This window comes from Pleurodeles waltl, chromosome 3_1, assembly GCF_031143425.1.
Source record: "Pleurodeles waltl isolate 20211129_DDA chromosome 3_1, aPleWal1.hap1.20221129, whole genome shotgun sequence".
Taxonomy (NCBI): Eukaryota; Metazoa; Chordata; class Amphibia; order Caudata; family Salamandridae; genus Pleurodeles; species Pleurodeles waltl.
The window spans coordinates 1,116,389,016-1,116,857,006 of record NC_090440.1 but is presented as its reverse complement, the minus strand read 5'-3'; the positions used below and the strand labels follow the sequence as shown (position 1 = coordinate 1,116,857,006).

The window sequence follows — 467,991 nt, the reverse complement described above, 5'->3', positions numbered from 1 at the left end:
TTACGCAAGGTTTGTGCAAGGTTATGTAATTTTTGTGGAACCTTTCCGTAAACTGTTATGTGTGAACATTTCAACCCGGGAGAACAGCAGAATGAAGTGTTTGGAAGGATTATGGCTCTGATTTAGATCCTGGAAGAGGGAATGAATTACTCCTTCAGAAATGTGACAGATATCCTGTCTGCTGTGTTACGATCCCATAATATCCTATGGAGATTGTAATAAGGCCGACGGGATATTTGTCACATTTGTGACAGAGTAATCCCTCCGCCGGGATATAAATCTGGCCCTAAATCTTTGATTTTTCAGACACCAGCACTCAAACTGTTTGATCCACTTGGCAAAAGCTAAGTAACAATTAATGCAAATTCTTTAGGATAGGGTGGTATTTTTAGCAAAATGGCTGGCCAAAGAGTACACAGTCTCTTTTATATGTAGAGAAATGCATGGTGCAGATCTGCACTACAGTACCATTGAAATAGAGGCATTGTCCTCTGTTTGGGTGGTGGAAAAACGTAAACATTTTTTGTGGGGAAAAGAGTTTCTTCTTTGGACTGATCATAAACCGTTAGTTTACATGATACATGGTTAAAGGTCTGGTACAGCTTCTTCTCGATTGGCGAGTCTAGTTTCTAGACCGCAATAATTACATTGTGAAATACACATATGGTGATAAAAATGTAACAATCGATTGTTTGTCTACACTACCGCAAGGCTCTAGTGGGGATGAGGGGAGTGTGCTGTTGCAGCTTATGATGAGGTTTTCAATTGTGATACTGCCATTTTGGTGAAGGGAGGGTTGGAGATGTGTGAATGTGATAGTCAAATTGAGCGCATAATAAAATAGTTGAAATGGGGATGACATATATATAAGGTGGGATGTGGATGATGGCAGATATGCTGCTGGTAATGAGATACAGTGAATATAGAGTCAAGAGGGAATGTAGGATACTGATGGTGACGAAGTAAGTCAACTTGTTAGTTTGGATCCACATAGTGTTTTAGACAATTTAGTAGGGAGAAGGTTATGATAAAATGGAGTAAATGTAGGATGTGGCTTGTGAAATATGCAAACAAGTGAACACGATCAGAATATGCCACCGCGAATGTAGAGTGAATGTGTGGTATTAATTGTGTTTAAAAGGGAAAGAGGAGTTATGTTGTGTGTCGGCATATGACTGGTGTAGGTACAGAGTGGGTAATGGATGGTGGCAGATTTGCTGCTGGTAATGAACTTTAATAGAGCACAAGGTTTATGGAGAATGGTTAATACCATCTGTAAATATAGCAGAAAGGAAAAAGAAACGGAAAGGTAAAAGTACAGTGGGAGGGCACATCATGGAGTGTAAACAAAGGAACTATGGAAAGTGGAACGTATGCATGCTATCGTTTGTGAATAAGTGAGTTTGATTGGCAAGTTTGTGAAATATTGGCTTTTGGATATCACTTGTGAATATGCAAGTTTGATTGACAAGCTTGTGCTATGTTGGGATAACATTATGTGGTTGCTGAATGAATATTTTAAAATTATATGCTGTGATTGTTTCACAGATATGTGGCATAAATAGTCATATTTTCTTATTAAACAATCATTTTGAATTCAGAGTGTTATTAAATGAGAGGTTGGCTGTAAACTTCTGCTTGTGACATCTTTTTAGGGATGCCTAATTGAGTTTGTCTGTTTTGAAATTAGAGATTACATAAATTGGAAGATTTTTTGCAGCCTAAGATTCAGACCCTTAGACAATTTCACAGTGGTGGTTATGCACGGATATAAAGGTTATTAACAAGATTATACAGGTTTGATGATTTTGAAAAGACAAATTCATGAATGCAAAAAATGTATAGCTATGGGAACAGAAGTAGGGTGGCACATGTAAAAATAAACATCCAGACGGTTTATTTGACAATATGTATGAATGGAATATCGATGGATTCATCAAGCAGTTGGTTGGGTTGTGTACCAAATAATAATGGCTGGTTCTCCTTTTATCAACAGTTTGAATAAGAATGTTTATTATATGGGCCATTTAAATTTCAGTGGATTAAGAAAATTCAAGAATGATTATTGTATGCATTATCTACTGGCAAGGTTATTGACAAAATGTTAAGTTGACATGCTTATTTAAAAATCTCGTACCATTGAAAAGGTTTAATGATATTGAGAGATTTAGATCTGGTATTGAGTTCGATGTTCAAGAGGGTTTAAACTGGAGGGTCATGTACATAAAAAATTGTTTTGAGGGTGTACCGTTGGTATCATATTTATACAATAGGGTTTTTTTAATGTTTATATTATGAGTACAGTCAGACATTTTACAGATATGTGTATGTATATATCTTTATAGGCTCTGATTAAGTCCTCAGGCAAGGATGAAACATGTTGGCCGGGTCATTAAAGAATGTATTGATCAAGAGATTTTGATGGAATTACAAGATGAATTGTAGGAGGCTGGCCTGGCTTATAGTGGGTACCTGATGGTACTTACACCTTGTGCCAAGTCCATTTATCCCTTATTAGTAGATTAGTAGTGTTCTAGCAGCTTAGGCTGATAGAGGTAGCTATAGCAGAGAAGCTTAGGCTGAACTAGGAGACATGCAAAGCTCCTACCATACTACTTATATCATATAGGTATTATATCATAAGAAACACAATACTCAGAATTACTAAAAAAAAAGGTACTTTATTTTAGTGACAATGTGCCAAAAATATCTCAGAGGATATACTCCCTTAGGAGGTAAGTACGATTCACAAAATATACACACAAACCAAAATCAGGTAAGTAAAACAGTCAGAAAGTAGTGCAAACACTGTAGAATACAATAGGATGCAATTGGCCTAGGGGCAACACAAACCATATACTAAGAAAGTGGAATGCGAACCACGAATGGATCCCTAGGCTAGTGTAGCGTGTAGAGGGTCACTTGGAGTGTAAGAAAACACTAAGGGTGTCCACGATACCCCACCCCAAGACCCTGAAAAGTAGGAGTAAAGTGATACTACTTCCCCAGAAACACACTAAACTTGTGATAGAGGATTCTGCAAAGACCACAACAGACTGCAAAACACTGAAGATGGATTCCTGGACCTGAGGACCTGTAAAGGAAGGGGACCAAGTCCACGAGTCGTGAAAGTGTCCAGGGGGGCAGGAGCCCACGAAACCCGGATGAAGGTGCAAAATGGCTACCTCTGGATGGAAGAAGCTGAAGATTCTGCAACAACAAAAGGTGCTAGGAACTTCTCCTTTGTGCAGAATATGTCCCACGAAGTGCTGGAGGATGCAGAGTTGTTTCTTTGGAGGAAGTCCGCAAACAAGCCTTGCTAGCTGCAAAGGTCGCTGTTGAAAAAAAAGGGTGCTTCCTGGGCCCAGGAAGGACCAGGATGTCGCCACTTGGGAGAGGAGTCAGAGGGGGCCCTCAGCAATACAGAGAGGCCACGCACAAGAAGGCAGCACCCACAGACGTTTTTGAACACGGGTTCAAGAAAACTGAGCATGGCAGTCGTCTCAACACAAAAAAGAGGGTCCCACGAAGCCGGAGGTCAACTCAGCAAGTTGAGCAATGCAGGACGGAGTGCTGGGGACCTGGGCTAGGCTGTGCAAGAAGGATTCCTTGCAAAAGTGCACAGAAGCCCTAGCAGCTGCAGTTCACGTGGTGCATAGGATTATTGTCGGGGGAGGAGAGGCAAGGACTTACCTCCTTCAAATTTGGACAGTTGGACCACTGAACAGTCTGGGTCACTTGGGCCCACCACCTGTGTTCCAAGGGCCACGCTCGACAGGATGAGAGGGGTCTCAGACTACCAGTGATGCTGAAGTTTGGTGCCTGCTGGAGCAGGGGGAAGATTCCGTCAACCCACTGGAGATTCATTTGTGGCTTCCAGTGTAGGGTGAAGGCAGACAGCCCTCAGAGCATGCACCACCAGGAAACAGTTGAGAAAGCCGGCAGGATTAGGTGCTACAATGTCGCTGTGAGTCTTCTTGCTACTTTGTTGCAGTTTTTGCAGGAGCCCTGGAGCAGTCAGGGTTCTATCCTTGCAGAGGAACGCTGGTGAATTCTTGCAAGTTATTATCCGAGGAAAAGCCCACAGGAGAGACCGTAAATAGACCTCAGAGGAGGATTGGCCACCTAGTGAGGTAGGCACCTATCAGGAGGGGTCTCTGACGTCACCTGCTGGCACTGGCCACTCAGAGGCCTCCATTGTGCCCTCACAGCTCTGGATTCAAGGCGGCAGAGGTCTGGGTCACACGGGAGGAGCTCTGGGCACCACCCCTGGGGTGGTGATGGATGGGGAATGGTCACTCCCCTTTCCTTTGTCCAGTTTCATGCCAGAGCAGGAAATGGGGGTTCCCTGAACTGGTGTAGACTGGCTTATGCAAGGAGGGCACCATCTGTGCCTTTCAAAGCATTTCCAGAGGCTGGGGAAGCTACTCCTTCCCAGCCCTTACCACCAATTTCCAAAGTGAGAGGGTGTAACACCCTCTCTCAGAGAAAATTCTTTGTTCTGCCTTCCTGGGACTGGGCTACCCAGACCCCAGGAGGCCAGAACCCTGTCTGCGGGTTGGCAGCAGCGGTAGCTGCAGAGAAAACCCCAGAGAGCTGGTTTGGCAGTACCGGGGGTCCATGGTGGGGCCCTGGGGATGCATGGGATTGGCACCTCAATACCAGATTTGGCATGGGGGGACAATTCCACGATCTTAGACATGTTACATGGCCTTATTCAGAGTTACCATTGTGAAGCTACATATAGGTATTGACCTATATGTAGTGCACATGTGTAATGGTGTCCCCGAACTCACAAAGTCCGGGGAAATTGCCATGAACTATGTGGGGGCACCTTGGCTAGTGCCAGGGTGTCCTCACACTTAGTAACTTTGCACCTAACCTTCTCTAAGTGAAGGTTAGACATAGGGGTGACTTTTAAGTTACTTAAGTGCAGTGTAAAATGGCTGTGAAATAACGTGTGCGTTACTTCACTCAGGCTGCAGTGGCAGTGTTGTGTAAGATTTGTCTGAGCTCCCTATGGGTGACAAAAGAAATGCTGCAGCCCATAGGGATCTCCTGGAACCCCAATACCAGGGGTAGCTAGGTACCATATACTAGGGAATTATAAGGGTGTTCCAGTGTGTAAATTAGAATTGGTGAAAATGGTCACTAGCCCATAGTGAGAATTTTAAAGGCAGAGAGAGCATAAGCACTGGGGTTCTGGTTAGCAGAGCCTCAGTGACACAGTTAGTCACTACACAGATACACACATTCAGGCCACAAACTATGAGCACTGGGGTCCTGGCTAGCAGGATCCCAGTGAGACACGCAAAAACCAACTTACATACATGTAAAAATGGGGGTAACATTCCAGGCAAGATGGTACTTTCCCACATGAATCAATAAAGAAGTTATAAAATTCCTGAGTGTGATCATCTTCTCATTTGGACGACTGGAGGGTGAAAAAGACCCTGAGCATCATTTTGGAGAACAAATTAACTTTGAGTTAAATAGACAAACCTTTCGGATATTGGGACTGCCCTCCCATGAACTAGAGTTTGCACTATATATTGAAAACTGCAGAACAATGCACGAAAGAGTAAAAAAACAAAGCCTTAAAATAAGAAAAGACAAGTAATTGCCCATTTACTGTCTGATTTGAAGAAAGTGTATCCAAAATTCATAGATAAATCGCTGCTTCCCTGCTTAACTAATGTGATCGTAGGCAGATATTTTATCTCACCAAAACCTTTTTTCTTCACTATGACATATGAAAGCGCTTTTGAATATGTGAGTTCAGACTACCGGTTGTACAAAAGTGTCAGTTTTAAAACGTTCTTCTCAGTGCAGTGCTAAATTGTGCCCTATTCATTTTCAAGCTTGCACGTGTTAAAGAAATACACTTTTTTTTTTTTTTTTACTCTGATGGGACTTTATAATAGTTTAAGTTTCGTGTTGTACGGTTTTCATATTTTCAGGGCTGGGCTGGGAGACGGGCTTTAAGATCCAAGCCAGACTCTTGGCTCGGTTCTGGCTCAGCTCTCCCTGTTTAATTGTTGGCTAGCACACCTCTACTTGCCACGTGAGCACCGACAGTAGCCAGACCTTTCCTTCACCTAGCTCGCCACAGATAAGGGAGGTTTGGTTGTTGTTAAAATCAGGACTATCAGGAAGTGTTTGAGCCTCCATACGAAAAAACACATATTTAGAAAGTGTTACTTTTGTTTTCGAACCTTTTATCGAACTATCAATATATCAAAAACACAAAATGTTTTTACGAGAAGCGGTTTATATATAGAACATGTTTTTGACAGCAATGCACCAGGCATATAACAATCATGAGAATAACAAAACCAATTTTATTCTTTCATTTGTGAATCAAAAATAACCGGTTTAGTGTATGTTCTCTCGAAATTCTTTGTTCTCTGTTCGAATGAACTGGAGCAAGAATCATTCCGAAATGGCTTCCTTATTAGCTACCTTAGCCAAGTTGTTTTTCTACGCCCTTTATTCCGTATCACTTAACCAACTTTCTAAAACACGTCGCGGTGGAAGCCTTGAATTGACACGTCACTGCTTGTTCCTCAACCCAGCCTGGAGTCTTGAGTGGAGGTGCATTCTAGTTCAACTAATACACAGAGTTGATTTGACCAATCCACGTGCAGTTTTTGCTGACTAAGTCAGCCTTCTCAGCGGGATGGTCGTGACGACTGTGCTATGATCCAACCAAAACGCGAACATTTTCAGTCGTGAACTGTGATTGAGCTTAGTCTTGTCCACTCAGCGCTCGCCAGGCCTTGCTGTTCTGGAACCAACCAATGGGCTGAGAGTGTAGAACTGGGCGGGTTCTTTTTGGTGGAGCGGTGTTAGATGTGTAGGGGCCGGATGGGGAGCTGAGCTGTGCTGAGGGTACAGGTAAGGAGGAATGGCAGAGTAGAAAGATTGGTTGTCGGGTGGCGTAACTCTCCTTTGACCACAATCTAGAGTTAAAGAAACATGTCCAACACATTGACCCATAGCAGCTCACGCGGAATGACACTGACCATGCATGCATCCTTGACTGATTGCATTCAGTCTCATCAACTCGTGTGTGTCTAGACTATCCTGTAAATGGTTCCCTTCTCTGACTGCTTATAGAAAGACGTCGCTGCTCTTTTGGCATCCATGTGGTTGTGCCAGGCTTTCTGTCCCCACCCCGGTCTATTGTGTGCCCATCGGCGACTCCACGTATTATGTTTTCCCACCCGACTGCGTTCTCTATAGGTGCACCTCATGCCTGTCTAGAGCCATTTATGACTGCAACTTCCATGTAACCACATCCAGCAGATTGGCGTTTTCAGCTTCTGTTTGTTTGTACCCTTCGTGGCTACCTACAGCATCTGTCTGCATCCACTCAGGAATGCCTCCCAGTTTCATTTGACCTCCTGTTAGCACCCATTTTTAACATTTGCTTGTCTACACATCTCTGTGATGGCCCTTCCTTTCTGAACCTCCACAATTTACTCTAACTTCACTTCCTGTCTGACTTCACCTGCGACTTAATCTCCTCTCCGACTTCTCCCAAGTGTTACTGTTTTCCCTATCTTCCTGCACACTCGCTAGCCTACATGCTGGCCCAACCTGGCTAAACCCACCCATGACTGCACCTCCGCCTGTTAACTCCCCCCATGTTACTGCAGCAGCCTACTTGTCTGCACTTTCTGTATGTCAGCACTCACATTTGTCTGTGTATCCTGGTTGTTTTGCCTGCAACTCAGCCCGTCCTGCCTTGGTCACACTTGTAATGCACACTCTTTTCACTATACCTCCTTCCTGATTTGCATTTACATGCAACCTTGCTGCCCAAGAGTGGCCGATTCTCTGTAATCACTTCGCAGGGCACTTTACTTTCATGGAGACTCACAGCTTGAGTGAAGATAATGCACGTGTGATATAAGGTGTTTGTTGTGTGGCGCTGGGTCTATGAATCACGAGGTTCGTTTTTGAAGTTCCATTTACTCCTCAACTAATTCATGCCCCTTTAAAAGTTATAACTCCACATCATGTGTGTTTACTTTTTCCTCCTGTATATGAGTTCCAATCCAATGACTACCACCTTGTGTAAACCTTGAATGCTCATTATTGACACATTTGGAGACAGAAGTTACCTAATGAATACCCCTGTTATCCAAGTGGATTGAAATAGTGGTTAGCCCTAAAACACAAATGGTAACGGTCAGGGCTGGCTTTAGGACTGATGGCGCCCTGTGCAACGGTTTATTTTGACGCCCCACCCCACCCCACCCCATGACCACCTCCTCAGTTTCACTCACTACTATCCGGCCAATGTGCCCCTCATCTCTCTATCGCTCCCCTTTCACATACATTCATGTGTTTTAAAGCACTTGTAAAGGCTGGTTTTACTAATTCACTTAGCTATCCACATAAAAGATTGGGACATTTTTAAGAGCCCCTAGCGCCTTCCTAATGCCACTTTTTGACGCTAATGTGGTGTTACAAGGCCAAAAACTGTGCCATATTTACAGAGTGACGCAATGTATGTATTGTGCCACTTTGTAACCCTTTGCACTACATTATGCATGCACCAGGCATAATGTATGCAAAGGTGGCATTCCCCCTGTTAGGAGGGGCCCAAAAAATGGCACAAAGAAATCTTATAGATTTCTCAGTGTGACTTTCTGGCAGCAGGCGTTAAAAGGAGGCTTCCGTTGGTTACAATGGGCCTCTGGGTGCTTTGCAGGAGTAGCATCAAAAAATGTGATGCTAATTCTGCAAAGCAGCTGACTAGCGTCAAAACTTCTGATGCTAGTCTCCTACCTACCGCCATTGTGTGCCGTATTTTAAATACAGCGCACACATGGTGGGGTAGGGGAGCGCTAAGGGACGCAAGAAAAGTGGTGCAGCACTGTGTGGGGCATATTAAAGAGCCCCTAGTGCCGTTCTAATGCCACATTAGTGTCATTTGTTTACGCCAATGTGGTGTTAGAAGGCTAAAAACGCAATGCCATATTTACATATTGGCGCAATGCATGCATTGCACCACTTTGTAACCCTTTGCGTTGCATTATGCCCATGCCAGGCATAATGTATGCAAAGGGGGAACTCCCCCATTGGTGGGGCCAAAAAATGGTGCAAAGAAATCTGAGAGATTTCTTTGCATAATTTTTTTCCGGCACTTTTAATGCCTGCTCAGAGCACGCATTAAAAGGAGAATTCCATTGGTTACATGGGCCTCTGGGTGCTTTGCAGGATTCGCGTCAACATTTTTTATGCTAATCCTGCAAATCGCGGGGCTAGCATAAAAAATTATGATGCTAGTCCCCTATTTTCAGCCATGGTGCGCCATAGTGTAGATATGATGCACACATGGTGGCGTTAGGGGGCACTAAGGGGAGCAAGAAAGGCGGTGCAGCGCCACTTATTTAAAATGTTCCCCATATGGGCTTATTTAGAGCCCCTTGTGCCATTCTAACGCCACATTGGTGACATCTTTTTTACGCTAATGTGGCATTAGAAGGCCAAAAATGCTGTGCCACATTCACAAAGTGGCGCACTGCATGCATTGCCCTGATTTGTAACCCTTTGTGCTACGTTATGCATGCGCCAGGCATAATGCATGCAGAGGGTGCATCCCCCGCTAGGGGGCCTAAAAAAATGATGCAGACAAATCCGTCAGATTACTTTGCATCATTTTTATTTTTTTTACAGCACTTTGTCTGCTCAGAGCAGGCATTAAAAGGATGCTTCCATTGGTTACAATGGGTCTCTGGGTGCTTTGTAGAATTAGCGTCAACATTTTTTATGCAAATCCTGCAAAGTGCTGAACTATCATAAACAAATTCTGATCCTAGTCCCCTAACTACCGCTATAGTGTGCTGTATTTTAAATATGATGCACAGATGATGGCGTTAGGGGGGTGCTAAGTGGTGCAAGAAAAGTGGTGCTGCATTGTGTGCAGCGCCACATTTCTTAAATATGCCCCATAGTTCTGGTTTTGGCAGCAGGCATATTAACCCCTTAGGCTACTTTATGTTGAATCAAAGCTGCTGCTGGGTAAAACTCCCATCTCTCTCCCTAGCAGGAACATTCATCACAAGAGGTATTGTGACATTTTAATTGTTTCCTGAGGGCTAGATGCACAAGGAACTTTTCAGCAGGTGCTTTTAAATCACAAGTTTTAGAAATTATTGCTAAACACAGCGCCCCCCTGAGGTCAGTGCCCGGTGCGGCCGCACTTCTCGCAAGCCGGCCCTGGTAACAGTATCCACCCCGCATATGGGAGAGTTACCTCCTATGGCCCCACAATTCAAAAGAAAAGTTCTTGCAATATACTTGAGTACTTTCCCCATCATATGAAAATATGGAGAGTTACTAAAAACATGCACACTAGAGGGAAGGAGAGATATAAATAAAACACATTGATAGGATCCATTATTGGAGGTGCATTTTACTTGAGTGAATAGAAATTGACACTAGTTTTGATCCAGTGACTGTTTTAGCCATAGGGCTAGGAGAATTGGCACCCACTCTTCACTTTGCTAGTGAAAACACTGTACCGTAAAGCTCAGAGCACAACAACCTTTCCATGCATAGTCACTTGACCTTGCTGTTGGAATCACTGCCACACTAGTTGTCGTCTAGTACAGTGATTACCAAACTGTCGGTTGTGAGACAAGTTTTGGTGGATTGCAAAAGTCCAAGCAGGCAATAAAGATCCTTTTAAATTCTGTATGTCTTGTCACTTTTGCTGCGCTTCAAAGACAGAGGTTAAATGTCAGACTGTGTCTTCTCAGAATTTGCTGCTTCATTTTTAACATGAAGATTGGTGTATATAAACACCTGTCTCTTTGTAGTCAGAGGAAAAAAAAGTTACGTGAATTATGTGACCGTCTTGCTGGAACACAGGGAGTATGATGGGAAAGGCAGTGGGATGTAATGTTTAACACACATCAAAATATACATACAGACTTGGAGGCTTAATGCTGTTGAGCTACCTTCCTGTACGCTGATGACAGTGTCTTGGTCAGCTGCACACGGGTTGGTTTACAGCACCTTCTTACTAAAATGCAACATTACTCTGAGGCAAATGGCCCAAACATCAATTTTCAGGAAACACGCACCAGGACAATTGGAAAACTGTAGGAAATCACTTGCATGGTTTTGGGGTGCGACGTCTTTAGTCTGCATCCTAGCATAAATACTTGGGGGTAATTGTTGACAAGGAGGGCCTATTCCTGCACCAGAGCGACAACTGGGAGAAGAGGCCTTGCTCTGGCAATATCATTAAAGAAACTTAAGACTGAAATGAAGGGGGCATTTCTGACTCCTCTGATTTGCGAAATTCGAGCTAAACTGGTGCCAGCGCTGACACCTGGCAGTGAACTTCAGCGGGGTTGGGGCACTCCACACAACAAAATGTACATACCTGTAAATAAACAGTACACATTCAGCAATTAGGAAAGGAAAAATGAAGCATGCTTTTTGTTATTCTGAAGTGTGATAGAAACAATGATTTTAATATGATCAAATCAAGACTTGGCAATGCATAAATAATACATAATCACTAAAAACCGATTTCCATACATTAACATTTGCATGCAATATAGTTTAATAAGTCAAACTTTCTGTGCAATCTTAGTGGCTGTTTCAGTGGCAAATGTGCTCTTTGTAAATGACAGTGCACTACCACACGATGCTTTAGTTACATTGGAAAAATCACCCACCTCATGTACATTGAAGCTCGGTGGGTTGAAAAGTTTTGTTCTAAAAATTGGACTGTGGTTCTAAAATGGTTGGGAAGCCTATGGTCTAGTAGGCTATTTGGAAGCTGTGGACACAGGAGACACTGTTAATTCCAACCTCCCCATGTGGCCAAAAGGTAAGCCCTTGGACGCTCACTTTTTTAATTACACATTTTCAAAGTATAATATGGTACAAGACTTGAGCACTAAATGAGATCATGTACAGCAAAGTAACATTGTCAAAACATCGTCTAGGTAGTACACAATAGCCTTTGGTAAAAAGAGGATATTGTTTGCATGTAGATGGGGAAACAGCTATAGGGATAGCCACATTTCGGGACGGTAGAAGGAAGAAGTTGTTGACAGGAGGACAATTGTTGGGATGCTTGGACAGGCCCATGCAAAATGAGGTGCAGGAATTCTAACCCACAAGCCAAACTTAAAAAAACAATAATGGAATAATGGCAAAGTAAAGGGGGGGGGAGGACTTGGGTAATCGTGGCACATGTGCCTCAGGCACTACTCTCCTTAAAAATAGGAGTCTAAAGGGCACTAAAAGACTGCGGTTCCCAGGCGCGAGGATTCTGTTGATTCCAAATTTAGAATAATGTGTACATTCTCAATTAATGAGATTTGATGCAAGTTTCCAAATGAGTCCAGAAAGCCAATAAAGCGGACAAAAGAATTGGGGCGGTCGGAGTTGGAGTATCCGAGGTTGGTGGGAGGGTATTAGCTGCATTGATTGAAAAAGGTTGTGATCTCTGCTGCATCTCTGCCATAACACAGAAATATCCCAACTGGGAAGCAGGACCGATGTGGGAGTTGAACAGTAAATTATGTTTCATTGGGCAATATCTAGAGTAATAGCCACACAGACCACAGTGGGAGGGGTGGCTGAGAGACAAGGCAGTCATCCCTTCTGCTATTTAATGTGAAGTCATGTTGACAAAGTTCCCCAACATCATGTCGAAGATGGAGGTCTGGTTATTAACATTATGTAGTAGGCATTTTAATCCAACTAGTCTTTTCCTTGACCCAGTCCGAATGTCACCAGTGCTGCTGGTGACTCTGAGTTTCAATAAACAGAATTTTGTAAAAGCTAGTGCTGTTTTTGTGAGCATTCTCCCCTGTGTGGCTTGACGTGTCATGTAACGTGATCAGTGAGGCTGATACCAGAATTGATAACTACAAGACCCTCAGATTTAAGACCACATTCCGGTCTAAAAGTGCGCTAGAAAAAAGAAGGCCCATAAGATGGGTAGTATGTAATAGCCTCCCTGTCCAAATCGCCAACAATTTGAATCGGGGCTTCAATTAGCTGTGTGTGGTGTCTGTAAGGAACAATGCCTTACTTCCGTTTTAAAGTAGCTACATTTGAGCTTGATCTTCTTGAATCCAGTGTCTTATAAAGAGACGTTTGGACCAGCGTCCGTCAGTAAATTGGATTCTGTTTCCTTTGAGTCCCAAGTATGGCAGCTGTCGAAGTTGTGTATAGTGAATCAGTAATGAAGTAATAAAGTCTAAATTGTCCCCATATTCAGAGGTAAATCTTTATCAGAGATACGTTAGGACGTAACGGCGGGAAGATGGTCTGGACATCACACAGTGGAACTGTTGGCAGTATTTCCACGAGTGCGAGGAATTCAGTCTGAACTCCGTGCAAAGTTTCCCAAGGATTTCCAGTGCCTGTCCTAGATCGTGCAGTTATTGTTATCAGTGCCTACCGCCGCCCATAACCTCCAATGTAGGTTTCAAGGGACATCCCTTACTGATTTTATTCTTCTCACTTCTTGTCAAGATCGAGTATGTAGATTCAAACAAAAATGCGCTTGCCGGGGTGTGTGTGTGGGGGGGAATTGGACTAAATATTACAAGGGGGAAGAGGTAGGTAGTGCCCAGCCTTGTGCTCTAGTCACCAAAATGTAGTGTAATGATATAATGTTAGCCTTTGGAGCAAGCAGTGCTGCTTTGCTCTCTAATCTTTGCCAAGCTGTTTGGTATTTCGGCAAATCGTACTCTCCACATGACGTTGTCTCATAATCTGACAGAATATGAGCACTTTGAGATGTTGAATGGGAACAATAAACATCAGGGACATAGTACCACAATAGCCCCAAACATGGTTTTCTCTCACATACTCAACGCTGTTTATCCGCAGGTGTCCAGAATGTGTATTATCTCCAAATAGAAACGTTTTTCTAAAGCTTCCATTTACAGGATTCCTTATGTGAAAGGCACCTTCTTACACCACATATCAGGCTTAACGACTGGGAGTGGAACACATTTCTAAGCTTCTCAAGAAGTACCGTGGAGTACCTTGAATCCTTATGAGCATTTATTTAGCTTGTCATGTATGCTGCAAAAATCGGGATATTTGGCGTCCTGCAACATTTCAGTGTGGGCAATGGGACAGCCCAGTTAAAAGCAGGAAATGCCCACAAAAATGAATGGATTTCCACCCCATTCTCAAGTCTGCACCTCCTACGACTGGACTTTTACCCTTCTCCAACCGGTCACTGCAAATACTGTCTGCCTTCACTCATTGGTGACTTCATGCGTACTCGCATTCACGTTTCTGCACCTTCTCGTTACTTGCACCATTTTGTGATTTCACCACTTGCGTCCATCCATCTGAGATGTTCGACGTTCTTGTAGTTTGTGCCTGTTTACATCACTCTTATTGCACTTCCTGGCTGCATCCATCTGTGACTGCACCCTATTATACTCCCTGCACCCACTTGTCTAGGAACAGTCTGTCAGCCCGGAGCACAGGAAAATAATTGCCTGCCTTAAATCACATGTAACTTTGTTATACGATAACTGAGTTATAACACAGTTAACTCTGACGCAGGCACAGGTGCATTAAAGCCGGAATTGATTTTCCCTGTGCTCTTGGCTGTCAAAGTGTGTTGGTACAAGTGGGTGGATGGAGTATAATACAATACAATCACAACTGAAAGAAGGCAGGAAGTGTAGTTACAGATGCTAACATCTTAATTCTCCACATGCTGCTAGCGTCTCAACAGCCTCCCTTACGGGAATTCCAGTAACGTGTGTTTTACATTCACAGGTCCCTGCACTTTCTAATATTCTACATCATCTGAGTGACTGACCTCTAGCACCCATGTGCATGTTGAAAGGTTGCCTCTACTTAGTTGGGCTTGTGCTCACATTATTTTCTCCACAAAACCTCTTTATGCATGCACACGTCGAAGTCTGCACATCTAACTGCAAGCACAATCTGCTTTTTCTTTTGTGTGTGTGCCCAATCTCCAAGCGTATGTACTCTGTAATATCACTCACCTACTTCTGCCCACCACAACTGCATACAACTATTTATTACTGTGCACAAACCTGACCAAACCCATTGATTATCTGCATACACTTGACTGCACTATTGTGGCTTTTCTGTCCTACTGCTTACAGCCACTGATTCCTTTCACTTGTGAATGCCTCGTTTCATCCATATTATTCCCAGCCTGTCCCCAATTTCTCATTTGTCACAAAGTCTCCTTAGGCTAAAGGCACAATTCATTCCCCATGTTTTTAGATTGAGGCAGAGAAAATCGAGCCTCTGATTTGCAGGAAGAAATACAGGTGCAACATTGCTGTTTGCCTGGCTCGGATCTTAAGATATGGGTTTGAACCGAACATGGCTGAGGCAGCCTTTCAACGTTTACAGATAAAATGAGTACCATTGTATGGATAACAATAACACTATCAACACTGTAGGTACTACTGAGATTGCCTCTGCCATGTTAAATTCAGTGACCGTGCAAGGTAGTGTCATATCTCAGATTGTTTTTCTGCTTCAGTTGGATGAGATTGTGGAGCAAGGTGAATTGGTTTATTTTCCACCTACCTGTAGAACTGTTACTCTTTCCCAGCATTGTATGCCGTGATCTCATTACAATAACTGTTAATTCTATGAACTGTAGGCAATGAGACTTTGGTATTTAAAAGCCTAGAGACAGTTCAGGTTGTTGTGGCTCCTTGTTCACCGAATCTGGAGGTGGGATCTGCTACTGGAGGCATGTGTGAGAAGTGCCAGGCACAGATTTGTGAGTTTGGAGCAACTGTTCCAACCAGACAAATGATTTAAATTTGGCTCACTCTCTACTGGGTAGCAAGTGGGAAAAACTAATATAAAGTCGGATGTACTGTCTTTTTGATTACGAACTGTAAGACTACCAGAACACTTAACTTCATAAAGGTTATGAAATTAGAAATTAGGTGATAGTGGATGGGTATGGACCAATGTACAGCTTACACGGGAAACAAAAACATACTTGTATCTGTTAATACAAGGAGACAATACATTTCAGTTGCAATAAAGTATAACATAAAGAACCACTACATTGATGTTAGAGTTTAAACTTTAATCACAGTCATTTTCAGATTCTTGACAGATTTTATGCTGGAGTCTAAATACAGTTATGGTGAATAGTTTTAGGACAGTAGTTTAGAACATTACTGGGACAAGAAGCTTAAGTTCAGTCTCTTGGAAACATTTTACTTCAACCTCTCCTCCTTTTCCAGTTCTCCATTATAGTTCGAATAAACACTTAAGCCTTTCACAAAAACATTGTGGCAGGCCACCTACTCAATTGTGCATTTAACTGTCCTTAGCATGTTAATGGAGGTAAGGTAGCAAAACTGTCATTTTTGAAATGCTGTTTAGAAGCGTTTACCAGTGTTCCCTAATGGATGGATTTCCAGATGTGCTTATAGCCTTATGCATTGTTCCCTTTTGTAGGTGATTCAGTTGACTCATTCAGTGTAAAACCAATGAACGCTGACCACCCTCTGTCACTGTGATCAAAAAGAAAGTTTCCCACAGCAGTTCACAAGCATGATGAATAATGCTTTGTTTCTCGTGAACAATTATCATATAAAACAGTGTTGTTTCAATGCCGTCACTCATCTTTTATTCCCTTACTTGAAACACATTTATGGTAACTGAAAGTGTACTGAAGTTTGAAAGAATACCAACGCTTTGGGAATCTTGTCACAAAGTCTAACAGTTCTATTGGAGGGACAGAGAGTTACCTACCTCAAAATAAACATTGCACTTGGTGATCCTTGTCTCCTTTCTGTCCCTGCTGTTCTTGAGCTAGAGATGTCAGTGGGAAGTCTAGTGTCTTCAGCGGGTTGGCTAGAGAGGAGGGTTACAGATTTGGGCCTCTGTCGGGATCCAACAGAAGAAAAGAAGACAATTACCCCATTTAGTCTGTGCAGTTAAATGCAGGAAACTCACAAAACGGCAACATATCACAAGAACCACAAGATTACTCAGTTGGAATACAAGTGGGCATAGAAGAAACATCAAGAACGCCGCTCATGAGAGTTCAAGAGTCTCGCACTAGTTGTTTCCAGTCTAGCTATTCGAATGTTTGCAGGTAGTTTGGTTTAGAATGTAATGCACTGGCTAAGCCTGAAGCGGCACATTTCACCCTGGATATTATCAAGTGAGCTTCTATGCTGACACTATACCATGATATTATTTTATTTAGTGTAGTGGTGGCGTTTTTAAGAACTTAGTTTAGAAGCCTGTCGAGCTCGCTCCAATTCATTTTTTTTAGTCCGTGTACGAGGCGGAGCTGACTGGAAGAAAACTATTGTTCCCGCACAAACATCTGAATGATTAGCATATTTGACACATTCCGACTAAACCAAAGACATTTTTTTTTTCTGACAGCACAGACTCCTGAATGATTAGTGTCTCTGTGGCTCCCAGACTCAACTGAAAGAAAGTGTCTTCTTTCTGCACAGATTTCCTAAATAATTAGTGTCTCTGCAAAGTGCAGGTTACATTCCGATTAAATCAATGCTTGAGATTTGGGCATTTTTGAGAGGAAGGCGTTTTTAACAAGCGCTCATACTAACATACTGAAACGAGAAGTGTTACAGACAAAGTGAAGAAAATTGACAATAAAATACTCAACGAGAAATAAGATATTTCTACGATACAATACTTACCAAGCAGCGCCCACCTGGAGCTGCAGCCCATTGTAAGATACTGTGAAGATCACACAAGCACTTCTATTGGAAGAAAGGAAATACACAGAATTAGATTATATTTTAAAATGTAAAACTAAAATATCACAACTGTTTTTTACTCAATAGAACAGAAGCAAAGGCCATTGTATTATGGGGTATGTAGGTGTAGTTGTACATCTTGTAGATTGATGTACACATATGAATATTGCTAATAAGAAGTAGAAAGGGAATAATATTAGGCTAATAATTTTTCATTGCTGTTCAACTACTTCACTACAACAACACCACATTTGAAGTGAAGATTAACAAAATAGTGGGAAGAACTCTGCCGAATTGAACAAGGCAATCTCTTCTTTCTCTCCCCATCCTCTCTCCCCTTCAGAGCACTTCTTTTCTTCAGTATAAAAAAAAAAAAAATGGAGCATTGTTGGGTTCTGTGAGAGGCATTGAGATTTAGATATCATTCTGCTCCTGGGAAAGTTGAGAATTATTACAGTGCAGTCCTGACGCTCAAACGTTTTCAAAACAAATGTCTGTCGTCTTCCTGCTTGACTCCAATGCTCGCCACAGTCGTTCTTCTTTTCCCAGGTACTGAATTTTAATAAACTCTTTGTTAACATTAGAAGTGAGGAATTTCCATCTTTTACAGTTTCGCTGGATGTAATTTTTAACCACTTAAGAGCTTCTCTTCTCTTCTAAGAAACTGTATGCCTAACCCTATACAACCACAAGAGGGGAGTCATATTGGAGATTCTGTACCATCTGCCGGTCGTTTGTTCTTGTCCACTTCTGCTGGGCCCAGTGTACAGGGAGTGCAGAATTATTAGGCAAATGAGTATTTTGACCACATCCTCCTCTTTATGCATGTTGTCTTACTCCAAGCTGTATAGGCTCGAAAGCCTACTACCAATTAAGCATATTAGGTGATGTGCATCTCTGTAATGAGAAGGGGTGTGGTCTAATGACATCGACACCCTATATCAGGTGTGCATAATTATTAGGCAACTTCCTTTCCTTTGGCAAAATGGGTCAAAAGAAGGACTTGACAGGCTCAGAAAAGTCAAAAATAGTGAGATATCTTGCAGAGGGATGCAGCACTCTTAAAATTGCAAAGCTTCTGAAGCGTGATCATCGAACAATCAAGCGTTTCATTCAAAATAGTCAACAGGGTCGCAAGAAGCGTGTGGAAAAACCAAGGCGCAAAATAACTGCCCATGAACTGAGAAAAGTCAAGCGTGCAGCTGCCACGATGCCACTTGCCACCAGTTTGGCCATATTTCAGAGCTGCAACATCACTGGAGTGCCCAAAAGCACAAGGTGTGCAATACTCAGAGACATGGCCAAGGTAAGAAAGGCTGAAAGACGACCACCACTGAACAAGACACACAAGCTGAAAAGTCAAGACTGGGCCAAGAAATATCTCAAGACTGATTTTTCTAAGGTTTTATGGACTGATGAAATGAGAGTGAGTCTTGATGGGCCAGATGGATGGGCCCGTGGCTGGATTGGTAAAGGGCAGAGAGCTCCAGTCCGACTCAGACGCCAGCAAGGTGGAGGTGGAGTACTGGTTTGGGCTGGTATCATCAAAGATGAGCTTGTGGGGCCTTTTCGGGTTGAGGATGGAGTCAAGCTCAACTCCCAGTCCTACTGCCAGTTCCTGGAAGACACCTTCTTCAAGCAGTGGTACAGGAAGAAGTCTGCATCCTTCAAGAAAAACATGGTTTTCATGCAGGACAATGCTCCATCACACGCGTCCAAGTACTCCACAGCGTGGCTGGCAAGAAAGGGTATAAAAGAAGGAAATCTAATGACATGGCCTCCTTGTTCACCTGATCTGAACCCCATTGAGAACCTGTGGTCCATCATCAAATGTGAGATTTACAAGGAGGGAAAACAGTACACCTCTCTGAACAGTGTCTGGGAGGCTGTGGTTGCTGCTGCACGCAATGTTGATGGTGAACAGATCAAAACACTGACAGAATCCATGGATGGCAGGCTTTTGAGTGTCCTTGCAAAGAAAGGTGGCTATATTGGTCACTGATTTGTTTTTGTTTTGTTTTTGAATGTCAGAAATGTATATTTGTGAATGTTGAGATGTTATATTGGTTTCACTGGTAATAATAAATAATTGAAATGGGTATATATTTGTTTTTTGTTAAGTTGCCTAATAATTATGCACAGTAATAGTCACCTGCACACACAGATATCCCCCTAACATAGCTAAAACTAAAAACAAACTAAAAACTACTTCCAAAAATATTCAGCTTTGATGTTAATGAGTTTTTTGGGTTCATTGAGAACATGGTTGTTGTTCAATAATAAAATTAATCCTCAAAAATACAACTTGCCTAATAATTCTGCACTCCCTGTATTGAGCTTCTAAGTCTTTCTTTGGATGCAGAGTCCTGAGCACGGCGACCTACAACTTTTGAGGTCCAGTAGCAGGCTGCTTTTCATTTGAAAGAAAAGAAGACCTGTGTGTGTTTTCTTTGCCGTATATGTCATATACATGCACTAATCCAATCATACATGAATTAATCTTTCAATTTAATTATTTTTCTAAATACAAATGCTTCAAAATCTACTGCTTGCCACGTTGCAGTGCTAAGTCTGGAAAGGTGACTAGTCTTGGACCATGTAGGTGCAAGAATGGTGGTAGCAGAATTAAAGAGCGTAAGTTTTGTGATACATCTGGGATGGGGACACCTCTTTCAACATGGTACTTTTTGTGGCTCTTCCTGGAAGTGGTCAGCATGGTTACTGTTACTGCTCTCACCTCAGGGTCGAAGACGCTTCGTTCAGTAGGAGAAAACAGAGTACGCTAAAGATGCCCCCTTTGTGTTTGGTCCTTTTCATATTCGGAGGCTGTGAGCAAGTCTAATGATTGCAGATTTGGCATATGATGCAATGTAGACTTTTCTAACTATGTAAGGGTGGAACTGCCATATCCTTTATGAATGCAACAGGAGATGTTAAGCTAGAGTTTGACCACAGGTAGTGTAATGATTTCAAAGTGGGTGGTTGCAATAAGAGGCCCGAAAGTAAAGGCACAGTCGGTTCTAAATGGAGGTTTGTTGGTATTTCCTAGGGTTACATATATGATATCTGCAGTTTCCTGTGTATGATAGCAAAACTATCATGGATGTGAACAGAATTACTTTTGGGTTGTCTGGAACGTAAACCGTTAAGCAGTAACTTTGGACTATATCTTCTACAGTACTACCTGTGTCCAACTCTGCTATTCATTTCAAGTTCATTACTTTAAAAAATGTATTTCCTTTGCCTAAATATTTAATGCTCAAAACGATAAAATGTAGAATGGTTTCTAAAACGTCTAACAACCACATGATTACAGTTAAGATGAGGAAAAAATCAAAATGGACGTGAAGACTACCCTTTCACCTTAACCATTATGAACAGTCCATGCCACATCAGAAATTCTGATTACCATATGCTTTAATATATCTGACAAAATCTTTTTTCTTCACTAGAATGTTGACCATTCAGTGTTGGGCGTTTAATTGTTCTAGATCTTTGCCCTTTCTGCCTAGTTCCCAAGGGTCCTCCAGGAGATGAGCAACCATCCAAATCTGAGCTTTATATCTTTGGACTTCATAACCTAATGTCCAAATTTGATCAAATTCATTCTACAACTTTGAGCGAATTACATAGCAAAAATAAATGTCATCTGATCGATGTCGCACTCACAACACTTGCAGTTCTTAAATGTCCTCTGCCCTCTGTGCCAAAGTTGTCTTTACAGGTAGATTTGGTCTTTGCAAGAAAAGTGTGGTTCTCTGGTATTAAGGACAGGATGTATTGAGTTGTACCTCTTGGCTTAGGGTCTATCTCCAGCTAGAAGATACTCCTTTTGGAAAGTTAGTTCAATGTGCATGCCGTGTATCTTACTTTCCAGGAGGCTTTGTTTGAGAAATAATTTGCAGTGGTTTTCCCCCATACATTAGGTTCAATTGCATGTAAACACATCAACTACATTTAGGCTTGCAATAGCTTTTATTTGGTCAAAAGTTGGATCTTTAGTCGTTGGGGGGGTCCACAGGTGCTTAGAAAATAAATATTAACAGATTAATATGCTGTATATACAGGGAGTGCAGAATTATTAGGCAAATTAGTATTTTGACCACATCATCCTCTTTATGCATGTTGTCTTACTCCAAGCTGTATAGGCTCGAAAGCCTACTACCAATTAAGCATATTATTTGATGTGCATCTCTGTAATGAGAAGGGGTGTGGTCTAATGACATCAACACCCTATATCAGGTGTGCATAATTATTAGGCAACTTCCTTTCCTTTGGCAAAATGGGTCAAAAGAAGGACTTGACAGGCTCAGAAAAGTCAAAAATAGTGAGATATCTTGCAGAGGGATGCAGCACTCTTAAAATTGCAAAGCTTCTGAAGCGTGATCATCGAACAATCAAGCGTTTCATTCAAAATAGTCAACAGGGTCGCAAGAAGCGTGTGGAAAAACCAAGGAGCAAAATAACTGCCCATGAACTGAGAAAAGTCAAGCGTGCAGCTGCCACGATGCCACTTGCCACCAGTTTGGCCATATTTCAGAGCTGCAACATCACTGGAGTGCCCAAAAGCACAAGGTGTGCAATACTCAGAGACATGGCCAATGTAAGAAAGGCTGAAAGACGACCACCACTGAACAAGACACACAAGCTGAAATGTCAAGACTGGGCCAAGAAATATCTCAAGACTGATTTTTCTAAGGTTTTATGGACTGATGAAATGAGTGAGTCTTGATGGGCCAGATGGATGGGCCCGTGGCTGTATTGGTAAAGGGCAGAGAGCTCCAGTCCGACTCAGACGCCAGCAAGGTGGAGGTGGAGTACTGGTTTGGGCTGGTATCATCAAAGATGAGCTTGTGGGGCCTTTTCGGGTTGAGGATGGGGTCAATCTCAACTCCCAGTCCTACTGCCAGTTCCTGGAAGACACCTTCTTCAAGCAGTGGTACAGGAAGAAGTCTGCATCCTTCAAGAAAAACATGATTTTCATGCAGGACAATGCTCCATCACACGCGTCCAAGTACTCCACAGCGTGGCTGGCAAGAAAGGGTATAAAAGAAGGAAATCTAATGACATGGCCTCCTTGTTCACCTGATCTGAACCCCATTGAGAACCTGTGGTCCATCATCAAATGTGAGATTTACAAGGAGGGAAAACAGTACACCTCTCTGAACAGTGTCTGGGAGGCTGTGGTTGCTGCTGCACGCAATGTTGATGGTGAACAGATCAAAACACTGACAGAATCCATGGATGGCAGGCTTTTGAGTGTCCTTGCAAAGAAAGGTGGCTATATTGGTCACTGATTTGTTTTTGTTTTGTTTTTGAATGTCAGAAATGTATATTTGTGAATGTTGAGATGTTATATTGGTTTCACTGGTAATTATAAATAATTGAAATGGGTATATATTTTTTTTTGTTAAGTTGCCTAATAATTATGCACAGTAATAGTCACCTGCACACACAGATATCCCCCTAACATAGCTAAAACTAAAAACAAACTAAAAACTACTTCCAAAAATATTCAGCTTTGATATTAATGAGTTTTTTGGGTTCATTGAGAACATGGTTGTTGTTCAATAATAAAATTAATCCTCAAAAATACAACTTGCCTAATAATTCTGCACTCCCTGTAAATAAGGAAGCAATATAAAAGCAGGCATGTGGAATTCCTATTTGAGGTCAAGGGCAACAAGTTTTCATGTTTATTTTGTCCTTGGGACAAGTAGGCCCAACCCCCTGCAGCACAAACCCTTTGGCTGCCAATTTAGAGAGAAGGGAACTGTCTGCAGTTCAGGTAATGTGTGTCCATATACTAATGCTGTTCAAACTTGTATTTATGGTTCATTAATTAAAAGCCTTCATTATTGGGGTGAGCACTGTACATAAACGGTTTACGGTCACACTTCACTACTGGCAGTGATTCCAGTAAAAAAAAAAAAAAAAAAAAAAACGTTTTGAAAAGTTTTAACAGTTTGAGGCTATGTTTAATGCTCCCAGAATGCTCTGATTAGATGAAAATGTTTGCAGAAGCTCTGCTTCCAAAATAAAATGTTCAGAAAAAAATGCAAGTAGGAAACAAAAATGTTTTGCTACTATGAAATTTTAGGTGCTATTTCTTTGAAGTGTCAGTTAGAAAAAAAACGTGTTGATGCATGCTAGCATTTCCAAAAAATATTCCTAATGGAAAATCAGTATAACCATTTTCAACAAGATTATGGGGAGCATGAAAATAAACAAGCACTGGCAAAGCCAACTGATCTGACATCTAAGTCTTTTGTTTTCATCAATGCGTGTTTTTTTACATGGCTTTTGAAACACTTAGGGGCATATTTAAGAACCACCTTTCTTGCGTCCTTTACTGTCCCATACCGCCACCATGTGTGCGCTGTATTTAAAATATAGTTCACCGTGGCATAGGGTAGGGGGCAACGGCATCATTTTTTTATTACGCTATTGATGTATTCTGCAGCAGTAGTGCCAAAACTTTAATAATGGTATGCCCCCATTTAATGCCTGACCTGAGCAGGCGATAAAAGTGCTGAAAAAAATGGCGCAAGAAAATCTCTTAGATTTCCTTGTGCCATTCCCCCCCCCCCCCAATACATTATGCCTGGCACAGGCATAATATGGTGCAAGGATTTACAAAGTGGCGCAACGCATGCATTGCGCCACTTTGTAAATATGGCGCAGGGATTTTGGCTATCTAAAGAAACATTAGCATCAAATAAATGATGCTAATGTGTTAGTAGATGGCGCTAGGGACTTTTAAATATGCCCCTTTTCTGTTGTGGGAGCTGCCAGGCCCTCACCACTATTTAAAAAAAAAAAAAAAAAAAAAAAACACGCTGGCAAAAATAAAATAAAAAAGTTTGGGGTCCAAAAAACCACACACTGCCACCAGTGGTGTAACAAAGGCCATGCAACCCCCCTCCTAGGGGGCCCTTAGCACAGCACTCGCTTTGAGTGAGCCTAGGGGGTGGGGGCTCCATGTTCTTTGCAAGGGGGCTCCCTCCAGTTTTGTTATGCCACTGATTGCCACAGTAGTTCCTGGGACTGAACAAAACTACTTTGTGTGCCAGTATGCTCTTTGTGGAAGAGCAAAATGCGATCACTCACAATAAAGCCAGTCGATAGAGAGAGAACTAAAAGGTTAATATCAACAAAACGTCTTTCTTAACACCAGACCTAATTAGGGATCAGGAAATTGTACTCATAGAAAACATTTGTGAACAGTAGTTTAGCACAAGCAAATATGCATGTGTAGATTTGCTCATGTGAAAATCTATTGAGCATTTACAAGTTCACTTTCCCTCCACTCACTTTTTTCCTAAACCCTGGAAGAACAGCTTCTACTTCTGCCATTGTAAGGAGTACATTTCCAATCTTTCTCATTATTGGAAAAGATTAGAGAGGAGTTGGTGAAAATCCTTAAAGCATGCAAGTTAATAGGTTTGCAGACTCGAAGGCATTCCAGCCCTTGAACTATTGCTCTCTCCAGCCCAAGTATGTAGATTTGCGGAAGGTGGCAAAATAAGGAAATTGCTAAAATAGGGATTGAAATTACAAGTATTCAAGCCTTACTATAGTAGTAGCCCTGGCATAGTCAGAGAGGCTATTATCAGAGCTCTTACATAAAGAGACAGCTGCCATAATTTGTTGGCACCAAAGAGACAAGTTGATTTTTTTACAGGACAAGTAGATTTAAGAAGCAACCTGTCCAATGGACAAGTAGATATTTTCTTAAATTCCACAACCCTGATAAAAGTGAAAATTTTAAAAATGTTCTTTAAATGCGAGAGTTTGAAATTAAAGAACAAAAACTGAGCTTCCATGAACCCAGACTGGTTCATGGAAGAGATGCATGTGTATCAAATAGGACATAACGTGGAAGATTGGCGGACTTAATATTATTTGGAAAAGCTTCTACCTTCCCACTAACATTTCGTTTTTTTTGGTTAAATTTGTCAGTGAATCAAATAAAATATTTTATCATTTGTGCATCATTTTGTGGTTCAAATCATCAAAATTGCTTAGGCCAGGGTTCCCAGTTTCCGGTAATGACTCAGTGAGGGTCCCCTGGATTCTACTAATGATTAAGTGCGGATCCTCAAAAGTCCAAATGTCAAGAACCACGGGTCTAGTCGGGCATTATTAGCTGCATGATTTTGAGAGATTTGTTAAATACAACTAGGAGGTTTGCAAGTCTATAATTAGTAGCTTGCGATTTATGTGCTTGCCTAGTTCTGGATCTTGTCATTCTGAAGTAAATTAAGAAAGTAGTGTTTTTCTATATGAGAACCTATTGCACTGGAGTTAATTCTTTGAGTGTGTGTTCTCGTTTGTTGCCTGTGTGTGTGCGGCAGGTGCTTGACACTTCCCTCTGGTGGGCCTGCTGCTCGACCGCGCTGCCGCTGAGTAGAGCAATGGTGTTGTCTGGTGTTGCCGCTGTCGGCCTCTGGGGGGGGCCCTTGCACTCTGTGCGCGCTGTCTCTCACTTTGGGATGGTGTGTACAGAGCCAACTTCCTACACTCAGATTTTGTCTGCCTTAGACCAAGGGACTGGATGGTAGTGTTAGACTTGCAGGATGCGTATTTTCACAGAAAAGCACAGAAGATGCACTTTCAAGCTGCTTTGTATCACCCACAAAGCTATACATGGAACAGGACCGCTTTTTATCAGAAACAAAATTACCGAATATATCCAACAAAGAAACCTACGCTCAAGATTGGCACCCCGCCTTAGAACACCACCGTACAAGAAAAAGACTATAGGTGGTACATCCTTCTCCGTTCAAGCAGCCAAACTATGGAATTCATTACCCCCAACTGTAAGAGCCACAGATAACTTTCTTGTCTTCAGAAAACTACTCAAGAGTTGGCTCTTTCCTTCATAACCACCATATTCAAACAACTATGAACTGCATATGCCTATGTTGATATTTTTTTTCAGATTATGTGTATATTTCTAGTTATTTATAGTTTCTTTAGAAAATATGTATCGCTACTACGTCATAACAATAAAATACACACAGACTCTTTAAACCTGTGTGACTAAGTATATTTTACCCATGGTTCTAATTATGTATTATATGTGTGTGTATTAGTGTGTATATATGTGTGTATATGTTGTTTCTGTGCTTGGCATGTTTGTGGGTCATTGCATGGCTCCTGGGTGGGTTGTTATACTAGATATCTATGAATTCCTGCTCTCATCTTATCACACTTATCTACCCATCATCATATGTCATGTCTCTATCAAATTTTCCTCCATTCTCACTCTGACTCATCCCAAATCCTTTCTACTACTTTCATCTCCTAAATAACTCTGCCTAAGCTCTTCCCTCCGCTTCCACATCTAACTCGCCAAACCTCAGTCTACTACTGTGACCTCCCACACAACCCTACTAAATTCTCCCTCATTTATCTCACCCTGCTACTATGCTCTCCCTAGCCCTTCCACATACTCTTCCCTCCTCCACCCCCCTTTACTCATCCCAAGCCTGGGTTGAGTAAATTAAGGATATACTCTCAATTAACACATCTGGATTTCTTTCCTCCTCCACCCCTCCATTACTCCAGTCAATCTAACTAACAAATTATCATATCCGCTGCTCAAATGAACTCATAATAATAGTAAAACTGTACTCATTATTTCCCGATACTAATCCATCACTAATTCTTGTTGGGTTCCAGAGTAGCGTGCTACTCACCAAAAAGTGCTTCAACGCCTCGTCAGGGGTAGTAAGTGCTATATAAATATGATTACAATACAATAATTGTTAACTGTAGGAAGTTGGCTCTGTATACACTATTTCAAAGTAAGGAATAGTATGCACAGCGTCCAAGGGTTCCCCTTAGAGGTAAGATAGTGTCAAAAAGAGATAATACTAATGCTCTAGTTTGTGGTAGTGTGGTCGAGCAGTAGGCTTATCAAAGGAGTAGTGTTAAGCATTTGTTGTACATACACACAGGCAATAAATGAGGAACACACACTCGGAGACAATTCCAGGCCAATAGGTTTTTGTATAGAAAAATATCTTTTCTTAGTTTATTTTAAGAACCACAAGTTCAAATTCTACATGTAATATCTCATTTGAAAGGTATTGCAGGTAAGTACTTTAGGAACTTTGAATAATCACAATAGCATATATACTTTTTACATAAAACACATATAGCTATTTTAAAAGTGGACACAGTGCAATTTTCAACAGTTCCTGGGGGAGGTAAGTTATTGTTAGTTTTTGTAGGTAAGTAAACCACCTACGGGGTTCAAATTGGGGTCCAAGGTAGCCCACCGTTGGGGGTTCAGAGCAACCCCAAAGTCACCACACCAGCAGCTCAGGCCCGGTCAGGTGCAGAGTTCAAAGTGGTGCCCAAAACGCATAGGCTTCAATGGAGAACGGGGTGCCCCGGTTCCAGTCTGCCAGCAGGTAAGTACCCGCGTCTTCGGAGGGCAGACCAGGGGGGTTTTGTAGGGCACTGGGGGGGGACACAAGTTAGCACAGAAAGTACACCCTCAGCAGCACGTGGGCAGCTGGGTGCAGTGTGCAAACACACGTCGGGTTTCCAATGAAAATCAATGGGAGACCAAGGGGTCTCTTCAGCGATGCAGGCAGGCAAGGGGGGCTCCTCGGGGTAGCCACCACCTGGGCAAGGGAGAGGGCCTCCTGGGGGTCATTCCTGCACTGGAGTTCCGATCTTTCAGGTCCTGGGGGCTGCGGGTGCAGAGTCTTTTCCAGGCGTCGGGATCTGGGAGTCAGGCAGTCGTGGTCAGGGGGAGCCTCGGGATTCCCTCTGCAGGTGTCGCTGTGGGGGCTCAGGGGTGGCAACTCTGGCTACTCTGGCTACTCAGTCTCTGAGTCGCCGGGGAGTCCTCCCTGAAGTGTTGTTTCTCCACAAGTCGAGCCGGGGGCGTCGGGTGCAGAGAAGCAAGTCTCACGCTTCCGGTGGGAAACGCAGTTGTCTTGAAGTTGCTTCTTTGGAAACAAAGTTGCAGTCTTGGATGAACAGGGTCGCTATTCTCGGGAGTTTCTTGGTCCTTCTAGAGCAGGGCAGTCCTCTGAGGATTCAGAGGTCGCTGGTCCCTGGGGAAAGCGTCGCTGGAGCAGTGTCTTTTAGAAGGGAGGGAGACAGGCCAGTAGAGCTGGAGCCAAAGCAGTTGGTGTTTCCGTCTTCTCTGCAGGGTTTTTCAGCTTAGCAGTCCTCTTCTTCTTAGGTTGCAGGAATCTGAGTTCCTAGGTTCAGGGGAGCCCCTAAATACAGAATTTAGGGGTGTGTTTAGGTCATGGAGGACAGTAGCCAATGTCTACTAGCCCTGAGGGTGGCTACACCCTCTTTGTGCCTCCTCCTAAGGGGAGGGGGTCACATTCCTATCCCTATTGGGGGGATCCTCCATCTGCAAGATGGAGGATTCCTAAAAGTCAGAGTCACTTCAGCTCAGGTTGCCTCAGGGGCTGTCCTGACTGGTCAGTGACTCCTCCTTGTTTTTCTCATTATCTCCTCCGGCCTTGCTGCCAAAAGTGGGGCCGTGGCCGGAGGGGGCGGGCAACTCCACTAGCTGGAATGCCCTGTGGTGCTGTAACAAAGGGGGTGAGCCTTTGAGGCTGACCTCCAGGTGTTACAGTCCTGCAAGGAGGGAGGTGATAAGCATCTCCACCCAGTACAGCCTTTGTTACTAGCCACAGAGTGACAACGGCACTCTCCCCATGTGGCCAGCAACATGTCTCGAGTGTGGCAGGCTGCTAAAACCAGTCAGCCTACACGGGTAGTTGGTTAAGGTTTCAGGGGGCACCTCTAAGGTGCCCTCTGGGGTGTATGTTACAATAAAATGTACACTGGCATCAGTGTGCATTTATTGTGCTGAGAAGTTTGATACCAAACTTCCCAGTTTTCAGTGTAGCCATTATGGTGCTGTGGAGTTCGTGCATGACAGACTCCCAGACCATATACTCTTATGGCTACCCTGCACTTACAATGTCTAAGGTTTTGCTTAGACACTGTAGGGGCACAGTGCTCATGCACTGGTGCCCACACCTATGGTATAGTGCACCCTGCCGTACCGCTGTAAGGCCTGCTAGAGGGGTGACTTATCTGTACTGCATAGGCAGTGTGAGGTTGGCATGGCACCCTGAGGGGAGTGCCATGTCGACTTACTCGTTTTGTCCTCACCAGCACACACATGCTGGCAAGCAGTGTGTCTGTGCTGAGTGAGGGGTCCCCAGGGTGGCATAAGATATGCTGCATCCCTTAGAGACCTTCCCTGGCATTAGGGCCCTTGGTACCAGGGGTACCAGTTACAAGGGACTTACCTGGATGCCAGGGTGTGCCAATTGCATAAACAAAAGTACAGGTTAGGGAAAGAACACTGGTGCTGGGGCCTGGTTAGCAGGCTTCAGCACACTTTCAAATCAAAACATAGCATCAGCAAAGGCAAAAGGTCAGGGGGTAACCATGCCAAGGAGGCATTTCCTTACACAAGACAATCAGATATCAGAGGTTCAGGCAGCGTAACATACTTGTAGTGAGAAAACTTTGCTGTTATCTTTAGTGTAGATGGAAGATCCGTTTCTAAAAGAGTGGGAGACTGGGGCATCGGGATAAGGTAGGGATATAGCTTTTGTAGAATTGGTTTGGTGATTGTAAGTGAGACACAAACTATATTGTTGGATGATGAGTACTAGGGAAGTGGTTAGTGACATGAGGACAATAGAAGATACTGCTTGGTAAGTCACTTGGTGGAGCAACAGGAGGAGTCGGTTGAGGAAAATGCCCTAAAGTCCTCATGTTGCAAGTACAATGTAGGACGCATCACCTTCCTCAGCAACCCACCCATATGCCCAGTACCTCATTGTTGTAGGGGAACGTAAGTGAGGGATGTTTAGGTTATGTGTATAATTTTCAATAGAATACATAACAAAATATGTTCAGGCTATTGTAAAACAAGGGTAAGTAACAACAAACCTGTTCACTATATGGATCACTGTTTCTCCTGTCCCAACTCTGTTCCTTTTTGTGCCCATTTTCTTCTCAGTTTGAACTAAGGTTTATTTTGTTTAACTGTAATCGATTGATTCTTTAACATACGTAACATAACATTAATGTTTTGTACACCATACTGGTTTTCCTTTAATAGAGAATGTTTTTGCTGGTTTAGCTTATGTATACTGTGTGACACTGCCATCTTTTGATTTTTAGGTGTGTGTGTGCGTGTGTGTGCGTCTTCAACCCCAACTGCCCTGTGAAAATGACTAGATTAGGATTTCTACGTCTCTCCTACGAGAAACAGGACACCCTCCTAAAGCTCCTCATCCTGTCTATGGCAGCAGTGCTATGTAAGTATTATGAATGACTTCCTCTTCTTAATCTGAAGTTGTGTTTATTGGCTGATTGGTTTGTTATTTTTAGAATTTAAAGACTTGTGAATATATGTATTTTTGTGGGGGTGGGGAGAAAACAAAGAATGATCGAAAATGTGTCTCTCTATTCGCAGCTTCATTTAAAGGTGGCGATGAAGGGCTTTCTAAATTTGCATCTATAAGTGGTTTATTTTGTTTTTACTATACTGTAGAAATAAGAGTGATGGTCTCTGATCAACGTGAAACCTTGCACTTGATATAGGACAAAACATTTGAACACAGATTCATGTTATGTTCTTCTGCTTATTCAATCCATTCCTAACTACATTAAGTTCTTAAAGGCAAATGAAGTATGGTCCCAATGCACTGAAATCTTTAGAGTCGCAGCTTATTGGCTCTCTCTATTGCATGTTTCCCTGCAAACAGTGAAAAGTGTGTGCATTTTTATGAAGTGGAGTGCAGGGAAGGTTAGAGGTGTCTTTTTACATCAAGATTAACTTGCTCTGGTCCCTCCCCGCCAGTTATTTTAGTTGTTGAAGTAGTGTTCCCAACACCAAAGGCAAAGTGTTGTAGGTTACAGATGGGTTTGGCAGAGAAATACTATTTAAGGCAATCTACTCAGGAAATTGCAGTTTAGAGATGTATGGTCACACAGAAAATAGCTGTTAATGATATTTGTTATACCGAGGACGTTGATACAAGGAAATATATCCAAAGACAGAGATAGAAGTGTTGAAAAGGATTAATTTGACAACATTATCTAGTTAGTGTTTTGCTGTATAAGTAAAGAAGTTGTAGATGGCAAAAGATGGGTAAAGAAGGGGGAGGAGCTAGCACTTGATGGGATATTAAGAGTATATTTAAGTCTAAGTGAATGTTTAGATGTGAACATCATAAATGTGGGTCTGGTCTTGTATCAGTGGAAAGCCATGGGTGATTAGGTATATGTACCAATCAGTTTTAGATAGCAATCAGGAAGAAGATGATTGTGTTTGTTTTTGGTGGGTCCATGTGAGTGTGTTTCAAGCTGGTTAAGTAAGTTTAATGTTGTGTGTGTTTTAATAGTGTAGGAAAGTGCCTCTTTTTGACATGGTTGGTACACAATGTGATTTAGACTGAAAGTGCACTGGGTTCCTGCTAACGAGGTCCAATTAGCCAGGTCTCTTTCCCAAAACTGTACAACTGTTTCACTAATTGCCAAATTCTTTAGCACCCTCTATATGTCCCTATTAAATGGTATCCCTTGGTACCTAAGGCCTGCAGTACTAAAGCAGGTCCCTAAGGGCTGCAGCACAGACTCCTCACCAAACACATGCCAGGGTGCCATTGTAGGCTGCGTGTCTTGGTGCAGACAAAAGTGAAAACACATGTGCCACATCCCTGCGTGCAATGTCCCCCACTACTGCATGTAATATTTGTAAGTCATCGCTACAGCAGGCCTGAAAATCCTATTGAACAATGTAGGAAGTTGGCTCTGTATGTGCTATTTCAAAGTAAGGAATAGCATGCACAGAGTCCAAGGGTTCCCCTTAGAGGTAAAATAGTGGTAAAAAGAGATAATACTAATGCTCTATTTTGTGGTAGTGTGGTCGAGCAGTAGGCTTATCCAAGTAGTAGTGTTAAGCATTTGTTGTACATACACATAGACAATAAATGAGGTACACACACTCGGAGACAAATCCAGCCAATAGGTTTTGTTATAGAAAAATATATTTTCTTAGTTTATTTTAAGAACCACAGGTTCAAATTTTACATGTAATAGCTCTTTTGAAAGGTATTGAAGGTAAGTCCTCTAGGAACTTTGAATCATTACTTTAGCATGTATACTTTTTACATAAAACACAATAAGCTGTTTTAAAAGTGGACACAGTGCAATTTTCACAGTTCCTGGGGGAGGTAAGTTATTGTTAGTTTTCACAGGTAAGTAAGTCACTTACAGGTTTGAGTTTTTGGTCCAAGGTAGCCCACCGTTGGGGGTTCAGAGCAACCCCAAAGTTATCACACCAGCAGTTCAGGGCCGGTCAGGTGCAAAGGTCAAAGAGGTGCCCAAAACACATAGGCTATAATGGAGAGAAGGGGGTGCCCCGGTTCCAGTCTGCCAGCAGGTAAGTACCCGCGTCTTCGGAGGGCAGACCAGGGGGGTTTTGTAGGGCACCGGGGGGGACACAAAGTAGCACAGAAAGTACATCCTCAGCAGCGCGGGGGCGGCCGGGTGCAGTGTGCAAACACGCGTCGGGTTTCCTTCAGGTTTCAATGGGAGACCAAGGGGTCTCTTCAGCGATGCAGGCAAGGGGGGGGCTCCTCGGGGTAGCCACCACCTGGGCAAGGGAGAGGGCCTCCTGGGGGTCACTCCTGCACAGAAGTTCCGTTTCTTTAGGGGCTGGGGGCTGCGGGTGCAGGGTCTTTTCCAGCCGTCGGGAAATGGAGTTCAGACAGTCGCGGTCAGGGGGAGCCTGGGGATTCCCTCTGCAGGCGTCGCTGTGGGGGCTCAGGGGGGACAACTTTGGTTACTCACAGTCGTAGAGTCGCCGGAGGGTCCTCCCTGAGTTGCTTGTTCTCCACCAGTCGAGTCGGGGTCGCCGGGTGCAGTGTTGCAAGTCTCACGCTTCTTGCGGGGAGTTGCAGGGGTCTTTAAATCTGCTCCTTGTAACAAAGTTGCAGTTCTTTTGGAGCAGTGCCGCTGTCCTCGGGAGTTTCTTGTCTTTCTTGAAGCAGGGCAGTCCTCAGAGGATTCAGAGGTCGCTGGTCCCTTGGAAAGCGTCGCTGGAGCAGGTTTCTTTGGAAGGCAGGAGACAGGCCGGTAAGTCTGGGGCCAAGGCAGTTGGTGTCTTCTGTTCTTCCTCTGCAGGGATTTGTGAGCTCAGCAGTCCTTCTTCTTGTTAGTTGCAGGAATCTAATTTCTAGGTTCAGGGAGAGCCCTTAAATACTAAATTTAAGGGCGTGTTTAGGTCTGGGGGGTTAGTAGCCAATGGCTACTAGCCCTGAGGGTGAGTACACCCTCTTTGTGCCTCCTCCCAAGGGGAGGGGGTCACATCCCTAATCCTATTGGGGGAATCCTCCATCTGCAAGATGGAGGATTTCTAACAGTTAGTCACCTCAGCTCAGGACACCTTAGGGGCTGTCCTGACTGGCCAGTGACTCCTCCTTGTTATTCTCATTATTTTCTCCGGCCTTGCCGCCAAAAGTGGGGTCCGGGGCCGGAGGGGGCGGGCAACTCCACTAGATGGAGTGTCCTGCGGTGCTGTGACAAAGGGGTGAGCCTTTGAGGCTCACCGCCAGGTGTTACAGCTCCTGGCTGGGGGAGGTGTTAGCATCTCCACCCAGGGCAGGCTTTGTTACTGGCCTCAGAGTGACAAAGGCACTCTCCCCATGGGGCCAGCAACATGTCTCTAGTGTGGCAGGCTGCTGGAACCAGTCAGCCTACACAGATAGTCGGTTAAGTTTCAGGGGGCACCTCTAAGGTGCCCTCTGTGGTGTATTTTACAATAAAATGTACACTGGCATCAGTGTGCATTTATTGTGCTGAGAAGTTTGATACCAAACTTCCCAGTTTTCAGTGTAGCCATTATGGTGCTGTGGAGTTCGTGTAAAACAGACCCCCAGACCATATACTCTTATGGCTACCCTGCACTTACAATGTCTAAGGTTTTGCTTAGACACTGTAGGGGCACAGTGCTCATGCACTGGTACCCTCACCTATGGTATAGTGCACCCTGCCTTAGGGCTGTAAGGCCTGCTAGAGGGGTGTCTTACCTATACAGCATAGGCAGTGAGAGGCTGGCATGGCACCCTGAGGGGAGTGCCATGTCGACTTACTCATTTTGTTCTCACTAGCACACACAAGCTGGTCAGCAGTGTGTCTGTGCTGAGTGAGGGGTCTCTAGGGTGGCATAATACATGCTGCAGCCCTTAGAGACCTTCCCTGGCATCAGGGCCCTTGGTACCAGAGGTACCAGTTACAAGGGACTTATCTGGATGCCAGGGTGTGCCAATTGTGGAATCAAAAGTACAGGTTAGGGAAAGAACACTGGTGCTGGGGCCTGGTTAGCAGGCCTCAGCACACTTTCAATTCAAAACATAGCATCAGCAAAGGCAAAAAGTCAGGGGGTAACCATGCCAAGGAGGCATTTCCTTACACAACCCCCCCCCCCCCCAAACGAAAGAGGATGAGACTAACCTTTCCCAAGAGAGTCTTCATTTTCTAAGTGGAAGAACCTGGAAAGGCCATCTGCATTGGCATGGGCAGTCCCAGGTCGGTGTTCCACTACAAAGTCCATTCCCTGTAGGGAGATGGACCACCTCAACAGTTTTGGATTTTCACCTTTCATTTGCATCAGCCATCTGAGAGGTCTGTGGTCAGTCTGAACTAGGAAGTGAGTACCAAAGAGGTATGGTCTCAACTTCTTCAGGGACCAAACCACAGCAAAGGCCTCCCTCTCAATGGCACTCCAACGCTGCTCCCTGGGGAGTAAACTCCTGCTAATGAAAGCAACAGTCTGGTCAAGGCCATCATCATTTGTTTGGGACAAAACTGCCCCTACCCCATGTTCAGAGGCATCTGTTTGCACAATGAATTGCTTGGAGTAATCTGGAGCTTTTAGAACTGGTGCTGTGCACATAGCTTGCTTCAGGGTGTCAAAGGCCTGTTGGCATTCTACAGTCCAGTTTACTTTCTTGGGCATTTTCTTGGAGGTGAGTTCTGTGAGGGCTGTCACAATGGATCCATATCCCTTCACAAACCTCCTATAGTACCCAGTCAAGCCAAGGAATGCCCTGACTTGAGTCTGGGTTTTTGGAGCTGCCCAGTCCAGAATAGTCTGGATCTTAGGCTGGAGTGGCTGAACTTGGCCTCCACCTACAAGGTGTCCCAAGTAAACCACAGTTCCCTGCCCTATCTGGCATTTGGATGCCTTGATAGAGAGGCCTGCAGATTGCAGGGCCTTCAAAACCTTCTTCAGGTGGACCAGGTGATCATGCCAGGTGGAGCTGAAGACAGCAATATCATCCAAATAAGCTGCACTAAAGGATTCCAACCCAGCAAGGACTTGATTCACCAACCTTTGGAAGGTGGCAGGGGCATTCTTTAAACCAAAGGGCATAACAGTGAACTGATAATGCCCATCCGGTGTGGAGAATGCTGTCTTTTCTTTAGCTCCAGGGGCCATTTTGATTTGCCTGTACCCTGCTGTTAAGTCAAAGGTACTTAAGAATTTGGCAGCCCCTAATTTGTCTATTAGCTCATCAGCTCTAGGAATGGGATGAGCATCTGTCTTGGTGACAGAGTTGAGACCTCTGTAGTCCACACAAAACCTCATCTCTCTCTTTCCTTCTTTGGTGTGAGGTTTGGGGACTAAGACCACTGGGCTAGCCCAGGGGCTGTCAGAGTACTCAATTACTCCCAATTCCAGCATCTTGTGGACTTCCACCTTGATGCTTTCCTTAACTTGGTCAGACTGTCTAAATATTTTGTTTTTGACAGGCATGCTGTCGCCTGTGTCCACATCATGGGTACACAGGTGTGTCTGACCAGGGGTTAGGGAAAAGAGTTCAGCAAACTGCTGCAGGACCTTCCTGCAGTCAGACTGCTGTTGGCTAGAGAGGGTGTCTGAGTAGATCACTCCATCTACTGAGCCATCTTTAGGGTCTGATGAGAGGAGATCAGGGAGAGGTTCACTCTCAGCTTCCTGGTCCTCATCTGTTACCATCAACAGATTTACATCAGCCCTGTCATGGAAGAGCTTAAGGCGGTTCACATGGATCACCCTCTTGGGGCTCCTGCTTGTGCCCAGGTCCACCAGGTAGGTGACCTGACTCTTCCTCTCTAGTACTGGGTAAGGGCCACTCCATTTGTCCTGAAGTGCCCTGGGAGCCACAGGCTCCAGAACCCAGACTTTCTGCCCTGGTTGAAATTCAACCAGTGCAGCCTTTTGGTCATACCACAACTTCTGGAGTTGTTGGCTGGCCTCAAGGTTTTTACTTGCCTTTTCCATGTACTCTGCCATCCTTGAGCGAAGGCCAAGTACATAGTCCACTATGTCTTGTTTAGGCTCATGAAGAGGTCTCTCCCAGCCTTCTTTAACAAGAGCAAGTGGTCCCCTTACAGGGTGGCCAAACAGAAGTTCAAAGGGTGAGAATCCTACTCCCTTCTGAGGCACCTCTCTGTAAGCGAAAAGCAGACATGGCAGGAGGACATCCCATCTCCTTTTGAGTTTTTCTGGGAGCCCCATGATCATGCCCTTTAACGTCTTGTTGAATCTCTCAACACGGCCATTAGTTTGTGGATGATATGGTGTAGTGAATTTGTAAGTCACTCCACACTCATTCCACATGTGTTTTAGGTATGCTGACATGAAGTTGGTACCTCTGTCAGACACCACCTCCTTAGGGAAACCCACTCTGGTAAAGATACCAATGAGGGCCTTGGCTACTGCAGGGGCAGTAGTCGACCTAAGGGGAATAGCTTCAGGATACCTAGTAGCATGATCCACTACTACTAGGATGTACATATTTCCTGAGGCTGTGGGAGGTTCTAGTGGACCAACTATGTCCACACCCACTCTTTCAAAGGGGACCCCCACCACTGGAAGTGGAATGAGGGGGGCCTTTGGATGCCCACCTGTCTTACCACTGGATTGACAGGTGGGGCAGGAGAGGCAAAACTCCTTAACCCTCTGGGACATATTGGGCCAGTAGAAGTGGTTGACTAACCTCTCCCACGTCTTGGTTTGTCCCAAATGCCCAGCAAGGGGAATATCATGGGCTAAGGTCAGAATAAACTCTCTGAAACCCTGAGGCACTACCACTCTCCTAGTGGCACCAGGTTTGGGATCTCTTGCCTCAGTGTACAGGAGTCCATCTTCCCAATAGACCCTATGTGTTCCATTTTTCTTGCCTTTGGACTCTTCAGCAGCTTGCTGCCTAAGGCCTTCAAGAGAGGGACAGGTTTCTTGTCCTTTACACAACTCTTCCCTTGAGGGTCCCCCTGGGCCCAAGAGCTCAACCTGATAAGGTCCCAGCTCCATAGGCTCAGTTCCCTCAGAGGGCAGAACTTCTTCCTGAGAAGAGAGGTTCTCTTTTTGGTGTTGTGTTGCAGCTGGTTTCCCAGCTGACTTTCCTTTTCTCTTGGTAGGCTGGGCCATTTTTCCAGACTCCAGCTCTACTTTTTCACCCTGTGCCTTGCACTGTGCCCTAGTCTTGACACACACCAGTTCAGGGATACCCAGCATGGCTGCATGGGTTTTCAGTTCTACCTCAGCCCATGCTGAGGACTCTAGGTCATTTCCAAGCAAACAGTCTACTGGGATATTTGAGGAGACCACCACCTGTTTCAGGCCTTTGACCCCTCCCCACTCTAAAGTTACCATAGCCATGGGATGTACTTTAGTCTGATTGTCAGCGTTGGTGACTGGATAAGTTTGTCCAGCCAGGTATTGGCCAGGGGAAACCAGTTTCTCTGTCACCGTGGTGACACTGGCACCTGTATCCCTCAGGCCCTCTACACTTGTCCCATTAATTAAGAGCTGCTGCCTGTATTTTTGCATGTTAGGGGGCCAGGCAGCCAGTGTGGCTAAATCCACCCCACCCTCAGAGACTAATGTAGCTTCAGTGTGACACCTGATTTGCTCTGGGCACACTGTTGATCCCACTTGGAGACTGGCCATTCCAGTTTTAGCTGGATGGGAGTTAGAAGTGGTATCTTTCTTGGGACAGGCCTTGTCTCCAGTTTGGTGTCCAGACTGACTACAGTTACGACACCAGGCCTTTTTGGGATCAAAGTTTTTACCCTTGTACCCAGAATTGTTTTGTGAAGAGGCTCTGGGCCCACCCTCCTCTGCAGGTGTTTGGGGGCCTGTAGAAGACTCTTTACTATCTTTGTTTTTGGCTGTCTCACCACCTTTCCCCTGGGGAGGTTTTGTGACCCCTTTCTTTTGGTCACCCCCTGTGGAAGTTTTGGACACCCTAGTCTTGACCCAATGGTCCGCCTTCTTTCCCAATTCTTGGGGAGAAATTGGTCCTAGGTCCACCAGATGCTGATGCAGTTTATCATTGAAACAATTACTTAATAGGTGTTCTTTCACAAATAAATTGTACAGCCCATCATAATCATTTACACCATTGCCTTGAATCCAACCATCTAGTGTTTTTACTGAGTAGTCTACAAAGTCAACCCAGGTCTGGCTCGAGGATTTTTGAGCCCCCCTGAATCTAATCCTATACTCCTCAGTGGAGAATCCAAAGCCCTCAATCAGGGTACCCTTCATGAGGTCATAAGATTCTGCATCTTTTTTAGAGAGTGTGAGGAGTCTATCCCTACACTTTACTGTGAACATTTCCCAAAGGAGAGCACCCCAGTGAGATTTGTTCACTTTTCTGGTTTCACAAGCCCTCTCAAAAGCTGTGAACCATTTGGTGATGTCATCACCATCTTCATATTTAGTTACAATCCCTTTGGGGATTTTCAACATGTCAGGAGAATCTCTGACCCTAGTTATGTTGCTGCCACCATTGATGGGTCCTAGGCCCATCTCTTGTCTTTCCCTTTCTATGGCTAGGATCTGTTTTTCCAAAGCCAATCTTTTGGCCATCCTGGCTAACTGGATGTCCTCTTCACTGGAGTTATCCTCAGTGATTTCAGAGAGGCTGGACCCTCCTGTGAGGGAGCCAGCATCTCTGACTATTATTTTTGGAGTCAGGGCTTGAGAAGCCCTGTTCTCCCTAGATAGGACTGGTGGAGGGGATTCTTCCTCCAGTTCACTATCATCCTCCTCTGGGTTATCCACAGAGGGGTTGGCTCTATCATACTCTGCCAACAGCTCCTGGAGCTGTACTTTGGTAGGTCTGGAGCCCATTGTTATTTTTCTTATGTTACAGAGTGACCTTAGCTCTTTCATCTGGAGATGGAGGTAAGGTGTGGTGTCGAGTTCCACCACATTCATCTCTGTACTAGACATTATTCTTCTAAAAGTTGGAATGCTTTTAAGAATCTAAAACTAGTTCTAGAATCTAATTCAAACTTTTACAAACTTTTAAACTCTAAAAGAAATGCTAACCGGGACTAACACAAGGCCCTAGCAGGACTTTAAAGAATTTAGAAAAATTTCAAATTGCAAAAATCAATTTCTTATGACAATTTTTGGAATTTGTCGTGTGATCAGGTATTGGCTGAGTAGTCCAGCAAATGCAAAGTCTTGTACCCCACCGCTGATCCACCAATGTAGGAAGTTGGCTAAGTATGTGCTATTTCAAAGTAAGGAATAGCATGCACAGAGTCCAAGGGTTCCCCTTAGAGGTAAAATAGTGGTAAAAAGAGATAATACTAATGCTCTATTTTGTGGTAGTGTGGTCGAGCAGTAGGCTTATCCAAGGAGTAGTGTTAAGCATTTGTTGTACATACACATAGACAATAAATGAGGTACACACACTCAGAGACAAATCCAGCCAATAGGTTTTGTTATAGAAAAATATATTTTCTTAGTTTATTTTAAGAACCACAGGTTCAAATTTTACATGTAATCGCTCTTTTGAAAGGTATTGCAGGTAAGTACTCTAGGAACTTTGAATCATTACTTTAGCATGTATACTTTTTACATAAAACACAATAAGCTGTTTTAAAAGTGGACACAGTGCAATTTTCACAGTTCCTGGGGGAGGTAAGTTATTGTTAGTTTTCACAGGTAAGTAAGTCACTTACAGGTTTGAGTTTTTGGTCCAAGGTAGCCCACCGTTGGGGGTTCAGAGCAACCCCAAAGTTATCACACCAGCAGTTCAGGGCCGGTCAGGTGCAAAGGTCAAAGAGGTGCCCAAAACACATAGGCTATAATGGAGAGAAGGGGGTGCCCCGGTTCCAGTCTGCCAGCAGGTAAGTACCCGCGTCTTCGGAGGGCAGACCAGGGGGGTTTTGTAGGGCACCGGGGAGGACACAAAGTAGCACAGAAAGTACACCCTCAGCAGCGCGGGGGCGGCCGGGTGCAGTGTGCAAACACGCGTCGGGTTTCCTTCAGGTTTCAATGGGAGACCAAGGGGTCCCTTCAGCGATGCAGGCAGGCAAGGGGGGGCTCCTCGGGGTAGCCACCACCTGGGCAAGGGAGAGGGCCTCCTGGGGGTCACTCCTGCACAGAAGTTCTGTTTCTTTAGGGGCTGCGGGTGCAGGGTCTTTTCCAGCCGTCGGGAAATGGAGTTCAGACAGTCGCGGTCAGGGGGAGCCTGGGGATTCCCTCTGCAGGCGTCGCTGTGGAGGCTCAGGGGGGACAACTTTGGTTACTCACAGTCGTAGAGTCGCCGGAGGGTCCTCCCTGAGTTGGTTGTTCTCCACCAGTCGAGTCGGGGTCGCCGGGTGCAGTGTTGCAAGTCTCACGCTTCTTGCGGGGAGTTGCAGGGGTCTTTAAATCTGCTACTTGTAACAAAGTTGCAGTTCTTTTGGAGCAATGCCGCTGTCCTCGGGAGTTTCTTGTCTTTTTCGAAGCAGGGCAGTCCTCAGAGGATTCAGAGGTCGCTGGTCCCTTGGAAAGCGTCGCTGGAGCAGGTTTCTTTGGGAGGCAGGAGACAGGCCGGTAAGTCTGGGGCCAAGGCAGTTGGTGTCTTCTGTTCTTCCTCTGCAGGGGTTTGTCAGCTCAGCAGTCCTTCTTCTTGTTAGTTGCAGGAATCTAATTTCTAGGTTCAGGGAGAGCCCTTAAATACTAAATTTATGGGCGTGTTTAGGTCTGGGGGGTTAGTAGCCAATGGCTACTTGCCCTGAGGGTGAGTACACCCTCTTTGTGCCTCCTCCCAAGGGGAGGGGGTCACATCCCTAATCCTATTGGGGGAATCCTCCATCTGCAAGATGGAGGATTTCTAACAGTTAGTCACCTCAGCTCAGGACACCTTAGGGGCTGTCCTGACTGGCCAGTGACTCCTCCTTGTTATTCTCATTATTTTCTCCGGCCTTGCCGCCAAAAGTGGGGGCCGGGGCCGGAGGGGGCGGGCAACTCCACTAGCTGGAGTGTCCTGCGGTGCTGTGACAAAGGGGTGAGCCTTTGAGGCTCACCGCCAGGTGTTACAGCTCCTTCCTGGGTGAGGTGTTAGCATCTCCACCCAGGGCAGGCTTTGTTACTGGCCTCAGAGTGACAAAGGCACTCTCCCCATGGGGCCAGCAACATGTCTCTAGTGTGGCAGGCTGCTGGAACCAGTCAGCCTACACAGATAGTCGGTTAAGTTTCAGGGGGCACCTCTAAGGTGCCCTCTGGGGTGTATTTTACAATAAAATGTACACTGGCATCAGTGTGCATTTATTGTGCTGAGAAGTTTGATACCAAACTTCCCAGTTTTCAGTGTAGCCATTATGGTGCTGTGGAGTTCGTGTAAAACAGACTCCCAGACCATATACTCTTATGGCTACCCTGCACTTACAATGTCTAAAGTTTTGCTTAGACACTGTAGGGGCACAGTGCTCATGCACTGGTACCCTCACCTATGGTATAGTGCACCCTGCCTTAGGGCTGTAAGGCCTGCTAGAGGGGTGTCTTACCTATACTGCATAGGCAGTGAGAGGCTGGCATGGCACCCTGAGGGGAGTGCCATGTCGACTTACTCATTTTGTTCTCACTAGCACACACAAGCTGGTCAGCAGTGTGTCTGTGCTGAGTGAGGGGTCTCTAGGGTGGCATAATACATGCTGCAGCCCTTAGAGACCTTCCCTGGCATCAGGGCCCTTGGTACCAGAGGTACCAGTTACAAGGGACTTATCTGGATGCCAGGGTGTGCCAATTGTGGAATCAAAAGTACAGGTTAGGGAAAGAACACTGGTGCTGGGGCTTGGTTAGCAGGCCTCAGCACACTTTCAATTCAAAACATAGCATCAGCAAAGGCAAAAAGTCAGGGGGTAACCATGCCAAGGAGGCATTTCCTTACAAACAACCAATAAGCCTGTTTAAGTTAATGATAAATTTAAGATTACACCATTTTTTGAAAATGTAGTAGAGGAACGGTCACACAAACATGAAGGGACTCTAATAGAATTAAGAATCAAGAATACCTTCTTAGCACAAGTGAGCCATAAGGTACTAGATTCATTTAAAGTAATTGTCCAGAAAGAATTTCTTAATGTATTTAAATTTAAGACTCCTACGACCTCTAATTTGAGCATGAAAGAGAAAGGAGCCATCAGACAAATTGCCAACAATGCTGAAATAATGTGTTGCAAAGCAGACAGCGGCGCTGTGCCATAGTTATAATGGGCAGTTCTTTTTACATTTAGAATGTCAATGATCATATTAATGACAGTTGCACATACACGAAGTCGAATCACACAAGAGAATTTTTAAAAATGTTATCCGACATTCTCAGCAGAGCCACCAACCTGGGTACCATCATGGAGGATAATAAATGATACCTCACACAAAGCAACCCAAGGACTCCGAGCATACACGTTACCCAAGATACACAAGACCTTAGCAAAGCCACCTTTCAGACCTGTTGTCTCAACTCAGAATTCTATACACAAACCAGTTGTCAAATATTTAGATCATCATTTACAACCTATGGTACGCAACATGAGCGCCTACTTAAAGGAAACCCCTGACTTCCTGAATAGGATAGTGCTAATCCATTTTGAAGATAATGATAACGCCATCTTGTGTACATTAGATGTAAACTCTTTATACACCTACATTCTGCATAACGTATGATTCAAGGCTCTGGGGTCGTTCCTACTGCATTCCCCCCTGGACGAAGATATCAAGGTGTCCTAACTGGAGTTATTACACTTTACTCTATAGCACAATTATTTTTTGTGGAATAATGAGTAGTACTTACAAAAGACTGGGGCATCCATGGGAACTTGTGTCGCCCCATGTTACTTTAACCTTTTTATGCATAGGTTTGAGCTTGATACCATAATCTGCAACCAGGAGTGGCAGCATAATCTTCTCACATACTGGAGATATATCAACAACATTTTCCTGATATGGAATGGGCCGAAAGCAGAATTGACAGCAGCCATAACCATAGCCATAGACAGGCTCAACACCATTGATAACCGGATAGGTTTCACCAAAACCATTATGAGGAAAAGATCCCATATTTGGACATGGATGTTATCAGAAATGGTAATTCTTTAAAAACCAACATACATGCCAAACTCACGAATAGCAATACCTTGTACACTTCAGCAGTTTTCATCAGAACTCATTGAAAAGACACCTTCCATATTCTCATTTGAGTGAAACGCATTACATAAAATTCTAGTTATTAAAACACAGACAAAAAACATGATGGTGACTAACTTCAAGCAACAAGGTTTCACTATTGCGGTCATTCAGGAAGCTATTAAACAAGTTGACTCCAAGGATAGTGTTGTAGTTGGACTCTCACTCCTAGGCAATGCTGCTGGTTTAGGAATGACAGCACTTTTGTTTGTAGGCCACCTGTTTGGAGCTATTAGTGATTTAGATATTTGTCAAAGAATCATTCATATGTGGTTGGAGTACGGTATCTTTTGAGAGATCACTAAGGGAACTGTTGCGATTGTTCATTCTGTTGTAGATTGGGTAGTTTGTGGGAAGGGTATGTACTATGTGGTTTGGGATATAAGGTTCGATGTGGCCTTTCTCTTAGGCAATTAGTGGAAGTGTAGTATCCAAATTAGGAGGACTGATGTTATGCTGTAGAGTGTGGCAGGATGAGATCGGTTTAATCGGATAGGTGTGATTCTTCAGATTAATTATGGCATATTATATTGAGTAAATGTTACGAAGCAGGACTGCAAACTCATTATAAGGTATCTCAGTATATAAGTTGAATGAGCAGCATACACTTTGCCTTCAAGTATGCAGTGCTTAATTAGTTTAAAAAAACAGTGCCAGGGCTCTCACCAGGGAGTCACTGCAACTTGCACCACACATTATCCCTGCAATGCTGCCAATGATAGTAACAACACAACTACTAACCATCACGCTCCTACAAGTGTGACAATTCAGACTATTCCAAGCCCCCAAAGCTTATAAGATGGGCTTGGACAGCAGGTAATCCCCCAGTACCCTCAAGTCAACTAAAGATCACTCACAACCTTGCCCTCCTGTTAAAACCGCTAAGGAAACCATTGTTACCCCAATACCATACAGAGTATAGCAACAGCACACCTCAATATTTCTCACACTGACAACATTGAATGTACTCATGCTTATAAGAACATTGGAGCCACATCCAAAAATGATTTTAAGAATCCTTGTACACCCTGGCTCAAATACACCTCAACATATTCTACCCGTGAACCCTTACATGCAGTGCTTAATTCGAGCTGATGGTTTCCAGTGCTCGGCACCAACACTTAATTGTCAATACTGTCGGTCTAATTTAGAGATGACCACAACTACAGTTAATTAATTCAATATATATGAGGAATGACTATTAGAAGTGTTTGGTAAATCTCTACCACATTTAGCATGGTTGTGTCAGAACTGGTGTTTATATCACATGACAGGGGCAAAGAAGTAGTGTCGGCTTCCACACGCACCCAGTATGGTCCTGGTTTGGGAGCCATCTGGGGTCTTATGGCTCCTCCCCACAACCCTCAGCAACCCCTGCATTGTGGGTGGCCCAGTGGGCACCAGAGCACCCACAATAAAACGAAAACAAAAAAAATATGATATTCTCCCACAGGTGGAGCCGGCTGGAACTGTGGAGGTTCTGGCACCCCCAACAGTAATGTAGCTGTGGGTGCCTCGGGTGGGCACAGGGACACCCAGTTAATAATAAATAAATAAATTGAAAAAAAAAAACATGCTTGCTTCTGCCGGCACAAATGATGTGCGGTTTAGACTGCCAGGGAAATGTTGGTCGAATGAGTGACTTGGGCCCCCTCTGGGGGCCCCTGCACTTCGCATGGGCAGTGATATGCGTGACGGGTGCTGCTGCACCCACCACACTGCTACTTTGCCGCTGGCTCCATTTGTGGCCGGTGTCAATGTTCAGGCCCGGCTTCCAACTGGGCCGGCTGGCGTAAACGCTGTTTCTGCCAGCTGGCCCAGCTTGATGTATATTATGTGGCCGGCGGGGGGGTTCTGCGTGCTGGCGGTCTTATGTTGACTGTCAGCGCCAATCTGCCGAGATCGTAATGACCCCCTATATCTGTAGAAGGACAAAGACTAACAATTTGATTGTGTGCTCCAGAGTGTAATAAATTATATTGGAAATATGCACACTCAACCATTTGTTATGCACTATGACCTAGTCTACTAATTCACTGCTTGTTTTATGTGTATATTTCAGCATTTTCTACCAGATTATTCTCCGTTTTGAGATTTGAAAGCGTCATTCATGAATTTGACCCGTAAGTACTTTGTGACCTAAGATTCTTTCATAATTGCTGTGTTCTGATCGCTGTTCTCACTTTTCGGTTCACAAAAAAAATGAGTAAAATGCTTCCTGGCGCTTTTGCTTTGAGTTGAACTTCTCATTATGGGATAAATGGCTTTTGTCTGTTGTCATTCTCTCAAAGTGATTAGTTACTGCCCCTAAGTCTTTATTTCCCATATTCATACCAGGTTAATTTGATTTGAAATGTTTCTCTTTTTAAGTAGCACCTCCTAATTTTTGAAAAGGCCAGTTTATGGGTGCTGTATTTTTTTTATGGTTAATCACATGCTTTGAAAATGGACATGGTTCTCTACTTAATGGTGCATTGTATTTTGCAATTATTATTGTTTGTAAACATGTTTATGAAGTTTCAATGCAGTACAATACTGAGAAACAGCAACCACATGGATGGTAACGAACAGCCGTTTGTGCATTTAAGGAATAACTCATACAGGGCTAGAAAGATTTACTCAACCACTCGCTATGGTAAGTCTTATTTGATCAGGTCGAGCTATTTTTAGGCCTTAGTCGCCCCTTTGGGAAGTTGACAAAGAACAGGTGTTGTGTTAAGTTGAAAAGTGGAAGGGCAATAAAAGATGCCTTTAAATCTTGTTCTCTTGTCACATTTGCTCTGTGTTCACAGACAGAGGTCAAAAGTCAGTTTGTCTTACAATTAATCTTCTTTCTGACTGCAGATTTGCAGGACTTTGTAAGGTGAATTGTGTGACCTGCTGTTTAGAGTGTAAAATAAAAGGTTATATAGGGTGTCAGGTTTTTCCTAACACATAATATTTAAATGACTGAGTCACTGTGCAAACATTCCAAAATATGTTCCAGTAGTTGTGAAAGCCCATTTTTTATATTTTTGTGCGATGGAAAAAAAAAATATTTTAATGGGATGAAAACAAATCAGAATACATTGAGTGTTGATGTGGAAGGGATGTCTTCTGAAACCCAATTTTCACATGTTGTTAATACACTATATTTTTATCAGTAATGCAAGTTAGTTGAAAGGTTTTTTGGGCATTTCTTGGAAATTTAGTGTGCGTAGATGACAATATGCTTCCAAATCAGGGTTTAGTAATATATTTATTAAAAGGGAGTGCTTAAACAAACTGAGAAACACTCCTGCCCTGATGGCAATGCTGTTAGTAAACTAAAAGATGTCGGGGTCATGTGACCCTCTATATGTGGGCTAGATTCTTGTGATACAGGCAGCAAACTTTAGTCTACGTAGTCAAACGAGGTTTTTTTTGTACTGCAGAAGGTGCAATCATGTGAGAATGAAGAAAAAGGCAACTCTAAACTATTTGTCTAGGGTCACACAATTTAAGGCCAATTTACGGGTCAAGTACTCGACCTGCAGGTTTAGTAAAAATTTTATGATTTTTCAAGGCCTGTCCTACTGCAAAGTGACCATTCATTTCAACAGCAGAAACATCATTACAAAAGGAAGCATAGAAGAGAAACAGGTCAGTATAAAGGGTACGTTGCTGTTTCCTTTAACCCAGTGACGAGGCACTGACGTGCAAACAAAGGGACCAGTCTTAATTGGAGGGGATGTGGGAGAGATAACCTGGTGAAACCCCAGTAGCTGTTTCATTTGGTCCCACTCCTGACAGCATGTGTAGTGGAGCAAGTTACAGGTTCCATATAGGAAGTGTGTGAGAAGAAATGGCAAGGTAGTCGGGTAGATGGACCTAAAGACCAAGACTCTGCCATGCCATGAACTAAGCAGACCAGTACCGATTGAAGTAAGGTCTCATGATGGAATCTTGTTCGACCCTTATAAGGTGAACGGGGGTGGATTGGTGAGAAGGTGCAGGAAATAAAGAGTCTGGGAGGAAGCCATGGTAAACAAGGACAGGGGTGGATGACCTTTATGTGTAGATGAAGATGGTGTTTGTCGGGATGTAAGACTGCAGGAGAGACCAGAAGTGACAGCCTTTGCTGTGATAAGGACAAAGATTGCTTCTGCCATTATGGGGGGGGGGGAGCACAGCAAAAATAAGACCGTGCCTAGGGAGTGTTAATGCGTTCTCAAGGATCAATGGACACTGGCACTAACTTTGCAGATTTTTGCAAAATCCAGGCTGCCCTGGAAGTGGGAGGCAAAGACCGGGACTAGAGAGTAGGTGTGCCGGGTTTGAGAAAGTGGGACCACGTAGCCTGGAATGTGTCTAGGGCATCATGTAAAGTGTAGATGAGCTGTTCATATTTAAGCCACTTTGTACATCTCCGCAAGCCATTTGTCACCGGTGGGTCACTGTGGGGATTGCCAGTGCGGAGTACGCATATTTTGGCTGTAGAGACAGCTGTTGTCAGTAGTCTACGTGCATGGCCAGAGACGTCCTACAAGTCGTTGGTATCCTGTAAGAAGATAAATTATATTGGTAGAGTAGGAGGTAGGGCATCTATGTGTGCCAGCACACTGAGCACCCCAAAAAAGGAAGGAGCAGAAGGGTGCTCTACCGCTGTGAGTTTTGATGGGCGGACTACAAATGCATCCTAGGAGGTAAGAAGTGAGCCCATACAGCACCCCCGTTAGCAAATGTTCTTATTCGGATCCTCAGTGAATCAGTGTTTACCCAGCAGCGGCGTTCGGCTCCCCTAGGTACAGCACCCGGGGCACTAAGTCTCCAAACTACACCCCCAGTGGCCCCTGGCAGACTGCGGAAGTTAGGGAGGAGCAGTAGGCCACCAGTCACAGACAGGATTGCGGCAGGTGAGAGGTGAGACAAGCTGCGCCGACCCCGCCAGATAACGAGCATTCACTTGGGCGGGGATTGGCTCAACACACCTGCGGTTCCCAAGCCGGCGTGCTGTGGTCATGAAGTAGGGCTGGCAATGGCTGTTGAACCCAGGTTAAGGCTTCTAGGGGTGATAAAGATGCTGACCGGCAGGCCTCCAATGAGCGGACATGTGCGCCACTAATCAGTTCTTTGTGTCCACATACGGCAGGCTAGAACACTTGTAGAAGGCCCAGGGAGAAAAAGAGGAGCTGCCCCATGGCATTAGGCAGCCTTATTATTGGCCGTTGTGAACAGGCACCCGGTCTCTCCATTCCTGCGAAAAAGGGAGGTGGGGAGGAGTGCCCATCCCAATCAACATGCAGGATTAAAAGCGCAGCCGGCCGTCACCCCCACAAAATCAAGCATCCCCCGGCTTTCCGCATGTTCCCATACACACTGCCTCAGCTGGCCTTCAAAATATCGGGCCTGGTCAGGAGTAAACGGTAGTGCAGACTCTGCAGCTTGGACAAGTTCAAATAGGAGTGGCCGTCTTGGTCCGTGGCCTGTCTCCAACCCACCCAGCAATCTGTTTTCCTTCCTATGCCCATTGGAGGAAGTAGCTGATTAAAACAGTAGAGAACTAAGTGCTGAAGAGAGCTCAATTTCTTGTTCAGAATAGGTGGTCAATAAATAGGGTGACCAGATTCTCAAAGCAAAAAAACGGGACGGGTTATAGACATAGAAATAGCACTACAGTTTAAAACAACCATCAACGTAAAAGTATGACTACTTGACAGCTGTCAGACATAGAAAAATTACTACGACTGACTCTTCCACAGACACATATGAAGAATTACAGATAAATCAGAGGTCTTTTATAGGCAGTAAACCTAGTTTCATTTTAACAGACTTTGCCTCAACATTTACTGTAGTTGGTGACCACCCTTGCCTTGAACCTCCAAGTATGTGTTCTTATAAAATAATGCAATATACATATGCAGTAGTCGTCAAAAGTGTGCTGCATACCCTATTCTAAGTACGTTATTATCAAGAATGGCTTTCTTAAGCTTGCAGAACACATTGTTCTTTCCTGCTCTTGCCTTTCCCCCAACGTTTGTGTTAGTGTTATCTGCACAAAACCAACTACTTTTTCAAGCACATTACACTTCACGAGGGCTTGGTACAATTGTATATGTTTCACCAGGAACGGAGGCAAACTCTAAATTTTTCACTTTCACACACTCAAAGTACCTGAAAACCTAATAAAAATTGGTATTTAACTTCTTTCTTGTTGGAAGCATTGATAGACACATATGCAAGGAATGTTATTCAAGTCAGAAGTTAGGTCTCTCTTTGCAAGGGGGCAAGCACGTTCGTAATCAAGGCTTCTGTCTTGGGGCGAGCACAGCACAACTTCTCATCATACAGTTTCCGAATCAGTGCTGTTGTACAGTTCATTGACTGAAAACTGTGGTTATGCTTAGTGAGATGATATGCTAATGTATCTTCAGCAGCCGCCCTACTGAGTTCAGCATTTCCGGGGGCTGTCTTCCTCAAAAAAGTGGTAACGTTGAAGTTTGAAGATTCAATCCACAGCTTGTGTTTTTTCGTCTGCGTGTGCTCCTTTACATCAGACTTTCCGCATTGCTAATGGAGAATGTGGATTTGCATATCTTGCAGAACACTCTGGCATCACTGTTCCCGACTTTGCTAAAAAAAGGTAAAGACCTTTGCATCTCCTTGCTGATGAAACACTTTTGCTTAGGCATCTCTCTGGAAGGTAGTTAGCTAGATATCCTTTCTGTTATTAAATTAGGGAAAAAAAAAGTCACGTAACTATGAAGCATATTGATTTAAAAAAATATATCCAAGTTTCATGTAACAAAAAATGTTAGCGAGTGCAAGTTTCCGCACGCTAGCAGCAGAATTGTGCATTACTTTTTGGGTGTACAGCAGAACTACAGAAACATAATGGCTGCCCAAAGTTCCTATTTAGAGTTATAGATAGCAATTTTCTTTTAAAAATATCCGTAATGAAGCTCCAGGGACCAAATACTGCCTCTGAGTTTGAAACTTTTCAGAAGGGAGCAGGAATCGGCATTGTGAAAAAATACTTGCAGCAATGTCTTTAACTTGAGGATAAAAATCAGATGTAAAATGTCCCAAAATTCTTTCATTTTTTATCTTTATTTCAGCACATAAAACATTTAAAACAGTATTGTAACTTCAATTACATTAAGATTCAGTAAAAACAGTGAACATATATAAATAGTCACTGGGTAAAAATACAATAAATAAGAAAGACAAACATCCATCCAGGGTCCTAGCAAGAACACTTATTTCCACCATAGTTGCCACTGTAATCAATAAGCAAAAGTGAATAATCACTAGGTAAAAAACATTATATTAAAAAAAAAGGGAAACTATCATTTACTTAGGGTCTCATCAGAGAATACTCGTTCCACCACAGTAGCCTGTGTGCACAAACAATATATATATATATATATAAAGTGCCAAAACTAATTGTAAAAACAGATAATGCTAGCCTGAAAAATCTCTTAAACACCGTATTGCCTTCATTCTTGCCCTGCCCTATTCTTCAATCAAGATAATCACTAGGGTGCGTGCATAACGAATAAGTAAAAAACCCAAATTCCTTCACTATAATGAAGGCTGGTAGTATTACCTTGCCCGACCCCCAGTTGAGCAATGGCTAACTACTCTTGCACTATCTGGGTGAGTATCGTTGCTCGCTTATGCCAGACACTAAGTAGAAAATGGCTTACTGGATAAACAATGGGTTCCTCAGTGTTTGTTGTGAAATTGTATATTGCAACCTGGTAATCCCTAATTCCCAGAACTAGATAAATGGGCCCAAGCCAGCACTGCCTTATGTCTCGATACCCTGGGCATACAGCAACAATATGATTCACTCTCAAGCACAGAGTTACAGGACAAAAAACGTGTGTGCCATCTTTGTGCCAAGAACTACAAAAAGCGTTGAGCTGTAGACAACCATATCTAAAATGCAGGTAAAGGCATTGCACCCTTGGGAGAGTTATAGTATCTAACAAATCTTCAAACCTCGGCACTGGTTTGAGTCCCATAAACCTTTCAGTTAAATGGTCCTGCTTAGCCCTTAATTGTTGATGCTTCGAGATTTGGTGCCAAAATCCCATCGTTACAGCCTGTTTATCTGAATTACAGATTTGGCCAGGATGCTCACAAAATGTCTCGAGCTTCTACACCAGGTGTAAATGAAACTCAGCCAGTGAACTTTTTAAGGCTGCATCCAATCTTAGTAAATGGATTAAACAGGCTCTATATGGGGCCATTTCGGGGCAGGACCAAATATAAACCCAGCAGAGAAGGGGTGGGGTTTTAGCTGTACAAAGTCTGTCATCCTGGGCACCCAAATCATAGTGCAGGGGGGTGAGCGGTGTATTTACTGGGACAGCTACTAGCGCCCTAAATAAGTTATTTTCAGCAACCGGTAGGTTGTGTGATTTAGTGTACCCCCAAATTTCAGCGCTATAAGTAGCGGCAGACAAGACCTTAACACGGTAAACCTCAAGAGCATGTGAAATAGAACGGGTGGTAGTTCTTCTAAAAAATAAAAAAAATAAAACACAGAATGGCGTTTGACTTATGCAACAGCATCAAAGAGCTCTTTAAAATTTGGGGATCCCATTTAAAATTGTCCGACAGAGTGATACCTAGATAATCAAAACATGACACCCTTTCAAGGTTTACGTTGCCCACTCTAGCGTTCTTCGATCGTGCATGGCACTTGCCAAAAGCCATAAATTTTGTTTTTGCACAGTTTATCTCCAGTCCTCTCTCTTCGCAAAATGACCCAAACCTTATCAGCAGATTTTGAAGCCCCATTGGGGATTTAGAGATTAGCAGCGAGTCGTCCACAAATAGCAGGATTGGACTTTTCACCTCGATTTATAGTGGGGGAGTCGTTGACATTCAGTAACATCATTCATGTAAAGAGAGAAAAGACTGGGTGCCAGCAAACGGCCAATAGGGATTCTGGATGTCAGTTCTCTGTACCCCTCACTCCCCAACATACTTGAGCATAGTTCTCAGTGTGCAATCTAATCAAAATACAAGTTAACTTGGGACGCCCATCTTCCTCAGGACCCTCCAGAGATTATCACACAGAATCAAATCAAAGGCAACTGGCAAATCCACAAAAGCTACTTATAGCTTCTGCTGTCGTAGGAGGACGTTTCCAGTATAGGACAGAAAACCCAAATTCCTGGTCAGTAGTACTAATCTTAGGCCGGATGCCTGCCTGCAGAGACGAAAACACATCTTTGGTGGCTGCCCACATCAGTAATTTGTCGAGCACTTGTCTCGCAAAGATTTTTTTGAGATTATCCAGTAGGTTAATTGAACGATAATTAGCAGGATTACTGTGATCTCCTTTTTTTTTTTTTTTTTTTTTTTTTTTTTTAATACCAGGATGATTTCGGCCCCTTTCCTAGTGTCCAGCATCATGACCCCTCTAGCTATTACATCTGATACGGTATGTTCGGTGGCATGTGTAGCTGCAGATACACATGCTGTGCATAGTCCGCCGTCTGGTGTTGGGCTCGGAGTGTTACAAGTTGTTTTTCTTCGAAGAAGTCTTTTCGAGTCACGAGACCGAGGGACTCCTCCCACTTCGGTTCCATTGCGCATGGGCATCGACTCCATCTTAGATTGTTTTTTTTCCGCCATCGGGTTCGGACGTGTTCCTTTTCGCTCCGTGTTTCGGGTCGGAAAGTTAGTCAGAATCTCGGGAAAATTCGTCGGTATTGTTTCGTTCGGTATCGGGATAGTTAGGGCAAATCGACACCGAACCTTAAAGAGCTCCGATAGCCCTTCGGGGTATTTTTGATCCCCCGTCAGGGCCTGGTCGGCCCGACCGCATGCAATATCGAGACTGATGGAACGGACCCGTTCCGATCCTGTCCTAAATGCCACAGTAAATATCCTTATACAGACCAACATTTGGTCTGTAACTTGTGCCTGTCCCCCGAGCACAAGGAGGAGATGTGTGAGGCCTGTCGCGCGTTTCGGTCGAGAAAAACGCTCAGAGACCGAAGAGCCAGGAGGTTGCAGATGGCGTCCACGCCGACAGGACAACAACGGTTCTAGGAGGAGGAAGGAGAAACATTCTCCATCCCCGAGTCAGACTCCGACGAATTCGACGTCGAAGAGCAACCAACCGTGAGTAAGACGTCGAAACAAAGATTACACGAAAAAACAGAGAAAGCCCAGGGGATGCCACTGCCAGCAGGCCATGGCTTAACCCATAAAGTAGGTGACCGTCCATCGGCACCGAAAAAGGGCGAGCTAGTGCCGAAGTCGTCCGACTCAGGTCGAGACACCGGCACGCAGCAATCTCGGTACCGAGAGAGTGCTGCAGAAAAGGTTCGACACCGAGATACCGGCACCGAAGCTGCTCGGCACAGAGACAGCGGCACCGAAACTGCTCGGCACAGAGACATCGGCACCGAAGATGGTCGGCACCGAGAAGGCACGACACCAAAAAGAAAGATCTCGTCGGAGCCGAAAAAAACTAAAGAGACGGTTTCGGTGCCAAAACACCCGGCAACCGAACCGAAAACCAGTTCCTACTCAGAGGAACAATCCCTGTCCTCCCAACTAAAAAGACACAGATTTGAGGAGGAATTACAAACAACAGAAGTAGATCACACGCAAAAGCGGATCTTTATCCAAAGGGGCACAGGGAAGATCAGCACTCTTCCCCCAATCAGAAGGAAAAGGAAACTTGACTTCCAGCAACAAGACAAGCTACCACAAGCAAAGGTGGTAAAGAAGGTAACTCCACCACCGTCAACTCATGTATCACCGGCACAGACTCCACCACAGTCACCAGCTCATACCACCATGAGCCAAGATGATCAGGATGCATGGGACCTCTATGACGCTCCAGTATCGGACAATAGCCCAGAGTCGTACCCAACTAAACCCTCACCACCTGAGGACAGTACAGCATATGCACAGGTGGTAGCTAGGGCAGCCCAATTTCATAATGTATCGCTACATTCGGAGCCTATCGAGGATGACTTCCTCTTTAACACCCTGTCCTCCACCCATAGCCATTATCAAAGCCTTCCTATGCTCCCGGGAATGCTAAGGCACGCTAAACAGATTTTTAAGGAGCCAGTTAAAAGCAGAGCAATAACTCCAAGGGTGGATAAAAAATACAAGGCACCGCCCACAGACCCTGCTTTTATTACATCACAACTGACACCAGATTCAGTAGTCGTAGGAGCAGCTCGTAAAAGAGCCAACTCGCATACATCAGGTGACGCACCACCTCCGGACAAGGAGAGCCGCAAGTTTGACGCAGCTGGGAAAAGGGTTGCAGCACAAGCTGCAAATCAGTGGCGCATCGCCAACTCGCAAGCACTCCTAGCGCGATACGACAGGGCCCATTGGGACGAGATGCAGCATCTCATCGAGCACCTCCCCAAAGAATACCAGAAATGAGCGCAACAAGTGGTTGAAGAGGGACAAAATATCTCCAACAACCAGATACGTTCTTCTATGGATGCAGCAGATACAGCTGCAAGAACAATAAATACTGCTGTGACGATAAGGAGGCACGCATGGCTGCGCACATCTGGCTTCAAACCTGAGATACAACAGGCAGTGCTCAATATGCCGTTTAACGAACAGCAATTGTTTGGGCCGGAAGTGGACACTGCAATAGAAAAATTTAAAGAAGGACACCGACACAGCCAAAGCCATGGGCGCACTCTATTCCCCGCAGGGCAGAGGCACATTTGGCACATTTCGCAAAACAACTTTCAGAGGAGGGTTTCGAGGTCAAGCCACAGAAGCCAGCACCTCACAAACAAGACCACCTACCTACCAGGGACAATATCAAAGGGGAGGCTTTCGGGGCCAATACAGAGGGGGCCAATTCCCAAGAAACCGGGGAAAATTTCAAGGTCCCAAAACCCCTCAAAATAAACAGTGACTCACAGGTCACACAACCCCTTCACACAACACCAGTGGGGGGAAGACTAAGCCAGTTCTACAAATCTTGGGAGGAAATAACAACAGACACTTGGGTCTTAGCAATTATCCAACATGGTTATTGCATAGAATTTCTCCAACTCCCTCCAAACGTCCCACCGAAAACACACAATATGTCAAAACAGCATATAAACCTTCTAGGACTAGAAGTTCAAGCATTACTACAAAAAGACGCAATAGAATTAGTACCAAGTCCACAAAAGAACACAGGAGTTTACTCACTGTACTTTCTAATACCAAAAAAGGACAAAAGTCGGAGACCAATATTAGATCTCAGAACACTAAACACCTACATCAAATCAGACCACTTCCACATGGTCACGTTACAAGACGTAATACCACTGCTGAAACAGCAAGACTACATGACAACGTTAGATCTAAAAGACGCGTATTTCCATATACCGATACATCCCTCGCACAGGATATACCTAAGGTTCGTATTCAAAGGAATACATTACCAATTCAAAGTGTTGCCGTTCGGAATAACAACAGCGCCAAGAGTCTTTACAAAATGTCTAGCAGTAGTAGCTGCACATATCAGGAGGCACGTGTTCCCGTACCTAGACGATTGGTTAATCAAAACCAACTCGCTAACAAAGTGTTCACACCACACAGATTATGTTATACAAACCCTTTACAAAAGCTGGGTTTCTCCATCAACTATGCAAAGTCACACCTTTTGCCGTGTCAAACATAGCAATACTTAGGAGCGGCAATCAACACAACACAAGGGATAGCCACTCCAAGTCCACAAAGGGTTCAAACTTTTCACAAGGTGATACAAGCCATGTATCCAACACAAAAGATACATGCAAAGATGGTATTAAAACTCCTAGGCATGATGTCCTCATGCATAACCATTGTCCCAAACGCAAGATTGCACATGCGGCCCTTACAACAGTGCCTAGCATCACAATGGTCACATGCACAGGGTCAACTTCTAGATCTGGTGTTGATAGACCGCCAAACATACATCTCGCTTCTATGGTGGAACAGTACAAATTTAAACAAAGGGCGGCCTTTCCAAGACCCAGTGCCACAATACGTGATAACAACAGATGCTTCCATGACAGGGTGGGGAGCACACCTCAATCAACACAGCATCCAAGGACAATGGGACGTACATCAAAGAAAGTTTCATATAAATCACCTAGAACTGTTAGCAGAATTTCTAGCGTTGAAAGCATTCCAACCCATGGTAACCCACAAATACATTCTTGTCAAAACAGAAAACATGACGACAATGTATTATTTAAACAAACAGGGGGGGGACACATTCGACACAGTTGTGTCTCCTAATACAAAAAATATGGCATTGGGCAATTCACAACCACATTCGCCTAATAGCACAGTTTATTCCAGGGATCCAGAACCAGCTAGCAGACAATCTCTCTCGGGATCACCAACAGGTCCACGAATGGGAAATTCACCCCCAAATCCTGAACACTTAGATCTATTTGAGGTGTTCCCCAAATTTGGAAGTATTTGCAACAAAAGAAAACGCAAAATGCCAAAACTTCGCATCCAGGTACCCACACAGGCAATCCCAAGGCAATGCTCTATGGATGAATTGGTCAGGGATATTTGCGTACGCTTTTCCCCCTCTCCCTCTCCTTCCATATCTAGTAAACAGATTGAGTCAAAACAAACTCAAACTCATACTAATAGCACCAACATGGGCAAGACAACCTTGGTATACGACACTACTAGACCTGTCAGTAGTACCTCATGTCAAACTACCCAACAGACCGGATCTGTTAACACAACACAAACAACAGATCAGGCATCCAAAACCCTGCATCGCTGAATCTAGCAATTTGGCTCCTGAAATCCTAGAATTTGGACACTTAGGCCTCACTCAAGAGTGTATGGAGGTCATAAAACAAGCTAGAAAACCTTCCACTAGACACTTTTATGCAAGTAAATGGAAAAGATTTGTTTGTTACCGTCATAATAATCAAATTCAACCAGTGCATGCATCTCCGAAAGATGTAGTAGGATATTTACTACATTTACAAAAATCTAATCTAGCTTTCTCTTCCATAAAAATACATCTCGCAGCAATATCTGCTTACCTGCAGATTACTCATTCAACTTCCCTATTTAGAATACCTGTCATTAAATCGTTTATTGAGGGCCTAAAGAGAATTATACCACCAAGGACACCACCTGTTCCTTCATGGAACCTCAACATTGTCTTAACAAGGCTCATGGGTCCACCTTTCGAACCCATGCATTCTTGTGAAATGCAATACTTAACGTGGAAAGTTGCATTTCTCATTGCCATTACATCTCTAAGAAGAGTAAGCGAAATACAGGCGTTTACCATAGAAGAACCATTTATTCAAATACACAAAAATAAGGTCGTTCTAAGAACAAATCCAAAATTCTTACCAAAGGTTATCTCACCTTTCCAAACAGTGGAATTACCAGTGTTCTTCCCACAGCCAGATTCAATAGCTGAAAGAGCACTACATACATTAGACATCAAGAGAGCGCTAATGTACTACATTGACAGGACAAAAGAAATTAGGAAGACAAAACAACTATTTATTGCCTTCCAAAAACCTCATACAGGAAATCCAATTTCAAAACAAGGTATTGCCAGATGGATAGTAAGGTGCATCCAAACCTGCTACCTTAAAGCAAAGAGAGAACTGCCTATTACACCAAAGGCACACTCAACCAGAAAGAAAGGTGCTACTATGGCCTTTCTAGGAAATATTCCAATGAACGAAATATGTAAGGCAGCAACATGGTCTACGCCTCATACATTTACTAAACACTACTGTGTAGATGTGTTATCTGCACAACAAGCCACAGTAGGTCAAGCTGTACTAAGAACTTTATTTCAAACTACTTCCACTCCTACAGGCTGAACCACCGCTTTTGGGGAGATAACTGCTTACTAGTCTATGCACAGCATGTGTATCTGCAGCTACACATGCCACCGAACGGAAAATGTTACTTACCCAGTGTACATCTGTTTGTGGCATTAGTCGCTGCAGATTCACATGTGCCCACCTTCCTCCCCGGGAGCCTGTAGCCGTTTAGAAGTAGATCTTGAACATTTGTACATTTGTAAATATATTACATTAAACCTTCATTTTTGTACATACGTTTATTCCATTGCATGGGCACTATTATTAGCATACACAACTCCTACCTCACCCTCTGCGGGGAAAACAATCTAAGATGGAGTCGACGCCCATGCGCAATGGAACCGAAGTGGGAGGAGTCCCTCGGTCTCGTGACTCGAAAAGACTTCTTCGAAGAAAAACAACTTGTAACACTCCGAGCCCAACACCAGACGGCGGACTATGCACAGCATGTGAATCTGCGGCGACTAATGCCACGAACAGATGTACACTGGGTGTAAGGAAATGCCTCCTTGGCATGGTTGCCCCCTGACTTTTTGCCTTTGCTGATGCTATGTTTACAATTGAAAGTGTGCTGAGGCCTGCTAACCAGGCCCCAGCACCAGTGTTCTTTCCCTAACCTGTACTTTTGTATCCACAATTGGCAGACCCTGGCATCCAGATAAGTCCCTTGTAACTGGTACTTCTAGTACCAAGGGCCCTGATGCCAAGGAAGGTCTCTAAGGGCTGCAGCATGTCTTATGCCACCCTGGAGACCTCTCACTCAGCACAGACACACTGCTTGCCAGCTTGTGTGTGCTAGTGAGGACAAAACGAGTAAGTCGACATGGCACTCCCCTCAGGGTGCCATGCCAGCCTCTCACTGCCTATGCAGTATAGGTAAGACACCCCTCTAGCAGGCCTTACAGCCCTAAGGCAGGGTGCACTATACCATAGGTGAGGGTACCAGTGCATGAGCATGGTACCCCTACAGTGTCTAAACAAAACCTTAGACATTGTAAGTGCAGGGTAGCCATAAGAGTATATGGTCTGGGAGTTTGTCAAACACGAACTCCACAGCACCATAATGGCTACACTGAAAACTGGGAAGTTTGGTGCCAAACTTCTCAGCACAATAAATGCACACTGATGCCAGTGTACATTTTATTGCAAAATACACCCCAGACGGCACCTTAGAGGTGCCCCCTGAAACTTAACCGACTGTCTGTGTAGGCTGACTAGTTCCAGCAGCCTGCCACGCTAGAGACATGTTGCTGGCCCCATGGGGAGAGTGCCTTTGTCACTCTGAGGCCAGTAACAAAGCCTGCACTGGGTGGAGATGCTAACACCTCCCCCAGGCAGGAGCTGTGACACCTGGCGGTGAGCCTCAAAGGCTCACCCTTTTGTCACAGCCCAGCAGGGCACTCCAGCTTGCTGGAGTTGCCCGCCCCCTCCGGCCACGGCCCCCACTTTTGGTGGCAAGGCTGGAGGGAACAAAGAAAGCAACAAGGAGGAGTCACTGGCCAGTCAGGACAGCCCCTAAGGTGTCCTGAGCTGAGGTGACTCTAACTTTTAGAAATCCTCCATCTTGCAGATGGAGGATTCCCCCAATAGGGTTAGGATTGTGACCCCCTCCCCTTGGGAGGAGGCACAAAGAGGGTGTACCCACCCTCAGGGCTAGTAGCCATTGGCTACTAACCCCCCAGACCTAAACACGCCCTTAAATTTGTATTTAAGGGCTACCCTGAACCCTAGAAAATTAGATTCCTGCAACAACAAGAAGAAGGACTGCCTAGCTGAAAACCCCTGCAGAGGAAGACCAGAAGACAACAACTGCCTTGGCTCCAGAAACTCACCGGCCTGTCTCCTGCCTTCCAAAGAACTCTGCTCCAGCGACGCCTTCCAAAGGGACCATCGACCTCTGAATCCTCTGAGGACTGCCCTGCTTCGACGACGACAAGAAACTCCCGAGGACAGCGGACCTGCTCCAAAAAGACTGCAACTTTATCCAAAGGAGCAGCTTTAAAGAACCCTGCAACTCCCCGCAAGAAGCGTGAGACTTGCAACACTGCACCCGGCGACCCCGACTCGGCTGGTGGAGAACCAACACCTCAGGGAGGACCCCCGGACTACTCTACGACTGTGAGTACCAAAACCTGTCCCCCCTGAGCCCCCACAGCGCCGCCTGCAGAGGGAATCCCGAGGCTTCCCCTGACCGCGACTCTCTGAAACCTAAGTCCCGACGCCTGGAAAAGACCCTGCACCCGCAGCCCCCAGGACCTGAAGGACCGGACTTTCACTGCAGAAGTGACCCCCAGGAGTCCCTCTCCCTTGCCCAAGTGGAGGTTTCCCCGAGGAAGCCCCCCCTTGCCTGCCTGCAGCGCTGAAGAGATCCCTCGATCTCTCATTGACTTACATTGCGAACCCGACGCTTGTTCTAACACTGCACCCGGCCGCCCCCGCGCCGCTGAGGGTGAAATTTCTGTGTGGGCTTGTGTCCCCCCCGGTGCCCTACAAAACCCCCCTGGTCTGCCCTCCGAAGACGCGGGAACTTACCTGCAAGCAGACCGGAACCGGGGCACCCCCTTCTCTCCATTCTAGCCTATGCGTTTTGGGCACCACTTTGAACTCTGCACCTGACCGGCCCTGAGCTGCTGGTGTGGTGACTTTGGGGTTGCTCTGAACCCCCAACGGTGGGCTACCTTGGACCAAGAACTGAACCCTGTAAGTGTCTTACTTACCTGGTAAAACTAACAAAAACTTACCTCCCCCAGGAACTGTGAAAATTGCACTGTGTCCACTTTTAAAGTAGCTATTTGTGAATAACTTGAAAAGTATACATGCAATTGAAATGATTCAAAGTTCCTAATGTACTTAACTGCAATACCTTTCAAACAAGATATTACATGTTAAATTTGAAGCTGTGGTTCTTAAAATAAACTAAGAAAAGATATTTTTCTATAACAAAACCTATTGGCTGGATTTGTCTCTGAGTGTGTGTACCTCATTTATTGTCTATGTGTATGTACAACAAATGCTTAACACTACTCCTTGGATAAGCCTACTGCTCGACCACACTACCACAAAATAGAGCATTAGTATTATCTATTTTTACCACTATTTTACCTCTAAGGGGAACCCTTGGACTCTGTGCATGCTATTCCTTACTTTGAACACATACAGAGCCAACTTCCTACACTGGGTAAGTGACATTTTCCTTATGTACCGTGGTTGGGGTTCCAATTTATATAAATCCCCAGGAATACAGTACAGGCCAGGGGCTTTTAAGGGTTTTGACTGTCAATTGCTGCCAGAGTTTCCTCCATAGAGAAGAATGAGGCACAAACACCAGGCACAAAGTTTGGAGTGCCAATAGGCATCTCCACCTCCCATGCTTCCAGGTAGTGCACATCGTTATGACTCAGATTATTATGCACCAAAGTGATCCACCCACTTATCCGGTGAAATGTGAGAACACCTAGGTTTTCGCTGTTCTCTAGTCCCATCTGCTACTAGTGACCACAAGGTGTAATTATCTCTCGCTTTCAGGAATTTAAGCAGTTCTTGTATTTGTCCTCGTTCCAATTTTTCTTTTGCCCCTTTAAGTGCCCTTTTGTATCTGGAGCAAGCACATTTAATATCTGCCCTATTAAACCATCTAGGGATTGTCCTGAGCGTTGTGAGACTGTGTAAGGAAATGCCTCCTTGGCATGGTTACCCCCTGACTTTTTGCCTTTGCTGATGCTATGTTTTGAATTGAAAGTGTGCTGAGGCCTGCTAACCAGGCACCAGCACCAGTGTTCTTTCCCTAACCTGTACTTTTGATTCCACAATTGGCACACCCTGGCATCCAGATAAGTCCCTTGTAAGTGGTACCCCTGGTACCAAGGGCCCTGATGCCAGGGAAGGTCTCTAAGGGCTGCAGCATGTCTTATGCCACCCTGGAGACCCCTCACTCAGCACAGACACACTGCTTGCCAGCTTGTGTGTGCTGGTGAGAACAAAACAAGTAAAGTCGACATGGCACTCCCCTCAGGGTGCCATGCCAGCCTCTCACTGCCTATGCAGGTATAGATAAGTCACCCCTCTAGTAGGCCTTACAGCCCTAAGGCAGGGTGCACTATACCATAGGTGAGGGCACCAGTGCATGAGCACTGTGCCCCTACAGTGTCTAAGCAATACCTTAGACATTGTAAGTGCAGGGTAGCCATAAGAGTATAGGGTCCGGGAGTCTGTTTTACACGAACTCCACAGCACCATAATGGCTACACTGAAAACTGGGAAGTTTGGTATCAAACTTCTCAGCACAATAAATGCACACTGATGCCAGTGTACATTTTATTGTAAAATACACCACAGAGGGCACCTTAGAGGTGCCCCCTGAAACCTTCACCAACTAGCTGTGTAGGCTGACTGGTTCCAGCAGCCTGCCACACTAGAGACATGTTGCTGGCCCCATGGGGAGAGTGCCTTTGTCACTCTGAGGCCAGTAACAAAGCCTGCACTGGGTGGAGATGCTAACACCTCCCCCAGGCAGGAGCTGTAACATCTGGCGGTGAGCCTCAAAGGCTCACCCCTTTGTCACAGCACCGCAGGACACTCCAGCTAGTGGAGTTGCCCGCCCCCTCCGGCCACGGCCCCCACTTTTGGCGGCAAGGCCGGAGGAAACAAAGAAAACAACAAGGAGGAGTCACTGGCCAGTCAGGACAGCCCCTAAGGCGTCCTGAGCTGAGGTGACTCTAACTTTTAGAAATCCTCCATCTTGCAGATGGAGGATTCCCCCAATAGGATTAGGGATGTGACCCCCTCCCCTTGGGAGGAGGCACAAAGAGGGTGTACCCACCCTCAGGGCTAGTAGCCATTGGCTACTAACCCCCCAGACCTAAACACGCCCTTAAATTTAGTATTTAAGGGCTTCCCTGAACCTAAAACTTTAGATTCCTGAAACTACAAGAAGAAGAGGATTGCTGAGCTGAAAAACCCCTGCAGAGGAAGAACAGAAGACACCAACTGCTTTGGCCCCAGACTTACCGGCCTGTCTCCTGCCTTCCAAAGAAACCTGCTCCAGCGACGCTTTCCAAGGGACCAGCGACCTCTGAATCCTCTGAGGACTGCCCTGCTTCAAGAAAGACAAGAAACTCCCGAGGACAGCGGCACTGCTCCAAAAGAACTGCAACTTTGTTTCAAGGAGCAGATTTAAAGACCCCTGCAACTCCCTGCAAGAAGCGTGAGACTTGCAACACTGCACCCGGCGACCCCGACTCGACTGGTGGAGAACGAACACCTCAGGGAGGACCCTCTGGCGACTCCAAGGCTGTGAGTAACCAAAGTTGTCCCCCCTGAGCCCCCACAGCGACGACTGCAGAGGGAATCCCGAGGCTCCCCCCTGACCGCGACTGCCTGAACTCCATTTCCCGACGGCTGGAAAAGACCCTGCACCCGCAGCCCCCAGCACCTAAAGGAACGGAACTCCTGTGCAGGAGTGACCCCCAGGAGGCCCTCTCCCTTGCCCAGGTGGTGGCTACCCCGAGGAGCCCCCCCCTTGCCTGCCTGCGACGCTGAAGAGATCCCTTGATCTCTCATAGGAAACCATTGAAAACCCGACGCGTGTTTGCACACTGCACCCGGCCGCCCCCGCGCTGCTGAGGGTGTACTTTTTGTGCTGACCTGTGTCCCCCCCGGTGCCCTACAAAACCCCCCTGGTCTCCCCTCCGAAGACGCGGGTACTTACCTGCTGGCAGACTGGAACCGGGGCACCCCCTTCTCTCCATTGAAGCCTATGTGTTTTGGGCACCTCTTTGACCTTTGCACCTGACCGGCCCTGAGCTGCTGGTGTGATAACTTTGGGGTTGCTCTGAACCCCCAACGGTGGGCTACCTTGGACCAAGAACTAAAACCTGTAAGTGACTTACTTACCTGTGAAAACTAACATTACTTTACCTCCCCCAGGAACTGTGAAAATTGCACTGTGTCCACTTTTAAAACCGCTTATTGTGTTTTATGAAAAAAGTATACATGCTAATGTAATGATTTAAAGTTCCTAAAGTACTTACCTGCAATACCTTTTGTAAGGAAATGCCTCCTTGGCATGGTTGCCCCCTGACTTTTTGCCTTTGCTGATGCTATGTTTACAATTGAAAGTGTGCTGAGGCCTGCTAACCAGGCCCCAGCACCAGTGTTCTTTCCCTAACCTGTACTTTTGTATCCACAATTGGCAGACCCTGGCATCCAGATAAGTCCCTTGTAACTGGTACTTCTAGTACCAAGGGCCCTGATGCCAAGGAAGGTCTCTAAGGGCTGCAGCATGTCTTATGCCACCCTGGAGACCTCTCACTCAGCACAGACACACTGCTTGCCAGCTTGTGTGTGCTAGTGAGGACAAAACGAGTAAGTCGACATGGCACTCCCCTCAGGGTGCCATGCCAGCCTCTCACTGCCTATGAAGTATAGGTAAGACACCCCTCTAGCAGGCCTTACAGCCCTAAGGCAGGGTGCACTATACCATAGGTGAGGGTACCAGCGCATGAGCATGGTACCCCTACAGTGTCTAAACAAAACCTTAGACATTGTAAGTGCAGGGTAGCCATAAGAGTATATGGTCTGGGAGTTTGTCAAACACGAACTCCACAGCACCATAATGGCTACACTGAAAACTGGGAAGTTTGGTATCAAACTTCTCAGCACAATAAATGCACACTGATGCCAGTGTACATTTTATTGTAAAATACACCACAGAGGGCACCTTAGAGGTGCCCCCTGAAACTTAACCGACTATCTGTGTAGGCTGACTAGTTTTAGCAGCCTGCCACAAACCGAGACATGTTGCTGGCCCCATGGGGAGAGTGCCTTTGTCACTCTGAGGCCAGTAACAAAGCCTGCACTGGGTGGAGATGCTAACACCTCTCCCAGGCAGGAATTGTCACACCTGGCGGTGAGCCTCAAAGGCTCACCTCCTTTGTGCCAACCCAGCAGGACACTCCAGCTAGTGGAGTTGCCCGCCCCCTCCGGCCAGGCCCCACTTTTGGCGGCAAGGCCGGAGAAAATAATGAGAATAACAAGGAGGAGTCACTGGCCAGTCAGGACAGCCCCTAAGGTGTCCTGAGCTGAGGTGACTCTAACTTTTAGAAATCCTCCATCTTGCAGATGGAGGATTCCCCCAATAGGGTTAGGATTGTGACCCCCTCCCCTTGGGAGGAGGCACAAAGAGGGTGTACCCACCCTCAGGGCTAGTAGCCATTGGCTACTAACCCCCCAGACCTAAACACGCCCTTAAATTTAGTATTTAAGGGCTACCCTGAACCCTAGAAAATTAGATTTCTGCAACTACAAGAAGAAGGACTGCCTAGCTGAAAAACCCCTGCAGAGGAAGACCAGAAGACGACAACTGCCTTGGCTCCAGAAACTCACCGGCCTGTCTCCTGCCTTCCAAAGATCCTGCTCCAGCGACGCCTTCCAAAGGGACCAGCGACCTCGACATCCTCTGAGGACTGCCCCTGCTTCGAAAAGACAAGAAACTCCCGAGGACAGCGGACCTGCTCCAAGAAAAGCTGCAACTTTGTTTCCAGCAGCTTTAAAGAACCCTGCAAGCTCCCCGCAAGAAGCGTGAGACTTGCAACACTGCACCCGGCGACCCCGACTCGGCTGGTGGCGATCCAACACCTCAGGAGGGACCCCAGGACTACTCTGAGACTGTGAGTACCAAAACTTGTCCCCCCTGAGCCCCCACAGCGCCGCCTGCAGAGGGAATCCCGAGGCTTCCCCTGACCGCGACTCTTTGAACCTAAAGTCCCGACGCCTGGGAGAGACCCTGCACCCGCAGCCCCCAGGACCTGAAGGACCGGACTTTCACTGGAGAAGTGACCCCCAGGAGTCCCTCTCCCTTACCCAAGTGGAGGTTTCCCCGAGGAATCCCCCCCTTGCCTGCCTGCAGCGCTGAAGAGATCCCGAGATCTCTCATTGACTTCCATTACAAACCCGACGCTTGTTTCTACACTGCACCCGGCCGCCCCCGCGCTGCTGAGGGTGAAATTTCTGTGTGGGCTTGTTTCCCCCCCGGTGCCCTACAAAACCCCCCTGGTCTGCCCTCCGAAGACGCGGGTACTTACCTGCAAGCAGACCGGAACCGGGGCACCCCCTTCTCTCCATTCTAGCCTATGTGTTTTGGGCACCACTTTGAACTCTGCACCTGACCGGCCCTGAGCTGCTGGTGTGGTAACTTTGGGGTTGCTCTGAACCCCCAACGGTGGGCTACCTTGGACCAAGAACTAAGCCCTGTAAGTGTCTTACTTACCTGGTTAACCTAACAAATACTTACCTCCCCTAGGAACTGTGAAAATTGCACTAAGTGTCCACTTTTAAAACAGCTATTTGTGAATAACTTGAAAAGTATACATGCAATTTTGATGATTTGAAGTTCCTAAAGTACTTACCTGCAACACCTTTCGAATGAGATATTACATGTAGAATTTGAACCTGTGGTTCTTAAAATAAACCAAGAAAAGATATTTTTCTATATAAAAACCTATTGGCTGGATTTGTCTCTGAGTGTGTGTACCTCATTTATTGTCTATGTGTATGTACAACAAATGCTTAACACTACTCCTTGGATAAGCCTACTGCTCGACCACACTACCACAAAATAGAGCATTAGTATTATCTATTTTTACCACTATTTTACCTCTAAGGGGAACCCTTGGACTCTGTGCATGCTATTCCTTACTTTGAAATAGCACATACAGAGCCAACTTCCTACACCTTTCAAATGAGATATTACATGTAGAATTTGAACCTGTGGTTCTTAAAATAAACTAAGAAAATATATTTTTCTATAACAAAACCTATTGCCTGGATTTGTCTCTGAGTGTGTGTTCCTCATTTATTGCCTGTGTGTATGTACAACAAATGCTTAACACTACTCCTTGGATAAGCCTACTGCTCGACCACACTACCACAAAATAGAGCATTAGTATTATCTCTTTTTGCCACTATCTTACCTCTAAGGGGAACCCTTGGACTCTGTGCATGCTATTCCTTACATTGAAATAGCACATGCAGAGCCAACTTCCTACATTGGTGGATCAGCGGTGGGGTACAAGACTTTGCATTTGCTGGACTACTCAGCCAATACCTGATCACACGACAAATTCCAAAAACTGTCATTAGAACTTGATTTTTTGTAATTTGAAATTTTTCTAAATTCTTTAAAGTCCTGCTAGGGCCTTGTGTTAGTCCCTGTTAGCATTTCTTTTAGAGTTTAAAAGTTTGGTAAAAGTTTTAATTAGATTCTAGAACTAGTTTTAGATTCTTAAAAAGTATTCCAATTTTTAGAAGCATAATGTCTAGTGCAGAGATGAATGTGGTGGAACTCGACACCACACCTTACCTCCATCTTAAGATGAGGGAGCTAAGGTCACTCTGTAAAATAAAGAAAATAGCAATGGGCTCCAGACCTTCCAAACTACAGCTCCAGGAGCTGTTGGCAGAGTTTGAAAGAGCCAACCCCTCTGAGGATGGCAACTCAGAGGAAGATGATAGTGACTTGGAGGGTGATTCCCCCCTACCAGTCCTTTCTAGGGAAGACAGGGCCTCTCAAGCCCTGACTCCACAAATACTAGTCAGAGATGCTGTTCCCTCACAGGAGGGACCAACCTCTCTGAAATCACTGAGGATAACTCCAGTGAAGAGGACATCCAGTTAGCCAGGATGGCCAAAAGATTGGCTTTGGAAAGACAGATCCTAGCCATAGAAAGGGAAAGACAAGAGATGGGCCTAGGACCCATCAATGGTGGCAGCAACCTAAATAGGGTCAGAGATTATCCTGACATGTTGAAAATCCCTAAAGGGATTGTAACTAAATATGAAGATGGTGATGACATCACCAAATGGTTCACAGCTTTTGAGAGGGCTTGTGTAACCAGAAAAGTGAACAAATCTCACTGGGGTGCTCTCCTTTGGGAAATGTTCACAGGAAAGTGTAGGGATAGACTCCTCACACTCTCTGGAAAATATGCAGAATCTTATGACCTCATGAAGGGTACCCTGATTGAGGGCTTTGGATTCTCCACTGAGGAGTATAGGATTAGATTCAGGGGGGCTCAAAAATCCTCGAGCCAGACCTGGGTTGACTTTGTAGACTACTCAGTAAAAACACTAGATGGTTGGATTCAAGGCAGTGATGTAAGTAATTATGATGGGCTGTACAATTTATTTGTGAAAGAACACCTATTAAGTAATTGTTTCAATGATAAACTGCATCAGCATCTGGTAGACCTAGGACCAATTTCTCCCCAAGAATTGGGAAAGAAGGCGGACCATTGGGTCAAGACTAGGGTGTCCAAAACTTCCACAGGGGGTGACCAAAAGAAAGGGGTCACAAAACCTCCCCAGGGGAAAGGTGGTGAGACAGCCAAAAACAAAAATAGTAAAGAGTCTTCTACAGGCCCCCAAAAACCTGCACAGGAGGGTGGGCCCAGAGCCTCTTCACAAAACAATTCTGGGTACAAGGGTAAAAACTTTGATCCCAAAAAGGCCTGGTGTCGTAGCTGTAGTCAGTCTGGACACCAAACTGGAGACAAGGCCTGTCCCAAGAAAGATACCACTTCTAACTCCCATCCAGCTAAAACTGGAATGGCCAGTCTCCAAGTGGGATCAACAGTGTGCCCAGAGCAAATCAGGTGTCACACTGAAGCTACATTAGTCTCTGAGGGTGGGGTGGATTTAGCCACACTGGCTGCCTTGCCCCCTAACATGCAAAAATACAGGCAGCAGCTCTTAATTAATGGGACAAGTGTATAGGGCCTGAGGGATACAGGTGCCAGTGTCACCATGGTGACAGAGAAACTGGTTTCCCCTGGCTAATACCTGGCTGGACAAACTTATCCAGTCACCAATGCTGACAATCAGACTAAAGTACATCCCATGGCTATGGTAACTTTAGAGTGGGGAGGGGCAATGGCCTGAAACAGGTGGTGGTCTCCTCAAATATCCCAGTAGACTGTTTGCTTGGAAATGACCTGGAGTCCTCAGCATGGGCTGAGGTAGAACTGAAAACCCATGCAGCCATGCTGGGTATCCCTGAACTGGTGTGTGTCAAGACAAGGGCATAGTGCAAGGCACAGGGTGAAAAAGTAGAGCTGGAGTCTGGAAGAAAGGCCCAGCCTACCAAGAGAAAAGGAAAGTCAGCTGGGAAACCAGCTGCAACACAACAAGAAAAAGAGAACCTCTCTTCTCAGGAAGAAGTTCTGCCCTCTGAGGGAACTGAGCCTATGGAGCTGGAACCTTATCAGGTTGAGCTCTTAGGCCCAGGGGGACCCTCAAGGGAAGAGTTGTGTAAGGGACAAGAAACCTGTCCCTCTCTTGAAGGCCTTAGGCAGCAAGCTGCTGAAGAGTCCAATGGCAAGCAAAATGGAACGCATAGGGTCTATTGGGAAGATGGACTCCTGTACACTGAGGCAAGAGATCCCAAACCTGGTGCCACTAGGAGAGTGGTAGTGCCTCAGAGTTTCAGAGAGTTTATTCTGACCTTAGCCCATGATATTCACCTTGCTGGGAATTTGGGACAAACCAAGACGTGGGAGAGGTTAGTCAACCACTTCTACTGGCCCAATATGTCCCAGAAAGTTAAGGAGTTTTGCCTCTCCTGCCCCACCTGTCAAGCCAGTGGTAAGACAGGTAGGCATCCAAAGGCCCCCCTCATTCCACTTCCAGTGGTGGGGGTCCCCTTTGAAAGAGTGGGTGTGGACATAGTTGGTCCACTAGAACCTCCCACAGCCTCAGGAAATATGTACATCCTAGTAGTAGTGGATCATGCTACTAGGTATCCTGAAGCTATTCCCCTTAGGTCGACTACTGCCCCTGCAGTAGCCAAGGCCCTCATTGGTATCTTTACCAGAGTGCGCTTCCCTAAGGAGGTGGCGTCTGACAGAGGTACCAACTTCATGTCAGCATACCTAAAACACATGTGGAATGAGTGTGGAGTGACTTACAAGTTCACTACACCATATCATCCACAAACTAATGGCCTTGTTGAGAGATTCAACAAGACATTAAAGGGCATGATCATGGGGCTCCCAGAAAAACTCAAAAGGAGATGGGATGTCCTCTTGCCATGTCTGCTTTTCGCTTACAGAGGGGTGCCTCAGAAGGGAGTAGGATTCTCACCCTTTGAACTTCTGTTTGGCCACCCTGTAAGGGGACCACTTGCTCTTGTTAAAGAAGGCTGGGAGAGACCTCTTCATGAGCCTAAACAAGACATAGTTGTAAGGAAATGCCTCCTTGGCATGGTTGCCCCCTGACTTTTTGCCTTTGCTGATGCTATGTTTACAATTGAAAGTGTGCTGAGGCCTGCTAACCAGGCCCCAGCACCAGTGTTCTTTCCCTAACCTGTACTTTTGTATCCACAATTGGCAGACCCTGGCATCCAGATAAGTCCCTTGTAACTGGTACTTCTAGTACCAAGGGCCCTGATGCCAAGGAAGGTCTCTAAGGGCTGCAGCATGTCTTATGCCACCCTGGAGACCTCTCACTCAGCACAGACACACTGCTTGCCAGCTTGTGTGTGCTAGTGAGGACAAAACGAGTAAGTCGACATGGCACTCCCCTCAGGGTGCCATGCCAGCCTCTCACTGCCTATGCAGTATAGGTAAGACACCCCTCTAGCAGGCCTTACAGCCCTAAGGCAGGGTGCACTATACCATAGGTGAGGGTACCAGTGCATGAGCATGGTACCCCTACAGTGTCTAAACAAAACCTTAGACATTGTAAGTGCAGGGTAGCCATAAGAGTATATGGTCTGGGAGTTTGTCAAACACGAACTCCACAGCACCATAATGGCTACACTGAAAACTGGGAAGTTTGGTATCAAACTTCTCAGCACAATAAATGCACACTGATGCCAGTGTACATTTTATTGTAAAATACACCCCAGAGGGCACCTTAGAGGTGCCCCCTGAAACTTAACCGACTATCTGTGTAGGCTGACTAGTTTTAGCAGCCTGCCACAAACCGAGACATGTTGCTGGCCCCATGGGGAGAGTGCCTTTGTCACTCTGAGGCCAGTAACAAAGCCTGCACTGGGTGGAGATGCTAACACCTCCCCCAGGCAGGAATTGTCACACCTGGCGGTGAGCCTCAAAGGCTCACCTCCTTTGTGCCAACCCAGCAGGACACTCCAGCTAGTGGAGTTGCCCGCCCCCTCCGGCCAGGCCCCACTTTTGGCGGCAAGGCCGGAGAAAATAATGAGAAAAACAAGGAGGAGTCACTGGCCAGTCAGGACAGCCCCTAAGGTGTCCTGAGCTGAGGTGACTCTGACTTTTAGAAATCCTCCATCTTGCAGATGGAGGATTCCCCCAATAGGGTTAGGATTGTGACCCCCTCCCCTTGGGAGGAGGCACAAAGAGGGTGTACCCACCCTCAGGGCTAGTAGCCATTGGCTACTAACCCCCCAGACCTAAACACGCCCTTAAATTTAGTATTTAAGGGCTACCCTGAACCCTAGAAAATTAGATTCCTGCAACTACAAGAAGAAGGACTGCCCAGCTGAAAACCCCTGCAGCGGAAGACCAGAAGACGACAACTGCCTTGGCTCCAGAAACTCACCGGCCTGTCTCCTGCCTTCCAAAGATCCTGCTCCAGCGACGCCTTCCGAAGGGACCAGCGACCTCGACATCCTCTGAGGACTGCCCCTGCTTCGAAAAGACAAGAAACTCCCGAGGACAGCGGACCTGCTCCAAGAAAAGCTGCAACTTTGTTTCCAGCAGCTTTGAAAGAACCCTGCAAGCTCCCCGCAAGAAGCGTGAGACTTGCAACACTGCACCCGGCGACCCCGACTCGGCTGGTGGAGATCCGACGCCTCAGGAGGGACCCCAGGACTACTCTGATACTGTGAGTACCAAAACCTGTCCCCCCTGAGCCCCCACAGCGCCGCCTGCAGAGGGAATCCCGAGGCTTCCCCTGACCGCGACTCTTTGAACCTAAAGTCCCGACGCCTGGGAGAGACCCTGCACCCGCAGCCCCCAGGACCTGAAGGACCGGACTTTCACTGGAGGAGTGACCCCCAGGAGTCCCTCTCCCTTGACCAAGTGGAGGTTTCCCCGAGGAACCCCCCCCTTGCCTGCCTGCAGCGCTGAAGAGATCCCTAGATCTCCCATTGACTTCCATTACAAACCCGACGCTGGTTTCTACACTGCACCCGGCCGCCCCCGCGCTGCTGAGGGTGAAATTTCTGTGTGGGCTTGTGTCCCCCCCGGTGCCCTACAAAACCCCCCTGGTCTGCCCTCCGAAGACGCGGGTACTTACCTGCAAGCAGACCGGAACCGGGGCACCCCCTTCTCTCCATTCTAGCCTATGTGTTTTGGGCACCACTTTGAACTCTGCACCTGACCGGCCCTGAGCTGCTGGTGTGGTGACTTTGGGGTTGCTCTGAACCCCCAACGGTGGGCTACCTTGGACCAAGAACTGAACCCTGTAAGTGTCGTACTTACCTGGTAAAACTAACAAAAACTTACCTCCCCCAGGAACTGTGAAAATTGCACTAAGTGTCCACTTTTAAAACAGCTATTTGTCAATAACTTGTAAAGTATACATGCAATTTTTATGATTTGAAGTTCCTAAAGTACTTACCTGCAATACCTTTCGAATGAGATATTACATGTAGAATTTGAACCTGTGGTTCTTAAAATAAACTAAGAAAAGATATTTTTCTATACAAAAACCTATTGGCTGGATTTGTCTCTGAGTGTGTGTACCTCATTTATTGTCTATGTGTATGTACAACAAATGCTTAACACTACTCCTTGGATAAGCCTACTGCTCGACCACACTACCACAAAATAGAGCATTAGTATTATCTATTTTTACCACTATTTTACCTCTAAGGGGAACCCTTGGACTCTGTGCATGCTATTCCTTACTTTGAAATAGCACATACAGAGCCAACTTCCTACATGTGGACTATGTACTTGGCCTTCGCTCAAGGATGGCAGAGTACATGGAAAAGGCAAGTAAAAACCTTGAGGCCAGCCAACAACTCCAGAAGTTGTGGTATGACCAAAAGGCTGCACTGGTTGAATTTCAACCAGGGCAGAAAGTCTGGGTTCTGGATCCTGTGGCTCCCAGGGCACTTCAGGACAAATGGAGTGGCCCTTACCCAGTACTAGAAAGGAAGAGTCAGGTCACCTACCTGGTGGACCTGGGCACAAGCAGGAGCCCCAAGAGGGTGATCCATGTGAACCGCCTTAAGCTCTTCCATGACAGGGCTGATGTAAATCTGTTGATGGTAACAGATGAGGACCAGGAAGCTGAGAGTGAACCTCTCCCTGATCTCCTCTCATCAGACCCTAAAGATGGCTCAGTGGATGGAGTGATCTACTCAGACACCCTCTCTAGCCAACAGCAGTCTGACTGTAGGAAGGTCCTGCAGCAGTTTGCTGAACTCTTTTCCCTAACCCCTGGTCAGACACACCTGTGTACCCATGATGTGGACACAGGAGACAGCATGCCTGTCAAAAACAAAATATTTAGACAGTCTGACCAAGTTAAGGAAAGCATCAAGGTGGAAGTCCACAAGATGCTGGAATTGGGAGTAATTGAGTACTCTGACAGCCCCTGGGCTAGCCCAGTGGGCTTAGTCCCCAAACCTCACACCAAAGAAGGAAAGAGAGAGATGAGGTTTTGTGTGGACTACAGAGGTCTCAACTCTGTCACCAAGACAGATGCTCATCCCATTCCTAGAGCTGATGAGCTAATAGACAAATTAGGGGCTGCCAAATTCTTAAGTACCTTTGACTTAACAGCAGGGTACTGGCAAATCAAAATGGCCCCTGGAGCAAAAGAAAAGACAGCATTCTCCACACCTGATGGGCATTATCAGTTCACTGTTATGCCCTTTGGTTTAAAGAATGCCCCTGCCACCTTCCAAAGGTTGGTGAATCAAGTCCTTGCTGGGTTGGAATCCTTTAGTGCAGCTTATCTTGATGATATTGCTGTCTTCAGCTCCACCTGGCAGGATCACCTGGTCCACCTGAAAAAGGTTTTGAAGGCTCTGCAATCTTCAGGCCTCTCTATCAAGGCATCCAAATGCCAGATAGGGCAGGGAACTGTGGTTTACTTGGGACACCTTGTAGGTGGAGGCCAAGTTCAGCCACTACAGCCTAAGATCCAGACTATTCTGGACTGGGCAGCTCCAAAAACCCAGACTCAAGTCAGGGCATTCCTTGGCTTGACTGGGTACTATAGGAGGTTTGTGAAGGGATATGGATCCATTGTGACAGAACTCACCTCCAAGAAAATGCCCAAGAAAGTAAACTGGACTGTAGAATGCCAACAGGCCTTTGACACCCTGAAGCAAGCTATGTGCACAGCACCAGTTCTAAAAGCTCCAGATTACTCCAAGCAATTCATTGTGCAAACAGATGCCTCTTAACATGGGATAGGGGCAGTTTTGTCCCAAACAAATGATGATGGCCTTGACCAGCCTGTTGCTTTCATTAGCAGGAGGTTACTCCCCAGGGAGCAGCGTTGGAGTGCCATTTAGAGGGAGGCCTTTGCTGTGGTTTGGTCCCTGAAGAAGCTGAGACCATACTTCTTTGGTACTCACTTCCTAGTTCAGACGGACCACAGACCTCTCAGATGGCTGATGCAAATGAAAGGTGAAAATCCAAAACTGTTGAGGTGGTCCATCTCCCTACAGGGAATGGACTTTATAGTGGAACACAGACCTGGGACTGCCCATGCCAATGCAGATGGCCTTTCCAGGTTCTTCCACTTAGAAAATGAAGACTCTCTTGGGAAAGGTTAGTCTCATCCTCTTTCGTTTGGGGGGGGGGGGGGGGGTTGTGTAAGGAAATGCCTCCTTGGCATGGTTACCCCCTGACTTTTTGCCTTTGCTGATGCTATGCTATGTCCCGGCACACTTCTCAGTCAAGTCAGCATCAGTATCAGGCAAAAAGTGGGGGGGTAACTGCAACAGGGAGCCATTTCTTTACAGGAATTATTTGAGGATCCCACATAACATAGACACCCAGGTCCTGGAAAGCCTCCGTAGGCCATATTAAGGGGGCAGGACCTTTCGGCAGTGGTGACTATCAGGTCAAGTGGAAACAACACTGATTTCTGACAATTGATGCCGATCCCTGAGTATCTGCTGTTACGTGTGGATCAGCCTAATAAAGGAGCATGTCATCCATGCAAATTGAGATGATATACTCCCATTTCAGAGGCCACTGCAGTCTGCGAATGTGAGCGTCAGTGCACACCCAGCAGGCCTGGGGTTCCAGGGCAAATAACAGGGGTGGAGAGCAAGTATCCTTGCCTCGTCCCTTGCCCCGGGCAAACTGTTTAGAGAGTGACCCGTTTACCGAACTCAGGCCATTGTCTCTATACAGCAACTGTATCCAGAACACAGACTCGCCTCCAAACCCTGTCTTGTCCAGAATCGACCACAGGAAATCCTCCGCAACCTAGTCAAAGGGCCAGCAGCACAGCCACTTCCAGGAGGCCTGCCTCCTTGCCAGGCACGCAAAGAGCCGCTGCATGTTATGATGAGTGGAGTGCATGGTCATAAAACCCAATTGATCTGGAGTCACCAGTTTATCAATCAGTTACGTCAGTCGGTTGACCAGAACCGTTTCTGTTATTTTAACTTCATAGTTAAATAGAGTGATCAGCCTATAAGAGGCAGATTTTTCTTTAGGCTTAACATACTTGTGGATCTTATGGCAGTTCTCAGATTCTGGGGTAGATACCCACTTCCTTCCTGCATACAGCATTCATCCTATTGGGTCAGCCACCAAGGGGACCACACAACTATAGAACTCGGGCTTCTGGGGGTGGTAGGTGTGTGTGTGTGTGTGGAGAGGAGCCATTCGGCCCCGGGATCTTCCCTCTCCAGAGTTGCTGGTTTGCCTCTTGAATCTCCTCAAGGCTGATCAAGGGCTATTGAGTCGTTTCGACCGAGCTAGTGTTGGAGTTTGCAGGTCTGTTCTGGGCAGGTCCGCCCTGAGTTTACAAAGCTCTGCAAGATGTGCACAAACGTGTTGGAGATTTATTCTGCTGTTCTTACCAGCACCCCTCCCCGTTTAATACTTTGGGTTTCCAGCACCTTCCCTCCTCCCATCTTGCCAGCTAGGCCAAGTTTCCCATCTATGTTACCCAGTTCGTACAGCTAATAATGTTTGAACCAGTATTAGGCCCTTGCCCTGTCTTCCACCATGTTTCTTTTCTCTTCCCTGATGGAGGTGATGCAGTGCAGGCTTGTGGGATACAGCTTCAGGGTATTTTCTCCTTCCGAATCTATCAGTCCCATTGTCTTTCTCGCCTTTTGCAGGTAATGTTTGGTATCAGACACCCCTTAGCACAGCCTTATAGACTTCACAGGTCACAGCCTCCGACGACACAGTCCCTGCATTTTTCTTAAAATAAGACAAAGTAGCGGAGGTTAGGTGTTTCCCTAGTGTTGCAAACTTTGTGATTTTCATAGAGAAGAGGGCCTTGTACGCTGGACTGCACGAAGTACAGCATCTCTTTCATTGAAGTTGTAAAATCAGGTAGTTATCAACCTCGGACAGGTCCCTCACTCTGGCGGCGTTCAAGGAACTTTGTGAGCCAGCTCCACCGCAAACAGGGGGGGAAATCTCTGGTATTCACTCTAGTGGGTAGGAATTCTAAGATGAATTTCACCACATCCGTTCCTTCTGCTTATCCCATTATCCCCCATGAAGTGGACCTTATTGCCACAGGATCTGCCTTCTGTTTCTTCAGCCCTGGCATGGTGCTGTTGAGTAATCGCTTTAAGTTGGCAAACTTTCGTATTCAGGATCGTGATGAAGCTGGCCTGGTCTTGCAGAGTTCCTCCGCAGTAGATACACAGTCCACTACCTTCCCCACGTCTGCTCGGATCAAAGTGATATCCACCATGTCAGTTGTCATCTCAAGGTCGGCCCTGAAGGCCTGAACAGTTCCTTGCATGTGGGGCCCTGGTCTTCTATGACTGCACCCTCTGTGTCGGCCAGATGGTCCGCACCACTGGACCCTCCAGCACTCCGAAAGGCATATTTATTCAGGCGATTGATATCGGACTCTGTGAAACCTTTGTCCTTCCCCATGGGTCTGGGCCCGAGCCTCAGAAGCAAGGGTTTTCTAACCTGGCTAGTAGGTTACTGTGCCTGCTGTAAAGCAGCCTATCTCCAGACCCCTCCTGGATGTGGTCTGTCTTGTGGTAGAGGAGTGGTCCAAAGACAGGGAGAGACGGCCACCCTGGCTTACCAACTCACAGCCCTAATCTGGTGGCTCTCTGGGTGAGTTGAGTCTTCACAGCTCTTCTGCTGCTCAATAGATGCCGTCTGGAGGGGAGGGATGGATTTAGGAAGACACCAGGTTGATGCCGCTTACCCAAAGTCCATTGTGCAGGTGTCCTGGGTGACCACAGCAGGGTTCCCAACCTCCAGGCTGTGTCACGGGCACGGTCCAACCTCCATCTTTGGCACATGGCTTGTTGGCAGCGTCCGCACAGTGTAGCGGATTAATACCATCCCTACGGCTGCCGGTCCTACCAGCTGCCTCTTTGCAGTATCTTTGACCGGAAGATGTGGTCGGCAAATCCCGAGAAACACCGATTGGCACTGTGCCGGCTCATCGATCATTGGAGCGTACATGCTGGGTGCCATGTTTCCTAAGCGTCCTGGCCACGATCCCTCAGGCATGCAAGAAGTTCCCTTTTGTCCTTTTATCCATCATTGAAACAGTATCTCACTGTTAGTAAAGCTCATATGTCAAATCGTACAATACTTCTAACGCCTTAATATGTATCAGGTCTGTAAATCTGTCTAGTGCTTGATCCTTGCAAGAAAACATTACTTTGTAATCTGTCAAAAGTTTTCAATACATAGTGTAACTTGAATGCATTTTGTGTATGACACATTGGTGAGAAAATTAAAATGCTGAACATTTATGTGTGTACACCACAAAATCTGATTGGTCAGCCAACATCATGAGAATCAAGGCCTGACAATTTATAGCTTTTATAGTTAATATATTCATGTTGCTCAAATAAAAGAACACACACAATCCGAAAAATCTAAATTTGAAATTAAACTGAGATAAATGCTGACTAGAAACAGCAAAGATCATGACATCAGTGGCATAGTAGAATGACGAGGATTGTGATTGGCATTGAGGGTTATCACAATTATAAATTTGCATGTATTTATTTCTATTACAGCTATTTCAATTATCGCACCACCCGCTTTCTGACAGAAGAAGGATTTTATAAGTTTCATAACTGGTTTGATGATCGGGCCTGGTACCCTCTAGGAAGGATCATTGGTGGAACTATTTATCCAGGTAACCTCCAAAATCTTAGTGTGAATGTGTGCCAGAGTTGAAGAAGCATAAATGATATTTATGTTTATAAGCACCATGAGCCATAATTTTTACACTTGAATGGGTAGTTTTGTAATTCGAATACTACACACTGGAATGGCAACCTATATGTAAAAAAGTTGGTATACGTTTGTGATTTAGTTTTTAACAGAGTTGCTGGCGATAGTTCTTTAAATACTGCCACACGTGGGGTTATGGTTAGAACCCACCTTTTGCTGCTGGAATTCGTGAACAGTTGTGTAGATGTAGTAATCTTGAGAATGGTTCCACATGCACCCTTTAAGCGTCAGGTCACGTTTTGTTAAACAAAATGTGTCCTTGCCAGTGCACAAAAAATTCCGTTGATAGTTATGTGGAAAATATTGTTTCCCTAGCGTTATGCTCCCATGTATAGTGAGATGCGTTTCTCATTTAGAAAGTCCTGTTTTTTTCATATGGGGCATTGCACTTTTTTATTTTTTTATTTTTATTTTTTTTAAGTGAACAGGAGAATTTGTCATTTCCGCCCCGTTAGTTTTGTTAACTGAATTTGCGCTTGTGTTGAATGTCTCAAATAAAAAAGCCGACTAATGGTAATGTCTTTTTGAAAAAAAATTGAAACCGTTATTCAATATTTATTTCAAGTACTGCCACTGCTCATTAAAATGTAGTAGGCTTTTCACTGACCAATTCCATTGTGTGCTTCTGGTTGTCAGGATTCATTGCTGCATCATCCCTTAGAACTAAACTGCGTGCAGGATGTCTACCACGTTGAGATTTAAGCAGAGACCCACAGCAGTGTTTCGGTCTGTCCATGTCCCTGACTGCAGTATGTCAGGCACACAGGAGAGTTACTGATTCACTTTTTTTGTTGTATGCAAATAGTGTAGCAAATTTATTGTGATTAGGACAGTGAAGAAGTAGTTATTGTTTTCTATGTTAAGCCCTATTCGGATGGCAGACACCTGCTGAAGACTAAATCACTCCGGATTTACTGGAGGCTGAGGATCTCAGTGCGAGATACTTATTCATTAATAGCTCTCATAAGAGCTGTCTGAGGGCTGCTTGTGTGTAACTTAGCTCAAGATGCAAACTCTGGCATGTAGAGTCGTACTTATACTATCAGAGGCAAAGAATAGTCAAAATAGAAAAGGCAGAGAAGATTAGCCCTTCTTTAGTGTGCAAAACCAATCCAGCATGTTCCAGAGATCGTAGCAAAGCACTGGATATGTAACCAGCTTAAATAGTTACCCTTAAATCAAAGCCATCAAGAAGAAAATTCTTCAACTGAACAAACTGTTAATTTGCTGCCTAAGTGACTGTTTTAATTGTCATGAGCCACAGTGCCATACCTTGATAAACGAGAGCAAGGGACTTAGCCTGGAGGTTCTTACTGCATTTGTCATCCTAACGCGGTTTACAGGAACTCTGGGCTCGTGCTAGTTTTGTTTTGGGGAGGTTGATATCACATTTAAACGGAAAACACAGATTGTTTTTCACCACTTCAATAAACATAGCCCCTTTCACCGTTTTTTGTGCATTTCATCTTCATCTGATCCTCCATCTGTCCTTTCTTCTTCTCCGGACCTGTCTCTGAAAAAGCCTGTTAGTGCTTTTTTACTTCACATTCATACAGAGAACCACTTAAGCTTGCTACCACAAAGCAAACTACTTTGCTGCTGTTAAGACTATACTGTTCTAGCTAGGTCAATCCGTTATGAACTTTTTTTTTTGTTTTTATTATTTATTTTTTATATTCTTCGTACCTTAAATAGAAATCACTTCTTAAATGTCAAGAAAATAATCTCCCACTCCACTCAGCCTCTTTTAATTAACTTGATGGGCAGTTAGGGAAAACCTCAATTCCCCTCCAAAACAATATGCTTCTGTGGTGCCTATGCATTGGGTGTTATTGCATCAGTCAGTTCTGTAGTTCTGTGTATTCTAAGGAACTTTATAAAATTGTCTCTTTTGTTTGAAGTAATTTTGTTTGTGTCACAACAGTTTACAATTGTACATTTTATTTTTATGAATCAGTTGGTGCTGTATTTTTCAATGACTTTACAACAACCCAGTAATTTATTGTGCACATTAAATCATTTGGAAAAAAACTGGTTTTTAATTCAATATAGTCTTACACTGTCAAGGTTTCTTTGGGTCTCAAGATTGTTTTGGGTGATACTGCATATAATGTTGTCTTGCACTCTGTTTTGGTTTAGATTTCATTTTAAAAGCCTGGCATCTTAACTTGCAAATTAGAACTTTGAATTCTTTAAAATGTATGGTATGTGTTTGTCTTTCTATGTTCACTTATAAAACTGAATATTTCTTAAATGTTTAGAATATTTGTAAAATAATGTGCACTTTTGTGTGCTGTGCAGTCCTAAATGTAAATTCCAATCTTTTGATGAGATGCCATGAATAACAGTTTTGTATTTTTATGTAGTTTCAAGGCAAAATTGAGAGACTTCCCACAATTCGTTTCCCTTAAAGACTGTATATCCTTTCCTAGGATTGCAGTAGACTGCCAGAGGAGAAATTGTGTTTTAGATTTGAGCTGCCAGCCTTTGTAAGTGCTGACAGATGTGACCCTGTTTTCTGAAAATGCTAGCCATGGCAATGGAGAGCCTCCATCTGTAGTCATAACTCTGTTGCTCATGTTTTTTGTATTACAGGTTTGATGATCACATCTGCTGCATTATACCATGTTCTCAATTTCTTCCACATTAGTATTGATATCAGGAATGTTTGTGTGTTCCTGGCTCCGCTCTTCTCATCCTTCACCACAATAGTCACGTACCACCTGACTAAAGAACTCAAGGTAAAACAAAGCTCATTTTTACCCCTTCCCATCCTATCTTGCATGCCGTTTACATCTGAGATGCATTTGCAGTGAGTAGCCTTTGTCTCTCGAAAACCTCACTACAAAATTGTTCTCCAGAAAGTTTCATTTTTGATTTGTGTTTTGTATCATTATAGAAGTAATTTAGCTTTAGTATACATTTCTAATGCATTCTGAACAACCCCCCTCCCCCCCTCCACCAAATGACATTTTTAAAAAGACGGATGTGTTGCAGTGATGATGTAATATTTCAGGAACCATGACACTTATGTACTTCATTTTGGTGTCAAAACATAGGTTTTAGGGGTCAAGTAGTCTTATAGAGACAGATAATAACTCCTCAGAGCAACCCTTCCGCCATTTTCCAGAATGGCAGCTCTGTAATGTGTTTTAGCCATCGTGTTGGTAATTTATTTTAAAATTGTTTTTGTTTCAGGTTTTCCATTGATTCAGATTCGTAAAAATGAGCGAAGCAGGTGGTAGCAGAGGATCTTTACCTCCTGACAGAGTGATGCTAACTACAAAATCTGAGGACTTCAACAAAGAAAAATGTGCCAAACTAATCCGAAAGAAAAACTAACATAAACTGCAGCTGAACAGAAGAGAGTTTGAGATGCTGCAGAAACACAGAAAGATGAAGTTCACAAAAGATTGAAACTAATGGGTGAAGAGGATCAAATATTATGACATTGTAACAATAAGTGCTACATGTCTTGAAACATTTCCTGGAAAAAAATCAGTCGAAAAATTGCAGAAACCAGTGAATCACAACAAGAATCGGAATCTTCTGAGAAGGCGTTGACAACCAAACGTGATGGCCATCCACTTAAAAGATCAATGGCTACCCCTCGTCCACCTCCAACAAGAGGATTTTCTGTGTGTTATCTGTGGTTTAGCCAGAAAAAGGGCCAAAGGGACTGATGAAAGAACAAAGTACAGAGTATGTGAGTCTCAAAGGGCAAACCTATTTTTATCTGCAGCTTGTTTTCAGCAGAGTAGCTGATCTGAACAATGAGGTGAATGTATTTGCAGCAGATTTGTAAGCCCACCCAGACTGCATGCATGCAAACATTCAAAAATATGAATGTACAGTGAGCTTCCAGAAGCAGTGCAACTGCCAGCCTTCAATAAAGTTTGCACTTTTTGAAAAACCAAATGAAGTTTTAAAGCCACTCTTGAGTTCACACTCGGTGAGATCAGAGAAATAACGGTCAACATTGATGAAACTGTATTGATCCATAATAATGAAATTAAGATTTTTCTGGTGAGAGTGTACAATGACAGAATTCGTTTTTGTCAGTCTAACAAAAAAAAACAAAAAGGAAACACTTAGTGTTCTCAGCTGATTTGACTCCTGAAGTTCTTGCTGCCAAAATAAGATAACAGTATGCAGTAAAATCAGCAGGAACCATTTTAAGAAACGTCCTGAAAGATTTAGATTTTGGACTTACTGGCAAATTATGATTCCCCACAGCGCCACAGATCATGGAAATCAATAAGAATTCCTGATGTTGTGTTAACATTTTTTACTTCGGTTAATATCAGAAAAGTAGAACTTTTACAAAGCTTAAGTTCTTGAGTTCAGAACAGAAGCCGAAAACATTGATGATGGCTTTGAAGATATAAGAGGTGAAGTGGAAGACAATTCCACAAACCAACAGGCTGATGCTGTGCAAATGTACTGCCTTTTCCAAAACATTATTTTAAATTTCATCACGGCAAAAAGAAAACTCTGCTACATATGCCCACGCAATCTATGACAAGTGCAAAAATAGAGAGCTAATCACTTCTATGAATAGGATTGGTGTATCAAAAAGTTATAATGGCATAGTAGGGAGCAGGAACTTATTATCAACTCATGCTGTAAAATCTTGTGAATCCAACAGGATACCAATTCCAAATCACTTTTCCAGGAAATAATTTACAATTGCTGCTCTTCATAATTTTGATTTTGAAGTCAGCTCTTCTTTGTCTGGATAATCCAGCACACATGATACTGCCATGGTGCTTTTTCAAGACTGTACCAATGAAGTAACTGATGGAAAACAAGCTGTCAGCTGTAGGCAAAAACAAACAAAGCTGCAAATGTATAATCCAACTGCCTCACCAACGTGTGCAAAATCAGTACAAGCTATCAACACATCCCAGTCTACCAGAAAGTTTAAAAGTAGCTGAGAACATGGATCTTCTTCTACCTGGGGCTGCTGTCTGCAAAGCTGATTTAACTGATTTTATCATATAGCTAATTCAGTGTGAACTGAAGGATGAAGAAAAGCCAGTTCCTCCGTGGGCTGAAATTCTTGCTCTGATCTCCCCTTATACCGTCCCACGGAAGAAGGTTGGGTTTTTGCCAGTAATACCATCTCCAGTCACAAACTACGCAACAGTATACACAGCTTTAAATAATGTCCAAAATGTGTGCTTGAAAACCAGCGTATCCTGCCAATTTTCTGCAATAAAGTTGTTTTTCCATATTGTAGCTGACATTGATATGAGTTATCCACTAAAGTTTGATGATCTTTATCTAATGATGGGCATTTTCCACATGACCAAAAGATGTGGTGTGCAAAAAGTTATCTCTGTAAATGTGGCATCGACGATGCACTTATTGAGGCTGGAATCTTTGGAAACAAAACTGTCCAGTCAATATTAAGCGTAACTCATTATGTTCGTTACAGGGTATGCTCATCATATCTGAGGCTATAGAAACATTACGTTGAAATGCTTTCTAAACAAGAATGGCAAATTAGGTTTTGCATATCTTATCTTAGAAGTAAACAAGGCACTGGGTGCACTTCATTCATAAGAAATAATGCAAAGCCAGGCAATGTTCAGTACACTCAGTTCAAGATCTGAAAACCTGAAAATCAAGTTTGTTGAGTTTGTCAAAGAATGTGAATTAAAATCAGAACTTTGCAAGTGCTGGGGAAATGTTTTATACATGATCGCTCTAGTGAAAAACTTGGTACATGCTGATCACAAAGGTGATTAGGAGCTGCACGTGAAGACTGTGGAACCACTGATTACGGTGTTTCACAAATTCAATTGCATAAACTACCCGAGATATGGGTCCTGGTATTTCGAAAGAGTGAAGAAGCTAGAGGTGAAAAAACCGTAGCACTACAGATAATTAATCCTAAGACATTTTGTGGTGAAAGATGGAGAGAGATGTTTCAATGCTGAGGCTCCAGATGTGAAACTGGAACAAACAATCCAGAGATCAAAGAAAAGCTCCAAGGAAATTGTTGGTAAAGACACATAAAAGTGAATGTTGCTCAGTGTCAGCTAGTTTACCATGAAGTCCTTTCTGTTCGCAATGTTTTCAGAGAGATGACCAATTCAAAAGTAATGGACCATTGTGAAACTGTTCCTCACCACAAACTTGTGGGGAATAGAGGGGAACGTTCTAATAAACATATTGACAGCCTTCTTCATTTCATGCAGAAGCGAGGAAATCCCTTTGAAACAACTTGTGACCAAACAGTATGTGGCTAACGGTATAATAAGACAGGTGTGTTAGATGTCCTGGAACAAGGATCAAAACTATAGGCAGAACTGAAGCAGGAGAGATTTGTTTTGAAAGAGAAAAGGCCGTTATATAATCACTAATGCTAAACTTTCATGATTTAATTGCCTGAGTAAGAGTTTCATCCAACAACTTTTGCAAGCACATAGAGAGATGGATGTAGGAAAAGAAAGGTGTGAATTTATCAAGGACATCCTGTCACATGATCTTTTTCCAACAAACGCATTATTTGATGGAGAAGCTGCAACCAAACCAGTTAAGCAAAAACTCGTACAAGAGCACGAAAAAACACTTTCACCTGAAGAATTTCAATTGGAAAAGGTGTTCACATTGAAAACTGCTGTTGCTGTGAACTATGTCACAGTTACGAATGGTCAAGTTTTCATCCATGCAAAACTTTTGAGAGGTCATTCAGACTATTCTACAGATATCAGTGTGCTTCTTGCAAGAACTGCACATTGTCTTTGACAGTTAGCTTGTAATATTTGTCAAGGAATGTGAGAGAAACAGACAAATGTCTCCAAGTGTGACAATTGACCTTGCCTGCATAGGAATTTCGACACATACCTGTGTAACTTGATAAATTCTGGTCATCAACATCGAACAAGATGAACTTGGAGATTTTAACAGAACACTGAATTTCCACTTATTGCAAGTGGAATAATTGTCAATAAGGAATTGGTGACTTCAGAGATATTCTATTCAAAAGGTATGGGCCATATTGTTTAAGATCTTAACAGCAAATTGGAGGAAGCTGACCTTGTTGTGCCACTTGTTGAGTGGGCCTTTCGGAATGGTTCCATTCGAGTCATTGTACTATCAAATGGCACAGATATTATTGTGCTACTTAGATGTGTTGCAATGTTCATAAGTGAAGGATTGTCAGACTTATGGATAAGTTATTGAACAGGCGAGAAAAGACACTCAATCCCACTTCATTTTCTCTGCAAGAAACGTGACCCAGAGATTCCCAGTGTTCTTATCAAGGCACACGTGATGACACAATTGGCAAAATTGGAACAAAGCTTGGAGCTTTAACTGCTAAACCTGTGAAGTTTCCTAAAGGATTTGCTGAGACAGAAGAAGAATGTGACTTTAAAGACTTGGAAGAATACCTTGTGTGTATGTGGAAAACGAGTCCTGACTTACACATTTGATGATTTTCGATACAGTGAGTTCAAGAGATCAATCCCACTAAATGGCCTTCCACCGATGTCATATTTTGTGCATGGACACATTAAAAGAACGTTCTACTTGATCAGAAGATGTGTAGATGTTTGGATCATGCATATGTAGAGAAACATCCATGTGAATTTGGTTGTGAAGATATTGATGGGGTGCAAAACCTATGAAGTTTCTAAAGCCTCTACCCACAGAACTTGCACGTACATGTACTTGCAAAACCTGTGCTCAAAAAAAGATGTACCTGGCGATATGCTCTTCTTAAATGTTCAACTTCTGCAAGTGTACCAGGAGTGATTGCCGAAACAAATAAAGTGAACTATCAGATCATAAACATTGTTGGTTGTGTACATAAAAGGATTAAGAACCATTATATGTTTAATTGCTATATATGTCTCTTCCTCTAATATAGCTGCCATTTTGGAAAATGGCAGAAGGGTTGCTCTGAGGAGTTAGTTTCTGTCTGAGACCGCGTGTCCCCCAAAACCTATGTTTTGCAACCAAATTGAAGTATATAGGTCTCGTGGTTCCAGAAATAGTACATCATCACTGCAACACATCCACCAGTTTTAAAAATGTCATGCAAAAAATGTGGCCTGTATCAGCAGTGTTGATCTAAGCTAACTTACTTCTCTAATGATCCAAAAACACAAATCAAAAATGAAACATATGAAACCATTTTATTTTTCATTTATCTACTATTGACTGGGGATATTGCACCTATAGTGATATAGGACGAGATTCACAAAGTTAAATTTACACGAGACAAATTAACTTCTGTGTATAGCTACTCATACAGCTGGATGTAAAACTCCATTTTTTTTGCTAGTCGCGGTTTCCGTTTGAAGATTTATACTTGGGTGTAGCCTTTCATTTCTCCACCTGTTTTTGTGAGGAATTGGAACTTCCTCTATCTGAATTTATTAGTGTAAATTTACTATCACTTAGCCCTTTACCTGTTGGTGGTGATTCCCCCCCAATCCATGTAAATGTATAGCAAAATGTAATATTTTTTTTATAAGACTTATTTCTGTGTAAAATATAAATGTAAACCTTTTTTTCAGTACAACATTACAGTACATTAAATATTAACATTTTAATTAATATTTTTTATATTATTTTAAAGTTATTTTTATATGTTTACTTTTTCAAGTGTTTTCAAATTAAAAAATAAACCACTGATCGTGCCTAATATTTTATCATCCGTGTGTGTGTGTGTTTGTGTGCGCATGCGACTTTCAATGTAGAACATAATTAATTTAACATTAATTCCTATGGGTTGTCACCAGGAATGGGCAAGTGTGATGCTTGACGTACTCCAGGGCTGAGCTCCTTAATTTTGTCTTAACCCACCAATTTTTGAGTAAATATTCCACATTTTCCCACCAGTTCTAGGTTCTTCCCACATTTACTACAAAATACTATTCTCATGCAGGGATCTGCACCACAGGAAAGCTAGGAGAGGCGGAGATCTCCACCCATATGTTTGTGAATTGCTTTTTTTGTTGTAATACTATTTTATGTGCATAAAATGCAAATTGTGAATTGGATCTAACATTCTTACTTATAAAGGACATGCACCACTTTGTTTCTCTGAGTATCTACTCAGAATCCCTGTTTCCTAGGTGTATATACAGTTTAGGAATGTGTCCCTTTTTGACATTGTCACCCTCACTATTTGCAATTTTGAGTGAAAGTGCACTTTGTTTCTGCTACCAGGTCCCCAGCCTAAACCTGTGCACTTGTTCCCCAATTGGCAGTACCTTTAGGTTCCTTGTAAGTCCCTAGTAAATGGTACCCCCCTGGTACTTAGGGCATGGCTACCAAAGAGGGTCACCAAGGGATGCAGCCTTTATTGTTCCACCCTTAGTGAGCCCTCACCTAGCACATGCACATTGCAGTGCAGCTAAAACTGAAAACACGACATAGCACACATTCTGCGTGCCATGTCCCCTGACACTGCATGCATTATATGTACATCACCCCTACAGCAGGCTTTAGAGCCCTAAGGCAGGGTGCATTGTATTACATGTGAGGATATATCGGCTTAAGCAGATATGCCCCTGCTATGTTTTGACGAGTCTTAGCCTAGACATAGTGAGTGAACAGGGAAGCCATTTTAAGTACATGTGCTGGTCAGTATGAGTTCCCCAGCTACATGTTGGCTTCAGTGAAAATAGGGATGTTTGGTATCAAACATCTCATATTAATAAACTGTCACTGACGCCAGTGGTAGATTTATTAATACATGCTCGCAGAAGGCACCTTTGAGATGCCCCCTGAGACCCTACCAAGTATCCTTGTGTGGAATGACTAGTTTTAGCCAGCCTGCCACCACCAGACACAAATCTGACTTCCCAGGGTGATAGCCTTTGCCCTTGGGCGGTCAGAAACAAAGCCTGCTCTGGGAGAGGTACCTGCATACCCCACCCAACAGGATGACCCGTGACTCTGCATTCCAAGCCAGGGGGGGCTTCAAGGAAGCCCACCGCCCTTGGTATGCGGATCTGGCAACACTCAAAGGAGAGTTGCTGACCCCAGGGCCCATTTGCACCTGGACAGGGGGGAAATTTAGTATTCGGGGAAGTATGTCTACCCCTCAGGTCAGTCCCACCCCTAAGGCGCTGCCTGATGTGGACACAACTTTAAAAAATCTGCCATCTTGGTATTAGCAGATTTAGGAACTCTGGGACTGGGTTATGCCCACTTCGCACAAGAAGTGGTCATGTACAGGGTGTAGTAAACCCCAGGGTAAGTAGCCCATAGTCTACTACTCTGCGCTCCCCAAAATACCCCTAAAAGCAGTATTTAGGGGAGCCTCTGGCACTAGGAAAGCACATTCAAGCTGACCTAAAAAGGAGGACACCCAAGAGCTGCAAAAGCAAAGCCAGTGCCAACCTGTCTGCTGTTCCTGCCGATCTGCACCAAGGTGGACTCGTCCTGTAGGCTGCTGTGCCTCCGAAAGCCTGGGAGGCCTGCCCCCCTTAAACAAAGACCCAGGAACTTCCTACAAACAGAAGACAATTTTTTTATGAAACAAAATGTGGCCCTTGACCAACCCTGCGGTTCCTTTTATATCACAAGTATGACTAGGGTACATTTGTGGTGGTTTGAGATGCTTTTGAAAGCAACAGCCCAGAGACCAAGTTGTGGTTCCTCCGTAATCCTGAAAGCAGATATGTACTTCTGAATGATTTTCTTTTTTTAACAGCACTAGTTTCTTCACCTTGTTTTCAGTATGTTTTTTTACATTCATAACAAAGTCTACAGTGGGTTGCAAATGTTCTCTTACTATTATCCTACCTGGCAGGGTGAGTATATGTGACCAGTGACCAGCTTTCATTTTGCCAGAATGTATTTTTCTGACTGTGAGAAAGGTCAGATAAAGTGTTTCAGTATAATAAACTTCATTATTGCCTAGAACTACTTGCATCCATTCGCATTGGTTCTGTGTGTTGTAAATAACAAGTGCTGGCGTTACCTATTTTGATGATGCTCAGAGAGGGTTTTGACTGGATTCACTCTTCTGACTTGTGGGTTACACTAGCTGCCATTATTAAAGACTTGACTGGGCAGTCATGCTGATTTTAGGTTTTCTTTTTTAAATATAAAGAGCAAACTGAGTTTGGGGCACCTTCCGACATATGTAGCTAAAAATGTAAAGAAAGGTAATGGTTGGGATTCTAATTTCATTCTGGGAAAATTCTGAAATTGTCTGTAGTAAAGTATATCTTTTTAATTACATGCTGTTGCACTGTGGAGCGGACCAAATATTAATATTAGCAAAACAGGAAAACGCTCAGTAGGATATTTGCCATATTAACTTGGGTAACTACTTGACAAACCAAGATAAACTTGTGTAACGAGGGATTACGACAGGGTATAAATCCTTATCATTAAAATAAATCTGCATGTAAAGCTAGTCTATTACAGCTGGAATGAAATTATCTGTTCCTCTTCAAACAATTTCTATTTAGCTGTAGCACATACAACAAAGCGAACAAGTCTTAGGAGTAGTTGAAGCCACTCTCGCTCACAAAGAACACGTACAGAGTGAGCAGCAGCAGTGCATGTTCACAGAGAGAACGCATATGGCGTGGGCAGCAGAAAGCCGCGCCTCCGGGCAGGAGCCTGCCCTTGGACGTTCTCATCCAAGAGTGTATGCATGCGAGTGCGGGCAACAGAAGTCTACGGACCTCTTCGTTCCTTGTCTGTTTTGTAGTGGATAGAAGGTGGGAGAGGAGCTTTACTCCAGGATTCTCCTGCCCCCAACAGTGCATGCCAAGAACACAATGTTGAAGTCTTTGCCACATCTGGTTGCAGTACTTGACCTCGTGCCCACATTCTCCCTGGCTTGGGAAGGTCTCAGGGTTTTATGCATAGTGGAAGCTTCAAGAAGGAATCCTCACTGATCTAAGGATGTCAGCGATTTGTTAGACTGTAAATTGAATAGGATAGTAATAATATTGGTGAAATAAAGCAGGCTGTGAGGTATACGTGTCACATCTATACGGATTCACTCCTACCTAATTCAGAATAGAATATTATGCAAATAAGTGACTGTCTGCACCATGTAGGGCCAGTGGATCAGGTGTGTACCTTGATTTATTTCAGAAAGGTTATTTTATTTTCAATACTGTTTTCCTTACAGGTGCCAAATTCAGGGCACGCAATCCATTGCCTGTCTGTGGTTTGAGGGTACAAATGTTAGTTTCATGTGATCTGTGCATTCATTATTGTATTATGTTTCCCACAGGATGCAGGAGCAGGTCTTTTAGCAGCTGCCATGATTGCTGTAGTGCCAGGTTACATCTCCAGATCAGTTGCCGGCTCCTATGATAATGAAGGTGAGTGACAGAACCAGTCACCCCACTTGTGAATTCAGAAATGTGGTTTTATTATAAGAGGTCATCATTTATGACCATGTATCTAGTTATCATGGATGCTCAACTGGCTGCAACCTAATTCTAAAGCATTGGCCGTCTCGTGAATGTCATTATGGCACATGTGAGTCCAAATCCACATAGATTATTATGTTGTTTGGATTTTCCATAGCTTGCATGCACCCAGTGATGTTGTGTTATGAATGATTAGCAACCTCAAAATCTTCAAGAAAAAGATAAAAAGGCTATAGTAGGTATCGACAAGGCTGATCACTGATATGTTAAATATCACAGGGTTAAGGAAGGAGGTTCCACATGATAGGAACCAATGTGGCAACTCGGTACTCTCACCCTTCAATCTGAGATTGAATGTAAAGTTGCAAATAAAGATGGAAAGGGTTAAATAAGAATTGAGTGTCCCAAATAAAAGTAGTAAAGTGTCCACGTACAGCTCTATGTATTATGCACAAAACCTTGAAGACAATCCTATCCTTAATGGCCAGTCAGTTGAGATAATAGTTGCTCATCTAGTCATTGACCTGCTCCATGCATCTTTTGATAAGATTTCCTGACCATTTATGTCATCTGCATGCCTGTAGAAGCAGATGCCAAAATAGTACAAGCTTGGACAGAGACGAAACATGATGTTAGAAAAGTGGAAACAGTAAGCATCCATGTACGGCTACACAGGAAAAAAACAAAGCATGATTGTTTGGGACCAGATAAAGTGAAAATACTTCATCCTTGTCAGGCACGGGCCCTTAAGGCCAATCGCCCTTAATTGGCTTAAAAGTGTGTGTGTGGGGGGGGGGGGGGGGGGGTGTGACTGACCATGTCAAATTTGTGTCAGTGTTATTGTGCCTACATTTCTAGAGTTCTCCTCCCTTACTTCATCCACTACAGGCAGAAGCATCCACTCTGCTTCAACCAGGTCAAAATTCTGCCTGAGAGTTGCCAAAGAAGCGACTAAGTTGCTAAGCTACATACCTCTCACAGCAACAGGGAGAAGGGAAGTAGCTTGCTTCAATTGGCATTCAACTTCTTAACGAACAGAATTACCTGGTCTCTTGCAGTATTAGGGCTCAACACCTGCCAGGGTAAAATTAGCCACTCACTTGCTATTGAGGAAGGATCTGTAGGAGACGCCATGCATAGCAATTCACCAAAATGCCTTCAGATTTCAGAAGTGATACACACTTCTGTGATCCCCACAGCAGCATTGCACTTGTTTGTCAGTGGCTAAGAGGTACAGGATTTAAGAGACCTATTTGTAGCCTCAAACACAGGCATTAGTGGAGTGGAAACAAACAAAGACACATAATGGAAGCATTCTTATTTATAAAAGGAGTAGACCAGCGAGGTGAGCAGTGGGTGAGAACTCTTGGAACTAGAGTTAGGATTTTTCTTAAATGTGGGAAATCCTGTGAGCAGTAAAATATGTCTTAATTGTTGAATTTATGTGTGTATCTTTGAGTGATAATGTACAGCATTGTGTTTAAAACAATTGAGTTATAAGATGAGATATGAATTGCTAATGAAGACCGTGCTTGCTACGTGTCTTCATTTTTGGTGCACGTCCTTTGGTACAAAATGTTGATGTTATTGGGATGAGTTCTCTCCTCCTAAACGTGCTTGTTTTTTATACATTTTAATTTGTGTTTGTTTAGGAATTGCCATTTTCTGCATGCTTCTTACCTACTACATGTGGATCAAATCTGTGAAGACTGGCTCTATCTACTGGGGAGCCATGTGTGCTCTGGCATATTTCTACATGGTAAATTGTTGATTTTTTTCATTACACTCATACCTTGTAAATATTGATGCTATGGACATGGGTTTAGGAGTTTAAATAAAACTTCAGTGTTCTTTTGTACTTCTTATGGTGCTAAGAGCACAATATTCGCAACAGGGTTATGAATCTTCCATATTATGTTACAAGTTCAGAATTGAATCCTGTTGAGTCCAGTTAATGATATTCAGTGTGCCCATTGTATGAAGTCCTGCCACTAGGTTCCTCCCCTATGCTAGGTTTGCTGTTATAACAAATAGGCCATGGACTGCATTGGACCCAGAGAAGTTGCAATTTACTAATGATCTAATCATGACAAAACACTTGGTATACAAATCAGCCAATTCTTCCGTGTAATGGGTTTGACAATTCAAGTACTCTTCAGATTTTTTAAAGAATGTTGAAGCAGCCTTGAGCTATGTATCACATGCAGGTTTGCCTTTTGTCAGATAAGTTTGAGACTGATGTTAATTTCCAATTAATAATAAAACTATCTCTTCACTAGGTATCCTCCTGGGGTGGCTACGTGTTTCTTATTAACCTGATTCCCCTGCATGTCTTGGTGCTGATGCTGACTGGAAGATTTTCACACAGAATCTACGTTGCTTATTGCACAGTTTACTGCTTGGGCACCATCCTTTCAATGCAGATCTCTTTCGTTGGATTTCAGGTAAGGAGCGGTCCATGTATTTAAAGATTCAGAGCTGCTTGAACTTGACTAGTCCACAACATAAAATTTATAGTACATGGCTTAATGTGAAGCTTTTCTATTGTACGTGTGATCTCGTATTTTGAGAACCCTTGCGATAACCAAAAGGATCAGTTTCTGCACGGAAGCGTTACCAACTTTATGTGGCGTTATGTCACAGTCCTGTAGTGTAGGAAACTGGCTCTGTATGCACTATTTCAAAGTAAGGAATAGTATGCACAGAGTCCAAGGGTTCCCCTTAGAGGTAAGATAGTGGCAAAAAGAGATAATACTAATGCTCTATTTTGTGGTAGTGTGGTCGAGCAGTAGGCTTATCAAAGGAGTAGTGTTAAGCATTTGTTGTACATACACACAGGCAATAAATGAGGAACACACACTCAGAGACAATTCCAGGCCAATAGGTTTTTGTATAGAAAAATATATTTTCTTCGTTTATTTTAAGAACCACAGGTTCAAATTCTACATGTAATACTTTGCATGAAAGGTATTGCAGGTAAGTATTTTAGGAACTTTGAATAATCACAATAGCATATATACTTTTTCAAATAAAACACATATAGCTATTTTAAAACTAGACACTGTGCAATTTTCACAGTTCCTAGGGGAGGTAAGTAATTGTTAGTTCTTGCAGGTAAGTAAACCACCTACGGGGTTCAAGTTTGGGTCCAAGGTAGCCCACCGTTGGGGGTTCAGAGCAACCCCAAAGTTACCACACCAGCAGCTCAGGGCCGGTCAGGTGCAGAGTTCAAAGGGGTGCCCAAAACACATAGGCTTCAATGGAGAAGGGGGTGTCCCGGTTCCGGTCTGCCAGCAGGTAAGTACCCGCGTCTTCGGAGGGCAGACCAGGGGGGTTTTGTAGGGCACCGGGGGGGACACAAGTTACCACAGAAAGTACACTGTAGGAAGTTGGTAGCACACACAAGCTGGCAAGCAGGGTGTCTGTGCTGAGTGAGAGGTCTCCAGGGTGGCATAAGACATGCTGCAGCCCTTAGAGACCTTCCTTGGCATCAGGGCCCTTGGTACTAGAAGTACCAGTTACAAGGGACTTATCTGGATGCCAGGGTCTGCCAATTGTGGATACAAAAGTACAGGTTAGGGAAAGAACACTGGTGCTGGGGCCTGGTTAGCAGGCCTCAGCACACTTTCAATTGTAAACATAGCATCAGCAAAGGCAAAAAGTCAGGGGGCAACCATGCCAAGGAGGCATTTCCTTACATACACCCTCAGCAGCACGGGGGCGGCCGGGTGCAGTGTGCACACACACGTCGGGTTTTCAATTGGAATCAATGGGAGACCAAGGGGTCTCTTCAGCAAAGCAGGCAAGGGGGGGGGCTCCTCAGGGTAGCCACCACCTGGGCAAGGGAGAGGGCCTCCTGGGGGTCACTCCTGCACTGGGGTTCCGATCTTTCAGGTCCTGGGGGCTGCGGGTGCAGAGTCTTTTCCAGGCGTCGGGATCTGGGAGTCAGGCAGTCGCGGTCGGGGGGAGCCTCGGGATTCCCTCTGCAGGTGTCACTGTGGGGGCTCAGGGGGGGGCGACTCTGGCTACTCACGGTCTCGTAGTCGCCAGGGAGTCCTCCCTGAAGTGTTGTTTCTCCACAAGTCGAGCCGGGGGCGTCGGGTGCAGAGTTGCAAGTCTCACGCTTCTGGCGGGAAATGCAGTTGTCTTTAAGTTTCTTCTTTGGAAACAAAGTTGCAGTCTTGGGTGAACAGGGCCGCTCTTCTCTGGAGTTTCTTGGTCCTTTTAGAGCAGGGCAGTCCTCTGAGGATTCAGAGGTCGCTGGTCCTGGGGAAAGCGTCGCTGGAGCAGTTTCTTCAGAAGGGGGGGGGGGGAGACAGGCCGGTAGGGCTGGGGACAAAGCAGTTGGTGTCTCCGTCTTCTCTGCAGGGTTTTTCAGCTCAGCAGTCCTCTTCTTCTTAGGTTGCAGGAATCTAGTTTCCTAGGTTCTGGGGGGCCCCTAAATACTGAATTTAGGGGTGTGTTTTAGGTCTGGGAGGGCAGTAGCCAATGGCTACTGTCCTTGAGGGTGGCTACACCCTCTTTGTGCCTCCTCCCTGGGGGGAGGGATGCACATTCCTATCCCTATTGGGGGAATCCTCCATCTGCAAGATGGAGGATTTCCAAAAGTCAGAGTCACCTCAGCTCAGGACACCTTAGGGGCTGTCCTGACTGGCCAGTGACTCCTCCTTGTTTTTCTCATTATCTCTCCTGGACTTGCTGCCAAAAGTGGGGGCTGTGTCCAGGGGGCGGGCATCTCAACTAGCTGGATTGCCCTGGGGCATTGTAACACGAAGCCTGAGCCTTTGAGGCCCAATGCTAGGTGTTACAGATCCTGCAGGAGGGAGGTGTGAAGCATCTCCACCCAGAGCAGGCTTTTGTTTCTGTCCCCAGAGAGCACAAAGGCCCTCACCACATGGGGTCAGAAACTCGTCTCTCAGCAGCAGGCTGGCACAGACCAGTCAGTCCTGCACTGAAAAGTTGGGTAAAATACAGGGGGCATCTCTAAGATGCCCTCTGTGTGCATTTTTTAATAAATCCAACACTGGCATCAGTGTGGGTTTATTATTCTGAGAAGTTTTGATACTAAACTTCCCAGTATTCAGTGTAGCCATTATGGAGCTGTGGAGTTCATTTTTGACAGACTCCCAGACCATATACTCTTATGGCTATCCTGCACTTACAATGTCTTGCTTAGACACTGTAGGGGCACAATGCTCATTCACCTATGCCCTCACCTGTGGTATAGTGCACCCTGCCTTAGGGCTGGAAGGCCTGCTAGAGGGGTGACTTACCTATGCCACTGTGTAAGGAAATGCCTCCTTGGCATGGTTACCCCCTGACTTTTTGCCTTTGCTGATGCTATGTTTTGAATTGAAAGTTTGCTGAGGCCTGCTAACCAGGCCCCAGCACCAGTGTTCTTTCCCTAACCTGTACTTTTGTTTTACACAGTTGGCACCCCCTGGCATCCAGGTAAGTCCCTTGTAACTGGTACCCCTGGTACCAAGGGCCCTGATGCCAGGGAAGGTCTCTAAGGGCTGCAGCATATCTTATGCCACCCTGGGGACCCCTCACTTAGCACAGACACACTGCTTGCCAGCTTGTGTGTGCTAGTGAGAACAAAACGAGTAAGTCGACATGGCACTCCCCTCAGGGTGCCCTGCCAGCCTCTCACTGCCTATGCAAGTATAGGTCAGTCACCCCTCTAGCAGGCCTTACAGCCCTAAGGCAGGGTGCACTATACCATAGGTGAGGGTACCAGTGCATGAGCATGGTACCCCTACAGTGTCTAAACAAAACCTTAGACATTGTAAGTGCAGGGTAGCCATAAGAGTATATGGTCTGGGAGTTTGTCAAACACGAACTCCACAGCACCATAATGGCTACACTGAAAACTGGGAAGTTTGGTATCAAACTTCTCAGAACAATAAATGCACACTGATGCCAGTGTACATTTTATTGTAAAATACACCCCAGAGGGCACCTTAGAGGTGCCCCCTGAAACTGTAACCAACTACCTGTGTAGGCTGACTGGTTCTAGCAGCCTGCCACACTCGAGACATGTTGCTGGCCCCATGGGGAGAGTGCCTTTGTCACTCTGAGGCCAGTAACAAAGCCTGCACTGGGTGGAGATGCTAACACCTCCCCCAGGCAGGAGCTGTAACACCTGGCGGTGAGCCTCAAAGGCTCACCCCCTTTGTTCCAGCACCGCAGGGCACTCCAGCTAGTGGAGTTGCCCGCCCCCTCCGGCCACGGCCCCACTTTTGGCGGCAAGGCCGGAGAAAATAATGAGAATAACAAGGAGTCACTGGCCAGTCAGGACAGCCCCTAAGGTGTCCTGAGCTGAAGTGACTCTAACTTTTAGAAATCCTCCATCTTGCAGATGGAGGATTCCCCCAATAGGGATAGGATTGTGACCCCCCTCCCCTTGGGAGGAGGCACAAAGAGGGTGTACCCACCCTCAGGGCTAGTAGCCATTGGCTACTAACCCCCCAGACCTAAACACGCCCTTAAATTTAGTATTTAAGGGCTTCCCTGAACCTAAGAATTTAGATTCCTGCAACTTACAAGAAGAAGAGGACTGCTGAGCTGAAAACCCCTGCAGAAGAAGAAAGAAGACACCAACTGCTTTGGCCCCAGTCCTACCGGCCTGTCTCCTGCCTTCCAAAGAAACCTGCTCCAGCGACGCTTTCCCCAGGACCAGCGACCTCTGAATCCTCAGAGGACTGCTCTGCTTCAAGAAAGACTAGAAACTCCCGAGGACAGCGGCCCTGTTCCAAAAAGACTGCAACTTTGTTTCAGAGGAGCAGATTTAAAGACCCCTGCAATCCCCGCAAGAAGCGTGAGACTTGCAACACTGCACCCGGCGACCCCGACTCGACTGGTGGAGAACCAACACCTCAGGGAGGACCCTCCGGCGACTCCAAGACTGTGAGTAACCAAAGTTGTCACCCCTGAGCCCCCACAGCGACGCCTGCAGAGGGAATCCCGAGGCTCCCCCTGACCGCGACTGCCTGACTCTGAAATCCTGGCGCCTGGAAAAGACCCTGCACCCGCAGCCCCCACGACCTGAAGGATCGGAACTCCAGTGCAGGAGTGACCCCCAGGAGGCCCTCTCCCTTGCCCAGGTGGTGGCTACCCCAAGGAGCCCCCCCTTGCCTGCCTGCATTGCTGAAGAGACCCCTTGGTCTCTCATTGAAAACCATTGGAAACCCGACGCGTGTTTGCACACTGCACCCGGCCGCCCCCGCGCTGCTGAGGGTGTACTTTTTTGTGCTGACCTGTGTCGTCCCCCCCCCCCCCCCCACGTGCCCTACAAAACCCCCCTGGTCTGCCCTCCGAAGACGCGGATACTTACCTGATGGCAGACTGGAACCGGGCACCCCCTTCTCTCCTTTGAAGCCTATGTGTTTTGGGCACCTCTTTGACCTCTGCACCTGACCGGCCCTGAGCTACTGGTGTGGTGACTTTGGGGTTGCTCTGAACCCCCAATGGTGGGCTACCTTGGACCCCAATCTTAACCCCGTAGGTGGTTTACTTACCTTCAAAAACTAACATTACTTTACCTCCCCCAGGAACTGTGAAAATTGCACTGTGTCCACTTTTAAAACAGCTAAATGTGTTTTATGTAAAAAGTATATATGCTATTGTGATTATTCAAAGTTCCTAAAGTACGTACCTGCAATACCTTTCAAATGAGATATTACATGTAGAATTTGAACCTGTGGTTCTTAAAATAAACTAAGAAAATATATTTTTCTATAACAAAAACCTATTGGCCTGGAATTGTTTCTGAGTGTGTGTTCCTCATTTATTGCCTGTGTGTATGTACAACAAATGCTTAACACTACTCCTTGGATAAGCCTACTGCTCGACCACACTACCACAAAATAGAGCATTAGTATTATCTCTTTTTGCCACTATCTTACCTCTAAGGGGAACCCTTGGACTCTGTGCATACTATTCCTTACTGTGAAATAGTGCATACAGAGCCAACTTCCTACACACAGGCAGTGTGAGGTTGGCATGGCACCCTGAGGGGAGTGCCATGTCGACTTTGTCGTTTTCTCCCCACCAGCACACACAAGCTGGCAAGCAGTGTGTCTGTGCTGAGTGAGGGGTTCCCAGGGTGGCATAAGATATGCTGCAGCCCTTAGAGACCTTCCCTGGCATCAGGGCCCTTGGTACCAGGGGTACCAGTTACAAGGGACTTACCTAGGTGCCAGGGTTGTGCCAATTGTGGAAACAATGGTACATTTTAGGTGAAAGAACACTGGTGCTGGGGCCTGGTTAGCAGGGTCCCAGCACACTTCTCAGTCAAGTCAGCATCAGTATCAGCAAAAAGTGGGGGGGTAACTGCAACAGGGAGCCATTTCTTTACATGTAGCTAACGTTGCAAAATGTTGGTCAAATAGAAGTCATTCTCCAAAAGACAATTCTACTTGAACAGCCATTTGCATACGTAATCATGCAAATTAATATGGCCGCGGGGGAATGTGTTGCGGATGAGATGAGCACACCACCACCAACTGCGATCCTCATTACACCACCCCCGAAACCCCTGCACCACTCTTTTGGAATTCCATGATGTTGGCCAGAACATGACTGAACATAGTATGCCCCCATTGTTGCAGCAAAGTATCACAATGGTACCCTACAAATATTGCATATCTGAAATTAGAAAACTCAATTAAGTTTAAAAATTAATTGTTGATTCATAAATGTCCTTGCAACTTTGACCATTACTAAATGCAAGCTGTTACAGTTGCAGACATTAAACTCTGCTGACAAATGTGTACTTCCCTCTGTATTGTTTCAGAGATTCAGTCTGGAACTTTGCTTTTGGTCCTATTTTATATACAAACTGTGAAGCATATTACTCCTTGCTATTCACTTAGAAACATCATGCTTGAAAGTGTAAATGCTCAATAAGACTAATTTGTTTCTGTTTAAACATTGACTTTCCAACACAATTTCTGCAGCAGCTAATTGACTGTTCATTGGCTAGATACGTTTCTCTGAGAACACTATGTGCATTATTCTACCTGTAATTTCCCCTTTCAACATTGATTCTTGGTCTCTAATAAACTGGCACTGGAATTAATGGTCTGTGTTTAGCCTGATTCTTGATCCTTGTTATTCATATTCTTTTTTCCTTGCTTCTTTTTATAGTAATTGTGCCTTGGTTTTGCTCTTCATGTATTCGCTGCAATTCGTAATCGTAACTATTTTGTAAAATATCATTTGTCAGTGGTAAATGCTCTTCATTCATTTTTTAGAGATATTTTAGCATGTTCTTTTCATGTACCTGTCAGCTGTTTGGCTTTCATTATTGTAAAAATAGGAATGTTATAGAAATTAGCTAGTCAAATTCTCACAGGGCTGGCATGTTGTGAAATAATGCTTTTCTTAAAATGTTTTTTTCCCTTCAATGTGCTTCCAAAAAACAAATTGCACCTTATAGCCATCCCTTTAACAATATTGTTCGCACCATAGTTATTTGAATTTAGCATATGATTGTATGAACATTCTCTGATCAACGTGCAGCGCCTCGGTGTGGTGGAAACGTTTCTGAGAACATATGCTCGATTGACATGCAATTCTACTAATGCAATGAGTCATATGCTGCATACGCTGACTTGTGATCTCTTCACAGCCAGTCCTATCGTCTGAACATATGGCCGCATTTGGTGTGTTTGGCCTGTGTCAGATTCATGCCTTTGTGGATTATTTGCGCAGCAAGCTGAATCCCCAACAGTTTGAAGTCCTCTTTCGAAGCGTCATCTCTTTGGTTGGATTTGTTCTTCTCACTGTTGGCGGTGTTTTAATGATTACAGGTAAGATATAGGATGGTTCAGAAATCTGCTGAGTACCTGTAGAAAAAAGGACAAAGTTTGATTGCATTGCTGCTACAGTAAACATTCGCATAACTTGATCCATTTAAATTATTTTATGTTGCAAAAACAATATTCTATTGCCTCCATTACATTATTCATATTTGTTGTTCCAAGAGTATTTGTTTAGGGCGTTTTAATTTTGCGACCAGTACTAGCTTTGATTTTCTGTGGTATTTATTCATAACAAGAGGTTCATGTGTTATTTCTTAGCAGTTAAACAGAGAAAGATAGATTAAAAAAATTAGACAGAGAAAATAACTTTAGTCTTTGGTTCCACTGCAAACCGATGTTCAGGTAGAGTCTTCTAGCAGCTCAGGTCTCAAGATAACTGAACATATTTGGTGGCTAATCCTGTTCAAGATATGTTTTTGGCTAAATTTTAGACTGCTTTTCTGTTTTCACATTAATTTTAGAAGCAGATACTGCCCTGTGTAGAATTGGTTTTCTACTGTACAAAATACAAATGCTTGGTCACACATATTTGTGTGTGTCGTTATGTTGTATGGAACCAACTGTCAAAATAATCTTTCCATCTTAGCCATGAACTTGTCAGCAAGTGCCTTAGAGAAGTGACCCTATTTTGTGAGCTTGATGTGTTGCTAGTCCACATTACTAGGCAGTCACCAATAGGTATGTTGTGACAAATCTTTGGTCGTGTTACATTTAGTCTTATTTATTTGTGGCTATTTTTTGTTCTGTAAGGTAAAATCTCTCCCTGGACTGGCCGTTTTTACTCTCTGCTGGATCCTTCGTATGCCAAGAATAACATCCCCATCATTGCCTCAGTTTCCGAGCATCAGCCTACCACATGGTCCTCCTATTACTTTGACTTGCAGTTGCTTGTCTTCATGTTCCCAGGTATGTGTGTTCTGAGATGGTTGGTAATTTGTTTTGTTATGTGTACACACCTTTGTGCTTGTTTATATGTCTTTGTTTGTTAAATTAATAACTAGGCTTTTAATACTTATAACTTTACAGCACTTAAATAATGCAAATTAGTATTTTCTTGTAGGGTAGACAACTGAAATGTGTTTTACAACTGAGTCACTCTTTGTAAAACGTTCCTTATTATAATAGATATAATATTTCTACCTGCAGTATTCTTGTAGCTACCTTGGTTTTGAAATATTCATTATTACCTGGCTAGTATTTCCTCTTCGGCTGCAGTCCATACACTTGGTGAGGCAATTATATGTTCTCTTGTTTTAGGTATGTAGATCAGTCTTTCTTTGAGAAAGATTGCCTTTCCGTAATCCTCGACTATATAACCTTCGGAGTTAGTCTGTGTTCTTGATTCCGTTTTTGATCTTGCCATAACTTGTTTGTATGATTGGAGAAATTCAAGGGCATGCTCTTTTCTGGCTTATGCCCCCCTTTGGGGGTTTGTTTAAATATATTTTCTTGTATGGTGGTGCCCTCATCTGGCCATGGGCACCACCAGAATTCTTAAATGTGCGGAGTTGCAGGCAGTACAGTAGCTCCCAAGAAATACTTACAGAATATAACCTTATGTCTTCTGTGATCTGTAGAACCTGACCCCCTGGAAAAGTTGATAATTCTTTAAGCATTCCTAAGCTGGAGCTTTTGCTCTTCAGCCTGGGAATGCAGAGACCTCCTGTGATTGGTCTTATGGCTGCATTATGTGGCATAAAGAGTGTAAAAGAGTATTTGCACGTATTTAATATTAATTTGTTTACAGCTGCTTTATTTGAATACTTTTTGACAGATATTGCAATGACCCTTCGACAAAACCAATAGTCCTGTTTTGTCTACGTTGACAGTGACTTATACTAAAAATAACCTTAAAGTGAATTGGGAAAAAAACCAAAGGCTTGAATAACAATGATAGTAAAGTGACAATGAAAATTGTAGCATTACATTTTGAGCTAAAAACCTGAATCTTACCATTCAACGTTAACTGACTTAACCATAACTTCTGTTCCTGCAATGCTCATTGTTGTTATCAATGATGTCATTTCAGATGTTGCAGTGATGTTATCAGTGATGTCATATAATACGTCATAAGTGATTTTCTGAGAATTTGTCATATTTCTACTTCATTTTGGAAATGGCCCTTCTTGCTTTATCTAACATTTCAAAGAGAATCCCCAGCACCCTTCCTACAAGAATGGTCTCTGTGCATTTTGCCGATAACCCCTGTGTGTAATGTTTGAGGAAAGGAATAAGCACATTTGATAATTCTATATTAGTGTTTTTTCACGTGCAGTGGTTATAAATGTACTAAGGGCATTTCCAAGGAATCTGTTGTACTGTGAATAGTCTCTTGTCTCTTTTTTTAACCTGTTCTTATAAAGGCCATTGTTCATTGTCTACTGTTTAAGCACTAGCTGTAAAACCCAGACCACATCCATGGCCTTCGAGAAACTCTCTAGAATTAACATTGCATGTCTGTAGGCAGCATAGTACATTGTATACCAGTCCCACAGTTGCTGATCATTGTGCCCTACCCTTGTTAAAGAATGTTTTTATGTATCCTGGATGCGGCAGCTATTTCTCACAAGTATTACCATGCTTAAGAATATTTCAACAGTTAGAAATGAATGGAGGTTGGAATGTATAGCTTCATTACAGTAACTCTGTCATTCTGCACTGAGTAGTCATATTTTTGGTATACCTCAAGCGTATGAGAACACCAAAGAAGATGTGTAAAGATTTTAACCTCTACGGGAGTTAGGAGACTTAGTATTTAAATTTGGTCTGAAAATGACGCACCAACACCTAACTCCATGACTGTATGCTGCAAGGTAATTTTCCTTTATAGGGGAATCATCTAAGGAATTCCTGTGCATATTAGGTATCTTACTTGAAGGGTCAGGATGTGTGCAATCTGCCATCATAGCTTCACTCCCGTGTGAGATTTTTGCTCATCTGAAATATACATTTTGTATTTTCAGTGATGTTAAGTAGGGCTTAATATACAGTCATTTGTCAAAATTAATGTTTTGCCAATATTCTTGGAGTTTTTGGGTTCTATTACTGAAAGCTAATTTCTACTATCTTGTTTTCCTCAGTTGGCCTTTATTATTGTTTCAATAACTTGTCTGATGCCAGAATTTTTATCATCATGTATGGAGTGACCAGTATGTACTTCTCTGCTGTCATGGTAAGCTTTTTATTTTTGTAGACATGTCATTTTCCCACCAACCAAATCATGTTTATTCTGACTATCTCTATACAGGTCATCCATCAGTGGCAGATGTAGTGTTAAGGCTAGTATATAAAATCAAGTTTAATTACCGTCTTTTAATTTACTTTTGTTTTAGTGTCAAAAAGTTCAAAATGTTTGTGTAATAAGTTCCTCGTGTAATTCTTTCCTAAACAGTCTCTTGTAAACTAAAGTTCGACTTAATTTCCAAAAACTTGGTGTTGATATTCTCTGTCTGCTTCTAAAGATTACCTAAGCATAACATTTTTGCGGCTGTCGTTCAGTATTGAATGTCTCCGACTGGTTCGAAAATGAGTATTTATGGGTAATTCTGTACGTGAACAAATGTGTTGTTTGCTTCTTTATTTAAGGTGTGTTGTGGCAATGAATGAGATGTGCAGTTGGAGGCTCACCATACTGCTATTACATGCATTCTTACACCGTGTACAACATTGCAATTTATTCTGTGCAAAGCCTGATAGTCCATATTGCTGAATGGTAGAAGTGGACTTCGCTTGGATTAGCTTCAGCTTTGTTTTCATAGTTTACAGTCGGAGGAGGAAGCTCTCTACGCTTTGCTGGCCTCACTCAAAGGAGTAGAAAACATTTATATAGAGGCAGACATTTTAATCAGTTAGTAGAGAAACAAAAATGCCATAAAGTGTGCAACAAGGAAATGGGAAAGCACAGGCTTTCATGGTGTTTTTGTTCTTGCTCTGCAGGGTGAGTAGTGTTTCAATAGGAGGCTGGTAAAAGGGCAGATTATTTGAGGGTTACTATCTTTAACTTTGCATTGCTTGTACTCTACCCATGTAGAAGCAGAGTATCATTGCACCTCAGCTCTCTGTCCTACTCAGGCTATTATTTTGCTTAATCCTTCTCCCACCAACACATAGCAGACCAACAGTGGTTGAGAAAGTGCCACAAGCTGCCTATTATTTTCGTGCTTACCGTAGTAGACTTGAGAAACAAATTCCTCTGCAAAATATTTACAGTCCTTTTATTAAATATGTATACATTGACTAAAAATGTGCTTTCAATAACAATAGGTGCGTCTGATGCTTGTCCTGGCCCCGGTCATGTGCATCCTCTCTGGCATTGGTGTTTCTCAAGTGTTGTCCACGTATATGAAGAACCTGGATGTCACCAGGCCGGATAAGAAAACAAAAAAGCAGCAGGACTCTACCTACCCAATCAAAAACGAGGTGAAGTTATAAAGCAGTGCAAGACCTGCACATTGTATTGTTTGTCAGCTGAAGAATTGGGTGTTCAAGAAAGGCTTTTATTGAACCGAACAGAATTGGAAGGGTTGCGATAGTGCTTTAACCTTGTGAACTATCTGTGGGTGAGGAAGGAAAGTGTGAAAGAAAAATGTGCCTTGCCAGTTTTTTAGGACCTGTGCAATTTGATCAGAAAGGCAACCCCAACAACCAATATTGCTGTGCCTGGAAATGTAGAACATCACTGCAAGGTCACTAACATGCCAGATTCCTACTTTTTAGACTTTGACCTTAAGGGGGGTAATGTGATTGCATATTCAGGAGTTACTTTTGTAAGCTGAAAGTCTGGTTCAGGCAGCACCAGCATCTCGTGGAATAAAAAAAATATCCAATCCAAGTTAGACTTTTTATAGAAAGAAATAAAACATTTATTAGTACTAAGCAAACCTGCTTAGTGGCTCACTTTTCAGTTTCTGGTATATTTCTTTTCTACCTGCACTGCTCAGCATGGGTACAGGAAAACCAGGCTGGCAATTTCACAAGAACTAAGCTAGAATTGAATCTAGTAAACTTTTAACTATGAGACTGAGGCATACTTATGAAACACTTCAAAGATCTTCTGCTAGTTCAGGAATTTACTGAGGAGCCCAGAGTCTCTGTGATGTCTGGCCCTCCACAGTAAGTGACAAGTGGTTTCACAGGAATATGTAAAGGCCTGGAGATTTCCGGTTGGCCTTTGGCGATTTGAGACCTTTAGCTCTTGCTCTTCAGGGTAGTGGTGCTAGCTAATCCTCCATACAGAGTTCAGCTTGCAGAACATCATGTGGGCCTTGATGACTGTCGTTGGCATATAGAGGGGAGACAATATCTTCTTTGCACTTTGGGAGCATCGCTTTCGTGAGGACCTATCGAGCACAACTTGTTTTAGGTTACACAAGGGCCTATAAAGGTTACAGCCCACCTCACAAAGTGTGGTTTACACACTGTCCTCCTGTCTTCTGGATGCAGGGTCTTGCAACAGTGACTAGCGCCTTCCCAGGGTGCTTTAGCAGGATCACTTGAGATTTGCACTTGGAGTACTTAGTTGAGCAGACTGCTTGGTGTTCAGCTTTGCGTCAGGCTGCGCAAATTAGCCTTCATTGGTCGTACTTAGGAGCTCAAAATAAAACATGGGCATTTGAGGTCTCTAGTGGAGAGAGGTTCTAAGTCGGCATGGCAGGCTACCTCCTCCTCTGAGGACTCAGAAGCATAGATCTTTTCTGCTGTCCTAGAGATTTATATCTAACCCCTGAATGGAATTTGACTCTACCAGTTCTGCTCTGACAGCTGGCCCGCGCTTTTTTGAGTTAAAGATAAAGACTTCATACATTAGAGAGGCTTGCTTATGTAGATACATTCCTTGGGACAGTTGGTATCTCCAAATGTTCAGTCGAATTCCCTATTTATCTGGAAACATTTGTGAGAAAGCACTTCTTGAAGATTGTTATACTTCTTTCAGGTAGCCCCCTCTCTGTGGAAATCATTCGGTGTGGAACTGTCATCTTGCCTCCCGTGTACTGCAGATCGTCAAAACGTACAAAACACGTGGTTCTGTGGGGGGCGACAAGCCTATTTTGTTCTATCTTTTGTGTGCTATCTGATTAGGCCAGCCATCCAAAGTCTTTGTCCAGGTCATATCTTGACTTTCTTACATTCCTCCAGAGCACAAAATGTCCTCCCTGTCAATCGCTTGAAAGTGCATTCTCCTTTACTTTTAATACGTAGGGGAGGTGTAAATGTGTAGGGGCAGCATAGAGGGACATGCTGTGGTGGTCTCTTACTACCACTAACCCTATGGAGCATCGTACCACTTTGTGGGCTTCACCCATGCCGGAAGGTGCCTGTGTCTTGGGTTTACACCTCACATTCAACAAATCATTCACATGCAATCGTTGCCAGTGTGATCCAATAATGACTCGCTACACATATTTACCAGGTAAACCATTAGGCTGTCCAAATAAGGAAGTTCAAGTAAAAAGCCTGTACCTCCTCACCCTTGGAATCAGATGTTAGGTAACCTTTAGTTGTCTCATAGTCTGGACGTGGGGAAAGAAATTGCTCACAATAATGGAGTACCACTTTTGGTAGATCCCAAAACTATGAAATTGCCTAGAACTCTGTTAACAACCATGTCATAATCATGCGGGGCACTGGTCAGGGACCCTTGATATTCATCTCCTGTACCAGAAAACAAACCTGGTCAGCTAGAGCAGTGTTTCTCAGACTTGTGTTACAACCCACTGGTAAGTCACCAATTTCAGGTGTCGCAAAAGAGCAACAAATAAAAATGCATTTACATTTTGTATTTATCTTGTCACCTTTGCTGTGCTTCAAAAAAAATAGAAGTCAAATGTCAGGCTATGTCTTCTGACTGATGCTTTTTATTTTAACATGGGAATTGGTGTGTTCGATGGCATCTGTCGCTGTAGATACGCATGTTCTGCAATAGCTCGCCATCTGGTGTTGGGCCGGAGTGTTACAAGTTGTTTTTCTTCGAAGAAGTCTTTCGAGTCACGGGACCGAGTGACTCCTCCTTTTGTCTCCATTGCGCATGGGCGTCGACTCTATCCTCGATTGTTTTTTTTCCGCCATCGGGTTCGGACGTGTTCCTGTCGCTCCGAGTTTCGGAACGGAAAATTAGCTAATTTCGGAAGATTTTCGTCGGTATTGTTGCGTTCGGGATCGGCGTACTTACATTCAACACCGCATCGAAGATCGAAGAGCTCCGGTGCCCTTCGGGGTAGTTTTTTCGATCCTCCGTCGGGGCCTGGTCGGCCCGACCGCGTGCTGAAGAACGCCGATGGAACGGACCCCGTTTCGTTTCTGCCCCAAATGCCACAATAAATACCCCTACACAGACCAACACTTGGTCTGCAACCTGTGCCTGTCACCTGAGCACAGCGAAGACACCTGCGAGGCCTGTCGTGCGTTCCGGTCCCGAAAAACACTCCGAGACCGTCGAGCCAGAAGACTTCAGATGGCGTCCGCACCGACAGCCCAACGGGAGTTCGAGGAACAGGAAGAGGAAGGTACCTTCTCGATCCAAGACTCCGACTCCGAAGGATTCGACGATACACAAACCGTGAGTAAGACGTCGAAAACCACACAGAGAAACATTTACAAGGCCCAGGGGACGCCACTGCCACCAGGCCATGGCTCGACCCATAAATTCGGTGACCGACCATCGGCACCGAAAAAGGCCCAAACAGTGCCGAGATCGTCCGACTCCGGTCGAGACACCGGCACGCAGCCTTCTCGGGACCGAGAAAGTGCTGGAGACAAGCCTCGACACCGTGATGCCGGTGTGGACACGGCTCGACGCCGAGACAGCGGCACAGAAACAGACCGACGCCGAGAGGTTTCGGCCCCGAAAAGGAAAAAAGTCACCTCGGAGCCGAAAAAACACGCAGACAAAGTTTCGATGCCGAAACAAACTGCAAGCGACCCAGCTTCAGGCTCTTATACAGAAGGGCACTCGCTAACCTCCCAAATGCAGAAGCATAGGTTTGAGGAAGAGCTACAAGCAACTGATGTGGACCATACGCAAAAGCGTATCTTCATTCAGCAGGGGACAGGAAAAATAAGCACCCTTCCCCCCATTAGGAGAAAGAGGAGGTTGGAGTTCCAGACGGAACAAACACCACAACCAAAAGTGGTGAAAAGAGTTACACCACCACCCTCACCTCCGCCCGTGATTGACGTTTCACCAGCACAAACTCCATCACACTCCCCAGCTCACACCACCATGAGCCAGGGTGACCAAGATCAGGACGCATGGGACCTATACGACGCCCCAGTGTCAGATAACAGTCCGGAGGCATACCCTGCGAAGCCATCTCCACCAGAAGACAGCACCGCGTACTCTCAAGTGGTGGCTAGAGCAGCACAATTTCACCACGTAAGCCTCCACTCAGAACAGGTCGAGGATGATTTCTTATTCAACACACTCTCCTCCACCCACAGCTCATACCAAAGCCTGCCTATGCTCCCTGGTATGCTCCGCCACGCAAAAGACATCTTTAAGGAGCCGGTTAAAAGTAGGGCAATCACACCAAGGGTAGAAAAAAAGTATAAGCCGCCTCCTACGGACCCGGTTTTCATCACTACACAGCTGCCACCAGACTCTGTCGTTGTAGGAGCAGCTAGGAAAAGGGCCAACTCTCACACATCTGGAGATGCACCACCCCCAGATAAAGAAAGCCGCAAGTTTGATGCAGCTGGTAAAAGAGTCGCAGCACAAGCTGCAAACCAGTGGCGCATCGCGAACTCCCAGGCACTACTTGCGCGCTATGACAGAGCCCACTGGGACGAGATGCAACATCTCATTGAACATCTGCCCAAGGACTTACAAAATAGGGCAAAACAAGTGGTTGAGGAGGGACAGGCCATCTCCAACAACCAGATCCGCTCCTCCATGGACGCTGCAGATACAGCTGCACGGACAATTAATACATCTGTAACTATCAGAAGGCATGCATGGCTCCGAACGTCTGGATTTAAACCAGAGATTCAACAAGCAGTTCTCAATATGCCTTTTAATGAAAAAGGAACTGTTCGGTCCAGAAGTGGACACAGCGATTGAGAAACTCAAAAAAGATACGGACACTGCCAAAGCCATGGGCGCACTCTACTCCCCGCAGAGCAGAGGGAATTACAGCTCATTCCGTAAAACGCCCTTTCGAGGGGGGTTTCGGGGTCAAAGCACACAAGCCAGCACCTCACAAGCCACACCGTCCAGTTACCAAGGACAGTATAGAGGAGGTTTTCGGGGACAATATAGAGGAGGGCAATTCCCTAGAAATAGAGGAAGATTCCAAAGCCCCAAAACCCCTACGACTAAACAGTGACTCACATGTCACTCACCCCCTCCACACAACACCAGTGGGGGGACGAATAGGTCATTATTACAGAGCATGGGAGAAAATCACTACAGACACTTGGGTTCTAGCAATTATCCAACATGGTTATTGCATAGAATTTCTACAGTTCCCTCCAAACATACCACCAAAAGCACAAAATTTAACAACACACCATTCCAATCTCCTGGAGATAGAAGTGCAGGCACTATTGCAAAAGAATGCAATCGAATTAGTGCCAAACACACAAATAAACACAGGAGTTTACTCACTGTACTTTCTGATACCAAAGAAGGACAAAACACTGAGACCAATCCTAGACCTCAGAGTAGTGAACACTTTCATCAAATCAGACCACTTCCACATGGTCACACTACAAGAAGTATTGCCATTGCTAAAGCTGCACGACTACATGGCAACTTTAGACCTCAAGGATGCTTATTTCCATATACCAATACACCCATCGCACAGGAAATACCTAAGGTTTGTATTCAAAGGAATACATTACCAATTCAAGGTACTGCCTTTCGGATTAACAACCGCACCAAGAGTCTTTACCAAATGTCTAGCGGTAGTCGCAGCACACATAAGAAGGCAGCAGATACATGTGTTCCCATATCTAGACGACTGGCTAATCAAGGCCCATTCGTTAATAGAGTGCTCAAATCACACAAATCATATCATACAAACCCTCTTCAAACTAGGGTTCACCGTCAATTTCACAAAATCCAAAATTCTGCCACGCAAGGTACAACAATACCTGGGAGCCATAATAGACCCATCAAAAGGAGTAGCCACTCCAAGTCCACAAAGAATTCAAAATTTCAACACCATCATACAACGCATGTATCCAACACAAAAGATACAAGCAAAGATGGTATTACAACTCCTAGGCATGATGTCATCATGCATAGCCATTGTCCCAAACGCAAGACTGCACATGAGGCCCTTACAACAATGCCTAGCATCACAGTGGTCTCAAGCACAGGGTCACCTTCTAGATCTGGTGTTAATAGACCGCCAAACTTACCTCTCGCTTCTGTGGTGGAACAACATAAATTTAAACAAGGGGCGGCCTTTCCAAGACCCAGTGCCACAATACGTAATCACAACAGATGCTTCCATGACAGGGTGGGGAGCACACCTCGATCAACACAGCATACAAGGACAATGGAACGTACATCAAACAAAACTGCATATCAATCACCTAGAACTTCTAGCAGTTTTTCAAGCACTAAAAGCTTTCCAACCAATAATAGTTCACAAATACATTCTCGTCAAAACAGACAACATGACAACAATGTATTATCTAAACAAGCAGGGGGGGACGCACTCCACGCAGTTAAGCCTGCTAGCACAAAAAATTTGGCATTGGGCAATTCACAACCAAATTCGCCTAATTGCACAGTTTATACCAGGGATACAAAATCAACTCGCAGACAATCTCTCTCAAGATCACCAACAGGTCCACGAATGGGAAATTCACCCCCAAATTCTGAACACTTATTTCAAACTCTGGGGAACACCTCAGATAGACTTGTTTGCGACAAGGGAGAACGCAAAATGCCAAAACTTCGCATCCAGATACCCACACAAACAATCCCAAGGCAATGCCCTATGGATGAACTGGTCAGGGATATTTGCTTACGCTTTTCCTCCTCTCCCTCTCCTTCCTTACCTGGTAAACAAACTCAGTCAAAGCAAACTCAAACTCATATTGATAGCACCAACTTGGGCAAGGCAACCCTGGTACACAACGCTGCTAGACCTATCAGTGGTACCCTGCATCAAATTGCCCAACAGGCCAGATCTGTTGACACAGCACAACCAAAAGATCAGACACCCAGATCCAGCATCGCTGAATCTAGCAATCTGGCTCCTGAAATCCTAGAATTCGGGCACTTACAACTTACCCAAGAATGTATGGAAGTCATAAAACAAGCCAGAAGGCCATCCACCAGGCACTGCTATGCAAGTAAATGGAAGAGGTTTGTTTGCTACTGCCATATTAATCAAATACAACCATTACACACAACTCCAGAACAGGTAGTGGGTTACTTGCTTCACTTACAAAAATCTAACCTAGCTTTCTCTTCCATTAAGATTCACCTTGCAGCAATATCTGCATACCTGCAAACTACCTATTCAACTTCCCTATATAGGATACCAGTCATTAAAGCATTCATGGAGGGCCTTAGGAGAATTATACCACCAAGAACACCACCTGTTCCTTCATGGAACCTAAATGTTGTCCTAACTAGACTTATGGGTCCACCTTTTGAACCCATGCACTCCTGCGACATACAGTTCCTAACCTGGAAGGTGGCATTTCTCATCGCCATTACTTCCCTAAGAAGAGTAAGCGAGATTCAGGCGTTTACTATACAGGAACCTTTTATACAACTACACAAAAATAAAGTCGTCCTAAGAACCAATCCTAAATTTTTGCCAAAGGTTATTTCACCGTTCCATCTAAATCAAACAGTGGAACTTCCAGTGTTCTTTCCACAGCCACATACCGTAGCTGAAAGGGCACTACATACATTAGATGTCAAAAGAGCATTAATGTATTACATTGACAGAACAAAAAACATCAGAAAGACTAAACAACTCTTTATTGCATTTCAAAAACCTCACGCAGGAAACCCAATTTCAAAACAAGGTATAGCCAGATGGATAGTTAAATGCATCCAAATCTGCTACCTTAAAGCTAAACGACAGCTGCCCATTACACCAAGGGCACTCTCAACCAGAAAGAAAGGTGCTACCATGGCCTTTCTAGGAAACATCCCAATGCAAGAAATATGTAAGGCAGCCACATGGTCTACGCCTCACACATTCACCAAGCACTACTGTGTAGACGTGTTATCCGCACAACAAGCCACCGTAGGTCAAGCCGTATTAAGGACATTATTTCAGACTACTTCCACTCCTACAGGCTGATCCACCGCTTTTGGGGAAATAACTGCTTACTAGTCTATGCAGAACATGCGTATCTACAGCGACAGATGCCATCGAACTGAAAATGTCACTTACCCAGTGTACATCTGTTCGTGGCATCAGTCGCAGTAGATTCGCATGTGCCCACCCGCCTCCCCGGGAGCCTGTAGCAGTTTGGAAGTTACCTTCAATTATTTATATATGTATCATCTCAACCTTAAATAGGTGCATACTTAGTCACTCCATTGCATGGGCACTATTACTACAATTCAACTCCTACCTCACCCTCTGCGGGGAAAAACAATCGAGGATAGAGTCGACGCCCATGCGCAATGGAGACAAAAGGAGGAGTCACTCGGTCCCGTGACTCGAAAGACTTCTTCGAAGAAAAACAACTTGTAACACTCCGGCCCAACACCAGATGGCGAGCTATTGCAGAACATGCGAATCTACTGCGACTGATGCCACGAACAGATGTACACTGGGTAAGTGACATTTTCATTACTTTTCTTACTCTAACTGCAAAGTGAGACTAGTTTTTACAGTAAACTATAGACAGTTTTGCTGGGATACAAGGAATGTGAAAGGAAAGACTGTAATTACTTTGTAATGCTCAACCAAATTTATAACGAACTGTGCAGATTTTACAATACATCAGCAGTTAGGAAAGCAGAAATGAAGCACGTTTTTTTTTTGTAATTCTGAAGTGTGATGAAAACAAACATTTTAATACGATCAAAACAAATCATGGTGATGCGCAAATAATGAATATACACAAATCAGTTTTCCACACCTTATCACTTGTGTGTTTGTGGTTTTATCAGTAAAACTTTCTACAAATGTATTGGCCATAATTAATGGATAGTGTGCCGTCCGTAAATTTAGTGCGCTCACGGATGACACTTGGGCAATATATATATATATTTTTTTGTGACTGTGTGCTCCAAAGAGCACCACCAGCTGCATAACCTACCCTTACAACTCCTGCCGAACATATGTGCTACTCTTTGTTTGACGCTAGAATTGTTTTAAATCCCTCTGACTTCAGTGATATAACATTGATGTCGGCACCCCTTCTCTGAAAATTGTTATAGCACTACTGGTGCAAAGGCGCAGAGTTCAATTTTAAAACAAACCCCTGTAAATATTCACAAGCAGGAATCCCAAGTGAATCTTCAGAATGTTTTTGCTGTAGTGTTTTTTGTTTCGTTTTTTCTCTTCACTAACACATTTCAGCAGAGAATAAGGTCACTATTTATGATGATACACAATCATCCCACTTCAGTATGACTTTCACACATTTTGAGAAAAATGGAAAATGGACGAGGCCTAGAGGCGTAATCTGCTGCCTTGCATCTGGGGAACCAGATTTAAGTCATGGCGTTGGCTCTGGGCAAACCACTTAATCTCCTGTGCTTAAAATCATTTGACCTCAAGTAATGTGATCTTGTGCCCATGTGAAATGCTCCAAAGTCCTTTGTGCATTGTTCGTGCTAAATATCCGTATCTGTCCATAATGCAATACTGGCTCTCTTTTTAACAGAAACATTGATATAAAGCCTTACCCAATACTCAGCTGCAATTTGGGATTTTCACATTTGCCAAAATCACCGATAATATCAATATTTTTCAGAATACTTGTGATTTTAATGGCAAGTGCTACAGGCCAGCACCCTGTTCTGAAAAGTGTTCCAGCTCCGTGGCAGTTCACCACCTGCCACTCGTATGTGCAGATCAATATTGTGGCCATGGTCTGATAAAGACATATCAAAGCGTGTGGTCAGGATTGTGACTTTTACAAAAATTGCTGTTTTAGAGGAACACAGAACATTGTAAAGAATGTTATTTGGTAATCCACAACATTTTAGATTGCCCTCGCCTCATGTCTGTTAAAGTTAGGGGGGTCGTGAATGTTTTTTGGTGTTAAAATTGGATCGTGGTTTTAAAAAGTTTGGGAAACACTATGCTAGAGAGTAAAACAGTGGAGCACAGTGATAAATTGACTTTGCCCTTGGTACTTTAGACTATTGTAAGAATGAGTGAGTTACCTTCCTAGATTTTGACTGAATCCCTTCCCAGGTGCGAGATTGGATTTAGAAACTTTTCCATGGCTACAAATGTCAACGAGGACAGGCGCTTAAATCCAGTCTGGTGATTGAAACGGGAGTCATACAAGGAAATTGCCCGTAATGAGTATCAATTAGATTTCCAAATGCACACATCAGTGGAACTCAGTATGAAAGGCAATCTAAACCAATTTACGTTTGTCAAGTCTCTTTCTAATCGAAACATTAAATGTGCGACTTAAAGTGGGTGAGCTCAAAAGCAGTAGTCGAATGGATGACGATGGTTTGATGTTATAAGTACCTGTGAGATGCAATACATACTCCCTTGGTTTTGTAGCTAGCTTGTAATAAATATCCACTTTATAAACGTATTCCTGCCCCAAGTCAGTTGCATAGGTCGTGGTTGTATGGGTTTCATGAAACACCAAACACTGTTGTCAATAATTTGAAGAGGACGTTAGCAAGCATTTATCCCTTTGCGCCTCTCAGTCGAGTAAGGTCAGTAATAACTGATTAATGGCATATGGCTCTTTGGTGACCTACTAATGTGAATTAGTGACGTGAAATCAGTGCCCAGCAGAACATTACTTTCACAGTGGGAGGGCGACAGAGATCAGAATGTACCTGCACTTTTAAATGCCCTCCAGTCCTGGTATGACGCATATACTTAGGACTGTGATATGTGCATGGTTTCCCATGGTCACGTTTGATTAATTTAAAATAGTGAAGTGAAAATGTTGAATTAATAAGACTTTATATTTCATTGTTTTAACTCCTGCTCCTAAACCCGAAGTATGCAACAATACGAGGGAATTGTATTAGAACTATACAATAACGAGCTGGAAAAGGTCCAGAGGGAACAATAAAGATGCACACAGGGCAACGCAAGACTTCTGCCCTTCATAAACTCTTAAGGAAAAAAAACACATTTTCCAATGAAAGTAGAAATATTCTCCTAACTTGCATCAGTGTTTATTTTTAGATATTAACCTAGGCAGATACTAATTGCGGATTTGAAACTGGCTGTTGCTGAACCTTTTAGAAGTGATGTCAGGTGAGCTCTCAATTCAGGCACCCAGTTTGTGCAAAAATAAAATGCAGCCTGACTTAGTGTCCCTTTGTTTTTTTCCGTAGGTTGCCAGTGGGATGATCCTGGTCATGGCGTTCTTTCTAATAACGTACACCTTCCATTCTACATGGGTGACTAGTGAGGCCTATTCCTCTCCATCAATTGTACTATCAGCACGAGGTGGAGATGGCAGCAGAATCATCTTTGATGATTTTCGCGAGGCATACTATTGGCTCCGTCACAATACCCCGGAGGTACTGCGTTTACGTTTTTTCCTCCGTGCTGTAGAAGCCCCATGTAAATGTTTTGTGAAAATTGGCAAATGTAATTGTCGCTTTACTCTTTTTTTTTTTTGTTGCATTGTTCATGTAATGTAATCAGTATTGTAGTGACTGTAGCTGGGTTAAAGCTCCTATGTTTGTAAATAATGCTTAGTCAATGCAAGTGAACGAATGAAATCTGGGAAAACAAAGCTGTAGTTACACGTTCTTGTGATGCAAAGTATAAAAGAACGTTTTGTGTTCTATTAGGATGTAATTTATTAGAGTGCTTGATTGGTGCCAAACCTAACATTTTGCTCTGACTTAATCCAGTAAGAAAAGGAGATTGTATTGTATTGTATTGTAATCGTATTTATATAGCGCTTACTACCCCTGACGAGGCGTCGAAGCGCTTTTCGATGAGTAGCACGCTACTCCGGTACCCAACAAGAATTAGTGATGGATTAGTATAATTTAATAAGGAGTACAGTTTTAGTATTATTATGAGTTCATTTCAGTTGCGGATATGAGAGTTTGTTAGTTAGATTGACTGGAGTAATGGAGGGGTGGAGGAGGAAAGAAATCCAGAAGTGTTAATTGGGAGTTTATCCTTCATTTACTCAATCCAAGGCTTGAGATGAATAAAAGGGGGGCGGAGGGGAAAGAGGATGTGGAAGGGTTAGGGAGAGCATAGTAGCAGGGTGAGATGAATGCAGGAGAATTTAGTAGGGTTGTGTGGGAGGTCACAGAGGTAGAGTGAGGTTTGGTGAGTTAGATGTGGAGGTGGAGGGAAGAGCTTAGGCAGAGATATTTAGGAGATGAAAGTGGTCGAAGGGATTTGGGATGAGTCCGAGTGAGAATGGAGGATAGTTTGATAGAGACATGACATAAGAGTGATGAGTAGATAAGTGTGATAAAAAGAGAGCAGAAATTCATAGATATCTAGTATAACAACCCAAAAAAAAACCAGGAGCCATGCAATGATCCACAAACATGCCAGGCACAGAAACAACATATACACATACATACACATATATATATATTTATACACACACACACATGACTACACACACATATGCATATACAATACATAATTAGAATCATGGGTAAAAAATACTTAGTCATCCATCCATCATCCTGGTAAAAGGCGGGAATTCCTTTACCTACTTCGAGGGTGGACGGGGTGTGGCTCAGCGGGCGGAGCTTACAGGTGCTTTATAAAGGGAGAATCTTCTACTCTGTGTCTCCAGCAGAGGAAGATAGAACCCGCGTGTAAGGAAATGCCTCCTTGGCATGGTTGCCCCCTGACTTTTTGCCTTTGCTGATGCTATGTTTACAATTGAAAGTGTGCTGAGGCCTGCTAACCAGGCCCCAGCACCAGTGTTCTTTCCCTAACCTGTACTTTTGTATCCACAATTGGCAGACCCTGGCATCCAGATAAGTCCCTTGTAACTGGTACTTCTAGTACCAAGGGCCCTGATGCCAAGGAAGGTCTCTAAGGGCTGCAGCATTTCTTATGCCACCCTGGAGACCTCTCACTCAGCACAGACACTCTGCTTGCCAGCTTGTGTGTGCTAGTGAAGACAAAACAAGTAAGTCGACATGGCACTCCCCTCAGGGTGCCATGCCAGCCTCTCACTGCCTATGCAGTATAGGTAAGACACCCCTCTAGCAGGCCTTACAGCCCTAAGGCAGGGTGCACTATACCATAGGTGAGGGTACCAGTGCATGAGCATGGTACCCCTACAGTGTCTAAACAAAACCTTAGACATTGTAAGTGCAGGGTAGCCATAAGAGTATATGGTCTGGGAGTCTGTCAAACACGAACTCCACAGCACCATAATGGCTACACTGAAAACTGGGAAGTTTGGTATCAAACTTCTCAGCACAATAAATGCACACTGATGCCAGTGTACATTTTATTGCAAAATACACCCCAGAGGGCACCTTAGAGGTGCCCCCTGAAACTTAACCGACTGTCTGTGTAGGCTGACTAGTTCCAGCAGCCTGCCACACTAGAGACATGTTGCTGGCCCCATGGGGAGAGTGCCTTTGTCACTCTGAGGCCAGTAACAAAGCCTGCACTGGGTGGAGATGCTAACACCTCCCCCAGGCAGGAGCTGTAACACCTGGCGGTGAGCCTCAAAGGCTCACCCCTTTGTCACAGCCCAGCAGGGCACTCCAGCTTAGTGGAGTTGCCCGCCCCCTCCGGCCACGGCCCCCACTTTTGGCGGCAAGGCTGGAGGGAACAAAGAAAGCAACAAGGAGGAGTCACTGGCCAGTCAGGACAGCCCCTAAGGTGTCCTGAGCTGAGGTGACTCTAACTTGTAGAAATCCTCCATCTTGCAGATGGAGGATTCCCCCAATAGGGTTAGGATTGTGACCCCCTCCCCTTGGGAGGAGGCACAAAGAGGGTGTACCCACCCTCAGGGCTAGTAGCCATTGGCTACTAACCCCCCAGACCTAAACACGCCCTTAAATTTAGTATTTAAGGGCTACCCTGAACCCTAGAAAATTAGATTCCTGCAAACTACAAGAAGAAGGACTGCCTAGCTGAAAACCCCTGCAGAGGAAGACCAGAAGACCACAACTGCCTTGGCTCCAGAAACTCACCGGCCTGTCTCCTGCCTTCCAAAGAACTCTGCTCCAGCGACGCCTTCCAAGGGACCAGCGACCTCTGAATCCTCTGAGGACTGCCCTGCTTCGAAAAAGACAAGAAACTCCCGAGGACAGCGGACCTGCTCCAAAAAGACTGCAACTTTGTTTCGAGGAGCAGCTTTAAAGACCCTGCAATCTCCCCTCAAGAAGCGTGAGACTTGCAACACTGCACCCGGCGGCCCGACTCGGCTGGTGGAGAACCAACACCTCAGGGAGGACCCCCGGACTACTCTCCAACTGTGAGTACCAAAACCTGTCCCCCCTGAGCCCCCACAGCGCCGCCTGCAGAGGGAATCCCGAGGCTTCCCCTGACCGCGACTCTCTGAAACCTAAGTCCCGACGCCTGGAAAGGACCCTGCACCCGCAGCCCCCAGGACCGGAAGGACCGGACTTTCACTGGAGAAGTGACCCCCAGGAGTCCCTCTCCCTTGCCCAAGTGGAGGTTTCCCCGAGGAAGCCCCCCCTTGCCTGCCTGCAGCGCTGAAGAGATCCGTTGATCTCTCATAGACTAACATTGCGAACCCGACGCTTGTTTCTACACTGCACCCGGCCGCCCCCGCGCTGCTGAGGGTGAAATTTCTGTGTGGGCTTGTGTCCCCCCCGGTGCCCTACAAAACCCCCCTGGTCTGCCCTCCGAAGACGCGGGTACTTACCTGCAAGCAGACCGGAACCGGGGCACCCCCTTCTCTCCATTCTAGCCTATGCGTTTTGGGCACCACTTTGAACTCTGCACCTGACCGGCCCTGAGCTGCTGGTGTGGTGACTTTGGGGTTGCTCTGAACCCCCAACGGTGGGCTACCTTGGACCAAGAACTGAACCCTGTAAGTGTCTTACTTACCTGGTAAAACTAACAAAAACTTACCTCCCCCAGGAACTGTGAAAATTGCACTAAGTGTCCACTTTTAAAGTAGCTATTTGTGAATAACTTGAAAAGTATACATGCAATTGAAATAATTCAAAGTTCCTAATGTACTTACCTGCAATACCTTTCAAACAAGATATTACATGTTAAATTTGAACCTGTGGTTCTTAAAATAAACTAAGAAAAGATATTTTTCTATAACAAAACCTATTGGCTGGATTTGTCTCTGAGTGTGTGTACCTCATTTATTGTCTATGTGTATGTACAACAAATGCTTAACACTACTCCTTGGATAAGCCTACTGCTCGACCACACTACCACAAAATAGAGCATTAGTATTATCTCTTTTTACCACTATTTTACCTCTAAGGGGAACCCTTGGACTCTGTGCATGCTATTCCTTACTTTGAAATAGCACATACAGAGCCAACTTCCTACACCGCGCGTCTCAGTCAGATACAGATTATGCTCCAGTACATCATCAGTTCACCTCCAGGCAGGATTCTAGATCTTTTCTGCTATGGGATCTCTGAGCGCACAGCCTTGCTTTATCTTTGCCAAGCCCAAGAGTTAGGGTGGCTTGTCCTTTCCAGAAGGTGAGCTTCAACTGCGGTATCTGCTGCGTTTATATTGTACACTAGGGGTACGTGATGGGCCATGGGGTAAACGTCTCCAGCAACCTTGTGTGCCTTTGGCAATGTTATTGTTACTAGTGCGTCTTTGTGGAGATGTCCTCGTGCTTCTGCGCATCAACAGCGCACCACGTGAAATCGGCAGTAAACGCAGTGGGGTCGTTTTGGAAAGCTGTCCATCATCCTGGTAAGAGGCGGGAATTCCTTTACCTACTTCGAGGGTGGACGGGGCGTGGCTCAGCGGGCGGAGCTTACAGGAGCTTTATGAAGGGAGAACCTTCTACTCTGTGTCTCCCGGAGAGGAAGATAGTGTAGTGTTGTTTGCGTGTGTGTATGCATGTGTGAAAATGCATGTATGAATACAAATGTGAATGCGTGTCTGCATGAATGTGTATATGGACGTGTGCTTGAATGAATGAATGCGTGTATGCCTGTGTGAGTGAGTGTATGTATGTGTGGTGCATGTCAGCCAGTGTGCATGAATAGGGGGGATTGGAAGGGAGGGAGCATGGATGGAGGGGAATAGGGGTGTCTGGGGAGTATTTTCCTCCTACCAGTGACAGGGAAGGAATTCCCTGTCACTGGTAGAGCCTACTGCCATGGTTTTCGTGGTGTTAGGAATGCCATGAAAACCATGGCGGTAGGCAGGGTCAAAATGCCGCCGGGCTGAGATTGTTATCTCTGGCCCAGCGGCTGCTACTGCCATGGCGGTCGGAGTGGTATATGGGCGGGTTGGCTGCAGCCAACCCGCCAATGTCATAATGTGGCAGTATGTACCGCCAGCCTGTTGGCGGTACTACCACCACATTATCACCAACCACCAGGGTCATAATGACCCCCTTGGTTTCCAACAGTCTAGACACAGTTTGACTTCTGTATTGTTCGGTGGGGTAATCACTCTCTTGCACATTGGAAAAGAGGATTTCTGAAAAGATTTGTCAACCAACGAAAAGGTGAGCGGAGTTCTAGATATGCATTTGAAAGCATGGAAAGAAAGGAACTGATGTCGATGAGCAGGGGTGGCACCTGTATGCGGGTCTGCTCTGTCACTTCCGGGGAAGAATGAACTCAAAGTGGAGCCGCAGTGCTCCAACTAGTGGCACGTGGGAGCAATGCTGTGAAAATCTCCGGTTCATGTCTGACACATAAGGGATTTTCTAAAGGTGAGGAATCTGTGGTTAGAAGCATCCATCAAAATTAAAACTCTTTGACAAGTATCGATATCATCAATATCATCCTTAAGGCCGGTGGTAAATCTGCCAAGATCGGAAGGTATCTTCTGGTTCTTCACTTTGAAGAACTTGAAGACACAGAATATGCTCATGCCTTGAAAAACGTCTTAAACAATAACTCAAAGAACAATATCTTCTAGAGTAACTAGAATGGCGAGAGCTCCCTCTTACGCAGACCTCAGGAATGGAAATACGTGCACTTATAGGTTTCCCTTGTTCTCTCTCTGCTGACATTCCAGATTCTCCTGAGAGGAACAATAAACATCTGAGCTCTTCAGTCTATGAAGAGAGATTTTCTCTCCATTCTTGCAGGTAAACCTTGGAAATTTCTTGAAGTGGTCAGACAATTCGGTATTTGAAACGCAAATAATACACACATTTTCTGAAGAAGAGATGACTTTTTATGTAGAAAGAAAAATACTTCAAGTCCTTTAAATCCAAATCTGTATTTTTAGTTCTTATTACGAAGATAGATATTATGGGGGTCATTACGAACCCCGGCGGTTCAGCCCGCCATGCCGGCGGCGGCTGAAAAGCCCGCCACCGGCATAGTGGTCTGAACAGCCATATAATGAACACCTCCTCCACTGCCAGGCTGCCTCCGACAGGCAGCCTGACGGTGGATGGAATCATTATCCGACAGGGCAGTGCTGCTGCCCTTCGGATACAGATCTCTACTGCCTCAGCCTTAAAGGCTGGCGGAAGGGGTGCTCCGGGGCACCCCTGGGGGCCTCTGCACTTCCCATGCACTTGGCATGGGAAGTCCAGGGGCCCCTGTGCAGTGCCCTATCGCGCAGGTCACTGCCCGATTTACAGGCAGTGATCTGTGCGACAGGTGCAGCTGCACCCGCCGCACAGAGGAGCCGCCGGTAATGTCCTGGCCAGGCATTCTGCTGGGCCGGCGGGATCCTAGGGGGGCTGGCGGTCAGTGAAATGACCGCCTGCCTGAACACAGCGGTGAAGACCGCCGTTTTCATAATGAGGGCCTATGTCTCTTTTGAAGCATTATGCCATGTGTAAGGAAATGCCTCCTTGGCATGGTTGCCCCCTGACTTTTTGCCTTTGCTGATGCTATGTTTACAATTGAAAGTGTGCTGAGGCCTGCTAACCAGGCCCCAGCACCAGTGTTCTTTCCCTAACCTGTACTTTTGTATCCACAATTGGCAGACCCTGGCATCCAGATAAGTCCCTTGTAACTGGTACTTCTAGTACCAAGGGCCCTGATGCCAAGGAAGGTCTCTAAGGGCTGCAGCATGTCTTATGCCACCCTGGAGACCTCTCACTCAGCACAGACACCCTGCTTGCCAGCTTGTGTGTGCTAGTGAAGACAAAACGAGTAAGTCGACATGGCACTCCCCTCAGGGTGCCATGCCAGCCTCTCACTGCCTATGCAGTATAGGTAAGACACCCCTCTAGCAGGCCTTACAGCCCTAAGGCAGGGTGCACTATACCATAGGTGAGGGTACCAGTGCATGAGCATGGTACCCCTACAGTGTCTAAACCAAACCTTAGACATTGTAAGTGCAGGGTAGCCATAAGAGTATATGGTCTGGGAGTTTGTCAAACACGAACTCCACAGCACCATAATGGCTACACTGAAAACTGGGAAGATTGGTATCAAACTTCTCAGCACAATAAATGCACACTGATGCCAGTGTACATTTTATTGTAAAATACACCACAGAGGGCACCTTAGAGGTGCCCCCTGAAACTTAACCGACTATCTGTGTAGGCTGACTAGTTTTAGCAGCCTGCCACAAACCGAGACATGTTGCTGGCCCCATGGGGAGAGTGCCTTTGTCACTCTGAGGCCAGTAACAAAGCCTGCACTGGGTGGAGATGCTAACACCTCCCCCAGGCAGGAATTGTCACACCTGGCGGTGAGCCTCAAAGGCTCACCTCCTTTGTGCCAACCCAGCAGGACACTCCAGCTAGTGGAGTTGCCCGCCCCCTCCGGCCAGGCCCCACTTTTGGCGGCAAGGCCGGAGAAGATAATGAGAAAAACAAGGAGGAGTCACTGACCAGTCAGGACAGCCCCTAAGGTGTCCTGAGCTGAGGTGACTCTAACTTTTAGAAATCCTCCATCTTGCAGATGGAGGATTCCCCCAATAGGGTTAGGATTGTGTCCCCCTCCCCTTGGGAGGAGGCACAAAGAGGGTGTACCCACCCTCAGGGCTAGTAGCCATTGGCTACTAACCCCCCAGACCTAAACACGCCCTTAAATTTAGTATTTAAGGGCTACCCTGAACCCTAGAAAATTAGATTCCTGCAACTACAAGAAGAAGGACTGCCTAGCTGAAAACCCCTGCAGAGGAAGACCAGAAGACGACAACTGCCTTGGCTCCAGAAACTCACCGGCCTGTCTCCTGCCTTCCAAAGATCCTGCTCCAGCGACGCCTTCCAAAGGGACCAGCGACCTCGACATCCTCTGAGGACTGCCCCGGCTTCGAAAAGACAAGAAACTCCCGAGGACAGCGGACCTGCTCCAAGAAAAGCTGCAACTTTGTTTCCAGCAGCTTTAAAGAACCCTGCAAGCTCCCCGCAAGAAGCGTGAGACTTGCAACACTGTACCCGGCGACCCCGACTCGGCTGGTGGAGATCCAACACCTCAGGAGGGACCCCAGGACTACTCTGATACTGTGAGTACCAAAACCTGTCCCCCCTGAGCCCCAACAGCGCCGCCTGCAGAGGGAATCCCGAGGCTTCCCCTGACCGCGACTCTTTGAATCCTAAGTCCCGACACCTGGGAGAGACCCTGCACCCGCAGCCCCCAGGACCTGAAGGACCGGACTTTCACTGGAGGAGTGACCCCCAGGAGTCCCTCTCCCTTGACCAAGTGGAGGTTTCCCCGAGGAACCCCCCCCTTGCCTGCCTGCAGCGCTGAAGAGATCCCTAGATCTCCCATTGACTTCCATTACAAACCCGACGCTTGTTTCTACACTGCACCCGGCCGCCCCCGCGCTGCTGAGGGTGAAATTTCTGTGTGGGCTTGTGTCCCCCCCGGTGCCCTACAAAACCCCCCTGGTCTGCCCTCCGAAGACGCGGGTACTTACCTGCAAGCAGACCGGAACCGGGGCACCCCCTTCTCTCCATTCTAGCCTATGTGTTTTGGGCACCACTTTGAACTCTGCACCTGACCGGCCCTGAGCTGCTGGTGTGGTGACTTTGGGGTTGCTCTGAACCCCCAACGGTGGGCTACCTTGGACCAAGAACTAAGCCCTGTAAGTGTCTTACTTACCTGGTTAACCTAACAAATACTTACCTCCCCTAGGAACTGTGAAAATTGCACTAAGTGTCCACTTTTAAAACAGCTATTTGTGAATAACTTGAAAAGTATACATGCAATTTTGATGATTTGAAGTTCCTAAAGTACTTACTTGCAATACCTTTCGAATGAGATATTACATGTAGAATTTGAACCTGTGGTTCTTAAAATAAACTAAGAAAAGATATTTTTCTATACAAAAACCTATTGGCTGGATTTGTCTCTGAGTGTGTGTACCTCATTTATTGTCTATGTGTATGTACAACAAATGCTTAACACTACTCCTTGGATAAGCCTACTGCTCGACCACACTACCACAAAATAGAGCATTAGTATTATCTCTTTTTGCCACTATCTTACCTCTAAGGGGAACCCTTGGACTCTGTGCATGCTATTCTTTACTTTGAAATAGCACATACAGAGCCAACTTCCTACATTGGTGGCAGCGGTGGGATACAAGACTTTGCATTTGCTGGACTACTCAGCCAATACCTGATCACACGACAAATTCCAAAATTGTCATTAGAAATTCATTTTTGCAATTTGAAATTTTTCTAAATTCTTAAAAGTCCTGCTAGGGCCTTGTGTGTTAAGTCCCTGTTTAGCATTGTCTTTTAGAGTTTAAAAGTTTGTTAAAAGTTTGAAATTAGATTCTAGAAACAGTTTTAGATTCTTTAAAAAGTATTCCAACTCTTAGCAGAATAATGTCTGATACAGAGATGCAGGTGGTGGAACTCGACACCACACCTTACCTCCATCTTAAGATGAGGGAGCTAAGGTCTCTCTGTAATATCAAAAAAATAACCATTGGCTCCAGACCTACCAAAATTCAGCTCCAGGAGCTGTTGGCAGAGTTTGAAAAAGCCAACCCCTCTGATGATGACCTCACAGAGGAAGAAATTAGTGACTTGGAGGCCAATGTCCCTCCTCCAGTCCTAAATAGGGAGAACAGGACCCCTCAAGTCCTGTCTCCAACTGTGTTAGTCAGAAATAGTGAGTCCCTCACAGGAGGGTCCCACATTTCTGAAATCACTGAGGATGCTCTCAGTGAAGATGACCTCCTGTTAGCCAGGATGGCCAAAAGATTGGCTTTAGAGAGACAGCTCCTAGCCATAGAAAGGGAAAGACAAGAGATGGGCCTAGGACCCATCAATGGTGGCAGCAATATAAATAGGGTCAGAGATTCTCCTGACATGTTAAAAATCCCCAAAGGGATTGTGACAAAATATGAAGATGGTGATGACATCACCAAATGGTTCACAGCTTTTGAGAGGGCTTGTGTAACCAGAAAAGTGAACAGATCTCACTGGGGTGCTCTCCTTTGGGAAATGTTCACTGGAAAGTGTAGGGATAGACTCCTCACACTCTCTGGAAAAGATGCAGAATCTTATGACCTCATGAAGGGTACCCTGATTGAGGGCTTTGGATTCTCCACTGAGGAGTACAGGATTAGGTTCAGGGGGGCTCAAAAATCCTCGAGCCAGACCTGGGTTGACTTTGTTGACTACTCAGTGAAAACACTAGATGGTTGGATTCAAGGCAGTGGTGTAAGTAATTATGATGGGCTGTACAATTTATTTGTGAAAGAACACCTATTGAGTAATTGTTTCAATGATAAACTGCATCAGCATCTGGTAGACCTAGGACCAATTTCTCCCCAAGAATTGGGAAAGAAGGCGGACCATTGGGTCAAGACAAGGGTGTCCAAGACTTCAACAGGGGGTGACCAAAAGAAAGGGGTCACAAAGACTCCCCAGGGGAAGGGTGATGAGACAACCAAAACTAAAAATAGTAAAGAGTCTTCTACAGGCCCCCAAAAACCTGCACAGGAGGGTGGGCCCAGAGCCTCTTCACAAAACAATGGGTACAAGGGTAAAAACTTTGATCCCAAAAAGGCCTGGTGTCATAGCTGTAAACAGCATGGACACCAAACTGGAGACAAGGCCTGTCCCAAGAAAGGTTCCACTCCAAACTCCCATCCAGGTAACACTGGTATGGCTAGTCTCCAAGTGGGATCAACAGTGTGCCCAGAGCAAATCAGGGTCCACACTGAAGCTATTCTAGTTTCTGAGGGTGGGGTGGATTTAGCCACACTAGCTGTCTGGCCGCCTAACATGCAAAAATACAGACAGCAACTCTTAATTAATGGGACTAGAATAGAGGGCCTGAGGGATACAGGTGCCAGTGTCACCATGGTGACAGAGAAACTGGTTTCCCCTGGCCAATACCTGACTGGAAAAACTTACACAGTCACCAACGCTGACAATCAGAGAAAAGTACATCCCATGGCAATGGTTACTTTAGAATGGGGAGGGGTCAATGGCCTGAAACAGGTGGTGGTCTCCTCAAATATCCCAGTGGACTGTCTGCTTGGAAATGACCTGGAGTCCTCAGCATGGGCTGAGGTAGAACTAAAAACCCATGCAGCAATGCTGGGTATCCCTGAACTGGTGTGTGTGAAAACAAGAGCACAGTGCAAGGCACAGGGTGAACAAGTAGAGCTGGAGTCTGGAAGAATGGCCCAGCCTACCAAGAGAACAGGAAAGTCAGTTGGGAAACCAACTACAACACAGCAAAAGAAAGGGAACCTCTCTTCTCAGGAAGAAGTTCTGCCCTCTGAGGGAACTGAGCCTTTGGAGCTTGAACCTTATCAGGTTGAGCTCTTAGGCCCAGGGGGACCCTCAAGGGAGGAGCTGTGTAAGGGACAAGAAACCTGTCCCTCTCTTGAAGGCCTTAGGCAGCAAGCTGCTGAAGAGTCCAAAGGCAAGAAAAATGGAACGCATAGGGTCTATTGGGAAGATGGACTCCTGTACACTGAGGCCAGAGACCCCAAACCTGGTGCCACTAGGAGAGTGGTAGTGCCTCAGCTGTTCAGGAAGTTCATCCTAACATTGGCCCATGACATTCCCCTTGCTGGACATTTGGGACAAACCAAGACGTGGGAGAGGTTAGTCAACCACTTCTACTGGCCCAATATGTCCAACATGGTTAAGGAGTTTTGCCTCTCCTGCCCCACCTGTCAAGCCAGTGGTAAGACAGGTGGACATCCAAAGGCCCCCCTCATTCCACTTCCAGTGGTGGGGGTTCCCTTTGAAAGAGTGGGTGTGGACATAGTTGGTCCACTAGAACCTCCCACAGCCTCAGGAAATATGTATATCCTGGTAGTAGTGGATCATGCTACCAGGTATCCTGAAGCTATTCCCCTTAGGTCGACTACTGCCCCTGCAGTAGCCAAGGCCCTCATTGGTATCTTTACCAGAGTGGGTTTCCCTAAGGAGGTGGTGTCTGACAGAGGTACCAACTTCATGTCAGCATACCTAAAGCACATGTGGAATGAGTGTGGAGTGACTTATAAATTCACTACACCATACCATCCACAAACTAATGGCTTGGTTGAGAGATTCAACAAGACATTAAAAGGCATGATCATGGGGCTCCCAGAAAAACTCAAAAGGAGATGGGATGTCCTCTTGCCATGTCTGCTTTTCGCTTACAGAGAGGTGCCACAGAAGGGAGTAGGATTCTCACCCTTTGAACTTCTGTTTGGTCATCCTGTAAGGGGACCACTTGCCCTTGTTAAAGAAGGCTGGGAGAGACCTCTCCATGAGCCTAAACAGGACATAGTGGACTATGTACTTGGCCTTCGCTCTAGAATGGCAGAGTACATGGAAAAGGCAACCAAAAACCTTGAGGCCAGCCAACAGCTCCAGAAGTTTTGGTATGACCAAAAGGCTGCACTGGTTGAGTTCCAACCAGGGCAGAAAGTCTGGGTTCTGGAGCCTGTGGCTCCCAGGGCACTCCAGGACAAATGGAGTGGCCCTTACCCAGTACTAGAAAGGAAGAGTCAGGTCACCTACCTGGTGGACCTGGGCACAAGCAGGAGCCCCAAGAGGGTGATCCATGTGAACCGCCTTAAGCTCTTCCATGACAGGGCTGATGTGAATCTGTTGATGGTAACAGATGAGGATCAGGAGGCAGAGAGTGAACCTCTCCCTGATCTTCTGTCATCAGACCCAAAAGATGGCACAGTAGATGGAGTGATCTACTCAGACACCCTCTCTGGCCAACAGCAAGCTGATTGTAGGAGAGTCCTACAACAGTTTCCTGAACTCTTCTCCTTAACCCCTGGTCAGACACACCTGTGTACCCATGATGTGGACACAGGAGACAGCATGCCTGTCAAGAACAAAATCTTTAGACAATCTGACCATGTTAAGGAAAGCATCAAGGTGGAAGTCCACAAGATGCTGGAATTGGGAGTAATTGAGCGCTCTGACAGCCCCTGGGCTAGCCCAGTGGTCTTAGTCCCCAAACCTCACACCAAAGATGGAAAGAAAGAGATGAGGTTTTGTGTGGACTACAGAGGGCTCAATTCTGTCACCAAGACAGATGCCCATCCAATTCCAAGAGCTGATGAGCTCATTGATAAATTAGGTGCTGCCAAATTTCTAAGTACCTTTGACTTGACAGCAGGGTACTGGCAAATAAAAATGGCACCTGGAGCAAAAGAAAAGACAGCATTCTCCACACCTGATGGGCATTATCAGTTTACTGTTATGCCCTTTGGTTTAAAGAATGCCCCTGCCACCTTCCAAAGGTTGGTGAATCAAGTCCTTGCTGGCTTGGAGTCCTTTAGCACAGCTTATCTTGATGATATTGCTGTCTTTAGCTCCACCTGGCAGGATCACCTGGTCCACCTGAAGAAGGTTTTGAAGGCTCTGCAATCTGCAGGCCTCTCTATCAAGGCATCCAAATGCCAGATAGGGCAGGGAACTGTGGTTTACTTGGGCCACCTTGTAGGTGGAGGCCAAGTTCAGCCACTCCAACCCAAGATCCAGACTATTCTGGACTGGGTAGCTCCAAAAACCCAGACTCAAGTCAGGGCATTCCTTGGCTTGACTGGGTATTACAGGAGGTTTGTGAAGGGATATGGATCCATTGTGACAGCCCTCACTGAACTCACCTCCAAGAAAATGCCCAAGAAAGTGAACTGGACTGTGGAATGCCAACAGGCCTTTGACACCCTGAAACAAGCAATGTGCTCAGCACCAGTTCTAAAAGCTCCAGATTATTCTAAGCAGTTCATTGTGCAGACTGATGCCTCTGAACATGGGATAGGGGCAGTTTTGTCCCAAACAAATGATGATGGCCTTGACCAGCCTGTTGCTTTCATTAGCAGGAGGTTACTCCCCAGGGAGCAGCGTTGGAGTGCCATTGAGAGGGAGGCCTTTGCTGTGGTTTGGTCCCTGAAGAAGCTGAGACCATACCTCTTTGGGACTCACTTCCTAGTTCAAACTGACCACAGACCTCTCAAATGGCTGATGCAAATGAAAGGTGAAAATCCTAAACTGTTGAGGTGGTCCATCTCCCTACAGGGAATGGACTTTATAGTGGAACACAGACCTGGGACTGCCCATGCCAATGCAGATGGCCTTTCCAGGTTCTTCCACTTAGAAAATGAAGACTCTCTTGGGAAAGGTTAGTCTCATCCTCTTTCGTTTGGGGGGGGGGGGGTTGTGTAAGGAAATGCCTCCTTGGCATGGTTGCCCCCTGACTTTTTGCCTTTGCTGATGCTATGTTTACAATTGAAAGTGTGCTGAGGCCTGCTAACCAGGCCCCAGCACCAGTGTTCTTTCCCTAACCTGTACTTTTGTATCCACAATTGGCAGACCCTGGCATCCAGATAAGTCCCTTGTAACTGGTACTTCTAGTACCAAGGGCCCTGATGCCAAGGAAGGTCTCTAAGGGCTGCAGCATGTCTTATGCCACCCTGGAGACCTCTCACTCAGCACAGACACCCTGCTTGCCAGCTTGTGTGTGCTAGTGAAGACAAAACGAGTAAGTCGACATGGCACTCCCCTCAGGGTGCCATGCCAGCCTCTCACTGCCTATGCAGTATAGGTAAGACACCCCTCTAGCAGGCCTTACAGCCCTAAGGCAGGGTGCACTATACCATAGGTGAGGGTACCAGTGCATGAGCATGGTACCCCTACAGTGTCTAAACAAAACCTTAGACATTGTAAGTGCAGGGTAGCCATAAGAGTATATGGTCTGGGAGTTTGTCAAACACGAACTCCACAGCACCATAATGGCTACACTGAAAACTGGGAAGTTTGGTATCAAACTTCTCAGCACAATAAATGCACACTGATGCCAGTGTACATTTTATTGTAAAATACACCCCAGAGGGCACCTTAGAGGTGCCCCCTGAAACTTAACCGACTATCTGTGTAGGCTGACTAGTTTTAGCAGCCTGCCACAAACCGAGACATGTTGCTGGCCCCATGGGGAGAGTGCCTTTGTCACTCTGAGGCCAGTAACAAAGCCTGCACTGGGTGGAGATGCTAACACCTCCCCCAGGCAGGAATTGTCACACCTGGCGGTGAGCCTCAAAGGCTCACCTCCTTTGTGCCAACCCAGCAGGACACTCCAGCTAGTGGAGTTGCCCGCCCCCTCCGGCCAGGCCCCACTTTTGGCGGCAAGGCCGGAGAAAATAATGAGAAAAACAAGGAGGAGTCACTGGCCAGTCAGGACAGCCCCTAAGGTGTCCTGAGCTGAGGTGACTCTGACTTTTAGAAATCCTCCATCTTGCAGATGGAGGATTCCCCCAATAGGGTTAGGATTGTGACCCCCTCCCCTTGGGAGGAGGCACAAAGAGGGTGTACCCACCCTCAGGGCTAGTAGCCATTGGCTACTAACCCCCCAGACCTAAACACGCCCTTAAATCTAGTATTTAAGGGCTACCCTGAACCCTAGAAAATTAGATTCCTGCAACTACAAGAAGAAGGACTGCCCAGCTGAAAACCCCTGCAGCGGAAGACCAGAAGACGACAACTGCCTTGGCTCCAGAAACTCACCGGCCTGTCTCCTGCCTTCCAAAGATCCTGCTCCAGCGACGCCTTCCAAAGGGACCAGCGACCTCGACATCCTCTGAGGACTGCCCCTGCTTCGAAAAGACAAGAAACTCCCGAGGACAGCGGACCTGCTCCAAGAAAAGCTGCAACTTTGTTTCCAGCAGCTTTAAAGAACCCTGCAAGCTCCCCGCAAGAAGCGTGAGACTTGCAACACTGCACCCGGCGACCCCGACTCGGCTGGTGGCGATCCAACACCTCAGGAGGGACCCCAGGACTACTCTGATACTGTGAGTACCAAAACCTGTCCCCCCTGAGCCCCCACAGCGCCGCCTGCAGAGGGAATCCCGAGGCTTCCCCTGACCGCGACTCTTTGAATCCAAAGTCCCGACACCTGGGAGAGACCCTGCACCCGCAGCCCCCAGGACCTGAAGGACCGGACTTTCACTGGAGGAGTGACCCCCAGGAGTCCCTCTCCCTTGATCAAGTGGAGGTTTCCCCGAGGAACCCCCCCCTTGCCTGCCTGCAGCGCTGAAGAGATCCCGAGACCTCTCATAGACTAAACACTGCGAACCCGACGCTTGCTTCTACACTGCACCCGGCCGCCCCCGCGCCGCTGAGGGTGAAATTTCTGTGTGGGCTTGTGTCCCCCCGGTGCCCTACAAAACCCCCCTGGTCTGCCCTCCGAAGACGCGGGTACTTACCTGCAAGCCGACCGGAACCGGGGCACCCCCTTCTCTCCATTCTAGCCTATGTGTTTTGGGCACCACTTTGAACTCTGCACCTGACCGGCCCTGAGCTGCTGGTGTGGTGACTTTGGGGTTGCTCTGAACCCCCAACGGTGGGCTACCTTGGACCAAGAACTAAGCCCTGTAAGTGTCTTACTTACCTGGTTAACCTAACAAAAACTTACCTCCCCCAGGAACTGTGAAAATTGCACTAAGTGTCCACTTTTAAAACAGCTATTTGTGAATAACTTGAAAAGTATACATGCAATTTTTATGATTTGAAGTTCCTAAAGTACTTACCTGCAATACCTTTCGAACAAGATATTACATGTTAAATTTGAACCTGTGGTTCTTAAAATAAACTAAGAAAAGATATTTTTCTATACAAAAACCTATTGGCTGGATTTGTCTCTGAGTGTGTGTACCTCATTTATTGTCTATGTGTATGTACAACAAATGCTTAACACTACTCCTTGGATAAGCCTACTGCTCGACCACACTACCACAAAATAGAGCATTAGTATTATCTCTTTTTGCCACTATCTTACCTCTAAGGGGAACCCTTGGACTCTGTGCATGCTATTCCTTACTTTGAAATAGCACATACAGAGCCAACTTCCTACACCATGGTACAAGCCAAGCAACACACCATATTCATCAAAACTCCCAGGGGTTAATAGTATTCTCAGTAAGACAGTTTACTATATAAGCACCTTGTGATACCTCTGTCTGGTTAAAATTTGGTCAAGCCTTCCCCTTCATGCAGCACTCAATAATCCATGTGTATTATGAACTGCCAATAAGTTAATCAAATTCTCCAAAATGTCCAGCATACCTTTGAGGGACTGCTACTGAAATAATAGAAAATCTTCTCTCGCAGCTTAAGAGGATCTTCACTCTTGTGAGGAGAAATGTAGATTGTGTGATTCTGGGACAACTGGACTCGGCGTGGTGATCCAAACCGTGTGCATGGATATGGAGATAGAGGGGGAGCTTCAATCTGTGTATTTGTCTGCGATGTCACAGAAACATTCCATTGTTTGATGGGAAAAGGTATGTGCATCACAGATGTGCCCTTGCTGACATGAGGCTCTGAGGAGAACATGTTATGAGGTTAAGGCAAAGTACATTTTGGAGAAACGAAGCTGTATTTTCTCAAACAGTAGTGGTTAACTAAACAACTTCCAAGTCCCGGGAGTGGGAAAAGAAACAGGAACACAGTGGAAAGTAACTTGCTTAGAGATTAACTGTGTTCCTAAATAGTCTGAGAGAAACTGATTGAATGGATAACCTCAGTGGGCCTTGTAGAGTATTACTCTATAAGGCTATACAGGGCTCTGTTTAAATAAGGCAGCTTTATGTTCAACATCTCAGCCCTCGATAATCTAATGAGAGCAGTCTCCTGGTATAATTCTAACAGAAACTAAGGAGTCCTGAGTGTTGGGCGTGCACTGGGGTAAATCTAAAAGTTAGAGGTACCAGAGCTTGTTCTGTGCAAAGGCCGTCTTTTTGGATTTTCCTAATGCTTAAACTTTGGCTAATGCCCAACCTGGGGTTCTTTAAGAAAACCCTGAATATGTTTCTGCTTTCGGTGATAAGACGAGTCCCCTAGCCACCTCCAGCATAGTGTGAGAGTTTCAATGCCGGGATTCATTAATTTACATAGCTTTTGGCGTTTATATTTGTCTGTCAGGTGCCAGATGAATCAAACTGGTTATTGGGAATACATGCATAAATTCGATATCAGAGTTGTGGATGTTTAGATAGATGAATGGTTTTGGTGAAATGTAACATGTTTACATAATTATTTGATTTTTGTGAGTTTGGTGTGTCTCCTTCATGCGCACATCAACTGGTGCATGTTAACACAGCAACAAACTGAAAATGCACATCTTATCTCAGGATGGCTGTGGGGGGGGCTTATAGTCGTTAGCTCTTTTAATGGGTAGGACACTTCTCCAGGAGTTTAAAGGTCGTCCATATGCCCCCTCTTCTTATTCAGATGTGTCCTTGTCTGCTGGGCAAAGTAAATCATTATTCTATTTTTTTGCCCTTTTGTTTTTCTCTTACGTTTCCCTCTTATTTTTGACAAATTCTCCAACGGTTTTCCGTTGAATAGGTTTTCATTATTTGTTTTCTCAAAAATGTATTTCTATCATTTTGTTTTTCTAAAATTTCCATTAATCGATTAAAGTTGATGTCAGAAGTAACAGCTAGAATTATTACCTTTTTTTATTTTTTTCCCCAGATAATTTTGTATAAATGCTGAAATAATCACCCACAACTTGTAGAGCACACAATCTGCGTTGTTCATGAAAACCTATTTTCTTCACTGTTGTGACTCCTTTGTGGTGGAAGATGTTTCTAACGCTTTCTTGATTGACTTTGTAATTTTCTGTATGGTTGCAGATTTCTGTGTAAGGCAGCTTGTGCACTAGGATTAGTGGCATGCTCATGCAATCAGACTAAAGGCAGATTAAGCTGATTTCACTGGCAAAATCCTTTAGAGGTGATATGTGAAGAAGACACTCTCAAAACATTCCCTGTTCGCCACAGTCACAATGTGTTTGGCTTTACATAAGATGCTAATTTCTATTAACTTGTGCAATGAAGTGTTTGGCGAATCATCAGCTTTCTTCCTAGCTGTCATTCCTCATTGTTTTGTATGCCAGGCACATTTCCCTATGATAACAAAGAAAGGGGCTAGTGGATTTGAAAGTATACAAGCCACACACCACAACTCTCCTTTTACCACCAGTCCCTTTGGAAATGTCATGCTCTCTAGTCTCACAATGAGTCTATTTGGGTAGGTAGATGGAGAGTAGAGAATGTGCTTCGAGATGCTGCGTGGGGTCTGTGATGAAGAATAGTAGCCGTAAGCAGGTGGAACCACTTGTATTAGGGCTTTCCATGCTGTTTGTTCTGTTTTTTTTAGGTTTCAACTTAGCAGACAGCACAGCTGTCTGCTTTGCTAAAGACGTCTTGGGGGACCTTTCAGAAAGTTGACCTAGGAATGCATTCCGCCTGTTGATTATCATTTGCTTGTGGTTTGTAACTCATTTTTTTCTGGCTTTCTATTTGCTGGGGCTAGCTATGCAATGTACCAATTTAAGGGGGCAGTGTGCAGATAGTCCTGACAATCCTAGTTGTTTTACATATATTAATAATTCCAAATGCTTTCTTTTGTGGTAGTGTGGGCGAGCAGTTTAGGCTTATCAGAGGGTAGTGGTAAGCATTTGTTGAACACAAGGCCAATATATGAGAGACACACTCAAGAAAAAACTCAAGCCTGATTTAGAAAAAGAACAGATTTTTAATCTCAATTTAGACACCAAGATCTTCAAGATCAGATAAGTACTTTTTGAGTTACTATTATTTCAACACTAAGAAAATACAGCTGACAGATTTGAGTTGGGAGCTTCGAATGCGGTAATTTTCCTCCATGAAGAAAACATGTGCTGCAAAGGGTCACTTGCAATGGACTTACAGGACTGTTCTTCTGGACTTAAGGTAAGTAGGTGCCAAGGTCTTTAGAATCACCAGCAGTGTCTGATAGTCTTCTAGTTGCAGATTCCTTACCTTTTGAATTTTCCCCCAGGTGCGAGACTGGATCTGGAGATTTTGTCTTGCGCGTTGGTAGGTGCCGTCTGTCGACTCCGTGGGCGTCATTGGTGTCATAGTTACCTGTGATGATGTCCGGAGTAGTACATAGACGTCGCTTTACCAAAGTGACGTCAGTTCTTTTCCACGCCACGTGCTGACAATGAGAGAGCTACACTTGGTCGCTTTTTGACCAACTTCGACTCTTATCAACTTTTTGGTGAGTCGAGGGGTGTCCCCAAAGACCTGCTTGAAACTGTGCGCGGACTGTCACCGCATGATGTCGATGAGTGTTCTGCATCAGGTCTGTTTGTGGCGCCTAGAGCGCAACCACGACCCGAAGTCATGCTCCGAGGGCCGGGCCATGCACCCAAAGGCCTTGAAGCAGCTGTCCCTCAAGCTTATGGTGGCCCCACACTCGACTCCACATAGGTTCCGGTCACGCTCGAGAGGAAGATCTCGAGGCCGGTCACGGAGCCACCACCATTCTCCTTCTTCGAAGTCTTTGGGTCATGGTAAGAAGAAGTCAGAGATGCAATGCTGGAGCAGCGTCAACGCTTAAGGCCTACATCTTTAGAGCCTGCTTCTGGGTCCGCTCTGTGCTTCTCCGATTTTCTGGGAGCTAGGGAGACTCCTGCCCAATTTAAGGAGTTTTATGAGGCCATGCGCCTCATTTATGGGTAGACTGACCACTATACGGCGCTTTTGGTCCCAAGGGGTTCGGTTGAGGGCCTTCGGGTTCTGTGCTGGCAGCTTTGGCCCCGGCCACCGAGGTCCTCTCTGGATCTGCTCTCGGATCTGCACAGGCGCCAGTCGTACCATTGATACCTTCCCTGGTGCCGCTTCGATTGTCGACACTCCCGACGTCGGTGGTGCCCACCATCAATGTCAACCCGATCCTCATCCCTGACGACTCTGAGTCGAATGGGCGTCTGCCGCCGCCACCTCCTTCTTTGATGGGGCCTATTCGCCCCAGGTTGAATTCTGACCCTTTTTCTTATGGGTACGAATTCGGGGAAGGATTGGAGGGGTCCTCTGGACCCTTATGCATACCAGGATGACCCTAACTTGGACTAGGCACAGGAGTTGGGCGAGGTCAATGGTCTGGATACCTTTCCAGACGCTGGCATGCTGTCTCCTCCTACCGTTGCTACGGCAGAGGGAGCACCTAATTCCATGGTGGTCAGTAGGGTGGCTGAGGTCCTCGGTCTTGAGCTGCCTACTGATCAGGTCAGGTCTAATCTCCTGTTGTAGGTGCTTCAGCCAGGGGCTTCCACATCTGTGCCTCTTCTGCCATTCAATGAAGCCCTCACCGATGTCCTTTTGGGTATTTGGTCCATACACAACACAGGGCCTCCTGTGGACAGGATTATCGCACGCCACCATCAAGCCGCCCCGAACGATCCTAAATTCCTGTCCCAACACCCCATGCCTGAGAGCCTTGTCATCCTCCTCCTCGGGTGCATTCCCTTCCGCACCCCTGGATAGGGAATCAAAAAGCTGGAACAATTTGGGCAGAAGATGTTTTCTTCCTCCAGTATTGTGCTGCGGTCCGTGAACACCGCATGCCTTTTGGGCCCCGGTAGGAAGTTTGCTCTATGTATACTATCTGAAAGTGACAGATAGTGTGCACAGAGTCCAAGGGTTCCCCTTAGAGGTAAGATAGTGGCAAAATTAGATAATTATAATGCTCTATTTTATGGTAGTATGGTCGAGCCATAGGCTTATCAGAGGGTAGTGTTAAGCATTTGTTGTACACACACAGGCAATAAATAGTTAAAATGGCAATAAGCTATTTTCAAAGTGAACACAGTGCAAAATCAACAGTTCCTGGGGGAGGTAAGTAATGGTTAGTTTTTCAGGTAATTAAGGTACTTACAAGTTCAAGTTCCTGGGGGTTCAAGACAACCCCCAAAGTCACTGCACCAGCAACCCAGGGCCGGTCAGGTGCAGAGGTCAAAGGAGGGCCCAAAACACATAGGCGCCTATGAAGAACAGGGGTGCTCCGGTTCCAGTCTCTCAACAGGTAAGTAAGTACCTGCATCTTCGGAGGGCAGACCAGGGGGGTTTTGTAGAGCACTGGGGGGGACACAAGTAGGCACACGAAACACACCCTCATTGGCACAGGGGCAGCCGGGTGCAGGGTGCCAAGCAGGCGCCTGCTTTGTAATAGAAGTCAATGGAGGGACCCGGGGTCACTCTAACGGTGCAGGCAGGGCACAGGGGGGCTTCTCGGGCCAGCCACTGACAGGGCTAGGCAGAGGGTTGCCCGAGGGTCACTCCTGCATTGGAGTTCGGTTCTTTCTGGTCCTGGGGGCTGCGGGTGCAGTGCTTGGTCCAGGCGTCAGGTTCCTTATTACAGGCAGTTGCAGTCAGGGGGAGCCTCTGGATTCTCTGCCTGCGTCGCTGTAGAGGTCCCGGGGGGTCGTCTCGAGTTACTCACGAGGTCGCAGTCGACTGGGAGTCCTCCCTGTAGTGTTGGTTTTCTGGAGCTCGAGCTAGGGGTGTCCGGTGAAGTCTCACGCTTCCGGCAGGAAGAGTGAGTTGTTTAAGAGTTGCTTCTTTGTTGCAAAAATGTTGCTTTGGGTGGACAGTGGCGCTGTTCTCTGGAGTTTCTTGGTCCTTCGGGTTTCAAGGCAGTCCTCTGAGGCTTCAGAGGTCGCTGGTCCCTGTCTGCGTCGCTGTGCAGTTTTCTTTCTGTCTGGAGACAGGCCCGTAGGGCTGGGACCAAAGCAGTTGTTGTCTCCGTTGTCTCTGCAGGGCTTTCAGGTCAGCAGTCCTTCTTGGTGTAGGTTGCAGGAATCCGATTTCCTGGGTTCTGGGTCGCCCCTCAATACTAGATTTAGGGGTGTGTTTAGGTCAGAAGGGCAGTAGCCAATGGCTCCTGTCCTGGAGGGTGGCTACACCCTCCTTGTGCCTCCTCCCTGAGGGGAGGGGGGCACACCCCAATCCTGTTGGAAGAATCCTCCAATCACAAGACGGAGGATTTCTAAAGGCAGGGGTCACCTTAGGCTCCAGCCTTGCTGCCAAAAGTGGGGGCAGTGGCCGGAGGGGCGGGCATCTCCACTAGCTGGGATGCCCTAGGGTGCTGTAACAAAAACATGAGCCTTTGAGGCTCACCGCCAGGTGTTAGTTCCTGCAGGGGGAGGTGAGAAGCACCTCAACCCAATGCAGGCTTTGTTTCTGTCCTCAGAGAGCACAAAGGCTCTCGCCCAAGGGGGGCAGAAACTCTTCTCAGTGGCAGGCTGGCACTGACCAGTCAGTGCACTGAAGGATTGGGTAAATTACAGGGGGCATCTTCTAAGATGCCCTCTGTGTGCATTTTGTAATAAATCCAACACTGGCATTAGAATGGATTTATTATTCTGAGAAGTTTGATACAAAACTTCCCAGTATCCAGTGAAGCCATGATGGGGCTGTGGAGTTCGTTTTGACAAACTCCCAGACCATATACTTAATATGGCCACACTGTACTTACAATGTCTAACAATAGACTTAGACACTGCAGGGGCATATTGCTCATTCAGCTATGCCCTCACCTGTTGTATAGTGCACCCTACCTTAGGCCTGTAAGGCCTGCTAGAGGGGTGACTTACCTATGCCACAGGCAGTATTTTGTGTGCATGGCATCCTTAGGGGGATACCATGTCGACTTAGCCTTGTTCTCCCCACCAACACACTCAATCTGTAATGGCAATGTGCATGTGTTAGGTGAGGGGTCCCTTAGGGTGGCACAACACATGCCGCAGCCCTTAGTGACCTTCCCTGGTCACAGGGCCCTTGGTACCACTGGTACCTTTTACAAGGGACTTATCTGTGTGCCAATTGTGGAAACAATGGTAAATTTTTAGTGAAAGAACACTGGTGCTGGAGCCTGGTTAGCAGGGTCCCAGCACACTTCTCAGTCAAGTCCGCATCAATACCAGGCAAAAAGTAGGGGTTAACTGCAACAGGGAGCCATTTTCCTAAGGCCGCTATACCCACTCTCTGTGTGATACAGTCGTGCAAGTTCTGCCGCAGATACCGCAGGAGGCCCGTGCTATCGTCTCCCAAGCCGTCACCGAGGGGAGGGACGCAGCAAAGTTCACTATCGGATGTGGGCTGGACACGACCGACTCTGAGTAGATTGGTTGCGACGATGGTGGCCTTGAGGCACCATGCCTGGTTCCATACATCTGTTTTTTGGGGGGATGTCCAACAGACTCTTATTGACATGCCCTTTGATGGCTCCCATCTCTTTGGAGACAAGGTGGACTTGGCTTTGGAGAGGTTCAAGGGCTCCCGGACTACGGGTCGGTCCGTCAGCCTTTCCAATGCTCCTTGCCCCACAACAGTCCACCTTTCGCCCCTTTTGTGGCCATGGAAGGGGCTCCCTGTTGCACTCCTATCCTAGCCACCGTGCCTCCCATGTTGTTCAGCCGCTGCATGGCTGGGGAAGCAGAATCCCACATGGGCGTGGGACAGGCAACCAGAGGTCTGCCCAGTCCATCCAAACCCTCCTAGTCTGTCCCCTCACTCCAGTTGGCAGCAGGATTCGCCATCACTGGGAATCCATCACTACGGACAGGTGAGTTTTGCAGATCGTTCGAAGAGGCTACTTCCTCCCCTTCGAATCTGCCCCCCTAGCCATTTCTCCATCAGTCATCCATATTCCGAAGGATAATTTGGCACTTCTCCGCCAGGAAGTTGTTGTTCTCTTGGCCAAGCGAGCCATAGAGAGGGTCCCCACACCAGAAGTAGGTTGTGGTTATTATTCCTGCTACATCAGGAGTCCAAAAAAGACAAGGGCATAAGTCCTATCCTCGACCTTCGGGACTTCAGTCTCTTCCTCAAGAAGGAGAAATTCAAAATGCTGAGCCTGGCTCTGGTCCTGTCAGCCTTGGACCCAGGAGACTGGATGGTAGCGTTGATCGTACAGGTCGCTTATTTCCATATTCCCATCCTGCCTGGCCACAGACATTATATGATTCGTGGTAGGTCACGAGCACTTTCAATTTACCATGCTCCCCTTCGGCTATCTTCCCCTACCTCGACGACTGGCTGTTGAAGGCAGACTCACCCCAGAAAGCCGGCCCCACCTTCAGACTAAGGCGAAACTCCTGCACATGCTGGGGTTCACTATAAATGTGCCAAAGTCACACCCGACTCCCACTCAGACGCTCCCTTTCATCAGAACTGTTCTGGACGCTGTACAGTTTCGGCCCTATCCTCCCGAAAAGCATGTCCAAGATGATCAGGCTATGATTCTGATCGTTCAGCCTCTGTCTTGGGTTTCAGTGAGACCGACTCTGAGGCTGCTGGGCCTCATGGCCTCCTGCATTCTGCTAGTAACACATGCCAGATGGCATATGCGGGCTCTGCAGTGGGACTTGAAGTTCCAGTGGGCGCAGCATCAGGGAAATCTCTCCGACATAGTCCAGATCTCGGACGGGACTGCAAAAGACCTGCAGTGGTGGCTTTTGAATCCGCATTGGGTCAACGACAGATCCCTCTCCCTTACCCAGCCAGATCTATCCATTGTGACTGATGCGTTACCTGGGATGGGGTGGCCACATGGGAGCGGTGGCGATCAGAGGCCTCTGATCTTCGGCGGATTCTGGGCTCCATATCAATATTCTGGAGCTCCGGGCAATCAGGCTTGCGTTGAAAGCATTTCTTCCCTCTCTCAAAGAGAAAGTAGTCAAGTGTTCACTGACAACACTACTGCCATGTGGTTCTGCAACAAACAGGGCGGAGTAGGGTCCTAGACCCTTTGTCAGGAGGCACTGCGCCTCTGGACATGGCTGGCACATCAGGACATTACCCTGGTGGTTCAACATCTGAACGCCAGAGCAGGCAAACTCCACCGTAGATGCATAGCCGATCACAAATGGAGTCTCCATCCGGAGGTTGCGCAAGGACTTGTTCAGCAGTGGGGAGAGCCTTGGTTAGATCTGTTTGCCTCTGCAGAGAACATGCAATGTCAGCTGTTTTACGCTTTGAATTTTTCAAGGCGGCACTCGCTCGGAGACGCTTTTCATCTCGAGTGGAACTCCGGTTGCCTTTCCGCCTATTCCATATATGCCCAGAGTTCTCAACAATATCAGGAACGACCGGGCCCAAGTTATCTTGGTGGCTCTGTACTGGATATGGAGAGTATGGTATCCAGAGCTATTGAGCATGGGCACCCATCCTCCACTCAGACTGCCTTTTCGGGAGGATCTTCTGTCGCAACAGGAGGGGAAGGTTCTCCACCCGAACCTGTCCAATCTCCGCCTTCATGCGTGGAGATTGAGCTGTGGCAGTTGACGGCTTTTGACCTTCCATCCAAAGTCTGACGTTATCTTGGCAGCCAGGCGTCCCTCCACTAAAACGGTATACGCCTGTCGTTGGCATAAATGGCATAAATTTGTGACATGGTGTACCAACAAATCTGTTGACCCCCTCTGTGTTAATCTTTCTGAGGTTATTTTGTTCATTCTTTCTTTGGCCCAGCAGGGCTCTGCTTTGGGCCCCTTAAAATGTTATTTATCGGCTATTTCGGCCTTTCTAAGGTTGCCTGATCAGCCTTCACTCTTTAAATCTCCTATTGTCAGTCGATTCACTAAGGGTCTCACCCATTTGTTTCCTTCCACTCCATTTATCATGCTTCAGTGGGACCTCAATCTTGTACTTACTTTCTTAGTGTGTACTCCCTTTGAGTCGATGCACAATTGTCCATTATGCCTCCTTACATTCAAGACTGTTTTTCTTGTTGCCATCACTGCTGGTGATAGAGTGAGCTTGAGGCTCTTTCTTCAAAGCCCCCATACTTGTCTGTGCATCCTGACAAAGTGGTGTTACGCACTAAGGCTTCCTTCCTTCCCAAGTCGTTACACCTTTTCATGTAGGCCAGTCCATCACCTTGCCTCCTTTTTACTCGCCTCCACATCCTTCTCATCAGTAGGAGAGACTTCACGGTCTGGACCCAAAAAGAGCATTGGCGTTCTATCTCAATCATACTAAAGATTTCCGGGTGGACGATCAAGTCTTTGGATGTGTGGGTGCAAAGAACGAGAAGACTGTACGAAAACGTACCATCTCTCGATGGGTACTTCTTTGCATCAAGATGTGATATGCTTTGGTCAAGAAGCAACCCCCTGAGGACTTGCGTGCTCATTCCTCCAGAGCGACTGCTACTTCCACTACATTAGCCTGCAGAGTTCCTGTCCTGGATATCCGCCAGGCAGCTACGTGGACATCCGTGCACATGTTTACTAAACATTAATGCCTGGACAGTCAGATCTGTTGGGAAGGCTACTGTGGTTGTTCGGTCCTGCAGGACTTTCTAGTATGATCTTGGTTTGCAGCCCTCCTCCGAGGATGGCATTGCTTGGGTATCTATTCTGAGGTAAGGAACTTGCAACTAGAAGTCTCCATCAGATCTACAAGTTACTTACCTTCGGTAACAATATATCTGGTAGAGACATGTTCTATTTGCAGATTCCTTACCGACCCACTCATCCTCCCCGCTTGCAAACTGATTTCTAGGGACAGAGCTTCCCCATTCAGGGCCTTAGCTCTGGCGCCCCAATCTCAGTGTTCTTTGTGGCTCTGCACTTTGTTGTGAAAAGTTGTCAAAAGAAACTGATGCCACTGCACGGAGGCAGTGTCTATGTACTAATCCTGACATCATCACGGCAACTACAACGCCCGCGGAGTTAACTGCCACCTACTGATGCGCAAGGGTATTGCCCGAAGAAAACATCTCCGGATCCAGTCTGATGCCTGGGGAAAAAATTATAAGGTAAAGAATCTGCAGCATGTCTTATGCCACCCTAAGGACCCCTCACTCTGCACATGCACACTGCTTCACAGCTTGAGTGTGCTGGTGGGGAGTGTAAAGAAATGGCTCCCTGTTGCAGTTACCCCCCACTTTTTGCCTGATACTGATGCTGACTTGACTGAGAAGTGTGCTGGGACCCTGCTAACCAGGCCCCAGCACCAGTGTTCTTTCACCTAAAATGTACCATTGTTTCCACAATTGGCACAACCCTGGCACCTAGGTAAGTCCCTTGTAACTGGTACCCCTGGTACCAAGGGCCCTGATGCCAGGGAAGGTCTCTAAGGGCTGCAGCATGTCTTATGCCACCCTAGGGACCCATCACTCAGCACAGACACATTGCTTGCCAGCTTGTGTGTGCTGGTGGGAAGAAAATGACTAAGTCGACATGGCACTCCCCTCAGGGTGCCATGCCAACCTCACACTGCCTGTGGCATAGCTAAGTCACCCCTCTAGTAGGCCTTACAGCCCTAAGGCAGGGTGCACTATACCACAGGTGAGGGCATATGTGCATGAGCACTATGCCCCTACAGTGTCTAAGCAAAACCTTAGACATTGTAAGTGCAGGGTAGCCATAAGAGTATATGGGCTGGGAGTCTGTCAAAAACGAACTCCACAGCTCCATAATGGCTACACTGAATACTGGGAAGTTTAGTATCAAACGTCTCAGAATAATAAACCCACACTGATGCCAGTGTTGGATTTATTAAAAAATGCACACAGAGGGCATCTTAGAGATACCCCCTGTATTTTACCCAATTGATCTGTGTAGGCTGACTGGTTCCAGCAGCCTGCCACACTAGAGACATGTTGCTGGCCCCATGGGGAGAGTGCCTTTGTCACTCTGAGGCCAGTAACAAAGCCTGCACTGGGTGGAGATGCTAACACCTCCCCCAGGCAGGAGCTGTCACACCTGGCGGTGAGCCTCAAAGGCTCACCCCTTTGTGCCAGCACCGCAGGACACTCCAGCTAGTGGAGTTGCCCGCCCCCTCCGGCCCCCACTTTTGGCGGCAAGGCCGGAGAAAATAATGAGAATAACAAGGAGGAGTCACTGGCCAGTCAGGACAGCCCCTAAGGTGTCCTGAGCTGAGGTGACTCTAACTTTTAGAAATCCTCCATCTTGCAGATGGAGGATTCCCCCAATAGGATTAGGGATGTGACCCCCTCCCCTTGGGAGGAGGCACAAAGAGGGTGTACCCACCCTCAGGGCTAGTAGCCATTGGCTACTAACCCCCCAGACCTAAACACGCCCTTAAATTTAGTATTTAAGGGCTTCCCTGAACCTAAAGATTTAGATTCCTGCAACTACAAGAAGAAGGACTGCCGAGCTGACAAACCCCTGCAGAGGAAGACCAGAAGACACCAACTGCCTTGGCCCCAGACTTACCGGTCTGTCTCCTGCCTTCCAAAGAACCTGCTCCAGCGACGCTTTCCAAGGGACCAGCGACCTCTGAATCCTCTGAGGACTGCCCTGCTTCGAAAAAGACAAGAAACTCCTGAGGACAGCGGCACTGCTCCAAAAGAACTGCAACTTTGTTACAAGGAGCAGATTTAAAGACCCCTGCAACTCCCCGCAAGAAGCGTGAGACTTGCAACACTGCACCCGGCGACCCCGACTCGACTGGTGGAGAACAACCAACTCAGGGAGGACCCTCCGGCGACTCTGCGACTGTGAGTAACCAAAGTTGTCCCCCCTGAGCCCCCACAGCGACGCCTGCAGAGGGAATCCCCAGGCTCCCCCTCACCGCGACTGCCTGAACTCCATTTCCCGACGGCTGGAAAAGACCCTGCACCCGCAGCCCCCAGCCCCTAAAGAAACGGAACTTCTGTGCAGGAGTGACCCCCAGGAGGCCCTCTCCCTTGCCCAGGTGGTGGCTACCCCGAGGAGCCCCCCCTTGCCTGCCTGCATCGCTGAAGAGACCCCTTGGTCTTCCATTGAAAACTAAAGGAAACCCGACGCGTGTTTGCACACTGCACCCGGCCGCCCCCGCGCTGCTGAGGGTGTACTTTCTGTGTGGACTTGTCCCCCCCGGTGCCCTACAAAACCCCCCTGGTCTGCCCTCCGAAGACGCGGGTACTTACCTGCTGGCAGACTGGAACCGGGGCACCCCCTTCTCTCCATTGAAGCCTGTGTGTTTTGGGCACCTCTTTGACCTTTGCACCTGACCGGCCCTGAGCTGCTGGTGTGATAACTTTGGGGTTGCTCTGAACCCCCAACGGTGGGCTACCTTGGACAAAAAACTGAAACCTGTAAGTGACTTACTTACCTGTTAAAACTAACAATAACTTACCTCCCCCAGGAACTGTGAAAATTGCATTGTGTCCACTTTTAAAACAGCTTATTGTGTTTTATGTAAAAAGTATACATGCTAAAGTAATGATTCAAAGTTCCTAGAGTACTTACCTGCAATACCTTTCAAATGAGATATTACATGTAGAATTTGAACCTGTGGTTCTTAAAATAAACTAAGAAAAGATATTTTTCTATAACAAAACCTATTGGCTGGATTTGTCTCTGAGTGTGTGTTCCTCATTTATTGCCTGTGTGTATGTACAACAAATGCTTAACACTACTCCTTGGATAAGCCTACTGCTCGACCACACTACCACAAAATAGAGCATTAGTATTATCTCTTTTTACCACTATTTTACCTCTAAGGGGAACCCTTGGACTCTGTGCATGCTATTCCTTACTTTGAAATAGCACATACAGAGCCAACTTCCTACAGCTAGCTTCCTATAACTTCACTCTACACCACTGCACTCTGTGCCACTGCATTCTACGACACTGTATGTCACTCTATGCTACTCTGCAACACTGCACTCTATGCCACTCGACTCTACTCTGCACCATGCTACGCTTTACCACTGCACTCTTATTTGCCCATTGCACTCTACTGTGCCCACTACACACTACTGTGCCTACTACACTCTACTCTGCTGCAATCTTCACCATTACACTGTACTATGCACCACTACTCTTCACTGCATTCTAGGATGTTGCATGGTATGCTGCTGAATTCAATGCCACTTCACTCTACGCCACTGTACTCTGCAACACTGTACGCCAATGCACTCTACAGCAGTCCACTCTACTGTGTGCCACTCCAGCATATGCCACTGTACTCGACTCCCCATTATGCCACTCCAATACATGACACACACTGCCACAACACTACTCTTTGCCATACACACTCCACGCTACTCTCCTCTACGCCACTAACTTTTAGCCATGCTGAACAGCAGCCACGCTGGTGTACAACATGGCTAAAACACATTGGCAAAGCCAGTATCTCTTTCGTAGGCGAGTCAAATTTATTTTTGCCAGTGCTTGTTTTATATGTTTTTATCAATCTATTGCTTTTTATGTAACACTGCCGCATCGTACACAAATTCAGAAATATGCATCAAATTCAAGCACCAAGGAATCAATTGGCTCAGCGTCCGCCCCATGTAATGCACCTCAGTCACAATAGTCCCACCTGACATAATTTATGGTATATGCGTGGACATCCTAGTCTTTTATACATTTATTTAGGCCGCAGGACATAGGTCAATGCCACTGGCCCATTCATCACTTGTATTGGAGGGGAGAAATTTCAGCAGCAGTCCAGCGCCTTGCAATCTCTGCTTCACCGCAAGCAGGCCAGTAGCAGCTAGGCTGCCCACCCCTGCATTCTGCTCCCTCTTTTTCTATGCCCAATATAGCGCGCTTCAGGTCGGTGTGCGAGTGAAAACAATCTTCTCTCTGTGTCATGCTCTTTACGTATAATGTGCAAAATACTGACATAAAGGTGCCACAATAATATAGAAAGAAGAAATAAAGGCAATTAAATTAAGGTCCGTGTTTAACAATAGTCTTGAATAAGTATAATGTTTTTTTTTTTTAACATTGAATCACTAATTACTCCACTTACTGATTGTTTCAGGATGCAAAGGTGATGTCTTGGTGGGATTATGGGTATCAGATAACGGCAATGGCGAACCGAACGATTTTAGTGGACAACAATACTTGGAATAACACCCATATATCCAGAGTAGGACAGGTATGCATCACCTGACACTATCTAGCCCTTTTTTGTTTGATTGTAATTGTCAGTACGGTGGACAGTCATATGTTCTACATTTATTCTCTTAGGCAATGGCATCCACGGAGGAGAAGGCTTATGAAATTATGAGGGAGCTTGATGTCAGCTACGTCTTGGTTATATTTGGAGGCCTCACCGGATATTCTTCTGATGGTAATGGAAATGTGTTGGTGAATGAGTGTTCATTTTAGACTTGGCAGAATGAAAAAAATGAAGTGAAAGAGTATTTTTCCAAAGCGCGTGCCTCAGACTACACTGCAAATTGGTGCTAAGAGTCACACGGCAAAAGTGACATATACAATGTTTAATCCTGTTGTTTGTTTAAAAGCCAACACTTCAATTTGGTCTGAAATGAGTTTGCTATGAGGGCTGGTGAAAAGACAGTCAAATGTAAAGAAGTTTTAGAAAGATGACTGTTTCACGGTATTAGTTAACTACATGTCTACGCTGAGCAGCATTGAATGGGTTTTTAAAAGATGACATGGGGCTCAAGACTTGTTTTCTTTTATGTCCACATTTTTCAGCTTTTTTATGGGACCTTATAGGTGACTGGCTTTCAGGCTATGGAGGCAGAGAGGATCATTCCAAGTCCAGATGTTTGTATGCCCTGTTGTCTATAGGTCAATTAAACCACATTGTTTCATGATTCTAGTTGGTCGTTGATTGCCTATAGTGGGCTTACCAAAAAGTGGCTGGTGCCTCTTTAGCACCTTTCTAAATCCCGAAAATTACTTAATTCTAGCTTGATTGACTGTCCATGTTACATTACATATGCAAATGTTGTTTAAATTTTGTCTGGCTAAACTGTATCACATATTTTCCTACATATCTGTTGGACAGTCTCATTGCGTTATTCTCAAACAGCAGCAGCTGTCTGGAACCAGTACCAGGCTATGCACAGTACCCTAAGAGTTGGTCATTATTTCTGTCAGCGCTCAGGGGACTCTGTGCAAACCTGGGCAGTGCTTTATGGTCCAATCTTGTGTCAAGGAAATAGAGGGTATAGTAAGTTCAGGCACACCTTGTGATCAGAACTTAGCCACCAGTATCAGGTGGCCACGACCTGTTGCAGGAGCCAGTGATCTCTGAGAGCAGGCCGTGGCAAAAGGTCACAGCCTGTGTCCAGCCTGTGTCCAGAATGGAACATGTGGCAAACTCTTTATTCCGACTCTGTGCCCAGTACCCTTGCCTTAAATGCTAAACACAAACTTTGGTGCCCAGTTGACTCTTTATATAGATCACAATAATAAGAATACAGCCTATGAACATACCCTGTCTCTAGTACTCGTAGATCTGTTAGCCTTGTCCTCTGCCGCTAGAACCTTTTTGAAAGTCACCAGACTACTGAATGCTTTCAGAAAATACCCATAGGAGAATATGCACTATATAGTTGCAGTTGTGTAACTGACACAATGGGTGCTACACACAGGATATGTAGGTGCCCTATATCCACTGTCACAGCCTGGTTCTTAAAACAACAAACAGAAGACAAGGAAGAAAATTCAGTCTTCTCTTGGTGTAAGAACGTGGAATTAAATGTGCAAAGTCACATCCCTTTGGCTCAGTTGGCCTATAAGCACTGCATTACATTTGTTTCAAAAATAAATTTCCACCCATCTTCGGTACATCCTGGTGTCCATGGGATTATGGTTTTCACACTATGGCCCAGTAGAAACGTTTCCAGTGATTAGCCTCAGTCACATCTCAAAAATGGTAAAAAGATGGTGTGGGGTGCGTTACCAGCTGTATGTACCCATTTATATTCTGAAAAAAAAATGCATTTTGAGACCTGTGGATTTACTGTCAGTATGTCAATACATTTGTTTCCACCTCATGTTTTTGTGGAATTTTTCACTAACACCCAACAGACTTCCAGCAGATTGAAATAGTGCACACAAGAAATGCCAGATTTGCTCTTGATCTGTCCAGCAAGCTGTTCTTAAAGCATCATCTAAAATTGGGGAAGCAATTTTTGTGACCCACCCTGTAGCTAGTCTAATCTTCCCCCAAACTCCAGTCACATCTTTCATGCGTACATAACTTTCAGGGATTGTTCAGAAATGAGAATCACAGGTGGTTTTATTAACAGCATTGATCCTGTTTGACAAATCTGAATGAAACTTTACTAGAAAATTGTTATTCACTTAATTGTCATGTGTGAAATTTTCCAGGATTGATTTAAGGGATTTATGAGGACGACGACTATAGATGCATTAAAAAAAAATGTATTTGTTATTTTCATTAACACAGAGATTTGGGGATTGGCAACAGTTAAAAATAGCCAGACAATCCATACCAGACTAGAATTGTTATGTGCTTTTTGCTATCTAATGGTCTTCTATCCATATGTTTCTTAAAGCTCCACAATCAAATATAGATCCCTGTGGCATTGTGTTGGAGCTAGTCCTCTTTGCAGAGTCACCCCTAAACGTTTTGCCTTCCTCCTTCAATTTTTTTTACTGAATTTGGTTTTGCTGGCCTTTGTACTCTGTGCACTTTACCAATGCTACCCAGTGCCAAAGTGATTGTGCTCTCTCCAGTAAACACGGTAACATGGGCTCACACCCAATTGGCATATCTATATTACTCCTGTCCCTAGCAAAGCAGCACTACATGTCCCCTTGGCCAATACATTAAATGCTACTAGGGAGTCTGCCGCACTGATTGTGCCATCCACTTAAGTGGCTCTTTAAAATGTGTCTCTGGCGTCCCATGGCAGAGCATGTGTGTACACTTTAAACTACCATTTCAACCTGGCATAGTAAACCTTATGCCAGGGCCAAACCTTCCTTTTTAATGCAACAAGTCAGCCCCAGTGTTAGGCCCTGGACAGCATAAGGGCCTGGTGCAGTGTATTTAAAAAGTCAAACACATACTTTTAAGTTTCGCATGTCCTCTTATATTTGTTTTTCACTACAGCAAGGCCTATCTCTCATAGGATAGCATTGTTGCCTTCTTGCATTTTATAAGTGTAATTTCCAAATGGGAAGAGATGAACAGTTTGGTGTCTTTGGAATTGGGACGAAAAGCCCTATTTAGTGAATATTAGAAAGTTGCCATTTTTCGGCTCCTTAGGCCTTCTGTGCTTATAGTCTGACTTGGGTCACATGTCTGAATGTAACTGACAAGTTAGACTTTATGATATTTCTCCCAGAAAGACACACTATAAAGTCATTAGGTGTGCCTGAGTGAGCCATCTGCTGGCAGGATTTACACCTGAATAGCCTGTGCTCTGCCTCCACACAAAGGGCCTAATTACCCTGCATTGTCTTCTCACTCAGCTTGGAGCCATTGCCGAGGAGGCAGGAAATGTCAAAGCATACTCTTCAAAGCCACTGTCTAGAAGCTTTTTGGCATTCCTGAACCAAGGCACAAGAGTACAAAAGAAGGACCTCCAACAATAACTCTTAAGTACACTTCTTGACTTGTGGGATACTTTGCCAGGAAGGAGGACTGCTGCTCTATTACGGCAACTGCCACTCTGTTAGACTGCTGCTCTAAGAGAATTTGCTGTCTTGCTGTGCTGACCAGCTGCCCTCTTGCCTGGTAAAGAAGAAATGGAGCTGTAACTCCATCTTGAACCCAGGACCAAAGAGTTACTCAAAGCGCTAGCCTCCTGCTTTGACCCTCAGGGACTTAAAAGGCTCCCCAGTAACTCCTGGAACCAGCTTCAGTAAGTTCCAGACCCCCAAATAGTGCCTCTCGTGTCCTGCACCTTTGGTGTGACTAATATGCTTTTTAAATCAAGCTTTTGGGCACTTTGAGAACAGGCCCCTTTGCATCGGAATTGCACTGCTTGCACTGCAATTTAGCACAAGTCTCTGCCAGCTCGTCTCTTCTCACTGCAAGCATTGTTCACCTTCAGAGGGTCACCAACGTGTAGCACCAGCTCGCCTGCCCACGATGCCTGGGCTGCTCCTTGCACCATGCCAACTGTAGGAAGCTGACTAATTATGTAGTTAAACAATGTAGGGTTACACTCTACGCCGGAATCAACAGAAGAGCTCACCCGCAAATTGCAAAACGTCCAAAATGCCGCCACCAGATTGATCCTCGAACTACCCTGTAAGGAAATGCCTCCTTGGCATGGTTGCCCCCTGACTTTTTGCCTTTGCTGATGCTATGTTTACAATTGAAAGTGTGCTGAGGCCTGCTAACCAGGCCCCAGCACCAGTGTTCTTTCCCTAACCTGTACTTTTGTATCCACAATTGGCAGACCCTGGCATCCAGATAAGTCCCTTGTAACTGGTACTTCTAGTACCAAGGGCCCTGATGCCAAGGAAGGTCTCTAAGGGCTGCAGCATGTCTTATGCCACCCTGGAGACCTCTCACTCAGCACAGACACACTGCTTGCCAGCTTGTGTGTGCTAGTGAGGACAAAACGAGTAAGTCGACATGGCACTCCCCTCAGGGTGCCATGCCAGCCTCTCACTGCCTATGCAGTATAGGTAAGACACCCCTCTAGCAGGCCTTACAGCCCTAAGGCAGGGTGCACTATACCATAGGTGAGGGTACCAGTGCATGAGCATGGTACCCCTACAGTGTCTAAACAAAACCTTAGACATTGTAAGTGCAGGGTAGCCATAAGAGTATATGGTCTGGGAGTCTGTCAAACACGAACTCCACAGCACCATAATGGCTACACTGAAAACTGGGAAGTTTGGTATCAAACTTCTCAGCACAATAAATGCACACTGATGACAGTGTACATTTTATTGTAAAATACACCACAGAGGGCACCTTAGAGGTGCCCCCTGAAACTTAACCGACTGTCTGTGTAGGCTGACTAGTTCCAGCAGCCTGCCACACCGGAGACATGTTGCTGGCCCCATGGGGAGAGTGCCTTTGTCACTCTGAGGCCAGTAACAAAGCCTGCACTGGGTGGAGATGCTAACACCTCCCCCAGGCAGGAGCTGTGACACCTGGCGGTGAGCCTCAAAGGCTCACCCCTTTGTCACAGCCCAGCAGGGCACTCCAGCTTAGTGGAGTTGCCCGCCCCCTCCGGCCACGGCCCCCACTTTTGGCGGCAAGACTGGAGGGAACAAAGAAAGCAACAAGGAGGAGTCACTGGCCAGTCAGGACAGCCCCTAAGGTGTCCTGAGCTGAAGTGACTCTAACTTTTAGAAATCCTCCATCTTGCAGATGGAGGATTCCCCCAATAGGGTTAGGATTGTGACCCCCTCCCCTTGGGAGGAGGCACAAAGAGGGTGTACCCACCCTCAGGGCTAGTAGCCATTGGCTACTAACCCCCCAGACCTAAACACGCCCTTAAATTTAGTATTTAAGGGCTACCCTGAACCCTAGAAAATTAGATTCCTGCAACTACAAGAAGGACTGCCTAGCTGAAAACCCCTGCAGAGGAAGACCAGAAGACGACTACTGCCTTGGCTCCAGAAACTCACCGGCCTGTCTCCTGCCTTCCAAAGATCCTGCTCCAGCGACGCCTTCCAAAGGGACCAGCGACCTCGACATCCTCTGAGGACTGCCCCTGCTTCGAAAAGACAAGAAACTCCCGAGGACAGCGGACCTGCTCCAAGAAAGGCTGCAACTTTGTTTCCAGCAGCCTTGAAAGAACCCTGCAAGCTCCCCGCAAGAAGCGTGAGACTTGCAACACTGCACCCGGCGACCCCGACTCGGTGGTGGAGATCCAACCCCTCAGGAGGGACCCCAGGACTACTCTGATACTGTGAGTACAAAAACCTGTCCCCCCTGAGCCCCCACAGTGCCGCCTGCAGAGGGAATCCCGAGGCTTCCCCTGACCGCGACTCTTTGAATCCTAAGTCCCGACGCCTGGGAGAGACCCTGCACCCGCAGCCCCCAGGACCTGAAGGACCGGACTTTCGTTGGAGAAGTGACCCCCAGGAGTCCCTCTCCCTTGCCCAAGTGGAGGTTTCCCCGAGGAACCCCCCCCTTGCCTGCCTGCAGCGCTGAAGAGATCCCGAGATCTCCCATAGACTAACACTACAAACCCGACGCTTGTTTCTACACTGCACCCGGCCGCCCCCGCGCTGCTGAGGGTGAAATTCCTGTGTGGGCTTGTGTTCCCCCCGGTGCCCTACAAAACCCCCCTGGTCTGCCCTCCGAAGACGCGGGTACTTACCTGCAAGCAGACCGGAACCGGGGCACCCCCTTCTCTCCATTCTAGCCTATGTGTTTTGGGCACCACTTTGAACTCTGCACCTGACCGGCCCTGAGCTGCTGGTGTGGTGACTTTGGGGTGGCTCTGAACCCCCAACGGTGGGCTACCTTGGACCAAGAACTGAACCCTGTAAGTGTCTTACTTACCTGGTAAAACTAACAAAAACTTACCTCCCCCAGGAACTGTGAAAATTGCACTAAGTGTCCACTTTTAAAACAGCTATTTGTCAATAACTTGTAAAGTATACATGCAATTTTTATGATTTAAAGTTCCTAAAGTACTTACCTGCAATACCTTTCGAATGAGATATTACATGTAGAATTTGAACCTGTGGTTCTTAAAATAAACTAAGAAAAGATATTTTTCTATAACAAAACCTATTGGCTGGATTTGTCTCTGAGTGTGTGTACCTCATTTATTGTCTATGTGTATGTACAACAAATGCTTAACACTACTTCTTGGATAAGCCTACTGCTCGACCACACTACCACAAAATAGAGCATTAGTATTATCTCTTTTTACCACTATTTTACCTCTAAGGGGAACCCTTGGACTCTGTGCATGCTATTCCTTACTTTGAAATAGCACATACAGAGCCAACTTCCTACATTGGTGGATCAGCGGTGGGGTACAAGACTTTGCATTTGCTGGAGTACTCAGCCAATACCTGATCACACGACAAATTCCAAAATTGTCATTAGAAATTGATTTTTGCAATTTGAAAAGTTTTCTAAATTCTTAAAAGACCTGCTAGGGCCTTGTGTTAGATCCTGTTTAGCATTTCTTTTAGAGTTTAAAAGTTTGTAAAAGTTTGAATTAGATTCTAGAACCAGTTGTAGATTCTTAAAAAGTATTCCAACTTTTAGAAGCAAAATGTCTAGCACAGATGTGACTGTGGTGGAACTCGACACCACACCTTACCTCCATCTTAAGATGAGGGAGCTAAGGTCACTCTGTAAAATAAAGAAAATAACAATGGGCCCCAAACCTACCAAAATACAGCTCCAGGAGCTTTTGGCAGAGTTTGAAAAGGCCAACCCCTCTGAGGGTGGCAACTCAGAGGAAGAGGATAGTGACTTGGAGGAAAATCCCCCCCTACCAGTCCTATCTAGGGAGAACAGGGTCCCTCAAACCCTGACTCCAAAAATAATAGTCAGAGATGCTGGTTCCCTCACAGGAGAGACCAACACCTCTGAAATCACTGAGGATAACCCCAGTGAAGAGGACATCCAGTTAGCCAGGATGGCCAAAAGATTGGCTTTGGAAAGACAGATCCTAGCCATAGAGAGGGAAAGATAAGAGATGGGCCTAGGACCCATCAATGGTGGCAGCAACATAAATAGGGTCAGAGATTCTCCTGACATGTTGAAAATCCCTAAAGGGATTGTAACTAAATATGAAGATGGTGATGACATCACCAAATGGTTCACAGCTTTTGTGAGGGCTTGTGTAACCAGAAAAGTGAACAGATCTCACTGGGGTGCTCTCCTTTGGGAAATGTTCACAGGAAAGTGTAGGGATAGACTCCTCACGCTCTCTGGACAAGATGCAGAATCTTATGACCTCATGAAGGGTACCCTGATTGAGGGCTTTGGATTCTCCACTGAGGAGTATAGGATTAGATTCAGGGGGGCTCAAAAATCCTCGAGCCAGACCTGGGTTGACTTTGTAGACTACTCAGTGAAAACACTAGATGGTTGGATTCAAGGCAGTGGTGTAAGTAATTATGATGGGCTGTACAATTTATTTGTGAAAGAACACCTATTGAGTAATTGTTTCAATGATAAACTGCATCAGCATCTGGTAGACCTAGGACCAATTTCTCCCCAAGAATTGGGAAAGAAGGCGGACCATTGGGTCAAGACAAGGGTGTCCAAGACTTCAACAGGGGGTGACCAAAAGAAAGGGGTCACAAAGACTCCCCAGGGGAAGGGTGATGAGACAACCAAAACTAAAAATAGTAAAGAGTCTTCTACAGGCCCCCAAAAACCTGCACAGGAGGGTGGGCCCAGAGCCTCTTCACAAAACAATGGGTACAAGGGTAAAAACTTTGATCCCAAAAAGGCCTGGTGTCATAGCTGTAAACAGCATGGACACCAAACTGGAGACAAGGCCTGTCCCAAGAAAGGTTCCACTCCAAACTCCCATCCAGGTAACACTGGTATGGCTAGTCTCCAAGTGGGATCAACAGTGTGCCCAGAGCAAATCAGGGTCCACACTGAAGCTACTCTAGTTTCTGAGGGTGTGGTGGATTTAGCCACACTAGCTGTCTGGCCGCCTAACATGCAAAAATACAGACAGCAACTCTTAATTAGTGGGACTAGAATAGAGGGCCTGAGGGATACAGGTGCCAGTGTCACCATGGTGACAGAGAAACTGGTTTCCCCTGGCCAATACCTGACTGGAAAAACTTACACAGTCACCAACGCTGACAATCAGAGAAAAGTACATCCCATGGCAATGGTTACTTTAGAATGGGGAGGGGTCAATGGCCTGAAACAGGTGGTGGTCTCCTCAAATATCCCAGTGGACTGTCTGCTTGGAAATGACCTGGAGTCCTCAGCATGGGCTGAGGTAGAACTAAAAACCCATGCAGCAATGCTGGGTATCCCTGAACTGGTGTGTGTGAAAACAAGAGCACAGTGCAAGGCACAGGGTGAACAAGTAGAGCTGGAGTCTGGAAGAATGGCCCAGCCTACCAAGAGGAAAGGAAGGTCAGTTGGGAAACCAACTGCAACACAGCAAAAGTAAGGGAACCTCTCTTCTCAGGAAGAAGTTCTGCCCTCTGAGGGAACTGAGCCTTTGGAGCTTGAACCTTATCAGGTTGAGCTCTTAGGCCCAGGGGGACCCTCAAGGGAGGAGCTGTGTAAGGGACAAGAAACCTGTCCCTCTCTTGAAGGCCTTAGGCAGCAAGCTGCTGAAGAGTCCAAGGGCAAGAAAAATGGAACACATAGGGTCTATTGGGAAGATGGACTCCTGTACACTGAGGCCAGAGACCCCAAACCTGGTGCCACTAGGAGAGTGGTAGTGCCTCAGCTGTTCAGAGAATTCATCCTAACATTGGCCCATGACATTCCCCTTGCTGGACATTTGGGACAAACCAAGACGTGGGAGAGGCTAGTCAACCACTTCTACTGGCCCAATATGTCCAACATGGTTAAGGAGTTTTGCCTCTCCTGCCCCACCTGTCAAGCCAGTGGTAAGACAGGTGGGCACCCAAAGGCCCCCCTCATTCCACTTCCAGTGGTGGGGGTCCCCTTTGAAAGAGTGGGTGTGGACATAGTTGGTCCACTGGAACCTCCCACAGCCTCAGGAAATATGTATATCCTGGTAGTAGTGGATCATGCTACCAGGTATCCTGAAGCTATTCCCCTTAGGTCGACTACTGCCCCTGCAGTAGCCAAGGCCCTCATTGGTATCTTTACCAGAGTGGGTTTCCCTAAGGAGGTGGTGTCTGACAGAGGTACCAACTTCATGTCAGCATACCTGAAACACATGTGGAATGAGTGTGGAGTGACTTACAAATTCACTACACCATACCATCCACAAACTAATGGCTTGGTTGAGAGATTCAACAAGACATTAAAAGGCATGATCATGGGGCTCCCAGAAAAACTCAAAAGGAGATGGGATGTCCTCTTGCCATGTCTGCTTTTCGCTTACAGAGAGGTGCCACAGAAGGGAGTAGGATTCTCGCCCTTTGAACTTCTGTTTGGTCATCCTGTAAGGGGACCACTTGCTCTTGTTAAAGAAGGCTGGGAGAGACCTCTTCATGAGCCTAAACAAGACATAGTGGACTATGTACTTGGCCTTCGCTCTAGAATGGCAGAGTACATGGAAAAGGCAACCAAAAACCTTGAGGCCAGCCAACAGCTCCAGAAGTTTTGGTATGACGAAAAGGCTGCACTGGTTGAGTTCCAACCAGGACAGAAAGTCTGGGTTCTGGAGCCTGTGGCTCCCAGGGCACTCCAGGACAAATGGAGTGGCCCTTACCCAGTGCTAGAAAGGAAGAGTCAGGTCACCTACCTGGTGGACCTGGGCACAAGCAGGAGCCCCAAGAGGGTGATCCATGTGAACCGCCTTAAGCTCTTCCATGACAGGGCTGATGTGAATCTGTTGATGGTAACAGATGAGGATCAGGAGGCAGAGAGTGAACCTCTCCCTGATCTTCTGTCATCAGACCCAAAAGATGGCACAGTAGATGGAGTGATCTACTCAGACACCCTCTCTGGCCAACAGCAAGCTGATTGTAGGAGAGTCCTACAACAGTTTCCTGAACTCTTCTCCTTAACCCCTGGTCAGACACACCTGTGTACCCATGATGTGGACACAGGAGACAGCATGCCTGTCAAAAACAAAATCTTTAGACAGTCTGACCATGTTAAGGAAAGCATCAAGGTGGAAGTCCACAAGATGCTGGAATTGGGAGTAATTGAGCGCTCTGACAGCCCCTGGGCTAGCCCAGTGGTCTTAGTCCCCAAACCTCACACCAAAGATGGAAAGAAAGAGATGAGGTTTTGTGTGGACTACAGAGGGCTCAATTCTGTCACCAAGACAGATGCTCATCCAATTCCAAGAGCTGATGAGCTCATAGATAAATTAGGTGCTGCCAAATTCTTAAGTACCTTTGACTTGACAGCAGGGTACTGGCAAATAAAAATGGCACCTGGAGCAAAAGAGAAAACAGCATTCTCCACCCCTGATGGGCATTATCAGTTTACTGTTATGCCCTTTGGTTTAAAGAATGCCCCTGCCACCTTCCAAAGGTTGGTGAATCAAGTCCTTGCTGGCTTGGAGTCCTTTAGCACAGCTTATCTTGATGATATTGCTGTCTTTAGCTCCACCTGGCAGGATCACCTGGTCCACCTGAAGAAGGTTTTGAAGGCTCTGCAATCTGCAGGCCTCTCTATCAAGGCATCCAAATGCCAGATAGGGCAGGGAACTGTGGTTTACTTGGGCCACCTTGTAGGTGGAGGCCAAGTTCAGCCACTCCAACCCAAGATCCAGACTATTCTGGACTGGGTAGCTCCAAAAACCCAGACTCAAGTCAGGGCATTCCTTGGCTTGACTGGGTATTACAGGAGGTTTGTGAAGGGATATGGATCCATTGTGACAGCCCTCACTGAACTCACCTCCAAGAAAATGCCCAAGAAAGTGAACTGGACTGTGGAATGCCAACAGGCCTTTGACACCCTGAAACAAGCAATGTGCTCAGCACCAGTTCTAAAAGCTCCAGATTATTCTAAGCAGTTCATTGTGCAGACTGATGCCTCTGAACATGGGATAGGGGCAGTTTTGTCCCAAACAAATGATGATGGCCTTGACCAGCCTGTTGCTTTCATTAGCAGGAGGTTACTCCCCAGGGAGCAGCGTTGGAGTGCCATTGAGAGGGAGGCCTTTGCTGTGGTTTGGTCCCTGAAGAAGCTGAGACCATACCTCTTTGGGACTCACTTCCTAGTTCAAACTGACCACAGACCTCTCAAATGGCTGATGCAAATGAAAGGTGAAAATCCTAAACTGTTGAGGTGGTCCATCTCCCTACAGGGAATGGACTTTATAGTGGAACACAGACCTGGGACTGCCCATGCCAATGCAGATGGCCTTTCCAGGTTCTTCCACTTAGAAAATGAAGACTCTCTTGGGAAAGGTTAGTCTCATCCTCTTTCGTTTGGGGGGGGGGGTTGTGTAAGGAAATGCCTCCTTGGCATGGTTGCCCCCTGACTTTTTGCCTTTGCTGATGCTATGTTTACAATTGAAAGTGTGCTGAGGCCTGCTAACCAGGCCCCAGCACCAGTGTTCTTTCCCTAACCTGTACTTTTGTATCCACAATTGGCAGACCCTGGCATCCAGATAAGTCCCTTGTAACTGGTACTTCTAGTACCAAGGGCCCTGATGCCAAGGAAGGTCTCTAAGGGCTGCAGCATGTCTTATGCCACCCTGGAGACCTCTCACTCAGCACAGACACACTGCTTGCCAGCTTGTGTGTGCTAGTGAGGACAAAACGAGTAAGTCGACATGGCACTCCCCTCAGGGTGCCATGCCAGCCTCTCACTGCCTATGCAGTATAGGTAAGACACCCCTCTAGCAGGCCTTACAGCCCTAAGGCAGGGTGCACTATACCATAGGTGAGGGTACCAGTGCATGAGCATGGTACCCCTACAGTGTCTAAACAAAACCTTAGACATTGTAAGTGCAGGGTAGCCATAAGAGTATATGGTCTGGGAGTCTGTCAAACACGAACTCCACAGCACCATAATGGCTACACTGAAAACTGGGAAGTTTGGTATCAAACTTCTCAGCACAATAAATGCACACTGATGACAGTGTACATTTTATTGTAAAATACACCACAGAGGGCACCTTAGAGGTGCCCCCTGAAACTTAACCGACTGTCTGTGTAGGCTGACTAGTTCCAGCAGCCTGCCACACCGGAGACATGTTGCTGGCCCCATGGGGAGAGTGCCTTTGTCACTCTGAGGCCAGTAACAAAGCCTGCACTGGGTGGAGATGCTAACACCTCCCCCAGGCAGGAGCTGTGACACCTGGCGGTGAGCCTCAAAGGCTCACCCCTTTGTCACAGCCCAGCAGGGCACTCCAGCTTAGTGGAGTTGCCCGCCCCCTCCGGCCACGGCCCCCACTTTTGGCGGCAAGACTGGAGGGAACAAAGAAAGCAACAAGGAGGAGTCACTGGCCAGTCAGGACAGCCCCTAAGGTGTCCTGAGCTGAAGTGACTCTAACTTTTAGAAATCCTCCATCTTGCAGATGGAGGATTCCCCCAATAGGGTTAGGATTGTGACCCCCTCCCCTTGGGAGGAGGCACAAAGAGGGTGTACCCACCCTCAGGGCTAGTAGCCATTGGCTACTAACCCCCCAGACCTAAACACGCCCTTAAATTTAGTATTTAAGGGCTACCCTGAACCCTAGAAAATTAGATTCCTGCAACTACAAGAAGAAGGACTGCCTAGCTGAAAACCCCTGCAGAGGAAGACCAGAAGACGACTACTGCCTTGGCTCCAGAAACTCACCGGCCTGTCTCCTGCCTTCCAAAGATCCTGCTCCAGCGACGCCTTCCAAAGGGACCAGCGACCTCGACATCCTCTGAGGACTGCCCCTGCTTCGAAAAGACAAGAAACTCCCGAGGACAGCGGACCTGCTCCAAGAAAGGCTGCAACTTTGTTTCCAGCAGCCTTGAAAGAACCCTGCAAGCTCCCCGCAAGAAGCGTGAGACTTGCAACACTGCACCCGGCGACCCCGACTCGGCTGGTGGAGATCCAACCCCTCAGGAGGGACCCCAGGACTACTCTGATACTGTGAGTACAAAAACCTGTCCCCCCTGAGCCCCCACAGCGCCGCCTGCAGAGGGAATCCCGAGGCTTCCCCTGACCGCGACTCTTTGAATCCTAAGTCCCGACGCCTGGGAGAGACCCTGCACCGCAGCCCCCAGGACCTGAAGGACAGGACTTTCGTTGGAGAAGTGACCCCCAGGAGTCCCTCTCCCTTGCCCAAGTGGAGGTTTCCCCGAGGAACCCCCCCCTTGCCTGCCTGCAGCGCTGAAGAGATCCCGAGATCTCCCATAGACTAACACTACAAACCCGACGCTTGTTTCTACACTGCACCCGGCCGCCCCCGCGCTGCTGAGGGTGAAATTCCTGTGTGGGCTTGTGTTCCCCCCGGTGCCCTACAAAACCCCCCTGGTCTGCCCTCCGAAGACGCGGGTACTTACCTGCAAGCAGACCGGAACCGGGGCACCCCCTTCTCTCCATTCTAGCCTATGTGTTTTGGGCACCACTTTGAACTCTGCACCTGACCGGCCCTGAGCTGCTGGTGTGGTGACTTTGGGGTGGCTCTGAACCCCCAACGGTGGGCTACCTTGGACCAAGAACTGAACCCTGTAAGTGTCTTACTTACCTGGTAAAACTAACAAAAACTTACCTCCCCCAGGAACTGTGAAAATTGCACTAAGTGTCCACTTTTAAAACAGCTATTTGTCAATAACTTGTAAAGTATACATGCAATTTTTATGATTTAAAGTTCCTAAAGTACTTACCTGCAATACCTTTCGAATGAGATATTACATGTAGAATTTGAACCTGTGGTTCTTAAAATAAACTAAGAAAATATATTTTTCTATAACAAAACCTATTGGCTGGATTTGTCTCTGAGTGTGTGTACCTCATTTATTGTCTATGTGTATGTACAACAAATGCTTAACACTACTCCTTGGATAAGCCTACTGCTCGACCACACTACCACAAAATAGAGCATTAGTATTATCTCTTTTTACCACTATTTTACCTCTAAGGGGAACCCTTGGACTCTGTGCATGCTATTCCTTACTTTGAAATAGCACATACAGAGCCAACTTCCTACATACCCTGACACCGCCACATCTCACAAAACCTACACACACTGCAATGGCTCCATATTGAAAAAAGAATCACTTTCAAAATCCTCACCTACGCACACACAGCCCTCCACAACACCGGACCTGCCTACCTTAACCAGCGACTCAACTTCCACGTACCCCACAGGACCCTAAGCTCAGCCCAGCTCTCTCTCACAGAAGTACCCTGCATCAGGAAAACCAGAACAGGAGGACGCTCCTTCTCCTACCTCGCTTCCACCACCTGGAACACCCTACCCATCCACATTAGACAAGCGACCTCCCTCCCCAACTTCACGAAGGAACTGAAGACATGGCTTTTCTAATCCACCTCCGGTACACAGTAACTTTTTTTTTTTAATATATTAATGTACACACTAAGATCGAATTAGCAATATTTCATATTTTAGAAAACACATCCATCAGATTTGAGGCATGTGCCTTGAATGTGGTAATGTTATCCTATAAAAGGGAAAATACATGTACTGTACAGGTATACTTTCAAGTGGTTGCAGAAATTATCCTTCAAGGGTTAAGGTGCTCAGGGTCAAGGGTCTAAGAAACCACCAGAAGTTCAGGTCGCACTGCCCTGGGGAGTCTGGGTGCAAAGGTGGTGAATGTGTTGGTAGCCTTGCGCCCTATGCGATAAAAACGTCTTTAAAGGGACCTGCCAAACAGTCTGCAAGTGGAGTCTAGGCGACCAGTCAGACAGAACCTAATTTGATGTTCAGCTGGGCGGAACCCCTTGGCCAAAGGCACACAGGCAGAATTACCCATACTGTGGAGCTCATGAGCAGAGGGGCTGGCTGGTTGCTTAGTGTTGGAGGCTCCCATGGTTTTGGTGGACTGCCTGCAGAACAGGGGGAAAAGGAAACTGCAAAGCCACTTTCTGTGTACAGCTAGCCTCTCTCGAAGTCCCTTGACTTGGAGGTCAGATAAACCTTGGTGCTTGGATCGGTTGATGGGGCTGCACTCCTGGGATCCTCTTCCTGGGTTAATGCTGCATCAGTGGACCTGATGGTCAGTAGTTCAGTAAACTGAGCTCTGCGATCAGGGCCTGCATGATGCTGGAAAATGGATCCTCCACTCCATTGGAGATGCTAGCTGTTTGGTGAAGTGCTGGCAGCGCTCCAAGTTTCTGGGAGGATGCACAACTACAGGACAGGTTGGGTCTCTGCGATTGTCCGTACAGGAGCAGGCTGGTTTGGAGCCAAAGTCCACAGCTAGACCGCAGTTCTTGCGTTGACTGGTTCTTGTTTGTCCTTCTCTTTTGTAGTCAGATGAATCTAAGTTCCTGGGGACAAAGGGCCACCTAAATACTAAATTTAAACCTTTCTTTTACTGTCCACTTGAGGTTGCCCACCTTAGGTGTGTGCTCAGCCTGTAAGTGTGACACGCCTCCTGAGTAGCTAATTTCCCATCTAGCCTAGTGTTTAATGGGCCTCCGGGCAAGTGGTGACATTCCCTAGGTCTGGGCAAAGCCGGAGTTGCATATCAAAGGCGGCAGAGACTTTGAAGCCTTTGGCCTTGAGATGCTGATTTACTAGCTATCCTGCTGGAGAAGGTGATAACACTTAACTCCGTAGCAGGCTTTATTTCTGGCCTCTGTAAGCAGGGCCTCTCACCTCATGGGGGGTCTTTGATGCCCACTCCCCCACACAAAGTGGTCATATAAGGGCTGTAGTCACCCCAGGGGTATGTAGTCCCTTGGCTACAACTCTACACTTCTCTTAATGCCCCTTGTTTGAAAGCGGATAATTGGTAAGGGCAGGTGAGAACCTACACTTAGCAATAGGCCACAAGCCCCCACTAGGTCCAGTTAGGACTCCATAAATTAATCCCAGCTCAACTTTTGGTAGCTTGGCAACAAACAGTTAGGCTTAACTTAAGAGACAGGTGTGTAAAGCATTTAAAAATCACAAAGCAGTAAATAAGTTAAAAAAAATAAAACACACCAATATATGTAACTAGATCATATTTGTATCTTCAAAATGACAAAAATCCAATAAAGGGAACCAGAAATATGTTTTTTTTTTTTTTTTTTTTTTTTTAAAGAATAAATGTTTTTTTTTAGCAAAGATAATCTGTAAGCACCAATCCGGACATCTGGTCGCACTCGACCAGGGCAAAGTCAGAATTTGAGGCCGACCGCGATGGAGCCCTGCTCGGCTACAGTGAGTGGGAGGCCTCTGTTGAAATTTTACTTTCAGACTTAGGCCCTCATTCTGACCCTGGCGGTCGGCGGAGAGACGGCGGTCGGACCGCGAACAGACCGGCGGTATTAAAAATGGCATTCTGACCGCGGCGGTCCCCGCCGCGACCGACCGCTACTTCTCCACTCCGACCGCCGCGGCGGTCATGACCGCGGGGCTGGAGTTTGCGCACTCCGGCCCGGCGGTCGTCCCAAGACCGCCAAGGGTATTATGACCCTGCCTACCGCCGCGGTTTCTTGCGGGCGGGAACCGCCGTGCGAACCATGGCGGTAAGCACTATCGGGGCCAGGGAATTCCTTCCCTGGCACTGATAGGGGTCTCCCCCACCCCCCACTACCCACCCGAGTCCTCCCCCCACACCCTCCACCCCCCTGCCACCCCCCAGAGGTGGTACGAACCCCCTCCCCACCCCGACATGCACATACATGTACCGCGACATGCACACACCCCCAACATGCACATATACACACCCCCTACACACACATACACAACGGGGACACATACCCGCACACATACATGCCGACATGCGCACCTGCCGAACAGCACACATTACCCATAGACACAGCAGCACCCCCCGCCCGCATACACGCACTCACACACCCCCTCTACACACTCACACGCACACCCCCATGCACGCCCACATCACACAACACCCCCCCACCCCCTCCCCTCACGGACGATCAACTTACCTTGTGCGTTGGTCCTCCGGGAGGCGACGGGAGCCATAGGGACGTGACCGCCAACAGAAGACCGCCAACAGAAGACCGCCACACAGAAATGTGGGTCGTAATTCTGTGGGCGGTGTTCTGCTGGCGTGGCGGTGGAGGTTGACCAGTCTCCACTTTCCCGCCGACCGCCAGTGTGGCTGCTGGCGGTTTTCCGGCGGAACGCTCCCAGCGGTCAGAATGCGCACAGCGGCACACCGCCGCGGTCGGCGGTCTTCACCGCGGCGGTAACTCAGCGGTCTTGCGAAAAGACCGCCAAGGTCAGAATGAGGGCCTTAGTCTTTTTCTTAAAGATTTTCTGGAGCAGGACGAAGTCACAAGTCGAATCCGACCTCCCTGGAGCCCTCTTCAAATATGCGTCTCAGAAAGCCTTGGTCAAGGATTCTATCTTCGGACTTAAATGATTTTTTGTGACAGAAATCTTCGTCCGGGTCCAAGTTGAAATTGAAGCCGACCTCCCAGGAGCCCTCTTCGAATCCACTGCACGGGAAGCCTTGGTCAACTTTATATGTTCCGACTTAGAAACTGTTTTGGAGCTTTTTCCGTCCGACATCGGGTGACCCACAGAAAGCCAATATCGAGGCAACATCGTCAAATTGCCTTTCCACGAGCCCCCATTGAAATCCTGGAAGTCTGGGGCACCGGAGTTTTTCAGCTGGACCAACCTGCAAGTCAGGCTGTTGCAGTCGACATAAGCCGACGTGACTCAGGGCGTCAGATCGGTCCACTCATGGAGCTTTTTAACAAAGTTGCTCCAAACTTCTGGATGTTCTTCTGGAGTTATTTAGGTGTTCACGACTCATCCCAAGGTTCCAGAAGCTCTGAGTTGCTCCTTGGGTATTAGGACTCCAACTCCCAGAATGCACCTGGTTCAAATCCAAAAATGACCACTAGTCAGTTTCTTCAGGGCTTGCTGGAGGGGGCTCTGGTTAGCTATTTACTGTCTGTAGCATACAGGAAGTCCCTTCTTGAAACAGTAGAAGATGGGCAAAGTCCTTTTGTTGGTGGAGCCCAAGTGTGCAGCTAGTGCAGTGTCCAAGTGCAGGCCAGGGGTCCCTCAGGGAAGTCGTCCTTCTTGTCTTGTTCCTGTAGGGATCTGAAGTAAGGTGCAGCTCTGCCAGTTTTATCCTTGCTCCTGAGGGTGGAAAGCAGCAGGAGGAGGACTCTGCCCAATTATGTGCAGGCCGCCACCCTCTTGAGTGACCTCTTCCGGGGAAATGTTGCAAAAATCAATCCCAGGGAGCAAATTATCCAAAGAAACAAGGTGGCAAAAATTAAATCTCGGAGGTTAGGTCTGGCTGAGCCCACCCACTGGTGTGGCTACGTTACCCTTTGCACACCCCTTTCGTGCCCTCTCTTAATCTAGTTAGGGAACACCTGGCTGTCTGGTTTTGCAGGAAATCGGGGAGGACCACTTGCTGGCCCAACCGTCCTTCCCTCTATTGAAGTACAGTTTGGCTGTTGTCCACCCCCAAATACTGTATCACCATCTTCTGAGGCAGTTCTTCTCCCCCAGGCACTTTCCTTGTGTTCATCCCAAGCCACTTCACATCTCAACAAGGCAGCCTGGTGGGCTGCCAGAGGCTAGCCAGTCAGAGAAGGGCACTACAGAGCTGAAACTGGTAACTTTTAGGAAACGTTTTAAAACTATTTTTAGGTGCAAGTTATATTACATTCAACAGTGGCAAGTTGTTGGATTTATTATTACTAAACATGCCATATTTAGCTGTTCTCGATGGAAAAATAAGACTTTATTATTTTAAAATAAAGTCTCCCCATGTTAGCCTATTGAGCCCATTCACTACAGTGGGGGAAACAAATTTGGCTATTTTCCCTCACAAGGGCTTATAAAACATTTTATGAAGCCCCTGCTTATAGTTACACCGCACCCAACCCCGGGGGCACTTAGGGCACACCTTAGGGGTGACCTATATGTAAAAATAAGATAGTTTATGACTTTTGAAGTACTTTTAATTCCAAAGTCGAAGGTTAAGATTAACTTTAACTTAAAAGCAAGGCAGGCCTACCTTTAAAATGATCCTTGGCACCACAGTAGTACACCTATGGATACACTAACTATGCTAGGGCCTCTAAACCTATGTACCCCACCATATACTAGGGATGTATAGGTAGGCTGGTACAACCAATTATAATTAGCATCATTTGCATATCCATTTTAATAAGAGCACAGGCCCTGTGACTGTTTAGCAGTGCCCAGGGCACCATCAGAGTCAGGAAAACACAAGCATAAGTGAAAAGTGGGGGCAGAAAGTAAGGGGGCTTCTGCAATCAGCACAGTTTTCCCACACTACTGAACAGAGCCCCCTAACACCTGGAACTCCGCTTCGACTACTGGAAACCGAAGAAGAACTAAACAGAGTGAAACTAAGGACCAGCACCAAAGATTAGCTCAAAGGTTAGCTCAAAACACTGCCAGATTGCTTGCACTTCGACAATCGCTGGGACCAACTTCACAAAGAGATAGACATCTTCCCGACGACCCTTGGAGGACTGGCCAGCACCTCAGCAAAGAGGAGAGATCTCCCTTGCAGCAGTTGAGGAAACAACAAGCCACAATAAATTTGTTTGGAGCTCAAAAGGTCAGTCTCAACACTTGTAAGGAAATGCCTCCTTGGCATGGTTACCCCCTGACTTTTTGCCTTTGCTGATGCTATGTTTTGAATTGAAAGTGTGCTGAGGCCTGCTAACCAGGCCCCAGCACCAGTGTTCTTTCCCTAACCTGTACTTTTGTATCCACAATTGGCACACCCTGGCATCCAGGTAAGTCCCTTGTAACTGGTAACTCTGGTACCAAGGGCCCTGATGCCAGGGAAGGTCTCTAAGGGCTGCAGCATGTCTTATGCCACCCTGGAGACCCCTCACTCAGCACAGACACACTGCTTGCCAGCTTGTGTGTGCTCGTGAGAACAAAATGAGTAAGTCGACATGGCACTCCCCTTAGGGTGCCATGCCAGCCTCTCACTGCCTATGCAAGTATAGATAAGTCACCCCTCTAGCAGGCCTTACAGTCCTAAGGCAGGGTGCACTATACCATAGGTGAGGGCACCAGTGCATGAGCACTGTGCCCCTACAGTGTCTAAGCCAAACCTTAGACATTGTAAGTGCAGGGTAGCCATAAGAGTATATGGTCTGGGAGTCTGTCAAACACGAACTCCACAGCACCATAATGGCTACACTGAAAACTGGGAAGTTTGGTATCAAACTTCTCAGCACAATAAATGCACACTGATGCCAGTGTACATTTTATTGTGAAACACACCCCAGAGGGCACCTTAGAGGTGCCCCCTGAAACTGTATCCAACTATCTGTGTAGGCTGACTGGTTCCAGCAGCCTGCCACACTAGAGACATGTTGCTGGCCCCATGGGGAGAGTGCCTTTGTCACTCTGAGGCCAGTAACAAAGCCTGCACTGGGTGGAGATGCTAACACCTCCCCCAGACAGGAGCTGTAACACCTGGCGGTGAGCCTCCAAGGCTCACCCCTTTGTTCCAGCACCGCAGGACACTCCAGCTAGTGGAGCTGCCCGTCCCCTCTGGCCACGGCCCCCACTTTTGGCGGCAAGGCCGGAGAAAATAATGAGAATAACAAGGAGGAGTCACTGACCAGTCAGGACAGCCCCTAAGGTGTCCTGAGCTGAAGTGACTCTAACTTTTAGAAATCCTCCATCTTGCAGATGGAGGATTCCCCCAATAGGGATAGGATTGTGACCCCCTCCCCTTGGGAGGAGGCACAAAGAGGGTGTACCCACCCTCAGGGCTAGTAGCCAAGGGCTACTAACCCCCAGACCTAAACACGCCCTTAAATTTAGTATTTAAGGGCTCCCCTGAACCTAAGAAATTAGATTCCTGCAACTTACAAGAAGAAGAGGACTGCTGAGCTGAAAACCCCTGCAGAAGAAGAAAGAAGACACCAACTGCTTTGGCCCCAGTCCTACCGGCCTGTCTCCTGCCTTCCAAAGAAACCTGCTCCGGCGACGCTTTCCCAAGGACCAGCGACCTCTGAATCCTCAGAGGACTGCCCTGCTTCAAGAAAGACAAGAAACTCCCGAGGACAGCGGCACTGCTCCAAAAGAACTGCAACTTTGTTACAGAGGAGCAGATTTAAAGACCCCTGCAAATCCCCGCAAGAAGCGTGAGACTTGCAACACTGCACCCGGCGACCCCGACTCGACTGGTGGAGAACCAACACCTCAGGGAGGACCCTCCAGGGACTCCGAGACCGTTAGTAACCAAAATTGTCCCCCCTGAGCCCCCACAGCGACACCTGCAGAGGGAATCCCGAGGCTCCCGGAAAAGACCCTGCACCCGCAGCCCCCAGCACCTGAAGGAACGGAACTTCTGTGCAGGAGTGACCCCCAGGAGGCCCTCTTCCTTGCCCAGGTGGTGGCTACCCCGAGGCCCCCCCCCCCCCCCCTTGCCTGCCTGCACCGCTGAAGAGACCCCTCGGTCTCCCATTGAAACCTACAGAGAACCCGACGCTTGTTTGCACACTGCACGCGGCCGCCCCCGCGCTGCTGAGGGTGTACTTTCTGTGTGGACTTGTCCCCCCCGGTGCCCTACAAAACCCCCCTGGTTTGCCCTCCGAAGACGCGGGTACTTACCTGCTGGCAGACTGGAACCGGGGCACCCCCTTCTCTCCATTGAAGCCTATGTGTTTTGGGCACCTCTTTGACCTTTGCACCTGACCGGCCCTGAGCTGCTGGTGTGGTAACTTTGGGGTTGCTCTGAACCCCCAACTGTGGGCTACCTTGGACCCAAAACTGAGACCTTTAAGTGATTTACTTACCTGCTAAAAATAACAATACTTTACCTCCCCCAGGAACTGTGAAAATTGCACTAACTGTTAACTTTTAAAACAGCTATTTGTGTTTTTATGTGAAAAGTATAAATGCTACTGTAATTATTCAAAGTTCCTAAAGTACTTACCTGCAATACCTTTCAAATGAGATATTACATGTAGAATTTGAACCTGTGGTTCTTAAAATAAACTAAGAAAATATATTTTTTCTATAACAAAACCTATTGGCTGGATTTGTCTCTGAGTGTGTGTTCCTCAGTTATTGCCTGTGTGTATGTACAACAAATGCTTAACACTACTCCTTTGATAAGCCTACTGCTCGACAACACTACCACAAAATAGAGCATTTGTATTATCTCTTTTTGCCACTATCTTACCTCTAAGGGGAACCCTTGGACTCTGTGCATACTATTCCTTACTTTGAAATAGTGCATACAGAGCCAACTTACTACAACACTTGACAGAAGTCCTGAGATGCTGACCCCTCTTGGAGTCTCCCTACACCTATACCTGGGGTACACGACCCCTTGCAGCAACCAAGGCTTGTTGGTGGTCCAATCCAGATTCCAACAGCAAAAAATCTGATCTACAGTCGAAGGATGTCAGGGTCCACAAGGCCAGCACCGAGAGTGGCCCCACTGCCCTGTTCCCCTCTTCACCAGGGAACCAAGCCACAGAGAGTCTCCGACCGCCGCAATACGATGCTTTAAAGCACCACTGCATCTGAGCCCCACAGCCCATGTCCGAGGCAGAAAACTGTGTCAATGGTGTCCTGAGTCCCTTAAAAGCTGAGCCCACCCTTGGGTTTGGCCAGATTGGTCCCCACATTGCTGCCTGCTGCCTCTTTCTGCAGGGACAGAGACCCTGCCAGACAAAGCACCACTGCAAATGAGCACCTCCACCCCAAGCTCGAGTGGACAGACCGTGTCCCTGCATGCTCAAGACCCTCAGGACCAGAGCCCCCTTGGGGTAAAAATCTGTGATATATGTTTATAAGCTGGTGTTGCATTTCTTTGAGTGTGTGCCTCTTACAGATTATCTGTGTGCAATAAATGCTTAATACTAGCCTCCTGATACGCCTAAACTGCTCACCCTCTCTATGACAAAGGAGAGTATTTGGGATTATTAATTTTAACCACTTTAAACCAATAAGTGTCACCTGGACTATCTGCCTAATGTCCCCTGCCATTGGTACACTACGTAGATAGCCAGATTCCTACCCTGTCAACCAGTAACCCAATTTTGAACACCTCGCCTTCCATGTACTGCACTCATGGTATTATCCTTGGCCATGGCCTGGAACTAGCCAGCCTAAAGTGCCGGCCAAGAAAGTCCTATGACCAAGCCCTGTGGCTACTGGTCACAGAGGATAAGTAAACCTCTGTGGCCCGTGACTTGTAGAGACTGGACCAAAGGTCCTTTTCTGCCAAAATACTGTGTACCTATATCTTGCTGTTAGTGTGCGCAGTTTGTGGTCTGCGTGCCAGTGCAGTCTTTTTCTTACTGTGTTTTTTGTGTATTCTGTGGACCCAAAATTGTGAGTTTTTGGTTTCCGAACCGAGCAACAAAATGTACATGTAGTCCAGGAGGAGGTGACTGGAAATAGCATCAAAGGCAGAGAGTAATTAATTAATAAAACAGGTTATGATTTGGAGTTCTTGTTTTAATTGTAGGCTACAACACTTAGAACATGCCTCAACAGTACTAAACTTCATAAGTTACAGTACTTAAAATCAGAAGAAAACTACTTAGCGCTACACAAAACTAAATACACAGTACAAATTTATCATACCGTAAATATCATGTTGTCTCATTTTTGTGTGCTGTGGTGCATCTGTGATCATGCAGGCTGGGTAAAGATTGCTTACTGTCCTTAATGTAATATGGTTTTTATAGCATTCTGCTATTTTTGTTATTAATGGACTTTAAGTTATCCACTTAAATACTTTTGGGACTGTTTGTGGTAAACTACTCTAGTTGAAGCATTTCATTGGTATCTTGTTTTTAAAATAAATTTACTTTTGATTTTCTTTTGAAAATGAGTAGTTTAATAAACGAAAAAACACATTTTGAACATAATTTGCACATTCTTTCTTCATCTCATCTGGAATATATTTTTTTAAATAATTTATTCATTCTGTACACTGAATGAATTCCTGTTTATGTGCTGTTGCGTGGCTGCTATCATGTTGTTTGCTTGGAAGTGGATTTACCACAGTCTTTAATAAATGAGCATGGCATTACAGCCATATATTAACATAACTCTTAATTTGTAATGAGATGTAGAAATAATGTGCAATTTTCCACACACTTGATGAATTTGATTGTTCTGTTCATGCCGCATTATAGTTAATTGGATTTGCGGTGTATGAATAAATTCTACATGCATGTTATTTATTTTAGACCGCATTTACCGGTTTCTGGTGGAAAGTAATTTGGAAACTCGAGTTAACAAACATTAACAAATTTAAAAGGCTTCACCTGTAGGACCCATTGGCTTTGACAGTGCATTTTGTTGAAGCTCTAAAACATCACACTTTTCTCATATAAGCATACATGCGCCAACAGAATAACTTTGGTGCCATTCGATCTTTTTTTTATTTTATTTTTTATTTTTTTTATTTACCAGTCTAAGATGGTAGACATCACATGGATTGGTAACTTACAAAAATATCTTGACTGTGAAAAAGAAATTAAAAAAGAGGAGTGAAGGTTATTGGAGGAGCCAATGGGGGATGTGGTGGGGGGCGAGGATGGGAAAAGCATTGCTCAAGGGGCAGATGGATACGAGGAGCGGAACATGGAGAGAATGGCGTGGGGGGGCATGGTGGAGGAGAACAAGTCCTATGAGGGTCAGGAGCACACAGAGGAGCGAAGGAGAATGCTGGAAAAAATGCTCTCATACTCGGGGAGATGTAGAGATTGGAGAGATTGTAAAGAGACTACTTTCCCGGGGAGGGTCAAGCACAAGATAGACAAGCTGGGACAAGTAGAGCCATTCAATAAGAAGCCGGTTGTAAACAATGGGAAGACTGTAAGTGTAAGGAAATGCCTCCTTGGCATGGTTGCCCCCTGACTTTTTGCCTTTGCTGATGCTATGTTTACAATTGAAAGTGTGCTGAGGCCTGCTAACCAGGCCCCAGCACCAGTGTTCTTTCCCTAACCTGTACTTTTGTATCCACAATTGGCAGACCCTGGCATCCAGATAAGTCCCTTGTAACTGGTACTTCTAGTACCAAGGGCCCTGATGCCAAGGAAGGTCTCTAAGGGCTGCAGCATGTCTTATGCCACCCTGGAGACCTCTCACTCAGCACAGACACACTGCTTGCCAGCTTGTGTGTGCTAGTGAGGACAAAACGAGTAAGTCGACATGGCACTCCCCTCAGGGTGCCATGCCAGCCTCTCACTGCCTATGCAGTATAGGTAAGACACCCCTCTAGCAGGCCTTACAGCCCTAAGGCAGGGTGCACTATACCATAGGTGAGGGTACCAGTGCATGAGCATGGTACCCCTACAGTGTCTAAACAAAACCTTAGACATTGTAAGTGCAGGGTAGCCATAAGAGTATATGGTCTGGGAGTTTGTCAAACACGAACTCCACAGCACCATAATGGCTACACTGAAAACTGGGAAGTTTGGTATCAAACTTCTCAGCACAATAAATGCACACTGATGCCAGTGTGCATTTTATTGTAAAATACACCACAGAGGGCACCTTAGAGGTGCCCCCCTGAAACTTAACCGACTATCTGTGTAGGCTGACTAGTTTTAGCAGCCTGCCACAAACCGAGACATGTTGCTGGCCCCATGGGGAGAGTGCCTTTGTCACTCTGAGGCCAGTAACAAAGCCTGCACTGGGTGGAGATGCTAACACCTCTCCCAGGCAGGAATTGTCACACCTGGCGGTGAGCCTCAAAGGCTCACCTCCTTTGTGCCAACCCAGCAGGACACTCCAGCTAGTGGAGTTGCCCGCCCCCTCCGACCAGGCCCCACTTTTGGCGGCAAGGCCGGAGAAAATAATGAGAAAAACAAGGAGGAGTCACTGGCCAGTCAGGACAGCCCCTAAGGTGTCCTGAGCTGAGGTGACTCTGACTTTTAGAAATCCTCTGTAGGAAGTTGGCTCTGTATGTGCTATTTCAAAGTAAGGAATAGCATGCACAGAGTCCAAGGGTTCCCCTTAGAGGTAAAATAGTGGTAAAAATAGATAATACTAATGCTCTATTTTGTGGTAGTGTGGTCGAGCAGTAGGCTTATCCAAGGAGTAGTGTTAAGCATTTGTTGTACATACACAAGACAATAAATGAGGTACACACACTCAGAGACAAATCCAGCCAATAGGTTTTTATATAGAAAAATATCTTTTCTTAGTTTATTTTAAGAACCACAGGTTCAAATTCTACATGTAATATCTCATTCGAAAGGTATTGCAGGTAAGTACTTTAGGAACTTCAAATCATAAAAATTGCATGTATACTTTACAAGTTATTGACAAATAGCTGTTTTAAAAGTGGACACTTAGTGCAATTATCACGGTTCCTGGGGGAGGTAAGTTTTTGTTAGTTTTACCAGGTAAGTAGGACACTTACAGGGTTCAGTTCTTGGTCCAAGGTAGCCCACCGTTGGGGGTTCAGAGCAACCCCAAAGTCACCACACCAGCAGCTCAGGGCCGGTCAGGTGCAGAGTTCAAAGTGGTGCCCAAAACACATAGGCTAGAATGGAGAGAAGGGGGTGCCCCGGTTCCGGTCTGCTTGCAGGTAAGTACCCGCGTCTTCGGAGGGCAGACCAGGGGGGTTTTGTAGGGCACCGGGGGGGACACAAGTCCACACAGAAATTTCACCCTCAGCAGCGCGGGGGCGGCCGGGTGCAGTGTAGAAACAAGCGTCGGGTTTTCAATGTTAGTCTATGAGAGATCTCGGAATCTCTTTAGCGCTGCAGGCAGGCAAGGGGGGGGTTCCTCGGGGAAACCTCCACTTGGTCAAGGGAGAGGGACTCCTGGGGGTCACTCCTCCAGTGAAAGTCCGGTCCTTCAGGTCCTGGGGGCTGCGGGTGCAGGGTCTCTCCCAGGTGTCGGGACTTTAGGTTCAAAGAGTCGCGGTCAGGGGAAGCCTCGGGATTCCCTCTGCAGGCGGCGCTGTGGGGGCTCAGGGGGGACAGGTTTTTGTACTCACAGTCTTAGAGTAGTCCTGGGATCCCTCCTGAGGTGTTGGATCGCCACCAGCCGAGTCGGGGTCGCCGGGTGCAGTGTTGCAAGTCTCACGCTTCTTGCGGGGAGCTTGCAGGGTTCTTTGGAGCTGCTGGAAACAAAGTTGCAGCTTTTCTTGGAGCAGGTCCGCTGTCCTCGGGAGTTTCTTGTCTTTTCGAAGCAGGGGCAGTCCTCAGAGGATGTCGAGGTCGCTGGTCCCTTTGGAAGGCGTCGCTGGAGCAGGATCTTTGGAAGGCAGGAGACAGGCCGATGAGTTTCTGGAGCCAAGGCAGTTGTCGTCTTCTGGTCTTCCGCTGCAGGGGTTTTCAGCTAGGCAGTCCTTCTTCTTGTAGTTGCAGGAATCTAATTTTCTAGGGTTCAGGGGAGCCCTTAAATACTAAATTTAAGGGCGTGTTTAGGTCTGGGGGGTTAGTAGCCAATGGCTACTAGCCCTGAGGGTGGGTACACCCTCTTTGTGCCTCCTCCCAAGGGGAGGGGGTCACAATCCTAACCCTATTGGGGGAATCCTCCATCTGCAAGATGGAGGATTTCTAAAAGTCAGAGTCACCTCAGCTCAGGACACCTTAGGGGCTGTCCTGACTGGCCAGTGACTCCTCCTTGTTTTTCTCATTATTTTCTCCGGCCTTGCCGCCAAAAGTGGGGCCTGGTCGGAGGGGGCGGGCAACTCCACTAGCTGGAGTGTCCTGCTGGGTTGGCACAAAGGAGGTGAGCCTTTGAGGCTCACCGCCAGGTGTGACAATTCCTGCCTGGGAGAGGTGTTAGCATCTCCACCCAGTGCAGGCTTTGTTACTGGCCTCAGAGTGACAAAGGCACTCTCCCCATGGGGCCAGCAACATGTCTCGGTTTGTGGCAGGCTGCTAAAACTAGTCAGCCTACACAGATAGTCGGTTAAGTTTCAGGGGGCACCTCTAAGGTGCCCTCTGTGGTGTATTTTACAATAAAATGCACACTGGCATCAGTGTGCATTTATTGTGCTGAGAAGTTTGATACCAAACTTCCCAGTTTTCAGTGTAGCCATTATGGTGCTGTGGAGTTCGTGTTTGACAAACTCCCAGACCATATACTCTTATGGCTACCCTGCACTTACAATGTCTAAGGTTTTGTTTAGACACTGTAGGGGTACCATGCTCATGCACTGGTACCCTCACCTATGGTATAGTGCACCCTGCCTTAGGGCTGTAAGGCCTGCTAGAGGGGTGTCTTACCTATACTGCATAGGCAGTGAGAGGCTGGCATGGCACCCTGAGGGGAGTGCCATGTCGACTTACTCGTTTTGTCCTCACTAGCACACACAAGCTGGCAAGCAGTGTGTCTGTGCTGAGTGAGAGGTCTCCAGGGTGGCATAAGACATGCTGCAGCCCTTAGAGACCTTCCTTGGCATCAGGGCCCTTGGTACTAGAAGTACCAGTTACAAGGGACTTATCTGGATGCCAGGGTCTGCCAATTGTGGATACAAAAGTACAGGTTAGGGAAAGAACACTGGTGCTGGGGCCTGGTTAGCAGGCCTCAGCACACTTTCAATTGTAAACATAGCATCAGCAAAGGCAAAAAGTCAGGGGGCAACCATGCCAAGGAGGCATTTCCTTACACAACCCCCCCCCCAAACGAAAGAGGATGAGACTAACCTTTCCCAAGAGAGTCTTCATTTTCTAAGTGGAAGAACCTGGAAAGGCCATCTGCATTGGCATGGGCAGTCCCAGGTCTGTGTTCCACTATAAAGTCCATTCCCTGTAGGGAGATGGACCACCTCAACAGTTTAGGATTTTCACCTTTCATTTGCATCAGCCATTTGAGAGGTCTGTGGTCAGTTTGAACTAGGAAGTGAGTCCCAAAGAGGTATGGTCTCAGCTTCTTCAGGGACCAAACCACAGCAAAGGCCTCCCTCTCAATGGCACTCCAACGCTGCTCCCTGGGGAGTAACCTCCTGCTAATGAAAGCAACAGGCTGGTCAAGGCCATCATCATTTGTTTGGGACAAAACTGCCCCTATCCCATGTTCAGAGGCATCAGTCTGCACAATGAACTGCTTAGAATAATCTGGAGCTTTGAGAACTGGTGCTGAGCACATTGCCTGTTTCAGGGTGTCAAAGGCCTGTTGGCATTCCACAGTCCAGTTTACTTTCTTGGGCATTTTCTTGGAGGTGAGTTCAGTGAGGGCTGTCACAATGGATCCATATCCCTTCACAAACCTCCTGTAATACCCAGTCAAGCCAAGGAATGCCCTGACTTGAGTCTGGGTTTTTGGAGCTACCCAGTCCAGAATAGTCTGGATCTTGGGTTGGAGTGGCTGAACTTGGCCTCCACCTACCAGGTGGCCCAAGTAAACCACAGTTCCCTGCCCTATCTGGCATTTGGATGCCTTGATAGAGAGGCCTGCAGATTGCAGAGCCTTCAAAACCTTCTTCAGGTGGACCAGGTGATCCTGCCAGGTGGAGCTAAAGACAGCAATATCATCAAGATAAGCTGTGCTAAAGGACTCCAAGCCAGCAAGGACTTGATTCACCAACCTTTGGAAGGTGGCAGGGGCATTCTTTAAACCAAAGGGCATAACAGTAAACTGATAATGCCCATCAGGTGTGGAGAATGCTGTCTTTTCTTTTGCTCCAGGTGCCATTTTTATTTGCCAGTACCCTGCTGTCAAGTCAAAGGTACTTAGAAATTTGGCAGCACCTAATTTATCAATGAGCTCATCAGCTCTTGGAATTGGATGGGCATCTGTCTTGGTGACAGAGTTGAGCCCTCTGTAGTCCACACAAAACCTCATCTCCTTCTTTCCATCTTTGGTGTGAGGTTTGGGGACTAAGACCACTGGGCTAGCCCAGGGGCTGTCAGAGCGCTCAATTACTCCCAATTCCAGCATCTTGTGGACTTCCACCTTGATGCTTTCCTTAACATGGTCAGACTGTCTAAAGATTTTGTTCTTGACAGGCATGCTGTCCCCTGTGTCCACATCATGGGTACACAGGTGTGTCTGACCAGGGGTTAAGGAGAAGAGTTCAGGAAACTGTTGTAGGACTCTCCTACAATCAGCTTGCTGTTGGCCAGAGAGGGTGTCTGAGTAGATCACTCCATCTACTGTACCATCTTTTGGGTCTGATGACAGAAGATCAGGGAGAGGTTCACTCTCTGCCTCCTGATCCTCATCTGTTACCATCAACAGATTGACATCAGCCCTGTCGTGGAAGAGCTTAAGGCGGTTTACATGGATCACCCTCTTGGGGCTCCTGCTTGTGCCCAGGTCCACCAAGTAGGTGACCTGACTCTTCCTCTCTAGTACTGGGTAAGGGCCACTCCATTTGTCCTGGAGTGCCCTGGGAGCCACAGGCTCCAGAACCCAGACTTTCTGCCCTGGTTGGAACTCAACCAGTGCAGCCTTTTGGTCATACCAAAACTTCTGGAGCTGTTGGCTGGCCTCAAGGTTTTTGGTTGCCTTTTCCATGTACTCTGCCATTCTAGAGCGAAGGCCAAGTACATAGTCCACTATGTCCTGTTTAGGCTCATGGAGAGGTCTCTCCCAGCCTTCTTTAACAAGGGCAAGTGGTCCCCTTACAGGATGACCAAACAGAAGTTCAAAGGGTGAGAATCCTACTCCCTTCTGTGGCACCTCTCTGTAAGCGAAAAGCAGGCATGGCAAGAGGACATCCCATCTCCTTTTGAGTTTTTCTGGGAGCCCCATGATCATGCCCTTTAATGTCTTGTTGAATCTCTCAACTAAGCCATTAGTTTGTGGATGGTATGGGGTAGTGAATTTATAAGTCACCCCACACTCATTCCACATGTGCTTTAGGTATGCTGACATGAAGTTGGTACCTCTGTCAGACACCACCTCCTTAGGGAAACCCACTCTGGTAAAGATACCAATGAGGGCCTTGGCTACTGCAGGGGCAGTAGTCGACCTAAGGGGAATAGCTTCAGGATACCTGGTAGCATGATCCACTACTACCAGGATATACATATTTCCTGAGGCTGTGGGAGGTTCCAGTGGACCAACTATGTCCACACCCACTCTTTCAAAGGGAACCCCCACCACTGGAAGTGGAATGAGGGGGGCCTTTGGATGCCCACCTGTCTTACCACTGGCTTGACAGGTGGGGCAGGAGAGGCAAAACTCCTTAACCATGTTGGACATATTGGGCCAGTAGAAGTGGTTGACTAACCTCTCCCACGTCTTGGTTTGTCCCAAATGTCCAGCAAGGGGAATGTCATGGGCCAATGTTAGGATGAACTCTCTGAACAGCTGAGGCACTACCACTCTCCTAGTGGCACCAGGTTTGGGGTCTCTGGCCTCAGTGTACAGGAGTCCATCTTCCCAATAGACCCTATGCGTTCCATTTTTCTTGCCTTTGGACTCTTCAGCAGCTTGCTGCCTAAGGCCTTCAAGAGAGGGACAGGTTTCTTGTCCCTTACACAGCTCCTCCCTGGAGGGTCCCCCTGGGCCTAAGAGCTCAACCTGGTAAGGTTCAAGCTCCAAAGGCTCAGTTCCCTCAGAGGGCAGAACTTCTTCCTGAGAAGAGAGGTTCCCTTTCTTTTGCTGTGTTGCAGTTGGTTTCCCAACTGACTTTCCTGTTCTCTTGGTAGGCTGGGCCATTTTTCCAGACTCCAGCTCTACTTTTTCACCCTGTGCCTTGCATTGTGCTCTTGTTTTCACACACACCAGTTCAGGGATACCCAGCATTGCTGCATGGGTTTTTAGTTCTACCTCAGCCCATGCTGAGGACTCCAGGTCATTTCCAAGCAGACAGTCCACTGGGATATTTGAGGAGACCACCACCTGTTTCAGGCCATTGACCCCTCCCCATTCTAAAGTAACCATTGCCATGGGATGTACTTTTCTCTGATTGTCAGCGTTGGTGACTGTGTAAGTTTTTCCAGTTAGGTATTGGCCAGGGGAAACCAGTTTCTCTGTCACCATGGTGACACTGGCACCTGTATCCCTCAGGCCCTCTATTCTAGTCCCATTAATTAAGAGTTGCTGTCTGTATTTTTGCATGTTAGGCGGCCAGACAGCTAGTGTGGCTAAATCCACCCCACCCTCAGAAACTAGAGTAGCTTCAGTGTGGACCCTGATTTGCTCTGGGCACCCTGTTGATCCCACTTGGAGACTAGCCATACCAGTGTTACCTGGATGGGAGTTTGGAGTGGAACCTTTCTTGGGACAGGCCTTGTCTCCAGTTTGGTGTCCATGCTGTTTACAGCTATGACACCAGGCCTTTTTGGGATCAAAGTTTTTACCCTGGTACCCATTGTTTTGTGAAGAGGCTCTGGGCCCACCCTCCTGTGCAGGTTTTTGGGGGCCTGTAGAAGACTCTTTACTATTTTTAGTTTTGGTTGTCTCATCACCCTTCCCCTGGGGAGTCTTTGTGACCCCTTTCTTTTGGTCACCCCCTGTTGAAGTCTTGGACACCCTTGTCTTGACCCAATGGTCCGCCTTCTTTCCCAATTCTTGGGGAGAAATTGGTCCTAGGTCTACCAGATGCTGATGCAGTTTATCATTGAAACAATTACTTAACAGGTGTTCTTTCACAAATAAATTGTACAGCCCATCATAATTATTTACACCACTGCCTTGAATCCAACCATCTAGTGTTTTCACTGAGTAGTCAACAAAGTCAACCCAGGTCTGGCTCGAGGATTTTTGAGCCCCCCTGAACCTAATCCTGTACTCCTCAGTGGAGAATCCAAAGCCCTCAATCAGGGTACCCTTCATGAGGTCATAAGATTCTGCATCTTGTCCAGAGAGTGTGAGGAGTCTATCCCTACACTTTCCTGTGAACATTTCCCAAAGGAGAGCACCCCAGTGAGATCTGTTCACTTTTCTGGTTACACAAGCCCTCTCAAAAGCTGTGAACCATTTGGTGATGTCATCACCATCTTCATATTTAGTTACAATCCCTTTAGGGATTTTCAACATGTCAGGAGAATCTCTGACCCTATTTATGTTGCTGCCACCATTGATGGGTCCTAGGCCCATCTCTTGTCTTTCCCTCTCTATGGCTAGGATCTGTCTTTCCAAAGCCAATCTTTTGGCCATCCTGGCTAACTGGATGTCCTCTTCACTGGGGTTATCCTCAGTGATTTCAGAGGTGTTGGTCTCTCCTGTGAGGGAACCAGCATCTCTGACTATTATTTTTGGAGTCAGGGTTTGAGGGACCCTGTTCTCCCTAGATAGGACTGGTAGGGGGGAATTTTCCTCCAAGTCACTATCCTCTTCCTCTGAGTTGCCACCCTCAGAGGGGTTGGCCTTTTCAAACTCTGCCAAAAGCTCCTGGAGCTGTATTTTGGTAGGTTTGGGGCCCATTGTTATTTTCTTTATTTTACAGAGTGACCTTAGCTCCCTCATCTTAAGATGGAGGTAAGGTGTGGTGTCGAGTTCCACCACAGTCACATCTGTGCTAGACATTTTGCTTCTAAAAGTTGGAATACTTTTTAAGAATCTACAACTGGTTCTAGAATCTAATTCAAATTTTTACAAACTTTTAAACTCTAAAAGAAATGCTAAACAGGATCTATCACAAGGCCCTAGCAGGTCTTTTAAGAATTTAGAAAACTTTTCAAATTGCAAAAATGAATTTCTAATGACAATTTTGGAATTTGTCGTGTGATCAGGTATTGGCTGAGTAGTCCAGCAAATGCAAAGTCTTGTACTCCACCGCTGATCCACCAATGTAGGAAGTTGGCTCTGTATGTGCTATTTCAAAGTAAGGAATAGCATGCACAGAGTCCAAGGGTTCCCCTTAGAGGTAAAATAGTGGTAAAAATAGATAATACTAATGCTCTATTTTGTGGTAGTGTGGTCGAGCAGTAGGCTTATCCAAGGAGTAGTGTTAAGCATTTGTTGTACATACACAAGACAATAAATGAGGTACACACACTCAGAGACAAATCCAGCCAATAGGTTTTTATATAGAAAAATATCTTTTCTTAGTTTATTTTAAGAACCACAGGTTCAAATTCTACATGTAATATCTCATTCGAAAGGTATTGCAGGTAAGTACTTTAGGAACTTCAAATCATAAAAATTGCATGTATACTTTACAAGTTATTGACAAATAGCTGTTTTAAAAGTGGACACTTAGTGCAATTATCACGGTTCCTGGGGGAGGTAAGTTTTTGTTAGTTTTACCAGGTAAGTAGGACACTTACAGGGTTCAGTTCTTGGTCCAAGGTAGCCCACCGTTGGGGGTTCAGAGCAACCCCAAAGTCACCACACCAGCAGCTCAGGGCCGGTCAGGTGCAGAGTTCAAAGTGGTGCCCAAAACACATAGGCTAGAATGGAGAGAAGGGGTTGCCCCGGTTCCGGTCTGCTTGCAGGTAAGTACCCGCGTCTTCGGAGGGCAGACCAGGGGGGTTTTGTAGGGCACCGGGGGGGACACAAGTCCACACAGAAATTTCACCCTCAGCAGCGCGGGGGCGGCCGGGTGCAGTGTAGAAACAAGCGTCGGGTTTTCAATGTTAGTCTATGAGAGATCTCGGAATCTCTTTAGCGCTGCAGGCAGGCAAGGGGGGGGTTCCTCGGGGAAACCTCCACTTGGTCAAGGGAGAGGGACTCCTGGGGGTCACTCCTCCAGTGAAAGTCCGGTCCTTCAGGTCCTGGGGGCTGCGGGTGCAGGGTCTCTCCCAGGTGTCGGGACTTTAGGTTCAAAGAGTCGCGGTCAGGGGAAGCCTCGGGATTCCCTCTGCAGGCGGCGCTGTGGGGACTCAGGGGGGACAGGTTTTTGTACTCACAGTCTTAGAGTAGTCCTGGGGTCCCTCCTGAGGTGTTGGATCGCCACCAGCCGAGTCGGGGTCGCCGGGTGCAGTGTTGCAAGTCTCACGCTTCTTGCGGGGAGCTTGCAGGGTTCTTTGGAGCTGCTGGAAACAAAGTTGCAGCTTTTCTTGGAGCAGGTCCGCTGTCCTCGGGAGTTTCTTGTCTTTTCGAAGCAGGGGCAGTCCTCAGAGGATGTCGAGGTCGCTGGTCCCTTTGGAAGGCGTCGCTGGAGCAGGATCTTTGGAAGGCAGGAGACAGGCCGATGAGTTTCTGGAGCCAAGGCAGTTGTCGTCTTCTGGTCTTCCGCTGCAGGGGTTTTCAGCTAGGCAGTCCTTCTTCTTGTAGTTGCAGGAATCTAATTTTCTAGGGTTCAGGGGAGCCCTTAAATACTAAATTTAAGGGCGTGTTTAGGTCTGGGGGGTTAGTAGCCAATGGCTACTAGCCCTGAGGGTGGGTACACCCTCTTTGTGCCTCCTCCCAAGGGGAGGGGGTCACAATCCTAACCCTATTGGGGGAATCCTCCATCTGCAAGATGGAGGATTTCTAAAAGTCAGAGTCACCTCAGCTCAGGACACCTTAGGGGCTGTCCTGACTGGTCAGTGACTCCTCCTTGTTTTTCTCATTATTTTCTCCGGCCTTGCCGCCAAAAGTGGGGCCTGGTCGGAGGGGGCGGGCAACTCCACTAGCTGGAGTGTCCTGCTGGGTTGGCACAAAGGAGGTGAGCCTTTGAGGCTCACCGCCAGGTGTGACAATTCCTGCCTGGGAGAGGTGTTAGCATCTCCACCCAGTGCAGGCTTTGTTACTGGCCTCAGAGTGACAAAGGCACTCTCCCCATGGGGCCAGCAACATGTCTCGGTTTGTGGCAGGCTGCTAAAACTAGTCAGCCTACACAGATAGTCGGTTAAGTTTCAGGGGGGCACCTCTAAGGTGCCCTCTGTGGTGTATTTTACAATAAAATGCACACTGGCATCAGTGTGCATTTATTGTGCTGAGAAGTTTGATACCAAACTTCCCAGTTTTCAGTGTAGCCATTATGGTGCTGTGGAGTTCGTGTTTGACAAACTCCCAGACCATATACTCTTATGGCTACCCTGCACTTACAATGTCTAAGGTTTTGTTTAGACACTGTAGGGGTACCATGCTCATGCACTGGTACCCTCACCTATGGTATAGTGCACCCTGCCTTAGGGCTGTAAGGCCTGCTAGAGGGGTGTCTTACCTATACTGCATAGGCAGTGAGAGGCTGGCATGGCACCCTGAGGGGAGTGCCATGTCGACTTACTCGTTTTGTCCTCACTAGCACACACAAGCTGGCAAGCAGTGTGTCTGTGCTGAGTGAGAGGTCTCCAGGGTGGCATAAGACATGCTGCAGCCCTTAGAGACCTTCCTTGGCATCAGGGCCCTTGGTACTAGAAGTACCAGTTACAAGGGACTTATCTGGATGCCAGGGTCTGCCAATTGTGGATACAAAAGTACAGGTTAGGGAAAGAACACTGGTGCTGGGGCCTGGTTAGCAGGCCTCAGCACACTTTCAATTGTAAACATAGCATCAGCAAAGGCAAAAAGTCAGGGGGCAACCATGCCAAGGAGGCATTTCCTTACATCCTCCATCTTGCAGATGGAGGATTCCCCCAATAGGGTTAGGATTGTGACCCCCTCCCCTTGGGAGGAGGCACAAAGAGGGTGTACCCACCCTCAGGGCTAGTAGCCATTGGCTACTAACCCCCCAGACCTAAACACGCCCTTAAATTTAGTATTTAAGGGCTCCCCTGAACCCTAGAAAATTAGATTCCTGCAACTACAAGAAGAAGGACTGCCTAGCTGAAAACCCCTGCAGCGGAAGACCAGAAGACGACAACTGCCTTGGCTCCAGAAACTCACCGGCCTGTCTCCTGCCTTCCAAAGATCCTGCTCCAGCGACGCCTTCCAAAGGGACCAGCGACCTCGACATCCTCTGAGGACTGCCCCTGCTTCGAAAAGACAAGAAACTCCCGAGGACAGCGGACCTGCTCCAAGAAAAGCTGCAACTTTGTTTCCAGCAGCTCCAAAGAACCCTGCAAGCTCCCCGCAAGAAGCGTGAGACTTGCAACACTGCACCCGGCGACCCCGACTCGGCTGGTGGCGATCCAACACCTCAGGAGGGATCCCAGGACTACTCTAAGACTGTGAGTACAAAAACCTGTCCCCCCTGAGCCCCCACAGCGCCGCCTGCAGAGGGAATCCCGAGGCTTCCCCTGACCGCGACTCTTTGAACCTAAAGTCCCGACACCTGGGAGAGACCCTGCACCCGCAGCCCCCAGGACCTGAAGGACCGGACTTTCACTGGAGGAGTGACCCCCAGGAGTCCCTCTCCCTTGACCAAGTGGAGGTTTCCCCGAGGAACCCCCCCCTTGCCTGCCTGCAGCGCTAAAGAGATTCCGAGATCTCTCATAGACTAACATTGAAAACCCGACGCTTGTTTCTACACTGCACCCGGCCGCCCCCGCGCTGCTGAGGGTGAAATTTCTGTGTGGACTTGTGTCCCCCCCGGTGCCCTACAAAACCCCCCTGGTCTGCCCTCCGAAGACGCGGGTACTTACCTGCAAGCAGACCGGAACCGGGGCACCCCCTTCTCTCCATTCTAGCCTATGTGTTTTGGGCACCACTTTGAACTCTGCACCTGACCGGCCCTGAGCTGCTGGTGTGGTGACTTTGGGGTTGCTCTGAACCCCCAACGGTGGGCTACCTTGGACCAAGAACTGAACCCTGTAAGTGTCCTACTTACCTGGTAAAACTAACAAAAACGTACCTCCCCCAGGAACCGTGATAATTGCACTAAGTGTCCACTTTTAAAACAGCTATTTGTCAATAACTTGTAAAGTATACATGCAATTTTTATGATTTGAAGTTCCTAAAGTACTTACCTGCAATACCTTTCGAATGAGATATTACATGTAGAATTTGAACCTGTGGTTCTTAAAATAAACTAAGAAAAGATATTTTTCTATATAAAAACCTATTGGCTGGATTTGTCTCTGAGTGTGTGTACCTCATTTATTGTCTTGTGTATGTACAACAAATGCTTAACACTACTCCTTGGATAAGCCTACTGCTCGACCACACTACCACAAAATAGAGCATTAGTATTATCTATTTTTACCACTATTTTACCTCTAAGGGGAACCCTTGGACTCTGTGCATGCTATTCCTTACTTTGAAATAGCACATACAGAGCCAACTTCCTACATTGGTGGATCAGCGGTGGGGTACAAGACTTTGCATTTGCTGGACTACTCAGCCAATACCTGATCACACGACAAATTCCAAAATTGTCATTAGAAATTCATTTTTGCAATTTGAAAAGTTTTCTAAATTCTTAAAAGACCTGCTAGGGCCTTGTGATAGATCCTGTTTAGCATTTCTTTTAGAGTTTAAAAGTTTGTAAAAGTTTGAATTAGATTCTAGAACCAGTTGTAGATTCTTAAAAAGTATTCCAACTTTTAGAAGCAAAATGTCTAGCACAGATGTGACTGTGGTGGAACTCGACACCACACCTTACCTCCATCTTAAGATGAGGGAGCTAAGGTCACTCTGTAAAATAAAGAAAATAACAATGGGCCCCAAACCTACCAAAATACAGCTCCAGGAGCTTTTGGCAGAGTTTGAAAAGGCCAACCCCTCTGAGGGTGGCAACTCAGAGGAAGAGGATAGTGACTTGGAGGAAAATTCCCCCCTACCAGTCCTATCTAGGGAGAACAGGGTCCCTCAAACCCTGACTCCAAAAATAATAGTCAGAGATGCTGGTTCCCTCACAGGAGAGACCAACACCTCTGAAATCACTGAGGATAACCCCAGTGAAGAGGACATCCAGTTAGCCAGGATGGCCAAAAGATTGGCTTTGGAAAGACAGATCCTAGCCATAGAGAGGGAAAGACAAGAGATGGGCCTAGGACCCATCAATGGTGGCAGCAACATAAATAGGGTCAGAGATTCTCCTGACATGTTGAAAATCCCTAAAGGGATTGTAACTAAATATGAAGATGGTGATGACATCACCAAATGGTTCACAGCTTTTGAGAGGGCTTGTGTAACCAGAAAAGTGAACAGATCTCACTGGGGTGCTCTCCTTTGGGAAATGTTCACAGGAAAGTGTAGGGATAGACTCCTCACACTCTCTGGACAAGATGCAGAATCTTATGACCTCATGAAGGGTACCCTGATTGAGGGCTTTGGATTCTCCACTGAGGAGTACAGGATTAGGTTCAGGGGGGCTCAAAAATCCTCGAGCCAGACCTGGGTTGACTTTGTTGACTACTCAGTGAAAACACTAGATGGTTGGATTCAAGGCAGTGGTGTAAATAATTATGATGGGCTGTACAATTTATTTGTGAAAGAACACCTGTTAAGTAATTGTTTCAATGATAAACTGCATCAGCATCTGGTAGACCTAGGACCAATTTCTCCCCAAGAATTGGGAAAGAAGGCGGACCATTGGGTCAAGACAAGGGTGTCCAAGACTTCAACAGGGGGTGACCAAAAGAAAGGGGTCACAAAGACTCCCCAGGGGAAGGGTGATGAGACAACCAAAACTAAAAATAGTAAAGAGTCTTCTACAGGCCCCCAAAAACCTGCACAGGAGGGTGGGCCCAGAGCCTCTTCACAAAACAATGGGTACCAGGGTAAAAACTTTGATCCCAAAAAGGCCTGGTGTCATAGCTGTAAACAGCATGGACACCAAACTGGAGACAAGGCCTGTCCCAAGAAAGGTTCCACTCCAAACTCCCATCCAGGTAACACTGGTATGGCTAGTCTCCAAGTGGGATCAACAGTGTGCCCAGAGCAAATCAGGGTCCACACTGAAGCTACTCTAGTTTCTGAGGGTGGGGTGGATTTAGCCACACTAGCTGTCTGGCCGCCTAACATGCAAAAATACAGACAGCAACTCTTAATTAATGGGACTAGAATAGAGGGCCTGAGGGATACAGGTGCCAGTGTCACCATGGTGACAGAGAAACTGGTTTCCCCTGGCCAATACCTAACTGGAAAAACTTACACAGTCACCAACGCTGACAATCAGAGAAAAGTACATCCCATGGCAATGGTTACTTTAGAATGGGGAGGGGTCAATGGCCTGAAACAGGTGGTGGTCTCCTCAAATATCCCAGTGGACTGTCTGCTTGGAAATGACCTGGAGTCCTCAGCATGGGCTGAGGTAGAACTAAAAACCCATGCAGCAATGCTGGGTATCCCTGAACTGGTGTGTGTGAAAACAAGAGCACAGTGCAAGGCACAGGGTGAAAAAGTAGAGCTGGAGTCTGGAAAAATGGCCCAGCCTACCAAGAGAACAGGAAAGTCAGTTGGGAAACCAACTGCAACACAGCAAAAGAAAGGGAACCTCTCTTCTCAGGAAGAAGTTCTGCCCTCTGAGGGAACTGAGCCTTTGGAGCTTGAACCTTACCAGGTTGAGCTCTTAGGCCCAGGGGGACCCTCCAGGGAGGAGCTGTGTAAGGGACAAGAAACCTGTCCCTCTCTTGAAGGCCTTAGGCAGCAAGCTGCTGAAGAGTCCAAAGGCAAGAAAAATGGAACGCATAGGGTCTATTGGGAAGATGGACTCCTGTACACTGAGGCCAGAGACCCCAAACCTGGTGCCACTAGGAGAGTGGTAGTGCCTCAGCTGTTCAGAGAGTTCATCCTAACATTGGCCCATGACATTCCCCTTGCTGGACATTTGGGACAAACCAAGACGTGGGAGAGGTTAGTCAACCACTTCTACTGGCCCAATATGTCCAACATGGTTAAGGAGTTTTGCCTCTCCTGCCCCACCTGTCAAGCCAGTGGTAAGACAGGTGGGCATCCAAAGGCCCCCCTCATTCCACTTCCAGTGGTGGGGGTTCCCTTTGAAAGAGTGGGTGTGGACATAGTTGGTCCACTGGAACCTCCCACAGCCTCAGGAAATATGTATATCCTGGTAGTAGTGGATCATGCTACCAGGTATCCTGAAGCTATTCCCCTTAGGTCGACTACTGCCCCTGCAGTAGCCAAGGCCCTCATTGGTATCTTTACCAGAGTGGGTTTCCCTAAGGAGGTGGTGTCTGACAGAGGTACCAACTTCATGTCAGCATACCTAAAGCACATGTGGAATGAGTGTGGGGTGACTTATAAATTCACTACCCCATACCATCCACAAACTAATGGCTTAGTTGAGAGATTCAACAAGACATTAAAGGGCATGATCATGGGGCTCCCAGAAAAACTCAAAAGGAGATGGGATGTCCTCTTGCCATGCCTGCTTTTCGCTTACAGAGAGGTGCCACAGAAGGGAGTAGGATTCTCACCCTTTGAACTTCTGTTTGGTCATCCTGTAAGGGGACCACTTGCCCTTGTTAAAGAAGGCTGGGAGAGACCTCTCCATGAGCCTAAACAGGACATAGTGGACTATGTACTTGGCCTTCGCTCTAGAATGGCAGAGTACATGGAAAAGGCAACCAAAAACCTTGAGGCCAGCCAACAGCTCCAGAAGTTTTGGTATGACCAAAAGGCTGCACTGGTTGAGTTCCAACCAGGGCAGAAAGTCTGGGTTCTGGAGCCTGTGGCTCCCAGGGCACTCCAGGACAAATGGAGTGGCCCTTACCCAGTACTAGAGAGGAAGAGTCAGGTCACCTACTTGGTGGACCTGGGCACAAGCAGGAGCCCCAAGAGGGTGATCCATGTAAACCGCCTTAAGCTCTTCCACGACAGGGCTGATGTCAATCTGTTGATGGTAACAGATGAGGATCAGGAGGCAGAGAGTGAACCTCTCCCTGATCTTCTGTCATCAGACCCAAAAGATGGTACAGTAGATGGAGTGATCTACTCAGACACCCTCTCTGGCCAACAGCAAGCTGATTGTAGGAGAGTCCTACAACAGTTTCCTGAACTCTTCTCCTTAACCCCTGGTCAGACACACCTGTGTACCCATGATGTGGACACAGGGGACAGCATGCCTGTCAAGAACAAAATCTTTAGACAGTCTGACCATGTTAAGGAAAGCATCAAGGTGGAAGTCCACAAGATGCTGGAATTGGGAGTAATTGAGCGCTCTGACAGCCCCTGGGCTAGCCCAGTGGTCTTAGTCCCCAAACCTCACACCAAAGATGGAAAGAAGGAGATGAGGTTTTGTGTGGACTACAGAGGGCTCAACTCTGTCACCAAGACAGATGCCCATCCAATTCCAAGAGCTGATGAGCTCATTGATAAATTAGGTGCTGCCAAATTTCTAAGTACCTTTGACTTGACAGCAGGGTACTGGCAAATAAAAATGGCACCTGGAGCAAAAGAAAAGACAGCATTCTCCACACCTGATGGGCATTATCAGTTTACTGTTATGCCCTTTGGTTTAAAGAATGCCCCTGCCACCTTCCAAAGGTTGGTGAATCAAGTCCTTGCTGGCTTGGAGTCCTTTAGCACAGCTTATCTTGATGATATTGCTGTCTTTAGCTCCACCTGGCAGGATCACCTGGTCCACCTGAAGAAGGTTTTGAAGGCTCTGCAATCTGCAGGCCTCTCTATCAAGGCATCCAAATGCCAGATAGGGCAGGGAACTGTGGTTTACTTGGGCCACCTGGTAGGTGGAGGCCAAGTTCAGCCACTCCAACCCAAGATCCAGACTATTCTGGACTGGGTAGCTCCAAAAACCCAGACTCAAGTCAGGGCATTCCTTGGCTTGACTGGGTATTACAGGAGGTTTGTGAAGGGATATGGATCCATTGTGACAGCCCTCACTGAACTCACCTCCAAGAAAATGCCCAAGAAAGTAAACTGGACTGTGGAATGCCAACAGGCCTTTGACACCCTGAAACAGGCAATGTGCTCAGCACCAGTTCTCAAAGCTCCAGATTATTCTAAGCAGTTCATTGTGCAGACTGATGCCTCTGAACATGGGATAGGGGCAGTTTTGTCCCAAACAAATGATGATGGCCTTGACCAGCCTGTTGCTTTCATTAGCAGGAGGTTACTCCCCAGGGAGCAGCGTTGGAGTGCCATTGAGAGGGAGGCCTTTGCTGTGGTTTGGTCCCTGAAGAAGCTGAGACCATACCTCTTTGGGACTCACTTCCTAGTTCAAACTGACCACAGACCTCTCAAATGGCTGATGCAAATGAAAGGTGAAAATCCTAAACTGTTGAGGTGGTCCATCTCCCTACAGGGAATGGACTTTATAGTGGAACACAGACCTGGGACTGCCCATGCCAATGCAGATGGCCTTTCCAGGTTCTTCCACTTAGAAAATGAAGACTCTCTTGGGAAAGGTTAGTCTCATCCTCTTTCGTTTGGGGGGGGGGTTGTGTAAGGAAATGCCTCCTTGGCATGGTTGCCCCCTGACTTTTTGCCTTTGCTGATGCTATGTTTACAATTGAAAGTGTGCTGAGGCCTGCTAACCAGGCCCCAGCACCAGTGTTCTTTCCCTAACCTGTACTTTTGTATCCACAATTGGCAGACCCTGGCATCCAGATAAGTCCCTTGTAACTGGTACTTCTAGTACCAAGGGCCCTGATGCCAAGGAAGGTCTCTAAGGGCTGCAGCATGTCTTATGCCACCCTGGAGACCTCTCACTCAGCACAGACACACTGCTTGCCAGCTTGTGTGTGCTAGTGAGGACAAAACGAGTAAGTCGACATGGCACTCCCCTCAGGGTGCCATGCCAGCCTCTCACTGCCTATGCAGTATAGGTAAGACACCCCTCTAGCAGGCCTTACAGCCCTAAGGCAGGGTGCACTATACCATAGGTGAGGGTACCAGTGCATGAGCATGGTACCCCTACAGTGTCTAAACAAAACCTTAGACATTGTAAGTGCAGGGTAGCCATAAGAGTATATGGTCTGGGAGTTTGTCAAACACGAACTCCACAGCACCATAATGGCTACACTGAAAACTGGGAAGTTTGGTATCAAACTTCTCAGCACAATAAATGCACACTGATGCCAGTGTGCATTTTATTGTAAAATACACCACAGAGGGCACCTTAGAGGTGCCCCCTGAAACTTAACCGACTATCTGTGTAGGCTGACTAGTTTTAGCAGCCTGCCACAAACCGAGACATGTTGCTGGCCCCATGGGGAGAGTGCCTTTGTCACTCTGAGGCCAGTAACAAAGCCTGCACTGGGTGGAGATGCTAACACCTCTCCCAGGCAGGAATTGTCACACCTGGCGGTGAGCCTCAAAGGCTCACCTCCTTTGTGCCAACCCAGCAGGACACTCCAGCTAGTGGAGTTGCCCGCCCCCTCCGACCAGGCCCCACTTTTGGCGGCAAGGCCGGAGAAAATAATGAGAAAAACAAGGAGGAGTCACTGGCCAGTCAGGACAGCCCCTAAGGTGTCCTGAGCTGAGGTGACTCTGACTTTTAGAAATCCTCCATCTTGCAGATGGAGGATTCCCCCAATAGGGTTAGGATTGTGACCCCCTCCCCTTGGGAGGAGGCACAAAGAGGGTGTACCCACCCTCAGGGCTAGTAGCCATTGGCTACTAACCCCCCAGACCTAAACACGCCCTTAAATTTAGTATTTAAGGGCTCCCCTGAACCCTAGAAAATTAGATTCCTGCAACTACAAGAAGAAGGACTGCCTAGCTGAAAACCCCTGCAGCGGAAGACCAGAAGACGACAACTGCCTTGGCTCCAGAAACTCACCGGCCTGTCTCCTGCCTTCCAAAGATCCTGCTCCAGCGACGCCTTCCAAAGGGACCAGCGACCTCGACATCCTCTGAGGACTGCCCCTGCTTCGAAAAGACAAGAAACTCCCGAGGACAGCGGACCTGCTCCAAGAAAAGCTGCAACTTTGTTTCCAGCAGCTCCAAAGAACCCTGCAAGCTCCCCGCAAGAAGCGTGAGACTTGCAACACTGCACCCGGCGACCCCGACTCGGCTGGTGGCGATCCAACACCTCAGGAGGGATCCCAGGACTACTCTAAGACTGTGAGTACAAAAACCTGTCCCCCCTGAGCCCCCACAGCGCCGCCTGCAGAGGGAATCCCGAGGCTTCCCCTGACCGCGACTCTTTGAACCTAAAGTCCCGACACCTGGGAGAGACCCTGCACCCGCAGCCCCCAGGACCTGAAGGACCGGACTTTCACTGGAGGAGTGACCCCCAGGAGTCCCTCTCCCTTGACCAAGTGGAGGTTTCCCCGAGGAACCCCCCCCTTGCCTGCCTGCAGCGCTAAAGAGATTCCGAGATCTCTCATAGACTAACATTGAAAACCCGACGCTTGTTTCTACACTGCACCCGGCCGCCCCCGCGCTGCTGAGGGTGAAATTTCTGTGTGGACTTGTGTCCCCCCCGGTGCCCTACAAAACCCCCCTGGTCTGCCCTCCGAAGACGCGGGTACTTACCTGCAAGCAGACCGGAACCGGGGCACCCCCTTCTCTCCATTCTAGCCTATGTGTTTTGGGCACCACTTTGAACTCTGCACCTGACCGGCCCTGAGCTGCTGGTGTGGTGACTTTGGGGTTGCTCTGAACCCCCAACGGTGGGCTACCTTGGACCAAGAACTGAACCCTGTAAGTGTCCTACTTACCTGGTAAAACTAACAAAAACTTACCTCCCCCAGGAACCGTGATAATTGCACTAAGTGTCCACTTTTAAAACAGCTATTTGTCAATAACTTGTAAAGTATACATGCAATTTTTATGATTTGAAGTTCCTAAAGTACTTACCTGCAATACCTTTCGAATGAGATATTACATGTAGAATTTGAACCTGTGGTTCTTAAAATAAACTAAGAAAATATATTTTTCTATATAAAAACCTATTGGCTGGATTTGTCTCTGAGTGTGTGTACCTCATTTATTGTCTTGTGTATGTACAACAAATGCTTAACACTACTCCTTGGATAAGCCTACTGCTCGACCACACTACCACAAAATAGAGCATTAGTATTATCTATTTTTACCACTATTTTACCTCTAAGGGGAACCCTTGGACTCTGTGCATGCTATTCCTTACTTTGAAATAGCACATACAGAGCCAACTTCCTACAGTAAGCTCATGTAATTTCTTAGAAAGCGCCCATTATGTCTTTTGCAGTCTGAGAGCTTACGCTGTCTGGCAGGCATGAACTAAAAAGTGCACTGTGTACTGTAATAACGCCTTTTACTCAATAAAATATTTTAATTATTCACATGTATGTACATTCTGGGAGCTATTTGAAATTAGGTTAACTTTGTAGAACTAGGTTACAGAGTTATGATAAAACCATAGTTTAATGCAGATGTAGGATCCCCAACATAAAACATAAATAGCCTTGTTAAGGGCTCTGTGTTGCCAAGTTGGGGAATTGTGGAAACAAGAGCATGGAAGAAACTTGCATTGTATGTAATATACTCTGTGCTCTTTCTGTAAAACTAATTTCTAACAAATTTGCTTGTTCTCCGTTTATTTAGATATTAACAAGTTTTTGTGGATGGTGCGAATTGGGGGAAGCACAGATACTGGCAAGCACATAAAGGAGCATGATTACTATACTCCAACAGGAGAGTTTCGTGTAGACCGAGAGGGCTCTCCAGTATTGCTCAACTGCCTTATGTACAAGATGTGCTATTATCGGTTTGGACAGGTGTACACAGAAGCCAGTAAGTACTCTCATATTTACTGTAAATCTGTTGAACCATTGTGATTACACTTTCTATTCATGCTTGCTCATGGGTTGGATATTTGTAGAATTATTCCGACAAAGGAACAATGGCAGATCATTCTAGTATCTCAGCACACTGACTTAACAAACATATAACCAAATTGAACTGCATTATTTGTACAATTCTCTGTACCATTGTGGCACAGTGTAAAGCCAGAACATGCATCTATACATCAGGCCACCCTGTCCACTCACCCATAAAGGAAAATTCTTTTTTTTTAAATTATGTATATTGACGTTTTACTATTCATGTATATAAATAGCAAATATTTATCAAGCATTTAACGTGAATTCAAGGCCGTGCTTATACTGTATTCATATAGAGCAAAATTAGAGCCTTCCATTAAGGAAAGTAAAAGAATATATGATTAAAAAGGTATTTCTAGTTGTAATTAGGGCGGCCTGAAAGAGATGCTGTCCTGAATATTTCTTTAGCTCATGGCATGTGCATGTCAAATGAAATGACAGCGTGTACGGCATATAATTCCAGTATTTTTAATTCTTCAAAACATCTTTAGTTCTCTTGTTTTTGAAGGAAAATTCAAACAGTCTATTTTCCTCCACTATAAATGATTCGAAACCATAAACCAAGAGAAGGTAATGTCTTAAATATTTGTTCACTATCTCAGGATCTGCACATTTTGATGCAATCAAGTCAGAGCCTCACGTAGGGTACTCCATAATAGAATGTAGTCAGTGTTGAAAGAAAGTTATTACAACAGTTTAGTTCATTCAGCCAAGTCTCTTATTCAGTATACTATGGATTTATTCAGGAATCAGCAAATCGTTTGTGAACTCATACTTAAGTTGGAGAACTATGATTACAAGTGAATAACTTATTCTGAAACTTGGTATGTTCTTGTAAACTTGAGAACCACACAGATTCAAGTGTAGTTCCCTAATCAATGTTTAAGCTGTTGAGGAGAAATGCTGGGCATAAATCAAACCTGAATATGTTACAGATGTGCAAGGTTTTCTATGTCCATATGTAAATGTATGGAGCATCTTGTCACAGACATGACTGTTGTATTGATATCTACTACTTGGAAATTATATGTTCGATGGCATCTGTCGCTGTAGATACACATGTTCTGCATAGCTCGCCATCTGGTGTTGGGTCGGAGTGTTACAAGTTGTTTTTCTTCTAAGAAGTCTTTCGAGTCACGGACCGAGTGACTCCTCCTTCTGTCTCCATTGCGCATGGGCGTCGACTCCATCTTCGATTGTTTTCTTTCCGCCATCGGGTTCGGACGTGTTCCTGTCGCTCCGAGTTTCGGAACGGAAAGTTAGTAAATATCGGAAGATTTTCGTCGGTATTGTTGCGTTCGGGATCGGCGTAGTTAGATTCAACACCGCATCGAAGATCGACGCGCTCCGGTGCCCTTCGGGGTAGTTTTCGATCCCCCGTCGGGGCCTGGTCGGCCCGACCGCGTGTTGAACAACGCCGATGGTACGGACCCCGTTCCGTTTTTGTCCCAAATGCCACAACAAATACCCGTATACAGACCAACATTTGGTCTGTAACCTGTGCCTGTCACCTGAGCACAGTGAGGAGACTTGCGAGGCCTGTCGCGCGTTCCGGTCCCGAAAGACACTCCATGACCGTCGAGCCAGGAGACTTCAGATGGCGTCCACGCCGACAGCGCACCGAGAGTTCGAGGAACAAGAGGAAGAAGAAACCTTTTCGATCCACGAATCGGACTCCGAGGAATTCGACGATCAAAGAACCGTGAGTAAGACGTCGAAAACAACACATAAGAAAAGTGACAAGGCCCAGGGGACGCCACTGCCACCAGGCCATGGCTCCACCCATAAATTCGGTGACCGACCATCGGCACCGAAAAAGGCCCAAACAGTGCCGAGATCGTCCGACTCCGGTCGAGACACCGGCACGCAGCCTTCCCGGGATCGAGAAAGTGCTGGAGAAAAGCAACGACACCGAGAGGAGGAGCAATCACTGTCCTCTCAGATGCGAAAGCATAGGTTTGAGGAAGAGCTGCAATCCACCGAAGTGGACCATACGCAAAAACGTATTTTCATACAGCAGGGAACAGGAAAAATAAGCACCCTTCCCCCTAAATGGTGAAAAAGGTGACTCCGCCACCCTCTCCTCCACCTGTAATTAACGTCTCACCAGCACAAACTCCGTCATATTCCCCGGCTCACACCACCATGAGCCAAGGTGACCAGGATCAAGACGCTTGGGACTTATATGACGCCCCAGTGTCGGACAACAGTCCGGAGGCATATCAAACAAAGCCCTCACCAACAGAAGACAGCACAGCATATTCTCAAGTGGTGGCTAGAGCAGCACAATTCCACAACGTAAACCTCCACTCAGAACAAGTCGAGGATGACTTTTTATTCAACACCCTCTCCTCCACCCACAGCTCCTACCAAAGCCTGCCTATGCTGCCAGGTATGCTTCGGCACGCAAAGGAAATCTTCAAGGAGCCGGTCAAAAGTAGGGCAATAACGCCAAGGGTGGAAAAGAAATATAAGGCACCTCCTACAGACCCTGTTTTCATCACCACACAGCTGCCACCGTATTCCGTCGTAGTAGGAGTAGCTCGGAAGAGAGCCAACTCCCACACATCTGGGGATGCACCACCCCCAGATAAAGAGAGCCGCAAGTTCGATGCAGCTGGGAAAAGAGTCGCAGTACAAGCTGCAAACCAGTGGCGCATCGCTAACTCTCAAGCACTACTTGCGCGCTATGACAGAGCCCATTGGGATGAGATGCAACACCTCATCGAGCATCTACCCAAGGAACTACAAAAGAGGACAAAGCAGGTGGTTGAGGAAGGACAGAACATATCAAATAACCAGATACGATCCTCTATGGACGCAGCAGACACAGCTGCAAGAACAATTAATACATCTGTGACCATTAGAAGGCACGCATGGCTAAGAACGTCTGGGTTCAAACCAGAGATACAGCAGGCAGTGCTCAATATGCCATTCAACGAAAAACAACTGTTCGGACCAGAAGTGGACACGGCAATCGAAAAAACAACAAAAAAAGACACTGACACTGCTAAAGCCATGGGCGCACTCTACTCCCCGCAGAGCAGAGGAACCTACAGCACCTTCCGCAAGACACCCTTTAGAGGGGGGTTTTGGGGTCAGGCCACACAAGCCAGCACCTCGCAGGCAACACCGTCCAGCTACCAGGGACAGTACAGGGGAGGCTTTCGGGGCCAATACAGAGGAGGGCAATTCCCTAGGAATAGAGGAAAATTTCAAAGCCCCAAAACCCCTACAACCAAGCAGTGACTCAGATGTCACTCACCCCCTCCACACAACACCAGTGGGGGGAAGAATAGGTCATTATTACAAAGCATGGGAGGAAATAACTACAGACACTTGGGTCTTAGCAATTATCCAACATGGTTATTGCATAGAATTCCTACAATTCCCTCCAAACATACCACCAAAAGCACAGAATTTATCAAAACAACATTCCGAACTTCTGGAAATAGAAGTTCAAGCACTATTGCAAAAGAATGCAATTGAATTAGTACCAAACACACAAACAAACACAGGAGTCTATTCACTGTACTTCTTAATACCAAAAAAGGACAAAACACTGAGACCAATCCTAGACCTCAGAATACTAAACACCTACATCAAATCAGACCACTTTCACATGGTCACGCTACAAGAAGTGTTACCATTGCTAAAACTACAGGACTACATGACAACCTTAGACCTCAAAGACGCGTATTTCCATATACCAATACATCAATCGCACAGAAAATACCTATGGTTCGTATTCAAAGGAATACATTACCAATTCAAAGTATTGCCTTTTGGTTTAACAACCGCACCAAGAGTCTTTACAAAATGTCTAGCAGTAGTGGCTGCACACATCAGAAGGCAGCAAATACATGTATTCCCGTATCTAGACGACTGGCTAATCAAAACCAATTCACTAACAAAGTGCTTACACCACACAAATCAAATCATACAAACCCTCTACAAACTAGGTTTCACCGTCAACTTTGCAAAATCCAACATTTTGCCGTGCAAAGTACAACAATACCTGGGAGCCATAATAGACACAACAAAAGGAGTAGCCACTCCAAGTCCACAAAGAATTCAAAATTTCAACAAGATCATACAACGCATGTATCCAACACAAACAATACAAGCAAAAATGATATTACAACTCCTAGGCATGATGTCTTCATGCATAGCCATTGTCCCGAACGCAAGACTGCACATGAGGCCCTTACAACAGTGCCTAGCATCACAATGGTCACAAGCACAGGGTCACCTTCTAGATCTGGTGTTGATAGACCGCCAAACTTACCTCTCGCTTCTATGGTGGAACAGTATAAATTTAAACAAAGGGAGGCCTTTCCAAGACCCAGTGCCACAATACGTGATAACTACAGATGCTTCCATGACAGGGTGGGGAGCACACCTCGATCAACACAGCATACAAGGACAATGGAACGTACATCAAACAAAACTGCATATAAATCACCTAGAAATGCTAGCAGTTTTTCAAGCATTAAGGGCTTTCCAACCAATTATAACTCACAAATACATTCTTGTCAAAACAGACAACATGACAACAATGTATTATCTAAACAAACGGGGGGACACACTCAACGCAGTTGAGCCTTTTAGCACAGAAGATATGGCGATGGGCAATTCACAACCACATTCGCCTAATAGCACAGTTTATTCCAGGGATCCAGAATCAACTTGCAGACAATCTCTCTCGAGATCACCAACAGGTCCACGAATGGGAAATTCACCCCCAAATTCTAAACACTTACTTCAGACTCTGGAGAACACCTCAAATAGACTTGTTTGCAACAAGAGAGAACGCAAAATGCCAAAACTTCGCATCCAGATACCCACACAGGCAGTCCCAAGGCAATGCCCTATGGATGAACTGGTCAGGGATATTTGCCTACGCTTTTCCTCCTCTCCCTCTCCTTCCTTATCTGGTAAACAAATTGAGTCAAAACAAACTCAAACTCATATTAATAGCACCAACTTGGGCAAGGCAACCCTGGTACACAACACTGCTAGACCTATCAGTAGTACCCCACATCAAATTGCCCAACAGGCCGGATCTGTTAACACAACACAACCAACAGATCAGACATCCAGATCCAGCATCGCTGAATCTAGCAATCTGGCTCCTGAAATCCTAGAATTCGGACACTTACAACTTACCCAAGAATGTATGGAAGTCATAAAGCAAGCCAGAAGGCCGTCCACTAGGCACTGCTATGCAAGTAAATGGAAGAGGTTTGTTTGATACTGCCATCATAATCAGATCCAACCTTTACACGCAACTCCAAAGGATGTAGTGGGTTACTTGCTTCACTTACAAAAATCTAACCTAGCCTTCTCTTCCATTAAAATACACCTTGCAGCAATATCTGCATACTTGCAGACTACCTATTCAACTTCCCTATATAGGATACCAGTCATTAAAGCATTCATGGAAGGCCTTAAAAGAATTATACCACCAAGAACACCACCTGTTCCTTCATGGAACTTAAATGCTGTCTTAACAAGACTCATGGGTCCACCTTTTGAACCCATGCACTCTTGCGAAATACAGTTCCTAACCTGGAAGGTTGCATTTCTCATCGCCATTACATCTCTAAGAAGAGTAAGCGAAATTCAGGCGTTTACAATACAAGAACCTTTTATACAACTACACAAAAATAAAGTCGTCCAAAGGACTAATCCTAAATTTTTACCAAAGGTTATTTCACCGTTCCACCTAAATCAAACAGTGGAACTACCAGTGTTCTTCCCACAGCCAGATTCCGTAGCTGAGGGCACTACATACATTAGATGTCAAAAGAGCATTAATGTACTACATTGACAGAACGAAAAACATCAGAAAGACTAAACAACTATTTATTGCATTCCAAAAACCTCATGCAGGAAACCCAATATCAAAACAAGGTATAGCCAGATGGATAGTTAAATGCATCCAAATCTGCTACCTTAAAGCAAAACGACAACTGCCCATTACACCAAGGGCACACTCAACCAGAAAAAAAGGTGCTACCATGGCCTTTCTAGGAAACATCCCAATGCAAGAAATATGTAAGGCAGCCACATGGTCTACGCCACACACGTTCACCAAGCACTACTGTGTAGACGTGCTATCCGCACAGCAAGCCACAGTAGGTCAAGCCGTGTTAAGAACATTATTTCAAACCACTTCCATTCCTACAGGCTGAGCCACCGCTTTTGGGGAGATAACTGCTTACTAGTCTATGCAGAACATGTGTATCTACAGCGACAGATGCCATCGAACTGAAAATGTCACTTACCCAGTGTACATCTGTTCGTGGCATCAGTCGCTGGAGATTCACATGTGCCCACCCACCTCCCCGGGAGCCTGTAGCAGTTCGGAAGTTAGCTTCAACTTTGTACATTTGTATATATATATTATTTTAACCTTAAATAGGTACATACTTAGTCACTCCATTGCATGGGCACTATTACTACAACACAACTCCTACCTCACCCTATGCGGGGAAAACAATCGAAGATGGAGTCGACGCCCATGCGCAATGGAGACAGAAGGAGGAGTCACTCGGTCCCGTGACTCGAAAGACTTCTTCGAAGAAAAACAACTTGTAACACTCCGACCCAACACCAGATGGCGAGCTATGCAGAACATGTGAATCTCTAGCGACTGATGCCACGAACAGATGTACACTGGGTAAGTGACATTTTCAATCCCAACAAACCCAGAGCTCCAAGAAGGCAACATTTATCACAGAGTTCAGATTCATCTCTAAATTTCACAGAGGCAAATTGATCTGATTTTTGAGCACTTACCAGCAGAATTCACCAAATCAAGTCTTCACTCTCCACACCACAAAAAGAGATGGAGCCTCTTGAGTTCAGTTTAAGCTTTACCAAAGCAGAATATGCTTTGCTAGAGTATGATCCCCTGTAGTTGCGGTATATTTCTTTTTCCCAGGATGTTGACAAAATTATACACAATTCCAAAACCACACACTGGTTGGCAGCAAGATGTACATGAATCAATAACAGAGCAGTTGGTAAATATAATCTTTTCTCCATCCTTATATGAATCTTCTCCCCATGTTCCATAGTGAATGGATACAGAAGTTTTCCTCAGTAATTACATGTCACTGGCACTAGGATATGCCAAGCATTAATGTAAGGAAATGGCTCCCTGTTGCAATTACCCCCCACTTTTTGCCTGATACTGATGCTGACTTGACTAAGAAGTGTGCTGGGACCCTGCTAACCAGGCCCCAGCACCAGTGTTCTTTCACCTAAAATGTACCATTGTCTCCGCAATTGGCACAACCCTGGCACCCAGGTAAGTCCCCTGTAATTGGTACCCCTGGTACTAAGGGCCCTGATGCCAGCGAAGGTCTCTAAGGGCTGCAGCATGTCTTATGCCACCCTAGGAACCCCTCACTCAACGCAGACACGCTGCTTGCCAGTTTGTGTGTGCTGGTGGGGAGAAAATGACTAAGTCGACATGGCACTCCCCTTAGGGTGCCATGCCAACCTCACATTGCCTGTGGCATAGGTAAGTCACCCCTCTAGCAGGCCTTACATCCCTATGGCAGGGTGCACTATACCACAGGTGAGGGCATAGCTGCATGAGCACTATGCCCCTACAGTGTCTAAGCAAAACCTTAGACATTGTGAGTGCAGGGTAGCCATAAGAGTATATGGTCTGGGAGTCTGTCAAAAACGAACTCCACAGCTCCATAATGGCTACACTAATTACTGGGAAGTTTGGTATCAAACTTCTCAGAATAATAAACCCACATTGATGCCAGTGTTGGATTTATAAAAAAAATGCACACAGAGGGCATCTTAGAGATGCCCCCTGTATTTTACCCAATTGTTCAGTGCAGGACTGAATGGTCTGTGCCAGCCTGCTGCTGAGACGAGTTTCTGACCCCATGTGGCGAGGGCCAGAAACAAAAGCCTGATCTGGGTGGAGGTGCTTCACACCTCCCCCCTGCAGGAACTGTAACACCTAGCAGTGAGCCTCAAAGGCTCAGGCTTCATGTTACAATGCCCCAGGGCACTCCAGCTAGTGGAGATGCCCGCCCCCTGGATACAGCCCCCACTTTTGACGGCAAGTCTAGGGGAGATAATGAGAAAAACAAGGAGTCACCCACGAGTCAGGACAGCCCCGAAAGTGTCCTGAGCTGAGGTGACCCCTGCCTTTAGAAATCCTCCATCTTGATTTTGGAAGATTCCCCTAATAGGAATAGGGATGTACCCCCCCCCCCCCCTCCCCTCAGGGGGGAGGCACAAAGAGGGTGTAGCCACCCTCAAGGACAGTAGCCATTGGCTACTGCCCTCCCAGACCTAAACACACCCCTAAATTCAGTATTTAGGGGCTCCCCAGAACCTAGGAAACTAGATTCCTGCAACCTGAAGACAAAGGACTGCTGACCGGAAGCCCTGCAGAGAAGACGAAGACACCAACTGCTTTGGCCCCAGCCCTACTGGCCTGTCTCCCCACTTCAAGAAAAACTGCAACAGCGACGCGTCCCCCAGTGTCCAGCGACCTCTGAAGCCTCAGAGGACTACCCTGCATCTAAAAGGACCAAGAACTCCTGAGGACAGCGGCCCTGTTCCACATAGACTGCAACTTTGCAACAAAGGAGCAACTTTTAAAGACCACACGTTTCCCGCCGGAAGCATGAGACTTTCCACTCTGCACCCGACGCCCCCGGCTCGACCTGCGGAGAACCAACACTACAGGGAGGACTCCCCGGCGACTGCGACCCTGTGAGTAGCCAGAGTTGACCCCCCTGGGTCCCCCAGCAACACCTGCAGAGGGAATCCCAAGGCTCCCTGTAAGGAAATGCCTCCTTGGCATGGTTACCCCCTGACTTTTTGCCTTTGCTGATGCTATGTTTTGAATTGAAAGTGTGCTGAGGTCTGCTAACCAGGCCCCAGCACCAGTGTTCTTTCCCTAACCTGTACTTTTGATTCCACAATTGGCACACCCTGGCATCCAGATAAGTCCCTTGTAACTGGTACCAAGGGCCCTGATGCCAGGGAAGGTCTCTAAGGGCTGCAGCATGTATTATGCCACCCTAGAGACCCCTCACTCAGCACAGACACACTGCTTACCAGCTTGTGTGTGCTAGTGAGAACAAAATGAGTAAGTCGACATGGCACTCCCCTTAGGGTGCCATGCTAGCCTCTCACTGCCTATGCAGTATAGGTAAGACACCCCTCTAGAGGGTGCCATGCCAGCCTCTCACTGCCTATGCATTATAGGTAAGACACCCCTCTAGCAGGCCTTACAGCCCTAAGGCAGGGTGCACTATACCATAGGTGAGAGTACCAGTGCATGAGCACTGTGCCCCTACAGTGTCTAAGCAAAACCTTAGACATTGTAAGTGCAGGGTAGCCATAAGAGTATATGGTCTGGGAGTCTGTTTTACACGAACTCCACAGCACCATAATGGCTACACTGAAAACTGGGGGGTTTGGTATCAAACTTCTCAGCACAATAAATGCACACTGATGCCAGTGTACATTTTATTGTAAAATACACCACAGAGGGCACCTTAGAGGTGCCCCCCTGAAACTTAACCGACTATCTGTGTAGGCTGACTGGTTCCAGCAGCCTGCCACACTAGAGACATGTTGCTGGCCCCATGGGGAGAGTGCCTTTGTCACTCTGAGGCCAGTAACAAAGCCTGCACTGGGTGGAGATGCTAACACCTCCCCCAGGCAGGAGCTGTAACACCTGGCGGTGAGCCTCAAAGGCTCACCCCTTTGTCACAGCACCGCAGGACACTCCAGCTTAGTGGAGTTGTGTAAAGAAATGGCTCCCTGTTGCAGTTACCCCCCACTTTTTGCCTGATACTGATGCTGACTTGACTGAGAAGAGTGCTGGGACCCTGCTAACCAGGCCCCAGCACCAGTGTTCCTTCACCTAAAATGTACCATTGTATCCACAATTGGCACACCCTGGCATTCAGATAAGTCCCTTGTAACTGGTACTTCTAGTACCAAGGGCCCTGATGCCAAGGAAGGTCTCTAAGGGCTGCAGCATGTCTTATGCCACCCTAGAGACCCCTCACTCAGCACAGACACACTGCTTACAAGCCTGTGTGTGCTAGTGAGAACAAAAATGAGTAAGTCGACATGGCACTCCCCTCAGGGTGCCATGCCAGCCTCTCACTGCCTCTGCAGTATAGGTAAGACACCCCTCTAGCCGGCCTTACAGCCCTAAGGCAGGGTGCACTATACCATAGGTGAGGGTACCAGTGCATGAGCATGGTACCCCTACAGTGTCTAAACAAAACCTTAGACATTGTAAGTGCAGGGTAGCCATAAGAGTATATGGTCTGGGAGTCTGTCAAACACGAACTCCACAGCACCATAATGGCTACACTGAAAACTGGGAAGTTTGGTATCAAACTTCTCAGCACAATAAATGCACACTGATGCCAGTGTACATTTTATTGTAAAATACACCACAGAGGGCACCTTAGAGGTGCCCCCTGAAACTTAACCGACTGTCTGTGTAGGCTGACTAGTTCCAGCAGCCTGCCACACCAGAGACATGTTGCTGGCCCCATGGGGAGAGTGCCTTTGTCACTCTGAGGCCAGTAACAAAGCCTGCACTGGGTGGAGATGCTAACACCTCCCCCAGGCAGGAGCTGTAACACCTGGCGGTGAGCCTCAAAGGCTCACCCCTTTGTCACAGCCCAGCAGGGCACTCCAGCTTAGTGGAGTTGCCCGCCCCCTCCGGCCACGGCCCCCACTTTTGGCGGCAAGGCTGGAGGGAACAAAGAAAGCAACAAGGAGGAGTCACTGGCCAGTCAGGACAGCCCCTAAGGTGTCCTGAGCTGAGGTGACTCTGACTTTTAGAAATCCTCCATCTTGCAGATGGAGGATTCCCCCAATAGGGTTAGGATTGTGACCCCCTCCCCTTGGGAGGAGGCACAAAGAGGGTGTACCCACCCTCAGGGCTAGTAGCCATTGGCTACTAACCCCCCAGACCTAAACACGCCCTTAAATTTAGTATTTAAGGGCTACCCTGAACCCTAGAAAATTAGATTCCTGCAACTACAAGAAGAAGGACTGCCTAGCTGAAAACCCCTGCAGAGGAAGACCAGAAGACGACAACTGCCTTGGCTCCAGAAACTCACCGGCCTGTCTCCTGCCTTCCAAAGATCCTGCTCCAGCGACGCCTTCCAAAGGGACCAGCGACCTCGACATCCTCTGAGGACTGCCCCTGCTTCGAAAAGACAAGAAACTACCGAGGACAGCGGACCTGCTCCAAGAAAGGCTGCAACTTTGTTTCCAGCAGCTTTGAAAGAACCCTGCAAGTTCCCCGCAAGAAGCGTGAGACTTGCAACACTGCACCCGGCGACCCCGACTCGGCTGGTGGAGATCCAACACCTCAGGAGGGACCCCCGGACTACTCTGATACTGTGAGTAACAAAACCTGTCCCCCCTGAGCCCCCACAGCGCCGCCTGCAGAGGGAATCCCGAGGCTTCCCCTGACCGCGACTCTTTGAATCCTAAGTCCCGACGCCTGGGAGAGACCCTGCACCCGCAGCCCCCAGGACCTGAAGGACCGAACTTTCACTGGAGAAGTGACCCCCAGGAGTCCCTCTCCCTTGCCCAAGTGGAGGTTTCCCCGAGGAATCCCCCCCTTGCCTGCCTGCAGCGCTGAAGAGATCCCGAGATCTCTCATAGACTAACATTGCGAACCCGACGCTTGTTTCTACACTGCACCCGGCCGCCCCCGCGCTGCTGAGGGTGAAATTTCTGTGTGGGCTTGTGTCCCCCCCGGTGCCCTACAAAACCCCCCTGGTCTGCCCTCCGAAGACGCGGGTACTTACCTGCAAGCAGACCGGAACCGGGGCACCCCCTTCTCTCCATTCTAGCCTATGCGTTTTGGGCACCGCTTTGAACTCTGCACCTGACCGGCCCTGAGCTGCTGGTGTGGTGACTTTGGGGTTGCTCTGAACCCCCAACGGTGGGCTACCTTGGACCAAGAACTGAACCCTGTAAGTGTCTTACTTACCTGGTAAAACTAACAAAAACTTACCTCCCCCAGGAACTGTGAAAATTGCACTAAGTGTCCACTTTTAAAGTAGCTATTTGTCAATAACTTGAAAAGTATACATGCAATTGAAATGATTCAAAGTTCCTAATGTACTTACCTGCAATACCTTTCAAACAAGATATTACATGTTAAATTTGAACCTGTGGTTCTTAAAATAAACTAAGAAAAGATATTTTTCTGTACAAAACCTATTGGCTGGATTTGTCTCTGAGTGTGTGTACCTCATTTATTGTCTATGTGTATGTACAACAAATGCTTAACACTACTCCTTGGATAAGCCTACTGCTCGACCACACTACCACAAAATAGAGCATTAGTATTATCTATTTTTACCACTATTTTACCTCTAAGGGGAACCCTTGGACTCTGTGCATGCTATTCCTTACTTTGAAATAGCACATACAGAGCCAACTTCCTACAAGTTGCCCGCCCCCTCCGGCCACGGCCCCCACTTTTGGCGGCAAGGCTGGAGGAAACAAAGAAAGCAACAAGGAGGAGTCACTGGCCAGTCAGGACAGCCCCTAAGGTGTCCTGAGCTGAAGTGACTCTAACTTTTAGAAATCCTCCATCTTGCAGATGGAGGATTCCCCCAATAGGATTAGGGATGTGACCCCCTCCCCTTGGGAGGAGGCACAAAGAGGGTGTACTCACCCTCAGGGCTAGTAGCCATTGGCTACTAACCCCCCAGACCTAAACACGCCCTTAAATTTAGTATTTAAGGGCTCTCCCTGAACCTAGAAATCAGATTCCTGCAACTTACCTGAAGAAGGACTGCTGAGCTGAAAAACCCCTGCAGAGGAAGAACAGAAGACACCAACTGCTTTGGCTCCAGACTTACCGGCCTGTCTCCTGCCTTCCAAAGAAACCTGCTCCAGCGACGCTTTCCAAGGGACCAGCGACCTCTGAATCCTCTGAGGACTGCCCAGCTTCAAGAAAGACTAGAAACTCCCGAGGACAGCGGCACTGCTCCAAGAGAACTGCAACTTTGTTACAAGGAGCAGATTTAAAGACCCCTGCAACTCCCCGCAAGAGGCGTGAGACTTGCAACACTGCACCCGGCGACCCCGACTCGACTGGTGGAGAACAACCAACTCAGGGAGGACCCTTCGGCGACTCTACGACTGTGAGTAACCAAAGTTGTCCCCCCTGAGCCCCCACAGCGACGCCTGCAGAGGGAATCCCCAGGCTCCCCCTGACCGCGACTGTCTGAACTCCATTTCCCGACGGCTGGAAAAGACCCTGCACCCGCAGCCCCCAGCCCCTAAAGAAACGGAACTTCTGTGCAGGAGTGACCCCCAGGAGGCCCTCTCCCTTGCCCAGGTGGTGGCTACCCCGAGGAGCCCCCCCCCTTGCCTGCCTGCATCGCTGAAGAGACCCCTTGGTCTCCCATTGAAAACTGAAGGAAACCCGACGCGTGTTTGCACACTGCACCCGGCCGCCCCCGCGCTGCTGAGGGTGTACTTTCTGTGCTACTTTGTGTCCCCCCCGGTGCCCTACAAAACCCCCCTGGTCTGCCCTCCGAAGACGCGGGTACTTACCTGCTGGCAGACTGGAACCGGGGCACCCCCTTCTCTCCATTATAGCCTATGTGTTTTGGGCACCTCTTTGACCTTTGCACCTGACCGGCCCTGAACTGCTGGTGTGATAACTTTGGGGTTGCTCTGAACCCCCAACGGTGGGCTACCTTGGACCAAAAACTCAAACCTGTAAGTGACTTACTTACCTGTGAAAACTAACAATAACTTACCTCCCCCAGGAACTGTGAAAATTGCACTGTGTCCACTTTTGAAACAGCTTATTGTGTTTTATGTGAAAAGTATACATGCTAAAGTAATGATTCAAAGTTCCTAGAGTACTTACCTGCAATACCTTTCAAAAGAGCTATTACATGTAAAATTTGAACCTGTGGTTCTTAAAATAAACTAAGAAAAGATATTTTTCTATAACAAAACCTATTGGCTGGATTTGTCTCCGAGTGTGTGTACCTCATTAATTGTCTATGTGTATGTACAACAAATGCTTAACACTACTCCTGGGATAAGCCTACTGCTCGACCACACTACCACAAAATAGAGCATTAGTATTATCTCTTTTTTACCACTATTTTACCTCTAAGGGGAACCCTTGGACTCTGTGCATGCTATTCCTTACTTTGAAATAGCACATACAGAGCCAACTTCCTACACTCCCCCTGACCACGACTGCCTGCTTCAAAGAACCCGACGCCTGGGAAACACACTGCACCCGCAGCCCCCAGGACCTGAAGGATCTGACCTGCAGTGCAGGAGCGACCCCCAGGTGGCCCTCTCCCTTGCCCAGGTGGTGGCTACCCCGCCAGCCTGCATCGCCACCAAGAATCCCTCCAGCTTAACATTGTACTCACAAGGCTCATGTCTCCACCATTTGAGCCACTTCACTCCTGCTTTCTACAGTTCCTTTCATGGAAAATAGTCTTTTTAATCATCGCTATCACTCCCATTAGACGTGCAGTGAGCTACAGGCTTTAATTTTGGAAGAAACTTTCTTCCAAGTTCATAAAGAAAAAATTGTGTTCAGAACAAATCCAAAATAATTTCACAATTCCATATTAATCAAACAATAGAATTACCAGATTTTTTCCCAGAACCAGATTCGGTAGCAGAAAGACTTCTACATACTGTAGGTGTTAAAAGAGCTATTATGTACTATACAGATAGAACAAAACATTTTAGAAAAACAAAACAACTTTTTGTGGCTTTCTCCCTACCACACAAATGAAATGCTATATCTAAAACAACTATAGCCAGATGGATAGTCAAATGCATTCAGACTTTCTATACTAAAGCTAAACGACAATTACCTGTACCACCTAGAGCACACTCCACTAGGACAAAAGGTGCATCTGTCAAATTTTTAAGTAACATACCTATAGCAGATATTTGTAAGGCAGCAACATGGTCTACAACACAAACATTTACTAAACATTATTGCGAAGACGTCTTTGCAAGACAACAAGCAAATGTTGGACAAGCTGTACTTAAAACACTTTTTCAAAGTATTGCAAGTCCTGCACACTAGCCACCACATTATGGCGGGACTGCTTTACAGTCTGTGCACAGCTTGTGTATCTACAGCTACACATGCCATCGAACTGAAAATGTTCCTTACCAGTAGTTGTTTGTTCATGGTATATAGTGCTGTAAATTCACATGCGCCCTCCCTCCTCCCTGGACGGGTGCAGACATTGCAATTTAGTCTTATGTAAATAAATAGCGTGGACATCTTTTCTATCCTACTCTCTATTTTTTTTCACTACTTCACTCTTCCCCCTGCAGAGAAACAATCTAACAAGGCTCGATTACCCATGCGCAGTATTACCTAGAGGAGGAGTCACTGGATCTTGTGACTCAAAAAGTTTCTTCGAAGAAAAACAAATTGTACTACTCTGAACCCAACATTAGATGTCGAGCTTATGCACAGTATGTACAGCTACAGCACTGCATGCCACTAACATGTCTACTGGTAAGTAACATTTTCCTTCTGTCACCATAGTGACACTGGCACCTGTATCCCTCAGGGCTTCTACTTTTGTCCCATTAATCAAGGGGTGCTGTCTGTATTTGTTCATATTAGGGGACAAGACAGTAAGAGTGGCTACATCTACCCCACCTTCAGAGACTAAAGTAGCTTCAGTGTGTACCGTAATTTGCTCTGGGCACACTTATGATCCCACCTGGAGACTGGCTATACCAGTCCTAACAGGAGTAGTGCTTGGGGGATTCTTTTTGGGACAGGCCAAGTCTCCAGTTTGATGTTCATTCTGTTTACAGTTGTGACACCAGGCCTTTTTTGGGATCAAGGTTTTTACCCTTTTACCCAGTCGAAGTTTGTGAACTGGTTCGGAGCCCACCCTCCTGAGCAGGTTTTCGGGGACCTTGAGAAGACTCTTTACTTTTATCCTTAGGTGTCTCACCACCCGTCCCTTGGGGAGGATTTGTAACCCCTTCCTTTTGGTCACCCCCAGTGGCAGTCTTGGTCTCCCTAGTCTTGACCCAATGGTCTGCCCTCGTTCCCAATTCTTGGGGAGAAATTGGAACTAGGTCTACCAGATACTGATGCAGCTTGTCATTGAAGCAGTTTCTTAAAAGATGTTGGCTGGAGGTTTTGTGAGCCGCATCCCTCCTCACCCCTTTGAACCTAATTCTATGCTCCTCAGTGGTGAATCTGAAGCCCTCAATCAGGGTAGCCTTCATGTGGTCATAGGATTCATCATCTGCACCAATGAGTGTGAAGAACATATCCCTACACTTACCAGTGAAGAGTTCCCAAAGGAGAGCTTCTCAATGAGACTTTTTCAGTCTTCTGGTTCCACAAGCCCTCTCAAAGTCTGTGATGTCACCACATTCCTCATACTTGGGGACAATACCTTTGAGGATTTTAGGGGTATCAGAATGCTTTCTGTCCTTAACTGTTATATTGCTGCCACCATTAATAGGTCCTAAGCCAATTTCTGCCCTCTCCCTTTCTACAGCCAGGAGCTGTCTCTTCAAGGTTAATCTTTTGGCCATCCTTGCTAAAAGAAGGTCCTCTTCATTAAGGCTGCCCTCAATGTTCCCAGAGGAACTGGATTCCCCTGTGGGAGACCCAGATCCAGTGAGCACTATCCTTGGAGACTGGGACCGTGGGGCCCTGTCTTTCCTAGTTAGGTTAGTATGGGGGAGTTCATCCTCCTGATCCCTAACTTCTTCCCCATCTGAGGGGAGGTCTTCCTCCTCAGCAGAGTGTTCCCTTGTATACTCTGTCGAGAACTCCTGGAGCTTCACCTTGGTAGGGTTAGAATCAGTTTTGATGTTTATCAGCTTGCAGTTGTATCTTAACTCTCTCCTCCCAAAATGGAGTTAAAGGGTGAGGTTGAGCTCCATGACAATGTCCTCTGAGCTGCTCATTTTGTTGCTAAAACTGGGGATTACTTTTAGGGACTAAAAACTACTGTTACTAACCCTACTATAGTAACTTTTAAATCTTAAAAAAGAAATGCTAAAGGGGACTTAACCATAGCCCTAGCAGGACTTGTACAAATTTAGAAAAAATTGGCAACTCAAAATCAATTGAATCTAAAGGCATTTTTGGAAATTAGTTGTGTGATCAGGTATTGGCTGAGCAGTCGAGCAAATGCAAAGTCGTAGATCTCACAGCTGCCACCAATGTAGGAAGCTGGCTCTGTATATACTATATCAAAATGAGGTATAGTCTGCACAGTCCAGGGGCTCCCCAGAGGCTTAACGGAGGCAAAATGGTCTCTTTTGTGGTAGTGTGGTTTCGCAGTTCAGCTTATCAGAGGGTAGTGGAAAGCATTTGTTGTACACACAGTCAAGAAATGAGGCACACACTCAATGACTAACTCCAGACCAATGTATTTGTATTGGAAAAATATATTTTGTTACTTTATGTTCGGTGGCATGTGTAGCTGCAGATACACATGCTGTGCATAGTCCGCCGTCTGGTGTTGGGTCGGAGTGTTACAAGTTGTTTTTCTTCGAAGAAGTCTTTTCGAGTCACGAGACCGAGGGACTCCTCCTCCTTTGCTTCCATTGCGCATGGGCGTCGACTCCCTCTTCTATTTTTTTTTCCGCCATCTGGTTCGGACGTGTTCCTTTTCGCTCCGGGTTTCGGGACGGAAAGATAGTCAAAACTTCGGAAAACTGCGTCGGTATTGTTTCGTTCGGTATCGGGTTAGATAGAATCGACACCGAATCGTGAAGAGCTCCGGTAGCCCTTCGGGGTAACTTCGACCCCCCCGTCGGGGCCTGGTCGGCCCGACCGCGTGTAACATCGACACCGATGGAACGGACCCCGTTCCGATTCTGTCCTAAATGCCACAGCAAATACCCATATACAGACCAACATTTGGTCTGTAACTTGTGCCTGTCGCCCGAGCACAAGGAAGAAACGTGTGAGGCCTGTCGTGCGTTTCGGTCCCGAAAGACGCTCCGTGACCGAAGAGCCAGAAGGTTGCAAATGGCGTCCACACCGACAGGACAACGAGAGTTCGAGGAACAAGGAGAAGAAGAGGAAGCCTTCTCCATCCATGAATCGGACTCGGAGGAATTCGACGTCGAAGAAACCGTGAGTAAGACGTCGAAACAAGCACCACACGGGAAAACAGACAAGGCCCAGGGGACGCCACTGCCAACAGGCCATGGCTCAACCCATAAAATAGGTGACCGTCCATCGGCACCGAAAAAGGGCGAACCGGTGCCGAGATCGTCCGACTCGGGTTGAGACACAGGCACGCAGCAATCTCTGGACCGAGAAAGTGCTGCTGAAAAGGGTCGACGCCGAGACAGCGGAACCGAAGCTGCTCGACGCAGAGACAGCGGCACCGAGGATGATCGACGCCGAGAAGGCTCCACTACAAAAAAGAGAAAATTCTCCTCGGAGCCGAAAACAAGCAAAGACACAGTTTCGGTGCCAAAACGCCCAGCAACCGAACCGACTGCCAGCTCGTATTCAGAGGAACAATCACTGTCCTCTCAAATGCGCAAACACAGATTTGAAGAAGAGTTACAAACCACTGACATAGACCACACCCAGAAGCGGATCTTCATACAGAGTGGGACAGGGAAGATCAGCACTCTTCCCCCAATCAGGAGGAAAAGGAGACTCGAGTTCCAAACACAAGAACAAACACCACAAGCAAAAGTGGTGAAGAAAGTAACTCCACCACCCTCTCCTCCACCTGTAACTCATACATCACTGGCACAAACTCCGTCACATTCACCAGCTCATACCACCATGAGCCAAGATGACCAGGACGCTTGGGACCTATACGACGCCCCAGTATCAGACAATAGTCCTGAGTCGTACCCTACCAAGCCCTCACCACCTGAGGACAGCACAGCGTATGCACAGGTGGTAGCTAGGGCAGCAGAGTTCCATAACGTGTCGTTACACTCAGAACCTGTCGAAGATGACTTCCTTTTCAACACCCTCTCCTCCACCCATAGCACCTATCAAAGCCTGCCTACGCTCCCGGGAATGCTAAGGCACGCAAAACAGATCTTTAAAGAACCTGTCAAAAGCAGAGCGATAACTCCACGGGTGGAGAAAAAATATAAAGCACCGCCCACGGACCCTGCTTTTATCACATCACAACTGCCACCAGATTCAGTTGTAGTAGGGGCAGCTCGCAAGAGAGCCAACTCGCACACATCAGGCGACACCCCACCTCCGGACAAAGAGAGCCGCACGTTCGACGCAGCTGGAAAAAGGGTTGCTGTACAAGCTGCAAACCAGTGGCGCATCGCGAACTCTCAGGCGCTCCTAGCGCAATATGACAGAGCCCATTGGGATGAGATGCAGCATCTCATCGAGCATCTGCCCAAAGAATTACAGAAACGGGCAAAACAAGTAGTTGAGGAGGGACAAAATATCTCTAATAACCAAATACGCTCCTCTATGGATGCAGCGGATACAGCTGCAAGAACAATAAATACCGCAGTAACCATAAGAAGGCACGCATGGTTGCGCACATCCGGGTTTAAACCCGAGATCCAACAGGCAGTGCTCAATATGCCGTTCAACGAACAACAATTGTTTGGACCCGATGTGGACACGGCAATTGAGAAATTGAAAAAGGACACTGACACAGCCAAGGCCATGGGCGCACTATATTCCCCGCAGGGCAGAGGCACTTTTGGCACATTTCGCAGAACACCCTTCAGAGGGGGGTTTCGGGGTCAAGCCACACAAGCCAGCACCTCACAATCAACACAGTCTACCTACCAGGGACAGTACCAAAGGGGAGGCTTTCGGGGCCAGTACAGAGGGGGACAATTCCCTAGAAACCGGGGAAAATTTCAAGGTCCCAAAACCCCTACAACCAAACAGTGACTCACAAGTCACTCAACCCCTTCACACAACACCAGTGGGGGGGAAACTAAGGCAGTTTTACAAAGCTTGGGAGGAGATAACAACAGACACTTGGGTCTCAGCAATTATCCAACATGGTTATTGCATAGAATTTCTCCAAATCCCTCCAAATGTCCCACCAAAAACACAAAACATGTCAAAACAGCATTTAGACCTTCTGGAATTAGAAGTTCAGGCATTACTGCAAAAGGACGCAATAGAACTTGTACCACGTACACAAAGGAACACAGGAGTTTACTCACTGTACTTTCTAATACCAAAAAAAGACAAAACACTGAGACCAATCTTAGATCTCAGAACACTAAACATCTACATCAAATCGGAACACTTTTACATGGTCACGCTACAAGACGTATTACCACTGCTAAAACAACAAGACTATATGACAACCTTAGATCTAAAGGACGCGTATTTCCACATACCGATACATCCCTCGCACAGGAAATACCTAAGGTTCGTATTCAAGGGAATACATTACCAATTCAAAGTGTTGCCGTTCGGTATAACAACCGCACCAAGAGTATTTACAAAATGCCTAGCAGTAGTAGCTGCACATATCAGAAGGCAGCAAATACACGTGTTCCCCTACCTAGACGATTGGCTAATCAAAACCAACTCCCTAACAAAGTGTTCACACCACACAGAGTATGTCATACAAACCCTCTACAAACTCGGTTTCTCCATCAACTATGCAAAATCACACATTCTGCCGTGCAAAACACAGCAATACTTAGGAGCGACAATCAACACAACAAAGGGGATAGCCACTCCAAGTCCACAAAGGGTTCAACATTTTTACAAGGTTATACAAGCCATGTATCCGACACAAAAAATACATGCAAAGATGGTATTAAAACTCCTAGGCATGATGTCTTCATGCATAGCCATTGTCCCAAACGCAAGACTGCACATGAGGCCCTTACAACAATGCCTAGCATGCAATGGTCACAGGCACAGGGTCACCTTCTAGATCTGGTGTTGATAGACCGCCAAACAAGACCCAGTGCCACAATACGTGATAACAGATGCTTCCATGACAGGGTGGGGAGCACACCTCAATCAACACAGCATCCAAGGACAATGGGACGTACATCAAACAAAGTTGCATATAAATCACCTCGAATTGTTAGCAGTATTCCTAGCGTTGAAAGCATTTCAACCCATCATAACCCACAAATACATTCTTGTCAAAACAGACAACATGACAACAATGTATTATCTAAACAAACAGGGGGGAACACACTCGACACAGCTGTGCCTCCTGGCACAAAAGATATGGCAATGGGCGATTCACAACCACATTCGCCTAATAGCACAGTTTATTCCAGGGATCCAGAATCAACTAGCAGACAACCTCTCTCGAGATCACCAACAAGTCCACGAATGGGAGATTCACCCCCAAATTCTAAACACTTACTTCCACATTTGGGGAACACCTCAAATAGACCTATTTGCAACAAAGGAGAACGCAAAATGCCAAAACTTCGCATCCAGGTACCCACACAGGCAGTCTCAAGGCAATGCTCTATGGATGAATTGGTCAGGGATATTTGCATACGCTTTTCCCCCTCTCCCTCTCCTTCCATATCTGGTAAACAAATTGAGTCAAAACAAACTCAAACTCATACTAATAGCACCAACATGGGCAAGACCACCCTGGTACACAACACTACTAGACATGTCAGTAGTACCCCATGTCAAGCTACCCAACAGGCCAGATCTGCTAACACAACACAAACAACAGATCAGGCATCCAAACCCAGCATCGCTGAATCTAGCAATCTGGCTCCCGAAATCCTAGAATTCGTACATTTACACCTCACCCAAGAATGTATGGAGGTCATAAAACAGGCTAGAAGGCCATCCACTAGACACTGCTATGCAAGTAAATGGAAAAGGTTTGTTTGCTACTGCCATAGTAATCAAGTTCAACCATTACATGCATCTCCAAAGGATGTAGTAGGATACTTACTACATTTGCAGAAATCAAATCTGGCCTTCTCTTCCATAAAGATACACCTCACAGCAATTTCTGCATACCTGCAGATTACCCATTCAACTTCACTATTTAGGATACCTGTCATTAAAGCGTTTATGGAAGGCCTAAAAAGAATTATACCACCAAGAACACCACCTGTTCCTTCATGGAACCTCAACATCGTCTTAACAAGACTCATGGGTCCACCTTTCGAACCCATGCATTCTTGCGAAATGCAATTCTTAACGTGGAAGGTTGCATTTCTCGTTGCCATTACATCTCTGAGAAGAGTAAGCGAAATTCAAGCGTTTACTATACAGGAACCTTTTATTCAAATACACAAAAATAAGGTAGTTCTAAGAACTAATCCTAAATTTTTACCAAAAGTTATTTCACCGTTCCACTTAAATCAAACAGTAGAACTACCAGTGTTCTTTCCACAGCCAGACTCAGTAGCTGAAAGGGCACTACATACATTAGACATCAGAAGAGCACTAATGTACTACATTGACAGAACAAAACTAATTAGGAAAACAAAACAACTGCTTATTGCATTTCAAAAACCTCATACAGGAAACCCAATATCAAAACAGGGTATAACCAGATGGATAGTTAAGTGTATCCAAACCTGCTACCTTAAAGCAAGGAGAGAGCTGCCCATTACACCAAAGGCACACTCAACCAGAAAGAAAGGCGCTACCATGGCCTTCCTAGGAAATATCCCAATGAACGAAATATGTAAGGCAGCCACATGGTCTACGCCTCACACATTTACTAAGCACTACTGTGTAGACGTGCAATCCGCACAACAAGCCACAGTAGGTCAAGCCGTACTAAGAACTTTATTTCAAACTACTTCCACTCCTACAGGCTGAGCCACCGCTTTTGGGGCGATAACAGCTTACTAGTCTATGCACAGCATGTGTATCTGCAGCTACACATGCCACCGAACTGAAAATGTCACTTACCCAGTGTACATCTGTTCGTGGCATTAGTCGCTGCAGATTCACATGCGCCCACCCGCCTCCCCGGGAGCCTGTAGCCGTTTGGAAGTAATCTTCAACATTTGTACATTTGTAAATATATTACTTAAACTTTATTTTGTACATACTTATTCATTCCATTGCATGGGCACTATTACTAACATACACAACTCCTACCTCACCCTCTGCGGGGAAAACAATCGAAGAGGGAGTCGACGCCCATGCGCAATGGAAACAAAGGAGGAGGAGTCCCTCGGTCTCGTGACTCGAAAAGACTTCTTCGAAGAAAAACAACTTGTAACACTCCGACCCAACACCAGACGGCGGACTATGCACAGCATGTGAATCTGCAGCGACTAATGCCACGAACAGATGTACACTGGGTAAGTGACATTTTCATTCTAGAACCCAAAGGACCATGTTGTAGGTAAGTACATTTGCAAGTATCGAACATATGTATCAATAGCACTTTGTTTAGATTAGGCAAAGAGGACCGTTTACAGGCAAGTAACACTTTTTACTTTTAAAAGTTAACAGTGCAATTTTCAGAATAGTCCTGGTGGGGAAAGTGTTAGTGCAGTATTGAGGTAAGTATTCGACCTACAGTTCCAATCTCCGGGGGTTAGGATGCCCACAGGTCGGGGTTCAGTATGACTCCAAACTTAAACCACCAGCGACACAGGCCGGCCTGGTGCAGAGGTCAAAGTTAAAGGTAGATTTAGAGGGCTGTAAGGCCTACTAGAGGGGTGACTTACCTATGCCTTAGGCAGCGGTTGATGGGCATGGCATGTCGACTTAATATTTTTCTCCCCACCAGCACACACAAGCTGCAGTGCAGTGCGCATGTGGTTGGTCTGTTGTTGGTGAGGGGTCTCTTAGGGTGGCGCAATATATGCTGCAGCCCTTAGGGACACTCCATGGTCATAATACCTTAGAGGTGTCCCCTGAAACCTACTAGTCCTCTAGTGTGCTGGTTAACAGTTATGGACCAACCTGCCACCACAGACAAGTTTCTGACTCCCTGCAGGTGAGAGCCCACACTTTCAGAGATCAGAAACAATGCTTGTTCCGGATGAAGGTGTTATCACCTTCTGCAGCAGGATGGCTAGTAAATCAGCACTTCGGGGCTGGAGGCTTTAAAACCTCTGCCGCCCTTTGATATGCAACTCTGGCTTCCCCCAAACTTGGGAAATGCCACTCCCTGCCCTTAGGCCCATTTGGCACCAGGACATGCGGGAAATTAGATATGCAGTAGGCATGTTGCACCTCCAGGCTAGTCACACCCCTAAGGTAGGCTGCCTGATGTGCTCCCTGAAAGAAGGGTTCCACCATCTTGTTTTTGATGGAATTAGGAATTCCAGGACATGGTTATGTCCACTCCCCACAGAAATCGGTCTTATAGAGGGCATAGTGGCCCCATGGGTAAGTAGCCCCTTGGCTATTACCCTTCACTTCCCTTAACACCCCTAAATTCCGTGTCTAGGTGGCGCCCTGATCCAAGAACTCAGATTCACTTGACTACAAGAAGAGGGACAAAGAAGAGCCAAAGATGCAAGAACTGTGGACTAGCTGTGGACTTGGTGCAAAACCCTGCCTACCTGGTCCTGTCCCGGCAATTGCAAAGACCCGACTGGTCCAGCAGCTGTGTATCAGCCTAGAGCCTTAGAGGACTGCCAACACTTCAATAACGAGTGAACATCTCCCATTGAGTGGAGGAGCCATTTCCCTGCACCAGCAGGCACTGAGTGCAACTGCCTGGTCCCCCGTTTTGCTGACCATCGGGGTCCACCGTGGGAGCAACTCACCAGGAACAGGATACCGAGTGACCAAGAATTCAGCCCGTCGACCCATTCAGTTTTCGAGACACTGAGCCTGCCTGCAGCCTCCCTTCGCCAAGGGTACTCCAGCCAGTTCCGAGCATAAAGGCTTTTTTTGTGTTCACCCAGAAAACTACCACTGCCAAATCTTACCTGCACATCGAAAGAATTATAAAGGCCAGCTCCATGTCAGAAGTCGTCTTGCTGTGTTTCATTCACATCTTATGCAGGTACACCAAGAACAGTGAGAGCCTCCAACTTGCTGACCCACCGGACAAAATACTTTGCACCTGAACCACCAGGACGAGTCCATTGAAATAGACTGTGTCTCTGTGGACCGGAGACCCTCAAGAACCGAGTCCCCCTTTGGGTTCTGCTGGACTGGTCCCAGTCCCCACTTGCAGGTACTTTTCCCCATTGACATTAGCAAGTAGCGTCCAAGGCTAGCACCACTGGAAGCACCTCTGCATCTGGACACACCAGGACTGCTTAACCCAAGCTGTTGGTGGTTCTAAGGACCTTGGTCCCTAATTACCTTAAGTCCAGAAGAACAGTCCTGTAAGTTTTTGCATGTGAGCCTACATAGTGTATGTTTCTCCCATAGGATAACATAACAGCGTTCAAGGCTCATGCCTCAAATCTGACGTGTATTTTCTGTATTTCTAAAAATAGCTAACTTAAAAAGTACTTAACTGATTCCTAAGATTTTAGTGTCCAAATTAACATAAAAATCTGTTATTTTTTTAAATTGGTGTCAGATTTCCTTATTGCATATTTGTCTCATTTATTGACTTTGTATGTACAGCAAATGCCCAACACTCTACTCTCTTAAGCCTAAGGCTGCTCAACCACACTACCACAAATAGGGGGATACAAGACTTTGCATTTGCTGTACCACTCTGTTAATAAGATTTAGGAAGTTGGCTCTGTATGCACTATTTCAAAGTAAGGAATAGTATGCACAGAGTCCAAGGGTTCCCCTTCGAGGTAAGATAGTGGCAAAAAGAGATAATACTAATGCTCTATTTTTGTGGTAGTGTGGTCGAGCAGTAGGCTTATCAAAGGAGTAGTGTTAAGCATTTGTTGTACATACACAAGCAATAAATGAGGAACACACACTCAGACAATTCCAGGCCAATAGGTTTTTGTATAGAAAAATATTTTTTCTTAGTTTATTTTAAGAACCACAGGTTCAAATTTTACATGTAATACTTCAAATGAAAGGTATTGCAGGTAGGTACTTTAGGAACTTTGAATAATCAAAATAGCATATATACTTTTCACATAAATCACATATAGCTATTTTAAAACTAGACACTGCCATTTTCACAGTTCCTAGGGGGAGTAAGAGTTTGTTAGTTCTTGCAGGTAAGTAAACCACCTACGGGGTTCAAGTTTGGGTCCAAAGTAGCCCACCTTTGGGGGTTCAGAGCAACCCCAAAGTTACCAGACCAGCAGCTCAGGGCCGGTCAGGTGCAGAGGTCAAAGTGGTGCCCAAAACGCATAGGCTTCAATGGAGAAAGGGGTGCCCCGGTTCCAGTCTGCCAGCAGGTAAGTACCTGCGTCTTCGGAGGGCAGACCAGGGGGGTTTTGGAGGGCACCGGGGGGGACACAAGTTAGCACAGAAAGTACACCCTCAGCAGCACGGGGCGGCTGGGTGCAGTGTGCAAACACACGTCGGGTTTCCAATGGAAATCAATGGGAGACCAAGGGGTCTCTTCAGCGATGCAGGCAAGGGGGGGGCCTCCTCGGGGTAGCCACCACCTGGGCAAGGGAGAGGGCCTCCTGGGGGTCACTCCTGCACTGGAGTTCCGATCTTTCAGGTCCTGGGGGCTGCGGGTGCAGAGTCTTTACCAGGCGTCGGGATCTGGGAGTCAGGCAGTCGCGGTCAGGGGGAGCCTCTGGATTCCCTCTGCAGGCGTCGCTGTGGGGGCTCAGGGGGGGCAACTCTGGCTACTCACGGTCTCGTAGTCGCCGGGGAGTCCTCCCTGAAGTGTTGTTTCTCCACAAGTCGAGCCGGGGGCGTCTGGTGCAGAGTAGCAAGTCTCACGCTTCCGTCGGGAAACACAGTTGTTTTAAAGTTGCTCATTTGAAACACAGTTGCAGTCTTGGGTGAACAGAGCCGATGTCCTCGGAGTTTCTTGGTCCTTCTAGAGCAGGGCAGTCCTCTGAGGATTCAGAGGTCGCTGGTCCCTGGGGAGAGCGTCGCTGGAGCAGTGTCTTTAGAAGGAGGGAGACAGGCCGGTAGAGCTGGGGCCAAAGCAGTTGGTGTCTCCGTCTTCTCTGCAGGGTTTTTCAGCTTAGCAGTCCTCTTCTTCTTAGGTTGCAGGAATCTGAGTTCCTAGGTTCAGGGGAGCCCCTACATACAGAATTTAGGGGTGTGTTTAGGTCAGGGAGGGCAGTAGCCAATGGCTACTAGCCCTGAGGGTGGCTACACCCTTTTTGTGCCTCCTCCCAAGGGGAGGGGGTCACATTCCTATCCCTATTGGGGGAATCCTGCATCTGCAAGATGGAGGATTTCTAAAAGTCAGAGTCACCTCAGCTCAGGTTGCCTTAGGGGCTGTCCTGACTGGCCAGTGACTCCTCCTTGTTTTTCTCATTATCTCCTCTGGCCTTGCCGCCAAAAGTGGGGCCGTGGCCGGAGGGGGCGGGCAACTCCACTAGCTGGAATGCCCTGGGGTACTGTAACAAAGGGGGTGAGCCTTTGAGGCTCACCGCCAGGTGTTACAGCTCCTGCAAGGGGGAGGTGATAAGCATCTCCACCCAGTACAGGCTTTGTTACTAGCCACAGAGTGACAAAGGCACTCTCCCCATGTGGCCAGCAACATGTCTCGAGTGTGGCAGGCTGCTAAAACCAGTCAGCCTACACGGGTAGTTGGTTAAGGTTTCAGGGGGCACCTCTAAGGTGCCCTCTGGGGTGTATGTTACAATAAAATGTACACTGGCATCCGTGTGCATTTATTGTGCTGAGAAGTTTGATACCAAACTTCACAGTTTTCAGTATAGCCATTATGGTGCTGTGGAGTTCGTGCATGACAGACTCCCAGACTATATACTCTTATGGCTACCCTGCACTTACAATGTCTAAGGTTTTGCTTAGACACTGTAGGGGCACAGTGCTCATGCACTGATGCCCTCACCTATGGTATAGTGCACCCTGCCTTAGGGCTGTAAGGCCTGCTAGAGGGGTGACTTATCTATACTGCATAGGCAGTGTGAGGTTGGCATGGCACCCTGAGGGGAGTGCCATGTTGACTTACTGGTTTTGTCCTCACCAGCACACACAAGCTGGCAAGCAGTGTGTCTGTGCTGAGTGAGGGGTCCCCAGGGTGGCATAAGACATGCTGCATCCCTTAGAGACCTTCCCTGGCATCAGGGCCCTTGGTACCAGGGGTACCAGTTACAAGGGACTTACCTGGATGCCAGGGTGTGCCAATTGTGGAACCAAAAGTACAGGTTAGGGAAAGAACGCTGGGGCCTGGTTAGCAGCTCTCAGCACACTTTCAAATCAAAACTTAGCATCAACAAAGGCAAAAAGTCGGGGTAACCATGCCAACGAGGCATTTCCTTACACTTCTATTTTCTGGGAATCCATGCTGCTCTTGTGTGCACTTGGCTTTGTTCCTCTTCCGCAGATGTAGGTTTATACCATCATGTCCTTAAGCGGTACTGAAAACTTGGCCTTGCTCAGCTTCGTGTCTTCCCTTTGTTCACCACCCTCTCGCTTATCAGTTCTTTGTAATCCATTCTTGTGAGATAGTTACAGACGATGGCCAAACAAAGAACAAGTGATAACTGATACTCCGGCAGATTAATCTAACTCAAATACCAAAAGTGTCTTTCGTGCCATAACCTTTTCAGCAGTAATGAGCGCTTTCCTTTGATCAGATTTATTTTGGCTGGTATGGTGAAATACAGGAAGCGTTTGAGGCATCAGGTCGGGGGCTGCTTTGCTATCTAATTGCTTTTCATATTTTATGCCACATTTTCTGTCGCCTGGCAGCCAAAGCCATAACAAGAATTGATAATTGAATGCGACTGTTGCACTGATTACCATGCTAAATATAGTTGAGTTATTTACGATTTCTTGAAAACCTGGAGACTTCTCCTGTTTAGTTTGTCGTGTGTATTTCTGTTCTTCTAACTTTTAGGCTAATGCAGGGTTTATTTTCATTTTTTATCTTTTGCAGAAAGACCACCAGGTTATGACAGAGTAAGAAATGCAGAGATTGGAAACAAAGACTTTGAACTTGATGTACTAGAGGAAGCATACACCACAGAACACTGGCTGGTCAGAATATACAAAGTAAGGATGTTATTTTACCTGGTGTCTTGCAAGTAACACGTGTACCAATGGGGAAAAACTTGCCATCCCTCTCAATTTTATATTTAAGACTCAGTTTTCCTTTTTTACTGATTGTTTTTTTACATAGAAATTCAGACAAACTATTGTTTCCTGTCTGTATTTATTTTTAAAAGCAGAAAAACACTGTTAAGTAAGCTTCTTTTGTGTGGCTTTATCATATAATTCATGCTTTCCAGGCCCATGGTTGAGCAGAATGACACAAAGGGAGTCTAAAAACAGGATGAGATTTCCAGAAAACCGCCATATCTCAACATTTGTTTGTGTTGTAATGCTAATATTTTTAATTGGGTGTATTTTATTATGTTTGGCTTTGTAACAAGTTAAAACAGAAAAGGTGTCAAAGCATTTGTGCATATTTATCAGGTAAATAAATGTGGAAATATACAAGTTACAACTTCATTTGTTCACAAATCTCAAAATATATTTAGATGTACATATAGATTGACAACAAATAAATATAGATAAATACAGACAGGAATGTGTGCCTTCTCCCTATTACTGTCTGCCCGCTTGGTTTTGCCTGTGTGTGCCCTTTGCTATCTGCTTGTTGTGATCGCGCTCCCCTCTCTCCGTGTACCCCGAGTGTGTGCCCTTTGCTGTCTGCCTGCTTGGTTTTGCCTGTGTGTGCCCCTCGCTGCCTGCTTGTTGTGATCGCGCCCCCCTTCTCTCCGTGTACCCCGAGTGCCTGCCTTCGCCGAGTGTCCCCGCCGCCCCCCCGTCCTTCCGCCGCCTTTTCTCCTTGTTTTCCGCGTTTTTTTTCACGTTTTTCGTACCTTTTTCGGTACTTTTTCGTTTATAGGCCTCCTCGCCACTCTCGAGGCTTCCCGCCGTTGCTTTCCCGCTTTTTCACCTACCCGCTCACCTCCCGCCTCCCAGCTAACCCGCCTCCCCGGCTACCCCTTAAATGGCGGCCGCTGCGAGGCCGTAGTAGCGACCCTTGACCCCAGGGTAGGTCGCTCCCCCGTCCTCACAGCGCCACCAGACCTGTGTGCCTTCTCCCTATTACTGTCTGCCCGCTTGGTTTTGCCTGTGTGTGCCCTTTGCTATCTGCTTGTTGTGATCGCGCTCCCCTCTCTCCGTGTACCCCGAGTGTGTGCCCTTTGCTGTCTGCCTGCTTGGTTTTGCCTGTGTGTGCCCCTCGCTGCCTGCTTGTTGTGATCTCGCCCCCCTTCTCTCCGTGTACCCCGAGTGCCTGCCTTCGCCGAGTGTCCCCGCCGCCCCCCCCGTCCTTCCGCCGCCTTTTCTCCTCGTTTTCCGCGTTTTTTTTCACGTTTTTCGTACCTTTTTCGGTACTTTTTCGTTTATAGGCCTCCTCGCCACTCTCGAGGCTTCCCGCCGTTGCTTTCCCGCTTTTTCACCTACCCGCTCACCTCCCGCCTCCCAGCTAACCCCGCCTCCCCGGCTACCCCTTAAATGGCGGCCGCTGCGAGGCCGTAGTAGCGACCCTTGACCCCAGGGTAGGTCGCTCCCCCGTCCTCACAGCGCCACCAGACCTGTGTGCCTTCTCCCTATTACTGTCTGCCCGCTTGGTTTTGCCTGTGTGTGCCCTTTGCTATCTGCTTCTTGTGATCGCGCTCCCCTCTCTCCGTGTACCCAGAGTGTGTGCCCTTTGCTGTCTGCCTGCTTGGTTTTGCCTGTGTGTGCCCCTCGCTGCCTGCTTGTTGTGATCGCGCCCCCCTTCTCTCCGTGTACCCCGAGTGCCTGCCTTCGCCGAGTGTCCCCGCCGCCCCCCCGTCCTTCCGCCGCCTTTTCTCCTCGTTTTCCGCGTTTTTTTTTTTTTTCACGTTTTTCGTACCTTTTTCGGTACTTTTTCGTTTATAGGCCTCCTCGCCACTCTCGAGGCTTCCCGCCGTTGCTTTCCCGCTTTTTCACCTACCCGCTCACCTCCCGCCTCCCAGCTAACCCCGCCTCCCCGGCTACCCCTTAAATGGCGGCCGCTGCGAGGCCGTAGTAGCGACCCTTGACCCCAGGGTAGGTCGCTCCCCCGTCCTCACAGCGCCACCAGACCTGTGTGCCTTCTCCCTATTACTGTCTGCCCGCTTGGTTTTGCCTGTGTGTGCCCTTTGCTATCTGCTTGTTGTGATCGCGCTCCCCTCTCTCCGTGTACCCCGAGTGTGTGCCCTTTGCTGTCTGCCTGCTTGGTTTTGCCTGTGTGTGCCCCTCGCTGCCTGCTTGTTGTGATCGCGCCCCCCTTCTCTCCGTGTACCCCGAGTGCCTGCCTTCGCCGAGTGTCCCCGCCGCCCCCCCCGTCCTTCCGCCGCCTTTTCTCCTCGTTTTCCGCGTTTTTTTTTTTTTCACGTTTTTCTTACCTTTTTCGGTACTTTTTCGTTTATAGGCCTCCTCGCCACTCTCAAGGCTTCCCGCCGTTGCTTTCCCGCTTTTTCACCTACCCGCTCACCTCCCGCCTCCCAGCTAACCCCGCCTCCCCGGCTACCCCTTAAATGGCGGCCGCTGCGAGGCCGTAGTAGCGACCCTTGACCCCAGGGTAGGTCGCTCCCCCGTCCTCACAGCGCCACCAGACCTGTGTGCCTTCTCCCTATTACTGTCTGCCCGCTTGGTTTTGCCTGTGTGTGCCCTTTGCTATCTGCTTGTTGTGATCGCGCTCCCCTCTCTCCGTGTACCCCGAGTGTGTGCCCTTTGCTGTCTGCCTGCTTGGTTTTGCCTGTGTGTGCCCCTCGCTGCCTGCTTGTTGTGATCGCGCCCCCCTTCTCTCCGTGTACCCCGAGTGCCTGCCTTCGCCGAGTGTCCCCGCCGCCCCCCCGTCCTTCCGCCGCCTTTTCTCCTTGTTTTCCGCGTTTTTTTTCACGTTTTTCGTACCTTTTTCGGTACTTTTTCGTTTATAGGCCTCCTCGCCACTCTCGAGGCTTCCCGCCGTTGCTTTCCCGCTTTTTCACCTACCCGCTCACCTCCCGCCTCCCAGCTAACCCCGCCTCCCCGGCTACCCCTTAAATGGCGGCCGCTGCGAGGCCGTAGTAGCGACCCTTGACCCCAGGGTAGGTCGCTCCCCCCGTCCTCACAGCGCCACCAGACCTGTGTGCCTTCTCCCTATTACTGTCTGCCCGCTTGGTTTTGCCTGTGTGTGCCCTTTGCTATCTGCTTGTTGTGATCGCGCTCCCCTCTCTCCGTGTACCCCGAGTGTGTGCCCTTTGCTGTCTGCCTGCTTGGTTTTGCCTGTGTGTGCCCCTCGCTGCCTGCTTGTTGTGATCGCGCCCCCCTTCTCTCCGTGTACCCCGAGTGCCTGCCTTCGCCGAGTGTCCCCGCCGCCCCCCCGTCCTTCCGCCGCCTTTTCTCCTCGTTTTCCGCGTTTTTTTTCACGTTTTTCGTACCTTTTTCGGTACTTTTTCGTTTATAGGCCTCCTCGCCACTCTCGAGGCTTCCCGCCGTTGCTTTCCCGCTTTTTCACCTACCCGCTCACCTCCCGCCTCCCAGCTAACCCCGCCTCCCCGGCTACCCCTTAAATGGCGGCCGCGCCGCTGGCGCGCCGAAGGCGCGCCTAAGGCAAGCCCGTCTGCGCCCGTCCGCGCCTGGACCACGCCCAGCGCCCGACCCCCTGGTCCCCGCGCCTCCCGCCTGACCTACGACTCCACCACACTCACCAAACTCAACCCTGGCCGCACGCCGGGCTGCTATCGCGCCACCCCGAAACGGACCCACGGATCCTTCACCTGCAACAACTGCCGCTTCACCTGCCTTCGGGCCCACTCCGCTCCCGCCAAGAACAACCCCCCCAGAAGCAATCTCCACTGCATCCTGGTCAACACCCGATCCATCCACAGGCACGCCATCGAACTGTGGAACCTCATCAACTCAACAAACCCGGACATCGCCTTCCTCACCGAGACCTGGATGAACCCCTCCTCGGCACCCGACATCGCCATAGCCATCCCCGACGGCTTCAAAATCATCCGGAAAGACCGCACCAACCGCATCGGAGGAGGCATCGCCATCGCACACAAAAACTCCATCCGCATCTCGACCCACACCGACGACTCACTCCCCGACGCCGAACATCTCCACTTCACGATCCACAGCGACCCCAAGACCACCCTCAGAGGCACCCTCATGTACAGACCACCAGGACCCCGCGCCAAGTTCAGCGAAGACATCGCAGACTTTGTCAACCCTCACGCACTCCTGTCCACCGACTACATCCTCCTAGGAGACCTCAACTTTCACCTGGAGAACCTCACCGACAAAAACACCACCGCCCTACTGGACAACCTCGCCAACCTGGGACTGAAACAACTAGTCAACACACCCACCCACCACGCCGGACACACGCTCGACCCCATCTTCTCCTCCAGCAAACACATCACCGTCAGCCATACCACCGAACTCACCTGGTCGGACCACAGCTGTGTCCACTTCAGCTTCAAGAAGACCACCGTGCTTCACCACACCCAGCAACCACCAAGAAGACACTGGAATCGTATCACCACTGAACAGCTCGCATCAACCCTCCCCCAGAACCAACCCACCAGCACCACCGACCCAAACGAAGCTGCCAACAACCTCACAAGCTGGATCTCCGACTGCGCCAACCTCCTGGCCCCCCTGAAGACTCAAGCCAACACCAACAACCACAAGAAAAACTCCTGGTTCACCCCCGACCTCAAGAACTCCAAGAAAGAATGCCGCGCCCGCGAGAAGGCGTGGCGCCTCAACCAGACCGAAGAGAACATGTCAGCTCTCAAGGACGCCACCCGCCAACACCACCAACACCTCCGCGCCGCACGAAAAACAGCCTACCGGAACAGACTTGACAACAACGCCCACAACAGCAAGGAACTATTTGGCATCATCAAAGAGCTCTCCAACCCGGACGCAGAAAACAACCCTATTCCCCCCTCACAGGACCTCTGCGACTCCCTCGCAACCTTCTTCCACCACAAGATCATCGACATATACAACAGCTTCCCGACCCCCAACGCAAACCCCCACCCGGAACCCGCCACCGACATCACCACCATCCTCACCTGGAGCCCTACCACCACCAAGGAGACCACCCGCGTCATGAACTCGATCCACTCCGGATCCCCATCAGACCCCTGCCCGCACCACATCTACAACAAGGCCGACAACATCATCGCACCGCACCTCCGAGACGTCATCAACGCCTCCCTCACCGCCGCCACCTTCCCGGAGAGCTGGAAACACGCAGAGCTCAACGCCCTCCTAAAGAAACCTACAGCAGACCCCACCGAACTCAAAAACTTCCGGCCCATCTCTCTCCTTCCATTCCCCGCCAAAGTGATTGAGAAAATCGTCAACGCTCAACTCACCACCGCCCTGGAAACCAACGACTCCCTCGACCCCACACAGTTCGGTTTCAGGGCCAACCACAGCACCGAAACCGCCCTCATCGCAGCCACGGACGACATCCGAGCCCTGACCGACAAGGGAGAAACCGTGGCCCTCATACTCCTGGACCTCTCTGCAGCCTTCGACACGGTCTGCCACCACACCCTGATACACCGCCTCAGCAACGCCGGCATCAGAGGCAAGGCCCTGGAATGGATCGTCTCCTTCCTCTCCGGAAGGACTCAGAGAGTCCGCCTGCCCCCCTTCAGATCCACAGCCACGGAGATCATCTGCGGCGTACCCCAAGGATCCTCCCTCAGCCCCACTCTCTTCAACGTCTACATGACCCCCCTGGCGAACATCGCACGCAAACACGGACTCGACCTCATATCCTACGCCGACGACACCCAGCTCATCTTATCCCTCACAAACAACCCCACCTCAGCTAGGACCAGACTACATGAAGGAATGAAGGAAGTAGCGAACTGGATGACAGACAGCCGGCTTAAACTGAACACAGATAAGACGGAGGTCCTCATCCTCGGCCCTACTCCCGCCGCTTGGGACGACTCCTGGTGGCCCCCCGCCCTAGGCAGCACTCCCCAACCCACCGACCACGCACGCAACCTCGGCTTCATCCTGGACTCATCCCTCTCCATGACCAGACAGGTCAACTCGGTGACCTCGGCATGCTTCAACACCCTCCGCATGCTCCGCAAGATCTTCCGCTGGATCCCCACCGACACCAGGAAGACCGTCACCCACGCCCTCGTCACCAGCCGCCTGGACTACGGGAACACCCTATACGCCGGCATCACCACCAAGCTGCAGAGGAAACTACAACGGATTCAGAACGCTGCCGCACGACTCATCCTGGACATACCCCGCCACCACCACATTTCCGGACACCTGAAGAGACTTCATTGGCTCCCAGTCAACAAGAGGATCACCTTCCGACTCCTCACCCACGCACACAAAGCCCTCCACGACCTCGGACCCAAAATCATCAACAACCGCGTCTCCTTCTACACCCCTCCGCGCACTCTACGCTCGACCGGACAGGCCCTGGCAGCCGTACCCCGCATCCGCAAAGCCACCGCCGGAGGAAGATCCTTCTCTTTCCTAGCAGCGAAAACCTGGAACTCTCTGCCCAGCCACCTTCGCGCCATACCTGACCACCTCTCCTTCAGAAGGCAGCTCAAGACCTGGCTCTTCGAGCACTGACCCCCCCCCCCCTCCAGCGCCTTGAGACCCTTTATGGGTGAGTAGCGCGCTTTATAAATGCGATTGATTGATTGATTGATTAAACAAATAAATAAATACCATAAAACTGGGAGGCCGGTTTATAATTTAATAGCTAAACTAATGGAGGAGCAATGGCAATAGAGGAGGTCCACAGAGTGTAATTGGTTGGGTTTGTTGGGGTGATTGGTGAACAGGTTTGTTTTTTAGAAGTTTCCTGAAGGTGAGCAAGTCAGATTGGATTCTTATGGACAGAGCAGCGAAGTTCCAGAAGCTGAAAGTCATTCCAGAGAGAGACTGTTTTAGTGCTGGAGACATGTTGGGGTTGGAGTTACCAAGGGAGAGACTTCTTTCTCCAAGTCCTCTCACTTCACTATAGATGGTAAGAATAGCTGTAAGGTAAAGAGCATACTTGGAGATGGCTGGCTTTGTAGGCGAGGCAGACTATTTTGAAATGTATCCTGGTGTGTACAGGGAGACAGTAATTGTAGGAAGTTGGCTCTGTATGTGCTATTTCAAAGTAAGGAATAGCATGCACAGAGTCCAAGGGTTCCCCTTAGAGGTAAAATAGTGGTAAAAAGAGATAATACTAATGCTCTATTTTGTGGTAGTGTGGTCGAGCAGTAGGCTTATCCAAGGAGTAGTGTTAAGCATTTGTTGTACATACACATAGACAATAAATGAGGTACCCACACTCCGAGACAAATCCAGCCAATAGGTTTTGTTATAGAAAAATATCTTTTCTTAGTTTATTTTAAGAACCACAGGTTCAAATTTAACATGTAATATCTTGTTTGAAAGGTATTGCAGGTAAGTACATTAGGAACTTTGAATCATTTCAATTGCATGTATACTTTTCAAGTTATTCACAAATAGCTACTTTAAAAGTGGACACTTAGTGCAATTTTCACAGTTCCTGGGGGAGGTAAGCTTTTGTTAGTTTTACCAGGTAAGTAAGACACTTACAGGGTTCAGTTCTTGGTCCAAGGTAGCCCACCGTTGGGGGTTCAGAGCAACCCCAAAGTCACCACACCAGCAGCTCAGGGCCGGTCAGGTGCAGAGTTCAAAGTGGTGCCCAAAACGCATAGGCTTCAATGGAGAGAAGGGGGTGCCCCGGTTCCGGTCTGTTTGCAGGTAAGTACCCGCGTCTTCGGAGGGCAGACCAGGGGGGTTTTGTAGGGCACCGGGGGGGACACAAGCCCACACAGAAATTTCACCCTCAGCGGCGCAGGGGCGGCCGGGTGCAGTGTTAGAACAAGCGTCGGGTTCGCAATGTTAGTCAATGAGAGATCAAGGGATCTCTTTAGCGCTGCAGGCAGGCAAGGGGGGGCTTCCTCGGGGAAACCTCCACTTGGGCAAGGGAGAGGGACTCCTGGGGGTCACTTCTGCAGTGAAAGTCCGGTCCTTCAGGTCCTGGGGGCTGCGGGTGCAGGGTCTTTTCCAGGCGTCGGGACTTAGGTTTCATAGAGTCGCGGTCAGGGGAAGCCTCGGGATTCCCTCTGCAGGCGGCGCTGTGGGGGCTCAGGGGGGACAGGTTTTTGTACTCACAGTCGTAGAGTAGTCCGGGGGTCCTCCCTGAGGTGTTGGTTCTCCACCAGCCGAGTCGGGGTCGCCGGGTGCAGTGTTGCAAGTCTCACGCTTCTTGCGGGGAGTTGCAGGGTTCTTTAAAGCTGCTTCTTTGGAAAAAGTTGCAGTCTTTTTTGGAGCAGGTCCGCTGTCCTCGGGAGTTTCTTGTCGTCGTCGAAGCAGGGCAGTCCTCAGAGGATTCAGAGGTCGCTGGTCCCTTTGGACGGCGTCGCTGGAGCAGAGTTCTTTGGAAGGCAGGAGACAGGCCGGTGAGTTTCTGGAGCCAAGGCAGTTGTTGTCTTCTGGTCTTCCTCTGCAGGGGTTTTCAGCTAGGCAGTCCTTCTTCTTGTTGTTGCAGGAATCTAATTTTCTAGGGTTCAGGGTAGCCCTTAAATACTAAATTTAAGGGCGTGTTTAGGTCTGGGGGGTTAGTAGCCAATGGCTACTAGCCCTGAGGGTGGGTACACCCTCTTTGTGCCTCCTCCCAAGGGGAGGGGGTCACAATCCTAACCCTATTGGGGGAATCCTCCATCTGCAAGATGGAGGATTTCTAAAAGTTAGTCACCTCAGCTCAGGACACCTTAGGGGCTGTCCTGACTGGCCAGTGACTCCTCCTTGTTATTCTCATTATTTTCTCCGGCCTTGCCGCCAAAAGTGGGGGCCGGGCCGGAGGGGGCGGGCAACTCCACTAGCTGGAGTGCCCTGCTGGGCTGTGACAAAGGGGTGAGCCTTTGAGGCTCACCGCCAGGTGTTACAGCTCCTGCCTGGGGGAGGTGTTAGCATCTCCACCCAGTGCAGGCTTTGTTACTGGCCTCAGAGTGACAAAGGCACTCTCCCCATGGGGCCAGCAACATGTCTCTAGTGTGGCAGGCTGCTGGAACCAGTCAGCCTACACAGATAGTCGGTTAAGTTTCAGGGGGCACCTCTAAGGTGCCCTCTGGGGTGTATTTTGCAATAAAATGTACACTGGCATCAGTGTGCATTTATTGTGCTGAGAAGTTTGATACCAAACTTCCCAGTTTTCAGTGTAGCCATTATGGTGCTGGGGAGTTCGTGTTTGACAAACTCCCAGACCATATACTCTTATGGCTACCCTGCACTTACAATGTCTAAGGTTTTGTTTAGACACTGTAGGGGTACCATGCTCATGCACTGGTACCCTCACCTATGGTATAGTGCACCCTGCCTTAGGGCTGTAAGGCCTGCTAGAGGGGTGACTGACCTATACTTGCATAGGCAGTGAGAGGCTGGCATGGCACCCTGAGGGGAGTGCCATGTCGACTTACTCGTTTTGTTCTCACTAGCACATACAAGCTGGCAAGCAGTGTGTCTGTGCTGAGTGAGAGGTCTCCAGGGTGGCATAAGACATGCTGCAGCCCTTAGAGACCTTCCTTGGCATCAGGACCCTTGGTACTAGAAGTACCAGTTACAAGGGACTTATCTGGATGCCAGGGTCTGCCAATTGTGGATACAAAAGTACAGGTTAGGGAAAGAACACTGGTGCTGGGGCCTGGTTAGCAGGCCTCAGCACACTTTCAATTGTAAACATAGCATCAGCAAAGGCAAAAAGTCAGGGGGCAACCATGCCAAGGAGGCATTTCCTTACACAACCCCCCCACCCCCCCCCCCCCAAACGAAAGAGGATGAGACTAACCTTTCCCAAGAGAGTCTTCATTTTCTAAGTGGAAGTACCTGGAAAGGCCATCTGCATTGGCATGGGCAGTCCCAGGTCTGTGTTCCACTATAAAGTCCATTCCCTGTAGGGAGATGGACCACCTCAACAGTTTAGGATTTTCACCTTTCATTTGCATCAGCCATTTGAGAGGTCTGTGGTCAGTTTGAACTAGGAAGTGAGTCCCAAAGAGGTATGGTCTCAGCTTCTTCAGGGACCAAACCACAGCAAAGGCCTCCCTCTCAATGGCACTCCAACGCTGCTCCCTGGGGAGTAACCTCCTGCTAATGAAAGCAACAGGCTGGTCAAGGCCATCATCATTTGTTTGGGACAAAACTGCCCCTATCCCATGTTCAGAGGCATCTGTCTGCACAATGAACTGCTTAGAATAATCTGGAGCTTTTAGAACTGGTGCTGAGCACATTGCTTGTTTCAGGGTGTCAAAGGCCTGTTGGCATTCCACAGTCCAGTTCACTTTCTTGGGCATTTTCTTGGAGGTGAGCTCAGTGAGGGCTGTCACAATGGATCCATATCCCTTCACAAACCTCCTGTAATACCCAGTCAAGCCAAGGAATACCCTGACTTGAGTCTGGGTTTTTGGAGCTACCCAGTCCAGAATAGTCTGGATCTTGGGTTGGAGTGGCTGAACTTGGCCTCCACCTACAAGGTGGCCCAAGTAAACCACAGTTCCCTGCCCTATCTGGCATTTGGATGCCTTGATAGAGAGGCCTGCAGATTGCAGAGCCTTCAAAACCTTCTTCAGGTGGACCAGGTGATCCTGCCAGGTGGAGCTAAAGACAGCAATATCATCAAGATAAGCTGTGCTAAAGGACTCCAAGCCAGCAAGGACTTGATTCACCAACCTTTGGAAGGTGGCAGGGGCATTCTTTAAACCAAAGGGCATAACAGTAAACTGATAATGCCCATCAGGTGTGGAGAATGCTGTTTTCTCTTTTGCTCCAGGTGCCATTTTTATTTGCCAGTACCCTGCTGTCAAGTCAAAGGTACTTAAGAATTTGGCAGCACCTAATTTGTCTATGAGCTCATCAGCTCTAGGAATTGGATGAGCATCTGTCTTGGTGACAGAGTTGAGCCCTCTGTAGTCCACACAAAACCTCATCTCTTTCTTTCCATCTTTGGTGTGAGGTTTGGGGACTAAGACCACTGGGCTAGCCCAGGGGCTGTCAGAGCGCTCAATTACTCCCAATTCCAGCATCTTGTGGACTTCCACCTTGATGCTTTCCTTAACATGGTCAGACTGTCTAAAGATTTTGTTTTTGACAGGCATGCTGTCTCCTGTGTCCACATCATGGGTACACAGGTGTGTCTGACCAGGGGTTAAGGAGAAGAGTTCAGGAAACTGTTGTAGGACTTTCCTACAATCAGCTTGCTGTTGGCCAGAGAGGGTGTCTGAGTAGATCACTCCATCTACTGAGCCATCTTTTGGGTCTGATGATAGAAGATCAGGGAGAGGTTCACTCTCTGCCTCCTGATCCTCATCTGTTACCATCAACAGATTTACATCAGCCCTGTCATGGAAGAGCTTAAGGCGGTTCACATGGATCACCCTCTTGGGGCTCCTGCTTGTGCCCAGGTCCACCAGGTAGGTGACCTGACTCTTCCTTTCTAGCACTGGGTAAGGGCCACTCCATTTGTCCTGGAGTGCCCTGGGAGCCACAGGCTCCAGAACCCAGACTTCCTGCCCTGGTTGGAACTCAACCAGTGCAGCCTTTTGGTCATACCAAAACTTCTGGAGCTGTTGGCTGGCCTCAAGGTTTTTGGTTGCCTTTTCCATGTACTCTGCCATTCTAGAGCGAAGGCCAAGTACATAGTCCACTATGTCTTGTTTAGGCTCATGAAGAGGTCTCTCCCAGCCTTCTTTAACAAGAGCAAGTGGTCCCTTTACCGGGTGACCAAACAGAAGTTCAAAGGGTGAGAATCCTACTCCCTTCTGTGGCACCTCTCTGTAAGCGAAAAGCAGACATGGCAAGAGGACATCCCATCTCCTTTTGAGCTTTTCTGGGAGCCCCATGATCATGCCTTTTAATGTCTTGTTGAATCTCTCAACTAAGCCATTAGTTTGTGGATGGTATGGTGTAGTGAATTTGTAAGTCACCCCACACTCATTCCACATGTGTTTTAGGTATGCTGACATGAAGTTGGTACCTCTGTCAGACACCACCTCCTTAGGGAAACCCACTCTGGTGAAGATACCAATGAGGGCCTTGGCTACTGCAGGGGCAGTAGTCGACCTAAGGGGAATAGCTTCAGGATACCTAGTAGCATGATCCACTACTACTAGGATATACATATTTCCTGAGGCTGTGGGAGGTTCTAGTGGACCAACTATGTCCACACCCACTCTTTCAAAGGGGACCCCCACCACTGGAAGTGGAATGAGGGGGGCCTTTGGATGCCCACCTGTCTTACCACTGGCTTGACAGGTGGGGCAGGAGAGGCAAAACTCCTTAACCTTCTGGGACATATTGGGCCAGTAGAAGTGGTTGACTAACCTCTCCCACGTCTTGGTTTGTCCCAAATGCCCAGCAAGGGGAATATCATGGGCTAAGGTCAGAATAAACTCTCTGAACGACTGAGGCACTACCACTCTCCTAGTGGCACCAGGTTTGGGGTCTCTGGCCTCAGTGTACTGGAGTCCATCTTCCCAATAGACCCTATGTGTTCCATTTTTCTTGCCCTTGGACTCTTCAGCAGCTTGCTGCCTAAGGCCTTCAAGAGAGGGACAGGTTTCTTGTCCCTTACACAGCTCCTCCCTTAAGGGTCCCCCTGGGCCTAAGAGCTCAACCTGATAAGGTTCAAGCTCCAAAGGCTCAGTTCCCTCAGAGGGTAGAACTTCTTCCTGAGAAGAGAGGTTCTCTTTTTCTGACTGTGTTGCAGTTGGTTTCCCAACTGACTTTCCTTTTCTCTTGGTAGGCTGGGCCTTTCTTCCAGACTCCAGCTCTACTTTTTCACCCTGTGCCTTGCACTGTGCTCTTGTTTTTACACACACCAGTTCAGGGATACCCAGCATGGCTGCATGGGTTTTTAGTTCTACCTCAGCCCATGCTGAGGACTCCAGGTCATTTCCAAGCAGACAGTCTACTGGGATGTTTGAGGAGACCACCACCTGTTTCAGGCCTTTGACCCCTCCCCATTCTAAAGTTACCATTGCCATGGGATGTGCTTTAGTCTGATTGTCAGCGTTGGTGACTGTATAAGTTTTTCCAGTCAGGTATTGGCCAGGGGAAACCAGTTTCTCTGTCACCATGGTGACACTGGCACCTGTATCCCTCAGGCCCTCTACACTTGTCCCATTAATAAAGAGCTGCTGCCTGTATTTTTGCATGTTAGGCGGCCAGGCAGCTAGTGTGGCTAAATCCACCCCACCCTCAGAGACTAGAGTAGCTTCAGTGTGGACCCTGATTTGCTCTGGGCACACTGTTGATCCCACTTGGAGACTAGCCATTCCAGTGTTACCTGGATTGGAGTTTGGAGTGGAACCTTTCTTGGGACAGGCCTTGTCTCCAGTTTGGTGTCCAGACTGACTACAGTTTCGACACCAGGCCTTTTTGGGATCAAAGTTTTTACCCTTGTACCCAGGATTGTTTTGTGAAGAGGCTCTGGGCCCACCCTCCTGTGCAGGTTTTTGGGGGCCTGTAGAAGACTCTTTACTATTTTTATTTTTGGCTGTCTCACCACCCTTCCCCTGGGGAGGTTTTGTGACCCCTTTCTTTTGGTCACCCCCTGTGGAAGTTTTGGACACCCTTGTCTTGACCCAATGGTCCGCCTTCTTTCCCAATTCTTGGGGAGAAATTGGTCCTAGGTCTACCAGATGCTGATGCAGTTTATCAATGAAACAATTACTTAACAGGTGTTCTTTCACAAATAAATTGTACAGCCCATCATAATTACTTACACCACTGCCTTGAATCCAACCATCTAGTGTTTTTACTGACTAGTCTACAAAGTCAACCCAGGTCTGGCTCGAGGATTTTTGAGCCCCCCTGAATCTAATCCTATACTCCTCAGTGGAGAATCCAAAGCCCTCAATCAGGGTACCCTTCATGAGGTCATAAGATTCTGCATCTTTTCCAGAGAGTGTGAGGAGTCTATCCCTACACTTTCCTGTGAACATTTCCCAAAGGAGAGCACCCCAGTGAGATCTGTTCACTTTTCTGGTTACACAAGCCCTCTCAAAAGCTGTGAACCACTTGGTGATGTCATCACCATCTTCATATTTAGTTACAATCCCTTTAGGGATTTTCAACATGTCAGGAGAATCTCTGACCCTATTTATGTTGCTGCCACCATTGATGGGTCCTAGGCCCATCTCTTGTCTTTCCCTTTCTATGGCTAGGATCTGTCTTTCCAAAGCCAATCTTTTGGCCATCCTGGCTAACTGGATGTCCTCTTCACTGGAGTTATCCTCAGTGATTTCAGAGGTGTTGGTCCCTCCTGTGAGGGAACCAGCATCTCTGACTATTATTTGTGGAGTCAGGGCTTGAGAAGCCCTGTTCTCCCTAAGTAGGACTGGAGGGGGGGAATTTCCCTCCAAGTCACTATCTTCATCCTCTGTGTTGCCATCCTCAGAGGGGTTGGCTTTTTCAAACTCTGCCAAAAGCTCCTGGAGCTGTACTTTGGTAGGTTTGGAGCCCATTGCTATTTTCTTTAGTTTACAGAGTGACCTTAGCTCTCTCATCTGTAGATGGAGGTAAGGTGTGGTGTCGAGTTCCACCACATTCACATCTGTGCTAGACATTATGCTTCTAAAAGTTGGAATACTTTTTAAGAAACTAAAACTGGTTCTAGAATCTAATTCAAACTTTTACAAACTTTTAAACTCTAAAAGGAATGCTAAACAGGATCTAACACAAGGCCCTAGCAGGTCTTTTAAGAATTTAGAAAACTTTTCAAATTGCAAAAATCAATTTCTAATGACAATTTTGGAATTTGTCGTGTGATCAGGTATTGGCTGAGTAGTCCAGCAAATGCAAAGTCTTGTACCCCACCGCTGATCCACCAATGTAGGAAGTTGGCTCTGTATGTGCTATTTCAAAGTAAGGAATAGCATGCACAGAGTCCAAGGGTCCCCCTTAGAGGTAAAATAGTGGTAAAAATAGATAATACTAATGCTCTATTTTGTGGTAGTGTGGTCGAGCAGTAGGCTTATCCAAGGAGTAGTGTTAAGCATTTGTTGTACATACCCATAGACAATAAATGAGGTACACACACTCAGAGACAAATCCAGCCAATAGGTTTTGTTATAGAAAAATATCTTTTCTTAGTTTATTTTAAGAACCACAGGTTCAAATTTAACATGTAATATCTTGTTTGAAAGGTATTGCAGGTAAGTACATTAGGAGCTTTGAATCATTTCAATTGCATGTATACTTTTCAAGTTATTCACAAATAGCTATTTAAAAAGTGGACACAGTGCAATTTTCACAGTTCCTGGGGGAGGTAAGTTTTTGTTAGTTTTACCAGGTAAGTACGACACTTACAGGGTTCAGTTCTTGGTCCAAGGTAGCCCACCGTTGGGGGTTCAGAGCAACCCCAAAGTTACCACACCAGCAGCTCAGGGCCGGTCAGGTGCAGAGTTCAAAGTGGTGCCCAAAACGCATAGGCTTCAATGGAGAGAAGGGGGTGCCCCGGTTCCAGTCTACCCGCGTCTTCGGAGGGCAGACCAGGGGGGTTTTGTAGGGCACCGGGGGGGACACAAGCCCACACAGAAATTTCACCCTCAGCGGCGCAGGGGCGGCCGGGTGCAGTGTTAGAACAAGCGTCGGGTTCGCAATGGAAGTCAATGAGAGATCAAGGGATCTCTTCAGCGCTGCAGGCAGGCAAGGGGGGGCTTCCTCGGGGAAACCTCCACTTGGGCAAGGGAGAGGGACTCCTGGGGGTCACTTCTGCAGTGAAAGTCCGGTCCTTCAGGTCCTGGGGGCTGCGGGTGCAGGGTCTTTTCCAGGCGTCGGGACTTAGGTTTCAGAGAGTCGCGGTCAGGGGAAGCCTCTGGATTCCCTCTGCAGGCGGCGCTGTGGGGGCTCAGGGGGGACAGGTTTTGGTACTCACAGTCGTAGAGTAGTCCGGGGGTCCTCCCTGAGGTGTTGGTTCTCCACCAGCCGAGTCGGGGTCACCGGGTGCAGTGTTGCAAGTCTCACGCTTCTTGCGGGGAGATTGCAGGGTTCTTTCAAGCTGCTCCTTTGGATAAAGTTGCAGTCTTTTTGGAGCAGGTCCGCTGTCCTCTGGAGTTTCTTGTCGTCGTCGAAGCAGGGCAGTCCTCAGAGGATTCAGAGGTCGCTGGTCCCTTTGGAAGGCGTCGCTGGAGCAGAGTTCTTTGGAAGGCAGGAGACAGGCCGGTGAGTTTCTGGAGCCAAGGCAGTTGTTGTCTTCCTCTGCAGGGGTTTTCAGCTAGGCAGTCCTTCTTCTTGTTGTTGCAGGAATCTAATTTTCTAGGGTTCAGGGTAGCCCTTAAATACTAAATTTAAGGGCGTGTTTAGGTCTGGGGGGTTAGTAGCCAATGGCTACTAGCCCTGAGGGTGGGTACACCCTCTTTGTGCCTCCTCCCAAGGGGAGGGGGTCACAATCCTAACCCTATTGGGGGAATCCTCCATCTGCAAGATGGAGGATTTCTAAAACTTAGAGTCACCTCAGCTCAGGACACCTTAGGGGCTGTCCTGACTGGCCAGTGACTCCTCCTTGTTGCTTTCTTTGTTCCCTCCAGCATTGCCACCAAAAGTGGGGGCCGTGGCCGGAGGGGGCGGGCAACTCCACTAAGCTGGAGTGCCCTGCTGGGCTGTGACAAAGGGGTGAGCCTTTGAGGCTCACCGCCAGGTGTTACAGCTCCTGCCTGGGGGAGGTGTTAGCATCTCCACCCAGTGCAGGCTTTGTTACTGGCCTCAGAGTGACAAAGGCACTCTCCCCATGGGGCCAGCAACATGTCTCTAGTGTGGCAGGCTGCTGGAACTAGTCAGCCTACACAGACAGTCGGTTAAGTTTCAGGGGGCACCTCTAAGGTGCCCTCTGGGGTGTATTTTGCAATAAAATGTACACTGGCATCAGTGTGCATTTATTGTGCTGAGAAGTTTGATACCAAACTTCCCAGTTTTCAGTGTAGCCATTATGGTGCTGTGGAGTTCGTGTTTGACAAACTCCCAGACCATATACTCTTATGGCTACCCTGCACTTACAATGTCTAAGGTTTTGTTTAGACACTGTAGGGGTACCATGCTCATGCACTGGTACCCTCACCTATGGTATAGTGCACCCTGCCTTAGGGCTGTAAGGCCTGCTAGAGGGGTGACTGACCTATACTTGCATAGGCAGTGAGAGGCTGGCATGGCACCCTGAGGGGAGTGCCATGTCGACTTACTCGTTTTGTTCTCACTAGCACACACAAGCTGGTAAGCAGTGTGTCTGTGCTGAGTGAGAGGTCTCCAGGGTGGCATAAGACATGCTGCAGCCCTTAGAGACCTTCCTTGGCATCAGGGCCCTTGGTACTAGAAGTACCAGTTACAAGGGACTTATCTGGATGCCAGGGTCTGCCAATTGTGGATACAAAAGTACAGGTTAGGGAAAGAACACTGGTGCTGGGGCCTGGTTAGCAGGCCTCAGCACACTTTCAATTGTAAACATAGCATCAGCAAAGGCAAAAAGTCAGGGGGCAACCATGCCAAGGAGGCATTTCCTTACACATGCCTTCAAGATGTGTCTATCCTTCATGCATAGCTGAGTATCTTAAGTATAATTATTATGTAGAGATATGTTGATCTCTTTTAGAATGTTTGATAGGGTCTCTAATTAAAGATTACAAAGTAGTGGGCTGGGGCACACAGCAATTCAGAGGCTCATGGTGTCTGAGATCAAGACGTTAGGATGAGAGCCAGCTGAGGACGTGGTTGTGAAGGTTATTCTGTGTTCTGGGAAATTTGGGAGCCTAGAATGACCACCTTGTTGAAAGATATTGACATTTCCAGTAGCACAATCAGACATGAGTCAACAATGTGGTAAATGTCTTCGAGTACTTTAATGGTAGCTGTTCAATTCTGAACTTAGATCTAAAGCCCAATTGGTGTGCAGTGAGGAGATTGTTTTCCTTTGCATATTTGGATAGCTGTAAGGAACTGCATTGTTCTATAGCTTTGCCATTCCATGGCAGGTTTGTGTTTCACCTTTAGTGGGAGAGATTGCAAATGTCCAGACTAGGTATTGCAAGAATAGGAGTGATTTGTTTGGAAATGAGAAAGTTTGATAAGAGGCCTTGTGACAGGGAAGAGTTTTTAAGGATGAGCCAGGTTTTTTCTTTTTTCAGAAAGGTGGAAATTGAATTTGATATTGTGGGCAGGGCATAATGTCCTGAAAGTATTTTGTGGGCTTCAGATAGTTAGTGGCAGTGAGGAGATCCTCTGTGGGTAGGAGACAAAAAGGGCACCAAATTCCAGGGGTTTAGGGTATTGGATTGAAAGAAATACCAAAGTCAGATTGAAGTAGTTCCGGTTTCAAAATACAGACATCGAAGAAACACATGAAGTACAAATTAATGCTTATGTCATGAAAGAGATTAAGAGCATAGGGGCAGGAGGTGGGTAAAGGTGTATAAAATAGGGTGAGCAGTACTGAGCAAAATGGGGAAAGGGATTAAGATTTTAAATTCCAAGCATACCTCTCAAGTGAAACAGGCGGAGATTATCAAGCTGTCAAACACCGGTTCCTCCATATCCATGGTGTGCAATGGCACAAAGTATTATAGAATAACATCTGGAGCATGTAACTGGTAGAGGGCAGGAGAAAGCCTCTCTTACCACCAAAACAGTCTGCTGGCATACTGTGAGCAAGTAACGGTGTTGGGTGCATACTGCTACTCAGATGTTTAGTGCGCCGTTGATAATCGGCCTGAGATAATATCAGCATTATGGATTGGAATGAAAAGGAAAATAACATATACAACAAAAGCGCAAAGGCCACCAGTAGGGTAGACTCAACCATTTCCTGGAAGTTCCGAAGCAGCTGGGGCAGGGAACAATAGATATGACTAACAACACTGTACCCTTGGAGTAAGTGTGACAACGGGAAGCATCTATCCCTTCAGAGCCGATGGGGCTTGTAGAGACCTAACATTAGGTCTACACGGATCACAGGTATTATGCCTCCTTAGTCCTATTGATTTCCCTACACACAGTTGAGGGTAGGAAGAGAGATCTAGAAGCCCTGAAGAAGGCTGAGCGGACCTCTAGGGTGTAATAAATTCGGACAAAACATGTTGGCAAATTAGGAATGCTGGACACATTGTATTTCTAGAGGATATCCCTTTCCTTGTTTTTAATTGTAGTATAGGTTCCCACTAACAAATGAAATGGGTAGACCTTATGACCATTACTTAACTTTGAGATGGACTTCTAGAAAAAGAATGGGAATTACAAATATATAGGAGCTCCCAGGAAATGGTTGATCCCACCCTAGTGGCATTTACCCACTGGGGTTCGCAAAAAATGCTGATGATGAAGCGTGCCACCATTTGAGGAATGAGGCATTTTCCTTAATATTTCAAATGTCCCTGATAGAGAACACTTTAAGATCCATATAAAAAAATAACAGAGGCCTTTGCACTTTTGGTGAATGTTTTGACTAGGTTGGGAGGATGTGCACGGGCCTTACTACTTCTTGCTCTCTTGTAATTGTGTTAAAGTGAAAAGGAAAGTCCAGTGTTGAAGAATATAGCCATTTATCCTGAATGTTGCATATCACCTGCTCATAGGACAGGACTTACGAACCTCACATAGCTATTAATCTAAGTCAGGGGAAGCAGGACGCAACTCTTGGGCACAGCCAGTGTAGTTGCCAACCACCTCTTTTTCTTTTTGGATATCCTCAGTGTCTGACATATCATGGAGTAGCACTAGTTGTCACTAAGTTGTGAGTTCGAGGTTTGCAATATATTTTTTCATATGGCACACCAGTAATCAGGCGTGTTCAATCACGCCCAGAGTTTTAAGTTGCAAGTCGCTGGATGGACTACCACATCGCCAATAGCCTGAATGGAAAAGAAGACCAAACCTACGCAATTCAAGAGATGTCTAGTATCAGTTTTGTCAAAGTATAACAATTTGAGCCGGGCTTCCCCGACATAGACATCATGCGTAGAAAGTTAAGTGGCCCAGTCTTTCTCTGAGTAGTCAGTCTGCAAGTGTTTGCAAGAATGGTCTGGATCTAGTCAGAATTTGTTGGCAGAGGAGTCTGTCATCACCCAGTAAAGACCCAAAGTCATAACCCTGTTACCACTCCATTTCTTGAAATATTTAAGGATGGGAGAAACTTGTAGTACCAAAGGTGGTGGACCCAGTTTATCTGATACATAATGTTGCAAGTGTTTATAATGCCGAAGAGCACTGTCGCCAAGGCAAAATTCATCACACAGGTTATGGAACAGTTGTAGGACAATATCATAGATTCCAGCAGATGGTGCCATTGCCATTAATTATTTTGATAATATTGGCATATAGGGCCTGAGGAGTGAATGAAGGGACCCACTTTGAACAATCTGTGAACAAATTTCCAGACCGCAATCACAGTGTGTAGCACTAGGTTATCAATGAGAGATGATAGGGCATTGTAATAGTATGCTGGTGATAGCCTTTCATAAGCCTCCAAGATAGTCTTTTCTAATGGGAGAAAATGGCAATAATGAAGGAAGTTAAACAATTATGATAGTCTCCCTGGTATTATTTGTCAATGCCAGTAGGTGCAAGCTGCTTGCTTGTAGTTGGGCCTGCACTTAATTCTAAGGCACATCTTTGTTCCTTCTCTCATAAGCAACTTGACGTCTGCATTGATTTTTGTCAAAATAGTCTTGTGTAAAAAAAAATGGAAGCATGCTCAAAATGTTTATATCCTGGCGCCACAACCGTTTTACCATCCCACAGAATGATAGATTAAAGAGAGGTATCCAACTAACTAATTTTGTAGTTTAATCATCAGTGAGGTAATGTTTTTTTAACCATGTTTTCGAGGAACCTCTTTGAAATGTACATGCCTAGATATATCTGATAGAGACTTCCAGCCGCACAATCTTTACCTTAGAATTATCCCCAGACATTAGACTGGGTCCGGAAATCTTTTGTGAGCAGTACCCCTGCATGTGAGTAGGTGGCATCATCCATCCCGAAAGAGACGTGCACAGTGCCTAAATAGGGCTGATCCCAGTGTGCAGATGTTGATTCTTTTCTTTACGTGCCAGTCAGCAGAGATTTGTAGAGAGCTATCCCCAGTTGCATTTTGACTGAGATTTTTTCAACCCATTTGTAGAAGATTTTTGAGACATTATCTCCTTGTGTGGCAGGATGCCCAAAGAGAAAGTTGCCTTCAAGCCCTCCTGGGCCTGTCAACGACAAATGTTGGTGATGGACTCACAACTTGTTTGCCTGTGGTGCCTTCAGCACAACCACTATGTGAAGACCTGCATCGGCTTCTGCACCTTGTATCCCAAGGCCTTGAAGGAGCGATCCCCCAAGCTCCTTGCCATTCGACATGCAACACTGCAGTGGTCTCGATCACAGTCAAGAGGATGTTCCCGGGATCGGTTCTGGAGCAATCAATCTTCGTCGAAGTCGTCTGGGCAAGTCCAACACAAAGATAGAGTAAGAAGTCAAAGAGGTCTTCGACTTCACCCCATCCATCGAAGTATTCATATGAGGAAGCATAGTCATTTAGAGCCTGGCTCTGCGGTTGAGCCTGCGCCTAGGCCAGCTCCATGTCTCCCCAAGTTTCCAAAAGCTGAGCAATTCGTGCCCACCTGCAAATTTTATGAGGCCATGCACCTTTTATTTGGCCAGCCTGTCCATGCTGGTGCGTCATCGGGCCCTGCGGTGTTGGAAGGGGCCCCTACTAGTTCCCCGCCTGTGGTTCTCCCCCTGGCACCAGACAGGGCCTTTGGATTCATGGATGGATCTGCACTGGTCGTACCATCTTGAACTTCCTCGATGGTGGTCTCTGTCAACGCTCCTGGTGCCGCCCCAAGGTGGCGCCATCCACATTCTCATCCCAGACTCTGACACTGAGCTGGAAGGGGTGCCGTTCAATTCTGGTGGCAACTGGAGCCATATCCTCCAAACCGGAGGCTGATCCCTTTTCCTACAGCCTAATACTTGGTAAAATTGGGAGTGGCCACTGGATCTTAAGGAATATCAACCCCTAGACACAAACATGGACTGATGTGAGGAACTGGCGGATGCCAGTGTACTGAACACCTCTCCAGATCCTGGCATGGTCTCTCCAACTATGGCTATGGAGAAGGGAGCTTCCTTCACTATGGTGGTGATAAGGACAGCTGAAGTCCTGGACCTTAACCTGTCCTCACTGGCAATCAAGACTAACGTCTTGTCAAAGGTGATTTATCCAGGATTGACCCCCTCTGAACCACTTCTCCCATTCAATAAATCCCTTGCAGACATCCTGCTTGGATCCTGGTCCAAATCCAGCACAGGGACTCCTGTGAACAGAACAATTGCCCACTGCTATTGCTCCACCAAGTTTCACATAAAACCCCACCCTGGAGAGCTTGGTGATGTAAGCCTCCACTTCCAGTGTTAATTCTGGGAATCCAAGAGGATGTACAATGTTTTCTTCCACCAGCCTAGCACTGTGGTCCACGAGCATTTGTGACTTTTGGACCATTTCTCCAAGGCACTGTGGGACTCGGTTGCGCAGATGCTACCCATGGTCCAGGAGAGGAGGCCCAGGCCATAGCCTCCCCAACTATGGCAGATGGGAGGGATGCAACCAACTTCACAATCAGATGTGGGCTGGACATGACCAACTCTCTAGGCAGAATGGTCTCTTCGTCCGTGGCTTTATGGCACCATGCCTGGCCAAGAAAAACTGGCTTTTGAGGGGCTGCCCATGACTCGCTTATGGACATGCTCGCCAACCCCAGTTTGTATTTCATGACCCTGCAAGGGCTTCCAGCAGCGACCTTACCCACCCAACCACCACGGCTCACAACCTCTGCATGACGGAGGACGCAGTACCCCAGACACTGTGGATCATGCAGTCAGAGGTCAGGCAAGTGGCAAGTCCACTACCATAACCCCCTATCCCATGTTAGCTGCATCCTCCAAACCTCTTTATTTCACTCTTGTTTTCTTCATCAAAAAGAAGAATTTCAAAATGCTCATGCTCACTCAAATCCCATCTATCCTGGACCCAGGAGACTAGGTGATGGTGTTGGACTTGGAACATTACCTTCCTGCCTGCCCATAAGCGCTACTGAGGTTCCCGGTGATGCCTTTTGGCCTTACTAGCTCCCCTCAGGTGTTCCCCAAGGTGGTGGCAGTGGTTGCAGCTCACCTGGGGAGATCAGGGCTACCAGTCTTCCTCTATTTCGATAAATGGTTGTTGAAGGTGGGCTCCCCCCAAGTAGTTGTCTCCGACCGCCAGCCTGCTTCGGACCTCTTGCACTCGCTGGGGTTCATTATTAATGTGGCAAAGTCACACAGACCCCCTCTCAGATGCTTCCTTTCATCAGATGTGTTCTGATCTCAGTGCATTTTTGGGCTTACTCTCCCAAAACGTGAGTATAGGATATTCAGGCAATGGAACTGTTTCAGCCTCTATCCTGGATTTTGGTGAAACTGAATCTAAGGCTGGTGTGTGGCTCATGGCTTCCTGCATCCTGTTTGTGACACATGCTGGTTGGCACATACAGGCTGTGCAGTCAGAACTGAAGTTCCAGTGGGCTCGGCGTCAGGGGAATCTCTCTGACATAGCCCAGATCTCAGAGGGAACTGCAAAAGATCTGCTGTGGTGGTTAACTGTAAGGAAATGCCTCCTTGGCATGGTTGCCCCCTGACTTTTTGCCTTTGCTGATGCTATGTTTACAATTGAAAGTGTGCTGAGGCCTGCTAACCAGGCCCCAGCACCAGTGTTCTTTCCCTAACCTGTACTTTTGTATCCACAATTGGCAGACCCTGGCATCCAGATGAGTCCCTTGTAACTGGTACTTCTAGTACCAAGGGCCCTGATGCCAAGGAAGGTCTCTAAGGGCTGCAGCATGTCTTATGCCACCCTGGAGACCTCTCACTCAGCACAGACACCCTGCTTGCCAGCTTGTGTGTGCTAGTGAGAACAAAACGAGTAAGTCGACATGGCACTCCCCTCAGGGTGCCATGCCAGCCTCTCACTGCCTATGCAAGTATAGGTCAGTCACCCCTCTAGCAGGCCTTACAGCCCTAAGGCAGGGTGAACTATACCATAGGTGAGGGTACCAGTGCATGAGCATGGTACCCCTACAGTGTCTAAACAAAACCTTAGACATTGTAAGTGCAGGGTAGCCATAAGAGTATATGGTCTGGGAGTTTGTCAAACACGAACTCCACAGCACCATAATGGCTACACTGAAAACTGGGAAGTTTGGTATCAAACTTCTCAGCACAATAAATGCACACTGATGCCAGTGTACATTTTATTGCAAAATACACCCCAGAGGGCACCTTAGAGGTGCCCCCTGAAACTTAACCGACTATCTGTGTAGGCTGACTAGTTCCAGCAGCCTGCCACACTAGAGACATGTTGCTGGCCCCATGGGGAGAGTGCCTTTGTCACTCTGAGGCCAGTAACAAAGCCTGCACTGGGTGGAGATGCTAACACCTCCCCCAGGCAGGAGCTGTAACACCTGGCGGTGAGCCTCAAAGGCTCACCCCTTTGTCACAGCACCGCAGGACACTCCAGCTAGTGGAGTTGCCCACCCCCTCCGGCCCCGGCCCCCACTTTTGGCGGCAAGGCCGGAGAAAATAATGAGAATAACAAAGAGGAGTCACTGGCCAGTCAGGACAGCCCCTAAGGTGTCCTGAGCTGAGGTGACTCTAACTTTTAGAAATCCTCCATCTTGCAGATGGAGGATTCCCCCAATAAGGTTAGGATTGTGACCCCCTCCCCTTGGGAGGAGGCACAAAGAGGGTGTACCCACCCTCAGGGCTAGTAGCCATTGGCTACTAACCCCCCAGACCTAAACACGCCCTTAAATTTAGTATTTAAGGGCTACCCTGAACCCTAGAAAATTAGATTCCTGCAACAACAACAAGAAGGACTGCCCAGCTGAAAACCCCTGCAGAGGAAGACCAGAAGACAACAACTGCCTTGGCTCCAGAAACTCACCGGCCTGTCTCCTGCCTTCCAAAGAACTCTGCTCCAGCGACGCCTTCCGAAGGGACCAGCGACCTCTGAATCCTCTGAGGACTGCCCTGCTTCGACGACGACAAGAAACTCCCGAGGACAGCGGACCTGCTCCAAAAAGACTGGTACTTTGTTTCAAGAAGCAGCTTTAAAGAACCCTGCAACTCCCCGCAAGAAGCGTGAGACTTGCAACACTGCACCCGGCGACCCCGACTCGGCTGGTGGAGAACCAACACCTCAGGGAGGACCCCCGGACTACTCTACGACTGTGAGTACCAAAACCTGTCCCCCCTGAGCCCCCACAGCGCCGCCTGCAGAGGGAATCCCGAGGCTTCCCCTGACCGCGACTCTCTGAAACCTAAGTCCCGACGCCTGGAAAAGACCCTGCACCCGCAGCCCCTAGGACCTGAAGGACCGGACTTTCACTGCAGAAGTGACCCCCAGGAGTCCCTCTCCCTTGCCCAAGTGGAGGTTTCCCTGAGGAAGCCCCCCCTTGCCTGCCTGCAGCGCTGAAGAGATCCCTTGATCTCTCATTGACTTACATTGCGAACCCGACGCTTGTTCTAACACTGCACCCGGCCGCCCCCGCGCCGCTGAGGGTGAAATTTCTGTGTGGGCTTGTGTCCCCCCCGGTGCCCTACAAAACCCCCCCCGGTCTGCCCTCCGAAGACGCGGGTACTTACCTGCAAGCAGACCGGAACCGGGGCACCCCCTTCTCTCCATTATAGCCTATGCGTTTTGGGCACCACTTTGAACTCTGCACCTGACCGGCCCTGAGCTGCTGGTGTGGTAACTTTGGGGTTGCTCTGAACCCCCAACGGTGGGCTACCTTGGACCAAGAACTGAACCCTGTAAGTGTCGTACTTACCTGGTAAAACTAACAAAAACTTACCTCCCCCAGGAACTGTGAAAATTGCACTGTGTCCACTTTTTAAATAGCTATTTGTGAATAACTTGAAAAGTATACATGCAATTGAAATGATTCAAAGCTCCTAATGTACTTACCTGCAATACCTTTCAAACAAGATATTACATGTTAAATTTGAACCTGTGGTTCTTAAAATAAACTAAGAAAAGATATTTTTCTATAACAAAACCTATTGGCTGGATTTGTCTCTGAGTGTGTGTACCTCATTTATTGTCTATGGGTATGTACAACAAATGCTTAACACTACTCCTTGGATAAGCCTACTGCTCGACCACACTACCACAAAATAGAGCATTAGTATTATCTATTTTTACCACTATTTTACCTCTAAGGGGAACCCTTGGACTCTGTGCATGCTATTCCTTACTTTGAAATAGCACATACAGAGCTAACTTCCTACATTGGTGGATCAGCGGTGGGGTACAAGACTTTGCATTTGCTGGACTACTCAGCCAATACCTGATCACACGACAAATTCCAAAATTGTCATTAGAAATTGATTTTTGCAATTTGAAAAGTTTTCTAAATTCTTAAAAGACCTGCTAGGGCCTTGTGTTAGATCCTGTTTAGCATTTCTTTTAGAGTTTAAAAGTTTGTAAAAGTTTGAATTAGATTCTAGAACCAGTTTTAGATTCTTAAAAAGTATTCCAACTTTTAGAAGCAAAATGTCTTGCACAGATGTGACTGTGGTGGAACTCGACACCACACCTTACCTCCATCTACAGATGAGAGAGCTAAGGTCACTCTGTAAACTAAAGAAAATAGCAATGGGCCCCAAACCTACCAAAGTACAGCTCCAGGAGCTTTTGGCAGAGTTTGAAAAGGCCAACCCCTCTGAGGATGGCAACTCAGAGGATGAAGATAGTGACTTGGAGGGAAATTCCCCCCCTCCAGTCCTACTTAGGGAGAGCAGGGCTTCTCAAGCCCTGACTCCACAAATAATAGTCAGAGATGCTGGTTCCCTCACAGGAGGGACCAACACCTCTGAAATCACTGAGGATAACTCCAGTGAAGAGGACATCCAGTTAGCCAGGATGGCCAAAAGATTGGCTTTGGAAAGACAGATCCTAGCCATAGAGAGGGAAAGACAAGAGATGGGCCTAGGACCCATCAATGGTGGCAGCAACATAAATAGGGTCAGAGATTCTCCTGACATGTTGAAAATCCCTAAAGGGATTGTAACTAAATATGAAGATGGTGATGACATCACCAAATGGTTCACAGCTTTTGAGAGGGCTTGTGTAACCAGAAAAGTGAACAAATCTCACTGGGGTGCTCTCCTTTGGGAAATGTTCACAGGAAAGTGTAGGGATAGACTCCTCATACTCTCTGGAAAAGATGCAGAATCTTATGACCTCATGAAGGGTACCCTGATTGAGGGCTTTGGATTCTCCACTGAGGAGTATAGGATTAGATTCAGGGGGGCTCAAAAATCCTCGAGCCAGACCTGGGTTGACTTTGTAGACTAGTCAGTAAAAACACTAGATGGTTGGATTCAAGGCAGTGGTGTAAGTAATTATGATGGGCTGTACAATTTATTTGTGAAAGAACACCTGTTAAGTAATTGTTTCAATGATAAACTGCATCAGCATCTGGTGGACCTAGGACCAATTTCTCCCCAAGAATTGGGAAAGAAGGCGGACCATTGGGTCAAGACTAGGGTGTCCAAAACTTCCACAGGGGGTGACCAAAAGAAAGGGGTCACAAAACCTCCCCAGGGGAAAGGTGGTGAGACAGCCAAAAATAAAAATAGTAAAGAGTCTTCTACAGGCCCCCAAAAACCTGCACAGGAGGGTGGGCCCAGAGCCTCTTCACAAAACAATCCTGGGTACAAGGGTAAAAACTTTGATCCCAAAAAGGCCTGGTGTCGTAGCTGTAATCAGCCTGGACACCAAACTGGAGACAAGGCCTGTCCCAAGAAAGGTTCCACTCCAAACTCCAATCCAGGTAACACTGGAATGGCTAGTCTCCAAGTGGGATCAACAGTGTGCCCAGAGCAAATCAGGGTCCACACTGAAGCTACTCTAGTCTCTGAGGGTGGGGTGGATTTAGCCACACTAGCTGCCTGGCCTCCTAACATGCAAAAATACAGGCAGCAGCTCTTTATTAATGGGACAAGTGTAGAGGGCCTGAGGGATACAGGTGCCAGTGTCACCATGGTGACAGAGAAACTGGTTTCCCCTGGCCAATACCTGACTGGAAAAACTTATACAGTCACCAACGCTGACAATCAGACTAAAGCACATCCCATGGCAATGGTAACTTTAGAATGGGGAGGGGTCAATGGCCTGAAACAGGTGGTGGTCTCCTCAAACATCCCAGTAGACTGTCTGCTTGGAAATGACCTGGAGTCCTCAGCATGGGCTGAGGTAGAACTAAAAACCCATGCAGCCATGCTGGGTATCCCTGAACTGGTGTGTGTAAAAACAAGAGCACAATGCAAGGCACAGGGTGAAAAAGTAGAGCTGGAGTCTGGACAAATGGCCCAGCCTACCAAGAGAAAAGGAAAGTCAATTGGGAAACCAACTGCAACACAGTCAGAAAAAGAGAACCTCTCTTCTCAGGAAGAAGTTCTGCCCTCTGAGGGAACTGAGCCTTTGGAGCTTGAACCTTATCAGGTTGAGCTCTTAGGCCCAGGGGGACCCTCAAGGGAGGAGCTGTGTAAGGGACAAGAAACCTGTCCCTCTCTTGAAGGCCTTAGGCAGCAAGCTGCTGAAGAGTCCAAGGGCAAGAAAAATGGAACACATAGGGTCAATTGGGAAGATGGACTCCTGTACACGGAGGCCAGAGACCCCAAACCTGGTGCCACTAGGAGAGTGGTAGTGCCTCAGTCGTTCAGAGAGTTTATTCTGACCTTAGCCCATGATATTCCCCTTGCTGGGCATTTGGGACAAACCAAGACGTGGGAGAGGTTAGTCAACCACTTCTACTGGCCCAATATGTCCCAGAAGGTTAAGGAGTTTTGCCTCTCCTGCCCCACCTGTCAATCCAGTGGTAAGACAGGTGGGCACCCAAAGGCCCCCCTCATTCCACTTCCAGTGGTGGGGGTCCCCTTTGAAAGAGTGGGTGTGGACATAGTTGGTCCACTGGAACCTCCCACAGCCTCAGGAAATATGTACATCCTAGTAGTAGTGGATCATGCTACTAGGTATCCTGAAGCTATTCCCCTTAGGTCGACTACTGCCCCTGCAGTAGCCAAGGCCCTCATAGGTATCTTTACCAGAGTGGGTTTCCCTAAGGAGGTGGTGTCTGACAGAGGTACCAACTTCATGTCAGCATACCTAAAACACATGTGGAATGAGTGTGGAGTGACTTACAAATTCACTACACCATACCATCCACAAACTAATGGCTTAGTTGAGAGATTCAACAAGACATTAAAAGGCATGATCATGGGGCTCCCAGAAAAACTCAAAAGGAGATGGGATGTCCTCTTGCCATGTCTGCTTTTTGCTTACAGAGAGGTGCCACAGAAGGGAGTAGGATTCTCACCCTTTGAACTTCTGTTTGGTCACCCTGTAAGGGGACCACTTGCTCTTGTTAAAGAAGGCTGGGAGAGACCTCTTCATGAGCCTAAACAAGACATAGTGGACTATGTACTTGGCCTTCGCTCTAGAATGGCAGAGTACATGGAAAAGGCAACCAAAAACCTTGAGGCCAGCCAACAGCTCCAGAAGTTTTGGTATGACCAAAAGGCTGCACTGGTTGAGTTCCAACCAGGGCAGAAAGTCTGGGTTCTGGAGCCTGTGGCTCCCAGGGCACTCCAGGACAAATGGAGTGGCCCTTACCCAGTGCTAGAAAGGAAGAGTCAGGTCACCTACCTGGTGGACCTGGGCACAAGCAGGAGCCCCAAGAGGGTGATCCATGTGAACCGCCTTAAGCTCTTCCATGACCGGGCTGATGTAAATCTGTTGATGGTAACAGATGAGGATCAGGAGGCAGAGAGTGAACCTCTCCCTGATCTTCTATCATCAGACCCAAAAGATGGCTCAGTAGATGGGGTGATCTACTCAGACACCCTCTCTGGCCAACAGCAAGCTGATTGTAGGAGAGTCCTACAACAGTTTCCTGAACTCTTCTCCTTAACCCCTGGTCAGACACACCAGTGTACCCATGATGTGGACACAGGAGACAGCATGCCTGTCAAAAACAAAATCTTTAGACAGTCTGACCATGTTAAGGAAAGCATCAAGGTGGAAGTCCACAAGATGCTGGAATTGGGAGTAATTGAGTGCTCTGACAGCCCCTGGGCTAGCCCAGTGGTCTTAGTCCCCAAACCTCACACCAAAGATGGAAAGAAAGAGATGAGGTTTTGTGTGGACTACAGAGGGCTCAACTCTGTCACCAAGACAGATGCTCATCCAATTCCTAGAGCTGATGAGCTCATAGACAAATTAGGTGCTGCCCAATTCTTAAGTACCTTTGACTTGACAGCAGGGTACTGGCAAATAAAAATGGCACCTGGAGCAAAAGAGAAAACAGCATTCTCCACCCCTGATGGGCATTATCAGTTTACTGTTATGCCCTTTGGTTTAAAGAATGCCCCTGCCACCTTCCAAAGGTTGGTGAATCAAGTCCTTGCTGGTTTGGAGGCCTTTAGCACAGCTTATCTTGATGATATTGCTGTCTTTAGCTCCACCTGGCAGGATCACCTGGTCCACCTGAAGAAGGTTTTGAAGGCTCTGCAATCTGCAGGCCTCTCTATCAAGGCATCCAAATGCCAGATAGGGCAGGGAACTGTGGTTTACTTGGGCCACCTTGTAGGTGGAGGCCAAGTTCAGCCACTCCAACCCAAGATCCAGACTATTCTGGACTGGGTAGCTCCAAAAACCCAGACTCAAGTCAGGGCATTCCTTGGCTTGACTGGGTATTACAGGAGGTTTGTGAAGGGATATGGATCCATTGTGACAGCCCTCACTGAACTCACCTCCAAGAAAATGCCCAAGAAAGTGAACTGGACTGTGGAATGCCAACAGGCCTTTGACACCCTGAAACAGGCAATGTGCTCAGCACCAGTTCTAAAAGCTCCAGATTATTCTAAGCAGTTCATTGTGCAGACAGATGCCTCTGAACATGGGATAGGGGCAGTTTTGTCCCAAACAAATGATGATGGCCTTGACCAGCCTGTTGCTTTCATAAGCAGGAGGTTACTCCCCAGGGAGCAGCGTTGGAGTGCCATTGAGAGGGAGGCCTTTGCTGTGGTTTGGTCCCTGAAGAAGCTGAGACCATACCTCTTTGGGACTCACTTCCTAGTTCAAACTGACCACAGACCTCTCAAATGGCTGATGCAAATGAAAGGTGAAAATCCTAAACTGTTGAGGTGGTCCATCTCCCTACAGGGAATGGACTTTATAGTGGAACACAGACCTGGGACTGCCCATGCCAATGCAGATGGCCTTTCCAGGTTCTTCCACTTAGAAAATGAAGACTCTCTTGGGAAAGGTTAGTCTCATCCTCTTTCGTTTGGGGGGGGGGTTGTGTAAGGAAATGCCTCCTTGGCATGGTTGCCCCCTGACTTTTTGCCTTTGCTGATGCTATGTTTACAATTGAAAGTGTGCTGAGGCCTGCTAACCAGGCCCCAGCACCAGTGTTCTTTCCCTAACCTGTACTTTTGTATCCACAATTGGCAGACCCTGGCATCCAGATAAGTCCCTTGTAACTGGTACTTCTAGTACCAAGGGCCCTGATGCCAAGGAAGGTCTCTAAGGGCTGCAGCATGTCTTATGCCCCCCTGGAGACCTCTCACTCAGCACAGACACCCTGCTTGCCAGCTTGTGTGTGCTAGTGAGAACAAAACGAGTAAGTCGACATGGCACTCCCCTCCGGGTGCCATGCCAGCCTCTCACTGCCTATGCAAGTATAGGTCAGTCACCCCTCTAGCAGGCCTTACAGCCCTAAGGCAGGGTGCACTATACCATAGGTGAGGGTACCAGTGCATGAGCATGGTACCCCTACAGTGTCTAAACAAAACCTTAGACATTGTAAGTGCAGGGTAGCCATAAGAGTATATGGTCTGGGAGTTTGTCAAACACGAACTCCACAGCACCATAATGGCTACACTGAAAACTGGGAAGTTTGGTATCAAACTTCTCAGCACAATAAATGCACACTGATGCCAGTGTACATTTTATTGCAAAATACACCCCAGAGGGCACCTTAGAGGTGCCCCCTGAAACTTAACCGACTATCTGTGTAGGCTGACTAGTTCCAGCAGCCTGCCACACTAGAGACATGTTGCTGGCCCCATGGGGAGAGTGCCTTTGTCACTCTGAGGCCAGTAACAAAGCCTGCACTGGGTGGAGATGCTAACACCTCCCCCAGGCAGGAGCTGTAACACCTGGCGGTGAGCCTCAAAGGCTCACCCCTTTGTCACAGCACCGCAGGACACTCCAGCTAGTGGAGTTGCCCGCCCCCTCCGGCCCCGGCCCCCACTTTTGGCGGCAAGGCCGGAGAAAATAATGAGAATAACAAGGAGGAGTCACTGGCCAGTCAGGACAGCCCCTAAGGTGTCCTGAGCTGAGGTGACTCTAACTTTTAGAAATCTTCCATCTTGCAGATGGAGGATTCCCCCAATAGGGTTAGGATTGTGACCCCCTCCCCTTGGGAGGAGGCACAAAGAGGGTGTACCCACCCTCAGGGCTAGTAGCCATTGGCTACTAACCCCCCAGATCTAAACACGCCCTTAAATTTAGTATTTAAGGGCTACCCTGAACCCTATAAAATTAGATTCCTGCAACAACAAGAAGAAGGACTGCCTAGCTGAAAACCCCTGCAGAGGAAGACCAGAAGACAACAACTGCCTTGGCTCCAGAAACTCACCGGCCTGTCTCCTGCCTTCCAAAGAACTCTGCTCCAGCGACGCCTTCCAAAGGGACCAGCGACCTCTGAATCCTCTGAGGACTGCCCTGCTTCGACGACGACAAGAAACTCCCGAGGACAGCGGACCTGCTCCAAAAAGACGGCAACTTTGTTTCAAGAAGCAGCTTTAAAGAACCCTGCAACTCCCCGCAAGAAGCGTGAGACTTGCAACACTGCACCCGGCGACCCCGACTCGGCTGGTGGAGAACCAACACCTCAGGGAGGACCCCCGGACTACTCTACGACTGTGAGTACCAAAACCTGTCCCCCCTGAGCCCCCACAGCGCCGCCTGCAGAGGGAATCCCGAGGCTTCCCCTGACCGCGACTCTCTGAAACCTAAGTCCCGACGCCTGGAAAAGACCCTGCACCCGCAGCCCCCAGGACCTGAAGGACCGGACTTTCACTGCAGAAGTGACCCCAGGAGTCCCTCTCCCTTGCCCAAGTGGAGGTTTCCCCGAGGAAGCCCCCCCTTGCCTGCCTGCAGCGCTGAAGAGATCCCTTGATCTCTCATTGACTTACATTGCGAACCCGACGCTTGTTCTAACACTGCACCCGGCCGCCCCCGCACCGCTGAGGGTGAAATTTCTGTGTGGGCTTGTGTCCCCCCCGGTGCCCTACAAAACCCCCCCGGTCTGCCCTCCGAAGACGCGGGTACTTACCTGCAAGCAGACCGGAACCGGGGCACCCCCTTCTCTCCATTATAGCCTATGCGTTTTGGGCACCACTTTGAACTCTGCACCTGACCGGCCCTGAGCTGCTGGTGTGGTAACTTTGGGGTTGCTCTGAACCCCCAACGGTGGGCTACCTTGGACCAAGAACTGAACCCTGTAAGTGTCTTACTTACCTGGTAAAACTAACAAAAACTTACCTCCCCCAGGAACTGTGAAAATTGCACTAAGTGTCCACTTTTAAAGTAGCTATTTGTGAATAACTTGAAAAGTATACATGCAATTGAAATGATTCAAAGTTCCTAATGTACTTACCTGCAATACCTTTCAAACAAGATATTACATGTTAAATTTGAACCTGTGGTTCTTAAAATAAACTAAGAAAATATATTTTTCTATAACAAAACCTATTGGCTGGATTTGTCTCTGAGTGTGTGTACCTCATTTATTGTCTATGGGTATGTACAACAAATGCTTAACACTACTCCTTGGATAAGCCTACTGCTCGACCACACTACCACAAAATAGAGCATTAGTATTATCTATTTTTACCACTATTTTACCTCTAAGGGGAACCCTTGGACTCTGTGCATGCTATTCCTTACTTTGAAATAGCACATACAGAGCCAACTTCCTACATTAACAAACTGCGATTGGGTCAGAGGCAGATCCCTCTTCCTTCCTCCAACCAGATCTGACAGTGATGACAGATCCATCACTCCTGGGATGGGGCAGCTACCTGGGAGAAGTGGAGTTCAGAGACCTTCAGTCTCCTGCGGAATCTGGACTCCACGTCACCCTGCCATAGCTCCAGATGATCTGGCTGGAATTGAAAGCCTTTGTGTCCTCCACTAAGGGAAGGCTAGTGCAGGTGTTAACGGACAACACCACCACCATGTGGAACTGCAACAAGTGGGAGGGGTTGTGGGCCCTTTGTCAAGAGACCCTGCGCCTCTGGACATGGCTTGAAGGTAAGTTGATTTCTTTGGTTGTTCAACACCTGGGCGGCTCTCTGAACACCATGGCAGGCAAACTCAGCTGAAGATGCCTAGCGGATCACTAATGGGGTCTCCATCTGAAGGTGATGCAAGGTCTCTTTCAGCAGTGGGGAGAGCCTTGGTTAGATTTCTTCTCCAACGCGCAATGTCAGCAGCTCTGTGTGCTCCAGTTTTCATGATGGCTCTCGCTCTGAGACGCTGTAGGTATGGACTGAGGGTCAGCCTGACCAACCAAATAAGTGGGCCCCGGTCCCATGAGCCTGGTCCTCTTCTCCTCGCTCCGGGGCAGTGGATCGTTTGGTCTCCGTCACCCGAGGCAATAGCAATGGGGGGGGTCTGCAGACACTGTTGGAAAGTCCACAGTGGGCAAACTCAAGGTGAGCTTCGCCTCTGGAGGGCCTGGGAACCATGTTGACACTGTTGGACCACTTCAGCTCGGGCTAGATGGCTCTGGTGCAGTGGTGATGTCTGGCATTGGGTTTTTGGTGGTCCCGATCCTCACTGTTCTTTCTTGGGTTGCCTGCAGTCAGGAAATCCGCTCCTTTGCTTCAGGGGAGTTATTCAATGAGATTTGCGAAGCACTTGCAGCTCTCCTGGTTTCTTTGGTGCTGCAGTGGCAGGACAGGTCAGTTGCTCCTCAGGGGTCAGATGCAGCAGCAGGCTGGGAGGGTTTGCGCCAAGTCAGTCGTGCTCCTTGGTTCTCAGGTCAGCAGGCTTCTTTGTCTACTCCTTCTTTTGTGTCCAGCGCAGATCTGAGGTTCTGGTATGGGGGTCCCCTAAATACTCAATTTAAGGGTGCGTTAAGGGAAGTAAAGGGCATTGGCCAATTGTCTACCTACACTTGGGTTCACTAGATCCCCCCTCCCCCCTTTTAGAAGTCCACTGTATAAACAGGCAGCTTCCTACTGACGCTTTTCATCTCAAGTGGAGCTTAGGCCTCCTGTGTACGCCTTTCTGCCCCTACCACTTCTGCCCAGAGTTCTCAAGATCAGGAGTGACTGAGCCTTGTGGCTCTGGACTGGACTCTGTGAGTTTGGTATCCAAACTGTTGAGCCTGGCCATCAATCCTCCGGTCGGGCTGTCCCTTTGGGAGGATCTTCTTTCGCAAGGAAAGGTTCTTCACCGAAACCGGTCTATGTCCTGCCTTAATGCATGGAGATTGATTCGTGACAGTTGATAACTCTCAACCTTCCACCCGAAGTGTGTAATGATATCTTTGCAGCCAGGCATCCCTCCACCCGTAAACGGCTACCATTGAGGCAAGTTTGTGGCATGGTGTGCAGAAAAGCACATCAATTCTTTCTTCTCCCCTTTCTTAGGTCCTTCTGTTTAGTCTTTCCCTAACCCAGCAGGGCTCTGCTTTGGGTACCCTAAAGGACTGTCTGCCATCTCAACCTTCCTGCAGTTGCCAGATAAGGCATCCCTCTCCTAGTCCCCTGTTGTGAATATGTTTTGAAAGGTCTCCAACATACGTTTCCACCTTCTTTCGTACATTCCTGATGTGCTCTCCCTTTTAGCCCTTACATGACTATCCTCTCGGGCTCCTTACCATCAAGATTGCCATCCTGGTGGTGATAACATCTGCCTTGATGGTCGGTGAGCTCCAGGCATTATCATAAAAGCCTCCATACCTAACCATCTTTGCTGACAAGCTGGTCCTTCGCACTAGAGCTTTCTTTCTGACGAAAGTTGTCAATCCCTTTCATTTAGGATAGTCCATCCCCCTGCCTACCTTTTCATGCTCAGCCGCAACCCTCTAAAGAAGGAAAGCGACTTAATCTACTGGACCAAAAAAAGAGCATTTCCCTTCTACCTTGACCATACTAAAGAGTTGCTGATGTGCGTCCAACTTTTCATGAGATATGGCGGAGCCAAGAAGGGAAAGGCTGTTCTGAAACTAATCATCTTTTGATGGATCGTGCTCTGCATTAAAGTCTGATATGTACTGGTGAAGAAGTGTCCCCTTAAGGGTTTTTGTGCTCATCCACCAGAGCTAATGCTGCGAACACTGTGCTAGCATGCAGAATTCCAGTCATGGAATCTGCCAGGTAGCAATGCTGCCTTCTCTGCACCCATTCACCAACCACTACGGCCTGGACAGTCAGGTCTTTTGGGATGGGCAGGTCCTGCAGGACTTACTAGTGTGACTTCATTCCTCAGACACATCTCCAGGGAGGTATTGCTTGGTTATCTAATCTAAGGTAATAAATCTGCGGCTAGACATCTCTATCAGATGAACAAGTTACTTTCCATCGGTAATGACCCACCCATTCTCCCTAATCTGCAAACAGATATCTAGGGGACAGGGTTTTTTCACCACGTCCCAGAAGCAGAATTGTCCTTTTTTTTTTTTTTTTTTTTTTTTTGGTGCCATGTTCTTCCATCTGAATGGTTCCGTTGGTAATGCCTTAAGGTTAAGCTGCTCTCCTCGCCTGCTTATCCACTTCCCACCAATTAAGTGTCTGTCGAATATCCTGCAGGAGAATTAGACAGAGCTCATCTTAATTACCCTCGACTGGGCTAAGGGAATGGTATACCAGTATGCATAGACTAGATTCCAGGCATGTGTTCTTATGCTAACTACATCAACCACAGAGTGCAGAACAGAGTGGATGTTAGCTCCTTGTGGCCCGGGAAACGCACCATTTCTCACTGGGTTATTTTCTTTTATCAAGATCTACTACATTTTAGCCAAGATAGAACATCCAGAGGGCGTTTGTGCCCACTCCATTCTTGTCTTGGCTGCTTTCACAGCTGTCACCAGAGATGTTTAATGGCTGATGTCTCGCAGCCACTACATGCTTTTGTCATACTTAGTCACATATACTTGGCTAGGGTGGTACTGCATAACTTCTTGGATTAACTGGCACTAATAAATCCCATCTCCTGGAGGATAATGCTTTGCGACTCATTCTAATCTGAGCAATCTGCATGGACATGTATCCATCCAAATTAGGCTACTTATCCTTGGTAATAATATGTTCGATGGCATATGTTGCTGCAGATACACATGTTGAGCACAGTCCGCTGCCTGGTGTTGGGCTCGGAGTATTACAAGTTGTTTTTCTTCGAAGAAGTCTTTTTTGGTCACGGGACCGAAGGACTCCTCCCTCTTCGGCTCCATTGCGCATGGGCGTCGACTCCATCTTAGATTGTTTTTTTCCGCTGTCGGGTTCGGACGTATTCCTTTTCGCTCCGTGTTTCGGTTCGGAAAGTTAGTCAGAATCTCGGAAGAAAGCGTCGGTATTGTTCCGTTCGGTATCGGGATAGTTAGGTACATCGACACCGATCATCGGAAGACTTTGGGGTAGCTTCGATCCCCCATCGGGGCCTCGTCGGCCCGACCGCGTGTGACGGCGAAGCCGATGGAACGGACCCCGTTCCGTTTCTGCCCAAAATGTCACAGTAAGTATCCTTATACAGATCAGCACCTGGTCTGTAACTTGTGCTTGTCCCCCGAGCACAAGGAGGATACCTGTGAGGCCTGTCGAGCCTTCCGGTCCAGAAAAACACTCCGGGACCGAAGAGCCAGGCGTCTACAAATGGCGTCCACGCCGACAAAACAACGTTTCGACGACGAAGAGGAAACATTCTCGGTTCCGGACTCAGAATCCGGAGACTCCGACGTCGAACAACAACAACAAACAGTGAGTAAGACGTCGAAAATAAAGACCATCGAAAAAACAAAAGCCCAGGGGACGCCACTGCCAACAGGCCATGGCTCGACCCATAAAACCGGCGACCCGTCGAAGGCGCCGAAAAAGGGCACGCCCATAGCGAAGAAACCCCACTCCGGTCAAGGGACCGCCATGGAGCAACCTCGGAGCCGAGATAGCGGCTCCGAGAAGCAAAAACAAGATGCCGGCACCGAAAAACATCGGCACCGAGACACACTGCCGAAAGCCACAAAAATTCAGTCGGTACCGAAGCTGAAAAAAGATTCTCTCTCGGCGCCGAAAAGTTCCACACCTCCTTCCTACACAGAGGAACAAGGAATAAGTGGCCAGATGCACAGATTTGGACAAGAGCTCCAAAGTGTAGAATCAGACTACACACAAAAGAGACTGTACATCCAACAAGACACAGGGAAGATATCAACCCTTCCCCCAATAATGAGAAAAAGAAGGATCGGATTTCTCAAGGATGACGCACAACCACAAGCCAAAGTGATTAAAAAAGTCACGCCTCCGCCCTCTCCACCACAACAGGCATCGCCGGCACAAACTCCACCACAAATGCACTCACCAGCGCAAACTACTATAAGTCAAGATAATCAGGATCAAGACGCCTGGGACTTATACGACACCCCAGTGCCGGACAACGATCCCGATTCATACCCCACAAAGCCGTCACCGCCAGAGGACAGTACCTCATACTCGCAACTGGTGGCTAGGGCAGCAGAATTCCACAATGTCCAACTGCATTCCGATCCTATAGAGGATGATTTTTTATTTAACACCCTCTCGGCTACACATAGCCAATATCAATGTCTCCCAATGCTACCAGGGATGTTACGGCACGCAAAACAAATTTTTGAAGAGCCCGTAAAATCAAGAGCCATCACCCCAAGGGTGGATAAGAAATATAAACCACCACCCACAGACCCAGTGTTTATTACTTCGCAGTTACCACCTGACTCCGTAGTAGTAGGGGCAGCTCGCAAAAGAGCAAATTCCCATACATCTGGCGACGCCCCACCTCCGGACAAAGAAAGCCGAAAATTTGATGCGGCAGGGAAAAGAGTCGCATCACAGGCAGCCAACCAATGGCGCATCGCAAATTCTCAAGCGCTGCTAGCCCGATATGACCGCGCACACTGGGATGAGATGCAACTTCTCATAGACCATCTTCCCCAGGAATACCAAAAAAGGGCGCAGCAAATAGTTGAAGAGGGACAAACGATCTCGAACAATCAAATCCGCTCTTCAATGGACGCAGCCGATACTGCAGCAAGAACAGTCAACACTGCAGTCACCATAAGGAGACACGCATGGCTCCGCACTTCAGGGTTCAAACCTGAAATCCAGCAGGCTGTCCTTAATATGCCCTTCAACGAAAAACAACTTTTTGGCCTTGAAGTGGACACAGCCATTGAAAAACTAAAAAAGGACACAGACACGGCCAAAGCCATGGGCGCACTCTACTCCCCGCAGAGCAGAGGCTCTTTTAGAAAAACTCCATTTAGAGGGGGGTTTCGTGGCCAACCCACAGACACCACCAGCCAACAAACAAGAATCACACCCTATCAGGGTTCATTCCAAAGGGGAGGTTTCAGGGGATATAGAGGGGGTCAATTCCCAAGGAGTAGGGGAAAATTCCAAACTCCAAAAACACCTCCACCTAAACAGTGACTTTCAAGTCACACAACCCCTTCACTCAACACCAGTGGGGGGAAGACTAAGCCAATTCTACCAATCTTGGCAGCAGATTACAACAGACAATTGGGTACTAGCAATAATCCAACATGGCTATTGCATAGAATTCCACAAATTCCCACCAAACATCCCTCCAAAAACACGCAAAATGTCACTACAACATTTAGAACTTCTAGGACTTAGAAGTTCAAGCACTACTGCAAAAGGATGCAATAGAATTAGTACCAGTACAACAAAAAAACACAGGAGTTTACTCCCTGTACTTTCTAATTCCAAAAAAAGACAAAACATTAAGACCAATATTAGATCTCAGGACACTAAATACCTACATCATATCAGACCACTTTCACATGGTCACACTACAAGACATCATTCCACTGCTCAAACAGCAAGATTACATGACCACATTAGACCTAAAAGATGCGTACTTTCATATACCAATACATCCTTCTCACAGAAAGTACCTAAGGTTCGTATTCAAAGGAATACATTACCAGTTCAAGGTGTTGCCATTCGGAATAACAACTGCACCAAGAGTATTCACAAAATGTCTAGCAGTAGTAGCAGCACATATCAGGAGACAACAAATACATGTGTTTCCTTACCTAGACGATTGGCTAATCAAGACCAACACAGTAAGAAAGTGCACAAACAACACCACATATGTCATACAAACCCTTCACAAACTGGGTTTCTCCATCAACTATACAAAGTCACACCTCGAACCTTCTCAGACACAACAATATCTAGGGGCAACCATCAACACATCAAAAGGAATTGCCACTCCAAGTCCACAAAGAGTTCAAGCATTCCACAAGGTAATAAGTGCTATGTTTCCAAACCAAAAGATACAAGCAAAATTTGTGCTAAAACTTCTAGGCATGATGTCATCATGCATAGCCATTGTCCCAAACGCAAGACTACACATGCGACCCTTACAACAGTGCCTAGCATCACAATGGTCACAAGCACAGGGTCAACTTCTAGATCTGGTGTTGGTAGACCGCCAAACATACCTCTCGCTTCTATGGTGGAACAGCAACAATTTAAACAAAGGGCGGACATTTCAGGACCCAGTGCCTCAATACGTTATAACAACAGATGCTTCCATGACAGGGTGGGGAGCACACCTCAATCGCCACAGCATTCAAGGACAATGGGACGTACACCAAACAAAATTTCATATAAATTACCTAGAACTGTTAGCAGTATTTCTAGCGTTAAAAGCCTTTCAACCCATAATAACACACAAATACATTCTTGTCAAAACAGACAACATGACAACAATGTATTATTTAAACAAACAAGGAGGAACACACTCAACACAATTGTGTCTCCTAACACAAAAAATATGGCAGTGGGCGATTCACAACCACATTCGCCTAATAGCACAATTTATTCCAGGGATCCAAAACCAACTAGCAGACAACCTTTTGCGAGATCACCAACAAGTCCACGAATGGGAAATTCACCCCCAAGTTCTGAACAATTACTTTCAAATTTGGGGAACACCCCAGATAGATTTGTTCGCAACAAAAGAAAACGCAAAATGCCAAAACTTCGCATCCAGGTACCCACACCGCGAATCACAAGGCAATGCTCTATGGATGAGTTGGTCAGGGATATTTGCATACGCTTTTCCCCCTCTCCCTCTCCTTCCATATCTAGTAAACAAATTGAGTCAAAACCAACTCAAACTCATACTGATAGCACCCACATGGGCAAGACAACCTTGGTATACAACTCTACTAGACCTTTCACTAGTACCGCATGTCAAACTACCCAACAGACCAGATCTGTTAACACAACACAAACAACAGATCAGGCATCCAAACCCAGCATCATTGAATCTAGCAATTTGGCTCCTGAAATCCTAGAATTCGGACACTTAGACCTCACACAAGAATGTATGGAGGTCATAAAACAAGCTAGAAAAGCTTCCACTAGACACTGCTATGCATCTAAGTGGAAAAGATTTGTTTGCTACTGCCATACCAATCAAATCCAACCATTGCATGCCTCTACAAAGGACATAGTGGGATACTTACTACATTTGCAAAAAGCAACCCTCGCTTTTTCATCTATAAAAATACACCTCGCAGCAATATCTGCTTACCTACAAACTACTCATTCATCGTCTCTATTTAGAATACCAGTTATTAAAGCATTCATGGAAGGGCTAAAAAGAATTATACCACCAAGAACACCACCAGTTCCTTCATGGAACCTTAACATCGTCTTAACAAGACTCATGGGTCCACCTTTTGAACCCATGCATTCCTGTGAAATGCAATATTTAACGTGGAAAGTCGCATTTCTCATTGCAATCACATCCCTCAGAAGAGTAAGTGAAATACAGGCATTTACCATACAAGAACCATTTATTCAAATACACAAAAATAAAATAGTTCTAAGAACAAATCCAAAATTTCTACCAAAAGTAATCTCACCATTCCATTTAAATCAAACAGTAGAATTACCAGTGTTCTTCCCACAGCCAGATTCCGTGGCTGAAAGGGCACTACATACATTAGACATCAAAAGAGCACTAATGTACTACATTGACAGAACAAAGTTAATCAGGAAAACAAAACAACTGTTCATAGCTTTTAAAAAACCACACATAGGAAATCCAATCTCTAAACAAGGCATTGCTAGATGGATAGTCAGATGTATTCAAACATGCTATCTTAAAGCCAAAAGAGAATTGCCTATTACACCAAAGGCACACTCAACCAGAAAGAAAGGTGCTACAATGGCCTTTCTAGGAAACATTCCTATGAGCGAAATATGTAAGGCTGCAACCTGGTCTACGCCTCATACATTTACTAAACACTACTGTGTAGATGTACTAATAAACGACAAGCTACAGTGGGGCAAGCTGTACTAAGAACATTATTCCAAACTACTTCAACTCCTACAGGCTAAACCACCGCTTTTAGGGGAGGTAACTGCTTTATAGTCTATGCTCAACATGTGTATCTGCAGCAACATATGCCATCGAACTGAAAATGTCACTTACCCAGTGTACATCTGTTCGTGGCATTAGTCGCTGCAGATTCACATGTGCCCTCCCGCCTCCCCGGGAAGCCTGTAGCCGTTTAGAAGTAAATCTTAAATGTTAAACATTTGTACATTTGTAAATAATTATTATAAACTTTTTATGTACATACGTATTCACTCCATTGCATGGGCACTATTTATAGCCAACAACTCCAGCCTCACCCTCTGCGGGGAAAACAATCTAAGATGGAGTCGACGCCCATGCGCAATGGAGCCGAAGAGGGAGGAGTCCTTCGGTCCCGTGACCAAAAAAGACTTCTTCGAAAAAAAACAACTTGTAATACTCCGAGCCCAACACCAGGCAGCGGACTGTGCTCAACATGTGAATCTGCAGCGACTAATGCCACGAACAGATGTACACTGGGTAAGTGACATTTTCATAATGGTGAATACAAAAATCTTCCTGCAGATTCCTCACCATTCTCCTTCCTCCTTTAATGAGTCCGTGCTGTACTTATAAATAAACCGAAGGTATGAAAAACATGTTGTATGGTGTAATTGTCGCTGTCACTGATGCTCTTTGCTGCTCTCCGGACACCTTGCCGGAGCACTGAAATGTATCTGGGACTGATACCTGCACACAGGTTAGCGCCTTTTATACACACGTGGTATCATGTCCAGTGGGTGGAGTTACAGATGGAATTGCTTGGCACCACTTGGTGGCACTGCAGACATACAGCTTTTCTATACTGGGGGATATGCATATAAATTGTTTAGTAACCAGCAATATAAGGTAAGTAGCTTTTACTTTCTACTCTTGTTTCTATAAGGCACAAAACTTCTGTTTTGTGGGTAAAGTCAGAAAGTGAGGGGTGTAATGCTTGAAATACCTGAATTAATACCTACTCAGTTTTGAAGGACACAATCAATCTATACCTCACTGATGAGGAGCAAAAAACTTGAAAACATGTTTCAAGCACAATTGTACAATACTGTAAACACGCCCCCCACTACCACCCCATTCTTCAAGTGCAAAATCTGTGTTGTAAAAAACAAAAATAACCAGACATAGTGACTGACAATGCATGTTAAAAATGCCAGTCTAGCTGTTGATCTAAACATTGCCTGCATTGTAGTTTTCGCTAGAGTGACACATGTCATTTTGATGCATATTCATTCTACATAATAATAATTTGTTTTGGTGAATGACCTATGTATTACTCTGGCAAATTTGACTTTGCCTCAACTGTTCTTGGTTGTGCTGTAAACTTGGCCATATATATTCTGAAAAAAATACAAGTTATCTTTATTTTTTGAATAGGTAAAAGACCTTGATAATCGTGGGTTATCGAGAACATAGTTGCCTTCAGCCTTGACGCAAGCAGCACTGAAAGAGCCTTCACCTGTGAACCAGATGATGTTTTTTATACCGTTTCTATCTGCAGGATGAGATTGGATTTAATTGCCTGTGAAGTCATGTATAATACAGTCCATATTGGGTGAATGATTTGTATAAATATGAACACGTTCTCAAATTATTTTTTGTTTTTCTTTGGTTTTATAGTAGCCAAATAAAGAGGGGGTTACAGACATGTATCTTTCTACGTCTGTTTTGTGGGAAGTCTATTAACTTGCCACGTGCACATATTACAGTATTTATAATTCTTATTTAAACATTTTTCTATAGCATTCCACAAGGTGCTAATGTGTTTCATAATACACTCTAGAAAGAACACAAACACTGATGAAAAGAGGAATTACATCAGGGAAAACAGATTAGTTACGTAGATGACCACCTTGATTGGAGAGTATGGTCTGTCGGGTATGAATACAAGATATTCATTTTTACTTGTATTTTGTGCTTTAATCTAACTTGGTCTTCTAGTGTCTGTTCCAAGTGGTTATCATCACAAAACCATACTAATTAAACTCTTAGGACCTGATTTAGAATTCGGTGAACGGGTTACTACATCACATCTATGACGCATATCCCATCCACCAAAATCGCAATCCTAAATCGCTTAGGATACAACGGGATCTAGATTTCAGCAGACGGGATATCTGTCATCAATGTGACTGAGTAATCAATCCGCCTGGTTCTAAATAATGCCCTTAATCTTAGGTTTATATCTAATTAATTATGTGTGATATAAAGCATATACAGTTTTTGGTCAGTCCAGTCCAGTTTAATTTATAACGTCACTTTAATCCCTTTGCTGCAAGACGTTTACTCCTACATACATCCCCCACCATATTTCTTATACACTGGCTTAGATTTGAAAGTCACAAATGCAACAAAATCCAATTGGTAACAACAAATGTTCTACTAATCTTTGCTCCCACAAGTCTTCCAATAAAAATGGCATCTCACTTTTGTGGGTAGGCATATTGCCCGCAACAGAAACTACCCAAAACACAAGACGAACACATCACATTTTTCCATCGAAAATTGACACTTTTTTCTGAAGTGGGTACTGCTAGATTCTGGACCCTAACTCAGTGGACACTTAGGGGAACCTAGCCAACCTGTACACTTTTTAAAATTAGACACCTAGGGGTATCCAGGGTGGGCTGACTTGCCTGGCTCTCACCAAGCTGTATTACCCAGAATCCCTTGTAACCCTCAAACTTTGACTAAAAAACACATCTTCCTCATATTTCTGGGATAGAAAGTTCTAGAATCTGTGGGGATCCACAAACTTCTTTCCACTCGCCATTCCCCCAAGTCTCCTAATTGAAATGGTACCTCGCTTGTGTGGGTAGAGCTAGTGCCCGCAACAGGAAATGGCCCAAAACACAGCATGGACGCAGCACACTTTTCCACCGAAAACCCTCTTTTCCCAATGTGGGTACCTGTAGATTTGTGACCCTATTTCAGCCAGCAGTAAGGAAACCTAGCCAACCTGTACATTTTTTTTAAAACTAGACACGTAGGGGTATCCTGGGTGAGAATACTTGCGTGGCTCTCACTAGGTTTTGAATCCTCTGCAAACGTTGACAAAAAAAAAAACATTGTCCTTTTTTGGTGATGGAATGTTCTGGAATCTGCGGGGAGCCACACATTTCCTTCCTTCCCAAGTCTCCCAATGAAAACTGTAAATTACTTGTGTGGCTGGGCCCAGTACCTGCACCAGAACAAATCAAACCAAGGTCAAGGAGGGTTCCTTTTGCGAGGACTCCCATTTATGTTAATTTGATCAGTTTCTGTCACAGGCCCTAGACCCAACCACACAAGTGGGGCAGCATTTATATTGGGACAAGTAGGGAAATGCTGGGAGGTATGAATGTTGTGGTTTTCTTCTGAATCTGGAAGAACATGGCGCAAAAATGCAAGGAAAACCTGATTTTAGTCACATTTTGAGGTTTGCAGGGCATTGTGGATAATAAAAATTGTTGGGATGCAGGAGAGGCACACCATCCTGTTTCCCTGAGTGTTTAGTTTACTAAAATATCGAGTTGGTAGATTTTCCCTAGAGACAATGTACAACTTGGCAGAGAAAGAGAGAAAAGACAAATATTACTGCATAACGATCTATTCCTCAAGTACACGCCACCGGTTGGATTTGGCACGAGGGTGAGTGAAAGGTTTAAAATTTAACATTTTACTAACAAGTGATTTCACAAAAATGAAATACACTTAATATTCGAAAGGTAAAACTCATAGCTCGTGAGCTTTTATAGCCGTGGCAAGGCACCAACTGCTTTACAGCCCATTCACAAACCTTTCATTAATGGCACTCACAAGAACATCCACAGAGCCAGCCATGGGCCCAGTACATTACAACACTCACATCAACAGACAGCGGCATTCAAAGGCCCATCACTTTCATACGCCCACAGGACTGACTCAGCAGTCTCACCAGCAGACAGTGTGCGTGTGTGGACTGGCATTTGGCTAGCAGTGTTTGTAGTTACCATCAGCAAGTTCACTACTTAAACACCGCCAGCCAAGCGCCAGTCCACGCACACTGCCAGCCAAGCGCCAGTCCACGCACACTGCCAGCCAAGCGCCAGTCCACCCACACTGCCAGCCAAGCGCCAGTCCACCCACACTGCCAGCCAAGCGCCAGTCCACCCACACTGCCAGCCAAGCGCCAGTCCACCCACACTGCCAGCCAAGCGCCAGTCCACCCACACTGCCAGCCAAGCGCCAGTCCACCCACACTGCCAGCCAAGCGCCAGTCCACCCACACCGCCAGCCAAGCGCCAGTCCACACACACCGCCAGCCAAGTGCCAGTCCACGTGCACAGTCACATTTCTTTTAAATAAAAAAGAGAACACAAATCTATTGGCAGTAGATAAAAAAGCTTTAGTTACAAACACAACAGCTCTAATTAAATACATCACACTAATGCCAGCCGTGAAATCTGAAGAAAAAATTTGAAAATGATAGACCAGTTAGTTCACTATTACTCTCACAATTGCTCCTAGTAACTGTTGAGTGTGGAACAATTTAAAACATGTGGGCACACATAGCCCAGGATTAGAAGGACACTTAAGGCAGTGCATAGGAATCTCCTATGCATAGTGTAGGAAATTGGCTCTGTATGCACTATTTCAAGGTAAGGAATAGTATGCACAGAGTTCAAGGGTTCCCCTTAGAGGTAAGATAGTGGCAAAAAGAGATAATACTAATGCTCTATTTTGTGGAGTGTGGTCGAGCAGTAGGCTTATCAAAGGAGTAGTGTTAAGCAATTGTTGTACATACACAAGCAATAAATGAGGAACACACACTCAAAGACAATTCCAGGCCAATAGGTTTTTGTATAGAAAAATATATTTTCGTGGTTTATTTTAAGAACCACAGGTTCAAGATTTACATCTAATACTTCAAATGAAAAAGGTATTGCAGGTAGGTACTTTAGGAACTTTGAATTAGCAAAATAGCATATACAGTTTTCACATAAATCACATATAGCTATTTTAAAACTAGACACAGTGCAACTTTCAACAGTTCCTGGGGGGAGTAAGAGTTTGTTAGTTTTTGCAGGTAAGTAAACCACCTACGGGGTTCAGGTTTGGGTCCAAGGTAGCCCACCGTTGGGGGTTCAGAGCAACCCCAAAGTTACCACACCAGCAGCTCAGGGCCGGTCAGGTGCAGAGGTCAAAATGGTGCCCAAAACGCATAGGCTTCAATGGAGAAGGGGGTGCCCCGGTTCCGGTCTGCCAGCAGGTAAGTACCCGCGTCTTTGGAGGGCAGACCAAGGGGGTTTTGTAGGGCACCGGGGGGGACAAGTCCACACAGAAAGTACACCCTCAGCAGCGCGGGGGCGGCCGGGTGCAGTGTGCAAACACGCGTCGGGTTTTCAATAGTGTAGGAAGTTGGCTCTGTATGTGCTTGTAAGGAAATGCCTCCTTGGCATGGTTGCCCCCTGACTTTTTGCCTTTGCTGATGCTATGTGTAGGAAGTTGGCTCTGTATGTGCTATTTCAAAGTAAGGAATAGCATGCACAGAGTCCAAGGGTTCCCCTTAGAGGTAAAATAGTGGTGAAAATAGATAATACTAATGCTCTATTTTGTGGTAGTGTGGTCGAGCAGTAGGCTTATCCAAGGAGTAGTGTTAAGCATTTGTTGTACATACACATAGACAATAAATGAGGTACACACACTCAGAGACAAATCCAGCCAATAGGTTTTTATATAGAAAAATATCTTTTCTTAGTTTATTTTAAGAACCACAGGTTCAAATTCTACATGTAATATCTCATTCGAAAGGTATTGCAGGTAAGTACTTTAGGAACTTCAAATCATCAAAATTGCATGTATACTTTTCAAGTTATTCACAAATAGCTGTTTTAAAAGGGGACACTTAGTGCAATTTTCACAGTTCCTAGGGGAGGTAAGTATTTGTTAGGTTAACCAGGTAAGTAAGACACTTACAGGGCTTAGTTCTTGGTCCAAGGTAGCCCACCGTTGGGGGTTCAGAGCAACCCCAAAGTCACCACACCAGCAGCTCAGGGCCGGTCAGGTGCAGAGTTCAAAGTGGTGCCCAAAACACATAGGCTAGAATGGATAGAAGGGGGTGCCCCGGTTCCGGTCTGCTTGCAGGTAAGTACCCGCGTCTTCGGAGGGCAGACCAGGGGGGTTTTGTAGGGCACCGGGGGGGACACAAGTCCACACAGAAATTTCACCCTCAGCAGCGCGGGGGCGGCCGGGTGCAGTGTAGAAACAAGCGTCGGGTTTTCAATGTTAGTCTATGAGAGATCTCGGGATCTCTTCAGCGCTGCAGGCAGGCAAGGGGGGGATTCCTCGGGGAAACCTCCACTTGGGCAAGGGAGAGGGACTCCTGGGGGTCACTTCTCCAGTGAAAGTCCGGTCCTTCAGGTCCTGGGGGCTGCGGGTGCAGGGTCTCTCCCAGGCGTCGGGACTTTAGGTTCAAAGAGTCGCGGTCAGGGGAAGCCTCGGGATTCCCTCTGCAGGCGGCGCTGTGGGGGCTCAGGGGGGACAGGTTTTGGTACTCACAGTATCAGAGTAGTCCTGTGGTCCCTCCTGAGGTGTTGGATCGCCACCAGCCGAGTCGGGGTCGCCGGGTGCAGTGTTGCAAGTCTCACGCTTCTTGCGGGGAGCTTGCAGGGTTCTTTAAAGCTGCTGGAAACAAAGTTGCAGCTTTTCTTGGAGCAGGTCCGCTGTCCTCGGGAGTTTCTTGTCTTTTCGAAGCAGGGGCAGTCCTCAGAGGATGTCGAGGTCGCTGGTCCCTTTGGAAGGCGTCGCTGGAGCAGGTTCTTTGGAAGGCAGGAGACAGGCCGGTGAGTTTCTGGAGCCAAGGCAGTTGTCGTCTTCTGGTCTTCCGCTGCAGGGGTTTTCAGCTGGGCAGTCCTTCTTCTTGTAGTTGCAGGAATCTAATTTTCTAGGGTTCAGGGTAGCCCTTAAATACTAAATTTAAGGGCGTGTTTAGGTCTGGGGGGTTAGTAGCCAATGGCTACTAGCCCTGAGGGTGGGTACACCCTCTTTGTGCCTCCTCCCAAGGGGAGGGGGTCACAATCCTAACCCTATTGGGGGAATCCTCCATCTGCAAGATGGAGGATTTCTAAAAGTCAGAGTCACCTCAGCTCAGGACACCTTAGGGGCTGTCCTGACTGGCCAGTGACTCCTCCTTGTTGCTTTCTTTGTTCCCTCCAGCCTTGCCGCCAAAAGTGGGGGCCGTGGCCGGAGGGGGCGGGCAACTCCACTAAGCTGGAGTGCCCTGCTGGGCTGTGACAAAGGGGTGAGCCTTTGAGGCTCACCGCCAGGTGTTACAGCTCCTGCCTGGGGGAGGTGTTAGCATCTCCACCCAGTGCAGGCTTTGTTACTGGCCTCAGAGTGACAAAGGCACTCTCCCCATGGGGCCAGCAACATGTCTCTGGTGTGGCAGGCTGCTGGAACTAGTCAGCCTACACAGACAGTCGGTTAAGTTTCAGGGGGCACCTCTAAGGTGCCCTCTGGGGTGTGTTTTGCAATAAAATGTACACTGGCATCAGTGTGCATTTATTGTGCTGAGAAGTTTGATACCAAACTTCCCAGTTTTCAGTGTAGCCATTATGGTGCTGTGGAGTTCGTGTTTGACAGACTCCCAGACCATATACTCTTATGGCTACCCTGCACTTACAATGTCTAAGGTTTTGTTTAGACACTGTAGGGGTACCATGCTCATGCACTGGTACCCTCACCTATGGTATAGTGCACCCTGCCTTAGGGCTGTAAGGCCTGCTAGAGGGGTGTCTTACCTATACTGCATAGGCAGTGAGAGGCTGGCATGGCACCCTGAGGGGAGTGCCATGTCGACTTACTCATTTTGTTCTCACTAGCACACACAGGCTTGTAAGCAGTGTGTCTGTGCTGAGTGAGGGGTCTCTAGGGTGGCATAAGACATGCTGCAGCCCTTAGAGACCTCCCTTGGCATCAGGGCCCTTGGTACTAGAAGTACCAGTTACAAGGGACTTATCTGAATGCCAGGGTGTGCCAATTGTGGATACAATGGTACATTTTAGGTGAAGGAACACTCGTGCTGGGGCCTGGTTAGCAGGGTCCCAGCACTCTTCTCAGTCAAGTCAGCATCAGTATCAGGCAAAAAGTGGGGGGTAACTGCAACAGGGAGCCATTTCTTTACACTATGTTTACAATTGAAAGTGTGCTGAGGCCTGCTAACCAGGCCCCAGCACCAGTGTTCTTTCCCTAACCTGTACTTTTGTATCCACAATTGGCAGACCCTGGCATCCAGATAAGTCCCTTGTAACTGGTACTTCTAGTACCAAGAGCCCTGATGCCAAGGAAGGTCTCTAAGGGCTGCAGCATGTCTTATGCCACCCTGGAGACCTCTCACTCAGCACAGACACACTGCTTGCCAGCTTGTGTGTGCTAGTGAGGACAAAAACGAGTAAGTCGACATGGCACTCCCCTCAGGGTGCCATGCCAGCCTCTCACTGCCTATGCAGTATAGGTAAGACACCCCTCTAGCAGGCCTTACAGCCCTAAGGCAGGGTGCACTATACCATAGGTGAGGGTACCAGTGCATGAGCATGGTACCCCTACCGTGTCTAAACAAAACCTTAGACATTGTAAGTGCAGGGTAGCCATAAGAGTATATGGTCTGGGAGTCTGTCAAACACGAACTCCACAGCACCATAATGGCTACACTGAAAACTGGGAAGTTTGGTATCAAACTTCTCAGCACAATAAATGCACACTGATGCCAGTGTACATTTTATTGCAAAATACACCCCAGAGGGCACCTTAGAGGTGCCCCCTGAAACTTAACCGACTATCTGTGTAGGCTGACTAGTTCCAGCAGCCTGCCACACTAGAGACATGTTGCTGGCCCCATGGGGAGAGTGCCTTTGTCACTCTGAGGCCAGTAACAAAGCCTGCACTGGGTGGAGATGCTAACACCTGGCGGTGAGCCTCAAAGGCTCACCCCTTTGTCACAGCACCGCAGGACACTCCAGCTAGTGGAGTTGCCCGCCCCCTCCGGCCCGGCCCCCACTTTTGGCGGCAAGGCCGGAGAAAATAATGAGAATAACAAGGAGGAGTCACTGGCCAGTCAGGACAGCCCCTAAGGTGTCCTGAGCTGAGGTGACTCTAACTTTTAGAAATCCTCCATCTTGCAGATGGAGGATTCCCCCAATAGGGTTAGGATTGTGACCCCCTCCCCTTGGGAGGAGACACAAAGAGGGTGTACCCACCCTCAGGGCTAGTAGCCATTGGCTACTAACCCCCCAGACCTAAACACGCCCTTAAATTTAGTATTTAAGGGCTACCCTGAACCCTAGAAAATTAGATTCCTGCAAACTACAAGAAGGAGGACTGCCTAGCTGAAAACCCCTGCAGAGGAAGACCAGAAGACGACAACTGCCTTGGCTCCAGAAACTCACCGGCCTGTCTCCTGCCTTCCAAAGAACTCTGCTCCAGCGACGCCCTCCAAGGGACCAGCGACCTCTGAATCCTCTGAGGACTGCCCTGCTTCGAAAAAGACAAGAAACTCCCGAGGACAGCGGACCTGCTCCAAAAAGACTGCAACTTTGTTTCGAGGAGCAGCTTTAAAGACCCTGCAATCTCCCCGCAAGAAGCGTGAGACTTGCAACACTGCACCCGGCGACCCCGACTCGGCTGGTGGAGAACCAACACCTCAGGGAGGACCCCCGGACTACTCTCCGACTGTGAGTACCAAAACCTGTCCCCCCTGAGCCCCCACAGCGCCGCCTACAGAGGGAATCCCGAGGCTTCCCCTGACCGCGACTCTCTGAAACCTAAGTCCCGACGCCTGGAAAGGACCCTGCACCCGCAGCCCCCAGGACCTGAAGGACCAGACTTTCACTGGAGAAGTGACCCCCAGGAGTACCTCTCCCTTGCCCAAGTGGAGGTTTCCCCGAGGAAGCCCCCCCTTGCCTGCCTGCAGCGCTGAAGAGATCCGTTGATCTCTCATAGACTAACATTGCGAACCCGACGCTTGTTTCTACACTGCACCCGGCCGCCCCCGCGCTGCTGAGGGTGAAATTTCTGTGTGGGCTTGTGTCCCCCCCGGTGCCCTACAAAACCCCCCTGGTCTGCCCTCCGAAGACGCGGGTACTTACCTGCAAGCAGACCGGAACCGGGGCACCCCCTTCTCTCCATTCTAGCCTATGCGTTTTGGGCACCACTTTGAACTCTGCACCTGACCGGCCCTGAGCTGCTGGTGTGGTGACTTTGGGGTTGCTCTGAACCCCCAACGGTGGGCTACCTTGGACCAAGAACTGAACCCTGTAAGTGTCTTACTTACCTGGTAAAACTAACAAAAACTTACCTCCCCCAGGAACTGTGAAAATTGCACTAAGTGTCCACTTTTAAAGTAGCTATTTGTCAATAACTTGAAAAGTATACATGCAATTGAAATGATTCAAAGTTCCTAATGTACTTACCTGCAATACCTTTCAAACAAGATATTACATGTTAAATTTGAACCTGTGGTTCTTAAAATAAACTAAGAAAATATATTTTTCTATAACAAAACCTATTGGCTGGATTTGTCTCTGAGTGTGTGTACCTCATTTATTGTCTATGTGTATGTACAACAAATGCTTAACACTACTCCTTGGATAAGCCTACTGCTCGACCACACTACCACGAAATAGAGCATTAGTATTATCTATTTTTACCACTATTTTACCTCTAAGGGGAACCCTTGGACTCTGTGCATGCTATTCCTTACTTTGAAATAGCACATACAGAGCCAACTTCCTACAGTGCTATTTCCAAGTAAGGAATAGCATGCACAGAGTCCAAGGGTTCCCCTTAGAGGTAAGATAGGGGCAAAAAGAAATAATACTAATGCTCTATTTTGTGGTAGTGTGGTCGAGCAGTAGGCTTATCAAAGGAGTAGTGTTAAGCATTTGTTGTACATACACACAGGCAATAAATGAGAAAACACACACTCCGAGACAATTCCAGCCAATAGGTTTTTGTATAGAAAAATATCTTTTCTTAGTTTATTTTAAGAACCACAGGTTCAAATTCTACATGTAATATCTCATTTGAAAGGTATTGCAGGTAAGTACTTTAGGAACTTTGAATAATTACAGTAGCATATATACTTTTCACATAAAACACAAATAGCTGTTTTAAAAGTGGACACAGTGCAATTTTCACAGTTCCTGGGGGAGGTAAAGTATTGTTAGTTTTTGCAGGTAAGTAAACCACCTACAGGGTTCGGGTTTGGGTCCAAGGTAGCCCACCGTTGGGGGTTCAGAGCAACCCCAAAGTTATCACACCAGCAGCTCAGGGCCGGTCAGGTGCAGAGGTCAAAGAGGTTCCCAAAACACACAGGCTTCAATGGAGAGAAAGGGGTGCCCCAGTTCCAGTCTGCCAGCAGGTAAGTACCCGCGTCTTCGGAGGGCAGACCAGGGGGGTTTTGTAGGGCACCGGGGGGGACACGAGTCCACACAAAAAGTACAACCTCAGCAGCGCGGGGGCGGCCGGGTGCAGAGTGCAAACACTCGTCGGGTTTCCAATGGGAGACCAAGGGGTCTCTTCAGCGGTGCAGGCAGGCAAGGGGGGGGCTCCTTGGGGTAGCCACCACCTGGGCAAGGGAGAGGGCCTCCTGGGGGTCACTCCTGCACTGAAGTTCTGTTCCTTCAGGTGCTGGGGGCTGCGGATGCAGGGTCTTTTCCAGCCGTCAGGATTTTAGAGTCAGGCAGTCGCGGTCAGGGGGAGCCTCGGGATTCCCTCTGCAGGCGTCGCTGTGGGGGCTCAGGGGGGACAACTTTGGTTACTCACGGTCTCTGAGTCGCCGGAGGGTCCTCCCTGTGGTGTTTGTTCTCCACCAGTCGAGTCGGGGTCGCCGGGTGCAGTGTTGCAAGTCTCACGCTTCTTGCGGGGATTTGCAGGGGTCTTTAAATCTGCTCCTCTGTAACAAAGTTGCAGTCTTTTTGGAGCAGGGCCGCTGTCCTCTGGAGTTTCTTGTCTTTCTTGAAGCAGGGCAGTCCTCTGAGGATTCAGAGGTCGCTAGTCCTGGGGAAAGCGTCGCTGGAGCAGGTTTCTTTAGAAGGCAGGAGACAGGCCGGTAGGTCTGGGGCCAAAGCAGTTGGTGTCTTCTTTTCTTCTTCTGCAGGGGTCTTTCAGCTCAGCAGTCCTCTTCTTCAGGTAAGTTGCAGGAATCCCAATTCTTAGGTTCAGGGAAGCCCTTAAATACTAAATTTAAGGGCATGTTTAGGTCTGGGGGTTAGTAGCCAATGGCTACTAGCCCTGAGGGTGGGTACACCCTCTTTGTGCCTCCTCCCAAGGGGAGGGGGTCACAATCCTATCCCTATTGGGGGAATCCTCCATCTGCAATATGGAGGATTTCTAAAAGTTAGAGCCACTTCAGCTCAGGACACCTTAGGGGCTGTCCTGACTGGCCAGTGACTCCTCCTTGTTATTCTCATTATTTCCTCTGGCCTTGCCGCCAAAAGTGGGGGCCGTGGCCGGAGGGGGCGGGCAACTCCACTAGCTGGAGTGTCCTGCGGTGCTGGAACAAAGGGGTGAGCCTTTGAGGCTCACCGCCAGGTGTTAGAGCTCCTGCCTGGGGGAGGCGTTAGCATCTCCACCCAGTGCAGGCTTTGTTACTGGCCTCAGAGTGACAAAGGCACTATCCCCATGGGGCCAGCAACATGTCTCTAGTGTGGCAGGCTGCTGGAACCAGTCAGCCTACACAGATAGTTGGATACAGTTTCAGGGGGCACCTCTAAGGTGCCCTCTGGGGTGTGTTTCACAATAAAATGTACACTGGCATCAGTGTGCATTTATTGTGCTGAGAAGTTTGATACCAAACTTCCCAGTTTTCAGTGTAGCCATTATGGTGCTGTGGAGTTCGGGTTTGACAAACTCCCAGACCATATACTCTTATGGCTACCCTGCACTTACAATGTCTAAGGTTTGGCTTAGACACTGTAGGGGCACAGTGCTCATGCACTGGTGCCCTCACCTATGGTATAGTGCACCCTGCCTTAGGGCTGTAAGGCCTGCTAGAGGGGTGACTTACCTATACTGCATAGGCAGTGAGAGGCTGGCATGGCACCCTGAGGGGAGTGCTATGTCAACTTACTCATTTTGTTCTCACTAGCACACACAAGCTGGCAAGCAGTGTGTCTGTGCTGAGTGAGGGGTCTCCAGGGTGGCATAAGACATGCTGCAGCCCTTAGAGACCTTCCCTGGCATCAGGGCCCTTGGTACCAGGGGTACCAGTTACAAGGGACTTATCTGGGTGCCAGGGTGTGCCAATTGTGGATACAAAAGTACAGGTTAGGGAAAGAACACTGGTGCTGGGGCCTGGTTAGCAGGCCTCAGCACACTTTCAATTCAAAACATAGCATCAGGAAAGGCAAAAAGTCTGGGGGTAACCATGCCAAGGAGGCATTTCCTTACAAATAGGTTTCAATGGGAGACCAAGGGGTCTCTTCAGCGATGCGGGAGGGAGGGGCTCCTTGGGGTAGCCACCACCTGGGCAAGGGAGAGGGCCACCTGGGGGTCGCTCCTGCACTGGAGGTCGGATCCTTCAGTTCCCTGGGGGCTGAGGGTGCAGAGTCTTTACCTGGCGTCGGATCTTAGAAGCAGGCCGTCGCGGTCAGGGGGAGCCTTGGGATTCCCTCTGCAGGCGTCGCTGTGGGGGCTCAGGGGGGGCAACTCTGGCTACTCACGGTCTCGCAGTTGCCGGGGAGTCCTCCCTGAAGTGATTGTTCTCCACAAGTCGAGCCGGGGGCGTCGGGTGCAGAGTGTCAAGTCTCACGCTTCCGGCGGGAAACGTAAGTTGTTTCAAAGTTGCTTCTTTGTTTCAAAGTTGCAGTCTTTGGTGAACAGAGCCGCTGTCCTCGGGAGTTCTTGGTCCTTCTAGATGCAGGGCAGTCCTCGGAGGCTTCAGAGGTCGCTGGTCCCTGGGGAGAGCGTTGCTGGAGCAGTGTTTTTAGAAGGAGGGAGACAGGCTGGTAGAGCTGGGGCCAAAGCAATTGGTGTCTCCGTCTTCTCTGCAGGGTTTTACAGCTTAGCAGTCCTCTTCTTCTTAGGTTGCAGGAATCTGAGTTCCTAGGTTCTGGGGAGCCCCTAAATACTGAATTTAGGGGTGTGTTTAGGTCTGGGGGGTTAGTAGCCAATGGCTACTAGCCCTGAGGGTGGGTACACCTCTTTGTGCCCCCTCCCTGAGGGGAGGGGGGCACATCCCTAATCCTATTGGGGGAATCCTCCATCTGTAAGATGGAGGATTTCTAAAAGTTAGTCACCTCAGCTCAGGGCACCTCAGGGGCTGTTCTGACTGGCCAGTGACGACTCCTTGTTTTTCTCATTATCTCCCCCGGCCTTGCCGCCAAAAGTGGGGCTGTGGCCGGAGGGGGCGGGCAACTCCACTAGCTGGAGTGCCCTGTGGTGCTGTAACAAAGGGGGTGAGCCTTTGAGGCTCACCGCCAGGTGTTACAGTTCCTGCAGGGGGAGGTGTGAAGCACCTCCACCCAGTACAGGCTTTGTTACTAGCCACAGAGTGACAAAGGCACTCTCCCCACGTGGCCAGCAACATGTCTGGTGTGTGGCAGGCTGCTAGAACTAGTCAGCCTACACAGATAGTCGGTTAAGATTTCAGGGGGCACCTCTAAGGTGCCCTCTGGGGTGTATGTTACAATAAAATGCACACTGGCATCAGTGTGCATTTATTGTGCTGAGAAGTTTGATACCAAACTTCACAGTTTTCAGTGTAGCCATTATGGTGCTGTGGAGTTCGTGTTTGACAAACTCCCAGACCATATACTCTTATGGCTACCCTGCACTTACAATGTCTAAGGTTTTGCTTAGACACTGTAGGGGCACAGTGCTCATGCACTGGTGCCCCTCACCTATGGTATAGTGCACCCTGCCTTAGGGCTGTAAGGCCTGCTAGAGGGATGACTTATCTATACTTCATAGGCAGTGTGAGGTTGGCATGGCACCCTGAGTGGAATGCCATGTCGACTTAGTCGTTTTGTCCTCACCAGCACACACAAGCTGGCAAGCAGTGTGTCTGTGCTGAGTGAGGGGTCCCTAGGGTGGCATAAGACATGCTGCAGCCCTTAGAGACCTTCCCTGGCATCAGGGCCCTTGGTACCAGTTACAAGGGACTTACCTGGATGCCAGGGTGTGCCAATTGTGGAAACAAAAGTACAGGTTAGGGAAAGAACACTGGTGCTGGGGCCTGGTTAGCAGGCCTCCGCACACTTTCAAATCAAAACTTAGCATCAGCAAAGGCAAAAAGTCAGGGGGTAACCATGCCAAGGAGGCATTTCCTTACACATAGGAATCTCGTTCCTCACACCTCTTCGGACACAGACTCTACATCTCTTACAGGGATAATGTTTTTTGGGCTATTGAGGAATGTAATCAGGAAAGTGGCCATCTTTCAATCTAGCCACATCCTCTACCCCTCCAATTCTAGGTACACTTGCCTGTCCCATTACAACAAAGGCTATCTATCACAGAATGCTGAAACTGAACAAATATCATCTTTGAATCTGGAGAACAATCCTTGAATACAACAAAAGCTTTGAAGGTTGCTAAATGGAAAAAATGGATAGCCAACTTGGATACCAAATGTAAGCCTTACAAACAACAATGTAAGGTTCCAACTTCTGATCTACTCTATCTACACCACCCATGTGCTTATTGTAGGTTTGTGCGCTTCAACAACCTGAACCCAAGCACTTCAAGGTGAAGTACTATTCTGCATGCACACATCTCTCCTGTCTGCAAATTTCACAGCTCATCACTTTGCAAGGTACTGCGCTGTCCCCTCAAGTTTTTTTTTTTTTTTATACAAACAAGCACTTTAGGGTAACCTTTATGGTTACAGTGGATTGTGCCACAAGCACCAGTGTCTACTTTGAACAATTGCATAATAAATGGTGACCTTTGTTAAAAAGTCCTCTAACAAGTTCCCACACAATTTGTTCTCTAACTCCGAAAGTGGACAGACAACTGAGGGCAATATTGGAATCCCTACCAGTGTACACCCTGAAATTATAGACATATCCAGTACTACTCTCACCCACAGCTATATCTTTGCCTGGAACATAGATCTATGAAAATCGATCAATAAAGTGTGATAAGGACAGGCCGAATCACAATCAGGGTGATCTTGTGGGAATGCTGAAGCATTATCAACAAAGTGCACCATCCAAAGTGGAAGCAAATACTGATCACAACTCTTGGTTGCAAGAAATATAGCGGTTGCCATGGAGGGACTGGTAAACCAATATGAAGACAGCGACATCTTCCTTATCAAGTCTGGCATTGCTGCCCCTCAAATACTGTCCAGCATACAAATTAGTCTGGTCAACAATATCATGCAAAAATACGTTATCCATGAACAACTGAAAGAAATTTATAAGCAAAACGTTTTCAGTATTAACTCTACACCCTCAGACACCAATAAAGGCAAGCAACACCCACTGCACCATGTTTGGGCAACTCAGAGTTCAGCACTTCCAGTGTGAAGCCTATCAGCCCCAGGCTGCAATCCAGAAGTCTTTTCCTGCACTTTTGGCACATCAGTGTTCTCCTTTAAAAAAGGCACTTCGCACTGAGAGTTGCTTCATCAGATGATTCCTCTTGGACAGAAAGTTCACTTCCAGAATTTTGGACTTCCTCCTCTGCCTCAGATGCAGAGTTGGTTTCATAATCCTGGTCAGAAGAAGATTCGAAAAACATACCAACAACCTGCTGAGCGGTAATCCTGCAAATACCCATAAACCTTACTAATAAAAGTAACACGTCAAACAAGTCAACAATAATCAACACTGTGTAAAATAACTAATAAACAAAGTCTGGCTTTATCAAACAGAAAGTTAAACTAATGGTGTACAGTAATCTGTAAGGAAAAGTCAATCAATATAAAGCACACAAAAACCTATATACTCAAATTCAGTACCACTTACTTGCCAGAGACAGCTAGACTCAGGATCACCTGTACCTACTCTGCACAGACACAGCAAGCACCAGCGATATCCTACTACAAAGGAAAAACAAAAGAAAATTGCACACAAGACAACACAATACACATTTTGCACAAATCCAATGAGAAGTTCACACACAATAAAACACAAACTAAACATGCTGGTATTATCACACCGGTTACAAAAAACAAATTCACGTAGGGCAATAATACTCATTTGGAGTAAACTGTGGGGGGGGGGGGGGGGGGGAGAATTCTTACCAATCACATGCAACTACACAAACTGCAGAGCTACCAGTGATGAAACTGCAAGCATTAGTCGCAGCAAAGGAAAACAAAAAAGCTTTGTATTAGAATGAAAAGGAGAAATAAGATTATGATCACTAATGCTAATGATGACCAGAAAGAAAACAGTTAATATTTTAAAGGACTATGACGTCTGCCCATCACCATCCAAGTGCCAGTCCTCACACACCTCCAGGCAAGCACCAGTCTACACACACTGCCAGGCAAGTGCCAGTTTACACACCCCACCAGCCAAGCGCAAGTATATATATATAAAACATACCTCCTCCTGGAAATAAATTCCTGGTGGCTTCTGTCCCCCCCCCCCCCCCCCCCCCCCCCCCCCCCCCCCCCCCCCCCCCCCCCCCACTTGCGGCAGATGGTTCTAAAAATATATGGCCAATCTGCCCCCAAGGGGGAGGGGTGGCAAGGGAGACAGAATATATACACCCTTAAGAAGAGCAACCCCGTGTCCAAGGAGCCGCTCCCTAAGACAACAAACATCCTCCACACAATCTCTGGAGGCTGAGTGGCTTCTGCCCTCCTAGGGGAGTGACCCTTGTGCAAGGGGCCGCTCCCCAAAACAAACTTCTTCAGTGAAAAATCCCTGGTGGCCTAGTGGGCATTTCTGCTGCACGATCGTGCCCCATGCGCTACAGTGCAGCAGGAATGCACTGCAAAGAGACATTGGGGGATGAGGAAAAAGTTTCCTTTCCACCAATGCCTCTTTGCCCTCTTCCACATGTTCCTACTGAGGAAATGGCTTCCAGTGCGTCCCAGCAGCTTCTGATGACTTTGGCGCACTGTGTGCTCTGATGTCGTCATCAGATGCCACTTGAGAAGTCAGGGGTGGCAGCGAAAGTGCTTCTGCTGCCGTCCCTGGTAGATGGGTTCAAGAGGGGCGGCCCACGGGGAGAGCTCCAGCGCTTCCTCCACAGGCAGGTGCGGGGAGGGCTTGGAGCCGTCCTACGCAAACACCAGACGGCCCCAAGACCTCTGACAGATGGAAGGGGTTTATGTCATTGCTTCCAGAAATAAAACCACAGCACCCTTTCTTTTGGAGTTAACTGTTAAGCACATAACTTAATAGGCTTCTTCTTTCTACTAGGATTAAATTATTACAAAAGTTTTGAAGAGCTTGTATTTAGTCATTCATTGTACCCTAATGGAGGTGTCCATAGGTACTTGTAGACATTTCCTACAAAACGATCATGATGTCCTTTTCTTTGGTCTGTTATGCTTAGCAGTTACAAAGGAAGGCCAGAACATTGATTAGAATGTGTCTTGCTAACCAAGGTAAACTTCTCTAAAAATGTGCACCCGGCACTCACTCACTCACTCAGCCCATTTTAATGGGAGGTGATGCCATTTTAGTTATAAAAGCAGATCCTATGCATACATGGAGATTGATTATTTGTGGCTAACTTTAGACGCAGTTGATGGTAATGCAGGATACTGCATGAGGTAAATGCCAGCCTGCTGCAATTCTTATCAATAAATAGAAGTAGTTAGTTTTATTTCGGTAAAAAAATATTACCATCAAAGCACATAAACAAAACACGTAAATACATTCAAGATGAAGGAAGAGATAATAACACCTCTAGCTAATAATGGCAAGCTATAAATATAACAATTCTGCCACATAACAGACCTAATTTAAAAGTGCATAGAATGTAATAAAAAACATTTAAAAGGTAAAAAAAAAAATAATAATAATAAACTTGCAACTGCTAAGTCGCAACACAGCACATTCTCAGTTAAAACTAATTCTCGTAAATCCTCGCTAAAATATTAACTCTCAAATTACAATTACTAGCTCAAAACAGTGAAAACACTGTGTGTCATGATTGGCACTTCAAAAAATTACGTCTAATGGGCCAAATTGCCTCAAGAAACTTTGCCAGAGCACATGCCACATTACCATGAGCATTTGATTTTAGAGTGTGTAAGACAATATGCCCTCTGTCTAGAGTAAGCGGGGCAACAAAATAAAACGTGGGCTATATTTTCAACAACTCTGCATCCCATCGGACATAAGACATTGTCAGTGACAAAATTAGTCCATTTGCAAGTAAAAGAGCAAAGTGGTAGTGTTCCTAACCTAAATCTAATATAAAGTGCACGTGCTGAAGGAGAAACAATCAAGTCCATAAAGTGCTCAAATTCATATTGACATTTCAAGGATACAAAATTATCGGTTAGACTAAGCGCGGGAACCTCTGCTAGTTTTTTCATTTGCACACTCAACCAATATGTGTCTTTCACAGCCTGCACAGCGTTTTTTTGGGAGGTGATAGGGATCTAACCAAAAATCACCCAGAGCAAGATTAAAAAAAGTTTTTCTAACGTAATTGCACCACCTGACTTTCTTTAAGGCTTGCGTACTCGTCAGGGCGCTGAGCCCAACTCTATACGGGGTGAAAGTGTCCAAGGACCATATCCTGATCCAATACAGCAATATGCGAAATAGGGTGAATATTCAAATCCAGCCTAATGGGCAGAGTCGGAGGATTTTCCTGTATTTTTAATAGCACTTTCAAGAAGGAATTTTCATCTTTCTCCAGATCATTCAGTAACACCATAATTCTCCACCCTTGCTTGGGCTTTGTATATTTCTATTGCCGGAGTAATTGCAAAACTGGGCGATTTGGCAGCGTATCTCAAAATACACCCCAATTTTTGTTTTAAACTCATAACAGATTTTGATAAATGGGCCTGCCATTTGTGGGAATCCTCCAATCTTATTCCTAAGTAGTCGAAGTCATTTACTCTTTCCAGGACTTCTCCCTCTAAAGAAATCTTCCTCCTTGTTTTTTGTTTAGGATCACCAAACACCATATATATGGTTTTGGTAGTGTTGATTATCAAGCTATGATCTTTGCAGAAACACATACACTTCTCAAGCAGATTGGTAGGACCTGAGGCAGTTTGAGATAGTAGCAAGGTATCGTCTGCAAACAGCAGGCAGGGAATCCTCACCCCTTCTATTTTGGGTGCATCACTAATACAATCCATAAGGTAGGGAATGCAGGCATTAATAAACAGCAGAAAAAGTGTGGGGGCCAGCACACAGCCCTGCCTCACTCCTCTACATACTGCAATCTCACCTGTTAGTTCCCCTTTTGGCCCCCATCTAATTCTAGCATAACTCCCTGAATACAGCTCTTTAATAAGATTTAACAAAGAGCCAGGCACTCCAGCTTTATTCAAGACCTCCCAGAGTTTTCGGCGTGGAACCAGATCAAAGGCGGACCTAAGATCTACAAATGCGACAAAGTTTCCTAGCCTCCAGGTCCACCATCTTCCATTTAATCGTAAGGAAGCGAAAGACCTGGTCAACCTTACTAATCTTCTGCCTTAAGCCAGCCTGTAAATGGCTCAGTACTTGATTGTCTTCCATCCAATCCTTGAGCCTGCTCAATACATGGTAAAAGAATATTTTTGCAAAATTATCCAGGAGACTGATTGGTCTGTAATTTCCCAGTGTTCCCCTCTCACCTTTTTTATAAATAGGTACAATAATTGCTCCCTTCCATGTTTTAGGGTGAATGCCACTTGCCAGAACAGCATTTGACACCCTATTAACATAGGGACCCCAATGAACAAGATCAGATTTGAACATATCTGGGGGTATACTATCCAACCCACCGGCTTTACCTAATTTTTGGGCCCTGATAGCAATCTTGGCGTCCTTAAGGGAGAAGGGGGTAAGACTAGATATAGGTGGCAGCTCCTCATTGGGTTCATTCTCAAGCACAGTAGGAAAGGCAGGCTCACAACTGTACAACTCGGAGAAATAGGCACTACAGGGGAAATGTGACAGTCAGGTCTCCGATTTTCACTACACCCATTTCTAGCGACCAGGGTCCAAAAACGATGAGTCTTTGGCCGCCAGCAGTAACTCCTGCCAGGATGATTCTTCCCACCCTTAGTTTACTGATCTTAATTGCGGATGCTTATTCGCGCCTAGCATGAATTATCTCAATTCTGTCTTTTAATTTTATTGCTCTTAGGAGATTGCTCTTGGCGTCTTTGTATATCTTACCAAACCACCTGTGGTGTGGCTTTGCCCCCAAACTTTTATTCACACCACTAGATCTAATGAATAACTCTCTCATGATGAGAAAAAGACCCTAATGCAGGTCCATTGCCTCAGTCGGGGAGCATAGGGAGGAACTAATGGGTAGTTGGTAAGTAAGAACTAAATTGCAGAGTTTTCCCCATAGTTTTTTTTAGTTTCTGAAAGAATTCCATTTCAGGGTGCGCTTATTAGAGGATACCTCTAAAGGAGTAGGAGCTTGGAATAATTGCACACCTTTTTAAAAAAAATGATTTTCTTTTTTTTTTATAATAAAAAGCTGCCTATCATATATTACCCAAAGGGGGGCGTGGTCACTATATTGATCGCCCACCTAAAGATCTTTGACAATGTACCGTAATCTTACGTCAATGAGTACAAGTTCGAGAGTACTACTATAGGATCCTCTGAACCTCTGATGGAAAACGACCATTTGCTGGACGAAGGCCATGGGTTAATATAAGATCTATAACTTGCAGGGCCCTAGCATTAGGTTTTGTCTACTTTCTCTGGGATGTATACAACGGGATATTTCATATCGTATCCTCTAGCTGAGTGATTTCTGAAAACACAGAATTAGGTTCCAGGGACACATTAAAGTCACCAGCTATAATAATAAAGTGGGTCAAACGATGGTCAAGCAAAAAAGCATTCAAGATCTGAATAGTTTTAGACATTTGATTTGGCTGATCTGGTCTATTGTAGACATTGACACAAAGCAACGGTAGGCCTTGCTTTGTCTGGATAGACAGGGCCAAAATGTCAGGCGACTCCACATAAACTTCTTTAGCATTACCCACCTCCGACATTTTTATCCAAGTAATGAGCCCTCCTGCTGCTCTACCAACAGGGGACCTCCTGGCTTCCTTACAAAAGGAACTAAACCCCTGTCTGTATATATTTGAAGTGGCCCAAGTTTCCTGGAACAAACATATACTAAATTTATCTATATACATCCCCCCAGTCGACATCATCTTTTTTTATTTCTAATTCCCGCAACATTTCATCTTATAAAATTTGATGTTAATGGCTCATAAACCCTAACACTCTTGTGGGAGAGCTCAAGAGGACCCGCTTCAACAGAACTCTGTATGATTTGAGATTTAGATGTATTATCTATAAATGGCAAAACCAAACTCTTCTGAAAAGAAGAATCTAAGATCCAATCTCTAACAGCATTTGTGGTGGTTTTAGAAGTGGATAGGTTGCTGTCTTTCGAAATTGTCCAATGTGACGGTCAATCAATATCTGAAACTGCGCGCAGATAGACCCAGCATGTGTAGACTGGACCTCCGATCGGCACAGTCATATTTCTTAGTCTTATCTGGTAAACAACCTCCTGTAAGGTCATAACTCAGATTTTGGGGCTTAGCTGGTAAGCCACCTTCCACCTTGAGGGCCTAGTACCTGCAAGAGAAGGCATTCTGTCCCACATTTGAATATTCTCAGGTCGAATATTTTGAAGACAAATACTTAATCCGTTTTGCATGGGACAGCGAGCTTCCATAGATAACAGTCCCTTTACCAAACTTGTGCTGGCTAACGTTAACTTGATACAGTCCCATTGACCTGTCTTTCCAGTAAAACGTTTAACCGAAATTATGTCTGAATGAATAATGGAGCCACATTGCCTAGTATGTCTTAACTAGCGTACAACCTTGTTTGTCAGGGATAAATTGTCTTCGCACGAATTGTGGGATAAAGGAGGTACCTTACACATATAAAGTGAGTGGTTCTCACTGGGACGCATGTAACATGTTTGAGTAACCATGGAGTCCCACATCATTTTTCCGTGGAATCTCAAAGCAAATGAATCTCTAGAACAGTCTTTAGAACACGGTGGACCATGGGGCTTGATCGGGTGGTCTCTTATATAATGGCCGAGCAGAAGCACTAAAGTCAGTTTCATTCATGCTGGTTTCGAGGAGGACGGGATATTAATGATCAGGGGCTCTTCTTTTTGTACAGATGTGGTGGCCCCCGTGGTGCTAAATGCACGCAGAATGTTTAAAATTTCTGATAATGCTTGCTTTAATTCCCTAACCTCTTCTTGTAAACCCAGTATGAGAGAAACCACTTCCGCCTGAGGGGGGACCATAGGGAGTCAATGTTCTGAAGATCGAGATTTTAAGAGAGGGCCCCCTTCATCACATGTTTGAACCTGTTGGTCCAGTGGCAGGAAACGATTAGAGCATGGCATATTATGGACAGTCACAATTTCTGACGTGAGATTGCCTGGATTTAAGTCTACCGTGCTCCGTCCCACAGATTTTATGTTTAGACCATCGGGCTGAGATGTAGGAACAGACGAAGGATCTTCATTTGGAGGGACATTTCCTCTAGAAGGGAGACTTGTGGTCAAAAAGGGAACAAGAGTACCAGATTTCAACCCTTTCGTCCCTTTCCGTGACATCTTCTCTTTTTTATTCAATATGGATTCTACCTTTTTAATCAAGGTATTGATCTCATTAGATACACAATTAGAGAGAGCATACGATGGTTGATGAAGCTTTGGGAATTTGGGTTGCATTGATCCCACTACAGGACTTACGTTTCCCCATTTTGAAAAGCGGCACCTTTACACAAGTTCAAGTGTCAGATAAAAAAAAACGACTTTCCTACCTTAAAACCTAGGGGGGGTGGCCTCACACTGTCAGAGAAGCGCGGATGGGCCCGCCCTTGGCTCAGTCATCGCCCGCACGCGTCCCGCGCTGCGGGACGAAGCGACACACTGAAAAGCACTCATTCAGAGGCTCTGCCCCCTCCTCTGTGGACAGGACTCCTGGGACATGGAGTCCCCTTCTGGTGCTGGTGGTGGAAGGATCCCGCGCTACGGGAAGAAGCAACGCACTGAAAAGCACTCGTTCAGAGGCTTTGCCCCCTCCTCTGTGGACAGGACTCCTGGGACTGGGAGTCCCCTTCTGGTGCTGGAAAGTGCTTGTTCAGAGGCTCAGCCCCCTCCTCTGTGGACAGGACTCCTGGGACTGGGAGTCCCCTTCTGGTGCTGGTGCTGGATGAATCCCGCGCATTGGATGAAGCGACGTGCTGAAAAGCACTTGTTCAGAGGCTCTGCCCCCTCCTCTGTGGACAGAACTCCTGGGACTGGGAGTCCCCTTCTGGTGCTAGAAGTGCTAGAAGAATCTTTTTTCTGCTCTGAACATATGAAGTGGTTTAATTGAAACATTTTACATGCAACACACAAGGTAATGGGAGCTATGCTTTCTGTTTGTCTAACCACGGGTAATCTTTCTGGATAGCATCCCAACCTATCATTATTTTGCTCACCATACTATCTTTTTGGACCCAGCCGTATGCAAATCAGTCTTGACTCTACTCCTCATGGCAACCATCCAGCCCAAACTGCCAGGCCAGGTCCTCACCAAACCAAAACACAAGCAACCTGGGACCAGTTTAACTCTGATAAAGGCGCATTAGCCACGTACAGCTTGGGTCCAGTGGCACAGAAAGACCTATGTCTGGGCATACCCTTGCCACTTAGGGCAATACATCAAACACACAAAAGGTGATGGGCACTGGTAATCTCTCGGAGTAACATCCCAAACCCTTCATACTGTTGCTCACCAAGCCATCTCATTTAGGAGCCAGCCATATGCAAATCAGCCTTGACCCTTCTCATGAGAACAGTCCAGCCCGAAATGCCTGGCCAGGTCCTCACTGGAACACAAACAACCTAAGACTGGTTTAGCCCTGATAAGGGCTCATCAGCAAGGTATAGCTTGTTTTCTTGTTTCCATACAACAGCATCCGTAGAAATGGGTGTGCTTAGGGTATTGAAACAAATGTATTCTGTGTTAGTAGGGCATACTGTTCACTTTGCTAACAGAGCAATTTTACAAGAATGTATGGTAGGTTACAAGGAGCTAAGACAGTATATTCTGTTGACTGGGGAAAAGGGGACATTGAGTCCAACTTCACCACAGTGACACCATTTGTAAATCTTCAAATTATAAATGATGTAATGGGAAAATGTCCAATTAATAGGTAAGATCCACTTATGGTTGAAAGTAAGACTCACCTGCTAGATCCATTGATGCCCTTCCCCCGACAATAGAATCGTACAATAATGACCAAGCGCCTTATCATTGGAATGGTGCAGATTTCTCTGCAGTGCTAACCCTCAATTTCCCGAAAATGAGGTAGAGTACATTAGTCAGTCAATCAAAAACCTTTATTTGGCCTTTAGTCCATAAAATAATGATACAATGACAATAATAATAAATATATATACATAATCAAAAACTCCATAAGAGAAAAAAACATCAAAGATAAAACACATACACGTGGTTTTGAAACACCCCTAAAGTGAATAACTCCATCAAATATAATTCATTCAGACATAAATGCAAAAAAGTAGTCCGATTATACATAAATAAGATACTAATATAAAGCAGCTTAAGTTTCATCAGGGTTAGCCAGATCAATTGCCTTTCTAAGTTAAAACGCATGACAAACATATTTTATGACATGCACAATAATATTCTGTATCTAAGAGCTGAAGATGCTGTAAACATTCTTTGTATGATCTTAGGACAAAGGTGCCCAATTAGGGAAGCAAGTGTATTAGTCTTGGGTGTTCATAGAATTTCCAGAATAACATAAAATATACAAAAGATTACTGGGTAAATTTTGCCACAGGGACAGGATGGGAAAGAGTGAAACCAGGCACCTTGGCTGGGGAAGGTTGCCATAAAATGCAGGGTTTTGAGTCTGAACCTAGTTAGATAAAATCTATGTACAGTATTATCCCATGTTAGGTAGAGTTCCGGCTTTTCAGCATGCTTGAGATCTAAATAACCGGGTAATTAACTTGTATAGTATGTGTTGGAAACACTAGCATGTTGTTTTTGTTGTGTAAAAAGTGATTCACTGTAGGTTTGGTCCTGTTATGAAATTCTTTGGGGGAGTGAAAAAGATGTGACAAGCAAATATATAAAAAGCCCCTTTTCACATTCCCGATTAGGGATGGAAAAGGCTTTGTCTTGTTTTAGACAATCTTCCAGAACCAATCGTGAAAAGGAAGTATGCTCCGAAGACCAAATCTTCACCCAAGTGAGTAATGGCGGGACCTGGACTGAATCTTCTAGGAACAATTGTCCAGCCTCTATATGTGTGATGAAGCTAGTTGCACTTTTGGGAGAACGCTAGGAGTCTACAAAAAAGTTTATTTTTATTTTTTGGGGAGCCTCGCTGGGATGGTATAACTGCTGACTCCTGCTCCACAACAATGTATATCGAATGCAGACTTAATGGATTTATGCCCCAGTTCTCAGAGAACTTCAATTGATGCATTAAATGTACAAACTCCCGGATTGAGAAACTCTTCCCATCTTAAATTCACTGAAAAAGTGATCCCAAGGTCATTAAAGTTATGTACTTTTGTGTTCAGTATCCGATCTAAATAAAAAGGACGCAAACGGGTCTTTTTTCATAATATGGGATTTTGAAAGATCCCACATGCATTTATTTAAAATATCAAGGAGAAATTGCAGACTGTTAGTGGTTCGAGCAATTAGGACTGTTTCATCTGCATATAATACAGATACAAAGCAGTTCCCTCCTTTGGAAGTCTTGGCCTTTAGCTTCTGAAACGTATTCCAGCACATTTATATAAAAGAGCAATAAAAAGGGAACTAAAATACAGCATGGATGCACATCTTTGATGGAGTGAAAAGGGTATGGTACAATCACTGTTAGAGTTAAATGGACCTTGGCTGCAGTTTTGGTATGCAGAAATTCTAAAAAGGTTCTTCAGGGCTGGGTCAGTCCCTTCACTGCTCATCATGGACCATAGTATATCTCAGTTCAACAGGTCAAATGCGCTCGACAGGTCCATGAAAGGCATGTGGAGAGCCCTCCTCTAGCTTGCGCATATTTCCCTGATAACAATAGGAGGCTTAGGGATTGTTCCTAAGTGCTGACCCCTGGTCAAAAGCTGTTTTGAACCTCTGAAAAATAGTTGCTCTCCAAAGCCCATTCCTCCAGTATATGTAACAGGACTTTCCCTAAGATCTTAACAAGGAGTCCAAAAGCGAGATGGGATGGTAACACGAGGGTGTTTTAAAAATTGGAACAACAGTAGACTTATTCCAAGAGTCTGGAATCTTTCCTCTAACAGCCAAGCTGAAGAGATTAGTTAAAAGAGGTGCCCAGACAGATTCTGCCTATAAACATCAGTGGGAACCCCATCCAGGCCAGAGGCCTTACCAGCAGCTGAATGTAGAATAACTCTTGTGTCATTGTTAACTTCAACAGAATCACAGAGTGCTATAATATCTGAGCTTGTGGTACATTACAAAAACTGAAGCTTCACAATAATACAGTTCTTTACACTACATAGGCTAAGAACTAATTACAAGATTTAAAAACATTAAAGGTTTGCTACAAACAGTAGCCAACATTAACTGTCTAAACGTTGTAATTACCCCTTACTATTAACATCAGTTGCAAAAAAATATATATATATTCTTTGTTGCATTCTTAAGAATGTAGAGATAAATAGTATCTTGAATACCCATTGCCATGTAGCAAGCGTATCTGGGTTAGAATTTCCAAATACAAATTAGCCACAATATCACTTGCAAGTGGTAGGTCCTTCTCAATAAAATCAAGAAAAAATGTCTCTCTTTTGAAAGGTTGTCTTTAAGGAGAATCGTATTTCTTGTGACGTAGCCATATCATCAAGAGGTATACATCTCACAAAATGACACATGATTTGTAAAGCCAGATATGTTTATTAACTGATGGACTTCAGTCTGCATGCACCATTTAGAAAACATTGCCTATATTTCCTTGTGAGTAACACATATGTTGTGCTTCCTTGATGAAACATTTGCATTGAAGCTAACCAGCTACATTCTGATGCAATCATAGCTGTATCATCTGCTTAAGAGTTCCCCAGCTAGTCTGACATTAAACTGTTATGTGCTACATGGAGTAGTGTCTTCCTTCTCATAGTGGTCACCTAAGTTTGCTTCTCCTTGGGCATACTGCTGGTGGATCGTCAAAACAAAATACAGCAAATGCATTGACTTGGATACCACTGCTGATATAGCCCCAGCGCCACTCTGAGGCAGAGGCTGCACAAATGGCAGAAAGGTTCCATGGAGGACAAATCCCTTGCCGGAAGGGGCGCATCTAGGCTCTAACTTAGGAAGGGTCTACCACTGATGGCAGAGGCATCTTGAAAACGTGAGTCAAAATGTCAGTATAACTTGTGAGAAGGCTTTGTTTCTTTAGTTGTAAACTGCATATCTCGTGGAGACTGTTTTGGACAATGGCCAGTGCTACATTTTTAAGCACACTGAGTCAATAAAGTAGGTCTCACGGTGTATTCACGAACACAGTGAGAAAATTACATCGGTCTCAACCTATTACACCTTCAAAAAATATCTTCATTACATTTGGGCATTCTTCTCCCATCCCAAAGTATGTTTAGGAATATTGACGGAAAATAGTGCAGATCAGGAACATTTCTTTAGTTAATACCCTGTTGCTACTGCACGTTATGTTTACATTGTTTGCAGAGCAGGACAGCTCTTTCAATCTGGGGAAGGGTGCATCAGGTCCAGGTTCTATAGCACATAGAATGTTGAATCTTCCATCCATGGCTTTACAAGGTGACCCAGAGTTTCTGCTACCAATAAATACCCACAAAATTATTATGATTGGCAGTGGTGGCTGGTGACTGAAAGCAGTGGTGGGGCACAAATACAAGACGGAATTGCACCTTGTGAGAGAGCTTCACTACCCACGTATTTCCATTCACCTACTCACCCACTGCCTTTAGTCACCTACCCATTTACTCATCCACATTGTCATCCATTGCCATTCACACAACTCTTACACACAGACACCCACATTTTCTTAGCCACTCTGTCAAGCCCTGCAAACACATTCAAACAAACTCACATTGCCTCACCCATCCAGTATCCAGCAGTTTCAGTGATAAAAGGTACACGTTTATTTGAGCTGCAGATGACATGTTTAATATGACATGACATATGTCATTAGTCTGCAGAAGAAATAAAACAATAACTAGCCATGATAAATTACTGGAACCATTACTGCCTTTGAGAGACGAAATCACCTACGAAGGCAGTGAAAGGAGAGGAGAGCTGAGAGAACAGATTTTTTTCTCATTGTCTGTAAAAAAGATAGAGCTCCAACTTACTTGTGTGCAGGGTTGTCCTTTGCATATTTATGACTTGAGGTCTTCAGGTCACACTCCTGTTTCCCAGAGAGCCCTGGATGGAGTTATTTATTGTATTTATTCCATTTCTCTGCCACAGACTGCTTGTAATGCAGGAAAAGGGGATTTTCTTTGCGCAATGCCACATTCTTTTAATAAAATGTGACCTCTGGTACGTAGACTCTTCTGATCACACCCCACCATTTGAGTAAATAGGAAAGGGTGGAGAATAATATCAGAGTGACATGAAGTTTTCAGAAACCCGGGCTGAACAAAAAACGCTCCAGCCTGTTTACTATCAGGGCTTCTGGTGGAGGAGGAGATGAGCCAGGGACATCACTACGTTCTGAGACAACGTAAGGGCTTTGCGTGGGCAAGCCCTGTCAGCCCTACTGTGCAGCTTTCAGCCACATACTGATGCAGGCGCAGTGGGGCTTTTCAAAGTGCACAACTTACACTCGGAAAATGATGTGCAGAAAATGTTTTACATTTACATGTAATTAAATATATGCTTCACTAGAGAGGCCAGAAAAGGCTAGGGGCGCAGCCCCTTAGCCCTTGAACACCAGCCGCCCCTGATGATTGGTAACTCGCACAGCCTGAAGTGCCACCCAATTTTAAAAAGACCCATAAAGCACAGAAACAGGGCACAAAGTTTGATTAGCCACGGTACAGACATACCACAATTAGAGGTAACCGATGTTAGCAGGTGCTAGAGCAGGCTTAGCAGTTGGTACCATTACCACTGCCTGGCGTCTCCTAAAGTCTAAGGTCATGGAGGCAGAGGAATGAAAAGAAATAAATGTAGATCTAAGCATCACTTGCCTCTAGCTATTTACTGAATAGTAACAAGGAAGGTGTTTAGAAGCTTTGAATAAATCAAGGAATCAACCATACAAAACTATTGATAGTCAAAGTGTGTGTGATGTAATTTCTACTCCCTCTGGCATTTTAGGTAATTGACCGAGCGGAACTGATACTCAAACTTCTGTGGTATAGGTGAGTACCAGCAGAAGAATAATGTTCAAAAGGAAAAGCCTTTGTGAAGATATTTATCAATTGTACATGAAGAATTCCTACTACAACTTATGTCTGAAATTTGGCTTTTTGAGTGTGTTTAAGTAAAATTCTTGTTTGAAGAATGTAATAAAATTTCTTGGGGGACTGTTCGGTATAAGCATAACGAAGATCTTTCAAAAACCATCGTAAATGCTTAGAAACTGACTGGTTTCCAACAGGAATTATTGGCTAAATCAAAACAAAGTTGAAAAAAGCTTTTGAAAAACTAGACTAGTGTGATAAAAGAACTTAGTTGTAGACATACTACTGTCCAGTGTGTTGCATGGGGCTTAAACTTGCAATTGATAGATGAGTGTTGCAACCTAATGCCAACCTTGTTTGATTTTCTGAGGTATTTTCTCTTCTGAACAAGAGGCTATTAGCCAACTAAGCCCTCTCTTTCCCACCACCTTCAACTGTTGTTAAACCCTAACATTTGTAATTCTAATGGCCTCTTTTCTGCCACTATCCCACTTCCCGTTCCGCCCTTCCTCTTTAGCAATGGGTAAACAGCTAAATATTACTAATAGGAGTATGCCAATGGAGCAGCAGGACTCTCTCCTACCTCAATCAGGTTGTCTTTTCTGTCTTATTATCTTGTGTTCTGGTAACACTGCAAATAAATGGATGGTGCTCAGGCCTCTGGAACTCCTGCTGGCATTAGAGGACAGTTAGGTTCACGTATACAAACAAGTATATATTATAGTGGCATATTCACCTTTAAAATCATTGAAAGATGCATGGCCTTGTGTACAGATGTCAAGCTTAGCGAACATTAAGGAAGGATTTCATAATTTAAATGTTATTTTAATTCATTTTTTGAGCACTAATATAATGTGGATGTCTGTAGAGCTCATTAAAACACAAATTGTTAAATATTTTCCTCAAATGTAAGCAAACTACACATGCACATATTTATCATCATTTTAGTGTATTTGCTAAAGCCCTTCCAAATTTACATGAAAGCAGTATATAACTACGTAGTGCAGAATTGACAGATATGTCATAATGAAGAAAAAAGAAAGCAAAAGCAAGTGAAATGATGCACATATCCATAGAGAAACAATAAATAACTGTGATGAACGAGTTGCAAAAGCTCTGTCCACAAGGTGTTATGCCTCCATCTCTTGTCATCAATTGAAAGGTGGGGTGAAGGGTCAAAACCTAACAGCTGAAAACATGGGAAGAAGGTCAGCAGATTACAAGGCATACTTTCCAAAATGCAAAGGGCAGACAGGGTTCAAAGACAGAAAACAATCTGCTAGCAGTAGCAGATGGTAAGTACTCTTCAAACACCCGAAGTTTCTCAAAGTGGGAGAGGAATGGACCTAAAAGCCAGGGAAATTATTGCTGTTTCTGATGCACTAGAAACAAACTTGTGAAATCTATAGAATGAGCACCATGAGCCACAGATGGCGCCTCAGCAAACTTTAGAAAAGATTCAGCAGTGTCCCCAGGCACAAGCCCAAATGTACTGGAAATGAGTGGCAACAGGAAGACGGTGGAAATAGAGATGATGGGTGTTGGAACCAGAATTGCATGTACTAGTGTGTTCCCCTCCCCGACTGCCTGACTGCTTATGAATCAGATATTCTTTAATTTGGCCCTGGTGTCACGCAAATCTCTCACATAAGGAGTGCCCTAGGCCTGTCCCCATAAATGAGAGATCCTGTACCTGTTCTGTGACCTGTAGGGATGTACCAATCTTACTCTTGGAGAGAGTGAATATATGCTTCTGTCATGGCAGTAGGCTGTGTTTTGTAATTCATAGTGTGATTAGAACTTTGTATCAATGTCCGGGAACATGGTCTGCTGCCCACTCTGAGATAAAGTTCAATTTTTCTAGGAGATTAAGAAACTTGCACTGACATCCAGTATGCAAGGTAAGTCTGCGTGCACAGTGAGAATATGGTGCATACACAGTAGTGTTTCTCTGTGTATGTGTGGCAGTCTAAGTACAGAAGCCAGTGGGATCCATTTTGAATGCCTCTCGTTTGACATAGCACAAGATGGAAGATGATGTCTGCTTCCCCTGACAATGGAAGTCATTTGCCTGCATTCCTGTTGCTGCAGGATAAAGATCTAGACACTTAAATAAGGAGGATGGAGCAAGGGCTACCAATAGAAATTCAGTAAACACTCAGTAAGCAACAGACTGCTTTTTAGACCTGACAGCCTTGCAGTGGTCATCCCCCAACTTTTTGCCTGCCTCCCTCCACTTTTCTTACACTGTTTTTGCTGATTTTAGGACTCTGCACACTTTACAACTGCTAACCAGTGCTAAAGTGCATGTGCTCTCTTCCTTTTAAACATGGTAACAGTGGTTCCTACCAAGTTCGCATATTTAAAGTACTTGTAAGTCCCTAGTAAAGTGCACTATGTGTGCCCAGGGCCTGTAAATTAAATGCTACTAGTGGGCCTGTAGCACTGTTTGTGCCACCCTCATAAGTAGCCCCTTAACCATGTCCCAGGCCTGCCATTGCAAGGCCTGTGTGTGCAGTTTTACTGCCACTTCGACTTGGAATTTAAAGCTGCTTGCCAATCATTAAACCCCCTTTTCTAAGTAAATGGGAGGACATGTAACTATGTGTTTTACATGTCATGGTAGTGGAAAACTCACAAAATAGTTTTCCGATACTGTGTGGTCTGCTGCTCTCATAGACTTTTGAGCGGTAGATTCTTATCTGGAAGGAGTACCGTAGCCAGGTCATATTCACTATGGCCAGAACTGTAATAGAAAATCCTGCTAACTGGTGAGATTGGATTTAATAATAGTATTTTAGAAATGCCACTTTTAGACAGTGGGTATTTCCCTTCAGTTATTGCCATCTGTGCCTTACAGCCTGTCTCCAATCCACATCTGGTCTGTGCTCGTTGACATCTTCCCTTGTGCATTTCACCCAGACAACCATAAACACAGGACATTCAGTCACATCTGCATACTTATGGGACCTGGGCTGGAAAGGTGGAGGGGCTCACACATATTTCAAAGGCCTGCCCACCTGCCCTCATACAAAGACTGATAACTCCCCGCTCACAGGGATCCTGACAAACAGTACTGAGCTGAAAGGGGAACTTGTGCACCTCAAAACCACTCTTTGAAGTTTCCCCCACTTCAAAGCCATTTTAGGGTATACAATATGGGTCTCTGACCCCACCAAATCAGACACTTCTGGACCTGCACCAGCACTCTGTCAAAGGAACAGCCTGGCTGTCCAAAGAACTCACCTGGACTGCTTTACTGAGGAGGACTGCTGTCTTGCTTGTTGCCCTGCTGCCCTACTGGCTTCTGGCGCTGCTGGAAGGACTCCTTCCCCCGGACGTGCTCTCCAAGGACTTGTGTTGAGCTTGCCTCCCTTTTCTGAAGTCTTAGGGCTAACAAAGACATCACCTCTTAAAAGAAACTACTTGTGCGTCGAACATCGACGCAACACCTGCCGAAATCGACACAAGGCCTGCAACATGGCTGGGAAATCACTGCATTGAACGAGGCAGCATGGACTTCCCGGCGGAGAATATGACGCAGTGCCTGCATTGCAACTAAAAACTTGACGCATCGCCTACCGGATCAACTGCTTCTTCTACCAGTGTGTCAAGAATTTTCAACGCATTGTCCCTGGACATCAAAATATCTTTGCATTGCAGTGAGGAACCAAGACTGCATACCTGAAAAATTACGCAACCCCTTGCAGCGTGGAAAGAAATTACGCATAGTTTGTGCTGTGTCAGAAAATCCGACGCAACACCTTATTTTTCCATGCATCTCCCCTTCTGCGGTCCCCGTACATCATTAGTTTTTAACACATCTTAGGCACTGTGTGCATCAAAGAAACAACTGTTGATTTCTAAGGATTGAGGCTCTTTTAAACCTTTTAAAAGTGATATTTGAACTTGTGCGTATTGGATATTTGTTGTTTAGACCTTATTTTATTCAGATAAATATTATCATTTTTTTAAACCTGTTTGGTGTATTTTTATGGTGTTTCCACTGTGTTATTGCATGATTTATTACACAAATACTTTACATATTGCCTTCTAAGTAAAGCCTGACTGCTCAGTGCCAAGCTAACAGAGGGTGGACACTGGATAATTTGGATTGTGTTGTGACTTACCCTGACTAGGATTGTGGTCCCTATTTGGACAAAGGTGTAAATCTCTGACAACTAGAGACCCCATTTCTAACACTGCTGATTAGTTCTTCTTGAGCACTAACATCTGCTTGATGGTAGAATTTCAGGGCAGCACTGCATTTTGCATTGTGCTACACTGAGACATTTCTTAGTTAGGCCTACCTTTTTGTCTACCCCTGACTAGTGGTCAGAAGGTTTGACGACAGATAAATGAGAAACCCCATGTCAGTGTATTAATGCTGTGGGTGCTTCTGCTTAGACAGCCCCATTGCCACCTGCTTTGAGAAGCATTGTTTTACAAATAATCCTGTGTCTAAAGGGCAGCAAGGGAATGACATTGAAAGAGAATCAAGCCAACCCTGACCTGAAGGGATGGTCTGTGGATCCACATCTGTCTGGAAGATGTGTGTAAACCTGGGAACCTAACCAGTCCACCTTCTTTCAGTTCCAAGTTCTTCATGAAGAAGGAAGTGAAAACACTGCAGAGTACTCAAAGTACTGTAACAAGCGCTGGTGTCTGCCTGACAGTCTACCAGATGTGCAGGATATTACCTGAAGTCTGCACTTTCTACTGGGAGTCTGTTTAGTGCCTAGAAGCCTACCTCCTGAGAAAGAGAAAGACTCTCCCTGGCCTGAGGAACACCCAGAGGAAGTGGACTGCCCGAGAGAGCAAAAACAGGAGCAACCCTTTCTGCAGTTGGTATCATGCTCTGTCTCTGTGGTTCCCATTGAGAACTGCACCAGAAGATTACTTAAGTTTCCACTTCTGCTGTACACAATTTGGTACTATCGCTGATGGTGTAAGAACCTGCTGTGCCGTAAATAGCAGATAAGCCTAGAAAGGCTGCAACAGCCAAGGATATGCTGATCTGCATTTACCTGGAGATGGGCTGCAACTTACTTGTAGTGGTACTCATTTGCACTGGCTAGGAAGTAGGCTGCAATTGCCTTGCATCTGGGATCTGTGTGCAATGTCCCAGAGGTCGGCTGTAACTACCTAGTCATGGGATTCGCCTGCACCATCCTGTTGGTAGGATGCAACTGCCTTGTCATTGGCGGTGCACCCTACATCAGCCAAGAAGTGGGCTGTGCCTGCTGAAGAAGCCGGATCAGTGCAAAAAGGCCCCATCGAGTTCCACTCGTCTGTTCCAAGGAGGCTTCGCAATCTGAAGAAGCAGGCTGTGACTGATCTCCGTTGCGATGGATTTAGAAACAACTTGCAAGTAAGGTGGGTCTCAATCTGCGATCAAGACAAAGGAACGGAAAATGCTGATGAGAGAGCAAAGGCTAAGACTGTTTCCACCTTCAAGTATCACAGGAGTAGCAACAAAGCAAACTGATAATGTATTTGAATCTGTGGTAAATGTAATCAGGCCCTGAACCTGCTCCTGTGGCTACCCGAACGGTGTCTGACAATGGAAGTAAATATCCAGACCTCAGAAAAATATCTTACATGCAGCCTGACATGACGTCCTGGATCCTTGGAAGGGGTGTGGAAGTAGTTGCCTCTGCCATGGGTGAGAAACAAATGCTATAGGCGTAGATGCTGCAGATGCATGGTCCACAACTGAACAGGAGTTGAGAACATTGGCTGTAGCCTATAGCACTAAAAATATTTCACAAAGTATTGAAATACATCTTCTAAGATGCTTTTTAATAAACCACATCCATCACTATACAAAACCTTTAATTCTTACTGTTGTACTTTGACAATACAGGGTGCAAATCTACATTATTTAGGAAGTGTTATAATGCTTTGATTTTATTTTTGTAATACATTTACCTTAATTTGTGTGCTGTTCTTCTTTCGAGACTTTTATATGGTGCTGTATTTTACAGGCTTTTTAACCTTGAACTTCGTGTGTACCTTCGATTACTCAGTTAACAAATGTATGAGCACTTGCCACAGTACAATTTGTAGTTCTACAATTCTATAAATGGCAAGTGATGTCAACTCAGTGATAGCTAATATATTAATATCAGGAGGATGAACAGCAGAAATACCCTGCTGAGAATCAAAAATAGAGCATATTAAAAAGATTTGCAGAGGACACATACTGGCACATGTAGATGGGTACCTGAATAAAGGTGTATATCGTGTATTAAATAGAGCTATTAATAGATTTTTGTTATATTTTGTACCTTAAGCTAGAATGAACTATCGCTCTGCCTTGTGCATTATGAATGACATAATTTAAATAATTAAAACGGGCCACTGCTACAGTTCTTTTTTTATCTGCATATGTCATTTTAACTTTACATATTTTTCCTTTGGAAAGCAAATTAGCACAGACTTCCTTCGGCCTTTTAACCCCTTCTGTGCCGCGGACGTAGTGGTTACGTCCTGCGGCACAGTGCTGCTGTGCCGAGGACGTAACCACTACGCCCTCGGCACACAGCCCAGAGGGAGCGCTCTCGCTCCCTCTGTGGGGTTCCCCCCCACCCCCCCAAGTCAGGGATGGAAGGGGAAGCCCTTCCCCTCCCACCCCCGACCCCCCCCAACCCCCCCTGTGACGTCAGCGCGCGCTGATTAGTCACAGGGTCTCCCCCATCGCGCTGGAAGCAGAGCTTCCAGCGCGATTGAAAAAGAAATGCTTTTGCATTTCTTTTTCAATCCCATGGGGGAGGCCCCGAGAGGCTTCAAAGGGAAGGAAATGTATTTCCTTCCCTTTGAAGTCTCTCACAGGTTTCAAAAGCCGGATTGCTTGCAATCCGGCTTTTGAAACCCCACTAGACACCAGGGATTTTTTTTTTTTTCTTGAAATTGGCAAAAGGGAGCGACCCCTTGGGCAAGGGTCGCTCCCAGGGGGGCATTTTTTTAGGAAGGCCTTTTCTGCCCCCCCTGGGGGCAGATTGGCCTATTATTAGGCCGATCTGCCCCCAGGGGGGGCAGAAACCTCTAGGCACCAGGGACCATTTTTTTTTTTTTTTTTTTTTTGTGATTAATTCTTTTTTTTTAGGTGGGGAGCGATCCCTTAGGCAAGGGTCGCTCCCCTACGGGGCAATATATATTTAGGCCATTTCTGCCCCCCTTGGGGGCAGATTGGCCTATTTTGATAAGGCCAATCTGCCCCCAAGGGGGGCAGAAACCATTAGACACCAGGGAGTTTGTTTTTGCGCGCGAATGTCACGCAACAAAGCGACCCCTTTGGCAAGGGTCGCTCCCAGGGGGGGCAATTTTTTGGGAAGGCCTTTTCTGCCCCCCCTGGGGGCAGATCGGCCTATTATTAGGCCGATCTGCCCCAGGGGGGGAAGAAACCTCTAGGCGCCAGGGCAAATTTTTTTTTTGTGTTTTTTTTTTTTTTTGTTCTTTTTTTTTTTTTTTTTTAGAGATGGGGAGCGACCCATCAGGCAAGGGTCGCTCCCCTGGGGGGCAAATTGTATTTAGACCATTTCTGCCCCCCTGGGGGAAGATTGGCCGATTTTAGGTCAATCTGCCCCCAAGGGGGCAGAAACCACTAGGCACCGGGGATTTGTTTTTTGGCGCCAATGTCACGCAGGGGGAGCGACCCCGTAGGCAAGGGTCGCTCCCGGGGGGGGGGGTGGGGGGGCAAATTTATTTTAGGCCATTTCTGCCCCCCCGGGGGACAGATCGGCCTATTATTAGGCCGAACTGCCCCCGGGGGTGGGCAGAACACTCTAGGCGCCAGGGCAATTTTTTTTTTGTGGTTTTTTTTTTGTTGTTTCTTTTTTTAGAGATGGGGAGCGACCCATCAGGCAAGGGTCTCTCCCCTGGGGGGGCAAATTGTATTTAGACCATTTCTGCCCCCCTGGGGGCAGATTGGCCAATTTTAGGTCAATCTGCCCCCAAGGGGGCAGAAACCACTAGGCACCGGGGATTTGTTTTTTAGCGCCAATGTCACGCAGGGGGAGCGACCCCGTAGGCAAGGGTCGCTCCCGGGGGGGGAGGGGGGTTGGGGGGGCAAATTTATTTTAGGCCATTTCTGCCCCCCCGGGGGACAGATCGGCCTATTATTAGGCCGAACTGCCCCCGGGGGGGGGCAGAACACTCTAGGCACCAGGGCAAATTTTTTTTTGTGTGTTTTTTTTTTTGTTGTTTCTTTTTTTAGAGATGGGGAGCGACCCATCAGGCAAGGGTCGCTCCCCTGGGGGGGCAAATTGTATTTAGACCATTTCTGCCCCCCTGGGGGCAGATTGGCCAATTTTAGGTCAATCTGCCCCCAAGGGGGCAGAAACCACTAGGCACCGGGGATTTGTTTTTTGGCGCCAATGTCACGCAGGGGGAGCGACCCCGTAGGCAAGGGTCGCTCCCGGGGGGGGGGATGGGGGTTGGGGGGGCAAATTTATTTTAGGCCATTTCTGCCCCCCCGGGGGACAGATCGGCCTATTATTAGGCCGAACTGCCCCCGGGGGGGGGGGGGCAGAACACTGTAGGCGCCAGGGCAATTTTTTTTTTGTGTTTTTTTTTTTTTGTTGTTTCTTTTTTTAGAGATGGGGAGCGACCCATCAGGCAAGGGTCGCTCCCCTGGGGGGGCAAATTGTATTTAGACCATTTCTGCCCCCCTGGGGGCAGATTGGCCAATTTTAGGTCAATCTGCCCCCAAGGGGGCAGAAACCACTAGGCACCGGGGATTTGTTTTTTGGCGCCAATGTCACGCAGGGGGAGCGACCCCGTAGGCAAGGGTCGCTCCCGGGGGGGGGATGGGGGTTGGGGGGGCAAATTTATTTTAGGCCATTTCTGCCCCCCCGGGGGACAGATCGGCCTATTATTAGGCCGAACTGCCCCCGGGGGGGGGGCAGAACACTGTAGGCGCCAGGGCAATTTTTTTTTTTGTGTTTTTTTTTTTTTGTTGTTTCTTTTTTTAGAGATGGGGAGCGACCCATCAGGCAAGGGTCGCTCCCCTGGGGGGGCAAATTGTATTTAGACCATTTCTGCCCCCCTGGGGGCAGATTGGCCAATTTTAGGTCAATCTGCCCCCAAGGGGGCAGAAACCACTAGGCACCGGGGATTTGTTTTTTAGCGCCAATGTCACGCAGGGGGAGCGACCCCGTAGGCAAGGGTCGCTCCCGGGGGGGGAGGGGGGTTGGGGGGGCAAATTTATTTTAGGCCATTTCTGCCCCCCCGGGGGACAGATCGGCCTATTATTAGGCCGAACTGCCCCCCGGGGGGGGCAGAACACTCTAGGCACCAGGGCAAATTTTTTTTTGTGTGTTTTTTTTTTTGTTGTTTCTTTTTTTAGAGATGGGGAGCGACCCATCAGGCAAGGGTCGCTCCCCTGGGGGGGCAAATTGTATTTAGACCATTTCTGCCCCCCTGGGGGCAGATTGGCCAATTTTAGGTCAATCTGCCCCCAAGGGGGCAGAAACCACTAGGCACCGGGGATTTGTTTTTTGGCGCCAATGTCACGCAGGGGGAGCGACCCCGTAGGCAAGGGTCGCTCCCGGGGGGGGGATGGGGGTTGGGGGGGCAAATTTATTTTAGGCCATTTCTGCCCCCCCGGGGGACAGATCGGCCTATTATTAGGCCGAACTGCCCCCGGGGGGGGGGCAGAACACTGTAGGCGCCAGGGCAATTTTTTTTTTGTGTTTTTTTTTTTTTGTTGTTTCTTTTTTTAGAGATGGGGAGCGACCCATCAGGCAAGGGTCGCTCCCCTGGGGGGGCAAATTGTATTTAGACCATTTCTGCCCCCCTGGGGGCAGATTGGCCAATTTTAGGTCAATCTGCCCCCAAGGGGGCAGAAACCACTAGGCACCGGGGATTTGTTTTTTAGCGCCAATGTCACGCAGGGGGAGCGACCCCGTAGGCAAGGGTCGCTCCCGGGGGGGGAGGGGGGTTGGGGGGGCAAATTTATTTTAGGCCATTTCTGCCCCCCCGGGGGACAGATCGGCCTATTATTAGGCCGAACTGCCCCCCGGGGGGGGCAGAACACTCTAGGCACCAGGGCAAATTTTTTTTTGTGTGTTTTTTTTTTTGTTGTTTCTTTTTTTAGAGATGGGGAGCGACCCATCAGGCAAGGGTCGCTCCCCTGGGGGGGCAAATTGTATTTAGACCATTTCTGCCCCCCTGGGGGCAGATTGGCCAATTTTAGGTCAATCTGCCCCCAAGGGGGCAGAAACCACTAGGCACCGGGGATTTGTTTTTTGGCGCCAATGTCACGCAGGGGGAGCGACCCCGTAGGCAAGGGTCGCTCCCGGGGGGGGGGATGGGGGTTGGGGGGGCAAATTTATTTTAGGCCATTTCTGCCCCCCCGGGGGACAGATCGGCCTATTATTAGGCCGAACTGCCCCCGGGGGGGGGGCAGAACACTGTAGGCGCCAGGGCAATTTTTTTTTTGTGTTTTTTTTTTTTTGTTGTTTCTTTTTTTAGAGATGGGGAGCGACCCATCAGGCAAGGGTCGCTCCCCTGGGGGGGCAAATTGTATTTAGACCATTTCTGCCCCCCTGGGGGCAGATTGGCCAATTTTAGGTCAATCTGCCCCCAAGGGGGCAGAAACCACTAGGCACCGGGGATTTGTTTTTTGGCGCCAATGTCACGCAGGGGGAGCGACCCCGTAGGCAAGGGTCGCTCCCGGGGGGGGGGTGGGGGTTGGGGGGGCAAATTAATTTTAGGCCATTTCTGCCCCCCCGGGGGACAGATCGGCCTATTATTAGGCCGAACTGCCCCCGGGGGGGGGCAGAACACTCTAGGCGCCAGGGCAATTTTTTGGTTTTTTTTTTTTTTTTTGTTGTTTCTTTTTTTAGAGATGGGGAGCGACCCATCAGGCAAGGGTCGCTCCCCTGGGGGGGCAAATTGTATTTAGACCATTTCTGCCCCCCTGGGGGCAGATTGGCCAATTTTAGGTCAATCTGCCCCCAAGGGGGCAGAAACCACTAGGCACCGGGGATTTGTTTTTTGGCGCCAATGTCACGCAGGGGGAGCGACCCCGTAGGCAAGGGTCGCTCCCGGCGGGGGAGGGTGGGGGGGCAAATTTATTTGAGGGCATTTCTGCCCCCCCCCCCCCTGGGGCCGGCTGAGCTACAGGCCAAACACCACAGGTAGGCACCTTGCAAAAAACACCTCTGTTTTCTGTGAAAAAATATGTTGTGTCCACGTTGTGTTTTGGGCCATTTCCTTTTGTGGGCGCTAGGCCTACCCACAGAAGTGATGTACCATTTTTATCGAGAGACTTAGGGGAACGCTGGGTGGAAGGAAATTTGTGGCTCCTCTCAGATTCCAGAACTTTCTGTCACCGAAATGAGAGGAAAAAGTGTTTTTTGGGCCAAATTTTGATGTTTGCAAAGGATTCTGGGTAACATAACCTGGTCAGAGCCCCGCAAGTCACCCCATCTTGGATTCCCCTGGGTTTCTAGTTTTCAAAAATGCACTGGTTTGCTAGGTTTCCTCAGGTGTCGGCTGAGCTACAGGCCAAAATCCACAGGTAGGCACTGCTTTTTATAAAAAAATGTGATGTGTCCACGTTGTGTTTTGGGCCCTCTCCTTTCGTGGGCGCTAGTCCTACCCACACAAGTGAGGTATCATTTTTATCGGGAGACTTGGGGGAATGCTGGGTAGAAGGAAATTTGTGGCTCCTCTCAGATTCCAGAACTTTCTGCCACAGAAATGTGAGTAACGTGTATTTTTAGCCAAATTTTGAGGTTTGCAAAGGATTCTGGGTAACAGAACCTGGTCCGAGCCCCGCAAGTCACCCCTCCTTGGATTCCCCTAGGTCTCTAGTTTTCAGAAATGCACAGGTTTGGTAGGTTTCCCTAGGTGCCGGCTGAGCTAGAGGCCAAAATCTACAGGTAGGCACTTCGCAAAAAACACCTGTTTTTTTCCAAAATTTAGGATGTGTCCACGTTGCGCTGTGGGGTGTTTCCTGTCGCCGGCGCTAGGCCTACCCACGCAAGTGAGGTATCATTTTTATCGGGAGACTTGGGGGAACGCTGGGTAGAAGGAAATTTGTGGCTCCTCTCAGATTCCAGAACTTTCTGCCACAGAAATGTGAGTAACATGTGTATTTTTAGCCAAAGTTTGAGGTTTGCAAAGGATTCTGGGTAACAGAACCTGGTCCGAGCCCCGCAAGTCACCCCTCCTTGGATTCCCCTAGGTCTCTAGTTTTCAGAAATGCACAGGTTTGGTAGGTTTCCCTAGGTGCCGGCTGAGCTAGAGGCCAAAATCTACAGGTAGGCACTTCGCAAAAAACACCTGTTTTTTTCCAAAATTTAGGATGTGTCCACGTTGCGCTTTGGGGTGTTTCCTGTCGCCGGCGCTAGGCCTACCCACGCAAGTGAGGTATTATTTTTATCGGGAGACTTGGGGGAACGCTGGGTGGAAGGAAATTTGTAGCTCCTCTCAGATTCCAGAACTTTCTGCCACAGAAATGTGAGGGACATGTGTTTTTTTAGCCAAATTTTGAGGTTTGCAAAGGATTCTGGGTAACAGAACCTGGTCCGAGCCACACAAGTCACCCCTCCTTGGATTCCCCTAGGTCTCTAGTTTTCAGAAATGTACAGGTTTGGTAGGTTTCCCTAGGTGGCGGCTGAGCAAGAGGCCAAAATCTCCAGGTAGTCACTTTGCTAAAAACAGCTCTGTTTTCTGTGATGTGTCCACGTTGTGTTTTGGGGCATATCCTGTCGCGGGCGCTAGGCCTACCCACACAAGTGAGGTATCATTTTTATCGGGAGACGTGGGGGAACGCTGGGTGGAAGGAAATTTGTGGCTCCTCTCAGATTCCAGAACTTTCTGCCACAGAAATGTGAGGAACATGTGTTTTTTTAGCCAAATTTTGAGGTTTGCAAAGGATTCTGGGTAACAGAACCTGGTCCGAGCCACACAAGTCACCCCTCCTTGGATTCCCCTAGGTCTCTAGTTTTCAGAAATGTACAGGTTTGGTAGGTTTCCATAGGTGCCGGCTGAGCTAGAGGCCAAAATCTACAGGTAGTCACTTTGCTAAAAACAGCTCTGTTTTCTGTGATATGTCCACGTTGTGTTTTGGGGCATATCCTGTCGCGGGCGCTAGGCCTACCCACACAAGTGAGGTATCATTTTTATCGGGAGACGTGGGGGAACGCTTGGTGGAAGGAAATTTGTGGCTCCTCTCAGATTCCAGAACTTTCTGCCACAGAAATGTGAGGCACATGTGTTTTTTTAGCCAAATTTTGAGGTTTGCAAAGGATTCTGGGTAACAGAACCTGGTCCGAGCCCCGCAAGTCACCCCTCCTTGGATTCCCCTAGGTCTCTAGTTTTCAGAAATGCACAGGTTTGGTAGGTTTCCCTAGGTGGCGGCTGAGCTAGAGGCCAAAATCTACAGGTAGTCACTTTGCTAAAAACAGCTCTGTTTTCTGTGATATGTCCACGTTGTGTTTTGGGGCATATCCTGTCGCGGGCGCTAGGCCTACCCACACAAGTGAGGTATCATTTTTATCGGGAGACGTGGGGGAACGCTGGGTGGAAGGAAATTTGTGGCTCCTCTCAGATTCCAGAACTTTCTGCCACAGAAATGTGAGGAACATGTGTTTTTTTAGCCAAATTTTGAGGTTTGCAAAGGATTCTGGGTAACGGAACCTGGTCCGAGCCCCGCAAGTCACCCCTCCTTGGATTCCCCTAGGTCTCTAGTTTTCAGAAATGCACAGGTTTGGTAGGTTTCCCTAGGTGGCGGCTGAGCTAGAGGCCAAAATCTACAGGTAGTCACTTTGCTAAAAACAGCTCTGTTTTCTGTGATATGTCCACGTTGTGTTTTGGGGCATATCCTGTCGCGGGCGCTAGGCCTACCCACACAAGTGAGGTATCATTTTTATCGGGAGACGTGGGGGAACGCTGGGTGGAAGGAAATTTGTGGCTCCTCTCAGATTCCAGAACTTTCTGCCACAGAAATGTGAGGAACATGTGTTTTTTTAGCCAAATTTTGAGATTTGCAAAGGATTCTGGGTAACAGAACCTGGTCCGAGCCCCGCAAGTCACCCCTCCTTGGATTCCCCTAGGTCTCTAGTTTTCAGAAATGCACAGGTTTGGTAGGTTTCCCTAGGTGGCGGCTGAGCTAGAGGCCAAAATCTATAGGTAGTCACTTTGCTAAAAACAGCTCTGTTTTCTGTGATATGTCCACGTTGTGTTTTGGGGCATATCCTGTCGCGGGCGCTAGGCCTACCCACACAAGTGAGGTATCATTTTTATCGGGAGACGTGGGGGAACGCTGGGTGGAAGGAAATTTGTGGCTCCTCTCAGATTCCAGAACTTTCTGCCACAGAAATGTGAGGAACATGTGTTTTTTTAGCCAAATTTTGAGGTTTGCAAAGGATTCTGGGTAACAGAACCTGGTCCGAGCCCCGCAAGTCACCCCTCCTTGGATTCCCCTAGGTCTCTAGTTTTCAGAAATGCACAGGTTTGGTAGGTTTCCCTAGGTGGCGGCTGAGCTAGAGGCCAAAATCTACAGGTAGTCACTTTGCTAAAAACAGCTCTGTTTTCTGTGATATGTCCACGTTGTGTTTTGGGGTATATCCTGTCGCGGGCGCTAGGCCTACCCACACAAGTGAGGTATCATTTTTATCGGGAGACGTGGGGGAACGCTGGGTGGAAGGAAATTTGTGGCTCCTCTCAGATTCCAGAACTTTCTGCCACAGAAATGTGAGGAACATGTGTTTTTTTAGCCAAATTTTGAGGTTTGCAAAGGATTCTGGGTAACAGAACCTGGTCCGAGCCACACAAGTCACCCCTCCTTGGATTCCCCTAGGTCTCTAGTTTTCAGAAATGCACAGGTTTGGTAGGTTTCCCTAGGTGGCGGCTGAGCTAGAGGCCAAAATCTACAGGTAGTCACTTTGCTAAAAACAGCTCTGTTTTCTGTGATATGTCCACGTTGTGTTTTGGGGCATATCCTGTCACGGGCGCTAGGCCTACCCACACAAGTGAGGTATCATTTTTATCGGGAGACGTGGGGGAACGCTGGGTGGAAGGAAATTTGTGGCTCCTCTCAGATTCCAGAACTTTCTGCCACAGAAATGTGAGGAACATGTGTTTTTTTAGCCAAATTTTGAGGTTTGCAAAGGATTCTGGGTAACAGAACCTGGTCCGAGCCCCGCAAGTCACCCCTCCTTGGATTCCCCTAGGTCTCTAGTTTTCAGAAATGCACAGGTTTGGTAGGTTTCCCTAGGTGGCGGCTGAGCTAGAGGCCAAAATCTACAGGTAGTCACTTTGCTAAAAACAGCTCTGTTTTCTGTGATATGTCCACGTTGTGTTTTGGGGTATATCCTGTCGCGGGCGCTAGGCCTACCCACACAAGTGAGGTATCATTTTTATCGGGAGACGTGGGGGAACGCTGGGTGGAAGGAAATTTGTAGCTCCTCTCAGATTCCAGAACTTTCTGCCACAGAAATGTGAGGGACATGTGTTTTTTTAGCAAAATTTTGAGGTTTGCAAAGGATTCTGGGTAACAGAACCTGGTCCGAGCCCCGCAAGTCACCCCTCCTTGGATTCCCCTAGGTCTCTAGTTTTCAGAAATGCACAGGTTTGGTAGGTTTCCCTAGGTGCCGGCTGAGCTAGAGGCCAAAATCTACAGGTAGGCACTTCGCAAAAAACACCTCTGTTTTTTTCCAAAATTTAGGATGTGTCCACGTTGCGCTGTGGGGTGTTTCCTGTCGCCGGCGCTAGGCCTACCCACGCAAGTGAGGTATCATTTTTATCGGGAGACTTGGGGGAACGCTGGGTAGAAGGAAATTTGTGGCTCCTCTCAGATTCCAGAACTTTCTGCCACAGAAATGTGAGTAACATGTGTATTTTTAGCCAAAGTTTGAGGTTTGCAAAGGATTCTGGGTAACAGAACCTGGTCCGAGCCCCGCAAGTCACACCTCCTTGGATTCCCCTAGGTCTCTAGTTTTCAGAAATGCACAGGTTTGGTAGGTTTCCCTAGCTGCCGGCTGAGCTAGAGGCCAAAATCTACAGGTAGGCACTTCGCAAAAAACACCTCTGTTTTTTTCCAAAATTTAGGATGTGTCCACGTTGCGCTTTGGGGTGTTTCCTGTCGCCGGCGCTAGGCCTACCCACGCAAGTGAGGTATTATTTTTATCGGGAGACTTGGGGGAACGCTGGGTGGAAGGAAATTTGTAGCTCCTCTCAGATTCCAGAACTTTCTGCCACAGAAATGTGAGGGACATGTGTTTTTTTAGCCAAATTTTGAGGTTTGCAAAGGATTCTGGGTAACAGAACCTGGTCCGAGCCACACAAGTCACCCCTCCTTGGATTCCCCTAGGTCTCTAGTTTTCAGAAATGTACAGGTTTGGTAGGTTTCCCTAGGTGGCGGCTGAGCAAGAGGCCAAAATCTCCAGGTAGTCACTTTGCTAAAAACAGCTCTGTTTTCTGTGATGTGTCCACGTTGTGTTTTGGGGCATATCCTGTCGCGGGCGCTAGGCCTACCCACACAAGTGAGGTATCATTTTTATCGGGAGACGTGGGGGAACGCTGGGTGGAAGGAAATTTGTGGCTCCTCTCAGATTCCAGAACTTTCTGCCACAGAAATGTGAGGAACATGTGTTTTTTTAGCCAAATTTTGAGGTTTGCAAAGGATTCTGGGTAACAGAACCTGGTCCGAGCCACACAAGTCACCCCTCCTTGGATTCCCCTAGGTCTCTAGTTTTCAGAAATGTACAGGTTTGGTAGGTTTCCCTAGGTGCCGGCTGAGCTAGAGGCCAAAATCTACAGGTAGTCACTTTGCTAAAAACAGCTCTGTTTTCTGTGATATGTCCACGTTGTGTTTTGGGGCATATCCTGTCGCGGGCGCTAGGCCTACCCACACAAGTGAGGTATCATTTTTATCGGGAGACGTGGGGGAACGCTTGGTGGAAGGAAATTTGTGGCTCCTCTCAGATTCCAGAACTTTCTGCCACAGAAATGTGAGGCACATGTGTTTTTTTAGCCAAATTTTGAGGTTTGCAAAGGATTCTGGGTAACAGAACCTGGTCCGAGCCCCGCAAGTCACCCCTCCTTGGATTCCCCTAGGTCTCTAGTTTTCAGAAATGCACAGGTTTGGTAGGTTTCCCTAGGTGGCGGCTGAGCTAGAGGCCAAAATCTACAGGTAGTCACTTTGCTAAAAACAGCTCTGTTTTCTGTGATATGTCCACGTTGTGTTTTGGGGCATATCCTGTCGCGGGCGCTAGGCCTACCCACACAAGTGAGGTATCATTTTTATCGGGAGACGTGGGGGAACGCTGGGTGGAAGGAAATTTGTGGCTCCTCTCAGATTCCAGAACTTTCTGCCACAGAAATGTGAGGAACATGTGTTTTTTTAGCCAAATTTTGAGGTTTGCAAAGGATTCTGGGTAACGGAACCTGGTCCGAGCCCCGCAAGTCACCCCTCCTTGGATTCCCCTAGGTCTCTAGTTTTCAGAAATGCACAGGTTTGGTAGGTTTCCCTAGGTGGCGGCTGAGCTAGAGGCCAAAATCTACAGGTAGTCACTTTGCTAAAAACAGCTCTGTTTTCTGTGATATGTCCACGTTGTGTTTTGGGGCATATCCTGTCGCGGGCGCTAGGCCTACCCACACAAGTGAGGTATCATTTTTATCGGGAGACGTGGGGGAACGCTGGGTGGAAGGAAATTTGTGGCTCCTCTCAGATTCCAGAACTTTCTGCCACAGAAATGTGAGGAACATGTGTTTTTTTAGCCAAATTTTGAGATTTGCAAAGGATTCTGGGTAACAGAACCTGGTCCGAGCCCCGCAAGTCACCCCTCCTTGGATTCCCCTAGGTCTCTAGTTTTCAGAAATGCACAGGTTTGGTAGGTTTCCCTAGGTGGCGGCTGAGCTAGAGGCCAAAATCTATAGGTAGTCACTTTGCTAAAAACAGCTCTGTTTTCTGTGATATGTCCACGTTGTGTTTTGGGGCATATCCTGTCGCGGGCACTAGGCCTACCCACACAAGTGAGGTATCATTTTTATCGGGAGACGTGGGGGAACGCTGGGTGGAAGGAAATTTGTGGCTCCTCTCAGATTCCAGAACTTTCTGCCACAGAAATGTGAGGAACATGTGTTTTTTTAGCCAAATTTTGAGGTTTGCAAAGGATTCTGGGTAACAGAACCTGGTCCGAGCCCCGCAAGTCACCCCTCCTTGGATTCCCCTAGGTCTCTAGTTTTCAGAAATGCACAGGTTTGGTAGGTTTCCCTAGGTGGCGGCTGAGCTAGAGGCCAAAATCTACAGGTAGTCACTTTGCTAAAAACAGCTCTGTTTTCTGTGATATGTCCACGTTGTGTTTTGGGGCATATCCTGTCGCGGGCGCTAGGCCTACCCACACAAGTGAGGTATCATTTTTATCGGGAGACGTGGGGGAACGCTGGGTGGAAGGAAATTTGTGGCTCCTCTCAGATTCCAGAACTTTCTGCCACAGAAATGTGAGGAACATGTGTTTTTTTAGCCAAATTTTGAGGTTTGCAAAGGATTCTGGGTAACAGAACCTGGTCCGAGCCACACAAGTCACCCCTCCTTGGATTCCCCTAGGTCTCTAGTTTTCAGAAATGTACAGGTTTGGTAGGTTTCCCTAGGTGCCGGCTGAGCTAGAGGCCAAAATCTACAGGTAGTCACTTTGCTAAAAACAGCTCTGTTTTCTGTGATATGTCCACGTTGTGTTTTGGGGCATATCCTGTCGCGGGCGCTAGGCCTACCCACACAAGTGAGGTATCATTTTTATCGGGAGACGTGGGGGAACGCTTGGTGGAAGGAAATTTGTGGCTCCTCTCAGATTCCAGAACTTTCTGCCACAGAAATGTGAGGCACATGTGTTTTTTTAGCCAAATTTTGAGGTTTGCAAAGGATTCTGGGTAACAGAACCTGGTCCGAGCCCCGCAAGTCACCCCTCCTTGGATTCCCCTAGGTCTCTAGTTTTCAGAAATGCACAGGTTTGGTAGGTTTCCCTAGGTGGCGGCTGAGCTAGAGGCCAAAATCTACAGGTAGTCACTTTGCTAAAAACAGCTCTGTTTTCTGTGATATGTCCACGTTGTGTTTTGGGGCATATCCTGTCGCGGGCGCTAGGCCTACCCACACAAGTGAGGTATCATTTTTATCGGGAGACGTGGGGGAACGCTGGGTGGAAGGAAATTTGTGGCTCCTCTCAGATTCCAGAACTTTCTGCCACAGAAATGTGAGGAACATGTGTTTTTTTAGCCAAATTTTGAGGTTTGCAAAGGATTCTGGGTAACGGAACCTGGTCCGAGCCCCGCAAGTCACCCCTCCTTGGATTCCCCTAGGTCTCTAGTTTTCAGAAATGCACAGGTTTGGTAGGTTTCCCTAGGTGGCGGCTGAGCTAGAGGCCAAAATCTACAGGTAGTCACTTTGCTAAAAACAGCTCTGTTTTCTGTGATATGTCCACGTTGTGTTTTGGGGCATATCCTGTCGCGGGCGCTAGGCCTACCCACACAAGTGAGGTATCATTTTTATCGGGAGACGTGGGGGAACGCTGGGTGGAAGGAAATTTGTGGCTCCTCTCAGATTCCAGAACGTTCTGCCACAGAAATGTGAGGAACATGTGTTTTTTTAGCCAAATTTTGAGATTTGCAAAGGATTCTAGGTAACAGAACCTGGTCCGAGCCCCGCAAGTCACCCCTCCTTGGATTCCCCTAGGTCTCTAGTTTTCAGAAATGCACAGGTTTGGTAGGTTTCCCTAGGTGGCGGCTGAGCTAGAGGCCAAAATCTATAGGTAGTCACTTTGCTAAAAACAGCTCTGTTTTCTGTGATATGTCCACGTTGTGTTTTGGGGCATATCCTGTCGCGGGCGCTAGGCCTACCCACACAAGTGAGGTATCATTTTTATCGGGAGACGTGGGGGAACGCTGGGTGGAAGGAAATTTGTGGCTCCTCTCAGATTCCAGAACTTTCTGCCACAGAAATGTGAGGAACATGTGTTTTTTTAGCCAAATTTTGAGGTTTGCAAAGGATTCTGGGTAACAGAACCTGGTCCGAGCCCCGCAAGTCACCCCTCCTTGGATTCCCCTAGGTCTCTAGTTTTCAGAAATGCACAGGTTTGGTAGGTTTCCCTAGGTGGCGGCTGAGCTAGAGGCCAAAATCTACAGGTAGTCACTTTGCTAAAAACAGCTCTGTTTTCTGTGATATGTCCACGTTGTGTTTTGGGGCATATCCTGTCGCGGGCGCTAGGCCTACCCACACAAGTGAGGTATCATTTTTATCGGGAGACGTGGGGGAACGCTGGGTGGAAGGAAATTTGTGGCTCCTCTCAGATTCCAGAACTTTCTGCCACAGAAATGTGAGGAACATGTGTTTTTTTAGCCAAATTTTGAGGTTTGCAAAGGATTCTGGGTAACAGAACCTGGTCCGAGCCCCGCAAGTCACCCCTCCTTGGATTCCCCTAGGTCTCTAGTTTTCAGAAATGCACAGGTTTGGTAGGTTTCCCTAGGTGGCGGCTGAGCTAGAGGCCAAAATCTACAGGTAGTCACTTTGCTAAAAACAGCTCTGTTTTCTGTGATATGTCCACGTTGTGTTTTGGGGTATATCCTGTCGCGGGCGCTAGGCCTACCCACACAAGTGAGGTATCATTTTTATCGGGAGACGTGGGGGAACGCTGGGTGGAAGGAAATTTGTGGCTCCTCTCAGATTCCAGAACTTTCTGCCACAGAAATGTGAGGAACATGTGTTTTTTTAGCCAAATTTTGAGGTTTGCAAAGGATTCTGGGTAACAGAACCTGGTCCGAGCCACACAAGTCACCCCTCCTTGGATTCCCCTAGGTCTCTAGTTTTCAGAAATGCACAGGTTTGGTAGGTTTCCCTAGGTGGCGGCTGAGCTAGAGGCCAAAATCTACAGGTAGTCACTTTGCTAAAAACAGCTCTGTTTTCTGTGATATGTCCACGCTGTGTTTTGGGGCATATCCTGTCGCGGGCGCTAGGCCTACCCACACAAGTGAGGTATCATTTTTATCGGGAGACGTGGGGGAACGCTGGGTGGAAGGAAATTTGTGGCTCCTCTCAGATTCCAGAACTTTCTGCCACAGAAATGTGAGGAACATGTGTTTTTTTAGCCAAATTTTGAGGTTTGCAAAGGATTCTGGGTAACAGAACCTGGTCCGAGCCCCGCAAGTCACCCCTCCTTGGATTCCCCTAGGTCTCTAGTTTTCAGAAATGCACAGGTTTGGTAGGTTTCCCTAGGTGGCGGCTGAGCTAGAGGCCAAAATCTACAGGTAGTCACTTTGCTAAAAACAGCTCTGTTTTCTGTGATATGTCCACGTTGTATTTTGGGGTATATCCTGTCGCGGGCGCTAGGCCTACCCACACAAGTGAGGTATCATTTTTATCGGGAGACGTGGGGGAACGCTGGGTGGAAGGAAATTTGTGGCTCCTCTCAGATTCCAGAACTTTCTGCCACAGAAATGTGAGGAACATGTGTTTTTTTAGCCAAATTTTGAGGTTTGCAAAGGATTCTGGGTAACAGAACCTGGTCCGAGCCACACAAGTCACCCCTCCTTGGATTCCCCTAGGTCTCTAGTTTTGAGAAATGCACAGGTTTGGTAGGTTTCCCTAGGTGGCGGCTGAGCTAGAGGCCAAAATCTACAGGTAGTCACTTTGCTAAAAACAGCTCTGTTTTCTGTGATATGTCCACGTTGTGTTTTGGGGCATATCCTGTCGCGGGCGCTAGGCCTACCCACACAAGTGAGGTATCATTTTTATCGGGAGACGTGGGGGAACGCTTGGTGGAAGGAAATTTGTGGCTCCTCTCAGATTCCAGAACTTTCTGCCACAGAAATGTGAGGCACATGTGTTTTTTTAGCCAAATTTTGAGGTTTGCAAAGGATTCTGGGTAACAGAACCTGGTCCGAGCCCCGCAAGTCACCCCTCCTTGGATTCCCCTAGGTCTCTAGTTTTCAGAAATGCACAGGTTTGGTAGGTTTCCCTAGGTGGCGGCTGAGCTAGAGGCCAAAATCTACAGGTAGTCACTTTGCTAAAAACAGCTCTGTTTTCTGTGATATGTCCACGTTGTGTTTTGGGGCATATCCTGTCGCGGGCGCTAGGCCTACCCACACAAGTGAGGTATCATTTTTATCGGGAGACGTGGGGGAACGCTGGGTGGAAGGAAATTTGTGGCTCCTCTCAGATTCCAGAACTTTCTGCCACAGAAATGTGAGGAACATGTGTTTTTTTAGCCAAATTTTGAGGTTTGCAAAGGATTCTGGGTAACAGAACCTGGTCCGAGCCCCGCAAGTCACCCCTCCTTGGATTCCCCTAGGTCTCTAGTTTTCAGAAATGCACAGGTTTGGTAGGTTTCCCTAGGTGGCGGCTGAGCTAGAGGCCAAAATCTACAGGTAGTCACTTTGCTAAAAACAGCTCTGTTTTCTGTGATATGTCCACGTTGTGTTTTGGGGCATATCCTGTCGCGGGCGCTAGGCCTACCCACACAAGTGAGGTATCATTTTTATCGGGAGACGTGGGGGAACGCTGGGTGGAAGGAAATTTGTGGCTCCTCTCAGATTCCAGAACTTTCTGCCACAGAAATGTGAGGAACATGTGTTTTTTTAGCCAAATTTTGAGGTTTGCAAAGGATTCTGGGTAACAGAACCTGGTCCGAGCCCCGCAAGTCACCCCTCCTTGGATTCCCCTAGGTCTCTAGTTTTCAGAAATGCACAGGTTTGGTAGGTTTCCCTAGGTGGCGGCTGAGCTAGAGGCCAAAATCTACAGGTAGTCACTTTGCTAAAAACAGCTCTGTTTTCTGTGATATGTCCACGTTGTGTTTTGGGGCATATCCTGTCGCGGGCGCTAGGCCTACCCACACAAGTGAGGTATCATTTTTATCGGGAGACGTGGGGGAACGCTTGGTGGAAGGAAATTTGTGGCTCCTCTCAGATTCCAGAACTTTCTGCCACAGAAATGTGAGGAACATGTGTTTTTTTAGCCAAATTTTGAGGTTTGCAAAGGATTCTGGGTAACAGAACCTGGTCCGAGCCACACAAGTCACCCCTCCTTGGATTCCCCTAGGTCTCTAGTTTTCAGAAATGTACAGGTTTGGTAGGTTTCCCTAGGTGCCGGCTGAGCTAGAGGCCAAAATCTACAGGTAGTCACTTTGCTAAAAACAGCTCTGTTTTCTGTGATATGTCCACGTTGTGTTTTGGGGCATATCCTGTCGCGGGCGCTAGGCCTACCCACACAAGTGAGGTATCATTTTTATCGGGAGACGTGGGGGAACGCTGGGTGGAAGGAAATTTGTGGCTCCTCTCAGATTCCAGAACTTTCTGCCACAGAAATGTGAGGAACATGTGTTTTTTTAGCCAAATTTTGAGGTTTGCAAAGGATTCTGGGTAACAGAACCTGGTCCGAGCCCCGCAAGTCACCCCTCCTTGGATTCCCCTAGGTCTCTAGTTTTCAGAAATGCACAGGTTTGGTAGGTTTCCCTAGGTGGCGGCTGAGCTAGAGGCCAAAATCTACAGGTAGTCACTTTGCTAAAAACAGCTCTGTTTTCTGTGATATGTCCACGTTGTATTTTGGGGTATATCCTGTCGCGGGCGCTAGGCCTACCCACACAAGTGAGGTATCATTTTTATCGGGAGACGTGGGGGAACGCTGGGTGGAAGGAAATTTGTGGCTCCTCTCAGATTCCAGAACTTTCTGCCACAGAAATGTGAGGAACATGTGTTTTTTTAGCCAAATTTTGAGGTTTGCAAAGGATTCTGGGTAACAGAACCTGGTCCGAGCCACACAAGTCACCCCTCCTTGGATTCCCCTAGGTCTCTAGTTTTGAGAAATGCACAGGTTTGGTAGGTTTCCCTAGGTGGCGGCTGAGCTAGAGGCCAAAATCTACAGGTAGTCACTTTGCTAAAAACAGCTCTGTTTTCTGTGATATGTCCACGTTGTGTTTTGGGGCATATCCTGTCGCGGGCGCTAGGCCTACCCACACAAGTGAGGTATCATTTTTATCGGGAGACGTGGGGGAACGCTTGGTGGAAGGAAATTTGTGGCTCCTCTCAGATTCCAGAACTTTCTGCCACAGAAATGTGAGGCACATGTGTTTTTTTAGCCAAATTTTGAGGTTTGCAAAGGATTCTGGGTAACAGAACCTGGTCCGAGCCCCGCAAGTCACCCCTCCTTGGATTCCCCTAGGTCTCTAGTTTTCAGAAATGCACAGGTTTGGTAGGTTTCCCTAGGTGGCGGCTGAGCTAGAGGCCAAAATCTACAGGTAGTCACTTTGCTAAAAACAGCTCTGTTTTCTGTGATATGTCCACGTTGTGTTTTGGGGCATATCCTGTCGCGGGCGCTAGGCCTACCCACACAAGTGAGGTATCATTTTTATCGGGAGACGTGGGGGAACGCTGGGTGGAAGGAAATTTGTGGCTCCTCTCAGATTCCAGAACTTTCTGCCACAGAAATGTGAGGAACATGTGTTTTTTTAGCCAAATTTTGAGGTTTGCAAAGGATTCTGGGTAACAGAACCTGGTCCGAGCCCCGCAAGTCACCCCTCCTTGGATTCCCCTAGGTCTCTAGTTTTCAGAAATGCACAGGTTTGGTAGGTTTCCCTAGGTGGCGGCTGAGCTAGAGGCCAAAATCTACAGGTAGTCACTTTGCTAAAAACAGCTCTGTTTTCTGTGATATGTCCACGTTGTGTTTTGGGGCATATCCTGTCGCGGGCGCTAGGCCTACCCACACAAGTGAGGTATCATTTTTATCGGGAGACGTGGGGGAACGCTGGGTGGAAGGAAATTTGTGGCTCCTCTCAGATTCCAGAACTTTCTGCCACAGAAATGTGAGGAACATGTGTTTTTTTAGCCAAATTTTGAGGTTTGCAAAGGATTCTGGGTAACAGAACCTGGTCCGAGCCACACAAGTCACCCCTCCTTGGATTCCCCTAGGTCTCTAGTTTTCAGAAATGTACAGGTTTGGTAGGTTTCCCTAGGTGCCGGCTGAGCTAGAGGCCAAAATCTACAGGTAGTCACTTTGCTAAAAACAGCTCTGTTTTCTGTGATATGTCCACGTTGTGTTTTGGGGCATATCCTGTCGCGGGCGCTAGGCCTACCCACACAAGTGAGGTATCATTTTTATCGGGAGACGTGGGGGAACGCTTGGTGGAAGGAAATTTGTGGCTCCTCTCAGATTCCAGAACTTTCTGCCACAGAAATGTGAGGCACATGTGTTTTTTTAGCCAAATTTTGAGGTTTGCAAAGGATTCTGGGTAACAGAACCTGGTCCGAGCCCCGCAAGTCACCCCTCCTTGGATTCCCCTAGGTCTCTAGTTTTCAGAAATGCACAGGTTTGGTAGGTTTCCCTAGGTGGCGGCTGAGCTAGAGGCCAAAATCTACAGGTAGTCACTTTGCTAAAAACAGCTCTGTTTTCTGTGATATGTCCACGTTGTGTTTTGGGGCATATCCTGTCGCGGGCGCTAGGCCTACCCACACAAGTGAGGTATCATTTTTATCGGGAGACGTGGGGGAACGCTGGGTGGAAGGAAATTTGTGGCTCCTCTCAGATTCCAGAACTTTCTGCCACAGAAATGTGAGGAACATGTGTTTTTTTAGCCAAATTTTGAGGTTTGCAAAGGATTCTGGGTAACAGAACCTGGTCCGAGCCCCGCAAGTCACCCCTCCTTGGATTCCCCTAGGTCTCTAGTTTTCAGAAATGCACAGGTTTGGTAGGTTTCCCTAGGTGGCGGCTGAGCTAGAGGCCAAAATCTACAGGTAGTCACTTTGCTAAAAACAGCTCTGTTTTCTGTGATATGTCCACGTTGTGTTTTGGGGCATATCCTGTCGCGGGCGCTAGGCCTACCCACACAAGTGAGGTATCATTTTTATCGGGAGACGTGGGGGAACGCTGGGTGGAAGGAAATTTGTGGCTCCTCTCAGATTCCAGAACTTTCTGCCACAGAAATGTGAGGAACATGTGTTTTTTTAGCCAAATTTTGAGATTTGCAAAGGATTCTGGGTAACAGAACCTGGTCCGAGCCCCGCAAGTCACCCCTCCTTGGATTCCCCTAGGTCTCTAGTTTTCAGAAATGCACAGGTTTGGTAGGTTTCCCTAGGTGGCGGCTGAGCTAGAGGCCAAAATCTACAGGTAGTCACTTTGCTAAAAACAGCTCTGTTTTCTGTGATATGTCCACGTTGTGTTTTGGGGCATATCCTGTCGCGGGCGCTAGGCCTACCCACACAAGTGAGATATCATTTTTATCGGGAGACGTGGGGGAACGCTGGGTGGAAGGAAATTTGTGGCTCCTCTCAGATTCCAGAACTTTCTGCCACAGAAATGTGAGGAACATGTGTTTTTTTAGCCAAATTTTGAGGTTTGCAAAGGATTCTGGGTAACAGAACCTGGTCCGAGCCCCGCAAGTCACCCCTCCTTGGATTCCCCTAGGTCTCTAGTTTTCAGAAATGCACAGGTTTGGTAGGTTTCCCTAGGTGGCGGCTGAGCTAGAGGCCAAAATCTACAGGTAGTCACTTTGCTAAAAACAGCTCTGTTTTCTGTGATATGTCCACGTTGTGTTTTGGGGCATATCCTGTCGCGGGCGCTAGGCCTACCCACACAAGTGAGGTATCATTTTTATCGGGAGACGTGGGGGAACGCTGGGTGGAAGGAAATTTGTGGCTCCTCTCAGATTCCAGAACTTTCTGCCACAGAAATGTGAGGAACATGTGTTTTTTTAGCCAAATTTTGAGGTTTGCAAAGGATTCTGGGTAACAGAACCTGGTCCGAGCCCCGCAAGTCACCCCTCCTTGGATTCCCCTAGGTCTCTAGTTTTCAGAAATGCACAGGTTTGGTAGGTTTCCCTAGGTGGCGGCTGAGCTAGAGGCCAAAATCTACAGGTAGTCACTTTGCTAAAAACAGCTCTGTTTTCTGTGATATGTCCACGTTGCGTTTTGGGGTATATCCTGTCGCGGGCGCTAGGCCTACCCACACAAGTGAGGTATCATTTTTATCGGGAGACGTGGGGGAACGCTGGGTGGAAGGAAATTTGTGGCTCCTCTCATATTCCAGAACTTTCTGCCACAGAAATGTGAGGAACATGTGTTTTTTTAGCCAAATTTTGAGGTTTGCAAAGGATTCTGGGTAACAGAACCTGGTCCGAGCCACACAAGTCACCCCTCCTTGGATTCCCCTAGGTCTCTAGTTTTCAGAAATGCACAGGTTTGGTAGGTTTCCCTAGGTGGCGGCTGAGCTAGAGGCCAAAATCTACAGGTAGTCACTTTGCTAAAAACAGCTCTGTTTTCTGTGATATGTCCACGTTGTGTTTTGGGGCATATCCTGTCGCGGGCGCTAGGCCTACCCACACAAGTGAGGTATCATTTTTATCGGGAGATGTGGGGGAACGCTGGGTGGAAGGAAATTTGTGGCTCCTCTCATATTCCAGAACTTTCTGCCACAGAAATGTGAGGAACATGTGTTTTTTTAGCCAAATTTTGAGGTTTGCAAAGGATTCTGGGTAACAGAACCTGGTCCGAGCCACACAAGTCACCCCTCCTTGGATTCCCCTAGGTCTCTAGTTTTCAGAAATGCACAGGTTTGGTAGGTTTCCCTAGGTGGCGGCTGAGCTAGAGGCCAAAATCTACAGGTAGTCACTTTGCTAAAAACAGCTCTGTTTTCTGTGATATGTCCACGTTGTGTTTTGGGGTATATCCTGTCGCGGGCGCTAGGCCTACCCACACAAGTGAGGTATCATTTTTATCGGGAGACGTGGGGGAACGCTGGGTGGAAGGAAATTTGTGGCTCCTCTCAGATTCCAGAACTTTCTGCCACAGAAATGTGAGGAACATGTGTTTTTTTAGCCAAATTTTGAGGTTTGCAAAGGATTCTGGGTAACAGAACCTGGTCCGAGCCACACAAGTCACCCCTCCTTGGATTCCCCTAGGTCTCTAGTTTTCAGAAATGCACAGGTTTGGTAGGTTTCCCTAGGTGGCGGCTGAGCTAGAGGCCAAAATCTACAGGTAGTCACTTTGCTAAAAACAGCTCTGTTTTCTGTGATATGTCCACGTTGTGTTTTGGGGCATATCCTGTCGCGGGCGCTAGGCCTACCCACACAAGTGAGGTATCATTTTTATCGGGAGACGTGGGGGAACGCTGGGTGGAAGGAAATTTGTGGCTCCTCTCAGATTCCAGAACTTTCTGCCACAGAAATGTGAGGAACATGTGTTTTTTTAGCCAAATTTTGAGGTTTGCAAAGGATTCTGGGTAACAGAACCTGGTCCGAGCCCCGCAAGTCACCCCTCCTTGGATTCCCCTAGGTCTCTAGTTTTCAGAAATGCACAGGTTTGGTAGGTTTCCCTAGGTGGCGGCTGAGCTAGAGGCCAAAATCTACAGGTAGTCACTTTGCTAAAAACAGCTCTGTTTTCTGTGATATGTCCACGTTGCGTTTTGGGGTATATCCTGTCGCGGGCGCTAGGCCTACCCACACAAGTGAGGTATCATTTTTATCGGGAGACGTGGGGGAACGCTGGGTGGAAGGAAATTTGTGGCTCCTCTCATATTCCAGAACTTTCTGCCACAGAAATGTGAGGAACATGTGTTTTTTTAGCCAAATTTTGAGGTTTGCAAAGGATTCTGGGTAACAGAACCTGGTCCGAGCCACACAAGTCACCCCTCCTTGGATTCCCCTAGGTCTCTAGTTTTCAGAAATGCACAGGTTTGGTAGGTTTCCCTAGGTGGCGGCTGAGCTAGAGGCCAAAATCTACAGGTAGTCACTTTGCTAAAAACAGCTCTGTTTTCTGTGATATGTCCACGTTGTGTTTTGGGGCATATCCTGTCGCGGGCGCTAGGCCTACCCACACAAGTGAGGTATCATTTTTATCGGGAGATGTGGGGGAACGCTGGGTGGAAGGAAATTTGTGGCTCCTCTCAGATTCCAGAACTTTCTGCCACAGAAATGTGAGGAACATGTGTTTTTTTTAGCCAAATTTTGAGGTTTGCAAAGGATTCTGGGTAACAGAACCTGGTCCGAGCCCCGCAAGTCACCCCTCCTTGGATTCCCCTAGGTCTCTAGTTTTCAGAAATGCACAGGTTTGGTAGGTTTCCCTAGGTGGCGGCTGAGCTAGAGGCCAAAATCTACAGGTAGTCACTTTGCTAAAAACAGCTCTGTTTTCTGTGATATGTCCACGTTGTGTTTTGGGGCATATCCTGTCGCGGGCGCTAGGCCTACCCACACAAGTGAGGTATCATTTTTATCGGGAGACGTGGGGGAACGCTGGGTGGAAGGAAATTTGTGGCTCCTCTCAGATTCCAGAACTTTCTGCCACAGAAATGTGAGGAACATGTGTTTTTTTAGCCAAATTTTGAGGTTTGCAAAGGATTCTGGGTAACAGAACCTGGTCCGAGCCCCGCAAGTCACCCCTCCTTGGATTCCCCTAGGTCTCTAGTTTTCAGAAATGCACAGGTTTGGTAGGTTTCCCTAGGTGGCGGCTGAGCTAGAGGCCAAAATCTACAGGTAGTCACTTTGCTAAAAACAGCTCTGTTTTCTGTGATGTGTCCACGTTGTGTTTTGGGGCATATCCTGTCGCGGGTGCTAGGCCTACCCACACAAGTGAGGTACCATTTTTATCGGGAGACTTGGGGGAACATAGATTAGCAAAACAAGTACTATTGCCCCTTGTCTTTCTCTACATTTTTTCCTTCCAAATATAGGAGTGTGTGTAAAAAAGACATCTATTTGAGAAATTCCCTGTAATTCACGTGCTACTATGGTCACCCCGGAATTCAGAGATGTGCAAATAACCACTGCTCCTCAACACCTTATCTTGTGCCCTTTTTGGAAATGCAAAGGTTTTCTTGATAGCAATTTTTTACTCCTTATATTTCAGCAAATGAATTGCTGTATACCCGGTATAGAATGAAAACGCACTGCAGGGTGCAGCTCATTTATTGGCTCTGGGTTCCTCGGGTTCTTGATGAACCTACAAGCCCTATATATCCCCGCAACCAGAGGAGTCCAGCAGACGTAACGGTATATTGCTTTCGATAATCTGACATTGCAGGGAAAAGTTACAGAGTAAAACGTAGAGAAAAATTGATGGTTTTTTCACCTCAATTTCAATATTTTTCTTTTTCAGCTGTTATTTTCTGTAGGAAACCCTTGTAGGATCTACACAAATGACCCCTTGCTGAATTCAGAATTTTGTCTACTTTTCAGAAATGTTTAGGTTTCTGGGATCCAGCATTGGTTTCATGACCATTCCTGTCACTGACTGGAAGGAGGCTGAAAGCACAAAAAATTGCACAAATGGGGTATGCCCAAGTAAAATGCCAAAATTGTGTTGAAAAATTGGGTTTTCTGATTCAAGTCTGCCTGTTCCTGAAAGCTGGGAAGCTGCTGAGTTTAGCACCGCAAACCCTTTGTTGATGCCATTTTCAGGGGAAAAACCACAAGCCTTCTTCTGCAGCCACTTTTTCCAATTTTTTTGAAAAAAACGAAATTTTCACTGTATTTTGGCCAATTTCTTGGCCTCCTTCAAGGGAACCCACAAAGTCTGGGTACCTCTAGAATCCCTAGGATGTTGGAAAAAAAGGACGCAAATTTGGCTTGGTTAGCTTATGTGGACAAAAAGTTATGAGGGCCTAAGCGCGAACTGCCCCAAATAGGCAAAAAAAGGCCCGGCACAGGAGGGGGAAAAGACCTGGCAGCGAAGGGGTTAATGGGAGCTTCCTATCTGTCTTTTGTTACAAACTGGTGTTGCAGGGCACCTCTGTTTTTATGCACAAAGAACTATTTCTTAACAGCAGGTGTGGACCCTGCTGTAATTTCACGCTTGTACCCTGGAAACTCTAAATAACCTAAGTTGCTGAACAGTAACAATTGAGCATTGTACACCCTACCAGCGTCGCCGAAAGCATTCAAAACAAAATCACTGCAGGTTTGATCAAGCCTAGAAAAGTCATTCATTAGAAGGTCTTGCAGCATATTAGTAGACCTTCTGACCGGCGGCACCAGTCCAGCCAGCCCTACCGACTGAAACTGACAGGGGCGTGTTAAGGCCCTTTGAGCCCAATGCTCGATTTGCACTGTAAAGGTGGAATGAGCAACTCAAGTGCACGAGCTGCATTTTGCACAGCAGTCGTAAATGAGCAAACTTCCTCAAATGAGGAGCCCGAAGGTTAGACCATATAAACCTCTCAGGATGTATCAAGGCCAATGGCGTTTTGAAACGATACAAAAAAGCCCAGTTTTTTTTTTTTTTTGTACAGAAATTGGAGGAGGGTATCAATCTCCAAAATAATCTTGCTGTAATCACCTAAACTCAGGTCAGGCATGTCAAGCACATTTTAAGGTATGAGCCGAAGAGGTAATTAATCTGGTGATGTGGTCCTCTGTGTAGAAAGCCAGCAAGCAGGCGCTCACCACCTATTCTTATTAAATCATGCCCCCAGTTACTGAAGCTCTGGAACCTTTTCTTACTTCGCAGCACAATGCTACTGAAACTGTTGCTAGTTGACGAGGTAAATTCATTGTCAGCTAAGGGGTTCATAGGTAAATTGTTGGAGCGAAAATGTAACTTTTAATTAAAAAAAGCTTGTTGATCCACCCTTCTCCACAAAGCTTGTTGGTTGAGGCATCTTAAAAAAAAAAAAAAAAAGCTTTTGCAATGCACTAGGTCTCGCACTTGCTTGAGTTAGAGCTATTGGCATTGTAACTTCATATCTGGACTTTTCTTGCCACATAAATTGATCAACCCTGCCTCATAATTTGTCTTTTCCTGCCATATAATTCCAGTGGCCCTGTATATAACTAAGCGCTTCCATTTACCTTCTTCTTCTATCTGCAGCAAAAATGAGAATGTTGCCATTTAACATCCTAATTAAAATCTGCCATGCTAATTCCAATAGAATACCACTTTCACCACACCATCAGGGTTGCTAGCTGACTAACACAATTCCCCCAAAAGACACAAGACAGCCATAGAGGAGAAATAAACTAGGAGGGTCACCCAACCATATCAAGAGTGTTCAAACAGTCCTAGTTTAATAAGGATGTTAGGTAGGCCTGAATCATGAGCCTAAATGTAACAAGGCAAGATTATTAAAACACATATAATTATTGTATAAACCTTTATCAAATATACACTTTTGGCATTAGACTTTAATGTTCAAAACAGCCCCAAGAGAGCACCATAACAAAACCATGAAAAAAGCTGAATAAAATAATGCACTGTAACCATATTTTTAGCCCCTAGAGGGAGTTTTTTAAAGGCTAAGAGCCCTACTCTAATGATATTACAAACAAGGCCTTTAAAACAGAACTTCTCCCAGCTGTAAAACAAAAGATCTAGCCACAAGAAAACTTAAAAGACACTGAATGGTGGGAGGGGTTATTATTTTGGGGTCCCCACTAACCTAGTGTGGGGCCCAGAGATGATGTAGACAGAGTAATTTGAAGGTTGTCTCATTGTTCTAGGACCACCACAGATTGAGTTATGAGCAAAAATGTGTTTGTAAAAGTATTGCCCTGCCAAGCATTATGGGTTGAGTTTTTGTGCCCCAAATATTATTGTCTATTGACTGCAATGCCCAGAACAGTAGTCCCTAGAGAACACCACAGTGAAATAGCATTTGGAAGAAACAAGGTCATGTAACCATACAGGCAGCCCTTAGAGAGCATAACCAGAAGAAAAAAGAATGGGAGAAAGTAATGCAGTGTAACCATATATGTATCCCATAGAAAGCATAGTGCATTACACATTTTCAAAGCTAGCAGGCCTATTGCAATGATATTACAAATAAGGCCCCTAAAACATAACTTCTCCCAGCTGTAAAACAAAAGTTCCCACCATGAGAGAACTTTAAAAGATAATGAATGGTGGTAGGGATTATTATTTTGTAGTCCCTGATAACATAGTGTGTAGACCAATAGGTTATGTAGACCGAAAGAGCACATTGTGGTCAATGATTTGAAGGCAGTCCCATTGTCTTAGAGGCACCACAGGCTGAGTTTGAGCAAAAAATGTTTTGTAAAAGTAACGCCCTGCAAAGTATTATGGGGCAAGTGTCCATGCCACAAATATTTTAGTATGTTGATATGACTACAATGCTTAGAACAGCCCCTAGAGAATACCACAATGAAAATAGCATTTGTAAGAAACATTGTCATGTAACTTTATAGTTGGCCCCTATACGACATACCCACACAAAAGAAAATGGCAATGAATAATGCAGTGTAACAATATATCTGTTAGAGATTTTTAGTTGCAGATTCCTTAACTTAGAATTTTCCCAAGGCATCATATTGGATCCGGATATTTTTCTTCGAGCAGTCTAAGTACCCTTGCACTCCGTCAGGAGGCGTCAGTCGACTCCGCATTCGTCGTTGGTGTTGTGGTCACCGTTATGATGTTGGGGACGTGCATAAGCGCCACCTTGGTGACATCAGTTCTTTTCTTTCCATGACACGTGTTGATCCGGAGAGAGCTACCCTGGTCGTTTTCTTACCAATTTCGACACTTTTGTCATGTTTTTTGTTGACTTTTGGTGCATCAAGCATGTCCCCGAAGACCGGGTTCAAACCGTGCAACTATTGTCACCGCATGATGTCGGTGACGGAGCCGCACCTGAACTGTTTATGGTGTCTGAATCATGACCATGACCTGAAATCGTGCCCGAGTGCCGGGCCCTGCATCCGAAGGCTTTGAGGGAGCGGTCCCTAAAGCTCATGGTGTCCCGGTGCTCGACTCTGCATTGCTCCCAGTCTCGCTCAAGAGGGAGGTCTGAAGACCACTCGCGCACTCACCATCTCTCATCTTCTTCCAAGCATTCGGGTCACTCTGGTAAGAAGAAAAAGTTGAAGAAGGCTAGATGTTCTTTGACTTCACACCATCGCTCGGCTGATAGGACGCAGGAGGAGCGTTGATGCTCCAGGCCTCCGTCTGAGAAGCCTACTTCTGGGTCCACTCTGCACCTCCCCGAGTTTCTGCAAGTTGGAGTGAACCCTTCCTAACTAAAAGTGTTATATGAGGCCATGCGTCTCATTTTTAGGCAGTCAGCAACCCCTCTGCCCTTGGTGTGGCTCGGCTTGGGCGTTCAGCTAGAGGCCCTACGGGGATCATGCTTCTTATCTGCAACTAGAATATGTCTCTACAGATAAATCGTTACCGAAGGTAAGTAACTTGTTCATTTAGTCCCTAGAGGGCATAGCGCAATACACACTTTCAGGGGTAGCAAGCCTATAGCAATGATATTACAAACAAGGCCCTTAAAATCCAAGCTATTCCCAGTTGTAAAACAAAAGTTCCAGCCATGAGAGTACTTAAAAACATGGAAGGGGTTATTATTTTGGGGTCCCCCTTAACCTAGTGTGGGGACCCAAAGATGATGCAGACAGAAAGAGTACGTTGTGAACTTTTGGTTGCGGGCCCTGTAGGAAAGTACCCTCTTTTGGGCATGGTTACCCCTAATTTTTGCCTGCTGTCAGTATGTTTTGACTGTTTTCACTGATATCCTGCTAACCAGGACCCCCAGTGATTGTGCACTCTCCCTCTAAATTTGGTTGCTTAGGACTTTCGCACACCCCACAATCTGCATACTGGTGCCCCCATATAAGTCCCTAGTATACAGGTCTCTGCACCAGGTCTCTGTAAGTCACCACTATGATAGGCCCTCCTAGCCCAGAGGGCAGGGTGCAGCTACCTGTATGTGAGGGCATCCCTGCATGAGCAGAGGTGCTTCTACGAACTCCAGCTCCATTGCATTGTACTTAGTATGTGCGGGGAAGCCATTTTACCTGTAACCTGGACTACTCAGTGTCTAGCTACATAATGGTAACTCTGGACCTCGGCATGTTTTTTATCAAACATGTCTGAATCATACTGCAATACTTTTGCCAGTATTAGTTGTATGATTCCATGCACTCTGGGGGCTCCTTAGAGGACCCTAAGCATTGCTCCTACCTGTCTTCTGGGATTTTCTGGGCAGCCCACGCTGCTGCTACCCTCAGACAGGTTTCTGCCCTCCTGCTACTTGACCAGCTCAGGCAGAGGACGGCAGAACAAAGATTTCCTGTTGGAGAAGGAGGTAACACCCTCTCCCTTGGAAATAGGTGTTACATGGCTTGGGAGGGGTATCCTCCCCAAGCCACCGGTATGCTTTGATGGGCACATTTGGTGCCCTCCTTCCATAAACCAGTTTGCACAAGTTCAGTGACCCCCAGTCCCTGCTCTGGGGTGAAACTGGCCAAAGGAAAGGGGAGTGACCACTATCTTGTCCATCAGCACCCTAGGAGTGTTACCCCAAGCTCCTACAGGCGGCCACTTGATTCTGCCATCTTGAATCCAAAGTGGGCAGAGGCCCCTGGGAGCATCTGAGTGGCCAGCTTAGGTAGGTGACATCACAGCCCCCTCCTGATAGGTGGGCACCCTGTTAGAGGACCAATCCCTCTTCATGGGCTATTTAGGGTCTCCCTCTTAGGTGGGTACTCAGATTTGATGTGCAAGATTCCAGCAGGACTCCTCTGCATCGTTTACTTCATCTTCTGGCCACTAGGACCGCAACTGGGCCCTCCAGGAACCGACCATCTTCAACTTCAGCGACGACTGCTCCCAAATTAAAGGATGAAGACCACCTGAGTTAATTTCTGGTTTCGGATGCATATTATGAGAAGTATACTTTTGTGTTTGCTGATAAAACTGAACCAGTGCTTAATTTGTGAAATAATAAGTGCCAGGGTCCAGAGTTATGCTCGAAAGCCTGAGATCTGGTACCAAGGCTTCATAGTTTTGATTCCACCTTATACTTCTTTAATCCACCTCCAGACACTCCCTGCCTCTCTATCTTGCTCTTTCAGGTCCTTTTCATCCCTGCTTTTTCTCTTTAGCACTGTTTTTCTGTCTTTCTACTCCTCTTTCCCACTTGCGTAATTTTTTCTCTTTCTCCCTCTTAGTGAAAGTCTGATAAGGAAGTTAAGTATCGGTCCTCAAAAATACGTGCCAGTGGCCCCACCAGCAACAACGGTTCAGATTAAGCCCTCCTTGAGGGCACTGATGAATACTAATGACAGACTTATCTGGTGTGCAGTATGTGCCAAAGGCTTGCAGTAATCTTTTTTTTTAAATGTATTTAATATAGCAAATACTCAAGCTCTTTAGCACTTTTCTTGAAACTTGTGACAGTACAGTTAAAGGTCTGCCCTCAGGAAGGTTAGTAGGGGTGGCTATATAACGACCAAGCCTAATATTGTAAGAAATGGTGTGTTGCATGTTGGGTTTTCCCTCTGATTGTACTTCAATGGAGTTGGAGTGGGGGGGGGGGGGGGGGGGGGGCTCTGCTACCTGGCAGCCAACCTTTACGGGGATAGCTCTGCTGTCTAACTGTTTAGGGGTTTAGCTCTTCAGTCTGTGTTTGGTACCTCAGCTGTGTTAAAAATGAGGAAGATATGTGTCTGCATTGCGTCGGAGCTCAGCTGATCAAGGGATGGCTGTAGGAGGCGGCCTGGTTTGTACTGGGTACCTTGGGTACTTACACCTTATACCAGGTCCAGTTATCCCTTATTAGTGAAATGTAGTAGTGTTCTAGCAGCTTAGGCTGATAGAGGTAGCTATAGCAGAGCCGCTTAGGCTGAACTAGGAGACATGCAAAGCTCCAGCAATACCACTAATAGTTACACAGTACTTATACCCAAGTAAAGACAATACTCTTTTTTTTTTTTATTTATTATTTTAGTTCTTTTTATTGATTTTTTTTTAATCAGGATCCACCAAGATAACAGAAAGAAAAAATACATTCAATTCCAAACTTTGTCTTGAATAATTTCGCCAGTGGTTCCCAGAGAAAAAGCTCTAAACAGAAACAATGAGAATAGACTATGCAAATTCAATTTTTTTTTACCACTTCCTATTCTACTAGCATATCTAATTTCCTGATTTCTGAGTTGCATCATTTTGCTCTGCCATTCTTGAGGGGTGGGAGATAACTCAAAACGCCAGTTTCTTAACAAGAGAGATCTAGCAACCACAGTGGCGATAAAAACGAGTTTCGCCCACCTGGGAGGGAGCTTTGCCTCTGGGTCGAAGCCTAAGCACATCAACCGGATACTGGGAGGTATAATAACCTGAGCCATAGTTGTTAGCATCTAGAATATTCCATCCCAGTATTCCTGTATACATCAACATGTCCCAATCACATATATCCAACCCGCCACCCCTACTGCCTTACAGCGAAAACAGAGATCAGGGCAGCTGGGCACCACACAGGATAAGGCTTGCGCGGTTCGATATAATAGCCATTTACTGAAAAATATCATTCGAAGCCAATTCACACCTCTGAGATCTGAGAAATGTAGGTGACTAATTCTCTCTCAGCACTCACTTGAAAGATCAAAATCCTCCTGACAAGCCCATTTTCTTTGTGCCTTTGTTCCAAGATCGACCTTATCTCTGCCCACCAATAACCTTCTCCGCGACCCGGCACACCTTATTCCAGAAGGATCCACCAGTTCTGAGACTAACGCCTGGGCATTAGTGATTAAATTGATATCCAGATCCCTTAGACTGTATCATAGTATTATAGGATCCCACCAAAAGAAAGTCATTTTTGACAACCATCTGGATGTTTAAGGGAGTTTACCAGTTGTCATTGATGCGTAAATCCCCGATTTTACTAAATCCCCGATTTTACTAAATCCTGCATGCCCCCACCTCCTTACTAAGTCTGCTTTGAGCTGAGCACCAGAGCGTAACATGAACTGTGTAAGGAGGGTGTTGAAATGCAAATATGGGATTGAATATTTTCTATAAAAAAAATCTGATTTTCTCTTAAACAGCCATTTAAGAATCCTATAGCGAACATGTTTTTGGAGATTTCGCCAAAAGTGCTGGATTTCGAACAGCGTGCTCCCTACATATTAACTCACGAAAGTCATTAGAGAATGTACAACCTACAGATTGTTCTGCTTTAAAACTAGTGAGATAATGTGCAAAAAAGGCAAAGTAATAATCTTTAAAATTGGGCAAAACTAACCCCCCCCCTTGTACTTATCCGCATATAATGTGCTTTATGGAGCTCGAGCCTTCTGATTTTGCCAAATAAATGGATGAAACATAGACTCCAGTTTAAAAAAAAAAGTTTTGTGTTAAAACGCACGGGGTGGCCGAGAACAGAAAGTTAAATAATGGTAAAACTGACATTTTGATCAATGCAATTCGACCTAGTATAGAAAGGGGGAGAGACCCCCTTCAAGCAAGAAAAGCCTGAGTTTTTCGAGAGCAGCAGGGCATAATTAAGGTCATACAGGTCTCCTGTATCGGCAGAAAAATCAGTCCAAGGTATCTCTTTGGCCTAATTGTCACACAATGTCTTATTTCGGGGAGCAGTTTAATAGAAGAGGTGCCACACAGAATAATATCGGTCTTACTCATAAAAAATATTAAACGCCGCTTCCTGAGAAGTACGTTCTTGATCTAAAAACATAAGGATATCGTCAGCGTAGAGTTTAATCTTTCCCATTGACTTTAAAGGGGGTTGAATTTGTCTATTTTTAATGGCTCAGGGCTCAATAAAGAGAGCAAAAAGTATAGGGGATAAAGTGCAACCCTGCCGAGTCCCCCATTGTACTTGAAGTTGACCAACACACGCGGAATTAATAATAATATTAGCTTCAGAGTTGGAATACAACCTTTGAATTAGTGCAGAGACCTGAGAAGGTACCTTATAGCTAGACAATACTGCGAAGAGTGTATCCCATACAACCAATCTAATAAAAAACGCATCTAATAAAAGAACAATGGCAGAAATCTTATTAGAGGCAAAATAGTCAAGAGCCTCAGCCAAAAAATGCATATTAGTTGCAAGTGGCCGATCAGCTATGAACCCGTTTTGATCGGGATGCACCAGTTTATTGACGACCCCGTTAAACCTATTAGCCAGAAGTTTCTTAATACGCTAAAGACTCGAGAGGGACTACATATCCCAAGCTGCTTTGAGGCCCCAGGAGGTGGCCATTTTCACCTGCACCCACTTGACACCAAAGAGCGCTATAAAGCGTGTGGGGGCACTTCGCTGCGTGGGACGCGCTAAAGACTCGAGAGGTACTACATATCCCAAGCTGCTTTGAGGCCCCAGGAGGCGGCCATTTTCACCTGCACCCACTTGACAACAACGAGCACTATAAAGTGCGTGGGGGCACTTCGCTGCACGGGACGCGCTAAAGACTCGAGAGGGACTACATGTCGCAAGCTGCTTTAAGGCCCCAGGAGGCGTCCATTTTCACCTGCACCCACTTGACACCAACGAGCGCTATAAAGCGCGTGGGGGCACTTCGCTGCGCGGGACGCGCTAAAGACTCGAGAGGGACTACATATCCCAAGCTGCTTTGAGGCCCCAGGAGGCATCCATTTTCACCTGCACCCACTTGACACCAACGAGCGCTATAAAGCGCGTGGGGGCACTTCGCTGCGCGGGACGCGCTAAAGACTCGAGAGGGACTACATATCCCAAGCTGCTTTGAGGCCCCAGGAGGCGGCCATTTTCACCTGCACCTTCACCCACTTGACACCAACGAGCGATATAAAATGCGTGGGACGCGCTAAAGACTCAAGAGGGACTACATATCCCAAGCTGCTTTGAGGCCCCAGGAGGCGTCCATTTTCACCTGCACCCACTTGACACCAACGAGCGCTATAAAGCGCGTGGGGGCACTTCGCTGCACGGGACGCGCTAAAGACTCGAGAGGGACTACATATCCCAAGCTGCTTTGAGGCCCCAGGAGGCGTCCATTTTCACCTGCACCTGCACCCACTTGACACCAACGAGCGCTATAAAGCGCGTGGGGGCACTTCGCTGCGCGGGACGCGCTAAAGACTCGAGAGGGACTACATATCCCAAGCTGCTTTGAGGCCCCAGGAGGCGGCCATTTTCACCTGCACCTTCACCCACTTGACACCAACGAGCGATATAAAATGCGTGGGACGCGCTAAAGACTCAAGAGGGACTACATATCCCAAGCTGCTTTGAGGCCCCAGGAGGCGTCCATTTTCACCTGCACCCACTTGACACCAACGAGCGCTATAAAGCGCGTGGGGGCACTTCGCTGCACGGGACGCGCTAAAGCCTCGAGAGATGCTACATATCCCAAGCTGCTTTGAGGCCCCAGGAGGCGGCCATTTTCACCTGCACCTTCACCCACTTGACACCAACGAGCGATATAAAATGCGTGGGGGCACTTCGCTGCGTGGGACGCGCTAAAGACTCAAGAGGGACTACATATCCCAAGCTGCTTTGAGGCCCCAGGAGGTGGCCATTTTCACCTGCACCCACTTGACACCAACGACCGCTATAAAGCGCATGGGGGCACTTCGCTGCGTGGGAAGCGCTAAAGACTCGAGAGGGACTACATATCCCAAGCTGCTTTGAAGCCCCAGGAGGCAGCCATTTTCAGTCTGCACCTGCACCCCCTTGACACCAACGAGCGCTATAAAGCACGTGGGGGCACTTTGCTATGTGGGACGCGCTAAAGACTCAAGAGGGACTACATATCCCAAGCTGCTTTGAGGCCCCAGGAGGCGGCCATTTTCACCTGCACCTGCACCCACTTGACACCAACGAGCGCTATAAAGCGCGTGGGGGCACTTCGCTGTGCGGGACGCACCAGGACAGAGCCCGGGCCAAGGGCGGGCCCGTCCACACCCGTCGGGTCATCCCCCTAACATTTGACCATTCAAGTAGGCATCATTGATCTCAGCTCTATGCGCTATTGCCAACACTGTGCCATCCCGTAGGTTGCTTCATTATACTGATACTCTATAGAACATTTTATCACCAATAACCGTCCCAGATGGGACAAAAAGAAAGCAATAGAGGGTGGGGCAGGGGCTGTGCTAAAAGCTAAGCGAAAAAGACACAAGCATGCAGCTAGTAACTGCGTTATGGACAGAATTGACTCTCTTTTGGGTGAATGCAAGGTAATTTTAACTACTCCTCAGGGAAATAATTCTAACAGCACTGTGGGGGAGCACTCCTCAACCAATAGGAGGGCTGGCCCAAAGAAATTGCTGAGATTTTTGTGAAATGTGGGCAACAAGACACAGCCACTACAGGGCAGGGAGAGGGCAGGAATGTTATCACCCACACTGCTCCATCTCAAGTGCAGGAGCTACCACTGGGCTTTAACGATTTCATCCATTAAGGCAACCGCTTTAATCCGTTAATTAACGCCCTAGAATCACATGATGACATCGACCCAGGTATCAGGGTGGATGGGCTAGCAGCCGCAAGCACACACTCAACCCACATAAACCCACAGCACACTCAATGCATACAAGATTTTAAAAAGGAAGTACTAGAACTTAAGCTCATGGTTAACTCCTTAATTGCAATAGTAAAACAGTTAACTCTTGCAGATGGCATGGCCACCATGAACCTTGATGGCCTCCTCCCAGTCGGTGCTAAGACCAAGAACTTACTCCACCCTCCTTCGCACAACAGTTTAGGCGCAGGGAAAACACTAGACGACCATCACAAAATCCCCAAACTCATGAGCAATACTGCCCCAAGATACTCTGCACAGCCTGCTATTGGTTGGTCTCAATCAGGTAATGTAGTTCTAATGGTCAACGTTCCCAAGTTAAACACATCGACACATAAGGAAGGGGCAGACTCTATTAAAAACAAGGCAATCATATGGATTTGCCATGTAAGAGGCTTTCGCTCTGTAATACGCAAGGACATAATCAATGTAGCAAGATGGCCAGACCCGGGAACACACTTTGGCATTTTAAAACTGACACTCAAGGACGGGACCATGGTGGACAATTTGGTGGCCCTAGATGGTAGAACAAGCCCACCAGCACATTCGCGCATCCAGTTCAAATACCCTGGGCCACCTACGCACTATGGGGATTTGCCGAGCTACTGCCCAGCAAAAAATGTATCTACCCTTGGCGAGAACGATTGACTTAAAGCTTCATCTAAAATCTACACTGATAAACCAGGCAACCAACTTATATCAATCACCCCCAGGCCTGCTGCAATCCCTAACACTGATAGTGCAAGTATTCTCTCTCCCATTCATGACATATTCCCCAAGACCTTTGACAGTTTACTGTGCAAATGTGACAATACTGCACCTTTCATCTTGCAGGAATATTGCCCTCCAAATCAAGAACCGATAGCCAAGCCTACAAGCACTTCCCTCACCAGGGCCAGGTCAGCTCCACTAGAGGAACATCACCACTCACCCCAGGTCTCACTGACCAACATTGGCATTGATCTACTTCTTCCCACTCAACCATACCTGCCAAATCAATCTCTGGCAGCTAATCATGTAAATACCAGGCAACTAGACAGGATAGTTCAACCACTCACTGGGGTACGACTTGTCTCATGGAACGTGGCAGGTTTGAAATCTATTCTCCCTCTTCCATCCTTCACCTCTTTTATTGATGAACATGACATATGTCTTCTTCAAGAGACATGGTCAACCAATCCACTTTTTCGAACAGGCTATTCAAGCTTCTACATCCCTGCCGTGCCCAGTACTAGAGGCAGGCCTTCAGGGGGCTTGACTATTTGGATCAGAACATCACTTAACTGTCATATATTATAGCTACCCACCGATTCTCCCGACCTGTTAGGTCTTTGTCTATCATTCGGGCTTGACACTGTTGTGAACATTTTCAATATCTACACCCGAGGGGTCAGGGGGGGTCAAGTCTCCAAAACCGTTTGTGTCCTGGCAGCCCTTTTGTAAAACTGCCCCCGCCATCATAAAACCATTGTGGCAGGTGACCTCAATGTCACGTTCGAACCTCTAGACTGGGATGATCTCAGGTCCACAGACGAGGAGGATCGAGCTTGGTCTATCCCCGCCCTGTACATTCCACCCATTAAAAGATGGACGCAGGTCGCAGTCCAAGTTAAGTCACTGACCATGGAATTCGGCCTCAGGGTGTTACATGGCAGAACCAAATCAGACGCCAAAGGCCATCACACATTCAACAAAACCAACCACACCAGCAGAATTGACTGCTGTCTATTTGACATAAGATTATGGCCCCTAGTCATCGATATGACGATCGTTGAAAGAACTGAAAGTGATCATAATCCTCTCTCTGTTCACACGTTAGCCTTGGGCAACCTCTCGCCCACGATTAACTCCTCAGTAGCAGCACCAGAGGGTATTAGCCTGGTTAATGACAAACAACACTTAAAGTGGGACAAGGTTGCGGCTCGGCCCGCACTCATCAGCGCAGCCAATAACACCCTAAAGACTACATTAATGAACCTAGAGGTGGGTCCCACAATCCCCTATAAGGAAATAAGCTTAATCCACACCTCATGTTTCAGGGATATCGCAGCCCACTTCTCAGTATCCACAGCCCATGATGGCAAGAGACCCATAGGTAGGCACCGCTGGTTCAATAAAATGTGTTAGTCCCTAAATAAGCGCGTAATCCAAGCTATTAAATCTAAGGATGCCGCCGCCATCCGCCTAGCTAGAAAGTCCTACAAGTCAGCCATACGCAACGCCAAGCGTGACCAAGATGATAAGTTGTGGACGGCACTTAATGACGCTGTGCGCAAGAGGAACTGTAGTCTGTTCTGGTCCCTGGCAGTGCGAGGCCCAGAAAGCAGTGGATTGGAAATTACAACCAACATCGCCCCGAAAGACTGGGTAGATCATATTAGCAGGCTGTACTCCCATGACCATGGTAGCCCCACTCCTGTCTGCATGGACCCCTGCCTAAACACTTCTTTAGCACCCACAACTGAAGTACCCCAGCTGTTCTCTCAAAGTGACATAACTTATTCCCTAGGCACCATAAAACACGGCCGGGCCCCTGGCTCGGATGGTGTCCCAGCAGACCTGTTCTCAACCGACATAGCATCCTGGTCAAGATACCTCACCATCATAGCGAACGCAATAGCATCTGGGGCGCCTATCCCTGAGTCCTGGAAAGGGGCTATTGTTATCCCAATCTTTAAAAAGTGTGACAGATCACTCCCCTGCAACTACAGACCAATTAGTCTAATTGACTGTGTGCTAAAAGTCTTCTGCCACTGTCTCTTGGGAAAGATCGAAGACTGGATGACTGAACCTGATATCCTTAGTCGCCTCCAAGCCGGTTTCCGGAAGAAAATATCTACCACTGATCAAGCCCTCAGATTCCTATTTTTATACTGGAAAATACTGTAGTGCTCATTGATAAAGGGAGCCTTTACGTTGCTTTTGTGGATCTAAAGTCTGCTTTTGACCTAGTACCTCGCAACAAACTATGGGACACTCTCTCCCGAATGGGAATCCCGGAGCATATCCTAGCAATATTGAAATGGCTCCATGAGGACAACTACGCACGAGTTAGGTGGGACAGCAAGGGGCAACTAACTGATAGAATCCATGTATCAAGGGGTGTGCGGCAAGGGTGTGTCCTTGCCCCAACCCTCTTCTCTCTGTATATCAATGAAATCGTCCCTTCCCTGCTTAGAGTGGAGGCTGACGCACCATCACTTGGCACACAAAAAATCCCTGTCTTGCTCTTTGCAGATGATACTCTCCTGATATCCAAGACCCCTAGTGGACTAAGGAAACTCCTGACGTGCTTTGAGAAATTCTGCTCAACACGGGGACTTGAAATCAATGCCTCTAAAACAAAACTAATGACCCTTAATCCCCATAGATCCTTTAGAGGGAAGTTTACACTAGAGGGCACCACACTTGAGAAGGTGGGCATTTTCAGCTACCTGGGTATAACATTGATTGACAACACGTCTTGGAAATCACACATAGGAAAGCAAGCCTTAAAACTAAAGCAAACAACAGGAGCACTATCAAAAACCTTCCACCTCTCATACACAAAACCAATTCGCCCAGCAATACAGATATATGAAGCCCAGGCTGTGACCTCAGCACTTTACGGGGCTGAACTATGGGGTTATGCTAAAATCCAAGACATAACCATCGCTGAGAAAAACTTCCTGAGAAACCTTGTGCCCCTTCCGCCAAGCACTCCACTGTTCCCCCTTTTTAAGGATCTTGGCATAAAACGCATCGGTCATAAAGCCCGCCTACGCCCTCTGCTGTATTGGCGGCGTCTCTGCACTACCCCAGAGCTTGAAACCTTTACTGAAGCCCAGAAGGTTATTTTAAAAGCTGATCATCTTCACAGAATCCCCTGGCTACGATACATCAAGGGGTCACTTTACTCACTCGGGCTCAGTGAACTCTGGAATTCACCAACCACCTCCGTCTTTCCCTCGAAAAGCGAACTAAATAAACTATATTGGCAAATGGCAGATCACGAAGATATAGGGGCCGCACTTCACACTACATTATCTTGTGATTTTGTTAACCTAAAAGAGACATGCAAGTATGAGGCTTTTTGGGACATAATCACGGTCCCAATGGAAAGGAAACTGTACTTTCAGCTCTGCACTGGAACGCTACCATTAAGACTTTTCACCAGCCGCTGGTCACACAAAGAATCAACCGCCTGTCCAGCCTGCAAAGCCCCTGTCGAGAATCTCCCTCATGTCCTTTTTGCCTCCCAGCGTACACCGCCTCACGTAGGAAATGGCTGGCCCCGGCGTGCAGACTGCTGGGAGTCTGCAGCTCTGAAATCGCCCTGCGAATCCTCATATCAGGCACCAGGCCAACGCTAGTGATCGCCGTTGCCAAGTTCCTCAGAGCTAGCTGGTTTGTCAGAAGGAAATTCTTATCTGTCTAATGATTCCAACAAGACTGTCCCGTCGCACTGTGTGAGTGTATTTTATCTTTATTCCATTGTTGTATCATTATATGTATTGTTATATTTATTACCTTGTGTATTTATTTGTATTTATTGCTCCTATGCGCTTTTATGGCTCTTGTAGCTGAAATAAAGTTTCTTTGACTTGAAATAATTTTTTAATCTGTATTTAACAAAGAGATTGGACGATAAGCATTAGGATCTTCCCTGTCCTTATTCTGTTTGGGAAAACTAACCACATTCCCTGAGTGCCAAGAATTGGGAATCTGCTTGCCCCTAAGTAGGCCATTAATTAACCGGTTCTGTGCCCAGGACGTAATGGTTGCGTCCTGAGGCACAGTGCTGCTGTGCCCAGGACGTAACCATTACGTCCTGGTCACAGAGCCCAGAGGGAGCGCTAGCGCTACCTCTGTGGGGTTCCCCCCCACCCCCCACAAGTCAGGGATGGAAGGGGAAGCCCTTCCCCTTCCACCCCAACCCCCCCCCCCACCCCACCCCCCCCTGTGACGTCAGCGCGCGCTGATTTGTCACAGGGTCTCCCCCATCCAGCGCGATCGAAAGAGAAATGCTCAGCATTTCTCTTTCAATCACGTGGGGGAGGCCCGGAGAGGCTTTAAAGGGAAGGAAATGTATTTCCTTCCCTTTGAAGTCTCTCCCAGCGTTTCAAAAGCCGGATTGCTTGCAATCCGGCTTTTGAAACCCGACTAGAACCAGGGATTTTTTTTTTGTTTGAAATGGACTTAAGGGAGCGACCTCTTGGGCAAGGGTCACTCCCGGGGGGCATTTTTTGGGGAAGGCCTTTTCTGCCCGCAGGGGGGGCAGAAATCTCTAGGCACCAGGGATCATTTTTTTTTTGTTTTTGTTCTTTTTTAGGTGGGGACGACCCCTTAGACAAGGGTCGCTCCCCTAGGGGGCAAATTATATTTTGGCCATTTCTGCCCCCCTTGGGGGCAGATTGGCCTATTTTGACCACGAGACACCAGGGATTATTTTTTGTTTTCGTGAATTTCACGCAAGGGGAGCGACCCCTTAGGCAAGGGTCGCTCCCCTGGGGGGGGGAATTATTTTAGACCATTTCTGCCCCCCTGGGGGGTAGATCAGCCTATTTTGATTAGGCCGATCTGCCCCCAAGGGGGGCAGAAACCACTAGGCACTGGGGATTTTTTTGTTTTACGGATGGGGAGCGACCCCTTGGACAAGGATCGCTCCCCTGGAGGGGAAAATTGTATTTAGGCCAGATCGGCCAATTTTTGCTACGCCAATCTGCCCCCAAGGGGGGCAGAAACCACTAGGCACCGGGGATTTGTTTTTTGGCTCCAATGTCATGCAGGGGGAGCGACCCTGTAGGCAAAGGTCGCTCCTGGGGGGGGGCAAATTTATTTCAGGCCATTTCTGCCCCCCTGGGGGCAGATCGGCCTATTGTTATTAGGCCGATCTGCCCCCAGGGGGGGCAGAAACCTCTAGGCGCCAGGGCAATTTTTTTTTGTTGTTTTTTTTGTTTGTTTGTTTTTTTAGAGATGGGGAGCGACCCATTAGGCAAGGGTCGCTCCCCTGGGGGCAAATTGTATTTAGACCATTTCTGCCCCCCTTGGGGGCAGATTGGCCGATTTTAGGTCAATCTGCCCCCAAGGAGGCAGAAATCACTAGGCACCTGGGATTTTTTTTTTGCGCCAATGTCACGCAGGGGGAGCGACCCCGTAGGCAAGGGTCGCTCCCGGGAGGAGGTTGGGGGGTCAAATTTATTTTAGGACATTTCTGCCCCCCCGGGGGCAGATCGGCCTATTGTTATTAGGCCGATCTGCCCCCGGGGGGCAGAAACCTCTAGGCGCCAGGGCAAATTTTATTTTTGTGTTTTTTTTTGTTTGTTTGTGTTTTTAGAGATGGGGAGCGATCCATTAGGCAAGGGTCGCTCCCCTGGGGGGAAAATTGTATTTAGACCATTTCTGCCCTCCTTGGGGGCAGATTGGCCGATTTTAGGTCAATCTGCCCCTAACGGGGCAGAAACCACTAGGCACCAGGGATTTTTTTTTTTTGGCGCCAATGTCACGCAGGGGGAGCGACCCCGTAGGCAAGGGTCGCTCCCGGGGGGGGGGTTGTGGGGGTGGGGGACAAATTTATTTTAGGCCATTTCTGCCCCCCCTGGGTCCGGCTGAGCTAGAGGCCAAAATCCACAGGTAGGCACTGTTTTCTATGAAAAATGTGATGTGTCCACGTTGTGTTTTGGGCCATTTCCTGTCGCGGGTGCTAGGCCTACCCACACAAGTGAGGTATCATTTTTATCAGGAGACTTGGCGGAACGCTGGGTGGAAGGAAATTTGTGGCTCCTCTCAGATTCCAGAACTTTCTGTCACCGAAATGTGAGGAAAACATGTTTTTTGTAGCCACATTTTGAGGTTTGCAAAGGATTCTGGGTAACAGAACCTGGTCAGAGCCCCACAAGTCACCCCATCTTGGATTCCCCTGGGTTTCTAGTTTTCAAAAATGTGCTGGTTTGCTAGGTTTCCCCAGGTGCTGGCTGAGCTAGAGGCCAAAATCCACAGGTAGGCACTGTTTTCTATGAAAAAATGTGATGTGTCCACTTTGTGTTTTGGGCCATTTCCTGTTGCGGGCGCTAGGCCTACCCACACAAGTGAGGTATCATTTTTATCGGGAGACTTGGGGGAACGCTGGGTGGAAGGAAATTTGTGGCTCCTCTCAGATTCCAGAACTTTCTGTCACCGAAATGTGAGGAAAATGTGGTTTTTTAGCCAAATTTTGAGGTTTGCAAAGGATTCTGGGTAACAGAACCTGGTCAGAGCCCCACAAGTCACCCCATCTTGGATTCCCCTAGGTCTCTAGTTTTAAAAAATGCACAGGTTTGGTAGGTTTCCCTAGGTGCCGGCTGAGCTAGAGGCCAAAATCTACTGGTAGGCACTTTGCAAAAAACGCCTCTGTTTTCTTTAAAAAAATGTGATGTGTCCACGTTGTGTTTTGGGGCATTTCCTGTCATGGGCGCTAGGCCTACCCACACAAGTGAGGTATAATTTTTATCGGGAGACTTTCGGGGAACGCTGGGTGGATGGAAATTAGTGGCTTCTCTCAGATTCCAGAACTTTCTGTCACCGAAATGTGAGGAAAACGTGTTTTTTTAGCCAAATTTTGAGGTTTGCAAAGGATTCTGGGTAACAGAACCTGGTCAGAGCCCAACAAGTCACCCCATCTTGGATTCCCCTAGGTCTCTAGTTTAAAAAAATGCACAGGTTTGGTAGGTTTCCCTAGGTGCCGGCTGAGTTAGAGGCCAAAATCTACAGGTAGGCACTTTGCAAAAAAACACCTCTGTTTTCTTTAAAAAAATGTGATGTGTCCACGTTGTGTTTTGGGGCATATCCTGTCGCTGGCGCTAGGCCTACCCACACAAGTGAGGTATCATTTTTATCGGGAGACTTGGCGGAACGCTGGGTGGAAAGAAATTTGTGGCTCCTCTCAGATTCCAGAACTTTCTGTCACCGAAATGTGAGGAAAACGTGTTTTTTTTAGCCACATTTTGAGGTTTGAAAAGGATTCTGGGTAACAGAACCTGGTCAGAGCCCCACAAGTCTCCCCATCTTGGATTCCCCTGGGTTGCTAGTTTTAAAAAATGCGCTGGTTTGCTAGGTTTCCCCAGGTGCTGGCTGAGCTAGAGGCCAAAATCCACAGGTAGGCCCTGCATTCTATGAAAAAATGTGATGTGTCCACTTTGTGTTTTGGGCCATTTCCTGTTGCGGGCGCTAGGCCTACCCACACAAGTGATGTATCATTTTTATCGGGAGACTTTCGGGGAACGCTGGGTGGAAGGACCCGAAATGTGAGGAAAACGTGTTTTTTTAGCCAACTTTTGAGGTTTGCAAAGGATTCTGGGTAACAGAACCTGGTCAGAGCCCCACAAGTCACCCCATCTTGGATTCCCCTAGGTCTCTAGTTTTCAAAAATGCACAGGTTTGGTAGGTTTCCCTAGGTGCCGGCTGAGCTAGAGGCCAAAATCTACAGGTAGTCACTTTGCAAAAAACACCTCTGTTTTCTTTAAAAAAATGTGATGTGTCCACGTTGTGTTTTGGGGCATTTCCTGTCACGGGCGCTAGGCCTACCCACACAAGTGAGGTATCATTTTTATCGGGAGACTTTCGGGGAACGCTGGGTGGAAGGAAATTAGTTGCTTCTGTCAGATTCCAGAACTTTCTGTCACCGAAATGTGAGGAAAACGTGTTTTTTTAACCAAATTTTGAGGTTTGTAAAGGATTCTGGGTAACAGAACCTGGTCAGAGCCCCACAAGTCACCCCATCTTGGATTCCCCTAGGTCTCTAGTTTTCAGAAATGCACAGGTTTGGTAGGTTTCCCTAGGTGCCGGCTGAGCTAGAGGCCAAAATCTACAGGTAGGCACTTTGCAAAAAACACCTCTGTTTTCTTTAAAAAAATGTGATGTGTCCACGTTGCGTTTTGGGTCGTTTCCTGTCACGGGCGCTAGGCCTACCCACACAAGTGAGTTATCATTTTTATCGGGAGACTTGGGGGAACATAGATTAGCAAAACAAGTGTTATTGCCCCTTTTCTTTCTCTACATTTTTTCCTTCCAAATATAAGAGAGTGTGTAAAAAAGACATCTATTTGAGAAATGCCCTGTAATTCACATGCTAGTATGGTCACCCCGGAATACAGAGATGTGCAAATAACCACTGCTCCTCAACACCTTATCTTGTGCCCCTTTTGGAAATACAAAAGTTTTCTTGATAGCTATTTTTCACTCTTTATATTTCCGCAAATGAATTGCTGTATACTCGGAATAGAATGAAAACGCACTGCAGGGTGCAGCTCATTTATTGGCTATGGGTACCTAGGGTTCTTGATGAACCTACAAGCCCTATATATCCTTGCAACCAGAGGAGTCCAGCAGACGTAACGGTATATTGCTTTCGAAAATCAGACATTGCAGGAAAAAAGTTACCGAGTAAAAGGTAGAGAAAAAATGATGTTTTTTTCACCTCAATTTCAATATTTTTCTTTTTCAGTTGTTATTTTCTGTAGGAAACCCTTCACTCTACACAAATGACCCCTTGCTGAATTCAGAATTTTGTCTACTTTTCAGAAATGTTTAGGTTTCTGGGATCCAGCATTGGTCTCACGCCCATTTTTGTCACTGACTGAAAGGAGGCTGAAAGCACAAAAAAATGTAAAAATGGGGTATGTCCCAGTAAAATGCCAAATTTGTGTTGAAAAATTGGGTTTTCTGATTCAAGTCTGCCTGTTCCTGAAAGCTGGGAAGCTGGTGATTTTAGCATCGCAAACCCTTTGTTGATGCCATTTTCAGGGGGAAAACCACAAGCCTTCTTCTGCAGCCACTTTTTCCCATTTTTTTTATACAAAAAACGAAATTTTCACTGTATTTTGGCTAATTTCTTGGCCTCCTTCAAGGGAACCCACAAAGTCTGGGTACCTCTAGAATCCCTAGGATGTTGGAAAAAAAGGACGCAAGTTTGGCACGGGTAGCTTATGTGAACAAAAAGTTATGAGGGCCTAAGCGCGAACTGCCCCAAATAGCCAAAAAAAGGCTCGGCACAGGAGGGGGAAAAGGCCTGGCAGCGAAGGGGTTAAAGACAAAAAATCGTCAATGAATGTTTTAATGAAGGCTTTATACAGTTCAGCCGGAAAGCCATCAGGTCCACAAGCCTTCCCCCATAGGGAGGTTCTTGACCACCTCAAGGAGTTCTAACTTCGTAAACGGCTGTATTAGAGCATCGCTGTCCTCTTCTGTAAGACAAGAAATATCCAGTTTCCCCAATAATTCCTTAATAGACCTAGGGTCAATATCCGGAGCATGGCTATAAATTTGCCTATAATGCTCTAACATAATTTTGTCAACAGCTCTGGGGTCAGTATGTCTAACCCCGATGATAGGGCATCTCAAGGCATGTATGATATTACTGGCAATTCGATCCCGAGCCTGCCATGCCAAAACTTTGCCTGTGAAATTACTCTCTCCATATATCTTTTGTTTATAAATCTGATAGTCTATATCAACCTTATTAAGAAAATGGTTGGCCAGTGCCTTTTTAGCTAATTCAAAAGACTGTCTATTGTTTTCCGAAGGAGCATGTAGGTAAGCAATTAAACACCTTTGCACTGCGTCTTCCAGAGCCCTGGTTTGTTGTCTCTGAGAAGATTTGTCTGCTGCCTCCTTGGCGATTACCAAGCCCCTAAAGAAGGCCTTTAACGAATCCCAGATTATAGCCAGAGTTGAAGATCCCTGATTACGTTTGAAAAATTCACTTATTTCATTCTTAGAGATCTGCACCCATCCCTCATCTTGAAGAAGCTGCTGGTTAAAGACCCACCTTCTAGTCTGAAACTTGGGGATTTCTGAATAAAGAGACACTTCCAGCACCAGGGAGGCATGGTCAGATAAACCAGAGTGCCGCACCGAATGAGTCTTGAAGCGCGATGTTTTAGCGCAATGTTTTAGATATAAAAAATCAATGCGAGAGGCACTTTTGAACCGGGTTGAGATGCATGTATACTCTTTCTCATGGGGGGCATTCATTCTCCAAGGATCACAAAGCATCAGCATTTTGACATAGTCTTTAAAAATGTTGGCAACTCTAAACTTATGTTGTTTCTTACCCCTAACAGTGGTATCCAAAATTGGATCCTGAAGAAAGTTAAAATCCCCTCCAATAATAATTTTACCTGATAATTGCAAAAGGGACTGGAACAATCCTACATATGGAGCTGGATCATCTAGCAATCATCTAGCAATACTCACTGTTTCCAAAAGTAAAGGTATTTATTTGGGTGACACAGTACCAAATAAATCTTGGAAACAATACTCCTTCTGGAGGTAAGTATTATACACAGTATATACACTAGACACCAACATTAGACAAGTAAATAGTCATAGAACAATGCAAACAATAGGAAATGCTATTGAATGCAATGGGAGAAAATAGGTCTAGGAGCAACACAAACCATATACTAAGAAAGTGGAATGTGAATCACAAATTCCCCCCTAGACCAAGTGTAGTGTGTGCAGAATCGCTGGGAGAGTGAGAATACAGTAAAGGTAAGTAAATTACCCCACCCCAGAAAAGCAGTAGTAAAGTACTGCAAGTTTCCTTAGGACACATAACACCTCGTGATTGGGATTATGAGGTAACCAACTGTGATGGGTCGCTACGATCCGACCCACACAGTTCCATTGCTTGTGCTGACTCTACCTCCTTTGACCTGGAGAGGAATGGAGACTCCACCGTTGTGATTGGTCGCTTACCGCAATCGCGGGATCAGCCACAGGTTAAAAGTGGCGTTTCACTTGTGCAAAAGGAGAACGGGAGCTGGAGCCGCAACATCCTGGAACTAGTATCAATGGAGGAGTGGAAAGAATCGGAGAAGCAGGAGGACGGGAAACCCGGTACCACGAAGACCACGGGCCGGGCGGGCGTGATTACGGGGCAGTCTGGAGCAGAGGATCCGCAGCGAGGAACGGAAGACTGCTGGCCCCGGGGAGCCTACTTATGAGCCGCCACGCTTCAGGAGAAGCGTGGCTCTCTCAGGTACGGAGACGCAAACAGGGAAGAGGAGCGGGGAAGGGAGGAGGGATGCGGATCAGAGTGGGGAAGGAAGGGAAGAAAAGGAAAACGGGCACTTTTGGGGACGGGAGTGGGAGCACAACTTTGAAAGTATCTAGTGACAGGAAACGACATAGGAGAAACATTTCTAAAACTCAGAGATAAAGGTTAAAAAAAAGAGAGACAGAGAATAAGGCACTAAAAGACAGATCATACGCATGAAAGAGGGAAAAGGGAAGGAAGACAGAGGTAAAAGACTAATTGAGGTATTATCCAAACAAAAGAGAGAGAGAGAAAGACGGGAAAAAAAATACATACAAGGGTAAAGAAGATCTACTGAGGTCACACAAGAGGGAGAAGGCAGAAACACAGCATTTCAGGAGAATCAGAAGAAAGGAAAAAAAGGTAAAGAAATAAAGGAGTCAAGAAGGCAACCGGGACAGGGATAAGGAAGGAGAGGAAGAGAGAAGGGAAATAGAAGAGAGAGGAAAAACTCTCCCCCCCCCCACTTACTGTACCTATTTTCTGTTTCTTTTCCACGCTCCCCGGTATTGGAAGCAAAAAGAGAAGAAGACGAGCCAAAGAAATAAACTGAGTCAAGAACCACACAATCTACCTAATTTCAACAACTTACTATCTAACACTTATCATTTATACCGTTTCAAGAACAATAAAAGACAGTTCTCTGAAACTAAAACACTGAAGTCTCGAGTCATAAATCTGCCATCCTCGTACACCAACCAAGTCTGCAAACAACAACTGTTGGATTCTTGGAGCTGAAGACCTGAAAAAGAAGGGGACCAAGTCCAGAAGTCGAAAGAAGTTCCAGGAAGGACAGGAGCCCCTGCCAACCCAGAAGAGGGTGAGTCCCCGGTTAGTCGAAGACTGCAGGAATGTACCCTAGGAAGATGCCAGTGGGTTCCTGCATGATCCCACAGGGGTACCGTCGCTTTCAGGGAAGGTAAGGTCTTACCTCCTCCAAATTGCGTCAGCAGTACCTCAGGACAGTCTATGTCAAAGGGGTCCAACCTCTGTGTCCTTAGGAGCTCGTCGCTGTGAGAGGAGTCCAAGGGTACCGGTCGTCATCTTAGAAGGTGCCTTCTGGAGCAGGGGAGTGACATTGTCATTCCACTGGAGATTTCTTCAGTCCTTCTGGTGCAGGATGAAGTCAAGGAGTCCTCAGAGAGTGAACACCGTGGAAACTGTTGCAGTTGCTGGCTGGAGCTGAAGTTACAGAGGAAAAGTATCCCTTGTGGATACTTAGTTGCTGTAACAGCGGTTCCTGGAGCAGGCTGCGGTTGATCCGAGGTCGGAGGATGATGTTGTTGCAGAGGATTCCTGAAGGAAACTTGCAAGCAGAATCTGAAGTACAGCATCCATTTTAGGACATCCTCACTCCTCATCCCAGCTTCTCATCCCAGCTTCTCATCCCAGCTTCTCATCCATCATACATCATACATCATCCCTACTTCTCATCCATGCTTCTCATCCATCTTCCATACTTCTCATCCATCATACATCATCCCTACTTCTCATTCATCGTCTCTACTTCTGTTCCATCACCCCTACTTCTCATCCATCATCCCTACTTCTCATCCATCATCCCTACTTCTCATCCATCATCACTGATTCTCTTCCATCATCTCTACGTCTCATCCATCATCCCTACTTCTCATCCATCATCCCAACTTCTCATCCATCATCCCTACTTCTTTTCCATCGTCCGTACTTCTCATCCCTGCTTCTTATCCATCATCCCTACTTCTCATCCATCATGCATCATCCCTACTTCTCTTCCATCATACCTACTTCTCATCCCTGCTTCTCATTCATCATCCCGACTTCTCATCCATCAAACATTATCCCTACTTCTCATCCATCATCCTTACTTCTCATCCATCATTCCTACTTCTCATACATCATCCCCAATTCTCTTCCATCATCCCTACTTCTCAGCCATCATCCATCATCCCTGCTTCTCATCCATCTTCCATCATTCCTACTTTTCATGCCTCAGCCATCATCCTTATTCCTCATCCCTCTGTCATACCAGCACATTTTCAGTTTTGTTAAACACACCTTCATACTGATTGGCTGGCAACAGCCAGAGTTATGAGAGAGGCCTGCATTCTCTTTCATTGAAAAACAGTCTTCTCATTGCATGTGCTGGGTGAAGATGGAGGATAGGAAATGCAACTGTGTGTTTGTTTCCAGTGAATTCAAGGCTGTACAGCATTTCATTTTATTCAACAAAGTGTTTTTCTGTTTACACAGGCTCTGCTGGTTTGGGAAATACAAGAAGCACACAGCTTGGGACATAAATCAGTTCCTAGAGAAAGGGTTATACAGTTCAATGTAAACCTTTCTGGTTTCAGAAAAGAAAAGAAAACAGCTCTCCAAGATAAAAGCACCCTCAGATTTAAACATTTTATTTGTTACAAATAACAATGAAACCAGAAAAGGTTAGGATGAATTGGATTGAACTGTCACCAGAGTTGATTTTAAACATTTTCTTTCTACATATGAAACTGAAACCAGAAAGGTTTTAGGTTGAACTGTAGATGAACTCTATAACCCTTTCTCCAAGAGCTGATTTATGAGAAGTATGAGAAGTAGGGATGATGGATGAGATGCGGGGATGAGAAGTAGGGATGATGAAGAGAAGTAGGCATGATGTATGATGGATGAGAAGTAGGGATGATGGATGAGAAGCAGGGATGATGTCTGATGGATAAGTAGGGATGAGAAGCAGGGATGAGTGAGGATGTCCTAAAATGGATGCTGTACTGAAGAGAACCCACAGGAGAGGCCCTAGATATCCCTGAGAGAGGGATTGGCTGCCTTATCAGGTATGGACCATTCAGGAGGGGTCTCTGACGTCACCTGCTGGCACTGGTTACTCAGAGCCCTCCAAAGTGCCCACCCACACCTTGCAAAGCAAGATGGCTGAAGTCTGAGACACACGGGAGGAGCTCTGGGCACCACCCCTAGGGTGGTGATGGACAGCGGAGTGGTCACTCCCCTTTCCTTTGTCCAGTTTCGCGCCACAGCAGGGGACAAGAGGTCCCTCAAATGGTGTAGACTGGCTTATGCAAGGAGGGCACCATCTGTGCCCTTCAAAGCATTTCCAGAGGCTGGGGAAGGCTACCCCTCCCCAGCCTGTAAAACCTATTTCCCAAGGGAGAGGGTGTAATACCCTGCTCTCAGAGGAAATGCTTTGTTCTGCCTTCCTGGGACTGGGCAGTCCAGACCCCAGGAGGGCAGAACCCTGTCTGTGAGGTGGCAGCAACTGTACTGCAGTGCAAGCCTCAGAGAGCTGGTTTGGCACTACTGGGGTCCATGGTGGAGCCCCCAGGATGCATGGAATTGGCTTCCCTATACAAGATTTGGAATGGGGGGAAATTCCATGATCTTAGACATGTTACATGGCCATATTCTGAGTTACCATTGTGAAGCTACATATAGGTATTGACCTATATGTAGTGCACACATGTAATGGCGTCCCAGCACTCACAAAGTCCCAGGAAATGGCCCTGAACTATGCGATGGCACCTTTGCTAGTGCAATGGGTGCCGTCACACTTAGTAACTTTGCACCTAACCTTCAGCAAGTGAAGGTTAGACATATAGGTGACTTATAAGTTACTTAAGTGCAGTGAAAATGGCTGTGAAATAACGTGGGTGTTACTTCACGCAGGCTGAAATGGCAGGCCTGTGCAAGGGTTTGTCTGAGCTCCCTATGGGTGGCAAAAGAATTGCTGCAGCCCATATGGATCTCCTGGAACCCAAATGCCCTGGGTACCTAGGTACCATATACGAGGGACTTATAAAGGGGGTCCAGTGTGCCAATTGAAATTGGTAAATGAAGTCACTAGCCTACAGTGATAAATTTAAAAGCAGAGAGAGCATAAGCACTGAGGTTCTGATTAGCAGAACCTCACTGACACAGTTAAGCACTACACAGACACACACATTAGACCATAAACTATGAGCACTGTGGTCCTGACTATCATGATCCCAGTGAGACAGGCAAAAACATAGTGACATACAGGTAAAAATGGGGGTAACATGCCAAGGAAGATGGTACTTTCCTACAATGGCTCAGCCCTAGGTGATGGATAGTTCTCTTTGGCAAATGATAGGGAGCTCCGTTCTCTGAAAGTAAGAGATACAGTGGTGGCTGGTGACTGAAAGCAGTGGTGGGGCACAAATACAAGACTGAATTGCACCTTGTGAGAGAGCCTTACTACCCACGTATTTCCATTCACCTACTCACCCACTGCCTTTGGTCACCTACCCATTTACTCATCCACATTGTCATCCACTGCCATTCGCACAACTCTTATACACAGACACCCACATTTTCTCAGCCACTCTGTCAAGCCCTGCAAGCACATTCAAACAAACACACATTTCCTCACCTATCCAGATGTTTCAGTGATAAAATGTACACGTTAATTTGAGCTGCAGATTACATGTTTAATATGACATATCACGTCATTAGTCTGCAGAAGAAATAAAACAATAACTAGCCATGATAAATTACTGGAACCATTACTGCCTTTGTGAGACGAAATCACCTACAGAGGCAGTGAAAGGAGAGGAGAGCTGAGAGAACAGATTCTTTTCTCATTGTCTGTAAAAAAGATAGAGCTCCAACTTACTTGTGTGCAGGGTTGTCTTTGGCATATTTATGACTTGAGGTCTTCAGGTCACACTCCTGTCTCCCAGAGAGCCCTGGATGGAGTTATTTATTGTATTTATTCCATTTCTCTGCCACAGACTGGGGATTTTCTTTGCGCAATGCCACATTATTTTAATAAAATGTGACCTCTGGTACGTAGACCCTTCTGATCACACCCCACCATTTGAGTAAATAGGAAAGGGTGGAGAATAATATCGAAGTGACATGAAGTTTTCAGAAACCCGGGCTGAAAAAAAAACGCTCCAGGCTGTTTACAATCAGGGCTTCTGGTGGAGGAGGAGATAAGCCAGGGACGTCACTGCGTTCTGAGAAAACGTAAGGGCTTTGAGCCCTGTCAGCCCTACTGTGCAGCTTTCAGCCACATACTGACGCAGGCGCAGTGGGGCTTTTCAAAGTGCACAACTTTCACTCCGAAAATGTTGTGCAGAAATGTTTTACTTTCATCATGTAATTAAATTTATGCTTCTCTAGAGAGGCCAGAAAAGGCTAAGGGCGCAGCCCCTTAGCCCTTGAACACCAGCTGCCACTGAAGAGATAGGTCTGCTGTCGGAAGTGCTGATGTGTGGGTGGCTCTATTGTCAACAACAAATGGATATTTAACCTTTTTCTCAAATATGTGGGTGACTCTCTCAACTGGAGGGACAGGCGTGTCATGTTGCTCCCTGTTATTGAGGCATCTACTTTCTCCCACTGATCTTTGTTCCTTCATTGTTTTCTCTCAGTTTTAGCTGTAAGCCACAAAAGATTGTTTTTCCAATTTTGGAAAAGTGGTTTTGAAAGAGACAACGGTAGAAAGGCTCCCTCGCCAATTACAATCCTTTTTAAAAAAAAAAATCCGGACATGAGAAGGATCATTGAATGCCAAATGACATTCATATACAAAGTGCTAAATCTTTAAAACCCACTCTGAAACTTTTCAAACCTTTATATCTCAAAAACTGTAAAAGGTATTTATACAAACCATCAAAAGCGTACTGAGTAAAGTTCTACTCTCAGGCCAAGTCTGATGTAAATTTGTTCATCGGTTTGGGCTGTAGGCCCAAACAAAATTTCATATGGTGCTAAAATAACAAACAAAAAAGCTTTTTTCACTGTGCTCCCTATGGATGGATCTGTATGATTATTGACATACTGAACTGTAGATGGCTACGTCAAACGACTGCCAAAAGTCATGCAAATCTAACCACTGCCTCAATTGTTATAGGCAATCAAACAAACATTGATAAAGCCAAAAGGTCAGACCTTTTGCTGGCTTGCCAGTCCTTTTTAAGAATCGGCAAAATAAATGTGATGCATGCATGAACCTCAAGATAGTGGACGGTGCTTGGACGAGTAGGTAAAACATGATTTTTCTCTTGTACCTTAATACATTTATGAAGTGGCGCAGCCCGGCGTGGAATAGGAGCTTTCGGGTCCTCCAAGAAATGTAAAAATAAGTCTTGCAATTACTCTGATGGGTGGATTACAACAGTGTAAACCCTCAGGAGTAGCAATGGAAATTAATGGGTAGGAGCAATAAATGTTTGTGGGTATTAAGTAAAGAACAAAGCTAGGGGGTGAAAGGAGCAACACCTGGGACGTTGCGGAGAAGTATATCACCGTAAAGGTAGTACAAGAGACAGGAAGTAGGAGCAACACGTACCCTGTTGAGTTAGGGAGGGGCTATGACACGCTCTTTGTGTCTGGATATTTGTGTGTTTTGTCATTGTAGATTAGCTATAAAGAAAAACATTCAAGCATATCCAGAGTTAAATCTGAATTGCATAAGGAAATACCCTGGATAATCACTGCTTCACACTGACCTCAACAGCCTTATTGCCTGTAATATGGTGATGAGAGGATGCCCTGAATCTAGATTCATTACTGAAACCTTGCCAAATAGCATGTTATGTTTGTCCAAAATTGTTTTCAGTGGCATAGTGTATTTCTTAGGACAGAAGACACTATGGCCCATATTTATACTTTTTTAGCGTCGCATTTGCGCCGCTTTTTGACGCAAAGGCGGCGCAAACTTACAAAATACAATTTTATTTTGTAAGTTTGCGCCGCTTTTGCGTAAAAAAATGACGCAAATGCGGCTTAAAATAAGTATAAATATGGGCCTATGTGGTCTAACTCCGGAGGGCAACAGTATTTTAATATTGACACCTATGTATAGTCCATGGTGATACTTTTGGATGAGAATGTATGTTTTTTCCAGGTCCCTGTCGCACATGCTTCTTCCTGCTACACGAACATACACCCTCCCACCACCTTTCTCCATATTACTGTCTCCCTCGTGTTGCAAGAACTTGTGCATTTCCACACCCACCTCCTTGCCTCCCTGTTGTTTTTTGGTTGGTCCCATCTCTCCGCCCACTCCCCGTAGCTCAACCACCCACTATGTGTCTGGCTCCTTTGTTGCCCCATGCTCTGTGTAAGAGGAGACAGCAAATTGCTGCCGGGCCCCTCTGCATTACAATTATCTCAGATCTGAAAATTATTTTCAAAAAGGTGCATTCTTTGTTTTATAAGCACACGTGCTGGCACCTACAAATTGATGTGGCTGTGTCTGAATAGCGTCACCAAAAGACACTGACAAAGCCTAGAGTCCCAAGCTCTAGACGCTTACGGCTGCAGGTAGGATCTTTTCATTATACCAATATCAGATCTATTATCTATAACTTGTGTGTACGATACATGTGCTTTCAGTCAGTCCTCTTCATCCCTTGGTCTATTATTCACTTTTTTCTTCCCCCAACTACAACATACAGTATGGGAGCAGAGGGTCAGCCCACATCCGTCTACAGGAAGATTATTGAGGAACTCCTCTCAGCAAAGCAAGCTAGTCGTATTTCTAAAGGATCTCTGTCTCCTTTGTCCCCACTTCAGTGACTACATGCCTTGGTTACACTGCTTTCTTTATTGGTACAATGCATATACTACACTGGGCACCGCAGACAAACAGATGCACAACACACTTGGGATGTTAACTGTAAGTCACCTTTTTAGATCAGCAGTTACTCTGCAGTGCCCTAGAAACAACCTAGAATGAGAGTAGGAAACAAACAAGTGTAATATCTGTTTGCTCATTGACAAAATGCTGTCATCTTACTTTACTGAGTAAAACTAAAAAAACTTTAATGTAGAATAGTCAGGTAAGATCAAGAAATGAAACCTTCTACTTTTTCTGTGCCAACTCTTATGCAGCGTTCAGATCCTGTACCAAGACAATATTTAAAAGTGCTGTCCTAGGATTGGCACACAGCAGTCTAGACTCTTAGGGGCAGAATAAACGAGTTAAAATGGGTTTGATGAGAGGCTTATGGATATACTTGGAGTGGCTTAGAATGATTTGAAATTTAGAAAGTTGTCCACCTTAGTGGTTCGTTTGGTTACTCATACTGCTGGTGAATTAACTAAAATTAATGAAGAGTTGATAATCATTCATGGAATGGTTATCCAAAAATCGTATGACTTAGGATAGTTTACCCGCAAAAGACGGTGATGTGTGCTGGGCAAAACAAGGTCAAGCAATTTGTACAGTAGTTGTGCCTGACAATAGCATCCTAAATAATAATATAATTAAAGGTTCGCATGAAGCTAAGGTTTTGGGAGATAATTGTGTACGGGAAATGATTGGCTCATGTTTTAGTGTAGTTGGAAAAGGAATATCAAGGAGTTGTGAGTGGTTTGGTGCTGTGGTTTGTGGCTTATTTAAAAGGGAAACTAACTACTACTATTATAGTTATTCTTAGTCAAATTGGTCTATTTTGCCTACTGAACCTTTTTTGAAATTGTGACTAAGGGGAACGTTTAATTGTGGTTGTGGGAAGGTGACCAGAAAAAGGAAGAGGGAAGATATTGAGCTTTATGACATAACATCCAGAGTCTACAGTAAATTAAAAGCCTGGTTTTAAGACAAGGTTGAAGAAGCTAAAAGTGATGAATAATGTATTATAGAGTATCTTAATTTCTTTATTCTTTACAGCTTTATTTCGGTAAAACAATACCATAAAAGCATACTGACAAAATTCTTACATTTCTAGAAGGAACAAAGACACTTTTTAAAAGAAGAAAGACAAAGAAACACTAAAAACTGATCGAGACCAAAGCTCCCTCAGGGCCATACAATACAAATAGGCGAGTTATAGGTATAAATGTTATTAAAAATCAACAATTAATCACTAAAACACTATAAAATATACAGTACACATCATCATGCAGATCGCCATATAAATATTATAAAATTTTATAAAATACCCCTAAAGTATAAGCCTTAATACAAAAAACAGTTAAAATTGCTATCTTGCTTGTAGTATCATTAACTATGGACTAGCTCAAAAAGTAACCATTATGAAAGTAGGATATATGCTTTTGAATGATTATTTGCCTCCAGTAGGTTCAAGTTGTCTCTACAATCTTAGCAATATAGATACCATCATCACGTGAGGGGTTATTTAACTAATTTTTGAAAAGTGATTAACAATCCCTAGGGCCCAACGATTCCTTTCTTTCTTACGTGCATATATTGCTTAGAGGTCATATACGATCGGGTAATGCAAAAAGGCACATTGTTCTAGCAGCAGCAAATATTCACCTATCTACTAGAAACAAGTTATCTGATATTGATCTTAAAAACAGTAGGTAAAAGTCGATTACAGTATTTCATTTGTAAAACCCATAAAATGTACCTCCCGTGCCATCAGGCACTTGTTTGCCTAACTAGGAGGAGACCTTTTGGGATAAAAATAAATAAATATCAGAATCCAGGAACAAGTTTCATAGGTGACAATGACCATTCTAGGTAACTTAATCAACCTCCCAGTAGCTACGGTCCTCCCAGGCATAGACAGTGTCCCCTGAGCTAGATATATCCTTGGCCGATTATAGGTCCCAAGGCCATTGAATTGCAGAGGGTGACTCCCAGTTATCGATTTCAGGACCATAGGTTGACTTTGGGAGTTTTGCCTGAATTAGAGCGCCTACAACCTCAGGCCCGCCTTGTCTCTGATGAATGAAATTGCTATTAAGAACCGGCTTAGACCAAAAACAACATATGGTAACGAGCTGGATCTCAAAAATCTGGCAGCTTCATTGTAGTTCCTGATTCCAACGTTCCTGCAGATGGGTCGGATCCATTTCTTCCTTAGTTTATCGTAGGCAATGCAATTTAAAAGGACATGATCCGTCGTTTCTGGTGTCTCCATATTACATAGCTCGCAGGTCGCCTCATGATTACTCCCATTCAGGAGACCCCATTTGAAGGTAAAAGCCTTGACCTGGAGAATCCCATATCGATACTTCATAAATAAAGCTTTTGCTCGTCTAGGTTGAATAGTATCAATCCATTCCTCAGCGCTCGGTAGTGGTTTAAAATCCAGAAAACTTAAGGTTAGTCTACCTGAATCCTTGCTATGAAAAGGGCTATTAAAGATGAAGTCCCAAAATACTTGCTTTAGTCGGATCTTTGATTGGGTTGATTTTCAGCCCTAAATTATAAAAGCTTTGCCTGATATAATAAAGCCACGGGAGGGAAATAGTCTTGTCCAAGCCCATGATCTCAATTAAGGCTTGCCTATATTGGATCAGTTCAGGGGTTGTCCAAAGTCTACACCAGTAGAGCAGGGGCCTCAGGGCTGCCAATTTGCCTATTTGTTTCATATTAGTGTCATGGGCTAAGGGAATCAGCGGAGTCGATGGAGGGAGGTCCAATACCCCCCTCATGAAATTATTTTCCTGAGTGGCCAATGGAGTTAGTTTTGTGAATCCCCAGAGTTCTGCGCCATACAGAGCAGCGGCCTGTGCTTTGCACCTATAGATCTCGAATACTGGTGACACAGTACTCGACCTTGAACATTTGTAATTTTTACTAATTGCCATAGAGCTATGAGTTAAGGAGATAGCAGCTTTGTTGATGTGCGGCGCCCATGACAATTTGGCATCAAGCAGTATCCCTAGGTAGTTGAAATTTTTAACTCGTTCCAGTGCCTGCCCTCTAATCCAAATGTTTCTCTTGAGTGCTTTGTGAGGGTTAACAGTTAAGTATTTAGTCTTGTTTGCATTTATTTCTAACCCCTTCAAGCTGCAATACTCACTGAATTTATCTAGTAGAGTTTGCAGGCCCATTGGGGTTTGAGACAGTAGGATGGTGTCATCTGCAAAAAGGAGGGTGGGGACTGGATCATCATTCAATCTTGGTGAGTCGTGGTTACTTTGTTTCAGATAATGAACCAGATCATTGATGTATAAAGAAAAAAGAGTTGGGGCGAGCACACAGCCCTGTCTCACCCCCCTCTTGATAGGTATTGGGTCTGTCAACTCTTCTTTTGGCCCCCACCGGACCTTTGCAAATGTATTTTCATGTAGCCTCTCCAGCTGGCCCAGGAGGTTCCCCGGCATGCCCTGTTTTCCTAATGCTGCCCATAAGGAGTCTCTCGGCACCAGATCAAAGGCTGCGCGCAGGTCCACAAACGCGATATACAGGTGGCCTTTCTTTAGTCTAGTGTATTTCCATATTATTGTCAATAGCCTAAAGGCCTGGTCAACTGTACTGGTCTGTTGTCTAAAGCCTGCTTGGTATATAGACATTATGTTGTTCTCTTCTATCCAGATATTGATTCTATTCAGGATCTGTCTAGCATACATTTTTTGTGTGACATCTATGAGGCTAATTGGTCTATAGTTCCCTGGGTCTTCCCTGGATCCTTTTTTGTGGATTGGGATTATTTCTGCCCCTGTCCTTGTCTCGGGCATTGGGCCTCCCCTTGCTATAGCATTACTTAAAAGGTTTAGATAAGGTGCCCAGATTTCTATGCTATGTTTGAATAGATCCCCCGGGATCTTATCCAAACCAGGGGCTTTTCCTGGCTTGATTGCTTCAATGGCAATCACCATCTCCTCCAGACTAAACTGTAACTCGGGTAAAATACCCCAAGCAACTGGGGTTTTGTGTCTTGAGGGATAGAGATCGAAGGTGAGAGGGTCAGAGTAAAGATATGTAAAATAGTTAACCCATGTTTTGGGGTCTATGTGATGGTCTGTAGTAAATATCCCCTCTTTGCTACCATGGGTAACTATTTTCCAGAAGGTTCTTGCATCATTGCTTTTCGCTGCTACCAGCAGGTCTTGCCATTTTTGGTCGTCCCAGTTGCGTTGGGCAATAGCCAGCGTTTTCTTATAACTGGCCCTTGCCTGCTGTATGGCTAATTGATTTTTTTGCTTTAGTGCCTCTACCAGTACTCTTTTCCTCTCTCTACATTTGATAGTATACCATGGACTGTTAGGGGTGGTTTGGGCCTTCTCCTTTATGTGCTTATTCTGTAACTGTTTAGTCAGGACAGGTCTTAACATAGTGCTCAATGACTGGTGGATGGCCGTAATAGGAATGTCACTAGGTTTATTTTCTGCATAAGGCTCCAAGAGATCAGAAAATATGTTGTAAATGTTTATCATAGTGACCTGATTGCCTAGTATTACTGGCCATTTTACAACCCTTCTGTTGTTACTGAGGGTGGGTTGTAACTCCACCTTATCATGTTCAATATATTTCGAGTCCAAATCTAAGAAGTGGGCCTTGAATTCAATTATTAGCGGGAAGTGATCGCTATCCCTTCTTTTATCAATTTTAAAGGTCGCTAGTCTTTCCCATGTGCTTATACTATGCAGAATGTAATCTATTTTTGAAGTTGAGTTGCCTCTCTGGAAAGTAACCAGATTAAGGCCGACTTCACCCACTCTGCCATTGCATGCCCTCAGTCCATGGTTTAATGTAAGGCTCATGATTTGCAGTGCGGCCACTGTGCCTGGGACAGTTTTTTCTATTGTTAGGTAAGGAATTGTTCTCATTCGGTCTTCCTCTTCTGCTAAATGTTCGAATCCAATTATAGGTTCATAGTTGCAATTAAGGTCACCCCCTATCATAATTGTCTCACCTATTGGAATTTTTTTGAGCAGCTCGTCTAGTAGAGTTATTTCAGGAGACTCCACGTTTGACTTTCTAGGTCTTATATATACATTAAACAAGTGGGTTATTATCTTATTTTTTTTTCCAATTGTCAACCATAGAATGTCCTCCGACTCAGTGGCTTGCATGCGTATCTCAACATTTAATGAGATCTTCGCCCATACAACCAACCCCCCAGACGGTCTCCCTCTGGCAGCTGAAGTTGCACTGATAAAGTAGGTTTTATATCCTACTTTATACGGTGGATCTTTAAGCCACGTCTCCTGGAAGAGACAGACATGGTGTCGATCAATATAGTCCTGCCATTCGGGGTCTATAAGCTTATTTTTTAAGCCAGCTACATTCCATGAAATCATGGTGATAGGACCCCTTCCGTTTAGGCTTGTGGCATTGAGAGTATGGCTCGGGTAAGTTGTTAAATTTTTCCTACCATACAAAGGCTCCACTGCGCTCCCTGCCCCTATAGCATGGAGATCAATCCCTTCATGGGGCTCCCCTACTATTGGGTCCCACTTGTGCCTGATCTATCTGGATTAGTCAATCTACTCTCTCAAGGTTTGAATCATAGTTTCTCTTTTGCAGTCCCTCATTGTGATTAAGTTTATGCCTTTGTGCTCGAAGTTTGGTAGTTAATGTATCCAAGCTAAACCTCATAGCATTGGAATTAGGGGCGGGGTTCTCTGTTCCATGTCAATCAAACCTCTGATTAATCTTCCATCCTTGAGTGTTAATGCAATAACGTCAGGTTTCCCCCTTTCTCCAGGGATTCTTTCTGCTCCCCTAATATCTGATCGAATTATGGATAAACAGTGTCTTTTAGCCCTGATCCAATGTATAAGCTTATTTTTTAAGGAGTCCTCATCTTCTCTGCTATTTAAGGGTAATTTTGGAACATTTAACAGATGGACAACATTGATCCTAGTAGGAGACCTATCCTCCTCAGAGTATAGGTTCCATATGGTGTTTTTGTTATGATCATTAGATGCTTGGGGATAGGAGTTCAAAGTAAGTTCCAAAATTCCTTTTTGGGGTCCTTTTACCAAGCGGGGATCTCTTTGTGGTTTCCCTGTTCCTTGGCATAAGTTACTATAATTTCTTCTCTGGGAATTGCGTGAACCAATATGTTCCACATTGACCCCTATCGTGCATCCCTGTGGTTGTTGTACAATCTTGGCCTTTAGCTGGGGTAAGGTTAGGGTTAGTAATCGAATTTTGAGGATATGTGGGTCTACCTTGTAGATGGAGTGATATGGGGGGGGACTCCCTTTCGCATTGGCCTCTATTGGTGCCCCTACCCCCCTCCTTTTCCACAATATCTGTTAAGGTTCTGACTTCAAGTTTCAAATCCCTAACTTCCTGGATTAATCCGGTGATTAGATCATAAAGATCTGCTATAGATCTTGTTTTATTTTTTAGAGGGTTCCCTGGTTCTGAATTGAAAGGAGTGATCCTTTCACTATCTAGCTGTACAGTTGGGATAAATGAGTGTAATTCATCCACGGGTTCCCCCTCTTGTGCATTCTGTATGTTACTACTATCAAGTTCTGCCAAGACTGTATATTTATTGGAGCACCTAACTTCGCACTCCTGGATATGGCTCTTCTTCCTACCATTATCAATGGTGCATAGGTGCATGGGTCTAGTTGCAGCAACCCTAGGGCTAACAGTCCTGACATCAGATGGTGCCTCCCCCTCTTGCTGGGAAACGATCTCTATCGCTTTATCTTCCACTGGTTTGATTTTCTTCGCGTAATAGGAGGTAATCTTTTTGTCGGGACCCTCCCGAATAGGGGTCCTACTGCATAGTAGTGACTCTACCTCCTCAATAAGATCGTCTATTTCAGCTATCGTGCAGTTCTCACCCGCATTCCTATTTTTTTTTTACAGAATTCATCTTTCCCCTTGGGGGTTCTGATGCCTTGCGTTTTCCCATGGATTAAGCTGCCACTATAGATCTAAGCAGACCTCTTGCCAGTTATAAAAAAGAAAAAAAAAGGCAGAGGCCCAGCCTGGCCCCACTCCAATATTTATCGGGTAATGGAAAGAGCGTTACAACAATAGGTGGAGAATACGGTCCAAAGGCCCTCTATAAAAGGACCTATTTAGGAGTAAGTATCAACACAGTACCTTCAGGCAGCCATACGTGTAGATTGGCATGTCCATGCAACTTTGGATAAATGTCAGGGGGGTGGCCCTGCCCTGCCTCTTCCTGGCAATGACGGGCAAGGACGGGCCCGCCCTTGGCCCGGGCTTTGCCCGGGCGCGTCCCGCGCGGCGGGAGCGTGATATGAAATTTAAAGGGCTCCTGCCCTTGCCACACCTCCCGGGTCCTCCTTGCGCTTCCCGCAGAGTACTCTAGCTTGTGATGATTTAAAAAATCATCATGTGGGGTTGGATTTGACAGATGTTATTTAAAAAATAATATTGATTTACACGTTTTTAAGTTAGCATAATTAGGCCGTAGAACTAATTCACTAGGCTCATGTCTGTTTGCATTGACAGCTGAAGACAATGTGGCTTTTAAAGTTGCACAGAAAAGTTTCCTAATTACAGGTTTTGTCTCTTCTGTGCTTTTCCTTTTCATATAATAGTTGAAATGGGATTAATTTCATGGGGTTGTTTTTCTTGTACTGAATAAAATGTATTATTGGCTTGCTTTTGGAGGAAGGCATGTCAGATGTTCTCGTAATGTTGCAGGCTGTTGCTGCCTGTAGCCACAACTGTTTGTCCATTCATTTCAAATTGCGTATTGTTCAATAGTGCAATATCACTTCCCTTGTTTGTAGGGTAAAGAGGACCACTTATTTTAAAAATGTATGTATGTAGAAGAGCCTGTTATCAAACACCTCATTTTAATAAATCCATACTAATGGCAGTATTGGATTTATAAAGACATGCACCCAGAGGGCACCTTAGAGGTGCCCCCAAAACGTAATGGTCCTCTAGTGTGCTGGCTGACTGGTTTCAACCAGCCCTCCACCAGAAATGAGTTTTTGACACTCTGGAAGTGAAAGCCTCTGCTCTCTGAGGTCAGAAACAGTGCCTGCTCTGGCAGGAGGTATTATCACTTTCCTCAACAGGATGACTAGTAAATCTGTCTACCAAGGCAAGGGACTTGAAAGACCCTGCCGCCTTTTGTATAGGACACCCAGCTTCTACCAGACCTGGGAGAGACAACCCCCTGCCCTGAGGCCCACTTAGCACCAGGACAGGCCGGAAAATTAGCTATGCAGGAGGCATGTTGCACTGCCAGGCTGGACACACCTCTAGGGTGACCAGCCTGTAGTGAACACGGAGTTAGGAATTCCACCATTCCAAGAATTCTGCAACAAGGTGATGCCCACTCCTGAAAGGAATTGGTCATCTAGGGGGCATAGTGACCCCAGGGGTAGGTAGCCAGTGGGCTACTAGCCTTCACTCCCCTGTTGGCCTCTAAACTGGGTATTTAGAGAACCACCTGATACCAGGACTTCAGATTTCGACAGACAAAGAGAAGGAGTGGATAAAGAAGAGTGCTGACCCAAGAACAGAGGAGCAATGATTGACTTGGTGCCACCCCTGCCAGACTTTCTGCTGCCCCTGACAATATTGGAAAAAACAGGCACATCCTGCTGCTGTGCAGACTCCTAGATACCCAGATGGCAGCCAGGGCTTAGTCAAATGCCAGAGAATCCACCTTGAAGTAGAGGAGTTACTCCCCTACAGCTGCAGGCACCAAAGAAGCAAGGTCTGGTTCACCGTCTTACCGCTTACTGGGACTCCATACGCAGCAGCTGCCCAGGAAGAGGTCACCATGCTCCTACAGTTCATATCCATACTCCCTTCAACGCCAGGACTGACTGGAGCTGCACTGCAGCCAAGGATGTTGTGTCTGGTCTGGGCACCAGTGCCGAGGAAAACCAACCTGGGTTTTGAGGGACTTCAGGGGCAGTGAGACCCACATCAAGAGTGGCCCAGCTGACCTGCTTGCCCTGCTACTGCAGAACCCGAAACAAAAAGAGAGTCCCTGACCTCCGCTGCCCGACTCCTCAAATTGCCTCTGCACCCACACCCTACAGCCGGAGTTCGAGGGAGGTGATTGTGCCAATGGGGTCATGAGGCCCACAAGAGCCAAGCCCATCATTGGGTCTGGCCAGACTGGACTTCCAGTCGCGGCCCGCAGCCTCATTCTGCAGGTGCCCTCCAACCACGAGTGAATCCAGCACATAAACCTGATGCCAAAAGACACCACTGCACCTGAGACTCCTGCCCGAGAAGAAGTGGACCAATGGTGTCTCTACGTACCTGAGCATCTCAAGGGTCGAGCCCTCCCTGTGGGTTGCCCCGAACTGGCTCCCCAGCCCCATCTTGCATCCTCTTTCTAATTGGACCGATCCTCTTTGAAGTGAATGGGACACCTGGTGCCCTAACACACCTCAATGGCTGGACACCCCAGGGCCCCCTGAGGTGACCTGTTGGTGTGGCCTTGGACCTTGCCCCATACTCACCTTAAGTCCTGGAGAAATGTTATGTAGGTCACTGACAAGTGCCTGAATGCAATCCATGTTTTTCCCCATACAATAACATTAATGCTCCAGAAATTGCACTTTTGAAACATAAAACAATTCACTCATCTCATTTATCTCACGTACATGATACAGTCTTGAAAAAAACTAACATAAGATAGCAAGAACTTATCCTGTTACTTGGAATGTTAACATAAACTGTTTTACCACATACATGAAAAATGCACCTAAATATAGGGCCATTACTCAAAATAGAATCTCAATAAATTATATTATTAAAACTGCACTCATATCTATCATTTCTGAAGTTTCCCTTTCATCATGTTTATCATGCTTCATACAAATTACTCTTTTATGTCAGTAACCCAATGATGTATATTTGAATTTTAATTTCATTTTAACATCTTCCTTTAATTGAATCTTTTGCTTCTGCAGCACTTCTGTTAATTTTCTCTCCTTTCAAGATATGCTCTAATAATATTAGCTTACACACACTCTTCTTGTTACTGTTGTCAATCCATGCTGGATTAGTAAAATAAATCTAATATTTTTGTTAGTAAAAGCCAAACTCATAATTTGAAGTAATTAATCGAAAGGCATTTAATTGTCCGCTTAATGCTCCTCCAGTAGATCTCGTTCCACTAAAATTGAAAACAAAATACTTTAATATATGGCATAGCTGAGAGCATGTTGAAAGGTGGTCACCCTTTCTGTAACTTAAGCTGGTAGATAAGTACATATATAACAATTTGTAACATCCATTGTCCGCTGATAGTCAGTTTTAACAGGTTAACAAAATTACTTTCCTTAAAATTCCCAACAGAAACCTCTCTATGATCTAACTTATCTTTGGTAGCATTACTATGATGCAAATTATTTTTTATCTTCAGTAGCATATCCAACAGGAGAGTACAGGCTTACTAATATGTGAATTAAAACTAATTATAAAAGGATGATGAAAACTGTATTTAGGCCCAAGCGTAATTTGTTGCAGGTAGCCATCTTCTTTATATAAAAAATTTCAAAAACAAACTTCTAAACAAAACACAACAATTACAAAACTAACTTTTTAAAAAATGCTCAGCATTCTGGTGTATTTTCAGTTCTTCAGATGAGATGATGTAATTAGATACTGGTATATAATTCACAAGTTCTGTTCATTAAGTTCTATACAGACACCTGTACATTGAGTTTCTTTTGGGGTTTTAGAGCTCGCATTTTGAGTTTGATTTTTTTGTTCTTTTTCTTGTTGGTCTTGTTTTTTTTCATCTTTTTTCACGTTAAATTCTTTGTTCTTCCTCTCTGATCAATGCAGTGAATTCAAGTGTGACTCTGAATTTGTGGTTTGTGTCACTTCTTCAAGTGCAGTCTTTACTCTCTTCATGTGAGATATGTATATACAATGCGGCAAACCTCCACGATGTAAAACAGTATTTATCACACAAATCACTTGATAAGGTCCTTTCTATTGAGGTTCTAGACAGATTTTTCTAACATGCTTCTTCATCACTACCCACTCTCAGAGATATAGGTTGTGTCAGGGTTCTTCACTTGGTAAATATGTATCCAAATTCACCTGACGAGAGAGAGTGCAAGGGTTGGTGTGGTGAGCAAATAAACAATGGATTAAACCCAGATCTTTGTGTCTTGGGGTGAATGTTTGCATTGTTCAGCATTCCGTCCATCTCCCAGATGTGGGCCCTGTGCTCACTGTGCCACTGGATTCAAGCCAGCCTAGCTGATGAAGGGTGATACCCTGAAACTGGTCCCAGGATGCTTGTTTCCGGTCCAAGAAGGACCTGGCTTGGCAGTTCGAGCTGGACTGTTCCCATAGGGAACAGGGTCAAGACTGATATGCATATGGCTGTGTCCAAACCGGGGTGGTGAGCAAAAAAACGATGGATTAAGCCCATATCTTTGTGACTGGGGGTGAATGTTTGTATTGTTCAGCATTCTATCTATCATCTGTTCTTTTTGGATTTTTTGAGTAGAACACCATTGGTGATCAATATTTTTTGTGGAATGAATGCTGCATGGCCTATGTTTCTTTGCTGAATGCCATTTTCACTGAAGAATGGAAATCAGCTTATAAGGATTACAATATTTTGTGTATTGTCAAAAGCAAGATGTTATCCTCATGGTGAGGATAACACCATAGTTTGAAGTGGTTTGGGAGATCATGTTCACATTTTCTGTTGATGATTGTGGTAATGTGTTTTTGGGTTATTGTATCATTCCTCTGGTCACATTAAGCAAAAGGATCCTTGACATTAATCATGAAGGTCACTTGGGCATTGTGAAAACTAAGTGGAGAGTTAAAGAAATGTACTGGTGGCCTGGTATATGTATGGTAGTCAAGAATTATGTCAATGATTGTAATGACTGTGTTAATGCGGATAAGTCAAAAGTCATGTTTAGACCACTTTTATGTCCTATGCAGGTAGTGGTCAATCTTTGGAAAATAGTGTCTCTAGATATTTTAGGTCCAGGTGAGAAGTGTAAATATGTAATTGTTTTAACAGATACGTTTTCAAAAGGCCTAAGATCAAAATTGTAACTAAGGTGGATGCTATTTCAGTGGTGCAGTTTATGGATCGAGTGTTTGCAATGGAGGGGTTACCAAAGAGTGGCCATTGACAATGGTCAACTGTAAAGAAATGGCTCCCTGTTGCAGTTACCCCCCACTTTTTGCCTGATACTGATGCTGACTTGACTGAGAAGTGTGCTGGGACCCTGCTAACCAGGCCCCAGCACCAGTGTTCTTTCACCTAAAATGTACCATTGTCTCCACAATTGGCACAACCCTGGCACCCAGGTAAGTCCCTTGTAAATGGTACCCCTGGTACCAAGGGCCCTGATGCCAGGGAAGGTCTCTAAGGGCTGCAGCATGTCTTATGCCACCATAGGGACCCCTCACTCAGCACAGACACACTGCTTGCCAGCTTGTGTGTGCTGGTGGGGAGAAAATGACTAAGTCGACATGGCACTCCCCTCAGGGTGCCATGCCAACCTCACACTGCCTATGGCTTAGGTAAGTCACCCCTCTAGCAGGCCTTACAGCCCTAAGGCAGGGTGCACTATACCACAGGTGAGGGCATAGGTGCATGAGCACTATGCCCCTACAGTGTCTAAGCAAAACCTTAGACATTGTAAGTGCAGGGTAGCCATAAGAGTATATGGTCTGGGAGTCTGTCAAAAATGAACTCCACAGCTCCATAATGGCTACACTGTATACTGGGAAGTTTGGTATCAAACTTCTCACAATAATAAACCCACACTGATGCCAGTGTTGGATTTATTAAAAAATGCACACAGCGGGCATCTTAGAGATGCCCCCTGTATTTTACCCAATTGTTCAGTGCAGGACTGACTGGTCTGTGCCAGCCTGCTGCTGAGAGACGAGTTTCTGACCCCATGCGGTGAGAGCCTTTGTGCTCTCTGAGGACAGAAACAAAGCCTGCTCTGGGTGGAGGTGCTTCACACCTTCCCCCTGCAGGAACTGTAACACCTAGCAGTAAGCTTCAAAGGCTCAAGCTTCGTGTTACAATGCCCCAGGGCACTCCAGCTAGTGGAGATGCCTGCCCTCTGGACACAGCCCCCACTTTTGGCGGCAAGTCTAGGAGAGATAATGAGAAAAACAAGAAGGAGTCACTGGCCAGTCAGGACAGCCCCTAAGGCAACCTGAGCTGAGGTGACTCTGACTTTTAGAAATCCTCCATCTTGCAGATGGAGGATTCCCCCAATAGGATTAGGGATGTGCCCCCCTCCCCTCAGGGAGGAGGCACAAAGAGGGTGTAGCCACACTCAAGGACAGTAGCCATTGGCTACTGCACTCCCAGACCTAAACACACCCCTAAATTCAGTATTTAGGAGCTCCCCAGAACCTAGGAACTCAGATTCCTGCAACCTAAGAAGAAGAGGACTTTTGAGCTGAAAAACCCTGCAGAGAAGACGGAGACACCAACTGCTTTGGCACCAGCCCTACCGGCCTGTCTCCCCCCTTCGGAAGAAAACTGCTCCAGCGACGCTTTCCCCAGGACCAGCGACCTCTGAATCCTCAGAGGACTGCTCTGCTCTAAAAGGACCAAGAAACTCTCGAGAACAGCGGCCCTGTTCACCCAAGACTGCAACTTTGTTTCCAAAGGAGCAACTTTAAAGACAGCTGCATTTCCCGCCAGAAGCGTGAGACTTGCAACCCTGCACCCGGCGACCCCGACTCGACTGGTGGAGAAACAATGCTTCAGGGAGGACTCCCCGGCGACTCCGAGACTGTGAGTAACCAAAGTCGTCCCCCCTGAGCCCCCACAGCGACGCCTGCAGAGGGAATCCCGAGGCTCCCCCCTGACCGCGACTGCCTGACTCTAAGATCCCGACGCCTGGAAAAGACCCTGCACCTGCAGCCCCCAGGACCTGAAGGATCGGAACTCCAGTGCAGGAGTGACCCCCAGGAGGCCCTCTCCCTTGCCCAGGTGATGGCTACCCCGAGGAGCCCCCCCCTTGCCTGCCTGCATCGCTGAAGAGACCCCTTGGTCTCCCATTGATTCCAATAGAAAACCCGACGTGTGTTTGCACACTGCACCCGGCCGCCCCCGTGCTGCTGAGCGTGTACTTTTTGTGTTAACTTGTGTCTCCCCCGGTGCCCTACAAAACCCCCCTGGTCTGCCCTCCGAATACGCGGGTACTTACCTGCTGGCAGACTGGAACCGGGGCACCCCCTTCTCCATTGAAGCCTATGTGTTTTGGGCACCACTTTGAACTCTGCACCTGACCGGCCCTGAGCTGCTGGTGTGGTAACTTTGGGGCTGCTCTGAACCCCCAACGGTGGGCTACCTTGGACCCAAATCTGAACTTCGTAGGTGGTTTACTTACCTGCAAGAACTAACAATAACTTACCTCCCCTAGGAACTGTGAAAATTGCAGTGTCTATTTTTAAAATAGCTATATGTGTTTTATTTGAAAAGTATATACGCTATTGTGATTATTCAAAGTTCCTAAAGTACTTACCCGCAATACCTTTCATGCAAAGTATTACATGTAGAATTTGAACCTGTGGTTCTTAAAATAAACTAAGAAAATATATTTTTCTATACAAAAACCTATTAGCCTGGAATTGTCTCTGAGTGTGTGTTCCTCATTTATTGCCTGTGTGTATGTACAACAAATGCTTAACACTACTCCTTTGATAAGCCTACTGCTCGACCACACTACCACAAAATAGAGCATTAGTATTATCTCTTTTTGCCACTATCCTTCCTCTAAGGGGAACCCTTGGACTCTGTGTATACTATTCCTTACTTTGAAATAGTGCATACAGAGCCAACTTCCTACATCAACCATTCATTTCTAAAGAAGTAAATGTTTTGGATCAGGAAAGGGGTGAAACATAATTTGCTTCACTATAACATCTCGCTGGAAATGGATGCGTAGAACATTTCAATAGGGCTATTATAGGTAATGTTCACATTTCAATTGGAGAAGAGAGTGTCATGGTCATTGGAGCTGTGGAAGTTGTTATGGGCCTATCACAATATGCCAGCAGTTTCTGGGTTTTCACCATTCTATGTTTTGAATGGGGTGAGATTCTTATAGTAAAGATAATCTGTATTGGATGTCTAAATAAAGGATCAGAGGTTGGTCCCCGGATAGGTATAGGTCAAAAAACAAATGTGTGCTTGTTTCATACAAGTGATATTATGAATAAAAACATGGGGTGTATAGAGTCAAATTGAAGGTTGGAGATAAAGTTAGGGTCACGATTTCAGGTGTAGTGTCCAAAGGAAGTGACAACTACACTGACCCTTTAAAAGCTGTCACAATACAAACCAATTCAGCCAAAATGAGTGATGGGAAGGTATGGCATTTCAGTAGACTATCCAAGTGCAGATTTGGAGTCAGAAAGGTTAGAGTGCTAATGGTGAAAATGAGAATGTCTGTTTAATTTTAGGATGTCTGATTTAGAGAGAGATGATGTTCACTTGGGTTAGAAGCGTGTGTGAATGAGGAAGGTAATGGAGGTTGGAAGTGCAGGTGTGAGTAAAAGTGAGAAGAGGACAATTAGAGGGCAGTTGGTAATATGACCAAATACATTGAATGATTTCCTGTGTTAAGTAATAATAGGATATTAACCTGGCCTTCTATGCTCAGCAGCTATATGGAATAAACTGTTTTCATTCAGTTGATTTTATAGTTCAAACATGAAATGCTGTTAGAAAACCATATAGAAACACATATTAGGTAGAAAGTTATAGTTTTGTCTAATTGTAGAGTATTCTTTTTATTTTATACAGTGTTCAGTTTGATCACTGCTACGTCTGGAAAATGCAGAGGGTCTGAATCAACCAAATTATGATTAAAAGGGTTGCAATGATGAGTGTTGTGTCTCCTTTCTCCTGTGAAATGATATGAGACAAACTAGGGTGGAATGTGCTTGGACATTCCAGATCAACAGTTGGTGGAAGCTTATTAATTATGAAGGCATGGTTGTGTTGTGGCATTATATCAAAATAAAGAGGCCATACTTGTATGAATTCCTGTTTTGTACTTATATATGTCACAGAGAGAATTTAGCGCAGAGAAAATAGAGCTCAGTTGTAGGAAAATGGCTCCTTGTTGCAGTTACCCCTCCCCCACACACTTTTTGCCTAATATTGATGCTGACTTGACCGAGTGTGTGCTGGGACCCTGCTAACCAGGCCCCAGCACCAGTGTTCTTTCACTAAAAATGTACCATTGTTTCCACAATTGGCACACCCCTGGCACACAGATAAGTCCCTTGTAAAAGGTACCAGTGGTACCAAGGGCCCTGTGACCAGGGAAGGTGCCTAAGGGCTGCAGCATGTGTTGCGCCACCCTAAGGGACCCCTCATCTAACACATGCACACTGCCATTGCAGATTGTGTGTGTTGGTGAGGAGAAAAAGGCAAAGCCGATATGGCATCCCCCTCAATGTTCCATGCACACAAAACACTGCCTGTGGCATAGGTAACTCACTCCTCTAGCAGGCCTTAAAGCCCTAAGGCAGGGTGCACTATACCACAGGTGAGGGCATAGCTGCATGAGCAATATGCCCCTACAGTGTCTAAGTCCATTTTTAGACATTGTAAGTACAGTGTGGCAATATTAAGTATATGGTCTGGGAGTTTGTCAAAACAAACTCCACAGTTCCAAAATGGCTACAATGAATACTGGAAAGTTTGGTAGCAAACGTCTCAGAATAATAAACCCACACTGATGCCAGTGTTGGATTTATTAAAAATGCACACAGAGGGCATCTTAGAGATGCCCCCTGTATTTTAGCCAATCCTTCAGTGCAGAACTGAATGGTCTGTGCCAGCCTGCCACTGAGAGACGGGTTTCTGATCCCCTGGGGTGAGAGCCTTTGTGCTCTCTGGGGCAATAAACAAAGCCTGCACCGGGCAGAGGTGCTTCACACCGCCCCCCAGCAGGAACTGTAACACCTGGCAGTGAGCCTCAAAGGCTCAGACCTGATGTTAAAATGCCCCCAGGGCAGTCCAGCCAGTGGAAATGCCCGCCTCCTGGACAAGCCCCCACTTTTGGCGGCAAGTCCGGAGGGATAAGGAGAAAAACAAGGAGGAGTCACCCCCTCAGCCAGGTCCACCCCTAAGGTGACCAGAGCTGAAGTGACCCCCTTCTAAGAAATCCTTCATCTTGCTTTGGTGAATTAGGACCAATAGGGATAGGGATGTGCCCTCCTCCCCAGAGGGAGTGGGCACCAGGAGGGTGTAGCCAACCTCAGGGACAGTAGCCATTGGCTACTGCCCTCTAACACTAACACACCCCTAAATTCGGTATTTAGGGGCCACCCTGAACCCAGCTGTTCAGATTCCTGATGAACTCACAAAAAGAAGAAGGACTGCTGAGCTGAAAACCCAGCAGAGAAGAAAAGGAGACGACAACTGACATGGCCCCAGCCCTACTGGCCTGTCTCCAGCTTCAAAGACCATGCAACCGAGAAGCGACACGTTCTGCAGGACCAGCAATCACTGAAAGGCCTCCAGGGGATTGCCTGTATCACTGAGGACCAACAACTCCCGGGGGCAGCGGCTCTGCCAAACAAGAAGAAAAGCATCTATCGGTAAAGGGACTCCCACCTCACTCGGGAAGCATGAATCCCCAACACTCTGCACCCGACGCCCCCGGCCCGTGTCCAGAGAAACCAACTATCCAGAGAGGACCCCAGGCGACTAAGAAGACTTGTCCACCCTGGGCTGACCTCCCTGCACCCCCACGACAACACATGCAGAAGGAATCCCGAGGACCCCCTGACCGCGACTGCCCAGGACGAAGATATCCAACACCTGGAAGAAGCACTGCGCCTGCAGCCCCCAGGCCCACGAGAAACTGACCACAGGTGCAGCAACGACCTGCAGGCAGCCCTCACCCAGTTGGTGGCTTGCCTGAGACGCCCCCCCTGTGCCCTGCCTGCAGCGCCTAAGTGACCCCCGGGTCCCTCCATAGAGTTCTATAGAGAACCCAATGCCCCGTTTGCACACTGCACCCGGCCGCTGAGGGTGTAGTTTGTGTGCCTACTTTGGGCCCCTCTAGTACACCTCCAAACCCCCCTTGTCTACCCTGCGTAAACACAGGTACTTACTTGCCAGCAGACTGGAACCGGAGTACCACCTATCTCCATAGGCACCCATGTTATTTTGGCTCCTGTTTGACCTCTGCATCTGACCGGACCTGTGTTGCTGGTGCTGGGTGTTTGGGGTTGCCTTGAATCCCCAACAGTGGACTACCTATACCCATAATATGGTACTTACCTCTGAAACTGTACTGTACTACCCGCCCCCAAGAGCTGTTCAAAATCGCAGTGTCCTCTTTTAAAATAGCTTTTTGACATTTTAATGAAAACTGTGTACAATATCGAATCTACTTAAAGTCTCAACTATTACTATGCAAAGTACCTTTCTTTTAATGTACTTACCTGCTAAATGAATCTTGTGGTTCTGAAAATAAATTACCAGTAGTATATTTTTCTATATAAAAACCTATTGGCCTGGAGTTAAGTCATAGAGTGTGTGTTTTCACTTATTGCTTGTGTGTGTACAACAAATGTTTAACACTACCCTCTAATAAGCCTAACTGCTCGACCACACTACCACAAATAGAGCATTAGGATTATCTATTGTTGCCTCTGTCAAGCCTCTTGGGGAACACCTGGACTCCCTCTGTGCACACTATAGCCCTTATTACAACCCTGGCAGTTGGTGATATAATACCGCATACAGGCCGGCGGTAATAAATATGAAATTATGACCACGGCGGAAACCACTCAGACAGACAGACACTTTAACACACCAACTGCCAGGGCGAAATCAATAGGCACCACGGTGGTAACCGCCTACAGCCAGGTGAAAGACAATGTTCCGCCCGCTGTACAATGACACACCAATCAGCCATCTTTTCCAGGGCGGTACCAACAACATCAAAAGCCTGCCGGAAACACTACACAGAAGGGAAACGACTCACCTCTGGAGACTCAAGGAAGAACGACGCCACCATGGAGCCCGACATGCATGTGTTCTCCATGCTCTTCTACATTCTGCTCCACTACGAACACCAACGCCGGCGAAGACGACCATGGTGAGTACTGCCGCCTAGCACACAGGAGAGGGGGGAGGAAAAAGAGAGTGACACACACACGCAACACCCCCAACACCATACACACAAGCAGATGCAGTAACATTACATATTCACCCCGTACCCCTCAGGAATAATGCAAGGACAACTAAAATAGAGTAAAAAGAGTGTAATAAGATCAATATATTAGGAGTACATGCATCCAAATCAAAAAGTATATACATATTCACAAATCAAGGGACACTGCCCAGTCCTCAATGTTAGTGGGCCACAGGGCCACATCACAAAGTCCAAGGCCCCACCTCACTCCTGCAACAACATGGAGAGAACAATGCAGGGGCATCAGGTCGAAAATAGCCAGGAACCTCTAGGGGACGGGGAATGGGGGGCACCTCAGCCAGAAGATGGTACAACACTACTGGTCCTGGAGGGAGCAACATGCCCATCACTCTGTCCTGGGGAGTGGCCACAGTCTCTCAAGTGGGTGACTTGCCCACATGCTTTGGGGAGGGGGGGCAACATGCCCTGTGCTTGGTCCTGGGGAGTGCCAGGCCACAGTCTTTCAAGTGGGTGACTTGCCCACTGGCAATGGAGGGAGCTTCATCCTGGGGAGGATGGGGTGAGTGTATGGCTTCTCCACTGGTTCTGGAGGGGGCATCGTGCCCTGTGGTGCAGATCTTGGGGAGTACAAGGCCACAGTCTCTCACCTGGTTGTCATACCCACAGGATTTGCAGGGGCCAGGCCACACAACAGCCCATGGACGCAGCACTACATACTGTCCACTGGCGGTGACGGCTGCTCAGTGGTGGCAGTGGTGGTGCTGTTGGTGGAGCTGGCAGTGGTGGGGGGAGGTTCCAGCCCATCCCCTGCAGCCTCGGACGGCTGCCCACTGGGGCTGCTGCTGCTGGTGGTGGTGCTGGCAGTGGTGGGGGAGGCTCCAGCCCATCCCTTGCAGCCTCAGACGGCTGCCCACTGGGGCTGCTGCTGCTGGTGGCAGTGCTGGCAGTGGTGGGGGGAGGCTCCAGCCCATCCCCTGCAGCCTTGGACGTCTGCCCACTGGGGCTGCTGCTCCTGGTGCTGGTGGTGGTGCTGGCAGTGGTGGGGGGAGGCTCCAACCCATCCGCTGCAGCCTCGGCGGCTGCCCACTGGGGCTACTGCTGCTGGTTGCGGTGCTGGCAGTGGTGGGGGGGCTCCAGCCCATCCCCTGCAGCCTTGGACGGCTGCACTACCATGGTTGGTGGTGGGGCTCCGACTGAGTCCCAGCACCAGGCCCCTTGTCTCTACTGCCTGCTGTTGCAGGCCCTTTACCCTTTCTTCCTACAGCTGGGGCTGCCTCCATGCCCTTCCTTCCTGCAGCTGGGGCTGCCTCCTTGCCCTTCCTTCCTGCAGCTGGGGCTAACTCCTTGCCCTTCCTTCCTGCCTCTGGGGCCGACTCCTTGCCCTTCCTCGGCACACTTGGGGCAGGCACCCTTTCCCTCTGGCTGGCTGGTGGCTGGGATCCTTTCCCACCTGGAGTATCTGGGGCCACTACTGTGCCCGTGGACTGGGTGGCTGAGGTGCTTGCTTGGGTTTTGACCTCCCTAGCCTGATGTGAGGGACAGGGGGGAGGCTAGGGAAGAGGTCAATTATGGCAAGGAAAAGCTTCTTAGGGGCATTGGGGCGGAAGGAGGGAGATGTTTTGGGAGTGGTGGTAGGAGGTGTCAGTTTTCTGTGTTTGGGTGCATGGACTGGATGCTGTTGTGAAGTGGATGGCTGTTGGGTGTCTGAGTGCTTGCGTTTGTGTACTTTGGGAGGAGGGGGCACAGACACAGTGGGAGAGGACACAGGGGATGTATGCATGGATGTTGAGGTGGTGACTGCCAGTGAGGGGTGTGGACTGATAGATGTGCTGTGATGGTGATAATGGATGAGGATGTGGTGCATGCAGGTGTGAGTGTAGACACAACTGGGAGGGAGGTGGAGCACGAGGAGGAGGGGGACACAGGGGAAATTGTGGATGTTGGTATGTCTGATTCTGGAATTTATTTGTGTGAGTGCCTGTGGGATGAAGTGTGGTGCTTGTGTTTGCCATGTACACTCTTGTGTGTTGTCCTGTGTGCCTGCTCGTCTGCCTGTGTGCTTGGGATAGATTGGGGTTGAGGGGAATGGGTGGAGGAAGTTTGACGGGGGGAGGGTGGAAACAGGGACAATGGCTGCCATCAGAGAGGAGGCCAGAGCCTGGATTGATCTCTGTTGGACCACCAAGCCAGTGTTAATGCCCTCCAGAAATGCACTGGACTGTTGTATCTGGGCTGATAGTCCCTGGATGGCATTCACAATGGTTGACTGCCCAACAGAGGTGGATTGCAGGAGGTCAATAGCCTGCGCACTCGGGGTAGCAGGGCTAACTGGGGAAGGGCCTGAGGTACCTGGGGCGAAGGAGATGCCCACCCTCCTGGGTGAGCTTGCACGAGAAACTCGCTCAGGTGCTGCTGGTACGGGGCAGGCGGCTGTAACTGTAGAGGTGTCTTCCACCACCAGGGAGCTTCCATTGGAGGAGGAATCAGTGTCCGAACTGTCCCCTCCAGTCTCAGCCGTGGTGCTCCCCTCGCCCTCCGTCCCACTGCTGCTGTCACCGTCAGTGGATTCAGCCTCATCGGTCCTGTGGGATGCAGCTCCCTTCGTCGCCGGTGCCTCTGCTCTTCCGCCAGATGATGCTTATGCACATAAGTACAGGGTGACAAATCAAAAAGGGGGGAGAGACAAAGATTACACTTGGTCAATGGCGGCACCAACACCACCTGTGGCGTACACAACACACTCACACACACGGAACAGCCCTACGCATTAGGCAATGCACTACCAGGCACAATGCTAGTCACCAGCCCATGGATAGGGACTTATAACGCACATTGCAGCATACCTGAGACCCACAGACCCCTGCCCAGTAGTGGATGCCTACCAGCTTAGTTGGAGGACTTTTCCCACAGAAACCTGCACAACATGGGACCTACTCTGCAATGCCAGGCCTGGCCTAAGGGCACCCACAGGGCCCACACCCCTCACCCGGATACCACCCCACCAGGCGTAAGTTGTAAATTAGGGCACTGTACTCCCCCCGTGTGGCTGCTGTGATGCCCCCAAGCACCCATCTAGCTCCGGATAGGCCACCGCCAGTATGCGGGCCAACAGGGGAGTCAGGGTTTGACGGGCACCCCTTCCTTGTTGGGAGGCCATCCCCAGCTGGGCCTCTGCCGTCTTCCATGCCCAGCGTCTCAGGTCCTCCCACCGTTTCCGACAGTGGGTGCCCTGCCTGCCGTAGACCCCCAGGGTCCGCACGTCCTTGGCGATGGCACACCGTATAACCTTCTTTTGATGGCCACTGACCTGCAGGGAAATAAACACAGGGAAAGGTATTAGTCCGACCATCCTGCCTGTTACACTCATGGCCCACCATGCCCCTTCCCATCCCCATTAGCACAGAAATGGCCCACCATACATGCTCTATGCTGTCCAGGGCCCATCCACCAACCACCCCCACATGAGGCCTTCACACACAGCACTCCATGCATTCATGCCCCATGCATCGTACTCACGGTGTACTCACCTGTTGGTCTGGAGACCCATACAGGAGTCGGTACTGGGGTAGGACCCCATCCACCAGTCGCTCCAACTCTGCTGAGGTGAAGGCAGGGTCCCTTTCCCCAGTAGCACGAGCCATGGTCGGTTCCAGTTACAGCAGCACTTGCAGTGTAGGCTCTCTCCTGTTGAAGGTCAGGCAGCAAGTGAGTGCACAGATAGAAAATGGCAGTCACGTCCGCAACGGGGTGTACCGTCACCACCGGCGTTCATCACTATTGGCCACAGGGCCCAAAGATAACCAATGAGGAGTTGCACAGCATTCTCAACCGCCTCCCGCAAAGGCGCACAACGTCAGCGGAATCGCCTCATTTCCACCTGTCCCTTCATACAGGACAGGCGGACGCCATTTCAGGAGGGGTGCAGGCCATGGATCCTAACTGGGACTCAGTACACAAATGCACTATTTTGGACATCTCCAACAAAATAATGTTACAATCACAATATGCATTGAACTGTAGTGGTTGGAATGTAGAGAAAATGACCAGCTGCTCATTCTTTTGCCCCTTAAATTGCAACCGCTGCCGATGAATAGGAGATGGAGACATCCCCCCATTTACAGACCTCTGGTGGACTTGGCAACAATGGAGGACAGGCACATTATCCTCGCCTACAGACTTGACAGGGCCACAATCACAGAGCTGTGTGCCCAATTGGAGCCTGACCTAATATCTGCTATCCCCCACCCCACCGGGATCCCCCCCTCTTGGGCAAGTCCTATCAGTGCTCCATTTCCTGGCAAGTGGCTCTTTCCAAGTGACAGTGGGCTTGGCAGCCGGAATGTCACAGCCAATGTTCTCAATACAGTAGTGCTGACCAGAGTGTTGTCTGCCCTGATTAAACACATGTGCAGCTACATTGTTTTCCCCCAAGTGGAGGATTTGGCCATAGTGAAAGCTGACTTCTATGCAATGGGACATATCCTCAACACCATTGGGGCAATCAATGGAACTGTCAATATCAATATCAGGACAGTGCGCGCTCTACGGGCGATGTAATGCAATAAACCAACTCTTATGAAATGTAATAATTCATGCATTGTGTGTTAATGCAGTATGTTAACCTTTTGCTTTGCAGAGATTCATGTTGAAACGTCATTAATGCTGTTTGCAATGTATTGCTCATTTTCAAGGCCTTGCTGCAGTACTACAGGGTGTGGTTAGGGTGTGGTCCCTATTCTAAGCCTAGAATCCCTTCCTGCAGCCTGGCTGGGTGTGGCACGTGGGCGGGGCCTGGGTCTATTTAGGGGACCCAGCCCAGCTCCACGTGCTCACTATTCAGAGGTCCCGGTGCAGAGCAGGAGCATTTTCCTGAGCTGTTCCGAAGGCCTACCTAGGATTTCCAGGCCCCGTCTTCATTTCCTTGGTGATCTTCAAGCAGGGCGGTAAGGCGGAGGTCGGGTTAGGCCCGACTCCGTTTTCAGAAATATTCGAGTTTTGGGCCTTTTGGTTACATCGCGTGTGTGATGGTTTTCTTGGCATTTAACTCTTGCAGTTCGGATCGGCAGTGTGGGCGATCGTATTTTGGCATTTAATCCTGGATGGTTGAATCGGCAGCAGTGTGCACAATTCATTCTTGGCATTTAACTTTCACAGTTTGGATCGGCAGTGTGCGCGATCGTATCCTGGCATTTAAACCTTGATGGTTGAATCGGCAGCAGTGTGCACGATTCACCCTTGGCATTTACATTTCACAGTTCAGATCGTCAGTGCGCGCGATCGTATCCTGGCATTTAAACCTTGATGGTTGAATCGGCTTGGTATTTAACATTCACAGATCGGACCGGTAGTGTGTGCAATTGTATCCTGGCATTTAAACCTTGATGGTTGAATCGGCAGCAGAATGCACGATTCATTCTTGGCATGTAACTTTCACAGTTCATATCTGCAGTCTGAGCGATCGTATCCTGGTATTTAAACATTGATGGTGTAATCGGCAGAGTGCGCAATCATTTTCCTGCCATTAAAACCTTGATGTTCGAATCGGCAACAGAGTGCGTGATTCATTTCTGGCATTTAACTCTTGTAGTACAGATTGGCAGAGGGTGCGACCATTTCATGTCATTTAACTCTTGCAGTACAGATCGGCAGAGTGAGCGAGCATTCCATGACATTTGAATCTTGATGTACGAATCGAGTCGAGTGTGCGCAATTCATTCTTGCCATTTAATTCTTGGAGTACAGATCGTCAGAGTGCACAATCATTTCATGACATTTGAATCTTGATGTACGAATCGGCAGAAGTGTGCGCGATTCATTCTTGGCATCTAGTTCTTGCAGTACAGATCTGCAGAGTGCGCGATCATTTCATGACATTAGAATCTTAATGTATGAATTAGCAACAGAGTGTTATTTAAAGATCATAGTATTCTTGAAACCCAGATTCAACAGAGTGTTATTCAATGTTCATGGTATTCTTGAAACCCAGATTCAACAGAGTGTTATTTAATGATCATAGTATTCTTGAATCCCAGATTCAGCAGAGTGTTATTCAATGTTCAGAACATACGATGTTATTCTAAAAACGCTCATATGGAAGTTTGCATAATCCTTCTTTATTTTCCAGGTACCCAGAGCTAATAGGTTATGTTATAGAGAAGCTCTTGATCATTCATGTTATCAGTATAATAATATTAGGAACAAAGTTCATGAAAGTCAATGTGCATTATCTTGTTATTGTGTTCTTAACTCTTGCTTCCACAGGTCTCCTTCCCCGCTGTTCCCAACCTAAAACCCCATCCCCCGCTTGGCCATTCTTTAACTATGTGCTATAATAGCAAGTAGAGTTTGAAGCTGAAAGGAGGTGGACATATTGGGAACAAGTGCAAACCCCGAGGATCCGGTCTCCCTGGCAGGAACACATATTGCATTTGTCCCTCCCCTCGGCTAGATGAACAGCTGTTCAGAAATCGAAAGAGTTTTCACTCCATGAATGTCCAGATGGTGTGCCTGGTGAACCAGTACATCTCCCACACCAATGCAAAGTATCCTATGTCTGTGAATGATGCCTTTATCATAGCAGCATCCCAAATGTGATGGCCCAACTCCAGAGGCACAGGGTGTGGCTAATAGGTGGGCCCTGGTTCCCACCCAGTGGATGTTGGTGTATGGGTATGGTGTGGGCCCTAAGGGTGAGTGTGTGGCTAACAGTTGTCCCTCAATATTTTCAGGTAACTCTGGTTACCCCAACCTCTCATGGCTACTGCCCCTGTGAGGACTGCCAGGACAAGGGCAGAGGAACATTACAATGAGGCACATGGGCGAACAAGAAGGATTATAGAGGGGACCTTGAAGCCAGGTTTTGTTGCCTCCATCTAACAGGCGGATCCCTGTGCTACTCACCCAAGAAGGTCTGCTGGATCATCGTGGCATGCTGTATGTTGCACATCCTTGCCTTGCATCGCGAGGTGCCTTTTCTGCAGGAGGAGGAGGCTGGAGATGGTCATGTGGCAGCAGTGGATCCTGTGGACAGTGAAGATGAGGAGGCAGAGGATAAGGATGAGGACAGCAGAAGTGCAATTATTCGTCAATACTTCCAATGAGACACAGGTAAGACAGTGTTAATACACATATAATTGACAGTTTGATGTGTGACATTGTCACTTGCAGGCTGTGTATTCCTACTTCTATGCCCAATCACTGTACCCTTTGGCATCCCTTTCTGCAGATGTTGGTGTCCCATTATTGCTCCTGGTGTGGTCAGTGCAGCCAACTACAGGTCTTTCAAATGTAAACATTACTGTACAGTTAAATTGCAATGTTTGAACCTGGTTAAACAAATACATTTTGAAAACATTTGACATACACCATAATTGTATTTTATCAAAGTGTATTTATTGCAGTGCTCTGAAGAAGAGGGGGTAGTGCAATGGGCTGGGTTGATGAGGGAGGAAAGTCCATGATAGAGTCCAGTCTATTTGTAGCACAGGTGCATTGTCCAATGGGGCATAGGAAGTGGAGCAATGGCAGTTCAAGGTGGAAAGGGTGACAGAGTGGGACACCAGGATGACAATTAGGAGAGTCTTATTTCCTGGCGGGGGTCTTGGCAATAGTCTCTGGCTTCTGCCTGAATCGCAGGGAACATTTGCGGGGTGGTTCTCCTTCTGCAGGGGGAGGGGTGCTGGTGGCCTGTTGGTCCTGTGGCAGGGCCTCCTTTCCAGTAGCGGCAGCAGGGGTGGATGGCTGTTCAGTGGTTTGGCTAGTGTCAGGGGCCCGGTGGTGTGCCACTGCCTCCCTCATACTGTTGGCCAAGTCTGCCAGCACCCCTGCAATGGAGACCAGGGTGGTGTTGATGGCCTTCAAGTCCTCCCTGATTCCCAGGTACTGTCCCTCATGCAGCCGCAAGTTCTCCTGCAACTTGTCCAGAATCTGGCCCAACATATCCTGGCATTGTTGGTATGCTGCCAGGATCGTGGTGAGTGCCTCCTGGAGGGTCGGTTCCCTGGGCCTGTCCTCCCCCTGGTGCACAGGAGTCCTACCAGCTTTCCCGTTGTCCTGTGCCTTGGTCCCCTGAACCTAGTGCCCACTGCCACTGACCCCAGATCCCTGATTGTCCTGTGTTAGTGGGGTGGCCTGGGGTCCCTGTAGTGGTGGACACACTGCTGATTGATGTGTCCTGGGGACAGAGGTATGGGCCCGCTGGGTGGGTGCTGTGGTGGTGTTTCCTGAGGGGGGGGCTCTGTGGTGGTGTGAGAGTGTGCCTGGGTAACAGACTGTCCGGAGGTCCCAGATGGGCCAGGGTGGTCATCCAGATCCCGGCGACCAGAGCTGCTGTCATCACTGTGGGCCTCTTCTGTGGGGGGACTGGATGTTGCTGGCACCTCTTCGCCGATGACTTTGGCTGGGTTATCTGTGGGGATGTAAATGCAGTGTTATTGTTTCTGTGTGTGACATATTGTGCATGGGTGTGTTGCCCTCTTTGGATGGATTTGCCCTGGCAGCTTTTCCTTGTGTGAGTTGTTATTTAGTGGGCTTGGTGATTCTCTCTAGTGTGCATGCTGTGGTGATCAGTGTCCATGCAGGTCTGTGAGGGGTGTCCATGCATTGGTGTTGCATGCAGGGCTTGGCATTGGGATGAGTGTGTTGTGATGGTGGAGTGGGTGGGAAGTGGTGGAGTGATGGGAGTGATGGCGAGGGCAGGGTATGTGATGGCATGCAGGTAGGCTTATCAGAGTCCAGTCCTCCTGCTACTCCTGCCAGGCCCTCAGGATGCATGATTGCCAAGACTTGCTCCTCCCATGTTGTTAGTTGTAGGGGAGGAGGTGGGGGTCCACCGCCAGTCCTCTGTTCAGCTAGTTGGTGTCTTGCTGCAATGTAACGTACCTTCCCCCGTAAGTTGGTCTACCTCTTCCTGATCTCATCCTTTGTTCTGGGGTGCTGTCCCACGGCGTTGACCCTGTCCACGATCCTCCGCCATAGCGCCATCTTCCTAGCAATGGTTATCTACTGCACCTGTGATCCAAATAGCTGTGGCTCTAACTGGATGATTTCCTCCACCATGACCCTTAGCTCCTCCTCAGAGAACCTGGGGTGTTGTTGTGGTGCCATGAGTGTGTTGTGAGTGAGGGTGTGTAGGGTGATGTGTTGGGGTGTGTGTTGTGAGGTGCGTGGGTGGTGTTTAGGTGATGGTGGTATGTGGCTCTGGTTGTGTAGGTGCTCTTGCTGTCTCTCTCTCTGTTTGCAATGTTTAGTAGTTGTAAAGGGTTGTGCATAATGTGGGGGGGGTGTTTTATACTGTAGTGGTGTGGGTGTGTTGGTGTGGTGTGTATAGGTGTCAGGTGTGTTTTGTTTGAATTGACCAATGTAGTGTTGTTTTGTTAGGTTGTGTGTATTTTGAGCGTGGTGGTATGTGCCGCCAATGGTTTACCGCCATTAAATGACCTCCACAGTGATTCGTGGGTCATAATGTTGAGGGCGTTGTTCTGTTGGCATAACGGTGTGGGTTTTGATACCGCCAGTTTATCACTGACCTTTGGGCTGGCGGACTTGTGTGTGTGGCTGTATAGTGACAGATTGGTATATGTGTGTCATAATATGGTTGGCATGTATCCGCCGGAGCAGCGGTATGTTGGTGGCAGACGGCATGGCGGTAAGTGGGATTTTCCGCCAATGTCATAATGAGGGCCTATATCTCATTTGGATATAGTATATACAGAGCCAGCTTCCTACATCAGTTGATAGAGTTAGAGCCTAAATTCTGAGCTGGGATGAAGGAGGGAGAGAAGAGAAGCATCTAAAAGTCAGGTTGGAAAGAAAAGCTGGGAGAGGGGAGTCTGAATGTAGGTCAAGTGTGCTCAATGGAGAGAAGGAAAAGAAGAGAGGGAAAGTTCTGTGATGGAGGGTGAGGGTACTGGGTGAAGGGAGCTAAGGCAGGGAGGGAACTAGCAGAGTTATGCTAAATTGGGGAGATGAAGTGAGGGAGGGGAAAATAACATGCTATTGGGACTGAAGGAAAGAACAAAACAGCTGGAAGAAAGATAGGACATAGCAGCTGAATCAGAAGGAAGAAAAGAAAAGTTAGGGTGAAAGAGGAAGTGAGAAGCTAAAGAGAAGGGGAGAGTGTAGCAGCTGCTCAGCTGGAGCAGAAAAAGGAAAGGCATGACTAGGGGTGAAAGAGGGAATGTGGGAAAACAGTAAGACAGGTGCTAAGGTCACACTACATAATTCAGGTAGAGAGTCTATACTCTCAGTCCCCACTGTGTTTGAAAGATAATGTAATCAAGTCTGCTAATTCTGTTGGAATCTGTTGCTCAGTCTAGACCTCCACCCTTAATGCTTGACTGAACTCTAGGCACAGTTTTTGTCATTAGGACTATCTGAGACATGGAGAGTGGGAAAGGGGGGGGGGGGAACGAAGTAAACAAAAAGATATGGGTAGAATCCTTGAAATAATCTAAGCCACTGGTAATTAGTCAGAGCTGCATCCCCGTCCTTCTTTTTTTGCCCACATGCCATCTCAGATTAGATCCAGCCATTTGCAAACTGGCCTTGATCCTGCTCCGACAGGAACAGTCCAGCCTAACTGCCAAGCCTCTCTGAAGTGAAACATTAGCAACTCAAGACCAGTTTCAGCCTGGTTGGGGATCTTCATTCGAGGGCAGCTCTGTTTAGTGGCAGAGTGAGCTAGGGACCCTAGGCATACTTGCCGCACTTAGGGCATCGCACTGAAGTAAACAAAAAAAATGATAGGTGGAATGCTTGAATTAATAGTAAGTACTTGGGTCGCATTCCAGTCCATATTTGTTTTGCCCACAATACCACTTCACATTAGACCCAAGCATATGCAAATCTGCCTTAATCCTGCTCAGTAGTAACACTCCAGCCCAAACTGCCAAGCCCTCTCTGAAGTGAGTGCATGCAACCCAAGCCAGTTCACCGTAGTTGATACTCTCCAGATGGGTGCAGACTGGTTCCAAAGGAAAAGTGAGCATGAAACCCCTGTCTGAGTATACCCTTCGTACTTAGGGTATTGCAATGAAGTAAACAAAAAAACTATGTATGAGATGATTGAATTAATCTCAGCCATTGGTAACTATACAGGCAGTATCCCAGGTCAGAATGAGCAACTTTGTACATAAAAGGGAAACCAGTATGCCCAGGAGTCCAATATGCTTTAAAACACAATGTATAATGCAATTACCCATTGTCTATTTTTACTGGCCTAGAAAATGTTAAAAACATTCTTTGAATAAGACCCTTTGACCGTCAGGGCAAATGTTCTTTAAGCTATATCCAGTTCTGATCAATGCTACTGACACCGTGTGCTCTACAATATTATGTTTCCATAACATTTACAGAATATTTCTACAAAGCTGGCTCAATGCACTCTTTGTAAAGTGACCTTCAGGGCCGGACTGGGAGCCCGAAGCAGCCCTGGCAAATTTTGTCACAGCAGTCCCCATACGGCGAATAGCAAACATGCCTGACCACTATAATGGGGTTTCTCCCCCACAAGAAAATTTGGGGAAAAATAGCAAAACGTGCATTCCACAACACATTTTTCATTATATTCAAAGCATAGTACATGATGACCTTACAGTGTATTAGAAGACGGCAATCTTTATTGGGGCTCTTCAATGATACCATCACCCTCTAGCAGTGCCTCTCATCTCTCCATAGCCTCTCTCTCACATGTATTTAATTTGTTTTACAGCACCTCCATTACCAGGATAGGGTGTAGGAGCACTTTACATCACAAACACATACAAAGACAATTAATCATACGTGTGTGAATCAGTGTAAATGTTATAAAACAAAGGTGATTATATGCTCTCGGATTCACGTCATCCATTCTGTTAGGTATTTTTTAAGGGTGCTCGGTCTGGGGGAGCATAAACTCAATATTAAGAACATAACACAGTGATTAGGGGTAACTTTACTAATAACAATTTATTTCTAACCAAACCAACCTTTTTTAGAACATTTAGGATATTGGGGGTTTTACTTTGACCTGAATACAAACGTGGATTGCACATGCATAGGAACTTTCTTCCCCTCTGCCGTGCTCATGCCCGCAGGCGCTGCCGTACTCACTCCCGCTCTTCAAAAAACCGCTGATAGCCATTGAGCTTAATAGCACCAGATGCTAATCCAGCCCTCAGGTGCCCACTTCCGGAGAAGTGTGGCTCCTTTTCTACCCAGAAGCCTGTATTCCACAATTTTTAAAACCGGAAGAACCCATTCGGGCTCTACAGATCAGTTAACCAACCCTAGAGGTGTAGCTAGCCTGCTCGGGGTTCATGCCTCCTGACTACCTAATTATCCCGCCTGCAAATGTGTTAGGGTGGCTTTGTCCTCCTCTGGGAGGTAGCCTACTTCATATCAGAGGTAATGTGGTATTTGAAGCTCCCTGCCTAAATGTGCCACTTCACTAGCCATTCTGCCACAGAGGAAAGTACCACTTTCCGCCCTAGCAGGGCTTTATTTCTGACTCCTGGGAGTGTATACACCTCCTGACAGAGGGTGAAATTCCTGTTTTGGTGGTACCAGCTCCAGGCTGTCAGCTAGGACACAGGACAGGCTGTGGCAACCATGTGGGCAACCACTAAGGTAGCGATCAGGGTGCATGTCAGATTGATTGTGACTGAAGTAACAGTCAGGTTTAATGAGACAAATTGTTTGATACAAAACAGGACACCTTTAAGTGGGTCCATAATGGATCTGTCAACCTCAGGAGGCCCATGTCCCAGCCTCTGTTATGCTATGGCCCCCTGAACACTTGGAGTAGCCCTTAATGGAAAGAGGATAGTATAGGGACACATAAGCTTGCACTTATATCTCCACAACTTTTAATATAATGCATTCTGCCTCTTGGGCTCAAAAGGCCTACCTTAGGGGTGACTGACCTACATTAAAAATAGTGCTGTGACTTTGCAATTCATGGTAAGGGCAAAGTCACATTTGAGCAATTTCTGCTGTCCATGCAGTCTTCAATGGCAAGACTGCTGTCATCTGTTTACTTGGGCCACTCAGGGTGGCAAAATCTGTACTTCAGGCTGTGGTGACCCCTTTATGTCACATGCTCCGGGTACCACTGGTACCATTTACCAGGGACTTATAAGGGGGTTAAAGTCCTTGCCAATTGTGGTTGCCAATTTACATGCATCATATTGTGGGCGACAGCACTGGCACTGAGTCCTGGTTAGCAGGCTCCAATGCACTTCCAGATTCATAACCATCAGTATTAGGGAAAAAGCATGGGAGTGACGATGCAAAAAGGGCACTTTCCTATAAGCCTATTACCTCAAATAACACTTTCACCATACCATGGACAATGAAGTCAGAAACAGGTAAAGGCCAAATGTTTGAGACTTGCTATAGAAGGTAAATGGCAGCTACCCCAGAACTGGTTGTCACTATGGCCATTTTTCAAGCAAAGTTGATCAAGGACCCCAAAGGGAGCACTGACTGCTCCTAGCCAGAATAAAATATTGGACCTGGCAGGACCCCTCACAAGAATCATGGAGCTTGCTGTGGTAGCCAAGGAGCCAGGGAACTAATCAATCTGGAGATTCTATAAGGTTAGGCCCAACAGGCTGTTTATATGCTAGGCAGCGCAACTGCACCCTATCAACAAGGGGCAGGTGTTCTATTTTGCTTAGGATGGACCTGAAACTGGGGGAGCTAGCAATAACTGAAGTATGTGCTGATGCAAAGGGCAATTTGTTAAATATTTATCTAAATTTGTTGAAGCCGTCACAGCACTTGACAAGGCTGATTCATCACTGAAAAGAGTTTTTGCCCCCAAGGTTTTTGGTTGGGCTAGACATTGTAGGGGATACTCATTTGGATGCCCATTCTGTTTCAGGGATCCCAGGACCCTTACAGAGCCAATTGAGCCGACAAAAAGTGTTGCATCCCCTTCTTCCCATCAGGGAACAAATACCAGAGGGGAAGTTCAGGAAGAGGTTTCATTAGAGGAAACAAGTTCTATGGGTGAGAGTTTGATAATCGTCCCTAAAAACTAGGGGCAGGACAGAGAGGTGCCATTACAAGTAGAAGGAACTGTCTTCTGATGCATGGGTCATTGAGATGGTACAGAGGTTCCATATAGAATTTTGGGAGTTCCTCTTCACAATCTCCAAGACAAACTCCCTTCTCCTTCTCAGAAGAAGTCCCGGCCCTAGTGGATCAGGAAATCCAGAGTTTGAAGGCCAAAGAGTCAATAAAAGAGTCCTTCTTACAACCAAAGGGTTTCTAAGCAACCTATTTGCAGTGAAGAAAAAAGACAAGGGAGTGAGAACAGTAATACATTTTATGGAATTGAATGGTTGGCTAGTCTACAGGCATTTCAAGATTCTAACACAAGGTGACTGGATTATCTGAATGGTACTGTAGGACACCTCTTGATCCCACTTTGTTTGCCTCACGGGCTGTTCCTGAAATTTACCTGGAAGGACTAGATCTGTGAATTCAAAGTACTACCCTTTGGCCTCTCCTCAGCACCATGGTGATTTCCCAAACTTTTGAAGCCTGCAATGGCATGGCTTTGGTCACAAGGCTGCAGATTAATAATAAAAGGCATCACCCTGGTGTGCCAGAAACACAGCATGTGCTTCTATAACAAGCCCAGATGACATTGCCCCTCCTGAAAGATTTGGGGTTCCTCATAAACATGGGGAACTCAGGCCTGATTCCCAAGCAATGCATGGATTTTCTGGACTTTACAGCAGATGCCACCTTGGATCTTGGGACCCACAAGATCTCATCCGTCCAGAGGGAACTAAAGAAACGAATGTGGACCTTCTCTCAATGAAACAAAAATTGTTCAGGGACCATTACATTACAGCCCCCTTCAATGACTCAAAACAGTACACCATCGAAAAGGGGGTTCTTACCCAGAAGAGGTGCCTTTATCTCAGGAGGCCAGAACTGAGATAGTCTGATGGCTGAACCACATGTAAGAGTGGAATGGCGAGGCAATCTTTGGATCAGCACCCAAAGTGATCTGCGATTCGGACACCAGTCCCTGGGACTCGAGAGCCTGTTGCGGAGATATTTCTAGCAGAGAAAAGTGGATCAACTGCTTAGAGCTTCTGATTTGTGAGGACTTCAGGGACCTGCATTGTCACCCCTGTTTTAACTTTGTTTTGTTATTATTATTATTATTATTATTATTATTATTATTATTATTGTTGTTGTTTTAGTAAGGCCTCTTTTAGCAATGATTTTTTACATATATTTTATCAGCTTGTATTAATTGTAGGAATATGAGAAACAAGCTGCTTGTTTAATTAGTCTTTGCACAATATGTAATCAGTACTTTATCTCTGAGGCAAAAGAACACTGTACATGAGGTGCTAGTATTATTGCCCCTTCAGGAGAAAGCTACTAAGATCTAGGCACAACACTGCATCAGAACTGTACTTCCAACACAGTATGGTTTATTATATAAACTTGGCACTGTCTCAAAGGGGGCAGAGGGCATTTTGGCCACAACTATCCTGGGACGCATACTGTTTGACATGCACCTTGGCTAGTGCTGATCTACCAGCCTCCTGGGTGAATTGCCATCTACACTACAGACCGACTCCTGAGTATGGGGTTGGTGCTAATACCTTAGATCAGGCGCGGAGAAGGGTACACCTGCCATGCTCTCAGAGTGAACAGAGGATTAGGTAGGAACCTCTAGAACATCTAGAACTACATACACCCTGGTTGGATTGTTTATCTTTTTTACCATGTTTGCAATGCCAAGTACCTTGCTTTGTTTCATCTGCATAATTATCGCAGCTCAATCTTCACCTATTATATTGCAATTGTTTCAATAAATGTATTGAAAACGTATCTTGCATCTTTTTTTCTTGCCTTGGCATGCATGAGTAATGCCATGAAAGGGGTAAGACCCATTTCCAGTCAGGCCTTTTCAGCTGGTCATCAGATCACAACTGTAGTGATCAAATTTAGGAGTGAGGTATGGTAGTGGTAGCTCTGTTCTGTTGGGGGGGTTCTCCTTACGGAATAGGTGGTCTCACACACACATTATAGTGTCATGCTTCATCATTTGACCACCTATCCCCACTCAGGTAGGATGGTACCAACCTAGGCGGAGTCAACCTCGCCATTAAAGTACTCTGAGGGAGTGCTGAAATGATATCTTTCTGGATAAAGTGGGGATCCAGTTAAGTGAAAATACGAGCTAAAATTACCTAACAAATCACCAGTGTGTCTTACATCTTTGATAGCGGTGTTTGTTGGTAAGGTTAAAAGCACGATTGGGACACTATTGAGTATAATGATTAATAATGTCACCTTAGTCCTAATGGCCAACATGTTTCTGCCTGATTATCTAGCCGAACTGGTCTGGGGCATTCGTCGGGCCTGGGATCCTTCCTACATATGGGGTATGTGCCTTTTCTAAACTAAAAGTGAACGGCACCGCTATAATACAATCTGGGCTTACCTGAGAGATCGCTCAGTTTGGGGTGGCCTATGGAGGAAAGGAATAGTAAATTGAATTTAAATTACAGACACAACTTGCAAACAGTGCATGAAAGTCACTGCAAACCACGGCACACAATTGGGAAGAATCATGCTATAGGTGAACACACGAGCATGTAATTGTCAAACAATGCTAATGTTTGAATCCTCAACTAAAACATCATATGGGTTCAATCTCTTACCCTACTAGATAACATCTCAATACCTCACATGTTTTGAAATGATTTACCCTAGCTGAGGAAGGTGGAGAATGAACTTTTGTTGATTCCAATTACTGTTACAAGCACCAGAAGCACGCTATAAGTAGATCTATAGTCTTCAATTACTTATCAAAACAACAGAGTTGTTTATGATAGTTGTCGACCCAGTTCACTTTCACCTGAAGTTGCTCCTTTCTTCACGCAGACTGCTTCTGGGTATTTTGTTGATATTGATGACTTATTTTCAGATTAGATAACCAATTCTCTACATGGAATATGTATGATTTTACATTGTCTTAAACTCACTTATCTGACCCGCCGATGGTCCTATTTGTGGACTTCAACAACTTTGCTTGAGCTTTTCTTGTGCATTGGATTTGTGACTGTTTTCTTCTTGCTTATAAATGGGCATTGTCTCCCTGAGTGCTCTGTTGTTGAAATGGTACATGAGATACTGAAGTCTAATTTGTTTTCACATAAAGTACAAAGAACTGTCCCTTTTGAACATGTCTGCTGTTCCATTTCCTGATGGGATTGTTTGGGATAAAGTTCCATATGATATTGTGTCCTATGGAAACTATTCAGATTTCCTATGTTTTCAAGAATTGTATGGACAATGTCATCACACATGGGGTTGTGTTTGATGATTGGGATGTAAAAACTGTTTCTTCAATGCTTTCTGAGCTTGAATGTTATACTGTATTTGAAAAGTCATGCTATGTACATGAAATCTGCAAACTATGGAGAAATGTTTGTTATAACAATTATGCACACCATTACCTACATAGAGCTTTTACGTGATGTAGAATTTATAACTATACATAATGGGAACAGTGGGGAGTTTTCTTTTGTTCATATTTCTTTTATTGTTTTCAAAATCAAGTAAATCCACTCAGCGCGTCTCATAACGGTCGTTTTCCACCGTTATAGATGCACGTGTACGCGCGCGCAGCCGGCGTGTCATCCGTCTTCCATATGACAGCCAGCTGCATTCCTCACATACTTCGGCTCGCGTTTTTCCAGACAAGTTTCTTTCTTTGTTCAGAGCGCGTCTATTAGCGGTTCTTTCTTGACCGTTATAGACGCGCGTGTGCTGCATTCCTCGGATGCTTTACCTTGTGTCTTTCTCCAGACGCGTTTATTTGGTGATGTAGAGCGCGCAGTTTATCACGCATCAATTAAAAATCCTTTTTTCTTACGGGCGCCTGAGGAAAAGCCCCTTCTTTCTGCCCTCGCCTAATTTTTAATAAGGATTTCTCTTTGCCCTCAATTTTTCTCCAAATTTCGTTTTTTATATATATTTTATATATATTTTAAGTGCTCTTCATAATGGCTGAAGAGGAAGACTCCCAATTTCTTCAAGAATCCCTGAAGTCCTTTATTACAGATTCTGTTCAAAAGGCAGTTTCTGTTTCTATGCTGGAAGTATCAAAGAACTTAGAAGCTTCTCTCTCCAAGATTATTTCTGCTTCTTATATGCCTTCTACGAAAGGCAAGAAACGTGTGGTTTCCCTTCCGGGACCCTCAAAAGGCGTTTCTGCTGGTCCTTCCACCCAAGAGGTATCCAAATCGGGACCCCCTCTGTCTCCTCTCCATATTACTCATGTAAGAGACACTGATGATGACTCTCCCATTCACACAGATGATATGGACGGATCTTCGGATCCTTTTTGTTAAGGGCCTCCGGAGAAAAGGCGTAGAATTTCTCCCAGTGACGGTGGTGACCGTCACCCGGTGTCTCAGATTTTGGTGGACCATTCTGGTGAACCCTTGTTTGATCCTTCCCTAATGGTTCATCCAAACTAAAAAGAATGGTATCCTGTTGACCTCGTTGCAGACTGTTTCCTTTTTCCTACGCCTTTCTTTAGACAAAGTTACTCGCAACAAGCTTAAATCCGAATGTCCCCGTCCCTCCTTGCCTGATAATATCACTGCTACACCGACGATTGACCCTAACATGCTCATGTTTTTCACTAAATTTGACAAAGACCCTAAAAAAGGTGTCGATAGAGCTTGGTCAGGCTGCCAGGATAAACCTTTGGATTTGGTGGGTCCTCTCACCAGGATATTTGATATGGCGGAAGAAGCCAAGATGGATAATACTCCAATTGATCCCGTGGTCCTTTCTAACTGGGCGCAACGCGCCATCTGTATGCTGGGCAATGCAAACTCCCAATTGTCCATCGAACGAAGGAAATGTCTCCTGCTCAAGACTGACCCTAAACTGACTTCCTTGGCCTCTAAAGATGAGGGTCCTTCAGCTAAAGGCCTATTATTTGGAGACTCCTTTATTAAGGAGCTGGGCAAATATGTCTCCACCTTTGCCTCCCTTGACAAGGCTCAGGTTTCTATTAAAAATATTTTTTCATCTCAGGTTTTTGGCAGGGCTGGCAAAGGCAGGAGACGGTTTGCCGGCCGTTCCCTCAGAGGTCAGTATGCCAATCGAGACTCCTACAATCAACAAACCCAGCTTGACACCTACTCAGGATACAAGCCACGTTTCTACCCCCGCCGCTCAAGAGGCTATCGTCAGAGAGGCTACATCAATAAAGGAGAACAAGTCTCCGGGGTGTGTTTTCCAATTCTGGCCTTCCTCCAGTAGGAGGCAGACTAGCTCTTTTTCTAGTCTCATGGCGTTTTCTCACCTCAGATCCCTGGATAATTCAATCCATTCAAGGTTACCTCTTAGAGTTTTATCAACCCCCAACTCAGTCCCTCTTTCCTCTTCCCCTGGTGTTTTCCTTGCTTCCTTAGCCTCCCAGGGTAAGGCTTATCGCACTATCAACACTTACAGGTCTGCCATTTGCGCTGAACATTATAGAGTTAACGGCAGACCAATTGGTGAACATCCTCTCATCTGTCAACTTTTAAAGGGAGTAAGATGTGTTTTTCCTCCATCTCCTAAATATAATGCTATGTGGGATGTCAATCTAGTGTTGAAATTTATTACAGCTTGGCCAGATAATGAATTTCTTTCCCTTAAGCAACTTTCTGCAAAATTGACTATGCTTTTGTGTCTAATTTCACTTAAACGTGTTTCGGATGTTAAAGCCCTGGATGTTACCTCCTTTTTCTTCTCTCCTCTTGGTGTTTCTTTTCAGGTCAGAAGACGTACTAAAACTAATTTGGCATCGGTTAACTATCCATTTTTTCCCTCTCAATCCAAGTTGTGTGTTGGTAATTGTCTTAAAGCTCATGTGACTCGTACTGCAGATTTGAGGTCATCCTCTTCCTCCCAATTGCTTATTTCCTTCCAGAAACCCCAGAAACCTGTCTCTGCTCCTACCCTAGCTCGTTGGGTCAAATGGATCATGTCTTTAGCTGGGATTGATATAAATTCTTTTGGAGCCCATTATGCCTGAGGGGCTACGGCTTCTCGTGCTTTTTGGGCGGGATCCTCTTTACAGGATATCCTCAAATCTGCAGACTGGTCGAATGAAAGTACTTTTAGAATCGTTTACTGTAAACCAATTTCTCATGTTTCGGATTCTGTTATTGCCATGCTTTAAACATGCATAATATGAGCCTCCGGTCTTATAATAAAATTGAGATTTTCCTAGCCTTGGTGTTTGAAAGGCTAGATTTTATTAAAGACACGGAGGCGAGTGTTATCCCACCACTGGTTTAACCCTCCCTGTTCCTTTATTTCAGTTCCAACTCCTTCTTCCAACGTTGGCTCTTCATGATCTACGTAACGAACTTCCTCCAACACTGAACTCTGTCATCAGCGGATATCCTTCCCGGATTCCTCTCTACACTCGCCATCTTCAGGATTGCCTTCTAGACTTTGTGACTTTGATTTCTGTTTTTTATGCCATATTGTTGGTTACTTCTCCTCTTTAGTTGTTCGCATCAAGAAAAGAGGACTTGTTGTTCGCAGTCAGAATACTAGTAGTGATATACCACGTCCTATTGGATGGTTTCCTTTATGATGTCACTTTGTAGTTCTTTTGTTGGGAAATGTAGTTTTATTCTTGGCTGCTGTTGAAAATTAAAGCAAGAAAAGACTGCATAATACTCGCCTCCGTGTCTTTAATAAAATCTAGCCTTTCAGACCAAGGCTAGGAAAATCTCAATTCTACTGTCGACCTGTCACTACCCTCGCTTTCCCTGTATTCTTCTGCGGGATGGCCTATCTAAAATTGGATTCCTCTAGTGGAGTATTCAATTAAGCCCTCATTTCCTCATTCACTTGGGGTAACTGCAAATAGTATGGTCTCTATGTCTGTGTCCGGCCTATGCGCCTGTTGTGTATATAGTGCTGAGTAAAACTCAGCAAAGCATTTCCCCCATTCATATCCTTGAGGGCTACCACTGCATTACCTCCTCTCTATTGACCAGCCACGCCAGCAACATACCGGCAGTGTCATCTTGTTCATGCTGAGTCTCTGTGTATATGTGATAATCCTGTTTCCCTAGTGTGTTGCGGGCCACATTCAGTTCAGTGCTTAGATTATTTTGTGCTTCCCATACCTCATCCGTGTGTGAGGTCTGCCTATCTATGTCCGCTGTTAGTTGTTCCAAACGTGTATCTGTGTCACTAAATGACTGTTGCGCTTCTTACGGTGCAGCCATGCATTTCCCCCTGGTAGTTACTTTAAATGCTTCCCATAAATTTCCTGCAGATTGAACAGTGCCCATATTAAGGTGAAAGTATTCTCATATTGCCTCTCGAATATCTTCCCTGTAGGCCTGATTGTGTAGTCCCCGGGATTGAAAGTGCCATTGCGGCATTGGGGAGACATAGGCCTGAACCTGCAACTCCACAGCATGCGGAGCATGGTCCAACATTGTGCGGTATATATGGTGTCTATCTCCAAAGTGAGCCAACCTCTCTGGGTGTACAAACATATAATGTATCCTGGAGAATGTCCCATGCGGTGGGGAGTAGAACGAATAGCCAAGTGTCTGCTCAGATCTAATGTATCCTTCCCTTCTGGTAGGGCTTGTGAACACCTATCCAGTGGTCGCGTAGCGGGCCTTGACCTATCTAACTCCCTGCTCAACATGCAATTTTAGTCTCCAATCCAAATGATATCATAGTGTGCTTATGGTGCCAGCAGACGTGTCACCCCCTCGTAGAAGTCTGGTGTGTCGATGTTCAGTGCATATCTGTTAAGAAGTACTGTCTGTCTAACCCCAATATTGCCCACCGCACCGAAACGTCGCCTGTCTGCTGCCTTCAAGACCATGTCTGCCTTAAAAGGAATGCCAATGTCCACCCACAGTAACACTCCTCATACTCACACTGTTGCAATTAGTGTGTGCATGCTATTCCCAAGGGGTCAGAAGGCCCAAATCTAGGGTTTTTGTGTGTTGGGTTAGGGATCATATTGCACAATTCCCTCAAGGGTTATACCAACATACTGATGGGGCATCCTGGGGTTTCTTTCTCCGTGTTTTTTTTAAAGAGAGCAAGGGCTTTGCACAAGAAAACTGATTAGATGTAAGGGTCATCCAATGTTTGTTGATAATGTGTTTTACTTCATTTGAAGAGGTGTTATACATGATGATAAAAACTAACCCAATCACTATCATCTTATCTGTTTGTCTCACGAAGGGCTGACCAGGAAATACTCCTGGCCTGTTTTGTAGCCTTTTCAATATTTTTATCTGGATAAGTTTCTCTTTTAATTTGTCAGTGAGAACTTCTGCTTCTCTTCGAAAATCATCTAGCTCAGAGCAATTCCTTCTAAAACAGAGGGGTGGGCACTGTCAAAATGCAGCAGGCTGTCACGATCTGTTGGTATTGTATACAAGGAGGTGCTCAGCTTCCCATTATGTGTCCGGATGGCTACATCAAGAAAAGATACAGAATTCCTATCTGCTGTCATTGTGAACCAGAGGTAAGGTTTTCTAGTTTTCAGTCAGTCCATGAAATGTGCTGTAGTTCCTTCATCACAGCGCCAAAAGCGAATCTGATCGGTGAAGGGGTTGTTACTTCATATATTCTGTTCTTCGAACCAGTGAACATATAAACATGCAGTACTGGGGGCGAATGTGCTGCCCATTGAAGTTATGTGCCTTTGCAGATAGATCTTATCTTCACATGTAAAAAAGTTCTCTGTAAAGCCAGCTTGGCCAACTTCATCACCCAATCATCTGGCGCTGCCCAGTCCCATCCTTGGGATTGCAGAAGGGCTGAAATTACTCATAGGCTTTCCTCCTGGGGGATGCTAGCATAGACTGCTTTGTCATCTAGACACAGCATCATTTTAGTACAGAGATCGTGCTCAACTTCTTTTAGGATGTTTAGGATATATTTTATGTCCTTTATGTATAATCTAGTTTGAGTCACCAGGGGGCAGAGGAACCAATCAGTGGACTGTGGTAAAGGCTCTGACACTGAGCCAATGCCCAACACTATTGGCCTAATGCATGGAGGTGTACCTTTATGTATTTTCGGAATAGTGTAGAACACTGGCATCGGTGGTTCAGTTGTGGCAAGGAAATCATACTCCTTGCTGGTGAGTCAGTGATTTTCCTTTGCTTCATCAAGAAGGGTCTTGATGACATCATGTAGACGCCTGGTAGGGTCAGCTCTGAGTAACTCATAAGTTTGCTCATCCAGAAGTAGTGTGAGGCAAGCTTCTCTTTAGTCCTTTTTGTATAGTATGATGATAGCTCCTCCTTTATCAGCGTACTTTATAACAAGATGTCTTTCTTACCCAGGGAATCCAAGGCTATCCTTTCTCCTTTAGGCAAATTCTGATAACTGTTCCTTCTCGGGCTGAGCAGATCAACTTCTTTAATAACCACTTCCTCAAATGCCAGTACTTCAGGTGGTATTGATGAAAGAGGAGGACTGAAATACAATTTCTTCATAAGGTGGTATATCCCTCAATATTTTCTGTATTTGGGGTGTTCTGGAAAAATACTTTGACCTTTTTTTTTCTGAAAACTTCAGCCAATTCGCACCTCATTTTGAATTAATCCATGTGGGTTGTAGGCTCAAAACCCAGTCCCTTGTTTGGTCTGGCAATCTAATTTTTTGTAAGCATTTCTGAGGCTAAATTCACTACTATATCGGCAGGCTGCTGGGGCCCGAATAGGCTTCCCTAGACATGCTTCACATGTGCATCCCCTCTTGTTTTTGGGTTGCCTATTGGAGCTTCTTGCCTCCTCGTGTGCATCGTCGGCGTAGCTGCCTGTTTCTTTCTAAACAAAAGGCCTATTCACATGCTAGAAAGGCATTTGTGGAAGAGAAGAGACAAGAAAAGGCAGTGGACTGTAGGGGACTTGCCAGTAAATATATCTGATGTGGATGAAAAGCTAGATTGTACATACCTCTACCCCTCCGGGACTCTCAGGCACACACTTCAGGTCACTTCTGGACCTGCAGACAATTCTCAGAGGAATGCACTGCTGCCTAAAGCCTGCTATGTACTTCAGAGGACTGACCTGCTGCTTCCAGAGGGCTGCTCTATTGCCCGAAGCCAGCCCTGTGCCCTCAGAGGACTGCCTTGCTGCATGAGACCTGCCTTGCTGCTGAAACCGAGGCCTAATAGAGTGACTACCAGGGCTAGTTGGCGGGCCTCCTGTTCCGAGCTACATGGACATAACAAGGTCCAACAACTTGAACCCTGCACTTGACCCTGCCTGAAATCTTCTGTTTTTTTAAACACTTTTTATTTGAACATTGCTCATCATACAGTGAATACAGAAAATTAACCAAGATGATCGGCTGTTATACATGGCAATGAGGGCAGACAGTAACGAAGGCAGTGGATGAATACCCTTATTGAATGGCACTTTTACAGCCTGTAACATTTCATAGCATATACATTTTCAGCCCAAAGGTGCTCTGAGAACTGGCAGGAGCCTAAGACCTGCATGCTTGCTGAACCACCGAAGGTGCATCGCGGAATGACCCGAGTTTGCGGTAGCCCCTGCTATGTCATCTGCAGCAGCAAATCTTTTTAGTGGCTCTTCATAAGAAGGTGTATCTGGCCTTGGGGAACAATAGTTGCCTACAGTCTGCAGCTTTGTCCCACTGGAGATCTTTGACTTAAAAAAAAATGACAAAGCCTGTTCAAAGAAATCTTCACCTTGACCTTGTCAAGCGGCTCCGTGACGGTGATGCCGCCTCCACGGAACGCCAGCAGCCTTGCCTCACTAAGCCCTACCTTCTCAGACATTTTTCTTCAAAATTTCTCCTAAGTTCGAAGCTAAGTGGAGACTAGGCCCAATTCACCTTGCATATCCAAACCACGCTCCATCGCGGTTGGAATAACTTTCAATTTTGCCCTGGTTTTGAGCAACTAGATGTCTGTGGTTGGCGCTTTAAACTTTTAGGTGCTAGTTTTCACTAAAAGCTTTTAAATTCATATCTCTGGTTCTACTGATTGGGTTTTTGGCATTTTTGTTTCTATTTATTACATTTTGCTATATTTTTCTAAATTGAGTTGGATGTTTCTTGTTTTGTGTTTTCACTTTATTCGTGTTTTTATGCCACATAAATACTTTACACAATAAATAGTTAAGAATGACTGCTTTTGTGCCAAGTTACCAGAGGGTTAACACAGGTTCATTTAGTGACTTTTGTGGCTCACCCTGACAAAGATTACGATAGTTGATTGAGAAGGGCTCAAACCCCCTTTCAACCAAAGAAACAATTTTATACAACTACTTTTGGAGTTTCAGCTCCTGGCCCATCTAGAACCCCATTACATAGAAAAATGGCTGCTATTATTTTTCTGAGAAAGGTGGCAACTCTGATGAAAGCCCATCCACCTCTCAAAGTACACCTGAGCCTGTACCTCGGTGGGTAAATGCCAGCAATGCAGAATAGCCGGTCTTGGCTTGGGCAGCAGTGAAGGATAGAAAATAAATTAAAATGTTATAACGGCTGCCCATTGGGGGATTATGGGTGCCGACATTAGTGACGCACCTCCTCATATCCAAGGGCATCTTCCTCTGCTGCACCCCACTTGCGTACAGCACAGTGCCAGGCGGACACTGAAGGGGCCGTGGGGGAACGCAAATGTAGTGTCAGGGTTCACTTCACGGGGAGGAGCGACAGGGACGCAAAACGGGCGCGTATCTTCGTTGCTTAGTACGCTTGAAAAGTCCTAGGGAGCTAGTTTGACACGTGTTGAGGTCCGTAAGCTCCGTGACAGTTTACAGTGTGGAGTGTAGAGAATGCTAGTAATTTAGGAGAGCCAAGCAGGACCAGAGCATGTGGGTGAGATCTGCCTCCTGAGCTGGGCAGCAGTGGCAGTTTGGTTGTTTGCCTGGGAATAGGTGGTCGAAATGCACTGGAGTGAGATATGCCCTGTGGAGGATAAGTAACTGTATGTTTCTGAAGCAAGTGTTTCGAGATATGAGCTTAGGGAATCAAAGTGCTATAGCCCACTCCTTATCCCATAGCGCCCTCCCAAAAACATTCTCCCAATGGTGTTAAAGTGTTGTCAGGGAAGTGTGCATGAGTTTGCATATCGCTCTATATATCCATGTAATTAAATGGCAGCCAGTCTCCATCAATAGGATGAGGTGCAGACCCGCATATGCAGGAGGTTACCCTTCTGTTATGTCCCAGAGTATTTTTTTGTTTGATACTGGAAAAAACAACATGCAAATATCCTATACCATTATAAATGGAAGAATTAAAATCGTCCATCACAAAACTGTACAACCAGGTCAGATAACAGGAGATACATAATAAACCATGATAATTATTTCAATTCACACTATGGGTGGGATAATCTTCGCCTCCGTTTACTAAAAGGAATTGAATATTCTTGTTCACGACTGTTATAGAATGTTTGATTCTATGACCGGACCAGAGGCTTCAGATTATGCAAGTTCAAGGTTTATCAACAATCAATAAAAATGGAATACTAACTAGCTTCTAACATAACTCCTTAAACACTGAGCCTCATGAACAATCCACCATGCACATCATTTCTTCCAAGTGTGCTCCCACTCCAAAGGTTTTTGAAGCTATTGCTCCTTTGACTGAATGGACTGTGAAAATAAATGCCTGCTTGTGACAACATCCATTTAACCCAAATAGCTATAATAGGGAAGGCCATGAGGGTGTACCAGAGAAATAAAGAACTGTGTAAAAAGAGAGGTTCTGAGAGCAGAAGTAACTCTTATATTACTGAATAATATCAACCACACACAATTGCTACTATTCCGGCTTTGCTGGAAAGGGACATGTCTGGTTGCTCATTTAGTATGTCTAGAGATGACAAAAACCTCCCTCAGGAGTAAAATGCCTACATGCTAGATCAAGGGCCTGCGCATCAGAGGCCAGTTTGCAGTAGACCAAGCAGAGCAGTATGGTCAATGTAGCTGACAGTTCCAAAGGGTTGTATATTTAGGCTGTGGGGGAGCTGAAAATTGGATGCTCCTCAATAGTTTTGATACTTGAAGATGTTGCCACAGGTCTCTTGGCAACATGAACGTGACTGGCAGAAATTGCAGACCTATAGGAATTAATAGTTCTGTGAGACAAACTGTCAGAGACTACTGAGGCCAGATTAGTGACATATGTTACATACCCTGCCAAGTGATCCAAATTCAGTTCCATGCACGATGACCATCATCTTTGAGCCAATTTGTACCTCTTGCTGGCTGAATTGATCCAGGCCCTTTTGATGAGATTGAGAGCCTGTTGAAAGTCCTGGCACTTGCCAAAGCCATTATCAACTGCAACTTCTGGGAAAGTACCAGGGCATTTTGTTGACCCAGATGGTTCAGAAGACGATCTGGATAAAGGAGAAGTGCGAGAGGGTTATCACATGTCAATTCTAGGAGGATGGAGAAACTGAATCTGTGATCTTGAGAAGGAAGTGATCGTTCTGCTTGTTGCTTCCTGACTTGCAACATTGCCCTCAGGATCATAGATATAAGGGTAAAAGCATAATTTAGGCCTGTTCTTGTCTGAAGAAAGTCGTCAGTTGCTATTGCCAGAGGGTCTAGTCTCTAACTGTAAAGTAATGGAAGTTGGTTGGTCAGTCCCAATTCAAAGAGGTTCATAAGATACAGACCCCATTTTGTCATAATCTTGGAAACAAGGACATATTAAGTTTCCATTTGCTAGAATCCCTGAGAAATCATGGATTCCAATCTGAAGGTGATTCGCTTCTCGGCCGATAGCCAGTGGAGGATCCTCAGGTGTTGGGAGATGTGTTCTCGGCGTGGGAGGTCCAGAATGAGTCTGGCGGCGGTGTTTTGGATGAGTTGTAGTTTTTTGTGATTTCCAGTTGAGGTGCCGGGGTAGAAGCTGTTGTCGTAGTTGAGCTTGCTTTTGACTAAGGCATGGGTGAGTGTCCTGCGACAGTCTGCTGGGATTCATCTGAAAATCTTCTGAAGTTTGCAGAGTGTGTGCCAGCAGGAGGAGGCGACTGAGTATACCTGGCTGGTCATGGATAGAGAGGAGTCGAGGATGATGCCTAGTTTGCGGGCGTGCTCAGTCGGTGTAGGGGGGGAGCTGAAGGATATGGGCCACCAGGAGTCATCCCAAGCTGAGGTGGCATTTCCGAAGAAGATGACTTCAGTCTTGTCGGAGTTGAGCTTGTGGCAGCTTTCTCTCATCCAGGTGGCGATGGCTTCCATTCCTGAGTTGAAGTTCCTTTTGGCCGTGTCTGAGTCTTCGGTGAGGGAAATGATGAGTTGCGCGTCAGTGGTACATGACACAATGTTCAAACCATGGCTTCTGCCGACAGTGGCTGCGAGAGGGGCCATGTACACGTTGAACAGTGTGGGACTCAGTGAGGATCCTTGGGGGACTCTGCAGTTGACTCCTGTAGGTCTGGATGCGTAGGGCGGCAGCCTGACCCTCTGCATCCTCCCGGAGAAGAAGGAGTGGATCCATTCCAGTGCTCTTCCGTGGATCCCTATGTCGTGGTGTCTAGTGCGTAGAGTGCTGTGGGAGACCATGTCGAAATCTGCTGAGAGGTCGAGGAGTATGAGCGCTGTAGTGTGGCAGCGGTCGAGGAGTTATGGGATGTCATCGGTGGCTGCCAGGAGGGCTGGCTCCGTGCTGTGGTTGCTGTGGACGGCGGACTGGGAGCTGTCCAGGGAGTTGTTGGCCTCAATGAAATTCCATAGTTGTACGTGGATTACTTTCTCCAGTACCTTGGCAGGTAGGGTAGCAGCGAGATGGGCAGGAAATTCTTTCGTTCTGATGGGTCGGCTGAAGGTTTCTTCACAAGAGTGCGGATTTCGGCATGTTTCCAGTCCTCGGGGAAGGTGCCAGTGTTGATGGAGCAGTTGATTGTGTTCCGGAGCTCGGGGCAATGGAAGCACTGGCTCTGATCAATATGTGGTGCGGGCATGGGTCCATGGAAGCTCCGGAGCGTGTGCTGTTCATGATGCTGACTGTTTCCTCTGTGGAGAGCGTGAACCAGCTGTTGATGGTCTAAGTGAGTTATTGGAGGGGGTGAGGGGGGGTCGGACAGTCACAGGTTCTGGTGCCAGGATTTTCCGTGAGGAAGCTGTCGTAGATAGCCTGGATCTTGCAGAGGAAAAAGTTGGCAAGTTTGTTGCAGAGGTCCTCTGACGGGGGATGTTGGTCGCTTCAGAGGGGGGCGGGGGATCTGTGAACTCGTTGATGACTGAAAAGAGTTCCTTGGAGTTGTGTACAGAGGAATTAATGTGCTCCCAGAGTGCGTCCTCCCTTGTGTTCTTGATTTTTCAGCGGTGGGCTGCGGTTGTGGCTCTGAATTAGGTGAGGTCTTCACTGGTTTGGCTGTTCCACCATTTTTTTCTTTCTAAACGTCTGCGGGTACGCTTTGATTCTCAGAGTTCGGTGGTGGACCAGCTGGCTTTCTTAGGTACACGTTTAAATGATGTCAGCCAGCGGTTAACATATTGGACTAGGCAGCTAACATATTAGACCACTAAAATGTATTCTTGAGGAGAATACAGCTTAGGAATGTTGAGGAGAAAAGGATCTGATCACAAAGGAATATGCCAGCAATGTGAGGAGAAAGTTCCTTCTTGGACCACATCCCTCACGTCATCGGGTCTCCACATCTTGCACCCCAACCCAGTTGGCTTGTATCGAATTCTATAGTCATACCGGGAATGAGACTAAAGATGGCCCTTCCATTCCATGGGTTCATGTGATCCATCCACCACTGACATTTTTGACAGAAAACTGAGCTTAGGGATGTTTGATCTGCATAAGGGAGGCCTTTCTGAAAGTGCTGTATCTTGAGATGTAGAAGGGCTTGATAGTGGAGGGACCCTTGGAAAATTCCATGAATGGATGAGGGTAGAAGTCCCACTAGTCTGGCTAGACAGCAGAGGGAAGTGTATCCTTCAGGAGGGCTTTGCAAATCTTCTTTTTGATATTTTTGATCTTTTGAAGCTGTCGTGAGAGAGTAGCCCATACTGAATCTATTCCAAGACTTAGGAAAATCATTTGTTTTGACAGAATAAGGTCTGACTTGAGATAGTTAAAACAAACCCCGGGGACTCACTGAGAGGTATTGTCAGGTTTAGCTGTTGTGTGAGTAGAGTTACAGCTTGAGGTGGCAAGAGAATGTTCTCTAAATAAATAATCAAATGAAAACCTTTGGCTTTCAAATACTCTGCTACAGTTTTGAGCAGTTTCGTAAAGCATCAAGGTGCTGAACAGAGACCAAAGATACTAAACAAATGCAAGAGCAAAACAGAATGTCCCTTGCATCCAGGCTTCAGAATTAAGAAAATACAGCGTTCCACACTGTGGGAAGATGCTCCCAGTCTACCTAGCTCTCATATTAAGGTGACAAAAGCACCATTCTGGGTCAGACAGTGATATCAATATTCGACATCCAGCTGAGGCTTTAATAATTCCAACCTTTCACCATTCCCCACGTCATTGTTTTGTCCTGATGAGACCCTAGAATCCAGCTTAAGGGTCAAAATGCCATTGACACGTTAATCAGACAATACCTCTTCAATTATGTTTTGAATTATCAATCAATGTATTGACAAGCATACTTCATAACTTAAAAAGAGTCTCTCTTTTCTCACGTGGGGATCACTTGTTTCAACTGTCACTCTTTGTTTATTTTCCTAAAGTATGATTATAAAAATGATTCACCATTATATGCTGTTGCAGCTTCCAAAGCATTAAAAAAAAAATGTCACATATTTGTTGGTACTGGATTCAGTGGAGTTTTTTTTTAAAGATTCTAGCCAGATGATTTTCACTTCATTTAAGTATTTTCTGTATGAGTTAACCAGTAGCAAGATTTTTATGCTAGAATATTTAAATTGATTGAAAAGAGTTTCATGTGGATAGATGTTTTGTGATAATTGTACAGAGATCAAAAGGCATGGATAAAAATGTGTAGTCCTTGAGCTTCCTTTAGAATTGCAAAAAACTATAGCAAGGAGGAAAAGCAGGGATTGTTAAGCATCCTTCAGGTCTAGTAAAACCATCTCTCTTAGGAGGTCTCTCAACAGGTGAATTACCTCCATTTTGAAGTGCCTTCCCCTTTCTTTTCTACCAAGAAAACTTTGCTTGGGAAACCTGATGAATGAATGAATACTGCACTTGGAGAGCGTGCTGTCAGTCCCAATTGAGCATCCTGGAGCTAAGCTGGTGACCAACAGGGATCCTTAAATGAAGGCACTGGGAAGCGATAGAAAGGAGGAAGAAATTTGATGAGGGAGTGTGTCAGGATTCTTCTATTCGATTTCCTCAGAAGCAGAAGACAACTCCTCAGTCCCGACCCGAGCTACTCACAACGAATATTAATCCTTCGTGCTGAGTACCCCGGAGGGGGAAAGGGGAATGGGATGGTAGAGAGTCTGCCACAGAGATGATGAACGCCAGTACTCAGTCTGCCTCTTCACATCTAAGATTGGATACAGCACCTGCAAGAGTCACAGTCGCAATTACTAGGGACATACAACATCAGTTTTTTCACTTTCTACTCTCAACTCTTAATTCTCTTTAATTCTATTATTTCTTCACTCACCCTGAGTTCTCTGTAGTCTTGCTTCTCTCTATAAATGATAGCTCTTCTTAAAAAAATGCTTATTACTGATTCTGGAAGAACTTCTCAACCTTTGTTAGAGATTGGTTTTAAGTTGCTATATATATATATATATATATATATATATATATATAGAGTTGGTGATAATGCGTTCTTCAAATCAGCTGATGTTATTTAATTTCTCCTGTCTTATTGTGACTTCTGTCAATACTTGTATTTGTAAATGCTTGTTTATTAAAGTTCGTTTCTCCTTTCTTACTTCGACATTTGTTGATAACTTGTATTTGTAAATGCTTGTTTATTACAGTTAGTTTCTCCTTCCTTACTTCGTCATCTGTCGATAACTTGTAGTTGTAAATGCTTGTTTATTTAAGTTTGTTTCTCTTTTAAACTCTGTTTTGGTTTATTACCATTGAATTTGTAAATGCTTATTTGTTAACAGTTTGTTTCTCCTTTAAACTTGGCCTTTGTTTATAACCTTGACATTTGTAGATACTTGCTCTTTTAAAGTTCGTTTTTTCTTTGACTTTAATATCTTAAACAAGAACCTTGTAAACATAAGGTTAATTCATACATTAACTCTGTAGCCTTTGCTGACTTCCACGGGAACAGTCTACTATCAAACTCTTTGAATAAACCTTCACAATGTTTATCTTTTTTCTGTAATATAATCTTCAAATGTAATTTTACCTCACAGGAGTTTCTGTTCTGAAGCGCGCTCTCTCTCCACACAGCTGATTCCTGTCAGACCTCAGTTGAAGTGCAAGGCTTCCAGCTGGAGAGCTCGTAACCTAGCAACCAACCGATTGCAAGACTAGAACTGTAACTAACCTTCAGGACTCACAGCGGCCATCATGGATCTTCTCTTCTTGATTCTTCTTTTGAAATAAGCGCAAGATTACTCTGCAAACCTTCTTCCAGTTTGGGCTTTGCTGTCTCCACTGAGGATATCTCTTTGCTTTTCTCATGCACTTCTTTGTTTTGACTTGGCATGTTTGTGTGGTCATGACAGTACTCCCCCTCAAGGAACAGTTCTCCAATTTAGGTTTGCTTGGGTAGGTTCTATGAAAGTTTCTCACTAATCTTGAAGCATGTACATACTCGTGCGGCTCCCAGGATCGTTCCTCTGGACCATAACCTTTCCAATCAATTAGATAATAAAACTGGCCATTACGGATTTTGGAATCTAAGATTTGATTGACCTCATACTCTTCTGCAGAGCTAATCTGGATAGGAATTGGAGGGGAGTTTTGACGTAAACTTGGAGGACTGTTCTTTAACAAGGAGACATGGAAAACAGGATGTATCTTTAGATGAGCTGGCAAATGCAATTTAACTGCCACTGGATTGATCATCTTGTCAACTTTGAATGGACCTATAAATCGTGGCTGAAATTTGCGATTTCCTTTGAGACGTAAATGACGAGTGGATAACCAAACTTTGTCTCCTTTCGAATAAATGGGGCTCTCTCTTCTTTTTCTATCAGCCTGAGTCTTATATGAGTCTTTTGCTTGAATGATGTTTTTTCTAGCCCTAACTAACGTGGCCTGCAAATCCCTCACCATCTCTTCTACTGCAGGCACTGAATCATCTTCTTTACCCAACATTACATTAGGATGTCTACCATGGTTCAGATAAAAGGGGGTGAACCCAGTGGTGGAATGAACAGCATTATTGTAAGCAAATTCAGCTGCCCACATCAACTCGGGCCATTCCTACTCTTTATCGAATAAATTGAGTCTTAAATACTGTTCTAACTCTTGATTCACTCTCTCTGTTTGCCCATCGGTTTCAGGATGGTAACTGGTAGAGTAACGAGAATCAATTCCTAATCTTTTACTAAAGGCCTTCCAAAAGCGAGAAACAAATTGGGACCCCCTGTCTGAAACTAGAATTTTTGGGATACCATGGGCGCGTACTATGTGTTGTGTAAACAACTGTGCAACCTGTGGGGCTCGAGGGATTTCTTTCAAAGGAATGAAATGCGCCATTTTAGTGAAAGTGTCTACAAAAACTAGGATAGTGTTAAAACCTTGGCTACTAGGGAGGTCCACTATAAGATCCATAGTAACAGTATGCCAGGCATGGGGTGCAGTGGGCAAAGGTCTTAACAGACCTTGTGAAGCTGTTCTATTTGATTTCCCTCTTTGACATTTGTCACAAGTTGGCACATATTGTCTTATCTGAGTTTTCATTTTTGGCCACCAAAATTCTCGTTGTATTAGATTTTGAGTCTTTTGAATTCCTTTGTGTCCAGCCAATTGATCATCATGATAAGCCTGAAGAATTTGTTCTTGCAGCTCCACAGTCGGAACATACAGTGCACCTTTAAAGTATGGCAAACCTTTTTTGATTTCTCTTGCTTGGCCTTCTTTGGACCACTTCAGCATTCCTTCGAATGTTAAGTTTTCTTGAATTTCTTTGGTTAAATTTTCATACAATATGGCAGATATGAACTTCTCTTGTGGAATAATCAATTCTTTTTCTGGAGGCTCTTTAACTGCACCGGTATCGATTCGAGATAGAGCATCTGCCTTCCCATTTACTTTTCCTGGTCTGAAAGTGATAACAAAATCAAAGTCTGCAAAATATAGGGACCAACGCAGTTGTCTAGCTGTTAGAGTTCGAGCTGATTTTAAAAACTGTAAATTTCGGTGATCCGTGTAAACGGTCACTTTATGCTTAGCTCCCAAAATGTAATGCCTCCACTCACGAAAAGTTTCTTTGACTGCCAATAGCTCCTTATCCGCAATTGAATAATTTATCTCTGGTGGTGTTAATTTTCGAGAGAAATAGGCCACTGGATGTAATTGACCTGTATCTTTATGACGCTGGGAAAGGATACCTCCTATGGCAACATCTGAAGCATCTGCCTCCACATAATATGGCTCATCTGGATTGGGGTGAAGCAAGATTGGAGTTGACACGAAGGAATTCTTCAAAAAATTAAAAGCATTTTCAGCTTCTTTTGTCCACTCAAACTTCACTCCTTTCTTCAACAATCGAGTAATGGGTGTAACTGTTTGAGAAAAATTGGATATGAATCTTTGATAAAAATTAGCGAACCCCAAGAAACTCTGGATCTCTTTGACATTGCAAGGAGAAGGCCAATGTTGCACTGTCTTTATCTTGGCAGGATCCTTACTAACGCCTTCTGGTGACAAAATAAATCCTAAGAACTCAACTCGTTCCACATGAAATGCACACTTCTCCAATTTTACATAGAGATGGTTTTCTTGCAACCTTGTGAGGATGGATCGAACATGGGAAATGTGCTCCTGTAGATTGTCGGAAAAGATTAAAATGTCATCTATATAAACCACGGCAATCCGGTCGAGGAATTCTCGTAATATATCGTTAACGAAATGCTGGAAGGCAGCGGGAGCATTGCATAACCCATAAGGCATCACTTGATATTCAAATAATCCGTATTGAGTCCAAAAAGCGGTTTTCCATTCATTCCCGGAAGCCACTCAAATCAAATGATATGCTCCTCGCTGGTCCAATTTGGTGTAGATTCTAGCATTCTTTACTTGATCTAATAAAACTGACACTAAAGGCAGTGGGTATCGATTCTTGATGGTAACCTGATTGAGGGCTCGATAATCAATGCAAGTTCGAAGACTCCCATCCTTCTTTGGTATGAAAAATAGTGGGGATGACACTGGAGATTCAGAAGGACGAATAAAACCATTAGCAAGATATTGATCCAAATACTCCTTTAAATGTTGATTCTCTGCTTCGGTCAATGCGTATATTCTGCTACATGGCAATATCGCACCTGGCTCCAGTTCAATTTTGCAGTCGTAGGTTCGATGTGGTGGCAATTTCTCAGCCTCCTTTTCATCAAAAACGGCGACTAAATCCTCATATTCTTTTGGGATTTCTGCTGTCTTTAGTGCACAGATCATTGAAGAGTGTGATGATAAACAGGCCGCTTGGGACTTGGTGGACACTTCCACTCCATCATGAAAGCAATTCTCTTTGCAGTAAGAGGAATTCATCTTGATCGTTCTTTTGCTCCAATCAATTTGTGGATTATGTTCTGTAAGCCAGGGCAGACCCAAAATGAGTTGAAATTGTGGAGCATCTATCAAATTAAAGATTATCTGCTCCTGATGTCCACAAAAACCTTGCATCTGAATTGGTTCGGTCTCATGGGAAATGGGTCTTAAGAAAGATTGGTTCCATCCACAGCTCTTACTACTTCCAAAGTAGATTTCTTGATAAATCGAATACCCATTTTACGAGCGTATTTGATATCACAGAAGTTGCCCGTAGCTCCAGAGTCTATCATAACTGAGATCCCTTGAATTTCCTTCTCAAGGGTCTTAACTGATACTGTTTGTACCAAATGTGGCGCGGCGGTTTGTAAGGTATTCGCCACTCGTTGATCTAAAGGAGTTGTCTTGGGTTCTGCTTTCATCAGGGCAACTCCCTCTACTGATGAAGCGGGCCTTTTCCCGACTGAAGAGCTTTGGGTTTCTTGGGACAGTTTTTAACAAAATGCCCAGATGCACCGCAATATAAACATAGTTGATTCACTCTTCTTTTCTCTTTTTCTTCCTTAGATAAAGGACCTCGGATGGAACCAATTTGCATTGGTTATTCTATCGTTATCCCTTCTCCGGCTCTCGTATGATCATTTCTTACACAATCAATTCTCAGGGGAAATGGTCGATACTCTCTTCTCTTTTCTGCTCTTCGTTCAGTTAACCGGTGGTCAATCTGTAACACAAGATCAATTAACTCCGAAATTTCGGTGGGTCTATTTGGAACTTGTGCTAAGGCATCTTTCAATTCATCTCTCAGTCCACAATAAAATATGGCAGCTCTTTTTGACTCCGGCCAGGCAGTCTCTACAATGAGTTTATTGAAATGAGCCAGATAGGCTACTAGATCTTTATTACCTTGCCTGATTTCCAGTAGTTCATTGTCAGTGGCTTGAGCTGCAGTTCGCCGATCAAATATTCTTAAGAACTCTTCCTTGAAATTTTGGAAAATATATAAAACAGGATCATTTCTGGAAATTATTGGCATGGACCATGCGGCCGCATCTCCTGCCAGATAAGACAATATAAATGCCACTTTGGACTGGTCTTCGGAAAAAATGACTGGTCTACATAAAAAATGCAATGAGCATTGGGTCAGAAAAATCTGCGCCTTATTTGGATCCCCACCGAAGCGCTCCGGTTGAGCCAAAGGAATAATAGGGGAAACCGCATGAATTACTTGAGTGGATATACCTGCAGACTGGGAAGGGCTAGGGATTTGTGAAAATACAGATTCATTTGATTTAGCGGTGTTCCCTAACTCATTTATTCGCTGTTTTATTTGGACTGTTTCTTCTATGGTGTTATTTAATTGTTTCTGTAACCCTTCCAAAACGGTGGCTAATGCTTTTATATCAATTCCTTCTGCCATTCTGCTCAGGAGGAAATCTGTTTTTTCCCTAAAATTAGGGTGATGGCGCTTCAATCTGTCAGGATTCTTCTATTCGATTTCCTCAGAAGCAGAAGACAACTCCTCAGTCCCGACCCGAGCTACTCACAACAAATATTAATCCTTCGTGCTGAGTACCCCGGAGGGGGAAAGGGGAATGGGATGGTAGAGAGACTGCCACAGAGATGATGAACGCCAGTACTCAGTCTGCCTCTTCACATCTAAGATTGGATACAGCACCTGCAAAAGTCACAGTCGCAATTACTAGGGACATACAACATCAGTTTTTTCACTTTCTACTCTCAACTCTTAATTCTCTTTAATTCTATTATTTTTTCACTCACCCTGAGTTCTCTGTAGCCTTGCTTCTCTCTATAAATGATAGCTCTTCTTAAAAAAATGCTTATTACTGATTCTGGAAGAACTTCTCAACCTTTGTTAGAGATTGGTTTTAAGTTGCTATATATATATATATATATATATAGTTGGTGATAATGCGTTCTTCAAATCAGCTGATGTTATTTAATTTCTCCTGTCTTATTGTGACTTCTGTCAATACTTGTATTTGTAAATGCTTGTTTATTAAAGTTCGTTTCTCCTTTCTTACTTCGACATTTGTTGATAACTTGTATTTGTAAATGCTTGTTTATTACAGTTAGTTTCTCCTTCCTTACTTCGACATCTGTCGATAACTTGTAGTTGTAAATGCTTGTTTATTTAAGTTCGTTTCTCTTTTAAACTCTGTTTTGGTTTATTACCATTGAATTTGTAAATGCTTATTTGTTAACAGTTCGTTGCTCCTTTAAACTTGGCCTTTGTTTATAACCTTGACATTTGTAGATACTTGCTCTTTTAAAGTTCGTTTTTTCTTTGACTTTAATATCTTAAACAAGAACCTTGTAAACATAAGGTTAATTCATACATTAACTCTGTAGCCTTGCCGACTTCCACGGGAACGGTCTACTATCAAACTCTTTGAATAAACCTTCACAATGTTTATCTTTTTTCTGTAATATAATCTTCAAATGTAATTTTACCTCACAGGAGTTTCTGTTCTGAAGCGCGCTCTCTCTCCAAACAGCTGATTCCTATCAGACCTCAGTTGAAGTGCAAGGCTTCCAGCTGGAGAGCTCGTAACCTAGCAACCAACCGATTGCAAGACTAGAACTGTAACTAACCTTCAGGACTCACAGCGGCCATCTTGGATCTTCTCTTCTTGATTCTTCTTTTGAAATAAGCGCAAGATTACTCTACAAACCTTCTTCCAGTTTAGGCTTTGCTGTCTCCACTGAGGATATCTCTTTGCTTTTCTCATGCACTTCTTTGTTTTGACTTGGCATGTTTGTGTGGTCATGACAGAGTGGCATAGCACATTGGGGGCAAGGAAGAGATCGATCTTTAGGCATTTTTGTTTATTTTTCTTCAGTATCAATGAAGCAGAGAGAGATGGGGAGTTGGTTGCAGGCTTTGGCGCCCAGTACCATAAAGGACTTTCCCACACCCCTAGAATTTCGTTTTTTCAGATAGTGGCCTTAAAAGATTGGCATCAGAAGATCTTAACATTCTCTGGGTCCTGTTGTGGCAAAGCCAGTGTAGGAGGCTGGACTGGCTTGTAGTGAGTACCAAGGGGTACTTGCACCTTGCACCAGGCCCAGTTATCCCTTATTAGTGTATAGGGTGTCTAGCAGCTTAGGCTGTTAGATAATGGTAGCTTAGCAAAGCAGCTCAGGCTGAACTAGGAGACGTGTGAAGCTACTACAGTACCACTTAGTGTCATATGCACAATATCATAAGAAAACACAATACACAGTTATACTAAAAATAAAGGTACTTTATTTTTATGACAATATGCCAAAGTATCTTAGAGTGTACCCTCAGTGAGAGGATAGGAAATATACACAAGATATATATACACAATAGCAAAAATATGCAGTATAGTCTTAGAAAACAGTGCAAACAATGTATAGTTACAATAGGATGCAATGGGGAAACATAGGGATAGGGGCAACACAAACCATATACTCCAGAAGTGGAATGCGAACCACGAATGGACCCCAAACCTATGTGACCTTGTAGAGGGTCGCTGGGACTATTAGAAAATAGTGAGAGTTACCAAAATAACCCTCCCCAAGACCCTGAAAAGTGAGTGCAAAGTGCACCAAAGTTCCCCTAAGGACAAAATAGTCGTGTTAGAGGGAAAATGCAAGGAAAACACAAATCAGCAATGCAACAACGATGGATTCCTGACTGAGGGTACCTGTGGAACAAGGGGACCAAGTCCAAAAGTCACAAGCAGCTCGGAGATGGGCAGATGCCCAAGAAATGCCAGCGGTTGGTGCAAAGAAGCTCTTACTAGGCTGAAGAACTGTGAATACTGCAGGAACGACAAGGGCTAGAGACTTCCCCTTTGGAGGATGGATCCCCCACGCCTTGGAGAGTCGTGCAGAAGTGTTTTCCCGCCGGATGGACGCCAACAAGCCTTGCTACACGCAAATCGTGCGTTTGGCGTTTTTGGACGCTGCTGGGGCCCAGGAGGGACCAGAAGGTCGCAAATTGGACCTGCAGAGAGAGGGGACGTCGAGCAAGACAAAGAGCCCTCACTGGAGCAGGTAGCACCCGGAGAAGTGCCAGAAACAGGCACTACGAGGATGCGTGAAACGGTGCTCGCCGAAGTTGCACAAAGGAGTCCCACGTCGCCGGAGACCAACTTAGAAAGTCGTGCAATGCAGGTTAGAGTGCCGTGGACCCAGGCTTGGCTGTGCACACAGGATTTCCGCCGGAAGTGCACAGGGGCCGGAGAAGCTTGCAAAGTCGCCTTTCCCAGCAATGCAGCCCAGCGAGGTGAGGCAAGGACTTACCTCCACCAAACTTGGGCTGAAGAGTCACTGGACTGTGGGAGTCACTTGGACAGTGTCGCTGGATTCGAGGGACCTCGCTCGTCGTGCTGAGAGGAGACCCAAGGGACCGGAGATGCAGCTTTTTGGTGCCTGCGGTTGCAGGGGGAAGATTCCGTCGACCCACGGGAGATTTCTTCGGAGCTTCTGGTGCAGAGAGGAGGCAGACTACCCCCACAGCATGCACAAGCAGGAAAACAGTCGAGAAGGCGGCAGGATCAGCGTTACAGAGTTGCAGTAGTCGTCTTTGCTACTATGTTGCAGGTTTGCAGGCTTCCAGCGCGGTCAGCGGTCGATTCCTTATCAGAAGGTGAAGAGGGAGATGCAGAGGAACTCGGCTGAGCTCATGCATTCGTTATCTACAGTTTCCCCAGAGACAGAGACCCTAAATAGCCAGAAAAGAGGGTTTGGCTACCTAGGAGAGAGGAAAGGCTACTAACACCTGAAGGAGCCTATCACAAGGAGTCTCTGACGTCACCTGGTGGCACTGGCCACTCAGAGCAGTCCAGTGTGCCAGCAGCACCTCTGTTTCCAAGATGGCAGAGGTCTGGAGCACACTGGAGGAGCTCTGGACACCTCCCAGGGGAGGTGCAGGTCAGGGGAGTGGTCACTCCCCTTTCCTTTGTCCAGTTTCGCGCCAGAGCAGGGGCTAAGGGGTCCCTGAACCGGTGTAGACTGGCTTATGCAGAATTGGGCACATCTGTGCCCAACAAAGCATTTCCAGAGGCTGGGGGAGGCTACTCCTCCCCTGCCTTCACACCATTTTCCAAAGGGAGAGGGTGTCACACCCTCTCTCAGAGGAAGTTCTTTGTTCTGCCATCCTGGGCCAGGCCTGGCTGGACCCCAGGAGGGCAGCTGCCTGTCTGAGGGGTTGGCAGCAGCAGCAGCTGCAGAGAAACCCCAGGAAGGGCAGTCTGGCAGTACCAGGGTCTGTGCTACAGACCACTGGGATCATGGAATTGTACCAACAATGCCAGGATGGCATAGAGGGGGCAATTCCATGATCATAGACATGTTACATGGCCATATTCGGAGTTACCATGGAGAAGCTACATATAGGTAGTGACCTATATGTAGTGCACGCGTGTAATGTTGTCCCCGCACTCACAAAGTTCAGTGAATTGGCTCTGAACAATGTGGGGGCACCTTGGCTAGTGCCAGGGTGCCCTCACACTAAGTAACTTTGCACCTAACCTTTACCAGGTAAAGGTTAGACATATAGGTGACTTATAAGTTACTTAAGTGCAGTGTAAAATGGCTGTGAAATAACGTGGACGTTATTTCACTCAGGCTGCAGTGGCAGGCCTGTGTAAGAATTGTCAGAGCTCCCTATGGGTGGCAGAAGAAATGCTGCAGCCCATAGGGATCTCCTGGAACCCCAATACCCTGGGTACCTCAGTACCATATACTAGGGAATTATAAGGGTGTTCCAGTAAGCCAATGTAAATTGGTAAAAATGGTCACTAGCCTGTCAGTGACAATTTGGAAAGAAATGAGAGAGCATAACCACTGAGGTTCTGATTAGCAGAGCCTCAGTGAGACAGTTAGTCACTACACAGGTAACACATTCAGGCACACTTATGAGCACTGGGGCCCTGGGTTACCAGGGTCCCAGTGACACATACAACTAAAACAACATATATACAGTGAAAAATGGGGGTAACATGCCAGGCAAGATGGTACTTTCCTACACAACCCCCCCCCCCAAACGAAGGACAATAAGACTAGCCATTCCCTGATGAGTCTTCATTGTCTAAGTGGAAATATCTGGAGAGTGGCTACTCCCAGGTCTATGTTCCACTGTATAGTCCATTCCCTGTAGGGATATGGACCACCTCAACAATTTAGGATTTTCACCTTTCATTTGTTTTAGCCAAAGTAGAGGTTTGTGGTCTGTCTGAACAATGAAGTGAGTGCCAAACAGGTATGGCCTCAACTTCTTCAGAGCCCAGACCACAGCAAAGGCCTCCCTCTCAATGGCAGACCAACGGTTTTCTCTAGGGGTCAACCTTCTACTAATAAAAGCAACAGGTTGATCCTGGCCCTCAGAATTAAGTTGTGATAGGACTGCCCCTACTCCTAATTCAGATGCATCAGTTTGGACATATAATTTTTTAGAGTAACAAGGGCTTTTCAGGACAGGTGCAGAGCACATGGCCTGCTTCAGCTCCTCAAAAGCTTTCTGACAGTTTGCTGTCCATAATACCTTTTTAGGCATTTTCTTGGATGTGAGGTCATTAAGAGGGGCTGCAATGGAGCCATGGTTCTTAATGAACCTCCTGTAATACCCAGTGAGGCCTAGGAAGGCTCTCACCTGAGTCTGAGTGGTAGGGGGAATCCAATCAATAATAGTTTGGATTTTCCCCTGAAGTGGTGCAATCTGTTCCCCACCAACAAGGTGTCCCAGATAAACCACCTTACCCTGCCCTATTTGGCACTTTGAAGCCTTGATAGTGAGGCCTGCCTTTTGCAGGGCCTCCAAAACTTTCCAAAGGTGGACCAGGTGATCATCCCAGCTGGAGCTAAAGACAGCTATATCATCCAAATATGCTGCACTGAAAGCTTCCAGCCCTTGCAGGACTGTGTTCACCAACCTCTGAAAAGTGGCAGGTGCATTTTTCAAACCAAAAGGCATTACAGTAAACTGGTAATGTCCTCCAATGGTAGAAAATGCAGTTTTAGGTTTAGCATCTTCTGACATTTTGATCTGCCAATACCCTGCAGTCAAATCAAAAGTGCTTAGATACTTGGCAGATGCCAGTGTATCTATTAGCTCATCTGCCCTGGGTATAGGGTGAGCATCAGTTTTGGTTACCAAGTTGAGACCTCTATAGTCTACACAAAACCTCATTTCTTTCTTTCCATCTTTAGAATTGGGTTTTGGTACCAGTACCACAGGAGAAGCCCATGGACTGTCAGAGTGCTCAACCACTCCTAGTTCCAACATCTTCTGAACTTCTTGCTTTATGCAGTCCCTGACATGGTCAGGCTGCCTATAGATCTTACTTTTGACAGGTAAACTGTCTCCAGTATCTATAGTGTGCTCACACCAAGAAGTGGTGCCTGGCAAAAAGAGTTCTGAAAATTGTCCTAGGAGATTTATGCAATTATCTTTCTGCTCAGCAGTAAGACAATCAGCCAAAACTACACCTTCCACAAGAGCATCTTGTTCTGTGGAAGAGAAGAGATCAGGTAGAGGATCACTGTCTTCTTCCTGTCCCTCATCTGTTGCCATGAGCAGGGTGAGATCAGCCCTGTCATATTAGGGTTTCAGGCGGTTGACATGGAGCACCCTAAGGGGACTCCTGGCAGTGCCTAAGTCAACCAAGTAGGTGACTTCACCCTTCTTTTCAACAATTGTGTGTGGACCACTCCATTTATCTTGGAGTGCTCTTGGGGCCACAGGCTCCAAGACCCACACTTTCTGCCCTGGTTGGTACTGAACCAAAACAGCCTTCTGATCATGCCATTGCTTCTGGAGCTCTTGGCTGGCCTGAAGGTTTTTACTGGCCTTTTTCATGTACTCAGCCATCCTTGATCTGAGGCCAAGTACATAATCCACAATATCCTGCTTAGGAGCTTTTAAAGGTTGTTCCCAACCCTCCTTTACAAGTGTGAGTGGACCCCTAACAGGGTGTCCAAAAGGAAGTTCAAAGGGGCTGAAGCCCACTCCTTTCTGGGGTACCTCCCTGTAGGCAAAAAGGAGGCATGGTAGAAGGATATCCCATCTCCTGCTGAGTTTTTCAGGGAGTCCCATAATCATGCCTTTGAGAGTTTTATTAAATCTCTCCACCAGTCCATTTGTTTGTGGATGATAGGGTGTTGTGAACTTGTAAGTTACACCACACTCCTTCCACATGGCCTTTAAGTATGCAGACATGAAATTGCTTCCTCTGTCTGATACTACTTCCTTTGGGAAGCCCACCCTGGAAAATATTCCCAGGAGGGCCTTTGCCACTGCAGGGGCTGTAGTGGTCCTTAAAGGAATATCTTCAGGATATCTTGTGGCATGGTCCACTACCACCAAGATAAACCTATTGCCTGAAGCAGTAGGAGGGTCAAGGGGGCCAACTATGTCAACCCCTACCCTTTCAAAGGGAACCCCAACCACAGGCAGTGGGATAAGGGGTGCCTTTGGAGTGCCACCTGTCTTGCCACTGGCTTGACAGGTTTCACAGGACTTACAAAATTCTTTTGTGTCCTCAGACATCCTAGGCCAATGAAACAGTGGTACCAATCTGTCCCAAGTTTTCATTTGACCCAGGTGCCCAGCTAAGGGAATGTCATGTGCCAGCGTTAGGAGGAACTTTCTGTACTCCTGAGGAATCACTAATCTCCTGGCAGCTCCAGGTTTAGGATCCCTATGCTCAGTGTACAAGAGGTTGTCCTCCCAGTAAACTCTGTGTGAGTCACTGACATCCCCATTAGCCTGTTTGACAGCTTGCTGTCTGAGACCCTCTAATGTGGGACAGGTTTGCTGTGCCACACTCAGCTCCTCTCTGGCAGGCCCCCCTTCACCCAAAAGCTCAGCAGTGTCTGCTTCCAGCTCCTCTGGTGTAGGTTCTGCACAGGGAGGGAATTCTTCTTCCTCAGAAGTAGAATCCACTGTAGAGGGAGGGATAGTAGGAAGTGGTTTGCTTCTACTAGCCCTAGCTTTAGGGAGCACTTGGTCCATTGTTCCAGGATCCAAGCTTCCCTGTCCTTTTTGCTTTTTGGCCTGAGCCCTTGTCAAAGCAAAAATATGCCCTGGGATGCCCAGCATTGCTGCATGGGCCTCCAACTCCACATCTGACCAAGCTGATGTCTCCAAATCGTTCCCTAATAGACAGTCTACAGGTAAATCTGAAGCTACCACAACTTTCTTTGGACCAGATACCCCCCCCCAGTTGAGATTTACAACAGCCATGGGGTGGCTTTGTGTTATGTTGTGAGCATCGGTTACTTGGTACTGGTGTCCAAGTATGTGTTGTTCAGGGTGCACCAGTTTCTCAATCACCATTGTGACACTGGCACCTGTGTCCCTGTAGGCCTGGACCTCAACACCATTTATTAGGGTTAGTTGCTTGTACTTCTCCAAGTTATGGGGGCAAGCAACCAAAGTGGCTAAGTCAATAGCCCCTTCAGAGACTAAAGTAGCCTCTGTGGTCTCCCTAATTAGACCAACCCCAACTAAATTACCAAAAGTGAGCCCAGCTACTCCCTTGGATTGGCTATTAGTAGGTTTGCTCCCACCACCACTGCTATTAGTAGGGACACTAGGTGTAGCAGTAGGGGTTGTAGTGGTAGGAGCTGTGGTGCCTTTCTTTGGACAACTGGGATCTGTTGTCCAATGGCCTTTTATCTTACATAAATAGCACCATGGTTTCTTTTCCTTGTTCTGATTAAAGGAGGATTTGGGCCCACCACCCCCACCAGAGTGTTTTTGTGGGCCTGATGAAGACTCATTTTTAGATTTGTCCCCACCCTTGTCAGAAGACTTACCATCCTTCTTTTTGTTGCCATCTTTGTCACCCCCTGTATGAACTTTTCTGTTCACTCTTGTTCTGACCCATTTGTCTGCCTTCTTTCCCAATTCTTGGGGAGAGGTCAGATCAGAGTCCACCAAGTACTGGTGCAACAAATCTGACACACAATTATTAAGAATATGCTCTCTCAGGATCAAGTTATACAGGCTGTCATAATCAGTAACTTTACTGTCACGTAACCACCCCTCCAGGCCTTCACTGCCTGGTCAATGAAATCAACCCAGTCTTGTGAAGACTCCTTTTTGGTATCTCTGAACTTTATCCTGTACTGTTCAGTGGTTAAGCCATAACCATCCAGGAGTGCATTCTTAAGAACTTGGAAATTGTTAGCATCATTTTCTTTTACAGTAAGGAGCCTATCCCTACCTTTTCCAGTAAATGATAGCCATAGGATAGCAGCCCACTGCTTTTGAGGGACATCCTGTACAGCACAGGCCCTCTCAAGTGCAGCAAACCACTTGTTAATGTCATCCCCCTCCTTGTAAGGGGGAACTATCTTATGCAGATTCCTGGAATCATGCTCTTTTGCCGGATGACTATGGGGAATACTGCTGCTGCCACCATGGGTATCTAAACCCATCTTCTGTCTTTCCCTCTCTATTTCTAAAGACTGTCTATCCAAATCCAGCTGTTGCTTCTTGAGCTTCAGTCTGGTTTGCTCCACTCTCAATCTATTGAGCTCCCTTTCTAACAATCTGTCATCAGGGTGGGTGGGAGGGACATTTCTAGATACAGAGGTATGATGGGAATGAACAGAAGGAGACCTGTCCCTTACAGAGGGCACCCTAACAGCTTGGCTACCAGCATAATGTGAGAGCACATCATCAGTATGATGTGATTCAACCTCTGTACCAACTATGCTAGACTGTCTAGTAATGGGCAGGCTGAGAAGTTTCTTTCCTGAACCTTTTCCTGGGGGAGTCCCTGGATCAGATTGAGAACCATTAGCTACTTTTTCTACAGATTGGGCACTTATGGCCTTATCCTGTACTCTAAGCATATTAATTAACAGTTCTAAGGAAGGATTCTTCCCTACACTCAAACCTCTCTCTATGCAGAGACTCCTTGCTCCTTTCCAGCTAAGGTGATCATATGCAAGTTTGGACAGTTCAACTTTTTGGCCTGTGCCAGACATTTTTAGAGAGAGTTAAAGTGATAGACAAAGAGAAAAAAGTTTTCAGAACTTTTTGGAAAGACAGAAAAAACTTTTTAAACTTTTAAGAACTTTTTGAAAGTTTAGAAGTACTTTTCAGCACTTAGAAAAGAGTGAAAAGAGGAAATGCTAAACTTTTTGGCTATGTGTATATACACTGACCTTGTTTTGTATATTTTTCTCTTATGAAAAGTACAATGACAAGAGTGGTAAGTAGTCTCAAAGCACTTATCCCACCGCTGCACAACCAATGTAGGAGGCTGGACTGGCTTGTAGTGAGTACCAAGGGGTACTTGCACCTTGCACCAGGCCCAGTTATCCCTTATTAGTGTATAGGGTGTCTAGCAGCTTAGGCTGATAGATAATGGTAGCTTAGCAAAGCAGCTCAGGCTGAACTAGGAGACGTGTGAAGCTACTACAGTACCACTTAGTGTCATATGCACAATATCATAAGAAAACACAATACACAGTTATACTAAAAATAAAGGTACTTTATTTTTATGACAATATGCCAAAGTATCTTAGAGTGTACCCTCAGTGAGAGGATAGGAAATATACACAAGATATATATACACAATAGCAAAAATATGCAGTATAGTCTTAGAAAACAGTGCAAACAATGTATAGTTACAATAGGATGCAATGGGGAAACATAGGGATAGGGGCAACACAAACCATATACTCCAGAAGGGGAATGCGAACCACGAATGGACCCCAAACCTATGTGACCTTGTAGAGGGTCGCTGGGACTATTAGAAAATAGTGAGAGTTACCAAAATAACCCTCCCCAAGACCCTGAAAAGTGAGTGCAAAGTGCACCAAAGTTCCCCTAAGGACAAAATAGTCGTGTTAGAGGGAAAATGCAAGGAAAACACAAATCAGCAATGCAACAACGATGGATTCCTGACTGAGGGTACCTGTGGAACAAGGGGACCAAGTCCAAAAGTCACAAGCAGCTCGGAGATGGGCAGATGCCCAAGAAATGCCAGCGGTTGGTGCAAAGAAGCTCTTACTAGGCTGAAGAACTGTGAATACTGCAGGAACGACAAGGGCTAGAGACTTCCCCTTTGGAGGATGGATCCCCCACGCCTTGGAGAGTCGTGCAGAAGTGTTTTCCCGCCGGATGGACGCCAACAAGCCTTGCTACACGCAAATCGTGCGTTTGGCGTTTTTGGACGCTGCTGGGGCCCAGGAGGGACCAGAAGGTCGCAAATTGGACCTGCAGAGAGAGGGGACGTCGAGCAAGACAAAGAGCCCTCACTGGAGCAGGTAGCACCCGGAGAAGTGCCAGAAACAGGCACTACGAGGATGCGTGAAACGGTGCTCGCCGAAGTTGCACAAAGGAGTCCCACGTCGCCGGAGACCAACTTAGAAAGTCGTGCAATGCAGGTTAGAGTGCCGTGGACCCAGGCTTGGCTGTGCACACAGGATTTCCGCCGGAAGTGCACAGGGGCCGGAGAAGCTTGCAAAGTCGCGGTTCCCAGCAATGCAGCCCAGCGAGGTGAGGCAAGGACTTACCTCCACCAAACTTGGGCTGAAGAGTCACTGGACTGTGGGAGTCACTTGGACGGTGTCGCTGGATTCGAGGGACCTCGCTCGTCGTGCTGAGAGGAGACCCAAGGGACCGGAGATGCAGCTTTTTGGTGCCTGCGGTTGCAGGGGGAAGATTCCGTCGACCCACAGGAGATTTCTTCGGAGCTTCTGGTGCAGAGAGGAGGCAGACTACCCCCACAGCATGCACAAGCAGGAAAACAGTCGAGAAGGCGGCAGGATCAGCGTTACAGAGTTGCAGTAGTCGTCTTTGCTACTATGTTGCAGGTTTGCAGGCTTCCAGCACGGTCAGCGGTCGATTCCTTATCAGAAGGTGAAGAGGGAGATGCAGAGGAACTCGGCTGAGCTCATGCATTCGTTATCTACAGTTTCCCCAGAGACAGAGACCCTAAATAGCCAGAAAAGAGGGTTTGGCTACCTAGGAGAGAGGAAAGGCTACTAACACCTGAAGGAGCCTATCACAAGGAGTCTCTGACGTCACCTGGTGGCACTGGCCACTCAGAGCAGTCCAGTGTGCCAGCAGCACCTCTGTTTCCAAGATGGCAGAGGTCTGGAGCACACTGGAGGAGCTCTGGACACCTCCCAGGGGAGGTGCAGGTCAGGGGAGTGGTCACTCCCCTTTCCTTTGTCCAGTTTCGCGCCAGAGCAGGGGCTAAGGGGTCCCTGAACCGGTGTAGACTGGCTTATGCAGAATTGGGCACATCTGTGCCCAACAAAGCATTTCCAGAGGCTGGGGGAGGCTACTCCTCCCCTGCCTTCACACCATTTTCCAAAGGGAGAGGGTGTCACACCCTCTCTCAGAGGAAGTTCTTTGTTCTGCCATCCTGGGCCAGGCCTGGCTGGACCCCAGGAGGGCAGCTGCCTGTCTGAGGGGTTGGCAGCAGCAGCAGCTGCAGAGAAACCCCAGGAAGGGCAGTCTGGCAGTACCAGGGTCTGTGCTACAGACCACTGGGATCATGGAATTGTACCAACAATGCCAGGATGGCATAGAGGGGGCAATTCCATGATCATAGACATGTTACATGGCCATATTCGGAGTTACCATGGAGAAGCTACATATAGGTAGTGACCTATATGTAGTGCACGCGTGTAATGTTGTCCCCGCACTCACAAAGTTCAGTGAATTGGCTCTGAACAATGTGGGGGCACCTTGGCTAGTGCCAGGGTGCCCTCACACTAAGTAACTTTGCACCTAACCTTTACCAGGTAAAGGTTAGACATATAGGTGACTTATAAGTTACTTAAGTGCAGTGTAAAATGGCTGTGAAATAACGTGGACGTTATTTCACTCAGGCTGCAGTGGCAGGCCTGTGTAAGAATTGTCAGAGCTCCCTATGGGTGGCAGAAGAAATGCTGCAGCCCATAGGGATCTCCTGGAACCCCAATACCCTGGGTACCTCAGTACCATATACTAGGGAATTATAAGGGTGTTCCAGTAAGCCAATGTAAATTGGTAAAAATGGTCACTAGCCTGTCAGTGACAATTTGGAAAGAAATGAGAGAGCATAACCACTGAGGTTCTGATTAGCAGAGCCTCAGTGAGACAGTTAGTCACTACACAGGTAACAAATTCAGGCACACTTATGAGCACTGGGGCCCTGGGTTACCAGGGTCCCAGTGACACATACAACTAAAACAACATATATACAGTGAAAAATGGGGGTAACATGCCAGGCAAGATGGTACTTTCCTACAGCCAGGCAGTAAGGTATTTGGGTCTCGTGGACTTGAAGACTGTGAAGACTAATAGTATGATCATAAATACGATCCTATTGTGGACATGTAGACAGTGAAGTTTTTTAGGGCAGCTGAAGCAGAGCACTCCTTGAGGAGTTGCAGCACCAATCTTGTTGCAGCATGTTGTACCATCTGGAGCTTGTGGATTAGCTGTTTGGAGCAGTTTGTGTAAAAACTGTTGCAGTAGTCAGGTCTTGACGTATTAAGGGGGTGAAGGCTACGGTCTTCCTGGCTGTGTGAGGAAGGAAATGAAAGAATATTTTTAAGGACTTAACCAGGTTGAAACACATGCCTGACACTGTCGAGGCTTGTTGTTCAAAGGAGTGGGTGGTGTCAAATTTGACCCCAGGATTTCTTTTGCTACTTTCACGGTGGTGGTGGGGGGTGGAGATAGCCTCCCATTGTGTGGGGGAGAATAGGTTCAATTTGCCAAAAAGTTATATTTTGGTTGTCTGTTTTGCATTTGAGGTGATTGTTTTGCAACCGGAAGATGATACTGGAGAAACAATTTTGAAAGCTGAGTTCAGAGCTAGAAGATCTTTTGTCTAAGGAGAGGATCAGATGAGTATCATCAGCTCTTAAATGGTGGTGATTCCGTAATCAGGACAATTAGGGGGGGTCATTTAAATATTGAAAAGGGCAGGGCTAAGGAATGAACCTTGTGGCAGACGAAAATTGACTAAGGCAACTGTTTGTCTCCTGTCCATCAGAGAGGATTTAATCCAGGATAGAGCATTCTGGGAGATCTGTATTTCTTGGATTTGCTGTAGGAGGATGGAGTGCAAGATGGTATAGAATGCTGTGGAAAGATCAAGATCAAGCCATATAAATACCACAGTGTTGCCAGCATTCAGAGTGATTTTAATGGTCTTAGAAACTTGAAGTAAGGCTGACTCAGTAGAGTGTTATGGTCTGAAATTGGGTTTGGGATGCAAGGCATTTTAACAGGATGGAATCAATCTCTTGGTCTATGAAGAATTGTTTTTGTATTGGGAATTAAAGGGCTTTTTGTAAGCAAGCTTGAGTGGGCATCATGTAATACTACAGTTGGAAGCCCATGAAGGTTTTGATTATCCATGCATTGTGTGAGATCAGATTCCAGTTGTGTACAAATTGTCTTATTCTGCCCCCTTATTCTGGCAGGAAAGAAGTGAAGTATGTTACCTTGGAAGGAGGAGTTTGATGTTATCTGGTGGAAGGTACTGCATTGGAAATGCCCTCTGAAACCACATGCTTGGGAGGGGAAGAAAGAAGATTCCCTCCGTGGATTGTTCCAGAAACCATGTTGTCTTAATTAACCTCTAAAGAAGGGAGCTTGGTAGGAGTAACAGTTCATGGAGTGACTCCTGCCTCTACCAGCCTTGGTAAGAAGGTGTGGCTGGAAAACCCATTTTAAGGCAGCTTGGGCTTTGTCCAAAGGCGTGAAGGTGTTGACAAAATGTGTTACCTCCTTCATGAAGGGAACGCCAAACAGTAATTCATGAGATGATCGTGCCGCTACGTTAGTGCAAGCTCTCATAATTTAGGTTGTACCCTGAGAAAAGAACATCGATGCTCTAAGGACAATACACAGTTCACATTCTTTAAAGGACAAATGGCTTGCTGGGCCAAACCTACTAGGATTTCTGGATTGATCATGGTACCTTGGTCATTTGCTTCAAATGCCATATCCAGAAACCTACAAAGACAACCCTAAATGTCTAAATGATTATCCTGGTAAGCTTTCCAGGATTTTTTGGTTTTGTTTTCAGGTGTCATGGTGACTCTTCCCACTAATGATGACCGAGGGCACTCAGCCTGTAGACGGTTCTTTACTACTTTTTCAAAAGATTTCCTCAGTGCTTTAGGCATATGCAGCCACCTTAGTGGTGTGGCTCCACTTTGCTGAACATGGGTGGATGATGTCTTGTGGGTCAAACGTAGCCTGCAAGAGGGGGGCATGAGTTTGAAGCACCCAGGGACCACCCCTGAATCTGTGTCCTCTTGTTTCCTCTTTTTTGCTACCAGTAGCCAACAAAGAAGTTCTTAGCTTTCTGAGACATCTGAGTCTGGCTTGAAGTCCTGCGCATCTTGCAAAGAAACAATACTCTCCAAGGTCTCTTCCTCCTCATCCCCTGGAGTACTAGCCAGGGTCTCTAGATGGGCTTTTGTGAGTACTCAAAGGTGTCTGCCTTTGTTGAGGGCACATGTTTTTTTGTGTGCTGAAACAGCCATATCCGGAGGCAAATGTGGGGGAGTTTGAGGTATTCCATGAAAAAAGGCTTGGATTCGCTGAGTCGTGGGGCCCAAAGATGCTGATATTGTTTTCTGCACATAATTCTGAAGAGCTTTTGGGCAGACTGATTTGATCCCAGGACGAAGTTAACAGCATTGTCTAGGGTAAAGACTTATGGGCTGTTTGTGTTAGAGTGGGCCATATTGCCCTGAATTATCTGGCAGATTCAACTGCAGTCCCCACAGAAATATGCACCCTCTTTATCTATATGATAGTGCACACCTCTGTCTCAGCAAGGCTGGATAAGTCAAGTGGGGGGGGTGCGCTGGCGAGACAGAACAGGGGAAATTTTGATAAATATACACATAGAAACTTAATAGGAAGTATATATATATATATATATATATATATATATAAATATATATATAAATATATATATATATATATATATATATAAAACCACACATATATATATTCACTGAAAAAAACAAAGGTTACAGGGATGTTAAAGTTAAAAAAAATAAAACTCAGGTTACAGGGACGTTATAGTTAGGTTCTGAATTTACTCATACAAAACTCAGAAATTCAGCAGTTATAGTTAGAGTTCTTTCAAGTAACAATTACCCACCCCTAAGGTACCTATAACTCATGCGCTCGCCATGCACAGTTTTCTCATCAATAATTCTATAGCAAATTTTGCAGTGATAATATCAAAGATGCCATACAAGAGCTCATCAATGACAGATCATGTGGTGTCATTAGCTGTGCGTGGCGTAGGCCCGAATTAGTTACCTTAGGGTGTGAGTTCTGATGAACTCTTAAAGGCCCTTATTGGTTTTATACCGGTGCAAAGGTTGCCTAGTGTGAAGGAAGTTCCCAAGGATGATGAGGTACTGGCTCAGGATAGTAACTGTGTTAGGATGAATTTCAACACCAAAGCAAGAAAGATGAAAAGGGAGCGGATTACGCAGACATAGAGAAACAGTTGGTTTGACAGGGAATGTGGGACATTAAAACAAAAAATAAGAAAATGGAAGAGATCTCTATAAAAAAAAGTAGGACCAGGAGTTAAGTACCAACATGCGCATGGTAAAAATTTAACACAAGAATAGGCAAAAAACTAGGAAAATTAGAGTACTTGCAAAAACTGGCAAACTATGACTGAGGTATTTGATACAAAGAAAATGTTGGCACTTAGTACAGGAAGGAAGTGGGTCAAGGAAAATGAGATTTTTGGTAAGAGATGATAATTGGGTTAACCATCTGGAAAACGTATATGGCAACAACAACAATGAGGTGTGTTGGGAGGAGACATTGGTAATGAACAATGAGATTGTGCAGTATTTTACAGCTAAGAGGATAAAAGAAACCATCCTGGCCTTAAAGCTATCAAATGTAACCGACCCAGACAATTTCTCTGGAGTCATAATAAAAAAATTATGTAGACTGGTGGGCAAGCTTTTATTATGCAATATTTCAAAAGGTCTTGACTTCCAGGCCATTCCCTGATAGCTGGAAACGGGCAATTGTAAGACTATTTAATAACAAGCATTTACAATGCATCGGGTCTCGCGTTTGCTCGTGTTAGAGCCGATCGCGTTGTAAACTCCTAACCCGACTTTTCACCTATCGGGCAAAAGTGCATTTATGCACGTAACCCGAAAAAGTGAAATCAAGTAGGTAAAGCGCTCGACTTCTGCCAAGCGAGATCGGGCTCGTAAATTAGTTTAAAAAAAACTCCACGAGCCCGATGGAAAACAGCAAGCCTTGCATGTTTTCTGTACTTTGTCGCTGCGCTCGAGGAGGGCTAGCCACCCGAAAAGGCATGACGTATGCGTGCCTTAGACTAATGAAAGCAAGCCGATTTAATTAGGGAAGCCCACGAACCAATAAAAAGCACTGACGTGAAGTTGACAGGGGTCGGAGCCCTTTTCTAAATACAAAAGAGTCTCCCTGCTATACGCATGCGCGAGCGCATGCAATGCAGGCTCGACCCTAAAAGGATGATGCTACAGATCCCAGGAACTATTGTCTGATCAGCCTACTGGAAGTGGGAGAGAACGTAAAAAGATTGGGTGGAAGAAAACAATATAGTCCCAATTAAACAAGGTGGGTTCAAAGAAAGTCACAACTGTAGATCACAGTTTTAGTCTGTGGGCAATGGCAAGGAAATCAATAGACCTTAGGGAGAAACTAATCTGCTGTTTTGTCGACTTACGTGCTGCCTTTGATTTGGTAAACTGCAACTTATCATAGGAAACTTTGATTGTGAAGTCTTAGGGCCTGATTTAGAGTTTAGCGCAGGGGTTAGTCTGTCACAAATATGATGGATAGTCTGTCCACCATATTACAAATTCCATAGGCTATAAGGGAATTGTAATACTACAGATGGGCTATCTGTCATGTTTGTGACAGAGTAACTCCCTCCACCAAACTCTAAATAAGGCCCTTACTTATAATCCTCCAAGAGTTTACATAGCCAGAACTGGGCATGGGTGATAACGGATATGTCAGATATGTTAACTAGGTAGATACAAATCAAAAACATCCTGCGCCAGGGCTAGGAGTTGACCTCACTATTATTAGTTTCCTTATTATTTATGAGACCTGCCAAAGACTCTAAAAGAAGCAAAAGCAACGGAAGGTGACAGGAACTTCTCCTTTGGTCAGAAGATGTCCCACGGTGTGATGGAGGATGCAGGAGTGTTTTCGTTCAGAAATACCGCAAACAAGCCTTGCTAGCTTCAAGAGTTGCGGTTGAGGATTTTGGGTGCTGTTGGGGCCCAGGAGGGACCAGGATGTCGCCCCTTGGTTGAGGAGACAGAGGGGGCACTCAGCAACTCAGAGAGCCCCCGCAGAAGCAGGCAGCACCCGCAGAAGTACCGGAACAGGCACTTAGAAGACCTGAGGACAGTGGTCAACTCAGCGTCACAAGGGAGGGTCCCACAACGTCGGAGTCCAACTCAGCGAGTTGGGCAATGCAGAACGGAGTGCTGGGGACCCAGGCTAGGCTGTGCACAAAGGAAGTCTTGGAAAAGTGCACAAAAGCCCGAGCAGCTGCAGATCACGCAGTACACAGGATTACTGTCTGGCGTGGGGAGGCAAGGAATTACCTCCACCAAATTTGGACAGAAAGGCCACTGGACTGTGGGAGACACTTGGACCCAGCTCCTGTGTTCCAGGGACCACGCTCATCAGGATGAGAGGGGACCCAGAGGACCGGTGATGCAGACGTTTGGTGCCTACGTTAGCAGGGGGAAGATTCTGTCGACCCACAGGAGATTTCTTCTTGGCTTCCAGTGCAGGGTGAAGGCAGAGAGCCCTCAGAGCATGCACCACCAGGAAACAGTCGAAAAAGCCGGCAGGATGAGGCACTACAATGTTGCTGGTAGTCGTCTTGCTACTTTGTTGCGGTTTTGCAGGCGTCCTGGAGCAGTCAGCTGTCGATCTTTGGCAGAAGTCGAAGAGGGAAGTGCAGAGGAACTCTGGTGAGCTCTTGCATTCGTTATATGAGGAATAGCCCAGAGGAGAGACCCTAAATAGCCCAGAAAGGAGGATTAGCTACTGAGAAAGGCAAGCACCTATCAGGAGGGGTCTCTGACGTCACCTGCTGGCACTGGCCACTCAGAGCTGTCCATTGTGCCCCAACACCTCTGTGTCCAAGATGACAGAGGTCTGGGACACACTGGAGGAGCTCTGGGCACCTCCCCTGGGAGGTGTTGGTCAGGGGAGTGGTCACTTCACTTTCCTTAGTACAGTTTCGCGCCAGAGCAGGACTGGGGGATCCCAGAACCGGTGTAGACTGGCTTATGCAGAGAGGGCACCATCTGTGCCCATCAAAGCATTTCCAGAGGCTGGGGGAGGCTACTCATCCCCAGGTTTTCACACCTATTTCCAAAGGGAGAGGGTGTAACACCCTCTCTCAGAGGAAATTCTTTGTTCTGCCTTCCTGGGACCAGGCTGCCCAGGCCCCAGGGGGGCAGAAACTTGTCTGATGGGTTGGCAGCAGCAGCAGCAGCTGCAGTGGAGACCCCGGAAAGCAAGTTTGGCAGTACCCGGGTTCTGTGCTAGAGACCCGGGGAATTGTCCCCCCAATACCAGAATGGTATTGGGGTTACAATTCCATGATCCTAGACATGTTACATGGCCATTTTCGTAGTTACGATGGTGACGCTACATATAGGTATTGACCTATATGTAGTGCACATGTGTAATGGTGTCCCCGCACTCACAAAGTCCGGGGAATTTGCCCTGAACAATGTGGGGGCACCTTGGCTAGTGCCAGGGTGTCCACACACTAAGTAACTTGGCACCCAACCTTCACCAAGTGAGGGTTAGACATATAGGTGACTTATAAGTTACTTATGTACAGTAAAAATGGCTGTGAAATAAAGTGGACGTTATTTCACTCAGGCTGCAGTGACAGTCCTGTGTAAGAATTGTCTGAGCTCCCTATGGGTGGCAAAAGAAATGCTGCAGCCCATAGGGATCTCCTGGAACCCCAATACCCTGGGTACCTAGGTACCATATGCTAGGGAATTTTAAGGGTGTTTCAGTGTGCCAATAAGAATTGGTAAAATTAGTCACTAGCATGCAGTGACAATTTTAAAAGCAGAGAGAGAGCATAAACACTGAGGTTCTGGTTAGCAGAGCCTCAGTGATACAGTTAGGCACCACACAGGCATACATTATGAGCACAGGGGTTCTGCCTGGCAGGATCCCAGTGACACATAGGCAAAAACAAACATACATACAGTGAAAAATGGGGGTGACATGCCAGGCAAGATGGTACTTTCCTACACAAGTGTAGTGTGTGAAGGGGGGCTGGGAGTGTAAGAAAACACCAAAGGTAACTAAAGTGCCCCACCCCAGAGCCCAGGAAAGCAGGAGTAAAGTACAGCAAGTTTCCTCAGGATACACTACAAGTCGTGATAAAGGATTATGCAAGAACCAAGCAAGAGTGCAAGCAACAAATGATGGATTCCTGGACCTGAAGATCTGTGGAGAGAGGAGACTAAGTCCAAAAGTCGAAGAAGAGTCCAGGAAGAACAGGAGCCCCTGCCAACCAGGAAGAAGGTGCAAAAGTGAATTCTCCGGATAGAAGAAAAGTCTATCAAAGAAGATAGCTGGGGGTTCCAGCTTCGTGCAAGAGATGTCCCACATCGAGTTGTTGGATGTAGGATGTTTGCGTCGCTAGATTCCGCCAACAAGCCTTGGTTAAAGCAAGAACGTGGTTTGCATCAACGAGGGGATGCCTGGACCCAAGAGGGACCTGGAAGACTTAACTTGGACTGAGGAGACAGAGGGGGCTCTCAGCACTTCAGAGAGCCCTCAGAAGACCAGGCAGTTCCCACGGGAATCCCAATACATGGGGACAAAGGAGATGCAAACTGCAGTTGTCGCAGCACTACACTGGAGGATCCCATGCCGCCGAACAACTCAGAGAGCTGTGTGTCACAGGATGAAGTGCTGGGAATCTGACCTACGCTGTGAACGAAGAACTTTTGGAAGAAGTGCACAGAAGCCCAAGGAGCTGCAGAAGACTTGTTGCACAGGGGTACTGTTGCAGCACGGGGAGGCAAGCTCTTATCTCCACCAAATTTGGACAGCTGGACCTTTGGACAGTCTGGGTCACTTCGGTTCCAGGGATCACGCTCGTTGACAGTAGAGGAGTCCCAGAGTATCGGTTGTTGTCGCAGAGAGGTGCCTGCTGAAGCAGGGAAGTGACTTCATCACTCCAGGGGAGATTCCTTCGATTCTTCTGATGCAGGGTGAAGGCAGGTGTCCTCAGAGCGTGCACACCCTGGTAACTGTTACACTTGCTGGCTGGAGCTGAAGTCACAGGAGTCTTCCTGGATACTTTGTTGCAGTTACAGCGGTTCCTGGAGCAGTCTGCGGTTGATCCGACGGTCAGAGGCTGAAGCTGAGGATTCCTGGAGGAATCTTGCAAACCAAATTTGAGGAAACACCCAGAGGAGAGACCGTAAATAGCCCTGAGAGGGGGATTGGCTACCTACCCAGGTATGCACCTATCAGGAGGGGTCGCTGACATCACCTGTTGGCACTGTCCCCTCAGAGGTCTCCAGAGGGTCCCCACACCTTGGAATCAAAGATGGCTAACGCAAGGACACTCTGGAGGAGCTCTGGGCACCAACCCCTGGGGTAGTGATGGATAGGGGGCTGGTCACTCCCCTTTCATTTGTCCAGTTTCGTGCCAAAGCAAGGACTAGGGGTCCCTGAACCGGTGTAGACTGGATTATGCAAGGAGGGCACTGCTTGTACACTTCAAAGCATTTCCAGAAGCTCTGGGAGAATACCCCTTCCATGACTGTAACACCTATTTCCAATGGGAAACCCACTCCTAAACGAAATGCATTGTTCTGCCTTCCTGGGATTGAGCTGCTCAATCCCCAGGAGAGCAGACACCTGCCTGACACCCAACTCATCCTCTCCCTCACCAAGGACCCACACACCGCCAAAACCAACCTCCACGAGGGTATGAAGGCTGTCGCCGACTGGATGAGATGCAGCCGGCTGAAACTGAACTCGGAAAAAATGGAGGTCCTCATCCTCGGGCCCACCCCCTCCGCCTGGGACGACTCGTGGTGGCCAGCCTCGCTGGGAACCCCACCAACACCAGCTGACCACACACGCAACGTTGGCTTCATCCTCGACTCATTGATCTCTCCATATCAAAGCAGGTCAATGCCATCTCCTCCTCCTGCTACAACACCCTCTGCATGCTTTGCAGGATCTACAAATGGATCCCAACCGAAACAAGAAAAACAGTAACACAGGCCCTCGTCAGTAGCAGGCTCGACTACGGCAACGTACTCTACGCAGGCATCCCATCCAAACACCTACAACGCCTCCAACGCATCCAAAATGCCTCCGCCCGACTCATCCTCAACATTCGCCGCTGCAGCCACATTACCCCCCACCTGAGAGACCTGCACTGGCTCCCCGTCAACAAGAGGATCACCTTCAAACTCCTCACCCATGCACACAAAGCACTCCACAACACCGGACCAGCCTACCTTAACAACAGACTCAGCTTCTACACCCCCACCCGACAACTCCGCTCTTCCAACCTCGCCCTTGCCTCCATCCCCCACACCCGACGCAAATCCTCCGGCGGCAGATATTTTTCTTACCTGGCCGCCAAGACCTGGAATACCCTCCCGTCTGACCTAAGAGAGATCCAGGACCTGTTCACCTTCAGAAGACACCTCAAGACCTGGCTATTTGAGAAGTAGCAGCACCCCACCCCACCCTTTTTTTCCCCAGCACCTTGAGACCCTCACGAGTATGTAGTGCACTTTATAAATGTATTGATTGATTGATTGATCTGTGAGGTGGCAGCTGCTGGGGCTGCAGTGGAAACCTCAGAGAGCTGGTTTGGCAGTACTGGGGGTCCATGGTGGAGCCCCGACGGTGCATAGGATTGGCCCCCCAATACCAGATTTGGATTAACGGGTCAATTACATGACCTTAGACACCTCACATGGCCATATTCGGAGTTACAATTGTGAAGCTACATATATGTATTGACATATATGTAATACACGCTTATAATGGTGTCCCCACACTCACAAATTCCGGAGAATTGGCCCTGGGCCACATGGGGGCACCTTTGCTAGTGCAAGTGCGCCCTCTCACTCAGAAACTTTGCTGCTATCCTTCAGTTAATGAAGGTTAGACATATAGGTGACTTATAATTTACCTGGTGCAGGGAAAACGGCTGTGAAATAGTGTGTGCACTATTTCACTCGGGCTGCAGAGGCAGTCCTGAAAAAAAAGGTTTGTATGAGCTCCTTATGGGTGGCAAAAGAATTGCTGCAGCCCATAAGGATCTCCTGGAACCCCAATGCCCTGGGTACCTAGGTACCATATGCTAGGGACTTATAAGGGGGCACCGATATGCCAATTATGAGTGGAATACTGTGTTAACAGTAACCAACAATCAATTTAAAAGGGAAGAGAGCATACGCACTGGGTCCTGGTTATCAGGGTACCAATCAGAATTGGAATATGGAGTCACTAAACTGTTGTGACAAATTTGGTAAGTAGAGAGAGCATAAGCACTGGAGTTCTGGTTAGCAGAACTTTAGTGACATAGTCAAGCATACTGATAACACGTAGAACATAAACTATGAGCACTGGGGTCCTGGCTAGCAGTATCCCAGTGAAACAAAAAAAACACACTGACAACCAGGCCAAAAATGGAGGTAACCATGCTAGAAAGAGGCTACTTTCTCACAGGTTAGAATACATTTTTTTAAGTAAGGCAATTTTATTAATTGAGGTTTATATTCTTCTTCTTAATTTTTCAGTGTATGTATTGTATGTACTATGAAAGAACTGCATTCATGATGGTTTTAACAGACTGCGGTCTAAATAAACATAACTGGTTGATGTGTATATAAATCAATAACACTGGAACAGGCAGTAAATGACTTGTTTATGATAGAATCTTAAATCAGGACCGGAGGCTCGGATTATGCTTCTTTTCATTTAGTGGATATTTCACAGCAGTCAATAAAATACTTTTAACATATAAAACAAATTTCCCAAGAGTCCTTTCACAATATTCCCACCAATCATGGTCAACACGTCTCTTCAAATACGCCACGCCTCTTTCTTTGTTGCTCGGCAGTCAAGATAAGTGATTTACTTTTATGCTCATATTGTCTCATAGACTGTTATGCATTGTGATTTCATGATGTTAATAGACTGAATTATTCTTACCTGTCTCTTGTTCCTCCCCGCTGATCCACTAGTGGGATTCTGACCGCTTGCCTGCCAGGAGGGATTTCGTTATGGGACTCCGTGAGGTGGGTCGCACATTTCCCTTTAAAACACCCCCACCTCATATTGGGCATTGTTTGGAGTCTCCTAAAGGAGACTCTGCATTGATCCCTTTCCCAGTGTGTTTGCCCTTCGGAGCTCTCACTGATTAAGGCCTGATTTCTGTTTGGGAGCTGGGACTTCGTGCATTGCCCAACTAGGCACTGCACGTGCAGTCCCCTTTCTATGTTTACTGCCAGTGTATCAGGACTGCGTCAGCACCGCGCCTTTTTTTAAGTTGTGGGGAGAGACGCCTTCAATCCAGGCTGCAATAAGGTACAGCTCAACAGGGTGGCAATTTTTGAGTGGTGTGAAAGCTTTGGACTTCTGTGGATTCCCGCATGATGCCTTCAACTGAGGAGTAGACTGCAACTGAAATAATCACACCCAGAGGTTCACCTGAGGAGCTAGTGGCCAGACAGGCTCTCATATTCCTACTTGCACTAACTTGGGGCAGCTCCCCCTGACTTGCCTGTTGGGTAGACTTGGTGTGTGCATGCCCAGAGCTAAAATGGAATGGTTGACAGGGAAGCTTTTGGTGAGAATTATTCTGATCCTTCCTATCCTCAGCACAATCTGGTCGATGCCCTCGATGCTTCAGTACAGCAGATCCATAAATAAGTCCTATTCAGCAGTTCTGAAACTGATCACGGGCCAACTGGAGCAATACGCTAAACGCCAGGGGTATTATAAACCTTTCTGCTTTAAATCCTCAGTGGGGTGTCCTAATGAGGCCTGCAAAGCTACATCCAGGTCCAGAGACTGGCCTCATGAAGAGGTGTTGTCAAAATTGTCCAGAGTCTTCTGCATCTAAGAGAGTGTCCAAAACCCCTACTGCAGTTAAAAACTCTGACACAGGCTTGAGTCATTCCACTCACTCAGATCGAGAATCTGTTGGGGATCGCAATTGGAAGAGGGTTTTTATCTCCTGTCCAGCCTGACACTACCACCACCTTCCAGGCAAACCCATTCTTGTTCAATCCAGAGGACATCATTCATCTCAGGTCATCAGATTAGACTCCTGCCCAGGTAGTTGCAGAATACCTCCATTCCAGGTTATGGAAGAACTTTGATACAGAGGTGCACAACAGATTGAGGGAGGAATGCCCCAGCACAGATGTGCAGGACAAGGTGGAGGACATGCTGGACATTGATCACAGCATGCTCACATTTCATTTAAAAAAAAAAAATACTACTAAAAAAAGGATCGCTAGAAGTTGGCAGGCGTGCCAAGATAAACTGTTGGATATATACAGGTCCTCTGGAAAATATTCTAGAAATGGCCATAGAGTCAAAGGACATAGGTACTTCAATCAATCCAGAAATACTTGCCGGATGAGCCCAGCATGAGATTTGCTTTCTGAGCCACACCAATTGTCATTTCAACAGAAAGGAGGAAGTCGCTCCTAATGATGATTGATCCAAAGTTGATGGAGCTTGCAGCAGCTGAGGCAGGCCCCTGTGCAGAGTGTCTATTGTTTGGTGACAAATTTGTGAAGGATTTTGTAAAGTATTTACACACCTTTACAGACTTAGAGAAGGTGCAATCGTCACTCATGAAAGTGTTTCAAGACAACCTTTTTGGATGGGTTGGGCGAGGCTGGGCCACTCATCAGGCCATCAGCAGTTCCAAGATGCCCAAATAGGGTACTATTGCTATAGAGGTGGTGGCTGGCAGGACTCTTCCAGTGGGAACCCTCTCCCCCCAACGAGGCTAACCGAAAGGAAGATTCTGCAGATGCAGCTCCAAAAACAGTTCCCAGTTCACCGTTGCTTCAGGTAAGGTTCGACGATATGTTGCAGGTAAGCCTGGGGAGTAGAGCGAGATTGTTCATTCACAATAGGAATGCTGTTGGCACAGTACGCGTGGGTCTTTCGGACAGTCCAAGGTTTCCAATTAGAATTTTATCAAACCCCATCCCAAGCCAAGATCCTAGCCATTGGCAGTTACATCCTCAGATATTTAGTTTGGTTTAGGACACAAGGGGATCTTGCAAGATAAATATATTTGTGTCCACATTAAACCGGGAGCTGGAGGATTTTTTCACCTGAAGAACGGATCTGTTGGCAAAGGCAACAGATGCCTTCCCCTTCAAGACTAGTTGAAACACATAAACAATGCCTTTTCCCCTTAGCAATGATATCGAGAGTGGTGACAGAGGTGAAGCATCAGTTAGCGGAGTTGGTGCTGGTCACTCCAATAAGAAAGGCCCACCCCTGGTTTCCAGGCCTACTATAGCTGCCATGCAAGTTTCCGTTGTCCCTTCCATGCTACCAAGAGATACTCTGGGGCCCTCTGGTAGAGTTGCACCAATGGTAATGTCAGGGCAGATGTGCTAGATAGCCTAGAGGCTGGCCTAGAGGCTTTCCGGCAACAGTGGTGTCTGCCAGGAATTTCATGCAGAGCTGCAGATGTTATTATGCAGACTTGGTCACCTTCTACCAGCATATGATATTTCTTAACTTTGAAATGCTGGGTGGGCTTTTGCTGGGAATGGCAATTGAATTTCATGGAGGCGGACCTAACGTAAATTATAAATTTCCTGTATCAAAAGGCTGATGAGGGTGTATCTTAGAGGTCAGTAAATAATTTCTGTTCAGCCATCTCAGCGGGCTATGTACAAGTAGGTAATGTTTCTGGGGGGATGCACCCTTTGATCTGTAAGCTCCTCAAAAGTATCTGGATTGCAAACCCCCAAAATCCAAAATACTTTTCCCCCTGGGATGTGAATGTGGTTTTGCATCTATTCATGAGTTGGCCTCACAACAAACATCTGACCAGGAAGCAGTTGTCAGACAAACTGGTGATGTTGCTCTGCCTAATCTCCTGCAGGAGGACTTCAGAGGTAAACGCTCTGGACCTTGCAGGTAGAGAATTTACTCCAGAAAGAGTCTTGTTTTCTATTACTAGAAGGACTAGGTCGTTTACTAAGAGTATTGATTATCTAGCGTTTTTTTTAATGATCAGTTGTGTGTTGTCAAAATGTCTGAAAGTGTTTGAGGACTGTGCCAGATCACTGAGGACTGATCCAAACAGACAATTGTTAATCTCCCTGCAAAAGCCCTCTAAACCAGTATCGGCGGCCACCATAGCTACGTGGCTGAAGGGTGTGATGATGGAGACTGGGATTGATATCCTGGTCTTTGGGGATTATTCGGTCAGAGGTGCAATGGCTTCTAAGGGTTTTCTTGGGGTCCGCGGTCCAAAACATCATGAATTCAGCTGATTGGTATTCAGATTCAACCTTTAAGCAGTTTTATTATGAGCCTTTTGTGCACGTTGCCTCTGAAATGATGAATCAGCTTTGAACTAGCATAAACTGAGCCTCCAGAATATTCTGAAATGTACATTGTTTTGTGAAAGTAATGTAAATGCACACCTACACTTATGTTTATTGATGGGGATTGTAGGTATCACACATCTGTTTTGTTATAGGATCAGATCAGAAGCAGGAGAAATGGTGCATGGGCTGGAGGTTTTGGAGGATTGACACTAGATGCAGCTGTTCCTGGTTAAGTTCCTGATAAACAGGTTTGCTGTCAGCGAAGCACTATCGAGCTGGCCAGAAGAAGTTTGGTTATTGGATTCTTAAGGTTTCGTATAGACTGATAGTTCACAAACAAAAAGGTAGTGAAGATGATGCTTGATGTATTTGAAGGGACAGGTTGACCATGACTGGTGGGGATATTGTGAAAGGTCTCTTGGGAAATGTTGTTTATGTGTTAAAAGTGTTTATATCAGTTGCTGTGAAATATGCATTAAAGGAAGAGAAGAAAAGTCCTCACCTCTGTGTTCTTAATAGAACTGAATGTTCTTGGCATGAATGCAAGCACATTTTTCACTCGTACAGAACACCGATCTGTTTGTTAGTCAATATATTATTGCAGTCCTGCAATGTGTGAGGGCGTAGAAAGATCTCAGTTATTATTACATAACAAATATTCATGTGAAAGTCATTGTGAGAAAGTAGCCTCTTTCTAGCATGGTTACCCCCATTTTTGGCCTGTTTGTCAGTGTGTTTTGACTGTGTCACTGGGATCTTGCTAGTCAGGACCCCAGTGCTTATGGTTTATGCCCTACATGTTGGTCTGTTTCACTGTTTTCGTCAGTATGCTTGAGTGTCAGAACTCCAGTGCTTATGCTCTCTCTGGTTCCAAATTTGTACTTACATACTGGTAACCCAGTATTCCACTCCAAATTGGTCTACTGGACCCTCCTTCTAAGTCCCTAGTATATGGTACCTGGGTAGCCAGGGCATTAGGTTTCCAGGGGATCCTTATGGGCTGAAGCATTTCTTTTGCCACCCATAAGGATCTCATACAAACCTTTTTTTTCAGGACTGCCACTTCAGTCTGAGTGCATGCACTATTTCACAGCCCTTTTCACTGCACCAGGTCACTTATAAGTCGCCTACATGTTATGCCTTTAGAACCTGAAGGCTGTGTGCAAAGTACCTGTGTGTGAGGGCACCCCTGCACTAGCAGATGTGCCCCCATGTCGTCCAGGCCAATGTTCACGGACTGCGTGTGTGCGGGGACGCCATTTTAAGTGTGCACTGCACATAGGTCAATACCTATGTACAGCTTCACAATGTTAACTCCGAATATGGCCATGTAAGTTGTCTAACAACTGGGAACTGTACCCCAATACTGATTCCAGTATTGGTTTTACCATTCCATGCACCCTGGGGGCTCCACTATGGACCAGCAGTATTGCCATACCAGCCTTCTGAGGTTTGCACTGCAGCCCCAGATGCTGCCACCTCACAGACAGGCTTCTGCCTTCCTGTGGCTTTAGCAGCTCAATACCAGGAAGGCAGAACAAAGCATTCATTTAGGAGAGGGGTATCTCCCTTTGGAAATAGATGTTACAGGCATGGGAGGGGTATCATCCCAGAGCCTCTGGAAATACTTTGAAGAGCACAGATGGTGCCCTCCCTGCATAATCCAGTCTACAATGGTTAAGGGACACCCAGTCCCTGATCTGGTGTGAAACAGGACAAAGGAAAGGGGAGTGACCACTCCCATGTCCATCGCCACCTCAGAGATGGTGCCCAGAGCTCCTCCAGAGTGTCCCTGTGTTTTGCCATCTTGTTCTAAGGATGGTCATGGAACTCTGGGAGCATCTGAGTGGCCAGTGCCAGCAGGTGACGGCAGAGACCCCTCCTGATAGGGGCTTACCTGGTGAGGTAACCAATTCCCCTCACAGGGCTATTTAGGGTCTCTCCTCTGGGTGTTTCTTCAGATTCGGATTGCAAGACTCCAGCAGGGATCCTCTGCATCCTTTACTTCATCTCCTACCAACAGATCAACCGTTGACTGCACCAAGAACTCTACAAAACTGCAACAAAGAAGCAAAGATGACTTCTGCAACCTCGTAATTTCAGCTCCGGCCAGCAACTGCAACAGTTTCCGGGGGTGCATACTCCGAGGACTGCCTGTCTTCAGCCTGCACAAAAAGAAGAACCGAAGAAATCTCCTGTCGAGTCATGGAGTCACTTCCCAGCTTCAGCAGCGACGACTGGTGGCTTGGTTCCCCTCTCCCAATGACAGGCGTGGATCCAGCAACACGGGTGGTGGACTAGTTACTCCGACAGTCCCAACGTCCAGCTGTCCAATTTTGGTGGAGGTAAGAGCTTGGCTCCCCACGCAGGACAGTACCCCCATGCACTGCGTGACTTGCAGCTACCAAGGCTTGTGTGCGACCCTCCAAGAAGTTCTTTGTGCACAGCTTAAGCTCCCAGCACTCTGTCCTGCGAAGCACAGCTTCCTGAGGGGTTCCCCGGCAGCGTGGGAATCCTTTGAGTCATGCTGCGTTGGCCTCCATTTGCACCTTCTTTGTCTCTGTGCGGTGGGACTCCTGTGCGTGCAGCCTGGTCTTCTGAGGGCTCTTTGAGTTGCTGAGAGCCCCTTCTGTCTCACCCTCCTGGGTAGAGTCGACCTGGTCCTTCCTGGGCCCGGACAACGCCATTTTCTGCTACCCGCGAGTTTTGCATTTACCACAGCTTGTTTGCAGAATCCAGAGACGAAAATCAGACTGCATTCATCCATCCTGCGTGAGACATCTTCTGCACAAACCAGGAACCTGCATCTATCTTCTTTGGTGCAATACTGACTTTGTCTTCTCACTGGTGACTTCTTTTGCACTTTATCCGGGTTAGCAGGGGCTCCTGTCCTCCCTGGACTCTTCAGTGCTTCTTGGCCTTGGTCCCCTTCTTCCACAGGTGTTCAGGTCCAGGAATCCATCGTTGGTGTCTTGCAGTCTCTTTTGGTTCTTGGACTGTCTTCTACCATTACTTCTAGTGTGTTTTAGCAAACTTGCTGTGTTTTACTCCTGCATTCCTGGGCTCTGGGGTGGTGTATTTTACTTACCTTTGGTGTTTTCTTACACTGCCAATGCCCCTCTACATACTACACTTGCCTAGGTGGGAAACCACATTTTTCATTCCACTATTTTAGTATATTGTGTGTGTTCCCCCTAGGCCCTTTACATCCTATTGTGATTTCCACTGTTTGCACTTTTTTTTTTACTATTTAATTACCTGTTTTTGGTTACGAAGTCAGGAAAAATGGGTGTGGATGATGTGGGGGCCCCTCTGCTAGTGCAGGGGTGCTATCGCACACAGGTATTAGGCACCTAGCCTTCAGGGTCTGACGGTTAGACATATAGGTGATTTATAAGTAACCTGCTGCAGTGAAAACGGCTATGAAATAGTTAATGCACTATTTTACACAGGCTGCAATGGCAGTCCTGTAGAAGTCTTTGTATGGTCTCCTTATGGGTGGCAAAAGAAACTCTGCAGCCTATAGGGATTCCCTGAAACCCCAATGCCCTGGGTACCTATGTACCATATACTAGGGACTTATAAGTGGGTTCCAGTGTGCCAATGTGGAGTGAAATATGGAGTCACTAAACTGTAGTGACAGATTTAGAAAGAGAGAGAGCATGCCCACTGGAGTTCTTATTAGCAGGACTCCAGCAACAATTTAGAAAACAGTGAAACACACTGAGAAGCAGGCCGTAAACCATAAGCACTGGGGGCTTGGCTAGCAGGATTCCAGTGACACAGTCAAAAACACACTGACATCAGGCAGAAATTGGGGGTAACATGCCAAAAAAAGGGTATTTACCTACACAACCCCCTCCCCAAACGAGAGACAATAAGGCTAACCTTCCCCAGGTGAGTCTTCATTGTCTAAGTGGAAATATCTGGAAAGTCCATCTGCATTGGAGTGGTCACTCCCAGGTCTATGTTCCACCGTAAAGTCTATATCCTGTAGGGAAATGGACCACCTCAACAATTTAGGATTTTCTCCTTTCATCTGTTTTAACCATGAGAGAGAGGTTTGTGGTCTGTCTGAACTATGAAGTGAGTCCCAAACAATTAGGGTCTTAGCTTCTTTAGTGCCCAGACCACAGCAAAGGCCTCCCTCTCTCTGGCTGGCCAACGCTTTTCTGTAGGGGTCAACCTTCTACTAATAAAAGCAACAGGTTGATCCTGGCCCTCTGATTTAAGGTGTGATAACACTGCCCCAACCCCTACCTCAGAAGCATCTGTCTGGACAATGAACTTCTTAGAATAGTGTGGGCTTTTCAGGACAGGTGTAGTACACATAGGCTGCTTAAGCTTCTCAAAAGCTTTTTGACAGCTGGCTATCCAGAGTACCTTCTTGGGCATTTTCTTTGAAGTGAGGTCATTAAGAGGGGCAACAATTGTGCCATAGTTCTTAATGAACCTCCTGTAATATCCAGTGAGACCAAGAAAGGCTCTGGCCTGGTCCCGAGTAGTAGGGGAGACCAGTCTAAAATAGTCTGGATCTTCCCCTGAAGTGGTTCAATCTGTTCCCCACCAACTTGGTGGCCCAGATAAACCACCTTCCCCTGCCCTATCTGACATTTTGAAGCCTTGATACTGAGGCCTGCCTTTTGCAGGGCCTCCAAAACTTATTCACCAGCCTTTGGAAAGTGGCAGGTGCATTCTTCAGGTCAATGGGCATAACTGTAAATTGGTAATGCCCTCCAATGGTTGAGAATGCTGTTTTAGGTCTAGCATCTTCTGATAGCTTGATCTGCCAATACCCTGCAGTCAAGTCAAAACTGCTCAGATACTTGGCAGATGCCAGTGTATCTATCAGCTCATTTGCCCTAGGTATAGGGTGAGCATCAGTCTTGGTGACTGTGTTGAGCCCTTTATAAGCTACACAAAACCTCATCTCCTTTTTCCCATTTTGTGAGTGAGGCTTTGGTACTAGCACCACTGGGCTGGCCCTGGGGCTATCTGAGTGCTTAACCACTCCTACGTCCAACATCTTCTGAACCTCAGATTTAATATAGTCTCTGACATGGTCAGGCTGCCTATAAATCTTACTTTTGACAGGTAGACTGTCTCCAGTATCAATGGTATGCTCACACCAAGTGGTCTGACCAGATGTAAGTGAAAAGAGTTCAGAGAATTGACCTAGAAAGTTTCTGCAGTCCTCCTTTTGCTCTGCTGTAAGGCAGTCTGCAAGGATAACTCCCTCCACTGAGCCATCAGCTGCAGTGTTGGAGAAGTGGTCAGGGAGAGGGTCATTCTCTTTTTCCTGACCCTTGTCAGTGGCCATGAGTAGGGTCAAATCTGCCCTATCATAGTAGGGTTTCAGGCAGATCACATGAAGTACTGTTAGAGGACTTCTGGGAGTGCCTAGTTCCACCAGGTAGGTGACCTCACGCTTCTTCTCCACTATGAGATGTCATCCACTCCATTTGTCCTGGAGTGCTCTTGGTGCCACAGGCTCCACTACCCACACCTTCTGTCCTGGATTGTACTCAGTCAGGACAGCCTTCTGGCCATGCCATTGCTTCTGGAGCTCTTGGCTTGCCTGAAGGATTTTAGTGTACTTTTTCATGTAGTCAGCCATTCTTGATCTTAGGTCAAGCACATAATCCACAATGTCTTGTTTAGGGGGCTTCAAGGGTTGCTCCCACCCCTCTTTGACAAGCACAAGTGGACCCCTAACAGGGTGACCAAAACGGAGTTCAAAGGGGCTGTAGTCCACTCTTTTCTGGGATACCTCCCTGTAGGAAAGAAGAAGGCATGGTAGTAGGACATACCATCTCCTCCTGAGTTTTTCAGAGAGTCCCATGAGCAAGCCTACAAGAGTTTTGTTAAATCTCTCAACCAGTCCATTGGTTTGTGGATAAGAGGGTGTAGTGAATTTATAGGTTACATCACAGTCCTTCCACATTGCTTTTAGTATGTAGACAGGTGGTTGCTACCTCTGTCTGATACTACCTCTTTAGGGAAGCCCAGTCTGGAAAATATTCCCAGGAGGGCATTGGACGCTGCAGGAGCTGTAGTGGTCCTTTAGGGGATGGATTCTGGGTATCTAGTGGCATGATCCACTACCACTAAGATGAATCTGTTTCCAGAAGCAGTTGGAGGGTCAAGGTGGCCAACAAAGTCAACCCCAACCCTCTCAAAGGGCACCACAAACACAGGTAGTGGGATTAAAGGGCCTCTGGAGTGCCACCGGTCTTGCCACTGGCTTGGCAAGTGATACAAGAGCAACAAAGCTCTTTTCCTCTGACATGTGAGGCCAGTGAAAGTGAGGGACCAGTCTGTCCTAAGTCTTACTTTACCCCAGATGTCCAGCAAGGTGAATGGCAGGTGCCAGTGTTAAGAGGAATTCCCTATACTGCAAGGGAATGACCAGTCTCCTGGGAGCACCAGGTTTTGGGTCCCTTGCCTCTGTATAAAGGAGATTGCTCTACCAGTAGACTTTGTGAGGGCCACTGACATCCCCTGCTTCTTGTTTGACAGCTTGCTGTCTTAAACCCCCTAGTGTGGGACAGGTCTGCTGTGCCACACTCAGTTCCTCCCTGGCAGGCCCCCCTGCACCCAGGAGTTCAGCTGTGTCAGCCTGAAGCTCCTCTGGTGCTGGGTTCCGCACAAAGAGTTGACTCCTCCGTAATCAAAAGGGGAATCTTCTGGAGAGGGAGGGATAGTGGACAAGTGTAGGAGGCTGGCCTGGTTTGGAGTAGGTACCTAAGCTACTTACACTTTATACCAGGTCCAGTTATCCCTCATTAGTGAAATGCAGTCAGTGTTATAGCAGGTTAGGCTGACTAGAGGTAGCTGTAGCAGAGCAGCTTTGGCTGAATTTGGAGACATGCAAAGCTCCTGCAATACCACTTATAGTTACACAGTACTTATACATAATAAAAGACAATACTCAGTGTTACCAAAAATAAAGGTACTTTATTTTAGTGACACAGGGTCAAAAAGAGGCAATACTCCTTCTGGAGGTAAGTATTATACACTAGAGACCAAAATCAGGTAATGGAATAGTCATAGAATAGTGCAAACAGTAGAAAATACAACAGAATGCAATAGGCCTGGGGCAACACAAAGCACATACTAAGAAAGTGGAATGCGAATCACGTATTCCCCCCTAGGCAAATGTAATGTGTAGCGGGGCGCTGATAGTATAAGAGAACACCAAAGGTAAGTAAAATACCCCACCACACAGCCCAGGAAAGTAGGAGTAAAGTACTGCAAGTTTCCTCAGGACACACTACAAGACGTGATTATAGTTATTGCAAGAACCGAGCAAGACTACAAGCAACAAATGGTGGATTTGTGGACCTGAAGACCTGTCCAGAAGTCGCAGAAGATTCCAGGAAGGACAGGAGCCCCTGCCAACCTAGAAGATGGTGCAAAAGAGGATTCTCCGATTAGAAGAAGTCTGCAAAAGAGCACCAAAGAAGATGGCTGCGGGTTCTTGTGTGATGCAGGAGATGTCCCACGTCGAGATGTCGGATGCTGGCTATTTGCGTCACAGGATTTGTCCAACAAGCCTTGGTTCAAGCAAGGTCGCGGTTTGCATCAAAATGGCACTGCCTGGACCCAGGAGAGACCTGGGGGCTTCAACTCGGACTGAGGAGACAGAGGGGGCTCCCAACACTGGAGAGAGCCCACAGATGACCAGGCTGCATCCACGGGAGTCCCAGGACATGGGGACAAAGAAGGTGCAATTTGCAGTTGATGCTGCCCAACAAAAAAAGGTCCCACGCCGCCGGAGAACAACTCAGCGAGTTGTGAGTCGAAGGATGGAGTGCTGGGGACCTGGGCTACACTGTGCACAAAGGATTCTTGGAAGAAGCGCACAGAAGCCCAAGGAGCTAGAGATGACGCAGTGCACAAGGGTACTATTGCAAACTGAGAAGGCAATCTCTTACCTCCTCCAAATATGGACAGCCTGACATTAGGACAGTGGGGGATGGATGAGTCCACCACCTCTGTTCCAGGGAGAACGCTCCTCGTCAGGAGAGGAGTCCCAGAGAACAGGTCGTCGTCTTGGGAGATGCCTGCAGGAACAGGGAAGTGACTCCGTCACTCCACGGGAGATTCCTTCAGTTCTTCTGGTGCAGGGTGAAGACAGGGAGTCTTCAGAGCATGCACACCTTGGAAACTGTTGCAAATGCTGTGTGGAGCTGAAGTTGCAGGTCACAGGAGTCGTCCTGGATACTTTGTTGCAGTTACAGTGGTTCCTGGAGCAGTCTGCGGTTGATCCAACGGTCAGAACCTGAAGCAGAGGATGCAGAGGATTCCTGCAAGCTGAATCTGGAGAGGAACCCACAGCAGAGTCCCTAAATAGCCCTGAGAGGGGGATTGGCTATCTATCCAAGTATGCACCTATCAGGAGGGGTCTCTGACGTTACCTGTAGGCACTAGCCACTCAGAGACCTCCAGAGTTTCCTCACACCTTGGAAAACAAGATGGTTAACGCCAGGGAAACACTAGAGGAGCTCTGTACAACACCCCTGGGGGGTGATGAACAGGGGAGTGGTCACTCCCCTTTCCTTTGTCCAGTTTCGTGCCAGAGCAGGGACTCTGGTCCCTGAACCGGTGCAGACTGGCTTATGCAAGGAGGGCACCATCTGTGCCCTTCAAAGCATTTCCAGAGGCTCTGGGAGGCTACCCCTCCCAAGCCTTTAACAGCCTGGGTGTAATACCGTCCTCCCAAAGGAAATGCTTTGTTCTGCCTTCCTGGGGCTGAGCTGCTCAGACCCAGGAGGGCAAAACCTGGTCTGTGAGGTGGCAGCAGCTGTTACTGCACTGCAAGCCTCAGCAAGCTTGTTTAGTGATACTGGGGGTCCATGTTGGAGCCCCCAGGATGCATGGAATCCCCCCTAATACCATATTTGGAATGGGGGTGACAATTCCATGATTTTAGACACCTCACATGGCCATAGACAGAGTTACCATTCTGAAGCTGCATATAGGTATTGACCTATATGTAGTGCACGTGTGTAATGTTATCCACGCACTCACAAAGTCCGGGGAATTGGCCCTGGACAGCGTGGGGGCACCTTTTCTAGTGCAAGGGTGCCCTCACACTTAGTAACTTTGCACCTAGCCTTTAGTAAATGAAGGTTAGACATATAGGTGACTTACACGTTACTTAGTTGCAGTGAAAATGTCTGTGAAATAGTGTGTGCACTATTTCATGCAGGCTGCAATGACAGTCCTGAAGAAGGGTTTGTCTGAGCTCCGCATGGGTGTCAAAAGAAATGCTGCAGCCCATAAAGATCTCCTGGAACCCCAATGCCTAGGTACCATATACTAGGGACTTATAAGGGGGGGGGTCCAGTGTGCCAACTGTATGAAGTCACTAATCTATAGTGACTAATTTGGAAACAGAGAGAGCATACGCACTGACGTTCTGGTTAGCAGAACTTCAGTGACACAGTTAAGCACTACTGACAACACACACATTAGGTCACAAACTATGAGCACTGGGATCCTGGCTAGCAGGATCCCAGTGAGACAGGCAGAACACACTGACAAATAGGGTTTTAACTATGAGCACTGGGGTCCTGGCTAGCAGGATCCCAGTGAGACAGTAAAAACACACTGACACACACTCACAAACAGGACAAAGCTGGGGTAACCATGCCAGAAAGAGGGTACTTTCTCACATAACCCCCCTCCCTCCAAACGAAGGACAATAAGGCTAGCCTTGGCCAGTTGAGACTTTGGCCCTCATTTCGAACACAGCGAGAATTCCCACTGTGTTTTGGCTGGCGGTCTTTCCATCGACCGCCAGCCTCCTGGAAAACCCGCCGGCCGTATAATGATCTCCCCGCCAGGCTGGCGGACGGAGACATTGTCTCTGCCCGCCGGCCTGGCGAGGAACACGGCCGCAACATTGAGGACGGCTCCATGAGGATGTTGTTGTGTGGCGGGTGCAGCAGCACCCGTCGCGCATGTCACTGCCCGTAAATCAGGCAGTGACTTGCGCGACGGGTGCCTGCACAGGGGCCCCTGCACTGCCCATGCAGAGTGCATGGGCAGTGCAGGGGCCCCCAGGGGTGACCCGGGGCACCCCCTCTGCCAGCCTTTTCCTGGCGGGTTATCCCACCAGGAAAAGGCTGGCACCATTGGAAACATTATCCGCAGGGTAGTGCAGCTGGGCCTATGTCAAATGAAAAGAATGCCAGACAGGGATGCTGTCTCAATAAAGCCAAAGCTGGGCAAAACATTTGTCCACATGGCTGTAAGAGAGAACAGTTTGAGTTGGAGCAGGGCAGCGCTGCTGTCCTATAAGGTTCACACTAGGATAGGGCTGCTGTCCTAAGTGTTCAGAGGCAGTGCAGGGCTGCTGCACTAAAGTTTCTCTGGGAGGGCTGCAGGGTTGTCCCACTTTTCCTAAAATGGTGCAATTTTGCACCTCTGCTTCAGTGGTTCCACAGAGAGATACTTTTTCCTCTAGGAGTCCGGCTGTGATAGGCTCCTTTGGTACAGGTTACACCCCAGGAGAAGTTTATCCCACCAGTGGAATGGTATCCTTAGTGGCAGTATGGGCAAGGGATACTTTAATACCCTTTTTGCTTGTTGGTGGAGAGGGATCCCGAGATTTCAGGCCTTTTTCTCTCCATTGCTTTTTCATTTCACCAGAAATGAGAGGAAGCAATTCCTGGGGGATACCCAGCATGGATGCATGGGTCCTAAATCTATCTCAGCCCAACCTGAGGCCTCTAGGTCATTCCCTAAGAGACAATCTACAGGTAATCTAGGTGATACCACCACCTGCTTTGGGCCAGTAATTCACCCCAACTAAGTTGAACTACAGCCAAGGGGACAGACTTAGTGGAGTTGTTGACATCAATAACGTGGTACTTCTGTCCAAGGAGGTGTTGTGCAGGTGACACCAAGTTTTCAGTCACCAAAGTGATACTGGCACCTGTGTCCCTCTAGGCCTGGGCCTCAACACCACTTATTAAAATTGACTGCTTGTACTTATCCCTGTTAAGGGGACAAGCAGCCAAGGTGGCACGGCCAATGCCACCACCAGGTATGACAGAAACTGTCTTGGGACTGCATACCCCAGTTTCTATGATGGACCCAAAAGTGAACCCAACTACACCCTTTGGTTGCCAGTAGTCCCACCACTATTGCCATTACTGCTAGGGGCACTAGAGTTTGATGTATTAGTGTGGTGGGCTCAGGGGCTTTACCTGGGCAGGATTTATCCCCTGGCCAATGGCCTTTACCTCTGCACACATAGCACCAGGGCTTTTTAGTGTGTGTTGAGTGAGAAGAAGATGACAAGATAATTTATCCTCACCCCCAGATGAGTGTTTTGGACCTGAAGAAGTACCTTGGTGCTTACTTTTAACCCCATGCTTGTCCTGAGGTTTTCCACAATCTTTCTTTTTGCTGTCCTTGTCACCCCCTGTATGAGCTTTTCTGCTCATTCTTGTTCTGACCCACTTGTCTGCCTTCTTTCCCAATTCTTGGGGAGAGCTCAGACCTGAGTCCACAAGATACTAGTGCAACAAATCAGACATGCAATTGTTCAAAATATGCTCTCTCAGAATTACGTTATACAGGCTTTCATAGTTAGTCACCTTACTGCCATTTAAGCAGTCTTCTAGGGCCTCCACTGAACAGTCTACAAAGTCTATCCAATCCTGTGAAGACTCCTTTCTGGTCTCTCTGAACTTGATTCTATATTGTACAGTGGTTAAGCCTAGACCATCCAAGAGTGCACCTTTCAGAACATGGTAGTTGTCTGAGTCATCCTCCCTGACAATAAGGAGTCTGTCTCTCCCCTTGCCAGTGAAAGACAGCCACAGGATAGCAGCCCACTGTGCTTGAGTGACCCTCTGAACGTTACAGGCCCTCTCAAGTGCAGCAAACCACTTATAAATGTCATCCCCATCCTGGTAAGGAGGAACAACTTTGTGCAGATTTCTGGAATCAAATTTATGTTCCCTAACACTGGAGTTCCTGAACTTACTGCAGATGCCACCATGGGGAACTAACCCCAACCCCTGTCTTTCCCTTTCCACTGCCAGGGATTCCCTATCTAAGGCCAACTGTTGCTGCTTTAGCCTCAGTCTGGGCTCCTCCAACCTCAGCTTGCTGAATTCCCTATTTAAGGACTGGTTCTCAGAATTGGATGTGTGTGACACCTCTGAGACATGGGAATTGTCAGAAGCAGATATTTCTCTAACTTAAGTAACCCTAGTTACCTGGCCTCTAGGTGTGAAGGGAGCCCTACTTGTGTGCGACCCCTTCTCACTACCAGCTACACCAGGGGATTTGTTGATGGGACGATTTGTAGAAGGGCCCTCCCAAGGATCTTCAGAATGCTCTCCTGAGTCTGTCTGGTTAGAATCTTCCTCTACCTCTCCCTCTGACTGTACCTGACAAGTGGTAAGTCCCTGGTCATCCTGCAGGAGGGGATTTAAGAGAAATTCCTTTTTGGAGTCCTTCCCAATCCCCAAACTTCTTTCAGTGCAGAGACCCCTCAAACTTTTAAACTTCAAACTTTCATAAGTTGTCTTTACAACACTGGGTGAAGCCTTTACACCAGACATAGTGAAAGAAGGAGGTTAGGGGAAAGAGTAAAAAGTTAGTAAACTATTAGGCCTAACTTTTTAGAGAAAAGAACAACTTTTCAGAGACTTTTGAAAATGTTAGAAGGGTTTAAAGAACTTTTTAGATAGTTAAGAATGACTTCTAGGTACACTTATGTATAGCTCTAAGTACTGGAGTAAACTTTTCTTCTGAAAAGTGTGAAAACGTAGCCTCTTTCTAGCATGGTTACCCGCACTTTTGGCCTGTTTGTGAGTGTGTCAGCGTGTTTTTACTGTGTCACTGGGATCCTGCTAGCCAGGACCACAGTGCTCATAGATAAAAACCTATATGTCAGTGTGTTTTGCCTGTCTCAATAGGATCCTGCTAGCCAGGACCCCAGTGATCATAGTTTGTGGCCTAATGTGTGTGTTGTCAGTCGTGCTTGACTGTGTCACTGAGGCTCTGCTAACCAGAATCTCAGTGCTTATGCTCTCTCTGCTTTTAAATTTGTCACTGTAGGCTAGTTACTTCATATACCAATTTCAATTGGCACACTGGAACCCCCTTATAAGTCCCTAGTATATGGTAGCTAGGTACCCAGGGCATTGAGGTTCCAGGAGATCCTTTTGGGCTGCAGCATTTCTTTTGCCACCTATAAGGAGCTCAGAAAAACCCTGTCACATGACTGCCACTGAGGCCTGGGTGATATAGTTCACACACTATTTCACAGCCATTTTCACTGCACTTAAGTAATTTATAAGTCACCTATATGTCTAACCTTCACTTGCTAAGGGTAGGTGCAAAGTTTCTAAGTGTGAGAGCACCCTTGCACTAGCAAAGGTGCCCCCACATAGTTCAGGACCATTTCCCAGGACTTTGTGATTGCGGGGACGCCATTACACGCATGCAGTACATATAGGTCAATAGCTATATATATAGCTTCACAATGGTAACTCCGAATAAGGCCATGTAACATGTCTAAGATCATGGAATTGTCCCCCCATTCCAAATCTGGTATTGGGGAGACAATTCCATGCATCCTGGGGGCTCCACCATGGACCACCAGTACTGCCAAACCAGCTCACTGAGGCTTGCACTGCAGCTACAGCTGCTGCCACCTCACAGACAGGGTTCTGCCCTCCAGGGGCCTGAGAAGCTCAGTCCCAGGAAGGCAGAACAAAGCATTTCCTCTGAGAGCAGGGTGTTACACCCTCTCCCTTTGGAAATAGGTGTTTCTGTCACGGTTTCAGGCGGGTCTGATCAGGACTCTGGTTGGGACACCCCTTGAGGTCACCGAATATCCTAAAGAGGTAGTGTACTGGGGCAGAAGAGCAGCTAAAGGCATACATGCAAAGGACAGCTATGCATAGGCACAGGAAAGTAAAAGCAGAGCAACCCTTGTGTGAACAAACAGGAAACAGATTACTAATGGATAAACATGCTGGGGTTGTACACAGAGCAAGACGCAGAAACTCCCACGGTGACAGGGAATGTCAATGCCTCTGTGCAGTTTGGTCTTACAGATAGTCACCATGCCAGCCCCATAGAAAGGAGGCAGCAGAAGTGATTCTGTCTCTGGACCCTAGAGCACAAACAAGGAAAGTACTTTCATACACAAGATACGCTCTTGTGGGTCCAGCTGGAAACACAGTGGCGATTCCAGATAAAACAGCAATAGCACACTGTCACTGTTAGGCACGAAAGACAATGTATAACACTGGAAAAGGATGGGGGCTGGAATTGCCTCCTGGAAACCACAAGCCAACCCCAGAACAAAGGAGGACACTTCTACACTGGTGAAGACTGATAGAACACTTACCAGACACAAATAACCAAGAAGAAACAGAAACAGAAGGGAACAAACTAAGAGGCAGAGGCCATAACTAGGAACAGGCTCAGGCTGAAGCAAAGGCAGGACTAGGACTGGAAAACAGGGTGCAAACTTCTGGTTGGGACAAACAGACACATGACTGGGAAACTGAGAGCAGACTATGGCTGGAACAGGCAAGGACAGGGCTGGAATACAGGGAGTAGGAAAAAGCAGTAAACAAGACTGAGAAACAGAGAGCAGGTTCAGGCTGAAACAAGGCAGGAGCAGAACAGAGAAACAGGAAGCAGGCTCTGGAACAAACAAACAGATACAAGGCTAAGAGGTAGGGAGCAGACTCTGGCTGGAACAATCAGGAACAGGGCAGAGAAAGAGGAAACAGGTTCAAGCTGGAACAGATCAGGAACAGGAACAAAACTGGAACACCAACCGATAAGGGGTCTGTAACACGAAGGAATCAAACTCCAATGCACAACGGGGATCTTGAGGAAATGGCTTATATGCAGTTCCAAGCTGGGCTGCACAGGAGAGGTCTCGGGTGTGTGTAGTTTCAGACACTTGCAAGTCCTGGAGGAGAGGATCCGGTGAAAAGGAGCTACTGGACTTCTCCCATAGAAAACAATGGGAAACTGAATCCAGGCTTTCCTGACTACCAGGCTGTGCATTATGGGATTTGCAGTCCCAGGAAGCAAATGTAGTACTACACAAGTGTACCATGGTGAAAAGAGAAACAAACAGGAGTCAGCAAGGGACTCTAGATAAGTGTTTAAGGTGATTCCCAGGCTTCCGACAGTCCCCTTACAGTGCCCCCTAGAGATGGTACGACAGAGTCGTAACAGTTACAGCCTGGGGATGGGTAGCCTCCCTCAGCCTCTGGAAATGCTTTGGAGGCTTTGGAGGGCACAGATGGTGCCCTCCTTGCATAAGCCAGTCTATACCAGTTCAGGGACCCCTTGTCCCCTGCTCTGGTGCAAAACTGGACAAAGGAAACGGGAGTGACCACTCCCCTGACCATCACCACCCTAGGGGTGGTGCCCAGAGCTCCTCCAGTGTGTCCCAGACTTCAGCCATTTTGCTTTGCAAGGTGTGGGGCACTCTAGAGGGCTCTGAGTGGCAAGTGCCAGCAGGTGACGTCAGAGACCCCTTCTTATAGGTCCATACCTGATAAGGTAGCCAACCCCCCTCTCAGGGCTAATTAGGGTCTCTCTTGTGGGTTCTCTTCAGATTCTGCTTGCAAGTTTCCTTCAGGAATCTTCTGCAACTACTACTTCATCCTCTGACCTCGGATCAACCGCAGCCTGCTCCAGGAACCACTGTAACAGCAACAAAGTATCCACAAGGGATACTTTGCAACTTCAGCTCTAGCCAGCAACTGCAACAGTTTCCTTGGTGTGCACGCTCTGGGGACTCCCTGTCTTCATCCTGCACCAAAGGACCAAAGAAATCTCCTGTGGGTGATGGAGTCACTCCCCTGCTCACGCAGGCACCTTCTAAGACGATGACTGGTACCCTTGGACTCCTCTCACAGCGACAAGCGTGCTCCTAAGGACAAAGATGGTGGACCCCATCGACATAGAATGTCCTGAGGTCCTGCTGACGCAATTTGGAGGAGATAAGACCTTGCCTTCCCTGACAGCAACGGTACCCCTGTGTACTGTGTCTTTTTCACTTCCTGAGGCCTCTGTGCAGTATTTGCAAAATTCCTTCGTGCACAGCCTGGCCCAGGTCCCCAGCACTCCAACCTGCGATGCTCAACTTGCTGAGTTGTTCTCCGGCGGCGTGGGACCTTCCTTTGTTGTGCTGCACCAACCATATTTTGCACCTCCTTTGTCCCCGTGTCCTGGGGCTCCCGTGGGTGCTGCCTGGGATCCTGTGGGCTCTCTAAAGTGCTGAGAACCCCCTCTTCCTTCTCACATAGAGTTGAGGCCCCCAGGTCCCTCCTGGGTCCAGCCAGCACCATTTTGACACAAAACACATATTTATCATAACCATGGCTTGTTGGAGACTTCCAACAAGAAATCACATCTGCATCCATCTTCACGTCATGGGACATCTTTTGCATCATGCAGGAACCCGCTGGCATCTTCCTTGGGTTCATTTCTGCAGTCTTCGACTAACCGTGGTCTCTTCTTTTGCACCCTATTCTGGGTTGGCAGGTGCTTCTGCCGTTCCTGGAACTTCTTTCGACTTCTGGACTTGGTCTCCTCTCTTTACAGGTCTTCATGTCCAGGAATCCACTATTTGTTGCTTGCAGTCTTGCTTATTTCTTGCAATAACTCTAATCACGACTTCTTGTGTATCCTAAGTAAACTTGCAGTACTTACTCCTACTTTCCTGGGCTTTGGGGTGGGGTATTTTACTCACCTTTGTGGTTTTCTTACACTCTCTGTGACCCTCTACACACTACACTTGCCTGGGGGGTGGGTTGTGATTCGCATTCCACTTTATTAGTATATGGTTTGTGTTGCTCCTAGGCCTATTTCTTCCTATTGCATTCTATGGTATTTTCTTTTGTTTGCACTATCCTATGACTATTTACTTACCTGATTTTGGTGTCTAGTGTATATATTGTGTATAATACTTACCTCCAGAAGGAGTATTGCCTCTAAGATATTTTTGGCCTTGTGTCACTAAAATAAAGTACCATTATTTTTGGTAACACCGAGTATTGTCTTTTATTGTGTAGTACTGTGTAACTATAAGTGGTATTGCAGGAGTTTGTATGTCTCCTAGTTCCGCGTAAGCTGCTCTGCTACAGCTACCTCTATCAGCCTAAGCTGCTAGAACACTACTACATTTCACTAATAAGGGATAACGTGACCTGGTATAAGGTGTAAGTAGTGTAAGCCAGGCCAGCCTCCTACAGTTAGTCTACTTAAGAGCTACTTAAGAGCTTATCATAGATGTCCAGTACAGAGTAACGGGTGTTAACAGTCATGGTAAGATAGGTAATGGTTAGTCACCTTAAGAGCTTATCATAGATATCCAGTACAGGATAATAGGTGTTAACAGTTTTGGTAAAGAGAGGTGAAGGTTTGTCTCCTTAAGAGCCCAAGACATATGTTCAGGAATAGTAACAGAGGTGAAGGTTCATTATTATTGAGATTTGGATTTTGTTTTTAATTGTGCTAATTGGAGATAAAAATGTTCCCTTAAGTCTAGAAATGACTTTCCCAGAATCCTGGATCCTGCTAATGTTTTTTTGAGGGACTTCTCGGCGTTCTAGTGACAGTGTGAATGAAGTAGGTTGCGCTTGCACAGCTTATGCAAAGCGCAGGTGAATTGTGAGGTTTGTGGGGGTTTAGGGAGTTTACGTCCTCCAAATAAAGTTGTAGAAGGAGTGTGCGTACTCCGCAGTGTAAGAGTAGGGAAGTCGTCGAATTTCATATGTGTGTGGCGCTTTGTGGTCAACAATTGTCCATGTGGTTGTTGATGTATGGGCCCTGCATGGTCTAAGACTCTGGAGTATATTGAAAAGTGCATGAGACACTTGGTTTTATGTTGTAATCTGTCAGATTTAGTAGGTTGATCGAGCGTGGTCAACAAGTCAGAGTGTGAGTCAAAGTGAGTAAAATACATTTTTTACTGAGATTTGGCGAGTCCTATGTGCACCAGGACAGGCCCATTGATCAGTTGAGAGTAAATTTTGTGGGTCGAATTTTGCTTGTGAATCTGGGAGACCGAGAAAAAAGGAGTAGCTGTAGAGCGAGAGCCTTCAGTGAAAAATCCTTAAGGTTTCTGAAGCAATTGTGTCACCTTTCCTGTAGTAAACCAGCAGATTTGTTTTTTAGATTTCGATTTGTGCTTGCAATTTTTGCTTTAGTTTGTGTGAATCGAAGTTTGGGAGGACAAGCCGCAAGACTTTGTCAGCCACAGTACGCGTGAGTGTGATGTCATTGAAACCGCAATGGGAGAGGTCGGTTAGTGAGAAGGGTCGCGCATGGATTGGCAGCTGTCTGTGAGAGGCAATTGGTTTAGAAAGTAGGTGAAAGGAATCTTGGGATTAAAAGTCACTTCCTGATTTGATTTTGAATAACAAAAAGGTCAAAAAGATTACATTTTTCAAAGCTTTAAAGAGTGCTTTAAGGGGAGATATGTATATTACAACGAGTATAGGCAAGGATACACTGCCAGAAGGTACACCAGCTTACATCAAAAATGGAAGAGAAGGGTGTCGTGCCATGTCTTTGGATAAAGCAATGGTGCAAATTGACAGAGAAGGATGGGAACTTAGCGTTTCCTACAAATGGGACGTTCAATTTCAGGGTTTTGGAGCATTTAAGGATGGTGCTATTTGAATCAAAGCCCCTTCCGAGACCAGCACAGTTCGAGGTATTAGCAATTGGGGAGCTACTTGCCAGACAGCAACAGCAACAGAAATTTGAGAGGAGGATGAGAAAGGCAGAAAAGACTTTAGCAGAGGCTAGGTGGAACAGTGATTATAGAATTTTGAGAGTGGAGACTTTGATCGTAATTGTAGGAGGGTAGCCTCTTTCTAGCCTTGTTACCCCCACTTTTGGCCTGTTTGTGAGTATATGTCAGGGTATTTTTACTGTCTCAGTGGGATCCTGCTAGCCAGGGCCCAGTGCTCATAGTGAAAACCCTATGTTGTAAGTGTGTTTGATATGTGTCACTGGGATCCTGCTAGCCAGGGCTCCAGTGCTCATAAGTTTGTGGCCTATGTGTATTCCCTGTGTGGTGCCTAACTGTATCACTGAGGCTCTGCTAACCAGAACCTCAGTGTTTATGCTTTATCTGCTTTTAAAATTGTCACTACAGGCTAGTGACTAATTATACCAATTCTCAATGGCACACTGGAACACCCTTATAATTCCCTTGTATATGGTACCTAGGTACCCAGGGTATTGGGGTTCCTGGAGATCCCTATGGGCTGCAGCATTTCTTTTGCCACCCATAGGGAGCTCAGACAATTCTTACACAGGACTGCCACTGCAGCCTGTGTGAAATAACGTCCACGTTATTTCACAGCCATTTTACACTGCACATAAGTAACTTATATGTCACCTATATGTCTAACCCTCACTTGGTGAAGGTTAGGTGCAAAGTTACTGAGTGTGTGGACACCCTGGCACTAGCCAAGGTGCCCCCACATTGTTCAGGGCAAATTCCCCAGACTTTGTGAGTGCGGGGACACCATTACACGCGTGCACTACATATAGGTCAATACCTATATGTAGCATCACAATGGTAACTCCGAACATGGCCATGCAACATGTCTAGGATCATGGAATTGTCACCCCAATACCATTCTGGTATTGGGGTGGGGTGACAATTCCATGCATCCCCGGGTCTCCAGGATAGAGCCCGGGTACTGCCAAACTAACTTTACGGGTTCTCCACTGCAGCTACTGCTGCTGCCACCCCCTCAGACAGGTTTCTGCCCCCCTGGGGCCTGGGCAGCCTGGTCCCAGGAAGGCAGAACAAAGGATTTCCTCTGAGAAAGGGTTGTACACTCTCTCCCTTTGGAAATAGGTGTGAAGGGCCTGGGAGGAGTAGCCTCTCCTGACCTCTGGAGATGCTTTGAAGGGCACAGATGGTGCCCTCTCTGCATTAGCCAGTCTACACCGGTTCAGGGATCCCCCAGCCCTGCTCTGGCCCGAAACTGGACAAAGGAAAGGGGAGTGGCCACTCCCCTGACCAGCACCTCCCAGGGGGGAGGTGCCCAGAGCTCCTCCAGTGTGTCACAGACCTCTGCCATCTTGGATCCAGAGGTGTGAGGGCACAATGGACAGCTCTGAGTTGCCAGTGCCAGCAGGTGACGTCAGTGACCCCTCCTGATAGGTGTTTACCTTTCTCTGTAGCCAATCCTCCTCTGTGGGCTATTTAGGGTCTCTCCTGTGGGCATCTCACCAGATAACGAATGCAAGAGCTCACCCGAGTTCCTCTGCACTTCCCTCTTCGACTTCTGCCAAGGATCGAACGCTGACTGCTCCAGGACGCCTGCATAACCGCAACAAAGTAGCAAGAAGACTACCAGCAACATTGTAGCGCCTCGTCCTGCCGGCTTTCTCAACTGTTTCCTGTTGGTGCATGCTCTGAGGGCTGTCTGCGTTCACCCTGCACTGGAAGCCAAGAAGAAATCTCCTGTGGGTCAACGGAATCTTCCCCCTGCCAAAGCAGGCACCGAACTTCTGCATCACCGGTCCTCTGGGTCCCCTCTCATCCTGACGAGCATGGTCCGTGGAACACAGGAGCTGGGTCCAAGTGTCTTTGACAGTCCAGTTGCCCTTCTGTCCAAATTTGGTGGAGGTAAGTCCTTGCCTCCCACGCCAGACAGTAATCCTGTGTACTGCGTGAACTGCAGCTGCTCGGAATTCTGTGCACTTTTGCAAGACTTCCTTCATGCACAGCCTAACCCAGGTCCCCAGCACTCCGTCCTACATTGTCCAACTCGCTGAGTTGGACTCCGACGTCGAGGGACCCTCCTTTGTGCTCTGAGTCGACCGCTGTCCTCAGATCTTCTAATTGCCTGTTCAGGTGCTTCTGCGGGTGCTGCCTTCTTCTGCGTTGCTGAGTGGCCCCTCTGTCACCTCCTCCAAGGGGCGACCTCTTGGAACTTCCTGGGCCCTAGCTGCACCAAAAATCCTCAACCGCGACTCTTGCAGCTAGCAAGGCTTGTTTGCGGTCTTTCTGCGTGGAACCAACTCTGCGTCCTCCAGCATGCCGTGGGACATCTTCTGACCAAAGGAGAAGTTCCTGGCACCTCCCGTTGTTGCAGAATCTTCGGCTTCTTCCACCCAGAGGCAGTCCTTTTGCACCTTCATCCGGGGTTTAGTGGGCTCCTGCCCCCCCTGGACACTTGCGTGACTCTTGGACTTGGTCCACTTCTTTTACCGGTCCTCAGGTCCAGGAATCCGTCTTCAGTGTTTTGCAGTCAGTTGTTGTCCTTGCAGGATCCCCTATCTCAACTTTACTGTCTTTCTGGGGTAGTAGGGTAACTTTACTCCTACTTTTTAGGGTCTTGGGGTGGGGTATCTTGGACACCCTTAGTGTTTCCTTACACTCCCAGCGACCCACTACACTAGGCCTGGGGTCCATTCGTGGTTCGCATTCCACTTTTGGAGTATATGGTTTGTGTTGCCCCTAGGCCTATTTCTCCCTATTGAATTCTATTGTGATTCTACAATGTTTGCACTACTTTTCTAACTGTTACTTACCTGATTTTGGTTTGTATGCATATATTTTGTGTATATTACTTACCTCCTAAGGGAGTATTTCCTCTTAGATACTTTTGGCATTTTGTCACTAAAATAAAGTACCTTTATTTTTGGTAACTCAGAGTATTGTGTTTTCTTATGATAAAACGCTAGATGATATAAGTGGTATAGTAGGAGCTTTGCATGTCTCCTAGTTCAGCCTAAGCTGCTCTGCTATAGCTACCTCTATCAGCCTAAGCTGCTGGAACACCTCTGATCTACTAATAAGGGATAACTGGACCTGGCACAAGGTGTAAGTACCACAAGGTACCCACTATAAGCCAGGCCAGCCTCCTACAGTAATTAAGTTGTTTCCAGCAATTACTCAGGACAATGAGAAGGAAGGAAGGAAAGCTACTAGAAAGACTAACAGAAGTCCATCTGAAAGTAGGGAGGCTAGAAAGTCTTCAATAGTGGAGGAGGGATCATATGATGATTAATTTATTACACAGTTATTGAGAACTCGCCCACCACCACATACAGCACATGAGAGTGATCCAAGTACCAGTGCTGAACCGACAGCTCCAACACAGGTTAATGGGACAATGAGTCTGACGCAGGTTAATGTTAGCCTGACACAGAATGCGGTGCAGAGTGGTCCTAAGGTGCCTATTACTCCTGTAGTACAAAATCAGATGCAACTGCCACAGGTTCAGATAATTTATCCTGATGTGCCCATTTTGGAGACAACTTCGAACTTAATGGTGCCTACAGAACAAGTTAACCCGAGACCGATGTTGGTTCAGACTGAACCAACTCCACTTTTACTGCCCCAAGTGCAGCTGCAGGTAATCCCAAGATTTACTACAGTAACAGGGACACAGTCAGATATGACTCCGATGAAAAATCAGAATATGGGAATTACTCTACCACATAGCCTAAGTGCCAGACCAACCCCAGATGCTCTACCGCTACCTATTACTGTTGGTCCAGCCGTACCCTTATTTGCACAGAAGGAACCTACTATAGGTGAACAGGGAGTAATGTCCCATAGTATAATGAGGGGAGGACATAATGAAAGTGCTCAAGTAGTCTCTCCCATGGGACAGACTTTTGACGGATCAAGAACATTGCTAGACCTTAGTCCATTTCTAGCACTTCCAGATACTATGGCAGGGTCAAACGTTAGCCAGAGTTTGAAATTGTTGACACCACGGACCCCGAATGTAGTTGCACAGTAGGTAACACCTGCCAGAGTTCTAAATGGTTGGTGGACTACCTATGCCTGGGCTTGTAATTTTTCATTTAGCATTATCATACATGTCAACATTTTAGACGAGGAAAATGGAAGATTAAAAAAAATAATCAGAATAATGCATTTCTCCTGTTTACTCTTAGTTCAAGAGAGACAATTTCAGGTGGGAGACAGCCAAAATAAACCAATTTTTGGCTTAAGAAAATAGCGAGTCTCCCGCCTATTGGCAAGTATGCATTATGGGGTTGTGGTTTGTGTCCCTCCAAACTTGTTGAAAATGTTCTTTATGGCTTTAAAATGATTGTTGTTAACATTAACAAGAAGAGAATGCATATTATGAAGTCTCCGGTCCTGCCATAGAATTAGATTGCAGTTTGATGCCATTGTTTAATTACATTTGGTATAAAACTGCTGCCTGGGAATCCCTACTGAGATTTTTTAGGTTTAGCTGTAAATGTTTTACTTTATTTCCATGATAAAGGTAAAAAAAAGTATCTGTATAGTTTCACTGACCTTCTTGATGACTTGCACTACAGCTGGATGTTTTGCACTGGGTTTTTATGGGCGAGCGCAAATCTCTCTTTGGGCTCCCAACCACGCCCATGTCACATCAGTCACTTACAGTGGTTTGTGGGCTTGCCTTTTAAAATCTGCTTGCTTTCATTTGTGAAAGGCATGCATACGTCATGTCTTTTCCAGTGTTTAGCCCACCTACACAGCACCGGTAAACTACTAAAAACATACGAGGCTTGATGTTTTCAGCATGGTGTTCGGACTACTTTATCTGTTTATTTTCAACACAGCACGATTGAGCTGCATTTTACATATGATAAAGCGTTTTATTGGCTTGTGTGTCTGTTGTCGAGGATGTTTTGTAACTTTTTTTGTAAAATTTTTATTATTTGCTTGGAAAGCATTCCTGTGTTGTACGAGTTTGTTTTTTTGCGGAGTCTGCCCCACCTTATCGGCCGAGTCTACCCCACCTTATCGGCCCCGCAAGTATGTGAGTTTGCTCTTTTTTACCGGCCATTGCAAGACACTGCATGTCTCACACGTGATTCACTCTGCCCCAGCATTATCACCCTCTCTGAAGCATTCATCTCTTTCAGATGTTCTGCGTATTTGAAGTTACAGCTGACTACTTCATCCACAGCTCTACTGGCCGATCAGAAGCATTGTCTTATTATATATGACTGCCTTATAAGTGCATTCTTCGTCCCCAGAGGCACCGGTTTGCCTGCGTTTCAGGAAAGTTTTTGGGTTTTTTCTGATGTGTCGTTGCTAATTTTTTATGTTTGTGAGTTGTTGGTGATAATTTCTGAGCTTTTCTTTAAAGCAAAAATCTTTATTTGTGTGGATGGCATTCCCCTGTTGTAGGTGTTTGTGTCTTGCTTAGTCTTTCTAGCCGTATCAGCCCATCAGAAGCATTATTTCTCTCAAAATGATCTGAGTCTGCCCCACTTTACATACCCTTATGAGACCCTGCATGTCTGACATGTAATTCACTCTGCCCCAGCATTATCACCCTCTCAGAAGCATTAGTCTTTCTCTCAACTGATCTGCTTATTGGAAATTACAGATTACTGCTTCATCCCCAGCCTGTTCAGAAGCACCAGTTTGTTACATGTGAGTGCCTGCTTTGTCACCAGCTCTACTAGCCGGAAAGAGGCACTGGTTTATTTCACATGAAAACTGTGCTGTTTTCCCATGCAGTTGAAAAACTCTCCTTTTACAAATGCAACGAAAGTGTCTAGTAGGCTCAGATTACACTGTCTAAAGCACAGGCCTTTTGGAATTGCAGTAGGTGAAGAGGGGTGGAGCGGGAGGTTTCAGTCAATCGCTGTGTGGCATCAAGCCTTTTGTCTAGGTTAAGGACACTTTACTGTAAAGCATTCATACCTCTTTGTACATGTTTTTTGGGTGCTATGGGATGGAGACAGCCCTACTGTGATGAGGCTGAGTAGTCAAAGTCTGTGTGTGGTTCAGGCTGGTTTGGTTTCCCATATGTACCAGTAATTGGGCTTTTATCAAGTGATAAGTTGAAAGAAAGCAACCAAAATAGTCATCACTGTAGTAAATTCCATCTGTTTCTGATGTGAAACATTTGTTTTAGTTCACAAAGCCTCTAAACTACTTTTATGCATGTTATTTTTTAAAGAAATGTAAAGTAACTGGTCACATAATAAATTTGTTTGCTATTCAACCCGGCTTCTAATTAAAAAAAAAAAAAAAAAAGTTGCTGTTACATTTTTTCTTGCGTTGCTAAGTAATATAGAGTGCTAATCTCAGAGTGTGGCAGTGATAATTTAAATGTAAAGAAACTTTGCAATCTATTCCATAAAAATGTGTTCTTTTTTTGTATGTGGGTCTAATTGTCTTTTTGGGTCTTGGCACAGTGTTTGTGAACGCAT

General features: G+C 46.6%; 1 protein-coding gene across 1 annotated transcript; it reads left to right on the top strand.

Moving 5' to 3' along the window:
• Positions 1–6,789: 6,789 nt before the first annotated feature.
• On the top strand, positions 6,790–269,490 carry STT3A (STT3 oligosaccharyltransferase complex catalytic subunit A). The gene is made up of 18 exons (XM_069224404.1): positions 6,790–6,897; positions 30,951–31,087; positions 46,355–46,415; positions 79,312–79,433; positions 82,127–82,272; positions 91,758–91,848; positions 93,552–93,658; positions 94,179–94,343; positions 101,534–101,714; positions 102,477–102,632; positions 104,807–104,898; positions 105,990–106,145; positions 117,196–117,384; positions 148,949–149,065; positions 149,158–149,260; positions 195,723–195,911; positions 224,947–225,062; positions 269,218–269,490. Exons 2-18 carry the CDS (start codon positions 31,000–31,002, stop codon positions 269,254–269,256), a joined length of 2,118 nt encoding a protein of 705 aa, XP_069080505.1. The 5' UTR covers positions 6,790–6,897; positions 30,951–30,999; the 3' UTR covers positions 269,257–269,490.
• The last annotated feature ends 198,501 nt before the right edge of the window (positions 269,491–467,991 follow it).

What these genes read in the sequence shown, in the direction of transcription:
- STT3A (XM_069224404.1), top strand. Translation starts at nt 31,000, where the DNA reads ATGACTAGATTAGGATTTCTACGTCTCTCCTACGAGAAACAGGACACC. An exon ending in CTCTGGCATATTTCTACATG is followed by an intron (nt 93,659 to 94,178) that starts GTAAATTGTTGA and finishes TCTCTTCACTAG; the next exon opens with GTATCCTCCTGGGGTGGCTA. An exon ending in GCTTGTCTTCATGTTCCCAG is followed by an intron (nt 102,633 to 104,806) that starts GTATGTGTGTTC and finishes TGTTTTCCTCAG; the next exon opens with TTGGCCTTTATTATTGTTTC.